General features: G+C 46.2%; 7 protein-coding genes and 3 pseudogenes across 13 annotated transcripts; 2 read left to right on the forward strand and 8 right to left on the reverse strand.

The window, feature by feature from the left end:
• Positions 1–3,872: 3,872 nt before the first annotated feature.
• Positions 3,873–18,365, reverse strand: Hus1 (HUS1 checkpoint clamp component). Of its 7 annotated transcripts, XR_006149800.1 has the most exons (10): positions 18,260–18,365; positions 16,107–16,234; positions 15,846–16,022; positions 15,418–15,528; positions 13,668–13,742; positions 9,158–9,257; positions 7,815–7,931; positions 5,153–6,010; positions 4,479–4,579; positions 3,873–3,953 (listed from the first exon to the last, which is right to left on the reverse strand). XR_006149800.1 is itself a non-coding variant. In XM_042695089.1 (8 exons), the coding sequence occupies exons 1-8, from the start codon at positions 18,309–18,311 to the stop codon at positions 5,928–5,930; spliced, it is 843 nt and encodes a 280-aa protein (XP_042551023.1). In that variant the 5' UTR covers positions 18,312–18,365; the 3' UTR covers positions 4,794–5,927. The 7 variants fall into 7 exon arrangements, 4 of the variants coding, with proteins under 4 accessions (XP_042551023.1, XP_042551024.1, XP_042551026.1 ...); XM_042695089.1 differs by lacking the exons at positions 3,873–3,953; positions 4,479–4,579 and having other exon boundaries at positions 4,794–6,010; XM_042695090.1 differs by lacking the exons at positions 3,873–3,953; positions 4,479–4,579 and having other exon boundaries at positions 5,740–6,010; positions 15,418–15,525.
• Positions 18,366–20,586: 2,221 nt separating this feature from the next.
• Sun3 (Sad1 and UNC84 domain containing 3) lies at positions 20,587–40,343 on the reverse strand. The gene is made up of 10 exons (XM_042695087.1): positions 40,207–40,343; positions 37,499–37,560; positions 34,840–34,943; positions 32,386–32,426; positions 31,657–31,828; positions 30,247–30,331; positions 27,889–28,004; positions 25,462–25,629; positions 23,719–23,811; positions 20,587–20,882 (listed from the first exon to the last, which is right to left on the reverse strand). Exons 1-10 carry the CDS (start codon positions 40,326–40,328, stop codon positions 20,763–20,765), a joined length of 1,083 nt encoding a protein of 360 aa, XP_042551021.1. The 5' UTR covers positions 40,329–40,343; the 3' UTR covers positions 20,587–20,762.
• A 6,717-nt stretch (positions 40,344–47,060) lies between these two features.
• On the forward strand, positions 47,061–65,878 carry CUNH7orf57 (chromosome unknown C7orf57 homolog). Its single transcript, XM_042695140.1, has 8 exons — positions 47,061–47,303; positions 52,336–52,521; positions 54,365–54,473; positions 56,378–56,531; positions 60,250–60,347; positions 61,238–61,455; positions 63,195–63,209; positions 64,828–65,878. The coding sequence occupies exons 1-8, from the start codon at positions 47,249–47,251 to the stop codon at positions 64,872–64,874; spliced, it is 882 nt and encodes a 293-aa protein (XP_042551074.1). The 5' UTR covers positions 47,061–47,248; the 3' UTR covers positions 64,875–65,878.
• Positions 65,879–72,502: 6,624 nt separating this feature from the next.
• Positions 72,503–94,926, forward strand: Upp1 (uridine phosphorylase 1). Its single transcript, XM_042695015.1, has 8 exons — positions 72,503–72,642; positions 78,383–78,447; positions 82,249–82,369; positions 84,786–84,944; positions 87,842–87,956; positions 92,749–92,958; positions 93,237–93,383; positions 94,401–94,926. The coding sequence occupies exons 2-7, from the start codon at positions 78,401–78,403 to the stop codon at positions 93,380–93,382; spliced, it is 798 nt and encodes a 265-aa protein (XP_042550949.1). The 5' UTR covers positions 72,503–72,642; positions 78,383–78,400; the 3' UTR covers position 93,383; positions 94,401–94,926.
• LOC122120774 (ral guanine nucleotide dissociation stimulator-like) lies at positions 86,450–114,803 on the reverse strand. Its single transcript, XM_042695013.1, has 14 exons — positions 114,346–114,803; positions 105,078–105,274; positions 104,436–104,495; positions 103,548–103,729; positions 102,299–103,293; positions 101,977–102,195; positions 101,600–101,703; positions 101,111–101,171; positions 100,407–100,475; positions 99,917–100,000; positions 99,430–99,462; positions 99,018–99,139; positions 98,730–98,825; positions 86,450–86,592 (listed from the first exon to the last, which is right to left on the reverse strand). The coding sequence occupies exons 4-14, from the start codon at positions 103,702–103,704 to the stop codon at positions 86,541–86,543; spliced, it is 1,992 nt and encodes a 663-aa protein (XP_042550947.1). The 5' UTR covers positions 103,705–103,729; positions 104,436–104,495; positions 105,078–105,274; positions 114,346–114,803; the 3' UTR covers positions 86,450–86,540.
• On the reverse strand, positions 113,284–353,282 carry LOC122120775 (engulfment and cell motility protein 1-like). The gene is given in 14 exon segments (XM_042695014.1): positions 113,284–113,642; positions 116,172–116,276; positions 158,783–158,914; positions 160,400–160,462; positions 160,464–160,523; positions 161,351–161,401; positions 165,445–165,523; positions 167,088–167,239; positions 173,515–173,614; positions 179,230–179,265; positions 322,251–322,420; positions 327,287–327,337; positions 352,163–352,235; positions 353,247–353,282. Coding segments are annotated over 14 exon segments (1,251 nt in total). The 5' UTR covers positions 353,279–353,282; the 3' UTR covers positions 113,284–113,495.
• Positions 353,283–392,108: 38,826 nt separating this feature from the next.
• Positions 392,109–392,695, reverse strand: LOC122120789 (annotated as a pseudogene).
• Positions 392,696–404,536: 11,841 nt separating this feature from the next.
• On the reverse strand, positions 404,537–412,864 carry LOC122120790 (serine protease 48-like). Its single transcript, XM_042695023.1, has 5 exons — positions 412,661–412,864; positions 412,352–412,514; positions 408,933–409,238; positions 408,153–408,327; positions 404,537–404,737 (listed from the first exon to the last, which is right to left on the reverse strand). Exons 1-5 carry the CDS (start codon positions 412,716–412,718, stop codon positions 404,612–404,614), a joined length of 828 nt encoding a protein of 275 aa, XP_042550957.1. The 5' UTR covers positions 412,719–412,864; the 3' UTR covers positions 404,537–404,611.
• A 10,531-nt stretch (positions 412,865–423,395) lies between these two features.
• LOC122120792 lies at positions 423,396–431,016 on the reverse strand (annotated as a pseudogene).
• An 18,017-nt stretch (positions 431,017–449,033) lies between these two features.
• On the reverse strand, positions 449,034–566,068 carry LOC122120793 (annotated as a pseudogene).
• Positions 566,069–576,716: the final 10,648 nt, after the last annotated feature.

Consider the following 576,716-nt stretch of genomic DNA (forward strand, 5'->3'; position numbering starts at 1 on the left):
TAGGTTTATCTGCCTGGACTGACTTTGAACTGCAATCCTCAGATTTCAGCCTCTTGAGTAGCAAGGAGTACAGACATGAGCCATGGGTACCAGCCTGCTTCTCAGATGTTGACCCTAGTTCTAACTATTATTACCTTTCAACCAGTAAGCTTTGGTTTCTCACCTTCTACTGCAGCTTGTTGGAATTGAAGCATCACTATCCTCCACCTCTCATTGTATGAACATTTGCATAAGTGGACACTTGCCCTCTCAGCTAGCAAAACTGCCAATCACTCTCATCTGCATTCTGTTTCCAGAGGAGCTGGTGGTAAGCTACTCATGGTCTATCTTCAGACACTCTGAAGTTTCTATTAATACCCTCCCCCTCCCACAGACAACACTCAGGATCCCAACACACTCAGAACATCAGACAACTTTGGATGATTAAAGGATGGCAAAAAAGAAAGACCTTTCTAAGACCTTGGGAGAATGTGAAACTCACCATCCAATGAGCTGACCCCTGGAGTAGACTGCACCAAGGTGAACAGGGCCAAGGCTCCAGTGACTGCCCACCACCTCAGCCTCATGTGACTTGTTCCCATGGGGCCTCCTGCTCTTCATCAAACCACAGATGGCTTTGAGCAAGTGAGTGCAGGTAGAAGGTCCGCCAAGGGGTCTTGATGCCCTGGAGACTGGCCTTCCCACACTTATTTGCATATTGTGGCAATCGTCCTATCAGGATCACCACTGGGAAACAAACACTCTTCCCCTCCCCTCCCCCTCATCAAACATGGGGATAGAGTTACCTCTGTGATGTTTTTGATCTGAAACTACCGGAGACAAATACAAACCACTTTGAGGGTCAACAGTAACTCCAAGATAGCACATCGAGTTACTAAAATAGCATAGCTTTTTGAAAAACAACTGGGAGTCTTGTGACTCATAATGGAAGGACATCGGGGGACATTTTATTTTATGCCAGTATTTGGGGCCTGGGGCGGTCCCTTAGTTTTGCTCAAAGCTGGTGCTCCTGAATCACAGCTCTATTTCTGGCTTTGGATGGTTAACTGGAGATAAGAGTCTCATGGCTGTTCCTGCTCAGGTTGGCTTTCAACTGCAATCCTCAAGATCTCAGCCTCCTGTGTAGCTAGGATTACAGCCATGGGACAACAGCATCTGGCTATCAGGGGACACTTTAAAGTTAACTTTCAAGGTAGCTACGTCTGAGACCAACTCTGAAAGCTTCAGAGCAGAAATGTGGCTCAGTGGTAGAGAGTGCAATCCATAACCCCCCAAAAGAAAACAAAACAAGAAACTTGGTAACTTTGTCTGTCATAATGCTTGAATTATGAATGATAGCCATCTCTTCTATAAGTTTCCATGCTTCTCACTGGCTTCCAAATAAAAATATTCACAGTTCATGGGGCTGGAAAGGTGACTCAATGGTAGAGTGCTTGCCTTGCATGCACCACATAAGCAGAAAAAGCTGGAAATGGCACTGTGTCTCAAGTAGTAGAGCGCTAGCCTTGAGCTGGAGAGTTGAGGGCCAGCACCCAGGTCCAGAGTTCAGGCCCTATGACCAAAAAATAAATAAATAAAAAATTAAAAAATCACAGTTCAATATCCAAACACTTCCATAAACTGTCCCCACCCACCTGTGGTCCCCTGGCCACGTTGGTGTGTAGAACAGCTGTCCATGCAAGTGCTCTCTCTGCAGTCACAAACAGCACTGATTGAAGGATGATCACTATTCAGCATTGTGTGCTTCGGTGATCACTGATTTTTCCCTTCCAAAAAATACATTATGTATGTTAAAAATGAACTAAACAATTTTTGGGTGGGGATGGGAGGGAAAAACTGGGAGAGAGTGAGAGGGGGAGTGACACTGTCTAAAAAGAAATGTACTCCTTACCTGACATATAACTTAACCCCTCTGCATCTCACCTTTATATAAAAATTATTTTTAGGGGCTGGGAAGGTGGCTCAGTGGTAGACCGCTTGCCTTGCATGCCAGAGGCCCTGGGTTCAATTCCTCAGCACCACACAAGCAAAAAGAAAAAAGCCGAAGTGGCGCTGTGGCTCAAGTGGTAGAGCGCTAGCCTTGAGCTGAAGAGCTGAGGGACAGCACCCAGGCCCAGAGTTCAGGCCCCACGACCAGACCCCCCAAAAAAAAGAAAAAAAAATTTTTTTAAAATATTGAACTGAAGAAAACAAAAAATGTTTATATGACTTACTACTGACAAAAAGCAACGGGGAAAAGTTTATTTTAGTATATTAGCATACTATGATATCCCCTTGAGTTGCAATAGGATTTTTTAATAGCAACTAATGGAATTGAGGTAAACATGAAGTTGTTTTTATTGGTTGTGGGGCTTGAACTCAGGGCCTGGGCACTGTCCCTGAGCTCTTTTGCTCAAGGCTAGCACTCTACCACTTTGAGCCACAGCACTACTTCTGGTTTTCTTGTGGTTAATTGGGGATAAGAGTCTCATTGACTTTACTGCCTAGCAAAGATCTCAGCCTTCTGAGTAGCTAGGATTACAGGTGTGAGCCACTGGCACCTGGCAATACAAAGTTTTTTTTTAAGTGGCTGTGATCTCATTTTCAAGGGTATTTCTTCATCTCATAATTGATCACTCTACTTGTCTTAAAGCTCAAAATAGTTGCCAGGAATTGTCAGGATCAAGGTATTGGAATCTCTGAAATATCTTCTAGAGCTTTTTTACTCAATATTCACCGTTGAAACATTAAAAATTAAGCTGAAGATATTAAATATCATGGAGATTATTTATGGCTGTTGATGTTTTAGTTAATATCACGGAGATTATTTATGGCTATTGTTTTAGTTTAGTGGTATTTAGATTCAGAGTTTATTTTAGTCTATGTGAGTAAAATATGAGTTCTTTTTAACATTTCATTTGTGCATTGTGGAATGTTCTTCGTTTTTATGGAGAACTATGAAAATATTTTATTCTGCAAAATATTTCTAAGTTCAGTGTACAGAAAAATATGTAATAGGAATATAAGGACAAAATGTTTCCTCAAATCTTAAGGTGTTCTTTAAAATGTTTAAAAAATACATTATGGGGCTGGGAAAGTAGCTTAGTGATAAGAGTGCTTGCCTTGCACGCATGAGGCCCTGGGTTCAATTCCTCAGCACCACATTAGCAGAAAAAGCCAGAAGTGGTGCTGTGGCTTAAGTGATAGAGTGTTAGCCTTGAGCTGAAGAGCTAAGGGACAGCGCCCAGGCCCAGAGTTCAGGCCCCACAACCAACCAAAAACAAAACAAAACATAACATTATGATGGCTGGACAGAGCGGCCATCAGATAGCATGTCTATAATCCATTATTTAGGAGGCAGAGATAAGAGGATGGAGGTTCAAGGGTATCCAGGGCAATAAAAGACTATTTGGGAGAACAAGCAGGGTGTTACAGTTCATGCCTGCAGGAGGCATAGGTAAAAAGATTGTAGTCAAAGATTTTGCCCAATATGGGCAAAAGCATGAGATCCTATCAGGAAAACAAAAAATTAAAGTAAACCAGGGCAGAGGTATAGTTCAAATGGTAGAACACCAGCCTTGCAAGTGTGAAGCTCTGATTTGAAAAGAAATGTGGCCAACAAAAAATTATGAGGCTATTAACATAACCACAGTTGTAGTTAATTTGTTCCAACATATTTGTTAAGAAAAACACAACATTTATATTCTCTGGGGGAGTTTATTAGGTTCTAGTGTACATAATTTTTAGTTTGATTAGTATATAACTATTTGCATTATCTCAGCTTCCTGTAGAATTAAGACTCCAAGTAACCAAAGTGTGAACCTTGGAACTGGTAGAACTCTGTCATTTAGTTCATCATGTAGTGTACACACAGGCTTACAGACCAAAACATACCGTCTGCTCTGAATCTCTTAGCAGTCAAAGCTGGACTGTGAGGAACACACCTTGTATACAAGGGCAGTCACAAAGATGGACTGTGAAGACAAGTGAAAAAACATTTGTCATGAACAGATACAGATGAACAACTACAAGATCAAAAATAATCAGAAGCCAAGCACTAGTGGCTCATGCCTGTAATCCTAGCTACTCAGGAGGCTGAGATCTGAGGATCGCAGTTTGAAACCAGCCCCAGTGGGAAAGTCCGTGAGATTCTTATCTCCACAGCCACAAAACAGCCAGAAGTGGAGCTGTGGCTTAAGTGGTACAGTGCTGGCCTTGAGGAGAAAAACAAAACAAAACAAAAACTAAGGCTCTGAGTCCAACCCCTAAGTCCAGCACACATAAAAAAACCCCATAAACACCAAATGGATGTGGCTACCAAAAAGGCCCAATGGACTGAGGACAGGCAGGCAAGGTAAGGGGCTGTCACTGGGCCTGACATTATGAACAGTACTCTACAATCTCCTATTTTTACATAATCACAGCTCAGCTCCCAAATGCAGCTATCTGAGTTGTTCCTCTGTTCTAAGTTGCTCTTTTTTGACCTTACTCAACCTTACCATGACAAAAACCAGCACAGTGCCTTCTCCTGAGCTTGTGTATTTCTCTGAGCTCTCCCACACTTGGCAGCTCTCTGGGATGCACAGGTGAAATCTGAAATCTGTGGTGACCAACAGGCAGTAGATGAGCTCTGCAGCCTCTTCCTCCTGAGGCTCACTGTTCACCCATGTCCAGCCCTCATCGCAGCATTCACTGCAGTGACTCACAGTCACTCTCTAGGCACACAAGTTTTAGAACAGAACTTTTGCATGTTATCCCATTTTTAAGTTTTATGAATGTAGTTGGAACTGATTTTTGCTATGAGTCAAAGAAGCGAGGCTTTAAAAAATAAAAAATATCTTTAATAATAAAATGCTGGTTTCACAAAATATGACATCTTTCTTAAACATCATTCATTAAGCATCAGAAATGAAAGACATTGCTTTTCCCAAATACTATGAAAAAGTCAGAAATGTTCATTTTGTTGCCCCGCCATCTACTTTTTCCTAAGGAACCTAGTTTTGACTTTTAGTGTAACACTGACATGCTGCTTATGGTGTCACCTGCACAGAATACATAGAAGCCTGATGGGACAAGGAGAATGAAAGCCTTTCAGCTGGAACTGAAGCTGACCTCAGCACTATGAACTCTATTCCAGAATGACAGTGGAACAAAGAATTACACAGAACAATACCTGAAGGGACTGGGGAAGCAGTCTGGTGCAGAGGGTTTGCCAAGCAGGTACAAGGCCTGGGCTCCATCCTGGCTCTGAAGACTTGTAACCTGGACTTGTAAGCAGGGAGACTGTGGGAGGAGCAGCAGGACGAGCTCCCACCCAGCCGGGTGGGCTCTCTAGGCACTTGTGTCTGGCAAATCAAACAGATTTGCCAGATTCTTCGGCCCTTATCTCTCAGGGCTCTGGTGTTCAAGGCTGCTATCAGAGGTAGGAGCAAGGGGAGGTGTGCATGCTCACAGCTGAGAGCTGTTAGGCACCAAGCACTGAGCTGGAGGCTGAGCCTGGGGGAAATACCAAGTACTGACCTGCAAACTCTGACTGGAATACCAATTCACAAGTGAGGATTTTTACATTTTCAGTAAGAACTTGCTATCTAAAGTCCAGATGTCTGGAGAAGCAGCTCAGTGGTAGAATGCACAGGACCTGATTAATACTCAGTGCCACAGAAACAAAAGAAAAACAAAAACAAAAGAAAAAGAATTCCAAAGTTCTTCTCAATGTCTTAAAAGCAGATTAAACCCAAAACAAAACCCAGACACAAATGATACAAAGTAACAGGTTTACCCAAATTGTTTCCCTAACTTTTACTTAACTATTATAGAAGGAGAAAGAAGCAGGGTATAAGGCTCTGTGGCCTGTGGCGCTGTGAGACCAGACAACCATCAGACTGGTCAGGGCACCATCTCTGCTGCCACGACAGAAGCTTTGCCTTTCTAAGTCCGGTGCTATGGTGCTAGGACAAGGCTGGGATGAAGTACTGCAGGGAGACATCTTCATGAAGCAAATCGAAGTAAACAATCCTGTTCTTCACAAGATCTAGGGTGAGAAAAAACAAAACAAAATGCCATTGAGTTTGATGTAGTGTGCAGGTCCTGGGGCTTGAACTTGGGGCCTGAATGTTATCCTAGAGCCTTTTGGCTCAAGGCTATCATTCTACCATTTGAGCCACAGCTAAATGGAGATAGGAGTCTCATGGACTTTCCTGCCCAGGTTGGCACTGGACCTTGATCCTCAGCTTCTTTAGTAGCTAGGATTGTAGGTTTGAGCCACCAGTGCCTGGCCTAAACTACTTTAAAGACCTACTGCAGCACAAATATTTGGATCCCCCAACCCCATGATAGGTTCTACAGGGTCCCTGAAGAGGTCATAGCAGCATGGGCAATCAACCTCCAAAGGACAGAATGAGAGTAATGCAGCCTAGGCCACAGGGAAAACACAGGAGAGGCTCCCTGGAAAACCACATCTCAAACCAGCACTGCTTCCCAGTGAGTGATGGACATATGCAGAGAGCCAGAGGCTCTGAGCCCCTTGTATCCTGGGACAGGAGAACCACACACTCGACTGAACACCTTCCTTAAACCCTGATGTCCTGGTTATTCTGTGGTCTCTCCTTTGGGTCTCTTCTGTGGTTTCTCTTCATTTCTTTCTTAGAAGGGCTGGTCCTTAACAAAGCTATCTAGAAGTTTCTGTTCTTTCTAACTGCATAGTAAAGAAGTAAAGGTTTTCTGTTTTGTTTTTGTGCCTGACCTGGGGCTTGAACTCAGGGCATAAACACTGTCCCAGAACTTCTTTTGTTCAAGACTAGTGTTCTACCACTTGAATCACAGCTCCACCTCCAGCTTTGTTGGGTATAATTTATTAATGGTAAGAGTCTCATGTATTTTCCTGCCAAGGCTGGCTTTGAACCATGATCCTCAGATCTCAGCCTCTGGAGTAGCTAAGATTTCAGGTGTGAGTCACCAGCACCCACCTAATGTATGCTCTAGCCATCCTCCTCCTCTTCCTCCTCCTCCTTTTCAACTTTGCATAGTGCAGACAATGGCTATTCCTCTTCTTAGCTTTGTGCATTGATAGCTGGAAGTTCAGCCTGAGAGCTACTCTACAAAGGGAAGGCCTTCAAAATCCAGGCCCATTTCCTTTAAGTTGCTTCAACTTTAGGAGCAGAGAAAAACAGAAAGAGCTCTGGAAAGCTCCTGAAAAGATGCCTTGCTCAGTAGATGAAGAGGCTCAGGCCAGTGCTAACCTCAGATTAGCGATTCACTCCAGACTCAAGACCACCATGAACAATCAGCAAGCAAGGAAACTTGGGCATATAAGCACAGTGCAAGTAGACGAGGAAAGGAAACAAAAGACGACACAAAGCAAATCCAGACCTCAGCAAAACTGTGTGTGGAACAAACCTGGTAAGCACAGATGGTCCTGTCCTAGTGACAGCATGTCTGTGGCCCAGCCACTGCCCCACAGTCACAGGAAGCCACCCATCCGCCATTGCCTGCCCTCACCCAGAGCCCCACTGAGACTGCCCTGCTGCCATTTCTAGGCATTTCAGAACCCAGGAAAATTTAAAGGCCTGCTCCTCAAGAAAGCTTACTTTGCATTTATAAGACTACATGTGAGGGGCTGGGAAGGTGGCTCAGTGGCAAGAAAAAGCGAGAAGTGGTGCTGTGGCTCAAGTGGTAGAGCGCTAGCCTTGAGCTGAAGAGCTGAGGGGCAGCGCCCAGGCCCAGAGTTCAGGCCCCACAACCGACCAAAAAACAAAAAAACAAAAAAAGACTGCATGTGATACTACAGTATTAGACTAGAGATTACTGATGTTAAGAAAACAGAGAAGAAAACTTACTGCATACGGCCTTGGTAGGGTTCACTTGCTGCCCTGCAAGAAACTGTAGGAGCTTCTTGATTTCTATGTGCACCTCAGTCAGCTCCCCAGGGCTTCTGTCTCTACAACTCTGAGAGGCTAAAAACAGGAATGTGTTTAAGTATCTCACCAGAGGCATATTTGCTTAAATAAATGATTCACCCTCCCATTCCTCTTAGCACCCCAGAGGGAACTCATTAAACAAGCACTCGCTAAATCCTTAGTATTTAAAATACTAGGATAATTTTCAAGAGATCCTCACTTCAAGGCACTTTGAAATGCTTCAATTTCCCCTGTAGGTAAAAAAAAATTGTATTAGATACTCACTATGAACTTAAAGCCTGAAATACACATAATCAGTGCAAGGCCTCCCACTCGACAGTAGAGTACACAAAGAAAACAGCCTGACAACTCCTGGGGAGGTAGAGAAAATGAAGTCCCGTTTTGTGTTTGTTAAAATAAACTAAGTGAGAGGCTGGGAATGTGCCTAGTGGAAGAGCGCTTGCCTAGCACACATGAAGTCCTGGGTTTGATTCCTCAGTACCACATAAACAGACAAAAGCCAGCAGCGGCTCTGTGGCTCAAGTGGTAGAGTGCTAGCCTTGAGCAAAAGAAGCTCAGAGTTAGTGCCCAGGCCCTGAGTTCAAGACCCAGGACTGGCAAATAAAGTGAGTAAATTTACACAGCAATGTCCAACCTTCAGAGAGATCTCACTATGTCCTTCACTATTTAATAAAACCCCCCTGCAAGATTAGGCTCACAGTTGTGTCTACACACAAACAGACCTTAATTTCAGGATGACCTAGGCCTAACTGATGTTTGGGAATAGACTTGCATCAGAAAATGATGTTTCCATCTCTGGCAGATACTTTTCTTGGGTCCTCTGTCTGCCTCTACTTCAGCTCAGCCTCCAACACACCTGGGCTGTGTGTTAAGTTGTTGAATGGCCCCTCTTCACTGCTGACTGGGTGAGAGATGAGAAATGTATTTTGAACCTTCTAATCTAACTAGAATGACTAAAGAAGGAGAAAATACAAATTGTATTTATCCTTCTGATTCCATGTCAGGAGAAACAGAAGCAGCAGAAGGGATCTGATCTGAGAGGACACCTAGCACAACCAAACTCCAAGCAGGAGGAGCCTGCACAGGCCCCCAGATGTCTGGGGCTGTCTGTCCCCAGTTGTAGGGACAGACAGTCCCACCTTGTTCCTCTCCTACAGACCAAAGCTAACAGAATCCCAACCTTCTCACACTAAGGGAACTCAATGCCTATGCTATATGAAACACTTTATCAAAACCAAGATGTGACCCACGAGAAAACTTACCTAATGGAGGGTTTCCAAGACCCTTAAAATGAGTGGTAACACATACTAATTCAGTTTCTATCTTCAAGTTCAATTCTCCATTTAGGTTTGCTTCAATAACCTGCAAATTGAGTAAACTGAGTATCGTAAGATGGTCTTGACATAGGGAAAAGAAATGCAAAAAGAAAAAAAAAATCCCGAGATTGGTTTCCACAAAACAGGATGACAAGTGACCCCACAAAAACCTTACCTCATGATTCACCAAGGCCCTCCCGTATGAACCACAGAGAGAAGATAAGTCCTGAGAGCCCAGAACCCAGAACCCTTCATGTAACAAAGCTGCCCCAATGGGGAGCTCAGTAAGCACCTTGCCTGACTCTGGGACGGGGCAAGTGTTCTGGGGCCAGGCAGAGTATCAGGGTTCTGGTAGGAGCAAGCCCCTACATTACAAAGGCACAAAGTGAAGCAAGATCCCCAACTGAACAGGACAGACACCTTGGGAACCAAGAAAAGAAATGTCGCAAGGGGAGATGATGACTGGATCACAGAAAACCTAGGGGGTGACTCCAGGACAGGCAGATTTTAACGTTCTGAGGTTATAAAGCCAAGGAATTATCTGGATCTACTCCCCTATCCACTGCCTCCTTTTCTCTTTTTTTTCTTTTTCTAGGTCTGAGCCGGTACTTGAACTCAGTACCTACAGCTGCTTTCACTCATTCGCTAGCACTCTTATCAACTGAGCCATGCCTCCATCTCCTCTTGAAGGAATGAAACATCCCTTAGTGAAGGAATGTGATTCAATCACATAAAAGATATTCAGGCCTGAAGCATGGTAGTGTGTTGTACAAATGCATCAAACCATCTGCTCTTACTAGACATTTAACACACTGAGACCCATTTGCATGCCCAGATGCCAAAAAATGCCATTTCCAGGCTCCGTTCTGGGGTGCTGTGGAGTTACCAATACTGGGCACCGCAGTGTGGCTAAGGCTGCCTCCCTCCCTTCTCCCCCAGCAGGGTCCTCTCTGAGTCATCTCCCTGCCCTGAGACTGTCCCCACAGGTGTCTTTTCATGTTTCCCTCCCCATACAACCATAAAGGATTTTTTAGACTGCTAACCTCGCTCACGAGATGCTGATTTCTCCTCTATATGTGGGCTCTTGCCCACTGTGAGGCCCAGCAGGTCTGAGTTCATCTGCACTTTATGTAAGCATTCTCCCAACCATACTATGAGCAGTACTATGGTTTAGGTGTAAACCAGAAAGGTGAGCATATCCATCTGCTTTCACAGGGCCATCCACATGTGGGGCTGTCCTCAAAGTGCCCCAGAGAAGGCAGAGGCCCAGGAGAGGAGGTCTTCCTGTCCACACAGCTCTGCTGGGGTCTGTGTTTTAGAAATATCTAACATTCCTCATCTTATTCCTTAAAATTGCTGTTCTCTGAGTCTTTCTCATTCCAGAAACAAAACAAGAAAGGATTTCTGAAGTTAAATGAGCTCTTATTCCTGAGCTTTTCACATTAGAAACTAAGCTCCCCCATTCACCCACTGCTAATCCAGTACACTTACCTTTGAATAAAAAAAAGTATTCATTTTTAGCTTTTCTCTTTCATTAATTCAAAAAATATAACCCTAACTACTCTGGAGGCTGAGATCTAAGTATCACAGATTTAAGCCAGCCTAGGCTGGCTTACCTCCCATTACTTCCCATTAATCACTCAATTTTAGAAAACAGTTTGTTTTTAAATTAACCACTACAAAACTGGAAGTAGCACTGTGGCTCAAATAGTAGAAGCACTACCCTTAAACAACTCTTGTCAATGTCTGGGTGGTGATGTAGATTCTATAAAGCTGACCCATGACATCTGCTCATCTGTTTCAAACAAGGAAAAACCAAAATCCATAAATTCTCAGGGCATAAAAAAGTGATTTGGAAATAATAAAAACCCACCTGCAACTAGATGCACCTGAGGCTTACGTGCTCTCTGTGGACAGGAAAGCATTCAATTTTTTGAAAAAACTAACAACCAACCAATTTCCTGACTATCAGCCACTCATGTTTGTTTCCAAATGCAGCTTACCCAATCTACACAGTCAGTTCCCTGAATGTCAGGATAAGATCTGACTTCAACGATTCTCTTCATAATTGCTGAGTGCCAGCGATCTGTTCAGGTTACCCACCATAAACTTTAAGTTCACAAGTGAAAAATGTTCCATCTCTGACCTCTACACCATATTCTCTTGAATTTTATTCTTTCTTGAATTTTATTGTTAAGGTTGATATACAGAGGGGTTACAGTTACAAAAGTAAGGTGAGTACATCCTTGTTGAACAGTGCCACCCCTCCTTCATTTTCTCCTCTTATTCTGTCTTGTGAAGCTGTTTCTGGCCTCCCATTTGAACTCACTCACAGCATAGATTACTCACTGAGCACTGTCTCAGGACAGGTCTGAAGAAAGGCAGCATGGATACACCTAAGGGCTGGTCAGAAAAGCAAGGCAGAGACCCCAGCCAGACCTCTGGAACCAAACCTCTATGCAGGGGACTAACATGTCTTATTCTGAAGCAATGCCTCAGAACAAGGTAACACCTACACCTTTTCCCTCCGAGAGCCACAGATAACCCACCCCTACAAGGCACTTCTTCCACTGAATAAAGTAAATGTGGGAGTGTGATGAGTCTTACTTCCCTAATTCTACTGCCTGTTATCTCCACAGGCAGAGCTGTTGTTATGCAAGCAGATGCCATTCTGTCTCTGGCTAATCTATCTCAACAACAGCCACTCTCCAAGTCTTTAAAGTACACCAGAAAACAGAGGAAACTTCTGATGATTTTACCTCCCCTGCCCTTCCTTCTATTCTGCTGACTCATCTTCATAGAAGAGAAAGAACAAACAAATAGATCCTCCCATTAATTGCCCAGCCTTCTCCCCTGGGCCACTCTCAACCTCCCAAGGTCCCAGGATATACCCAAAGGATCCAGCCTGGCAACTGGATCAACAGTATGCAGCTGCCAGCAGACGCAACAGTCAAGATAACACACCATGCTTCATGAGAAGCAGATGTTGGATCCAATAAGCTCTGTGAAGATTAAGTTACATAGGGAAAACTCTCAGAATGAGTACAATGTCAGCACTGCTACTAAGCGGGGAAACAAATAGCCCATGAACACTTTCTAGGCTTCAAGTAACTTTGTTGTTGGTGGCAGTGGTCTTGGAGCTTGAACTCGGGGCCTGGGCCCTGTCCCTGAGCTTGTTTGCTCAAGGCTAGTGGCTCTACCACATTGGGCCACAGCTTCCAGATTTTGGGTGGTTAATTGAGGATAAGACTCTCATGGACATTCCTGCCCAGGTTGGCTTCAAACAACGATCCTCAGATCTCAGCCTGAGTAGCAAGGCTTACAGGCATGAGCTACAAGCACCTGGCTACAAGTAACTTTTATAATCTAAAGATTGTAACTTGAAACTGTCCCTCTTGACCCATGCAGCAGTACTGATTATAACGTAAATGACAGCTCAACCCTGAGAGCTAGGCCACAAACATTAGAGGAGAGTTTCTGTCAGAGGCTGGCAGTTCAGAAGAAATACAAGGCTGTAGATGTACAGCATACACAAGACAGATCAGTAAAGAGCTTCCCACCAAGCAGTGGGGAAACAAAACAATGGTGAGAATGGCTCAGTGCTTTTCAAGAGATGACAAATGCAAGAAACTGCAAGAAGCAGCTGCAAACAGCAGTGGAAAAGAAGATCAGAGGTTCACATTGACCGAGTAGACTGTCACTTGTAAAAGATGCAGAGACATAGGAAACATAGTTCTGGGGCGAGTGAAGGAAGGGTTCAGGATGACCTCAGATGTAAGTAAGGACAATCCACACAGTCCCTATCACCTGCCATGCTGTGGTGTTTTTGTGAATGTGGCTGTAGGAGACCGTCACAAAATAAAACGCATAAAAGTGCCCACTGGCTGGGTGCCAGCCCTGCTGGACTCACTACTGGGGTCTGAAGGCCTCTGTCCACAGCTCACTGAATGATAGGAGGATACTGCACCCATTCTCAATCACATCACTAATTCATCCTGTAACTCCAAAGAGTGTGCTTCCTATGCGTGATGCTGGGATCAAACAAACATGAGAGAAGAGTTCCTTTCAGAGGATTGCAGCTCAGGAGAATTACAAGACAGTGACAGACTTACAGCACACACAGGATCATCATAAAACCAAAAAGAAAAGATGTAGCACTCTGCTCAAAATGTAAGGAAAGAACCACTGGACACATCCTTAACATAAATATAGTCATGGGGGATTAAGAATAGATATGAAGGCTTCCCCAGTCAATGAGGGCTGAAAAACAGTAGAACTGGTTTCTACCTGCCATTGTGATAAGGTCTCTTCACTAGGTGAGGTCAGGTCCTCCCAAGTCAGGCCTCAAGAATGGGCACCCTCTACCAGGGCATGGAGCCACAGGCAGGCTGTTTTCCAGGACGAGCAGTTTGTGCAAATTAGACAAAGATTCTTTGTTAAAAAAGTTACAACTTACAAGGTGATTGCTGATATTTTTCATTTTTTCCACAATATTCTTCATAGTCTTCAAAACTGGCAAATAAATACTAACCTATAAAACCAATAAGAGAAATCCTAAATATTAAAAATATTAATATGCTCAGTAGTGGCAAGGGCTCATAATTAATACTGGATTCATATGTGCTTAAGAATTCGGGGAGGGGGGGGTGTGGGGGTTGGGTGTGTGCCAGTCCTGAGGCTTGATCTCAGGGCCTGAGCATTGTCCTTGAGCATTGTCCAAGGCTAGTGCTCTACCACTTGAGCCACAGCTACATTTCCAACTTTTTGGTGGTTAATTGGAGAAAAGAGTCTCATAAACTTTTCTGCCCCAGCTGGCTTTGAACCAAAATCATCAGATCGTAGCCTTCATGACTATCTAGGATTACCAGTGTTAGCCACTGCCACCCACCTTGAAATTCTGTTCTTAAACTTTCTGAATAAATTTTTTCTAAATATGAAAAGCAAAGCAACTTTAAAACCTCACTGACTTACAGGTGTTAGAGCCAAATTAAAGATCTGAAATGCCTGCCTCCAGTTACCCAGGCAACTAAATCTCCAGAGACATTCTTTGAGTTTAAGGACTATGGCACTTCAGTTGAGATATCGATATACAGATCCTCAGGGAACTAAAACTAAGCACTTAGAGAGCCCCAGGTCTCAGGGGCCTTTTCTGTACTGTGTGCAAGTAGTTACTGCAACTCACCTGGGGCCAGGTTACCTACAGCTCTTTGCAAAATGTCAGCATTTTCCAAGGCAGTGTAGATGTCTTCTAGTGAAAGTCAATAAATAAATTGTGAGCAAAAGGTAAAGAACCAGCAGGAGCCAGTCAATGGCTCATGCCTATAATCCTAGCTGCTTAGAAGGCTGAGACAAGGTGAGCTGTGTTCAAAGGCAGACAGGGCAGGAAAGTCATTGAGATTCTTATCTCCAATTAACCACCAAAAATCGTGTAGTGTAGCCATGGCTCAAGTGGCAGAGTACCAGCCTTGAATGAAAAAGCTAAGGGACAACACCAGGCCCTGAGTTCAAGCCTCAGTACTAACTTGAACATTTTTTAAACAGTGGGGAAGGGGAGGGAGGCAAAAGACCCTCTGATGTCATCTTTCTTTCCAGTGCCTATGGGTTCTTCTTAGCAGGACAATTAACCCAAGTTCTTAGTGCCTTGTGTGGTCCACCTACACATATCCCCTCATCAAGCACTACCATACACAGAGTGGTACCTAAGCCCAAGAAGTCTAATGATTATGGGCTGTCTTTCAATATAGCTTCAGTTTTGTTTCGCTTAAAAGCCATTACTGAGTAAGAGTCTTTCTCCTGTGTATCAAATCTATGGTGTTTCTATTGCATGCAACAACAGTTCTTTAAGAGAATTTCTGTAAGTAACACATGGCAGATTTTCTTAAAGAATTTTTAAAAAATAAATATCATGCCAGGAGAGGTGGCTCATGTGTGTATCCTAGTTACTCAGGAGACTGAGATCTGGAGGACTGCAGTGCAAAACCAGCAATAAAGTCCTCAAGATTCCATTTCCAATTACTCAACAAAAAGCTAGGCTGGAGACATGGCTCAAGTGGTAGAATGCCAACCATGAGCAAGTGTGAGACCCTGAGTTCAAGCCCCATCCCAGGATACAAACAAACAAGGAATATCACTTTCTTTCATACATTGGAGAATTCAGGTCTGGCCTTTTAATAAGGTTGGACAACAGAACTGTAAGCATCACTTACATCAGAGTCCGGAACCAAAGGTTCTTGTAGGTCCTTCCACAATTTTCTAGGAATAATGTTTATGGGGATGTCATGTGTCACGATTCGATTGCTGCTTGATGCAGACAACTGCTAAGAAAGATTTTAAAAAAAAATTTGTATGCTGTCACTATTGAAAACAAAATTAAAACCAAAGAATTGAGTGGAAAAACTTTGAAATCCCAAGTCTAAGTAGACAGTAAGACAGTAAGGCCCTAGATGTTTCAGTGGAACCAATATTTTGGTAAGAAAGCAAAGAAACCAGTCAACAGGAGACACTCATTAGAGCCTTGTGAAAACAGAAGGTGACCAGGCTGAGTGAACAAAACAAACAGGTTTACAACTATTTGTATTTCCTCCAGGCCAAGACCCCTGTAGGCAATTTTAGAAACCCTGTTTCTGCTACTCACCAGCTCTACAGAGACAGTAAGGCAGGGAAAGTATTTATTGGTTAACTTGATTTTCAAGGTTCTAGCATTCTGTACAGTCTTCAAGGCTCGAGATAAGTTTTCCGACGTTAGTTCTAAATAAATCTCATTGTTGTCTGCAGACACACCTTCCATTTGAAATTCGCTGAAAAAGTTCTCCTACCAGAAGAAAGAAAACAAGCAGTTGTGGGCTCTCTAGCCACAGCAGGAGGAGTCTGAGGGCCTCCAGAAGCTCTTGCTTACCTGCTCTAGCTCACACCACATGCTCACCCCTCCACTGGCCAGCTTGTCTGAGAGGATGAAGTTCAATTTATCTGGGCGGATGCGGAGGGTGCAGATTTTAGCAAGCTTGGCAATCATGTTACTGACTCCTAGAGCAAGAAGGAAAGAAAGGTGTTGCTACAATACGCATTAGCTGTGCAGAATAATCACAATGTAAATTATCAGATTTTCTTTAATACCTCCTAATAGTTTGCACTATCTACTGTGACTTTTATGAACTACAAGCACATTTCCTATGTATTCAACATTAAATAAAGTTGAATGAAGCTTACAGAATGAAAATTGCTATCTCTACATGACCCATGTTTAAATGAGTATGAAATAAATGTGTGATAAAACAGTGAAAGTGATTTGTCATACCATACAAAGAGCTATCCTCAATTATGAATTGATATAATCTTAGTTAATAGAATACAAATCTGCAATCACATCTTTTCGAACTTTTGTACTCTTTTTTTGTTGTTCCAGTCTTGGGTCTTGAACTCAGAGCCTGGTGCCATCCTGCTGAAGACTAGTACTCTACCATTTGAGCCACACCTCCATTTCTGGCTTCTCTGGTAGCTAATCAGAAAGAATAATCTCCCTGGACTTTCCTGCTTGGGCTGGCTTCTAACCTTGGTATTCAGATCTCAGTTTCCTGAGCCACCAGTACCCAGCTTTTTTTTTTGTCTATCCTAGGGCTTGAACTCCGGGCCAGATTGCTGTCCCCGAGCTCTTTTGCTCAAGGCCTGCACTCTACCACTTTGAGCTACAGGGTCACTTCAAGTCTTCTGGTGGTTAATTAGAGATAAGGGTCTCACAGACTTTTCTGCCTAGGCTAGCTTCAAATCTTGATCCTCATATCTCAGCCTCCTGAGTAGCTAAGATTACAGGTATGTACCACGTGTCCAGCCTAAATTATTTTTAAGGTTGTGATTATTTTTTAATTGTGAAAAGTTGAATTTTTCTGTTGCTTTCATTTTCATCTTCTCTAATTTAATAAATGGCCTTACATTGAAAATTGTAAATATATACATATATCTATCAATAATTTAGAAATTATTGGCTTTTCTGACCTTCAACTTGGGTATAAGTTAGCATAAGATCAAGAGCTGTAGAACCATACTTTTATTATAAAAATACAAGATAACCATACTTTCCTGAGCAATTTGCTGTTATCTAGGCTTTGCTTAAATGTTTCATCTGGGATTTAATCTTTAGTTTACACTTTCTTGGGTGAATTTGATTGCACTGCTAATTTTCATAAATGGATTCCTTTTCAACATTTAAGTTTTATGTAAAGTTTTAAATTGATTTGACTAGAAAGAAAAGCTTATTTTTAAGGTTGTTGTGATGTTTCCCTTTTGTATAGTCACTACTAAAAGGTGCTAGATCTGACCTCTTGCTCTCCCTTAACAAGACCCTCAATGACGTCAGTGGGAACATTGTCGAAATTGTGGAGCATCACGTTATGAAAGTAGCTAAACCATATCGATAATTTAAAAAAAAAAAAAAAAAAGGCGTTGGTGGCTCACACCTGTTATCCTAACTCTTGAGGAGGCTGAGATCTGAGGACAGTGGTTTGAAGCCAGAGCAGGAAGGTCTGTGATATTCTTATCTCCAACTAACCAACAAGAAACCAGCGTGGCTGTGGCTCAAGTGGAAGAGTGTGAACCTTAAGCAGAAAGCTCGGGGACCGCGCCCAGACTCTGAGTTCGAGCCCCCGGGCTGGCAAACACACAAAAAAGTGATGCATATGGTTGAAGAACTAATTCCTCAGATCTGACTTGAAATAGTTCTTCAATACCGCTGCCATCACGCCGGTTTCCCGACAACCACTGCGCTGGGCAGTGCTCAGGAGGGAAACTGAGGCTGGGGGACTAACCAGGTACCATACATCCAGCACAAACTAAGGAAGCAGCAGAGCACTCCAGGCCAGGATGGGCGCGCTGGGCAGCGGGAGGAGCCGGGGCCGAGGCCCGGGGTTGGTGAAGAGGCCCGCGGGGTGACGGCCGGCGGCGGCCCACGGCGCCCGCGGCGCTGCTCCGCTCTCGGGGCGCTGCCGCTCGCACCCAGCCTCCTCCGCCCTCGCCCGCCTCCGCCCCGCCCAGCTCCCCGCAGCCTCCCGGGCTCACGCGTGAAGTGATTCAGACAGGCCGCGTCCACGATCTTGGCTCGGAACTTCATGGCGGCCACCAGGCCCCACGCCGCAGAGGCGCCCAACACGCACGCGCCAGCACCGCACGCGCCAGCGCGCGCCCTCAGCGTCCCCTCCGGAAGCGCGTCCTGCGCACAGTAGTTCCGCCTGGGTCCCGCGGACAGAGGTTCCGGGTCAAACGCTGCCCGCGTCCGGCTCCCTGCACCCAAAGCCTGGTTTGCTTTGCTTCTCTTCGTCCTTTCTTTCTAATTTCCTTTTCTTTTCTGTTTCCCCTTCCTCTATATCCTCCGTCTTTCTCCCCCTCCTCTGTCTCATTCTCCCCCCCCCACTCCCGTCTCCACCCCTGGGTACAACTTTTAAGGTGTGAAAATCCGTTGAAACATTTTCAAGTTTGAACATACTACTAAGTAGCTCTTTTTCTTTTTTTCTTTTCTGTCAGTCGTGGGGCTTGAACTCTAGGCTTGGGCACTGTCCCTGAGCTCTTCAGATCAAGGCTAGCACTCTACTACTTTGAGCCATAGCATCAGTTCTGGTTTTCTGGTGGTTAATTGGAGGTAAGAGTTTCATGGACTTTCCTGCCCGGGCTGGCTTTGAACCCTAATCCTCAGCTCTCAGCCTCCTGAGTAGCTAGGATTACAGGTGTGAGCCACCAGCGCCTGGTTTACTGAGTAATTATTTAAGACTGGATGCTTAACTGGGCACCAGTGGCTCACCCCTGTAATCCCAGCTACTCAGAAGGCTGAGATCTGAGGATTGCAGTTTGAAGCCAGCTCTGGGAGGAAAATTCTTGAAACTAAGATTTTCAGTTAACTAGCAGAGTTTTCTAAGGCAATTATTGACCTCAGGGGTTAATAATTCAGGCACACAATGATTGAGGGACCAGTGTTTGGTACTGTTGCTTAGGTTTGCCTGTTGGGGAGTGCAATTTCCTACCCTAATCTTGTCTTAGAAAATGAACTACATTAACCCATAAATGCAAAATAAAATTTTAAGACATACATACATATATATGAGATATATATTTACATATATATGTTGGGAGCTAGCAGAATAACTTCTTTATAGCTGCAGAGATAGTAAACTCCACCTGGCTAAATCTCATGCCTTCACTAGCTGTCACCCCAAATTTCACTTGGCTTGACATCTTTCAAGTGCTTGCTTCTCTTCACCAGTCCCTGGGGTCAGAGGAGTGGTTATTTATGGGCCTGTTGTTAGCAGTTAATGTCAGGGAAAGAAAAATACTCCCTGAGGAAATAAACTGGCACTGCACAGAGGCTCAGCATCAAATCTGAAAGGTAATACATGTTGCTTTTATTCAGGAGAATGATATAAAAGGAAATGCATACCCTCCAGCAGCATGAGTGAATGTCTTCTGAGAACTCTCCTCATATCAGGAATGGGTTTCCACTTAGACTGATCTCCAAAGACTCTTCAAAATAAAACCCTATAGCTTTGGGGTTTTTTTTTGGGGGGGGGGTTGTTTTCATTTTGTTATTGTTCTGGCATTACTGCTTGAACTCAGGACCTGGGCACTATCTCTCAGCTTTTTCACTTGAAGCTAATTCTCTATAACTTCAGCACACTTCCACTTCTGGCTTTTTGCTGGTCAATTGGAGATAAGAGTCTTTCAGATTTGTCAGATCTAGTTGGTTTCAAACCACAATTCTCAGATCTTAGTCTTCTGAACGGCTAGGATTACTGTGCCTGGCAGTTGTTAGTAGTTTTTTAAAGAAGACTTGCATTTCATAAAATGCATCAAATTATCTGCAAATAGTCATGGCTAGAATTCCTGGCTAGTTTTATCTCTAATTTAAAAATTATCTGTTTCTTCTCTTATGGCATTGTCCAGTGCCTCTAGACCACGCAACAATGGTAAAGGGAGATAAATAAGATGTCATGGTGATGATAACTGTGGAATAAGACCATCCTCTCCCAAATAAGAAAAACATTTCTGAAGACTAGTGCTAGTGGTTCACAGCAATAATCCTGAATACTCTCAAGTCTGAGATCTCAGTTTGAAGCCAGCCCAGGCAGACAAATCCAAGAGACTGTCATCTCCAATTCATAACAAAAAGTTGGAAATAGAAGTGTGTCTCAAGAGGTAGAATTCCAGTTTTAAGTGAAAAAACTAAAGGCAGAATGCCAAGTCTTAAGTTCAAGCCCCAGTACTCTCTTTGTCTCTCTTTGTCTCTGTTTCTCTGTGTGTGTGTGTGTGTGTGTGTGTCTTTTACACACACACACAATCACCTCATTGTTCTAACTACAGCATAATGTATTCTCACAAATTAAACTACCACAAGGATGTTGAACTTACTTGTGTGTTTTTATTAGTAAAATTTGTTCACTTTTTATTAGCAAGTAGGAACTGCTTTGAGACATTTTTTCAACTCCGATTTTTGATTCTCAGGGATTCAACCTGACCTAAGGGAATAAGAATCCTGGAATATTCTGGCTGCATTGTCACCACCCACTGTACTCCTCTATGTCTCTTCACTGGGGAGTCCATGGACCCTGAACCGGTACAAACAAGTATACTTTGGATGTCCCCAGTTGCTAAGGATCTTGAGTTTCACACATAGTAAAGATTCAGGAGCTTCATGCTGAAAATAAAGAAAAGAAATTAAATTCCTTATGGAGAAATTCACCACCAACAATTCCAATGAATGCTGACATACTACAAGTATTTTCTAGTGAATGAGAAAACAAGCCACTAGAGAAGGAAAGAGTTCATGAACAGAGAGGGAGAAAGATAATATGGGGTCTGGATATGCATGCTTCAGTGCTGTTTGCTGGCTGTGACAGAGAAAGGGGGAGAAAGTTTGCTGTATGAAAAGCATATCTATTCTTGAACCAACATGTTAAATCGAAACTCCTCTGTACATTTACTTAAAGACCAACATGTTAAATCGAAACTCCTCTGTACATTTACTTAAAGGTAATTTAAATAAAAAAGCATATCTATGAAGCCAACTTTATAAACAAATACATGAACCAAGTATAGTGGTATATATCTCTAGCCTCAGCTCTGGAAAGGCTGAGACAGGAGGATTGCTTAAGTTCAAGGCTAATCTCCACTACATAGTGAAACCCTATATCAAACAAATAATAAATAATAAACAAATAATAAACAACCCCCTAACAAATATGTGAGTCTAAATGAATACAGATATACAATCAAAGGTGAAACTCCACAACTGTATCAATTACTCTGACAACATGCCTTGTATCTGCCCAGGAGGAGGGCTTTTGGTCCCCCTCTGGCTGTTACCAAAATCCACAGATGCTCACATCCCTTATATAAAATGGCCCAGCCAGGAGCTGGTGGCTCAGGTCTGTAATCATAGGAGGCAAAGACATGAAGGATCACAATTTGAAGCCAGCCCAGGCAGGAAAATCTATCTCTGTGTGTGTGTGTGTGTGTGTGTGTGTGTGTGTGTGTGTGTGTGTGTGTGTGTGTGTGTGTGTGTGTGTGTGTACACCAGGATTGGGGCTTGAACTCAGGGCCTCACATTCTAACTTAGCCTTTAAATCTTAAAGCTGGCACTCTGCCACTTGAGCCACAGTTCCACTTCCAACTTTTTGCCAGTTAATTGGCAATTAATTGGAGGCTGGCTTCAGAGTATCATCCTCAGATCTCAAGACTCCTGAGTAGCTGGGATTACAGAATGAACCACCAGTGCCTGACTATAAGATTTGTCTTCAGTTAACCCCAAAAGAGTTGGAAGTGGAAGTTTGGCTTGGATGGTAGTATTGCATTCCTTGAATGAAAAATACAAATGAAAGTGCAAGGCCCTAAGTTCAAGCCCAATTCTGGGACATATATGCAAGCACACACACACACACACACACACACACACACACACACACACAATGAACCAATGTTTTTTGTGTTTTTTCCCTCAATATAAACCTAGGAGTGACAAATACTTGTTCAGGTTTTTACCTTCCTTCACTCCCCTCCTGTGGCTAATTAGAGATGATGAAGATGTATTTCACACAACTAAGTAGCTTTCAGGAAGATTAAAAATTAATGGTTCAAATCTTACAGGCTTTTCTGCCCTGGCTAACTTTGAATCATGATCTTCTAGGTCTCAGACTCCTCAGTAGCTAGATTTATAGGCATGTGCTGTTCAAGTTACAGAAAATCAGTTGTGAGCAAGAACACTGAGAAAGAGCAAGGCCCCTCAGTTCAAGCCCCAGGAAAGTTCTTTTTTCTTTTTCTATATTTTTCTTTTTGGTATGTGTGTGGGGAGGAGGCATATACCAGTATTGAGACTTGAACTCTCTAGGCCTGGGCACTGTCTTTTGCTCTTTTGCTCAAGGCTCTTTTGCTCAAGACTAGTGCTGTACCACTTGAGTCATAGTTATTTATGTTTGGCTTTTGAGTAGTTCATTGGAGTTAAGAGTCTCTTGGACTTTTTCTGCCTAAGCTGGCTTCTAACCGCAATCCTCAGATTCCAGCCTCCTGAGTAGCTTACAGGTGTGAGCCACTAGCACCCAGATTTTCTCATACTTGCATTCATAGTATGTGGAAGTAAATATTTCTCTTCCTCTACCCACATTGTAGCAGCATCTTTAACCCCTTTACCCAAGGAACATGAGACAGTGTCTATCACACTTACTAGTATCAAAGGAAGAGATTGAGAATTGAGATGACTGCCATCCTAGCTACATGGGAGGTATACACACACACACACACACACACACACACACACAGTTATATATAGGAGGATTGAGTTCCAGGTTAGCCCACGGAAAAGGATGAAACCCTATAATTCAAGGCCCTAGAAAGAACTTTGTAAGCATGATAGTAACTATAACCAAGAAGGGCAAGAGGCCTGGCTCAAGTGGGAGAGTACCTGCTGTCCAAGCACAAGGCTTTGAGTCCAAACCTCAAAAATAATAAAGGATTGCCGGGCGCCGGTGGCTCACGCCTGTAATCCTACCTACCCAGGAGGCAGGAAAATCCAAGAAACTCATCTCCAATAAACCACTCAGAAAACCGGAAGTGGCGCTGTGGCTCAAGCAGTAGAGCCTCTCCTTGAGCTAAAGAGTGCAGGGACAGCGCCCCGGCCCAGAGTTCAAGCCCCATAACCAAAATAATAATAATAATAATAATAATAAAAGGAGGAGGGTCTAGTGATGTAGTTCAGTGGTAGAGCACTCTCCTTGCATGTGCAGAGAGCTGGGCTTGAACCCAGTACTGAGATGGAGGAAGAGGACCGAGAAACAATGTATAGCAGATGGGTTTAACTGAGAAACAGCGTTTGCAATTGTCCATCTTTTGCAATAAATTCCACAGAACTGAGGTTTTCTTGAGGCTTGCTTAGCACAAACATGTGTCCTAATTAATCTCACACACCACCTCACATGCAACCAACCCAGGAAATCCCTCTTAGCAATAGAGCCAGACTTATTTCCCAGGGTACTGGTTACCTGGAGTTCAAATGTTTGAACAGTGTTTTCTGTCTTGTTATATGCAAATTGTCCTAGGAAAATTTCTTCTCCGTCACATTTTTTTGTGATGCCCTGAAAAGAAAGCAGATGGAGATGAAGGTTGTAATAAATGAAAGGTTAAAACTTGCGGGTGTTGTGGTTCAAGTAGCAATAATTCCCCAGACATTTTGTGTATCTCTGAGGGACAAGGTGCTAGGATGAACCTTGAAAAGATGGGATATAAAAGAAACCTGTGGCTCATGCCTATAATCCAAGCAACTCAAGAGACTGAGATCTGAAGAGAGTGGTTCAAAGCCAGCCTGAGCAGGAGAGTTTGTGAGACTCTGCCCTCTAACTAACCACCAAAAGGCTAAGAAGTGAATCTGTGGTTCAAGTGTTAGAATAGCAGTCTTCAGTGAAAAAAATCTAAGGGATTGCCTTAGATAGGCCTGAGTTCAAGCCCCAGTACTGGCACACACAAAATTCATGAAAGACTATATCTTACATGTTTACATAAAATGTTCAGAATATCTGTAAAGGGAGGTAGTGATTGCCAGGGCCTGGAGGTGTGGTGGAAGAAAAAAGAAGGCACTGCTGAAGAGCTGTGGATTTATTTGGGGAAGAGTAAAGATATTGCAAAGGTGAGTGAGGTCATAGATACTAAAAACCACATCAACGTGAATCTCGAATTGATGGGCTAAAGATGATATGAATTACATCTACATAACCCTATTTTTTTCAGTAACATCCAAAGCTATTGAGAAGATAGAAGAATCCTTCATCCTATTGGAGGATATCATCAGATAATAACCCAGACTGAAGAACCAAGGAAGAGTGTTTAAAGGACTCTGGAGGCAAACCCCTAAAGCAATAGCTCAAGTCATTGAATTTGGAAGCTTAAGAAGAATTGCAGATGGGAATAGGTGGGACAGTCTGTTACAAAGTCTATGGAAATATCTAACTTTTCAGCTGTGTGTGTATAAGTAAAAAAAAGCTAAAATTAGACCATATGAATCACCTCATCCATTTCTCCCTCCCCCTTTCTGTCTCCCCTCTCCCTTTCTAATTTTCCTTCCCTCTCTCTGCTTTCTCTCTCTGCTTTCTTTCCTCTCTCTCTTCTCTCCCCTTCACTCCCTCTCTCCCTTGCTCTCTTATCCTGGGCCTTGAACTCCGGGCTTGGATGCTGTCCCTGAGCTTTTTTTTTTTTTTTTTTTTTTTTTGCTGAAGGCTAGCACTCTACCACTTGAGCCACACCTCCACTTCCAGCTTTTATTTTCTTGTTATTGAATTGGAGATGACTTTTGTTTGTTTGTATTTGTTTTTGCCAGTCCTGGGGCTTGAACTCAGGGGCTTGAACTCAGGGCCTGGGCACTGTCCCTAAGCTTTTTTGCTCAAGACTAGCACTCTACTAGTGGCCACTAGTGGCCATAGTGCCACTTCTGGATTTTTCTGTTTATGTGGTACTGAAGAACCCAGGGCTTCATGCATGCTAGGCAAGCACTCTACCATCAAGCCACATTCCCAGCCCTGGAGATGATTGTCTCATGGGTTTTCCTTTCTAAGCTGGCTTCCAACTGAAATCCTCAGATCTCAGCATCCTTAGTTGTTAGGATTACAGATGTGAGCCACTGGCACCCTGCTCACCTCTCTCAACAAAAGCCCAACTAGTTAGCTGTACAATCAAGCTGAGAGTCTAGCTCCTAATTTCTAGCCACTCTGAATGACATGTAGATGGCTTCTCACATAGACTGAAAACTCCTTGGGTGCACTGGAGATGTTTCCTGAGGGCGACACCTTCTCTGATATGTGCTCCATGGTAACTGCTGTTGGTATAATCTTCCTGGCAAGCTTGATTAGGATATGACCCTTGGAACCTGCAAAAGCCCAGCACTTTCCAGGGTGTACATCTGGCTGCAAAGAAATCATGGAATTAATCTCTTCTCTGGGTATATAAACCCACCCATACATCAATTCCTACTGACTGTCTATCTCTACCATGTCTATAGTTAAAGGTAGGTAAATTTTCCAACTACTCCTAGGCTTAGTGGTTGTTCCAAGAACTTCATGCTTCTGTCAACCAGAGTCCTTTATCACATGAGCAGATGTCCTGCCCTTGCTCTATTGGACTGTGGACTGCTGGAAGGCAGCTAGAAGATCTGGTGGTGGTTGCGCTGATTATGCTGGTGAAGGCTTAATGGAAGTGGGAGTGTGGTAGTTGTGATTGTGGTTATGGCAGTGGTGATGTGGTAGTTATGTTGGTGGTGATACTAGTAGTGATGGTGATGGTGGTGATGATGGCTATAGTCATGCTGGTGGTTATGATGATGGTTTTTATGGTGATAGTGGCGGTGCTGGTAGTGATGGTAGCAGTAGTGGTGTCAGTACTTCTGGTGGTTCTGATGGTGGTTGTAAAGTTGATAGTGGTAGCAGTGATGGTGTTGGGATTGGTGGTAGTGGTTGTAGTGGTAGTAGTAGTGGCAGAGTGATTGTTACAGTGATGGTAGTGATGGTGGTGGTGATAATGGTGGTGGTAGTGATGATGGTGATGGTAATGATAGTGGTGGTATTGGTAGTTATGAGTGGTAGTGGTTGTCATGGTGATGACAGTGGTAAGTAATGGTGGTAGTGATAATGGTAGTGGTTGGGGGGGATGATGATAATGGCAATATTGGTCCTGGTAGTTTAAAAGAAAAATGAGGTTTGTGATTTCTAAATCTAAAATACAGCCTGCTACGAATTTTGAGTTTAATACCAATGTCAGACAACAGATCATAGGATGTGCTCTACCATCTGTAAATATCTCTTACTTTTGCAATGGAACTAAAAGGTTACATGGAAATCTTATTTGGAACTTTCTTCTGTTATAATTGGACTTAATAGCAATCAGCTTGTATTGCTACTTATAGGACAAGCACTTTCACAATTACTTGATGGATGATTGAGATTTTTAATAGAAAAGAGAGGCCAGAAAACAATTTATAGATGTTTGTTTGTTTGTTTGATTTTTGACAGTCCTTGGGCTTGAACTCTGGGTCTAAGCACTATCCCTGAGCTACTTTTTGCTTAAGGCTAGCGCTCTATCACTTGAGCCACAGTGATACTTCCAGCTTTTTCTATTTATGTGGTACTGAGGACTTGAACCCAGGGCTTCATGCATACGTTTTTTTTTTTTTTTGGGTCCGGTCGTGGGGCCTGAACTCTGGGCCTGGGCGCTGTCCCTCAGCTCTTCAGCTCAAGGCTAGCCCTCTACCACTTGAGCCATACAGCACCACTTCCGGCTTTTTTCTTATGTGGTGCTGAGGAATCGAACCCAGGGCCTCGAGCATGCAAGGCAAGTGCTCTACCACTGAGCCACCTTCCCAGCCCCGGGGCTTCATGCATACCAGGCAAGCTCTCTACCACTAAGCCACATTCCAAGCCCATAGTTTGCTGATTTTTAAAGAATATATAATAATAAATGAATCAATCATGATTTACTGATTACAATTGATACAAAAATGTATTTAGGACCATATGCATATCTACACAAACAAGTTGACTAAAATATGGAATACAACAGGGCACAGGGGTAGACTCCAATGGTATAACTCCTTTGAACAATTAATGTCCAGTTTAACAAAATGCATACCAGGAAACTAAAACATGTTTTGTCTGAGGAGGGTAGAACTGAAGGGAAATGGAGGCAGAGGAATGGAGAAAGGAAGGATGGGCAAATGCAGTGGTGCTATTCAGTGTTCATATGTGAACATGAATCAAGTGACTTGAGGGGATGTATCTATCCCAAATAAGGGAGCAGAATGAAAGGGGTGACACTGGTCAGGATGGATTGTACTCACAAATTGAGATGTTGGATTGAAACCTCATCTTATAACTACTAATAGACAATATGTACCAACACAAATAATTTGTACAGTGCAATAATTAAGTCAGGTAAGGAGATCTCAGGTTGGGTAACAAGTTTGAATATTCTTACATTGCCTCCATTTTAAACATTCATATTTTCGTGATCAATTATAGCCGAGTACTAAATTAGAAAATATCAATCATGGGCTGGGATGTAGCTCAGTGGCAAAGCGCTTGCCTAGCAAGTGCAACGTCCTGGGTTCGATCCCCAGTACCAAAAAAGAAAAGACAAAAAAAAAAAAAAAAGAAAATATCAATCACAATTACCTGGAGAATGGTATCAGGAGGCATCTCATAATTTAGGAACCCTATCCCATGCCAATACAGTTTCGCCTTATTGTTTTTGTAACTTTCTGAGGTCCCTTCTTCAATGATAGAGGCTCCTAAAATTACAAAATATTTTTAAAATAAAGAACAAGCACAGTTCAACACATATCATTTGCAATTAATGATGACTTTTAAAACCTGTTATGGGAAAACTTACAAAGCAAAGTAAAATTCATACTCAGAAAAAGGTAGAAAAAGTATGTCAAATTTCATTTCTTCTGCAATGTAATCATTTTGAGGAAGTCCTGTTTGCTTTGTGTATTTTCACAAAATTTCTGGCACCAATTCGTGACAAAGAAATTAAATAATGATAGGGTGTCAGTGGCACATACCTATAATCCTAACTACTCAGAAGGCTGAGCTCTCAGGATTATGGTTGGAAGACAGCCCGGGCAGACAAAGCTAATAAACATCTCCAATTAAAGAGCAACAACTTGAAAATATGATGTGGCTCTAGTGGTATAGTGACAAGTTTGAGTATAAGTGGGACCCGGGAATGTGACTTAGTGGTAGAGTGCTTGCCTGGCATGCATGAAGCCCTGGGTTCGATTCCTCAGTACCATATATACAGAAAAAGCTGGAAGTGGTGCTGTGGTTCAAGTGGTAGAGTGCTGGCCTTGAGCACAGAGAGGCTCAGGGACAGAGCCCAGGCCCTAAGGTCAAGCCCCAGGACTGGCCACAAAAAAAAATAAAAAAAGTTCAAGCTTGTAAATTCAAGCCCTAGTACTGGCACTAAATGAATTAGTTTATTTATTAAAACTAAAAAGAGCAATGAAACATCTAAGCTTTGAGATTTCTATTTTATTTTTATACTTACAAATCTAGAAATATATAACTATATACACTAATTGAAAAGGTAATGAGCTGGGGGGTTACAGTTATACAGGTAAGACAGTAAGTACATTTGTTTTTGTTTTTACTTATAAATGCAGTGCTTGAGATCAAATTCAGGGTGTTGTGTATGCTTAGACAAATACTCTACCACTAAAGCCATAGCCATAGCCCTAGAACTTCCTTTTTTTTTGTAGGTTATGGGGCTTGAACTCAGGGCCAGAGCTCAAGGACAGCACTCTCCCACCTTGACCCACAGTGCCATTTCCAGTTTTTGAGTGGTTAATTAGAGATAAGAATCTCACAGTCTTTCCTGCCTGGGCTGGCTTCAAGTTATGATTCTCAGTTTTCTGTCTCCTAAGTAGCTAGGATTATAGCTACTGGTGCCTGGCTTTTTTTTTTTTTTTTGCCAGAATCAGAACTTGAACTCAGGGCCACCAACTCATCTGGCTGTTTTGCTCACAGCTGGCATTGTACCAGTTGAGTTATGCCTGCAATGTGGCATTTTGCTGGTTGATTGAAGATAAGAGTCCTATAGACTTTTCTGCCTTGCTTACCTTGAACTTCCATCTTTCATGTCTCAGCCTCCTCAGTAGCTAAGATTACAGATGAAACTCATGGTCCCTAGCTTAGAATTTCCTTTTTAAAGGGGTTTTAGGATATAGTCAATTTCTTTGCTTATTTTTATATAGTCAAGGAATTAGTTCATTTTTTCCCCTAAATTCTCTTTCATACCCTCCCTGCCTCTTTCCTTCCACACCGCTCATTAAACACATCTTGCTTGTAGACCAAGACAGGGTGATTTGAATATTAAAATTAAATTAAATTGGAAAATATTTAGAATAGTAAGTGGCCTTTAAACCCTGCCATTTGATCACTAATAATGTGTGAGATTTATTGTATGTAATAAAAAATGTGGTCAAGTCTGCTATGCTTAAACTATTTTCTGCCTTCCCCAAACTTCATTCTGTGTCTCAGCTTTCTTTGTCTGTCATTTAAGTCAATGTTGAAGTTGCAAATTTTGTCTTCTCTGAAATTTGTATTCAAAAATCAATCAAGACAACCATTTCTATCTGGTGGCTCACACCTGTAATCCTAGCTACTCAGGAGGCTGAGATCTGTGGATAGCAGTTTGAAGCTAACTCAGGCAGGAAAGTCTTATCTTCCCAATTAACCAGCAAAAAGCAGGAGGTGTGGCTCAGGTGGTAGTGACAAAACTAAGGGACAGCACGCAGGCCCTGAGATCATGTCCCAGAACAGGCCTACACACACACATCATCACCACCACCACCAGCAGCAGCAGCAGCAGCAGCATCAACAACCATGTCTAAGTTCTTTGTCATATAGATTTGCTCCTCTGGCTACCCTACGAAGGAACATCTTTTCCTAATAAAAATTGTAATCCACTTTGATGTGTTCTTTCTGAAATGTGTTTTGCCAGTCATCTTTTCATTTCTCCATACTCACCAGCTGACTTTAGGGCATAATCAGCCATCTGAACTTGGTCTTCTCTCAGCTTCTTAAGTACATAATGTACCAAGTTTGACATTTCCTGCAATAATTACCAGAGCAGTTTTCAGTTAACAATTTTTCTAACCATTGCTTTGGTTTTTGACCACTTGCTTTGTTGACTTGGACTTAGGCCCAATGCAATTGGCAAAATAACAGTTTCAGTGCTTCCCCTGCTATGCCTAACTTGCTACTCTGCCTGTTTGGTATGTGGGAACACAGGAGGGAACCGCATCTCTGCCAGCTGCCTCGCACAGTGGGCCTGGCTGCCTCTTCCAAAACCCTAACCACTGCACCACAGTGATTACTCAGAGCGCACACAGGCCCTGAGTTCAACATCTAGTACCATGAAAAAGAGGGAGGAAGAAGGGAGAGAGAAAGAAAGGGAAGGAGTGAGGGCAGAAGGAACGAAGGGAAGAGGTTGTTTTTTATCTATTTAAATAACATCAGGTTCTTTTTTGTGTGTGAATAGCGATAACGAGGCTTGAATTCAGAGCTGCCTGCTCTTCCTTAGCTTTTTTGCTCATGGCTGGTACTCTACCAGTTGAGGCATACTTTCACTTCTAGCTTTATGCCGGATAGTAGGAGATAAGAGGCAGACGTTTCTGCCTAGACTGGCTTTGAACTGCAGTCTTCAAACTGCATGTGCTTTTTATATGGTTTCCTGGGGCTGTCTGCCTATATTGATAAGTGTGTGTGTGTGTGTGTGTGTGTGTGTGTGTGTGTGTGTGTGCCAGTCCTGGTGCTAGAACTCAGGGCCTGGGTGCTGTCCCTGAGCTTTTGTACTCAAGGCTAGTATTCTACCACTTTGAGCCACAGCCCCATTTCCAGCTTTTTGATAGTTATTTAGAGATAAGTTTCTTGGAGTTTCTTGTCCAGGCTGGCTTTGAACTGTGATTCTCAGATCTCACCTTCTGAGTAGTTAAGATTACAGGTGTGAGCCACTGGTGCCCAGCTATACTGATAATGGCCATCAAATGATAAGTATCCAAATGGCCCTTGGAGAAAAAGATTCTTCATGAATGTGAGTTTAGCCTAATGCATGGTCCTTGCTTTTCTCTACCCTGAAAAACCCACTCCACAACCTAAAACTCCTCTTCCATGGCTGGTGCCGAAGCTGAGGACAGAAGCACTATACCTTTTGTGGAAAGTAAGTCCTTTGGGGATGCAGAGTCATCTCTGTGGCACAGTCTGAAGAAGGAGTGAGTCTCCAGGGCAAGCTCCAGTGAAAGAAAGGAAGCATTTCAAAGAAGTCTGGAGCCACTCAGCAGTGAGGACTCCGTTTTGCACACAGACAAAAGAATGGGACTGGCACACAAGGCCACCCCATCCCCATGCCATCCCACCTCCCACAGCCTGCCCACTTGCCTCATCCAGCACTTCAGGGCTGTCCTGTTCTTGTAAGCCATCTCCAGCACTAGCCCAGCTATAATTCTGTGAGCTATCCTTCATATCTCTAAGCAATGCCTTCAGAACATCAATTTGTTCAATTAAAGACAGAATTTCACGGAAATTGTTCTCCAAAGTCTGGCTTTCCTTCCTGTTCATGGAGAATCACAAGATAAAAGAAAGTATCTGGTTTATGTGCATTTCAAAACAAAGAATAAAGGAAAGACAGTAAATGCCATTATGGCCAAAGAAGAGAAGCAAAGGAACACAGAGCTGGTTCTAACTTGTCTTAACTGGGGTGAATACATAATACACACACACACACACACACACACACGTACACACATACATGTGTGTATACATATCTCTGCTATTTTACTTAATTAAGTAATTCATTAATTAATTTAATCTTTGAGACAGAATCTTATATATAGCCGGGCACTTGCTAACTAATCCTCAAAGTTATGATCTCCTGCCTTAACATCACCAGTGCTGGGATTATAGGTACATACTACCATGCCCAGCTATATGTGCTATTGTAAGCAGATTTGCATTTTTAAGGAGGACAAGAGAAAATGGACCATAAGTGACACAAAAGAGCAGTCAACTCTACTCTAGAGAAACCACTTGGGTTTTATAGTTTTATCAAACCATTTCAGCATGTTTGACCATACTATAGGGTGATACACAGCAGAAAATCTCACTTACTTTAAAAGCTCCAGTTGCTCCTTAGGCATACGAAATCTGGCCTGGGAGGGGGGGGAGGGAAATTGAAAGAGATAAAATCATTCTGAATGCTGCCTATTCAGATTGAGTTGTCATTCTTTTGAAATCACGAAATTGATATACACCATGAGATACAGGAATACCTTCTTCAGGGGACTTACACCACCATACCTGGAAAAATAGAGGTGACCCCTGATCTTTTTATGAAACTGACTGACGCACTACCTACTGCGCTAACGAGGCTCCTTGATTTTTTTAAATAGAGTGGGACATTCAAAGCAAGTGCTAAGATGGCCGCCTCCAGAGTCTGAGGCTGAAGGAATCAAAGAAGGGAAAAAACTAGTGAGAAGGACAGTGAGTCAGGTTGATTTCATCTCAAGAGCCTAATTATGCCAGGTAATCCTAGCTACTCAGAAAGCTGAGATCTGAGGATCACAGTCGAAGCCAGCCAGGAAGGTCCCTGAGACTCTTACCTCCAATTAACCAGCATAAGCTGGAAGTGGAGGTGTGGCTCAAGTGGTAGAGCATTTGCTTTGAGTAAAAAAACTCAGAGATAGTGCCCAGGCCCTGAGTTCAAGCCCCAGGATTCTGGCACAATAAACAAACAAAAATGTCAGCTTCTATCAGCTTACTCTGCCCCAAACAGAACAGTGTACAGGGTATTTTACAGAAGCTGATGTCTGATGTGTACTAATTTTATAACGGAAACAGGATGAAATGCAGGAGAAAAATCTCCTGTATCTTTTCTCCTGCTGAGCAATTTAATGTCTTTTTATTTAATTTTTTTGTGCTGGTACATAGGGCCTTGCACTCACTCTCCCTTAGCTTTTTTTTTTTTTTTAAATTTTTATTTTTGGGTCCGGTCGTAGGGCCTGGGCGCTGTCCCTCAGCTCTTCAGCTCAAGGCTAGCGCTCTACCACTTGAGCCATAGCACCACTTCCGGCTTTTTTCTTTTTGCTTCTATGGTGCTGAGGAATCGAACCCAGGGCCTGAGGCATGCAAGGCAAGCGCTCTACCACTGAGCCACCTTCCCAGCCCCTCCCTTAGCTTTTTGCTCAAGGCTGTGCCACTTGAGCAAGCCACACATCCACTTCTAACTTTTTGCTTGATAATGAGAGATGTGTGCCTCTTGTTTGTCTGCCTAGCCTGGCTTCCTTGATCCTCAGATCTCAATTTGCTGAGTAGCAAGCATCACAGGAGTGAGCTACCATTGACTAACTCAGTGAGATGCAATCCATTAACTTTTTTCCCCTCAGCAAAACTCATGAAAATATCTCATTTTTAAATAACTTCAAAGTGAATATTAGAAGAGAATACTGGTTGTAGTCTATACATCTGGCTGAATAAATTAAGTTTGCTGCTTAATATAGGATTTTAGATGTAAATCCATTAAATGCTGGAGCAAGTAATTTGAAGTCTTTGGGCTTAAACTCTTCATTGTGATCATCTATGGCCACTGAGGCTAAGCTGTGTGTGAGACGATATGATGTTGTTCTCAGGACATAGTAGGGAGTGAACTCAGCCAAGTCTGGGTTTAGATTTCAGCTTCTACCTGTTGCAGGTGGGCAGCCAGCCCCAGGCTGCTGCACAAGTCACTCTGGTTCACCTTCCTAATCTTTAAGTGGATTGGGATGTGATGTCAGAAGAGAACTACCTTTCTTGTTAGGGCCTAGGACAGATAATATTGTAGGCTGACAGGCTCCCAGTCTATGTGGCCATTGGTGTCTTTAGGAGTTGGAGTGATTCCAGGGATCAACCAGGGGGGATGTTCCTTACTGGCCTGGGATGCTGCAGGGAACATATTTGTGCAGCCTCCACCCTTTAGGGACTCCATGTGGCAAGAGATTTTGGAATGAAGCAATTTCTGGATGTTCAGAGAAGCAGACATTTTCAGAGGCCCTTGGGAAAATGGCATGAAGTATTATGCAGCCAATCAGATCCAAGAATGAAGCCACTGAGTGTTGAAAAGTCAATGCATGTGTGCAATCTAGTCCATTTGTTTGTCCCTCCTTCCTTTGGAGGCATGGTGACCTTGGCCACTATTCCTTCTCCCTCTGCCTCTAACTTCCAGAGACCTAGCATGAAATGGACAAGGCTTAGTCTGGAATGTTAGGTGGGCCATAGGGGGATATTAAGTGGTAGCTTCAGTCTCAGGGGCGAGATCTAACTGGCTTTGGGGTGAAGAAGAGCATTATACTGAGTAGAGTGGCAGTATAAATATACATTTGCAGGTTTCCTTTTGCTGGAGTTTCTTCTGGGGATCAGAGACTATGGAGAATGTTTATAGAACTTTGAATGATCACATTTTAAAATAACTTCTGCCCATAGTTATTTCTATTTAGATATTCTCAACACAAGACAAAGATAAAATACTACTGAGATCATATACTAAACTTCACAGGAATGAGTTGGAACTATAATTCAGCAAAATATCACCTGGTAATGATGCAGCCGTGAACTGTATTCTGCAATTATGGCATATAATTGTTTGGATTTTTGAGGAAACTCTGTTTCTTTAAGCCATTCATGATGTCTAAATCCTGTCAAACAAAAAAAGCCAAAGCTGATTAAAAAGATTATCTGGAAAGAGGAAAAGGTTCTGTCATGGGAGGGAGAATATAGGGAGAAGTTGAGCTAATGAGAACATTGCCCAAATAGATTGATTGTCAGAAAATATAAAAATAAAGCAATGAACTAGGATTACCCTTATAATCCAAGCTTTTCGGGAAACTGAGATCTGAGGATCGCAGTTTGAAGCCAGCAAGAGCAGAAGAGTCTGTGAGACTCTTGTCTCCAGTTAACCAGCAAAATGCTGGAAATGGTGCTATGGCTCATGTGGTAAAATGCCAGCTAGGAGCTCTTACTTGGCTTTTTTGCTCAAGGCTGATGCTTTACCACTTGAGCTACAGCCCTATTTTGCTGTTTAATTGGAGATTAGAGTCTTGAGAATCTATCTGCTGAGGTTGCCTTCAATCCACAAACCTCAGATCTCAGCCTCCTGAGTATCTAGGATTATGGGAACCTAACTAAAGTCAACTTCTTAATTTTCAAAAGTGTTTTTTCTATTCTGTCAATACTTTCTGAAAAATATTCTGTCAGAAGCAGTCATATGAGATCCTCCCCTGAACAGTGTTGCTGTGGATGGAATGTTAGTATCTCCCATAATTAATATATTGGGATCTCATACCCAATGTTGGAAGAAGTTATTGGGGTATATATAATTAGGTCCCAAAGTCTCCATCTCCATAAGTGGGACTAATTGCCCTTAGAAAAGATATTGAAAGGAGTTGCCTTGCTTTCCTTCCACTTTGTAAATATGCAGCAAATTGGTGCTATCTGGGCAGAGATCAAACTCTCCCCAGAAAGTGAATCTGCCTTGATCTTAGACTTCTAGTTTCCAGAATTAGGAGTAAAGAATTCCTGTTGTTTATAAATTACCCTGCCCAAGGTATGACACAGTAGCTTGATCCAGCAAAGGCTTTGTTATGTAACTCATACTCACATTCTAAAGCCTTGAGAAGTTGCAAAACAAAGAAAAATTCTTTTTTTTTGGTAAATATTTATAAAATACTTTATGTGGAGGCAGATGACATTCCTTTGGTGACATCATGGAAGATGAAGATGGTGGAAGTAAGACACTTAAGGGCAGTCCTCTATTCAAAGACAAACAGAAAAAGACTTACAGGATCCATTGTTTTACAAGTCTGAAACTGTTCAACAGCAGATTTGAGCTGAAAGGATCCATGAACTTGAAGAAGGGACTATTTTTAGTTAGAGGAACAGAAAGAAGAAAGCCAAGCCAAGGCTAAGAGACCTGTGGGTCATCACCAAGTGATTTAGCCTATGCCTGGGGTAACGTGCATGTCCTCTAGAGAGAGAGAAAACACAAAAGCAATGGACTAAATGATTAGAGTGAAATCTTTTAAACCCGGAGCCCTGAAATAAACTCTTTCTGTTGATTCTCTCAGGATTTTTTTTTACAGGAATGTAAAGGTGACTAATAGATGTCAAAGGAAATTGAGGTCTAATTATCAGATGCCAGTGGCTTATGTCTATAATTCTACCTATTCAGGAGGCTGAGATCTGAGGATTGCAGTTCAGAGACAGCCTGAGCAGGAAAGTCCATGAGACTCTTATCTTCAATAAATTACCAAAAGAGCCAGAAGTGGAGCCATAGCTCAAGTGGTAAGCACTAGCCTTCAGCAAAAGAAGCTCAAGGACAGTGCCTAGGCCTTGAGTTCAAGACCCAGGACTGGCAAAATTAAAAAAAAAAGTCCTGAACACAAACAGATCTACTGTCAATGCTGGGTCTTCCTGAGCAAGTCACTAAAGTGGAAACTAGGAAATGCAAGCACATGTCATAAAGACAGGTCAGAAGTCACAAACAGGACATTACACAGTGGTGTCTTTGGGACCATGTGATGAGGTGCAGTTTTGAGTGGGTACACTGGCTCATGCCTTTATTTCTAGCTACTTGGAAAGTAGAGATTAAGGAATGGTGATTAAAGATCAGTGTGGATAATAAAGAAGTTTATAAGATTCCATCTCAATCAATGGCTGGGCACAGTGGTACTGGCCTGTCATTTCCAGTGACACAAGGAAACATAAGTAGGAAGATCGCAGTCCAGGCTGGTCAAGGCATAAAGTGGGGCCTTACCTTGAAAATAACCAGTGGAAAACAAAAACAAAACAGAACAGAAAATAAGAGAAAACCAATGGCAAAGGAGAATGAAGGCATGGCTCAAGTAGGAGAGCATTAGGCCCAGAAAACATGAGGTCCTGGGTTCAACTATTAAGAAAAGGTTTTGGTTGTCAAAATCTCCCTATCTGAGCCACTCAAATTTATACAAAGTAAAATGTGATCTGTTAGGGATTCTTCTTAAGTTGACTACAACTTTTGTGATTTCAATGTAAAATTCAGAGAAAGGAGCACTTTTAAATTTTTCTACAGAAAGCTCATATTAATTTTATGACAGATAAGTGATGAAAATACTTCAAGAATATGCAACTCCATGTTTCTGCTTTCTGTAGACCCCCTTCCCTCAACTGGAGGCATTGTGTTGAAAGCTTTCTTATGATTAGTGGGAAAACTTACCAACGAGAAGAAAAGTCAATGTAAATGCGAGAGTTAGGATAATCTTCCATGATCGCACTAACCTATAAAAGCAAAAGCCATAAAAAATAATTTAACATGGTAATCCATTACTATTAACCTTTAACTTGGACTTAATTATTGCACACAAGTCCACAAACTTGTTTATTCTTGCTCTTGATTATTCTAGGTTAAGTCTATAAATTCACTTAATTTTTGAAATTAAGAGAAAAGTTTTCATGTTTGTACAGAGAGAGAACTCTGAAGTTCTTTATGTCTAATTTATATTGTTTAAATGCTTGCAAGAAGAAAACAAAAATACATAATCTGGAAGTTTCAAATATAGATTGAGCAAAAGGAAAAAAAAAGTTTTCGTTTTGGTAGAAATTAAGTATCAAGCTGAAGAACTATGACAAAACCAGGTGCTTGTGGCTCATGTTATAATCCTAGCTACTTAGGAGGCTGAGATTTGAGGATCTCAGTTTGAAGCCAGCCCAGGCAGAAAAATCGATGAGACTCTATCTCCAATTAACTAGCAAAACACAAGTGAGGTATGGCTCATGTGGCAGAGCACTAGCCTTGAATGAAAAATCTAAGCAAGAGTGAGGGGCACAAATAATAATTAAAAATTAAAATGAAATTATGCATAACCATTAGAAAAGAGATTAATTACATGAATATTCATAACTTAATTGGCTAGATGTATGGATTTAACTCTCTTCATGATGGCTCAAATTGTAATGGCAAAGGGATGTTGAAAAACTACAGCTTAACACCACAGGGAAACTTCAATGACCTCATATTGAACCTTTCAATAGCTTATGCACCCTCCATAAATCAACCTTGATGACCACCAGCCAGAATAACAGGTCATTGCTGCAGCAGAGTGGACTTTTCCCAACCCACTTTCTGCTTCAAACCAAATTCCATTTAAATAGTACTGGTCACATGGAGAGTGGTGGAGGGTTCACTGTCTAAAGAACCTCAGGTAGAAGTATTACAGACTCTTTTTTGTATATGTATGCTGGTACTGAGCCTTGAACTCATGGCCTATCCAAGTTCTGACTTAGGCTGGTACTCTACTACTTGGAACACACCTCCATTTCTGTTTTTTTGTTTTGTTTTGATTTTTTGGGGGAGATATTTTGTGTTTGTTTTTTAACTGGAAATAGTAGTTTCATATACTTTTCTGCCCAGACTGGATTCAAATTGTAATTAGCAGATCTCAGCCTCCTGAGTAGCTAGGATTACAGGGGTAAGACACCAGCACCTAGATATGGCCTCTCTTATGGGCTGAATTAAATGAAGATGATTCGTGATTACATCACTATAACTACAAAAGGTTTGTTTCTGCCTCTGTCTCACTCTCTGTATCTGTTTCTGTTTCTGTCTGTCTCTCCCTCTCTCTCATTATCTCTTTCCTTTCCAACCACCTCCCCCCGAAAAAACCCTCCTAGGCCTTCACCCAGCCTCAGGACTTGGCCATTTAAGGTGAGCCCGATTGATTTTTGTTCAGATGCTGTTCTTCCTGTCCTGACGAATCTATAGAAATCTCTTAATTTTTCTTGATATTTTTGTGTCTATACAAGTGCTTCATTGGTACTATTGAAATGGCTGTGTTATTTTCTTTTTTTAATTTTTTTTATCATCTTTAAATAGTTGTACAAAGAAGTTCTCATTCTACAAAAGAGCATATGGGTACAAAGTGTCTGACAACATTGTCGTCACCCATCTCTCTTGTGTTATTATATTCTAGTGGTCAACTTGGATGGACAGTAACTTTGATTGACCCAGCTAAGTGGCCATTTGGCCCTGTCGGCTTTCAGGTAACATTTTGTCAAAGGAAACATAGTTATTAGCTCAAAATATGTATCCATTTATGAAATTGTTTCTACTATTCCAAACAAGTGTGTAATACATACAAGTGTGTAATACAATAGAGTCTGAAGTCTATTATCAAGCTCCACTCATCAAAGTGCATCAGCTGGTACTTTGAAGAAAACTTGAGTAATCTCTCAGGTTTCAATACTGCTTTTTAAGAGGGATGGTAACTGGGCACTGGTGGCTCATATCTATAATCTTAGCAACCCAGGAGGATAAGACCTGAAGATTTTGAAGCTAGCCTGGGGAAGGAAAATATGAGAGACTCCACTTAATCAACAAAAAAGCTGGAAAAAGGGGATGTGGATCAAGTGGTAGAGTGCCAGCCTTGAATGAAAAAGCTAAGGGATAGCATTCAGGCCCCAAATTGAAGCCCTAGTACTAACATAAAACAAAACACAATGCTCAGACCCTGAGTTCAAGCCCTAGTACCAGCACAAACAAAAACAAAAACAAAAGGCAGGGTTTCTTTAATAATTTTTATTGAGATTAAGTGATTACATAAATTTCACAAATTTCACAGTATTATGAGATAATGATACTTAAAGTCACAATCACATTTAACATTCACAATGCAAATTGTCATTATCATGGTCTATAAAGTTAGGGTTTCTTTTTTATACTCTCTCCCCAATCCCCTGTAATTAATCTAAATGTCATTGACACAGAAAGAGAATGGTATGCCATAGGAAGTACTGTAATTGAAAAGAAAGCACCAGAGAGAAATGGTTGGAAATGTTTTTTCAAAACAACAAAGGAACGAGTTATTTTGCAGACAGCAGTCGTGAAAGATATGATCTGTGTAACCAAACTGTTTCAGAAAACCATACCCATTCGCATCAGGGAGTTCTCTCTCTGACAGCAAGTCATCAATACTGGAAGTGCTGCTGGGTTCTTCTGAGCAGCTTGGGAAAAAACGCGTACCCATCCTCGGCTTTGGTCTTCCACTCATTTCCCCTGACCAAGGAGCAAAGAGCTAGTGGAAATGCTCTTTCCCTATTTCATGGAAGACTTGAAGCTACACATAACAATTTTTATTTGTGTCTTATTTCATGAGTGTTTCTCCTGCAAGAGGGAGAATCAGAGTAAGAAGATTCTGAAAAGCCTCTGGGCCTTCTATTACATCATTCTGTGTGACACTTCATAATGGCAGATCTGCCACCAGGCCCAGCTGGTGCTGAACACAGATCCAGCTCTCATCTCCCTTCCATTGTACCTTATTTTATACCAACCTGAAGGTCCCCCTATGTGTCTGCTGCTTTGTTATAGAAAATCTGGATACTTGTTCTGTGTGCTTGCTTCAATGCTATTTTGGAAAAAACTAATAAAGCATCAGCAATATTCTTTTGGGGGGCTGGGAATGTGGCTTAGTGGTAGAGGCTTGCCTAGCATGCATGAAGCCCTAGGTTCAATTCCTCAGTACCACAATCACAGAAAAAGCTGGAAGTAACACTGTGGCTCAAACAGAAGCAAAAGAAGCTTGAGGACAGTGCTCAGGTCCTGAGTTCAAGCCCCAGGACTGGCTATATACATATATATGTATATATTTATATTTCTTTTGGAAGAACCCCAATACTGCCCAGTCACATCTCCCTTTTTTTCTTAGAAAACTACAACCAGAAAATTGATACATTTCACTCCCATCTATTAAAAAATATTTTACTGCATATATATGTATTAAGTGTAATACTTTCACTGCTTTAAATATGTGATATGCTACTATTTTGACATATCTATCAAGATAACCTAATATGCTCATTTTACCTGCTCTATGGTGTTTTATTATATATTACATACATATATAATATATTACATATGTAAACTATTAGTGTTATAAACATATGCAATATAATATATGTAATATAATACTATATCATATATATTATATATTTCATGTATTGCATATTTACATCTATACAAATCCCTTTTCCTATTTTCTATAGCTATGTACTGAGCATAATCTTTCTGCAATACAATAATATCCAATGAATATTTTTATGCACTTTAAAGGTTGTTCCTAGATGCACACCTAAAAACAGAATGGCTAGATTGAAGGAAGAACTAGGTTGTTTGGGGTGTAAAATTGGTGATTATTTTATTTCAGCACTTAATGGCATCTTACTTTGATCTGTTTTAAAGGATGAAGCATTTAGAGGACCATTAGAAAGACAGCTGAATAGAAGGTCCAATCCTCCCCTATTCCAGAAACAGTAATTAGGTAGACACCATGGAAAAAAGTACCTTTTGGATAGGATTCAGGTAGAAAGCTGTAAAATTCCAGTGGAAAATGGACTAATCATAAATCTTTGACTAAAAGAATACATTGCCAGATTGCTACAGAGCACTCCAACTTGATGCACTGAAATTGCAAATGTGAATACAAAAGAGTCAATGAACTCAAAGACATGTCCTTTAAAGCTAGTCAGAAGAGAAAAAGATAACAAAAAAAAAGTGTGAAGAAAGCATACAGGACCTGTAAGACCCCACAGAATGATTGAACAAATATATACATTACTACATTATGGAAGTTCTTTTAAAAAAGAGGAAGAAATTTAAAGAAATAATTTTTAAAGAATTATTTAAATTTATATTATTTAAAGAAATAATAACTGAAAACCTCCCATGTATGTGTGTGGTCTTTAGACTCAGAAGATTAAAAGCCATCAATTAAGATAAACTCCACAGAGATTGCACAGAGACATATTATCATCAAATTTTCAAAATACGAAAAGAGAATTTTGAAATCAGGAAGAGGAAAGCGACTTACTACATACAGTGGACTGTGTGAGTCATTGGCAGATTTCTCAGCAGAAAGTTTACTGGCATAGACAGAGTAAATGGTACATTCAAAGTGGTCAAAGAGAAAAATAATGGTTAATCAAGAACACTACCCTAGGCAATTACCCTTCAGAAACAAGATAAAAACATTCTTATACCTGAAAAGCTGAGGACGTCATCATATATAATAGCTTGTTAAGACTTGCCTTACAGGGGCTGGGAAGGTGGCTCAGTGGTAGAGTGCTTGCCTTGCATGCATGAGGCCCTGGGTTGGATTCCTCAGCATCCCATAAGAAAAAAGCTGGAAGTGGCGCTGTGGCTCAAGTGGTAGAGCACTAGCCTTGAGCTGAAGAGCTGAGGGACAGTGCCCAGGCCCAGAGTTCAGGCCCCAAGACTGGACACCCCCTTCTCCTTACAGGAGAAGAAAAAGAGCTAGCAGCCCACACCTGTAATCCAAGCTGCTCAGGAGGCTGAGATCTGAGGATCCTGTTTTGAAGCCAGCCCTGGGGGGGGGGGGGGCTGGGTAAGCGGCAGGGAACAAGACGTTTTTATCTCCAATTAACTAGCAAAAGGCTGGAAGTGGAAGTGTGGCTCATGTGGTAGAGTACCAGCTTTTGGCAAAAAAGTTAAGCAAGAGCACGAGGTCCTAAATTCAAACTCCACTAACACCACAACAACAAAAAACCGTGCACCCATGGCTCACACCTGTAATCCTAAAGTTGGTAGACTTTTAACTCTAGCATACAAGTTAGAAAAATAAAAGGATTAAAACACTTATATCTACAGAAATTTCTTAATAAATACACAATGCAAAAATATTATATAAATTATTACACAATAAAGAATAGATATACCATAAAATATAAATGTTTTGCATATAAAATATAAAAATGAATACACAATATAAAAACCATAATATTTAATGTACAAACATGAAAATGCAGCCAGATAACTTGAGTGGATGGGTGGGGTTGGAAGAAATTGGGAGAGAATGATGGAAGGGGTGACACTGATCAAGATGCATTGTACTCATCAATCAACATGTTGAATTGACTCCCCTTTGTACAATTATTTAAAGACAATAAAAATTTAATAAAGTATGACATTAATAGTATAAAAGGTGTAAGAAGTATAATATTTGTATTCAATAAAAGTTATCAGCAAGCCAGACACCAGTGGCTCACACCTGTAATTCCTAGCTACTTAAGAGACTGAGATCTAAGGAATATGGCTCAAAGCCAGCCTACACAGATAAACCCAAGAGGCTCTTATCAAATCTCAGAAAAAAGACATTGAGATGTGTGTGTGTGTGTGTGTGTGTGTGTGTGTGTGTGTGTGTGTGTGTGTGTATCAGTCCTAGGGCTTGAACTCAGGGCCTAGGGGCTGTCTCTGAGCTTTTTTTGCTTGAAGCTAGCACTCTACTACTTGAGCCACAGCCCCACTTAATGCTTTTGCGTGATTATTTGGAGGTAAGAGTTTCATGGACTTTCCTGCCTGGATTGGCTTCAAGTTGTAATCCTCAGATCTCAGCCTCCTGAGTAGCTAGGACTGCAAGCATGAGCCACCAGTGCCCGGCGAAGACACTGAGATTTTTCTCATAATCCTTCAGTCTTATTTTCATTTGCATTGTTACCTAGATTCTTGTTTGATATGCAAATACTTGCAATGTCATAACACTTCAAAAGTAAGTAATGCTTTCTTTTCAGGATTTCATTTAGTATGGAACCTGTTTGCTTGGGTAAATCCTGCACTCTTTTGCTAATCCAATTGAAAAAATAGGATAAGACACCTTTAAGTCATCACAGTCTCAGTTACTACGATCAAATGTTTTCTAATACACTCCAACGACAGAAGCACTTCGTGATGTGAGAGATAGCCTAAGCACCTCTCCATATAAAAGGAACAAATATGTTGCATTGCTGTGTTGTCATAACCCTTAGGGTCCGGATATCAGCGGGGCCCAATAGTGTGGCGCCCTGGCCCGGCCTGCTGTAGGGGGCGGGGCATCAGGAGGCGAGCCTCACCTCTCTACAGACCAGGCCAGGCGAAGGGGCAGGGCTTAGAGAGGCTGACGTCACCGCCCCGCGGGGCACGCCTGAGGGGAGAGCCCTGCCCAGGAAAGGGGCGGGCCAAGCCGCGGAAAGGGGGCGGAGTGTGCCGCGGAAAGGGGGCGGAGTGTGCCGCTGGAGGGGGTGGGTCATCGAGCCCACATGGTGAGCTGCCGATTGGGATTGGAGAGGGGGAAGCTTGGGGGAGGAGCGTGAATGGTGGATTGAAACTGTTAGTGGGGGGTGGAGGGGTGGGACACAGCCTATCTAGATAATATAGAGGCTGCGTGCTCCGAGGCTGGGGCAGTAGGAGAAAAACCTCAGTCCGGAGGAGAGGAGAGGAGAAGGTAGAGGGAAGCTAGGGGGATCACCATTAGGGACAGCAGAGAAGGAGTGGAGGAGAGACGGCAGGAGGGGAAAGCTTGCCAGAGCAGGGCAGTCCAGGCCTATGGAGCGTGGAGAGGCCTGCAGTGGAGGAGGAGGGGAAGAAAGGGAAGAGCCTTCCCCTTTGGAGGTTTGGAGCTTTGGAGGTCTGGGGTTGGTGGTTTGCAGACCGATTAATAAAGATTGGGGGTCAGGGCTGCCTATTGGAGGCTTGGAGGTTTGGTGGTTGAGGCTGCTCTTGGCTCTGGGTTATCTAACCCAGGACAAGATAGTCTCAAGACCCCTTTCTGCTGTAAATAGTGTAAATACACTTTTGTCCACCTTTCACTGTCTGTGCCTCGATGGATTGTCTTGCTCTCCGGAGGTGCTGTATGAAGTGCTGATGACCTACCTGACTGAGCCAGCTGAAGATCCTTGGAATTCCTTGCCATATTATATTACAGCTAGATAAAATACAGTCAGTGTTCATCCTTGTTGCACATTGATATTATCTTTCACTTGATTTCCAAGGTGATACTTGCATAACCGAAACAGCACTTTGTATTGCTTACCTGGTCAAATATCCATGTAAGCCAAAAAAGTCATTTTTATTGTCCTGGTACTGGACCTTGAGCTCACATCAGAATCTTTATAATGTGAGCCATACCATCTCTGTATTTTTGTTTTTATTTTCTGCTTAATTGGAGATAAGGGTCTCATAGCCTTGTATGTCTGGACTGGCATTGAATCTCCTCAGTAGCTAGTATTATAGGTGTACATCACTGATGCCTGGCTAAAATGTCTTGATTAAAAAATAAAAATTTTAGCAAAAAAAATTAAGGCTACTCAGGGTTATCTCAGTTGTTGGAAATGAATTAATTTCTTGGTGCTACAAACACACACACACACACAAGGATTGAAGTCAAGGTCTTGTGTTTCTTTGATGCTCCAATCATTTATCCCTCACTCTCACAAGTAATTAGCACAAGTGATGAGTAATGATGCCCACTATTGAGACAGGTTCATATGAAACCTTCTGGGTAACAAAAGTGTCTCCCACGGAATTGGGTCAAAGCTCTTATTGGCCCTATCAAGCACATGCAGATAATCTCCATTTTTGTGAAGTGTGACTCATAATATTTTCAGTTACTAATGTTCTTTGTTAAGGTGAGACTGTTTCCTGGAAAACATGGTGGTAGACGCTCCAGGTTTACAGAAGTAACTCGTTTTCATGGGCGAACGGCAGGAGCCGCAAGCGCCAGCCCTGGCCGCACCTCCAGCGCCCGTCTCTGGTCCCGCCCCCTAAGTCCGCCCCCTACGTCAGCCGGCCCGTGTCCCCGCCCCATCAGGTCTCGCCACGCCCCCAGCACCAAAGGTGCTCCGCCGCGGCTCCCGGCAGTTGGCAGATTGCGGTTGCGCGCTATGCCCGGCTCTGATTGGCTTACTGTCACGCTTGCTGCTGTCCCTATTGGCTTGCAGAACTCCCGCCGCGCCCGCCGGCCGGCCCCTCGGCCGTTGCCCTGGAGACGCGTGCTGTGGAGGTTCCGCGTTGCGTTGGGAGTTTGGGGTTGGCCCCCGCCGCCCGCCCGGGACAAACTCCAGCTGCAGGTGGCACACAGGTCGCACGTCCGGGAACCTCGGCGAGAAGGTGAACCCTGGCACTGCCCTGAATCGGTGGAGACCTCAAGCTGGACCTTGGTACACCTGCGGTCTACCCTGCGTGCGTGGCCCCGGCTGGTTACCCGTCGCGACGCGCCCCTACCGTGTGCCCGGCATGCATGGGACCCAGCAAACTGCGTGTCGGGCTGTCCCGTGTCCGCTGTGCCTCCTGCCCGTTGTGTCCCGTGCCTGCTGTGCCCCCTGCCCTCTGAGCCCCGTGCCCGCTCTGCCCCGCGCCCCTGTGCCCCGCGCCCCTGTGCCCCGTGCCCCTGTGCCCCGCGCCCCTGAACGCCCTGCCCTCTGAGCCCCGAGCCCCTGCCCCCTGCCCGCTGTGCCCCCGGCCCTGTGCCCCGTTCCCCTGTGCCCCCGCGCCCCTGAACGCCCTGCCCTCTGAGCCCCGAGCCCCTGCCCCCTGCCCGCTGTGCCCCCGGCCCTGTGCCCCGTTCCCCTGTGCCCCGTTCCCCTGTGCCCCGCGCCCCTGTGCCCCGTGCCCCTGTGCCCCGTGCCCCTGTGCCCCGTGCCCCTGAACGCCCTGCCCTCTGAGCCCCGAGCCCCTGCCCCCTGCCCGCTGTGCCCCCGGCCCTGTGCCCCGTTCCCCTGTGCCCCCGCGCCCCTGTGCCCCGTGCCCCTGTGCCCCGTGCCCCTGTGCCCCGTGCCCCTGTGCCCCCGCGCCCCTGTGCCCCGCGCCCCTGAACGCCCTGCCCTCTGAGCCCCCTGCCCTCTGAGCCCCGAGCCCCCTGCCCCCTGCCCGCTGTGCCCCCTGCCCTCTGAGCCCCGTGCCCCGTACCCCCTGCCCGCTGTGCCTCCGGCCTGATCGCCCCTGCTCTGCCTCCAGCGTGCCCTGCGTGTATGTGCATTGCTCGCCGATCCGGAGGCGTGTGCAGGTGTGTCAGGTGGAGGCCGGAAGACGGGGAGGGGGCGTGGACTTCGCTTCTTCGGCAGCAGCTACCAGCGGGTGGGGCCGGCAGAGCCCAGCTAACCCCAGAACCCCGGGCTCCTCTGGAAGTGCTCCCAGCGCCAGGCCATGAGGAATACCAGCAAGGAAGTGCAGAGCACCACTCACCGCTACGCTCCCTGCGGTGAGTGTGGATTGGGGGTTGTTGGAGCGATCCGAGCCGCCGCCCCCCCCCCCCCCCCCCCCCGTCACTCCCTCCCTTTTTTTTTTTTTTTGGTTTGGTGCTATGGATAAGAACCTTTTGGAAATGTTTGGGTCGTAAATTAACCCAGTGTAACGCTCATGCTGTTTTCCTGAATGTTGATTAAGGAACTTTCTCAGCTGCACAGCCCCATTGACTCCCTAGCTTTTGTTTCTAATTTAGGACTCAACCAAATTAAATGTTTCTTGCTTCAAACAGCTAGATACGAGAAAGGCGAATCCGGTGGAAGTCCAGGGCTTCTTATTACACAGTTTGAAGCTGAGAGGGAAAGGAAGAAGCCTCATATGCTGTCTTTCATTTTTTATTTGTTGGTTTTGTTTTTACTCTGCATAGTCAGAAGGTTTGGAGACAGACAGTAGAGAAGAGGGCTAAGCTGAGAGGGATCAGTTGAGCCAACCGCATCTGCACAGTCTGTTCAGAAGGAAAACAAAATATGACCCTTCCATACTTAACTGCACAGTCAGGGCGCTGACTGTGACCAATGTTGGTGGTGCCATGGCTGTGCTGGAAACCCAGTTGGGGGTGGTGCATTGTTCATCAGGTCTGGCCTGTTCATATCTCTTGCTTTGGCTTTTGGAGCCTTCCTGTCTTCCTGTGATCGATCTAGATCTCTGTCTGTCTCTCTCAATAATGGGGCTTGAACTCAGGGCCTCTTCTTGCTGAGCATGTTTGCTAAAGACTGGTGCTTTACCATTTGAGCCACTCCTCCACTTCCAGTTTTGTCTGCCCATGCTGGCCTCCAACAGGGATCTTTAGAACTCAGTAGCTAGGATTTCAGGCATGAGCCACTATGCACAGCTTCATGGGATTTGTTCCCCCACTCTCTCCTTGCTCTCTTTTTTGTGCCAGTCCTGGGGCTCAAACTCCAGATCTGTCCTTAAGCTTTTGTGCTCAAAGCTAGTATGCTACCATTTGAGACACAGCTCTGTTTCCAGATTTTTTAGTAATTAATTTGAAATAAGAATTTCAGTGACTCTCTTGCCCTGGCTAGTTTCAAACCTCAGTCTTCAGATCTCAGTGTACTGAGTACCTACCTAGGATTACAGGTGTGAGCCAGCGGTGCCCGGTGTATGTGATTTCTTGATGCCTTAGGTAGAGGTCTCATCTATATGAACACCACTAATAGATACTAACATGTGCCAGGCACTGCTCCCAGTACTTTATATACACTTGTACATTGAACCTCACTAGACACCTCTCAGGGATTGCCATCCTATTTTTTGACCAGGAAACTGCAGCATATATTATACACCAAGCTGTTTGAGGCTTCACAGACTAGATAAAGCAGCACCAGAAGAGCAAGGTGATCTTAAGTTTGACTCTCTTTCTCAATAGTCTGTATTTCTTCAATGATCAAATAAGGGAAGCCAGGCACTGGTGGTTTACATTTGTAATTCTAGCTACACAGGAGGCTGAGATCTGAGGATCACAGACAAGTCTGTAAGACACTTATCTCCAATTAATCAGCAAAGATCAGGAAGTAGAGGTGTGGTTGAAATGGTAGAGTGCTAACCCTGAGCAAAAAAAACTGAAGGACAGCACCTAGCACTGGCGCGCACACGCGCGCGCACACACACACACACACGAAAATAAGCTACTATACAGCTTATGAGTATGAAGGGAAAGTCATAGAAAGAAAAGCAATCAGACAGTAAATGGTCTAATGTTATACAAATGTGATAAAAGCTAAAAGATCCCTTTAACTTTCTCTCTGTTTCTGTCTCTCTGTCTTTGTCTCTGTCTCTGTCTGTCTGTCTCTCTGTTAGGTTGTGAGAGTTTGTTATTTCTAACTTGAGCCCTCACTTATGAGCTCTCCTCCTTTGCATACATTTAGAGATGGATTAGAATTCAATGCCTGTCCAAATCTTCCAGTAATGAGAGGATAGGAGACACACTGTTCTCTGTGGATTAATTAGTAAGCAAAACAGAGAGAGGAAAAATAAAGTACAAACTGAATGCCCTTCTTCTAAAGGAGGAATATTTGAGCTGTTAAACTCTGATTCCTAATCCTTAAATTGATTTTCTCTGATCTTTGTGCCATTTTCTAAACTTTTTTCATTCTCCTTTCTTCTTTTTCTTCTTTTTAAGAAAGGAGCCGATTTATCTGGTTAGTATCCTTCAGTTATTTAAAAGATTTTCCAGGTTAAATACCACTCATTTTCATGCAGTTGTGGTTCCAAGTACAAAGTCAATGCTAAACTTTCAGAAAGATTCACAGGATGACTTGGTTTGTGTACTATGGTTAATTGGTATATTCAGTACTCTGCTTCTGAAGAATCCTGGTCAGCCAGCACATTTAGCGCACGTGTACACACACACACACACACACACACACACAGAGATTTATTTTGTTTTTTTGTTTGTTTGTTTTGGGTTTTTTGGGGGGTACAGTCGTGGGCCTGAACTCTGGGCCTGGGTGCTGTCCCTTAGTTCTTCAGCTCAAGGCTAGCACTCTACCACTTGAGCCACCGTGCCACTTCTGGCTTTTTTTCCTTTTTGCTTATGTGGTGCTGGGGAATCGAACCCAGGGCCTCATGCATGCAAGGCAAGTGCTCTACCACTGAGCCACCTTCCCAGCCCAGAGATTTATTTTAAAGACTTGGTTTTCATGGGTAGAGAATAACAAATATGAAATCTGTGGTGAGCTGGAGACCAGGGGAGGCAATAAGTTGCATTTCAGATTTGAAGTCCATCTGCAGGCAGAATTCACTCTCCCTTGGGGGATCGCATTCTTTTTAATTAGACCTTAACTGTTAAATTTAGGCTCATCCCTATTTTGGAGGGCCATCTGCTTTGCTCAAAGTCCACTGACTTAAGTATGAATCTCATCTCAAAATTACCTTCACAAATGCATCTAGAATGATGTCTGTTATGTAGGTACAGTGCTCCAGCCGAATGAACACATAAAATTGCCATCCCATCTACCACACACCAGGCATTGTGTCTGATTGTGAGTTTTCTAAATCTATGTCAGTACATGCTGATAGATGCTATTAAATACACCCAGTGAGTGTGCCACATGAGTTATACCTTTTTATTTTGCTTTTCCTAGATTTTGTGTTCAATCAGCTGTAAAATAGTTTGTGGGCTCTTATTTCGAGCATCTGCCTAATTCATTTCAGGTGGAAGGAATTATCTGAAGCACCCACAGCCTGAACGCCCCACATCTCTTCTCTCTGTGAGGTCATAAATAAGTACTAATAACTCTAGGCCTTTGGGATTTTTGCTAACCCATCTAGTTCTTTTTTGTCAGGGCCTGGGTGCTGTCCATGTGTACTTTTGCTCAAGGCTAGCACTCTACTACTTTAGCCACAGATCCATTTCCAGTTTCCTGGTGGTTAACTGGAGATAAGAGTCTCATAGACTTTCCTGCCTGGGCTGGCTTTGAACCACAATCCCTAGATCTCAGCCTCCTGAGCAGCTAGAATCACAGGCCACCAGCACCAAGCTCCCTCTAGCTCTTGATATGAGCTCCCCAGCCTGTGACTAAATCCCTCCAGGGAGTCTCGTGGCTGGTCCTCAGCTGGGTGGCAACATCTATCCTAGGCACCATCCCCTCAAGGCTTGGAGAGCCTCCTTACCCCACTGGGCCCATGCTCAGCTCCTCTTTTTTCCTGCATGGGGCCCACGTCACCATGGAGGTCAGAGGACAAGCTCTCCTCCATTTCCTTCTCCTTTCTGTTTCCCCTGAGCTACTGCACCCAGTTTCTTCTTGATGAGAAAAATCCTACCATTTATAATCATCATGCTTCAACTCAATCTTTCCCACTAAACAGTCCTTAGGGATCTTTAAAATGCTATCCCTAACCTATGATGAGTCTGGGCAAGTAAGCACCTCATCCTTCCCTCCTTGCTCTCTTCAGTGGACACCAGACCCTGACACCTTTCACCTGTGGCCTCTACAGTTTTTAGTAGAGCCACTGCCAGAGGCCGGTGTGGGCACTAGGCAGCATGGGAGGTGGCCTGGCCGGTGGCTTCTCAGTATTGCTCTTCAATAGGTGGGGCATCTTGGCCTCACCCTGATCTGCTTTCTGCTGCTCTAAGAAAATGGGTAAACATGTTCAATCAGGCTGTTGTTTCTGTAACACAGTTTATATCTCAGTGGGCTTCTACTTCTTCCTCTTCTTTTCCTTCGCCTCCTTCGTCTTCCTCCTCCCCTTCCCCCTCCCCTTCTCCCTTTCTTCCTCCTTCTCTTCCTCTTCCTTTTCTTTCCTTCCTTCCTTCTTTCTTTCTCTTTCTTTCTTCTTTCTTTCTTCCTTTCTTTCTTTTCTCCTCCTCCTCCTCTTTCCTCTTCCTCTTCCTCTTCCTCCTCCTTCTCCTCTTCTCCTTCTTGTGTATATACCAGTATGCTTGAACTCAGGGCATGAGCCCTATCCCTGAACGTTTTTTGCTCAAGGCTAATGCTCTACCACTTGAGACACAGCTCCACTTCCTGCTTTTGGGTAGTTAATTGGAAACAAGAGTCTCACAAGCTTTCCTGCTTGGCCTTGAACCATCATCCTCAGATCTCAGCTTCATGAGTTGCTAGGATTACAGGTGTGAGCCACCAGTACCTGGTTTATCTCAGTGTTTCAATGCAGTATGTTTATCAAATCATATCCCATGGCTGGGCATCGGGGGTTCACATCTGGAATCGTACCTAGTCAAGAGGCTGAGATCTAAGGACCAGTTTGAAAGTCCTGAGATTGTAAATCCCATTAGCCAGCAAAAACCAGAAGTGGAGCTGAGGCTCAAGTGGTGGAGCATCACCCTCCTTGAGTGAAAAAGCTAAGGGGTTAGCACCCTGGCTCTGAGTTCAAGCCCAAGTACCAGCACACAGAAAAACTGGCTCTGTTGCTGTGTGGCTTGTGCAGTGATATCCACAGCAGACAGATGGGGAAGGACCAGAGAGCCCTCCTCTGCGTGGCTGTCCTGCAGCCCAGCATGGCAGTGAGCTGGCCTCACTTCTATCTAGATTGGTATTACCACCTGCCTGCGAAGCGCTCTGAGAAGGCCATGGATGCCCCACCAGCATCTCAGATTCCAGGGCTCAGCAAATTGGGCGACTCACAAAATGGGCACTTGCCTGGGATGCGGAGGTACTGGATAAAAGAAACAGACTCGGAATACGTGAAGCTTGCAAAGCAAGGTGGCAGACCTGGTAAGCCCCTAGCATGCTCCATCATGGAAAGCAAGGAGGGGACATTGTTCCTCATCTCATCTGTGTAAAAATTTGCTCTAGGAGTTGGAGGTGTGGCTCAGATGGTAGAGCACCGGCCTCAAAAGTGCTTAGGCCCTAAATTCAAACTTCAAGTCTCCCAAGAATCTATTATAAAAAGCTCTAACCTTTGCCAAATGCCATTGGGAATTTAGGCTCATGAGTATGTTAGGATATGTGCAATCTTTGATGAAAATCAACTTTTATACAAGATTTTTCACTAAATATTTGACCATACTAAAGATGGAGGCATACTGAGTTCAATAGACATTCAGAGGGCTAAGGGACGACACAGTCTACCTTTGGGGTAGATGACATCTAGACACTATTTCTCCTCTGGGTGCCATTACCCTTGCTCAGAATATCCTAGGGAAGATGGGAATAAGATTTCCATAGTTTCAATTTTAAATAATCTAGACCAAGCTGGGCATTGGTGGCTTATGACTGTAGTCCTAAATACTCAGAATGCTGAGATCTGAAGATCACAGTTCAAAGCCAGCCTGGGAAAACTCTTATTTCCAATTAACCATCACAAAGCCAGAAGTGGAGGTATAGCTCAAAAGGTTAAGTGGCAGCCTTAAGCAAGAAAGCTAAGCAAGAATGGGAGCCCTGAGTTCAAGTGCCAGTAGTGACACAAAAATAAGTAAATACCCAGACCAATCCTCTTGATTGATTAGGCTTGCAGCAGGTGGGACAAGGGCTAGACATCTCTTTTTAAGATCCACTTCCCCCTGCTGTTGGTCAAAAAATAAAATTAGTGGAAAAATTGGCCAAATTTGGTAATACCTAAAATGAGATGGGAGTATTACATCACTGCCCATGTTCTGAGTTTGGTCATCACAATGTGATGACATGAGAACTGTCTTGAATACATCCACCAAAGCCCAGAGGTGGAGTTGTGGCCTTCTGCAAAACAGGCCCAACAGTGTGAAGTACTATAATGACAGTAACAGTAATGAGAGGCAGACAGAGAAAGAAATCAAGTATAATGAAGTAGCACTGAGAGAGTCTGGTTGGAAGGTATAGAAGAATTCATCTTATTCCTCTAAGTTTTCTCTAAGTTTAAAGTATTAAACTATGAAAAAGGTTTTCAAGCTGCAAAATGGGAAATTAAATATCCATGGTACTGGGGTTTTTAACTCGGGGCCTTGTGCTTATAAAGCAGGCACTTTTACCACTGAGCCATGCCTCCAGCTCTACCAGCTGCCCTTTGATAGCCAGGAGGAGAGGGACCGGAGTCAGAAAGCTGGGCTCATGTGTCTGGAGCTGGCCTGAGTCTGAGATGGAGCCCATGTGCTATGCCTCCCAAGTTGGCTCCAAATTAAATGATTAAATCCCTCCTGGGGACTCACCATCTGGGAGCCTGGGGAGGGCAGATTTTCCTGGAAGCAGCTGGAGAAGGAGGACAGTGAGGGGAGACTGGCCTGGGAGAGCCGCCAAGGGTTGGGGAGCAGCAAGCACTGGAAGAATGGAAGCATGGGCTCTGGGAAATTATGTCTGTGGAGACTGCATGCCAGTGGGGACTATGGCTGAGATGTACTATACAGATCCATGCTAGAGAGGGAGGGGGTGGGGGTGGGGGGTGCATGAGCAATGTCTCCTGTCTGAGGCCAAACAGGATCCTCAGTTGTCTGCCTGTGCCAAGGCAGGGGAGCCTCAGAGATGCTCTGGTAGTGGCTCAGCCCAGAGGCCACCCCAGGGCGATGGCACAGCTCCCCTTGGTGAGGGCTAGTGATACCACACAGGACAGCAGGATCACACACAGCTCTGTCCCTTTCTCTTTGAGATTTGCTGACCCACTTTGTTCCTGGGAGCAGGAAAGGTTCTCCTGTGACCTACTCCCTGCCAGACTGGTATATCCACCACAGCAAGCCTGCTACCGCCCAGCAGCGCGAGTAAGTATCTTGAAGCAGCCACGTTTTGTGTGTGTAAGGGATCTGGGGGGAATAGTTCAAGTTGAAATTCAATAGATTAATTGTGACGCTGCTATTCCAAAGCAATTTCATTCAAAGCTGATGCTCTACCACTTCCAGCTTTTTGGTAATTTGAGATAAGAATCTCATAGACTTCCCTGCTTGGGTTGGCTTTGAACTGTGATCTTCAGATCTCAGTCTCCTGAGTAGTTAGGATTACAGGTGTGAAGCATGCTGGCACCCAACACAAGTTAAAATTTAAATTTCAACTGAGGACAAGTTTGGTTACGAAAGTCCGGGTACTATTTTACCAGCACTGTGGGGGAACATAAGCTGCGAGAAAAGCAGAGATGGGCAATCATGGAGCATTTTGTGTGGGTCTCTAAGCTGCCGGTCAGGAAGTAGACATGGTCACATGTACCTGCCATAAAATAGCAGTCTGCCCCAAAGCTTTCTTCTTGTTACAGATGAGAGTCATAGGTAGTGCCAGAAATACAAGCAACACTAAATTTCTATAATTGCAGGGCCATGCAAAGCCATTGTTCACCAATGTGATTGAGGCTTCTAAGAATTCCTGTTTGTCACTAGGCAGCCTCAATCCTCCAGCCCACCTCTTCTGGACTGAGAAGGAAATGAAAATTAATTTTAGGCAGCTTTCTGACTTTTTTTTGCCTGTAATATAAAACCACCATAAATCATTCTAAGTCTGTCAAGTAGCTAAGAGTGCAGGCCTTAGCCACCATGCCCAGCTTTTGTTTCTCTTTTTTCTTTTTTTAGGTCCTATACCAGCACTTCAACTTGGTACTTGACGATTTCACTCATTGGCTGCCATTCTACCCACTGAGCCAGGCCTCCAACCCCTTGTTTTTATTTTTCACAAGAAAATGAATATGCAAAATGTATTACATGCCTGAGGCATGTAATATTAGACTCTTCCCTCTGCCATCTTTTCTTAGGTCCAAGCCTGGGACTCAAATTCTGTACCTGATGCTTTTACTCAATTGCTAGCATTCTACCAACTAAGCCAAGCCTCTGACCCATTTTTATTTTTAACAAAAAATGAATAGACACACTGGGTGCTGGTGGCTAATGCCTGTAATCCTAGCTACTCTGGAGGCTGAGATCTGAGGATCACAGCTCAAAGCCAGCCTGGGCAGGAAAGTCCATGAGACTCTTATCTCCAATTAACCACCAGAAAACTGAAGTAGTGCTGTGGCTCAAGTGGTAGGGCACTTGCCTTGAGCCGAAGAGCTCAGAGACAGTGCTAAGCCCCAGAGTTCAAGCCTCATGACTGACAAAAAAAAATGAATATACAAAATTTATTGCATGCCTGAAACATGTAATATTAGACTCTTCCCCTGCTTTGTTTTTAGGTCCAAGACTGGGACATGAACTTGGTACCTGATGCTTTTGCCCATTGGCTAGTGTTCTACCTGAGCCATACCTCCAACCCCTGCTTTAAAAAAAATGCAATTCTTTGTGCTAAGCTTAGAAAAGAAACAAAAAGAAGCAGAATGGATTAGAACCTGCTTGAAAGGGGACCAGCAACTCTAGGGTTGACTCCTTTCTGTCACTGATCCGAAGACCAGTTGGAAGTTCAAGTACCCATATTGTAAATGGCCATGTCACAGAAAACAAGCAGGCCATTGCTATCTGAGAGGATCATAGTGGTACATATTTAGGAGAGCCTTTAGCTCATTGAAGGGGGCAAAGTAGTAGATAATATTTTAGTGAAATTCTGCAAGCTGGCACTGGAAAGGGGCTGAGCTATTTGTTCCCCAAGAGCAGAAAGGCAAGGCCCACCTGTGTCTTCAGGGAAGCCAAGAGAAAGGAGGGCAGGGGAGAAGGGGCCAGCAAGGCTGTAACTGACCCAGCTGTTCCTGCAGAGTCCCTGTGGTCTCCATGCCAGATTACATGGTGTATGAAGAATTCAACCCCAATCAGGCCAACGGGAGCTACGAATCCAGAAGAGGCCCCTTCGATTTTGACATGAAAACAGTTTGGCAAAGAGAGGCCGAGGAACTTGAGGAGAAAAAAAAGGTGACAGAAACTCATCTATGTATGTCACCTGCTGCTGCTTTCCTCCTGGGACTCTCTAAATGATTGCATGTGTGTCTGTTTACTGCTTCTGGTGTGTCTGCTGACATGGTCCTCATTTTAAGTGTGGATCTCTACAGTGCGAGTAGCCATAGTCCAGTTATATTTTTCTTTTCCAATCATTGGTTTTATGGGGCAGAACATAGTTTTGGGGTTTTTTTGCTTATAATATATTTTATTGGATAATTATAGATTATACAATAAGCAGAATCTAGTTCTCCAACCAGTCATGGGGCTTGAAATCAGGGCCTAGGCGCTGCTCCTGATCAATTTTGTGACTAGCACTCTACTACTTTGAGCCACAACTTCATTTCCTGTTTTTGAGTGGTTATTTGTAGATAAGAGTCTATGAGGACTTTTCTGACCAGGCTGGCTTTGAACTATCCTGAGTGGCTTGGATTATATATCTGAGCCACTGGTACCTGGCTACTTTTGCTTTTTTTTTTTTTTGGTCGGTCTTGGGACTTGGGACTTGAGCTCAAGCCCTGGGAACTGTCGCTAAGCCTGTTTGTGCTCAAAGCTAATGCTCCATTACTTGAGCCACACAGCGCCACTTCCAGCTTTTTTAAGTAGTTTGTTGGAGATAAGAGTCTCACAGACTTTCCTACCTGGGCTGGCTTCAAACTGTAATCTTCAGATCTCAGCCTCCTGAGTAGCTAGAATTACAGGTATGAGCCACTAGTGTCTGGCTTATTTCTGCATTTTTAAAGTGGTTTTTAACTAGTGAATACTTACCTAGAGGAAATGTATAACACATGTCACCTAGCATTATAGGAAGGTAATTTAATATGTATTTATTACCTTTCTCTTTTTGTGCCCATACTAGGCTTGAATTCAGGTGTATGCTCTATCTTAGCTTTACTCAAGGCTGATTTTCTACCACTTTAGCCACAGCTCCAGTTCTGGCTTTTTGCTAGTTAATCGGAAACAAGAATCTCACTGATTTTTCTGTTCAGGCTGGCTTCAAATGGTGATCCTCAGGTCTCTGTCTCCTGAGTAGCTAGGATTACAAGTGTGAGTCTCCAGTGCCAGGCTTTGTATTCATTATCTTTACATGTTTTATTTATAGTTAAATTAAATTTCTCTGGAAATAGGACACAATCCCAGGGAACATTTGTCTCTCCAAGGGGAACCTCAAGAACACCCTGACTGGTAGATGGGTTGTGACCTCTTGATTAGAAGTTCTTCTATCCCCTGGCCTCCTCTTAGAGTCTCGCAGGACTTTCAGGGCCCACAACTGGGTGTAGCAAGGTCTGAAATTAGATGTAGTGCTTCAGCCAGCTGGATCTGTGAGCGAAGTGATGACATGAGTATTAAAAAATAACAATGGTGCTTTTGGTATGGAGAATAAGAATGAACACCATTGTCTACGTGAATAGTGAAGAGATGATGGGTATATACCACTCCTGGCTCCCATGCCTGACACCCCTGTGTCCTGGTGTAGAGAGAAACCTCTCAGTCGACTGAGTGTTGGGGTGAGTGCCAGATTCAGCATCTCTTGGCTAGAACAGGCCATTTGTTTGTTTGTCAAGCTGTCCTGCTGTCAAGTGGTGACTTGGGCTTTGGGTCACTTGCATGAACGTTGTAAATGGACTCTCTAAGGCCCAGGCCTATTTCTTAGTGTAAGGGCTCAGGCAATAAATGGGGTTTTTAGATGCTAAATCCCATTACTGCGCAAAGCTAGAGAAATGCAAAAGCGTTAAATGCTATATCACCACCAAACCAAATGAATGACCGATTTAGTGTAGTCACTTAAGACAAACTGCACAAATGCCCAGAGCCAGCCTGTCCACCCCCACCACATCAAGGAGGTAGATGACTGACTTGGAGACACCCATGCTGATTATGTCCAGCAGAAGGCACACAGTGTTGGGCGATGTGGAGTGTGTTCAATTATAGCAGTTCTTGTATTTCCTTCCTGGGTCTTGCAAGACATCTTGGCCTAGATAGTAAGAACCTTAAATGAGAATGAAATCATGGACCTAGCCAGCTGCTGCCTCCCTGTGCTGCTGCCTGTGAGGGAGGGGTGGGAAGCCAGCACTTCCCTTGCCTCACCCAGGCTGTCTTTGGGGTGTGCTGTACACCAGCCTGTTCTTAGGGCAGATGTGCTCCTCACTGCTGGTTACCAGCATTCCTGGGATTCTTGCTTACTTGCTGGGTGACTGGGAATTGGAAGGGATTTTTTTTAAATGTTTTTATTGTGAAAATACTGTACCAGAGGGGTTACAATTACATGAGCGAGGTAATGAGTACATTTCTTATCAAGCATTGTTGCCTCCTCCTTTGTTTCCCCTACCATCCCTGCCCTCCCATCTTGGAAGGGATTTTTTTAAAAAATATTTCTTGTAATAGTACTAGGGCTTGAACTCAGGCCCTGGGCACTATCCCTTAAACTCGTGAGCCACACTTTACTTCTGATATTTTGCTAATTGTTAATTGGAGATAAGAGTCACACAGAATTTTTCTGCCTGGGTTGGCTTTGAACTTTGATTCTTAGAATTCAGCTTTCTGAGTAGATTGGATTACAGGTGTGAACCATGGGTGCTGGACTCTATTTATTTCTGTTTTTCTTTTTCTTTTTAGTTTTTTTAAAATTGTTATTATAAAAGTGATATAGAAGCTGGGCGTTGATGGCTCACACCTGTAATCCTAGCTACTCAGGAAGTTGAGATATAAGTATCGCGGTTCAAAGCCAGCCTGGGCAGGAAAGTCCATGAAACTCTTATCTCCAATATACCACCAGAAAAACCGGAAGTGGTGTTGTGGCTCAATTGGTAGAGGGTTAGCCTTGAGCTGAAGAGCTGAGGGACAGCGCCCAGGCCCAGAGTTCAAGCCCAACAACTGACAAAAAAAAAAAGGTGATATAGAGGTTTTTTCTTTTTAAATAAGGTGTAATTTATGTGCAGCAAAGCTCACCTGCTCTACAAGTTGTAACAAGGCATACATTATGAAACTACCACTGAGGTACAAAGGAATTCCATCAGCTCCCCCCTCCCATTTTTTCAGCTCCTTTGGAGCCAACCCCTCCCAACTCCCAGCTCCTAAGACACCTGGCTGCTTTCATTCCTTGTAATTTTTCCAGAGCATCAATTCATGGTATCAGAGTTTATAGTCCTTTGTCCCTAGTGCATTTTAGAAACAGCCAGCTGTGTCTACTCTACTCCCTTGTATTGGTGAATTGTATTTCATTGTGGATCAAGGTGCAGTCTGCCTCTCATGGCTATTTGGATATAGCAACTGCTTGTGTGCGTGCGCGTGCGTGGGTGGGTGTGCGTGCGTGTGCGTGCACGTGCTGGTACAGGGGCTTGAACTCAATCCCTTATGCTCCTGGTTGTTTTTGTTTGTTTGCACATGGTTGGCATTCTGTGAGTGAGGCACAGCTCCACGTCTGGCTTTTTGCTGGTTAATGGGAGGTAAGGTTGTCTCCGCAGACTGGTTTCCACCTCGATCCTCAGATCTCAGCGTCGAGTGGCTGGGATCTCAGCTGTGAGCCGGCAGAGCCTGGCCAGCAGCTGCTCCGGACCCCGCGCCCCCTTTCGCCAAGGCTTTCCGTGGAATGGGATTCGCGCTGGCCTGGCTTGGTGTGACTGTTCCCAGCAGAGGTCCGGTCCCGCACGTGCTGTGGGTGAGATTGGCGTTTGCGTTGTATCTGTCCACACAGGTGAAGCTGCCCGCCATCCACGCAAAGCACTCCAGCAAAGCGGGGACCCCGACGGGCTCCAAAGAATCCTCGGGAAGCCGGCTCTCCTTCCCTCCCATGTGCGTGAGCAGCTGCCTGACCAGCAGGCCAGGAGGGGTGGGGTTAGTCCCTCTTCCCTGAGCACAGCAGGACAGCGCCAGCACGCCGGCATCCGCCCGCGGCCTTGCTGCAGCCCCGGCCCTGCCGCCGCCCCCCCCACCCCCCCTCCCGCGCAGCCCGGCCTGGCCGCCGGCTCCAGGCCCGTTCTGGGCCCGTCCTCACAGCGCTCCCCTCAGCGTCCATGGGCTGTGCTGCGCAGGTCCGCGTTTGGGTCATGTCCCCCCAGTCCTGTGCTCCTGTGCTGCGGGCTGGTGTTCTCTGTCCCCTGGGCCTCAGCCTGGAGCCCTCTGGCTCCATCCCATCCGCAGCTCTTGGATGCCCCTTGTTGATTTTCTTGCTAGAGAGGAAATCCCCAGGGTCTTCTTTATCTCCTTACTCCCAGAATTCTTGTTTAGTGTCAGAATAAATACCGTGAATTGCCTGATCCTTCACATAGCGTCTCATCAAATGGGTGAAAAAGTTATAATAATTACTGGGCTCAGAATGAGAGGGAGAAAAAAAAGACAGACAAGGGATAGCTAAGTAGATGATGGATGGATGGATGGGGAGATACATAGAGAGAGGGAGAGAGAGAGGGAGAAAGAACACTAGAGCAAGAAATAGCTGTGCATCTAACTTATTACTATGTTCCCTGAATACCGTTCAGTGTGTGTGTGCCACACCTCCACTTCTGGCTTTTTACCGGTTAATTAGAGAAAGAGTCTAGAGGATTTTTTTCTGTCCTGGTTGGCTTTGAGTCTCTAATTCCTCGATCTCAGCCTCTGGATTAGCTGGGATGCAGGTGTGAGCTACCAGTGCCCAGCTATCAGATTTTCTTTTAATGTTTACCATTCATTTTTCTCTTTTGGAGGCCTGGTCAAAAAACCAATTCACCAACAAACTTCTCCAAGCTTATCAGCAATGGCTATAAGGATGAGTGGTTACAGCAACAGAGGGCAGACTCAGACATAAAGACCCCGAAGACATCCAGGACATCGTCCTCTCAGTCCACACGGGACTCCCAAGCGCCCAAGGATGCAGAGGCAACACCAGACGCAGAGGCTCCTGAAGGCTCTGAGAAAGCTCAAGGTGAGGAGCACCCCAGACTGAGCCTCCCTTAATGCAGGGCTCCGACAACAGTGATGTCAGCAGATGGATTTCCTGTCATGATGTATCTCATGAATCTAGAAATTATAGACATCCTCAGGACTATTAAGGCTACCCATGGAAATGAGAATCATGCCCATTTTGCTGTTTCATCTTTATTAGAAAACAAAAGCCATGACTTCTTGGACTTCACATTTTTATTTGTCGAAAATCTTGATACTTCATTTAGTACAAAGAATGTGCCCAATAATATCAGTTTTAGTGTTCTGCACAGAGTTCTCTCTTCCCATGAAGGCTGCATTCAAACTTAAAATTGCTTGAGTATCAGCATTTCTAAAGCTTTGACTATGTTCCATTATAATTTTCTCTGTAATTAGATAGGATAACACATTGGTATTTATTTATTTGTGCCAGTCCTGGGGCTTGAACTCAGGGCGTGGGTGCAGTCCCTAAGCTTCTTTAGTTCAAGGCTAATACTGGGTCACTTGAGCCACAGCTCTACTTCTGGCTTTTCTTGGTGCTAACTTGGAGATAAGAGTTTCATGGACTTTCCTACCCAAGCTGGCTTCAAACTGCAATCCTCAGGTCTCAACCTCCTGAGTAGCTGGGATTACATTTGTGAGCCACCAGCGCCTGACTCATTTTTATTTTTAACCGTCCCCAAATGATGCATGTTTCTTGAGTGGGGAGGAGAGTTACTAGAGTTTGAACTCAGGACCTTGTGCTCACAGGCAGGTGCTTTACCACTTGAGTCACACCCCAGTCCTTTGTGCTTTACTTAGTTTTCAGACAGTATCTTGACTTTTTATACAAGGCTCCCTGAACTCTCAATCCTCCTATCTATGCCTCCCTGTGTTTGGGATCACCGCCACCAGGCCTGGCTTGTTGGCCTGAAACCATCCTCTGGCTCTCTGCCTCCTGGGTAGCTGGGAGTATAGATACATGTGTGTGTTTCATTTATGCATATATTTAGCGTTCAGTTTCCACAGCTTTATTAATTTCTAGGCAACTTATTTTTCTCATGGGGCTTCATTTCTTTGATGAGAATTTTTTGTTTCGTGTTTGTTTCCTTTTTTGTGAGTAGATCTCTCTGCTCACAGGGCTTCCCTTATTTCCTATATCTAGCTGCTTGCTGTTTTGGTTGAATAGAACCTACCAATTATACCCTGCCCTTTTAGCCAGGTGCACACCTGTAATCTCAGCCTTCAGGAAGCTGAGGTAGGAGAATCTAAAATTCAAAGCAGCTCTTTGGGCTGCTGTAGTGAAACCCCAACTCAAAAACAACAACAACAAACCCAGCTAGAACTGGTGACACACATGCCACCTTAATCTTAGTACTCAGGAGGCTGAGATCTGAGGACTGCAGTTCAAAGGTCTTACTTTCTCCCCCCCCCCCCCCCCCACACACACACACAGAGAAAGAGAGAGAGAGAGAAGTGGAGCTTTGGCTGAAATGGTAGAGTGCCCACCTTGAGTGAAAAAGCCAAGGGATTGTTCCCAGGCCCTGAATTCAAGCCCCAGTATTGGCACAAAACAAATAACCTAGAACAACATTAGCAAAGTGCCCTTTGGAACTTTACAAAGTTCAAAGTGCTTTATGACTTCTTCTGTTTTAAGTATTGCAGACTTAGTTTTTACTACTTTAAGTAAGTTTGTATTCTGTGAATATTTAATCTTTTTTAATTAAACTGAAAAATCACTGTTCTTATTCTTTATTTCAGAGTCTTCTCCTCCAAGTGAGTACTTGTAGAGAAACTGACCCACATGGATGTTTAAAGAGTCTTGAGTACACAAAGAGAACCAATGGATGTGGTCCTTCCTCCTGAGATCTGGGCAGGGCGAGAGGGCCCTTCCCCAGCCCTGCCACCCATGCTAGGGAAATGTGCAGTGTCCTGTCACTCACTGTAGTCACCCTGCTGGACCTCAGTGACTCGAACTCATCCTTCCTGGAAAGGAAGGACCAACATCTCTCTCTTCTCTGTCCGTTAATCCCAGCCCCTGCTACTCTCTGCTGCTTGTTTGGCTTTTTCTGATCCCACATATGAGTGAGGTCCTGAAGGATTTGTCCTTCTCAGACTGGTTTATTTCACTTCACCTGATGCCTTTCAGGTTCATCCATGTTTTCACAAAATTGCCTTCTTTCCATGGCTGAGTAGTATTACACTGTAGGAATGCTCACTCCATTTTCTCTGTTTCTCTGTGGATTGAAACTTGAGTGGATTCCATGGTTTGTCTACTGTGAATGATGCTGCAGCAAACACAGAGTGTACTTCTCTCAGAAGGTACTAATGTCCAGTTCCCTTGAGGGATACTCAGTTGTGGAGTAGCTGGATCCTGTTGGTGATTTAGTTTTCGTTTTTGGTGGGTTTTGTTTTGTTTAGGTAGTACTGTTGCTTGAACACAGGGCCTTGCCCTTGGTTGCCATGCTGCTAGTCCTTTGTGGTTTGTTTTTCCCGAAAGGGTCTTGGGCTTGTTCCTGGGCCACCCTGGACTTCCATCTTCCAATTTATGCTTCCTGTTTAGCTGGAATAAAAGCTCTTACCATTACATCCAGCTTTTTATTGGTTGAAATGGGGGTTTCACTAATTTTTTGTTGAGGCTAGCCTCCAACTATGATCTTCTCAGCTCTGCCTCTCAGTTAGCTAGGGTGAAAGGACTGAGGCATCAAACCCATCTTAATTGGTTTGTTTGTTTTGAACTCAGGGTCTCACTCTCACTGCTTTTTCACGCACAGCTGGCCCTTTGCCTCTTGAGCCTGCCCTCTACACTTCTAGCATTTACTGGTCAATTACTGGTAAGATTCTCTCAGATTTGGCTGCCTGGGCTGTCTCCAGTCACGATTCTGAGATCTCAGCCTCCTGACTAGCTAGGATTAGAGGTATGAGCCACTGGCGCTCAGCTGGATTGTCTGTGCTTCTCTGAAGTCCACATTAGTGAAGGGGAGGAATTTTGTAGTGGGGGGGAACGACAAGTGGCACACAGAGTCCAGTCTCCATCTGAGGAGGATGCGATAGGTCACAGCCTGAGTGGCCTGGTGGGGGTGCTCTCACTGTTTAGTTCCTTTGGGTCCCTGCGTCAGCTGAGACTTTTCCAGCCTGGGACAGTGACGTGGGGAAGTGTGAGCATCCACAAGGGGGCGCTCTGTCCTTACCTTCCAAGGTCAAAGTTGGGGCACATGTTTTCCCATTCATGATTTGTGTTGGGAGGTAGGATTGGATGTTCGATTTCTGTGTAGACGTCAGGAATAATCCTCAGGCAAAAGGTGAGAAATACATTCACTCTTCTATCTAAAATGAATGTTAAAATTTCATATTTAAAATTGTCATGCTTATCTGTATGTACTTGATATTGCAGGCCCAGGAGCTTCTCCATCTGAATCGACTCCGGCAGAGCTCAAATAAACCCAGATGTCACATTCAGGATCACCTTTTTAAGTAGCTCACCACGGTGTGACTAGGTCGAAGCTGTATTTATAAGGCACTCGTTATATTTTATTAGTATAGACTCTTACAGAACCGTATATCTCACAGCATACACACTATCTCTGAGGCACAGCTAGGGAAAACACTGTTTTTTTTTTCCCCCCTCCCATTTCTCTGGGGTGCTGAACGTGGGCTTAGAAGGAGGTGCCACCACCACGATCTCTGGGACCTTTCACTCTGCCAGCCTGGTGACCTCTCAGGACTGGTCACTTCCCCCTGCCATCCTGGAACTGCACCTCCAGGATTCACCATGTGGGTGCCTCCTCTGAGATTCTGAACAGGAAGAAACACAGAATAAGCCTCAGCTTTGTTCTTCTATTGTTTGGTTCTATGATCTTTGTAGAAACACTCTTCCTGTTTAAAAAAATTAAAATATGATGACATAGTTTGTATTAAAAATATTATGCCTTGAAGTTTTCTATGCTCAATAGAAAACATTATAACATTTACTAGTTTAATTTTTTTGCCAATGCTGTGAGCATAACTACAGTTTAAAATATGAAGCATTTCTTATTTTATATCTTTTCATTGGAGATGTGCTTCATAGACTTAAAGCAAAGCTTTGAAATAATCAGCGGAGTGCTTTAGTTTTATAAAAGTTATTGCTTGCGTATTAGAAATTTGCATTCAAATATACTTAAAAGTTTTATATCTTTAATTCATTAATTTTTTGGACAGCTAATTTTTTTAGGAAGCCAAATAAGGTCACAGACATTTGTACCTTCTTTCCTGGAATGACTTTATCATGCGCTTGCTCAGCTAAAACTCAAGTTTCATATTAGAACTCTAACTGAGCTGTTTAATGGAACATTCACGTGTCCATTGTATAATCACAAGGATGTTGCTGTGGAAGAATATGTATGCGATATGTAAAGAATGGGAATGGCTGTACATATGGAATAAAAATGATAAACCACACAGGATATTTTCTCTCCTTTCTCTATTCCCTCCGTTGCCCTTCTTAGTTGAAATGCTACCTCATTCCCAAATATTTAAATTTTACTAGGAAGAAATGTTAGTAGTGTTCAACTCTTTATTTTTTAAAGGCTATTATAGCAATAGAAATCTATAATTTGTGGAGAGGACAAAATTTAAAGTTAGCACTGGTGATCAAATCTTGGCTTCACTAGTAGCTACTAGCTCAACCTGCAATTCTAGTAACTCAGAAGGCTGAGATACAAGGATCACAGTTCCAACCCAGTCCAGGCAGAAAAGTCTATGAGACTCATTCCAGTTAACCAGAAAAAAGCAGAAATGAAGGTATAGCTAAAGTGGTAGAGCTCTACCCTTAAAGGGAAAAGCTAAGCAAGAATTTGAGTCCATGAATTCAAGCCCTAGTATTGGTACCAATAAATAAATACAAACAACACACACTCAATCTTGGCCACAACTAAAGTAGCCATATTCTGTTTTTATTTTTTAGGGCTGTGTTCTACCACTTGAGCCACACCTCTACTTCTGGTTTTTTGCTGGTTAATTGGAGAGTCTTTGATTTGTTTTTCTGGGCTACCTTTGACCTGTGATCCTCACATCTCAGCCTCGTGAGTATAATTAGGCCATTAGAGTAGAATTAGACCCACCAGTACCCAGCTATCATTTTTTTCTTTTTTTCTTTTTGGTTATAGAGCTTGAACTCTGGGCCTGGACGCTGTCCCTGAGCTCTTCGGCTCAAGGCAAGTGCTCTACCACTTGAGCCACAGCACCACTTAATTGGAGATAAGAGTCTTCCAGACTTTCCTGCCAGGGCTGGCTTTGAACTGTGATCCTCAGATCCCAGCCTCCTGAGTAGTTAGGATTACAGGTGTGAGCCGCTGGTGCCCGGCCAGCTATCATTCTTAATGGTGAATGACTGCTATGTTTTCCTATGATTAGGAACAAGGCAAGGATTGCCAATGACCAACCATTCTTACCACTTTTATTAGCATAGGCCTAGCCACTACACTTACTAGCACTCTTATTAGCATAGGCCTAGCCACTACAACATGTTAAGAAAACAAACTACAAATGTGACAGAACTGTCTGCATTGTCTTTGTAGGAAATCTGTAAGAATCTATGAAAAACAAATCCAAACCTTTGGAGTGAGTTCATCAATGATGCAGAGTAGAAGATTTGCATTACTCAGCTTTCTAAAACTATTAAAAAAATACCCAAGATGATCAACTTATAAGGACCAAAGTTTTACTAAGGCCATGGCTGAAGTGGTAGAGCACCTACCTAACAAACTTGAGACCTGAGTTCAAGCTAGTATTGGGGGTGGGGGAGGGAGAGAGAGAGAAAGAGAGGGAGGGAGTTCCAGTGTATTGTAAATTGGCTCATTGATTCTGGGCCTGTGACTGGAGCATGTGGTGGAACATGGCCAGGAGAGCTAGAACAGAGAGGAGGGGAAGCCCCCCTACTCCTCTTAACAGCACATGTCCCATGACCATGTTTTGCTTTGGTACTAGGGCTTGAACTCAGAGCCTCTGGCTCTTGCCTAGCCTTTTGTGCTTACAGTTAGTGCTCTACCAGTTGAGCCCAAGCTCCACTTCTGGGTTTTGGCTGTTTAATTGAAGCTAAGAGTCTCTTGGATTTTTCTGCCTAAGATTTAAGCTATGATCAGCTCTCAGCCTTCTGTGTAGCTAGGACTGCAGGTGTGGGCCATCAGCACCTGCCTTGCTTTATATCTTACAACTTCATATTGTATAATTTTTATTGAATCAAAACCCCATCTTGCAAGCCAGGCATTGGTGGCTCATGCCTATAATCTTAGCTACTCAGGAGTAGGAGATCTGTGCTTCATGGTTTGAAGCTGACCTGAGCAGTTAAGTCTGTGGGACTTTTATCTCCAATACACTACTCAGAAAAACCTGTTAGTGGTGTTGTGGCTCAAGTGGTAGAGCACTAGCTTTGAGCCAAAGAAGCTCGGGGATAGCACCCAGGCCCTGAGTTCAAGCCCCAGGACCAGCACTAAAAAACAACAAAAAACCCAAATATCAAAACAACAAAACCTGACTTCTTCTTACAATTTCATATTGTACAATTTTGACAATCAAAGTGGCACTGTGAGCTAGAGTTTCAAAGATGGGCATGGTCATTACTAGGAGCAGGGAAGATACTTTACTCTTGGAGATGACCTTCAAGTTGGACCTAAATAAGGAAAGAAAATGATGTATTTGCATAGTCAGTAGGCCTTCAGTGAGAGGCCTTCAGTGGGAACTTGGTATGTGCTGAGAACAAGGCCAGGCACTCCAGGGGCCCAAGAGGATCTGGTGTGGCTCGTTGGCTGTCAATGTCCTCACCAAATACTTTCCCAATGCTGGCTTTCAGCACTTGATCAGTAAATGCTAGTTTATCTCTACATATTTCTGAGGAATATCTATGCAACACGTGTAAGATTTACTTAATCTATATCAGAAGTGAGTGTTAGCAAAATGAGCTCCCTTCCCATAGTTTAGTATACTTCTCCTCTCCACAGCTCAGCATGCTCCCATCCTAGGCAACACTAGGCCCACTTAGTAAATGCAGTAAATGTTAGCAAATGAAGATTAAATAGACTTTGCTAGAAAACCACGCGGACATCCAGGTACAGAGAACAAAGAAAGGTTTATTGCCTGGAGAGGGGGGCCAGCAAGACTCCTTCTCACAAGGGAGGAATGAGAAGCAGCACCAGCTATTGTCTGGGGTGATCTATAGAACCTGGGAGGTTTAGGAGGGGCTAGAAGGGGCTAGGAGGCGAAGACCCTGGTGTGGACATGTGGGCCAGGGGCTTCATCATGTTGGACTAGGATTTATGGCTGCTGTCCAAATAGTAGATAAGGGTCCCGCAGCTGCCCAGACCTGGAGGTTACTCTAGCGGCTCTTGTTGCCTTATATGGTGGCAGCTGCCCCGGAGAAGAGCCATCTCAAGGTAAAGGGGGCTGGAAGTTGATTATTTACTGTATCTGGATATCTGCTTGGTTCTCTGGCAAAGTCTAATTTACCCTATCAGTGAGTGAAGGGGGAGGTATAATTTGACAAGAACTCACTGATTATGACATTTAAAAACTCACATCTGAGGGCTGGGAGGGTGGCTCAGTGGTAGAGTGCTGGCATGCACGAGGCCCTCCGACCATTCCTCAGCACCACATAAGCAGAGAAAGCTGGAAGTGGCACTGTGACTCAAGTAGTAGAGCGCTAGCATTTATACATAAATCTGAACTGGACACCAGTGGCTTATGCTTGTAATCTAGCTACTGAGGTGAAAATAAATTCCCAATCTTCCTGAATTCATGAAGAATTTTAGTTTGAGAGTATTTAGGATAAAAAACACAAATAGAAGACTGTGTGGAAAGCTGGAGTAAAGGCAGAGGCTGGGGGCAGCAAAGGGTGACAAGCAGGTTAAGGTGAACCTGAATCTTAGGCCCCAGGCTCAACTCCAGCACTGTACAGTTCAGGTCCAGACACTTGCCCCAAGTTACCATGGTGAAATGCACAGAAAGGTTTAGGAAGAGGAAACTGAACATGTCAGCCCATCTTCCCAGGTAAAACTTGAGCTTTAGGTTGAAGTGGAGAAAGGATTAGGGCAAGAGGGTAAAACGTATGCTTAATTATAAAGCAATCATAGTCAAAGCAGGGGCTGCTGGCTCATCATCTCAGTATGAGAAAGTTCCCAGGGAGCAGTTATTTTCCTCATTGAGGGAAGAAACCTCTGGAGTCTTTGTGGCCTGGTGGGTGGTCTGTCCTGAGTGGTTCAGCTGTGTCAGGCACTTAGCAGTACCTTTGCCAAAAGTTAACTAATAACAAAAATTGCTAAAAAGCACTATTTTCTTGGGCCCACAAATTAACTAAAAGCAGGAGGAGCAACTTGGCATTCCAGCCTGTGTTTTCCTGTCTTGAAGCTGTTTCCTTTACAATCATTTAGCAATTACCTTGGAATCCAGGAAGGAAGTGTATTTTTTGCTTTTTGTTTTGTATGTGTGCCAGTTCTGTGACTTGAACTCAGGGCCCCATTGTATTTATTTGTTTGCTTGCTTGCTCAGGGCTGGCATGCTACCACTAGAACCAAAGGTTCACTTCTAGCTTTTGGTTGGCTAGTTGGAGGTAAGAGTCTTGCAGACTTTTCTTTCTCAGTCTGGCTTTGAACCTCTACCCTCAGATCTCAGCCCCCCTAGTTCCTCAGGAGGTTGAGCTCTAAGGATCCAAGCTCAAAATCAGCACAAGGCAGAAAAAAAAGTCCCTAAGACTCATTGCCAATTAGCCAGCAAAAGTCAGGAAATGGAGCTGTAGTTCTAGTAGTAGAGAGCCAGCCTTGAGCAAAAAAAGTCAGGGATAGTGCTCAGGCCTATCATCAATACCAGACTGAGGCTTTATTCTTTATACCTTGTCTAATTCTTGGATAATGGTTCTGGGTGGCTGAGCCCTACCCAATAAACAGGTCACCTTCAAGAGTTTCTTTTGCCAGTGTGGCCTCTTTATTCTCTAGCCTAGAGAATTTAGTCTTCTTTCCCCCTTAACATTTCAAAGGAAAGGGCAGATTTAGATGGCCCCTCACAGTCTCTTATTTTTGTAGCTTTACATTAAAAAGGAGTTATAAGGGTATGCACCTTTCAAGGGCTTTTTTGTTTACTACCAGGTTTGATTTTTGAGTCTTGCCTTTTAGATGTTTGGTGAAAATAGTGCAATTTCCCTTATTGCCGCATCTAGCTTTCCAGCCTCAGTTCTGAGGTGGATTTTTACCCATTCCCCAGGGGAGTGTTATTTCCTGGTGTGACCTGGCTTGGAGGAGCCTGCCTTTCGGAAGGCCTTAGCCCTCAGTGTGTATCAGAGTTTGGGGTACAGCCATGCAGAGCAGTAGCCCTCACTCATCTGAATTTGCTTTCTCTGAAAGTTGTTAAGACAATGTAGGATTTTCAAGTGAGGCATAAAAATGGCTATAAAATTGGCATCTAGTTTGTGACATCTGGAAAAAAAATTGTGCCTGTCCCTGAACCACCCCCCCCCTCCCCGCAAAGCTAATGCTCTACCACTTGAGCCACAGTTTTTTCTTTTTTCTTTTTGTTGGTCATGGGGTTTAAACTCAGGGCCTTGGTGCTGTCCCTGAGCTCTTTTGCTCAAGGCTGGCATTCTACCATTTTGAGCTGCAGCTCCACTTCCAGTTTTCTAGTGGTTAATTGGAGATAAGAGTCTCATGAACTTTCCTGTCCTAGCTGGCTTTGAATAGTGATCCTCAGATGTCAGCTTCTTGAGTAGCTAGGATTCTAGGCATGTGCCCAGTGAGATCTGCAAAATTTTAACCTGACAAGTAAATCTTGATACTTGTTTCACTTCCGAGTTTAGCCTCTGCAGTTTCTTGGAAATTAAAAAAAAAAAATCTTTTAGGCCAGATGGTGACGGCTTACACCAATAATCCTAGCTACTCAGGAGGTTGAGATCTAAGAAGCCAAGTTCAAAATCAGCACAAGGCAGACGAAAGTCCCTAAAACTCATCTCCAATTAACCAGCAAAAGTCGGGAAGTGGAGCTGTGGTTCTAGTGGTAGAGAGCCAGCCTTGAGCAAAAAAGGTCAGGGATAGTGCCCAGGGCCTCAGGGCCTCCCCTTCACCCTCCTGGGGCCACACACACACACACACACACACACACACACACCTTACACACACACACACACACACACACACACACACACTGGGGCCACACACACACACACACACACACACACACACACACACACACACACACACACACCTTAATCTCCACAGGGAGGAGGAGGCTGACAGGCTCTTCTCAGAACCCCAGTCCCAGAGCAAAGCAATTAAGTTTACACCTGGGAGCTCTTCCCAAGACTCCAGGTTGTCCTCAGGGCAGGACCAATGAGATAAGCTGGCAAAGGACACCACAGAGAGGAGATGGTGCTGGGAAGGCCCTAGGGCTGGGGAGAGTGCCTGGGGCTGGAGGGACAGGCTGGCCTGCTGGGAGGTGGCTGGATGAGTCACTTCCCCTCACCCTGCAAGCTCACTCCTGACTTTCCTCCCACCACGGGGGAAACTCTCAAGGTCAGGAAGGTTCCTGGAGAATCCAGAAACTGACCGGAAAGAGGGAGGGGGAACCCAGCGCTGACCATTCCCAGCCCCAGGTTCCTCACCCATTCACGTTATACTTTCCCTCCCGCACTCCCTTGGTGCGGGTCCCTCTGGGGTCGCCTCCGGAGAGACAGACAGACAGCAAGACAGTCAGACAAGACGGAGACAGACAGAGCGACTAGACAGAGGACGGACTCGGGCTGGTCAGTGGTGGGTGACCTTGGGAAGCAAAAGAACCGGGCGCATCCAGGTCCCCGTGCTGCAGCAGGTAGGCCCCGCGGCCAGCAGTCCCCGCAGTGCCGGGGATCTCAGAGCGGTGACTTAGAACCCCTGTCCCGCGGGGTCCGCGGCAGCGGGAGGTGGGCGGGGCGCGGTCAGCAGAGCGGCCTGGCGCCAGGGCGGGCGGGGCCGGCCCTCAGCCTGGACGGGGGGCCGGTCCCCGGGCGGGGTCTCCTGGGCGGGCGGGGCTCCGGGCTGCGACCGCAGATTCCGGTCTCGAGGTGGCCGCGCGCCCGCCGCTCCAGGCGGATCCGCCAGGCTCCCGGGGCCGCTCCAGACCCCCGCGCCGGCCTCCCGCGGCCCGGTGCCCGGTCCCGGCCCGGCATCCCGGTGCGGACGTACGGGGCCGAGCGCCTGCAGCGGATCCGCGCGCGGTAAGGGGTCGGGCTCGGGTCTTTGCGGAGATCCTGGCCGGCCGCGGGCTCGGACCGAGCGCCGCGTGGCCGTCGATGAGCTCTGTGTCACGATCGCCGGACCGAGAGGATGCGGAGGATGTGCGGGGAGCGGGGCCGGGGAGGTGGAGCGGCCCGGTGGGCGCTGCGGCCCCGCGTGGTGCAGCCGCCGCGTGGAGAATGCAGCGCTCAGGCCCAGGGCGTGGAGAGCAGCTCTGGCGCTCACGCGTGGGGAGGGAGCTCGGGACTCCAGACGCTGTGCTCGCCGCGCCCTCCTTACAAAGACAGATTCTGCACCTGCTCTGTGCGCGTGTGTGCGCGCGCCGGTATTGGGACTTGAACTCCGGGCCTCGTGCTCTTGCTGGGCTTTTTGACCAGGCTGGTGCTCTACCACTTGAGCCACAGCTCCACTTCCAGTTTTTTGGTGCTTAATTGGAGAGAAGAGTTTCATGGACTTTTCTGCCTGGTCTGGCTTCAAACCCCAGTCCTTACTAGAAGGAGTAGCCAAAACTCACTCTTCGCAGGCTTTCGCTGGTTATGCTCAGGGCCAGCCATTGTCTGTTCACCTTTCCATTTGTGTAACTTGTGCTCCTACATTTTGGGCTAACTAAAGTCGCTCACTTCTCAGCGGATCCACCATTCTTTCTTTCCATTCTTTGGAGGCTAATTTGACCTTCGAGTCTCCCTCCATGTCTGCAGACATCCAACGCAGGTTCATTAGGCTCAGATATTGGTTCAGATATTCTCAGCACTGCTGGCCATTATTAATAGTTTAGCTAGAAAAGATAGATTAAGTGGCTCATGCCTGTAAAACTGGTCACTCAGGAGGCTGAAATCTTAGGATAGCGGTTTGAAGCTAGCCCACGCATCCAAGCCTGTAAGATTCATCTCCAATCAACTCCCTCCCGGAAAGCAGAAGTGATTATACTAAGCCTTAAGACCAGAAGAAAGAAAAAAAAGAGATCAGTATTTCTTTATCTGGTGCACACACGTGTGTATGTGTAGGTGTGCATGCACACACATACAGGGGCCTGAATTCAGGACCTAGGCACTGTCCCTTAGCTTTTTTTGCTCAAGGTTAGTGCTCTACCACTTGAGGCACAGATAACTTCTGGCTTTTTGGTGATGAACTGGAGATGAGTCTCACAGACTTTCCTGCTCAGGCTGGCTTTGAGCTATGTTCCTCAGATCTCAGCCTCCCAAGTAGCAAGGATTAAGGGTGTGAGCCTCTGACACCTGACTCTTAGCTTTTTTGTCTAAGTGTGCTTTGATTATATCTACTGAGCTTTATAACTTACTGTAAAAAAGCAAAATGCAAACCAAACAGAAAACTGAAAGTGAAACTTCCTAGTTTTTCTAGACTCTGAAAATAATCACTCAACATTTACTCTTCCTCTTTACTATCCTTCACCCTCTCTTCCTCCCTTTTTCAGACTTACTTCATTCCCAGCTCCACTTCTGGCTTTTTGGTGGCTAGTTGGAAATAAGAATTTTCTGTCTAGGTTGGCTCTAACCGAGTTTCTCATATCTCATCCTCCTGAGTAGCTAAGTTTACGGGGTGCTAGCCGTTGGTGCCCAGCTCTTTACTGGGATTTGAGCTTGCACTGTAGGAATAAAGCAGTGTACCATGTGTACCTCCTGCTCATTGTTCAATAATTAGCATGCCTAATGAGTTTGGTGATTGTCCATTGGTCGTGATGTGCCAAAGATGTTTTCCTTCTTGTGTGCAAGCATCCTGCCTTGAGGTTTGCAGATGAGCAATGCTTAAACCCGGGAATAGTCGAATTACTCATAGTTGTATGCAATACCCTGACCTCCTGGTTTGGCCTGGGCCTGTGAGTGCTAGCTACTCAGAAATCCCAGGGTGTGGTAGAAGAAACACAGACCAGCTCTAACAGACAATAGTCTTGTATAAAGGTGTTGGAAAAAATGATCGACCTGTCTGCATGCACTACTGAGTAGGATCTGCCTCACAGGTCAGTGTAGCAAAGGGTCAGAATGAGAAGAAGATGGGCATTTCAAGGCTTTTCTCTTACTTTAACCATCCATCAGATAGCCATAGCTTCTAGTAAACACTCAGTATTTTCAGCTAAAGTGGCCCTCAGAAGTTTTCTGAAGAAAGCCAGGCAACTGTGATCACAATCTACACATCAGGGTTGTTGTCTTCACTAAGCCAGTAGGACGCTAATAATGTTGCTCAGCTGTGTGACTTTCAAAGGTGATAACTTGGAACAGATAAACCAAGAAAGATGCTATGGTTCTGGCGGGACAGATGAGTTGACATCTGGGTAGATTCTAGGGAGGTACCAAGGGCTCCTTGGGGAATGAGATCTTTCCATGGTGACAGTTCGTGGTTTGTCATTTGTATAATCATCTCAACCTCACTAGTTTTAGTTTCATTTTGTCATAAGGGGCTTCAAGCTTGGTGTTTTTGACAAAGTAATTAAAAATCTTCTTTATTCTTTCTTTCCTTTCTTTCTTTCCTTTCTTTCTTTCTTTCTTTCTTTCTTTCTTTCTTTCTTTCTTTCTTTCTTTCTTTCTTTCTTTCTTTCTTTCTTTCTTTCTTTCTCTCTTTCTTTCTTTCTCTCTTTCTTTCTTTCTCTCTTTGGTCAGTCTTCAGGCTTGAATTCAGTCTGGTTGCTGCCCTGATTTATTTTTTTCTCAGAGCCAGCCTTCTACCACTTTTTTTAATCTTTTTTTTTTGGGGGGGGGGAGGGAGTCCAGTCGTGGGCCTGAACTATGGGCCTGGACGCTGTCCCTCAGCTCTTCAGCTCAAGGCTAGTACTCTACACTTGAGCCACAGTGCCACTTCAGGGTTTTTTCTTTTTGCTTATATGGTGCTGAGGAATCAAACCCAGGGCCTTAAGCATGCAAGGCAATTGCTCTACCACTGAGTTACCTTCCCAGCCCCCTTCTACCACTTTGAGCCACAGTTCCACTTCCAGTTTTCTGGTAGATAATTAGACATAAGAGAGTCATGGACTTTCCAGCCTGGGCTGGCTTCAAACTGTGATCCTCCTTTCTCAGCCTCCTGACTTGAGGATTATAGACATGAGCAACCAGCACGTGGCTAAAAGTATAATTTTAATGGATATTTTGGGTAGGGCCCAGAGTTTATGTGCACTTTGTCTCCTTGTACTAGTCCTTAGCTCTGTCATCCTCACCATAGCTTCTCCAATCTGATTCCTAGTAAGGAATCACGAAGGGACCATTACTCCTTCACAGAACATGCTAGGTTCACACTGATACATTGATGTGTGTGTGTGTGTGTGTGTGTGTGTGTGTATGTGTGTATGTGCATTCACAGCAGTACTGAATTAAAGGCCTGGGTGCTTTTGCTCCTCAAGTTAGCTCTCTACCACTTGAACCACAGCTCCACTTTCAACATTTTTGCCGGTTACTTGGAGATAAGGCTCTATCCTTTGAACTGAGACCCTCAGATCTCAGTAGCTAAGATGATAGGCATGAGATACCAGCACTCTGAAAAATCAAGATTTTAAGGGGAGAGGTTTGCAAATATTTGAGTCTCCTGGGCAGCATATTCTCAGCTTGCAACAGACAGGTGGGGAGGGCGCTTGTCACTACCTCACCCTCGCTGTGCATAAGAGGGTTCCTGTACTAGTGCCCATATTCCATCTGCACAATTAGCTCAGATTTCACCAGGTAGCCTCTGGGGACAGGTGAGTTCACAGGGTGTGTTAATTGGTTCATCATTGTCATCCCATGAGGCTCCAGTTGGCATAGGAGGTGACATCTTTCTTCTCTCTCCTCTGGTCTTTATATTGATTCAAGGCCCCTGTGGATAACCTCAGACCATCACCCCTACCTCCTCCAGTGTACATGGTCACCCTTAGCCCTTTCTCAACCGAGCTTTCAACTGCCATTGCCCATGAAGTTGTTAAATAGTCCTGGCTAAGCAGAGGGCTGAGATGAAGGGAGGAAGGTCAGGAGGTGGAAGCCTCAAAGTCGAATGAATAACAGGGGAAGGAGGAAGTAGACTCAGGAAGGTGCCAGCAGAGGTGAGGCCAGGACCAGGAAATTGGCTTCTCTGACCACCTGTCTGTCTTAAGGATTCCTGGGGACTGTGACTCTCCAGGATCCCCCAAACCCTTCTTCACTTAGTGAATAGAAATAGACACATGGTTCAACACCAGCACAAGTCAGACTGGGAAGAACATATACCGGGGGAGCGTCTGGCCAAAGCTGGAGCTGTGTCACTCCCCTGTTAGGACATGTGTAATACTCCATGAGAATGCTGCTTTTGCCTGGTGGAGATTGGTAGGAAAGTATCTGATCCTGGGACATAGGTAATGTGCAAAATGGGTCACAGCTTAGAGATAGGGAGGAGACCAGCCTGGGGGCGGGGGTGTTGTTTGCTTAAGGCCCTCACCTCTTAAAGTGCCAGTAAATTTTGGTCTGGTGCCAGCTGCATGGGAGGTGGAGAGAGGGTAGGGCAGGAGTGGTTGGAAATCAAGGCACTGGTCTGTGATCTATTGATAAGGACACCTGGGCCACTCAGACCTAACAGAGACCAGATTATATAGCCTGTGTGATGACCATAGGAGAGGCAGAACACAGAGAAGGCCAGTCCATCTGACCATTGTGGACAGTGCTGCTCCTGATGGTTCCCAGGATCCAGAATAACATAAAAGTTGGGAGCATCTGGTCAGTGGGTACTGCAGAAAGCCTGAAGGCATTGCCAGAGGTGTACAACCCAGATCCTTCCTAAGGGCCAGCACAGGGCCTCTGCCCCCACTGTCCACAGTACCACTCTCTTCCTCAACACTAGGAAAAGCCTCCTACTTTGTTCCTCTGACTCATTATAAATACTCTTTGTCTGCACTGTGCTTGGATTTGTTTGCTGATGTTACAGGACGAAGGACTGTACTTCTAGGAGAAGTCACTCCCAGGCTGGGCATGTAGCCTTGTGTAGAGCACTTGCCTAGCAGGGGTGAGGTCCAGGGCTCAACCCTCAGCACTGCAAAAAACAACAAACTCTCCTTTTAAAGCTCCCCTGGCAGGGTCTTAATCGCTGGCATTTTCAAAGAAGTGTTTTACAAATGCCGGGGGAATCAAAGTTAGATGAAGATAAGCAAGCAGCGATTGCTGGGGAAATCTTCCTCTAGATCCAACCACTATCATTTCTCTGGTTTTCAGAATTTACTGAAAATAGCCAGCATATTATAATTAATAACTATGAAAAATCCAGCTCATTGAAAAGGACTTTTTGGTGTTAAGACAGTGGTGAGATACAAGGGGTGAAGTGGGTTGTGGGACTATTAACTGAGATCCAGGAAAAAGGCTACAGCCTACAGACTTGGAATGAGTAGTCTTGTCTTTTCTCTTTCCTTCTCTTCTTTTCTTTCTGTCTTCTCCCACTCTCTCCCCCGCCCCCTCTCTCTCTTAAGACAGCATTGGAGCTTGAACTCAGGGCCTGGACACAGTCTCTTAGCTTTTTTCCTCAATGCTGGCATGTCTCATTTGAGCCACAGGTCCACTTCAGGAGTTTTGGTGGTTAATTGGAGGTAATAGTCTCATGGACTTTCCTAGGCAGGCTGGCTTTGAATCACAGTTCTCAGGTCTCAGTCTCTTGTGTATCTAGAATTACAGGTGTGAGCCACTGGTGCCCATCTGTACCAATGTTTTGAGTATTAGCAGAGCTGTACACGACCTTGCTCCCTATTGGGTGGCTTGACTATTCTGTGCAATGCTTTTCTTTCAGGTCCTGCTACTGGGGGAGATGGCAGCTGCAAAAGTGGAAGAAAAGGAACTTGAAAATCATCACAAGTAGGATTGATCCTTGTTGGCTGGGGATATGTAGGGTTGTCTTTAATGATGCAATGCTTTGAGCCATTTGCTTTCCTAAGAACTTAACATATGTTAGAGCATTGAAGTCAAATGACACAGGATGAGGGATCAAGGGCTTGGAGGGCTCATGTTTCTCACGGCCTAAAAGACCTCTAGCTTGGATCCTGGTGTCTCTGCCCTCAACTTTTAGGACCTGTGGTCTCAGAATGTGAGACAGCTTAACACCTAAATGTGTGTGTTCTGCTATTTGTAGCCAGTTTACTGAAACTTAACCTGGGTAGCTAGGATTACAGGTGTGAGCACCAGCACTAGGATTACCAGTATGAACTTCTTAACACAGGCTTCGAGCATGCTAAGCATTTGCTCTACACTGGGCCACACTCCCAGATTCCCTATCTAGACCCGAGTCTATTGACTGTTGTACTTTCTTCATTCTCTGGCTGCCCATCACTTCTGATGGGTGTGTGGGATGGCGCTCTGTCCTGCTGCTGGGGCTTGAATAGGACAGTCTCAGTGAATGTTTGTTAAATGAATACAGAGATAAATTTCCTGGAATTGTGTATAGATGGGGAACATTTTGTCTCTTGCCTCATTACCTTGAAATCCTTTCAAAAGTATTTGACAGCTGGGTGCTGATGGCTCACACCTGTAATTATAGTTACTCAAGAGGTTGAGACCTGAGGATTGAGGTTCCAGGCCTGCTAAGTTAGAAAAGTCTATGAGGTTCTCATCTCCATTAAGCAGCATAAAGGTAGAAGTGGAGGTGTGTCTTAAATGGTCAAATGCCAGCCTTGAGCAGAAAAAGCCCAGTGAGAGGACCCAGGCCCTGAGTTCAAGCCCCAGTAATGGTACACGTCTGCTCTGTCTCTGTCTCTGTCTCTCACACACACACACACCAGTTTGTGGGAGCCTATTACATTCATTATGATAAGGGTCAAAGTTGCGTAGTTAAAACCCTTGTGATCTCATGGTTATACTCTGTTTCCTTCTGCTCTTCCTGGAGTCAAGCATTGAAGAAAGGTTTTCTGTTTTGAAATACGTGACTGAATTGTCTTCATGGCATCCTGTTGCATCATTTCAGGGCACACCCATCGACGGTTGGTTTTGGGTTTTGTTCATGACATTCTCAGAGAGACCAGGGTGCCACCAGCATATCAAAGCCAGTTGTCATTAAAGGCACTGAACATGCTCTGCGTAGGTTGCTTTATAAAGATCAGCGTTTCAGAGTTTTCTAGAGATAAAAAAGGCCTTCTGGGATGGTCCTAACCCTCTGGATTTGGGCCTTTAAAAACAAACATCCCATTCCCTTACCCCTTAGTAAAACGAGTTCTGAATTTGTTAGGAAGAGAACTCCTAGCTGATAGGCATGCTTTTCCTGGAGCTGGTTGCTTGCCCCTTAGGAGCAAAGGGATAGCACTTTTGCCCTGTGTCCCTGCCTGTGGTCACTCACGATATTTTTATCCATCAACCCATGCTGCACCATCTTCTCACACTTGCCTATAGAGCAGTCGGCTGCGTGCTTTGTATAAATGTTTACTCTCTCTCTTTAGTCCTGTTTGTTTGCCAGAGTTTGGGACTTGAACTTAGGGCCTTGCGTCCTCCCTTAGCTTTTTCACTCAGGTTAGTGCTCTACCATACCTCTGCTTCTGGCTTTTTGCTGGTTAATTGGAGATAAGGGTTTCTCAGATTTGTCTGCCCTGGCTGGCTTCAAAGTGTCATCATCAGCTCTCAATAACTATGGTTATAGGAGTGAGCCACTGGCCACCAATTGTCTCTTTAGTCTTTTATACTTTCTATTCTGTAACTGCCTTTTGAAAAAGTTAACATGGCTGGATTTCTGGACACCACTCTAGTGGTTGAGGGTCAAAAGAGAAACGAGAAATAGTAAAGAAAGTAACAGATGTAGGCAGAGGGAGAAAGAAAGGCCCAGTGTCTGCTGTTAATGCTGACTGCAGAAAGAATTCAAGAATAGATGAAATAATCTAGAAAACAGAGCAGAGCCAATTCAATGTTGTTTTGCATGCAGATAAAATAAGGCGTAGTCTTGACCTCTATGACATAATTATCATGGAGATAATACTAATTATTTCCTTCCTTCCTTCCTTCCTGCCTGCCTTCCTACATCCCTCATTCCTTCCCTCCCTCCCTTCCCCTCTCTCTTTTTCTTTCTTTCTCTTTTCTTTCTTTCTTTCTTTCTCCTTCCTTCCTTCCTTTCTTTCTTCCTCCAGTGCCAATACTGGGGCTTGAACTCAGGGCCTGGGTGCTTAGCTTTTTCTCAAAGTTGGCATCCTGTTATTTGAGCCTCATCTCCACATCTGTTTACTGTTAATTGGAGATAAGAGTTTCATGGACTTTCCTGTTTGGATTGACTTTCACCTGTGTTCCTAAGATCTCAGCTTCCCAAGTAGCTAGGATTCCAGGCCTGAGCCAAGCACCCAGCTTTGCATTATTGTTGTAATACAATGTGCATAAGGTATAACAAGCATCCTCTGGAGAGAGGGAGACATCTTTGAGGAAGTCACTTTGTTTAATATTACAGGTGTTCCTTGACTTAAGACTGGGTTACACTCCTATAAACCTAATGTAGATTGAAAGTACCATAAACTGCAGTACCTCTATCTAACTTAACAAACAGCTTAGCTTAGCAACACAGTACCTTGTGCAGTGTCAGGGAATTCCTCTTGTGATGGTGCCTCTGATCAAGAGCTATGGAGCTGCACAATCTTGCTAGGAAGTGTTGCAGTGCATATTATTAGCTCCAGAAAAGATCCAAGTTCAAGTTCAATCTCTTTATTGAATGTCTAGCCCTTTCACACCACTGTCAAGTGGAACCAGCTAAATCTGGATTACTTATTTCCAATCACAGGCAGCAGAGACACTTGCTGTCTCTTCTTTTCCTTTTTTCATGAATTAGATTGAGGAAGAAATGTGGTCATTTGGTTCTAGGTATAAAGTTAGATGGAAAAGGAGGAAAAAGAAAGCTCTGATTGCTCTGAGTTCAGGGACTCAGTTCCTGATGGGAAGGAGCCATGCCTGTCTCTGGAAATCAGAAGACAGGCATTGTTGCTGAAGCCATAGTAAACTCTGGTTTTCAGGAAGCTTGACAGGCTGGAATGGGATTGCCTAAGCCCGGCATACTTGCTTTTGTAACTACAATTTCATTGGAACACAGTCATTGTTTGTGTTGTACCTGAAACAATAGCAGACTTGAATGATTTTGACAGAAACATAATGGTCTGTAAAGGTAAAAGTCATGTTACAGCTTCTCAACGCCTATTAAAGCAATGTATTGTGAGCTACACTGACAAAATAAGTGAAAAGATGTCTTCCTTCTCCATTCCTAGTGGACTCAGAAGTGGTAGCTATAGCAATAAGACAAGAAAAAGAAGTTAGAGCTATGTGGACTGGAAAGGTTATTTCTGGGTGGTAGGGGTGATTTTCTTTTCTATCCCTGTTTCCTAAAGGTGAACACCAAAATTCCAGGTTTATGTATGAAGTGAACTTGGTATGGATACAATCAGCTATATATAGCAACTGTGTGTGGGTGATTTACCACTGTGATGTCAGTCCTGTGGTGAATCTTCTGAATTTGTGCTGGTTACCTGGGAACAGGGGCTGTCAGAAGAAAGTAGAGTTAAGAGGGAGGAGATGGGCTAGTGAAGACCTTGGCAGTATAGGAGTGTCTTATCACTGGGTTCTGATTGTGCCTCACAGGGAATATGGCTGCAGTAAAACCAGCCAGTAGCACCATGATCTATAAACCCATTTTCTTATTTCTAACAGCGACTGCCTCATTCAGCTTTCCAATCCAAACCTAGCAACCATGAAGGAAGATGTTCTCTACCATTTCAGCCTCAGCACCAGCACACACGACTTCCCAGCTATGTTTGGCGAAGTCAAGATAAAAGTCCAGGCTTTCATTCTGGCAATTTGCTGTACAGTAATCTCCTTTGTGGTATAGCCAGGCCTGCTCACAGATAGTAGAGAGGTGACAGGTGCATGCCATTATGTGTTTATCAAATTTTTACAAATGTCTAAGTATACGAAGTAGAGGAAACTACTTTAATATTGCTGCATTGACGTCGATTGATCTTTTACAACTTTAGTATATAATGGGAACTGTACAGATAGGAAACTTCTTGAATCAGGCCAAAAGACTTATACTGCAGGTCTGTTTACTTTGAGGCTCTCAGGAGAATTGTTTGAGACCAGGAGTTTGGAGCCAGCCTGGGTAACCTAGAGATACTGCCATCTGCCAAAACATGAATGAATAAGTAAAAATAAAATGCCAGGCATTGGTGGTTCATGCCTGTAATCCTAGCTACCTCAGGAAGCAGAGATCTGAGGACTGCAGAAAGTCATGAGACTTTTTATCTCCAAATAACCACCAGAAAACTGGAGATAGGTCTGTGTCTCAAAGTGTTATGGTTATAGACTTGAGTAAAACTGCTCAGGGATAGCACCCAGGCCCTGAGTTCAAGCCCCCCATGATCAACAAGAAAAATAAAATAGAGTAAGTTGCCTAATGCTTAATAGGGAGTAAGGGGATAACAAAATATTTCCAAGAGAAGCAGGGATAGTTATATAGGTAATTTATATTACAATGGTTTGTACTTTAAGGTGCATATTAATACATTCTTAAGTTAATTGTCTCTCAGGGCTTATTTTGCCAAGGATAGGTGTCTACAAAATCTAAATTCCTCAGTGTTGCGTTATCCTAATAGGCTTTAAAAATCTTCTTAAATGTATTTATTTCTTTGGAGGGAGCAGTTCTGTAGCTTGAATTCAGGGCCTTGTCCTCTTGCTTGTTTTGTCCACTCAAGGCTGAGACTCTACCATTTGAGCCACAGTTCCACTGATAGCATCTTACTGGAAAATTGGAGATGATAATAGTCTTACAGTCTTTTCTGCCTGCTCTGGCTTCACATTTCTATCATCAAGTGTCAGCCTCCTGAGTAGGAAGGATTACAGGTGTGAACCACCAGCACCTAGCTAAGTTGATTTTTACTTCACACTAAAGACTGTATGTATTTACAGGGTACAATGTGGTACTACAGTACAATTCTACAATGTATAATGATTGGATGAAGGTATTTAGCATCTCCATAACTTACTTTTATATTTCTTTGGTTTGGGAACATTCATGATCCTCTCTTCTAGCTACACTTAATTGTGGTTAGCCATAGATACCTTCCTGCTCACAAAGGACTTTGTAAATCTCTAGTTCTGGTGGGTAAAGCTGACTTAACACATGGAATTGCAAACTGGAAGAAAGTCAAGCTCCACCATCCAACCTAGAGCTGTGTACAAAGATGCTGAACCCAGGGCTAGGTATCTTTCAACATCCAGTACTGTTATTGGTTCAGTGTTGATGTCTAACTCTAGGGAATTTTCCAGGTGTCCTTTTTAGTGTTTTGTTTGTTTTCTGTTCAGTATTTGGGGCTTGAACTGAAGGCTTTGTTCTCTGTTTTGCTGAAGGCTGGAGCTGTACCACTTAAGTCACAACTCTACTTCTGGCTCTTTGCTGGTTATAGAGTGTCTTGGATTTTCTGCCTAGGCTGGCTTCAAACTTCAATTCTCAGATCTCAGCCTCCTTGAGTAGCTAAGATTATAGGCATGAACCATTAGCATGTGGGTTCTGGGTCTTCTGTCATTAAATCATCTATCATGATTTATATTCCAGCTTACGGATATCTCATGTTTAAGGAATACACCATTTCTTTTATCTTCAGATTTCCTAAAACTAGTGCTCTCTTTTTCCATCACTATATATGTTTATATTTATGAATATATTTGTAATGTATGTTATCTATACATTTATATATTTTTTTTCAAATGTTTTCTTGCATGAAACTTCACAAGTTAAGGATTTTACTTCTCTGAGTTTATACCCACAGTTGCCTAAACCTCCCCAACTATTTCTGACCATTGACTCTTTGGCACTCAGGAGGTAACTGGTAGTCCATTTTTCAGATGGTCTGTAGGACACTGGTTGTAGGAAGAGTGGAGGAGAGTGAAGAATTCCTAACCTCCAGCCCAGTCTCAGGCCTCCTGCAGTACCCCTCATGGAGTTTTGCATTGTTTTCTGAGTTACTCTCTCATGAGCAGTGAGATTCAGTGCTTCTGAATCTGGTCAGGCAATTCGTTAAAGCCAATTACCCTTCCTTCCTCCCTAGTACAGTAGGTGAGGCAGAACCAGGGAGCTTGCATTTTGACCAGGTTCCTGAATAACCCTGAAGTTCCTGGTGAGAAGGCTCGGCTTTGAACACCTGTGCTGGCAGCAGTGTGCTGAGGGCGTCCTTGTTCTCTGGTGGTAGTTTGTGTGTGTTGGTGGAAGCCCCTCTCGGATGAACACCTTCATCAGGTATGTGGCCACACAGCTGGGCCTTGACCGTCCGGGAGAAGAGTTTCCTAACATTTGTGCGGGGACCGACCGCTATGCCATGTACAAAGTTGGACCAGTGCTGTCTGTGAGTGTACCATCCACGCTTTTGGGCTGGGTCTCTAGGCTCTGGGGTCCTGCCTCCCCTCACCCTTACACACAGACTGCTGGCGCCCTATCACCTGCTGACTGTCAGTGGTGGGATCCTGGTGAGCCTGAAGCAGTGGGGATGAATGCGACCAGGGCTGTGACTTTAAGACTTTGTCTCCCAGAGCACCTAAGCACACAGATCCAAACACAATGCAGATACACACAGCTGTGCACATAGTGTGTGTGTGGCAGGGGCAGGCAGTGCAGGAGCCCAGCTTATGCGAGGAAACGGAGGAGGAGCTGCCTTGCATGGATCAGGGTGCAAGGGGAGCTAGGGTAGCAGGCCTCCGTCCTCTCTGCCATCCCACAATGAGTGACTTACTTCATAACAACTGTACACACAACTGTGTGTGTATGTGACAGTACTAGGTTTTGAACTTGGGGCCCATGTCCTTTAGCTTTTCTGCTCAAGGATGATACTCTTCCACTTGAGCCATAGCTCCACTCCTGGCTTTTTGGTGATTAACTGGAGAAAAGTTTTACAGAGCTTCCTGCCCTGACTGGCTTTGAATTGTGAGCTTCAGTTCTTAGCCTCTTGAGTAGCTGGTATTACAGGTATGAACTAGCAGTGCCCAGCTGAGCCAAATTCTTCATCTTCTTCTTCTTTTTTTTTTGCCAGTCCTGGGGCTTGAACTCAGGGTCTGGGCATTGTCCCTGAGCTGCTTTTGCCCAAGGCCAGCACTCTGCCACTTGAGCCACAGCACCACTTTTGACTTTTTCTGTTCATGTGGTACTAGGGAATCGAACCCAGGGCTTCATGCATGCTAGGCAAGCACTCTACTACTAAGCCATATTCCCAGCCCTGACTTCCTGCTTTTTTAAGTAGTTTATTGGAAATAAGCATCTTAATGGAGTTTCCTGCCTGGGCTGGCTTTGAAGCATGATCCTCAGATCTTACCCTCTTGAGTAGCTAGGCTTACAGGCGTGAGTCACTGGTGCCTGGCTGTAATTCTTGAAGGGTTCCTTTTCCCCTAGGGCTCTATTACATAGCCACTGGGATGGCAGGGGCATCCTGGGGGTGGGGGAAAGGTTTTGCAAGGTGGGAGAAAGGCTGTGCAGACACCTCAAAGAGAGAAAATGGCAGATGTGCATTCATAGTAAGTTGTCCGGTTGGTGTGAGCAGTGTCCAGCCAGCCACCTACTTTGGCAGAGACAGAGGGGCCAGGGATAAATCTGAGGAGATAAAAAATGACCAGTGTGGTGTGATGTCAGAAGGGGCTGTTTGTTACCCAGCAGGAGCTGCTGCGACCTTCCTACTGAGCTTCATTCAGTTCCCCAGTTCTGAGTCTTTTTTTTTTTTTTTTTAATTTTATTTTATTTGTGAACATACTGTACAGAGGGGTTACAATTACATGGGCAGGATAATGCGTACATTTCTTACCAAGCATTGCAGCCTCCTCCTTTGGTTTACCCTTCACATCCCTTCCCAGCCTCCCCCCTCCCCCCGAGTGCTGAGTCTTCAAAACTTTGTATGGAGGTCGTGTATAGGATGGATCTGAGGATTTTGAATCTCTCAAGTAGATAGTTTTAAATCTCCACTTTAAAGATCATCTTCTATTGCCACTGTGATAAGTTCATTCCATTGGCGTGCACTGCATAAAATATAAACAGAACACAGTAGTTGAAAGCCTCAGTCCAGAAGACCACGTGCACACTAAGACACATGCAGCAAAGTTTATTGTCAGACTGACCCTCTCTGGCTAGGACAGCACTCGTCCTTGAGCAAGGGGCTAGGAGGCTGAGGTGGGGAATTTTACTAGGGTTGGGGGTACTCTGTAGTCTGGTTTGTGTGGGATGTGGAGTTTGTGAGATGTGTGAGCAGGGGATTTTGTTTTTTTGGGGGGGGCTAAGGTTTATGGTTGCAGCGGCCCTGTGTCACCTGGTAAGGCCTGAGTCAGCTAACTTCAGGGAAGGGCCTGGGTCACCAGATTCAGGACAGGCCATACTTTATTTACATCAGGGCCTCTGATGGTGGAGTGGAGGCTCCTAAGGTGGAGGAGGTTAGGCTCACAGTAGTCACCTCAGCCCCTGTTATGCTCCAAGACTCCCTGTGAGTGAAAAACCCTATTTGTACTGTTTGTTTTTCCTATATGATATATAAACTAGGCACAGCAACAGCTGAACAAAAATAACCTATAATAGAGTAATTATAGCAATATACTGTAACCAAAATCATGTGAAGCCAGGCACAGTGGCTCAAGTCTGTATGCAGTCCTTACTTCTTGGAGATGGGTGAGTGATGGATCACAGTTCAAGTCCAGGCCAGCCCTGCTGACCTCCCTACCTCCAATTTGGAAGACTTCACCTCTACCAGTGACTTGAGTTTTATGGTGAGCACCTGGTCATCTCAGTGAAGCCAGGAAGCCCACATGGAGAATCACAGTCCAGGCTGGCTCAGGCATAAAGTGAGACCCTATAACCAGTGCACAAAAGACTAGTGGAGCGGCTCAAGTGGTAGAGGGCCTGCCTAGCAATGCAAGGCCCTGAGTTCCAACCCCAGTACTGCCCTCTCAAAATGTTATGTGAATGTGGCCTCAATTTTGATCTCTTGCTTTTCTGCAGAATATTTGGTCATACGGAACTGATCCTTCTTGTTGACTATGGGTAACTAAAAGAGCACAGAGTCTATCTTCTGAAAAAGGATGACATCTCTTTGGTTTTCTTTCTGTGATAGGGTCTCATTAAGTAGCCCAGGCTTGCCTTAGATTCACAATCCTCCTGCCTCTGCCCCCAGGGTGCTGGTATTACTGGTGTTTTGCATCTTGTGTGGCTAAGAAGAGACATGTGTATGCACTAAGGTACTGCCCTGGACTCAGCTTTGGCATTTTTCTCTGGTTTTAGCATGGCATGGGCATTCCATCCATCTCTATCATGCTACATGAGCTCATCAAGCTGCTGTACCATGCCAGGTGTTCCAATGTCACCATCATACGAATCGGCACTTCTGGGGGCATAGGTAAGGACTGTAGAGGGCCCAGAGCTCCTTGTAGTAGCACCACCATGGTGCAATGCTGGGTAGACCGTCTCCTACCTTGGCTTTGTTGAAGAAGAGCTTATTCATGGAGAGTGGAAAGGAAGCTTGTTCTGTTGCAATGTCTACCCTGTCCTCCAGCTGGACCATAGAGATTGGTAGCAGAAAGGAGATACACCTTGCACACACAGAAGTATGTCCTCTGGGCTACTTGGGACCTTATTTGCCTGGTTCCCTTTTTTCTTTATTTTTTATTAGTATAAAGGTGATATCCAGAGAGGTTACAGTTTCTTAAGTTAGGTAATGAGTATATTTCTTTTGAATGATGTCACCCATTCCCTCACTCTCTCCATTTCCCCCTCCCATCCTCACCCACAAGTCATACTGTTCATTTTCCACAGTGTCGAGTGAGTACCACTGCTGCATTTGTTCACCCTTTGCCCCTAATCTGGTTCCCTTTTTCTTCTTTCTCCTGTCCTCCACTCATTCCCTGTTGTTCTTGGGGCCCATGATGAGAAAATCACAAAGCAACCTAAGAGGGAAAGACAGGAAGATACAAAACAAAGGGAAAGGTCCTTAAATGAGGCCCCCAAAACTTCCCAAGTAGGCACACTGGTAGCTCATGTCTGTAATCCTAGCAATTCAGGAGGCTGAGATCTGAGGACTGCAGTTTGAAGCCAGCTCAGGCAGGAAAGTCTGTGCAACTCTTATCTCCCATAAACTACTCAGAAAAATCCAGAAGTGGCATTGTGCCTCAAGTGGCAGAGCACTAGCCTTGAGCACAGAGACTCAGGGACGGCACCAGGATGTGACTTCAAGCCCCAGAACAGCAAAACAGCAGCAATAACCAAGAGGGTGAAAAATAATAGGATTTAATGAAAAAGAAAAATGCCAAAGACTGTGGAATTGTGCCTCTAATACTAATCACAGACCACAGACTGGGTAAATTTTATTTCGGTTGGTCATGGGGCTTGAACTCTGATAGAAGCTGACTTACTTTAGTCTAATCATACCATACCTCATATGATGTAGAGGTGGTATAGATTGTTATACTCTGTTCTTTAGGGAAAGACATTTTTTTGAAAAGAAAGTCTGTCCATGTACTATACAGATGCAGTTTCCTTAATAATCTTTTCTTTTTGGTTGGTTGTGGGGCTTGAACTCTGGGCTTCGGCGCTGTCGGTGTGCTCTTCAGCTCAAGGCGAGCGCTCTATCACTTGAGCCACAGTACCACTTCCGGTTTTCTAGTGGTTTATTGGAGATAAGAGTCTCACAGCCGTAACTGCCATGGCTGGCTTTCTACCATTATTCTCAGATCTCAGCCTCCTAAGTATCTAGGATTACAGGCGTGAGCCACCAGCACCCGGCAAGCCTTAATAATATTAATTCCACCTGTGACCCATTGAATTCTCATGTGAAACCTGGGAATTTACTTGGAATTTTTGTTTGTTTGCTTGCTATTGTTGAGGTAAGGTTTCAGTATGAGGCTCAGGCTGACCTTGACTCTGAGATCTAGAAGACCAGCTAGAAAATCCATCCTTCTTTTGTTCCTTTTTCTTTCCTTTTCTATGCTAGTACTAGGGCTTGAACTCAGGGCTTTGCTCTCAGGGCTTTTTCACTCAAGGCTTTTGCTCTACCACATGAGCCACACCTCCATGTCTGGCTGTTGACTGGGTAATTGAAGAGAAGGGTCTTAATGAACTTTTCTGCCTAGACTGGCTTTGAACCAAGATCCTCAGATCTCAGCCTCATGAATAGCTAGGATTATAGCATGACCTACCAGGACCTGGCTAGCAGGTATTCTTCTACAAGAAGACTTGTAGAAGAACTCAGGGTCTTGCTGTGGCTAGGCAGGCACTCAACACATTTTTTGCTTTAGTAATTTTTCAGGTATGCACTTGAGCTTTTCTGCCCAGGTTGGCTTCAGTCCCCAGTCCTAGGAATCATCTTGCCCAACTTTTGACTGAGATGGACTCTTGATAACTTTTTATGTGAGTTGGCTTTGAACTAGGGCCTTTCTGAACTTTGCCTCTGAAGTAGCTGGGATAATAAGGCATGAGCCACCACTAATGGCTGTTCTTGAGTTTTTGTTCTGAGGGAATATATATATATATTTTTTGGTCCGGTTGTGGGGCCTGAACTCTGGGCCTGAGCACTGTCCCTCAGCTCTTCAGCTCAAGGCTAGTGCCCTACCACTTAAGCCACAGCGCCACTTCCGGCTTTTTTTTTTCTTTTTGCTTATGTGGTGCTGAGGAATCGAACCCAGGGCCTCAGGCATGCAAGGCAAGCGCTCTACCACTGAGCCAACTTCCCAGCCCCTGAGGGAGTATTTTTTAATTGATGATCAGAAAGAATTTTGTAGAAGTCATGAAGCTTGAGTCTCTCTTTGAATCTCAAAACCCAGAATTGATGAACATCACTGAAAACAAAGTGTGACAGACATGGTGTCCTCACAAGCTATGACTGTTAGGGAATAAATAATAGCCTGGTATCTGAATATTATTGGCACCTGATCAGGAAGATCTTAGGGCTATAGATATCTGACAGATTTGACAACAGAAGCATCCCCACACAGCCAATGACGTCTTCTAGGGAAGTGTGCCCACAAAAGCTGACATTGGGGCCTGAAGCAGTGGCACATCCCAGACCCTATGAGTCCAAGGCACATCTGGCATGTTCTTCCAGAGCTCCATCCTCAGAGCTCAGAAGAATGGCTGAGCAGAGGCTCAGGCTGCCCAGTTTGGCCCAGAAAGGTGAGGGCAAGGGGAAGTCAAGCTTGATGGAAAGTAGAAGGTCTTAGCAATCAGCTATGTTTTTTGTGTTTTGTGTAGTATTTGGAAATGTTTTAATGTGTCATGGGAAATAACTGGCAAATCTCCCAGCTGACTAGGAAAAGGTTTCTTGATTTATATCTCCTCCCATCATGACATTAAAATGAATATTTAGCAGTGGATGCTGGTGGCTCATGCCCATAATTCTAGTGACTCAGAAAGCTGAGATCTTGAGGATCACCATTTTATGCCAGCTTGGATAGAAATCTCTGCAAGACTCTTACTTCCAATTAATGAGCAAAAAGCTGGAAGTGTGGGTGTGGTTCAAGGGATAGAATACCAATTTTGAGTGAAAAAGCAAAGTGAGAGCTTGAAGCATTGAGTTCAAGTCCCAGATGAGCACAAAACATATAAACACAAAAATAATACATGAAAGAACTGTATTTGAATTGCTATAAAAATACTGAAGTCTGCCTGGCTTGTAAATAATAGACATTTATTTCTCAATTCTGGAGTTTGGAAGTCCAAGATGAAGACCGTAGGTGAGTCAGATCTGATGAAGACCCAGTTCGTTCTTTATGGAATTTTCACTGCTATGACCACACAAGTGGAGGGACACATCAGGGCTGAGTACTCTTGTTTTCATTTTGCTTTGTGTCAGTTCTAGGGTTTGAACTTAGAGCCTTGAACTTTCACTCTGCTTTATTTTGAACCCATGCTGAGTTGGCACTCTACCACTTGAGCAATGCATCCAGTTTGCCTTCTTCCTGGTTCATTGGAGATAGAATCTCTCAGATGTTCCTTCCTAGGCTGGTTTTTGTTTTTGTTTTTTTTGGTTGGTTGTGGGGCTTGAACTCTGGGCCTGGGCGCTGTCCCTCACCTCTTCGGCTCAAGGCTAGCGCTCTACCACTTAAACCACAGCACCACTTCTGGTTTTTTCTGCTTATGTGGTGCTGAGGAATCGAACCCAGGGCCTCATCAATGCAAGGCAAGCACTCTACCACTGAGCTACTTTTCCAGCTCCTAGGCTGGTTTTGAACTGCACTTCTCAGGTCTTAGTCTCCTGAATAGCTAGGAGTACAGATGTGAGCCACTGATGACCCGCTTTGAGTTCTTTTTCTGTAAGGGCATCAATCCTATTCATGAGGACTCAAATTTCTGGGACCTACCCATGTCCAGAAACTGCAAAAGCCATCCTTGCCTTGGGGGCTGGGTAGGATTTGCAAGTACAAGTTGGAATGTGGGGAGACATACATTCAGTCGCTACAACAGTGGTTAGGTTCCATTAAAGTGACTACAAACAAAGTAAGGAGTGGAATAACATGCTTATAAACATGAAAATAGTTCACAAGGGTTTGCTCAAAACTGGAGACACAATAGGACCTAATGATGCACCAGTCCTAGAAGAAAAGCAAGTTGGTCAGAAGTTGGTAAACCGTGAAGTTAGCTTTAGGATGCCTAGGGTTTATTATACTGTGCTTAAACACTAACACAATAAAGAACTAAAGCAAGAATGAACAAAGTAGTGATGCTCACATTCATGATGGAATGCCAGGCCATGGAGAAAATAGTAAGGGCCAGAAGACACACCTTTGAGAGGGGCTGTAGAGATTCCTGGGCATTTCCAACACTCTTGGTGCTTTTGTACGTTGTCTTCAGTGTTTGCATGTGAATTAATAATTAAGAGAAGCATTCATTCCACCATTTACCTTGGTGGTGGTACTGGGGCTTGAACTCAGGGCCTTGAGCTCTTACTTGGCATTTTTGCTCCAGGATAACAATCTACCACTTGAATCTCACATCTAGTTCCAGTTTTTGCTGGTTAGTTGGAGCCAAGAGTCTCAGCTTTGTCTGTCCCAGCTGGCTTTGCACTATGATCTTCATATCTCATTCTCCAGAGTCGTAAGAACAGTCAAGGTGCACATGGATTATAGTGTTTTCTCCCTGAGCTGTGCTGTGCACTGCCTGGGGCTCTGGCACAACGGTGACATCTGCTTCTTCCTCAGGTCTGGAGCCTGGCTCAGTAGTCATCACCCGGCAGGCAGTGGATGCCTGCTTCAAGCCAGAGTTTGAGCAGCTTGTCCTGGGGAAACGGGTGGTTCGAAGTACTGATCTGGATGAGCAGCTGGTGCAGGAGCTAATGAAGTGCTCTGCGGACCTGAGCGAGTTCACCACTGTGGTGGGAAACACCATGTGCACCTTGGACTTCTACGAAGGTGGGGGGGGGGGGGGAAGCCTGAGTGAACCTTTAGACCCAGGATCCCTGCCCTACTCTGATCCCGCTTCACATGTTCTCTGGGCTGGGGTGTCTGCACCTTGTCTGTCACCCAATCTCAGCATTTCATGGTGGCTATAACAGTGGCTCTGAAGCATGCGCGGCACTTGGGAGCAGGCAGGACCTGTGTGGACTTCCCCTGCTTCCATGCTGGGTGTGAGTATAGCACCACCATGTGGTAGCAGCTGACAATACAGAGTCCCTGTGTCTGTGCTGCAGGGCAAGGCCGCCTGGATGGTGCCCTCTGCTCCTACACAGAAAAGGACAAGCAGGCCTATCTTCGAGCTGCCCATGCTGCTGGCATTCGAAACATCGAGATGGAATCTTCAGTGTTTGCAGCCATGTGCAGTATGTGTGGCCTCTGAGGTAAGCGGGCACAGGATAGCCTCGGGGCCTCCTTCTGCCATCTCTGCTCTGCAGGGCAATCCTGAAATCCAGGGTCCCTCCCCCTGCCCCAGCCCAAGATGTTTCTGGCTCTTACCGACTTTGACTTACAAGTCAGTATCTGACCGAGCCCTTGTGGACAACGTCCTGTGATTGTGACAGGACAAAGACTTCCCATAGTACAGAGAAGGTGAGTCCTGAAGAAGATCCATAAGCTCAGATACAGGCTTGCTGGCTAATAAGGTTCCTTGAGCCTTGGCTTTAAATGCTCTCTGGCCTTTTGAATGTGGAGGTCTTCAATGCAGCTGTCCCTCCTGCATCAAATCACTTTAGCAACCTGTAGCCTTCCAGGCTGTTCAGGACAGCTGGGAGCTGGCCCTGAAATCGACCTGGAAATTTGTTCCTTTTTTTGGGGTGGACTAGGGTGTAAAATCACAGTTTCATGCCTTCCTTTGCCAAGAAGGTGATCTACCAAGTGAGCCATGCTTCCAGTCCTTTTTATTGCTTTACATATATCTCAGATAGGGTCTGGAGTTGTTTTTCCAGGCCAATTTGCATTGTAATCTTCCATCTTTCTTTTAACTGTGATTATCCCAGCGAAACACCACAACCTGTTTGTTGAGATAGGATCTTGTCATTTACTCCATTGGCTTTGCACCAGTTTTATCCTCATGTCCATCTCCCAGGTGGCTAGGATTATAGGCATAAGCCATTGCATCTGGCCTAGTAGGACTTTTCTTTTGGAACGAAGGAAAGCGATGGGTAAGACATAGGGCATGGTGATTTGTGCAAGGGCAGAGCTTCTAGCGTTCCTGAGCTGGCTGGAGTGCCTTTCCCTGCCTGCTTCATCCACCCATCTTCTGCTGGGTTAGTGTGAGCACAGAAGACTTCCCTAGGGGACACTCAGGCTGAGGCTCACAGCTCCCTGCTCTGTCTGATTCATGTGAATGAAGCTAGGGATCTGGGACTTGGTGTTGACATGGCCTTTGCTTCTGGCAGCTGCTGTGGTGTGTGTCACCCTCCTGGACCGCCTGCAGGGGGACCAGATCAGCAGCCCCCACGAAGTGCTTGCTGAGTACCAACAGAGGCCACAAAGACTGGTGAGCTACTTCATCAAGAAGAGTCTGAGGAAAGCCTGAGGCCCAGCTCTGCTTCCCAGAGACAAGCTGTTGCCAGGGCTGTCCATTAAAACTGGTGTGCAAAGTCCCCTTTTGTGTGATTTGGAGTGTGGGCTCGTGGCCCATGCCTGCAATCCTAGCTACCCAGGAGGCCGAGAGTACATTCTACCCACAGAGCAGGGATCAAATACCCTACTCAACACTACCAAGCTTCTTGAAGACAGGGTCTCACTAAATTTTTTTTCCAGGCTCCTCTGAAAGTGAGGGATCCTTCAGGTTCTCTAACCCCTCAGTCACTGGTTTTAAATTGCTGCCTGGGTACATGCGATTACATGAATGTGTTCAATTTCTATTTCATATCCTAATTTGATTAATTTTGAAGAAATAATAAAATAATTTGTATGTCAGATGGATGGCTTCATGTGTTCATCTATTCTCCAGTGATGGCTTACTATTTAGCAAGGTTACATTAGATGCTATGCTTGAACAGGATGAGATTTCATGTCACTAACTTTCCTTCAGATCAGTCCCATTTAGTTTGGAATCTTCCAATGAAATAGGAGACGGTGCTACTCAAATTTAGTTTGAGCCTGGTGCCAGTGGCTCACACCTGTAATGCTAGCATCTCAGGAGGCTGAGTTTGGTTTCCAGCCAGCCTGAGCAGGATGAGGTGAGACTTGCCGCCAGTTAGCCACCAAGGAAGCTGGAACTTGAGCATTTCACGTGGTAGAGCACTAGCCTTGAGCCTAAAAGCTAAGGCCTAAAAGCACATAGGCCCTGAGTTCAAGCCTCAGGACCAACATACACACACACAAAAAAACCCTGAAACAAACAAAACGTTTCACTACATGCTTGAGTTTCTGTTACGTTAATCTGGCTCATTGTGCATGCATCTTATAATGATTTACTCATAATGTGAGAACAAGGATACTGTGGAGAGCTGAGATCCTCAGGGCTTCAGGATGCTATATGCCAGTTTACAGTAAGACCCTCAGCCTTTGCAACACTGGCCTCCTGGGCCTGAAAACTGCCATCTCCTGCCAAAACACTTCAGCTCATGGCAACCTGTGTGAGCTGGCACAGGCACAACTTTCTCCTTAGCAAGATGGAATACCAATGTCCACTTCACCAGACTGTAGGGAAGACTTTAGGGAAGGTATAAAGGACTTGGTAGAGATCATGACCCACAGTAGCTTCTCAACAGATACCTAGATGAAGATACAGCCATGTTGGCATCCTGGCCTGGTTGTGGTCTCCTTAATCAGAAGGCTTTGCTACATGTTTTCCCCTTTATTTGCCAATATCTCCTGGATCTTTAATTTCTACAGATAAGACTATGAAGGGAATGCTACTTCTTATCTCCCACAGCAAACAATTCAAACCAAAAGCCGGTGGCTTTATATGCTATGTATTTTCACATACTTTTGCAAGAGGAAAAGGGTCTTAAGTCAAATCAATTCCTCTCATGAGCAAACTAATATGTGGAGTTGAGGAACTCTTTTCTCCTACACCTAGACTCTCAATCAAAAATGAAGTATGACCTGAATATCTGTAACTCAAGAATGGTTCATTGGTAGGTAAGGATCTAGATGACACTGTCTTAATAAACATAATTGCAGTGGTGCAGAATCAAAGACTGGTCAGAATTTGTCTTTCTTGTGATTTGATTGCTTTCCCCTTTAAACACTAGGTCATTTTAGCTCTTGTGGACAATTTGCATACATCGACACTCATAACAAGACACTGTCTGCAATGAGGATACAGGCAGGACTTAAATGAGTTTCTTTCCTACCAGTATCTTTTTGGAAAGAAATGACAGAGGGAGGATGTGTTCCTTGATCAGGTAAGAGGAGGGACTAATGTTGTAAAGTGAAACCACTTGGCAAGATGCAGAGAAGCCACATTTTGAGAGGCCAAATTGGGAGTCTTCATTAAAAAGTTGGCATCTGTAGGCAGACTCCTGTCACAAAGACTTGCAGTCCTGTGAATACACTTCACACTGTTAGAAAACTAAGTCGGGAGACCAGAGAAGAAATAAAGAGCAGAAAAACCATACCAACAACCCATATGAACCACAATGGAGGCCATGTTGATCAGAGGAGAGTCAGGATGTGGACACAGCACGAGGCCTGGCTTAAAGGCTTCTGAGCTGTCTGCCCTAAAATAGTGTCACGTCAGGGGACAGGGCACAGGAAAGTTCAGAGCACGGTCCAGTAACACATCATCCAAGTCCCTACCCCTGCCTCTCCCAATTCAGGCATGCCCAGCACCTGGGGGGGGGGGGAGTGGGAATTCCTCTTCCTTCACCTGGAAGTCAAGATGGCCCCAGTTAAACCCAGTATGCTATCCACTATGTGGCCATGATGGCACTGGTTAGACCCAGCATCCCTACTTCACTAAGATGTCAGATTGAGAGAACTGCAGTTTTGACTCCAGCCTGGGGAATCAATTCTGGGGCTCTTGTTTTCACACGGTTTTAAACACAAAGGGGGTCAGGTGGAGGTGGACTGACCCGCTGGGCAAACTCAGTGATGCTGAACACTATCTTTAAAAGCTGGAGTTTATTGGATGGACAGACTGGTGCTAACTCAACTTGGGAGTGAGCAGCCCCAAACTCAGGTAGCTCAATGTTTATAAAGGCAAAACATGCATTCTGTTAAGAGTAGGTGCAAGCAAGCTGGTGTAGAGAAGTGAACCTTAGCAGTTATTTTGCAAGTGCATAAACCACAAACATTTCTGTAACAATTAAAACCACAAAAACCTGGGTAACAATCTCGTGACCTCTACAGGACATGTTCTATGAAGGATTCTAGGTGCACAGCCCCTAAGTTCCTTGCTGGTCATGTTTGTCTGCTTGGCCTGCTGGGCATTTTGTCCACTGAAACTTGGGGATAGTGAAGGAAAAATAAAGGTGAAATGCTCTTGCCATGGCTGCTATCTTCAACTGTCTAATGGAACAAAGCTGACAAGTCTTCTTCCAGTAACCGGAATAAGTGCCCAGGAGGGCAACTATAGAAGAATTATTTGATCTCAGTGAAATGATGGGTGAAGAGGATTTATATTACCTAGGGCTCTGGCATTTGACTGATTATGTTCTGTGATGTCACGTCATTTCCATGTTTCCCTTCCTCAGTGTACTTAGGGATTTAGGCAGGTACTTGCTTTGGAAGAACTGTGATTTTGGTGTGACTGTGTTTAGCTCTTTGTGCAGCTCAGGGTCTCCCTCCCTGGAGCACTGCCCTGGGTCTGGTGTGGCCTCACTTTGATTTTCCTCCAGGGTCCTGCAGTTGTGCATGGTGACTCCAGTCCCTCCCAGCACATTGAGAGTGGATTCCCTGCCTGCACAGAAGCCAAGATCAAGGCTGTTGCACAGGAGACGTTTCAACACTCAGATTTCAAGGCTTGTGGAATGGGCCACAAGAACCGTGAGAACACTTCCAAACCTAGCCCCGAGCGGGACCTGTTCTTCCTCATTCTGCAAAAAATGACCTCCAAGCCTGAAAAGATTTCATCTTCAAGTAGGATATGTAGAAGTCTCTGCCATTAACTAAGGCAAAGAAAGAAAAGCACTCACAAAAACCATGTTATTGCTGAGAAATTATATAAACAGACTATTAGTGTTTCAATTTAATCTTTTACTGGAAATCAGCCAAAATTGTGGCTGATGAAAGGGCAGCCTAGGATAGAGCCCCATGCCCAGCTCAGCGGGAGATCTGGGGGCTCAGGAAAGGCAAGATGCCCAAATCTTCTCTCCTCCTTGTGCAAGTGTGCACAAGGCTTGGGTGAGCAGCCCCAGTGCACGCTGGGTGTATGGCTGCCAATCCCACTGCTGAGCTGCTCACAGGTCTCCAACTGGGAGCTGCTGCTATTGCTGCTGGGCTCTCTGCTTGAGGCCTGGGAACTGAAGAGAGGGACTGCCTTAATTCCAGGGCTTCTCTGAGCACACAGGGCTGTCCACACCCACTGCCCCTAGGCCTGAGGCGGCCTTCCTTATTCTGCTCACATCCAAGTAGCCATTTGCCCAATCTTCTGAGTGAGGTCCACCATGGGACCCCAATGAAGAAAGTGAGGTGGGCAGAGCTCAGGCCACACCAGCCAGACACAAGGGGCTGTGTGGCAGGAGGTGGGAGGGCAGCCCCAGCTCATTGGGCTGCCTGTCCCACCACCCAGTCCCTGGGGAGTCCCTGGCCCTGCAAGCCTATGTACTTACTTTCCTGAGCGCTTCCTCAGGGGAGGGCTCCTCTTGTTGTTCCAGCTCAGGACAAGTACCCGGCGGGGAGGCTCCAGCTCCCTGGATAGCTTGGAGCTAAGACAAGAAGTAGCTGGTTGGACAGCAGGCTCCACCCTGGGGGTTCCCTCCCAGGGGCCCTGGGGACTCAGGAGCTCATACACCCTTCCTTCAACAGGTCTGGTGGGAGGCTGACTCAGACAACAGGCTCTCATGGACTGGTGCTGGGGATTCCCATGTTTGTTGCCCCCACTGCCTACCCCAGCTCACCTTTCCAACTCATTTAGGCGGTTCATGTTGTTAAACCAAGATACGAAGTTCATGTCAGGAACCACCTGGAGCTCCTGACATGAGCCCTGTAGTTCTTTCATTAGTGCCATCACCTTGAATTCCTGGTTGAGAGAAAGGACACAGTGGTGATGGACCTGGACCAGGGCAAGGTAGGCCAGGCAGCTGACTTCGGGTCTTCACTTGGCTTCACTCTTGTCTCTCCCCAACACACTTGCCTTTCTCTACTGAGATCCAGTGCCCAACCCCAGCATGCTGTCCTAGATCCCCAGCTCAAGGCCCCATCTCCTGACCTCTGGAGGACAAGTGATGTGACCATCCACATCAGAGGGAAGGAAGGACCTAAGGGACCCGCACAGCTGGCTGCCTGCAGAGGAAGGTGTCATTTTCTCACCTCTCTTCGCCTTTTAATATTCAGCCAGGAGCCCTGCAAAGCAAAGAATATGTGCTAAGAAAATGCTGTTTCCACTTGGCGCCCTACCAAGTCCTTCCAGCAGAGGGCAGGCTGGGTGCACAGCTGGACTAGGATTGCTCTCAGTTTAGGGCAGGGAGGCCTAGGTCCTGAGGACAGGGAGCTCACTGCTCAACTCTCTGTGCACATGGCAGAGACTTGAGGCTTCCAGTGACAAGGCCATGCTATTCCCACATGCTATGTCAGCTTGAGCACCTGCTGTCACACTGCCACCCTCACTGACCTCCCTCTGAGACATGGCCAAATGTCATCAGCAGCACTGAGGTCTGGGGGCATAGGGCATCAGAAGTAGCATTGCTGTGGGACTCTGGGGCTGGGGAGGACACGGGCTCTTGCTGGAGGTCAAGGGGCAGCATGAGGCTCTTTGTCCCCACTCTGCTTTCCCAGGGCTGGGCCCCTGTTCACTCACATCTTTTGAATGTTTGTCTTTGTGCAGTGAGGCCAGGTGAGTGAGGATGGTGCCCAGGTAAGGGACTGTGCCCTCGGGATACTCCTGTGGCATTGGGTGGAAAAAGATCAGAAGGGTCTTCTTAAGCTTCTCCCAAGAAACCCAGACTTAACCCAGCCCCGTGAAGCCATGTGCCTAGCAGAACTTGGAGAAGACAGGTTCACTCCTCAATGATCCACCCTCTACCCCATACCAAAGACACAGGCCTGAGTGGGGAAATCCATCTGGCCTGGTCCCCTCCAGGGCTGACACTTGACACCCATGCAAGGTCTGTGGCCCTGCCCTTCACCTGTTCCTGTGCTCTTGCATTCCTTACTGTGGTGGCTGCAATGCATTCCTGCAACATGCCATCTGGGGCAATAAGGGAGTGGGCCAACTGGTCGGTTGTGTTGGGGGAAGCCCCTCAACTCCTTCTAGGAAGCCCCTGGTCTCAGGCTCGCACACTACTCACCAGTTGCTGAGGCTTCCTGAGGCCTCTCTTGAGTTTCTTCCAGAGGGTCATGTGTTTGGCCTCTTGCCTCTGGCAGCATTGAGCATGGGAGTAAAAAGTTTTCATTCTCTAACCATTCAATCTTCCGTTAGAGTCCCTTCTTTCCATGGGGTGTGACAGCTTTGGCTTGGGCCTTTAGATCTCAGGCTCCTTGTGACCATCAGCACTGTAGCCCTGGGCAGGCTAGAGAGCCTGGCAGGGCCTGTCTCCAGGGTGGATGTGGACATTTGCGTGCCCTAAAAGATGTTTCTGTGGCTGCCTGGTCTGGAGGAACCCGCTGACCCACGTGACTGGCAAGGCTTCCCTCCTGGGATGGGAAGGCCACACAGAAACCAAGCCAGGGCCTGGCTTGGCGGTGCCAGGCAGGCAGGTTGTAGAGAGGCAGCCTCATCACAGGCCACACTCAGGAGGAAGCTTGACAGGAAAGTGGACATCCCCAATCCTACCACTTCCTCCAACCTCCTCAGGCACCCAGCTTGCCTCCTCTTCCACTCACTCCATTGGGTCCCCAGGGGCCTCCTGTTCCCCATACAATCTATCCTATCCCCAAGCCCATGATGGATGCTTCTAGACAAGCTCTGTTGGATACTCTCCTAGAATTCCATCAGAAAGCAAATCCTCGCCCTCCCTCCCTGGACCAAAAGTTATTCCGGGGCTCATACCACCTTGTACACCTGCTCGTGGCAATACATCTTCTTCAGCTCCTGGAACGTCTTTAGACTCTCCCTGGAGGAGGGGCAGAGACAAGGTGACAGATGGGAGAGGGCGAGAGAGGGGAGGAGTGTGAATGCATTGCCCATTTGGGGGCAGGACTTCATCCTAATGGGAACAGAGCTGTGCAAGGAGATCCACTGTGATCCTAAGGTCACATGGTTTGGAGCCAAGTCTTGAGGGGAAACCTCCAGTTTCACCCCAATTTCCAGTGTGGTTTTGTTTGGAAGAGCACTGCATAGACAGATGTGGGTTTGTTGTGTCCGAAGGAAAAAGTATGGCACAAAAGGAATCCCAACCACACAGGCAAATCCTAAGCAAGGTCATAGGTGTCTGAGTTGGGCAGAGCCGCAGTCCCTGCCATGGGGAATTGCCACTGGGCTCCCAGATGAGGGACGCTAGGCCGAGGAAGCAAGGGTTGCCCAGGACAAAGGTGCACCCACCTGCCAACCAACCCCCACGTCTTCTTCAGGCCTTGGAGCTGGCTGCTCTGCAGAGCACACGTGATGGAGACGAGGGTGCAGCTGTTCTTCAGAAGGTGGCACTCCTACGGGTGAGGAAGGGGTGAGGTGAGCTGTGGAGGGAGCTCCTTGTGATCCTGCTTTGGCCCTGGGGCTGAGCCTTTGTTCCTGGGCTGAATGCGGAGAGCATAGGGGAGAGGGTGGAATGGCAGTGGAAGCAGAGCAGGAGTGCACACAGTGCAAGCCAGGGCAGAGCACAAGGAGGGCTTGAGGGTTCAGGCAGTGGCTGTGAGTGGGCAGGCAGCACCTGGTGAGTGTGGGAAAGAGCAGAAGGGTATGGGGCCGCCTCCTGCGCATACCAAAGCTACGTCTATCCAGTGCTCCAACACCTGGGCCCTCTCTGCTGCCTCTGTGCTGTGGTCCCCGAGGCATGTGCTGATCACACAGGTGTGCAATTTTTCACAGTGCTCCAGGATGGCCAGCACAGTGGGTGCCAGGTGCTCCAGACCCTCCTCCTGGTCCGGTTGATAATATATATAGCTCAAGCATTGCTCAGGGATCAGCCCTTTGAACAGCTTCTGCAGAGAGGAAACAAAGGGTCAGCGTGACTCTGCCCTGAGGCAGGTGTGGCAGTAGAGGTGCAAAGGAAAGCCCGCATGCCCGCCCTGCCAAGCTACTCACCACCGCCATGAGGGACAACTGCTTCACCTTCAGGTCGGGCAACTGCTCTAGCATGTGAGCTGTTTCCTTTTTATGGTCTGACTCCCTGGAGGAAATCTGCACATCCCCCATGTCAAAACACTGCCAGGGATCTGAGTCACTATCTGATTCAGCTGGCCTGTCTTCCTTGCAAGCAGGCTCTTGCTTGGCAACACCATTTGTCAGAACACCATTGGTGTCTTCAGCTACTTCATGGAGATCAGCTACTTCGTGCAAATGAGTAACTGGATCAGAGTCCCCTCCTAAGCCTGCGTCAGCGTCCAGCTGTGCAGATGGGACGGGTGCTACATCCGGGTTGGGCGGCAGAGGCTCCTGTGCGGGTGGCTCTGGCTGCTCAGCAACAGGCTCAAGGCAGCCAGCCTCTCCAGCAAGCGGGCAAGATTCCACTTGCTCCCCAGGTATAAGGAGAGTAGACTCCCATCTTTCCTCTCCTGCAGCCTCTAGCTCTGGCCCTGAGCTGTTCCCTGCAGTGGGCTTTGAGGCCTCTGGTTGAACTGCATATGCTTCTCCTTGGCTAGGTGGAAGAAGTGGGTCAGCCTGGCTTTCAGACACCTGGGGTTCAGGAGTGGGCACTGATATCCCCTCATCAGTCACTGGCCCTAAAGCCAGTGGACTAAGTTCCTCTGCCACTGGGGGAGCAGCCACTTTTTCTTCCCCTGATAGGGGATGTGGATCATGTTGCAGACCAAGATCCAGACTTGGTGCTGGTGACAGTGCAAGGCTGTGGGCCATTGGCTGACCTGCAGGTGGCTTGATTTCAGTGAATGATGGTGCAGGCGAGTCACAACATCTCTCAGCCTGGGATTCTTGCTGGAGCTCCACTGCAGCTCCTGGAGCTGAAGAGGCCTCTGAGGCTGCAGCTAGTTCCAGCTCTGACTGACATGGTAGTCCTGCTTCTACGCAGGGTGTTGGATCCAGTTGTTTAGATGCCAACTGCCGTGCAGTTGGTGGAACAGCTGCAAGAAAAGATCTCCTACAGCACTGCCCTCCCCTCAGTCATTCCTAAATAAATGACACTCCTGCCTGCCTAGGAAGCTCCTGTTCCTGGACTCAACCCCAGGAAGCCTAGCAAGGACAGGTTTCATGCCAAGCCATCCAGGCTCCTGGACTGTCCTGATGAGGGCACCATGGTAGGCTGGGAGCTGCCTTCAGGTGGAGAAAGCTTGGAATCCCCCACCTGTTCTGTCCTTTGCCAGCCCATGCTACTCACCCTCCAGCTCTGGCTCCTTCAGATGCATGTGCTCCAGCTGGCTGAGCAGAAGATGGGCCTGCTGCTCCTCCACAGAGACACAGTGTGAATAGGTTCCCAGGTCTTGCAGGCAGGACGTGTCCGGTGCTTCAGTGCAACACTCTGGGTATACCCTCATCCACGAGTCCAATATAAAAAAGGCTCTAGATGTAGTGGGGGAAGCAGCAGAGTCAGAGGCTGGGCCTCTCCTCCTCTCAGAACCCTCTCAAGCACAGCTGTGGGAGCTGGGCTCCTGGGCCTGCTCCTGCCTATACCCCATGGCAGACCTGGTAACCTGGCTGCACTGCAGACATTGTCTACACAAGGGATGCTACTCCACCTACATCACAGTGAAACCCACCCCACCCACACCACCTCCTAGTGTCCCTGGGCATGCCCCCAAACAGTCATCCCTGGGATGCTTTGTCCTCATGCATAGTGTCTCGAGAACCCAGAATGCCGTCACTCAGGTAGCATCTAGTGCCCTCTATGACCTAGAGCCATGTGTGAATGGTCTTCGCCTGACTCTCAACCAGGGCACATCCTGGCCCTTGTGCACTCACGGAGGCCCCTGGAATCCTGGAGGATTGTCCATGATGACACACTGTAGGCCTCCCCGTTCTGTGTGGTCCTGAGGTTTCCCAGGGCAGGCACGTGGGACTGCCTGGTCATGGTGCCAGAAGCTTCTTCCACCCTCCTCAGGCACAGAACAAGCCAGACTAACTCCCTACATGGACACATTTCTACCTGGATTTGAGTCTTCCTTCAGGAATGGCTGCCATTTCCTTTGCCCAGGCCTCTCCAAGGCCAGCTCTCCACTGCACCCACTCTGAAGACACATGCCTTCCCTCCTCCCCCAGGCACACTCACTGCTGCAGGTGCTCCTGCGCGCCTTCCTTCTTCTCCTCATTGTCACGGGAATGGCTGTATCTAGGGGACACCATGAGAATGTCAAACATACTGTGTCTGCACATGATGTCTACAGTCCCAGTGGTTTTCCTGAGCACAGGATGGAGCTCAGGATGACAAGGATTTCCCTGTTCTTTTCACTGAGTGGTTCCAAGTGTCTTGAAATGGGTCCCCACACAAGCTGATGAGCCCACTAGCTTCCTCCCATACACCTGAACGGGCAACGGGGCTGTCAGCGTTTCCCTTGGGCTTCCTAGTGAGGTTCAGGTAGTTCAGGACCCCTAGATGGAACATATACCACCATTGTGAAGTTGGAAAACAGTTTGCTTGCGGTCTCAGCCATGTGAGGCCTCGATGTAGAGAAGGGGGGCCTTCATGAGGGAAGGGGCTTCTCCCAGCTCTGCCCACAGCCCTCGCTCCCCGGGGTGTAAGGTCATAATGTGGACAGGCCTGTTCAGGGCCCATCCCACTGCTCCAGCCTCAGGCAGCGAGGATGTTGGTCCTAGCATGCCAGTAGCCAGGATCCAAGCAGATCCGCATTAGTGCAGCACATGCCAAGGCCTAGCCAGTGGGCCCGTCCCAAGGATCAGAGGTGGCGCTTACCTTTTATACAGCAGCTTCAATACGTGATGGGCAGTCCTGAAAGTACTATATGCCCCCAGATAAACAGGAATAAACACGGCAGCTCCGAAGAGCAGGGCAGGCACTAAGTGGTCTACTAGCTTCTTCACTTTGCCTCCCTGCAGGTATCCTGCCTTGCAGGGATCAGGAAGGGTGGGGGCTAACACCCACTGTAATTGCTGTGAAGAAATGAGACAGAGTTCAAACATGGAAACAGCAGCAAAACAGCAAATGTCTCTGGGCCATACAATGAAAATAGTCTGGGGTGCGCACACACACACACACACACACACACACACACACACACACACGTATACACACCCCACTCCAGAATGTCAAACACACATGGGATCTGAGGCCGCCAGAAGGTAGTAGGTGAGGGGACTCACTCTTCCTCCACACCCTCCCTCCTCCTTGATTCACCTGTGGGATGTAAGGTGTTCTGCTCAGGCGACCGGGACAGGGGATGACCCATCGCCTTCTAATTATTTCAAAGGCTTCCAGTGGAGTTGTTCTGCGGAATAGTGGGCAGCAGGAGAACATCCTGCTGCCCCTCAGCTTTCCATACAACTCAGCTGGCTCAGCCGCACAGCATCCCTAAATACTGCCTGGTGCTTTGTGACACCTCTGGAGATGACAGCATCAATAGGGGGCCCCTCTGCTGAGCCTCAGCCTCAGACCAGACCTCTGCAAATGGCCCCTGGGTGCTGGCTGGGCCCCGTGACAAGTCAGGAGCAAAACTAGGCACACTCCACATAGATAACCAACCAACCTCTGTCCTCTGTCCAGTTAATGTCGTGGTAATGAGGACCACTTACTGGGTTCACACCCGATCCCTCCTTCCAGTTTGTCTCCCCATGTACAAGTGCCTGTGCTTGCCTGCCTCCTCCAGTCACCCACTCACTCCTAGGGCTTCCACCCAGCACCTGCTTGAGGATATCATACACTGAAAGGACTCTGTGTCCATCCAAGGCTTGGGAACCCTACAGCTGGTGTCAGTCTTTTTCACTGCACTCTTGTAGATGTTCAGCCCCTGCACATGGTGTCTAGACAGAGAATAAACTGCCAACCAGTTGTCCTTGTCTATTCCTGCAGTGGGAGCCTCCTGGAGGAGGATACCAAGTTCAAGGCTAGTTTGACCTAGGCAAGAGATTCTGCTTCAATCCATGTAAGACAACAATGAACAAAAGAAACAAAAAGGAAATGCAAGATCTGAGCTTCACATGGGGGTGGGAATTTCACAAGTGTAGACACAGACGAGGTCTTCTCTATTTGGAAGCCTACGCATGAGACTCCAATGTTCAACACACCTATTGAGAGAGGTACACACATGACCTCACATACATTCATGGACACAACACGGATACACATTCATCCACAAAGACACAGTGGCACACCTCTATGTTCATCCGTGTATGTCCTCAAATGCATGCATTGGAGCGAGATGGTGAATTCAACTCTGCTGCCTGCCACAATGTTTGTGTGCTAATGAGAGGATGGGTGAAAGGTGGGACGCTGAAAAGAATGGGCTGTTTGTTCAATGTCCAACAGGATTTGAGGCCAATCTCTGGGCTCATTCGTTGAGGGGTGAGGACATGGAGAGGTACTGATTTCTGCACCATGTTCACTGAGGAAGAAGTGGAAAGGGCACTCAGGATCAGGCTACTGGCAGGAAATGAGTGCTACTGAGCTCCTAGGGCTGAGATTATTCTGGGGCCATGGAGCATGTGGAGAGTAGTTAGAGAGGGGCTGAAGCTTGGATGTGGAGTTTGTTGGTGTGGAGACATATGGAGATGGGAGGCCTTCACTTTTCAAGCCACAGGGAAGTGGACAGGAAGCGCCTCCACCAAGGGGAATCCTGGCAGGGGAGGGAAACCCTTGGCGTCCTTCTATAGATTCCTAGGTGCGCCCTGCCCAGTCTGCTACCTCTCCTTGGTGCTATTGTCTACCTAGCTCAAGATGTCACAGTCAGCTCTGAGGATGGTAATTTATACTCATTGGTATTGTTCACACATGTAGGCCAAGAAGACTGGCTTCAGCCCAACTTAAGAGTCATGTGCGGGCTTTTTCACAGGACATGGAGGCCAGAGTTTCCTGCCAGAGTTTTCGGCCACCCAGCAGAAGCACCTGAGGAAACCCTCCAACACGGTGTCTGCCACCACCGCCAGGACCATGCTACTGATCCTGCTGACCATGGCGCCGATCCTGCCCTCTATTCTGATGTCACAATGCCTGGCTCCCTGCCTGCTCTGAGGAAGTGACCACTGTGTAAGGGCTGCAGGTAGAATCCCGGCCTATGACAAATGATGTGATGCACTTGTTCTTATTATTTTATACTACTATAGACTCAATCTTTTTAAATTTCCCAAAGCTAGTATACCAATGACAATGCTCCACCTCCCAGGCCGGTGGGGAAGAACTAAGGGAACCAGGAGTGTGGCACAATCAATTCAGCTCCACCATGGGAAGTACTTGCCTTGCCCCACCTCCAGGGCCCCATTCCCAAATCTCACTCCCACAGCTGGCAGCAGCATACTCATCCTCTCTCTTTTTTTTTTTATTGTGAAAATACTGTACAGAGGGGTTACAATTACATGGGCAAGATAATGAGTACATTTCTTATCAAGCATTGTAGCCTCCTCCTTTGTTTCCCCTTCCCATCCCTTCCCATCCTCCCCCTGCCCCCCCCAATCCTCCCTGCCCCCCCACCAAAGTTGTAAAGTTCGTTTTCGACATAACGACTTGTACTTCTCATTGTTGCGATGGGTCCACCTCTATCCCTATTTAAACGACTTGGTTTTCCCCTTCCCCTCCACAAATTATACCGACATCAAATACAGTGAAAGCACGGGTTATGCTGTGGGGGAGGTACACACTTAATCCAGAAATTTATTACTCAATTCAAAACCTCTTAGACTTAAATTTCTTAATAGCCGTACTACCTCTCTATACTTACACAATATTTTAAGTAGTTTTATTTTTAAGTTTGTCACATCTCCTTTATATCCCTCCCCTTTTCTCATCATATCCACAATCTTCTCTGAATATTTCATTTTCAAATATGTATAATTTTTAATTTTTAATTTTTACTTGTCTATTTTTTTGGGTCTCTTTTTTCCCCCTTTCTCTTTCTTCTTTTTTCCCCTCTCTCTCTTCTTTCATCCTATCCAACGTATTTCCTGCTTTGAGAGTAGGACTTAGTTAACTCTCCCTGTGCCTTTCCATATCTCTCTATTCCTATTTTTACCCACACCTCTCCCTAAACCTAATAATTTCTGGTTTGCCAAATTCTTCTTTGCCCATTCTTCGTAGCCCATTAATATATAGTTGTTTGATGTTGAATAGATGTATCTGTCGAACTAGACTGTATCTGCAGACTATTGACTGTGCAAATACAGACTTTGGTTGATGCTTGCCTTAGGATAGTGTTCTAGCGCAAAACTGGTGTTATTTTCATCCTAAATGGGCAGAGTAAGCCAGAAAAACACAAGGAAAATGGCAAGTCCGGGTATCTCAACTCCCACTCATGATAATCAGGGGACAGAACAGATAATGAATAATCCAGAGGAGAGTTCCCAAATAGCTCTATAAACACTGCTGGCAAACATGGTAAATGAAAAGATTGAAAACATACAAAGGACTCTGTATGAGCGTGATAGGGAGAGAGAGGAGGCAAACCAAAGGTTTATACAGGAATATCATGAGCGTGAGGAAGCTACTCAAAAACTGATACAGGATTTGCGAGAGCAGTGAGAACACTCAAAGAGAAAGGCAGGAATGGCGTGAGCAGGCTGAGAACACTCAAAGAGAACTACAGAAATGGCCTGAACGTGAGGAAGCTAAGCAAAGAGTAATACAGGAATTGAGAGAGCAGGATGAGAATACACAAAGAACACTAAAGGCATTCATGAAATCCACTAACAAAGAGCTGAAGGAAGTCAGGGAGACCACAAAGGGAATGCTGAATGGAACCCAACAGAAGGAATGGGAGTCCAAGGAAACCATAACCAATCAACTAAGTGATTTGAGAACAAACACTGAACACCAAATTAAGGAAATAAAGAAGCTCATACAAGATCTAAAACAAAGCTTCAACAAAGAATTTGAAGCCATCAAAGCTGACCAATTAGAAGGAAAAGAAATAAAAAACAAAGTAGAAAGTCTTGACAGCAGGTTAAACCATGCAGAAGATCGAATCTCGGGGATTGAAGACAGCCTAATATTATAGAGAAAGAACATACAACCATCCAAGACAAGTCCAAGAAATATGATAGATCTATCCAACACTTGGAAGACACCATCAGAAGGCCTAATTGAGGATAATGGGTGTAGAGGAGCATCTAGAAACAGAAGTTAATGGTCTAGGAAATTTGTTTAACAGGATCCTAGCAGAGAACTTCCCAAACATGCAAAAAGATAGGCCTATTCAGATACAAGAAGCTTTTAGAACCCCAAATAGACCAGACCAGTATAGGACATCCAACCGTCACAGTATAATCCACACAGGATCAATTCAGACCAAGGAAAAGATCCTTAAAGCTGTCAAGGAAAAAAGATTAATCACCTATAAAGGGAAACCAATTGGAATCACCTCAGATTTCTTAGCAGAGACAATCAAAGCAAGAAGAGCCTGGAATGATGTATGCCATGCCCTAAAGACAAACAACTATCAACCAAGAATACTGTACGCAGCTAAACTCTCCTTCATAACTGAAGGCCAAATAAAAACCTTCCATAGCAAAGAAAAATTGAAACAATATATCTCCACCAAACCACCCCTACAAAAAATTCTGAAAGATGTCCTACACATAGAAAACCAACAAGACCACAATAAAGGCCAAGAAACCGCACCCAAACTGAGAATCCAAGAACCATAGGAGGAACCTAGTAGCTGCAGCCCCCAAGAAGGTGGATTACATGGCAGGAACTCCCAAATACCTCTCAGTCCTATCTCTCAACATTAACGGACTTAACTCTTCAATTAAGTGACATAGACTGTTTAGCTGGATTAAAAAAACAAGATCCTCATCCTCTTTCTCCAACATGTTTAATGGTAAGAATGGAGGCAAGCAGCTGAGAACATCCAACTGTGATGCAGTGCTGGCGGTGCCCACCGCTTCCTCTCCTACTTCTCCAAACAGCAGCAGCTCTAGACCCCCTCTGCCAGCACCAGGTAGTGCAGGACATGCTTCCTTTCTGCAGCCAGTCCCTTCTCAGAGACCTGCCCCGAGAACTTCTGCACAAACAGATCTTGCTCATTCTGGAAAATGACCTCTGTGACACCTCTATTTGGTACATTCTCCAGGGATCAGGATTTGAAATGGAAGCTTAAATGTCTGTTTTCTGGAAGCCAGGCCCTTTCTCCTCAAGCCAGGTTAGCAGATTGCAAAAAGACAAGAGTAAGCCTCATTTTAGACAGCGCATGGTGGGGAGCAGGTGGGGAGGCTGGCCCACCTTCTACAGACATGGCCTCACTGTGCACCCACCCAGCTTCCTTCCTTGCAGCGGTGGATCAATGTGGTCACTCAGTGACATCCAAATGTCCATCACACTGCAGGCCATTGTGAACTGTGTTTCCAACTTTGCTGCCATCTACTCTTGACATATTTGGCCCCTGGATAGCAGAATGGACTCAATAACTTTTGTGGAAACAAGTTTGTCATTCAGGCCTTTTCTTCTGTGATCATTCTGGGCCTTGATCTCAGGGTCTGGGCACTGTCTCTAAGCCTATGTACTGAAGGTTAGGTTAGTGCTCTCTATCACTTCAATACAGCTCCACATATGGCTCTTTTGGTGTTGATTTGGAAATAACAGTCTCCTGGACTTCCCTGCAGGCACAGGGTTCAAATGGAGTCTTGAGAGCTCAACCACCTGGATAGCGAGAATGTCAGAAGGAAGCAAAGCCACCAGTACCAGGCTGGTCAGGACTTTTTACCTGGCATTTTACCGATCCTTCCAGGGGGTTCACACAGGGAAGACAGGCAATTCAAGTACCACCTGCAATTGGTGCAAATTTCTTCATCGCAGTGTGAGCAGTTGGTGAGGAAGAATTCTTAGTGTTCTTCTCCTCACATTCTCATGACTCTCTCAACCCAATCATGCCAGAAAATACCAACTCTTGGGTCCAAAGCAGACCCCTTTGTTTCCATTCTGTTTCCCACTGAAACTCACATGAGAGCTCGTGAAAACCTACAATCCAAGTAGGAAAAACGTCAATTCTCCAAATTGTGACCCCTTTCTGTGGGTTGTTTCTCTCCGGATAGTAGGGAAGAGCTGTGATGTGTGCCTGTGCAGTAGTGAGAACATTTTCCTAGGTAAATTCTGTCCTAAAGGAAGGATCTGGTCCATTCATGATCTGAGTGTGTACGGCAACTGATGCCATCCAGTCCCACAGAGCCAGGCCTGGGCTCACTGAAGGGGCTCCTCTTTGGCATCACTCAGGAATATTTACAGATGCAAATATTCCCCAACCAGGGCACTGACAGGTCATTCTTCTCTTTGCAGGAAGCTGTCCAACCACATCCACACCTGTGTCAGCATGTCAGCACCTGTCTGTAGGCATGGCTGAGGTGGCCATTTTTGAGCAAGTCCTGAAGAACCAGGCAGAGCACAGGCCTGAGATCGTCCTTCCACAGCATCCTGAGGACCTAGACACAGGTGTTTTTGTCACTACTTCTATACTGGATATTCACATGAGTTGGTCTTGAACAAACTCTGAATGCACACTTTTACAAAATTTAAGCACAGCCACTGAATTAGGAGGGACTAGGGTTTGGGAGTAAGTGCAGGCAACACATCTTCCCTATGGCATGTGAGGACTGTGACAAGGTGCAGACAGTACCACTGGTGGTCTGTACTTGTTTCTGTGTGCTTCCAGCATGGCTGGGGAGAATGCACACAGCGTGAGGGCTGAAGAAAGGCAACTGAGGTGAATTGCAGAGCTTCTATCAGTTTGTGATTGAGTAGGAAATGTAGACTTGGTCCTTTGCTTGTGGACCTAGCTGGGGGAGGTACTGAAACCTTAGCAGTTCCGTCCTAGTACAATAGGCCACTGGGGGCATGTCTGGCCATCCCTGCCTGTACTGGAAGCCTGCTTTGGCTGCATGAGGAAAGCAGCCTCTGTCATTGCTCACTCCTGATGCTATGATGTCTGACTCACCACAAGCCTATCACAACCGAGCCTGGACTGAAGAGGCCGGAAGCCAGCCAAAACACACTTTCCTCCTTGAAACAGTTTCTCTCAGTCACTTGTTATAGACAAGGAAAGCCTAACCACTTCCTTGTGAAGTCTCTTACCTGCTGAGTCTCAGTTGCCCCTTCAGTGAATCAGTACAAAGACTGAGTCAGAAAATACTGGAAAAGGCCAGGCCATTCTGGGGCAGGGTAATATATGAGGATCCCACTTCTGGGCATTTACCCAAGTGATCACAAACAAGGCCATAGTAAAGCTACCAGCACAACTATCTTTATTGCAGCATTATTCATAATACCTAAAATATGGAACCAACCCAGATGCCCCTCAGTAGATCAATGGATTAAGGAAATGTGGTACACACACACACACACACACACACACACGCACACGTGTGCGCACACACACACACATATATATGTACATAAAATTGAATTTTATTCTTTGCTTACAAAGAATGTCACCACCCCATTTGTTAGGAAATGGAAAGACCTGGAAAAATCATATTAAGTGGAGTAAGTGAGATCCAAAGAAAAAGACATCTCACGGTTTCCCTCACTTGCAATAATTACTATATAGCTAGGATAATTTTATCAGGTGAGCAGAAAACCTCTCAAACCTATTTACATATGACCATATAAGATGGTGTTAAGTGAAATGAACCCCAAGATATGGGCAAAAGTGATGTTTCTTTGTTGTAATTTTAAAGTACAATGTGATTTTTTGGTTTCCTTTCTATGTTCTTCCCCTGTTGTCACTGCATTTGATTTTGGTACCCTGAATCTTGTACATACATTTCTCTACTTTGGGGAGGGTAAGGGGAATAACAAAATATTGAAACAAGGACACCAGAGGACCCACTGCAACAATGATCCCACAAGACAGTATATTGGAAATGAATGTTAAAACTTCAGGGTGGGGGGAGGAGTGAGGGAGGTGGAGGAGGAAAAGGATAGTGGGAGAACAACAAGGGAGGGGGGTAACAACGCTCAACAAGAAATGTACTCATTACCTTACTCATGTAACTGTAACCCCTCTGTGCAGCATCTTTACAATACAATAAAATCAATTACTTGTTTTTTAAAGGTCAGGCCATGGTGCTCCTGTGACATTGCCTCCTACTGCATTTGTACAGCAGGGATTGGAGGATGACCCCAGCTTTTCTAGGCATTTGATGGGCAACTTTCATGATCACCCTGTGTTCTCATTCACTCAACTACACTGTCTGAAGGTAACTTAAGGAATTCTGTCCTAAGACAACAGTTATCGGTAGCTCTTAATGTGTGGTGATAAGCTCCAGACAGATGCCATGTTTGAGCTGAAGTGTCTCGTTCTAACTTGTAGAATGGGATAAGCTGGGAGGGAGGGAGAAAATAACTGGAAACATGCGAATGCTCACTGAAGGGTTAAAGTACTTGAGGCAGTGACCATTTGTTGCTCGTTTCAGAGCAGAGCAATACGTGGTGCTAACCCACCTGGTTGTATGCCTTTAGAAGACCTGCAAATCCTTAACTTGGGGCTCTCCTCCTAGGCTCCGCTGTGTCAGAGTGTAGGATGAGGCCCGAGCTGCAGCCCGCCTAAATAAAACCTCAAAACAGCTGTAAAGTTGACTCTCGGTGGTCTTCTTGGTAGGGGTCCTGCAACCTAGGCACAACACTCACTTCCCTGGCACCATCAGAAGCCAGGACTGCATTCACAGGCTAGGATAGCTAAGAGTCATTGGATGCAAATAAACTTTAGGTAATATAAACAGTCTGATCTATCTCAGAATGTTTATCATGCCTTCAGATATGAGGCATTGCAGAATGGCAAGATGTTTCTCACACCTCCATTTCCTCATCCGTAAAGCTACATGAAGGGAGCTGGGAGCAGGGGTGCAGGCCCAGAGTCCCAGTTACTGGGGAGGCTGAGGCATGAGGATCACTTGAGCCAACTACATCAGGATCCTCCTGGGAAATGCAGTGAGAGGCCAATCTCTAAATTGAGTATGCAAATAAAGAAGTATACAGTAAAGACTTCAGCAACATGCTTCAATTCTGTAAGCAACTATTCACTTACTGGACAATGGAGGCAACACAAGTGGGACTAATTTCTAGTCTTTGCAAGCTGTCAGCTCTGCTGCACTGGGACAACTGGCTGTGTCCCTTGGGGTTTTCTCTGTTGTCACCCTTGTATACAATGGACACAGCCCGAAGTCTCCTTTTCATCAGGTTTCTCAGGAGTTACCATCTGTCCTTGGTCTCTAGGTGCACAGTCATTTGCATATACTGCTCCTCTTCTTGCTCTTCCAAAGTGGCAGACACCAGAGAAAGCTCACCCAACAGGGATACCAGCCAGGTCAGGCGAGAGATGCTACTAAATGCAGGAAAGAAGCCAAACTGCCCTTCTTCCATTGGGCCAGCTGTGGGCAATCACAGGTGCTGTGAGGACTAGGAAGAAGAGAATATCTGAGAACAGGCAGGACCCAGGTGCATGGGAGAACACATGGACAGGGGGACCTTGCCTTACCATGCGGCTAACTGTAGCCTCACCACAGAAAGTCCCTTGTAGGTTTGAACTTCAATTTTGCTAGTAAAATTAGACATGCTACTGGCAATAGCACACAATTCAGCTACACACAATGATAACTTGTAGAATGGAATAAGCTGGGAGGGAGAGAGAAAATATAGTCAGTTTACCTGTCTACTTAGGTAGATACACACACACACACACACACACACACACATTGCAGGGTGATCCCCTGTATTACAGATTGTAACCATTAATTCCCTGCTAGACATGGTACCCCCCCCCCCCAAAAAATAATGCCCACCAAGTTTCAAACATGCCACTGGGGAAATGTGGTCCTAGCTTCAAGCCTTCAAGTCTCCCAATATTCCAGACAAGAGGAATTGCCCAGGTTGAGGCAATGAGTCAGGGACAGTTCAAGTCTTAAACTTTGATCTCTAGGAAGCCAGTTCCACAAAGAACCGAGCAGGAGACAATGTCGGAGTTCATGCTGGAATGATCAAATCTGATTTTGAGCTCAGATTCTAATTTGGGGGCAATGCATTCATCAAATGCTTCCTACATTTCTACATAATTATGAGGGTAGCTCGTCCATGAGGCAGTGCCCTTGTTCCATCTGTGTATCCCCCTCCCGGATCTCCCTTGGATCCATTCTGCATCCTGGCTCTTCTCCCAGAAGGCAGAGAAGAGGCAGCATCATGAATCTCAGGCTCCCAGCTGTGCCACCTGCTGGACAAGCCTTCTATGTCACTGGCACCCGAGGCTCCACACTCAGGCTTTGCCCTCCCCACAGGGGGCCACCCAGTCCATAGGAAGGATCTGCTATTTCACAGGAGCAGCAATGGCCTCCCCTTTCTCCTGCCCCACACCGCTAAGACAACTTGGTCAGTGGAGCGTGACTACTCTGCTAGGAAATATGGGAAGTTTCTCTCGTCCCACCTCTCCCATTTTCCTCTTGCTTTTTATTTACTTGGTTGCATTTTTAGCACGAGACATAGAAGAATACATCATGCTAGAAAGAACTGGAGCCTTCTTTCTAACTTTAATATGTCTAAAGAGCTCTCCATGAAATCCAAGGTTGTGCACATTTTTGGTAAACACTTCGTTTCTTTTCCTGGTTATTTAAAATGTCCTTTTTCTTCATAACTCAATAGCAATCTATCTAAAAGATTTTCCTGATATTAACAAAATTTTCTAAACATCACTGAAGGGAGAAATCCAAAAGTTAAAAAAAATCCCTATTACATACTACCAGATCAATTATGGTAAATTTAAATTTTTTTTAGTTGGATGGGGGCAAAAACTCTGGAGTTGCACATCTAAAGCAAATACCTCTGTACCTGTAGGTGTGAGATTAGAATTCTAATCTTGCTTACCCGAATATACGCATCTTGGTGATGTTTGGCGAAGTACAGCATGTTGTCAAGAGCCAGCATCCCAGGAGGAGTCTGGGTGAAGTCCATGGCAGGGTTGACATGATTCTGCAATAAAAATCAAGTACTAGGTGAGGTTAATTCTTCAGCAGACTTTGCCAATCACAGCAGGGGGAAAGACAGTGGAGGTGCACCTTGCCTACCTCAAGACTGAAGGTTAAGTTCCCAATGACCAACTATGTCAACCTATTGGGATGGGCGGAGGAACTTCTTCAAGCTCTATGGGCTCAGCTAAATCACTTTTTATAACCCAGGGCTGGAAACCCAGTTAAAGATCGAAACACAGGATCATCCTTAGTCACGTCACATTTCAAGGAAAAGAAAATAACACGCAAGTTCAATCTCCGGCAGTTGCATTGAAGTGAAGCCAGTGGCACAGGGCGAGAAATATCTGGGCTGGAGTGACTCTGCATCCATTTCAGGAGCTGACTGAAGGGAGCCATTACTCCCGGATCTGACCCATCCTCAGGCTTATGCATGAAGGTCGGTCTGGCCACGCCTATCCATCGGCTTTGTAAACTGTCTTGGAGACACAGTCCCCAGGCCTCTACAGGCGCTGGGCTCATGTCTGACCTGTGTAGTCTGCTGACACTAGCATGTTTCTGAGGATTGTGTCTGGCATGATGGACTCCACATATGGCCCAATGTTACCAATGTGCCTAACCAAAGAGCAGGCCTGGCTCAGACAAATATTTGTGTATGTATGACATTAATTGATCAATGAACACTATGATAGCTCTTCGGGCAAAAAACAGCTCTCTGCCTGGACACATCAAAACCAGTCACACCAAACACTGGACTGAAAATGCAGATCTGAACAGTGAATGATTGAGAGGAAGTCATGTTTTCCATTTTTTTTTCCTGTTGAACACATGAAAAGAACATCCAAGTGGGGTGCTGTGGTATATTCCTGTAAGCCCAGCATGTGGGAGACTGAGGCAGACGGATGGGGAGCTCCATATCATGACAACCTGTGCCAGCAGAACAAAGGCTGAGGATGTAGCCGAGTGGTAGAAGAGCGTGCCTAGCATGCCCAAGGCACTGGTTCAATTCTCAGTGTTGCACAGAGTCAAAGGCAATTTGTTGTTGAGGACTGTAGGTAGAGATGCTACACATTTTTCCAATTTTATTTTCGTGTACAGATGCTGTACAGAGGGGTTACACTGATATGAGTAAGGCAATGAGTACATTTCTTGTTGAGCATTGTTACCCTCTCCCTTGTTGTTCTCCCACTATCCCTTCCCTCTCCCAACTCCCTCACTCCTCCCCTCCCCCCAAAGTTGTAAAGTTCATTTCCAATATACTGTATTGTGGTTATCATGGTTGCAATGGGTCATCCTGTGTCCTTGTTTCAGTGCTTTATCATATTGGACTTGTATCTAAGTTTGCTGAATTTATCTAGTAGTTCTCACCATTTATTTGGTGACATCATTAGGATTTTTCTGTACATAAAAGTGCATCATCTACAAATAACTTGACTTCCTTCTTTCCTGTATATATAACTGTCATTTCTTTCTTTTGTCTAATTGCTCTGACTTGTAATTCTAGCTCTATGCTGAATAGGAGCTGGGGGTGGGGAGGTATCGAATTTCACTACAAAAATAATAGCTATGTGTGATTAAGCATGTGTTAATTAAGTAGATTTAACTATTCCACAATGTTTATTTATTTCAACATATACTATACATGAGAATATCACACATGATATCTGTCAGTGTAAAAATATTTTTAAACTGTTCAACGATTATTAGTGACTACTGCTTTCACCTCACAATCTTGAAAAGTTGCATATTTTCATTTTGACTCTTTATTACATTTTTAATAATCACTTTGAGTTCTTCTCACTCCTTTCCTCCCTCCCCACCTCCTTTTCTTTTATGCTGGGATAAATTCTAGTCTAACAGCATTTTTTTTCTTATTTGTGTACAGGAAGGCCTTCTTATGTAAGGTTCAAACCACCCACACTTTGCTATATTATTAAAGTGTACATCTAAACTATTTTCCTAAAGCTGATTTGAAAACTTGCTTATGAGCTGATAAATGACAGCTCCAGGCCACAGCTCCTGCTTTAAAACCACACAAGTTCACCACATCCAAACAGCACCAAAGTACTGAGTCCAATATGTTACATTTTAACATTTCCTCCTCAATCATTTATTAAAATGTTGGAAAGTTTTTAGAATACTCCAATACTATGATCAATGTGTGTGTGTGTGTGTGTGTGTGAGAGAGAGAGAGAGAGAGAGGGAGAGAGAGAGAGAGCGCATAAATCATATGGTGTGTCACATACAGTGTGTCACACAGTATGGTTCAGCTGGGTTTGACATGCCTCATTCACTGTGGTGAAGGACCAACTCCTATACTATAGCGGTAACAGGGGAAACAATATCCATGATTGGAAATGGACAACCAGAGAATTCACCACAAGAGCCATTTGTACTTAAATGATCTCCTAGGCAGAGTGATTTAGTAGAGTTTAGTGGAATTTCTCCCATTGTATACACACTGGATCTTGGAGGCATGAGATTTTCATCAACCTAAGTGACATAGAAAAGTTGCCTTTCTGGGCTGGGAAGGTGGCTCAGTGGTAGAGCGCTTGCCTTGCATGTCTGAGGCCCTGGGTTCAGTTCCCCAGCACCATATAAGCAAAAAGAAAAAGCCGGAAGTGGCTCTGTGGCTCAAGTGGTAGAGCGCTAGCCTGGAGCTGAAGAGCTGAGGGACAGCACCCAGGCCCAGAGTTCAGGCCCCACGACCGGACCAAAAAAAAAAAAAAAAAAAAGAAAAGTTGCCTTTCTGAGGGCTTCCACTGCAGAGAACCTGACATGTGTGAAGTGTCAGAATAACGCAGCCACCTGGTCCTCTTGTGGTATCCACATGACTGACGAGGAAACCAAGTTCACCAGCTCCCGGCCCTCCCTACCTGTCTGTGAACAAGTACACAGGACTTCTGTAGACAATGCATTTCAACCATCCATCTCCTGTTCCTACGTTTCCCCTTCCTACCAGTATGACAAGCCAGATGCATTTATTTTATTTTGGCACTGCCAACATTGGATTTTCATAGACCAACAAAAGTTTATTTGACATCAGCTAATCAATACGAGCCATCCTGAAGCACAGGCCAGCCAGTAAAGGAAAGGGCGTCAGACATAAAAGAGAAAACCGTGACATTTATTTCAGACCTACTGCTACTATCGATTTATCAATGTAATCCCAAAATAAATACACACGGAAATAAGGGGAGAAAAATTAATTTCTCTGAATCTAATTCCAACAACTCTCTTAAACACTAGGTAGATGAAGATGACCATGTAAAATCCCCATGGCTCAGGCACCATCAAACTTGTTTGAGTTTAGCATTTACAATCCCAGTGAAGACACCTTGCATCAATCACACCCATCCTTGGGCACCTGGGTGATCAAAGAAGTTACAACTGTTCTCCACAGATCCTTCCAGTTAAAAACCAACATAGCTACAGGACTGTAAACATTCACATACAGCAAGAGCAAAGGAGGATATTCTTAGGGGAGAGGAACTCAGAGGCACAATGCCTATGTATATCTGATCATATAAAATCATATTTATCGATGTGACCTCTAGAAAATGAAACAAGAGGTATTTTGTTGCTTTTTTGTTTTCTTTTCTTTTTGTCTTGTTTCTTCATTTGGGAGGGTAAGTGGAGAGTACAGAAATAGAAGGACAAAAGGTGAACAAATGGGGCAGTGGTACTCACTAGACACTATGTTAAAAATGAACTATACAACCTGTGGATGGGGATGGAAGGGAAAAACTGGGAAAGAGCAAAGGAAGGGGTGACAATGTCCCAAAAGAAATGTACTCATCACCTGACCCATGTAACCGTAACTCATCTGTCCATCAGCTTTATGGTAACAATTGAAAAGGAGGAAAAAGAAAACCATAGTGCAGTGCCTTAGGATCTGTGGAGAAATGGATCCAGGATCCTGCATGCGTTATCAAAATCTCATGATGCTCAAGTGCCTTCTCTATAATAGCAAAGCATCTGCACACATCCTCCACATACTTTACTTATTCATTATTCTTAATTATCTTTAAGAAGTTGTAGCAAGGGGTTTCAATTCCACCATGTTCTCTACACCTTTGCTCGATTCCCAATGGATGTCCAATATAACATGAGTGCTGTGTAGGTAGCTGTTATACTGTACAGTTGCAGGAATGAATGATGGCAAGCAAAGAACCTGTACACTTTCAGTCCAGATGGAATTCCTTTCAAATACTTTTCAATCCCTAGCTGGTTGAATCTGTGGGTGAGAAACCCACAGATGCAGAAGGCCCCCTTTAATTGATGTGTAAGGTCCTCATCCTCAAGTTAGTAAGTGGAGCTACTAAAATTGTGTCTATGATGTGGCAGGTATTATGTAAAGTGTCTTGCATATTCGAACCCTTAGGCCTCATCAAATGCTCCCAGGATCAACATGAACTTTCTCTTCCTTTCCCAACAAGAAAACTGAGCCAGCCAGGCACCGTTTGGCTCATGCCTGTAATCCTAGCTACTGAGGAGGCTGAGATCTGACAAAGCCAGCCCAGGCATGAAAGTCCATGAGACTCTTATCTCCAAAAAACCACTAGAAAACCGGAAGTTGTGCTGTGGCTCAAGTGATAGAGTGCTTGCCTTGAGCTGAAGAGCTGAGGGACAGCGCCCAAGCCCAGAGTTCAAGTCCCACGACTGACCAAAAAAGGAAAGAAAGAAAGAAAGATAGAAAGAAAGACGAAAGAAAGATAGAAAACTGAGCCATTTGGAGTTCCTGTAGCTCATTCAAAATTTCAAAGCTGCTTAATGTGTATAAAACCAGCAGGAATCATAATCAGAGGGTAAACTCAGAGTGCAGATTTTGAAGCAGAATTTTGTAGCATCTGATTGACCAGTTGGAATTCCCAGCAAATTTCAAACAAACATCAGACTCAAGTTCTAGCTCAGTTTGAACTGCTCAGTCAACAGCATTGTGTCATGCAGAATAAGCCTAGATCTGTTCTAATCAAAGCTGTAATTTCTCTGCTGCCCCCTCCCCCCCCCCCCCACCCCACCACAAACACCAGACACCAGACCAAAGTCCTTCACATTTGCAATGAACCATGTCCTAACTGTCTCCAGCAAATAGGCTCTTGCCACACAAAAGCCAATTTGAAAATTGCCTTTGATGTAGATTATGAAACATCAGTGCATTTTTATATAAAACTAAACTAAACTTTTCTAGTTGGGAATGAGCTATGTTCCGTCTCTTTCTGATTCCGGCTCTCATTCTTCCAGCCCCTCCTCTCTCCTTCAAATTAGTATTTTGGTTATTTTTCTTGGCTGTTGTTGTTGTTGTTGTTTGTGGGTCTTTTGTCGTTATTTACAATTGCAGTTAAGAAAAAAGGATTACAGGCTGAAGTATCTGGAAGCTTCTGTACAGTGACAAAAATGCTCTGGGACCCAGCCAAGGCTCTGCCACTCCTTCCTTATTTATGAGCTGCTCTGGGTACAGATTTATTTTCCTTTCTGCATCCATGCTATTTTTTCCACCTGTCTTGGAATGGAAGCTGCAAGAGCTTTGATAAATGGCTTAAAATGTCCCCCTACTTTTACTGCAAAGCCTGTGTACATCCTTCTAAGACACCATTCTTGGGTCCTGTGGATGTCAGGCTCTGTGAATCAGAATGGACAGCTCACTGGGGAAGGGGAATAGCTATGTCCCATTCCAGGGCACCGGAGGGAGGCTGTGGGAGTGGAAGATGGGGATCGGACACTGGGGAGACCATGGATTGTGTTCCAGCCAGCATCTGAAGTCGTTCGGTGTGTGAGTCCTATGCATCGGGATCTCTTCTGTCACCTACATGCCAGCTTTCTGGCTGACTTATTCCAACCATCATCCAAGACTGACTTACTCCAACCATCCATCCAAGGGGAAAGTTATAAGCTCTAAGAGAGAAAAATCTCTGAACCTATTCTGGGCCCTAACTCCTCGGCCATTGGAAGATGGAGGTGTTCCATAAATAGAATCTAGGCCAGCCCTTTGTTTTATAGATGATAAGAACAAGCCTCTGATGGAAAATAGTAGGGCTCAAATTTGAGCACACATCTGATCTCCTCCTGGGGGACTCGCTAACACAGCAATTGCTGGAACTGCTTCCAGAATGTCTAGTTTATTTAAGCCTGAAGTGAGATCAAGAATTTGTATCTTTAAAGGTGCCTGTCATCTTAGCTGCTCTGGATGGGAGTGGTGGTATATGTCTCTAACCCCAGATACTCTGCACACAATCATGAGAGGGTCACGCATCATTCAGGAACAGCCAGGGCAAAAGGTTAGAAGACTCTATCTCAACTAACAAGTCGGGTACCATGGTATGCACTTGTCATCACAGCTACAAGAGTGGTATAGTAGGCCCAGGCAAAAACTTATTTGAAACATGATTAAAAGCAAAAAGGGCTCAAATGATAGAGCACCTGCCTAGCAAGTTTAAGGCCTGAATTCAAACTTAAGTATTGCCAACAAAAGAAAGGAGGGAGGGAAGAAGGGAGGAAGGGACAGAGGGAGGTAGCGAAGAACGGGGGGATGGGGAGAAGAAAAGAAAAAGAAAAAGAAGGGAAGAGAAAAGCAAAGAGAATCTGAATGTCTAACCATTTTTCAGGTGGAGTAAAGGGTAATGGTGGGGCCACATGTTGAGACTCACTGGAAGGGAGAATGCCTGACTCATGTCCATTAATGCAGGTCATGACAGAAGAGCCTCTAGAACCTGGATTTACCACTTCCTGGATCTCATATAGTGTCCCTTACAACATATTTGACTCTCAGGTTCAACAACTGAATCCCTTGTCCTTCATCTGCTTTGGGTTCAGACCTCTCATGCATGAAACCGATTTCTTCGTTCAGAAATGGGAAATACAATTCAGCATCCTCTCCCTTGCTCTGTGGTTCACATTTCTAGCTATGGTTATCCACAGTAGCACCTCCATAGGAAGCTGAAATCTGCTGGTACTTGGTGCTTTAGAGGGCTGCTTGGTTCTTGGTTGGGGAAGCAGAGCTGGCAGTAGCTCACAGGATGTTTAAAGGGGCTGGTGCTCAATTACCAATGCCACACTAGTCCTTCGTTCATATGGGTAACAAAGAGATGATTACGATAATGCCTGCCAGATGGCATATGGCAGGAAAGCCTTCTAGGATTTAGGAGTTCGTATTTGTGCTATGTGAGTGCCTACATTTGGCTCAACAAATAGGGTATTAAAGCAATCTTTAGCACAAATCACAGAGTGAATACACATTTTGACTAGGAAAAAGCCTTTATCTGGAGTCTGGCAGTTTAAAGCCACCATCTCCAAGAGGTAGGAGAGTTACATATGAGGTCCAAAACACAGACACAGAAACACACACACACACACACACACACACACACACACACACACACACACACACACACTCATATACACCAGGAGCATGCTGGTGCTTGCACATGCTTTCCACACTGAACAATCTCTGGTGAGCTCTTCCAAATCCTCAATTGCAGGCTGGACCCCAAAGAAGTCCCATGTGAAACTCTGCAGCTGGGAGCTAAGCAACTTCAAAGTGGAAAATTCTGAAAAACCTGCCAAGAGATGATTGTCTAAGCTCAGCTGCAGTGGATCTGTGCTTTCCTACACCGGTGGTTCTCCAGCTTGAACAACTATTGGAGAGAGTAATTTCTTCCATAGCATTTGGGGTTTGGCACAGGGTCCCCAGTGCTGCATGAGGGAAGCCACAGCTTTGAACCTATAGCAGCCCAGTGCGAGTGATGTTAAGAACCTGTGTCCACTGAAGACCTGGGCTGGGAGCCAGGTTTTATGGAGCTCCTGTGCTCTCTCAGTGGACCCAACTCAGGCCTCTCTAACCCCAGCTGCCTCTCACATTTATACCGTGAGGCTCTGAATGCTTCTGACTGTGACCCCACACAGACCCGGACCCCAAAGACCACACCAAGTAACCTTAAGGTGTCTTCTGGTTCCAGCCCTGGTCCCTCCATTCGACTCAATAAAAATCTCTATAGTCTAGATGAAAACAGACAAGATGGATGATCAAATCCAACCTAAGACAGGGAGGTGGGAAGTGGTGGGGAGCAAGAGCCTACTGGGGCCAGGCCTTGACAGTGATACCATCATACAGGAAGAACAAGCGCCTGGCTCCCCGGTGGGGTTGAACTCCATTCCTAGCCAGGTGACAGCCAGCATTAACAACAAGGTCACAGCTCTTGGGTGCAGGGGTGCCTCTACACTGACACAGCTCTTTTTCTTAGGTGCAAAAAGTCTTCAGAGACTCGCTCACAATATAGGCCACATTAGTGTACACACACACACACACACACACACACACACACACACACACACACGAAGGTTTTAGAAACGTAAGCCCACATCTACAGACTGAGGGAAATCTGGATTACAAATAATTCACGAGAACCCAACAGCTCATCATTAAAATTTGATTCTTTCAGGTAAAAAGCACAAAGGAGACTCATGAGAGAAACACGCCAGCCGGTAAGATTCCAAACCACTGGACTGATTGGCCTGCTCTCTCTCATTCTCTCTCCCCACCTGCCACCCTCAACCTTGTAGCCTGGCCCTACATTTCCCGACATGGTCATGTCAAGCCCATGCTGTCAGACAATAGCCCCCCACTGCACAAAGCTCTGGGTTTCCAAGTTGCTGAGGGGGGCTTTCCCTGGAAACAGTCCACAGCCAAGCACACTGTGAAACCATCAACATGGCTAAGAGTTAAGAAGTCCAGGAAGCCCAGAGAAGTCACCATCATATGGCAGCCAGAGGACTTGAGATGTCCGGCTGCATGAATAGGAGCACAGTGATGAGGACTAAGGAAGGTCCATTGTGCCAAGGCTGGTGCACAACATCCACAGTGCCTGGCCTGGTGCAGGCCTTCTCAGGACACAACACAGAGTTTTTATAAAGGCCACTGGGAGAGTCACAGGCAGAACATAGAAAAGTCAGAATAGAGAAGCTGTCCAGGAAAGCTGGACAGAGGAAAGACATGAGGTAGTCGGGGTGGGTATGATGAGTGTGGGTAGACCATCTACTAACTCCAGACATATGAAGGAAAGCTGAGCTAATTCTGTGAGCCTGCAACTAGCAGGCTCAGCATGGGAAGAGGGGCTGCAGGTACAGCCAATGATACTTAGGCCCCAGCCTGTTTCATTCCTCTTGCTCTGTAACTTTGGAAATTTTTGAGCCAGATAGTAAAGAACAGACCACCTGCCTTCAAGCGTCAGAAGTGAGTTATGAAAACCTTAATGTTTGTGTACCAGGATACACACATGCACACACGTACATACATGCATACGCACAGACCCATGCACACACACTCAGATAACCTCACAAGAGCATGGCATTGCCCCATTTGTTAGGAAATGGAAAGACTTGGAAAAAATTATATTAAGTGAAGTAAGCCAGACCCAAAGAAACATAGGTCCCAAGGCTTCCCTTATATGTATATGTCTGATAAAAGCAGAAAAGGTCAGATAAGTTTATGTTAAGTGAAATGAACCCCAAGATTGCTATTGTTTCTAATGGATTTATAAGATACCACATGATTTTTTTAATGTCCCTCCCCCACAGTATAACCCCTGTTTGCACTGTATTTCATATTGGTATAATCTGGGGAGGGGAAGGGAAAAAACAAATTGTTTAAATAGGGATACAGGTTGACCAACTGCAACAATGAGATGTACAAAACACTATGTTGAAAAATAAACTTTACAATTTAGGCGGGGGGTGGGGGGGAGGCCTGGGGGTGGACGGGGGAAAGGGGGAGTGTAGTTATGGAGGAGGGAGGGAAGGGATGGAGGGGAATAACAAAGGAGGAGGCAACAATGCTTGATAAGAAATGTACTGTACAGTATTTTCACAATAAATATTTAATAGAGCTACGTTCTACAGAAATAAAAAAAAAACCTCTCACACCCCAAATTTCAGATTTAAACTAAACTTTCTTGGTTACAAAAGAATATTCTGAGGGTTTTTTTTCCCCTTACAATTTATTCTTGAGAAGTCGGGAAAGGTCATGCCCTACCCCACAATCTTTCTGGAAATCTAGGTTGATTATGACTTCATTAGGTGGGAAAAGTAGAGTTAAAACTCACTGAGCAAAAGGATAAATGTGAGCAATTTGTTTGGCTCAATCGTCTATAATACATAGAATTATCATAAAAACTCAATTAACAAAAAAATGTCTTGGGGGATAAACTTCCTTGAAAACAAAAGCTAGTTATGGTTTTGGGACCCGTCTTTATGAATAATGAAATAGTGCTGTCGGCATTGATAAAGGTTCCTGTGATTTTCTTCCTCAGCCCAGCACATATGGGATTCTGAACAGCCCAAAGATGCTGAGATGCCACCGGCCGCAGCATCCTTCCTCTCTTCTTCCTTCCCAGCCCATTTGCTCTGCCCTTTTAGGACTCCTTCCTTCCCACCTCTTTATCACTTTTGTTTTTTATTGTGAAAATACCGTACAGAGGGATACAATTACATAGGCAAGGTGATGAGTACATTTCTTTTTTTTTTTTTAATTTAATTTTATTTGTGAACATACTGTTCAGAGGGGTTACAATTACATGGGCAGGATAATGTGTACATTTCTTACCAAGCATTGCAGCCTCCTCCTTTGTTTACCCTTCACCTCCCTTCCCAGCCTCCCCCCTCCCCCCATCTCAATCCTTCTCCTTCCCCCCCTTCCCCTTCTCTCCCCCCCCCCCCCCCGCACCGACATTGTAAAGCTCATTTTGGACATGACAACTTGTACTTCTCATTGTTGCAACAGGTCCACCTGTATCCTTAAACAACTGGTTTTTCCCCATCTCCTCCACAAGTTATACTGACATCAAATATAGTGAAAGCAGCGGTTATACTGTGGGGGAAGGGACATACAAAGCAACAAAGAGATAATCTTATAAATATGTTAGGAACACATGCATGAAAGAAAAAAACATTAAAATACATATCTAAGGGTTCATTTTCCTGACATCATATTACTGACCTTTTCCGCTTGACTCATACATATACTAGGTATTGCAAATAAGGGAAACCATGGGACCTATGTTTCTTTGGGCCTGGCTTACTTCACTTAATATAATTTTTTCCAAGTTTTTCCATTTCCTAACAAATGGGGCAATGTCATTCTTTCTGATGGAGGCATAGAATTCCATTGTGTATATATACCACATTTTCTTGATCCATTCATCTACTGAGGGGCATCTGGGTTGGTTCCAGATCTTAGCTATGGTAAATAATGCTGCAATAAACATAGTTGTGCTGGTAGCTTTAGTGTGGTCTTGTTTGTAAACATTTGGGTAAATGCCCAAAAGTGGGATTGCTGGGTCATAGGGGAGATCTATGTGAAGTCTTTTGAGGAACCTCCATACTGCTTTGCAAAGTGGTTGAACAAGTTTACATTCCCACCAACAATGAAGTAAGGTTCCTTTCTGTCCACATCCCCTCCAGTATCTGTTGTTGCTAGAGTTCTTGATTTTTGCCGTTCTAACTGGAGTGAGGTAATATCTCAATGTTTTTTTGATTTGCATTTCTTTTATGGCTAGGGATGTTGAACATTTCTTCATGTGTCTATTGGCCATCCTTCTTTCTTCTTCAGAGAAGTTTCTCTTCAAGTCTTTCGCCCACTTATTTATGGGGCAGTTGTTTCTTTGAGGATTTGTTGTTTAATTTTTTGAGGGTTTAATTTTTTGAGTTCCAAGTATATTTTAGATATGAGACCCTTGTCTGTTGTATGGCTAGTGAAGATCTTCTCCCAATCCATGGGCTTTCTATTGATCTTGCTAGCTATGTCCTTTGCCATGCAGAAGCTCTGCAACTTCATGCAATCCCATTTGTCCAACCTTTCTTTGATTTGTTGTGTTTCCGGGTCTCTATTCAGAAAATTTCGGCCTGTTGGCTCCAAATTTTAATGGTTGTAAGTCTGTGAAGAATTTCAATGGATGATATCTTTGCATGGCTGTCATGGAGTAACCTTCACTGCAGAATGTGTGAGTATTAACATTGGCACCATTAAATGAGAAGAATAAGTTGCAAGCTCTGGAGAAAGCCTTAGGAGATGCCAGAGCATATTTTAACCACAAACTGGACATGACTGTACAGCTATAAAGGAGTGGAATCCCCCAGCCAGCAGCCACCAAAGCCCCAACAATAACATAGCACATGACCAGTAGCTTAAGCACTGGGAAGTTTCCCTCTTTCTCAGCTTCTTTTTACCTGAGTCACCAATACTATTGACAACACAAGTGGCAAAATATGTGGCCAAGTCAGAAGCTTATCAAGATAGCTTGGCTCCATAGGTAGATGTTTCAGGAATGACCCTTGTACATGCATTCCCCTTGTATTTCTTTGTGTATGTATGTGTACGTGTGCGTGTGTACATGCATAAGCACATATGTATTTACATTTCAAATTAAGTCCAGTACTCTTTCAACATATCTTTTTTTAATATTGTTCCCCGAAAAAACTTGAATTCAGGGCCTGTACACTGTCCCTGAGCTTCTTTTGCTCAAGGCTAGTGGTCTACCACTTGAACTTCAGCACCACATCTGGCTTTTTCTGAGTGGGTTTTTATTGGAGATAAAAATCTCATGGATCTTCCTGCACAGGCTAGCTTCAAGTAGCTAGGATTAGAGGCATGGACCCCAGCACCTGGCATATACTACAATCTATTGTTAAATGCCTAAAAATGGAGACCTTTGATAATTGCTTAACTAGTTGGACTCCCTTCTTTCTTTGCTTTGTCTCTTCCCTTCTTCCTTCCTCTTTCCTTTCTTCCTTCCTTCTCTCCCTCCTTCATCCCTCCTTCCCTCCTCTCTCTCTCCTTCCCTTCCTTTCATTGATATACATAAAATGTACATCTGCCAACCAGTAGCCTTGAACAATAAAACTATGGCTGTATCAATGTAGATGCAGCAGTAAGATTTCCCTGGAAGATTTCTAGGTAAACTTAACAGCTATATAAAAAAAATCCATTAGTTCCTTCCTATAACCAAGCCTTACTTTCTCTTCGAACACATTTTAGACATAGTACTTGATGAAATTACTTATGCCTCATCTCTTCCTGAACTCAAGCAGATTCATATTAAGGACTGAAAGTCAACAACTCTTTTGCCTTGGCTGGCCTCAAGCCATGATCCTTCCAATCTCTGTCTCCTGAGTAGCTATTATAGGCATGAGCTACTGTGCTCAGCCTTTTCACCGTTTTGATCCTTGGGAACATTATATTATTATCTGTTTAATGTGTAAATAAAACCAGGAAACATACCTGTAAAGTAAAAATATATCATTTGGGTGGATACATTTTTTTTTTTTTGCCAGTCATGGACCTGAACTCTGGGCCTGGGCGCTGTCCCTTGGCTCTTCAGCTCAAGGCGAGTGCTCTACCGCTTGAGCCACAGCACCACTTCCGTTTCTGTTTATGTGGTGCTGAGGAATCGAACCCAGGGCCTCATGCATGCAAGGCAAGCACTCTACCACTGAGCCACCTTCCCAGACCTTGGGTTGGATACATTTTCATGGAGATGATAAAAATCATCAGACAACAATAGCAAAGTAGCCTTCACTATCTGTCTTGTAAGAAAATCTCAATGTGGTTTCGGTTTGCATTTGTTTTATGGCCAATGACGCTGAGCATTTCTTCATATGTCTATTGGCTATTCTTATTTCCTCTCCAGAGAAGGCTCTTTTTAACTCTTTAGCCCACTTATTAATAGGGTAGTTGTTTCTTTGGGGATTTGTTGTGGGGGGAGTTAATTTTTTGAGCTCTAGGTGTATTTTTGAGATGAGACCTTTGCCTTCCTTAGTTAGTGAAGATCTCCTCCCAATCTGTGGGCTTTCTATTTATCTTGCTAGTTATGTCCTTTGCCATGCAGAAACTCTACAGTTTAATGCAATCCCATTTATCCAGACTTTCTTTGATTTGTTGTGTTTCTGGATTTTTATTTAGGAAGTTTCATCCTGTGCCAAGGAGCCCTAGCAAATCCCCTATCCCTTCCTGTAATATTTTCAGGATCTCTGCTTTTACAAACTTAATGTCTTTGATCCATTTGGAGTTGATTTGGGTTCAGGGTGATATATAAGGATCTAGCTAAAATTTTCTACATGTGTGTAGCCAATTCTGTCAGCACCATTTGTTGAAGAGACTATCTTTCTTCCATCTGATAATTTTGGCTCCCTTATCAAAGATTAGGTGGCCACAAGTCTGTGGGATCATGTCTGAGTCTTCAATTTTATTCCATTGATCCTCATGATATTCCTCCAGCACTGTTCTTCCTGCTAAGGATTATTTTTGCTATTCAGGGTCTTTTATTGTTCCATATGAATTTTTGGATTGCTTCTTCTATTTCATTAAAGAATGTTGTTTGGATATTGATAGGTATTGCATTAAATCTGTAGATAGTTTTGGGCAGTACTGCCATTTTCACTATGTTAATTCTCCCAATCCAGGAACGTGGGAGATTTTCCACTTCTTTAAATCTCTGTAATTTCCTTTTTTAAGTTTTTCATGCAAATCAAAACCACATTGGGATTCCTCCTCAACCCAGTTAGAATAGCCATTATCAAGAAAACAAATAATAACAGGTGCTGGTGGGGATGTGGTCAAAAGGGAACACTACTACACTGTTTGTAGGAATATAAGTTGTTTCACCACTTTGGAAGGCAGTATGGAGGTTCCTCAAAAGACTAAACATAGAACTCCCCTGTGATCCAGCAATCCCACTCCTGGGCATTTATCCAAATGATCTCAAACTAGGCCACACTAAAGCTACCAGAACAACTATGTCCATTGCAGCCTTATTTACATTAGCTAAGATATGGAACCAACCCAGATGCCCCTCAATAGATTAATGGATCAAGAAAATGTGGTATATTTACACAATGGAATTTTATGCTTCTATCAGAAAGAATGACATTACCCCTTTCATAAGGAAATGGAAAGACTGGGGGAAAAAATCATATTAAGTGAAGTAAGCCATACCCAAAGAAACATAGGCTCTATGGTTTCTCTCATCTGTAATAAGTAGTATGTGCCTAGGTTAATCCTGACAGAGAATCATATTAGCTCAAGAGCTATGTACATATGACCATACAAAATGCTATTGAAATGAACTCCAAGACATGGAAACAACGGGTCTTTTTCTTAAGTTGTCAACCTTGATGTCGACAGTGTACTATAGCTAGTTCTTTCTTCTTATTTTACTTCATTTATCTTTTTCCATTGGTTTATCCCTGGCAATCTCTGTCTTTGATTCTGGTATCCTCCATCTTGTACATGCATTTATCTGATTGTGGGAAAGAAAGGGAAATGACAAAATGCTGAAAGAAATACAAGAGATGACCTATTGCAACAATGATAGTCACAGGTCACTATGTTGGAAATGAACTTTACAACTTTGGGGGGAGGGGGGAGGAAAGGGATAGTGGGAGAACAACAATGTTCAACAAGAAATGCACCTTGCTCATGTAAATGTAACCCCTCTGTACAGCATCTTTACAATGAAATAAATTTTTTTTTTTTTTTTAAAAAAGAAAATCTCAGCTAGCCAAGTTCCTAGGACTCAGATGGCAGGCATTATCAGCAGGAAAGTCAATTCCCTAGGGAAGGTCTTAATTGACTTGGCTTACCTTGTCTGCTTCCTCTCTGTTCCCACCCTCCTTTGAAACTCACCATTCCAGGAAAGTCTGTAATGATTGACGGCTGTGCTTTAGTTTGAAAAATAAACTCACTCCAAAATGAAGTCCCCTTCTGAACTACTTAAGACATTTCAGAATAGAAATTTAGTAGGAATATCTAGGAAATGTTCTCTAGATAATTCTTTTAACTTAAGAAAGATGAAGGAAAAACTTGGTGCTGGTGGCTCACATCTATAATCCTAGCTACTCAAGAAGGTGGAGATCTGAGGATGTCGGTTCAGAGCCAGCCAGAGCTGGCTGAGCCTCAGTGCCTAGGCTCCTATCTCCACTAGGAAGTGGAGCTATGACTCCTTGAGTGAAACCTTGAGTGAAAAATCTCAGGGATAAACCCCAGGCCCTGAGATCAAGACCCAGGACTGACACACATAGACAGACACAGACACACACTCAGACACACACACACAGACACACACACACACACAGACACACACACACACACACACACACATAAGAAGAAGAGGAGAAGCGGAGGGGAGAGAAGGGGATGAAAGGAAATATTCTCTGAAAAACATCTCACAATTCACTTCCTTCCCTGAACCTCCATACAAAACGCTACACCATCAAAACCAGCTGATTGATTATCTCCTGCAGAATTCATAAGTTAGAGAAACTGAGATAATATCTACAATTTATGTTGCTCCTTATATTTAAAAGGAAGGTTTATATTGTAGATTTATAAACAGGCTGTGATCCTAGCCACTCAAGAGGCTGAGATCTCAAAGTCACGGCTGAAGCCAGCTCAGGCAGCAAAGTCTGTGAGACTCTTATCTCTAATTAACCACCAAAACATCCTGAAGTAGAGCTATGGCTCAAGTGGTAGAGCTTGGCCGTGATCGATAAAGCTAAGGGAGAATACTCAGGCCCTGAGTTCAAACCCCAGCACTGCCTTCCCTGCAAAAGAAAATCTTAAAAGTAAAAGCAACAACATGGTCTCCCTGATATGTAGATGTTAAATCCAAACGCAAGAGATATGACAAAGTAAACAGGACTTAAGAAACAAAAGACATCTGCTTATTTTGTCACATAATTTTTTTTTTTTTTGGTCAGTCATGGGGCTTGAGCTCTGGGCCTGAGTGCTGTCCCTCAGCTCTTTAGCTCAAGGCCAGCGCTCTACCACTTGAGCTACAGCACCACTTCCGGTTTTCTGATGGTTTATTGGAGATAAGAGTTTCCCGCACGCCCTGGCTTTCATAGAGTTTCCCTCCCGGGCTGGCTTTGAACCATGATCCTCAGCTCTCAGCCTTCTGAGTAGCTAGAATTACAGGCATGAGCCACCGGAGCCTGGCTCTGTCATATAATTTCTAAATGACTCCATGTTCTTGACCTTATGTGTGTGTGTGTGTGTGTGCGTTTGTGTCCATCTGAGGAAAGCTAGGAGGAGGGCACAGAATCAGAGAGAAATGGGGAAAAATACAACAGAGATGCCCATCAACTATACTGGACATTAATGAAAATAACTAAGCAACTCAAGGGCAGCAATGGGAGGGAGGGAATGAGATGGAAAGAGGGAACAGCTAACACTAAGCAAAAGGAAAGAAATGTACATATCACCTGATGTGGAAGAAATAGTTATATTGTCAAAGCTTATATAATTCACAAACTTTATGGACCATGATAATGACAATGTGTCTTATGAAGGTTAAAATGTGTCTGTGACTACCGCACAATACTATGAAATTTGTGAAATTTATGTAACCGCATAATCTCAATAAAAAATATTTTTTAACAAAAGTAAAGGCAACTGACAAGTTCCTTAGTAGGAGCAGGCTGGGAGAAGAATTTGGTCTTAAGTCTTAAAAGTAATGTGGCTTAAAAGTAATCCACATTTAATCTCCACACCTTTGCACAAGTTTTTACATTTCAACTTTTACAACAAAGGTTACAAATGGCCAGGCTATACCCGTAGCTCATATTTCTAATCCTAGCTACTCAAGCAGCTGAGATCTGAGAATTAAGGTTCAAGGCCAGCCCAGGCAGACAAGTATAAGACACTTAATCAGCAAAAAGCTGGAAGCGGAGGTGTGGTTCAAATGCTAGGGCACCAGTCATGAGCAAAAAAAAGTGAGATCACGAGGCCATGAGTTCAAACCATAGTACCTGAACACATGCATACACACACACACACACACACACACATACACACACACACACACAGCCAAAAGTCTTAAAAGAAAGTCGAATTATGAAATACAGCTGGTTGTGGTCAGATTTTGAAGCAAAGATTTAGGAGAAGCTGGAAAAAGAGAACGGAGAAAAAACTGAAAAGTGCAAATCACTGTTTCCTGAGTCTGCTTCTAACATGCAAGGTAAAGGGATCATAATTGATAGGACATCAGCCATACGTCACAGCTGGTGGTCAGCTTATTTCAGGGTAGCTCTATGGTTTGGCATGGCAGAGCGAAGCCTCCCATGCAGAGAAAATGAAATGATCCACTCAGCCCAGAGAGGGGAAGGAGGCTGACTTCCAGGCTGACTTTATTATGGTGACAATTTACATTGCAGATTGTCACATTCTAACTCCACATCTGACAAGCGAATAAACTCACAGCAAATTCCCCGTGGCTTCACAATACCAAGACAATGACTTTGACAAAGTGGGCTACACAACTTGCTTGTCTATCCCTGGTTGGGGGGTTAGGAGCTATAAACCTACCAGGAAGTGATTCCACTATCCGATGCTCTAGCTCGGCATCTCCAGTGGTGCCGGGGAAACAAAAGCACAGACTGCTTCAGCCCACAGGACAAGGACATCTTCACCTATGAACTCAAGGAGTGCCATCCAAATAAATGCTGGCCTTCTCACAGGACAGCATAATAAATAATGCTCATGAGATTAACATTTGGAAATCAGGATTCGTGTTTCTATGGGGAGAAAAAAATCTAAAAGATAGCAAGAGCTTGAAGACAATCATGATGAACATTACACAGATTCATCTGAGAAGAACAATGCACATCCCCCTGGCCCACTCACTTCCAGAAAAGTCAAGGTGGAAGAAAAGAGGCAAGAGGAAAACATACAAGAGTGGGACCCATCAGCTGCACTGGACATTGATTAAAACGACTAAGCAACTCAATGGCAGTGACAGGAGAGAGGGAATGAGTGGGAAAGAGGGAACAGCTGACACTAAGCCAAAGGAAAGAAATGTACATATCACTGGATGTGGAAGAAATTGTCAAAGCTCACAGAACTCATAAACTTTATAGACAATAATAGAGACAATTTGCCCCAAGAAGGTTAAAACGTGTTTGTGACTGTAACTATCACTATCCCACAATACTGTGAAATGTGTGAAATTTATATAATCATTTAATCACAATAAAAAATTGCAAAAAATTTGTATATTAAAAAAAGAGACAATGGATGGACTATTCTGGGTTAAAGGAGGGTGCAGAGAAGGACAAGCAATGTGTGTCTGTGGATTGTGTCCTGGTTTGGTTAAAAAGGGGGGGGGGGAAGGACATTGGATGTAATTTGAGGAGTCATTGTAGATTAGACTATAGTACTGTGTTAATGTTGAATCTTCAGAATTTTATTATAGACCCTAAGGAAACATAGGGTCTCCACCTGCTTGCAAATGCTTTGGGGAAAAGAATTTGGGTGTACTTAGATGATAGACAGACAGACAGACAGACAGATAGATAGAGTTGGATACATAGATGAGATAGATGATGGATGGATGAATTGGCAGATGAGAGAGAGGCAGGTAGGTAAATAAACAGATATAGCTAGTCATGGTAGGCAGACAGACAGACAGATAAACAGATAGACGGATGGATGTTAGATGGGTGAATTGGCAGATATGAGATAAATAGGTAGATAAATAAATAAACAGATATAGATAGGCAGGCAGACAGACAGATGAGTTAAGATAGGTAGACAGATGGATAGACAGATGCACAGACAGATGGATGGGTGGATGGATGGAGGGATGGATGGATGATAGGTGGATGAATTGGCCGATGAGAGATTGATAAATGACAGATAATTGACTGACAGATGGCAGAGATAGATGATGGAGAAAAGTCAGACAGACATACCATAGGAACCACACTATCAAGTGAATAGGCAATGTAAATATCAACAATGCAAGGCTGAGGTTATGCAGAGGCTCCTTGTTTGAGTTCTGGAACCTTTCTCTAATTTAAAATGATCTCAAGCTGGGCGCCAGTGGCTCACACCTTTAATCCTAGCTACTCAGGAGGCTGAGAGCTAAGGATCAAGGTTCAGAAGCCAGCCCAGGTGGAAAAGTCCCCGTGAGCTTATCTCCAATAAACTACTCCAAAAAGCCAGAAGTAGTGCTGTGGCTCAAGTGGTAGAGCACTAGCTTTGAGCAAAAAGTGGCTCAGGGAGAGAGCCTAGATACTGAGTTTAAGCCCCAGGGCCAGCAAAAAGGGAATAAAGTTATCTCAAACTTAACAGGATAGGGTATGTGGACCACATGACCAGTATATTAAACAAGTTGTCCATGCTAAAAGTTATTTTTAGATTAAACCTTGTTCATCTCGTTACAAGTACAAGTAATGAGAGACTCAGTATCCCTAATCCTAGGCCACAGTGGCTCAGACTTCAGGGGGAAGAAGGGACTGACAAGACTTCACTGCCAGTGGCCTCAGGCAGCCTGCTGAGGCAGGGCTCACCTCCAGGTCCTGAGATGCGCAGGCATGAAGGGAGGCTAGGGCCTCGCCCCTCCCACATTTACCATGGCTGCTATCTGTAGGTTCCCCCACCCCCTCTTCTCAGCTTAAATAACTCAGCCTTCACCACAAACAGCGCTGTCCCGCATTCTCAGATTTGATTACCTTTACAGCTCCCATATCTGTCAGGACCCCTGACAGGAAGACAAATCTAGTTATATAAACAAAAGGCCAATTTATACTGAAGAGAGGTATATATAAATAGCATTATATCTAGTATATAATAGTACATTCTACATGTAAGAAAAATTCTCCATAAATATGTATTGGATGAGAGAAACTGCAATGTACCAGAGATGAGTGTGTCATCTTCAGAGCGGTGAAGTGATTTACCCAAGGTCAACAGCGTGATTTAAACCGGGCTCTGAATAGCAGTCAGGTAATACTTCAGTCAGTATCTTGAATGGGACCTTGAAGCCATGTCAACACCGCACCATGGACCTCCAATTACTATTTTTCTTTTGTCTTTTTTGTTGTTGTTAGCTGTGGGGCTTGAACTCAGTGTGTGGGCACTATTCCTGAGCTCTTTTGATCAAGGATAAAGCTCTACCACTTTGATCCATAGCTCCACTTCCAGTTTTCTGCTGGTTAATTGGAGATAAAGAGTCTCAAAGACTTTCCTGCCCGGGCTGTCTTTGAACCACAATCCTCAGCTCTCAGCTTCCTGAGTAGCTAGGATTACAGATATAAGTCACAAGTGCCTGGTTACTGCCACATTTCTTGTCAGGGAGACAAGTAATCTTGAGCAAAGCAGATGTGACGAGAGGAATAGAAACTTATTCTTTCTTTTTTTTTTGTGGGGGGGGGGATTTGGTCATGGGGCCTGGGCACTGTCCCTCAGCTTTTCAGCTCAAGGCTAGCGCTCTACCACTTGAGCCACAGTGCCACTTCTGGCTTTTTTTCTTTTTGCTTATGTGGTGCTGAGGAATTGAACCCAGGGCCTCAGGCATGCAAGGCAAGCGCTCTACCACTGAGCCACCTTCCCAGCCCCTAGAAACTTATTCTTTCAATAGAGGTCAGAACCACACACACACACACACACATACACAAACACACTCTCTTTACACAGTACCAAATATAAACACATGAAATGTGCAAATTATATTTACTCTCTTCTTTTTGTTTGTTTGTTTGTTCTTCTTTCTTTGTGTGTTTGTTCCTAGGAACTTGAGCTTACTCAACTTGTTTCTTGGATGACACCCTACCACTTGAGCCATGCCGCCCCAGCCTGGATTTTTTTCTGGTTAACTGGGGATGAAGTTTCATAGACTTTCTTGCCTGAACTGTAGCTTTGAACTTGACTCCTCTAGATCCCAGCTTCCTGAGTAGCTAGGATTACAGGCGTGAGCCTGTAAAAGCAAGGCAAAATAAAACAAAAACACAAAAACCAAATGACAACAAAGTAGAGACTGTCCCGCATTCGTTTGTGAAGAGGGATAGCAGCTAATAGGGGTCTCCTATGGGCTCCAGAGCAGCACTGGATTCTTTTCAAGCCCTTGAGTATGCACAAAATTATGCAGAGATGCTGCCCCCTGGTGGCTTCAAGAGATAATACAACCAACGCTTGGGTAGCAGAGGCAAAGCATCCTGGGGCCATGAGTGTCCAACACAGGGGCAGAGGTAGTGGAAAGATTCAAACCAACCTCTGCAGCAACTCTGTACCTGTTCATCCAACATGCTGTTGAGGCAGAGGCACAACCGGAGCTTCTCTATCCTGGAGTTCTCTTCCCCTTAGTGTTTATTATCACAAATTAATCACGCAGAGGGGCTCTTCGTTGTGCTGCTTACCACATGCCTCAGCATAAACTAATTGTGCAAAGGGGATTTTCATGGTGATATGCAATATGCAACCTCTCTCTCCTCCCCTCCTCCGGCCTTGTTTTGAAACAGTGTTGGTCAGTTCCATCATGTTCTGTTCATGTAATATTCGGCCCTCTGAATTTGCTTATACATATTTTATTTCAAAAAGAGACAGTATGGCTTAGGGGGGAGGAAAAGAACACAAGGAAAACATAACACTATGAAATAAAATGATCACATGAGACTCTGGGCAGGTACTGACCCTCCGTATTTCAGGCATAAGATAACGGAGCAAAACACTTATTTTTTAGTAGTGAGTTGTAAATAGGAAAGTACGTCAAATACCCCAGAAAGGCACTAGCATGTGTAACACTGACACAATCAACCGTAGCCACTCTCCCTGGTACAGCTGCCATGAAGAAGAGCTCCGCTGCTGCTCCTGTCACAGACACTTTCAAAACTGTCTACAAGGACTGACAGAGCATAGAATATATATGTATATTATATACTGTGTATATCTTATATATATAAAGGCAGGTGCTTTACCATTCAAGTCATATCCTCAGGCCTTTTCTGCAATGTTTATTGGTTCAGCTATGATCTCACATTTTTGCCCAAGGCCAGACTGGGACTAGAACCCTCCTATCTGTGTTTTCCTTGTAGCTGGGATTACAGGATGTGCACCACCAAACCTGGCTTGTTTTGTGAGATGAAATCTCCCTAACTTTTCTCCCAGGTTGGTCTCAAGCTAGGATCCTCTTGACCTCTCGCTGGGATGATAGGCAGGTGCCACCACAAGTCAGCCTATGTTTTCATTTTAAAGAATCATGTCATCAGTGTAGATTTTATGAACAAGTGGGCCTGTAACCCTCTACAATAGCCTGAGGATTTCAGGAAGTTAAAACAGTCTTAGATCCTGAATCTCTTTACAAGGAAATCATCCGATTTCTAGAGATTTAGTTTATTGTTTTGCCCTTCACTTATATAAGAAAGGAATGATGATATTTATCAGAAATCTTCATGGCTGATGAAAAACCCAGAAAAGATGAATAGTTTACTGTTCATAAACCACAATTGAGGTGATAACAAAAAGTCAATAAATGAATAAACTAGGCTATGCTATCTAATGACAGACTATAGATCACAAAAAACTCACTGCCCTCCAAGACACTGCTTTTGCTTTGCTCTGCAGGTGGCTGTGGCCTCTCAGATCAGATCAGCATTATATAATCCAATATCATTATTTACCATCCCCAAGACCAAGGTGAGAGCAGAAGTCTCCACACTTTCTTATCATAGTTTAATACCTGCCTGAAAAGACTGGGCTAGAAGTATGGCTCAATGGTGCAGCCAAGCAAGCATGATACCCTGAGCTCCAATCCTGGTCTCAGAAGGAAGAGGAGGAGGAGGGAGGGGGGAGGAGGGGGAGGAGGGGGAAGAGGGGGAAGAGGGGGAGGGGGGGGAGGGGGAGGAGGAACAGGAGGAGGAGGAGAGGAAGAAGAGGAAAGAAGAAGAAGAAGGAGAAGGAGGAGGAGGAGGAGGAATGGGAATGGGAATGGGAAGGGGAAGGGGAAGGGGAAGGGGAAGGGGAAGGGGAAGGGGAAGGGGAAGGGGAAGGGGGGGAAGAAGAAGAAGAAGAAGAAGAAGAAGAAGAAGAAGAAGAAGAAGAAGAAGAAGAAGAAGAAGAAGAAGAAGAAGAAGAAGAAGAAGAAGAAGAAGAAGAAGAAGAAGAAGAAGAAGAAGAAGAAGAAGAAGAAGAAGAAGAAGAAGAAGAAGAAGAAGAAGAAGAAGAAGAAGAAGAAGAAGAAGAAGAAGAAGAAGAAGAAGAAGAAGAAGAAGAAGAAGAAGAAGAAGAAGAAGAAGAAGAAGAAGAAGAAGAAGAAGAAGAAGAAGAAGAAGAAGAAGAAGAAGAAGAAGAAGAAGGAATTCATGAAAGGAAACATTGCAGAGAAGAAGAAGGACTTCATGAAAGAAAACATTGCAGAAGTGGGCTGGCCTGGAAGAGGGAAGTTTGGTGAGGGACTTGCCGAATTCAACAATACCTGCACCCCTCCCAGCTCCTTTAAAACCTGACCTCAGGAGTGTGTTGATTAGATGATTCCCTTTGGTTTCCTCAAGAGGCAGGCAGGAATTCACAGGAGGAGGGACACTAAGTAAGCTTAAAACTCTTGCTCCAGGCAGGGGCTAGGCTGCCAAAGGCCTCCATGCTCACCTGACCCAGCCCCTGGCTGGCTGGTAGTTTTACAGATCTCTCTTGGAAGAAAGGGGTAATGTTTCTCACATGGGAAGTGAGTGGGGATGAAAGCTATTACATAAGCAGCAAGCAGGCGGGGAAGGCTCTGTGGGGGACTTGCTGGCAAAGAGTGACCCAAGCTCCCTGGCAGGGCGGGAGCTCAGGAGTGAGTGGCCTCCTTGGGAGCCGCAGCCTGAGGCACTTGCTTAGAATCCACACTAAAAATAAGGCCGCAGTGTATACACAGTGCTGAGTCACTAGGAAACCCTAAAAATAAGACTGCAGCAAACACTTTTTCTAGGAGCAGTATCATTTCAGTTTCCTAGCTTACAATAGTCAGAGTCCCCATGCTCCCAGGCTATCCCATCACACACTTTCCCTCCTGGTGGTGCAGGGGTGCACACACTCTCATGCATACAAGCAAACATGCAAACACACAGCTTCATGCACACACACACACACCCTTGTTTATGCACACGTGCACAAACCCTTGTGTGTGCATGAGTGTGCATACACATCCTCTCATACACTTCACACAGGCACACAGACACATACACCCTAATACATGCACACACATGTAAACACACATCCCCCGTGCATGCACATGCAAGAGTGCACATTCATATTCATGCACATTAAAACACATAGCCTCTTGCATGTGTGCATGCACATGCACACATGCACATTCTTAGTGGGAGCTGGGTGGCATTATGCACTGCAGTTATTCAGTACTGAACTCAGTGAATCCTGACCTTGAGTAGTATTCCTCAGTGGCGGTCTCCTTGGAACCATATGCTCTTAGATTTCAAGAGTCTCCTATACAATTTGTCTCAAGCAAACATGCTTAGGCATCCAGAAGTCCTCTAGACTTTTAATTGATTGACTCTGGCCTGCCAGCATGCTCCCTGTGTTCCAGACTTCCTTCCGTCCTTATGTCTCTTGGTTGCATTCAGCTCTGCACATCCTAACTCAATTCTGTGACAGCACCCCCTCCACTACCACCCCTCCACCTTCATTTGCCTACCACCATTGCAACATTCCTGATGGGCTTCCCCTTCCCTCCCACCTGAAGGCTGGGGCTTTCAATCTCCCACCCAAGAGGCTGTGACCTCCCTTTCTTCTCCACGCTTCTGCTGTAGCAAACAGTCTTTCTCTGGTGCAACCACATCGCTGGCACTCCTTACCCAGAATGCTCTGGGGTCTGGATCCCCCTTGGAAGTTCTCAAACCCAAGTTTAGGACTTGATAGGGAAAGAGGAGAAGTTTTCCAGGAGCTCCATGTCAGTACAACTCTTCCCTCTCTGTTCATCCTAGTTTCTTAGCTGAATTTTCTTTAGCTTCAGATATCACTATCGCATGCTTCAAGCAAATATTGAGTGCTAAGCATTATTTTTATTTTGAATGGACCTCCAACTAACCGCCCCACTGGTAATTCAAATGTCTCTGTCTACTTGGGCAGCAATGACGATGGAAATCCATCTCTCATCTGTCTGCATGTCCAAGGTGGAGGTCACAGCCGATTCAGTGCCTGCTTCAAATAACATCTTCAACAGTCCCTCCCTCCCCAGGAGGAGATGGGTGAAGTGCCCTGCACCTCTTTTATAGAAGCATCAGTCCCCTCCCCAAGATCTCTTTTCTCTTTCTTTTCTTTCGTTTTTGGGTAGTTCCCAGGATGGAACTCAGGACTTCTCACGTGTTACGCAGACATTCTGCCACCTGAGCCACATCTCTAGTCACCTTTTGCTCTGGTTATTTTTCATATAGGGTCTCACTTTTTTGCCCAGGCCAGCTGGAACCATGATCCTCCTATTTAAACCAAATATAAGCACACACCACCATTCCCAGCTTTTGTCTCTTGAAGTAGAATCTCACAAGCCTTATTTGCCCAAACCTGCGTAGGATTATAATCCTACTGATCTCAACCTCCCACATCGCTGGGATAGCAAGTATGTGCCACTGTGCCCAGCTGATGGATGGTTAATATGGAGTCTTGCCAACGTTTGAAGGCTGGCTACAAAATACAATTCTCCCAATCTTAGCCTCCCAAGTAGCTAGGATTACAGACAAGAGCTACCAGCACCCAGATAAATCTCACTTCTTTATATCACCACATTAAGGATTAGATTTCAACATAGTATTTAGGGGTGTGGGGGAGGAGCAAAAAGGAATAATCCCATCTCCTACAAAAAGCATTATTTGAGGTTCATCTCTATCATCCCCCCTCCACTAGGAAATCTCACAGGTTCCATGAACAAAGTCCTCATATTCCCTTGACAGATTACAAGGGCATTCCATAATCTGTATTTTTCTTATAATATATATAAACTGCCACCAGTGATTACACACACACACACACACACACACACACACACACACACACACACACACACAAATACACATCTATGGTTTTGAATGGTAAGATCATTAATTTGATTCACTCATGTCAGGTTAGTAAGAACCATGCCAGGTGACCTATGCTGACACTGAAAGGACCTGGAGCTAGGACAGTTCCCAGCAGAGTCACCTATAAGAAGTAACAATGGAACTAGCTGGGAACTGTAGAGCAGAGAAGAGAGTTGGGAGGGAGAGAGAGGCATATACATGGAGGTCCAGAGTGACAGGAAGTTCACTAACAGTAATATCATGAAGGCCATGGTTTCTTCCTAACTCATCCCTGTGACTTCAAGCTCACTGGCACCATGCCCTAAATAATACATCTCCTGTAACTACAGTCACAAATCAATCAATTCATTAGTCTCTGGTACACTGGCTCTATTCTGCTTTGTGAACCACTGTCAACATGCCATACATGACCAACGGGAGGCCATCTTTCTCAGAGTTTCCTACAAATGACCAATGGAAGGCCAGACCTCTGTAATCCAAACTTTCCCTCCATGTCTGAGATACCGATTGTGGATTCCCAGTTGGGCCCACTAGACTGGCTCTTCTTCTATGAGACCTGCTCCCAATCCTACTTCCTGGGCTGGATCCCCTCAGATCAGTAGGTCTCCCCCTCCTTCCAGTGGCCTGTACCTACCCTCCTCCTTCCCCCTAGTGCTCAGGAGTGAAGGAGCAGCTGCAGGAGGGATGCAAGCAAACCTTTCTGGGGAGCTAAGAAGAACATGTCTTAGTAGAAGAGATCCATAAATACAGAAATTAGGAAGGCCAAGAGAAGCTAAATCACAATGTCTTGCTTCAGGCGCCATGGAAAATGGGAGAAAGGCCAATTTTGGGGTTCCCCCGGAATCAAAAAGATGGGCATGCAGAACCTTGATCATCAAACCGGATCTTCCCTCATCACTTTGCTCGGCCTAAGAGCACCCATTGCAACAGCTTCTGCAGAGAGATGGAGGCCTTTCACCCAGCAGCCTGGAGACAGTACAAGCACACCAGGGCAGAGCTGGCCACACACTGGCCATGCCACTTGCTGCCATGCACACTTGGGAAAGTTCCCAGAGCCCTTGGAAAATCAAAAGTGCATTTCTCAGTGAGAAGCAAGCATCATTCTGCTTCCGACCCCAGATAAGAATGGGGCCCTGCTCCTGCTGGGTTCAGATGGAGAATATCTGTTCAGTCCCTGGAGAAGCAAGGTTGGGCGTGGGGAAGAGCACAACCCAGGTGAATGGTCATATCATGTCCAGCAAGACAAACCCATGGCAATTTAAACAAGCCTGTGTTGGTTTTCTCAAAGATTCTGGGGGGAGTGTGTCCCTGGTGTCCCCTTAGAGGATCTGGGTGGGAAGGGGGAGGGACGCAGAAAAGACACACTTTTCAAAATAGCCAAGGCATGCTCTATTTGCTTCATCTGCGTTAGCTAACCAACTCAACAATGAAAAGCAAGTATGTCTGTAAGTCCTGACGCAACATGGCAGCCTTTGGGGGAGATCATTAACCCCTTGAAATGGTAAACCCACCTTCTCTCTCTGTCCCTCTGTCTCTGTCTCTTTCTCCATCTTTGTCTCCTCTCCACCCCAAATGAAAAGTGTGGTGTGATGCCCTCCTGGGGACAGTTCTTATGTCACCGTGAGATTCTCTGACAAGTTCTGTCCTTTCCCATTGGAAGATTTCAGTAATCTGAATTCCTACAGAGACCGAATGTCATGTCCACAATTAGAATCCTTCGCCAGGGAGTGGCTTGTGGAGTATAGACAGCATCCTCACAGACTCAAAGCACATACATCCGAGTGTATGTGTGGTGAGATGTGTAGGTACACACACTCCCCCCAAGATCATCTCACATAGAATTCAGAGCTCTATAGGACATTTGGGCAATGCTGCATGCTTGGAACGATGGAAACTGAATAAAAACTACTGAGACTATAGCCAGGTGCCGGTGGCTCACACCTGTAATCCTAGCTTCTCAGGAGGCTGAGATCTGAGGATCATGGTTCAAAGCCAGCCCAGGCAAGAAAGTCTGTAAGACTCTTATCTCCAATTAAAAAAAACCACTAGAAAACCAGAAGTGGCGTTGGTGGCTCAAGTGGTAGAACCCTTGCCTTGAGCTGAAGAATGCAAGGACAGCACCAGAGTTCAAGCCCCATGACCGACCATAAAACAAAAACAAAAACAAAAACTACTGTGACTGCATAAGGTCTCAGGATAAAGACAAATACAGAAGGCACAGGTCCAGGTGTCGTGGTCAGGGCCAAGGGAATCCTAAGTCTCTCATAGACCTTTTCTTCATTCTCTTTGTCTCAGCTACCCTCAAATGCCAACACTGTTCTCAAGGATGCTCAAATTCAAACACTGTATTCAGAGATGCTCAGGGCATCCTCCCAGGGCAACGAAGTTCCCATGGAGAGATTCTGGACACCTATGAAGCCCTGTCATCAGAACCAGAGGCCCATAACCTCTCATCCAAGTCCAGATCCTCACCAGACATACTGTTCCATACCCTTTTGAGAGAGTGTCACAAAAGCTGGATATGGTGTGGCACACCTGTAATCCTAGCACTCGGGAAGTTGAGGCAGGAGGGATATTAGTTCGATGCCAGCATGTGCTACATAGCAAGACTCTTCTCAAAAGGGAGACGTGGGAGAAGGTCAGCATGGTACAGTAAGAGGTAGGTAATTGTGCCGGTTAGTAAGTTACCTCCTACCACCGCCACATTTTAAAGGGTACTGAGTTCCTATGCCTCTTAACCTAAAAATGGAACAAGGAAGGACTTATCTGGGGAAAATTCCTACCCACGTGTAGAAGGCTAACGTCTCCATACTGTGAAGCATACCTGAGCTGCTCTTCGTAAGAGCAGCTGTGGGCTCCCATGCTTTGGCTACGCATGCCCCTTGTGGCCACAGAGCAGCTCCACTTGTGTCTCCTAGGATCCAATATGAGCAAACGGCAAAGGGGAATAAGGGAGGGAAAACCAGGAGCAGAAGAAACCTGGGGATCTACACATCTCATTTTCAATAACCAGCTCAGACTGGTTCTATCTGGAGTTGAAATTAATCACAGTTGTAAAAAAAAACAAACAAACCCTAGGAGAATGGAACTCGAGTATCATCCCAGCAATGAACTGTAACAAGTTTTCAGAAGTCCTTTCAAGTATTTCCTTAAAAAATATCGAATGTTTCAAAACAACAGTTATCCAAGTGTCCCCTCTGCAGGACACACAGGTTGTTGTGGGAGTTTCTGGGATGGAACCCTTCCACTCTCCTGTTTCTCCCGTGTTCTTCGTACCCTACCCCTGCTGGGTAAGAGGAGAATCAACACAGCACAAAGGCAAAAGCACCAGACAGAAGCTGCCATCAGGGCACTGCAGGCCAGGTGAGCTACATCCAGAGTATTCACACTGCGAGTGGACAATGAGGCTGCAAGCTACTTGCCCCACATAGGAACAGACATTCCCAGGGCAGCTAGACAGCAAAGATGGGTCAAGGGGGAAAAAAATCTGTAAATATTCTAAATAGAGCTTGTGTGGGCACATATATATGTGTGTATACATGTACGAGTGTGCATGCATCTGCACGTGTGTACGTGTGTATAGATGTGTACATGTGTGCTTGTGTGTACTGTGTATATGCATGCATCTATATGCATGCATGTATTGTGTAAATGTGTGTGTGTGTGTTACTGGGCTTTGAATTCAGGGCCTGTGATTGCTAGCCAGGCACCCTACCACCCCCTCTAACCTCTTTTTGCTTTAGTTATTTTTTTAGATAGGGTCTCACACTTGGACCATGATCCATTTACTTGTGCCTCTGGGCATTATGGATGTGAATCGCCATTCCCGGCTTGTTCTTTGAGACAGGCTCTCACTAACTTTTTTGCCTGGTAATTCTCCCATATCTGCCTTTCTGGTAGCTGGGAGTACAGATTTGTGCAACGCCAGGCCTGATCCGACCTGTGGCACTTTTGATTTCCCCACTGGCATCATTAGGAAATATGTTGACACTATCCTGGCTTCATGAGAGCCCTGGGCCAGAGCCCATCCAGCAGGGTCCAACCACAGGAAGTAAAGCTGGACATCAGTTCCAAAGTTCCTTTCTCCTACTGGCTACAACTTCCTGTGGCTGTACATTTCAGACACCTGCAGTCAACACATATGAAACCAAACAGACAGAGTACCATGACCTGCACAATGACACCAAAAACACCCAAGAAAGATATGACACACTTACACACACAGCGTGCAAGTCGCTACTTACTTTCCAATACGACCACCAGAATTCACACCCAGTATTCCCTGTCAGCAACTCTGGTTCACTGTGACTCCATTTACCAGCCTGATCTCTCTAAGCCATCACTGGTATACATTTGGACTAGACTTTTTGCATTACCTGCTTATTTGTGCCATAGTTTGAATTCAGGGCCTCACACATTTGCCAGGCAGGCCCCTTAGTATGTGAGGTATATCTCCGGTTCTTTTTTTGTTTCATTTAGTCTTCAGGCAAGGTGTTGCTTTACTCTCAAGCTTCAGATATCAATCCCCCGACTCGTGCCGCTCATGGAGCTGGGATGAGAGGCCCAGGGCACCACGGCCAACTTTTAGCGTTGAAATAGGGTCTCCCTGATCTTTTTTCTCCAACCTGGCCTTGACACATAATCTTCTCATCTTTAACCTCCCTAGTAGCTGGGATTACAAGTGGGAGCTAATATACTCAACTATGCAAACTTTTAAATCCTCAAATATGTTTTCACTTTTGTTGTTTTCAATACTTAATGTTCAAATAGGTCTTCGATGCACTAGCTCATCCTGGAAAGCCTACTGGATGGGCTATGCCATGCTTATAAGGCTTCCAACAACAGCACAAGAGAAGTCACTGGGCGTGAAATTTAGGAGAGGGAAGAAGAGGCACACTCCACTGAATGGGTACCACTGCCTCCCTCATCCCTGCATCTTGGAATGCTTCTAATTCCAAATAGACACTGATGCAGGAGACTCTGAGGCCCATGAGTGGGTCCCTCAATTTCAAACCCCACAGGCTCCCAGGACAGCCTACAATGGAGCAGGCAACCCAGCCAGCACTGGGCCAAGGTCTAATGGCTGTGCTCTTGCACCACCTGGTGGCTGTTTAATTTCAGGTCAGTGTTATCTGTCAATGAAGCCAGACAGTACCTAGATCTCCTTAGAACTAGGTCTGCAGCATTTCAAATGAGCATGGGGGATGGGTGATCAGTTGAAGCATGGAGGAGGCAGCCAATCCTGAGATCAAGCTCCCAAGACAAGAAAGCTCTCACTGCATGTGCAAGGCGCTCCCCAGCATGAACCACACAGCAGCCTCTGCATGTCTGAAACCCTCTACCCAGTCCCAGAAAGGGAACCTTGTGCTTAATAACTGACTTCAAATGCTACACTTGATGGTCCTGTGCAGACATTTCCTACAGATCACTCAAGGGTCTGGAAGTCTAGGTAGCTAAAATTTATGCATTTGGGGGATTACAAACATTTTTCTTTGTAGTGGAATTTGCAAGTACAGGAATCCGTGAGTCATGAGGACTGACTGCATATCTCAAACCCTTCTGAATTTAACATTCTCCATTATCTTTCCCTCCCTCCCACAGCCAAATCTATTTGTTTATCTCCTTTGTGAACTGCCCCTGCCTTGGGGAGAGATGCTCACTTCCACTTTGAGCAAATCCAAAAGCTACCTGTGGCTTTTCTAATGTGTGCTCCCAGAGAAGAAGCGGAAAGGAGCATGAGCTAAGTGCTCCTGAGAGTGAGGAGGCCCATCGGCTAACTACTCCCCGAAATGAGAAGGAACATTGACTAGGTGCTCCTCAGAGTGAGAAAGACCATCGGCTAAGTACTCCCTGGAACAGGAAGGATCGTAGACTAGGTGCTCCCTGGGTTGAGAAGGAACATGGGCTAGGTGCTCTCTGGAGGTGGACCATCAGCTAAGTATCCCCTGGAGTGAAGAGGACCACTGGCCAAGTGCTCCCTGGAGTGAGGACCATCAGCCAAGTACTCCCTAGGCCCAGGCCCTATGCTGGCCACTAGTCCACAATCTCACAAGGTCTCCAATGATCCTAAACTCACAAAGTTGTTGCCAGTTTCACAGCTGAAGAAAGCGAAGGGCACACAGGTTGAGGACAGACCACTGGCCCATGGGCCAGAAGGGAGACAGCTAAAATTTCAATCTAGATCCACTGGACTCCCAAGCCTGCTTGGAGGCAAAACAACATCATGCAAATCTCAAAAGGAATCTCTAATCTCAAACCAGGACAGTGAGTGGAAACAGGCAAGGTTATCTTGCTTGGTGAACAGAGAATCAGGCAGAACTCTACGTACAATTCCAGGGTGTCCCCGGCCTGCCCTGAGCCAGCTGACAGTGTTTCTGCCACATGGCCTGTAGGTAGCAGAGTGAGCACATGAGTTTGCTCCTAGTACTTAAGAAAGTTTGCCTGGCTGAGTGTGTAAAAGTGAAAGCAGCTTTCTAAAGTTATTGGCTTGCTGCCCTATAAATCATTAATCAACAGTCCTTCCAGTTTCTCAACTGTCTGATGCAAGATCTTGGCCTTGGGGAAGTTCTAAAACTAAAAGCTAAAAGAACATCATGAATATCTAAACTATCTAAACTGAAAGAGTATCATATATAGTAATAATAATTTTAAAAAGAAAACCCTATGTCTCCTGTTGGTTATTGTCCGTTTGAGTTCTACTTTTTTTCCAAAATAACTTTACAAGTTGTTGCAGGAAAGTATGTGTTGGGGGGGGAAAGAGAGAATTAGTCCTACAAATTCTACCCCTCCCATCTCCACCCCCTGGAAGTACTGGTTGTAAACTCAGAGCCTCATCTTTGCTTGCAAGCTACCACTCAGGCCATGCCCCCTGCTAGCTGAGCCACACCATTACCACTTGAGCCACACCCACAACATTAGAGGTTCAAATTATTCTACAGGCCAGAAAACCAGACCAAGTCGATGTCCAATGCAACCCTATATCACTCTTCATTCAGCACTCATGAGACAGGGCACCCTCCTGGCATAGAAAACAGAGACAGAGATGTCCCAACACCCTAAGTGAGTCATCTGACATAGACGGAGCCACACTGACTCATGGTAGAAACTGGTGATTTTATACAAGGACCAAGTCTGGAAATAAAAAGAGCTATCTACCCACTCCCTAGCCCCTTCCCATTTACAAGCCTAGGCCTGTTCGATCTTCACACCCTCCTTTCCCTATGACTCTGCTCTCTGCTGCCAATCATGAAGGACTAGAGCAGAAATACAATCAGCCCTGAAAATGGCAGACATTTTTGACATAGTTCGTGAGAAATCAAAGCAGTGGCAGAAGGAGGACAGTGGACCTACAGCAGCACAGAGGAACCCAAAGGCCACCCATGCACCAGAAGAGGGCAGCAAAATCACTTTGGAGTGGTTCTGAAATACACAAGCCTTGAACTCTCTCTGGAAATTTGACTTGAAGAATATGGATTATGCAAACTTCCAGGGAATTTAGACATGCCTTGCTCAGGACACAAAAGTAAACTTAGAAGGCAGGGGAGTGAAGTCCCTTCTTCACCAGGCTGAATGTCTGGGAAAGAGCTCTGTCAGGTGAGCAAGAACAGCTTGGTCATCATCACAAATCTGCACCTGTCCTGTCAGTCATGACCCTATTCACCAGCATTTTTTAACTTCAATTCAACTAAACAGTCAAATGGAACTCCCAGGTCAAAATTCAGGATATGATAGAACAAAAATGATGTCAGAGTATCATTGTAGGGCAAGCCAAAAAGCTGTGTATGTCGTCAAAAAAAAAAATCCCTTATTAGGAAGGACATTGAGACTAACACTGCAAACTTAATTCTTAACTAAAGAGGTACTAAGGAGAGCATTTTAAGATAGTTTGACCATGGAATTACTAGATGTTTATTGGAAGCAACTGAGCCCTATGGAAAGCTTTGAAAATATTTATCATAAAAATGAGTTTTGGACCCGGCGGGGGGCCGCCCAACCCAGCCCGCAACCACCCCAACTGAACTCGGACTGCAACAACAACTGACGGACTGCAACAACAACTGACGACCTACAGGGTGAGTACCCATCAGGGGACAGGGAATCCATCAAGGGAGACCAGAGCTGGAGGGAATCCCCAGACCCTGACCTAGACTCCCTACCCCAACACCCGGACCACAGGACCCACTAAAACTGGGAACTGTTCGAGAGCCCCACCAGCCGGTGGAGCACACTCTGCTGGCCAGGCCAGAGCAAGAGCGCCCCGGGAAGGGAGCTTAAATGCTCAAGCCAGGAACAGTGCCCCTGGGTCAAGACTACCAACAGTAGAAGAAATTTGAACTGTGTCCTCCAGGCTGCATAACCAAGGTGGTATACACATTAGCACAGGCCTAACGAGCGCGCTCCAGGCTGGGGCCGGAACCAGGCCAGGGGACCGGCGCCTGAACAAAGCAAAAAGGGTCAGAAGTGGGGCTGTGGCTCAAATGGTAGGGTGCCAGCCCTGAGCTGAAGAGCTGAGGGACAGCACCCAAACCTAGAGTTCAAGCCCACAACCAGCCCAAAACAAACAAACAAAAACACATCAGGAGCCCATAGCAGACTCCAGTATTTGGGAGAGTGCATCCAGAGCATCTGATCTTCCCAAGAGCACCCGCAGGAGCAAACACAAGCAGTCTAGGCTGCTCAACCCTTCCAAAGGCGGGAATTGCTACAGCAGAGAGCTGAGAATCCTAAGTGAATAGCAGCTGGAAATAGGCTCCCAACAGAATCCAGATCAGGCACAGACTCTCTCTACCAATAGAGAATCAGCAACCAAGCAAAGACAGACACACCAAAACAAGATTGAAGAGCAGTCTCCTGAACCCCCATGCGAAAATCACAGAGAAAAATCACAAGGTTTACCACTACCCAGGACAGCAAGCTCACCTCAAAAGCCAGCAGCCACGCAGGGGAGAGCCCCAGTGGGAGCAAAGCAGGAATGGAAGACAAAAACTACATCCAAGGGTTGCTGGAGGCAATGACTCAAGAAATAAAGCGAGAAATGGATCAGAAATTGAAAGAGCACAAGGATGAACTATCAAAAGATATACAGGATATCAAACAAAAATTGGATGCAAAAATAGAAGCTGCACAAACCTCAGTAAGAAGTGAGATAAACGCCAAATTAGAGGTAATGCATACTGATCTCACCTCATTGAGAGGTGAGATCAGTACTCTGAGAACCAACATTGAATCCATAAAGGGATCCATTTCCACCATGCAAACCACAATAGAAGCCACGGTCAACAGAGTGAATGAAATGGAAGGTAGAGTGTCAGATACAGAAGACAGAATACACCAACTGGACCAAAAAGTGACAGATATGGAAAAATCACTCAAATTAAACCAAAGGGAAATTCAAGAGCAAGCAGATAATGCTAAAAAATTTAACCTTCGCATAATCGGAGTGGACGAAGGTGAGGAATTCCAGAGCAAGGGAATGCAACACCTATTTAACAAGATAGTCAATGAAAATTTTCCCCACCTCAAAAACGACCATCTTAACTACATCACAAAAGCTTATCGAACACCCAACAAGCAAGATCCCAGGAGAAACACTTCTAGGCACATAATAGTAACAATGATGGATCTGAATAATAAGGAAACAATCCTGCATGCAGCAAAAATGAAGAAGGAGCTATACTACAACGGGAAAAAAATTAGAATCACTGCAGATCTCTCCACACAAACAATGAATGCAAGAAAAGCCTGGGAAAGCACCATACGAGCCCTGAGAGCCAATAACTGCCAACCCAGACTGATATACCCGGCAAAGCTAGCATTCACATTCGATGGAGAACTGAAAACTTTTAATAGCAAAGAAAAACTAAATGAATACATAAACATTAAGCCAGCATTACAAAGAATTCTAAGAGGGGGGACACAACCTGAAGAAAGCAACCAGGAACTGGGACCTGCCCCAAACAGGCATTACTCAAAGTCTAACTGAGCAAGCACAGGAGGAAAGGAAAGAAGAAAAACTTAGGAAAACGGAATGGCAGGGACAACAATGCATCTCTCTATACTTTCTCTTAATATAAATGGGCTGAATTCGCCAATTAAAAGAAAACGAACTGAGGACTGGATCAGAAAACAAGACCCATCCATCTGTTGCCTTCAGGAGACCCACCTCTCAGCCAAACATACAAACAAACTCAGAGTGAAGGGGTGGAAAAGGATCTACCAATCAAATTCCCCCAATAAGAAAGCAGGTGTAGCTATCCTGATATCTGACAAAATAAACTTTTCATTAAAATCAGTACAGAAAGACAAGGACGGACACTACATATTAATAAAGGGAACAATCCAAGAGGAGGATATAACCATCATCAACTTATATGCCCCAAATATCGGTGCACCCAGATATGTTAAACAAATGCTCTCAAACTTACAGAATAAAATAGATCCCAATACGATAATACTAGGAGACTTTAACACGCCACTCTCACCAAAGGACAGGTCTACCAACCAGAGGATTGGCAAAGAAGCTACCGAATTAAGTGAGGCCATACTTCAAGCGGAATTAACTGACATCTACCGAGTATTTCACCCTAAAACAACACAGTACACATTCTTCTCAGCAGCTCATGGAACTTTCTCCAAAATAGACCATATCATAGTTCATTCAAGGAACTTAAGCAAATACAAAGGGATCGACATAATCCCCTGTATCCTATCTGACCACAGTGGAATCAAGCTAGCTCTCAATAACAAAGCATACCGCAGAAATTTCTCTAATACATGGAAATTGAACAGCACACTCCTTAACAAGGCCTGGGTAACAGAAGAGATCAGAGAAGAAATAAAGCATTTCCTAGAACTCAATGAAAATGAAAACACCTCACAAAGAAACTTGTGGGACACAGCAAAAGCAGTCCTGAGGGGCAAATTTATTGCCCTCAGTGCCCACATCAAGAGAATGGAGACAGACCAAGTAAATAATCTCATGTTGCAACTAAAACAGCTAGAAAAACAGGAAAAAATGGGACCTAAAGCTACTAGACGAAGCCAGATAACCAAATTGAGAGCAGAGATTAACCAATTAGAAAATCAGAAAACCATAACCAAAATAAACCAAACAAAAAGCTGGTTCTTTGAAAAAATAAACAAAATTGATGGCCCGTTGGCAAGATTAATTAAAAAAAGAAGAGAGGAAACCCATATTAATAGGATTAGGGATGCCACGGGAAACATCACAACACGTACCCAAGATATCCAAACAATTCTAACAGACTACTTTCAAAAGCTATACTCTCTAAAGGAAGAAAATCTGGCGGAAATGGATGCATTTTTAGAGAAATACAAGTTACCCAAACTGAGCAAAGAAGAAGTTAACCAATTAAATAAGCCAATATCCTATAATGAGATACAGGAAGCTATCAAAAGTCTTCCAACAAAAAAAAGCCCAGGACCAGATGGATTCACAGCAGAATTCTATAAGACCTTTAAAGAAGAACTAATACCCATACTCCTCAAGCTCTTCAGAGAAACAGAGAAGGAGGGAGCTATCCCAAACTCATTCTACGAAGCCAATATCACACTCATCCCCAAACCAGGCAAAGACCCAACCAAAAAGGAGAATTACAGGCCAATCTCCTTGATGAACACAGATGCAAAGATCCTTAACAAGATTCTAGCTAACAGAATCCAGAAACACATAAAAAAAATAATACACTATGATCAGGTAGGCTTCATCCCAGAGACACAGGGATGGTTTAACATACGTAAGTCAATAAATGTAATCCAGCATATCAACAGAGCCAAGGTCAAGAATCACATGATTATCGCCACAGATGCAGAAAAGGCCTTTGATAAAATTCAACATTCATTCATGCTAAAAGCTCTGGAGAAAATAGGAATAGAAGGAACATTTCTAAAAACAATAAAAGCCATTTATGACAGACCAATAGCCAATATTATACTTAATGGGGAAAAGCTACAACCAATCCTCCTAAAAACAGGAACAAGGCAAGGATGTCCACTGTCTCCACTCCTCTTCAACATAGTCCTAGAACCCTTAGCCAGGGCAATAAGGCAAGAAAAAGACATTAAAGGGATCCGCATAGGGAAAGAAGAAGTGAAACTATCCCTTTTTGCAGACGACATGATACTATACCTCCACGATCCCAAAAACTCCATCCCCAAACTTTTAGAAATCATAAGTCACTTCGGCAAAATAGCAGGATACAAAATAAACCCACAAAAATCAGTTGCCTTCCTATACACTGATAACGCACAGGAAGAGAGGGAAATAAAGGGAGCAACCCCATTCACAATAACCTCCCAAAAAATAAAATATTTAGGAATTAACCTAACCAAAGATGTAAAAGAACTATTTAATGAGAACTATAAAAAGTTAAAGAAAGAAATTGCAGAAGACACTAGGAAATGGAAAGACCTCCCATGCTCCTGGATAGGCCGACTTAATATAGTAAAGATGGTGATACTTCCAAAATTAATATACAAATTCAATGCAATTCCTATTAAAATCCCAATGACGTACATCACTGAAATACAGAAAACAGTCCAAAAATTTATATGGAACAACAAAAGACCTAGAATAGCCAAAACAATTCTAGGGGATAAAGACAATATGGGAGGGCTATCCATGCCGAACTTCAAACTCTACTACAGAGCTATAATCACAAAGACAGCATGGTACTGGCACAAAAACAGACCCGAAGACCAATGGAACAGAATAGAAGATCCAGATATAAATCCACAGGCCTACAGCCAGCTGATATTCGACAAAGGAGCCAAAGACATACAATGGAAGAAACACAGCCTCTTCAACCGCTGGTGCTGGGAAAACTGGGCAGCCACATGCAGAAAACTAAAAGTGGACCCCAGCCTATCACCATGCACCAACATCAACTCAAAATGGATTAAAGACCTTAACATTAAACCTGAATCTCTGAAACTACTGCAGGACAGAGTAGGAGAGACACTTGAACTAATAGGCACAGGAAGGAACTTCCTGAACAGAGTCCCAGGGTCACAACAAGTTGGAGAGAGACTCGACAAATGGGACTACCTTAAAATAAAAAGCTTCTGCACAGCTAAATCTATCGCAACTAAGCTAGAAAGACAACCAACTAATTGGGAAAAAATATTTACCAGCAATATATCAGACAAGGGGTTAACATCCTGTATATACAGGGAACTCAAGAAACTAATCCCTCCCAAACCTAACAAACCAATTACTAAATGGGCAAGGGAACTAAAGAGGGACTTCTCAAATGAAGAAATAAAAATGGCAAAGAAACACATGAGGAAATGTTCATCATCCCTGGTGGTGAAGGAAATGCAAATAAAGACAACCCTGAGATACCACCTTACCCCAGTCAGAATGTCCCACATCCACAAATCAGCCAACGACAAATGCTGGAGGGGATGTGGAGAAAGAGGAACCCTATTACACTGCTGGTGGGAATGTACACTTATACAACCACTTTGGAAAGCAGTCTGGAGGGTCCTTAGAAAGCTAAAGATTGACCTCCCTTACGACCCAGTCATACCACTTCTAGGCATCTACCCTGAACAACAGGAACCAATATACAAGGACACGTGCACCTCCATGTTTATTGCAGCACTGTTCGCAATAGCTAGGATATGGAAACAACCTAGGTGCCCCACCACAGATGAATGGATCCAAAAATTGTGGTATCTATACACAATGGAATATTATGCAGCCATTAGAAATGACAAAATAATGGCATTTGCAGGGAAATGGATGGAGCTAGAAGGAATCATGTTGAGCGAGGTAAGCCAAGAACGAAGAGACAAACGGTACATGGTCTCCCTCATAAGTGGATGCTAAATCCAAAAGGTTAGTGATACGACAAAACTAACAGGACTTAAGAAACAAAGAACTCCCGCTCATCTGGTTGAACCACTACTAAATATCCTCATGCTGCTGATCACAAATATGGTATATAACATGTGAACACTGTTATATATTACAGACTGTGGTAGACAATTTGCTCCAGGGAAGTTAGAATGAACTTGTGACTTTGAAATTATGTAATCATTTAATCACAATCAAAAAAAAAAAAAAAAAAAGAACCTCGGGGAAGGGAGGGAGGGAGGGGATGGTAGGGGGAAAACAATGGAGGGGGTAACAATGTTCAAGAGGAAGTGTACTCATAACCTCACTCATGTAACTGTAACCCTCTGTATAGTAGCTTTACAATAAAAAAATAAAAAAAAAAATGAGTTTTATAAAGTCATCCTAATAATGTGATCAGGGTTATGTGTGCATAAATAATGGGTGCAGTACTGTAATTGCAGATGAGTAGGTGGTTTCAAAACACTGAGTCAGAAAAAATAAAAAAAGCTTAAGGACAGCACACAGCCCCAGGACTGCTACAAAAAAAAAAAAAGTTAAGGATTCTATTCAAAGAGAGAGGCAAAAGAATTGAATAAAGCTAAAATTTCAAAAACTTGATGAAAACTATGAACACACAGATCTAAGTACACAGCATGTGTGTGGGTCAGGTTGGGGGCAAAGGAAAAGACACCAAAAGTGATCATAATCAAGCCCCTCAGGGATTCTGAGGGCAGCAGAAAATAGCAACAGGAGAACAGCATATTTCTCATCAAAAGCAAGTGAGAAGACAGTAGGGCAACATTTTCAGGGGAGGGGAGGGAGAGGGGAGACAGGGATTCAAATTAGAATCTTATGTGCAGAGAAAGTAACTTTCAAGTTTAGTTAACTTTCAAGAGAAAAGATAAAGAAACTCTCAGAAACAAAAGCTGACAGAGTACGTCACACCATAAGAAATTTAGGGAAAATCAGAACAGTTAGAAATGGAGACAGACATAAATAAAGGAAGACTTCTCAGACATGCCAACTACATGTGTAAGTGCATGGAACTTTTTCTTATAATTTAAGCCTTTTCCAAAGACAGTGGTTTAAAGTAAACTATAGGGCGGAATTTGTACTTTATATATAAAATTTATACTTTGTGTATGTATACATATGTAAAGATATACATATATAGTTTATGTATATAGTTTATGTACATATACATGAAGTAAAAAGTCTGATAAATTATAAAGTACAGAAGACAAGAAGTAGAGGCACATTCCTGTAAAGTTTTTATAACATGCATAAAGTGGTGTTATTGAGGGGAAAAAAAGAGGCTGTTCTGGACACTTTAGATTCAGATTCACAGACTGAAAAAAACAAATAATCAACAACAACAAAAATGCCCAAAGGATAACAAGCATATTGGTGTCTTCAGCAAGACAAAGCTCTCAGGAAAACATAAATTGTACAAATCTTGTGATGTGTTACATACATTCCAGGACTTGACGTGTGTAAGTTATTCAGTCCCACACCAAATCGTAAGACGCATCCAGAACTGTCTCCATCCCTCAGCCCCATCTGAAGGAGCAGGTCTGAGGAAAGCCACATGCGTTCCAGACTGATTATTCTTGGCTACACTTAATCACCACCGAGTAAACAAACGCAGCACTCACTCACACTTGTGCAACTTATTCCATCCCCTGCAGCCAGAAGAAACTGTCACGTGATGCTATTTAACATCTGGAAATGTGGAAGCGATTTTACAGAGCACACAATGACCACACGCTTGTGGCAGCGGCTGAGGTCACCCGGGGAGTGGAAGGAGAGAACTCACTTACAATGAAGCCAAGTTTCTTGTAATCCCGGGTGTACATGGACTTGCGTTTCTCCAAGCGGCCGCTGCTATTATTAGGTTCAGTCTCCGCATCAAAAGCAATTCTTCGAAGTTCAAATATGATGTCTCTTTGAGCCTAGATTGAGGGAGGGAGAGGAATCTGCTGTCATTGTGCAAAGTGACATCAATTCTCTTTTTCTTCACCCCCAGAGTCCAAATGAATTATGCTTTAGAGTAAAAGAAAACCAGATAAAAGTCAAGCCATGTTCTAAATGAGAGCTGAGCACACTTTGCCCTTTGCCCCTCCCCCGGCTTCTCAAGCTTGGCATCTCCCCAGTGACCCCAGCTGCCATCTCATGTGGAATATTGGTAACCAGTTCCAGAGGCCTGGCCTAGATGAGGTCCTAATTGGGAAGGGAGGAAGTGAGGGGCGTAGGCTGAGGTAGAGTCTGGGAGGGCCCACTGCTACCTACAAAGCAAGAGGCTCACAAGGCCCGTGAGCAGTTCTGCAGTCGCAATGGATCTTTTACTCCACTAATCAAGGACACATCATCAAAACTAACAGGAAACCAAAATAAAAGGAAGATCCCAAAGAAGAACCAACCCCTGTGCCCTTCCTTGTCCATCCATAGTAAATGGATGAGCACATGACATTCACATACAGCAGGAACAGAATTCCATAGTGCCGGTGGCTCAGGCCTGTAATCTTAGCTACTCACGAGGCTGAGATCTGAGGATAGCAGTTCAAAGCCAGCTCAGGTAGGAAAGTCCATGAGACTCTTATCTCCAGCTGACCACCAAAAAAGCCAGAAGTGGAGCTGAGGCTCAAGTGATAAGGTGCTAGCCTTGAGCACAAAACGTCAGGGACAGCACACAAAAATTGTGACCACAAGGACAAACCTTAAGGGTACTAGGTGGAGTGAAATAAGGCAGATAATAGGTGACAAGTGTTGCCTAGAATACTTCTGTGTAGCCACACCACAGCAACAGGAAGCGAAATGGAGCAAGCTGGCCAGGGGTTGCAGGATAGCTCAAATGGAGTTATTGTTTAGGGGACCCAGAAATTCAGTTTTGCCTGATGATACCTGGTAATGTTTTCATAACAATGTGAATATACTCAGTGCCAGTGAGCTTCCACTTTAAAATTACTCCCTTATTCACCAAACAAAAAACCACATGCATGTTCAGGGCCTAATGGAAGCCTTTATTTATTGCTAGCACTGGGGCTCAAACTCAAATCCCCAGGCTCTTACTTTGCTTTTTCACTCAAGGCTTCCATTCTATACTCGAGCTATTCCACTTCCAGGTTTTTGCTAGTTAATAGAAGGTATGAGTCTCACAGATTTTCCTGCCTGGCTAGCTTTGAACCAGGCCCTTCAGATCTCAGCTTCCTATCTAGGATAGCAATTGTTAGCCATCAGCACCCAGCTATGATCAATTGGTTTTATTATCTATAGGTATTCACCTATATTGAGAAGCCATATCCCCAAGCCCTAAGAAAGTAATACAATACTTATAGGATCCTCACAAACTCCAGGATTCAGAGTAGCTAGCAGAAAGATGGCTGGTGGCATTGCACTTTCTGTTTGCCACATGTTACTGCTGTTACATGCACACCTACCTGATCCTGGGGGTCCATTTTGGTCATCATCCTGTCTTCCAGGAGGTTGAAGGTGAGCACTTGGGAGAACATATAATTGGTGGGCCATCTCGTTGTTGATGGCCCGCTGGGCACGGATGACATGCTGCAGGAATACTTTGTTAAAATACTTACCAAAAAAAGAAAGGGAAGACCACAAACTAAACATCATCAACAGGCCCAAGTGGAGGCTGGGCAGTCTGCATCTAGATGCAACCAGGAATGAAGCCTGGTGGCTCACCCTTCAGAAGGAAAGCCAACATACATGTGAGCTCAGAGCTCTCCCTGATGACTCAGAGGCAGGAAAAGACCTACTGTGTGCAGAAGAGGAAACAGAGGATGGGGAGGCTCTTAAAGGAAAGGGTCGGGCCCTGGCTCCCCCAGGTCACAGAGGGGCAAATGGTGTCACCACCATCATAGTCCCCTACCCACGCATCCAACTTCCAAGAACTAAAGCAACCTTGTTCCCACCCTACAGAAGCAAACTCAGTGCAGGAACACTGCCAAGAAGCCAACACCATCATGGCACAGGGAGCTACCTCTGTCTCAGTGCTTGAATCTCCAGCTCACAACTCAGTGAAAAGTAAACTGCTTTCCCCCAGAAAAACTAGGGCAGCACCATGGTGCTAGGTATTAGAAGTTGTGGAGTTCTGATTCCTTTCCTTGCAAAGCTAAACCGTATGTGTAGAAAACCACCACGGGAAGGCGGGCTCCAGCCCAGAGGCCCAATCATGTCATTTTTACTCCTATTCTAGGTCCACTATGAAGGACGCTTCCTGTGGGACAGAAATGTTGATTCTAACTCTCAGAGCCCACCATCTTCCCTCCTTCCTAGCCCTACCCTTCACCAAACAGTGGAGAACAAAGTGCAGATCAGTCACAGAAGGGACACTAAAGTTGCACCAGGCCCTTCCTCCCCAGTTAGGTACTCACTGTTAGAATGATGGAACGCAGCTGCTTCTGAGCCAAAATATTTGCCATTTCCTGGGGAAGAAAAACACCCCACACAAAGGCTTTGGTTAGAAAGACAGGCATGCTTTTCCACACAACCAAGTGCCATTCTTCCCGTGTGCTTCAGGGCCTGGATATCAGCAGTATTTCTTAGAAAACTGTGGCCTTGGAAGGCACTAGTATTCCATGATAAGGCTGGATATTCCATTCTGATTATAAAAGCCAAGTACAAAGGCATATATATATATGAATACATATACATACATATATGTATGGAATTTTTTTCCTTCTAGAAAAATCACTCTCCAGAAACTAATGGTTTTCCACTCAAAAAGTGCATCAGAGGCTGGGCACCAGTGGCTCATACCTGTAATTCTGGCCAGCCAATCAGATGTCTTCGACCTGAGAATCTGGTTCAAAGCCAGCCCCAGGAGACTGGAATTATCTCCAATTAACCAGCAAAAAGAAGAAGTGGGGGTGTGGTTCAAGTGGTAAAGAGCGAGCTTTGAGCTGTTGAGTGGGTAGAGGAAGGACCCTGTACCCGCTTTTCTTAGATTGTATGAAGATGACCAGACAACACACACCCACAGCAAGGACATCCTGATGTTGGAGAACCATCACCCTAAAATCCCTAACTCACCTAAAAGCAAGTTCATCTACCTGCGTGCAGAACCAAGGGCAAATGGCATACACCCCAGAGCTGGATCACCAAGCTATGCAAATGAACCACATGGGGTTTCAGATGGACAAATATCTGGCCAGATGTGATGCTGTGGAATTCTCCCTTGGCTTCTGCATGATATAAGTTGTGCTCCAGCCTCTCCTGTCCTCAGCAGAGTACTTGAGGATGGTTTTATGAAATGAAATGATTCACAGGCCCTCTTTGGAAGGAATAAGGGAGAAATTTCATAGTCAAGCCACATCCTTGGGACACACTAAGAAAAAGTCAAAATACTGCTCATATGCAGGAAGACACTAGAATGCCAATCTGTGCTGGGGATTTTTTTTTTTTCGGTGCTACGAGTTGTATTGAATAGAGAAGAAACTAAGCTACAATGAAAAACAACAACAGAACCATGATATCTACTAAGGTGCAAATAAATGTACAGAAAGCCAGGGGAGCGAAGAACATGAGGAAAGGAACTTGAGGGGATGCAGGGGGTACAGGCAGGATGGATGAGGGCAGACTGAGACAGCAGGGTCCACAGAGGGAACATGGGTGACTTACAGTCAGAGGACACTCAAGGATGTCAACATTGTTGTCTACATCAACCTAACGGCGCCAATGCCACCACAGAAAGGAGAGCAAGCAAGAGAGAAGAAGGGATGGAAATTCAGAGCTCTTGGCAACTTTGATGCAATGCCCTGCCAACCCACTGCCTAGGGAGGACTGTGAACACCTTTTACAGTTATATGGGAACAGAAGACATAGAAATGGAAATCCATGATCAGGTCATCTTCCTGCCCTCAAAAGCAAGAAAGCAAAGGCAACCACATCTTGAGACACAAGCTGAAGGCAAGCCCAGAAAACACCATCGGCCATCTCTACTACATGATTCTTCCCCAGCTAAATACAGTAGCTCTTGGGTGAGGAATGATCTGGCTTGGTTAGGTTTGATTTTTTTTGGAGCAGGTAACACACAAAAGACCGAAAGGACCTCTATACATACATCTCCAATACTGCTTTTTATAAACATTGTATTCCTTTTGCAAATGAAAAGTGCAGCCCAATAGTCACCAAAAAAAGAAAATTAAAAATACGCTTTGTGCTCCTATTTCAGCTATAGGTTAATATGATTTTATAACATTGAAATGATAGAAATGTAGATATAATTACAGATAGACATAGACAGCCACAAGATAGTCGCCAATAGTTAGAAGGCTATTTCCTGTCCAACAGCTACTAGTCATTGACTATCTACTTACAAAAAAAATATATACATATACATATACATGCATAAGACTGTGTGTTCTTGGGGGCACAGTGGACTCCATGTGCTTCTTTGTATCCCAAGTTCCAGGCATGATATTCAGCAAACAGAAGATGACAATAAATATTTCATTAAGGAACAACTGAATATTTGATAGTACTCTCCTAAGTAACAGAAGCTAGAACAGAGAGAAAACAGAAGTATCTTTGTGAACATGAGAGATATCTGTCTTAGGGAATAGTTTGAGTAAACATGAGAGTCCATGGGGAGATTTTCATAGCACTGAAATGACAGAAACATATAAATATATAGATAGATACACCAATACGGAATGATGTCTACAACATAGTTTTAATCTTAACAGCAGTTTTCTATAAAGACAGTACATGTAGTATGCCGAGTATTGGTTAAAAATACAAACAAAGCTCTGGGCTGGGGGAGTGGCTCCATTGGTAGAAAGTGAACATCATTGAACAAAAGCATTAGATATCAAGTTCGAGTCCTGGTCTCGGACCAAAAACAAAACAAAAGACACAACTAGGCAAATATTTGCATAGAACAAAGCAGGATGACCCACAGCCATGGAAAGTACATGGGTACTATGAAATTGTAGCAAGTCTCTTTTTGGGAAGGTAATGAAAGAAGCTTTCAGACTTCTTTCCTTTTGGTCTTTCTTTTTTTAACTTTTTTTTAAACTAACTCTTTTAAGTAAAAATATAATTAAATTTTAGGAACTACAAATACAGCCCAATGCCTGTGCTCATGGCTATAACCCAAGCTATTTAGAAGTCTGAAATATGAGAATCATAATATAAAATCAGCCTGAGTAGAAAAATCCCACTGACTTTTTTTTTTGGGGGGGGGGTCCGGTCATGGGGCCTGAACTCTGGGCCTGGGCGCTGTCCCTCAGCTCTTCAGCTCAAGGCTAGCGCTCTACCACTTGAGCCACAGCACCACTTCCGGTTTTTTTCTTTTTGCTTATGTGGTGCTGAGGAATCGAACCCAGGGCCTCAGGCATGCAAGACAAGCGCTCTACCACTGAGCCACCTTCCCAGCCCCTCCCATTGACTTTTATCTTTACATAATTGGCAAAATGCTAGAAGTGGAGGTATGGCTCAAGTGGCAGAGCTTGGAAAGGCCCAGCAGGGAAACAAAAACAAAACAATGATGAAACCATGGAAATGTAATTCCTAGAAATGAACCAACAATCCTAAATGGAAAACAAATCAGAATCCCTCACAGTTAATAACTGATATTAAAATCCTTGGAAACATGAAGATAAGATAAATAGGATAAATAAAGTCTGATTCTATGCACAGCGTTGAGTAGCAGGTTAGCTTTCGACACTCTTGTGAAAAATTTCCTGGCAGATGCCATGATCTTCCTAGTGAACTCTCCTATGGCAGTGAACTGTGGTCAGGGTAACACATTCTATGTTATACAGGTAGAATTTTTAAAAAAAATTAATGGCCTTTGAGGACTAAGCTAAATTCCAAAACATACCAAAACTCTTTATTCTGTTCCTTCCCCCTACTTGAGAAAGAATCAAAGAATTTATAGTCCAAAGAACCCCAAAAATTAGGTTTTTTCTGTGTACCTTTAAGGGATTCTCCCTCCCCTCTATACACAAAGATACAAATGAACGGCTCAGTTCCCCCACCCATGACCCTAAGGGTCAGAAGATCTAGGACCAAGCAAAGAGCACCTCTCATACATGAGCATGGTGATCTCCACCGCAAGCATCATCTTCAGCTGCCCCCTCTCGTTCTCTCGCTTTCCCATCTACTGTTCTCCTGAGCAGGCAGGACACCTCTGAAAAATGGGGACGACACCTCCCTGGCCTTGGTGAATGACTAGATGACAGAAGACCCTGGGGGCTTCCACCTCAGAGGCCATCACATCAGCCAGGCTCCTATCTTTGTGTGCTCTGAGATTTTAGGGAAGGGTTCTTAGGGCCAAACACTCGTTTCAGTCAATGGCTTACCCAAGTCTCCACCTCCTCCCTCCCCTACACCCTGCTTGGTGACATGGCAGGAGCCAGAGCCACAAAGCAGCCCTCCAAGACCCCCAGAGAGGAAGGAGAAGGCATCCTCTGCACAAACACTTCCCAACCCTGGACACAAAAACGGAAGCAACGCAGCGCACCTGCCTGCGCTCGTCAGCAGCTTTCAGGAAGAGTGCATTGATGACAGCGATGGTATAGGTTTGAATTTCCTGATCGGTTCTGCAAAATTAAAACGGCAAAAGAACTCAGATGAGGTGAGCCAGCCCAGAGGGAGGCCATAATAAACCTCATCATTACACAGAAACATGGCTCCTCCCACAGGGAGAAGAAAAGGGAGGATCCTCTGTAGATCTGTAGTGAGCACTGAGAGCAGACTTCCAGCACCCCTAAGCTGGAAACAACAGATGCACAACTGCTATGAGTGACCACTCAGTGCTGAGAGCAGTATATGTACAGGGGTGAAACTCCTCTGAACAATTAACCGACAGTTTAATATCAGGAATACAAGGAAGCTAAGTAGAGAGAGGAAGGGTAGGTAAATACAGTCACAATTTTCAATGTACACTTATGAAGATGGACCCAGAAAACTTAAGGGGATGAGTGGGGCTGGGAGAGATGGAAGAGGTGACACAAACCAAGATGTTGCACACTCATAAATGGCCGGTTGAGGGCTGAGAAGGTGGCTCAGTGGTAGAGCACTTGCCTTGCATGCGAGAGGCCCTGGGTTCGATTCCTCAGCACCACATAAGCAAAAAGAAAAAAGCCGGAAGTGGCGCTGTGGCTGAAGTGGTAGAGAGCTAGCCTTGAGCTGAAGAGCTGAGGGACAGCGCCCAGACCCAGAGTTCAGGTCCCACGACCGGACCCAAAAAAATAAAAATAAAAAAAATAAATTGGCAGGTTGAAATGAAACTCCTTCAAATAACTACAATAAAAGATTCCTAGTGAAGAGTTACAGTGTGGCTCAGTGGTAGACTGTTTAGAAGCCTAAAGCCTTAGTTCAGTTCTATCAAAAGACGGGGAGGGGGAAGACTGCTTGAAAATGTCTAGCATAAAATTTCTAATGAATTCTGAAGGTGTTCATGATATTACAGAAAACATTATACAGTTAGGTCACCCTCGGTTAAGAACTTAGGAGAACAAATTGCTTTATGTCTTAAAAAGAAAAACTCTACTGATAGCCACAAAGACAGGTTAAAAGCTGAAGGTTTTCCCAGGGCAAGGGGCCATGGACAGAGCAATGCCAAGGACAGACAAAGCAGTCCTCAAGGATAAGAAGCCACCTTGCCATGTCAGTGTAAGGGGAGAGAGAGGTGCATGACTCACCATAAACCAAGGCTGCCAGGTGTGGTGACATACTATAATCCTGGCTACTCAGGAGGTAGAGATCAAGAGGACCAAGGTTTGTGGCCAACACAGACAAAAAGTCATCAACTCCTACATCTTAACAAATAAGCTGGGCTTGGTGGGTCATACGTATAACCCCGGCTAGGTAAGAAGAGGCCATAGGAAAGAAGATCACTGTCCAAGATCAGCCTGAGCAAAAATGCAAGACTTTATTGAAAACAAAAACAGATAAAGGAAAAATGGGCTGGGTATGGCTCAAGTGGTACAGTAAATACAACCGAAAAAAAAAAAGGAAAGGGATATTTGTTTGTATATTTAGTAGAATAGTACAAAATAATTTGCAGTCATCTCTGTGGCTGTCTGTGGGAAGCCCCTCTCCAAAGAGAACAGCTCCCTCCCCAGAGATAACAACCTCTCCCCAGGAGAGCAGCATGCTTACCCTTGAAGATGAGGAATGAGTTGGCCAATGGTGATCTCTTGTGCCACCTTCTGGTAGAGGTCATGGCTATTGAGCACCATGGACTCCAAAATGGCCAAGGACCACTGCAGGATTGAGATGTCCATGGCCGACTTGTTCACAAAACTTGCTATCTGAAAACCCAAGAAGTAGATGGCTCATAGAGTCAACAGGGAAAGGAGGAAGAAAATTAAGCACATCAGGAACTCAGCGAGGATATCTGATTCTAAGGATGGAGCATAATTCAAAGTAGCAAGAAATACACCCAGTCACCATTGAGATTGGTGACATCCTACCAAACACAAAGAAACCTCTCTTACAATCACTGATACCCAGACATTTCTTTACTGGGTATCTTCAAAGAATTATTCTGCCTGTTTTCCCCCAGACTATTGTGTTCTGAGTTTCAGCTTTCCAAGGCAGACAATTTTATCATGTACATTACATGGACTGGCGCATTTCTCTGAGGGGATAAATTCAGTGTAAAGCACGGCCATTCCTCTCCCCTCCCCAGGCTGCTCCTTCCTTCCTTCATTCATTCCATCCACAACTCGTTATGTTCTGATATATTCCTCACATACAAATCACACTCATCAATGCAATTCAAATGGCAAGTTTTCAGCAGCTGGCTATTCCAAATTATAAAGATGAGAAAGTAGAGGAGGGGGAGGAAGTGGAGGAAGAGGGGGAAGAGGAGGAGGAAAAGGAAGAGGAGGAGGAAGAGGAGGAAGAGGAGGAGGAGGAGGAGGAGGAGGAAGAAAAGAGGGAAGAAAACCTCTCCTTCTAGGGTTAAAAAAATTATCATCTCCCCGACAGGTAGCAAAAAGAAAACTCTTTAAATTAGCAGTGCTAAAAAAATGTAATAGTTTCAAGTTCTCAAATGCATTCCCTAAGGGGAAATCAATCCTTGAATCCCTAACTACAACCAATCACAATATAATAGGAAAGGAAAATAAGAGAAGGGTTACAATAATGGAGCAAGGCAGCCCAGACACGTGGTTACCATAAAGGCTTTATTTTAAACATCTCATTAAGATTTACTACAATCTGTTGACAACCCACACTAAAAAGGCCATTATTGTATCAACATGATGGCTTTCTTAAAAGCTAAAATAATGATTTTGTGACAAGTAACCACTCCCTGAGTCCCACTTAAACACAAATTTATCCCCTTCTGTGGTCGGGTCAGGCCCTCCCCTCAGACTCCCTCCTTCCCTAAAGGGGTGAAATGCCAGTGTACACACACCATTCTAGCTACCATCCCATGTCTGCAGTCCACACCCTCCATATGGGAGCCAGAATGGGGGAACAGATCCAAACAGGAGCCTACCTCAGATCTCCACACCCCACCTGCCTCACTTCATTTATACCTCAGTAGGTAAGAAAGAATGAGGTGAAGAAAAACAGGAGTGTGCCTGGTTTCATGTTCCAAAAGGCAATCATTTTACTATAGGAACTGCAGGAAAGGCATGAGGATGTTAACAATCCTTAAACCACTGCTTTGGCTCTTCTCCTGCGAATGTGTTTATTGTTCCAGGCAGGTGTCAGCTCTGCTCCTCACATCTGCTGCAATTTAACAAGCTCTCTACAGGGCCTACCAAGGGAAGCCTACTGACAAAAATCCAATGGCCATCATGCTCTGCCCTGGGTTTTAATGTAAATTACATCTTTTCTAAGAAGAGTGTAAATGCCTGAATCCGCCCCCCCCCCCCCCCGCGCCTCCATTCATTTTCATTGTTCCAATGTAATTCTTTTTTAAAAAATAAATTTTTATGCCTCTACTGGAGCTTGAACTCAAGGTCTGGATGTTATCCTTCACTTTTTACTCAAGGCTGGTGCTCTATCATTTGAGGTACAGCTCCACTTCAGCTTTTTATTGGTTAATTGGAGAGAAGAGTCTCTTCTAACTGTGATCCTCAGATCTCAATCTCCTGAGTAGCTAACATTACAAGTGTGAGCGGCCAGGGCCCAACTTGTTCCAGTATAATTCCTGACTCTGGCATAAGGAAAGTGAAAAACCCACAAGAAAGTTCATTGATCGGAACTTCTTAACTTTCTCTCTACCAAGGGCTCTTCCTCATTGCTCGCTCCCTTCCTGCCTCTGTTTATAGAATCTGGATGTGACAAAAGTCCAGGGGTCTCACACGTGAGCACCTCTTGCTAATTTTATCAAGCCCCCACTACCAACTCCCAGCCCTCAGTGATAAGCATTCCTGGTTCCACACAGCAAGTCCTCCAGAGACACCAAGATGAGCAAGACCCACAGGTATTTCATTTAAAGCAGGGACAGATTAAAAAGCACTGACTATGAATTACTCGAAGTAAGCATTCTCAGTATCTAAATGGCTCCATTTGGTTATTCCAACAAGGCCAAAAATTAAATGGCATGAAAAAGTATCATTGTAGTCTTACTCTTCCCTTCCTAACTGCCACACTTTTTCAAGTATCCATACTCATTAAGTGCTTAATATCCTCAGTAACATGAGAATGCATTGGAGATATTTTTCTTTGGGGCACAAATTCAGTGGATGTAGTCGTTGGAATCTTTTCTGTAGAGTGATTGCTGGACACAAGCACCACCATGTTAAGAATAGCTGCTACCAACTCACAAGAAGCTATTTTAACTATGCCACTTCCCTTGTTTTCCTCACAACTTCTGGCTTCAGTCAGGAGTCCTGGTCTCAGTTGATGGCTCAGATAAACTTTTAACCCTTTGCATACTAATCATTCATTCAAGATTGTGACACTAAGTTCTGACCAAATGAACAAGGATTGTCATACAGTAGAGATAAGACAGCTGCGCAGATATCCCGCCACTTGCTTACTTGGCATCCTGTCAGCATCATGACCTTCTGTGGAAGAAAAACCTCGCTGAATTCCTTTTGAGCAGGTGTCCTGATTCCTGTGTGGTACTCTAATATCCTGAGATATTTCCAACGGTACATACACACAACATGGGCCCTCCAGTCCATTGCATCCTTGGGTTCCTAAAACACCATCTTTTCAGTTTCCTCTCTGCTCAACTGTTCACCTCACCAAAAAGAGCTGTGTATGGTGATGTACCCATATGATCCCAGCTACAATGGCTGCATAGGTAGCAGGATCTCACCTTGTGAGCCAAGGTAAGCCCTGGGCAAAAATGGAAGACCTTAGCTGGTTGAGTAGCTAAGTGGTAGAGCGACCTGCCTGGAAAATAGGAGGTCCTGAGTTGAAACCCTAGCACTGCCAAGACAAAGAAAGAACAAAAAAGTGCTAGGCCCTGTCTAAAACACAATGAACAGGGAAACGGGGACTGGGGACATGGTTCCAGTAGTAATGCGCCTGCCTAGCAAATGTGAGACTGAGTTCAAAACCAGTACCACCAACCACAAGCAAAACAAAGTAATCCCGAAATCAGAGAATTACTTAGGCCAGTTTTCAGAAGCTGAGGAAGTAGATCTCAAAATTCTCATACATTATCAAGGCAGAAGAGAACCATGGGGCTGCATGGTTGATTTTAAATCATCTGGCTGAGGTTCATAAATCTCTCCAAGTTTTAGAAGACAAAATACTGAAGCCCAATGGCTAAATGTTGTCTAGGCAGTGAAATCCTCTGATCTTCCCAGCAAGCCAGAGCCTCCTCAAAACAAAGGCCTCAGGGGAATACGTAGGAAACTTCCCTTCCAAGAGAAGGTACTAGGGCCATGCTTGGCTAGAGGAAAATCAACTCAGAACACAGGAAGTCTTCTTTCTTTTCTCTTCAGGCCTTCCTTCTTCTAAGTAGCCAAGTCATTAAAAAGCAACTCCATAGCAGGGTGCCAGTTGCTCACTCTTACAATCCTAACTATTCAGGAGGCTGAGATTTGAGGATCATAGTTTAGAGCTAGCCCTAGCAGGAAAGTCTGTGAGACTCTTATCTCTACTAAACTACCAGAGAAAGAAAAAGAAAAAGAAAAGAAGGAAGGAAGGAAGGAAGAAGAAGGAAGAAGGAAGGAAGGAAGGAAAAGAAAGAAAGAGAGAAAGAAAGAAAGAGAGAAAGAAAGAAAGAAAGAAAGAAAGAAAGAAAGAAAGAAAGAAAGAAAGAAAGAAAGAAAGAAAGAAAGATGAGGAAGGAAGGAAAGAAGGAAGGAGGGAGGGAGGACAGAAAGACAGAGAAAGAAAGAAAGAAAGAAAGGATTGAAGGAAGGAAGGAAGGAAGGAAGGAAGGAAGGAAGGAAGGAAGGAAGGAAGAAAGAAAGTAAATAGGGAGGGAAGGAGGGAGGGATGGAGGGAGGGAGGGAGGGAGGGAGGCAGGCAGGCAGGCAGGCAGGCAGGCAGGCAGGCTGGCTGGCTGGAAGTGGAGCTGTGGCTCAAGTGGTAGAATGCTAGCCTTGAGGGAAAAAACCTTAGGGACAGAGCCCAGGCTCTGAATTTAGGCCCCAGGACTAGCACAGAAAACAACAACAACAAAAGAAAACAAAAAAAAGCTACAATATAGTAGCATCAAGGGCTTCCATGTTCCATGGCATTTAGGAAATAGTGTTAGTTCTTGCAGCTACAATTTGTAAACTCAAATCTAAATGCACACATAACAAAGAGAACAGACATGGAGAGAGGGCTGGCAAGGAGAACAATATTTCTCCAAAGTACTCTGAACTTGGCATTGATCAGAAGCCAACTCAAGATCACAGAGAGAAGCACCTTTTGTCAGTGCTTTTCCTAATTATTTTTGTCAAGATAAAGCTCCATTTAAAACATAGAGGCCAGCACAAATCTGGGGCTGTCAGGATGCTGAATACGGTCCAGCTAATGAATAAAAAGTGAACCTTACCCAAAAACTGTAAGTAATTTTCTAGTGACTAATTTTCAAAGTCATATAAGAGACTTTTTTTGTAAGTGGCAAGGCAAAGGAAATGAGGAAACAGGAACAAGTTGCTTTTAAAAAAATATCCAATTTTTAAATTTAGTTTGCTTCCTGAGAATTAAAGTGGGTTTCTGAAAATTTCACTTCAGTAAAGGCAAACCATTTTCATTAGAAAATGGAACAGCTGCCATGCTCTCCCATCATTTGAAGAAACCCAGCTCTCAAGTGAAGTTTTTGACTTGACACATTCCCATCTCTGCCCATTCTTCTACCTGATTCCTTTGGAAAGAAGAGCCAGTCAAAAACGCCCCTCAGTAGTTGAATGGATCAAGAAAATGTGGTATATATACACAATGGAATTCTATCCCTCCATCAGAAAGAATGACATCGCCCCATTTGTTAGGGAAAGACTTGGAAAAAATTATATTAAGAAGTAAGCCAGCCCCAAAGAAACATAGGTCCCAAGGTTTCCCTTATTTGCAATAACTAGTATATGTCTGGGACAAGCAGAAAAGGTCAGAAAAGATGATGTTAAGCAAAATGAACCCAAAGATAGGGACACAAGTGGTTTTTTTCTTCCTTGCTAGTGTTTCTAACGTATTTATAAGGTACCATATGATTTTTTTTTGTTGCTTTGTATGTCCCTCCCCCACGGTCTAACTTCTGTTTTCACTGTATTTGGTGTTGGTATAATTTGGGGAGGGAAGGGGAAAAAACAAATTGTTTAAATAGGGATACAGATTGACCCCTTGCAACAATGAGATGTACAAGACGCTATGTCGAAAAACAAACTACAATTTACGCTGAGGAGGTGGGAGGGAAGGGATGGTAGGGGAAAAACAAAGGAGGAGGCAACAATGCTGGATAAGAAATGTACTCATTACCTTGCTCATGTAACTATAACCCCTTTGTACAGTATTTTCACAATAAAAAAAACTGTAAAAAGAAAAAGAAAACTTGCCAGTCTGGCACAGACATGAAGTGCCTTACATTCTTTCTGAAGTCAATGTATACTCAAGAAAAATGCTAATTGTTATCATTAGGAATAAAGTTTATCTTAAATGAGGGGGGAAAAAAAGTGGTTAATACCTGAAATCTTTCTTACACCAAGACCATGAGTCAGCAGGAAGGACCCTACCTAACACACCTGAACCAGACCCTCAGCCTCCTCAGTTCCTCATTAAGCCCATGAGTGCTGGACATCAGCTTCCTTTGCCTCTTTCCCTGTTGCTGAGCATGGGGTTGGGGATGGATAGTGAAGATGGCAGCTCGGCCAAGGTCTTGAGTTCTGAAGCCATGCGTAGCGCATCCGAAGACACTGTGTCCTTAGCAACAACACAGTTTCCCTTAACTCTGGGTTCTCATCCACACAACATTTTATGTTCTCTGCAGGGACAAAAGGTCACTTTCACCCAGAATGTTCAGAGCCCCACATTTATAGGCCTAGTTAAAACACACCCATGCACACACTCACCCCTATCTTTTAACATAACCCAAGGAAACAATGATAAAATAATCCTCAAAGCAGAGAATGGTACCCGTGAAAGGAGGGAGTGATGGGAGCCTAGGAAAGCAGTTTGCATTTACCTTCTTAATGAACGCCACCGAAAACGTGTCCCAAGACACGATGCCATGATCCATGAGCTCTACAAAGGCCATCAACGTGAAGGACAGCATGTCCCCAAAGCTGTAAAACATAGGGGGGGGGAACACAGAGTCGATGCTGGGCAGTGGGGAAAGTGCACAAGTGAGCCAGCTTTAGGAAGCAGACCTAGACCGCTGGACAAGCAGCTGGGCAGTCAGACCCACTCCACTGGACAGCAGCTGGGCAGAGTCAACAGCTCAAGTGCCAGGCTGGCAACAAACAGGACAGGAAGGGACAGGTGCTTGCCGCCAGCCAGGGAGCTGAGAAACACGGAGCAATTCACTTGCCCTCTCTGAGCCTCTGTGCTCTCAGCTAGGAAGTAAATAATGGCAAGTCTTTAGGTAGCACACTCAATAAAGTTGGTAGCATATCATATTCAGTAAGGAGCATCTCAGTCAGTGAAAGTTCCTAAATGCTCCCTTTATAAGCCAGAAGAATCAAGAGGGATAATCCAAAATGACTCAATTAGCATAACAGCCCTTAGGTAAGGATTCAGAGCCTCTGTATTTAACTTTAACAAAAATGGCGTAAGCATGATAAATAAGCATATTCACCTTGATGTTACAATGGCCAGCATCCTGTCCTGAGTTAATGGGTTTCAGGGACTATCTATGATGATTGTATTATGATTCCATATACTGGGTTTGCTGATCCCTTCATTCATTAGGGGGGTCTGATATGTGGTTTATAGATTCAGAGCAATTAGGGGATGCTATGGTCTGTGTAAATCACAAAGTCCTGCGTGTTCAAGGTGCAGCTCTGGTGAGAGGCAATGGAAACTGTAGGAGGTGGGGCCTAGTAGGAAATCTTTAGGTCACTGGGGGTGCGTCCTTGCATAGGTCTTAGAATCACTCTTTTTATCTTTCTGGCCATGGAGTAAGGGCTTTCAGTCCATCATAATGAGCTGCCTCACACAAAGCAACAGGGCCAGCCCATCATAGGCTAACACCTCTAAAATGTGAGCCACAATAAATCACCTCTGGTTGTAAGTTAACCTAGTCATGTACTGACTATAGTAATGGAAAGTTGCCTATGACCAGAGGGTGGGGAGGCAGGGGAGGGGATGTTGAGGAGGAAGAAGAGCCATCTTTGTAAAATACTTTCCTCAGAGGTTCATCCTAGGTTCTTACAATTTCAAAAACATTCTTAGTCATTTATACATCTCAGAAATTTTCACTCTTATCATAAATTTTCATCATCATCATCATCATCATCTATAGTAACTCCAAACCATCAAGAAACTCTCTACCAGCAGATAGAATTATAGGATTTCTATACTACATTATACAATAATACAGATTCCTACACTCAGTTACTTTTTGTTGTTGTTGTTGTTGGTCATGGGGCTTGAACTCTGGGCTTGGGCGTTGTCCCTCAGCTCTTCAGCTCAAGGCGAGCGCTCTACCACTTGAGCTACAGCGCCACTTCTGATTTTCTAGTGGTTTATTGGAGATAGGAGTCTCATGGTCTTTCCTGCCCTGGCTGGCTTTGAACTGCAATCCTCAGATCTCAGCCTCCTGAGTAGCTAGAATTACAAGCATGAGCCACTGGTGCCCAGCAGTTACTTGTTTTTTAATGAAGCTGGACATTACAATATTTTTTTGGGGGGGAGGTCCGATCGTGGGGCCTGAATCCTGGGCCTGGGTGCTGTCCCTCAGCACTTCAGCTCAAGGCTAGCACTCTACCACTTGAGCCACAGTGCCACTTCCGGCTTTTTTCTTTTTGCTTATGTGGTGCTAAGAATCGAACCCAGGCCTCAGGCATGCAAGGCAAGTGCTCTACCACTGAGCCACCTTCCCAGCCTGGTCATTACAATTTTTAATCTAGAGGATCAGACATCCCATTATTGCTATATCACAAAGTCTGCTAACAGATTCAGATTTGGATTTAGGTTTATATTTCTTTTAAAAAATAGCTTCACAGTATTCCTTCCTGCTATTCTTCTACTCAGCCCAGTCTCAAAATAAAATGATTTTTGAAATTCTGTTCTATTTCAAAGGTCGTGATACTGGCAGAAGCCCATCCAAGGGGAGATGACTCTCAGAGGAGGACCGTGATTCAGAGACCAGAGGGGAGGATACACACTGGACAGACATGGCTATGTGGTGATCTCTGGAGCCACACATAGGGGCCCCCACATCAAGCTCTAAGTGAATTCTCCAACACTACAGTCTCCCCATTCATGAGGATGATGATCGTGGTGGTGAGGACAATAGTGATCTTCATTCAGAGAGAAGAAGACTGGAGAAAAAAATGAGCTAGCCTAGTCCTGGGATCAGGAACAGTATGTGGCAAGTGCTAAGTTAACAGCCATGTGCCTATTACCTGAGACAGCGGCATAATAGTAGCATTGTGGATGCAGGAAGCTCCTGGTTTTCAAACGTTTTGCCATCAATGTGGAAAAAGTCGAGAGGGAGAAAACATACAAGGGAGAAAAGTACATGGAAAAGCCAGATGGAAAAACCAGATGGAAAAGCAGCCTATGTCTCTGGCTTCCTGCACACAGGCAGTCCCAATCTCACAGGGGCCCTAGGTGGCACCAGAGGCCAGGCCTCAAAGACAAGCTCCCAACAGGAAACTAAAATGACGGAGAGAACAAATAACTAGACAGCAAGGTGGATGACGACTCAAAACAGTAGCAAGACAGGTTAAATAAAAGTTCCAGGATAATTCACTCTACAAAGGATGAGTTATAAGAGAACAAGTGTTAGAGTGCAAAAATAACAGAAACTGCCTTAGGAAAAATAAGATAAATGCAATTAGTAAGATGTATGAATAGAAACTGGGCAGGAGTCAGTATTACAGTACTGTGAAAACATTATGTAATAATTATTATGTAATAATGTATTAGTAGCAATAAATACTTTGTTAACTTACACACGAAGAGAAAAACAATCACATAATAATGAATAGTTGGCATTTGCTCAAATCTGACATAATAAGATTCGAAATGCTACAGGTTCTTCACATACCTGCCACAGACTCCACTCAGACCAAGATCTTTGCCTTGGTGTCAGCAGTTAAAGACAGCAGTTAGAGAACCAGGAGAGAACAGAAAGAAAAGGAATGAGCCCACAACTGGGCTCAAGCTGGTCTTCTGTTTTGTTTCATTGACAGCACTGGGGTTTGAGCACAGGGCTTTGCACTCATTCAGCTGGCGCTCCACCATTTGAGCCACATACCTAGCCCTTTATGCTATAGTCATGTTTCAAACAGGGTCTCACATTTATGCCCAGGCTGGCTTGGATGACAAACTTTCTGTTCATGTTTCCCATTGTACCTGGGATGACATCACCATACCCAGGTTTTCATTGGCTAAAAAGGAGTACAGAGAACTTTTTGACCACAGGAGCTCCCAAAAATCACAATCCTCCCGATTTCATCCTCTTGAGTAGCTCCGATTACAGACATGAGCTACTGTGCCTGGCTCAAATGCTTCTTGACATTCCCAGTTAGCCACCTGGCCTGGGAATACAAATAAACTTGTGTCCAGATATTAGTCTTCCGTAGCTACTTTAAGAGCAAATGTCTTCCCTCTAATTATCTGAAAGCAAATGTCTCTACTTCTTACCTACCTGCTCAATGAAAGGCTAATCTAAATGGCCAGAAGGAGCCCATCTGAGGACAATCAATCTGCCCTAAAGAAATCCAGTTTGTCTATAGACTCTCTAGGCAGGCTTTAAGGACCTTTGGGGGTAGGATGGAAAGTAGGAAGAACCTCATGTGTTTTCCAGATCTCCAAGTGGTGTTAGGGATCAGGATACCCTCTCGATGGCTATCAAGGAAGTGAAACACTGTTTCAGAGATGGCAGGTAAGGCTCTCCATACTTACAGTGGTCCATTTCTGTGAGTGATTAACAAGTGGGAGAAAGGGCATTTCATGTCACTCACCCACTGAGGAGGTCACAGGAAGTGACCTGGTCCACTCAGTAATGTGAGAGATAGACAGACAGACGGGACATATTGACGATAGAAGACAGAGACAGAGAAAGAATTGATCCAAGATAGAAATGATAGAAAATAGATTTGTAGATGATAAAAGAGAGATGTTACATAGATACGTAGATGATAGGTATACATAAATGATAACTAGAATTATATGACCTCCTATAAACTACATACATATGCATATAAGACACAAAATACATTCAATATAAAAATATGTAAAATGTTCATATACTACATAACAAAATGCATAATACACATATGTGTGATAGAACATTATATAATACACTGTATGTAGTTCTCTATATTAAACATCTATTTCCCTGGAATAAGTTATGTTTTTCCTGAGGAAGAGCTTTTCAGACTTCAACTTCAAGCCGTCAGCAACAAGAAAAGGATGGCATGTTCAAATATGGTTACATTTCAAAAGAAAGGCCCTTTTTCAAATAAGGTGGCTGGAAGAGCTGTCCTGGAACCCTCACATCGGGGTATTCATCTCCACTTCCAGAGAGGAGAGATTCAGACTCCCAGGAGAGAAGGCAGAAGCCAGCTTCCGACCTCCACACTCCATCTGTATAGGACACCATGCTTGGAAAGCACTATAAAAGAAAAGCAAGCGCTTGGCACATTCTGGAACATTTTTATTTCCTGGGTTTATTTGTTTTTATTATGTGCTAGGCTAAAGACTTTTACAGTAGTGACTGCCACAAAGGGAAGCGTCTGCAAACTACATACCGGGCCACCGTCTCTGTCACAGCCAGCCGCACACCATGTGTGCTGCAATGACTCAATGAAATGTTTCTCAACTTACTAGGGATCATCTTCCTTCCAGAAAAATCCAGCCAGTCTCAAAACAAGCATCTAAATTTATGCTGCCAACTTTTTCAGAGCAGAGTGCATCCCAATGTTTCCATGGAATGATGTACCCAATACAGACTGGAGAAAAGAAAGGAAAGGCAACTTTTATAGCTATCCTACAGGCTCATGCCCGTAATCCTAGCTACTCACTAAGCTGAGATATGAGGATCACGGTTCAAAGCCAGCCCTGGCAGACAAATCTATGAGACTTTTATCCCCAATTAACAAATAAAAAGCTAGAAATGAAGGTGTGCCTCAAGCGGTGAAGTACTAGCTATGAGCAAGGAAGCTAAGCAACAGCATAAGGTCCTAAGTTCAAACTCAAGTAGCAACACAAAAGAAGGAGGAAGAGCAGATGGAAGAGGAGAATTATCAGGAGTGGAATCAGCACACAAGTGATCTAGAACAAATATTTTTCAATCTATGCATCAGTCTCAAATACTTTTTAGATGTAGTGCTTTTCCTTCTTTCTGAGTCACTGATAAAAACCAAAGCCTTCAAACTCTGAACATCACATAAGCCACAAAAGAAGAAAGCTCGGCTTAAAGTCATATACAAAACTCTACCCAGAAGTGCTATAGGGGAAGGGAAGAGGGAGGAAGGTCTGTGGAATCATTTAGTGGTAACCAACAATAAATACTCTCTGCCACAAGGGAAAAAAACAAACAAACAAGGAAGTAGATTCATTAAAAAAAAAAACTGTTTTAAAAACATCGAACAAAAAGGAAAAAAGTAACTTACTCAAAATATGTAGATGCATAGTTATAAAGTAAGCCAGAGGACAGGTTTTAATTATGCAGACAGGAAAAAAGGAAGTATTAAGATTATAACATAATTTAATCATAGATTCTTACCAAGGCTTCATAATCTTCTGCAATTTCTGGTATTGGCTGTAAAATTTAAAAACAACCATGAGGAACATGTTTAAAAGCAGTGATAGTCAATTCATACAAACAATGTATCTGGAAGAAAACTCAGGATTAGAACCAGGAGGGCCAAACTGCTCCTCAGCCACTCAGTGCATTTCAATACATCATTCAAAGGGATAAATGGACATTAAATCATGATAGGAAGCAACAAAAACACAAGGAACAAACTAATTACTTACACCAGCCATCACATTTACTTACAAGTAGCTCTATTTGAACCAATATGGGTTCATGGTTGATGAGGAGAAACCCCCATGGGTAATAAGAAGTCCAAAGGAACAGGACTTAAAACAATGACTGAGTAGCTTTCTCTTGTAATATGCCAGCTGACTGTCTTGGTCTTGTAAGAGAAGGCCCTGCAGTTTGCTAAAATACCTGTTGTACTTATGTGCCACAAATAGGACATAGTGGAAGAGAAATAATCTGAACCCACAGGTACTAGTGAAAGTCTAGCCAAAGATATAATATGGGTCCAGTTATGAGAAAATGATACAAACCAGTAGGAAGATGTGTATGTTTCAATGGCAAAACTGCAGTATCTGTAACATACCCTCCTGGGTCATCAGATTCTAGTCCCACTGTCTTTGAGCTGTTTTACAATGTATAGGTAGGTAGATGGCAGGCAGGTAGGCAGGCAAGCAGGCAGAAGATGGGAGGAAGGGAGGAAGGGAGGAAGGGAGGAAGGAAGGAAGTCAGAGAGGAAGGGAGGGAGGGAGGGAAATAAAAGAATGGATGGTGGATGGATGAACAGATGGATGGGCAAATAAATGATGGATAGGCAATGGAAAAAAGGAAAGGAAGGAAAGGAAAGAAGGAAAGAAGGAAGGAAGGAAGGAAGGAATCAATCAATCCCTGGCTCCATCCATCCCCTCTGAAAGTGATTTAATTGGCTTCTGCCTGATGATAGAAAACCAGTTTGGCCTCCAATTGCAATTCACCTCCATCTTCTTTCCTCCATATATAACTTGTAGTCTTTTGATTTTTTTCTTGAAACGATTATAACTTCTGCCTAGTTCTCTCATTTCAAATAGCTAAATTCTTTTATCACCTGTTCATATGTGTATCTGTATTTTCTCTGGAAATAATCTTTAACAAATTATCTTTTAATAAACCCAGTTGAAAGATGGTCTACTTGCCTGGCACCAATGGCTCATGCCTGTAATCCTAGATACTCAGGAGGCTGAGATATGAGGAATATGGGCCAAAGCCACTCAGAAATGGCACTGTGGCTAAAGTGGAAAAGAGCTAGCCTTGAACAAAAAATTAAATAAAGTTCAAGGATAGCATCCAGGCCCTGAGTTCAAACCCCACAATTGTCACCAAATAGACAGACAGACAGACAGACAGACAGACAGACAGACAGACAATCTACTAAACTGCTAACTTAGAGAGTCTTAAAAAAATGTCCAAGTCATCCAAGAAAGAACAACTATGAAAGCGTTTCAGACTGGGAGACTGAACTATTGGGGGGAGTTAGACCATAAGATGCACCCAGGACAACTTGTACAACTTGAGTGGGGACTAGAGGCATGCCTCAAGTGGTAGAACACCAGCCTGTGAGTGAAAACTTGAGTGGAATCTGCAGGCGAAAGACACCTTGCGGTTCCCCACTCTGTTCCTGTGAATTTTCCTTAGGTTTGAAACTTCCGTTCCCACACATGATATCAAGCCAGGATTGCAAAGATATGCTCTGGCTTGAGACCAGAGCATGCATGGGGTTCTATGTGTTCATGTCCTCTGGAGACCAGTGCAGAGAGCAAACCACCTGACTGTGGGCAGGCAAGCCTAGGGAAAGAACGCTGAAGCCAACACCCTCTCTAGTCATGCCCCACTCCTACCTCTTTCTAAGCCCCTACTATGGCAGTTTAATCTTGAGGGTGATTAGTGCTCAGTTGATAGCTGGGATTTTTCCCTAGTGGTAGGGAAACCTTCGGCCAGTTCCAACCAAGATGAAGCCACCTGCACAGCAGATCCTTGTGCATCCTTAGCCTGACCTTTGCCCAACAAACTCCTATGCAGGGCTTCTTGCACATGCCCTGCATCTTAGACATGTGCTTAAAACTACGGGATGACAGCTGTGTGCATGTGCAGATCCCATTGACCAGTGTGGTGAGTCACTGTTGCTCATTTCCCTAAGATCCGCCCACTGTACATACAGAGAATTCCCGGACACTCTCCAAATCCTGGAAAGCTAAGCACATGTTTCCTCTTAAAGGAGCACAGAATACAAGCCTGCTTGCTATTTCCCTCAATGCTGTGTTTTCTGTATTACATTCTTCCTTGCTCTGCAACTTTTACTTATGTGTGTTTGTGTGCACTGCACACATGTGGGCATGTCCATGCAACATGTGTCATTCAATTCTTTGTTTTAGACACCAAGAATCACTCCGGGATTTTCACCTCTCCCCCTCCCCCAATAACATGTTTTCCCACATTCCCAAAAGCTACATGCTTGCTGTGACTTCAGAAAAAGTTCTGTTGTGGCATGTGTTCCCTCTCCCTCCCTCTGTCTCTTTCCAAGTACAGTTTATGTTTTTAAGAAAACAAAGAAATGTGAGCAGAAAATCTGCAGCTGGTAGAAAGGCTAAGGTTTCCCAGAGGTCAAAAATCTCTTGCTCCAGCCTGAGGAATGAATGTCACTGTTCCTCTTTCAACAGCAAAGGTTAGCCAGGGAGGAGTTGCCCTATAAAGGGATTTTCTGGGGACTTCCACAAAGCCTGCCTAGGCCGGCCTCTTGGGCCTTTGTGATGGAAATTCCTGGCTGGGCCCCAGAGAGGCAGAGAGGGGCAACTCCAATCAGGACTACCCCATGCTTTACCCCTAGCAAACTAGCACCCCAGCAGAGGGAGCTAGAAAGATGCTGCAACCTCACAGCTAGGGCAGAACACAGGACCACAGAAGCATCTTCTGGCTCAGTCTGGGGTTTGCTGGCGCTGGTCATGGCCTCTTTAAGAAATGCAACACCTGCCTGGTGAGTCAGGCTTTGCTGCTAAATAGTAGACAGAGCCACTTAACCCATCCTGGACCTCCCAGAACAGATGCATCCTCTGAGAAACAGTGATTTCCATGAAAACTGACAGTGGCTTGCAAAAATGTGCCAACCAAAGCCAAGCCTACTGTCACACACATCTTGGGGTTCTCTCCCCCTCTCCATCCCCCCCACCCCCATCCCTCCTGCCTGTGCCAGGCCTAATTCAAGGTCAGAGATAAAATTTGGTACTCAAAGAATATACACTTGGCTCCAATCCCATTCTCAAAGGTAAGGGCCAAGACACTTGAGGGCACACCAAAGTTCAATGCATGGGAATGAAGGTAGTTTTCATACATACCTGGTGTGAAAGACAACTGGAATAATAAAAGTTTAATCTGAGACTCTTTTTAAAAATCAATATCAATAGAAATAAGCACTAATATATACTGTCTTGTATTCTTTATATGTCTGTGGATGTGATGTGTGTGTGTGTGTGTGTGTGTGTGTGTGTGTGTGTGTGTGTCCTAGGACTTGAACTCAGGGCCTGTACCATCCCTGTGCCCAGGGCTAGTTTTCTACCACTTGAGTCTCAGCTCCGCTTCCAACTTTTTGATGGTAAACTGGAGATGAGTCTTACAACTTTCCTGCCCAGGCTGGCTTTGAACTATGATCCTCAGATCCCAGCCTCCTGAGTTACTAAGATTACAGGCATGTGCCACTCGCACCTGCCTAGCGTAATGTTTTTTGGTTTGTTTTTTAAGTTTTAAAATGTATATCTTTCTGAGTACGCAATCCATTTTTCAAAATAATTCTACTAGTCACTAGCTTTTAGTTAAAGCAGATTAGAGGGCTGGGAATGTGGCTCAGTGGTAGAGTGCTTGCCTAGCATTCATGAAGCCCTGGGCTCAATTCCTCAGTACCACATACACAGAAAAGGCTGGAAGTGGTAATGTGGCTTAAGTGGTAGAGTATTAGCCTTGAGCAAAAGAAGTTCAGGGACAGTGCCCAAGCCCCATGACTAAAAACAACAACAAAAAAGATAGTTATAGTACTGAAAAAGCAGATTAGAAAATCTTTCAAAAAATAACAATATAAAATGTCCTATAATAAGGTAAGGGCTAATTACAGTGTCTATATCCTTCAAATTATTATATTGTGAATCCCTTGTATGTCAGTAAAGCTGTAAAGATACATAGCTGTGATCATATACAGGTATAGTCATACACAGCTCTAAACCATCCACAGGTAATAAAAACAATGGTAGGAATATTTAATCACATAGAACTTTTGGTAGGTACAAAAAAAGCAAGTTATAAAGAGAATGAATATTACACTTCTACTTTTGTACATCTTGTGTACATTTAAAGTCATAAAAAATTGGGTGCTCATAGCTATAATCCTAGCTACTCAAGAGGCTGATAGTTGATGATCTCGGTTCCAAGTGGAGGTGTGACTTCAGTAACTAGAAAATGTTAGCCTTAGGCAAAAAGAAAAAAAAAATCCAAGCAAGAGCACAAGGACCTGAGTTTAAGCCCCATTATCAGTACAAAAGTAAAATAAAATAGAAAATACACTCACACAAACACACACACACACACACACACACACACACACACACACACGACCTTACAGGTGGCTGTGGGGAGAGCACAGATGACAAAGAATTCCTGTGTTTGATGCTTCCTGTCTGTTTTCCTGAAGGAACGATGGTTTCTTTAAAAGGACTGTGAGCTCTTTGGAAACAGGGATTTTGCTTTTGCCAATCTGGCTGCAGGGCTGAATCATTTTCCAGTGGTGTTATTTTCTTGACACAGAGCCAACTGGAAAGGGAACTAAGTGACTGTCCTTTGTTCTAGGAGACTTCCTTGCTCTGGGTCCCAGGGAGAATAAACTGACAATTCAACAGTAGAAGGATTCAGAGGAAGCAGCCCAATTGTCTGTGTGTGGGAGCTCAGAAACCCACAGGGCTGTGTTAAAAGCCACACAAGAGCAGAGAGAATCCCTATCTTGGCACTTGGGAGTTGCAGGGCCCCCGTTTTCCCATTCAACTCAAATCAGATCAGATCAATTCCTTCAAAACATCTTTGTATGATCATCTTTGTTTCCTCCTCAGCATCCCTAATTGTGCTGAGGTTGGAGCAATGGCCTTCCCCAGAACTCTCCTTGCTTTTCAAGCCTCAGTGTCAATCAGAAACTAGGAATGGTCGGGTGCCCATAATCCTAGCTACTCAGGAGGCTGAGATCTAATGATCATGGTCCAAAACCAGCCTGGACAGGAAATTCTCTGAGACCTCTCATCTCCAATTAACCACCAAAAAGCTGGTAGTGAAGCTGTGGCTCAAGAGGTAGAGCATTAGCACTTGGCAAAAAAGCTCCAGAACAGAGTCTAGACCCCAAGTTCTAGCCTCAATATCAGGAGAAAAAAATAACAATGCAACTAGCAAATACCACAGGGATGGACATTTTCCAATTACTCCATCATTGCTCTATGCATTGTGGCCTCTCTGGATAACTGTAGAAAGATATGGAAACACACAGCCTTGAGTGAAGACAAGTAGGCAGGCAAGCAATCACTCAGTCTCATTATTACTAAAGGGAGGAAATCCTAGCTCTGTTTTCTCTATGGTTCTGAAAACTTTTCCACAGACTGGGCAGCAGAGGGATTCTCTTCCTTCCCACATGGAAATCTGCATGCCCAGGGCCAGGAGTCCTCACTAAAGACCTCTCCAAATGCAAGAGTGATTTAGAATCTGTGGTGTCTGTTCCGAAGGGTTCTTGGGAATAAATTAAAGTCTTGCTATTTAATTTAACTGAGAAGCCAGGTTGCCTTATAAGAAAAAATATCTTTCATTCTATCTCTCTGTTTTTTTTCTTTACATCTGAACAAAAGTTGTGATAAATCGCGTTGGATCAAATGAGCCATCTCTGAGGACTGCAAAAGACAGGAAAGGTAACCTGAGGCTCAGCTCGTCCTTCCCCCATCTCCAAAGCAGCTTGGTTTGAACTAATATAAAACAGTGAAGGAAGAACTGAAGGAGACGCAGAGGTAAGACGATCCTTCCCAGGAACCCGGTGTGATGGGAAAAACCAAGACAACAATGCAAAACAGTAACACTTCCAAAGATCTGGCCTTGTGTCTGTCTGCCTGTCCCTGAAAAACAGGACTTCATGCACCCACTTGCAATGCTAACTGTGTGCTCATGAAGGCAAAAGGCCGTAAAGGGTCAAGAGGTCAGAGGGCGTGGGGCCTATGGGTTGGTGAGGTCAATGGGGACTGGGCATCGCTGAGTGGGGGGATGGGGGAGGGCCTGTCATGTCACGTGACCTCACTTCCTTGGTGACCAACAGCCACAGAACTCGGAACCCCAGTTGCCCAGTTGCCCTCGACTGAAGAGACGGTATCCTCTTGCCGTCTCTTCCACAGAGGGAAAGGCGACTATGTTTAGCTGCTGTTGTCCATGGCTTAGAGGCCGTGGGAGACACCCTGAACGTGGCCACCACCCCGAACGTGGCCACGAGGCTCCTCGTGCTCAGAGCGCCCCGCAGCGCCTGAGACGCTGGGTCAGATCACATGCCACGCCAACAAGAATATTCGGCCGGCGGCGCTCAAGCGTATCACACAGCCCACGGGATGTGTCGGGCCCTGAACGCCACATGGCCCACCTACGGGCCGATCGTCACGGACCAGGCCTGGGCTCTCACGGGCTACCCATGACCGCGGCACCGCTGCTCAGTCCTGGAGAGGTTCGCCGAGGCCAGCCCACCACTGTGAGTACCCTGAGCCCAGGGGATGCCCTGCCCCGTGGAGACCACATGGCTGTCCCATGGGCCGGTCCAGACAGTTGGGGCCACAGCTCTGACAGCCTCAATTCCACGGATGAACCACCGCCTCCACTCAGTCCTGGGGAGGGGCACCGCTCATGGGCTGGTCCAGACTCTCAGGGCCACAGCTCTGACAGCTTCTCTTCCACCAAGGCGCCGCTTCCTCTGCTCAGCCCTGGGGAGGTTCGCCATAGCCAGCCTCCGACTAACAAAGTGAGTGCCCTGATCAACTCCAAGTCCTTCCTCTTCTGCCCAGGCCCGGGTGTGACTGCTCAGGCCTGGGCAGCAGTGGGCCTCCGTGGGGTCTGCATAGGGATGACTGATAACGCACAGGGGCCTGTCAGAACCAGAGCCCTCTCTCTTGGCACCTTGCCTCGGGTGTCTAGGAGGGAAACATTCCTGAGCTGTCCCCACCCTCCTCTCATTTGCCCGCTCCTGCCAGTGCCTAAGAGCCATCAACCCTGCAAGATCATGGGGCTCACTGCTGTCCAGGAAGGGCCGGGTCCCTAAGACTTCCACCCAGCCACAAACAGCCCCAACAGCGGCCACACACCATGTCCCTCCCTCCCTCCCATCCTCACCTTCACGCTTCTTGCTGACCCTGTGGCCTCCCCTGTCTTTGCAGGCCTCCTCACGGGACCTAGGCCCGGATGACACCAGCTGGACCTCTGTCACATACACCCGGACCATCAGGCGCAGGCGTTGGTCAGTCACCCGGGTGAGTGTGCATGTGTGTCCATTCCTCCAAGGACATCTAGCCCACACATCACACTCACACTGGGCCGCGCTTGGACAAAGTCATGCAGGGCTGTCTCTGCCAGCCCCACAAAGCAATAGCTCCCACTGCAGACCCTGTACTGCCTTGGCAGGGACAAACCACTGCCAAACAGTCCATCACCCAACGTAATCCAGCTCCATGCCCCCTAGCCACACTTGCCAACCACTCTAACACTCACCACACGAGAAAGCGGCTGGCTGCCCACGTGTGCACCTAGGTAGCTCTTGGGCTTTGGCTGCATTGCCACATGTCCCCTCCTGCCTACTCCTGGGCTCACCCACCACCTCTGAGCCCTTGTGCCAGGGACCTAACAGCTTCTGCACCTTCGGTAGGCTTTCCCTGCCCATCCTCATGTGGGAGGCTTGCTTCGAGCAACTTAAAGGGCACACACACTATTGCAGGCTCCCAGTGTCTTGTGTGTGTGTGTGTGTGTGTGTGTGTGTGTGTGTGTGTGTGTGTGTGTGTGTGTGTGTGTGTATTCGAATTCGAGTTAGCCTGTGTGTATGGGAGCAGGAGTGCACGTGTGTGCTGGTGTGCAGGTGTATGTGTTGGAGAGAGAAAGAGACACAGACAAAGACAGAGAGACAGAGGGAGGGACAGAGACAGAGAGACAGAGGGAGGGACAGGGACAGGGACAGAGAAAAAACCCATGCCTGCTTTTCCCATGCCCTCCTAAGGCAGTGGGGTTTGTTCTGAGCTCCAGCTCTCCCCCAAGCCTCCAGCGGGGTTCTCCCGTCTTTTTTGAAAATCCAAGCAATTCTGTATCTCCCTAGACTGAAAACGGGCTGCTGGTCCTGAGCCTGGAGGAAACTTCTAGGAGCTGGCAAATAAGGATTACTTCTTCCCAGGGGCTTGTGGACCCAACACCTGGGCTTCTGCAGAGCTGCGGCTCCGTGGCCCCCATGGAAGCACTGTGCTCCAGGCAAGAGGCTGTGAGTGTGACCAGGTGAGCATCATCCTGCAAGGCTCTGGCTGCCATGGGCAAGCCACAGCTCATCGAGACTCTTTCCTGGGCAGGCGGGAGGGTGGGTATGTAGCAAGCACTGGAGGACCTTCACTGTGCTGTGGCCCCTTTGCCTTTTCCTCAGGTGCTCGGTGGCTGGCTGGGTGCTGCTGAGCCTTAGCCCCAGGCCAGATGGATGCCAATGTGGGCTGCAAAGGCCCATCGGGAGCTCTCCCAGAGAATGCTCTCTGATGCAGCTGTTGAGATTGATCAGCCCTGACCAGCCAAGGCCGGTGAGTCCCGGACTGGGCCCCTCATCCTTCCTCCTTGGGGGACAGGCAGACAGTCTACACAGACCCAGAACCCTCTCTCTAGGAGGCAATTCTGGCCACACCATCACCTCTCCTCCTGCAAGCCCTGGGACACACTGGCACACTCACTGGCCAGGCATCAGCCCTGCCGGTCCATGGGGCCCGCTGCTGTCCAGGAAGTGCCTAGTCCCTAAAGCTTCCATAAACAGCCATAAACAGCCCCAACATTGGCCATACACCATGTCCCTCTCTCCCTCCCACTTTCACCTTCATGCTTCTTGCTGGCCTCTTGCTGGCCATCACTGTCTTTGCAGACCTGCATACAGGACATGATTCAGGACAACCGCAGCTGGACCTCCATCACATACAGCATCACTGTCAGGCCCTGGCTTTGTCAATCATGTGGATGCATGTCGGTTCCTCCAAGGACATCCAACCCACACAACACACTCACACTGGGCTGGGCTTGGACAAAGTCACGTGTCACCCTCCAGCCCCAGCACTTCCTTGGTAGGGACACTGCTGCCAAACAGTTCAGCACCCAATGTAATCCAGGCCCCCATCTCCATGCCCGCTAGCCACACCACACCTACCCACAACTCTGACACTCACCACACGTGAAAGCGGCTCGCTGCCCACATGTGAACCTACGTAGCTCTTGGGCTTTGGCCCAACTGTCACATTGACCCTCCTGTCTGGTCCTGGGTCCACCCACTGCCTCTCAGCCCTTGTGCCAGGGACCTAACAGCTTCTGCACTTTCTCTGTGCTTTCACCATTCATCATCAGGCTGGAGGCTCACTTTCAGCAAACTCAAAGTGCTCACTTACAGCTGCAGGCTCCCGGTGTGAGTGAGTGAGTGAGTGAGTGAGTGAGTGAGTGAGTGAGTGAGTGTGTGTGTGTGTGTGTGTGTGTATGAGGATTCCAGCTAGACCAGCGGTGTGCGAGTGGGAGTACATGTGTGTGCTGGGTGTGGGTATATGTGTTCGAGAGACAGAGAAAGACAGAGAGAGAGAGAGACAGCGAGACAGAGACTGAGACTGAGACAGAGACAGAGAGACAGCGACAGAGACAGACAAACAGAGGTGGAGACAGAGAGAGAACACATGCCTGCCTTTCCCATGCCTTCCTACGGCAGGGAGTTTGTTCTGAGTTCTAGCCCACCCCCAAGCCTCGAGCAGGTTGATTACAGCTTCTTTGAGAAACCAAACAACTCTGCGTCTCCCCAGGCTGAAAACATTATGCCGGTCTGGAGCAGAGAGGATTTGTACAACCTATGGCAAATGTGCATGATGATACCGTCTTTGCAGGGGATTGAATACTGGGCACCGGCCCCTCTGCACAGACGTGGGTCTTCGGGACCAAGGGAGGCACTGTGCTCCAGTCAAGAGGCCCTGCCTGTGACCAGGTGAGCCTCATCCTGCAAGGCACTGGCTGCCACGGGCAAGCCACAGCTCATCCAGGCTCTGACCCGGGCAGCTGGGAGGGTGGGTGTGTAGCAAGAACTGCCAGGACCCTCCGCCTGCTGTGGCCTCTTTGACTGCCGTTTCCTCCAGGTGCTTGGTGGCTGACTGTCACCCCTACCTCGGTTTGCTGAGCCGGAACTGGTTCCACAGCCACAGTCCGTATAGACGGAAGGATCGGCTCCTGATGCCCATAGGGAGCTGTACCACAGGGTGCTCGTGCATGCAGCTGTCGCTGCCATTGCGTAGCCCTGTGGTGGTTCGCCCTGACCAGCCAAGGCCTGTGAGTCACCTACTGTGCCCTCTCCCTTCTTCCCCAGGGGCAGGCGGGAGGACTCCCCAGACCCGGAACCCTCTCTCTAGACTCGGAGGCAATCCTGGCCTCACCATCACCTCTCCTCCTACAAACCTTGTGGCACACTTACTCACTAACTTCCCAACCAGCAGCCCTGCAAGGCGTGGGGCTTGGTGCTGTCTGGGGAGATGCTAGGGCCCAAAGTTTCCAGGGGGCCACACCCAGCCTCAACAGTGGCCACTTGTCATGCCCTTGTCTTCCTCCCTGCCTCCCTTCTTTCCCTCCTTAAGCTTCTTGCTGGCCTCCTGACCCTTCTTCCTCTCTTTTCAGGCCTGCAACACATTGACTACATTGCCCCACCACATGGTGGCAAGGCCTGCCTTCACCTGGACATATGCATCTCTCCTATGGAGATGCCAACTCCCAACCTCCCATTCTGGTGGCATCATCTGGAGGCCACTGATGCAGAGGCTGCAGGTGAGGGACACTGGCCCCGGAGCTGTTCCTTCCAAGGAAGGGATAGCCAGTCCTACTTACACCCATGAGCCCAGGTGCCTGAGCGAGTGTGCATGCATGCAAGTGCACTCCCACAGTCACATGCAACTCAGGCTTGTACAAGGGCACAGGAGAGTGTGTTGCATATGGGGGCCAGATCTGGAGCACAGTGTGTGTGTGTGGACAGGAGGGCTGACATCTGGGAAAGACCCAGAACCATCAGTTGTTGGATGCCTTAGGGACCTCCATCCACCGTGGGCCGCCTCAGGGGGCAGAGCTCGGTCTGCAAGGCAAGGCAGCAGGCAGGGCCGTGTCCCGACACCAACATGGGCTCTCTACCTGCTCTGCTCCTCTTGCAGCTGCGGGGCCAGCTCCAGCCCAGCTGTGCTAACATCTGCTGACTGCACTCCGCCAGTGCCACTGGCCAGACCAAAGCCAGCACGACCAATGCCTTCACCACAAACAAGCAGCCAAAGGCCTCTTCACACCACGCCACAACGAAGCCTTCACCTGGAGCAGCCCTTGCCACACCCCTACCTGCCCTGTTCATCACTAATCCTCTCCCTTCAGTACCTAGACCAGCTGTTTATCTACTCTTATTTATTAAAGTTTATTGAAAAAGATCAAAAGGCACACAATGTCCTCTCATGAAACAAACAAAGAGAGTTCCACTCCGTGGCTTCCAGTGGTTTCCCAGGTGGCGAAGCAGTTGGCACTGTCTACTAGGAAGCACATTCCTCAACCTCTCCCCTTAACAGGACCTCCCCACTCCTCTGCTGCTTCTTCATGGCAGCCAAGGGACTTGTCAATCTGCCCTTGTCTTCATTCCTTACCTCCCTGGTGGCTCCTTATCTGCCCTCCGAGTAGTAGTAGTAGTAGTAGTAGTAATAGTAGTAGTAGTGGTAGTAGAAGGAGGAATAATAATAATAATAGTTATAGTAGTAGTGCTAGTAGACCTAATGTTCTTAGTAGTTCTAATAGGCTCTGATTCAGGTCACAAGTCTCTGTGTCCCAATGGGAATTGAAAGGGAGAAGAGAACTCACCAGACAAAAGAGAAAGCCTAGCAATCCTCCCAGGGTGGCATGGACTTTCAGAGGACAGGAGTGCAGAGGAGTGCACACACAAAGAAGGGCCTACTCCAGCCGCTGTCTGGTCCAATGTGGGGAGAACTGCCCTGGAGGGTACATGTTGGGAACGCCATTCCTTGGGCCCGAAGCACACAAAAGGCCTACCAGCAGCTGTCTTGTTCAGGGATGCATGAGGGGCAAAGAGAAAAGGAGAGCCCGTTGATCCAAAGGACATGAGGCCCTGGGTTCAATTCCTCAGCACCACATAACCAAAAAGGCAAAAAAGCCGGAAGTGGCGCTGTGGCTCAAGTGGTAGAGCGCTAGCCTTGAGCTGAAGAGCTGAGGGACAGCGCCCAGGCCCAGAGATCAGGCCCCACGACAGGAACCCCCCTCAAAAAAAAAATAAAAAATCAGAATTAGTGTAGAAACACAATGTCCCCTTGTATAGGGTCCTTCCGATTCCCAGGGAGATGTGGAATGGAAAGCTTGTTTGGTCTCCTGGGTGCACACCGGCCTGCCAGGTGGGAAGGGCGGTCACGCGCCCCTCAACCCCCAGACTCCCACCGGGACTGTGTGCTCATGAAGGCAAAAGGCCGTAAAGGGTCAAGAGGTCAGAGGGCGTGGGGCCTATGGGTTGGTGAGGTCAATGGGGACTGGGCATCGCTGAGTGGGGGGATGGGGGAGGGCCTGTCATGTCACGTGACCTCACTTCCTTGGTGACCAACAGCCACAGAACTCAGAACCCCAGTTGCCCAGTTGCCCTCGACTGAAGAGACGGTATCCTCTTGCCGTCTCTTCCACAGAGGGAAAGGCGACTATGTTTAGCTGCTGTTGTCCATGGCTTAGAGGCCGTGGGAGACACCCTGAACGTGGCCACCACCCCGAACGTGGCCACGAGGCTCCTCGTGCTCAGAGCGTCCCGCAGCGCCTGAGACGCTGGGTCAGATCACATGCCACGCCAACAAGAATATTCGGCCGGCGGCGCTCAAGCGTATCACACAGCCCACGGGATGTGTCGGGCCCTGAACGCCACATGGCCCGCGTACGGGCCGATCGTCACGGACCAGGCCTGGGCTCTCACGGGCTACCCATGACCGCGGCACCGCTGCTCAGTCCTGGAGAGGTTCGCCGAGGCCAGCCCACCACTGTGAGTACCCTGAGCCCAGGGGATGCCCTGCCCCGTGGAGACCACATGGCTGTCCCATGGGCCGGTCCAGACAGTTGGGGCCACAGCTCTGACAGCCTCAGTTCCACGGATGAACCACCGCCTCCACTCAGTCCTGGGGAGGTTCACCGCTCATGGGCTGGTCCAGACTCTCAGGGCCACAGCTCTGACAGCTTCTCTTCCACCAAGGCGCCGCTTCCTCTGCTCAGCCCTGGGGAGGTTCGCCATAGCCAGCCTCCGACTAACAAAGTGAGTGCCCTGATCAACTCCAAGTCCTTCCTCTTCTGCCCAGGCCCGGGTGTGACTGCTCAGGCCTGGGCAGCAGTGGGCCTCCGTGGGGTCTGCATAGGGATGACTGATAACGCACAGGGGCCTGTCAGAACCAGAGCCCTCTCTCTTGGCACCTTGCCTCGGGTGTCTAGGAGGGAAACATTCCTGAGCTGTCCCCACCCTCCTCTCATTTGCCCGCTCCTGCCAGTGCCTAAGAGCCATCAACCCTGCAAGATCATGGGGCTCACTGCTGTCCAGGGAGGGCCGGGTCCCTAAGACTTCCACCCAGCCACAAACAGCCCCAACAGCGGCCACACACCATGTCCCTCCCTCCCTCCCATCCTCACCTTCACGCTTCTTGCTGACCCTGTGGCCTCCCCTGTCTTTGCAGGCCTCCTCACGGGACCTAGGCCCGGATGACACCAGCTGGACCTCCGTCACATACACCCGGACCATCAGGCGCAGGCGTTGGTCAGTCACCCGGGTGAGTGTGCATGTGTGTCCATTCCTCCAAGGACATCTAGCCCACACATCACACTCACACTGGGCCGCGCTTGGACAAAGTCATGCAGGGCTGTCTCTGCCAGCCCCACAAAGCAATAGCTCCCACTGCAGACCCTGTACTGCCTTGGCAGGGACAAACCACTGCCAAACAGTCCATCACCCAACGTAATCCAGCTCCATGCCCCCTAGCCACACTTGCCAACCACTCTAACACTCACCACACGAGAAAGCGGCTGGCTGCCCACGTGTGCACCTAGGTAGCTCTTGGGCTTTGGCTGCATTGCCACATGTCCCCTCTTGCCTACTCCTGGGCTCACCCACCACCTCTCAGCCCTTGTGCCAGGGACCTAACAGCTTCTGCACCTTCGGTAGGTTTTCCCTGCCCATCCTCATGTGGGAGGCTTGCTTCGAGCAACTTAAAGGGCACACACACTATTGCAGGCTCCCAGTGTCGTGTGTGTGTGTGTGTGTGTGTGTGTGTGTGTGTATTCGAATTCGAGTTAGCCTGTGTGTATGGGAGCAGGAGTGCACGTGTGTGCTGGTGTGCAGGTGTATGTGTTGGAGAGAGAAAGAGACACAGACAAAGACAGAGAGACAGAGGGAGGGACAGAGACAGAGAGACAGAGGGAGGGACAGGGACAGAGAAAAAACCCATGCCTGCTTTTCCCATGCCCTCCTAAGGCAGTGGGGTTTGTTCTGAGCTCCAGCTCTCCCCCAAGCCTCCAGCGGGGTTCTCCCGTCTTTTTTGAAAATCCAAGCAATTCTGTATCTCCCTAGACTGAAAACGGGCTGCTGGTCCTGAGCCTGGAGGAAACTTCTAGGAGCTGGCAAATAAGGATTACTTCTTCCCAGGGGCTTATGGACCCAACACCTGGGCTTCTGCAGAGCTGCGGCTCCGTGGCCCCCATGGAAGCACTGTGCTCCAGGCAAGAGGCTGTGAGTGTGACCAGGTGAGCATCATCCTGCAAGGCTCTGGCTGCCATGGGCAAGCCACAGCTCATCGAGACTCTTTCCTGGGCAGGCGGGAGGGTGGGTATGTAGCAAGCACTGGAGGACCTTCACTGTGCTGTGGCCCCTTTGCCTTTTCCTCAGGTGCTCGGTGGCTGGCTGGGTGCTGCTGAGCCTTAGCCCCAGGCCAGATGGATGCCAATGTGGGCTGCAAAGGCCCATCGGGAGCTCTCCCAGAGAATGCTCTCTGATGCAGCTGTTGCCATTGATCAGCCCTGACCAGCCAAGGCCGGTGAGTCCCGGACTGGGCCCCTCATCCTTCCTCCTTGGGGGGCAGGCAGACAGTCTACACAGACCCAGAACACTCTCTCTAGGAGGCAATTCTGGCCACACCATCACCTCTCCTCCTGCAAGCCCTGGGACACACTGGCACACTCACTGGCCAGGCATCAGCCCTGCCGGTCCATGGGGCCCGCTGCTGTCCAGGAAGTGCCTAGTCCCTAAAGCTTCCATAAACAGCCATAAACAGCCCCAACATTGGCCATACACCATGTCCCTCTCTCCCTCCCACTTTCACCTTCATGCTTCTTGCTGGCCTCTTGCTGGCCATCCCTGTCTTTGCAGACCTGCATACAGGACATGATTCAGGACAACCGCAGCTGGACCTCCATCACATACAGCATCACTGTCAGGCCCTGCCTTTGTCAATCATGTGGATGCATGTCGGTTCCTCCAAGGACATCCAACCCACACAACACACTCACACTGGGCTGGGCTTGGACAAAGTCACGTGTCACCCTCCAGCCCCAGCACTTCCTTGGTAGGGACACTGCTGCCAAACAGTTCAGCACCCAATGTAATCCAGGCCCCCATCTCCATGCCCGCTAGCCACACCACACCTACCCACAACTCTGACACTCACCACACGTGAAAGCGGCTCGCTGCCCACATGTGAACCTACGTAGCTCTTGGGCTTTGGCCCAACTGTCACATTTACCCTCCTGTCTGGTCCTGGGTTCACCCACTGCCTCTCAGCCCTTGTGCCAGGGACCTAACAGCTTCTGCACTTTCTCTGTGCTTTCACCATTCATCATCAGGCTGGAGGCTCACTTTCAGCAAACTCAAAGTGCTCACTTACAGCTGCAGGCTCCTGGTGTGAGTGAGTGAGTGAGTGAGTGAGTGAGTGTGCGTGTGTGTGTGTGTGTGTGTGTGTGTGTATGAGGATTCCAGCTAGACCAGCGGTGTGCGAGTGGGAGTACATGTGTGTGCTGGGTGTGGGTATATGTGTTCGAGAGACAGAGAAAGACAGAGAGAGAGAGAGACAGCGAGACAGAGACTGAGACTGAGACAGAGACAGAGAGACAGCGACAGAGACAGACAAACAGAGGTAGAGACAGAGAGAGAACACATGCCTGCCTTTCCCATGCCTTCCTACGGCAGGGAGTTTGTTGTGAGTTCTAGCCCACCCCCAAGCCTCGAGCAGGTTGATTACAGCTTCTTTGAAAAACCAAACAACTCTGCGTCTCCCCAGGCTGAAAACATTATGCCGGTCTGGAGCAGAGAGGATTTGTACAACCTATGGCAAATGTGCATGATGATACCGTCTTTGCAGGGGATTCAATACCGGGCACCGGCCCCTCTGCACAGACGTGGGTCTTCGGGACCAAGGGAGGCACTGTGCTCCAGTCAAGAGGCCCTGCCTGTGACCAGGTGAGCCTCATCCTGCAAGGCACTGGCTGCCACGGGCAAGCCACAGCTCATCCAGGCTCTGACCCGGGCAGCTGGGAGGGTGGGTGTGTAGCAAGAACTGCCAGGACCCTCCGCCTGCTGTGGCCTCTTTGACTGCCGTTTCCTCCAGGTGCTTGGTGGCTGACTGTCACCCCTACCTCGGTTTGCTGAGCCGGAACTGGTTCCACAGCCACAGTCCGTATAGACGGAAGGATCGGCTCCTGATGCCCATAGGGAGCTGTACCACAGGGTGCTCGTGCATGCAGCTGTCGCTGCCATTGCGTAGCCCTGTGGTGGTTCGCCCTGACCAGCCAAGGCCTGTGAGTCACCTACTGTGCCCTCTCCCTTCTTCCCCAGGGGCAGGCGGGAGGACTCCCCAGACCCGGAACCCTCTCTCTAGACTCGGAGGCAATCCTGGCCTCACCATCCCCTCTCCTCCTACAAACCTTGTGGCACACTTACTCACTAACTGCCCAACCAGCAGCCCTGCAAGGCGTGGGGCTTGGTGCTGTCTGGGGAGATGCTAGGGCCCAAAGTTTCCAGGGGGCCACACCCAGCCTCAACCGTGGCCGCTTGTCATGCCCTTGTCTTCCTCCCTGCCTCCCTTCTTTCCCTCCTTAAGCTTCTTGCTGGCCTCCTGACCCTTCTTCCTCTCTTTTCATGCCTGCACCACATTGACTACATTGCCCCACCACATGGTGGCAAGGCCTGCCTTCACCTGGACATATGCATCTCTCCTATGGAGATGCCAACTCCCAACCTCCCATTCTGGTGGCATCATCTGGAGGCCACTGATGCAGAGGCTGCAGGTGAGGGACACTGGCCCCGGAGCTGTTCCTTCCAAGGAAGGGATAGCCAGTCCTACTTACACCCATGAGCCCAGGTGCCTGAGCGAGTGTGCATGCATGCAAGTGCACTCCCACAGTCACATGCAACTCAGGCTTGTACAAGGGCACAGGAGAGTGTGTTGCATATGGGGGCCAGATCTGGAGCACAGTGTGTGTGTGTGGACAGGAGGGCTGACATCTGGGAAAGACCCAGAACCATCAGTTGTTGGATGCCTTAGGGACCTCCATCCACCGTGGGCCGCCTCAGGGGGCAGAGCTCGGTCTGCAAGGCAGCAGGCAGGGCCATGTCCCGACACCAACATGGGCTCTCTACCTGCTCTGCTCCTCTTGCAGCTGCGGGGCCAGCTCCAGCCCAGCTGTGCTAACATCTGCTGACTGCACTCCGCCAGTGCCACTGGCCAGACCAAAGCCAGCACGACCAATGCCTTCACCACAAACAAGCAGCCAAAGGCCTCTTCACACCACGCCACAACGAAGCCTTCACCTGGAGCAGCCCTTGCCACACCCCTACCTGCCCTGTTCATCACTAATCCTCTCCCTTCAGTACCTAGACCAGCTGTTTATCTACTCTTATTTATTAAAGTTTATTGAAAAAGATCAAAAGGCACACAATGTCCTCTCATGAAACAAACAAAGAGAGTTCCACTCCGTGGCTTCCAGTGGTTTCCCAGGTGGCGAAGCAGTTGGCACTGTCTACTAGGAAGCACATTCCTCAACCTCTCCCCTTAACAGGACCTCCCCACTCCTCTGCTGCTTCTTCATGGCAGCCAAGGGACTTGTCAATCTGCCCTTGTCTTCATTCCTTACCTCCCTGGTGGCTCCTTATCTGCCCTCCGAGTAGTAGTAGTAGTAGTAGTAGTAATAGTAGTAGTAGTGGTAGTAGAAGGAGGAATAATAATAATAATAGTTATAGTAGTAGTGCTAGTAGACCTAATGTTCTTAGTAGTTCTAATAGGCTCTGATTCAGGTCACAAGTCTCTGTGTCCCAATGGGAATTGAAAGGGAGAAGAGAACTCACCAGACAAAAGAGAAAGCCTAGCAATCCTCCCAGGGTGGCATGGACTTTCAGAGGACAGGAGTGCAGAGGAGTGCACACACAAAGAAGGGCCTACTCCAGCCGCTGTCTGGTCCAATGTGGGGAGAACTGCCCTGGAGGGTACATGTTGGGAACGCCATTCCTTGGGCCCGAAGCACACAAAAGGCCTACCAGCAGCTGTCTTGTTCAGGGATGCATGAGGGGCAAAGAGAAAAGGAGAGCCCGTTGATCCAAAGGACATGAGGCCCTGGGTTCAATTCCTCAGCACCACATAACCAAAAAGGCAAAAAAGCCGGAAGTGGCGCTGTGGCTCAAGTGGTAGAGCGCTAGCCTTGAGCTGAAGAGCTGAGGGACAGCGCCCAGGCCCAGAGATCAGGCCCCACGACAGGAACCCCCCTCAAAAAAAAAATAAAAAATCAGAATTAGTGTAGAAACACAATGTCCCCTTGTATAGGGTCCTTCCGATTCCCAGGGAGATGTGGAATGGAAAGCTTGTTTGGTCTCCTGGGTGCACACCGGCCTGCCAGGTGGGAAGGGCGGTCACGCGCCCCTCAACCCCCAGACTCCCACCGGGACTGTGTGCTCATGAAGGCAAAAGGCCGTAAAGGGTCAAGAGGTCAGAGGGCGTGGGGCCTATGGGTTGGTGAGGTCAATGGGGACTGGGCATCGCTGAGTGGGGGGATGGGGGAGGGCCTGTCATGTCACGTGACCTCACTTCCTTGGTGACCAACAGCCACAGAACTCAGAACCCCAGTTGCCCAGTTGCCCTCGACTGAAGAGACGGTATCCTCTTGCCGTCTCTTCCACAGAGGGAAAGGCGACTATGTTTAGCTGCTGTTGTCCATGGCTTAGAGGCCGTGGGAGACACCCTGAACGTGGCCACCACCCCGAACGTGGCCACGAGGCTCCTCGTGCTCAGAGCGCCCCGCAGCGCCTGAGACGCTGGGTCAGATCACATGCCACGCCAACAAGAATATTCGGCCGGCGGCGCTCAAGCGTATCACACAGCCCACGGGATGTGTCGGGCCCTGAACGCCACATGGCCCGCGTACGGGCCGATCGTCACGGACCAGGCCTGGGCTCTCACGGGCTACCCATGACCGCGGCACCGCTGCTCAGTCCTGGAGAGGTTCGCCGAGGCCAGCCCACCACTGTGAGTACCCTGAGCCCAGGGGATGCCCTGCCCCGTGGAGACCACATGGCTGTCCCATGGGCCGGTCCAGACAGTTGGGGCCACAGCTCTGACAGCCTCAGTTCCACGGATGAACCACCGCCTCCACTCAGTCCTGGGGAGGTTCACCGCTCATGGGCTGGTCCAGACTCTCAGGGCCACAGCTCTGACAGCTTCTCTTCCACCAAGGCGCCGCTTCCTCTGCTCAGCCCTGGGGAGGTTCGCCATAGCCAGCCTCCGACTAACAAAGTGAGTGCCCTGATCAACTCCAAGTCCTTCCTCTTCTGCCCAGGCCCGGGTGTGACTGCTCAGGCCTGGGCAGCAGTGGGCCTCCGTGGGGTCTGCATAGGGATGACTGATAACGCACAGGGGCCTGTCAGAACCAGAGCCCTCTCTCTTGGCACCTTGCCTCGGGTGTCTAGGAGGGAAACATTCCTGAGCTGTCCCCACCCTCCTCTCATTTGCCCGCTCCTGCCAGTGCCTAAGAGCCATCAACCCTGCAAGATCATGGGGCTCACTGCTGTCCAGGGAGGGCCGGGTCCCTAAGACTTCCACCCAGCCACAAACAGCCCCAACAGCGGCCACACACCATGTCCCTCCCTCCCTCCCATCCTCACCTTCACGCTTCTTGCTGACCCTGTGGCCTCCCCTGTCTTTGCAGGCCTCCTCACGGGACCTAGGCCCGGATGACACCAGCTGGACCTCCGTCACATACACCCGGACCATCAGGCGCAGGCGTTGGTCAGTCACCCGGGTGAGTGTGCATGTGTGTCCATTCCTCCAAGGACATCTAGCCCACACATCACACTCACACTGGGCCGCGCTTGGACAAAGTCATGCAGGGCTGTCTCTGCCAGCCCCACAAAGCAATAGCTCCCACTGCAGACCCTGTACTGCCTTGGCAGGGACAAACCACTGCCAAACAGTCCATCACCCAACGTAATCCAGCTCCATGCCCCCTAGCCACACTTGCCAACCACTCTAACACTCACCACACGAGAAAGCGGCTGGCTGCCCACGTGTGCACCTAGGTAGCTCTTGGGCTTTGGCTGCATTGCCACATGTCCCCTCCTGCCTACTCCTGGGCTCACCCACCACCTCTCAGCCCTTGTGCCAGGGACCTAACAGCTTCTGCACCTTCGGTAGGTTTTCCCTGCCCATCCTCATGTGGGAGGCTTGCTTCGAGCAACTTAAAGGGCACACACACTATTGCAGGCTCCCAGTGTCGTGTGTGTGTGTGTGTGTGTGTGTGTGTGTGTGTGTGTGTGTGTGTGTGTGTGTGTGTGTGTGTATTCGAATTCGAGTTAGCCTGTGTGTATGGGAGCAGGAGTGCACGTGTGTGCTGGTGTGCAGGTGTATGTGTTGGAGAGAGAAAGAGACACAGACAAAGACAGAGAGACAGAGGGAGGGACAGAGACAGAGAGACAGAGGGAGGGACAGGGACAGGGACAGAGAAAAAACCCATGCCTGCTTTTCCCATGCCCTCCTAAGGCAGTGGGGTTTGTTCTGAGCTCCAGCTCTCCCCCAAGCCTCCAGCGGGGTTCTCCCGTCTTTTTTGAAAATCCAAGCAATTCTGTATCTCCCTAGACTGAAAACGGGCTGCTGGTCCTGAGCCTGGAGGAAACTTCTAGGAGCTGGCAAATAAGGATTACTTCTTCCCAGGGGCTTATGGACCCAACACCTGGGCTTCTGCAGAGCTGCGGCTCCGTGGCCCCCATGGAAGCACTGTGCTCCAGGCAAGAGGCTGTGAGTGTGACCAGGTGAGCATCATCCTGCAAGGCTCTGGCTGCCATGGGCAAGCCACAGCTCATCGAGACTCTTTCCTGGGCAGGCGGGAGGGTGGGTATGTAGCAAGCACTGGAGGACCTTCACTGTGCTGTGGCCCCTTTGCCTTTTCCTCAGGTGCTCGGTGGCTGGCTGGTTGCTGCTGAGCCTTAGCCCCAGGCCAGATGGATGCCAATGTGGGCTACAAAGGCCCATCGGGAGCTCTCCCAGAGAATGCTCTCTGATGCAGCTGTTGCCATTGATCAGCCCTGACCAGCCAAGGCCGGTGAGTCCCGGACTGGGCCCCTCATCCTTCCTCCTTGGGGGGCAGGCAGACAGTCTACACAGACCCAGAACACTCTCTCTAGGAGGCAATTCTGGCCACACCATCACCTCTCCTCCTGCAAGCCCTGGGACACACTGGCACACTCACTGGCCAGGCATCAGCCCTGCCGGTCCATGGGGCCCGCTGCTGTCCAGGAAGTGCCTAGTCCCTAAAGCTTCCATAAACAGCCATAAACAGCCCCAACATTGGCCATACACCATGTCCCTCTCTCCCTCCCACTTTCACCTTCATGCTTCTTGCTGGCCTCTTGCTGGCCATCCCTGTCTTTGCAGACCTGCATACAGGACATGATTCAGGACAACCGCAGCTGGACCTCCATCACATACAGCATCACTGTCAGGCCCTGCCTTTGTCAATCATGTGGATGCATGTCGGTTCCTCCAAGGACATCCAACCCACACAACACACTCACACTGGGCTGGGCTTGGACAAAGTCACGTGTCACCCTCCAGCCCCAGCACTTCCTTGGTAGGGACACTGCTGCCAAACAGTTCAGCACCCAATGTAATCCAGGCCCCCATCTCCATGCCCGCTAGCCACACCACACCTACCCACAACTCTGACACTCACCACACGTGAAAGCGGCTCGCTGCCCACATGTGAACCTACGTAGCTCTTGGGCTTTGGCCCAACTGTCACATTTACCCTCCTGTCTGGTCCTGGGTTCACCCACTGCCTCTCAGCCCTTGTGCCAGGGACCTAACAGCTTCTGCACTTTCTCTGTGCTTTCACCATTCATCATCAGGCTGGAGGCTCACTTTCAGCAAACTCAAAGTGCTCACTTACAGCTGCAGGCTCCCGGTGTGAGTGAGTGAGTGTGTGTGTGTGTGTGTGTGTGTGTGTGTGTGAGGATTCCAGCTAGACCAGTGGTGTGCGAGTGGGAGTACATGTGTGTGCTGGGTGTGGGTATATGTGTTCGAGAGACAGAGAAAGACAGAGAGAGAGAGAGACAGCGAGACAGAGACTGAGACTGAGACAGAGACAGAGAGACAGCGACAGAGACAGACAAACAGAGGTAGAGACAGAGAGAATACACATGCCTGCCTTTCCCATGCCTTCCTACGGCAGGGAGTTTGTTCTGAGTTCTAGCCCACCCCCAAGCCTCGAGCAGGTTGATTACAGCTTCTTTGAAAAACCAAACAACTCTGCGTCTCCCCAGGCTGAAAACATTATGCCGGTCTGGAGCAGAGAGGATTTGTACAACCTATGGCAAATGTGCATGATGATACCGTCTTTGCAGGGGATTCAATACCGGGCACCGGCCCCTCTGCACAGACGTGGGTCTTCGGGACCAAGGGAGGCACTGTGCTCCAGTCAAGAGGCCCTGCCTGTGACCAGGTGAGCCTCATCCTGCAAGGCACTGGCTGCCACGGGCAAGCCACAGCTCATCCAGGCTCTGACCCGGGCAGCTGGGAGGGTGGGTGTGTAGCAAGAACTGCCAGGACCCTCCGCCCGCTGTGGCCTCTTTGACTGCCGTTTCCTCCAGGTGCTTGGTGGCTGACTGTCACCCCTACCTCGGTTTGCTGAGCCGGAACTGGTTCCACAGCCACAGTCCGTATAGACGGAAGGATCGGCTCCTGATGCCCATAGGGAGCTGTACCACAGGGTGCTCGTGCATGCAGTTGTCGCTGCCATTGCGTAGCCCTGTGGTGGTTCGCCCTGACCAGCCAAGGCCTGTGAGTCACCTACTGTGCCCTCTCCCTTCTTCCCCAGGGGCAGGCGGGAGGACTCCCCAGACCCGGAACCCTCTCTCTAGACTCGGAGGCAATCCTGGCCTCACCATCACCTCTCCTCCTACAAACCTTGTGGCACACTTACTCACTAACTGCCCAACCAGCAGCCCTGCAAGGCGTGGGGCTTGGTGCTGTCTGGGGAGATGCTAGGGCCCAAAGTTTCCAGGGGGCCACACCCAGCCTCAACAGTGGCCACTTGTCATGCCCTTGTCTTCCTCCCTGCCTCCCTTCTTTCCCTCCTTAAGCTTCTTGCTGGCCTCCTGACCCTTCTTCCTCTCTTTTCAGGCCTGCACCACATTGACTACATTGCCCCACCACATGGTGGCAAGGCCTGCCTTCACCTGGACATATGCATCTCTCCTATGGAGATGCCAACTCCCAACCTCCCATTCTGGTGGCATCATCTGGAGGCCACTGAGGCAGAGGCTGCAGGTGAGGGACACTGGCCCCGGAGCTGTTCCTTCCAAGGAAGGGATAGCCAGTCCTACTTACACCCATGAGCCCAGGTGCCTGAGCGAGTGTGCATGCATGCAAGTGCACTCCCACAGTCACATGCAACTCAGGCTTGTACAAGGGCACAGGAGAGTGTGTTGCATATGGGGGCCAGATCTGGAGCACAGTGTGTGTGTGTGGACAGGAGGGCTGACATCTGGGAAAGACCCAGAACCATCAGTTGTTGGATGCCTTAGGGACCTCCATCCACCGTGGGCCGCCTCAGGGGGCAGAGCTCGGTCTGCAAGGCAGCAGGCAGGGCCGTGTCCCGACACCAACATGGGCTCTATACCTGCTCTGCTCCTCTTGCAGCTGCGGGGCCAGCTCCAGCCCAGCTGTGCTAACATCTGCTGACTGCACTCCGCCAGTGCCACTGGCCAGACCAAAGCCAGCACGACCAATGCCTTCACCACAAACAAGCAGCCAAAGGCCTCTTCACACCACGCCACAACGAAGCCTTCACCTGGAGCAGCCCTTGCCACACCCCTACCTGCCCTGTTCATCACTAATCCTCTCCCTTCAGTACCTAGACCAGCTGTTTATCTACTCTTATTTATTAAAGTTTATTGAAAAAGATCAAAAGGCACACAATGTCCTCTCATGAAACAAACAAAGAGAGTTCCACTCCGTGGCTTCCAGTGGTTTCCCAGGTGGCGAAGCAGTTGGCACTGTCTACTAGGAAGCACATTCCTCAACCTCTCCCCTTAACAGGACCTCCCCACTCCTCTGCTGCTTCTTCATGGCAGCCAAGGGACTTGTCAATCTGCCCTTGTCTTCATTCCTTACCTCCCTGGTGGCTCCTTATCTGCCCTCCGAGTAGTAGTAGTAGTAGTAGTAGTAATAGTAGTAGTAGTGGTAGTAGAAGGAGGAATAATAATAATAATAGTTATAGTAGTAGTGCTAGTAGACCTAATGTTCTTAGTAGTTCTAATAGGCTCTGATTCAGGTCACAAGTCTCTGTGTCCCAATGGGAATTGAAAGGGAGAAGAGAACTCACCAGACAAAAGAGAAAGCCTAGCAATCCTCCCAGGGTGGCATGGACTTTCAGAGGACAGGAGTGCAGAGGAGTGCATACACAAAGAAGGGCCTACTCCAGCCGCTGTCTAGTCCAATGTGGGGAGAACTGCCCTGGAGGGTACATGTTGGGAACGCCATTCCTTGGGCCCGAAGCACACAAAAGGCCTACCAGCAGCTGTCTTGTTCAGGGATGCATGAGGGGCAAAGAGAAAAGGAGAGCCCGTTGATCCAAAGGACATGAGGCCCTGGGTTCAATTCCTCAGCACCACATAACCAAAAAGGCAAAAAAGCCGGAAGTGGCGCTGTGGCTCAAGTGGTAGAGCGCTAGCCTTGAGCTGAAGAGCTGAGGGACAGCGCCCAGGCCCAGAGATCAGGCCCCACGACAGGAACCCCCCTCAAAAAAAAAATAAAAAATCAGAATTAGTGTAGAAACACAATGTCCCCTTGTATAGGGTCCTTCCGATTCCCAGGGAGATGTGGAATGGAAAGCTTGTTTGGTCTCCTGGGTGCACACCAGCCTGCCAGGTGGGAAGGGCGGTCACGTGCCCCTCAACCCCCAGACTCCCACCGGGACTGTGTGCTCATGAAGGCAAAAGGCTGTAAAGGGTCAAGAGGTCAGAGGGCGTGGGGCCTATGGGTTGGTGAGGTCAATGGGGACTGGGCATCGCTGAGTGGGGGGATGGGGGAGGGCCTGTCATGTCACGTGACCTCACTTCCTTGGTGACCAACAGCCACAGAACTCGGAACCCCAGTTGCCCAGTTGCCCTCGACTGAAGAGACGGTATCCTCTTGCCGTCTCTTCCACAGAGGGAAAGGCGACTATGTTTAGCTGCTGTTGTCCATGGCTTAGAGGCCGTGGGAGACACCCTGAACGTGGCCACCACCCCGAACGTGGCCACGAGGCTCCTCGTGCTCAGAGCGCCCCGCAGCGCCTGAGACGCTGGGTCAGATCACATGCCACGCCAACAAGAATATTCGGCCGGTGGCGCTCAAGCGTATCACACAGCCCATGGGATGTGTCGGGCCCTGAATGCCACATGGCCCGCGTACGGGCCGATCGTCACGGACCAGGCCTGGGCTCTCACGGGCTACCCATGACCGCGGCACCGCTGCTCAGTCCTGGAGAGGTTCGCCGAGGCCAGCCCACCACTGTGAGTACCCTGAGCCCAGGGGATGCCCTGCCCCGTGGAGACCACATGGCTGTCCCATGGGCCGGTCCAGACAGTTGGGGCCACAGCTCTGACAGCCTCAATTCCACGGATGAACCACCGCCTCCACTCAGTCCTGGGGAGGTTCACCGCTCATGGGCTGGTCCAGACTCTCAGGGCCACAGCTCTGACAGCTTCTCTTCCACCAAGGCGCCGCTTCCTCTGCTCAGCCCTGGGGAGGTTCGCCATAGCCAGCCTCCGACTAACAAAGTGAGTGCCCTGATCAACTCCAAGTCCTTCCTCTTCTGCCCAGGCCCGGGTGTGACTGCTCAGGCCTGGGCAGCAGTGGGCCTCCGTGGGGTCTGCATAGGGATGACTGATAACGCACAGGGGCCTGTCAGAACCAGAGCCCTCTCTCTTGGCACCTTGCCTCGGGTGTCTAGGAGGGAAACATTCCTGAGCTGTCCCCACCCTCCTCTCATTTGCCCGCTCCTGCCAGTGCCTAAGAGCCATCAACCCTGCAAGATCATGGGGCTCACTGCTGTCCAGGGAGGGCCGGGTCCCTAAGACTTCCACCCAGCCACAAACAGCCCCAACAGCGGCCACACACCATGTCCCTCCCTCCCTCCCATCCTCACCTTCACGCTTCTTGCTGACCCTGTGGCCTCCCCTGTCTTTGCAGGCCTCCTCACGGGACCTAGGCCCGGATGACACCAGCTGGACCTCCGTCACATACACCCGGACCATCAGGCGCAGGCGTTGGTCAGTCACCCGGGTGAGTGTGCATGTGTGTCCATTCCTCCAAGGACATCTAGCCCACACATCACACTCACACTGGGCCGCGCTTGGACAAAGTCATGCAGGGCTGTCTCTGCCAGCCCCACAAAGCAATAGCTCCCACTGCAGACCCTGTACTGCCTTGGCAGGGACAAACCACTGCCAAACAGTCCATCACCCAACGTAATCCAGCTCCATGCCCCCTAGCCACACTTGCCAACCACTCTAACACTCACCACACGAGAAAGCGGCTGGCTGCCCACGTGTGCACCTAGGTAGCTCTTGGGCTTTGGCTGCATTGCCACATGTCCCCTCCTGCCTACTCCTGGGCTCACCCACCACCTCTCAGCCCTTGTGCCAGGGACCTAACAGCTTCTGCACCTTCGGTAGGTTTTCCCTGCCCATCCTCATGTGGGAGGCTTGCTTCGAGCAACTTAAAGGGCACACACACTATTGCAGGCTCCCAGTGTCGTGTGTGTGTGTGTGTGTGTGTGTGTGTGTGTGTGTGTGTGTGTGTGTGTGTGTATTCGAATTCGAGTTAGCCTGTGTGTATGGGAGCAGGAGTGCACGTGTGTGCTGGTGTGCAGGTGTATGTGTTGGAGAGAGAGAGACACAGACAAAGACAGAGAGACAGAGGGAGGGACAGAGACAGAGAGACAGAGGGAGGGACAGGGACAGGGACAGAGAAAAAACCCATGCCTGCTTTTCCCATGCCCTCCTAAGGCAGTGGGGTTTGTTCTGAGCTCCAGCTCTCCCCCAAGCCTCCAGCGGGGTTCTCCCGTCTTTTTTGAAAATCCAAGCAATTCTGTATCTCCCTAGACTGAAAACGGGCTGCTGGTCCTGAGCCTGGAGGAAACTTCTAGGAGCTGGCAAATAAGGATTACTTCTTCCCAGGGGCTTATGGACCCAACACCTGGGCTTCTGCAGAGCTGCGGCTCCGTGGCCCCCATGGAAGCACTGTGCTCCAGGCAAGAGGCTGTGAGTGTGACCAGGTGAGCATCATCCTGCAAGGCTCTGGCTGCCATGGGCAAGCCACAGCTCATCGAGACTCTTTCCTGGGCAGGCGGGAGGGTGGGTATGTAGCAAGCACTGGAGGACCTTCACTGTGCTGTGGCCCCTTTGCCTTTTCCTCAGGTGCTCGGTGGCTGGCTGGGTGCTGCTGAGCCTTAGCCCCAGGCCAGATGGATGCCAATGTGGGCTGCAAAGGCCCATCGGGAGCTCTCCCAGAGAATGCTCTCTGATGCAGCTGTTGCCATTGATCAGCCCTGACCAGCCAAGGCCGGTGAGTCCCGGACTGGGCCCCTCATCCTTCCTCCTTGGGGGGCAGGCAGACAGTCTACACAGACCCAGAACACTCTCTCTAGGAGGCAATTCTGGCCACACCATCACCTCTCCTCCTGCAAGCCCTGGGACACACTGGCACACTCACTGGCCAGGCATCAGCCCTGCCGGTCCACGGGGCCCGCTGCTGTCCAGGAAGTGCCTAGTCCCTAAAGCTTCCATAAACAGCCATAAACAGCCCCAACATTGGCCATACACCATGTCCCTCTCTCCCTCCCACTTTCACCTTCATGCTTCTTGCTGGCCTCTTGCTGGCCATCCCTGTCTTTGCAGACCTGCATACAGGACATGATTCAGGACAACCGCAGCTGGACCTCCATCACATACAGCATCACTGTCAGGCCCTGCCTTTGTCAATCATGTGGATGCATGTCGGTTCCTCCAAGGACATCCAACCCACACAACACACTCACACTGGGCTGGGCTTGGACAAAGTCACGTGTCACCCTCCAGCCCCAGCACTTCCTTGGTAGGGACACTGCTGCCAAACAGTTCAGCACCCAATGTAATCCAGGCCCCCATCTCCATGCCCGCTAGCCACACCACACCTACCCACAACTCTGACACTCACCACACGTGAAAGCGGCTCGCTGCCCACATGTGAACCTACGTAGCTCTTGGGCTTTGGCCCAACTGTCACATTTACCCTCCTGTCTGGTCCTGGGTTCACCCACTGCCTCTCAGCCCTTGTGCCAGGGACCTAACAGCTTCTGCACTTTCTCTGTGCTTTCACCATTCATCATCAGGCTGGAGGCTCACTTTCAGCAAACTCAAAGTGCTCACTTACAGCTGCAGGCTCCTGGTGTGAGTGAGTGAGTGAGTGAGTGAGTGTGCGTGTGTGTGTGTGTGTGTGTGTGTGTGTGTGTGTATGAGGATTCCAGCTAGACCAGCGGTGTGCGAGTGGGAGTACATGTGTGTGCTGGGTGTGGGTATATGTGTTCGAGAGACAGAGAAAGACAGAGAGAGAGAGAGACAGCGAGACAGAGACTGAGACTGAGACAGAGACAGAGAGACAGCGACAGAGACAGACAAACAGAGGTAGAGACAGAGAGAGAACACATGCCTGCCTTTCCCATGCCTTCCTACGGCAGGGAGTTTGTTCTGAGTTCTAGCCCACCCCCAAGCCTCGAGCAGGTTGATTACAGCTTCTTTGAAAAACCAAACAACTCTGCGTCTCCCCAGGCTGAAAACATTATGCCGGTCTGGAGCAGAGAGGATTTGTACAACCTATGGCAAATGTGCATGATGATACCGTCTTTGCAGGGGATTCAATACCGGGCACCGGCCCCTCTGCACAGACGTGGGTCTTCGGGACCAAGGGAGGCACTGTGCTCCAGTCAAGAGGCCCTGCCTGTGACCAGGTGAGCCTCATCCTGCAAGGCACTGGCTGCCACGGGCAAGCCACAGCTCATCCAGGCTCTGACCCGGGCAGCTGGGAGGGTGGGTGTGTAGCAAGAACTGCCAGGACCCTCCGCCTGCTGTGGCCTCTTTGACTGCCGTTTCCTCCAGGTGCTTGGTGGCTGACTGTCACCCCTACCTCGGTTTGCTGAGCCGGAACTGGTTCCACAGCCACAGTCCGTATAGACGGAAGGATCGGCTCCTGATGCCCATAGGGAGCTGTACCACAGGGTGCTCGTGCATGCAGCTGTCGCTGCCATTGCGTAGCCCTGTGGTGGTTCGCCCTGACCAGCCAAGGCCTGTGAGTCACCTACTGTGCCCTCTCCCTTCTTCCCCAGGGGCAGGCGGGAGGACTCCCCAGACCCGGAACCCTCTCTCTAGACTCGGAGGCAATCCTGGCCTCACCATCACCTCTCCTCCTACAAACCTTGTGGCACACTTACTCACTAACTGCCCAACCAGCAGCCCTGCAAGGCGTGGGGCTTGGTGCTGTCTGGGGAGATGCTAGGGCCCAAAGTTTCCAGGGGGCCACACCCAGCCTCAACAGTGGCCACTTGTCATGCCCTTGTCTTCCTCCCTGCCTCCCTTCTTTCCCTCCTTAAGCTTCTTGCTGGCCTCCTGACCCTTCTTCCTCTCTTTTCAGGCCTGCACCACATTGACTACATTGCCCCACCACATGGTGGCAAGGCCTGCCTTCACCTGGACATATGCATCTCTCCTATGGAGATGCCAACTCCCAACCTCCCATTCTGGTGGCATCATCTGGAGGCCACTGAGGCAGAGGCTGCAGGTGAGGGACACTGGCCCCGGAGCTGTTCCTTCCAAGGAAGGGATAGCCAGTCCTACTTACACCCATGAGCCCAGGTGCCTGAGCGAGTGTGCATGCATGCAAGTGCACTCCCACAGTCACATGCAACTCAGGCTTGTACAAGGGCACAGGAGAGTGTGTTGCATATGGGGGCCAGATCTGGAGCACAGTGTGTGTGTGTGGACAGGAGGGCTGACATCTGGGAAAGACCCAGAACCATCAGTTGTTGGATGCCTTAGGGACCTCCATCCACCGTGGGCCGCCTCAGGGGGCAGAGCTCGGTCTGCAAGGCAGCAGGCAGGGCCGTGTCCCGACACCAACATGGGCTCTATACCTGCTCTGCTCCTCTTGCAGCTGCGGGGCCAGCTCCAGCCCAGCTGTGCTAACATCTGCTGACTGCACTCCGCCAGTGCCACTGGCCAGACCAAAGCCAGCACGACCAATGCCTTCACCACAAACAAGCAGCCAAAGGCCTCTTCACACCACGCCACAATGAAGCCTTCACCTGGAGCAGCCCTTGCCACACCCCTACCTGCCCTGTTCATCACTAATCCTCTCCCTTCAGTACCTAGACCAGCTGTTTATCTACTCTTATTTATTAAAGTTTATTGAAAAAGATCAAAAGGCACACAATGTCCTCTCATGAAACAAACAAAGAGAGTTCCACTCCGTGGCTTCCAGTGGTTTCCCAGGTGGCGAAGCAGTTGGCACTGTCTACTAGGAAGCACATTCCTCAACCTCTCCCCTTAACAGGACCTCCCCACTCCTCTGCTGCTTCTTCATGGCAGCCAAGGGACTTGTCAATCTGCCCTTGTCTTCATTCCTTACCTCCCTGGTGGCTCCTTATCTGCCCTCCGAGTAGTAGTAGTAGTAGTAGTAGTAGTAGTAATAGTAGTAATAGTGGTAGTAGAAGGAGGAATAATAATAATAATAGTTATAGTAGTAGTGCTAGTAGACCTAATGTTCTTAGTAGTTCTAATAGGCTCTGATTCAGGTCACAAGTCTCTGTGTCCCAATGGGAATTGAAAGGGAGAAGAGAACTCACCAGACAAAAGAGAAAGCCTAGCAATCCTCCCAGGGTGGCATGGACTTTCAGAGGACAGGAGTGCAGAGGAGTGCACACACAAAGAAGGGCCTACTCCAGCCGCTGTCTGGTCCAATGTGGGGAGAACTGCCCTGGAGGGTACATGTTGGGAACGCCATTCCTTGGGCCCGAAGCACACAAAAGGCCTACCAGCAGCTGTCTTGTTCAGGGATGCATGAGGGGCAAAGAGAAAAGGAGAGCCCGTTGATCCAAAGGACATGAGGCCCTGGGTTCAATTCCTCAGCACCACATAACCAAAAAGGCAAAAAAGCCGGAAGTGGCGCTGTGGCTCAAGTGGTAGAGCGCTAGCCTTGAGCTGAAGAGCTGAGGGACAGCGCCCAGGCCCAGAGATCAGGCCCCACGACAGGAACCCCCCTCAAAAAAAAAATAAAAAATCAGAATTAGTGTAGAAACACAATGTCCCCTTGTATAGGGTCCTTCCGATTCCCAGGGAGATGTGGAATGGAAAGCTTGTTTGGTCTCCTGGGTGCACACCAGCCTGCCAGGTGGGAAGGGCGGTCACGTGCCCCTCAACCCCCAGACTCCCACCGGGACTGTGTGCTCATGAAGGCAAAAGGCTGTAAAGGGTCAAGAGGTCAGAGGGCGTGGGGCCTATGGGTTGGTGAGGTCAATGGGGACTGGGCATCGCTGAGTGGGGGGATGGGGGAGGGCCTGTCATGTCACGTGACCTCACTTCCTTGGTGACCAACAGCCACAGAACTCGGAACCCCAGTTGCCCAGTTGCCCTCGACTGAAGAGACGGTATCCTCTTGCCGTCTCTTCCACAGAGGGAAAGGCGACTATGTTTAGCTGCTGTTGTCCATGGCTTAGAGGCCGTGGGAGACACCCTGAACGTGGCCACCACCCCGAACGTGGCCACGAGGCTCCTCGTGCTCAGAGCGCCCCGCAGCGCCTGAGACGCTGGGTCAGATCACATGCCACGCCAACAAGAATATTCGGCCGGCGGCGCTCAAGCGTATCACACAGCCCACGGGATGTGTCGGGCCCTGAACGCCACATGGCCCGCGTACGGGCCGATCGTCACGGACCAGGCCTGGGCTCTCACGGGCTACCCATGACCGCGGCACCGCTGCTCAGTCCTGGAGAGGTTCGCCGAGGCCAGCCCACCACTGTGAGTACCCTGAGCCCAGGGGATGCCCTGCCCCGTGGAGACCACATGGCTGTCCCATGGGCCGGTCCAGACAGTTGGGGCCACAGCTCTGACAGCCTCAATTCCACGGATGAACCACCGCCTCCACTCAGTCCTGGGGAGGTTCACCGCTCATGGGCTGGTCCAGACTCTCAGGGCCACAGCTCTGACAGCTTCTCTTCCACCAAGGCGCCGCTTCCTCTGCTCAGCCCTGGGGAGGTTCGCCATAGCCAGCCTCCGACTAACAAAGTGAGTGCCCTGATCAACTCCAAGTCCTTCCTCTTCTGCCCAGGCCCGGGTGTGACTGCTCAGGCCTGGGCAGCAGTGGGCCTCCGTGGGGTCTGCATAGGGATGACTGATAACGCACAGGGGCCTGTCAGAACCAGAGCCCTCTCTCTTGGCACCTTGCCTCGGGTGTCTAGGAGGGAAACATTCCTGAGCTGTCCCCACCCTCCTCTCATTTGCCCGCTCCTGCCAGTGCCTAAGAGCCATCAACCCTGCAAGATCATGGGGCTCACTGCTGTCCAGGAAGGGCCGGGTCCCTAACACTTCCACCCAGCCACAAACAGCCCCAACAGCGGCCACACACCATGTCCCTCCCTCCCTCCCATCCTCACCTTCACGCTTCTTGCTGACCCTGTGGCCTCCCCTGTCTTTGCAGGCCTCCTCACGGGACCTAGGCCCGGATGACACCAGCTGGACCTCCGTCACATACACCCGGACCATCAGGCGCAGGCGTTGGTCAGTCACCCGGGTGAGTGTGGATGTGTGTCCATTCCTCCAAGGACATCTAGCCCACACATCACACTCACACTGGGCCGCGCTTGGACAAAGTCATGCAGGGCTGTCTCTGCCAGCCCCACAAAGCAATAGCTCCCACTGCAGACCCTGTACTGCCTTGGCAGGGACAAACCACTGCCAAACAGTCCATCACCCAACGTAATCCAGCTCCATGCCCCCTAGCCACACTTGCCAACCACTCTAACACTCACCACACGAGAAAGCGGCTGGCTGCCCACGTGTGCACCTAGGTAGCTCTTGGGCTTTGGCTGCATTGCCACATGTCCCCTCCTGCCTACTCCTGGGCTCACCCACCACCTCTCAGCCCTTGTGCCAGGGACCTAACAGCTTCTGCACCTTCGGTAGGTTTTCCCTGCCCATCCTCATGTGGGAGGCTTGCTTCGAGCAACTTAAAGGGCACACACACTATTGCAGGCTCCCAGTGTCGTGTGTGTGTGTGTGTGTGTGTGTGTGTGTGTATTCGAATTCGAGTTAGCCTGTGTGTATGGGAGCAGGAGTGCACGTGTGTGCTGGTGTGCAGGTGTATGTGTTGGAGAGAGAAAGAGACACAGACAAAGACAGAGAGACAGAGGGAGGGACAGAGACAGAGAGACAGAGGGAGGGACAGGGACAGGGACAGAGAAAAAACCCATGCCTGCTTTTCCCATGCCCTCCTAAGGCAGTGGGGTTTGTTCTGAGCTCCAGCTCTCCCCCAAGCCTCCAGCGGGGTTCTCCCGTCTTTTTTGAAAATCCAAGCAATTCTGTATCTCCCTAGACTGAAAACGGGCTGCTGGTCCTGAGCCTGGAGGAAACTTCTAGGAGCTGGCAAATAAGGATTACTTCTTCCCAGGGGCTTATGGACCCAACACCTGGGCTTCTGCAGAGCTGCGGCTCCGTGGCCCCCATGGAAGCACTGTGCTCCAGGCAAGAGGCTGTGAGTGTGACCAGGTGAGCATCATCCTGCAAGGCTCTGGCTGCCATGGGCAAGCCACAGCTCATCGAGACTCTTTCCTGGGCAGGCGGGAGGGTGGGTATGTAGCAAGCACTGGAGGACCTTCACTGTGCTGTGGCCCCTTTGCCTTTTCCTCAGGTGCTCGGTGGCTGGCTGGGTGCTGCTGAGCCTTAGCCCCAGGCCAGATGGATGCCAATGTGGGCTGCAAAGGCCCATCGGGAGCTCTCCCAGAGAATGCTCTCTGAAGCAGCTGTTGCCATTGATCAGCCCTGACCAGCCAAGGCCGGTGAGTCCCGGACTGGGCCCCTCATCCTTCCTCCTTGGGGGGCAGGCAGACAGTCTACACAGACCCAGAACACTCTCTCTAGGAGGCAATTCTGGCCACACCATCACCTCTCCTCCTGCAAGCCCTGGGACACACTGGCACACTCACTGGCCAGGCATCAGCCCTGCCGGTCCATGGGGCCCGCTGCTGTCCAGGAAGTGCCTAGTCCCTAAAGCTTCCATAAACAGCCATAAACAGCCCCAACATTGGCCATACACCATGTCCCTCTCTCCCTCCCACTTTCACCTTCATGCTTCTTGCTGGCCTCTTGCTGGCCATCCCTGTCTTTGCAGACCTGCATACAGGACATGATTCAGGACAACCGCAGCTGGACCTCCATCACATACAGCATCACTGTCAGGCCCTGCCTTTGTCAATCATGTGGATGCATGTCGGTTCCTCCAAGGACATCCAACCCACACAACACACTCACACTGGGCTGGGCTTGGACAAAGTCACGTGTCACCCTCCAGCCCCAGCACTTCCTTGGTAGGGACACTGCTGCCAAACAGTTCAGCACCCAATGTAATCCAGGCCCCCATCTCCATGCCCGCTAGCCACACCACACCTACCCACAACTCTGACACTCACCACACGTGAAAGCGGCTCGCTGCCCACATGTGAACCTACGTAGCTCTTGGGCTTTGGCCCAACTGTCACATTTACCCTCCTGTCTGGTCCTGGGTTCACCCACTGCCTCTCAGCCCTTGTGCCAGGGACCTAACAGCTTCTGCACTTTCTCTGTGCTTTCACCATTCATCATCAGGCTGGAGGCTCACTTTCAGCAAACTCAAAGTGCTCACTTACAGCTGCAGGCTCCTGGTGTGAGTGAGTGAGTGAGTGAGTGAGTGTGCGTGTGTGTGTGTGTGTGTGTGTGTATGAGGATTCCAGCTAGACCAGCGGTGTGCGAGTGGGAGTACATGTGTGTGCTGGGTGTGGGTATATGTGTTCGAGAGACAGAGAAAGACAGAGAGAGAGAGAGACAGCGAGACAGAGACTGAGACTGAGACAGAGACAGAGAGACAGCGACAGAGACAGACAAACAGAGGTAGAGACAGAGAGAGAACACATGCCTGCCTTTCCCATGCCTTCCTACGGCAGGGAGTTTGTTGTGAGTTCTAGCCCACCCCCAAGCCTCGAGCAGGTTGATTACAGCTTCTTTGAAAAACCAAACAACTCTGCGTCTCCCCAGGCTGAAAACATTATGCCGGTCTGGAGCAGAGAGGATTTGTACAACCTATGGCAAATGTGCATGATGATACCGTCTTTGCAGGGGATTCAATACCGGGCACCGGCCCCTCTGCACAGACGTGGGTCTTCGGGACCAAGGGAGGCACTGTGCTCCAGTCAAGAGGCCCTGCCTGTGACCAGGTGAGCCTCATCCTGCAAGGCACTGGCTGCCACGGGCAAGCCACAGCTCATCCAGGCTCTGACCCGGGCAGCTGGGAGGGTGGGTGTGTAGCAAGAACTGCCAGGACCCTCCGCCTGCTGTGGCCTCTTTGACTGCCGTTTCCTCCAGGTGCTTGGTGGCTGACTGTCACCCCTACCTCGGTTTGCTGAGCCGGAACTGGTTCCACAGCCACAGTCCGTATAGACGGAAGGATCGGCTCCTGATGCCCATAGGGAGCTGTACCACAGGGTGCTCGTGCATGCAGCTGTCGCTGCCATTGCGTAGCCCTGTGGTGGTTCGCCCTGACCAGCCAAGGCCTGTGAGTCACCTACTGTGCCCTCTCCCTTCTTCCCCAGGGGCAGGCGGGAGGACTCCCCAGACCCGGAACCCTCTCTCTAGACTCGGAGGCAATCCTGGCCTCACCATCACCTCTCCTCCTACAAACCTTGTGGCACACTTACTCACTAACTTCCCAACCAGCAGCCCTGCAAGGCGTGGGGCTTGGTGCTGTCTGGGGAGATGCTAGGGCCCAAAGTTTCCAGGGGGCCACACCCAGCCTCAACAGTGGCCACTTGTCATGCCCTTGTCTTCCTCCCTGCCTCCCTTCTTTCCCTCCTTAAGCTTCTTGCTGGCCTCCTGACCCTTCTTCCTCTCTTTTCAGGCCTGCACCACATTGACTACATTGCCCCACCACATGGTGGCAAGGCCTGCCTTCACCTGGACATATGCATCTCTCCTATGGAGATGCCAACTCCCAACCTCCCATTCTGGTGGCATCATCTGGAGGCCACTGAGGCAGAGGCTGCAGGTGAGGGACACTGGCCCCGGAGCTGTTCCTTCCAAGGAAGGGATAGCCAGTCCTACTTACACCCATGAGCCCAGGTGCCTGAGCGAGTGTGCATGCATGCAAGTGCACTCCCACAGTCACATGCAACTCAGGCTTGTACAAGGGCACAGGAGAGTGTGTTGCATATGGGGGCCAGATCTGGAGCACAGTGTGTGTGTGTGGACAGGAGGGCTGACATCTGGGAAAGACCCAGAACCATCAGTTGTTGGATGCCTTAGGGACCTCCATCCACCGTGGGCCGCCTCAGGGGGCAGAGCTCGGTCTGCAAGGCAGCAGGCAGGGCCGTGTCCCGACACCAACATGGGCTCTATACCTGCTCTGCTCCTCTTGCAGCTGCGGGGCCAGCTCCAGCCCAGCTGTGCTAACATCTGCTGACTGCACTCCGCCAGTGCCACTGGCCAGACCAAAGCCAGCACGACCAATGCCTTCACCACAAACAAGCAGCCAAAGGCCTCTTCACACCACGCCACAACGAAGCCTTCACCTGGAGCAGCCCTTGCCACACCCCTACCTGCCCTGTTCATCACTAATCCTCTCCCTTCAGTACCTAGACCAGCTGTTTATCTACTCTTATTTATTAAAGTTTATTGAAAAAGATCAAAAGGCACACAATGTCCTCTCATGAAACAAACAAAGAGAGTTCCACTCCGTGGCTTCCAGTGGTTTCCCAGGTGGCGAAGCAGTTGGCACTGTCTACTAGGAAGCACATTCCTCAACCTCTCCCCTTAACAGGACCTCCCCACTCCTCTGCTGCTTCTTCATGGCAGCCAAGGGACTTGTCAATCTGCCCTTGTCTTCATTCCTTACCTCCCTGGTGGCTCCTTATCTGCCCTCCGAGTAGTAGTAGTAGTAGTAGTAGTAATAGTAGTAGTAGTGGTAGTAGAAGGAGGAATAATAATAATAATAGTTATAGTAGTAGTGCTAGTAGACCTAATGTTCTTAGTAGTTCTAATAGGCTCTGATTCAGGTCACAAGTCTCTGTGTCCCAATGGGAATTGAAAGGGAGAAGAGAACTCACCAGACAAAAGAGAAAGCCTAGCAATCCTCCCAGGGTGGCATGGACTTTCAGAGGACAGGAGTGCAGAGGAGTGCACACACAAAGAAGGGCCTACTCCAGCCGCTGTCTGGTCCAATGTGGGGAGAACTGCCCTGGAGGGTACATGTTGGGAACGCCATTCCTTGGGCCCGAAGCACACAAAAGGCCTACCAGCAGCTGTCTTGTTCAGGGATGCATGAGGGGCAAAGAGAAAAGGAGAGCCCGTTGATCCAAAGGACATGAGGCCCTGGGTTCAATTCCTCAGCACCACATAACCAAAAAGGCAAAAAAGCCGGAAGTGGCGCTGTGGCTCAAGTGGTAGAGCGCTAGCCTTGAGCTGAAGAGCTGAGGGACAGCGCCCAGGCCCAGAGATCAGGCCCCACGACAGGAACCCCCCTCAAAAAAAAAATAAAAAATCAGAATTAGTGTAGAAACACAATGTCCCCTTGTATAGGGTCCTTCCGATTCCCAGGGAGATGTGGAATGGAAAGCTTGTTTGGTCTCCTGGGTGCACACAGCCTGCCAGGTGGGAAGGGCGGTCACGTGCCCCTCAACCCCCAGACTCCCACCGGGACTGTGTGCTCATGAAGGCAAAAGGCTGTAAAGGGTCAAGAGGTCAGAGGGCGTGGGGCCTATGGGTTGGTGAGGTCAATGGGGACTGGGCATCGCTGAGTGGGGGGATGGGGGAGGGCCTGTCATGTCACGTGACCTCACTTCCTTGGTGACCAACAGCCACAGAACTCGGAACCCCAGTTGCCCAGTTGCCCTCGACTGAAGAGACGGTATCCTCTTGCCGTCTCTTCCACAGAGGGAAAGGCGACTATGTTTAGCTGCTGTTGTCCATGGCTTAGAGGCCGTGGGAGACACCCTGAACGTGGCCACCACCCCGAACGTGGCCACGAGGCTCCTCGTGCTCAGAGCGCCCCGCAGCGCCTGAGACGCTGGGTCAGATCACATGCCACGCCAACAAGAATATTCGGCCGGCGGCGCTCAAGCGTATCACACAGCCCACGGGATGTGTCGGGCCCTGAACGCCACATGGCCCGCGTACGGGCCGATCGTCACGGACCAGGCCTGGGCTCTCACGGGCTACCCATGACCGCGGCACCGCTGCTCAGTCCTGGAGAGGTTCGCCGAGGCCAGCCCACCACTGTGAGTACCCTGAGCCCAGGGGATGCCCTGCCCCGTGGAGACCACATGGCTGTCCCATGGGCCGGTCCAGACAGTTGGGGCCACAGCTCTGACAGCCTCAATTCCACGGATGAACCACCGCCTCCACTCAGTCCTGGGGAGGTTCACCGCTCATGGGCTGGTCCAGACTCTCAGGGCCACAGCTCTGACAGCTTCTCTTCCACCAAGGCGCCGCTTCCTCTGCTCAGCCCTGGGGAGGTTCGCCATAGCCAGCCTCCGACTAACAAAGTGAGTGCCCTGATCAACTCCAAGTCCTTCCTCTTCTGCCCAGGCCCGGGTGTGACTGCTCAGGCCTGGGCAGCAGTGGGCCTCCGTGGGGTCTGCATAGGGATGACTGATAACGCACAGGGGCCTGTCAGAACCAGAGCCCTCTCTCTTGGCACCTTGCCTCGGGTGTCTAGGAGGGAAACATTCCTGAGCTGTCCCCACCCTCCTCTCATTTGCCCGCTCCTGCCAGTGCCTAAGAGCCATCAACCCTGCAAGATCATGGGGCTCACTGCTGTCCAGGAAGGGCCGGGTCCCTAACACTTCCACCCAGCCACAAACAGCCCCAACAGCGGCCACACACCATGTCCCTCCCTCCCTCCCATCCTCACCTTCACGCTTCTTGCTGACCCTGTGGCCTCCCCTGTCTTTGCAGGCCTCCTCACGGGACCTAGGCCCGGATGACACCAGCTGGACCTCCGTCACATACACCCGGACCATCAGGCGCAGGCGTTGGTCAGTCACCCGGGTGAGTGTGGATGTGTGTCCATTCCTCCAAGGACATCTAGCCCACACATCACACTCACACTGGGCCGCGCTTGGACAAAGTCATGCAGGGCTGTCTCTGCCAGCCCCACAAAGCAATAGCTCCCACTGCAGACCCTGTACTGCCTTGGCAGGGACAAACCACTGCCAAACAGTCCATCACCCAACGTAATCCAGCTCCATGCCCCCTAGCCACACTTGCCAACCACTCTAATACTCACCACACGAGAAAGCGGCTGGCTGCCCACGTGTGCACCTAGGTAGCTCTTGGGCTTTGGCTGCATTGCCACATGTCCCCTCCTGCCTACTCCTGGGCTCACCCACCACCTCTCAGCCCTTGTGCCAGGGACCTAACAGCTTCTGCACCTTCGGTAGGTTTTCCCTGCCCATCCTCATGTGGGAGGCTTGCTTCGAGCAACTTAAAGGGCACACACACTATTGCAGGCTCCCAGTGTCGTGTGTGTGTGTGTGTGTGTGTGTGTGTGTGTGTGTGTGTGTGTGTGTGTGTGTGTGTGTGTGTATTCGAATTCGAGTTAGCCTGTGTGTATGGGAGCAGGAGTGCACGTGTGTGCTGGTGTGCAGGTGTATGTGTTGGAGAGAGAAAGAGACACAGACAAAGACAGAGAGACAGAGGGAGGGACAGAGACAGAGAGACAGAGGGAGGGACAGGGACAGGGACAGAGAAAAAACCCATGCCTGCTTTTCCCATGCCCTCCTAAGGCAGTGGGGTTTGTTCTGAGCTCCAGCTCTCCCCCAAGCCTCCAGCGGGGTTCTCCCGTCTTTTTTGAAAATCCAAGCAATTCTGTATCTCCCTAGACTGAAAACGGGCTGCTGGTCCTGAGCCTGGAGGAAACTTCTAGGAGCTGGCAAATAAGGATTACTTCTTCCCAGGGGCTTATGGACCCAACACCTGGGCTTCTGCAGAGCTGCGGCTCCGTGGCCCCCATGGAAGCACTGTGCTCCAGGCAAGAGGCTGTGAGTGTGACCAGGTGAGCATCATCCTGCAAGGCTCTGGCTGCCATGGGCAAGCCACAGCTCATCGAGACTCTTTCCTGGGCAGGCGGGAGGGTGGGTATGTAGCAAGCACTGGAGGACCTTCACTGTGCTGTGGCCCCTTTGCCTTTTCCTCAGGTGCTCGGTGGCTGGCTGGGTGCTGCTGAGCCTTAGCCCCAGGCCAGATGGATGCCAATGTGGGCTGCAAAGGCCCATCGGGAGCTCTCCCAGAGAATGCTCTCTGATGCAGCTGTTGCCATTGATCAGCCCTGACCAGCCAAGGCCGGTGAGTCCCGGACTGGGCCCCTCATCCTTCCTCCTTGGGGGGCAGGCAGACAGTCTACACAGACCCAGAACACTCTCTCTAGGAGGCAATTCTGGCCACACCATCACCTCTCCTCCTGCAAGCCCTGGGACACACTGGCACACTCACTGGCCAGGCATCAGCCCTGCCGGTCCATGGGGCCCGCTGCTGTCCAGGAAGTGCCTAGTCCCTAAAGCTTCCATAAACAGCCATAAACAGCCCCAACATTGGCCATACACCATGTCCCTCTCTCCCTCCCACTTTCACCTTCATGCTTCTTGCTGGCCTCTTGCTGGCCATCCCTGTCTTTGCAGACCTGCATACAGGACATGATTCAGGACAACCGCAGCTGGACCTCCATCACATACAGCATCACTGTCAGGCCCTGCCTTTGTCAATCATGTGGATGCATGTCGGTTCCTCCAAGGACATCCAACCCACACAACACACTCACACTGGGCTGGGCTTGGACAAAGTCACGTGTCACCCTCCAGCCCCAGCACTTCCTTGGTAGGGACACTGCTGCCAAACAGTTCAGCACCCAATGTAATCCAGGCCCCCATCTCCATGCCCGCTAGCCACACCACACCTACCCACAACTCTGACACTCACCACACGTGAAAGCGGCTCGCTGCCCACATGTGAACCTACGTAGCTCTTGGGCTTTGGCCCAACTGTCACATTTACCCTCCTGTCTGGTCCTGGGTTCACCCACTGCCTCTCAGCCCTTGTGCCAGGGACCTAACAGCTTCTGCACTTTCTCTGTGCTTTCACCATTCATCATCAGGCTGGAGGCTCACTTTCAGCAAACTCAAAGTGCTCACTTACAGCTGCAGGCTCCTGGTGTGAGTGAGTGAGTGAGTGAGTGAGTGAGTGAGTGTGCGTGTGTGTGTGTGTGTGTGTGTGTATGAGGATTCCAGCTAGACCAGCGGTGTGCGAGTGGGAGTACATGTGTGTGCTGGGTGTGGGTATATGTGTTCGAGAGACAGAGAAAGACAGAGAGAGAGAGAGACAGCGAGACAGAGACTGAGACTGAGACAGAGACAGAGAGACAGCGACAGAGACAGACAAACAGAGGTAGAGACAGAGAGAGAACACATGCCTGCCTTTCCCATGCCTTCCTACGGCAGGGAGTTTGTTCTGAGTTCTAGCCCACCCCCAAGCCTCGAGCAGGTTGATTACAGCTTCTTTGAAAAACCAAACAACTCTGCGTCTCCCCAGGCTGAAAACATTATGCCGGTCTGGAGCAGAGAGGATTTGTACAACCTATGGCAAATGTGCATGATGATACCGTCTTTGCAGGGGATTCAATACCGGGCACCGGCCCCTCTGCACAGACGTGGGTCTTCGGGACCAAGGGAGGCACTGTGCTCCAGTCAAGAGGCCCTGCCTGTGACCAGGTGAGCCTCATCCTGCAAGGCACTGGCTGCCACGGGCAAGCCACAGCTCATCCAGGCTCTGACCCGGGCAGCTGGGAGGGTGGGTGTGTAGCAAGAACTGCCAGGACCCTCCGCCTGCTGTGGCCTCTTTGACTGCCGTTTCCTCCAGGTGCTTGGTGGCTGACTGTCACCCCTACCTCGGTTTGCTGAGCCGGAACTGGTTCCACAGCCACAGTCCGTATAGACGGAAGGATCGGCTCCTGATGCCCATAGGGAGCTGTACCACAGGGTGCTCGTGCATGCAGCTGTCGCTGCCATTGCGTAGCCCTGTGGTGGTTCGCCCTGACCAGCCAAGGCCTGTGAGTCACCTACTGTGCCCTCTCCCTTCTTCCCCAGGGGCAGGCGGGAGGACTCCCCAGACCCGGAACCCTCTCTCTAGACTCGGAGGCAATCCTGGCCTCACCATCACCTCTCCTCCTACAAACCTTGTGGCACACTTACTCACTAACTGCCCAACCAGCAGCCCTGCAAGGCGTGGGGCTTGGTGCTGTCTGGGGAGATGCTAGGGCCCAAAGTTTCCAGGGGGCCACACCCAGCCTCAACAGTGGCCACTTGTCATGCCCTTGTCTTCCTCCCTGCCTCCCTTCTTTCCCTCCTTAAGCTTCTTGCTGGCCTCCTGACCCTTCTTCCTCTCTTTTCAGGCCTGCACCACATTGACTACATTGCCCCACCACATGGTGGCAAGGCCTGCCTTCACCTGGACATATGCATCTCTCCTATGGAGATGCCAACTCCCAACCTCCCATTCTGGTGGCATCATCTGGAGGCCACTGAGGCAGAGGCTGCAGGTGAGGGACACTGGCCCCGGAGCTGTTCCTTCCAAGGAAGGGATAGCCAGTCCTACTTACACCCATGAGCCCAGGTGCCTGAGCGAGTGTGCATGCATGCAAGTGCACTCCCACAGTCACATGCAACTCAGGCTTGTACAAGGGCACAGGAGAGTGTGTTGCATATGGGGGCCAGATCTGGAGCACAGTGTGTGTGTGTGGACAGGAGGGCTGACATCTGGGAAAGACCCAGAACCATCAGTTGTTGGATGCCTTAGGGACCTCCATCCACCGTGGGCCGCCTCAGGGGGCAGAGCTCGGTCTGCAAGGCAGCAGGCAGGGCCGTGTCCCGACACCAACATGGGCTCTATACCTGCTCTGCTCCTCTTGCAGCTGCGGGGCCAGCTCCAGCCCAGCTGTGCTAACATCTGCTGACTGCACTCCGCCAGTGCCACTGGCCAGACCAAAGCCAGCACGACCAATGCCTTCACCACAAACAAGCAGCCAAAGGCCTCTTCACACCACGCCACAACGAAGCCTTCACCTGGAGCAGCCCTTGCCACACCCCTACCTGCCCTGTTCATCACTAATCCTCTCCCTTCAGTACCTAGACCAGCTGTTTATCTACTCTTATTTATTAAAGTTTATTGAAAAAGATCAAAAGGCACACAATGTCCTCTCATGAAACAAACAAAGAGAGTTCCACTCCGTGGCTTCCAGTGGTTTCCCAGGTGGCGAAGCAGTTGGCACTGTCTACTAGGAAGCACATTCCTCAACCTCTCCCCTTAACAGGACCTCCCCACTCCTCTGCTGCTTCTTCATGGCAGCCAAGGGACTTGTCAATCTGCCCTTGTCTTCATTCCTTACCTCCCTGGTGGCTCCTTATCTGCCCTCCGAGTAGTAGTAGTAGTAGTAGTAGTAGTAGTAATAGTAGTAGTAGTGGTAGTAGAAGGAGGAATAATAATAATAATAGTTATAGTAGTAGTGCTAGTAGACCTAATGTTCTTAGTAGTTCTAATAGGCTCTGATTCAGGTCACAAGTCTCTGTGTCCCAATGGGAATTGAAAGGGAGAAGAGAACTCACCAGACAAAAGAGAAAGCCTAGCAATCCTCCCAGGGTGGCATGGACTTTCAGAGGACAGGAGTGCAGAGGAGTGCACACACAAAGAAGGGCCTACTCCAGCCGCTGTCTAGTCCAATGTGGGGAGAACTGCCCTGGAGGGTACATGTTGGGAACGCCATTCCTTGGGCCCGAAGCACACAAAAGGCCTACCAGCAGCTGTCTTGTTCAGGGATGCATGAGGGGCAAAGAGAAAAGGAGAGCCCGTTGATCCAAAGGACATGAGGCCCTGGGTTCAATTCCTCAGCACCACATAACCAAAAAGGCAAAAAAGCCGGAAGTGGCGCTGTGGCTCAAGTGGTAGAGCGCTAGCCTTGAGCTGAAGAGCTGAGGGACAGCGCCCAGGCCCAGAGATCAGGCCCCACGACAGGAACCCCCCTCAAAAAAAAAATAAAAAATCAGAATTAGTGTAGAAACACAATGTCCCCTTGTATAGGGTCCTTCCGATTCCCAGGGAGATGTGGAATGGAAAGCTTGTTTGGTCTCCTGGGTGCACACAGCCTGCCAGGTGGGAAGGGCGGTCACGTGCCCCTCAACCCCCAGACTCCCACCGGGACTGTGTGCTCATGAAGGCAAAAGGCTGTAAAGGGTCAAGAGGTCAGAGGGCGTGGGGCCTATGGGTTGGTGAGGTCAATGGGGACTGGGCATCGCTGAGTGGGGGGATGGGGGAGGGCCTGTCATGTCACGTGACCTCACTTCCTTGGTGACCAACAGCCACAGAACTCGGAACCCCAGTTGCCCAGTTGCCCTCGACTGAAGAGACGGTATCCTCTTGCCGTCTCTTCCACAGAGGGAAAGGCGACTATGTTTAGCTGCTGTTGTCCATGGCTTAGAGGCCGTGGGAGACACCCTGAACGTGGCCACCACCCCGAACGTGGCCACGAGGCTCCTCGTGCTCAGAGCGCCCCGCAGCGCCTGAGACGCTGGGTCAGATCACATGCCACGCCAACAAGAATATTCGGCCGGCGGCGCTCAAGCGTATCACACAGCCCACGGGATGTGTCGGGCCCTGAACGCCACATGGCCCGCGTACGGGCCGATCGTCACGGACCAGGCCTGGGCTCTCACGGGCTACCCATGACCGCGGCACCGCTGCTCAGTCCTGGAGAGGTTCGCCGAGGCCAGCCCACCACTGTGAGTACCCTGAGCCCAGGGGATGCCCTGCCCCGTGGAGACCACATGGCTGTCCCATGGGCCGGTCCAGACAGTTGGGGCCACAGCTCTGACAGCCTCAATTCCACGGATGAACCACCGCCTCCACTCAGTCCTGGGGAGGTTCACCGCTCATGGGCTGGTCCAGACTCTCAGGGCCACAGCTCTGACAGCTTCTCTTCCACCAAGGCGCCGCTTCCTCTGCTCAGCCCTGGGGAGGTTCGCCATAGCCAGCCTCCGACTAACAAAGTGAGTGCCCTGATCAACTCCAAGTCCTTCCTCTTCTGCCCAGGCCCGGGTGTGACTGCTCAGGCCTGGGCAGCAGTGGGCCTCCGTGGGGTCTGCATAGGGATGACTGATAACGCACAGGGGCCTGTCAGAACCAGAGCCCTCTCTCTTGGCACCTTGCCTCGGGTGTCTAGGAGGGAAACATTCCTGAGCTGTCCCCACCCTCCTCTCATTTGCCCGCTCCTGCCAGTGCCTAAGAGCCATCAACCCTGCAAGATCATGGGGCTCACTGCTGTCCAGGAAGGGCCGGGTCCCTAACACTTCCACCCAGCCACAAACAGCCCCAACAGCGGCCACACACCATGTCCCTCCCTCCCTCCCATCCTCACCTTCACGCTTCTTGCTGACCCTGTGGCCTCCCCTGTCTTTGCAGGCCTCCTCACGGGACCTAGGCCCGGATGACACCAGCTGGACCTCCGTCACATACACCCGGACCATCAGGCGCAGGCGTTGGTCAGTCACCCGGGTGAGTGTGCATGTGTGTCCATTCCTCCAAGGACATCTAGCCCACACATCACACTCACACTGGGCCGCGCTTGGACAAAGTCATGCAGGGCTGTCTCTGCCAGCCCCACAAAGCAATAGCTCCCACTGCAGACCCTGTACTGCCTTGGCAGGGACAAACCACTGCCAAACAGTCCATCACCCAACGTAATCCAGCTCCATGCCCCCTAGCCACACTTGCCAACCACTCTAACACTCACCACACGAGAAAGCGGCTGGCTGCCCACGTGTGCACCTAGGTAGCTCTTGGGCTTTGGCTGCATTGCCACATGTCCCCTCCTGCCTACTCCTGGGCTCACCCACCACCTCTCAGCCCTTGTGCCAGGGACCTAACAGCTTCTGCACCTTCGGTAGGTTTTCCCTGCCCATCCTCATGTGGGAGGCTTGCTTCGAGCAACTTAAAGGGCACACACACTATTGCAGGCTCCCAGTGTCGTGTGTGTGTGTGTGTGTGTGTGTGTGTGTATTCGAATTTGAGTTAGCCTGTGTGTATGGGAGCAGGAGTGCACGTGTGTGCTGGTGTGCAGGTGTATGTGTTGGAGAGAGAAAGAGACACAGACAAAGACAGAGAGACAGAGGGAGGGACAGAGACAGAGAGACAGAGGGAGGGACAGGGACAGGGACAGAGAAAAAACCCATGCCTGCTTTTCCCATGCCCTCCTAAGGCAGTGGGGTTTGTTCTGAGCTCCAGCTCTCCCCCAAGCCTCCAGCGGGGTTCTCCCGTCTTTTTTGAAAATCCAAGCAATTCTGTATCTCCCTAGACTGAAAACGGGCTGCTGGTCCTGAGCCTGGAGGAAACTTCTAGGAGCTGGCAAATAAGGATTACTTCTTCCCAGGGGCTTATGGACCCAACACCTGGGCTTCTGCAGAGCTGCGGCTCCGTGGCCCCCATGGAAGCACTGTGCTCCAGGCAAGAGGCTGTGAGTGTGACCAGGTGAGCATCATCCTGCAAGGCTCTGGCTGCCATGGGCAAGCCACAGCTCATCGAGACTCTTTCCTGGGCAGGCGGGAGGGTGGGTATGTAGCAAGCACTGGAGGACCTTCACTGTGCTGTGGCCCCTTTGCCTTTTCCTCAGGTGCTCGGTGGCTGGCTGGGTGCTGCTGAGCCTTAGCCCCAGGCCAGATGGATGCCAATGTGGGCTGCAAAGGCCCATCGGGAGCTCTCCCAGAGAATGCTCTCTGATGCAGCTGTTGCCATTGATCAGCCCTGACCAGCCAAGGCCGGTGAGTCCCGGACTGGGCCCCTCATCCTTCCTCCTTGGGGGGCAGGCAGACAGTCTACACAGACCCAGAACACTCTCTCTAGGAGGCAATTCTGGCCACACCATCACCTCTCCTCCTGCAAGCCCTGGGACACACTGGCACACTCACTGGCCAGGCATCAGCCCTGCCGGTCCATGGGGCCCGCTGCTGTCCAGGAAGTGCCTAGTCCCTAAAGCTTCCATAAACAGCCATAAACAGCCCCAACATTGGCCATACACCATGTCCCTCTCTCCCTCCCACTTTCACCTTCATGCTTCTTGCTGGCCTCTTGCTGGCCATCCCTGTCTTTGCAGACCTGCATACAGGACATGATTCAGGACAACCGCAGCTGGACCTCCATCACATACAGCATCACTGTCAGGCCCTGCCTTTGTCAATCATGTGGATGCATGTCGGTTCCTCCAAGGACATCCAACCCACACAACACACTCACACTGGGCTGGGCTTGGACAAAGTCACGTGTCACCCTCCAGCCCCAGCACTTCCTTGGTAGGGACACTGCTGCCAAACAGTTCAGCACCCAATGTAATCCAGGCCCCCATCTCCATGCCCGCTAGCCACACCACACCTACCCACAACTCTGACACTCACCACACGTGAAAGCGGCTCGCTGCCCACATGTGAACCTACGTAGCTCTTGGGCTTTGGCCCAACTGTCACATTTACCCTCCTGTCTGGTCCTGGGTTCACCCACTGCCTCTCAGCCCTTGTGCCAGGGACCTAACAGCTTCTGCACTTTCTCTGTGCTTTCACCATTCATCATCAGGCTGGAGGCTCACTTTCAGCAAACTCAAAGTGCTCACTTACAGCTGCAGGCTCCTGGTGTGAGTGAGTGAGTGAGTGAGTGAGTGAGTGAGTGTGCGTGTGTGTGTGTGTGTGTGTGTGTGTGTGTGTGTATGAGGATTCCAGCTAGACCAGCGGTGTGCGAGTGGGAGTACATGTGTGTGCTGGGTGTGGGTATATGTGTTCGAGAGACAGAGAAAGACAGAGAGAGAGAGAGACAGCGAGACAGAGACTGAGACTGAGACAGAGACAGAGAGACAGCGACAGAGACAGACAAACAGAGGTAGAGACAGAGAGAGAACACATGCCTGCCTTTCCCATGCCTTCCTACGGCAGGGAGTTTGTTGTGAGTTCTAGCCCACCCCCAAGCCTCGAGCAGGTTGATTACAGCTTCTTTGAAAAACCAAACAACTCTGCGTCTCCCCAGGCTGAAAACATTATGCCGGTCTGGAGCAGAGAGGATTTGTACAACCTATGGCAAATGTGCATGATGATACCGTCTTTGCAGGGGATTCAATACCGGGCACCGGCCCCTCTGCACAGACGTGGGTCTTCGGGACCAAGGGAGGCACTGTGCTCCAGTCAAGAGGCCCTGCCTGTGACCAGGTGAGCCTCATCCTGCAAGGCACTGGCTGCCACGGGCAAGCCACAGCTCATCCAGGCTCTGACCCGGGCAGCTGGGAGGGTGGGTGTGTAGCAAGAACTGCCAGGACCCTCCGCCTGCTGTGGCCTCTTTGACTGCCGTTTCCTCCAGGTGCTTGGTGGCTGACTGTCACCCCTACCTCGGTTTGCTGAGCCGGAACTGGTTCCACAGCCACAGTCCGTATAGACGGAAGGATCGGCTCCTGATGCCCATAGGGAGCTGTACCACAGGGTGCTCGTGCATGCAGCTGTCGCTGCCATTGCGTAGCCCTGTGGTGGTTCGCCCTGACCAGCCAAGGCCTGTGAGTCACCTACTGTGCCCTCTCCCTTCTTCCCCAGGGGCAGGCGGGAGGACTCCCCAGACCCGGAACCCTCTCTCTAGACTCGGAGGCAATCCTGGCCTCACCATCACCTCTCCTCCTACAAACCTTGTGGCACACTTACTCACTAACTGCCCAACCAGCAGCCCTGCAAGGCGTGGGGCTTGGTGCTGTCTGGGGAGATGCTAGGGCCCAAAGTTTCCAGGGGGCCACACCCAGCCTCAACAGTGGCCACTTGTCATGCCCTTGTCTTCCTCCCTGCCTCCCTTCTTTCCCTCCTTAAGCTTCTTGCTGGCCTCCTGACCCTTCTTCCTCTCTTTTCAGGCCTGCACCACATTGACTACATTGCCCCACCACATGGTGGCAAGGCCTGCCTTCACCTGGACATATGCATCTCTCCTATGGAGATGCCAACTCCCAACCTCCCATTCTGGTGGCATCATCTGGAGGCCACTGAGGCAGAGGCTGCAGGTGAGGGACACTGGCCCCGGAGCTGTTCCTTCCAAGGAAGGGATAGCCAGTCCTACTTACACCCATGAGCCCAGGTGCCTGAGCGAGTGTGCATGCATGCAAGTGCACTCCCACAGTCACATGCAACTCAGGCTTGTACAAGGGCACAGGAGAGTGTGTTGCATATGGGGGCCAGATCTGGAGCACAGTGTGTGTGTGTGGACAGGAGGGCTGACATCTGGGAAAGACCCAGAACCATCAGTTGTTGGATGCCTTAGGGACCTCCATCCACCGTGGGCCGCCTCAGGGGGCAGAGCTCGGTCTGCAAGGCAGCAGGCAGGGCCGTGTCCCGACACCAACATGGGCTCTATACCTGCTCTGCTCCTCTTGCAGCTGCGGGGCCAGCTCCAGCCCAGCTGTGCTAACATCTGCTGACTGCACTCCGCCAGTGCCACTGGCCAGACCAAAGCCAGCACGACCAATGCCTTCACCACAAACAAGCAGCCAAAGGCCTCTTCACACCACGCCACAACGAAGCCTTCACCTGGAGCAGCCCTTGCCACACCCCTACCTGCCCTGTTCATCACTAATCCTCTCCCTTCAGTACCTAGACCAGCTGTTTATCTACTCTTATTTATTAAAGTTTATTGAAAAAGATCAAAAGGCACACAATGTCCTCTCATGAAACAAACAAAGAGAGTTCCACTCCGTGGCTTCCAGTGGTTTCCCAGGTGGCGAAGCAGTTGGCACTGTCTACTAGGAAGCACATTCCTCAACCTCTCCCCTTAACAGGACCTCCCCACTCCTCTGCTGCTTCTTCATGGCAGCCAAGGGACTTGTCAATCTGCCCTTGTCTTCATTCCTTACCTCCCTGGTGGCTCCTTATCTGCCCTCCGAGTAGTAGTAGTAGTAGTAGTAGTAGTAGTAATAGTAGTAGTAGTGGTAGTAGAAGGAGGAATAATAATAATAATAGTTATAGTAGTAGTGCTAGTAGACCTAATGTTCTTAGTAGTTCTAATAGGCTCTGATTCAGGTCACAAGTCTCTGTGTCCCAATGGGAATTGAAAGGGAGAAGAGAACTCACCAGACAAAAGAGAAAGCCTAGCAATCCTCCCAGGGTGGCATGGACTTTCAGAGGACAGGAGTGCAGAGGAGTGCACACACAAAGAAGGGCCTACTCCAGCCGCTGTCTAGTCCAATGTGGGGAGAACTGCCCTGGAGGGTACATGTTGGGAACGCCATTCCTTGGGCCCGAAGCACACAAAAGGCCTACCAGCAGCTGTCTTGTTCAGGGATGCATGAGGGGCAAAGAGAAAAGGAGAGCCCGTTGATCCAAAGGACATGAGGCCCTGGGTTCAATTCCTCAGCACCACATAACCAAAAAGGCAAAAAAGCCGGAAGTGGCGCTGTGGCTCAAGTGGTAGAGCGCTAGCCTTGAGCTGAAGAGCTGAGGGACAGCGCCCAGGCCCAGAGATCAGGCCCCACGACAGGAACCCCCCTCAAAAAAAAAATAAAAAATCAGAATTAGTGTAGAAACACAATGTCCCCTTGTATAGGGTCCTTCCGATTCCCAGGGAGATGTGAAATGGAAAGCTTGTTTGGTCTCCTGGGTGCACACAGCCTGCCAGGTGGGAAGGGCGGTCACGTGCCCCTCAACCCCCAGACTCCCACCGGGACTGTGTGCTCATGAAGGCAAAAGGCTGTAAAGGGTCAAGAGGTCAGAGGGCGTGGGGCCTATGGGTTGGTGAGGTCAATGGGGACTGGGCATCGCTGAGTGGGGGGATGGGGGAGGGCCTGTCATGTCACGTGACCTCACTTCCTTGGTGACCAACAGCCACAGAACTCGGAACCCCAGTTGCCCAGTTGCCCTCGACTGAAGAGACGGTATCCTCTTGCCGTCTCTTCCACAGAGGGAAAGGCGACTATGTTTAGCTGCTGTTGTCCATGGCTTAGAGGCCGTGGGAGACACCCTGAACGTGGCCACCACCCCGAACGTGGCCACGAGGCTCCTCGTGCTCAGAGCGCCCCGCAGCGCCTGAGACGCTGGGTCAGATCACATGCCACGCCAACAAGAATATTCGGCCGGCGGCGCTCAAGCGTATCACACAGCCCACGGGATGTGTCGGGCCCTGAACGCCACATGGCCCGCGTACGGGCCGATCGTCACGGACCAGGCCTGGGCTCTCACGGGCTACCCATGACCGCGGCACCGCTGCTCAGTCCTGGAGAGGTTCGCCGAGGCCAGCCCACCACTGTGAGTACCCTGAGCCCAGGGGATGCCCTGCCCCGTGGAGACCACATGGCTGTCCCATGGGCCGGTCCAGACAGTTGGGGCCACAGCTCTGACAGCCTCAATTCCACGGATGAACCACCGCCTCCACTCAGTCCTGGGGAGGTTCACCGCTCATGGGCTGGTCCAGACTCTCAGGGCCACAGCTCTGACAGCTTCTCTTCCACCAAGGCGCCGCTTCCTCTGCTCAGCCCTGGGGAGGTTCGCCATAGCCAGCCTCCGACTAACAAAGTGAGTGCCCTGATCAACTCCAAGTCCTTCCTCTTCTGCCCAGGCCCGGGTGTGACTGCTCAGGCCTGGGCAGCAGTGGGCCTCCGTGGGGTCTGCATAGGGATGACTGATAACGCACAGGGGCCTGTCAGAACCAGAGCCCTCTCTCTTGGCACCTTGCCTCGGGTGTCTAGGAGGGAAACATTCCTGAGCTGTCCCCACCCTCCTCTCATTTGCCCGCTCCTGCCAGTGCCTAAGAGCCATCAACCCTGCAAGATCATGGGGCTCACTGCTGTCCAGGAAGGGCCGGGTCCCTAACACTTCCACCCAGCCACAAACAGCCCCAACAGCGGCCACACACCATGTCCCTCCCTCCCTCCCATCCTCACCTTCACGCTTCTTGCTGACCCTGTGGCCTCCCCTGTCTTTGCAGGCCTCCTCACGGGACCTAGGCCCGGATGACACCAGCTGGACCTCCGTCACATACACCCGGACCATCAGGCGCAGGCGTTGGTCAGTCACCCGGGTGAGTGTGCATGTGTGTCCATTCCTCCAAGGACATCTAGCCCACACATCACACTCACACTGGGCCGCGCTTGGACAAAGTCATGCAGGGCTGTCTCTGCCAGCCCCACAAAGCAATAGCTCCCACTGCAGACCCTGTACTGCCTTGGCAGGGACAAACCACTGCCAAACAGTCCATCACCCAACGTAATCCAGCTCCATGCCCCCTAGCCACACTTGCCAACCACTCTAACACTCACCACACGAGAAAGCGGCTGGCTGCCCACGTGTGCACCTAGGTAGCTCTTGGGCTTTGGCTGCATTGCCACATGTCCCCTCCTGCCTACTCCTGGGCTCACCCACCACCTCTCAGCCCTTGTGCCAGGGACCTAACAGCTTCTGCACCTTCGGTAGGTTTTCCCTGCCCATCCTCATGTGGGAGGCTTGCTTCGAGCAACTTAAAGGGCACACACACTATTGCAGGCTCCCAGTGTCGTGTGTGTGTGTGTGTGTGTGTGTGTGTGTGTGTGTGTGTGTGTGTGTGTGTGTGTGTGTGTGTGTGTGTATTCGAATTTGAGTTAGCCTGTGTGTATGGGAGCAGGAGTGCACGTGTGTGCTGGTGTGCAGGTGTATGTGTTGGAGAGAGAAAGAGACACAGACAAAGACAGAGAGACAGAGGGAGGGACAGAGACAGAGAGACAGAGGGAGGGACAGGGACAGGGACAGAGAAAAAACCCATGCCTGCTTTTCCCATGCCCTCCTAAGGCAGTGGGGTTTGTTCTGAGCTCCAGCTCTCCCCCAAGCCTCCAGCGGGGTTCTCCCGTCTTTTTTGAAAATCCAAGCAATTCTGTATCTCCCTAGACTGAAAACGGGCTGCTGGTCCTGAGCCTGGAGGAAACTTCTAGGAGCTGGCAAATAAGGATTACTTCTTCCCAGGGGCTTATGGACCCAACACCTGGGCTTCTGCAGAGCTGCGGCTCCGTGGCCCCCATGGAAGCACTGTGCTCCAGGCAAGAGGCTGTGAGTGTGACCAGGTGAGCATCATCCTGCAAGGCTCTGGCTGCCATGGGCAAGCCACAGCTCATCGAGACTCTTTCCTGGGCAGGCGGGAGGGTGGGTATGTAGCAAGCACTGGAGGACCTTCACTGTGCTGTGGCCCCTTTGCCTTTTCCTCAGGTGCTCGGTGGCTGGCTGGGTGCTGCTGAGCCTTAGCCCCAGGCCAGATGGATGCCAATGTGGGCTGCAAAGGCCCATCGGGAGCTCTCCCAGAGAATGCTCTCTGATGCAGCTGTTGCCATTGATCAGCCCTGACCAGCCAAGGCCGGTGAGTCCCGGACTGGGCCCCTCATCCTTCCTCCTTGGGGGGCAGGCAGACAGTCTACACAGACCCAGAACACTCTCTCTAGGAGGCAATTCTGGCCACACCATCACCTCTCCTCCTGCAAGCCCTGGGACACACTGGCACACTCACTGGCCAGGCATCAGCCCTGCCGGTCCATGGGGCCCGCTGCTGTCCAGGAAGTGCCTAGTCCCTAAAGCTTCCATAAACAGCCATAAACAGCCCCAACATTGGCCATACACCATGTCCCTCTCTCCCTCCCACTTTCACCTTCATGCTTCTTGCTGGCCTCTTGCTGGCCATCCCTGTCTTTGCAGACCTGCATACAGGACATGATTCAGGACAACCGCAGCTGGACCTCCATCACATACAGCATCACTGTCAGGCCCTGCCTTTGTCAATCATGTGGATGCATGTCGGTTCCTCCAAGGACATCCAACCCACACAACACACTCACACTGGGCTGGGCTTGGACAAAGTCACGTGTCACCCTCCAGCCCCAGCACTTCCTTGGTAGGGACACTGCTGCCAAACAGTTCAGCACCCAATGTAATCCAGGCCCCCATCTCCATGCCCGCTAGCCACACCACACCTACCCACAACTCTGACACTCACCACACGTGAAAGCGGCTCGCTGCCCACATGTGAACCTACGTAGCTCTTGGGCTTTGGCCCAACTGTCACATTTACCCTCCTGTCTGGTCCTGGGTTCACCCACTGCCTCTCAGCCCTTGTGCCAGGGACCTAACAGCTTCTGCACTTTCTCTGTGCTTTCACCATTCATCATCAGGCTGGAGGCTCACTTTCAGCAAACTCAAAGTGCTCACTTACAGCTGCAGGCTCCTGGTGTGAGTGAGTGAGTGAGTGAGTGAGTGAGTGAGTGTGCGTGTGTGTGTGTGTGTGTGTGTGTTTATGAGGATTCCAGCTAGACCAGCGGTGTGCGAGTGGGAGTACATGTGTGTGCTGGGTGTGGGTATATGTGTTCGAGAGACAGAGAAAGACAGAGAGAGAGAGAGACAGCGAGACAGAGACTGAGACTGAGACAGAGACAGAGAGACAGCGACAGAGACAGACAAACAGAGGTAGAGACAGAGAGAGAACACATGCCTGCCTTTCCCATGCCTTCCTACGGCAGGGAGTTTGTTCTGAGTTCTAGCCCACCCCCAAGCCTCGAGCAGGTTGATTACAGCTTCTTTGAAAAACCAAACAACTCTGCGTCTCCCCAGGCTGAAAACATTATGCCGGTCTGGAGCAGAGAGGATTTGTACAACCTATGGCAAATGTGCATGATGATACCGTCTTTGCAGGGGATTCAATACCGGGCACCGGCCCCTCTGCACAGACGTGGGTCTTCGGGACCAAGGGAGGCACTGTGCTCCAGTCAAGAGGCCCTGCCTGTGACCAGGTGAGCCTCATCCTGCAAGGCACTGGCTGCCACGGGCAAGCCACAGCTCATCCAGGCTCTGACCCGGGCAGCTGGGAGGGTGGGTGTGTAGCAAGAACTGCCAGGACCCTCCGCCTGCTGTGGCCTCTTTGACTGCCGTTTCCTCCAGGTGCTTGGTGGCTGACTGTCACCCCTACCTCGGTTTGCTGAGCCGGAACTGGTTCCACAGCCACAGTCCGTATAGACGGAAGGATCGGCTCCTGATGCCCATAGGGAGCTGTACCACAGGGTGCTCGTGCATGCAGCTGTCGCTGCCATTGCGTAGCCCTGTGGTGGTTCGCCCTGACCAGCCAAGGCCTGTGAGTCACCTACTGTGCCCTCTCCCTTCTTCCCCAGGGGCAGGCGGGAGGACTCCCCAGACCCGGAACCCTCTCTCTAGACTCGGAGGCAATCCTGGCCTCACCATCACCTCTCCTCCTACAAACCTTGTGGCACACTTACTCACTAACTGCCCAACCAGCAGCCCTGCAAGGCGTGGGGCTTGGTGCTGTCTGGGGAGATGCTAGGGCCCAAAGTTTCCAGGGGGCCACACCCAGCCTCAACAGTGGCCACTTGTCATGCCCTTGTCTTCCTCCCTGCCTCCCTTCTTTCCCTCCTTAAGCTTCTTGCTGGCCTCCTGACCCTTCTTCCTCTCTTTTCAGGCCTGCACCACATTGACTACATTGCCCCACCACATGGTGGCAAGGCCTGCCTTCACCTGGACATATGCATCTCTCCTATGGAGATGCCAACTCCCAACCTCCCATTCTGGTGGCATCATCTGGAGGCCACTGAGGCAGAGGCTGCAGGTGAGGGACACTGGCCCCGGAGCTGTTCCTTCCAAGGAAGGGATAGCCAGTCCTACTTACACCCATGAGCCCAGGTGCCTGAGCGAGTGTGCATGCATGCAAGTGCACTCCCACAGTCACATGCAACTCAGGCTTGTACAAGGGCACAGGAGAGTGTGTTGCATATGGGGGCCAGATCTGGAGCACAGTGTGTGTGTGTGGACAGGAGGGCTGACATCTGGGAAAGACCCAGAACCATCAGTTGTTGGATGCCTTAGGGACCTCCATCCACCGTGGGCCGCCTCAGGGGGCAGAGCTCGGTCTGCAAGGCAGCAGGCAGGGCCGTGTCCCGACACCAACATGGGCTCTATACCTGCTCTGCTCCTCTTGCAGCTGCGGGGCCAGCTCCAGCCCAGCTGTGCTAACATCTGCTGACTGCACTCCGCCAGTGCCACTGGCCAGACCAAAGCCAGCACGACCAATGCCTTCACCACAAACAAGCAGCCAAAGGCCTCTTCACACCACGCCACAACGAAGCCTTCACCTGGAGCAGCCCTTGCCACACCCCTACCTGCCCTGTTCATCACTAATCCTCTCCCTTCAGTACCTAGACCAGCTGTTTATCTACTCTTATTTATTAAAGTTTATTGAAAAAGATCAAAAGGCACACAATGTCCTCTCATGAAACAAACAAAGAGAGTTCCACTCCGTGGCTTCCAGTGGTTTCCCAGGTGGCGAAGCAGTTGGCACTGTCTACTAGGAAGCACATTCCTCAACCTCTCCCCTTAACAGGACCTCCCCACTCCTCTGCTGCTTCTTCATGGCAGCCAAGGGACTTGTCAATCTGCCCTTGTCTTCATTCCTTACCTCCCTGGTGGCTCCTTATCTGCCCTCCGAGTAGTAGTAGTAGTAGTAGTAGTAATAGTAGTAGTAGTGGTAGTAGAAGGAGGAATAATAATAATAATAGTTATAGTAGTAGTGCTAGTAGACCTAATGTTCTTAGTAGTTCTAATAGGCTCTGATTCAGGTCACAAGTCTCTGTGTCCCAATGGGAATTGAAAGGGAGAAGAGAACTCACCAGACAAAAGAGAAAGCCTAGCAATCCTCCCAGGGTGGCATGGACTTTCAGAGGACAGGAGTGCAGAGGAGTGCACACACAAAGAAGGGCCTACTCCAGCCGCTGTCTGGTCCAATGTGGGGAGAACTGCCCTGGAGGGTACATGTTGGGAACGCCATTCCTTGGGCCCGAAGCACACAAAAGGCCTACCAGCAGCTGTCTTGTTCAGGGATGCATGAGGGGCAAAGAGAAAAGGAGAGCCCGTTGATCCAAAGGACATGAGGCCCTGGGTTCAATTCCTCAGCACCACATAACCAAAAAGGCAAAAAAGCCGGAAGTGGCGCTGTGGCTCAAGTGGTAGAGCGCTAGCCTTGAGCTGAAGAGCTGAGGGACAGCGCCCAGGCCCAGAGATCAGGCCCCACGACAGGAACCCCCCTCAAAAAAAAAATAAAAAATCAGAATTAGTGTAGAAACACAATGTCCCCTTGTATAGGGTCCTTCCGATTCCCAGGGAGATGTGGAATGGAAAGCTTGTTTGGTCTCCTGGGTGCACACCAGCCTGCCAGGTGGGAAGGGCGGTCACGTGCCCCTCAACCCCCAGACTCCCACCGGGACTGTGTGCTCATGAAGGCAAAAGGCTGTAAAGGGTCAAGAGGTCAGAGGGCGTGGGGCCTATGGGTTGGTGAGGTCAATGGGGACTGGGCATCGCTGAGTGGGGGGATGGGGGAGGGCCTGTCATGTCACGTGACCTCACTTCCTTGGTGACCAACAGCCACAGAACTCGGAACCCCAGTTGCCCAGTTGCCCTCGACTGAAGAGACGGTATCCTCTTGCCGTCTCTTCCACAGAGGGAAAGGCGACTATGTTTAGCTGCTGTTGTCCATGGCTTAGAGGCCGTGGGAGACACCCTGAACGTGGCCACCACCCCGAACGTGGCCACGAGGCTCCTCGTGCTCAGAGCGCCCCGCAGCGCCTGAGACGCTGGGTCAGATCACATGCCACGCCAACAAGAATATTCGGCCGGCGGCGCTCAAGCGTATCACACAGCCCACGGGATGTGTCGGGCCCTGAACGCCACATGGCCCGCGTACGGGCCGATCGTCACGGACCAGGCCTGGGCTCTCACGGGCTACCCATGACCGCGGCACCGCTGCTCAGTCCTGGAGAGGTTCGCCGAGGCCAGCCCACCACTGTGAGTACCCTGAGCCCAGGGGATGCCCTGCCCCGTGGAGACCACATGGCTGTCCCATGGGCCGGTCCAGACAGTTGGGGCCACAGCTCTGACAGCCTCAATTCCACGGATGAACCACCGCCTCCACTCAGTCCTGGGGAGGTTCACCGCTCATGGGCTGGTCCAGACTCTCAGGGCCACAGCTCTGACAGCTTCTCTTCCACCAAGGCGCCGCTTCCTCTGCTCAGCCCTGGGGAGGTTCGCCATAGCCAGCCTCCGACTAACAAAGTGAGTGCCCTGATCAACTCCAAGTCCTTCCTCTTCTGCCCAGGCCCGGGTGTGACTGCTCAGGCCTGGGCAGCAGTGGGCCTCCGTGGGGTCTGCATAGGGATGACTGATAACGCACAGGGGCCTGTCAGAACCAGAGCCCTCTCTCTTGGCACCTTGCCTCGGGTGTCTAGGAGGGAAACATTCCTGAGCTGTCCCCACCCTCCTCTCATTTGCCCGCTCCTGCCAGTGCCTAAGAGCCATCAACCCTGCAAGATCATGGGGCTCACTGCTGTCCAGGAAGGGCCGGGTCCCTAACACTTCCACCCAGCCACAAACAGCCCCAACAGCGGCCACACACCATGTCCCTCCCTCCCTCCCATCCTCACCTTCACGCTTCTTGCTGACCCTGTGGCCTCCCCTGTCTTTGCAGGCCTCCTCACGGGACCTAGGCCCGGATGACACCAGCTGGACCTCCGTCACATACACCCGGACCATCAGGCGCAGGCGTTGGTCAGTCACCCGGGTGAGTGTGCATGTGTGTCCATTCCTCCAAGGACATCTAGCCCACACATCACACTCACACTGGGCCGCGCTTGGACAAAGTCATGCAGGGCTGTCTCTGCCAGCCCCACAAAGCAATAGCTCCCACTGCAGACCCTGTACTGCCTTGGCAGGGACAAACCACTGCCAAACAGTCCATCACCCAACGTAATCCAGCTCCATGCCCCCTAGCCACACTTGCCAACCACTCTAATACTCACCACACGAGAAAGCGGCTGGCTGCCCACGTGTGCACCTAGGTAGCTCTTGGGCTTTGGCTGCATTGCCACATGTCCCCTCCTGCCTACTCCTGGGCTCACCCACCACCTCTCAGCCCTTGTGCCAGGGACCTAACAGCTTCTGCACCTTCGGTAGGTTTTCCCTGCCCATCCTCATGTGGGAGGCTTGCTTCGAGCAACTTAAAGGGCACACACACTATTGCAGGCTCCCAGTGTCGTGTGTGTGTGTGTGTGTGTGTGTGTGTGTGTGTGTGTGTGTGTGTGTGTGTGTGTGTGTGTATTCGAATTCGAGTTAGCCTGTGTGTATGGGAGCAGGAGTGCACGTGTGTGCTGGTGTGCAGGTGTATGTGTTGGAGAGAGAAAGAGACACAGACAAAGACAGAGAGACAGAGGGAGGGACAGAGACAGAGAGACAGAGGGAGGGACAGGGACAGGGACAGAGAAAAAACCCATGCCTGCTTTTCCCATGCCCTCCTAAGGCAGTGGGGTTTGTTCTGAGCTCCAGCTCTCCCCCAAGCCTCCAGCGGGGTTCTCCCGTCTTTTTTGAAAATCCAAGCAATTCTGTATCTCCCTAGACTGAAAACGGGCTGCTGGTCCTGAGCCTGGAGGAAACTTCTAGGAGCTGGCAAATAAGGATTACTTCTTCCCAGGGGCTTATGGACCCAACACCTGGGCTTCTGCAGAGCTGCGGCTCCGTGGCCCCCATGGAAGCACTGTGCTCCAGGCAAGAGGCTGTGAGTGTGACCAGGTGAGCATCATCCTGCAAGGCTCTGGCTGCCATGGGCAAGCCACAGCTCATCGAGACTCTTTCCTGGGCAGGCGGGAGGGTGGGTATGTAGCAAGCACTGGAGGACCTTCACTGTGCTGTGGCCCCTTTGCCTTTTCCTCAGGTGCTCGGTGGCTGGCTGGGTGCTGCTGAGCCTTAGCCCCAGGCCAGATGGATGCCAATGTGGGCTGCAAAGGCCCATCGGGAGCTCTCCCAGAGAATGCTCTCTGATGCAGCTGTTGCCATTGATCAGCCCTGACCAGCCAAGGCCGGTGAGTCCCGGACTGGGCCCCTCATCCTTCCTCCTTGGGGGGCAGGCAGACAGTCTACACAGACCCAGAACACTCTCTCTAGGAGGCAATTCTGGCCACACCATCACCTCTCCTCCTGCAAGCCCTGGGACACACTGGCACACTCACTGGCCAGGCATCAGCCCTGCCGGTCCATGGGGCCCGCTGCTGTCCAGGAAGTGCCTAGTCCCTAAAGCTTCCATAAACAGCCATAAACAGCCCCAACATTGGCCATACACCATGTCCCTCTCTCCCTCCCACTTTCACCTTCATGCTTCTTGCTGGCCTCTTGCTGGCCATCCCTGTCTTTGCAGACCTGCATACAGGACATGATTCAGGACAACCGCAGCTGGACCTCCATCACATACAGCATCACTGTCAGGCCCTGCCTTTGTCAATCATGTGGATGCATGTCGGTTCCTCCAAGGACATCCAACCCACACAACACACTCACACTGGGCTGGGCTTGGACAAAGTCACGTGTCACCCTCCAGCCCCAGCACTTCCTTGGTAGGGACACTGCTGCCAAACAGTTCAGCACCCAATGTAATCCAGGCCCCCATCTCCATGCCCGCTAGCCACACCACACCTACCCACAACTCTGACACTCACCACACGTGAAAGCGGCTCGCTGCCCACATGTGAACCTACGTAGCTCTTGGGCTTTGGCCCAACTGTCACATTTACCCTCCTGTCTGGTCCTGGGTTCACCCACTGCCTCTCAGCCCTTGTGCCAGGGACCTAACAGCTTCTGCACTTTCTCTGTGCTTTCACCATTCATCATCAGGCTGGAGGCTCACTTTCAGCAAACTCAAAGTGCTCACTTACAGCTGCAGGCTCCTGGTGTGAGTGAGTGAGTGAGTGAGTGAGTGAGTGAGTGTGCGTGTGTGTGTGTGTGTGTGTGTGTGTGTGTGTGTATGAGGATTCCAGCTAGACCAGCGGTGTGCGAGTGGGAGTACATGTGTGTGCTGGGTGTGGGTATATGTGTTCGAGAGACAGAGAAAGACAGAGAGAGAGAGAGACAGCGAGACAGAGACTGAGACTGAGACAGAGACAGAGAGACAGCGACAGAGACAGACAAACAGAGGTAGAGACAGAGAGAGAACACATGCCTGCCTTTCCCATGCCTTCCTACGGCAGGGAGTTTGTTGTGAGTTCTAGCCCACCCCCAAGCCTCGAGCAGGTTGATTACAGCTTCTTTGAAAAACCAAACAACTCTGCGTCTCCCCAGGCTGAAAACATTATGCCGGTCTGGAGCAGAGAGGATTTGTACAACCTATGGCAAATGTGCATGATGATACCGTCTTTGCAGGGGATTCAATACCGGGCACCGGCCCCTCTGCACAGACGTGGGTCTTCGGGACCAAGGGAGGCACTGTGCTCCAGTCAAGAGGCCCTGCCTGTGACCAGGTGAGCCTCATCCTGCAAGGCACTGGCTGCCACGGGCAAGCCACAGCTCATCCAGGCTCTGACCCGGGCAGCTGGGAGGGTGGGTGTGTAGCAAGAACTGCCAGGACCCTCCGCCTGCTGTGGCCTCTTTGACTGCCGTTTCCTCCAGGTGCTTGGTGGCTGACTGTCACCCCTACCTCGGTTTGCTGAGCCGGAACTGGTTCCACAGCCACAGTCCGTATAGACGGAAGGATCGGCTCCTGATGCCCATAGGGAGCTGTACCACAGGGTGCTCGTGCATGCAGCTGTCGCTGCCATTGCGTAGCCCTGTGGTGGTTCGCCCTGACCAGCCAAGGCCTGTGAGTCACCTACTGTGCCCTCTCCCTTCTTCCCCAGGAGCAGGCGGGAGGACTCCCCAGACCCGGAACCCTCTCTCTAGACTCGGAGGCAATCCTGGCCTCACCATCACCTCTCCTCCTACAAACCTTGTGGCACACTTACTCACTAACTGCCCAACCAGCAGCCCTGCAAGGCGTGGGGCTTGGTGCTGTCTGGGGAGATGCTAGGGCCCAAAGTTTCCAGGGGGCCACACCCAGCCTCAACAGTGGCCACTTGTCATGCCCTTGTCTTCCTCCCTGCCTCCCTTCTTTCCCTCCTTAAGCTTCTTGCTGGCCTCCTGACCCTTCTTCCTCTCTTTTCAGGCCTGCACCACATTGACTACATTGCCCCACCACATGGTGGCAAGGCCTGCCTTCACCTGGACATATGCATCTCTCCTATGGAGATGCCAACTCCCAACCTCCCATTCTGGTGGCATCATCTGGAGGCCACTGAGGCAGAGGCTGCAGGTGAGGGACACTGGCCCCGGAGCTGTTCCTTCCAAGGAAGGGATAGCCAGTCCTACTTACACCCATGAGCCCAGGTGCCTGAGCGAGTGTGCATGCATGCAAGTGCACTCCCACAGTCACATGCAACTCAGGCTTGTACAAGGGCACAGGAGAGTGTGTTGCATATGGGGGCCAGATCTGGAGCACAGTGTGTGTGTGTGGACAGGAGGGCTGACATCTGGGAAAGACCCAGAACCATCAGTTGTTGGATGCCTTAGGGACCTCCATCCACCGTGGGCCGCCTCAGGGGGCAGAGCTCGGTCTGCAAGGCAGCAGGCAGGGCCGTGTCCCGACACCAACATGGGCTCTATACCTGCTCTGCTCCTCTTGCAGCTGCGGGGCCAGCTCCAGCCCAGCTGTGCTAACATCTGCTGACTGCACTCCGCCAGTGCCACTGGCCAGACCAAAGCCAGCACGACCAATGCCTTCACCACAAACAAGCAGCCAAAGGCCTCCTCACACCACGCCACAACGAAGCCTTCACCTGGAGCAGCCCTTGCCACACCCCTACCTGCCCTGTTCATCACTAATCCTCTCCCTTCAGTACCTAGACCAGCTGTTTATCTACTCTTATTTATTAAAGTTTATTGAAAAAGATCAAAAGGCACACAATGTCCTCTCATGAAACAAACAAAGAGAGTTCCACTCCGTGGCTTCCAGTGGTTTCCCAGGTGGCGAAGCAGTTGGCACTGTCTACTAGGAAGCACATTCCTCAACCTCTCCCCTTAACAGGACCTCCCCACTCCTCTGCTGCTTCTTCATGGCAGCCAAGGGACTTGTCAATCTGCCCTTGTCTTCATTCCTTACCTCCCTGGTGGCTCCTTATCTGCCCTCCGAGTAGTAGTAGTAGTAGTAGTAGTAATAGTAGTAGTAGTGGTAGTAGAAGGAGGAATAATAATAATAATAGTTATAGTAGTAGTGCTAGTAGACCTAATGTTCTTAGTAGTTCTAATAGGCTCTGATTCAGGTCACAAGTCTCTGTGTCCCAATGGGAATTGAAAGGGAGAAGAGAACTCACCAGACAAAAGAGAAAGCCTAGCAATCCTCCCAGGGTGGCATGGACTTTCAGAGGACAGGAGTGCAGAGGAGTGCACACACAAAGAAGGGCCTACTCCAGCCGCTGTCTGGTCCAATGTGGGGAGAACTGCCCTGGAGGGTACATGTTGGGAACGCCATTCCTTGGGCCCGAAGCACACAAAAGGCCTACCAGCAGCTGTCTTGTTCAGGGATGCATGAGGGGCAAAGAGAAAAGGAGAGCCCGTTGATCCAAAGGACATGAGGCCCTGGGTTCAATTCCTCAGCACCACATAACCAAAAAGGCAAAAAAGCCGGAAGTGGCGCTGTGGCTCAAGTGGTAGAGCGCTAGCCTTGAGCTGAAGAGCTGAGGGACAGCGCCCAGGCCCAGAGATCAGGCCCCACGACAGGAACCCCCCTCAAAAAAAAAAATAAAAAATCAGAATTAGTGTAGAAACACAATGTCCCCTTGTATAGGGTCCTTCCGATTCCCAGGGAGATGTGGAATGGAAAGCTTGTTTGGTCTCCTGGGTGCACACCAGCCTGCCAGGTGGGAAGGGCGGTCACGTGCCCCTCAACCCCCAGACTCCCACCGGGACTGTGTGCTCATGAAGGCAAAAGGCTGTAAAGGGTCAAGAGGTCAGAGGGCGTGGGGCCTATGGGTTGGTGAGGTCAATGGGGACTGGGCATCGCTGAGTGGGGGGATGGGGGAGGGCCTGTCATGTCACGTGACCTCACTTCCTTGGTGACCAACAGCCACAGAACTCAGAACCCCAGTTGCCCAGTTGCCCTCGACTGAAGAGACGGTATCCTCTTGCCGTCTCTTCCACAGAGGGAAAGGCGACTATGTTTAGCTGCTGTTGTCCATGGCTTAGAGGCCGTGGGAGACACCCTGAACGTGGCCCCCACCCCGAACGTGGCCACGAGGCTCCTCGTGCTCAGAGCGCCCCGCAGCGCCTGAGACGCTGGGTCAGATCACATGCCACGCCAACAAGAATATTCGGCCGGCGGCGCTCAAGCGTATCACACAGCCCACGGGATGTGTCGGGCCCTGAACGCCACATGGCCCGCGTACGGGCCGATCGTCACGGACCAGGCCTGGGCTCTCACGGGCTACCCATGACCGCGGCACCGCTGCTCAGTCCTGGAGAGGTTCGCCGAGGCCAGCCCACCACTGTGAGTACCCTGAGCCCAGGGGATGCCCTGCCCCGTGGAGACCACATGGCTGTCCCATGGGCCGGTCCAGACAGTTGGGGCCACAGCTCTGACAGCCTCAATTCCACGGATGAACCACCGCCTCCACTCAGTCCTGGGGAGGTTCACCGCTCATGGGCTGGTCCAGACTCTCAGGGCCACAGCTCTGACAGCTTCTCTTCCACCAAGGCGCCGCTTCCTCTGCTCAGCCCTGGGGAGGTTCGCCATAGCCAGCCTCCGACTAACAAAGTGCCCTGATCAACTCCAAGTCCTTCCTCTTCTGCCCAGGCCCGGGTGTGACTGCTCAGGCCTGGGCAGCAGTGGGCCTCCGTGGGGTCTGCATAGGGATGACTGATAACGCACAGGGGCCTGTCAGAACCAGAGCCCTCTCTCTTGGCACCTTGCCTCGGGTGTCTAGGAGGGAAACATTCCTGAGCTGTCCCCACCCTCCTCTCATTTGCCCGCTCCTGCCAGTGCCTAAGAGCCATCAACCCTGCAAGATCATGGGGCTCACTGCTGTCCAGGGAGGGCCGGGTCCCTAAGACTTCCACCCAGCCACAAACAGCCCCAACAGCGGCCACACACCATGTCCCTCCCTCCCTCCCATCCTCACCTTCACGCTTCTTGCTGACCCTGTGGCCTCCCCTGTCTTTGCAGGCCTCCTCACGGGACCTAGGCCCGGATGACACCAGCTGGACCTCCGTCACATACACCCGGACCATCAGGCGCAGGCGTTGGTCAGTCACCCGGGTGAGTGTGCATGTGTGTCCATTCCTCCAAGGACATCTAGCCCACACATCACACTCACACTGGGCCGCGCTTGGACAAAGTCATGCAGGGCTGTCTCTGCCAGCCCCACAAAGCAATAGCTCCCACTGCAGACCCTGTACTGCCTTGGCAGGGACAAACCACTGCCAAACAGTCCATCACCCAACGTAATCCAGCTCCATGCCCCCTAGCCACACTTGCCAACCACTCTAACACTCACCACACGAGAAAGCGGCTGGCTGCCCACGTGTGCACCTAGGTAGCTCTTGGGCTTTGGCTGCATTGCCACATGTCCCCTCCTGCCTACTCCTGGGCTCACCCACCACCTCTCAGCCCTTGTGCCAGGGACCTAACAGCTTCTGCACCTTCGGTAGGTTTTCCCTGCCCATCCTCATGTGGGAGGCTTGCTTCGAGCAACTTAAAGGGCACACACACTATTGCAGGCTCCCAGTGTCGTGTGTGTGTGTGTGTGTGTGTGTGTGTGTGTGTGTGTGTGTGTGTGTGTGTGTATTCGAATTCGAGTTAGCCTGTGTGTATGGGAGCAGGAGTGCACGTGTGTGCTGGTGTGCAGGTGTATGTGTTGGAGAGAGAAAGAGACACAGACAAAGACAGAGAGACAGAGGGAGGGACAGAGACAGAGAGACAGAGGGAGGGACAGGGACAGGGACAGAGAAAAAACCCATGCCTGCTTTTCCCATGCCCTCCTAAGGCAGTGGGGTTTGTTCTGAGCTCCAGCTCTCCCCCAAGCCTCCAGCGGGGTTCTCCCGTCTTTTTTGAAAATCCAAGCAATTCTGTATCTCCCTAGACTGAAAACGGGCTGCTGGTCCTGAGCCTGGAGGAAACTTCTAGGAGCTGGCAAATAAGGATTACTTCTTCCCAGGGGCTTATGGACCCAACACCTGGGCTTCTGCAGAGCTGCGGCTCCGTGGCCCCCATGGAAGCACTGTGCTCCAGGCAAGAGGCTGTGAGTGTGACCAGGTGAGCATCATCCTGCAAGGCTCTGGCTGCCATGGGCAAGCCACAGCTCATCGAGACTCTTTCCTGGGCAGGCGGGAGGGTGGGTATGTAGCAAGCACTGGAGGACCTTCACTGTGCTGTGGCCCCTTTGCCTTTTCCTCAGGTGCTCGGTGGCTGGCTGGGTGCTGCTGAGCCTTAGCCCCAGGCCAGATGGATGCCAATGTGGGCTGCAAAGGCCCATCGGGAGCTCTCCCAGAGAATGCTCTCTGATGCAGCTGTTGCCATTGATCAGCTCTGACCAGCCAAGGCCGGTGAGTCCCGGACTGGGCCCCTCATCCTTCCTCCTTGGGGGGCAGGCAGACAGTCTACACAGACCCAGAACACTCTCTCTAGGAGGCAATTCTGGCCACACCATCACCTCTCCTCCTGCAAGCCCTGGGACACACTGGCACACTCACTGGCCAGGCATCAGCCCTGCCGGTCCATGGGGCCCGCTGCTGTCCAGGAAGTGCCTAGTCCCTAAAGCTTCCATAAACAGCCATAAACAGCCCCAACATTGGCCATACACCATGTCCCTCTCTCCCTCCCACTTTCACCTTCATGCTTCTTGCTGGCCTCTTGCTGGCCATCCCTGTCTTTGCAGACCTGCATACAGGACATGATTCAGGACATCCGCAGCTGGACCTCCATCACATACAGCATCACTGTCAGGCCCTGCCTTTGTCAATCATGTGGATGCATGTCGGTTCCTCCAAGGACATCCAACCCACACAACACACTCACACTGGGCTGGGCTTGGACAAAGTCACGTGTCACCCTCCAGCCCCAGCACTTCCTTGGTAGGGACACTGCTGCCAAACAGTTCAGCACCCAATGTAATCCAGGCCCCCATCTCCATGCCCGCTAGCCACACCACACCTACCCACAACTCTGACACTCACCACACGTGAAAGCGGCTCGCTGCCCACATGTGAACCTACGTAGCTCTTGGGCTTTGGCCCAACTGTCACATTTACCCTCCTGTCTGGTCCTGGGTTCACCCACTGCCTCTCAGCCCTTGTGCCAGGGACCTAACAGCTTCTGCACTTTCTCTGTGCTTTCACCATTCATCATCAGGCTGGAGGCTCACTTTCAGCAAACTCAAAGTGCTCACTTACAGCTGCAGGCTCCTGGTGTGAGTGAGTGAGTGAGTGAGTGATTGAGTGAGTGAGTGAGTGTGCGTGTGTGTGTGTGTGTGTGTGTGTGTGTGTGTGTATGAGGATTCCAGCTAGACCAGCGGTGTGCGAGTGGGAGTACATGTGTGTGCTGGGTGTGGGTATATGTGTTCGAGAGACAGAGAAAGACAGAGAGAGAGAGAGAGACAGCGAGACAGAGACTGAGACTGAGACAGAGACAGAGAGACAGCGACAGAGACAGACAAACAGAGGTAGAGACAGAGAGAGAACACATGCCTGCCTTTCCCATGCCTTCCTACGGCAGGGAGTTTGTTCTGAGTTCTAGCCCACCCCCAAGCCTCGAGCAGGTTGATTACAGCTTCTTTGAAAAACCAAACAACTCTGCGTCTCCCCAGGCTGAAAACATTATGCCGGTCTGGAGCAGAGAGGATTTGTACAACCTATGGCAAATGTGCATGATGATACCGTCTTTGCAGGGGATTCAATACCGGGCACCGGCCCCTCTGCACAGACGTGGGTCTTCGGGACCAAGGGAGGCACTGTGCTCCAGTCAAGAGGCCCTGCCTGTGACCAGGTGAGCCTCATCCTGCAAGGCACTGGCTGCCACGGGCAAGCCACAGCTCATCCAGGCTCTGACCCGGGCAGCTGGGAGGGTGGGTGTGTAGCAAGAACTGCCAGGACCCTCCGCCTGCTGTGGCCTCTTTGACTGCCGTTTCCTCCAGGTGCTTGGTGGCTGACTGTCACCCCTACCTCGGTTTGCTGAGCCGGAACTGGTTCCACAGCCACAGTCCGTATAGACGGAAGGATCGGCTCCTGATGCCCATAGGGAGCTGTACCACAGGGTGCTCGTGCATGCAGCTGTCGCTGCCATTGCGTAGCCCTGTGGTGGTTCGCCCTGACCAGCCAAGGCCTGTGAGTCACCTACTGTGCCCTCTCCCTTCTTCCCCAGGGGCAGGCGGGAGGACTCCCCAGACCCGGAACCCTCTCTCTAGACTCGGAGGCAATCCTGGCCTCACCATCACCTCTCCTCCTACAAACCTTGTGGCACACTTACTCACTAACTGCCCAACCAGCAGCCCTGCAAGGCGTGGGGCTTGGTGCTGTCTGGGGAGATGCTAGGGCCCAAAGTTTCCAGGGGGCCACACCCAGCCTCAACAGTGGCCACTTGTCATGCCCTTGTCTTCCTCCCTGCCTCCCTTCTTTCCCTCCTTAAGCTTCTTGCTGGCCTCCTGACCCTTCTTCCTCTCTTTTCAGGCCTGCACCACATTGACTACATTGCCCCACCACATGGTGGCAAGGCCTGCCTTCACCTGGACATATGCATCTCTCCTATGGAGATGCCAACTCCCAACCTCCCATTCTGGTGGCATCATCTGGAGGCCACTGATGCAGAGGCTGCAGGTGAGGGACACTGGCCCCGGAGCTGTTCCTTCCAAGGAAGGGATAGCCAGTCCTACTTACACCCATGAGCCCAGGTGCCTGAGCGAGTGTGCATGCATGCAAGTGCACTCCCACAGTCACATGCAACTCAGGCTTGTACAAGGGCACAGGAGAGTGTGTTGCATATGGGGGCCAGATCTGGAGCACAGTGTGTGTGTGTGGACAGGAGGGCTGACATCTGGGAAAGACCCAGAACCATCAGTTGTTGGATGCCTTAGGGACCTCCATCCACCGTGGGCCGCCTCAGGGGGCAGAGCTCGGTCTGCAAGGCAGCAGGCAGGGCCGTGTCCCGACACCAACATGGGCTCTATACCTGCTCTGCTCCTCTTGCAGCTGCGGGGCCAGCTCCAGCCCAGCTGTGCTAACATCTGCTGACTGCACTCCGCCAGTGCCACTGGCCAGACCAAAGCCAGCACGACCAATGCCTTCACCACAAACAAGCAGCCAAAGGCCTCTTCACACCACGCCACAACGAAGCCTTCACCTGGAGCAGCCCTTGCCACACCCCTACCTGCCCTGTTCATCACTAATCCTCTCCCTTCAGTACCTAGACCAGCTGTTTATCTACTCTTATTTATTAAAGTTTATTGAAAAAGATCAAAAGGCACACAATGTCCTCTCATGAAACAAACAAAGAGAGTTCCACTCCGTGGCTTCCAGTGGTTTCCCAGGTGGCGAAGCAGTTGGCACTGTCTACTAGGAAGCACATTCCTCAACCTCTCCCCTTAACAGGACCTCCCCACTCCTCTGCTGCTTCTTCATGGCAGCCAAGGGACTTGTCAATCTGCCCTTGTCTTCATTCCTTACCTCCCTGGTGGCTCCTTATCTGCCCTCCGAGTAGTAGTAGTAGTAGTAGTAGTAGTAGTAATAGTAGTAGTAGTGGTAGTAGAAGGAGGAATAATAATAATAATAGTTATAGTAGTAGTGCTAGTAGACCTAATGTTCTTAGTAGTTCTAATAGGCTCTGATTCAGGTCACAAGTCTCTGTGTCCCAATGGGAATTGAAAGGGAGAAGAGAACTCACCAGACAAAAGAGAAAGCCTAGCAATCCTCCCAGGGTGGCATGGACTTTCAGAGGACAGGAGTGCAGAGGAGTGCACACACAAAGAAGGGCCTACTCCAGCCGCTGTCTGGTCCAATGTGGGGAGAACTGCCCTGGAGGGTACATGTTGGGAACGCCATTCCTTGGGCCCGAAGCACACAAAAGGCCTACCAGCAGCTGTCTTGTTCAGGGATGCATGAGGGGCAAAGAGAAAAGGAGAGCCCGTTGATCCAAAGGACATGAGGCCCTGGGTTCAATTCCTCAGCACCACATAACCAAAAAGGCAAAAAAGCCGGAAGTGGCGCTGTGGCTCAAGTGGTAGAGCGCTAGCCTTGAGCTGAAGAGCTGAGGGACAGCGCCCAGGCCCAGAGATCAGGCCCCACGACAGGAACCCCCCTCAAAAAAAAAATAAAAAATCAGAATTAGTGTAGAAACACAATGTCCCCTTGTATAGGGTCCTTCCGATTCCCAGGGAGATGTGGAATGGAAAGCTTGTTTGGTCTCCTGGGTGCACACCAGCCTGCCAGGTGGGAAGGGCGGTCACGTGCCCCTCAACCCCCAGACTCCCACCGGGACTGTGTGCTCATGAAGGCAAAAGGCTGTAAAGGGTCAAGAGGTCAGAGGGCGTGGGGCCTATGGGTTGGTGAGGTCAATGGGGACTGGGCATTGCTGAGTGGGGGGATGGGGGAGGGCCTGTCATGTCACGTGACCTCACTTCCTTGGTGACCAACAGCCACAGAACTCGGAACCCCAGTTGCCCAGTTGCCCTCGACTGAAGAGACGGTATCCTCTTGCCGTCTCTTCCACAGAGGGAAAGGCAACTATGTTTAGCTGCTGTTGTCCATGGCTTAGAGGCCGTGGGAGACACCCTGAACGTGGCCACCACCCCGAACGTGGCCACGAGGCTCCTCGTGCTCAGAGCGCCCCGCAGCGCCTGAGACGCTGGGTCAGATCACATGCCACGCCAACAAGAATATTCGGCCGGCGGCGCTCAAGCGTATCACACAGCCCACGGGATGTGTCGGGCCCTGAACGCCACATGGCCCGCGTACGGGCCGATCGTCACGGACCAGGCCTGGGCTCTCACGGGCTACCCATGACCGCGGCACCGCTGCTCAGTCCTGGAGAGGTTCGCCGAGGCCAGCCCACCACTGTGAGTACCCTGAGCCCAGGGGATGCCCTGCCCCGTGGAGACCACATGGCTGTCCCATGGGCCGGTCCAGACAGTTGGGGCCACAGCTCTGACAGCCTCAATTCCACGGATGAACCACCGCCTCCACTCAGTCCTGGGGAGGTTCACCGCTCATGGGCTGGTCCAGACTCTCAGGGCCACAGCTCTGACAGCTTCTCTTCCACCAAGGCGCCGCTTCCTCTGCTCAGCCCTGGGGAGGTTCGCCATAGCCAGCCTCCGACTAACAAAGTGAGTGCCCTGATCAACTCCAAGTCCTTCCTCTTCTGCCCAGGCCCGGGTGTGACTGCTCAGGCCTGGGCAGCAGTGGGCCTCCGTGGGGTCTGCATAGGGATGACTGATAACGCACAGGGGCCTGTCAGAACCAGAGCCCTCTCTCTTGGCACCTTGCCTCGGGTGTCTAGGAGGGAAACATTCCTGAGCTGTCCCCACCCTCCTCTCATTTGCCCGCTCCTGCCAGTGCCTAAGAGCCATCAACCCTGCAAGATCATGGGGCTCACTGCTGTCCAGGAAGGGCCGGGTCCCTAACACTTCCACCCAGCCACAAACAGCCCCAACAGCGGCCACACACCATGTCCCTCCCTCCCTCCCATCCTCACCTTCACGCTTCTTGCTGACCCTGTGGCCTCCCCTGTCTTTGCAGGCCTCCTCACGGGACCTAGGCCCGGATGACACCAGCTGGACCTCCGTCACATACACCCGGACCATCAGGCGCAGGCGTTGGTCAGTCACCCGGGTGAGTGTGCATGTGTGTCCATTCCTCCAAGGACATCTAGCCCACACATCACACTCACACTGGGCCGCGCTTGGACAAAGTCATGCAGGGCTGTCTCTGCCAGCCCCACAAAGCAATAGCTCCCACTGCAGACCCTGTACTGCCTTGGCAGGGACAAACCACTGCCAAACAGTCCATCACCCAACGTAATCCAGCTCCATGCCCCCTAGCCACACTTGCCAACCACTCTAACACTCACCACACGAGAAAGCGGCTGGCTGCCCACGTGTGCACCTAGGTAGCTCTTGGGCTTTGGCTGCATTGCCACATGTCCCCTCCTGCCTACTCCTGGGCTCACCCACCACCTCTCAGCCCTTGTGCCAGGGACCTAACAGCTTCTGCACCTTCGGTAGGTTTTCCCTGCCCATCCTCATGTGGGAGGCTTGCTTCGAGCAACTTAAAGGGCACACACACTATTGCAGGCTCCCAGTGTCGTGTGTGTGTGTGTGTGTGTGTGTGTGTGTGTGTGTGTGTGTGTGTGTGTGTGTGTGTGTGTATTCGAATTCGAGTTAGCCTGTGTGTATGGGAGCAGGAGTGCACGTGTGTGCTGGTGTGCAGGTGTATGTGTTGGAGAGAGAAAGAGACACAGACAAAGACAGAGAGACAGAGGGAGGGACAGAGACAGAGAGACAGAGGGAGGGACAGGGACAGGGACAGAGAAAAAACCCATGCCTGCTTTTCCCATGCCCTCCTAAGGCAGTGGGGTTTGTTCTGAGCTCCAGCTCTCCCCCAAGCCTCCAGCGGGGTTCTCCCGTCTTTTTTGAAAATCCAAGCAATTCTGTATCTCCCTAGACTGAAAACGGGCTGCTGGTCCTGAGCCTGGAGGAAACTTCTAGGAGCTGGCAAATAAGGATTACTTCTTCCCAGGGGCTTATGGACCCAACACCTGGGCTTCTGCAGAGCTGCGGCTCCGTGGCCCCCATGGAAGCACTGTGCTCCAGGCAAGAGGCTGTGAGTGTGACCAGGTGAGCATCATCCTGCAAGGCTCTGGCTGCCATGGGCAAGCCACAGCTCATCGAGACTCTTTCCTGGGCAGGCGGGAGGGTGGGTATGTAGCAAGCACTGGAGGACCTTCACTGTGCTGTGGCCCCTTTGCCTTTTCCTCAGGTGCTCGGTGGCTGGCTGGGTGCTGCTGAGCCTTAGCCCCAGGCCAGATGGATGCCAATGTGGGCTGCAAAGGCCCATCGGGAGCTCTCCCAGAGAATGCTCTCTGATGCAGCTGTTGCCATTGATCAGCCCTGACCAGCCAAGGCCGGTGAGTCCCGGACTGGGCCCCTCATCCTTCCTCCTTGGGGGGCAGGCAGACAGTCTACACAGACCCAGAACACTCTCTCTAGGAGGCAATTCTGGCCACACCATCACCTCTCCTCCTGCAAGCCCTGGGACACACTGGCACACTCACTGGCCAGGCATCAGCCCTGCCGGTCCATGGGGCCCGCTGCTGTCCAGGAAGTGCCTAGTCCCTAAAGCTTCCATAAACAGCCATAAACAGCCCCAACATTGGCCATACACCATGTCCCTCTCTCCCTCCCACTTTCACCTTCATGCTTCTTGCTGGCCTCTTGCTGGCCATCCCTGTCTTTGCAGACCTGCATACAGGACATGATTCAGGACAACCGCAGCTGGACCTCCATCACATACAGCATCACTGTCAGGCCCTGCCTTTGTCAATCATGTGGATGCATGTCGGTTCCTCCAAGGACATCCAACCCACACAACACACTCACACTGGGCTGGGCTTGGACAAAGTCACGTGTCACCCTCCAGCCCCAGCACTTCCTTGGTAGGGACACTGCTGCCAAACAGTTCAGCACCCAATGTAATCCAGGCCCCCATCTCCATGCCCGCTAGCCACACCACACCTACCCACAACTCTGACACTCACCACACGTGAAAGCGGCTCGCTGCCCACATGTGAACCTACGTAGCTCTTGGGCTTTGGCCCAACTGTCACATTTACCCTCCTGTCTGGTCCTGGGTTCACCCACTGCCTCTCAGCCCTTGTGCCAGGGACCTAACAGCTTCTGCACTTTCTCTGTGCTTTCACCATTCATCATCAGGCTGGAGGCTCACTTTCAGCAAACTCAAAGTGCTCACTTACAGCTGCAGGCTCCTGGTGTGAGTGAGTGAGTGAGTGAGTGAGTGAGTGAGTGAGTGAGTGAGTGTGCGTGTGTGTGTGTGTGTGTGTGTATGAGGATTCCAGCTAGACCAGCGGTGTGCGAGTGGGAGTACATGTGTGTGCTGGGTGTGGGTATATGTGTTCGAGAGACAGAGAAAGACAGAGAGAGAGAGAGACAGCGAGACAGAGACTGAGACTGAGACAGAGACAGAGAGACAGCGACAGAGACAGACAAACAGAGGTAGAGACAGAGAGAGAACACATGCCTGCCTTTCCCATGCCTTCCTACGGCAGGGAGTTTGTTCTGAGTTCTAGCCCACCCCCAAGCCTCGAGCAGGTTGATTACAGCTTCTTTGAAAAACCAAACAACTCTGCATCTCCCCAGGCTGAAAACATTATGCCGGTCTGGAGCAGAGAGGATTTGTACAACCTATGGCAAATGTGCATGATGATACCGTCTTTGCAGGGGATTCAATACCGGGCACCGGCCCCTCTGCACAGACGTGGGTCTTCGGGACCAAGGGAGGCACTGTGCTCCAGTCAAGAGGCCCTGCCTGTGACCAGGTGAGCCTCATCCTGCAAGGCACTGGCTGCCACGGGCAAGCCACAGCTCATCCAGGCTCTGACCCGGGCAGCTGGGAGGGTGGGTGTGTAGCAAGAACTGCCAGGACCCTCCGCCTGCTGTGGCCTCTTTGACTGCCGTTTCCTCCAGGTGCTTGGTGGCTGACTGTCACCCCTACCTCGGTTTGCTGAGCCGGAACTGGTTCCACAGCCACAGTCCGTATAGACGGAAGGATCGGCTCCTGATGCCCATAGGGAGCTGTACCACAGGGTGCTCGTGCATGCAGCTGTCGCTGCCATTGCGTAGCCCTGTGGTGGTTCGCCCTGACCAGCCAAGGCCTGTGAGTCACCTACTGTGCCCTCTCCCTTCTTCCCCAGGGGCAGGCGGGAGGACTCCCCAGACCCGGAACCCTCTCTCTAGACTCGGAGGCAATCCTGGCCTCACCATCACCTCTCCTCCTACAAACCTTGTGGCACACTTACTCACTAACTGCCCAACCAGCAGCCCTGCAAGGCGTGGGGCTTGGTGCTGTCTGGGGAGATGCTAGGGCCCAAAGTTTCCAGGGGGCCACACCCAGCCTCAACAGTGGCCACTTGTCATGCCCTTGTCTTCCTCCCTGCCTCCCTTCTTTCCCTCCTTAAGCTTCTTGCTGGCCTCCTGACCCTTCTTCCTCTCTTTTCAGGCCTGCACCACATTGACTACATTGCCCCACCACATGGTGGCAAGGCCTGCCTTCACCTGGACATATGCATCTCTCCTATGGAGATGCCAACTCCCAACCTCCCATTCTGGTGGCATCATCTGGAGGCCACTGAGGCAGAGGCTGCAGGTGAGGGACACTGGCCCCGGAGCTGTTCCTTCCAAGGAAGGGATAGCCAGTCCTACTTACACCCATGAGCCCAGGTGCCTGAGCGAGTGTGCATGCATGCAAGTGCACTCCCACAGTCACATGCAACTCAGGCTTGTACAAGGGCACAGGAGAGTGTGTTGCATATGGGGGCCAGATCTGGAGCACAGTGTGTGTGTGTGGACAGGAGGGCTGACATCTGGGAAAGACCCAGAACCATCAGTTGTTGGATGCCTTAGGGACCTCCATCCACCGTGGGCCGCCTCAGGGGGCAGAGCTCGGTCTGCAAGGCAGCAGGCAGGGCCGTGTCCCGACACCAACATGGGCTCTATACCTGCTCTGCTCCTCTTGCAGCTGCGGGGCCAGCTCCAGCCCAGCTGTGCTAACATCTGCTGACTGCACTCCGCCAGTGCCACTGGCCAGACCAAAGCCAGCACGACCAATGCCTTCACCACAAACAAGCAGCCAAAGGCCTCCTCACACCACGCCACAACGAAGCCTTCACCTGGAGCAGCCCTTGCCACACCCCTACCTGCCCTGTTCATCACTAATCCTCTCCCTTCAGTACCTAGACCAGCTGTTTATCTACTCTTATTTATTAAAGTTTATTGAAAAAGATCAAAAGGCACACAATGTCCTCTCATGAAACAAACAAAGAGAGTTCCACTCCGTGGCTTCCAGTGGTTTCCCAGGTGGCGAAGCAGTTGGCACTGTCTACTAGGAAGCACATTCCTCAACCTCTCCCCTTAACAGGACCTCCCCACTCCTCTGCTGCTTCTTCATGGCAGCCAAGGGACTTGTCAATCTGCCCTTGTCTTCATTCCTTACCTCCCTGGTGGCTCCTTATCTGCCCTCCGAGTAGTAGTAGTAGTAGTAGTAGTAATAGTAGTAGTAGTGGTAGTAGAAGGAGGAATAATAATAATAATAGTTATAGTAGTAGTGCTAGTAGACCTAATGTTCTTAGTAGTTCTAATAGGCTCTGATTCAGGTCACAAGTCTCTGTGTCCCAATGGGAATTGAAAGGGAGAAGAGAACTCACCAGACAAAAGAGAAAGCCTAGCAATCCTCCCAGGGTGGCATGGACTTTCAGAGGACAGGAGTGCAGAGGAGTGCACACACAAAGAAGGGCCTACTCCAGCCGCTGTCTGGTCCAATGTGGGGAGAACTGCCCTGGAGGGTACATGTTGGGAACGCCATTCCTTGGGCCCGAAGCACACAAAAGGCCTACCAGCAGCTGTCTTGTTCAGGGATGCATGAGGGGCAAAGAGAAAAGGAGAGCCCGTTGATCCAAAGGACATGAGGCCCTGGGTTCAATTCCTCAGCACCACATAACCAAAAAGGCAAAAAAGCCGGAAGTGGCGCTGTGGCTCAAGTGGTAGAGCGCTAGCCTTGAGCTGAAGAGCTGAGGGACAGCGCCCAGGCCCAGAGATCAGGCCCCACGACAGGAACCCCCCTCAAAAAAAAAAATAAAAAATCAGAATTAGTGTAGAAACACAATGTCCCCTTGTATAGGGTCCTTCCGATTCCCAGGGAGATGTGGAATGGAAAGCTTGTTTGGTCTCCTGGGTGCACACCAGCCTGCCAGGTGGGAAGGGCGGTCACGTGCCCCTCAACCCCCAGACTCCCACCGGGACTGTGTGCTCATGAAGGCAAAAGGCTGTAAAGGGTCAAGAGGTCAGAGGGCGTGGGGCCTATGGGTTGGTGAGGTCAATGGGGACTGGGCATCGCTGAGTGGGGGGATGGGGGAGGGCCTGTCATGTCACGTGACCTCACTTCCTTGGTGACCAACAGCCACAGAACTCGGAACCCCAGTTGCCCAGTTGCCCTCGACTGAAGAGACGGTATCCTCTTGCCGTCTCTTCCACAGAGGGAAAGGCGACTATGTTTAGCTGCTGTTGTCCATGGCTTAGAGGCCGTGGGAGACACCCTGAACGTGGCCCCCACCCCGAACGTGGCCACGAGGCTCCTCGTGCTCAGAGCGCCCCGCAGCGCCTGAGACGCTGGGTCAGATCACATGCCACGCCAACAAGAATATTCGGCCGGCGGCGCTCAAGCGTATCACACAGCCCACGGGATGTGTCGGGCCCTGAACGCCACATGGCCCGCGTACGGGCCGATCGTCACGGACCAGGCCTGGGCTCTCACGGGCTACCCATGACCGCGGCACCGCTGCTCAGTCCTGGAGAGGTTCGCCGAGGCCAGCCCACCACTGTGAGTACCCTGAGCCCAGGGGATGCCCTGCCCCGTGGAGACCACATGGCTGTCCCATGGGCCGGTCCAGACAGTTGGGGCCACAGCTCTGACAGCCTCAATTCCACGGATGAACCACCGCCTCCACTCAGTCCTGGGGAGGTTCACCGCTCATGGGCTGGTCCAGACTCTCAGGGCCACAGCTCTGACAGCTTCTCTTCCACCAAGGCGCCGCTTCCTCTGCTCAGCCCTGGGGAGGTTCGCCATAGCCAGCCTCCGACTAACAAAGTGAGTGCCCTGATCAACTCCAAGTCCTTCCTCTTCTGCCCAGGCCCGGGTGTGACTGCTCAGGCCTGGGCAGCAGTGGGCCTCCGTGGGGTCTGCATAGGGATGACTGATAACGCACAGGGGCCTGTCAGAACCAGAGCCCTCTCTCTTGGCACCTTGCCTCGGGTGTCTAGGAGGGAAACATTCCTGAGCTGTCCCCACCCTCCTCTCATTTGCCCGCTCCTGCCAGTGCCTAAGAGCCATCAACCCTGCAAGATCATGGGGCTCACTGCTGTCCAGGGAGGGCCGGGTCCCTAAGACTTCCACCCAGCCACAAACAGCCCCAACAGCGGCCACACACCATGTCCCTCCCTCCCTCCCATCCTCACCTTCACGCTTCTTGCTGACCCTGTGGCCTCCCCTGTCTTTGCAGGCCTCCTCACGGGACCTAGGCCCGGATGACACCAGCTGGACCTCCGTCACATACACCCGGACCATCAGGCGCAGGCGTTGGTCAGTCACCCGGGTGAGTGTGGATGTGTGTCCATTCCTCCAAGGACATCTAGCCCACACATCACACTCACACTGGGCCGCGCTTGGACAAAGTCATGCAGGGCTGTCTCTGCCAGCCCCACAAAGCAATAGCTCCCACTGCAGACCCTGTACTGCCTTGGCAGGGACAAACCACTGCCAAACAGTCCATCACCCAACGTAATCCAGCTCCATGCCCCCTAGCCACACTTGCCAACCACTCTAACACTCACCACACGAGAAAGCGGCTGGCTGCCCACGTGTGCACCTAGGTAGCTCTTGGGCTTTGGCTGCATTGCCACATGTCCCCTCCTGCCTACTCCTGGGCTCACCCACCACCTCTCAGCCCTTGTGCCAGGGACCTAACAGCTTCTGCACCTTCGGTAGGTTTTCCCTGCCCATCCTCATGTGGGAGGCTTGCTTCGAGCAACTTAAAGGGCACACACACTATTGCAGGCTCCCAGTGTCGTGTGTGTGTGTGTGTGTGTGTGTGTGTGTGTGTGTGTGTGTGTGTGTGTGTGTGTGTGTGTATTCGAATTCGAGTTAGCCTGTGTGTATGGGAGCAGGAGTGCACGTGTGTGCTGGTGTGCAGGTGTATGTGTTGGAGAGAGAAAGAGACACAGACAAAGACAGAGAGACAGAGGGAGGGACAGAGACAGAGAGACAGAGGGAGGGACAGGGACAGGGACAGAGAAAAAACCCATGCCTGCTTTTCCCATGCCCTCCTAAGGCAGTGGGGTTTGTTCTGAGCTCCAGCTCTCCCCCAAGCCTCCAGCGGGGTTCTCCCGTCTTTTTTGAAAATCCAAGCAATTCTGTATCTCCCTAGACTGAAAACGGGCTGCTGGTCCTGAGCCTGGAGGAAACTTCTAGGAGCTGGCAAATAAGGATTACTTCTTCCCAGGGGCTTATGGACCCAACACCTGGGCTTCTGCAGAGCTGCGGCTCCGTGGCCCCCATGGAAGCACTGTGCTCCAGGCAAGAGGCTGTGAGTGTGACCAGGTGAGCATCATCCTGCAAGGCTCTGGCTGCCATGGGCAAGCCACAGCTCATCGAGACTCTTTCCTGGGCAGGCGGGAGGGTGGGTATGTAGCAAGCACTGGAGGACCTTCACTGTGCTGTGGCCCCTTTGCCTTTTCCTCAGGTGCTCGGTGGCTGGCTGGGTGCTGCTGAGCCTTAGCCCCAGGCCAGATGGATGCCAATGTGGGCTGCAAAGGCCCATCGGGAGCTCTCCCAGAGAATGCTCTCTGATGCAGCTGTTGCCATTGATCAGCCCTGACCAGCCAAGGCCGGTGAGTCCCGGACTGGGCCCCTCATCCTTCCTCCTTGGGGGGCAGGCAGACAGTCTACACAGACCCAGAACCCTCTCTCTAGGAGGCAATTCTGGCCACACCATCACCTCTCCTCCTGCAAGCCCTGGGACACACTGGCACACTCACTGGCCAGGCATCAGCCCTGCCGGTCCATGGGGCCCGCTGCTGTCCAGGAAGTGCCTAGTCCCTAAAGCTTCCATAAACAGCCATAAACAGCCCCAACATTGGCCATACACCATGTCCCTCTCTCCCTCCCACTTTCACCTTCATGCTTCTTGCTGGCCTCTTGCTGGCCATCCCTGTCTTTGCAGACCTGCATACAGGACATGATTCAGGACAACCGCAGCTGGACCTCCATCACATACAGCATCACTGTCAGGCCCTGCCTTTGTCAATCATGTGGATGCATGTCGGTTCCTCCAAGGACATCCAACCCACACAACACACTCACACTGGGCTGGGCTTGGACAAAGTCACGTGTCACCCTCCAGCCCCAGCACTTCCTTGGTAGGGACACTGCTGCCAAACAGTTCAGCACCCAATGTAATCCAGGCCCCCATCTCCATGCCCGCTAGCCACACCACACCTACCCACAACTCTGACACTCACCACACGTGAAAGCGGCTCGCTGCCCACATGTGAACCTACGTAGCTCTTGGGCTTTGGCCCAACTGTCACATTTACCCTCCTGTCTGGTCCTGGGTTCACCCACTGCCTCTCAGCCCTTGTGCCAGGGACCTAACAGCTTCTGCACTTTCTCTGTGCTTTCACCATTCATCATCAGGCTGGAGGCTCACTTTCAGCAAACTCAAAGTGCTCACTTACAGCTGCAGGCTCCTGGTGTGAGTGAGTGAGTGAGTGAGTGAGTGAGTGAGTGTGCGTGTGTGTGTGTGTGTGTGTGTGTATGAGGATTCCAGCTAGACCAGCGGTGTGCGAGTGGGAGTACATGTGTGTGCTGGGTGTGGGTATATGTGTTCGAGAGACAGAGAAAGACAGAGAGAGAGAGAGACAGCGAGACAGAGACTGAGACTGAGACAGAGACAGAGAGACAGCGACAGAGACAGACAAACAGAGGTAGAGACAGAGAGAGAACACATGCCTGCCTTTCCCATGCCTTCCTACGGCAGGGAGTTTGTTCTGAGTTCTAGCCCACCCCCAAGCCTCGAGCAGGTTGATTACAGCTTCTTTGAAAAACCAAACAACTCTGCGTCTCCCCAGGCTGAAAACATTATGCCGGTCTGGAGCAGAGAGGATTTGTACAACCTATGGCAAATGTGCATGATGATACCGTCTTTGCAGGGGATTCAATACCGGGCACCGGCCCCTCTGCACAGACGTGGGTCTTCGGGACCAAGGGAGGCACTGTGCTCCAGTCAAGAGGCCCTGCCTGTGACCAGGTGAGCCTCATCCTGCAAGGCACTGGCTGCCACGGGCAAGCCACAGCTCATCCAGGCTCTGACCCGGGCAGCTGGGAGGGTGGGTGTGTAGCAAGAACTGCCAGGACCCTCCGCCTGCTGTGGCCTCTTTGACTGCCGTTTCCTCCAGGTGCTTGGTGGCTGACTGTCACCCCTACCTCGGTTTGCTGAGCCGGAACTGGTTCCACAGCCACAGTCCGTATAGACGGAAGGATCGGCTCCTGATGCCCATAGGGAGCTGTACCACAGGGTGCTCGTGCATGCAGCTGTCGCTGCCATTGCGTAGCCCTGTGGTGGTTCGCCCTGACCAGCCAAGGCCTGTGAGTCACCTACTGTGCCCTCTCCCTTCTTCCCCAGGGGCAGGCGGGAGGACTCCCCAGACCCGGAACCCTCTCTCTAGACTCGGAGGCAATCCTGGCCTCACCATCACCTCTCCTCCTACAAACCTTGTGGCACACTTACTCACTAACTGCCCAACCAGCAGCCCTGCAAGGCGTGGGGCTTGGTGCTGTCTGGGGAGATGCTAGGGCCCAAAGTTTCCAGGGGGCCACACCCAGCCTCAACAGTGGCCACTTGTCATGCCCTTGTCTTCCTCCCTGCCTCCCTTCTTTCCCTCCTTAAGCTTCTTGCTGGCCTCCTGACCCTTCTTCCTCTCTTTTCAGGCCTGCACCACATTGACTACATTGCCCCACCACATGGTGGCAAGGCCTGCCTTCACCTGGACATATGCATCTCTCCTATGGAGATGCCAACTCCCAACCTCCCATTCTGGTGGCATCATCTGGAGGCCACTGAGGCAGAGGCTGCAGGTGAGGGACACTGGCCCCGGAGCTGTTCCTTCCAAGGAAGGGATAGCCAGTCCTACTTACACCCATGAGCCCAGGTGCCTGAGCGAGTGTGCATGCATGCAAGTGCACTCCCACAGTCACATGCAACTCAGGCTTGTACAAGGGCACAGGAGAGTGTGTTGCATATGGGGGCCAGATCTGGAGCACAGTGTGTGTGTGTGGACAGGAGGGCTGACATCTGGGAAAGACCCAGAACCATCAGTTGTTGGATGCCTTAGGGACCTCCATCCACCGTGGGCCGCCTCAGGGGGCAGAGCTCGGTCTGCAAGGCAGCAGGCAGGGCCGTGTCCCGACACCAACATGGGCTCTATACCTGCTCTGCTCCTCTTGCAGCTGCGGGGCCAGCTCCAGCCCAGCTGTGCTAACATCTGCTGACTGCACTCCGCCAGTGCCACTGGCCAGACCAAAGCCAGCACGACCAATGCCTTCACCACAAACAAGCAGCCAAAGGCCTCCTCACACCACGCCACAACGAAGCCTTCACCTGGAGCAGCCCTTGCCACACCCCTACCTGCCCTGTTCATCACTAATCCTCTCCCTTCAGTACCTAGACCAGCTGTTTATCTACTCTTATTTATTAAAGTTTATTGAAAAAGATCAAAAGGCACACAATGTCCTCTCATGAAACAAACAAAGAGAGTTCCACTCCGTGGCTTCCAGTGGTTTCCCAGGTGGCGAAGCAGTTGGCACTGTCTACTAGGAAGCACATTCCTCAACCTCTCCCCTTAACAGGACCTCCCCACTCCTCTGCTGCTTCTTCATGGCAGCCAAGGGACTTGTCAATCTGCCCTTGTCTTCATTCCTTACCTCCCTGGTGGCTCCTTATCTGCCCTCCGAGTAGTAGTAGTAGTAGTAGTAGTAATAGTAGTAGTAGTGGTAGTAGAAGGAGGAATAATAATAATAATAGTTATAGTAGTAGTGCTAGTAGACCTAATGTTCTTAGTAGTTCTAATAGGCTCTGATTCAGGTCACAAGTCTCTGTGTCCCAATGGGAATTGAAAGGGAGAAGAGAACTCACCAGACAAAAGAGAAAGCCTAGCAATCCTCCCAGGGTGGCATGGACTTTCAGAGGACAGGAGTGCAGAGGAGTGCACACACAAAGAAGGGCCTACTCCAGCCGCTGTCTGGTCCAATGTGGGGAGAACTGCCCTGGAGGGTACATGTTGGGAACGCCATTCCTTGGGCCCGAAGCACACAAAAGGCCTACCAGCAGCTGTCTTGTTCAGGGATGCATGAGGGGCAAAGAGAAAAGGAGAGCCCGTTGATCCAAAGGACATGAGGCCCTGGGTTCAATTCCTCAGCACCACATAACCAAAAAGGCAAAAAAGCCGGAAGTGGCGCTGTGGCTCAAGTGGTAGAGCGCTAGCCTTGAGCTGAAGAGCTGAGGGACAGCGCCCAGGCCCAGAGATCAGGCCCCACGACAGGAACCCCCCTCAAAAAAAAAAATAAAAAATCAGAATTAGTGTAGAAACACAATGTCCCCTTGTATAGGGTCCTTCCGATTCCCAGGGAGATGTGGAATGGAAAGCTTGTTTGGTCTCCTGGGTGCACACCAGCCTGCCAGGTGGGAAGGGCGGTCACGTGCCCCTCAACCCCCAGACTCCCACCGGGACTGTGTGCTCATGAAGGCAAAAGGCTGTAAAGGGTCAAGAGGTCAGAGGGCGTGGGGCCTATGGGTTGGTGAGGTCAATGGGGACTGGGCATCGCTGAGTGGGGGGATGGGGGAGGGCCTGTCATGTCACGTGACCTCACTTCCTTGGTGACCAACAGCCACAGAACTCGGAACCCCAGTTGCCCAGTTGCCCTCGACTGAAGAGACGGTATCCTCTTGCCGTCTCTTCCACAGAGGGAAAGGCGACTATGTTTAGCTGCTGTTGTCCATGGCTTAGAGGCCGTGGGAGACACCCTGAACGTGGCCCCCACCCCGAACGTGGCCACGAGGCTCCTCGTGCTCAGAGCGCCCCGCAGCGCCTGAGACGCTGGGTCAGATCACATGCCACGCCAACAAGAATATTCGGCCGGCGGCGCTCAAGCGTATCACACAGCCCACGGGATGTGTCGGGCCCTGAACGCCACATGGCCCGCGTACGGGCCGATCGTCACGGACCAGGCCTGGGCTCTCACGGGCTACCCATGACCGCGGCACCGCTGCTCAGTCCTGGAGAGGTTCGCCGAGGCCAGCCCACCACTGTGAGTACCCTGAGCCCAGGGGATGCCCTGCCCCGTGGAGACCACATGGCTGTCCCATGGGCCGGTCCAGACAGTTGGGGCCACAGCTCTGACAGCCTCAATTCCACGGATGAACCACCGCCTCCACTCAGTCCTGGGGAGGTTCACCGCTCATGGGCTGGTCCAGACTCTCAGGGCCACAGCTCTGACAGCTTCTCTTCCACCAAGGCGCCGCTTCCTCTGCTCAGCCCTGGGGAGGTTCGCCATAGCCAGCCTCCGACTAACAAAGTGAGTGCCCTGATCAACTCCAAGTCCTTCCTCTTCTGCCCAGGCCCGGGTGTGACTGCTCAGGCCTGGGCAGCAGTGGGCCTCCGTGGGGTCTGCATAGGGATGACTGATAACGCACAGGGGCCTGTCAGAACCAGAGCCCTCTCTCTTGGCACCTTGCCTCGGGTGTCTAGGAGGGAAACATTCCTGAGCTGTCCCCACCCTCCTCTCATTTGCCCGCTCCTGCCAGTGCCTAAGAGCCATCAACCCTGCAAGATCATGGGGCTCACTGCTGTCCAGGGAGGGCCGGGTCCCTAAGACTTCCACCCAGCCACAAACAGCCCCAACAGCGGCCACACACCATGTCCCTCCCTCCCTCCCATCCTCACCTTCACGCTTCTTGCTGACCCTGTGGCCTCCCCTGTCTTTGCAGGCCTCCTCACGGGACCTAGGCCCGGATGACACCAGCTGGACCTCCGTCACATACACCCGGACCATCAGGCGCAGGCGTTGGTCAGTCACCCGGGTGAGTGTGGATGTGTGTCCATTCCTCCAAGGACATCTAGCCCACACATCACACTCACACTGGGCCGCGCTTGGACAAAGTCATGCAGGGCTGTCTCTGCCAGCCCCACAAAGCAATAGCTCCCACTGCAGACCCTGTACTGCCTTGGCAGGGACAAACCACTGCCAAACAGTCCATCACCCAACGTAATCCAGCTCCATGCCCCCTAGCCACACTTGCCAACCACTCTAACACTCACCACACGAGAAAGCGGCTGGCTGCCCACGTGTGCACCTAGGTAGCTCTTGGGCTTTGGCTGCATTGCCACATGTCCCCTCCTGCCTACTCCTGGGCTCACCCACCACCTCTCAGCCCTTGTGCCAGGGACCTAACAGCTTCTGCACCTTCGGTAGGTTTTCCCTGCCCATCCTCATGTGGGAGGCTTGCTTCGAGCAACTTAAAGGGCACACACACTATTGCAGGCTCCCAGTGTCGTGTGTGTGTGTGTGTGTGTGTGTGTGTGTGTGTGTGTGTGTGTGTGTATTCGAATTCGAGTTAGCCTGTGTGTATGGGAGCAGGAGTGCACGTGTGTGCTGGTGTGCAGGTGTATGTGTTGGAGAGAGAAAGAGACACAGACAAAGACAGAGAGACAGAGGGAGGGACAGAGACAGAGAGACAGAGGGAGGGACAGGGACAGGGACAGAGAAAAAACCCATGCCTGCTTTTCCCATGCCCTCCTAAGGCAGTGGGGTTTGTTCTGAGCTCCAGCTCTCCCCCAAGCCTCCAGCGGGGTTCTCCCGTCTTTTTTGAAAATCCAAGCAATTCTGTATCTCCCTAGACTGAAAACGGGCTGCTGGTCCTGAGCCTGGAGGAAACTTCTAGGAGCTGGCAAATAAGGATTACTTCTTCCCAGGGGCTTATGGACCCAACACCTGGGCTTCTGCAGAGCTGCGGCTCCGTGGCCCCCATGGAAGCACTGTGCTCCAGGCAAGAGGCTGTGAGTGTGACCAGGTGAGCATCATCCTGCAAGGCTCTGGCTGCCATGGGCAAGCCACAGCTCATCGAGACTCTTTCCTGGGCAGGCGGGAGGGTGGGTATGTAGCAAGCACTGGAGGACCTTCACTGTGCTGTGGCCCCTTTGCCTTTTCCTCAGGTGCTCGGTGGCTGGCTGGGTGCTGCTGAGCCTTAGCCCCAGGCCAGATGGATGCCAATGTGGGCTGCAAAGGCCCATCGGGAGCTCTCCCAGAGAATGCTCTCTGATGCAGCTGTTGCCATTGATCAGCCCTGACCAGCCAAGGCCGGTGAGTCCCGGACTGGGCCCCTCATCCTTCCTCCTTGGGGGGCAGGCAGACAGTCTACACAGACCCAGAACACTCTCTCTAGGAGGCAATTCTGGCCACACCATCACCTCTCCTCCTGCAAGCCCTGGGACACACTGGCACACTCACTGGCCAGGCATCAGCCCTGCCGGTCCATGGGGCCCGCTGCTGTCCAGGAAGTGCCTAGTCCCTAAAGCTTCCATAAACAGCCATAAACAGCCCCAACATTGGCCATACACCATGTCCCTCTCTCCCTCCCACTTTCACCTTCATGCTTCTTGCTGGCCTCTTGCTGGCCATCCCTGTCTTTGCAGACCTGCATACAGGACATGATTCAGGACAACCGCAGCTGGACCTCCATCACATACAGCATCACTGTCAGGCCCTGCCTTTGTCAATCATGTGGATGCATGTCGGTTCCTCCAAGGACATCCAACCCACACAACACACTCACACTGGGCTGGGCTTGGACAAAGTCACGTGTCACCCTCCAGCCCCAGCACTTCCTTGGTAGGGACACTGCTGCCAAACAGTTCAGCACCCAATGTAATCCAGGCCCCCATCTCCATGCCCGCTAGCCACACCACACCTACCCACAACTCTGACACTCACCACACGTGAAAGCGGCTCGCTGCCCACATGTGAACCTACGTAGCTCTTGGGCTTTGGCCCAACTGTCACATTTACCCTCCTGTCTGGTCCTGGGTTCACCCACTGCCTCTCAGCCCTTGTGCCAGGGACCTAACAGCTTCTGCACTTTCTCTGTGCTTTCACCATTCATCATCAGGCTGGAGGCTCACTTTCAGCAAACTCAAAGTGCTCACTTACAGCTGCAGGCTCCTGGTGTGAGTGAGTGAGTGAGTGAGTGAGTGAGTGAGTGAGTGAGTGAGTGAGTGTGCGTGTGTGTGTGTGTGTGTGTGTATGAGGATTCCAGCTAGACCAGCGGTGTGCGAGTGGGAGTACATGTGTGTGCTGGGTGTGGGTATATGTGTTCGAGAGACAGAGAAAGACAGAGAGAGAGAGAGACAGCGAGACAGAGACTGAGACTGAGACAGAGACAGAGAGACAGCGACAGAGACAGACAAACAGAGGTAGAGACAGAGAGAGAACACATGCCTGCCTTTCCCATGCCTTCCTACGGCAGGGAGTTTGTTCTGAGTTCTAGCCCACCCCCAAGCCTCGAGCAGGTTGATTACAGCTTCTTTGAAAAACCAAACAACTCTGCGTCTCCCCAGGCTGAAAACATTATGCCGGTCTGGAGCAGAGAGGATTTGTACAACCTATGGCAAATGTGCATGATGATACCGTCTTTGCAGGGGATTCAATACCGGGCACCGGCCCCTCTGCACAGACGTGGGTCTTCGGGACCAAGGGAGGCACTGTGCTCCAGTCAAGAGGCCCTGCCTGTGACCAGGTGAGCCTCATCCTGCAAGGCACTGGCTGCCACGGGCAAGCCACAGCTCATCCAGGCTCTGACCCGGGCAGCTGGGAGGGTGGGTGTGTAGCAAGAACTGCCAGGACCCTCCGCCTGCTGTGGCCTCTTTGACTGCCGTTTCCTCCAGGTGCTTGGTGGCTGACTGTCACCCCTACCTCGGTTTGCTGAGCCGGAACTGGTTCCACAGCCACAGTCCGTATAGACGGAAGGATCGGCTCCTGATGCCCATAGGGAGCTGTACCACAGGGTGCTCGTGCATGCAGCTGTCGCTGCCATTGCGTAGCCCTGTGGTGGTTCGCCCTGACCAGCCAAGGCCTGTGAGTCACCTACTGTGCCCTCTCCCTTCTTCCCCAGGGGCAGGCGGGAGGACTCCCCAGACCCGGAACCCTCTCTCTAGACTCGGAGGCAATCCTGGCCTCACCATCACCTCTCCTCCTACAAACCTTGTGGCACACTTACTCACTAACTGCCCAACCAGCAGCCCTGCAAGGCGTGGGGCTTGGTGCTGTCTGGGGAGATGCTAGGGCCCAAAGTTTCCAGGGGGCCACACCCAGCCTCAACAGTGGCCACTTGTCATGCCCTTGTCTTCCTCCCTGCCTCCCTTCTTTCCCTCCTTAAGCTTCTTGCTGGCCTCCTGACCCTTCTTCCTCTCTTTTCAGGCCTGCACCACATTGACTACATTGCCCCACCACATGGTGGCAAGGCCTGCCTTCACCTGGACATATGCATCTCTCCTATGGAGATGCCAACTCCCAACCTCCCATTCTGGTGGCATCATCTGGAGGCCACTGAGGCAGAGGCTGCAGGTGAGGGACACTGGCCCCGGAGCTGTTCCTTCCAAGGAAGGGATAGCCAGTCCTACTTACACCCATGAGCCCAGGTGCCTGAGCGAGTGTGCATGCATGCAAGTGCACTCCCACAGTCACATGCAACTCAGGCTTGTACAAGGGCACAGGAGAGTGTGTTGCATATGGGGGCCAGATCTGGAGCACAGTGTGTGTGTGTGGACAGGAGGGCTGACATCTGGGAAAGACCCAGAACCATCAGTTGTTGGATGCCTTAGGGACCTCCATCCACCGTGGGCCGCCTCAGGGGGCAGAGCTCGGTCTGCAAGGCAGCAGGCAGGGCCGTGTCCCGACACCAACATGGGCTCTATACCTGCTCTGCTCCTCTTGCAGCTGCGGGGCCAGCTCCAGCCCAGCTGTGCTAACATCTGCTGACTGCACTCCGCCAGTGCCACTGGCCAGACCAAAGCCAGCACGACCAATGCCTTCACCACAAACAAGCAGCCAAAGGCCTCCTCACACCACGCCACAACGAAGCCTTCACCTGGAGCAGCCCTTGCCACACCCCTACCTGCCCTGTTCATCACTAATCCTCTCCCTTCAGTACCTAGACCAGCTGTTTATCTACTCTTATTTATTAAAGTTTATTGAAAAAGATCAAAAGGCACACAATGTCCTCTCATGAAACAAACAAAGAGAGTTCCACTCCGTGGCTTCCAGTGGTTTCCCAGGTGGCGAAGCAGTTGGCACTGTCTACTAGGAAGCACATTCCTCAACCTCTCCCCTTAACAGGACCTCCCCACTCCTCTGCTGCTTCTTCATGGCAGCCAAGGGACTTGTCAATCTGCCCTTGTCTTCATTCCTTACCTCCCTGGTGGCTCCTTATCTGCCCTCCGAGTAGTAGTAGTAGTAGTAGTAGTAATAGTAGTAGTAGTGGTAGTAGAAGGAGGAATAATAATAATAATAGTTATAGTAGTAGTGCTAGTAGACCTAATGTTCTTAGTAGTTCTAATAGGCTCTGATTCAGGTCACAAGTCTCTGTGTCCCAATGGGAATTGAAAGGGAGAAGAGAACTCACCAGACAAAAGAGAAAGCCTAGCAATCCTCCCAGGGTGGCATGGACTTTCAGAGGACAGGAGTGCAGAGGAGTGCACACACAAAGAAGGGCCTACTCCAGCCGCTGTCTGGTCCAATGTGGGGAGAACTGCCCTGGAGGGTACATGTTGGGAACGCCATTCCTTGGGCCCGAAGCACACAAAAGGCCTACCAGCAGCTGTCTTGTTCAGGGATGCATGAGGGGCAAAGAGAAAAGGAGAGCCCGTTGATCCAAAGGACATGAGGCCCTGGGTTCAATTCCTCAGCACCACATAACCAAAAAGGCAAAAAAGCCGGAAGTGGCGCTGTGGCTCAAGTGGTAGAGCGCTAGCCTTGAGCTGAAGAGCTGAGGGACAGCGCCCAGGCCCAGAGATCAGGCCCCACGACAGGAACCCCCCTCAAAAAAAAAAATAAAAAATCAGAATTAGTGTAGAAACACAATGTCCCCTTGTATAGGGTCCTTCCGATTCCCAGGGAGATGTGGAATGGAAAGCTTGTTTGGTCTCCTGGGTGCACACCAGCCTGCCAGGTGGGAAGGGCGGTCACGTGCCCCTCAACCCCCAGACTCCCACCGGGACTGTGTGCTCATGAAGGCAAAAGGCTGTAAAGGGTCAAGAGGTCAGAGGGCGTGGGGCCTATGGGTTGGTGAGGTCAATGGGGACTGGGCATCGCTGAGTGGGGGGATGGGGGAGGGCCTGTCATGTCACGTGACCTCACTTCCTTGGTGACCAACAGCCACAGAACTCAGAACCCCAGTTGCCCAGTTGCCCTCGACTGAAGAGACGGTATCCTCTTGCCGTCTCTTCCACAGAGGGAAAGGCGACTATGTTTAGCTGCTGTTGTCCATGGCTTAGAGGCCGTGGGAGACACCCTGAACGTGGCCCCCACCCCGAACGTGGCCACGAGGCTCCTCGTGCTCAGAGCGCCCCGCAGCGCCTGAGACGCTGGGTCAGATCACATGCCACGCCAACAAGAATATTCGGCCGGCGGCGCTCAAGCGTATCACACAGCCCACGGGATGTGTCGGGCCCTGAACGCCACATGGCCCGCGTACGGGCCGATCGTCACGGACCAGGCCTGGGCTCTCACGGGCTACCCATGACCGCGGCACCGCTGCTCAGTCCTGGAGAGGTTCGCCGAGGCCAGCCCACCACTGTGAGTACCCTGAGCCCAGGGGATGCCCTGCCCCGTGGAGACCACATGGCTGTCCCATGGGCCGGTCCAGACAGTTGGGGCCACAGCTCTGACAGCCTCAATTCCACGGATGAACCACCGCCTCCACTCAGTCCTGGGGAGGTTCACCGCTCATGGGCTGGTCCAGACTCTCAGGGCCACAGCTCTGACAGCTTCTCTTCCACCAAGGCGCCGCTTCCTCTGCTCAGCCCTGGGGAGGTTCGCCATAGCCAGCCTCCGACTAACAAAGTGAGTGCCCTGATCAACTCCAAGTCCTTCCTCTTCTGCCCAGGCCCGGGTGTGACTGCTCAGGCCTGGGCAGCAGTGGGCCTCCGTGGGGTCTGCATAGGGATGACTGATAACGCACAGGGGCCTGTCAGAACCAGAGCCCTCTCTCTTGGCACCTTGCCTCGGGTGTCTAGGAGGGAAACATTCCTGAGCTGTCCCCACCCTCCTCTCATTTGCCCGCTCCTGCCAGTGCCTAAGAGCCATCAACCCTGCAAGATCATGGGGCTCACTGCTGTCCAGGGAGGGCCGGGTCCCTAAGACTTCCACCCAGCCACAAACAGCCCCAACAGCGGCCACACACCATGTCCCTCCCTCCCTCCCATCCTCACCTTCACGCTTCTTGCTGACCCTGTGGCCTCCCCTGTCTTTGCAGGCCTCCTCACGGGACCTAGGCCCGGATGACACCAGCTGGACCTCCGTCACATACACCCGGACCATCAGGCGCAGGCGTTGGTCAGTCACCCGGGTGAGTGTGGATGTGTGTCCATTCCTCCAAGGACATCTAGCCCACACATCACACTCACACTGGGCCGCGCTTGGACAAAGTCATGCAGGGCTGTCTCTGCCAGCCCCACAAAGCAATAGCTCCCACTGCAGACCCTGTACTGCCTTGGCAGGGACAAACCACTGCCAAACAGTCCATCACCCAACGTAATCCAGCTCCATGCCCCCTAGCCACACTTGCCAACCACTCTAACACTCACCACACGAGAAAGCGGCTGGCTGCCCACGTGTGCACCTAGGTAGCTCTTGGGCTTTGGCTGCATTGCCACATGTCCCCTCCTGCCTACTCCTGGGCTCACCCACCACCTCTCAGCCCTTGTGCCAGGGACCTAACAGCTTCTGCACCTTCGGTAGGTTTTCCCTGCCCATCCTCATGTGGGAGGCTTGCTTCGAGCAACTTAAAGGGCACACACACTATTGCAGGCTCCCAGTGTCGTGTGTGTGTGTGTGTGTGTGTGTGTGTGTGTGTGTGTGTGTGTGTGTGTGTGTGTGTATTCGAATTCGAGTTAGCCTGTGTGTATGGGAGCAGGAGTGCACGTGTGTGCTGGTGTGCAGGTGTATGTGTTGGAGAGAGAAAGAGACACAGACAAAGACAGAGAGACAGAGGGAGGGACAGAGACAGAGAGACAGAGGGAGGGACAGGGACAGGGACAGAGAAAAAACCCATGCCTGCTTTTCCCATGCCCTCCTAAGGCAGTGGGGTTTGTTCTGAGCTCCAGCTCTCCCCCAAGCCTCCAGCGGGGTTCTCCCGTCTTTTTTGAAAATCCAAGCAATTCTGTATCTCCCTAGACTGAAAACGGGCTGCTGGTCCTGAGCCTGGAGGAAACTTCTAGGAGCTGGCAAATAAGGATTACTTCTTCCCAGGGGCTTATGGACCCAACACCTGGGCTTCTGCAGAGCTGCGGCTCCGTGGCCCCCATGGAAGCACTGTGCTCCAGGCAAGAGGCTGTGAGTGTGACCAGGTGAGCATCATCCTGCAAGGCTCTGGCTGCCATGGGCAAGCCACAGCTCATCGAGACTCTTTCCTGGGCAGGCGGGAGGGTGGGTATGTAGCAAGCACTGGAGGACCTTCACTGTGCTGTGGCCCCTTTGCCTTTTCCTCAGGTGCTCGGTGGCTGGCTGGGTGCTGCTGAGCCTTAGCCCCAGGCCAGATGGATGCCAATGTGGGCTGCAAAGGCCCATCGGGAGCTCTCCCAGAGAATGCTCTCTGATGCAGCTGTTGCCATTGATCAGCTCTGACCAGCCAAGGCCGGTGAGTCCCGGACTGGGCCCCTCATCCTTCCTCCTTGGGGGGCAGGCAGACAGTCTACACAGACCCAGAACACTCTCTCTAGGAGGCAATTCTGGCCACACCATCACCTCTCCTCCTGCAAGCCCTGGGACACACTGGCACACTCACTGGCCAGGCATCAGCCCTGCCGGTCCATGGGGCCCGCTGCTGTCCAGGAAGTGCCTAGTCCCTAAAGCTTCCATAAACAGCCATAAACAGCCCCAACATTGGCCATACACCATGTCCCTCTCTCCCTCCCACTTTCACCTTCATGCTTCTTGCTGGCCTCTTGCTGGCCATCCCTGTCTTTGCAGACCTGCATACAGGACATGATTCAGGACATCCGCAGCTGGACCTCCATCACATACAGCATCACTGTCAGGCCCTGCCTTTGTCAATCATGTGGATGCATGTCGGTTCCTCCAAGGACATCCAACCCACACAACACACTCACACTGGGCTGGGCTTGGACAAAGTCACGTGTCACCCTCCAGCCCCAGCACTTCCTTGGTAGGGACACTGCTGCCAAACAGTTCAGCACCCAATGTAATCCAGGCCCCCATCTCCATGCCCGCTAGCCACACCACACCTACCCACAACTCTGACACTCACCACACGTGAAAGCGGCTCGCTGCCCACATGTGAACCTACGTAGCTCTTGGGCTTTGGCCCAACTGTCACATTTACCCTCCTGTCTGGTCCTGGGTTCACCCACTGCCTCTCAGCCCTTGTGCCAGGGACCTAACAGCTTCTGCACTTTCTCTGTGCTTTCACCATTCATCATCAGGCTGGAGGCTCACTTTCAGCAAACTCAAAGTGCTCACTTACAGCTGCAGGCTCCTGGTGTGAGTGAGTGAGTGAGTGAGTGAGTGAGTGAGTGTGCGTGTGTGTGTGTGTGTGTGTGTGTGTGTATGAGGATTCCAGCTAGACCAGCGGTGTGCGAGTGGGAGTACATGTGTGTGCTGGGTGTGGGTATATGTGTTCGAGAGACAGAGAAAGACAGAGAGAGAGAGAGACAGCGAGACAGAGACTGAGACTGAGACAGAGACAGAGAGACAGCGACAGAGACAGACAAACAGAGGTAGAGACAGAGAGAGAACACATGCCTGCCTTTCCCATGCCTTCCTACGGCAGGGAGTTTGTTCTGAGTTCTAGCCCACCCCCAAGCCTCGAGCAGGTTGATTACAGCTTCTTTGAAAAACCAAACAACTCTGCGTCTCCCCAGGCTGAAAACATTATGCCGGTCTGGAGCAGAGAGGATTTGTACAACCTATGGCAAATGTGCATGATGATACCGTCTTTGCAGGGGATTCAATACCGGGCACCGGCCCCTCTGCACAGACGTGGGTCTTCGGGACCAAGGGAGGCACTGTGCTCCAGTCAAGAGGCCCTGCCTGTGACCAGGTGAGCCTCATCCTGCAAGGCACTGGCTGCCACGGGCAAGCCACAGCTCATCCAGGCTCTGACCCGGGCAGCTGGGAGGGTGGGTGTGTAGCAAGAACTGCCAGGACCCTCCGCCTGCTGTGGCCTCTTTGACTGCCGTTTCCTCCAGGTGCTTGGTGGCTGACTGTCACCCCTACCTCGGTTTGCTGAGCCGGAACTGGTTCCACAGCCACAGTCCGTATAGACGGAAGGATCGGCTCCTGATGCCCATAGGGAGCTGTACCACAGGGTGCTCGTGCATGCAGCTGTCGCTGCCATTGCGTAGCCCTGTGGTGGTTCGCCCTGACCAGCCAAGGCCTGTGAGTCACCTACTGTGCCCTCTCCCTTCTTCCCCAGGGGCAGGCGGGAGGACTCCCCAGACCCGGAACCCTCTCTCTAGACTCGGAGGCAATCCTGGCCTCACCATCACCTCTCCTCCTACAAACCTTGTGGCACACTTACTCACTAACTGCCCAACCAGCAGCCCTGCAAGGCGTGGGGCTTGGTGCTGTCTGGGGAGATGCTAGGGCCCAAAGTTTCCAGGGGGCCACACCCAGCCTCAACAGTGGCCACTTGTCATGCCCTTGTCTTCCTCCCTGCCTCCCTTCTTTCCCTCCTTAAGCTTCTTGCTGGCCTCCTGACCCTTCTTCCTCTCTTTTCAGGCCTGCACCACATTGACTACATTGCCCCACCACATGGTGGCAAGGCCTGCCTTCACCTGGACATATGCATCTCTCCTATGGAGATGCCAACTCCCAACCTCCCATTCTGGTGGCATCATCTGGAGGCCACTGAGGCAGAGGCTGCAGGTGAGGGACACTGGCCCCGGAGCTGTTCCTTCCAAGGAAGGGATAGCCAGTCCTACTTACACCCATGAGCCCAGGTGCCTGAGCGAGTGTGCATGCATGCAAGTGCACTCCCACAGTCACATGCAACTCAGGCTTGTACAAGGGCACAGGAGAGTGTGTTGCATATGGGGGCCAGATCTGGAGCACAGTGTGTGTGTGTGGACAGGAGGGCTGACATCTGGGAAAGACCCAGAACCATCAGTTGTTGGATGCCTTAGGGACCTCCATCCACCGTGGGCCGCCTCAGGGGGCAGAGCTCGGTCTGCAAGGCAGCAGGCAGGGCCGTGTCCCGACACCAACATGGGCTCTATACCTGCTCTGCTCCTCTTGCAGCTGCGGGGCCAGCTCCAGCCCAGCTGTGCTAACATCTGCTGACTGCACTCCGCCAGTGCCACTGGCCAGACCAAAGCCAGCACGACCAATGCCTTCACCACAAACAAGCAGCCAAAGGCCTCTTCACACCACGCCACAACGAAGCCTTCACCTGGAGCAGCCCTTGCCACACCCCTACCTGCCCTGTTCATCACTAATCCTCTCCCTTCAGTACCTAGACCAGCTGTTTATCTACTCTTATTTATTAAAGTTTATTGAAAAAGATCAAAAGGCACACAATGTCCTCTCATGAAACAAACAAAGAGAGTTCCACTCCGTGGCTTCCAGTGGTTTCCCAGGTGGCGAAGCAGTTGGCACTGTCTACTAGGAAGCACATTCCTCAACCTCTCCCCTTAACAGGACCTCCCCACTCCTCTGCTGCTTCTTCATGGCAGCCAAGGGACTTGTCAATCTGCCCTTGTCTTCATTCCTTACCTCCCTGGTGGCTCCTTATCTGCCCTCCGAGTAGTAGTAGTAGTAGTAGTAGTAGTAGTAATAGTAGTAGTAGTGGTAGTAGAAGGAGGAATAATAATAATAATAGTTATAGTAGTAGTGCTAGTAGACCTAATGTTCTTAGTAGTTCTAATAGGCTCTGATTCAGGTCACAAGTCTCTGTGTCCCAATGGGAATTGAAAGGGAGAAGAGAACTCACCAGACAAAAGAGAAAGCCTAGCAATCCTCCCAGGGTGGCATGGACTTTCAGAGGACAGGAGTGCAGAGGAGTGCACACACAAAGAAGGGCCTACTCCAGCCGCTGTCTGGTCCAATGTGGGGAGAACTGCCCTGGAGGGTACATGTTGGGAACGCCATTCCTTGGGCCCGAAGCACACAAAAGGCCTACCAGCAGCTGTCTTGTTCAGGGATGCATGAGGGGCAAAGAGAAAAGGAGAGCCCGTTGATCCAAAGGACATGAGGCCCTGGGTTCAATTCCTCAGCACCACATAACCAAAAAGGCAAAAAAGCCGGAAGTGGCGCTGTGGCTCAAGTGGTAGAGCGCTAGCCTTGAGCTGAAGAGCTGAGGGACAGCGCCCAGGCCCAGAGATCAGGCCCCACGACAGGAACCCCCCTCAAAAAAAAAATAAAAAATCAGAATTAGTGTAGAAACACAATGTCCCCTTGTATAGGGTCCTTCCGATTCCCAGGGAGATGTGGAATGGAAAGCTTGTTTGGTCTCCTGGGTGCACACCAGCCTGCCAGGTGGGAAGGGCGGTCACGTGCCCCTCAACCCCCAGACTCCCACCGGGACTGTGTGCTCATGAAGGCAAAAGGCTGTAAAGGGTCAAGAGGTCAGAGGGCGTGGGGCCTATGGGTTGGTGAGGTCAATGGGGACTGGGCATTGCTGAGTGGGGGGATGGGGGAGGGCCTGTCATGTCACGTGACCTCACTTCCTTGGTGACCAACAGCCACAGAACTCGGAACCCCAGTTGCCCAGTTGCCCTCGACTGAAGAGACGGTATCCTCTTGCCGTCTCTTCCACAGAGGGAAAGGCGACTATGTTTAGCTGCTGTTGTCCATGGCTTAGAGGCCGTGGGAGACACCCTGAACGTGGCCACCACCCCGAACGTGGCCACGAGGCTCCTCGTGCTCAGAGCGCCCCGCAGCGCCTGAGACGCTGGGTCAGATCACATGCCACGCCAACAAGAATATTCGGCCGGCGGCGCTCAAGCGTATCACACAGCCCACGGGATGTGTCGGGCCCTGAACGCCACATGGCCCGCGTACGGGCCGATCGTCACGGACCAGGCCTGGGCTCTCACGGGCTACCCATGACCGCGGCACCGCTGCTCAGTCCTGGAGAGGTTCGCCGAGGCCAGCCCACCACTGTGAGTACCCTGAGCCCAGGGGATGCCCTGCCCCGTGGAGACCACATGGCTGTCCCATGGGCCGGTCCAGACAGTTGGGGCCACAGCTCTGACAGCCTCAATTCCACGGATGAACCACCGCCTCCACTCAGTCCTGGGGAGGTTCACCGCTCATGGGCTGGTCCAGACTCTCAGGGCCACAGCTCTGACAGCTTCTCTTCCACCAAGGCGCCGCTTCCTCTGCTCAGCCCTGGGGAGGTTCGCCATAGCCAGCCTCCGACTAACAAAGTGAGTGCCCTGATCAACTCCAAGTCCTTCCTCTTCTGCCCAGGCCCGGGTGTGACTGCTCAGGCCTGGGCAGCAGTGGGCCTCCGTGGGGTCTGCATAGGGATGACTGATAACGCACAGGGGCCTGTCAGAACCAGAGCCCTCTCTCTTGGCACCTTGCCTCGGGTGTCTAGGAGGGAAACATTCCTGAGCTGTCCCCACCCTCCTCTCATTTGCCCGCTCCTGCCAGTGCCTAAGAGCCATCAACCCTGCAAGATCATGGGGCTCACTGCTGTCCAGGAAGGGCCGGGTCCCTAACACTTCCACCCAGCCACAAACAGCCCCAACAGCGGCCACACACCATGTCCCTCCCTCCCTCCCATCCTCACCTTCACGCTTCTTGCTGACCCTGTGGCCTCCCCTGTCTTTGCAGGCCTCCTCACGGGACCTAGGCCCGGATGACACCAGCTGGACCTCCGTCACATACACCCGGACCATCAGGCGCAGGCGTTGGTCAGTCACCCGGGTGAGTGTGCATGTGTGTCCATTCCTCCAAGGACATCTAGCCCACACATCACACTCACACTGGGCCGCGCTTGGACAAAGTCATGCAGGGCTGTCTCTGCCAGCCCCACAAAGCAATAGCTCCCACTGCAGACCCTGTACTGCCTTGGCAGGGACAAACCAGTCCATCACCCAACGTAATCCAGCTCCATGCCCCCTAGCCACACTTGCCAACCACTCTAACACTCACCACACGAGAAAGCGGCTGGCTGCCCACGTGTGCACCTAGGTAGCTCTTGGGCTTTGGCTGCATTGCCACATGTCCCCTCCTGCCTACTCCTGGGCTCACCCACCACCTCTCAGCCCTTGTGCCAGGGACCTAACAGCTTCTGCACCTTCGGTAGGTTTTCCCTGCCCATCCTCATGTGGGAGGCTTGCTTCGAGCAACTTAAAGGGCACACACACTATTGCAGGCTCCCAGTGTCGTGTGTGTGTGTGTGTGTGTGTGTGTGTGTGTGTGTGTGTGTGTGTGGATTCGAATTCGAGTTAGCCTGTGTGTATGGGAGCAGGAGTGCACGTGTGTGCTGGTGTGCAGGTGTATGTGTTGGAGAGAGAAAGAGACACAGACAAAGGCAGAGAGACAGAGGGAGGGACAGAGACAGAGAGACAGAGGGAGGGACAGGGACAGGGACAGGGACAGAGAAAAAACCCATGCCTGCTTTTCCCATGCCCTCCTAAGGCAGTGGGGTTTGTTCTGAGCTCCAGCTCTCCCCCAAGCCTCCAGCGGGGTTCTCCCGTCTTTTTTGAAAATCCAAGCAATTCTGTATCTCCCTAGACTGAAAACGGGCTGCTGGTCCTGAGCCTGGAGGAAACTTCTAGGAGCTGGCAGATAAGGATTACTTCTTCCCAGGGGCTTGTGGACCCAACACCTGGGCTTCTGCAGAGCTGCGGCTCCGTGGCCCCCATGGAAGCACTGTGCTCCAGGCAAGAGGCTGTGAGTGTGACCAGGTGAGCATCATCCTGCAAGGCTCTGGCTGCCATGGGCAAGCCACAGCTCATCGAGACTCTTTCCTGGGCAGGCGGGAGGGTGGGTATGTAGCAAGCACTGGAGGACCTTCACTGTGCTGTGGCCCCTTTGCCTTTTCCTCAGGTGCTCGGTGGCTGGCTGGGTGCTGCTGAGCCTTAGCCCCAGGCCAGATGGATGCCAATGTGGGCTGCAAAGGCCCATCGGGAGCTCTCCCAGAGAATGCTCTCTGATGCAGCTGTTGCCATTGATCAGCCCTGACCAGCCAAGGCCGGTGAGTCCCGGACTGGGCCCCTCATCCTTCCTCCTTGGGGGGCAGGCAGACAGTCTACACAGACCCAGAACACTCTCTCTAGGAGGCAATTCTGGCCACACCATCACCTCTCCTCCTGCAAGCCCTGGGACACACTGGCACACTCACTGGCCAGGCATCAGCCCTGCCGGTCCACGGGGCCCGCTGCTGTCCAGGAAGTGCCTAGTCCCTAAAGCTTCCATAAACAGCCATAAACAGCCCCAACATTGGCCATACACCATGTCCCTCTCTCCCTCCCACTTTCACCTTCATGCTTCTTGCTGGCCTCTTGCTGGCCATCCCTGTCTTTGCAGACCTGCATACAGGACATGATTCAGGACAACCGCAGCTGGACCTCCATCACATACAGCATCACTGTCAGGCCCTGCCTTTGTCAATCATGTGGATGCATGTCGGTTCCTCCAAGGACATCCAACCCACACAACACACTCACACTGGGCTGGGCTTGGACAAAGTCACGTGTCACCCTCCAGCCCCAGCACTTCCTTGGTAGGGACACTGCTGCCAAACAGTTCAGCACCCAATGTAATCCAGGCCCCCATCTCCATGCCCGCTAGCCACACCACACCTACCCACAACTCTGACACTCACCACACGTGAAAGCGGCTCGCTGCCCACATGTGAACCTACGTAGCTCTTGGGCTTTGGCCCAACTGTCACATTTACCCTCCTGTCTGGTCCTGGGTTCACCCACTGCCTCTCAGCCCTTGTGCCAGGGACCTAACAGCTTCTGCACTTTCTCTGTGCTTTCACCATTCATCATCAGGCTGGAGGCTCACTTTCAGCAAACTCAAAGTGCTCACTTACAGCTGCAGGCTCCTGGTGTGAGTGAGTGAGTGAGTGAGTGAGTGAGTGAGTGTGCGTGTGTGTGTGTGTGTGTGTGTGTGTGTATGAGGATTCCAGCTAGACCAGCGGTGTGCGAGTGGGAGTACATGTGTGTGCTGGGTGTGGGTATATGTGTTCGAGAGACAGAGAAAGACAGAGAGAGAGAGAGACAGCGAGACAGAGACTGAGACTGAGACAGAGACAGAGAGACAGCGACAGAGACAGACAAACAGAGGTAGAGACAGAGAGAGAACACATGCCTGCCTTTCCCATGCCTTCCTACGGCAGGGAGTTTGTTCTGAGTTCTAGCCCACCCCCAAGCCTCGAGCAGGTTGATTACAGCTTCTTTGAAAAACCAAACAACTCTGCGTCTCCCCAGGCTGAAAACATTATGCCGGTCTGGAGCAGAGAGGATTTGTACAACCTATGGCAAATGTGCATGATGATACCGTCTTTGCAGGGGATTCAATACCGGGCACCGGCCCCTCTGCACAGACGTGGGTCTTCGGGACCAAGGGAGGCACTGTGCTCCAGTCAAGAGGCCCTGCCTGTGACCAGGTGAGCCTCATCCTGCAAGGCACTGGCTGCCACGGGCAAGCCACAGCTCATCCAGGCTCTGACCCGGGCAGCTGGGAGGGTGGGTGTGTAGCAAGAACTGCCAGGACCCTCCGCCTGCTGTGGCCTCTTTGACTGCCGTTTCCTCCAGGTGCTTGGTGGCTGACTGTCACCCCTACCTCGGTTTGCTGAGCCGGAACTGGTTCCACAGCCACAGTCCGTATAGACGGAAGGATCGGCTCCTGATGCCCATAGGGAGCTGTACCACAGGGTGCTCGTGCATGCAGCTGTCGCTGCCATTGCGTAGCCCTGTGGTGGTTCGCCCTGACCAGCCAAGGCCTGTGAGTCACCTACTGTGCCCTCTCCCTTCTTCCCCAGGGGCAGGCGGGAGGACTCCCCAGACCCGGAACCCTCTCTCTAGACTCGGAGGCAATCCTGGCCTCACCATCACCTCTCCTCCTACAAACCTTGTGGCACACTTACTCACTAACTGCCCAACCAGCAGCCCTGCAAGGCGTGGGGCTTGGTGCTGTCTGGGGAGATGCTAGGGCCCAAAGTTTCCAGGGGGCCACACCCAGCCTCAACAGTGGCCACTTGTCATGCCCTTGTCTTCCTCCCTGCCTCCCTTCTTTCCCTCCTTAAGCTTCTTGCTGGCCTCCTGACCCTTCTTCCTCTCTTTTCAGGCCTGCACCACATTGACTACATTGCCCCACCACATGGTGGCAAGGCCTGCCTTCACCTGGACATATGCATCTCTCCTATGGAGATGCCAACTCCCAACCTCCCATTCTGGTAGCATCATCTGGAGGCCACTGAGGCAGAGGCTGCAGGTGAGGGACACTGGCCCCGGAGCTGTTCCTTCCAAGGAAGGGATAGCCAGTCCTACTTACACCCATGAGCCCAGGTGCCTGAGCGAGTGTGCATGCATGCAAGTGCACTCCCACAGTCACATGCAACTCAGGCTTGTACAAGGGCACAGGAGAGTGTGTTGCATATGGGGGCCAGATCTGGAGCACAGTGTGTGTGTGTGGACAGGAGGGCTGACATCTGGGAAAGACCCAGAACCATCAGTTGTTGGATGCCTTAGGGACCTCCATCCACCGTGGGCCGCCTCAGGGGGCAGAGCTCGGTCTGCAAGGCAGCAGGCAGGGCCGTGTCCCGACACCAACATGGGCTCTATACCTGCTCTGCTCCTCTTGCAGCTGCGGGGCCAGCTCCAGCCCAGCTGTGCTAACATCTGCTGACTGTACTCCGCCAGTGCCACTGGCCAGACCAAAGCCAGCACGACCAATGCCTTCACCACAAACAAGCAGCCAAAGGCCTCTTCACACCACGCCACAACGAAGCCTTCACCTGGAGCAGCCCTTGCCACACCCCTACCTGCCCTGTTCATCACTAATCCTCTCCCTTCAGTACCTAGACCAGCTGTTTATCTACTCTTATTTATTAAAGTTTATTGAAAAAGATCAAAAGGCACACAATGTCCTCTCATGAAACAAACAAAGAGAGTTCCACTCCGTGGCTTCCAGTGGTTTCCCAGGTGGCGAAGCAGTTGGCACTGTCTACTAGGAAGCACATTCCTCAACCTCTCCCCTTAACAGGACCTCCCCACTCCTCTGCTGCTTCTTCATGGCAGCCAAGGGACTTGTCAATCTGCCCTTGTCTTCATTCCTTACCTCCCTGGTGGCTCCTTATCTGCCCTCCGAGTAGTAGTAGTAGTAGTAGTAGTAGTAGTAATAGTAGTAGTAGTGGTAGTAGAAGGAGGAATAATAATAATAATAGTTATAGTAGTAGTGCTAGTAGACCTAATGTTCTTAGTAGTTCTAATAGGCTCTGATTCAGGTCACAAGTCTCTGTGTCCCAATGGGAATTGAAAGGGAGAAGAGAACTCACCAGACAAAAGAGAAAGCCTAGCAATCCTCCCAGGGTGGCATGGACTTTCAGAGGACAGGAGTGCAGAGGAGTGCACACACAAAGAAGGGCCTACTCCAGCCGCTGTCTGGTCCAATGTGGGGAGAACTGCCCTGGAGGGTACATGTTGGGAACGCCATTCCTTGGGCCCGAAGCACACAAAAGGCCTACCAGCAGCTGTCTTGTTCAGGGATGCATGAGGGGCAAAGAGAAAAGGAGAGCCCGTTGATCCAAAGGACATGAGGCCCTGGGTTCAATTCCTCAGCACCACATAACCAAAAAGGCAAAAAAGCCGGAAGTGGCGCTGTGGCTCAAGTGGTAGAGCGCTAGCCTTGAGCTGAAGAGCTGAGGGACAGCGCCCAGGCCCAGAGATCAGGCCCCACGACAGGAACCCCCCTCAAAAAAAAAATAAAAAATCAGAATTAGTGTAGAAACACAATGTCCCCTTGTATAGGGTCCTTCCGATTCCCAGGGAGATGTGGAATGGAAAGCTTGTTTGGTCTCCTGGGTGCACACAGCCTGCCAGGTGGGAAGGGCGGTCACGTGCCCCTCAACCCCCAGACTCCCACCGGGACTGTGTGCTCATGAAGGCAAAAGGCTGTAAAGGGTCAAGAGGTCAGAGGGCGTGGGGCCTATGGGTTGGTGAGGTCAATGGGGACTGGGCATCGCTGAGTGGGGGGATGGGGGAGGGCCTGTCATGTCACGTGACCTCACTTCCTTGGTGACCAACAGCCACAGAACTCGGAACCCCAGTTGCCCAGTTGCCCTCGACTGAAGAGACGGTATCCTCTTGCCGTCTCTTCCACAGAGGGAAAGGCGACTATGTTTAGCTGCTGTTGTCCATGGCTTAGAGGCCGTGGGAGACACCCTGAACGTGGCCACCACCCCGAACGTGGCCACGAGGCTCCTCGTGCTCAGAGCGCCCCGCAGCGCCTGAGACGCTGGGTCAGATCACATGCCACGCCAACAAGAATATTCGGCCGGCGGCGCTCAAGCGTATCACACAGCCCACGGGATGTGTCGGGCCCTGAACGCCACATGGCCCGCGTACGGGCCGATCGTCACGGACCAGGCCTGGGCTCTCACGGGCTACCCATGACCGCGGCACCGCTGCTCAGTCCTGGAGAGGTTCGCCGAGGCCAGCCCACCACTGTGAGTACCCTGAGCCCAGGGGATGCCCTGCCCCGTGGAGACCACATGGCTGTCCCATGGGCCGGTCCAGACAGTTGGGGCCACAGCTCTGACAGCCTCAATTCCACGGATGAACCACCGCCTCCACTCAGTCCTGGGGAGGTTCACCGCTCATGGGCTGGTCCAGACTCTCAGGGCCACAGCTCTGACAGCTTCTCTTCCACCAAGGCGCCGCTTCCTCTGCTCAGCCCTGGGGAGGTTCGCCATAGCCAGCCTCCGACTAACAAAGTGAGTGCCCTGATCAACTCCAAGTCCTTCCTCTTCTGCCCAGGCCCGGGTGTGACTGCTCAGGCCTGGGCAGCAGTGGGCCTCCGTGGGGTCTGCATAGGGATGACTGATAACGCACAGGGGCCTGTCAGAACCAGAGCCCTCTCTCTTGGCACCTTGCCTCGGGTGTCTAGGAGGGAAACATTCCTGAGCTGTCCCCACCCTCCTCTCATTTGCCCGCTCCTGCCAGTGCCTAAGAGCCATCAACCCTGCAAGATCATGGGGCTCACTGCTGTCCAGGAAGGGCCGGGTCCCTAACACTTCCACCCAGCCACAAACAGCCCCAACAGCGGCCACACACCATGTCCCTCCCTCCCTCCCATCCTCACCTTCACGCTTCTTGCTGACCCTGTGGCCTCCCCTGTCTTTGCAGGCCTCCTCACGGGACCTAGGCCCGGATGACACCAGCTGGACCTCCGTCACATACACCCGGACCATCAGGCGCAGGCGTTGGTCAGTCACCCGGGTGAGTGTGCATGTGTGTCCATTCCTCCAAGGACATCTAGCCCACACATCACACTCACACTGGGCCGCGCTTGGACAAAGTCATGCAGGGCTGTCTCTGCCAGCCCCACAAAGCAATAGCTCCCACTGCAGACCCTGTACTGCCTTGGCAGGGACAAACCACTGCCAAACAGTCCATCACCCAACGTAATCCAGCTCCATGCCCCCTAGCCACACTTGCCAACCACTCTAACACTCACCACACGAGAAAGCGGCTGGCTGCCCACGTGTGCACCTAGGTAGCTCTTGGGCTTTGGCTGCATTGCCACATGTCCCCTCCTGCCTACTCCTGGGCTCACCCACCACCTCTCAGCCCTTGTGCCAGGGACCTAACAGCTTCTGCACCTTCGGTAGGTTTTCCCTGCCCATCCTCATGTGGGAGGCTTGCTTCGAGCAACTTAAAGGGCACACACACTATTGCAGGCTCCCAGTGTCGTGTGTGTGTGTGTGTGTGTGTGTGTGTGTGTGTGTGTGTGTGTGTGTGTGTGTGTGTGTGTGGATTCGAATTCGAGTTAGCCTGTGTGTATGGGAGCAGGAGTGCACGTGTGTGCTGGTGTGCAGGTGTATGTGTTGGAGAGAGAAAGAGACACAGACAAAGGCAGAGAGACAGAGGGAGGGACAGAGACAGAGAGACAGAGGGAGGGACAGGGACAGGGACAGGGACAGAGAAAAAACCCATGCCTGCTTTTCCCATGCCCTCCTAAGGCAGTGGGGTTTGTTCTGAGCTCCAGCTCTCCCCCAAGCCTCCAGCGGGGTTCTCCCGTCTTTTTTGAAAATCCAAGCAATTCTGTATCTCCCTAGACTGAAAACGGGCTGCTGGTCCTGAGCCTGGAGGAAACTTCTAGGAGCTGGCAGATAAGGATTACTTCTTCCCAGGGGCTTGTGGACCCAACACCTGGGCTTCTGCAGAGCTGCGGCTCCGTGGCCCCCATGGAAGCACTGTGCTCCAGGCAAGAGGCTGTGAGTGTGACCAGGTGAGCATCATCCTGCAAGGCTCTGGCTGCCATGGGCAAGCCACAGCTCATCGAGACTCTTTCCTGGGCAGGCGGGAGGGTGGGTATGTAGCAAGCACTGGAGGACCGTCACTGTGCTGTGGCCCCTTTGCCTTTTCCTCAGGTGCTCGGTGGCTGGCTGGGTGCTGCTGAGCCTTAGCCCCAGGCCAGATGGATGCCAATGTGGGCTGCAAAGGCCCATCGGGAGCTCTCCCAGAGAATGCTCTCTGATGCAGCTGTTGCCATTGATCAGCCCTGACCAGCCAAGGCCGGTGAGTCCCGGACTGGGCCCCTCATCCTTCCTCCTTGGGGGGCAGGCAGACAGTCTACACAGACCCAGAACACTCTCTCTAGGAGGCAATTCTGGCCACACCATCACCTCTCCTCCTGCAAGCCCTGGGACACACTGGCACACTCACTGGCCAGGCATCAGCCCTGCCGGTCCATGGGGCCCGCTGCTGTCCAGGAAGTGCCTAGTCCCTAAAGCTTCCATAAACAGCCATAAACAGCCCCAACATTGGCCATACACCATGTCCCTCTCTCCCTCCCACTTTCACCTTCATGCTTCTTGCTGGCCTCTTGCTGGCCATCCCTGTCTTTGCAGACCTGCATACAGGACATGATTCAGGACAACCGCAGCTGGACCTCCATCACATACAGCATCACTGTCAGGCCCTGCCTTTGTCAATCATGTGGATGCATGTCGGTTCCTCCAAGGACATCCAACCCACACAACACACTCACACTGGGCTGGGCTTGGACAAAGTCACGTGTCACCCTCCAGCCCCAGCACTTCCTTGGTAGGGACACTGCTGCCAAACAGTTCAGCACCCAATGTAATCCAGGCCCCCATCTCCATGCCCGCTAGCCACACCACACCTACCCACAACTCTGACACTCACCACACGTGAAAGCGGCTCGCTGCCCACATGTGAACCTACGTAGCTCTTGGGCTTTGGCCCAACTGTCACATTTACCCTCCTGTCTGGTCCTGGGTTCACCCACTGCCTCTCAGCCCTTGTGCCAGGGACCTAACAGCTTCTGCACTTTCTCTGTGCTTTCACCATTCATCATCAGGCTGGAGGCTCACTTTCAGCAAACTCAAAGTGCTCACTTACAGCTGCAGGCTCCTGGTGTGAGTGAGTGAGTGAGTGAGTGAGTGAGTGAGTGAGTGTGCGTGTGTGTGTGTGTGTGTGTGTGTGTATGAGGATTCCAGCTAGACCAGCGGTGTGCGAGTGGGAGTACATGTGTGTGCTGGGTGTGGGTATATGTGTTCGAGAGACAGAGAAAGACAGAGAGAGAGAGAGACAGCGAGACAGAGACTGAGACTGAGACAGAGACAGAGAGACAGCGACAGAGACAGACAAACAGAGGTAGAGACAGAGAGAGAACACATGCCTGCCTTTCCCATGCCTTCCTACGGCAGGGAGTTTGTTCTGAGTTCTAGCCCACCCCCAAGCCTCGAGCAGGTTGATTACAGCTTCTTTGAAAAACCAAACAACTCTGCGTCTCCCCAGGCTGAAAACATTATGCCGGTCTGGAGCAGAGAGGATTTGTACAACCTATGGCAAATGTGCATGATGATACCGTCTTTGCAGGGGATTCAATACCGGGCACCGGCCCCTCTGCACAGACGTGGGTCTTCGGGACCAAGGGAGGCACTGTGCTCCAGTCAAGAGGCCCTGCCTGTGACCAGGTGAGCCTCATCCTGCAAGGCACTGGCTGCCACGGGCAAGCCACAGCTCATCCAGGCTCTGACCCGGGCAGCTGGGAGGGTGGGTGTGTAGCAAGAACTGCCAGGACCCTCCGCCTGCTGTGGCCTCTTTGACTGCCGTTTCCTCCAGGTGCTTGGTGGCTGACTGTCACCCCTACCTCGGTTTGCTGAGCCGGAACTGGTTCCACAGCCACAGTCCGTATAGACGGAAGGATCGGCTCCTGATGCCCATAGGGAGCTGTACCACAGGGTGCTCGTGCATGCAGCTGTCGCTGCCATTGCGTAGCCCTGTGGTGGTTCGCCCTGACCAGCCAAGGCCTGTGAGTCACCTACTGTGCCCTCTCCCTTCTTCCCCAGGGGCAGGCGGGAGGACTCCCCAGACCCGGAACCCTCTCTCTAGACTCGGAGGCAATCCTGGCCTCACCATCACCTCTCCTCCTACAAACCTTGTGGCACACTTACTCACTAACTGCCCAACCAGCAGCCCTGCAAGGCGTGGGGCTTGGTGCTGTCTGGGGAGATGCTAGGGCCCAAAGTTTCCAGGGGGCCACACCCAGCCTCAACAGTGGCCACTTGTCATGCCCTTGTCTTCCTCCCTGCCTCCCTTCTTTCCCTCCTTAAGCTTCTTGCTGGCCTCCTGACCCTTCTTCCTCTCTTTTCAGGCCTGCACCACATTGACTACATTGCCCCACCACATGGTGGCAAGGCCTGCCTTCACCTGGACATATGCATCTCTCCTATGGAGATGCCAACTCCCAACCTCCCATTCTGGTAGCATCATCTGGAGGCCACTGAGGCAGAGGCTGCAGGTGAGGGACACTGGCCCCGGAGCTGTTCCTTCCAAGGAAGGGATAGCCAGTCCTACTTACACCCATGAGCCCAGGTGCCTGAGCGAGTGTGCATGCATGCAAGTGCACTCCCACAGTCACATGCAACTCAGGCTTGTACAAGGGCACAGGAGAGTGTGTTGCATATGGGGGCCAGATCTGGAGCACAGTGTGTGTGTGTGGACAGGAGGGCTGACATCTGGGAAAGACCCAGAACCATCAGTTGTTGGATGCCTTAGGGACCTCCATCCACCGTGGGCCGCCTCAGGGGGCAGAGCTCGGTCTGCAAGGCAGCAGGCAGGGCCGTGTCCCGACACCAACATGGGCTCTATACCTGCTCTGCTCCTCTTGCAGCTGCGGGGCCAGCTCCAGCCCAGCTGTGCTAACATCTGCTGACTGTACTCCGCCAGTGCCACTGGCCAGACCAAAGCCAGCACGACCAATGCCTTCACCACAAACAAGCAGCCAAAGGCCTCTTCACACCACGCCACAACGAAGCCTTCACCTGGAGCAGCCCTTGCCACACCCCTACCTGCCCTGTTCATCACTAATCCTCTCCCTTCAGTACCTAGACCAGCTGTTTATCTACTCTTATTTATTAAAGTTTATTGAAAAAGATCAAAAGGCACACAATGTCCTCTCATGAAACAAACAAAGAGAGTTCCACTCCGTGGCTTCCAGTGGTTTCCCAGGTGGCGAAGCAGTTGGCACTGTCTACTAGGAAGCACATTCCTCAACCTCTCCCCTTAACAGGACCTCCCCACTCCTCTGCTGCTTCTTCATGGCAGCCAAGGGACTTGTCAATCTGCCCTTGTCTTCATTCCTTACCTCCCTGGTGGCTCCTTATCTGCCCTCCGAGTAGTAGTAGTAGTAGTAGTAGTAGTAGTAATAGTAGTAGTAGTGGTAGTAGAAGGAGGAATAATAATAATAATAGTTATAGTAGTAGTGCTAGTAGACCTAATGTTCTTAGTAGTTCTAATAGGCTCTGATTCAGGTCACAAGTCTCTGTGTCCCAATGGGAATTGAAAGGGAGAAGAGAACTCACCAGACAAAAGAGAAAGCCTAGCAATCCTCCCAGGGTGGCATGGACTTTCAGAGGACAGGAGTGCAGAGGAGTGCACACACAAAGAAGGGCCTACTCCAGCCGCTGTCTGGTCCAATGTGGGGAGAACTGCCCTGGAGGGTACATGTTGGGAACGCCATTCCTTGGGCCCGAAGCACACAAAAGGCCTACCAGCAGCTGTCTTGTTCAGGGATGCATGAGGGGCAAAGAGAAAAGGAGAGCCCGTTGATCCAAAGGACATGAGGCCCTGGGTTCAATTCCTCAGCACCACATAACCAAAAAGGCAAAAAAGCCGGAAGTGGCGCTGTGGCTCAAGTGGTAGAGCGCTAGCCTTGAGCTGAAGAGCTGAGGGACAGCGCCCAGGCCCAGAGATCAGGCCCCACGACAGGAACCCCCCTCAAAAAAAAAAATAAAAAATCAGAATTAGTGTAGAAACACAATGTCCCCTTGTATAGGGTCCTTCCGATTCCCAGGGAGATGTGGAATGGAAAGCTTGTTTGGTCTCCTGGGTGCACACCAGCCTGCCAGGTGGGAAGGGCGGTCACGTGCCCCTCAACCCCCAGACTCCCACCGGGACTGTGTGCTCATGAAGGCAAAAGGCTGTAAAGGGTCAAGAGGTCAGAGGGCGTGGGGCCTATGGGTTGGTGAGGTCAATGGGGACTGGGCATCGCTGAGTGGGGGGATGGGGGAGGGCCTGTCATGTCACGTGACCTCACTTCCTTGGTGACCAACAGCCACAGAACTCGGAACCCCAGTTGCCCAGTTGCCCTCGACTGAAGAGACGGTATCCTCTTGCCGTCTCTTCCACAGAGGGAAAGGCGACTATGTTTAGCTGCTGTTGTCCATGGCTTAGAGGCCGTGGGAGACACCCTGAACGTGGCCCCCACCCCGAACGTGGCCACGAGGCTCCTCGTGCTCAGAGCGCCCCGCAGCGCCTGAGACGCTGGGTCAGATCACATGCCACGCCAACAAGAATATTCGGCCGGCGGCGCTCAAGCGTATCACACAGCCCACGGGATGTGTCGGGCCCTGAACGCCACATGGCCCGCGTACGGGCCGATCGTCACGGACCAGGCCTGGGCTCTCACGGGCTACCCATGACCGCGGCACCGCTGCTCAGTCCTGGAGAGGTTCGCCGAGGCCAGCCCACCACTGTGAGTACCCTGAGCCCAGGGGATGCCCTGCCCCGTGGAGACCACATGGCTGTCCCATGGGCCGGTCCAGACAGTTGGGGCCACAGCTCTGACAGCCTCAATTCCACGGATGAACCACCGCCTCCACTCAGTCCTGGGGAGGTTCACCGCTCATGGGCTGGTCCAGACTCTCAGGGCCACAGCTCTGACAGCTTCTCTTCCACCAAGGCGCCGCTTCCTCTGCTCAGCCCTGGGGAGGTTCGCCATAGCCAGCCTCCGACTAACAAAGTGAGTGCCCTGATCAACTCCAAGTCCTTCCTCTTCTGCCCAGGCCCGGGTGTGACTGCTCAGGCCTGGGCAGCAGTGGGCCTCCGTGGGGTCTGCATAGGGATGACTGATAACGCACAGGGGCCTGTCAGAACCAGAGCCCTCTCTCTTGGCACCTTGCCTCGGGTGTCTAGGAGGGAAACATTCCTGAGCTGTCCCCACCCTCCTCTCATTTGCCCGCTCCTGCCAGTGCCTAAGAGCCATCAACCCTGCAAGATCATGGGGCTCACTGCTGTCCAGGGAGGGCCGGGTCCCTAAGACTTCCACCCAGCCACAAACAGCCCCAACAGCGGCCACACACCATGTCCCTCCCTCCCTCCCATCCTCACCTTCACGCTTCTTGCTGACCCTGTGGCCTCCCCTGTCTTTGCAGGCCTCCTCACGGGACCTAGGCCCGGATGACACCAGCTGGACCTCCGTCACATACACCCGGACCATCAGGCGCAGGCGTTGGTCAGTCACCCGGGTGAGTGTGGATGTGTGTCCATTCCTCCAAGGACATCTAGCCCACACATCACACTCACACTGGGCCGCGCTTGGACAAAGTCATGCAGGGCTGTCTCTGCCAGCCCCACAAAGCAATAGCTCCCACTGCAGACCCTGTACTGCCTTGGCAGGGACAAACCACTGCCAAACAGTCCATCACCCAACGTAATCCAGCTCCATGCCCCCTAGCCACACTTGCCAACCACTCTAACACTCACCACACGAGAAAGCGGCTGGCTGCCCACGTGTGCACCTAGGTAGCTCTTGGGCTTTGGCTGCATTGCCACATGTCCCCTCCTGCCTACTCCTGGGCTCACCCACCACCTCTCAGCCCTTGTGCCAGGGACCTAACAGCTTCTGCACCTTCGGTAGGTTTTCCCTGCCCATCCTCATGTGGGAGGCTTGCTTCGAGCAACTTAAAGGGCACACACACTATTGCAGGCTCCCAGTGTCGTGTGTGTGTGTGTGTGTGTGTGTGTGTGTGTGTGTGTGTGTGTGTGTGTGTGTGTGTATTCGAATTCGAGTTAGCCTGTGTGTATGGGAGCAGGAGTGCACGTGTGTGCTGGTGTGCAGGTGTATGTGTTGGAGAGAGAAAGAGACACAGACAAAGACAGAGAGACAGAGGGAGGGACAGAGACAGAGAGACAGAGGGAGGGACAGGGACAGGGACAGAGAAAAAACCCATGCCTGCTTTTCCCATGCCCTCCTAAGGCAGTGGGGTTTGTTCTGAGCTCCAGCTCTCCCCCAAGCCTCCAGCGGGGTTCTCCCGTCTTTTTTGAAAATCCAAGCAATTCTGTATCTCCCTAGACTGAAAACGGGCTGCTGGTCCTGAGCCTGGAGGAAACTTCTAGGAGCTGGCAAATAAGGATTACTTCTTCCCAGGGGCTTATGGACCCAACACCTGGGCTTCTGCAGAGCTGCGGCTCCGTGGCCCCCATGGAAGCACTGTGCTCCAGGCAAGAGGCTGTGAGTGTGACCAGGTGAGCATCATCCTGCAAGGCTCTGGCTGCCATGGGCAAGCCACAGCTCATCGAGACTCTTTCCTGGGCAGGCGGGAGGGTGGGTATGTAGCAAGCACTGGAGGACCTTCACTGTGCTGTGGCCCCTTTGCCTTTTCCTCAGGTGCTCGGTGGCTGGCTGGGTGCTGCTGAGCCTTAGCCCCAGGCCAGATGGATGCCAATGTGGGCTGCAAAGGCCCATCGGGAGCTCTCCCAGAGAATGCTCTCTGATGCAGCTGTTGCCATTGATCAGCTCTGACCAGCCAAGGCCGGTGAGTCCCGGACTGGGCCCCTCATCCTTCCTCCTTGGGGGGCAGGCAGACAGTCTACACAGACCCAGAACACTCTCTCTAGGAGGCAATTCTGGCCACACCATCACCTCTCCTCCTGCAAGCCCTGGGACACACTGGCACACTCACTGGCCAGGCATCAGCCCTGCCGGTCCATGGGGCCCGCTGCTGTCCAGGAAGTGCCTAGTCCCTAAAGCTTCCATAAACAGCCATAAACAGCCCCAACATTGGCCATACACCATGTCCCTCTCTCCCTCCCACTTTCACCTTCATGCTTCTTGCTGGCCTCTTGCTGGCCATCCCTGTCTTTGCAGACCTGCATACAGGACATGATTCAGGACATCCGCAGCTGGACCTCCATCACATACAGCATCACTGTCAGGCCCTGCCTTTGTCAATCATGTGGATGCATGTCGGTTCCTCCAAGGACATCCAACCCACACAACACACTCACACTGGGCTGGGCTTGGACAAAGTCACGTGTCACCCTCCAGCCCCAGCACTTCCTTGGTAGGGACACTGCTGCCAAACAGTTCAGCACCCAATGTAATCCAGGCCCCCATCTCCATGCCCGCTAGCCACACCACACCTACCCACAACTCTGACACTCACCACACGTGAAAGCGGCTCGCTGCCCACATGTGAACCTACGTAGCTCTTGGGCTTTGGCCCAACTGTCACATTTACCCTCCTGTCTGGTCCTGGGTTCACCCACTGCCTCTCAGCCCTTGTGCCAGGGACCTAACAGCTTCTGCACTTTCTCTGTGCTTTCACCATTCATCATCAGGCTGGAGGCTCACTTTCAGCAAACTCAAAGTGCTCACTTACAGCTGCAGGCTCCTGGTGTGAGTGAGTGAGTGAGTGAGTGAGTGAGTGAGTGTGCGTGTGTGTGTGTGTGTGTGTGTGTGTGTATGAGGATTCCAGCTAGACCAGCGGTGTGCGAGTGGGAGTACATGTGTGTGCTGGGTGTGGGTATATGTGTTCGAGAGACAGAGAAAGACAGAGAGAGAGAGAGACAGCGAGACAGAGACTGAGACTGAGACAGAGACAGAGAGACAGCGACAGAGACAGACAAACAGAGGTAGAGACAGAGAGAGAACACATGCCTGCCTTTCCCATGCCTTCCTACGGCAGGGAGTTTGTTCTGAGTTCTAGCCCACCCCCAAGCCTCGAGCAGGTTGATTACAGCTTCTTTGAAAAACCAAACAACTCTGCGTCTCCCCAGGCTGAAAACATTATGCCGGTCTGGAGCAGAGAGGATTTGTACAACCTATGGCAAATGTGCATGATGATACCGTCTTTGCAGGGGATTCAATACCGGGCACCGGCCCCTCTGCACAGACGTGGGTCTTCGGGACCAAGGGAGGCACTGTGCTCCAGTCAAGAGGCCCTGCCTGTGACCAGGTGAGCCTCATCCTGCAAGGCACTGGCTGCCACGGGCAAGCCACAGCTCATCCAGGCTCTGACCCGGGCAGCTGGGAGGGTGGGTGTGTAGCAAGAACTGCCAGGACCCTCCGCCTGCTGTGGCCTCTTTGACTGCCGTTTCCTCCAGGTGCTTGGTGGCTGACTGTCACCCCTACCTCGGTTTGCTGAGCCGGAACTGGTTCCACAGCCACAGTCCGTATAGACGGAAGGATCGGCTCCTGATGCCCATAGGGAGCTGTACCACAGGGTGCTCGTGCATGCAGCTGTCGCTGCCATTGCGTAGCCCTGTGGTGGTTCGCCCTGACCAGCCAAGGCCTGTGAGTCACCTACTGTGCCCTCTCCCTTCTTCCCCAGGGGCAGGCGGGAGGACTCCCCAGACCCGGAACCCTCTCTCTAGACTCGGAGGCAATCCTGGCCTCACCATCACCTCTCCTCCTACAAACCTTGTGGCACACTTACTCACTAACTGCCCAACCAGCAGCCCTGCAAGGCGTGGGGCTTGGTGCTGTCTGGGGAGATGCTAGGGCCCAAAGTTTCCAGGGGGCCACACCCAGCCTCAACAGTGGCCACTTGTCATGCCCTTGTCTTCCTCCCTGCCTCCCTTCTTTCCCTCCTTAAGCTTCTTGCTGGCCTCCTGACCCTTCTTCCTCTCTTTTCAGGCCTGCACCACATTGACTACATTGCCCCACCACATGGTGGCAAGGCCTGCCTTCACCTGGACATATGCATCTCTCCTATGGAGATGCCAACTCCCAACCTCCCATTCTGGTGGCATCATCTGGAGGCCACTGAGGCAGAGGCTGCAGGTGAGGGACACTGGCCCCGGAGCTGTTCCTTCCAAGGAAGGGATAGCCAGTCCTACTTACACCCATGAGCCCAGGTGCCTGAGCGAGTGTGCATGCATGCAAGTGCACTCCCACAGTCACATGCAACTCAGGCTTGTACAAGGGCACAGGAGAGTGTGTTGCATATGGGGGCCAGATCTGGAGCACAGTGTGTGTGTGTGGACAGGAGGGCTGACATCTGGGAAAGACCCAGAACCATCAGTTGTTGGATGCCTTAGGGACCTCCATCCACCGTGGGCCGCCTCAGGGGGCAGAGCTCGGTCTGCAAGGCAGCAGGCAGGGCCGTGTCCCGACACCAACATGGGCTCTATACCTGCTCTGCTCCTCTTGCAGCTGCGGGGCCAGCTCCAGCCCAGCTGTGCTAACATCTGCTGACTGCACTCCGCCAGTGCCACTGGCCAGACCAAAGCCAGCACGACCAATGCCTTCACCACAAACAAGCAGCCAAAGGCCTCTTCACACCACGCCACAACGAAGCCTTCACCTGGAGCAGCCCTTGCCACACCCCTACCTGCCCTGTTCATCACTAATCCTCTCCCTTCAGTACCTAGACCAGCTGTTTATCTACTCTTATTTATTAAAGTTTATTGAAAAAGATCAAAAGGCACACAATGTCCTCTCATGAAACAAACAAAGAGAGTTCCACTCCGTGGCTTCCAGTGGTTTCCCAGGTGGCGAAGCAGTTGGCACTGTCTACTAGGAAGCACATTCCTCAACCTCTCCCCTTAACAGGACCTCCCCACTCCTCTGCTGCTTCTTCATGGCAGCCAAGGGACTTGTCAATCTGCCCTTGTCTTCATTCCTTACCTCCCTGGTGGCTCCTTATCTGCCCTCCGAGTAGTAGTAGTAGTAGTAGTAGTAGTAGTAATAGTAGTAGTAGTGGTAGTAGAAGGAGGAATAATAATAATAATAGTTATAGTAGTAGTGCTAGTAGACCTAATGTTCTTAGTAGTTCTAATAGGCTCTGATTCAGGTCACAAGTCTCTGTGTCCCAATGGGAATTGAAAGGGAGAAGAGAACTCACCAGACAAAAGAGAAAGCCTAGCAATCCTCCCAGGGTGGCATGGACTTTCAGAGGACAGGAGTGCAGAGGAGTGCACACACAAAGAAGGGCCTACTCCAGCCGCTGTCTGGTCCAATGTGGGGAGAACTGCCCTGGAGGGTACATGTTGGGAACGCCATTCCTTGGGCCCGAAGCACACAAAAGGCCTACCAGCAGCTGTCTTGTTCAGGGATGCATGAGGGGCAAAGAGAAAAGGAGAGCCCGTTGATCCAAAGGACATGAGGCCCTGGGTTCAATTCCTCAGCACCACATAACCAAAAAGGCAAAAAAGCCGGAAGTGGCGCTGTGGCTCAAGTGGTAGAGCGCTAGCCTTGAGCTGAAGAGCTGAGGGACAGCGCCCAGGCCCAGAGATCAGGCCCCACGACAGGAACCCCCCTCAAAAAAAAAATAAAAAATCAGAATTAGTGTAGAAACACAATGTCCCCTTGTATAGGGTCCTTCCGATTCCCAGGGAGATGTGGAATGGAAAGCTTGTTTGGTCTCCTGGGTGCACACCAGCCTGCCAGGTGGGAAGGGCGGTCACGTGCCCCTCAACCCCCAGACTCCCACCGGGACTGTGTGCTCATGAAGGCAAAAGGCTGTAAAGGGTCAAGAGGTCAGAGGGCGTGGGGCCTATGGGTTGGTGAGGTCAATGGGGACTGGGCATTGCTGAGTGGGGGGATGGGGGAGGGCCTGTCATGTCACGTGACCTCACTTCCTTGGTGACCAACAGCCACAGAACTCGGAACCCCAGTTGCCCAGTTGCCCTCGACTGAAGAGACGGTATCCTCTTGCCGTCTCTTCCACAGAGGGAAAGGCGACTATGTTTAGCTGCTGTTGTCCATGGCTTAGAGGCCGTGGGAGACACCCTGAACGTGGCCACCACCCCGAACGTGGCCACGAGGCTCCTCGTGCTCAGAGCGCCCCGCAGCGCCTGAGACGCTGGGTCAGATCACATGCCACGCCAACAAGAATATTCGGCCGGCGGCGCTCAAGCGTATCACACAGCCCACGGGATGTGTCGGGCCCTGAACGCCACATGGCCCGCGTACGGGCCGATCGTCACGGACCAGGCCTGGGCTCTCACGGGCTACCCATGACCGCGGCACCGCTGCTCAGTCCTGGAGAGGTTCGCCGAGGCCAGCCCACCACTGTGAGTACCCTGAGCCCAGGGGATGCCCTGCCCCGTGGAGACCACATGGCTGTCCCATGGGCCGGTCCAGACAGTTGGGGCCACAGCTCTGACAGCCTCAATTCCACGGATGAACCACCGCCTCCACTCAGTCCTGGGGAGGTTCACCGCTCATGGGCTGGTCCAGACTCTCAGGGCCACAGCTCTGACAGCTTCTCTTCCACCAAGGCGCCGCTTCCTCTGCTCAGCCCTGGGGAGGTTCGCCATAGCCAGCCTCCGACTAACAAAGTGAGTGCCCTGATCAACTCCAAGTCCTTCCTCTTCTGCCCAGGCCCGGGTGTGACTGCTCAGGCCTGGGCAGCAGTGGGCCTCCGTGGGGTCTGCATAGGGATGACTGATAACGCACAGGGGCCTGTCAGAACCAGAGCCCTCTCTCTTGGCACCTTGCCTCGGGTGTCTAGGAGGGAAACATTCCTGAGCTGTCCCCACCCTCCTCTCATTTGCCCGCTCCTGCCAGTGCCTAAGAGCCATCAACCCTGCAAGATCATGGGGCTCACTGCTGTCCAGGAAGGGCCGGGTCCCTAACACTTCCACCCAGCCACAAACAGCCCCAACAGCGGCCACACACCATGTCCCTCCCTCCCTCCCATCCTCACCTTCACGCTTCTTGCTGACCCTGTGGCCTCCCCTGTCTTTGCAGGCCTCCTCACGGGACCTAGGCCCGGATGACACCAGCTGGACCTCCGTCACATACACCCGGACCATCAGGCGCAGGCGTTGGTCAGTCACCCGGGTGAGTGTGCATGTGTGTCCATTCCTCCAAGGACATCTAGCCCACACATCACACTCACACTGGGCCGCGCTTGGACAAAGTCATGCAGGGCTGTCTCTGCCAGCCCCACAAAGCAATAGCTCCCACTGCAGACCCTGTACTGCCTTGGCAGGGACAAACCAGTCCATCACCCAACGTAATCCAGCTCCATGCCCCCTAGCCACACTTGCCAACCACTCTAACACTCACCACACGAGAAAGCGGCTGGCTGCCCACGTGTGCACCTAGGTAGCTCTTGGGCTTTGGCTGCATTGCCACATGTCCCCTCCTGCCTACTCCTGGGCTCACCCACCACCTCTCAGCCCTTGTGCCAGGGACCTAACAGCTTCTGCACCTTCGGTAGGTTTTCCCTGCCCATCCTCATGTGGGAGGCTTGCTTCGAGCAACTTAAAGGGCACACACACTATTGCAGGCTCCCAGTGTCGTGTGTGTGTGTGTGTGTGTGTGTGTGTGTGTGTGTGTGTGTGTGTGGATTCGAATTCGAGTTAGCCTGTGTGTATGGGAGCAGGAGTGCACGTGTGTGCTGGTGTGCAGGTGTATGTGTTGGAGAGAGAAAGAGACACAGACAAAGGCAGAGAGACAGAGGGAGGGACAGAGACAGAGAGACAGAGGGAGGGACAGGGACAGGGACAGGGACAGAGAAAAAACCCATGCCTGCTTTTCCCATGCCCTCCTAAGGCAGTGGGGTTTGTTCTGAGCTCCAGCTCTCCCCCAAGCCTCCAGCGGGGTTCTCCCGTCTTTTTTGAAAATCCAAGCAATTCTGTATCTCCCTAGACTGAAAACGGGCTGCTGGTCCTGAGCCTGGAGGAAACTTCTAGGAGCTGGCAGATAAGGATTACTTCTTCCCAGGGGCTTGTGGACCCAACACCTGGGCTTCTGCAGAGCTGCGGCTCCGTGGCCCCCATGGAAGCACTGTGCTCCAGGCAAGAGGCTGTGAGTGTGACCAGGTGAGCATCATCCTGCAAGGCTCTGGCTGCCATGGGCAAGCCACAGCTCATCGAGACTCTTTCCTGGGCAGGCGGGAGGGTGGGTATGTAGCAAGCACTGGAGGACCTTCACTGTGCTGTGGCCCCTTTGCCTTTTCCTCAGGTGCTCGGTGGCTGGCTGGGTGCTGCTGAGCCTTAGCCCCAGGCCAGATGGATGCCAATGTGGGCTGCAAAGGCCCATCGGGAGCTCTCCCAGAGAATGCTCTCTGATGCAGCTGTTGCCATTGATCAGCCCTGACCAGCCAAGGCCGGTGAGTCCCGGACTGGGCCCCTCATCCTTCCTCCTTGGGGGGCAGGCAGACAGTCTACACAGACCCAGAACACTCTCTCTAGGAGGCAATTCTGGCCACACCATCACCTCTCCTCCTGCAAGCCCTGGGACACACTGGCACACTCACTGGCCAGGCATCAGCCCTGCCGGTCCACGGGGCCCGCTGCTGTCCAGGAAGTGCCTAGTCCCTAAAGCTTCCATAAACAGCCATAAACAGCCCCAACATTGGCCATACACCATGTCCCTCTCTCCCTCCCACTTTCACCTTCATGCTTCTTGCTGGCCTCTTGCTGGCCATCCCTGTCTTTGCAGACCTGCATACAGGACATGATTCAGGACAACCGCAGCTGGACCTCCATCACATACAGCATCACTGTCAGGCCCTGCCTTTGTCAATCATGTGGATGCATGTCGGTTCCTCCAAGGACATCCAACCCACACAACACACTCACACTGGGCTGGGCTTGGACAAAGTCACGTGTCACCCTCCAGCCCCAGCACTTCCTTGGTAGGGACACTGCTGCCAAACAGTTCAGCACCCAATGTAATCCAGGCCCCCATCTCCATGCCCGCTAGCCACACCACACCTACCCACAACTCTGACACTCACCACACGTGAAAGCGGCTCGCTGCCCACATGTGAACCTACGTAGCTCTTGGGCTTTGGCCCAACTGTCACATTTACCCTCCTGTCTGGTCCTGGGTTCACCCACTGCCTCTCAGCCCTTGTGCCAGGGACCTAACAGCTTCTGCACTTTCTCTGTGCTTTCACCATTCATCATCAGGCTGGAGGCTCACTTTCAGCAAACTCAAAGTGCTCACTTACAGCTGCAGGCTCCTGGTGTGAGTGAGTGAGTGAGTGAGTGAGTGAGTGAGTGTGCGTGTGTGTGTGTGTGTGTGTGTGTGTGTATGAGGATTCCAGCTAGACCAGCGGTGTGCGAGTGGGAGTACATGTGTGTGCTGGGTGTGGGTATATGTGTTCGAGAGACAGAGAAAGACAGAGAGAGAGAGAGACAGCGAGACAGAGACTGAGACTGAGACAGAGACAGAGAGACAGCGACAGAGACAGACAAACAGAGGTAGAGACAGAGAGAGAACACATGCCTGCCTTTCCCATGCCTTCCTACGGCAGGGAGTTTGTTCTGAGTTCTAGCCCACCCCCAAGCCTCGAGCAGGTTGATTACAGCTTCTTTGAAAAACCAAACAACTCTGCGTCTCCCCAGGCTGAAAACATTATGCCGGTCTGGAGCAGAGAGGATTTGTACAACCTATGGCAAATGTGCATGATGATACCGTCTTTGCAGGGGATTCAATACCGGGCACCGGCCCCTCTGCACAGACGTGGGTCTTCGGGACCAAGGGAGGCACTGTGCTCCAGTCAAGAGGCCCTGCCTGTGACCAGGTGAGCCTCATCCTGCAAGGCACTGGCTGCCACGGGCAAGCCACAGCTCATCCAGGCTCTGACCCGGGCAGCTGGGAGGGTGGGTGTGTAGCAAGAACTGCCAGGACCCTCCGCCTGCTGTGGCCTCTTTGACTGCCGTTTCCTCCAGGTGCTTGGTGGCTGACTGTCACCCCTACCTCGGTTTGCTGAGCCGGAACTGGTTCCACAGCCACAGTCCGTATAGACGGAAGGATCGGCTCCTGATGCCCATAGGGAGCTGTACCACAGGGTGCTCGTGCATGCAGCTGTCGCTGCCATTGCGTAGCCCTGTGGTGGTTCGCCCTGACCAGCCAAGGCCTGTGAGTCACCTACTGTGCCCTCTCCCTTCTTCCCCAGGGGCAGGCGGGAGGACTCCCCAGACCCGGAACCCTCTCTCTAGACTCGGAGGCAATCCTGGCCTCACCATCACCTCTCCTCCTACAAACCTTGTGGCACACTTACTCACTAACTGCCCAACCAGCAGCCCTGCAAGGCGTGGGGCTTGGTGCTGTCTGGGGAGATGCTAGGGCCCAAAGTTTCCAGGGGGCCACACCCAGCCTCAACAGTGGCCACTTGTCATGCCCTTGTCTTCCTCCCTGCCTCCCTTCTTTCCCTCCTTAAGCTTCTTGCTGGCCTCCTGACCCTTCTTCCTCTCTTTTCAGGCCTGCACCACATTGACTACATTGCCCCACCACATGGTGGCAAGGCCTGCCTTCACCTGGACATATGCATCTCTCCTATGGAGATGCCAACTCCCAACCTCCCATTCTGGTAGCATCATCTGGAGGCCACTGAGGCAGAGGCTGCAGGTGAGGGACACTGGCCCCGGAGCTGTTCCTTCCAAGGAAGGGATAGCCAGTCCTACTTACACCCATGAGCCCAGGTGCCTGAGCGAGTGTGCATGCATGCAAGTGCACTCCCACAGTCACATGCAACTCAGGCTTGTACAAGGGCACAGGAGAGTGTGTTGCATATGGGGGCCAGATCTGGAGCACAGTGTGTGTGTGTGGACAGGAGGGCTGACATCTGGGAAAGACCCAGAACCATCAGTTGTTGGATGCCTTAGGGACCTCCATCCACCGTGGGCCGCCTCAGGGGGCAGAGCTCGGTCTGCAAGGCAGCAGGCAGGGCCGTGTCCCGACACCAACATGGGCTCTATACCTGCTCTGCTCCTCTTGCAGCTGCGGGGCCAGCTCCAGCCCAGCTGTGCTAACATCTGCTGACTGTACTCCGCCAGTGCCACTGGCCAGACCAAAGCCAGCACGACCAATGCCTTCACCACAAACAAGCAGCCAAAGGCCTCTTCACACCACGCCACAACGAAGCCTTCACCTGGAGCAGCCCTTGCCACACCCCTACCTGCCCTGTTCATCACTAATCCTCTCCCTTCAGTACCTAGACCAGCTGTTTATCTACTCTTATTTATTAAAGTTTATTGAAAAAGATCAAAAGGCACACAATGTCCTCTCATGAAACAAACAAAGAGAGTTCCACTCCGTGGCTTCCAGTGGTTTCCCAGGTGGCGAAGCAGTTGGCACTGTCTACTAGGAAGCACATTCCTCAACCTCTCCCCTTAACAGGACCTCCCCACTCCTCTGCTGCTTCTTCATGGCAGCCAAGGGACTTGTCAATCTGCCCTTGTCTTCATTCCTTACCTCCCTGGTGGCTCCTTATCTGCCCTCCGAGTAGTAGTAGTAGTAGTAGTAGTAGTAGTAATAGTAGTAGTAGTGGTAGTAGAAGGAGGAATAATAATAATAATAGTTATAGTAGTAGTGCTAGTAGACCTAATGTTCTTAGTAGTTCTAATAGGCTCTGATTCAGGTCACAAGTCTCTGTGTCCCAATGGGAATTGAAAGGGAGAAGAGAACTCACCAGACAAAAGAGAAAGCCTAGCAATCCTCCCAGGGTGGCATGGACTTTCAGAGGACAGGAGTGCAGAGGAGTGCACACACAAAGAAGGGCCTACTCCAGCCGCTGTCTGGTCCAATGTGGGGAGAACTGCCCTGGAGGGTACATGTTGGGAACGCCATTCCTTGGGCCCGAAGCACACAAAAGGCCTACCAGCAGCTGTCTTGTTCAGGGATGCATGAGGGGCAAAGAGAAAAGGAGAGCCCGTTGATCCAAAGGACATGAGGCCCTGGGTTCAATTCCTCAGCACCACATAACCAAAAAGGCAAAAAAGCCGGAAGTGGCGCTGTGGCTCAAGTGGTAGAGCGCTAGCCTTGAGCTGAAGAGCTGAGGGACAGCGCCCAGGCCCAGAGATCAGGCCCCACGACAGGAACCCCCCTCAAAAAAAAAATAAAAAATCAGAATTAGTGTAGAAACACAATGTCCCCTTGTATAGGGTCCTTCCGATTCCCAGGGAGATGTGGAATGGAAAGCTTGTTTGGTCTCCTGGGTGCACACAGCCTGCCAGGTGGGAAGGGCGGTCACGTGCCCCTCAACCCCCAGACTCCCACCGGGACTGTGTGCTCATGAAGGCAAAAGGCTGTAAAGGGTCAAGAGGTCAGAGGGCGTGGGGCCTATGGGTTGGTGAGGTCAATGGGGACTGGGCATCGCTGAGTGGGGGGATGGGGGAGGGCCTGTCATGTCACGTGACCTCACTTCCTTGGTGACCAACAGCCACAGAACTCGGAACCCCAGTTGCCCAGTTGCCCTCGACTGAAGAGACGGTATCCTCTTGCCGTCTCTTCCACAGAGGGAAAGGCGACTATGTTTAGCTGCTGTTGTCCATGGCTTAGAGGCCGTGGGAGACACCCTGAACGTGGCCACCACCCCGAACGTGGCCACGAGGCTCCTCGTGCTCAGAGCGCCCCGCAGCGCCTGAGACGCTGGGTCAGATCACATGCCACGCCAACAAGAATATTCGGCCGGCGGCGCTCAAGCGTATCACACAGCCCACGGGATGTGTCGGGCCCTGAACGCCACATGGCCCGCGTACGGGCCGATCGTCACGGACCAGGCCTGGGCTCTCACGGGCTACCCATGACCGCGGCACCGCTGCTCAGTCCTGGAGAGGTTCGCCGAGGCCAGCCCACCACTGTGAGTACCCTGAGCCCAGGGGATGCCCTGCCCCGTGGAGACCACATGGCTGTCCCATGGGCCGGTCCAGACAGTTGGGGCCACAGCTCTGACAGCCTCAATTCCACGGATGAACCACCGCCTCCACTCAGTCCTGGGGAGGTTCACCGCTCATGGGCTGGTCCAGACTCTCAGGGCCACAGCTCTGACAGCTTCTCTTCCACCAAGGCGCCGCTTCCTCTGCTCAGCCCTGGGGAGGTTCGCCATAGCCAGCCTCCGACTAACAAAGTGAGTGCCCTGATCAACTCCAAGTCCTTCCTCTTCTGCCCAGGCCCGGGTGTGACTGCTCAGGCCTGGGCAGCAGTGGGCCTCCGTGGGGTCTGCATAGGGATGACTGATAACGCACAGGGGCCTGTCAGAACCAGAGCCCTCTCTCTTGGCACCTTGCCTCGGGTGTCTAGGAGGGAAACATTCCTGAGCTGTCCCCACCCTCCTCTCATTTGCCCGCTCCTGCCAGTGCCTAAGAGCCATCAACCCTGCAAGATCATGGGGCTCACTGCTGTCCAGGAAGGGCCGGGTCCCTAACACTTCCACCCAGCCACAAACAGCCCCAACAGCGGCCACACACCATGTCCCTCCCTCCCTCCCATCCTCACCTTCACGCTTCTTGCTGACCCTGTGGCCTCCCCTGTCTTTGCAGGCCTCCTCACGGGACCTAGGCCCGGATGACACCAGCTGGACCTCCGTCACATACACCCGGACCATCAGGCGCAGGCGTTGGTCAGTCACCCGGGTGAGTGTGCATGTGTGTCCATTCCTCCAAGGACATCTAGCCCACACATCACACTCACACTGGGCCGCGCTTGGACAAAGTCATGCAGGGCTGTCTCTGCCAGCCCCACAAAGCAATAGCTCCCACTGCAGACCCTGTACTGCCTTGGCAGGGACAAACCACTGCCAAACAGTCCATCACCCAACGTAATCCAGCTCCATGCCCCCTAGCCACACTTGCCAACCACTCTAACACTCACCACACGAGAAAGCGGCTGGCTGCCCACGTGTGCACCTAGGTAGCTCTTGGGCTTTGGCTGCATTGCCACATGTCCCCTCCTGCCTACTCCTGGGCTCACCCACCACCTCTCAGCCCTTGTGCCAGGGACCTAACAGCTTCTGCACCTTCGGTAGGTTTTCCCTGCCCATCCTCATGTGGGAGGCTTGCTTCGAGCAACTTAAAGGGCACACACACTATTGCAGGCTCCCAGTGTCGTGTGTGTGTGTGTGTGTGTGTGTGTGTGTGTGTGTGTGTGTGTGTGTGTGTGTGTGTGTGTGGATTCGAATTCGAGTTAGCCTGTGTGTATGGGAGCAGGAGTGCACGTGTGTGCTGGTGTGCAGGTGTATGTGTTGGAGAGAGAAAGAGACACAGACAAAGGCAGAGAGACAGAGGGAGGGACAGAGACAGAGAGACAGAGGGAGGGACAGGGACAGGGACAGGGACAGAGAAAAAACCCATGCCTGCTTTTCCCATGCCCTCCTAAGGCAGTGGGGTTTGTTCTGAGCTCCAGCTCTCCCCCAAGCCTCCAGCGGGGTTCTCCCGTCTTTTTTGAAAATCCAAGCAATTCTGTATCTCCCTAGACTGAAAACGGGCTGCTGGTCCTGAGCCTGGAGGAAACTTCTAGGAGCTGGCAGATAAGGATTACTTCTTCCCAGGGGCTTGTGGACCCAACACCTGGGCTTCTGCAGAGCTGCGGCTCCGTGGCCCCCATGGAAGCACTGTGCTCCAGGCAAGAGGCTGTGAGTGTGACCAGGTGAGCATCATCCTGCAAGGCTCTGGCTGCCATGGGCAAGCCACAGCTCATCGAGACTCTTTCCTGGGCAGGCGGGAGGGTGGGTATGTAGCAAGCACTGGAGGACCGTCACTGTGCTGTGGCCCCTTTGCCTTTTCCTCAGGTGCTCGGTGGCTGGCTGGGTGCTGCTGAGCCTTAGCCCCAGGCCAGATGGATGCCAATGTGGGCTGCAAAGGCCCATCGGGAGCTCTCCCAGAGAATGCTCTCTGATGCAGCTGTTGCCATTGATCAGCCCTGACCAGCCAAGGCCGGTGAGTCCCGGACTGGGCCCCTCATCCTTCCTCCTTGGGGGGCAGGCAGACAGTCTACACAGACCCAGAACACTCTCTCTAGGAGGCAATTCTGGCCACACCATCACCTCTCCTCCTGCAAGCCCTGGGACACACTGGCACACTCACTGGCCAGGCATCAGCCCTGCCGGTCCATGGGGCCCGCTGCTGTCCAGGAAGTGCCTAGTCCCTAAAGCTTCCATAAACAGCCATAAACAGCCCCAACATTGGCCATACACCATGTCCCTCTCTCCCTCCCACTTTCACCTTCATGCTTCTTGCTGGCCTCTTGCTGGCCATCCCTGTCTTTGCAGACCTGCATACAGGACATGATTCAGGACAACCGCAGCTGGACCTCCATCACATACAGCATCACTGTCAGGCCCTGCCTTTGTCAATCATGTGGATGCATGTCGGTTCCTCCAAGGACATCCAACCCACACAACACACTCACACTGGGCTGGGCTTGGACAAAGTCACGTGTCACCCTCCAGCCCCAGCACTTCCTTGGTAGGGACACTGCTGCCAAACAGTTCAGCACCCAATGTAATCCAGGCCCCCATCTCCATGCCCGCTAGCCACACCACACCTACCCACAACTCTGACACTCACCACACGTGAAAGCGGCTCGCTGCCCACATGTGAACCTACGTAGCTCTTGGGCTTTGGCCCAACTGTCACATTTACCCTCCTGTCTGGTCCTGGGTTCACCCACTGCCTCTCAGCCCTTGTGCCAGGGACCTAACAGCTTCTGCACTTTCTCTGTGCTTTCACCATTCATCATCAGGCTGGAGGCTCACTTTCAGCAAACTCAAAGTGCTCACTTACAGCTGCAGGCTCCTGGTGTGAGTGAGTGAGTGAGTGAGTGAGTGAGTGAGTGAGTGTGCGTGTGTGTGTGTGTGTGTGTGTGTGTATGAGGATTCCAGCTAGACCAGCGGTGTGCGAGTGGGAGTACATGTGTGTGCTGGGTGTGGGTATATGTGTTCGAGAGACAGAGAAAGACAGAGAGAGAGAGAGACAGCGAGACAGAGACTGAGACTGAGACAGAGACAGAGAGACAGCGACAGAGACAGACAAACAGAGGTAGAGACAGAGAGAGAACACATGCCTGCCTTTCCCATGCCTTCCTACGGCAGGGAGTTTGTTCTGAGTTCTAGCCCACCCCCAAGCCTCGAGCAGGTTGATTACAGCTTCTTTGAAAAACCAAACAACTCTGCGTCTCCCCAGGCTGAAAACATTATGCCGGTCTGGAGCAGAGAGGATTTGTACAACCTATGGCAAATGTGCATGATGATACCGTCTTTGCAGGGGATTCAATACCGGGCACCGGCCCCTCTGCACAGACGTGGGTCTTCGGGACCAAGGGAGGCACTGTGCTCCAGTCAAGAGGCCCTGCCTGTGACCAGGTGAGCCTCATCCTGCAAGGCACTGGCTGCCACGGGCAAGCCACAGCTCATCCAGGCTCTGACCCGGGCAGCTGGGAGGGTGGGTGTGTAGCAAGAACTGCCAGGACCCTCCGCCTGCTGTGGCCTCTTTGACTGCCGTTTCCTCCAGGTGCTTGGTGGCTGACTGTCACCCCTACCTCGGTTTGCTGAGCCGGAACTGGTTCCACAGCCACAGTCCGTATAGACGGAAGGATCGGCTCCTGATGCCCATAGGGAGCTGTACCACAGGGTGCTCGTGCATGCAGCTGTCGCTGCCATTGCGTAGCCCTGTGGTGGTTCGCCCTGACCAGCCAAGGCCTGTGAGTCACCTACTGTGCCCTCTCCCTTCTTCCCCAGGGGCAGGCGGGAGGACTCCCCAGACCCGGAACCCTCTCTCTAGACTCGGAGGCAATCCTGGCCTCACCATCACCTCTCCTCCTACAAACCTTGTGGCACACTTACTCACTAACTGCCCAACCAGCAGCCCTGCAAGGCGTGGGGCTTGGTGCTGTCTGGGGAGATGCTAGGGCCCAAAGTTTCCAGGGGGCCACACCCAGCCTCAACAGTGGCCACTTGTCATGCCCTTGTCTTCCTCCCTGCCTCCCTTCTTTCCCTCCTTAAGCTTCTTGCTGGCCTCCTGACCCTTCTTCCTCTCTTTTCAGGCCTGCACCACATTGACTACATTGCCCCACCACATGGTGGCAAGGCCTGCCTTCACCTGGACATATGCATCTCTCCTATGGAGATGCCAACTCCCAACCTCCCATTCTGGTAGCATCATCTGGAGGCCACTGAGGCAGAGGCTGCAGGTGAGGGACACTGGCCCCGGAGCTGTTCCTTCCAAGGAAGGGATAGCCAGTCCTACTTACACCCATGAGCCCAGGTGCCTGAGCGAGTGTGCATGCATGCAAGTGCACTCCCACAGTCACATGCAACTCAGGCTTGTACAAGGGCACAGGAGAGTGTGTTGCATATGGGGGCCAGATCTGGAGCACAGTGTGTGTGTGTGGACAGGAGGGCTGACATCTGGGAAAGACCCAGAACCATCAGTTGTTGGATGCCTTAGGGACCTCCATCCACCGTGGGCCGCCTCAGGGGGCAGAGCTCGGTCTGCAAGGCAGCAGGCAGGGCCGTGTCCCGACACCAACATGGGCTCTATACCTGCTCTGCTCCTCTTGCAGCTGCGGGGCCAGCTCCAGCCCAGCTGTGCTAACATCTGCTGACTGTACTCCGCCAGTGCCACTGGCCAGACCAAAGCCAGCACGACCAATGCCTTCACCACAAACAAGCAGCCAAAGGCCTCTTCACACCACGCCACAACGAAGCCTTCACCTGGAGCAGCCCTTGCCACACCCCTACCTGCCCTGTTCATCACTAATCCTCTCCCTTCAGTACCTAGACCAGCTGTTTATCTACTCTTATTTATTAAAGTTTATTGAAAAAGATCAAAAGGCACACAATGTCCTCTCATGAAACAAACAAAGAGAGTTCCACTCCGTGGCTTCCAGTGGTTTCCCAGGTGGCGAAGCAGTTGGCACTGTCTACTAGGAAGCACATTCCTCAACCTCTCCCCTTAACAGGACCTCCCCACTCCTCTGCTGCTTCTTCATGGCAGCCAAGGGACTTGTCAATCTGCCCTTGTCTTCATTCCTTACCTCCCTGGTGGCTCCTTATCTGCCCTCCGAGTAGTAGTAGTAGTAGTAGTAGTAGTAGTAATAGTAGTAGTAGTGGTAGTAGAAGGAGGAATAATAATAATAATAGTTATAGTAGTAGTGCTAGTAGACCTAATGTTCTTAGTAGTTCTAATAGGCTCTGATTCAGGTCACAAGTCTCTGTGTCCCAATGGGAATTGAAAGGGAGAAGAGAACTCACCAGACAAAAGAGAAAGCCTAGCAATCCTCCCAGGGTGGCATGGACTTTCAGAGGACAGGAGTGCAGAGGAGTGCACACACAAAGAAGGGCCTACTCCAGCCGCTGTCTGGTCCAATGTGGGGAGAACTGCCCTGGAGGGTACATGTTGGGAACGCCATTCCTTGGGCCCGAAGCACACAAAAGGCCTACCAGCAGCTGTCTTGTTCAGGGATGCATGAGGGGCAAAGAGAAAAGGAGAGCCCGTTGATCCAAAGGACATGAGGCCCTGGGTTCAATTCCTCAGCACCACATAACCAAAAAGGCAAAAAAGCCGGAAGTGGCGCTGTGGCTCAAGTGGTAGAGCGCTAGCCTTGAGCTGAAGAGCTGAGGGACAGCGCCCAGGCCCAGAGATCAGGCCCCACGACAGGAACCCCCCTCAAAAAAAAAATAAAAAATCAGAATTAGTGTAGAAACACAATGTCCCCTTGTATAGGGTCCTTCCGATTCCCAGGGAGATGTGGAATGGAAAGCTTGTTTGGTCTCCTGGGTGCACACAGCCTGCCAGGTGGGAAGGGCGGTCACGTGCCCCTCAACCCCCAGACTCCCACCGGGACTGTGTGCTCATGAAGGCAAAAGGCTGTAAAGGGTCAAGAGGTCAGAGGGCGTGGGGCCTATGGGTTGGTGAGGTCAATGGGGACTGGGCATCGCTGAGTGGGGGGATGGGGGAGGGCCTGTCATGTCACGTGACCTCACTTCCTTGGTGACCAACAGCCACAGAACTCGGAACCCCAGTTGCCCAGTTGCCCTCGACTGAAGAGACGGTATCCTCTTGCCGTCTCTTCCACAGAGGGAAAGGCGACTATGTTTAGCTGCTGTTGTCCATGGCTTAGAGGCCGTGGGAGACACCCTGAACGTGGCCACCACCCCGAACGTGGCCACGAGGCTCCTCGTGCTCAGAGCGCCCCGCAGCGCCTGAGACGCTGGGTCAGATCACATGCCACGCCAACAAGAATATTCGGCCGGCGGCGCTCAAGCGTATCACACAGCCCACGGGATGTGTCGGGCCCTGAACGCCACATGGCCCGCGTACGGGCCGATCGTCACGGACCAGGCCTGGGCTCTCACGGGCTACCCATGACCGCGGCACCGCTGCTCAGTCCTGGAGAGGTTCGCCGAGGCCAGCCCACCACTGTGAGTACCCTGAGCCCAGGGGATGCCCTGCCCCGTGGAGACCACATGGCTGTCCCATGGGCCGGTCCAGACAGTTGGGGCCACAGCTCTGACAGCCTCAATTCCACGGATGAACCACCGCCTCCACTCAGTCCTGGGGAGGTTCACCGCTCATGGGCTGGTCCAGACTCTCAGGGCCACAGCTCTGACAGCTTCTCTTCCACCAAGGCGCCGCTTCCTCTGCTCAGCCCTGGGGAGGTTCGCCATAGCCAGCCTCCGACTAACAAAGTGAGTGCCCTGATCAACTCCAAGTCCTTCCTCTTCTGCCCAGGCCCGGGTGTGACTGCTCAGGCCTGGGCAGCAGTGGGCCTCCGTGGGGTCTGCATAGGGATGACTGATAACGCACAGGGGCCTGTCAGAACCAGAGCCCTCTCTCTTGGCACCTTGCCTCGGGTGTCTAGGAGGGAAACATTCCTGAGCTGTCCCCACCCTCCTCTCATTTGCCCGCTCCTGCCAGTGCCTAAGAGCCATCAACCCTGCAAGATCATGGGGCTCACTGCTGTCCAGGAAGGGCCGGGTCCCTAACACTTCCACCCAGCCACAAACAGCCCCAACAGCGGCCACACACCATGTCCCTCCCTCCCTCCCATCCTCACCTTCACGCTTCTTGCTGACCCTGTGGCCTCCCCTGTCTTTGCAGGCCTCCTCACGGGACCTAGGCCCGGATGACACCAGCTGGACCTCCGTCACATACACACGGACCATCAGGCACAGGCGTTGGTCAGTCACCCGGGTGAGTGTGCATGTGTGTCCATTCCTCCAAGGACATCTAGCCCACACATCACACTCACACTGGGCCGCGCTTGGACAAAGTCATGCAGGGCTGTCTCTGCCAGCCCCACAAAGCAATAGCTCCCACTGCAGACCCTGTACTGCCTTGGCAGGGACAAACCACTGCCAAACAGTCCATCACCCAACGTAATCCAGCTCCATGCCCCCTAGCCACACTTGCCAACCACTCTAACACTCACCACACGAGAAAGCGGCTGGCTGCCCACGTGTGCACCTAGGTAGCTCTTGGGCTTTGGCTGCATTGCCACATGTCCCCTCCTGCCTACTCCTGGGCTCACCCACCACCTCTCAGCCCTTGTGCCAGGGACCTAACAGCTTCTGCACCTTCGGTAGGTTTTCCCTGCCCATCCTCATGTGGGAGGCTTGCTTCGAGCAACTTAAAGGGCACACACACTATTGCAGGCTCCCAGTGTCGTGTGTGTGTGTGTGTGTGTGTGTGTGTGTGTGTGTGTGTGTGTGTGTGTGTGTGTGTGTGTGGATTCGAATTCGAGTTAGCCTGTGTGTATGGGAGCAGGAGTGCACGTGTGTGCTGGTGTGCAGGTGTATGTGTTGGAGAGAGAAAGAGACACAGACAAAGGCAGAGAGACAGAGGGAGGGACAGAGACAGAGAGACAGAGGGAGGGACAGGGACAGGGACAGGGACAGAGAAAAAACCCATGCCTGCTTTTCCCATGCCCTCCTAAGGCAGTGGGGTTTGTTCTGAGCTCCAGCTCTCCCCCAAGCCTCCAGCGGGGTTCTCCCGTCTTTTTTGAAAATCCAAGCAATTCTGTATCTCCCTAGACTGAAAACGGGCTGCTGGTCCTGAGCCTGGAGGAAACTTCTAGGAGCTGGCAGATAAGGATTACTTCTTCCCAGGGGCTTGTGGACCCAACACCTGGGCTTCTGCAGAGCTGCGGCTCCGTGGCCCCCATGGAAGCACTGTGCTCCAGGCAAGAGGCTGTGAGTGTGACCAGGTGAGCATCATCCTGCAAGGCTCTGGCTGCCATGGGCAAGCCACAGCTCATCGAGACTCTTTCCTGGGCAGGCGGGAGGGTGGGTATGTAGCAAGCACTGGAGGACCGTCACTGTGCTGTGGCCCCTTTGCCTTTTCCTCAGGTGCTCGGTGGCTGGCTGGGTGCTGCTGAGCCTTAGCCCCAGGCCAGATGGATGCCAATGTGGGCTGCAAAGGCCCATCGGGAGCTCTCCCAGAGAATGCTCTCTGATGCAGCTGTTGCCATTGATCAGCCCTGACCAGCCAAGGCCGGTGAGTCCCGGACTGGGCCCCTCATCCTTCCTCCTTGGGGGGCAGGCAGACAGTCTACACAGACCCAGAACACTCTCTCTAGGAGGCAATTCTGGCCACACCATCACCTCTCCTCCTGCAAGCCCTGGGACACACTGGCACACTCACTGGCCAGGCATCAGCCCTGCCGGTCCATGGGGCCCGCTGCTGTCCAGGAAGTGCCTAGTCCCTAAAGCTTCCATAAACAGCCATAAACAGCCCCAACATTGGCCATACACCATGTCCCTCTCTCCCTCCCACTTTCACCTTCATGCTTCTTGCTGGCCTCTTGCTGGCCATCCCTGTCTTTGCAGACCTGCATACAGGACATGATTCAGGACAACCGCAGCTGGACCTCCATCACATACAGCATCACTGTCAGGCCCTGCCTTTGTCAATCATGTGGATGCATGTCGGTTCCTCCAAGGACATCCAACCCACACAACACACTCACACTGGGCTGGGCTTGGACAAAGTCACGTGTCACCCTCCAGCCCCAGCACTTCCTTGGTAGGGACACTGCTGCCAAACAGTTCAGCACCCAATGTAATCCAGGCCCCCATCTCCATGCCCGCTAGCCACACCACACCTACCCACAACTCTGACACTCACCACACGTGAAAGCGGCTCGCTGCCCACATGTGAACCTACGTAGCTCTTGGGCTTTGGCCCAACTGTCACATTTACCCTCCTGTCTGGTCCTGGGTTCACCCACTGCCTCTCAGCCCTTGTGCCAGGGACCTAACAGCTTCTGCACTTTCTCTGTGCTTTCACCATTCATCATCAGGCTGGAGGCTCACTTTCAGCAAACTCAAAGTGCTCACTTACAGCTGCAGGCTCCTGGTGTGAGTGAGTGAGTGAGTGAGTGAGTGAGTGAGTGAGTGTGCGTGTGTGTGTGTGTGTGTGTGTGTGTATGAGGATTCCAGCTAGACCAGCGGTGTGCGAGTGGGAGTACATGTGTGTGCTGGGTGTGGGTATATGTGTTCGAGAGACAGAGAAAGACAGAGAGAGAGAGAGACAGCGAGACAGAGACTGAGACTGAGACAGAGACAGAGAGACAGCGACAGAGACAGACAAACAGAGGTAGAGACAGAGAGAGAACACATGCCTGCCTTTCCCATGCCTTCCTACGGCAGGGAGTTTGTTCTGAGTTCTAGCCCACCCCCAAGCCTCGAGCAGGTTGATTACAGCTTCTTTGAAAAACCAAACAACTCTGCGTCTCCCCAGGCTGAAAACATTATGCCGGTCTGGAGCAGAGAGGATTTGTACAACCTATGGCAAATGTGCATGATGATACCGTCTTTGCAGGGGATTCAATACCGGGCACCGGCCCCTCTGCACAGACGTGGGTCTTCGGGACCAAGGGAGGCACTGTGCTCCAGTCAAGAGGCCCTGCCTGTGACCAGGTGAGCCTCATCCTGCAAGGCACTGGCTGCCACGGGCAAGCCACAGCTCATCCAGGCTCTGACCCGGGCAGCTGGGAGGGTGGGTGTGTAGCAAGAACTGCCAGGACCCTCCGCCTGCTGTGGCCTCTTTGACTGCCGTTTCCTCCAGGTGCTTGGTGGCTGACTGTCACCCCTACCTCGGTTTGCTGAGCCGGAACTGGTTCCACAGCCACAGTCCGTATAGACGGAAGGATCGGCTCCTGATGCCCATAGGGAGCTGTACCACAGGGTGCTCGTGCATGCAGCTGTCGCTGCCATTGCGTAGCCCTGTGGTGGTTCGCCCTGACCAGCCAAGGCCTGTGAGTCACCTACTGTGCCCTCTCCCTTCTTCCCCAGGGGCAGGCGGGAGGACTCCCCAGACCCGGAACCCTCTCTCTAGACTCGGAGGCAATCCTGGCCTCACCATCACCTCTCCTCCTACAAACCTTGTGGCACACTTACTCACTAACTGCCCAACCAGCAGCCCTGCAAGGCGTGGGGCTTGGTGCTGTCTGGGGAGATGCTAGGGCCCAAAGTTTCCAGGGGGCCACACCCAGCCTCAACAGTGGCCACTTGTCATGCCCTTGTCTTCCTCCCTGCCTCCCTTCTTTCCCTCCTTAAGCTTCTTGCTGGCCTCCTGACCCTTCTTCCTCTCTTTTCAGGCCTGCACCACATTGACTACATTGCCCCACCACATGGTGGCAAGGCCTGCCTTCACCTGGACATATGCATCTCTCCTATGGAGATGCCAACTCCCAACCTCCCATTCTGGTAGCATCATCTGGAGGCCACTGAGGCAGAGGCTGCAGGTGAGGGACACTGGCCCCGGAGCTGTTCCTTCCAAGGAAGGGATAGCCAGTCCTACTTACACCCATGAGCCCAGGTGCCTGAGCGAGTGTGCATGCATGCAAGTGCACTCCCACAGTCACATGCAACTCAGGCTTGTACAAGGGCACAGGAGAGTGTGTTGCATATGGGGGCCAGATCTGGAGCACAGTGTGTGTGTGTGGACAGGAGGGCTGACATCTGGGAAAGACCCAGAACCATCAGTTGTTGGATGCCTTAGGGACCTCCATCCACCGTGGGCCGCCTCAGGGGGCAGAGCTCGGTCTGCAAGGCAGCAGGCAGGGCCGTGTCCCGACACCAACATGGGCTCTATACCTGCTCTGCTCCTCTTGCAGCTGCGGGGCCAGCTCCAGCCCAGCTGTGCTAACATCTGCTGACTGCACTCCGCCAGTGCCACTGGCCAGACCAAAGCCAGCACGACCAATGCCTTCACCACAAACAAGCAGCCAAAGGCCTCTTCACACCACGCCACAACGAAGCCTTCACCTGGAGCAGCCCTTGCCACACCCCTACCTGCCCTGTTCATCACTAATCCTCTCCCTTCAGTACCTAGACCAGCTGTTTATCTACTCTTATTTATTAAAGTTTATTGAAAAAGATCAAAAGGCACACAATGTCCTCTCATGAAACAAACAAAGAGAGTTCCACTCCGTGGCTTCCAGTGGTTTCCCAGGTGGCGAAGCAGTTGGCACTGTCTACTAGGAAGCACATTCCTCAACCTCTCCCCTTAACAGGACCTCCCCACTCCTCTGCTGCTTCTTCATGGCAGCCAAGGGACTTGTCAATCTGCCCTTGTCTTCATTCCTTACCTCCCTGGTGGCTCCTTATCTGCCCTCCGAGTAGTAGTAGTAGTAGTAGTAGTAGTAGTAATAGTAGTAGTAGTGGTAGTAGAAGGAGGAATAATAATAATAATAGTTATAGTAGTAGTGCTAGTAGACCTAATGTTCTTAGTAGTTCTAATAGGCTCTGATTCAGGTCACAAGTCTCTGTGTCCCAATGGGAATTGAAAGGGAGAAGAGAACTCACCAGACAAAAGAGAAAGCCTAGCAATCCTCCCAGGGTGGCATGGACTTTCAGAGGACAGGAGTGCAGAGGAGTGCACACACAAAGAAGGGCCTACTCCAGCCGCTGTCTAGTCCAATGTGGGGAGAACTGCCCTGGAGGGTACATGTTGGGAACGCCATTCCTTGGGCCCGAAGCACACAAAAGGCCTACCAGCAGCTGTCTTGTTCAGGGATGCATGAGGGGCAAAGAGAAAAGGAGAGCCCGTTGATCCAAAGGACATGAGGCCCTGGGTTCAATTCCTCAGCACCACATAACCAAAAAGGCAAAAAAGCCGGAAGTGGCGCTGTGGCTCAAGTGGTAGAGCGCTAGCCTTGAGCTGAAGAGCTGAGGGACAGCGCCCAGGCCCAGAGATCAGGCCCCACGACAGGAACCCCCCTCAAAAAAAAAATAAAAAATCAGAATTAGTGTAGAAACACAATGTCCCCTTGTATAGGGTCCTTCCGATTCCCAGGGAGATGTGGAATGGAAAGCTTGTTTGGTCTCCTGGGTGCACACAGCCTGCCAGGTGGGAAGGGCGGTCACGTGCCCCTCAACCCCCAGACTCCCACCGGGACTGTGTGCTCATGAAGGCAAAAGGCTGTAAAGGGTCAAGAGGTCAGAGGGCGTGGGGCCTATGGGTTGGTGAGGTCAATGGGGACTGGGCATCGCTGAGTGGGGGGATGGGGGAGGGCCTGTCATGTCACGTGACCTCACTTCCTTGGTGACCAACAGCCACAGAACTCGGAACCCCAGTTGCCCAGTTGCCCTCGACTGAAGAGACGGTATCCTCTTGCCATCTCTTCCACAGAGGGAAAGGCGACTATGTTTAGCTGCTGTTGTCCATGGCTTAGAGGCCGTGGGAGACACCCTGAACGTGGCCCCCACCCCGAACGTGGCCACGAGGCTCCTCGTGCTCAGAGCGCCCCGCAGCGCCTGAGACGCTGGGTCAGATCACATGCCACGCCAACAAGAATATTCGGCCGGCGGCGCTCAAGCGTATCACACAGCCCACGGGATGTGTCGGGCCCTGAACGCCACATGGCCCGCGTACGGGCCGATCGTCACGGACCAGGCCTGGGCTCTCACGGGCTACCCATGACCGCGGCACCGCTGCTCAGTCCTGGAGAGGTTCGCCGAGGCCAGCCCACCACTGTGAGTACCCTGAGCCCAGGGGATGCCCTGCCCCGTGGAGACCACATGGCTGTCCCATGGGCCGGTCCAGACAGTTGGGGCCACAGCTCTGACAGCCTCAATTCCACGGATGAACCACCGCCTCCACTCAGTCCTGGGGAGGTTCACCGCTCATGGGCTGGTCCAGACTCTCAGGGCCACAGCTCTGACAGCTTCTCTTCCACCAAGGCGCCGCTTCCTCTGCTCAGCCCTGGGGAGGTTCGCCATAGCCAGCCTCCGACTAACAAAGTGAGTGCCCTGATCAACTCCAAGTCCTTCCTCTTCTGCCCAGGCCCGGGTGTGACTGCTCAGGCCTGGGCAGCAGTGGGCCTCCGTGGGGTCTGCATAGGGATGACTGATAACGCACAGGGGCCTGTCAGAACCAGAGCCCTCTCTCTTGGCACCTTGCCTCGGGTGTCTAGGAGGGAAACATTCCTGAGCTGTCCCCACCCTCCTCTCATTTGCCCGCTCCTGCCAGTGCCTAAGAGCCATCAACCCTGCAAGATCATGGGGCTCACTGCTGTCCAGGAAGGGCCGGGTCCCTAACACTTCCACCCAGCCACAAACAGCCCCAACAGCGGCCACACACCATGTCCCTCCCTCCCTCCCATCCTCACCTTCACGCTTCTTGCTGACCCTGTGGCCTCCCCTGTCTTTGCAGGCCTCCTCACGGGACCTAGGCCCGGATGACACCAGCTGGACCTCCGTCACATACACCCGGACCATCAGGCGCAGGCGTTGGTCAGTCACCCGGGTGAGTGTGCATGTGTGTCCATTCCTCCAAGGACATCTAGCCCACACATCACACTCACACTGGGCCGCGCTTGGACAAAGTCATGCAGGGCTGTCTCTGCCAGCCCCACAAAGCAATAGCTCCCACTGCAGACCCTGTACTGCCTTGGCAGGGACAAACCACTGCCAAACAGTCCATCACCCAACGTAATCCAGCTCCATGCCCCCTAGCCACACTTGCCAACCACTCTAACACTCACCACACGAGAAAGCGGCTGGCTGCCCACGTGTGCACCTAGGTAGCTCTTGGGCTTTGGCTGCATTGCCACATGTCCCCTCCTGCCTACTCCTGGGCTCACCCACCACCTCTCAGCCCTTGTGCCAGGGACCTAACAGCTTCTGCACCTTCGGTAGGTTTTCCCTGCCCATCCTCATGTGGGAGGCTTGCTTCGAGCAACTTAAAGGGCACACACACTATTGCAGGCTCCCAGTGTCGTGTGTGTGTGTGTGTGTGTGTGTGTGTGTGTGTGTGTGTGTGTGTGTGTGTGTGTGGATTCGAATTCGAGTTAGCCTGTGTGTATGGGAGCAGGAGTGCACGTGTGTGCTGGTGTGCAGGTGTATGTGTTGGAGAGAGAAAGAGACACAGACAAAGGCAGAGAGACAGAGGGAGGGACAGAGACAGAGAGACAGAGGGAGGGACAGGGACAGGGACAGGGACAGAGAAAAAACCCATGCCTGCTTTTCCCATGCCCTCCTAAGGCAGTGGGGTTTGTTCTGAGCTCCAGCTCTCCCCCAAGCCTCCAGCGGGGTTCTCCCGTCTTTTTTGAAAATCCAAGCAATTCTGTATCTCCCTAGACTGAAAACGGGCTGCTGGTCCTGAGCCTGGAGGAAACTTCTAGGAGCTGGCAGATAAGGATTACTTCTTCCCAGGGGCTTGTGGACCCAACACCTGGGCTTCTGCAGAGCTGCGGCTCCGTGGCCCCCATGGAAGCACTGTGCTCCAGGCAAGAGGCTGTGAGTGTGACCAGGTGAGCATCATCCTGCAAGGCTCTGGCTGCCATGGGCAAGCCACAGCTCATCGAGACTCTTTCCTGGGCAGGCGGGAGGGTGGGTATGTAGCAAGCACTGGAGGACCGTCACTGTGCTGTGGCCCCTTTGCCTTTTCCTCAGGTGCTCGGTGGCTGGCTGGGTGCTGCTGAGCCTTAGCCCCAGGCCAGATGGATGCCAATGTGGGCTGCAAAGGCCCATCGGGAGCTCTCCCAGAGAATGCTCTCTGATGCAGCTGTTGCCATTGATCAGCCCTGACCAGCCAAGGCCGGTGAGTCCCGGACTGGGCCCCTCATCCTTCCTCCTTGGGGGGCAGGCAGACAGTCTACACAGACCCAGAACACTCTCTCTAGGAGGCAATTCTGGCCACACCATCACCTCTCCTCCTGCAAGCCCTGGGACACACTGGCACACTCACTGGCCAGGCATCAGCCCTGCCGGTCCATGGGGCCCGCTGCTGTCCAGGAAGTGCCTAGTCCCTAAAGCTTCCATAAACAGCCATAAACAGCCCCAACATTGGCCATACACCATGTCCCTCTCTCCCTCCCACTTTCACCTTCATGCTTCTTGCTGGCCTCTTGCTGGCCATCCCTGTCTTTGCAGACCTGCATACAGGACATGATTCAGGACAACCGCAGCTGGACCTCCATCACATACAGCATCACTGTCAGGCCCTGCCTTTGTCAATCATGTGGATGCATGTCGGTTCCTCCAAGGACATCCAACCCACACAACACACTCACACTGGGCTGGGCTTGGACAAAGTCACGTGTCACCCTCCAGCCCCAGCACTTCCTTGGTAGGGACACTGCTGCCAAACAGTTCAGCACCCAATGTAATCCAGGCCCCCATCTCCATGCCCGCTAGCCACACCACACCTACCCACAACTCTGACACTCACCACACGTGAAAGCGGCTCGCTGCCCACATGTGAACCTACGTAGCTCTTGGGCTTTGGCCCAACTGTCACATTTACCCTCCTGTCTGGTCCTGGGTTCACCCACTGCCTCTCAGCCCTTGTGCCAGGGACCTAACAGCTTCTGCACTTTCTCTGTGCTTTCACCATTCATCATCAGGCTGGAGGCTCACTTTCAGCAAACTCAAAGTGCTCACTTACAGCTGCAGGCTCCTGGTGTGAGTGAGTGAGTGAGTGAGTGAGTGAGTGAGTGAGTGAGTGAGTGTGCGTGTGTGTGTGTGTGTGTGTGTGTGTATGAGGATTCCAGCTAGACCAGCGGTGTGCGAGTGGGAGTACATGTGTGTGCTGGGTGTGGGTATATGTGTTCGAGAGACAGAGAAAGACAGAGAGAGAGAGAGACAGCGAGACAGAGACTGAGACTGAGACAGAGACAGAGAGACAGCGACAGAGACAGACAAACAGAGGTAGAGACAGAGAGAGAACACATGCCTGCCTTTCCCATGCCTTCCTACGGCAGGGAGTTTGTTCTGAGTTCTAGCCCACCCCCAAGCCTCGAGCAGGTTGATTACAGCTTCTTTGAAAAACCAAACAACTCTGCGTCTCCCCAGGCTGAAAACATTATGCCGGTCTGGAGCAGAGAGGATTTGTACAACCTATGGCAAATGTGCATGATGATACCGTCTTTGCAGGGGATTCAATACCGGGCACCGGCCCCTCTGCACAGACGTGGGTCTTCGGGACCAAGGGAGGCACTGTGCTCCAGTCAAGAGGCCCTGCCTGTGACCAGGTGAGCCTCATCCTGCAAGGCACTGGCTGCCACGGGCAAGCCACAGCTCATCCAGGCTCTGACCCGGGCAGCTGGGAGGGTGGGTGTGTAGCAAGAACTGCCAGGACCCTCCGCCTGCTGTGGCCTCTTTGACTGCCGTTTCCTCCAGGTGCTTGGTGGCTGACTGTCACCCCTACCTCGGTTTGCTGAGCCGGAACTGGTTCCACAGCCACAGTCCGTATAGACGGAAGGATCGGCTCCTGATGCCCATAGGGAGCTGTACCACAGGGTGCTCGTGCATGCAGCTGTCGCTGCCATTGCGTAGCCCTGTGGTGGTTCGCCCTGACCAGCCAAGGCCTGTGAGTCACCTACTGTGCCCTCTCCCTTCTTCCCCAGGGGCAGGCGGGAGGACTCCCCAGACCCGGAACCCTCTCTCTAGACTCGGAGGCAATCCTGGCCTCACCATCACCTCTCCTCCTACAAACCTTGTGGCACACTTACTCACTAACTGCCCAACCAGCAGCCCTGCAAGGCGTGGGGCTTGGTGCTGTCTGGGGAGATGCTAGGGCCCAAAGTTTCCAGGGGGCCACACCCAGCCTCAACAGTGGCCACTTGTCATGCCCTTGTCTTCCTCCCTGCCTCCCTTCTTTCCCTCCTTAAGCTTCTTGCTGGCCTCCTGACCCTTCTTCCTCTCTTTTCAGGCCTGCACCACATTGACTACATTGCCCCACCACATGGTGGCAAGGCCTGCCTTCACCTGGACATATGCATCTCTCCTATGGAGATGCCAACTCCCAACCTCCCATTCTGGTGGCATCATCTGGAGGCCACTGAGGCAGAGGCTGCAGGTGAGGGACACTGGCCCCGGAGCTGTTCCTTCCAAGGAAGGGATAGCCAGTCCTACTTACACCCATGAGCCCAGGTGCCTGAGCGAGTGTGCATGCATGCAAGTGCACTCCCACAGTCACATGCAACTCAGGCTTGTACAAGGGCACAGGAGAGTGTGTTGCATATGGGGGCCAGATCTGGAGCACAGTGTGTGTGTGTGGACAGGAGGGCTGACATCTGGGAAAGACCCAGAACCATCAGTTGTTGGATGCCTTAGGGACCTCCATCCACCGTGGGCCGCCTCAGGGGGCAGAGCTCGGTCTGCAAGGCAGCAGGCAGGGCCGTGTCCCGACACCAACATGGGCTCTATACCTGCTCTGCTCCTCTTGCAGCTGCGGGGCCAGCTCCAGCCCAGCTGTGCTAACATCTGCTGACTGCACTCCGCCAGTGCCACTGGCCAGACCAAAGCCAGCACGACCAATGCCTTCACCACAAACAAGCAGCCAAAGGCCTCTTCACACCACGCCACAACGAAGCCTTCACCTGGAGCAGCCCTTGCCACACCCCTACCTGCCCTGTTCATCACTAGTCCTCTCCCTTCAGTACCTAGACCAGCTGTTTATCTACTCTTATTTATTAAAGTTTATTGAAAAAAAATCAAAAGGCACACAATGTCTTCTCATGAAAGTGTGTTTTGCCTTATTTTTGTGTGATTGCTCTTCCTGGGGCTTGAACTCAGGGCCTGGGCACTATTTTCCTGGGCATTTTTGCTCAAGGCTCGCACTGTTCTACGTTTAGAGCTCCATTTTGTGGGGGTTTGGGTGGTTAACTAGAAATACGAGTCTCAGAGACTTTTCTTCCTGGTTGAACTTTGAATCATGATGCTCAGATCTCAGCTGCCTAAGTAGCTAGGCTATGCCTATACACATGAGCCATTGGTGCCTGACCCATTTTCTTTTTCCAAAAATTATTCCAGGGATGGTATCTTGATCTAGGCAAGACTCTGTTCTTCAAAACTGAGAAACGTAGGAGTAAGGAGTGCAAGAAACACCAGTGTACATGCCAGTGTACCTGCCTGTGTGGACACCAGGTGGACACCAGCTACTTACTCAGTGCCGCTGTCTACCATCTGGGTGAGGAGAGAGATGCCATCCAGGTTGATGAATTCCTGGGCGAACGTGAGATCCTGGGACAGGCTGGCCAAGTCCTTCAGGGCCTCCAGCTTGGCATCCATACTTGACGACTGGATGCGTTCATGGAGCTGCTGGGCATTCTGAGCCTTATGGGGGGTGGAGGTGGTATAAAAAAGACGACAGTGTTCAAAAGGAAAATTACAACATCACAGAAATGACAGCATCCCTGAAAAATAAAGGCCGGCATCCAGAAGCGGACAATGTCTGTGAGAATACCTGATAGCCTGCGTCTCTCACGGCCAGGTGTGAGAGTAAGGGCTAGCACACTGACCATCCATTTCACCTTCTGTTTCAAAGAAAAGCAAAGTGAGGTCAGAAGAACACTGAAGACCCAGAAACTGATCAGGGTGGGGGGGGGGATAGGATAAGGGGTGAGGCAGATATTTACTTTTGAAGCCCAATCATTTATCTAGAAGTAACTAAAAGCTACTTGCTTTGTTAAGCAATCACATAAGTGCAGACCTCGTACCCATCTCTTCAGCCAATACTTTGAGTAATCACAGCCTACACATTATGTCTGAGAGCTTCATTCCCATTTTTCCCAAGTGTATATTTTTCCCATATGTATTTAAAGAATAAGACAGAAAATACTGAAAATTATTTTATTATAGAACTCACTATGATCTTAATGGCTGCACATACACTAGAACCCTATGTGGCTTTTTAAGACACAAGCCTAGGCCATCTCAAGGGTTTCCTGTGTCCAAAGCCTGGGTGAGGTCCCAGAAAGCATGCCCTTGAAGCATGTCTCTAATTATATGCAGAGGTCCAGGGCTCTAAATAATTTTGGTTTTTACATTTTTGTTTTGTTTGTTTTGGTGCCAGTCCTAGGGCATGAACTCAGAGTCCAGGCACTATCCCTGAGCTGCTTTGGCTCAAAGCTCATGTTCTATACCACTTGAGTCACAGCTCCACTTCTAGAGGCCAGGCCCTGGTGGCTCACACCTATAATCCTAGCTACTTAGGAGACTGAAATCTGAGGATGGTGGTTTCAAAGCCAATCCAGGTAGGAAAGTCCATAAGACTCTTATCTCCAATTAACCACCAGAAAACTGGACATGGAGCTGTGGTTCAAAGTGGTAGAGCACTAGCCTTGGGGGGGGGGGGGGGGAAGCTCAGGGACAGCACCCAGGCCCAGAGTTTTAGCCCCATAATGGACCGAAGGGGGGGGGGGAGATAGTCTCATGGACTGTCCTGCCAGGGTTAGCTTCAAACTGTGACCTGTGATCCTCAGATCTCAGCCTCCTGAGTAGCTAGGATTATAGATAGGCTTGAGCCACCAGAACCTGGCTTCTAAATCACTTTGAATGTACCCTCTCTGTGTGAAGACTGGAAGAACCCCAGTTCTGTCTCCAAATCACTCCCTAGACTTCCAAGCTGGGGTACAATAAGTCCTGCCTGGTCTATTGTGCAAAGGACATTTTGTTGGCTCTTCTATGTATGTACCTTTCCAAAAGAACTTTTGCTAAGAAAAATGTCAATAAACAAAGAGGAAGCTAGGTAGACAGAATTTATACCTAATTCATTCTACTTCAATTGGAGACCGACCAACAGAAACACTTACTTAAAAGGAAACAAATACTTTAAAAGGGGAAAAAATGCTTAAATGGAAATACCACCTCCACAGAATAGAAGCACAACTCAGCATGGCCACGTTACCTACGATTGTGTGTGTGTGTGTGTGTACCGGTGTATGCATGCTAGTGTCTTATCTCCCAGGAGGGGGAACTCAGCTTGCTAGGTGCATGAACTTTAAATATTAGCACAGCTGAGCATTGGTGGCCCATGCCTGTAATCCTGAAGTAGCAAAATACCTTCTTCTGTGTTCTTCACAGTCATCTTTTCTTAAAAATGGATGGATAAATTCACTTTTAATTCATTTTTATTGTCTATGGGCACAGGTGGCTCACACCTGTAATCCTCACTACTCAGAAGGCTGAGATCTGGAGATCACAGTTCTAAGCCAGCCTGGTCAGGAAAATCCATGAGACTCATCTCCAATAGCTAAACTGTGGTGCAAGTGGTAGAGCACTAGCCTTAAGCAAACGAGTGTTTAAGGATAGTACCCAGGCCCTGAGGTCAAGCCCCAAGGTAAGCACAAAAAAAAAAAAATAATAATGAATTAACCAGGTACCAACTGTTCATGCCTTTCATCCTAGCTATGCAGGTGACTGGGATCAGATGATCTCAGTTCAAAGCCAACCTGGGCAGGAAAGTCCATGAGACTTTTACCTCCAATTAATCACTAAAAAGTTGGACTTGGAGCTCTGGCTCAAGTGGTAGAAAACTAACATTGAGTGAAAAGGCTAAGGGACAGCGCCCAGACCCTGAATTCAAGCCCCAAGAACCCCTCCACACACACACAAGTTACCATGTGTGACCCATATTTTTTAGTTCTCAATTCAATTTTCAATTTTAAACAAAATTACAGAAAGTAATCTAGCAATTAATGACATTTTCAGATCCCAAATATTTTGTTGTGACATAATGCCCAATTCCAGACTCTGTGTCCATCCACAGAGCACAAGGCAGTGTTTCAAATGCAGAGTCTGGTGTGCTGTCTCAGACACTGTAACCCAAGGCCTGCACACTTGCAGGTCAAAGTCCACAACTGCCCCAGGTTTGGAAACATAAGCCAGTCTTGTCTTGTAGCAGCATCCTGCTTGCTATCTCTACCATCTTTCCATTAACAGAGCTGGGAATGTGAAGGATATTTTCCAAAATCCCTGCTCTGAGATGACAGGTCTCCACAGAGTTAAAATGCTGCTCTGGGGCCTGCTACATGCAACTTATCTCACAGCTTTGCTTTGTTTTCCTTCTTTGGTGTAGTTATTCCAGAACTTTCTGCCACTTAGCACTTGTATAACCCGACTGGAAATGGGAACAGGTGGAAAATTGTACTGAAAAACAGGTTGTGAATAAAAATGAACAAGCCGGGCGCTGGTGGCTCACGCCTGTAATCCTAGCTACTCAGGAGGCTGAGATCTGAGGATCACGGTTCAAAGCCAGCCCGGGCAGGAGAGACCGTGAGACTCCTATCTCCAATAAACCACCAGAAAACCGGAAGTGGCGCTGTAGCTCAAGTGGTAGAGCGCTCGCCTTGAGCTGAAGAGCTGAGGGACAGCGCCCAGGCCCAGAGTTCAAGCCCCACGACCGACAAAAATAAATAAATAAATAAAATAAAAAATAAAATAAAAATGAACAAATGTAAAAAAATAAAAAATATAACGCCACCCTGGAGATGCTGTAAACACCACCCTCTCCTCCCTGACACTGAACCTCCTTTCTAAGAGCGACTGAATCCCCAGTGAGGGGAACCAATTCTTTCTTTGGCTTGGAGATGGCCAGAGAAAATGCTGAGCCTTTCTAAGAGGAAACAAAAGACACGGTGTGCACTTCCCTGCCTGGCAAGCAGATGAAGGACTTTGAGCAGGATAAATAAGAATGCAAAGCACAAATGAAATGCTCACCTCCAAGGGTCACATTTGTATTAATTCACATTAATTTCAGGAAGTCAGACAAAAATGACTCAACCCACAGAAAAAGGACAGCAAACTATCATTTTTGTGAAGCAGGGAAGCTGGCACCGGGCAATGGCTGCAGCAACCCAGTCATTCTGTCTACTGAGCCCATCCCTATGTTTAGGTTGGAGATGTCTTAGGATAAAATACTTACGTCTTGTATGTAAGTTTATCAGCTTTGGTGAGGGGAAAGGGAAGCACAGAAATGCTGGGACAGAGGGTGAACTAACTCAGCAGTGATAGTCACAAGACACTGTGTTGGAAATGAACTATAGAACGTGGGGAATCGGGGCGGGGGGCGGAGGAGGGGAAAAATGAAACAGAAAAAATGAGGGAGGGGGTGACACTGTCCAAAAAGAAATGTAATCAATGCCTGACTCATGTAACTCTAACTCCTCTGCACATCGCCTTACAATACTAATAAAAATTAAAAAATTAATAGGCCAATTTAAATGAAAGCAAAATACTTAGCAGTTTTTAAACCTCTCTAATGCCATTTTCAACAAGATGGATCTGTGGTAGTTATACTGCCCACAGTTTATTTCTAGCCAGATGCTTTCTCCTCCATTTTGAAATTTATTTTTAGCCTATTACATGGCTTGTGTGACAACTGGAAATGATAGATAGACAGTTTTCCTCAACTGTGGGGGTGGAAATAGTAATACTTGGTATATTTTATGCTGCTTGTGTTTTCTAGGAAAGCAAGGAAATGCAGTGTGGAACAATATGGCTCAAATATGCTAATGTTACTACCCCAACTAGACCAGGAAACAAGAAAGACCCATTCACTGCCAAGTGCCACAGGCACCTTGTTCAACAGCTTTCACGCGCAGATATGCATTGAGTTCTGATTAGCATCCATGAAACAGCCTAAATGGCCCAACATTTACTATTTTAAATCAATTTTTATCCATTTTTTCATCAATTTTCATCATCACTGACCAACACTAGGAAATATTTAAATTCAACCTGTCTTTGTCTTTCTCTCTGTCCTTCTCTTTCCCCCTCCTTCCCTTCTTCCCACCCACCTTTCTCCCCCCCACCCCTCCATAGACTTTAAATAAAGAAACAGCCTGTTTTTGGTTTGGCTTGCTTTGTTTCTCTGAATTTGCTCAGAGAAGATGATAAAAAAAAATCTACATAGCCAAGTTATTCATCAGTACTGGAAGAGCTATTGAGATGGGCACCAAACTCCAATTCCATGATTCCCAATCCATTCTCTGTTCACAGTGGAATAGGTTCCTTCCTCCTCTGCCATGGGAAATAAACTGGAGAGACTTCCAATTAAACTAGACTCTGCCCATGAGGACATCCCAGGGACTTTCTGTTTTAGAGTACAGTCACTCTCAAAAAACAGCATTCTATAAGCACATACAGCAGACCCAGAGGGTAGGCAGCTTAAGATGAAATAACCAACTAAGATCAACTTACTGGAGATGTGGTTAATCGAAGGATAGTGCCGTTTTTTATTTCATTGCGATTCTGGAAAAGAAAAGAAAAAAAATTGGGTGAATATTAGAGTAAGAAGAAGCTAGGAAGAGAACAAAACAAATATAGTCAAGCATCAACTCTACACAATAAACATACTTATGATTACATGATTCGCTCACAGAATCTTAAGCTGGGCCCCAGATGTGTTCATGTTATATCAAGCTGTTGACAACACTCAGCACCAAGGAAGTAAATTTATTTTCACTTGCAAAAAGTAAGGATGCAGATCCCACAAGTAAAAAGAAGTCAATTTAAACACTAAACTCAGTGAATAGGACCCAGAAATTCCATTCCTATGTTTATAGCCAAGAGAACTGAAAACATATGCCCAAAGAACTGAAAACATATGCCATATAAAGAACATGCATATACATGTGTACAGAAACATTGTTCATTAACCATCTACAAGTAGACCCATGCCCATCTCTAAGAATGAGTGGCCATACAAAATGAGGCTTGTTCATCCATTCACTAGGAAGTGCAAAGCAAGAAGCATTGGTGGGTGCTATAGTATAGATGTCCCTTGAATGTATTACACTCAGTAAAAAAAGCCAAACATGAAAGAGCCCATGTTGTGTGGACCCACATACAGGAAATGTCCAGAAAAGACAAATCAATACATAAAAACAGGAAGTAGATGCATGACTGATAGGAAGGAGAAATGGGGAGCTACTGCTAATGGGTACAAGTTGTTGTTTTTTTATAATGGGATGATGATAATGTTCTGAAATTAATTGTTTCTGGTTGCACAATTCCATAAATACATTTTCCACCAAAAAACAAAAAAAGTACTTTTTTATTTTTTGTCGGTTGTGGGGCTTGAACTCTGGGTCTGGGTGCTGTCTCTCAGCTTTTCAGCTCAAGGCGAGCTCTCTATCACTTGAGCCACAGCACCACTTCTGGTTTTCTGGTGGTTTATTGGAGATAAGAGTCTCAGGGACTTTCCTGCCCAGGCTGGTTTTGAACCATGATCCTCAGATCTCAGCCTTCCGAGTAGCTAGGATTAGAGGTGTGAGCCACCAGCGCCCGGCAAGTAAAGTACACTTTAAAGGTATATTCTGGGGGCCTTGGAACATATCTCAATAAAGCTGTAATTTTTATTTCTTTATTGGAGGTACTCAGGGTTCACGCTTGCTAAGCAGGTGCTTTACCATGTGAGCTACACTGCCAGGTCCTTTCTATACTGCTCATTTCCAACATAGGGTCTTTTTTTTTTATAAGCCCAGAGCCCTAGGATGTATCTGGGATGGCAGACCTGCACATCTAGTGTGACCAGCAATGACACTGTCTTCCAGCAGAGAACTCACAGCTTGAACTGAAGGTTTTTGTTTGGAATAGCAGGACCCTAGCCTAAAAATAACCAGTGAAAACCAGGCTAGAGTCATGGTTCAGTGGTATTGCTGCCTAGCTAGCACAAGACCCCTGAGTTCCAATCCTAGTACCGCCAAAAAGAAGAAGAAGAGAAAAAGGAGGTGGTTCCGATTTTGTAGATTCTACACCAGAATCACAGCAGAGATACTGGGGTTGGAGCACTTGTCATCTTCTAGCTGTATAACACTGCCATAAGCAGCAGAAGCGCCCTCTGGCCTGGCCCTCCCCTTTGGAAAGTGGGTATAGCTGGGGCTTCCCCATCTCCATGTGAGGAGAAAAGTTCAAAGCAGTGCCTGGCACACTGCAAATACTCAGGGGGAAAAATAACTTTATTACTAAGCACAAACTAACATCCATTAGAAAAGTACAATGCTGTGACCTTGTATGACCACATTACAATCTCTGCTACCCTACAAAGAGCCACACATACACACACACACACACACACACACACACACACACACACACACACACACACCTATATCTTCTGTATGCAGAACAGCATGGCCAGAATGACATTCTGTAGAGCTGCTTTACATCAGAACCTGCCATTCTCAATTAATTTTACCCCATCCTCTTTGTCCCTTCTAGAGGTGCATTTGCTAATTTAGTCCTCCAAGCATTGTGCTCTGTGTGTGCGCGAGCACACATATCCACACATGGAACTCTGTGCATATGATTTTACTTATTTATTTTGCTTATTAGCCATCTTCCCTCAACCTCAGAATGTCACCTCTGTGAGCTGATAGTGTATCCCACTCCATTGTTATATCTATGGAGTATGGTAAACTAGTATAACCCAGTCAACATGCAATAAGCATTGGTAAATAAATGGCAAAGTCTGCACATCAGGCTATAGACAGACAGGACTAAGTTCTATCTTCTGGACACTCAATAAAGTAAGAGAAACTGTCGTGTAATCATTGCATCTGTACCATGAAGGGGTCAGCAAAAAGAAAAAGTGATCAGTATAAAAGAGAAAGTAATCAGTAATATACCAGGCCAGGTGTGTAATGAAGAGACGTGAAGGAGGAGAAAACATAGATCAAACGCTTTTAGTGCAGGCAGTATTCAAGGAAGTCTCTCCCCGGCCACACACAACACTTCCCAGAGAGAGAGGAAGAAGCACTACTACACAGGAAAGCCCAAATACATCATTATATAGCAATGGAATACTATTCACCCAAACAAAGAATGAAATTCTGCCATGTGGCACAACATAGATAGAACTGGAGGTCATTATGTTAACTGAATGAGGCAGGCACAGGACTACAGTACATGGTCCCATTCACCTGTAGAACCTAAAACAACTGATATCTTGGAAGTGTGCATAGAATGGTGGATCCCATAGGCCAGGGACAGCAGTGCTGAAGGGAAGAAGAAGAAGAGTGATCAATCAGTAAGTACTGTTCCAGTTGGATAACAGCTAGAAGTCCCTGTGTGCTAATGCACGGTAGAGCGAATATTTCACAAGAATAGGTAGAAGAAAGGATCTGAGTATTTTTTATCATAAAGAAATGATCAATATGAGTTGGGTGCTGGTAGCTGACATCTGTAATCCCAGCTACTCAGGGGTTGATATCTGAGGATAAAAGTTCAAGCCAAAGACTCTGAGAGACTCATCTCCAATTAACCACCAAAACTCCAGAAATGGAGGTATGGCTCAAGCAGTAGAACACTAATCTTAAATGGATGAGGAAAGGTAAGGAACAGCACAAGACCCTGAGTTCAAGCTACAGTACTGGCACAAAAAAAGGAAAGGAAAGAGAAAAAGAAAAGGGAAAGGAAAGAAAAATATAAGAAGGTAAATATAACTAGCCTACTTTAAACATCATGTTATGTATATACATATAGAGACATCATCCTGTACCCCATAAACACATACAATTTTGATGTTTTATGTATCAATTCAAAGATGAAAATTTTAATTTAAATCTTAAAAATCTGTCCTAAGATTTTCACACACACACAGAATAAGTATTCTAAATGTTGAGGTGATAAAGTCTGCAGTAAACAAAACTCATTTTAGCTCTTCAAAAATGAAGAAAAAAGCAGAACATTATGCAGAAGGATGACAAACAATCCAGGGAAAGGCACCCAAGGCCTGCTGTCATCCTCACACTGCCCACTGTACCCCCTCCACCGCCCCCACCTTCCCCAGCCATCCACAGGGGCTCTGCATTTCTTTACAGAAGCAACCCATCCACTCAGCATCCATGTAGATAGCATATAATAACGTCCTGCAGAAAATCGTCACCTCTGTCCAATTTCTCCCCCTCTGAAGTTTGTTCTTCCATATGCCAACTTTCGACCTCATCAGACAAATGAAGAATGGTGTCACCTGGTCCAAAATTCAATTTCTACTCCCCTTACTGTGATTTAGCAATTACAACAGAAATTTCCAGGCAAAGGACATGCCTATGATTTCAAGGATGCAATTCTCTACTTCTCCTCACCACCCCACCCCTTCCACCATCCTGGCCTCCCCCTATCTCTGGGCTGAGAGAAGCCTTTTAGTTTGGAGGCACTGCTATCCAGTAAGTCTTCTTCAGCCACATTACTTAATCATTCCAGAGACTGGCTTTGACTGCAAATCTGCTCCTGTTCACCCCTTCGGGGTCCCATTTGCTTGATCTTCACCCTTCAGGCTAATGAAGCAGTTGAGGACCTTGTAGGATACCAGTTGCTAGGATACAGAGAAAAGCCTCAAGACAGAGGACCACAGAGCTGACATTTAAGGAGGAATGTCAAAAATACCCTAAAATAAAATCTGATTTCCCCAAAGAACCAGGAAGGGGAAAAAGGCAGAGAGGTGAGTGTGTAGAAGAAGGAAAAAGGAAATGAGGTCAACTCTTGTAAATACTTTTCCTATAACTAACACTGGACCTTTTGGGGACAAGATCTTCACATCATAGTCTATCTATCAGTGGAAGGAAATGTGGTTTGACTTATTTCCTAATTTTTCTTTCACCCTCTCCATTAGATTTTGTTCTCAGTTGTCCATCTCTTTTAATGGTTTTACTGTATAGAGCTCTGAAAAATCCTGTGCTCAATTCTAAAAAGAAAAAAGAAAAGAACGAGACAGGTATTATACGCTATCTGTTAACCACCCATTATGGTCTGTGAACCCAGAACAGGAATGTGCTTGCTCCCCAATGAATGGATGATCTCTCTCACTCTGTAGCAAGATCAAGTTCAGAATGAAGGGACGGAAGGGGAAGGCAGCTCCCAGGAGTCCAGGAATGGACCAGCATCTCACAAGGCTGACCCAAAGACCATCAGGAGACTGTCCCCTTCTGGGTTTTGATCACATACTTCTGAAGGCAGAGAAATGTTTTTCTGGAGACAAACCAGTTTCCCTTAAAGGAACATGCATATTCATATGTCTTCTACAGCTAAAAAGACAGAACCACCTACTAATTACTCCCTTAGCCAACCTCGCATGACAGGACTGAATAACTATCACCCCTTGTGCTTGGTGCTTAGGTCCATGATCCAAAAGCCAAAACAGAACCTGATTGACGTCCAGATTCCACTAACATTAAAAGATGTATTGACTCAAATTTTTTTGAAGTGACATGAGGTAATTATTTAGATTTGAGTCTTGGCCTTGGATCTAGCCAGTGGCTGGGCACCCTTGCACAGCAGGAGAAGAGGTCAAGTATAACTGGATTTCCGACCAGGTGCTGGGCTGGGCTATTTTTATGGGGTAAGGATGGTGGGCCCATTGTGGCTGGAAAGCCTGACCGAGTAGGAGGAAGGAAGCTGCAGATTGGGCCTGAGCCAACTGCCGTCTTGTATGACCTTGAACATGTCAATGAACTTTGGCTTCCTTATCAACAGAATGGAGGCTAGGAAGCCCTTGCTAAAGGTCAATTCTTTTCTATTTTATTGTAATTCTAGTACAATGAAGAAAGAGGAAACATTTGAGGCTCTTGAGCAATACTGCTGATAGAATGAAAGTGTGTTAGGGAAATAAATCTGTCATAAGAAGTAACTTGAGGAGACTGAGCCAGGGGAGGGAGGCTTTGAGCAGTTGCACAGGTCCTGACCTTGCAAGTGTTGGCTCTGGGCACTCATATCTCAAATTAAACAATCCAGAAGAGAAAGCCAGACCTAGGAAGTTAGTAAGGAGTGAGGTCTATGGTGAAGATGTCCACCTTTCCTTTCATATCTCTTGGACTGTGTTTAGAGATGCATTGTTGGTGGATGACTTTGTTTCGTGTAACAAAGATCCTTTTAAAAAAAAGGCCAAATTCAAATTGCATTTGCAATTTTTTAAATTCTGCATATCTTTTAAATTTTTATTATTAAGTAGTTGTACAAAGAGGTTACAATTCCCTAAGTCAGGTTGTGAGTAATATGACTATCTTAACAGTGTTAGGGCCAGCATTTAAATTTTTATCTTGTAAAAACACTGGAGTTGAATGTACGCTTTAGGATTCAAGTTACATGCTTGCTGCTTCTTAACCCAAAATTCATCTCTTGCTTCTTAACCCAAAATTCATCTCCCTTTGGATGTGCTTTGGGACACAGAAGATGGACCTAGGGCTTACCGTTACTTTCCAGCTGAGGAACTTTAACCTGTACCAAGAGAATGCACTGGAAAAATTTCCCCCAGGGTCAAGAAGAATGCTCCCACCATAGAAGAATCCACACGGAAGCCCTCAGGTCTCCTGTACCCCTAGATCCTGTTCCCCCTTCCGGGAGTCAATTCTAAGGTCACCTAGGAGTCAATTCTAAGGTCCCCAGCACAGGTCATCTGGCCAAGTTTATGTCCTCAGACCAGTTTTTGCATCACAGGGAGGTGGCGAGGACCCCATGGGAGAAGCAGGGTCTGCTCCCCACCCCCACTACCTCACACCTTTTGTTTGTTCTGGTCCTAGGGCTTCAAACAGGGCATAAGCATTTTGTCTAGGCTAGGTCTACTTCCGCTTCTTGATGGTTAATTGGAGGTAAGACTCTCAGGGACTTTAACATCAATGCTGCCTGTCCTCAGACAGGCCACATAGGCTCTTTTCTGCATCTGTTTCATCTAGACCTACTAGAGCCATTTCAGCCCCTTTGTTCTGTTAACCAGCTTTGACTAGTGGCCAGTTCTTTAAGTTGAACATCCCCTGTTTAAATAAATAATGGTATAATTTCTGGTTGGACCCTGACTGATATATCAAGTGTTCCAGATGGTCCCCATACAAAGGAAAATTTAAAGTAATTATACTAAAGCAGGCCAATGATATACAGCTATTTAAAAAAATGGTTTGTATTATGGAAACATAGGTCATCACATTGCAAAGTCACACAGTCAGGTTACAAAACTACACAGAAGCAAGAGTTCAGAATACAATGAGTGTGTGCACTGGGAGATACCGGCACCGAGGTAATCCCTGTATAATGCTACTAATGATAGGAAGGACAGAAAAAAGGAAGGATGGAAAGAAGGAAGGAAGGAAGGAAGAAAGGAAGGGAGGGAGGGAGGGAGGGAGGGAGCGAGGGAGGGGAGTGGGAGGGATGGAGGAGAGGGAGGGAGGGGAAGAAGCCCAAAAGATGGCCTACATGATTAAGACAGAAAGTAACTTCTGGCAAGTTCTAGACAAACTTGCCCAAGCTAAGTGAATCACACTGAACTGCTTCATTTATTCTTAGGGATAGAGCCCTGCTGGCCAGCCCCTCCCACTATGGTCAACTTTAACCTAGCCACCAATCAAAGGGCAAGGTGCAAATATTTACCTTTGAGTTTCAGTGGATAAGGTAATGCCTACAGTCTCAGAGAGCCACCAAGTCTGGAGGCAAAAACTGTATTGACAGGGGAGATGTTTATGCTTGAAAAATAATAAATTAAAAAGTTGTAAAGGGTCATTGGCAGGGATTGCCAAGGACATTTACTTCAGCTAGAAAAATGCCACCTCCATGGCCAGACCCAGGTAACACCAAAACAACAACACAACAAGTACAAGCACTTCCAGCTGAGAGCTAAGGGACTTAGTATGTGAAGCACCCAGGGGAGCATGGCCAGGATGAAGTTACATAGGGCCACATGGCCCACAGAACAGAAATAACCTAGCAACACTAAGTAGCAACACCAGGTGTTAGGTGGGCCTAGGGCAAACCCAAAAGGTTCAATAACTCTTGGTCATTTGGGCATGTGCCATTCCTGAGACACAACATATACTCATAATCTGAGTACCTGGCATATAGTAAATGGATATAATTGCCTCTCAGTGCCAAAGCCCACAGATGTCCAAGCCCATTGTTCAAAAAAGGTATAAGTAGAGCTGTGGCTTTAAGTGTTAGTGCACTATAGCCTTGTGCAGAAAAGCTCAGGGACAGCATCCAGGCCCTGAGTTCAAGCCCCAACACCAACAAAAAAGGTGTAGTACTTGAATAGAACCATGTGATCTTCTCATGTCCTTTAAATTATCTCTAGATTGCTTATAATCCCTAATTAATACAGTGTCAAGGCTATGTTGTTAGACTGGATTGTGTGTAACAACAACAAGGAGAAAAAAAATCAGTGCATACTCAGTCTGGAGGCCTTTTTAAAAATCATTTTCTACCCAGGGTGAGTTGAGTTGTATTCATCTAAGCAGAGACCACAAATGCAGAAGGGCGACTGTACCTGAGCACAGTGTCTCTGGGCCTCCCTTCCCACACTGCTACCTGAAGACAGTTCCCACACTGTCACCGTGAGGATTAAACTAGACAGTGCAAATAAGGGCTCTGCTTGACATGCTCATGAAATATGCAAAGGCCCAATTATCACTCATAAGAAGAGGCAGATTCTGCAGCCAGACAAGAGGAAAATCTGCCCCAGGTTGAGAAAGAGAATCTCTGACCGAAGAAGAAGACCAGGGAGGCATACTTGATGTCCAGGCCTGAGACAGTAGACTTTTAGGGTTCTCTTTGCTTTTCCCTTTCTGGTCCTGGGTGTTTAGGGAATCTGTTGAAATCTCTGGTTCTCTTCTCAAAATGTTTGTAAGAACATAAAATAAAATGTGGATGCTTGCTAAGAAACCAAAGAGCCATCCCAATATTTTAATCGGTTTCATAGTGCTATACAATCAATGCAGGACTGAGACAACGTCTTCTGTGTGAGCCAGACAGTATTTTAAGTGTACTGGGACAGGAGGGATCAGCTACAACAGTGACACATGGATGAATGGATACGGCCACATTCCAGGCCACTTAATATGCAGAAACAGGTGGCACCTCAGATGTGGTTCAAGGCTGTTGTTGCTGACTTCTTCATTCATAAACAAGATTAAATAACAAGATTTGTTAGGAATTCTAGTAATCAGCATGATCCCTAATCAAATGTAATGGTCATAAATGACATTTTAGATGTGAAAAATGGAACCAGGTACCTGGAAGGGATGAACAGGGCTAGGAAAGATGGGGAGAAAGGGGAAAACAATAGATAGGGAGCCACTGATCAAGATGCATTGTACTCATAAACCTATATGTTGACTAGAAAGCTCTGTAGATTACTGAAAGATACCTTGAAGAAACAAGTAACATTTTAAGGTAACTGTAATGAAAGCAGCAAATATCTCTCATCTCGCTCAGTGACATAGGGGCACAGATACTACTTATATTGTTACGGTTTCTTGCCATAGTAAGATTTTAATACAACTGCAACTCTATTCTCTTACACGTTCAAGGACAAGACGTTACAACAATGGCTTTTCATCACAGTTACAAAAAAAACCCAGATTCCTCTCATGGTTTAGAAACTCAGACTGGGGTGGCCGTGGCCAAGGTCTCTCTGGAGCCTTCTCCCACCCAGCTCACTGTCCTGTCCTTTGTTCTATCACACAGGGTGCTCTGACACGCTTCAGGGATGGCACAAGCTGTCCCCTTCCTGGGAATGTTAGGATCTGGCTCCAGGGCAATCTTAGAGACAATCCTTACAGAGAGTACCTCGGCCAGGATGGACAGCCAGGGCTTTGCATGGAAATGAAGATAGTGTCAGGGAGAAAAGACAAAATGTATGGATGCACAGCCTTGACATTGACACCAACCTTCAATAGCACTCCTGCCTAGTTTGTGGGGATTCACATGGTTGGAAGACTAAGCCCCTTACATCTCCAGTTTGGCTGCCAGATCCCTCTGCCAATGGCCTTATTTGTTTCTATCCAGCTGATTATAAACCTGAATCCAGCCAGATCATATTTCTAACCCATTCTTAAAACTATATTCCAGATCAGCCTTTCAGAATAAACCAAAATAGTAACAGCCACGATACTGTGATTCTGTAGCTTTATCATGTTACTCACTTTTAAAAAAATAAATATCTCACCAGTTGCCTGTGGCTCACACCTATAATCCTAGATACTCAGGAGGCTGAGATCTGTGGGCTAGGGTTCAAAACCAGGCAGGAAAGTACACAAAACTCTTCTCTCCAAGAATCACCAAAAAGATGAAGTGGAGCTGGAACTCAAGTGGTAGAGCACTAGCCTTGGGCAAAAAAGCTCAGGGACAGTATCTAGGTCCTGAGTTCAAGTCCCAAGACAGGCACCAGCACCCAAGAAACAAACAAACAAATATTTTGTTCATTTTCTAAAAATGTCCTGTCTTTTTCCACACTCACCAGAATATATATTCAAAGAAGAGTGGCCATTAGCCAGGCACCAGTGGCTCATGCACATAATCCTAATTATTCAGGAGCCTGAGATCTGAGGACTGAGTTTCAAAGCCAATCAGTACACACAAATCCAAATCTTTTTTTTTTTGTATTTTATTTTTTATTGTGAAAATACTGTACAGAGGGGTTACAATTACATGGGCAAGATAATGAGTACATTTCTTATCAAGCATTGTAGCCTCCTCCTTTTTTTACACTACTCATACAAATCCAAATCTTATCTCCAAGTAAACAGCAAAATGTTAAAAAGTGGAGGTGTGGCTTAAGTGGTAAAGAGCCAGCTTTGTGTGAAAAAACAAGTGAGTATGAGGGCCTGAGTTCAAGTGCCAGTACAAACACACACACACACACACACACACACACACACACACACACACATACACACAGAATAGTGGACATCAACTTTTGTTCATCACCAGTGCCTAGAGCAGTCGACCAATGCTTTCAAATGAATGGAATAGGTGTTTTAATCCTAGTGGAGCCTGGAAAAATAATCAAAATATATTACACACTGAAGCTAAGAGGCCACTTACATCTTCAAGAACAGAAATAACCAGAAATAAAACCATATACTTACAGTTATCCGATATTTGATAAGGGAGCCAAAGATATAGAGTGGAAAAAGATAGACTTTTCAATAATTGGTGTTGGGAAAACTAGGCATCCATATGCAAAAAAAAACTAAAAATGAGTCCCTAATTGTCACCATGCACAAATATCAACTCAAAGTAGATAAACTGAAACTTTGAAATTACTGCAAGAGGGAGTAGAAGAAACACTGGAACTCATAGACATAGGCAGAAACAATTTTTGGAAAGAGTCCCAGGGGCACAGCAGATAGGAGAGACTTGACAAATGGGACTACACCAAACTAAAAACTTTCTGCACAGCAAAGGACACAGTTACTAAACTAGAAAAACAGACAACAGACTGGGAGAAGATCTTTAACAGCAGTACATCAGACAAAGGCTTAATATCCTATATATACAAGGAGCTCAAGAAACTAACTCCTCCCAAAGCTAATAAACCACGCACTAAATGGGCAAAGGAGCTAAGGAGACACTTCTCAGAAGAAGAGGTAAGAATGGTAAAGAAACACATGAGGAAATGCTCAACATCCCTGGTCATAAAGGAAATGCAAATCAAAACAACTCTGAAATTCACCCCAGTTAGACTGGCCAACATCCTGAATTCAAACAACAAATGTTAGGGGACATGTGGGGGGAAAGGAACCCTATTGCTGTTGGTAGAAATGTAACCACTCTGGATGGAAGTCTGGAGGTTCCTCAAAAAATTAAATATAGATCTTCTCTACAACCCAGCAATACCACTCCTGAGCATCTATCCACAACACCATAAGCCAGAATACCCTAAAGACACCTACACAGCCATGTTCAATGCTGTACGATTCGCAATAGCCAAGTGTAGAAACAGCCCAAATGCCCTACAATAGATGAGGGGATCCAAAAAACGTAATACCTATACACAATGGAATTGTACACAGCTGTTAGAAAGAACAGTATTATGTCATTTGCAGGGAAATGGATGCACCTAGAACAAATCATGTTAAGTGAAGTAAGCCAAGGTCAGAGAGACAAACAACACATTATTTTCACATATGCAGAAGCTGGATCTAAATTACACTGGGACATAATATATTATACAGGTCTCTAGCATGTACACACAGTGAGACCAAAGGGGACACTCTGGAGGGGAATAGAAAGGCATAATGCCTATGTGCATCTAAAAAGGTGCTTATAAAATAATATTTATTGAAATTAACTTCAGGATATGAAAACAAGAGCAGTTTTTCTTTTCTGCTGTTTTTGTTTTCTTTTCTTTTTGTTCTGTTTGTTCTCTTATATGTCTTTGGAATGTAAGGGGAGGCAAAGAAATGGAGGGACAAAGGATGAACAAACGCAGCAATGATACTCACTAGACACTCTGTTGAAAATGAACTATACAACTTGTGGGTGGGGATGAGAGGGAAAAACAGAGACAGGGAGGGCTGACAATGTCGAAAAAGAAATGTACTCTGTTTTGAGCATTTTCAAATAAAAATAATTTTTAAAAAAGAATAGAATTGCCCTTTCTCTTCCCATCTACAAACAAATCTCAAACTATCTTTCCTTTCCCTCCCTGTCTACTTCATGACTATTCCAAGGTGCATGTGTCTCTACACATCTTTTAAGAGAGAGAAGCGAGAACATTGCTCAAGTTCCACTATCAGGCGTGTGTGAGATGAGTCTCACGTGTAATGAGCCATCAGCTGACTCCTGCTGGGACAGCTCCCAGCATCTGAGGCTCAAAGTCCAGAACCACACTCAGAAATCCAGCCTTCAGAGTCCCAAGAAGAAGGGTCCCTGTATGAGAGACTGGACAGGGCCCTTCAGAAAACAAGGTCTAGACTCTCAGCCGGAAGGGAACCAACTCAACAGTACAGGGTAGTAAATAGATGGACTGCCACTTGAATCCCACTGTTCTACCTTTTCTCTTTCCCTTCCTTTTGCCAGAAGAGAAAATGCAATCTAAGGAGATTTTCCTAAATAAGTGAGTAGCAAGCACACTATGTGTGAGAAGACAGTTAAACAACCAATACTTTCAAAAGTGTTGAGAAACCACATGCAAATCAAGATCATAATGAGATACTATCTTACCAGTCATGATGGCTATTGCAAAAAGACAAATAACAACAACAAATCCTGATGAGGATTCACAGAAAGAAAGCTAGACACAAGTAGTGAGAATGCAGTATTACTACAGACATTTGGGACAACAGTTTAAATGTTCCTTATAACGCTAGAAATGGAGTTACCATCTGGTCCAGCAATTCCGTACTGAGTCTGCGTCCAAAGGGAAGAAATCAGTATGGGAGGGGGGAGTGTAGTTGTGGAGATGGGAGGGAAGGGATGATAGGGAAAAAACAAAGGAGGAGGCAACAATGCTTGATAAGAAATGTACTCATTACCTTGCTCATGTAACTGTAACCCCTCTGTACAGTATTTTCACAATAAAAAGCTTATTTTTTTTAAAAAAAGAAATCAGTATGGAACAAAAATGCAGCTGGATACCAAGAGCTCATGCCTGGGTTGCCAGCTATTCAGGAGACAATCTAGAGAAACCAAGTTTGAAGTCAGCCTGAGCAGAAAAGTCTGTGAGACTCTGTCTCCAATTAACCAGCAAAAACAAACAAACAAGTTAGATGTGTGGCTCAAATGGTAGAGCATCTGCCATGAGCAAATAAGTGGAACAAGTGCAAGGCTAAGTTCAAATCTTGGTACTGGCAGAATAAAAGGAGGAGGAGGAGGAAGAGGACCAAGAGGAGGAGACTGAAGAGAAGATGGAAGAGGAGGAAGAAAAGGAAGAAAAGAGAAGGAGGGTCTAAGGAGAGGGGAAGAGGGAAGGGAAGGGAACTAGCTAATTCAATTAGGATGTCATATTAAAATGTCTTCATAAGAGCCACCATTGAAAAATACTTCTTAATAAAACAGCTATGGCCTGTGTGGCAATACATACAACAACAAATATATGTCCACCTCCCATGAACCCATCCTGCAAATCTGCAAGCACAGAGGAGGCCTCTGCACAATTAAACTGAGATTGCACAAGCAGCCTGGCTCGGAAGAGAAAGCTGAAGAGGAAGTAAGCACAGGAAAAGATGCTCCACCTCTGTGACTGGAAAAAGACAGACTGCAGCCAAGAGAAGCCAGTGGCAGCCCTGCCCAGGTGCAAAGATCAGCCATACCCACACGACATGCAGGCAGCTGAATGCCCTGCCCGCTGTGGGAGGCTCTGAAGCTGGCAGGGAAAGGCAGTGTCCACCCAAGGGGTGATGGGTATCACTTCTCCAGCAAGGCTTTTCACATCTATTCTAGATTACATTCTACAATACATACAAGCACACACACACAACACAGCATTATTGTAATGACAAAGTTAAGAAAACAAGGGATTATCTGTAAGAAAATGGGTTAATCATGCCATGGGGACACCACACAAATCCATCTCCAAAATAGTTCTCAGAGGGGAAAAATCACATTACAAAGGGTTTCCTACATTAGGCTACCGATTATGTAAACCCCCCCTCCCCCTCTCTCTGTCTGAATCTCTCTGTCTCTCTCATCTGCTGTGGGGCTTGAACTCAGGGCCTGAGCACTGTTCCAGCTCTACTGCTGTGTTTTCTGGTGGTTAGCTAGAGATAAGAGTTTCACAGACTATCCTATAGGGGCTGGCTTCAGACTAGGATCCTCAGATCTCAGCTTCCTGAGTAGCGAGGATTACAGCACCAGCATCCAGCTAATGATATAAATTTGAAAGCCCAAACAATTCTATATAGTATCGATGGATATGTACCTATGTATAAAACCTATCAAACATTCATGAGAATCATATTCATCAAGCTAGGCACTAGTATCTCACTCCTGTGATCCTAGCTATGCTGGAGGCATAGATGAGGAGGATAGCATTTTTGACAGTCTGGGAAAAACATGTTACTAAGATTCTATCTCAACAGAAAAATCTGGTGTGTTGGTGCATGCTTGTCATCCCATCTACTATGGGAAGTATAAACAGGAGGATCATGGCCCAGGCTGGCCCAGGCCAAAAGAGAGGCCTTATGCTAGAAGTAACTAGAACAAAAGGGATGAGAAGCATGGCTTAAGTGGCAGAGTACCTGACTGCACAGTCATGGACATACAGTACCTCTTTTCAAGGTGGAGCAACATCACCACCCTTGGCTCTCTGCTCACTCCATCCACCTAACTGATTACCTTTCTTTCATCCCTCCTCTTCCTTTAGGATTTTTTTTCTCATGTCTATCTCTTGTGTCTGACCTCGGGGTATTGTACTAGCCATTAAATGATTATTGTAGGGCAACTGAAGGACAAAGGAGAGAAGATCTACATGTGTTTTTGACCTTGAGGAGCAGAGTAATTCTTTTCAAACTAGAAAGACATCCTTTACCCTTCATCAAACCATGATGGGTTCTAACACACATTGTCAAAACAGAGAACAAAATACAATACAGACTAAAAATATCTACAACAATAGTTTCATGAATCTTTAATGTTTCCCTACACATAATCTTTACCCTATACACACATACACACACATATGTGCACATGTGTACACACTCACAATGTACACATTGTGTCATCAGTCCAAAACTTTGAAAAGCAGAGGCTAACAGTTCCTTTAAAAGAAATACAACAGGGGCTGGGAAGTTGGCTTAATGGTAGAGCGCTTGCCTTGCATGCATGAGGCCCTGGGTTCGATTCCTCAGCACCACAGAAGCAAAAAGAAAAAAGCCGGAAGTGGCGCTGTGGCGCAAGTGGTAGAGTGCTAGCCTTGAGCTGAAGAGCTGAGGGACAGCGCCCAGGCCCAGAGTTCAGGCCCCACGACCGGGACCCAAAAAAAAAAAAAAAAAAATACAACAAAGCATAAAAATGACCAGAATTGTGCTTTGAAGATTTGCAAGTAAGTTTCTAAACATTTGTGAGGAGTAGCAGAGCCAAGCTTAAAACTAATCTTGTCTACTGATAGCAACTTTTTGTTCCCCCGCACCTTGTTAGTTGCTAGCATCATTGCAGGAAAACAAGAGCCTGTCTTTGAGAGCAGCCTACGTGTCACTCTTTATGCACCCTGAGCCTCAATGTTTTAGTAGCTGAGTCAATGTATTCATTGGTTTAATAGCTGAACTGGAGAACATGGAATTATCATGACCTCTGGCATTTATCTTTACCTGCAATTCTAGAAGCAGCCCTATCTTACCAAACACTAGCAAGGGAGCCCAACCAAGAAAAGTCAGCTGCCTCTGTAATCATCCTGTTATAGCTTGTACCCAACAATCAGTGGTCAACATTAAATAACATGTCATAAAACCCACTGACATCTGAGTAATGCTGGTGGCGGTCACTGCCCTTCTTCTCCCCCCTCAACTGATGTCTAGCTTCTAGCTTCACTCTGAAATAAGCACATAGGCTTCCAACTCCTCTCTGAAGCAAAAACACCCAACGAAAATGATAGCCTCCATCCCTTCCTCAAACTCTTCATTAGAAAATTCTGGAAATGTTTTCAGAGACTTCAGAAAGTCCACTGCCAGTTTGAGTCACTACAAGCAGCTTCAGCAGGATAATGATAGGGTGGCATGGATGGGATAGGGAATGGCAGCTGAAGGCCAATGTCAGGGCTGGATAGCACCCGGGGAAGTCAGGACAATTGAAGGGGAGGGAGGGACGTGCACACACATGTGCACATGTGCATGCATGTGTTCGATTTTCACAAAGTGTACTTGATGGATTAAGACTGAGTCAAGGAAGCCTAGAAGAAATATGTAACATTCTATCCTGGGCACGCTCTGAGAACCAGAAGCCAACGACTCATTATCCTGCCCTTGGCTGGGGAAAATCCAGTATCTTCTGAAAGATTACATACTACTAAATATCTTTTGAATTTCTGATAAGAAACATGCCAATGTAGGTTGTAGTGACTTAGCTCAGTGTCTTTCCTGTTTGGAAAATGGTTGCTAATCTGAATTTGTGCCCTTCCAAACCCACGTACAAGTCCAGTTGTTTCTTAGTCATTGGAAAATGTGTCAGGTGAATAGAGTACCTTTTCTAAAATTTTATTTTATTGTAAAGGTGATGTACAGAGGGGTTACAGTTATATAAGTAAGGCAATTAGAACATTTCTTTTCAACAGTGTTAGGGGTCAGGGGGAATACAATCAAGGTTTCTAAGCCAGTGCCTATGTTTTCCTTGGTGGAAAGTCTGAAGTATTTTTGTAAACTCACAAATCTGTTTCTCTGTGTCTACTGATTCTCAGAGCCCACTGTGTGAAATCAAGAACTGAAGGAAGGTAAGCCACACGAATACTAATGGACCCTAGCCCAGGGTGAAAGAGAGAAAAACTCACTTTCACAGAATTGTGCAAGCACAGAAGTTGGGAGGAAATTCTCTCTCCCCCAATCACAAGTTGGTCTCTAGCATTAACAAAAGAACTGGACGTGGGCCATAGAGGCTAGCTCTGATGAGTGAACAATGAAAACTAAGAGATCGTATAGTAAAAGTAGACATTATTAGAGATTCTTTGCTACCTTTCAACTTGGTTAACTGTTGCCATTGTTTTGTTTGGTAATAGGTTATATATACACTCTAAGGCACGAGGTGATCTCTGTATTTATTTCCCTACCAACCATTATTGCCACAAGAGATAAGTTTCCACAAGTGACCACATTTCCTAAAATACATCGCTTATTCCAAATAAAAGCTGTTTATATCCACGGGACAAGATTTACTTATGATGTTATAACATCTCACAAGTCCCTTAAAAAAACCTGCAGTCAATATCAGTCCAGCACTGATTTTATATGTTCATGAATCTTAATGTAATTTATTTTTTCTGTTAATTTTTTTCATCAGGTGTGAGAACTAAAGGCAAACTAACTCCCAAGCACTGATTTAGGATGTAAGAGGAATCCTAAGATGGATTTGCTTGCTCCCCAACTCCTCCACTGTGCAAATGAGAATGATAACTGAATTAACCATCATACAGAATTGATTAAGCAATTGATTGTGCTTTTTTATCTTACAAAGAAATGGCAAGGCATGCACCCAATAATCTTTGAACACATACATAGCATGTACAAGGAACCAAGTAAGACATTAGGGAGGAACATATAGGGTTGTTTTTCATTGTGGTTACTCTTTTATTTTATTGTTATTGTTATGTTTTGTGTGTGTGTTGGTCTTAGGCCTGAACTCAGGGCCTAGGCCCTTTTCCTGAGATTTTTGTGCTCAAAGCTACCACTCTACCACTTAAGTCATATCTTCTTATGTTGTTTTATTTTTCAATCATCAGGCAGAATCCTATTGAGGACAAAATACAAATCACACAGTGACACAGTAATTCAGCATAATAATGAAGACATGTGTGTCCTGCTAAGTTAACCAGGAACCCCAGAGACAAAAGACTAAAAAAAACAATGATTCCCACAGACTCGGAGAAAAGTGGTAGAGATCTAGCAGATGCTAAATTTAAAAAATAATTGCCAAATTGGAGTAAAGATAATTCAAAAGACAAAAAGGCAAGGTTTCTGGTAACCTAGCCAACCTAGGATCCAAAGGGATACTATGGTTTGAATGTGTTCCCCAAAGTTCCTATGTGGGAAATATAATCTGCAAATAACAGACTGGGGCAGGAAGGTGGGGTCCAAAGCAGGATGATGAGGTGCAGAGACCTGATCTGAGGGGTGCTGGAGGTTGGTTCAACAGGAGTGGCTGTGCACATAGGTAGTGGAGTGAGTGGCTTCCTGGAAAAGCCAGTTCACCCTAATCTAGCCTTTTCTTGTATGTGCTTTCCTGCAATTCCATCTACTTCTATGACTGCTGCAACAAGAAAGCCCTCACTTGAAACATGCGGTCTCCTGACCTTCACCCTCCTAGTCTCCGACCTCCAAAAAACAAATGATTCAGAAGTTGTGGTCTCCTGCTTAAGCAGGAGAAAATAGACTAAGACAGGAAAGGGAGATGGCTGTCCTGAAATGTGGTTATTTTCCTGTCTGTTGTCTCTTTATCCTCTGTACCTAGTCTGAAATGGAACAGGAGAGGAAGAAGGAAGGGAGGTGGAACTGAATTCCAAGTTAGGAAAGCTACACCAGGGAGACAAAGCAAGTGTACTTGGAGAATATTAACATGGTTGGAGAAAGCTGAGGTGAACAGAGAATAAACCTGAAGAGATTCGCTGGGGCTAGACAGCGATGTCCACCCTAAGTAAGAAGGCTCCCGTCTCCCTACAACAGTGGACACCAATCACAATGAGTCCCCACCTCAGGCAGTAAAAAGGAAGGGTGTGCCTAGAATCCAGTGAGGAACCACAATGTGGTTGTTCACTTCCTGTAGGAACTGGAGGAAAGAACCAGAGGCTGGTCACAACTCCTGCCAGAAGGCTTCAAACACACCCACCCCTGCCCACACCCCCTAAAATGTCTCATCACTGGGCTTAGAGGCCTGAATGGGATCTCATTCTACTTTTAAGTCTGACAGCTAGTGCTTAGAAGATAAAGAAATACACTGGTAAAAATATCATTAATAAATAAAGCACTGCAGAAACTGAAAACACATTAGGAACAATGGCTAACATTCATCATCTGTAATCTCAGGTACTCGGGAAACTAATCGAGAGACTCAAAGTTCAAGGCCAGCTTGAGCTACCCCCCAACTCTACCAATAAAAAGCTGTGCAGGGTGGTGTGTGGCCATCATCCCAGCTATATGGGATGCTTGGCTAAGTATAAATGTGTGGTCCAGGCAAGCCCTTGCCAAAAAGTGACAGCCTACTCAGAAAATAAATAAAGGAAAAAAGGGCTAGGAGTATGACTCAAGTAAGAGAACACCTGCTTATTACCAAGCGGAGTTCAAATTCCAGCACCATCAAAAAGATAAAAGAAAAATGAATAGCCACCAGTGTATACTCTACCTGGCTAGATTAAAAGATGTGTGAATTCTGTCTCAACAACCCTGCTTTAATAAGAGTTTAAAGACTATTCTGAAGATTTTTCAATATATGTAGAATCAGACTGGTCACCTTATAAACCTAAGTGATTTGAAAACCATAGCCCCAATAATCTCGCCAATCCTGATGCCTTCAGTAATCAGCAGTACCAATGAATCAACCCCTAGACTCAAAACTCTAGGTAGGGAGAATGTGTCCTAAATTCTCTTTCTCATCCCAGCACATAGGAACTTGTCAAATCTGGGCAAATAAAGTGTTCCTCCTTTACAGCCTTGACCAGATCTATCTGAAAACATGACAGACATTTTTAACTTATTTTTCTGTGAATATGTTAGAAGCATTTGGTATTTAAAATCAGGGCTAACTTTATCCTGTTAGAAGTAAAGAGGAAGTTATAACTAGATATAAGTTAGATAACTATTTATTAACATTACATCATTTGAGCAAAACACTTCATCAAGAAGACATCTCCGTGGGAAGAAATAAACACTTTTCCTCACACTAGTGTATTACCAGAGCCCTAAGCCAAGCTATCAAAGAACTAAGTCAGAGGTTTTTTAAAGGCAGACATTTCAGGACTATGACTTGATCCCATTTTTCCTTAGAATCAAAACTATTATAGACTAGTGCCTATAATGTGCCTATAATCCTAGCTAATCAGGAGGCTGAGATATGAGGATTCAGGTTCCAAGCTAGACACTCTTACCTCCAATTAACTAACAAAAAGCCAGAAGTAGAGTGTTAGCCTTGATCAACTGATGACTTTAAAGGCTCCATTTATCCTTTCTCCTTGCTTCTCATCTATGCCTCAATGTCCCCCCCCAGACACAGTTAAGATGGACACGCACATGTGTCCTTTTGTGCCACTTACTGTCACTGTAATCCAGCAATACAGGGAAAATGTCTGTGACAGTTTTGCAAAGTTGGAACTCTTCCCCGAGCTCAGCCCAGAGCCTGGCACACATAAGGAATCAATCGAGTTGCTTGTATTGAATGCATTCATGCGTGGGTATTCCCTCTCAGCCTGGCCATTTCCTTCTGGAAGCCATGCATCTGGAGCTCACCAAGTTCAAGACAAGCAGGCTGACTAGGAAAGTCCCGTGTTTGACAAAGGCAGGGTACAGACACACAAGCAGGCAACAGGACAGCCTTAAAGCATTGATAATAGACGTCAGGCTTGGTCAAGTATGAGAGAATGGATTCAGCAGAAGGGCATGTGTTTCAGAGGAGACCGAAGTCACAGAAGTGTCAAGAGGGGAAGGAGGACCAGAAGGAAAACATGATAGAAACACTTAAGAGTCAGCAAACCCAGAGGAGCTGAAGGACCAGGATTGTAGCACATTGCTTCCACTCCCCTCTGTCTGCCAAAAGCCAGACCTGAAGGGACTGGCCCAGCCTGCAGGTGTGACTGTGCATGACCTGACTGAGGTGTATGGTTTACTGAAGAAGCAGCAACTTCTTGTCCAAAGGATCCCGAATTTTACAACTGGTGGCAGAAAGAATAACTATTTCAGAGCTGGGAAAGCTATAAACTTCCTGGACTTGGGTTTGTTTGCTCCAATTAAAATGTCTGTCCTAGGAAAGGCTCTGTGATTGGAGGTCACAAAGATCTATACACAGGGATTTCAGTCAGGGGCACAACTGACCAATCACAAAGCTCCTCTCCTAGGGAGGCACAGACAGGAACTCACAATTCCTGCACCAGCCTTCCGCCCTCCTCATCTATACACTTCAATCCTTTCTGGAGGTTTGTTTTACTCTGCTAATGTAAGGCTCAATCAACCAAAGCACTGAACTAAACCCCACCCAAAGATGTCTGGGGTGCAGGCAGAGGCTACCCACAGTCATGTCCTCCCCATGACTCTGAGAAGGTCCAGGGCTGCCTGAGGACCTGTAGACCAAAGGAGTTGGGGAGGACAAAATGAGGGTGAGCCCAAAAGGACCCCACTTCTTCCCAAAGGCTCCTAGCTCAGCTTTCCAGGAGGCACCTGGATGAGGCTCACCTGATCTCTACCATGACAAGTGAAGGCATTTATCAGTCAGATGGAGAGTACTTTGGGCATTCTCAGGCTCTACAGTCCTCACAAAGCCTCCATTACTGTAAGTATGCAACCTCCTAGTGCTTCCTGCACTGAGACCTATATACTGGGATACCCAGCTTTCTGCACAAATAGGGTAAAGAAAACAAGGCAGTTTCCCATGTGCTAAACAAGAATGGCATTAGTACACATGTGTGTACACACGCACACACTCACACGTGCTCTTAGACAGCCAAAGTAGAACAAAGGGAAGTGAAAGGCTCTGTGAATCTCTGCTGAGTGTGGACGTCCACCCACATAGTGTCCACCCCACGAGAAATCATACCCTGAAACTGGTAACCAGGACGCTCAGCCTGTAACTTCTCTATTTAATCTCCTGAGACAATCGCTATCCTGAGCTGGAATCCACAGAAACAAATGGGGCCCAGATGGTGGTACAGAGGATCTCCAGGAGAGACCTGCAGGGCCCACCCACTTCTGACCTGAATAACCTGTGACCTCATTGTCTCATTGCTCTGCTACAGCGACCATAACACAAGTCTATGGGACTCAAAGGAGCATTCTCTCCTTATAATTCTTACTCAAAAAGCCAATTTTATAGAAACACGTGTCTGTTTTATTCTCTCTGTGTGTCTGTCTGTCTGTCTCTCTCTCCCTTTCTCCTCCCCTCCCTTTTCTCCCTTTCTCCCTCAGATATCACCCCCAAATAAGTAACCTTCTGGAACAGAACTTGAACTTACATATAACTAAATTTTACCTTCCTCTAATGCATGCGTGCGTGCGTGCGTGCGTGCGTGCGTGCGTGCGTGCGTGCGTGCGTGCGTGTGTGTGTGTGTGTGTGTCCTGGGACTTGAACTCAGGGTCTGAGCTCTGTCCCTTAGCCTTTTTGCTCAAGACTAGTGTTTTACTACTTGAGCTACAGCTCCCCTTCTGGCTTTTTGATGGTTAATTGGAGATAAGGATCTCATGAAGTTTCCTGTCCAGGCTGGCTTTGAACTGCAATCTTCAGATCCTTTCCTTCTGAGTAGCTAGGATTACAGGCATGAGCTCCTGGTCTCTGAGGCTTTTACTTGCAATCTATACTTCTGTAGACTGCTACTTAACATGCCATTTCTCTCATTGAACTGAAAAGCTCCAGTTCATGGACCAATACACAAATGAAGGTTTTCGGCAAAGGAGCTTGGATAACATGAAAAAAGCAAGGGAGATGTCTTCCTGGTAATATTAGAATGAATTGAAGAAGAGAATCAATAACTATAAGGTGGGAGAGTATCACCTCTTTGAGGTACTAGAGCAATTTTTTCTCCAACAGAAGGAGGGAAACCACCTCATATATGCGTCAAAATCAGTAACTAATGGCACACGCAAGTTTCAAACATGAATCACTGGTTTCCATGGTGATGCAAATATTGCCTAACAACTCACTGGTCAGTAAGTAACCAAGAAGACAGCAAGGAGGAAATTCAAGAATGGAACGAGGTCTCTATTTTCAGGAATATTTGCAAGAGCCTATATGAACCTACAGAATACTACAAGATAGCCCAGCTTCCACTGCACAGAGGCAAGATTTACCAGCCTCTCCTGCTCTGTGTGTGTCCAGCTCTTTGTCACACACAAACACACACAAAGCTAGAACCAGGAACAGCTGCAAAGGAAGTGATGACATTTTATTTACAAACACAGGGTTACAATTAGAAACACAAGCCTCTAATCTCTCTCTGCTACTTCCCGCTGGAGACCTGATAGCACATTTAGATGCTCTGTCCCTTTCAAACTAAACAAAACAATTTTCAGGCTAGGGCCTGGGCACATGGCTCAAGTGGTATAGCACCTGCCTATCAAGTGTCAAGCCCTAGGTTCAAATCCCAGTAATGCCTTGAGATAATTTCTCAGTAAAAAACAGGATTTTACAAAAAATAACTATGATATTCCTTAGAAGCATGTTTTCTCTTCGTCTGAATAGTTTGGTTTTTGTATTATATTATATTATATTAACTTGTGAGAAACAAAAAATCAATAAACAGGGGCTGGGAAGGTGGCTCAGTGGTAGAGCATTTGCCTTGCATGCATGAGGCCCTCGGTTCGATTCCTCAGCACCATATAAGCAGAAAAAGCCAGAAGTGGGGGCTGAGACTCAAGTGATAGAATGCTGGTCTACAGCTGAAGAACTGGGGGACAGCATCCAGGACCAGAGTTCAGGCCCCACAACCGAAAAAAAAAAATCAATAAGCAAACATAAATTTGCTTGGCTCAGTGTGCCTGGTACCTATTAATGCTAGATTCCCCTTTGCCCATCAGAGATCTTTTGGGTACTAAGTTTCCTTGCTTCTAGGTCCATTTATAGTCTTCACAAATCACTCCAAATTCAAGCTTTCTAAAGAGTGTGAAGATCACTCAGGAAGAAAGTTGGTTTCCAACAGTCATAAGCAAGTGACTATAAAGTGCCACATGTGACAAGATTTCCTGTCACTCTTCTAAGCATTTAAAAAAATAATAACACAGGGGAAACTGAGTGCTGCTACCTCACTCTTGTAATCCTAGTTACATCACATTTCAAAGCCAACCCAGGCAGTAAAGTCAATGAGAGTGTTATCTCCAATAAACTACAAAAAAAAAAAACAGAAAGGGAGCTGCAGCTCAATTTGTAGAGCATTAGCATTGAGCCAAAGAAACTCAAAGACAGCACCTAGGCCAAGACCAGGGGAAACAAATTAAGGAGAAAATAAAAATCTGAGGCAAGAGAACAAACTTAAGTCATCCAGTATAAAGTAAATTCTCTAACCCAGCAATATTTAATTGTTAAAAAGGAAATATGATTTGCTAGCAGGATTCAGAAACATACTTAGTCTTTACTCTTGAATAGATTAACTACTGTCTTATAAGTAGTAGAAGGGGTTTTTTTTGCTGTTTTTGTTTTGATTTTATTTTTCTTGGGGTCAGGTCATGGGGCCTGAACTTTCCCTCAGCTCTTCAGCTCAAGGCTAGCGCTCTACCACTTGAGCCACAGCCCCACTTCCCGCTTTTTTTCGTTTTACTTATGTGGTGCTAAGGAATCAAATCCAGGGCCTCATGCTTGACAGGCAAGCGCTCTACCACTGAGCCACCTTCCCAGCCCTGATTTTTTTTATAGACCCTATTTTCATGGATGGTAAAGACATAAAAAATGCATGCTAGGCCCTACACAGAAGAAACCCCTTACTCTGTGTACTGTCCTTCAGTGTAAGTATCCCTGATTAAAACAATGTGACTGGCCTACCTTTTCTGTAATATAGAAATTTGAACGGTCAGCATGTTGCAGTGCAAAGCATTCATGGTTGGCAAGAGATGACCTACAAAACATAGCATAAGTGATCAGAGAAACAAAAGTGCTCCTCTTCATTTTTATTTGTTCTCCAGGGGTGAGGTGAATTACATTCACTATGATTAGAATGGAGTCAGTCTCAAATAGGCACAATGGGGTCTCTAAAGAAAATGGCTTTAACTCACCTAAGACCCTAAGACCAACAGTCCTTTCCTCTCTGAAGTTCCTAGACCAAGGCTACTGCTCACCTCTAAGCATTTCATCAAGGCTTGGGGGTGGACGGACTTAAATTGTGAGTGGCAACATTCTTCATTTTGAAGAATTGAGGCAAAGAAATGATAGCAAGGTAAATGGCAGCAATTTAAACGTGTGAGAATTAGCACATTGCCAATTGTCACTGAATTCTTTAACTCACAATCAGTTCACCCCACACAGATTGGAACACACTAAGTATGGCAAGTCTTCTCTAACTTCCCCTAATATTCTATTCACAGTTCTGCTTTACAAGTCAAGAAATACCATGCGACTTTCCAATGTGCCCTTCCTCAGGATGGTTAGAACAACCCAGAGGGAGGAAAGGCGTGTCAGTCAGTGGGAAAATTCCACAAAACACACAATTACCCACGGACTTGTCTGTTAATTCTTCCACAGGGGCCTGTGGGATGCTTTCAGTGTATGTCAGATGGAGTGTGTATTTAACTCTTAGGAACATTTAGTCTAAAGGTTCCCTGCTTGGAAGGATGAAAGGAACATGAGTGTTCAAAAGAAATAATACCAACCCTCTGTACATATGGAGCCAGCCATTCCATGCTTTCTATTCTTCAAGGAGTAGGGGAAAGATTTTGGTGGAGAAAGAAGGGTAACTCTCACAAGGTAATTCTTTGTGACTAGCTAGGTCACATGAACAGTTATGAATAAGATTTATGGTTATCCTTTATTTACAGGATTATGGATAATATTCTATCCCTCCAGCGGAAATACTCTATGTTCCTGCCAAGGTATGGACTGAATGCTTCAGAAGAATCTTTGCAACACTTACCCATCACACACTTCCTTGATTATTGCAGACATGTTTTTTTCTGCAAAATAACAAAAAAGGAAATATTGTGGTTTCATTCCATTATTTTAACTGAAAAAAATAAAGCCACGTAAAGTTAAAAAAAAAAAAAACCTCTTGGCAAGGAGAATTTACATTTAGTATTCTTAGTTCTGAGTGAACTCTTACATTGTCAGGGTTTAAAACCTGCTCTTATTACCCTTGTGACTGGCTCTTTTCTTATATTTAGGTTTTTTTTTTTTGTCCATTGTGGGGCTTGAACTCTAGGCCTGGGCGCTGTCCCTGAGCTCTTTAACTCAAGGTGAGTGCTCTACCACTTGAGCCACAGGGCCACTTCCAGTTTTCAGGTGGTTAATTGGAGATAAGAGTCTCAAGGGCGGGGCTGGGAAGGTGGCTCAGTGGTGGAGCACTTGCCTTGCATGCTCAAGGCCCTGGGTTCGATTCCTCAGCACCACATAAGAAAAAAGCCGGAAGTGTTTCTGTGGCGCAAGTGGTAGAGTGCTAGCCTTGAGCTGAAGAGCTGAGGGACAGCGCCCAGGCTCAGAGTTCAGGCTCCACAACCGGACCCCCCCCCCAAAAAAAAGGAATCTCAAGGGCTTTGCTGCCTCGGCTGGCTATGAACCATGATCCTCACAGCTCAGCCTCCTGAGTTACTAGGATTACAGGCATGAGCCATCGGCACCTGGCTATACTTAACATTATTAAGTGTACAAAGTATATAGCATATTTAAATTTTGCCTTGTTAAAGTTGAGACACAAATACACTTTATTCAAAGATCTACCATGCAAGGAGAAACCTGCAAGTTCAAGGAATAACCAGAATAAAGCAAGCAGCCAACTGGCTTTATAAAGACAAGGTTGGATTCATGAGATTCTTTGAAGAATGTGGCAAATGAGACATGAGATGTTGCAAAATTGTTCCTGCAGAGTACACAGGATTCTTCTCCCAAGTGTGGCCCCATTAAACGGCAATCTCACAGCATGTTTGGGCTAACACACGGGAGGAATGTGAGCAGGACTCCATGTGCCACCGTGTCAACTGGCGCTGACCACAGCTGTGCTCCGGTCCTCACAGCCACACTTGTGCTCGGCCTGTCCCCCAGAGTGAAGGAACACAGTGAGGAAACATTCGCTTGCCCAGAGATCTCCAAACTCTTTCTGTTTGGGATGTGGACAGACACAGTCTCCAAGATCAGAGAGGACTGTGTCCACCGAGAACAAATCACAGATGAGAAATGGATGGTGAAGACAGGAAGAGAAAACCAAGAAATATAATTCATGATCCAGGATTTTCAGATATGCCCATCAAGAAAATCATATTTACATATATACTATATATATATATGCATAATCTTATGTATACATATATATGTGTGTGTATGTGTATATATGTATGAATGTATCAATGTAGAAGCATGGTCTATGCCTGTCTCTCTGACAGTAGGGTTAGTTCACTTCCTAGTTCTGTCAACTTGTCTGCATTGTCATCCAGCACTTCCTTAGTTTGCCCCACTAGCAGTATCTGTCATGCAGACTTAACTTCTGCATCGCTCAGGGCTGTTGGGAACTTAAATGGCTACAAATTAAATAGGAATTAATTTGTCAAAGTGAAACATCCCAGAAAGGGAGAGGCCTCCTTTTTCCTCTCCTGTTACTCAAAGAGCTTTTTATCCCCAGAATATACTTGTGTGGAGACAATGTCACTCCATCTGCTCTACTGGGGAATTCTGAGCACTGTCCATAGAGTCTTCCCCCAGGACCCCTGTAGCTCCTGTGCAATTCCTCACCTCGTTGTGCAGCAGGTGACCTACACTTCGCTCCCTCAACATGATCAAGACAGTGTCTGCCTCTGCCCAGAACTCTGCTAAACACAGTTCCTGAGAGAAGAGAAAACAAGAGTATCTTTGTTTTCACATTTTTAATTTATTTAAGTATTTTTGTTTGTGTTTATCTTAATTGTTGCCTAGGCCTTTACCTATTCATGGGGTGAGATACAGGCATGGTACAGACCAGAGGCACATGAGTGTCTAAGGTTTAATTATCCACTCACAGAGCTGGCCTATCCACTGGCACATTTATGCTAGCTATTTTGAGGCATTTAATTAATCATTTTTTTTCTACTTATTAGCACACATGTATATAATACAGGGGGATTTCATTACTATATTCCATAGATGGACAACACAGTGGACTTTGAGCAAGTTCACCCCTTGTTTTATTTACATATTTATTCATTCATTCATTCATTTATTCATTTTGTTGGTCGTGGGGCCTGAACTCTGCCTGGGCGCTGTCCCTCAGCTCTTTAGCTCAAGGCTAGCGCACTACTGCTTAAGCCACAGTGTCACTTTCAGTCTTTTGTGCTTATGCGGTGCTGAGGAATTGAACCCAAGGCCTCAACATGCAAGGCAAGGACTCTACCACTGAGCTACTTCCAAACTCCCCCCCACTGTTTGTTTTTTAATCACATTCCCTTAACCTCCTGTTTGCAGTGTTGAGTGGGTTTCATTATTCTAGCTTCTTATATACCGTATATATGTAAATGTATACATATATATACTAAATGCATATATACATAAATGTGTGTATATGTTTGTCTCTATCTATATGTCTATTTGTTCTTCATCTTATACATTACTCCACAGTCCCCATTTATATCCCTGCGCCACCATCAATTACCTTTGACATAATGGGTTAACTTTCATAGTTATTCCTTCTAAACTGGGGGTTTTGTTCAGTGGTACAATATACACTTGTATGTATGTGGTACTGTGTTCAAAACCCAGCACCAAAAAAAGTTACCTCTTCTATCCAACTTCACTCTTGTACCCATAAACCATGTTCTCTTCACTTCCTCCCCCACCCCATTTTCATGCTCTGTTAATCATCATTCTATTCCCTAGTACTTCGAGACTAACCATTTAGCTTTTACAGGTTAAGTGAAAACGTGTGTTGTGTCCTTTTGTTTTTAAGGGGGATTATTTATGTCGTTTAACATACTGTCCTTCAAAACTAATCACTGTAAGTGGGAAGATTCAGGACTGAGGGTTGGAGGGAGCGTTCTTGACATTCTGAGTTGGTTTCCTCTAGAACAAGAATGGAAGTGGTGACAGAGGCCTATAGTGGTACACTCCATGCACAAGTCCTTGGTCTTAGCAAAGATTGGTCAGCTGGTTATGGTTCTCACTGAAAGCAAAGTGGCAGATGAGTTCTCACAATTAAATGTCAGAGGAACTTTAGGAACAACACCTCTCCCAGGAGACAACAATTTTGCAAAGACACCACTTTTGTGCTTCTAGCTGCCACACACCCCTCCAGAATGTCAGTATGTGGTAAGGTCCACCAGAGACTCTCCCATTGCCAAATCTGGCTTCTTGTTCCCTCAAAATAAGGTATAAATAAGCAGGCTGGGGTGTGATCTTAAATTACATGGAAGCCACAGATCAGAAGAGGAGACTGTCACTGAGGTAGGACACAAGTTTGAACGCCATTGTTCTCCCCAATTTAGTTTTTTAGGTGAGGCTTCCCAGGCATACTGTGAGTTTTAATTAAAGTCTGATTCAGAGATACAGAATCAACTTAAAAAAGACAGATGTAAATCCCCCAACAACAAATCTACCAAAAAACAACTGTCAGATAAATCAGGGACTAAAGACTTAAAGAAAAGGGGGCTGGGAAGGTGGCTCAGTGGTAGAGCGCTTGCCTTGCATGCCATGAGGCCTTGGGTTCGGTTCCTCAGCATCACATAAGCAAATAGAAAAAAGCTGGAAGTGGAACTGTGGCTCAAGTGGTAGAGCGCTAGCCTTGAGCTGAAGAGCTGAGGGACAGTGCCCAAGCCCAGAGGTCAGGCCCCACAACTGGACCAAAAAAAAAAAAAAAGACTTAAAGAAAGGGCTGGGAAGGAGGCTCAGTAGTAGAGCGCTTGCCTTGCATGCATGAGGCCCCTGGTTCGATTCCTCAGCACCACATATACAGAAAAAGCCAGAAGTGGTGCTGTGGCTCAAGTGGTGGAACGCTAGCTTGAGCTGAAGACCTGAAGGACAGCAGCTAGGCCCAGAGTTCAGGTCCACGACCAGCAAAAAAAAAAAAAAAAAAAAAAGACTTAAAGAAAAACGTCTCTGAAGAGGAAATAAGAATGGCCAGGAAGTGGCGCTGTAGCTCAAGTGGTAGAGCACTCACCTTGAGCTGAAGAGCTGAGGGACAACGCCCAGGCCGAGTTCAAGCCCCTTGACTGACAAAAAAAAAAAAAAAAAAAGGTTTTAGCCGGGCGCTGGTGGCTCACGCCTGTAATCCTAGCTACTCAGGAGGCTCAGATCTGAGGATCACGGTTCAAAGCCAGCCCGGGCAGGAGAGACCGTGAGACTCCTATCTCCAATAAACCACCAGAAAACCGGAAGTGGCGCTGTAGCTCAAGTGGTAGAGCGCTCGCCTTGAGCTGAAGAGCTGAGGGACAGCGCCCAGGCCCAGAGTTCAAGCCCCACGACCAACAAAAAAAAAAAAGAATGGCCAATACACACATGAAGAAATGCTCAACTTCTCTAGCCATAAAAGAAATGCAAATCAAAACAACATTGAGACTCCACCTCACCCCAGTTAGAATGGCTATAATCAAGAACTCTAATAACAACAGATGCTGGAGGGGATGTGGCTAGAAGGGAACCCTACTGCATTGTTGGTGGGAGAGTAAACATTTTCAACCACTGGGGAAAGCAGTATGGAGGTTCCTCAAAAGACTACATAGAGCTCCCCTATGACCCAGCAATCCCACTTTGGGGCATTTACCCAAACAAGGCCATACTAAGGCTACGAGCACAACTATGTTTATTGCAGCATTATTTACCATAGCTAAGATATGGAACCAACCCAGATGCCCCTCAGTGGATGAACAGATCAAGAAAATGTGATATACATCTATATGTACATATAGATGTATAGCTATATGTACATATAGATGTATATATGTGTATGTCTGTGTGTGTGTGTTGTGTGTGTGTGTGTGTGTGTATGTATGTATGCACAATGGAATTCTATGCCTCCATCAGAAAGAATGACATTTCCCCATTTTTGGGGAAATAGAAAGACTTGGAAAAAATTATACTAAAGCACAAAGAACCATAGGTCCCATGGTTTCCCTTATTTGCAATAATTAATACATTTCTAGGACAAGCAGAAAAGATCAAAAGCTATATACATATGAACACATGAGATGATGTTAAGCGAAATAGGGACCCCAAGATAGGGACACAATTTTTTTTTTCTTGCTTGCTATTGTTTCTAACGTATTTATAATGTACTATGTGATTTTTTTTGTTTGTTTTTTGTATGCGCCTTCCCCATGGTATAACTCCTGTTTTCACTGTATTTGATTCCGGTGCCCTGCATCTTGCATATACACTTCTCTAATTTGGGGAGGGGAAAGGAAAAAACAAAATGCTTAAATAGGGATACAGGTTGACCCACTGTACCAATGAGATATACGAGACACTATGTTGAAAACAAACTACAACTTCGGCAGGGTGGGGGGGGGGGGGAAATAGTTGGGGAGGTTGGAGGAAAGGGATGGAAGGGGAAAAACAAAGGAGGAGGAAACAATGCTCAATAGAATATATACTCATTACCTTGCTCATGTAACTGTAACCCCTTTGTACAGTATTTTTACAATAAAAATGTACCAAAAAAGAGGCAGATATCTCTGGGGTTCCATTGTATCTAGAATATTCTGAGCGTGGATATATGACATGAACAAAAACCACCAAAATACAAAGCTTAGAGACTCAATATAGAAAGATTAAAGAAAAAACTCAAGGCCACAAGGAATGGCAGCTACCTGAATGTCCACCATCAGCTTAGCCAATTAAAATGACTGTTATATAAGGACCATGCAACCTAGCCAATGACTATTACATAAGGACCATGGAGCCTAGCCAATTAAAATGACTGTAGTGCCACTTCCGGTTTTCTGGCAGTTTATTGGAGATAAGAGTTTCATGGACTTTCCTGCCTGGGCTGGCTGTCAACCATGATCCTCAGATTTAAGCCTCCTGAGTAGCTAGGATTACAGGCATGAGCCACGGCACTGTAGCTCAAGTGGTAGAGTGCTAGCCTTGAGTTGAAGAGCTGAGGGACAGCGCTCAGGCCTAGAGTTCAAGCCCCACTACTGACAAAAAAATATATAAAATAAAATGACTGTACGGACAGAGCTTGGCTTTAGGGTCCATTTTCTGGTACTTCTATCTGCTCAAATCAATGTGAGTTCCTCAACCACCCAGACCCTAATGCCAGCAATGTTTGCAGATCTCACCCTGGATATCCATTCTTGTCTTCTTTCATCAATCAGGTCGTGGATCTCATTGCATTATTCTAAGTCTGTGGTTGTGGTTCCCAACACTCTTAAACATCTCACTGTTAGAGCATTTGAACGCTCCTCCATTAACTGATGAAATGTACAAGCATAAGTCATCACACCCAGTTCCCTGGGCCTCCATATGCCCTAGTAGTACAGAGGTTCTCCCACCTCCCCACCTCACCCCAACACCTTCGCTGGCTCTCTGTGTCTACACTGCAGCCCAAGAGAAGCATGGACTTCTACTTCTATCTTCAATCTCCCCATCCCTTGTCTTGTTATCTGATCTCCTGCCTCTCTCATCTCAACATGGGATGACCATTACAGTACACACACACAAACACACACACATACACACAAAATGGAGCCCAGGAGCTTTTCTTCTGCTTCCCCAACCCCAGGGCCTTTCTGAGCACCAGCCCATCTCCAGTAATGGCTTCCATAAGTTGCTGATGACATTGTTCAATCAACACAAACTTAACTTCCATGAGCTTCTCAACTCGCCTACAAATGATGATACCCAGGCACATTTCCAGAAAACATCATCAACTCTTGTTTTACATTTACAAGACACCAAGTCTCCTCATCACTCCTTCCATAGGCGCATCTTCCATGCTCATTCCCAGACTCTTCCTACCACCTTTGTTCTCAGGATTCCATCAGCAGATCCCTGAAAACAACCCTGCACCTTGTTGCTCTCATTCGCTCCAATCCCATGCCAACTGTGATTCGACAAAATTGCTCCCACCACCCCCTCCCCAATTGCGCTTATGCCTCTCTGTTGTAAAATTCAACATGATTTTCAATGAAGATTAGAACATTGAAATCTCTAAGTTTGACCAGAACCTCGTACCGTTTGGTCCCAAGAAATCCTGTTTTATACATACTTCTCATAGGAAAAAGAAAAAATGGAAAAGTCCCTTCACCATACTTATGCCATTTGCTCGATTGTAATGTCCCTGTCCTTCTTTCTGCCCCCCTTGCCACAGTGAGATATTGCTCATAGCAGAGCAATCCTCCCAAGCCCTTCCCAGAGAGATGGAACTGTTCTAACTGTACTTAGTACAATAACTGACTCACCCGGGAGGACTTTTTATCTCTCCCTTTTCTTCTTGTCCCTGTTCTTCTTGAGAACAAGGCATCTTAATTCATCTCAATGACTTCCTCACCTTCCATCCTTTGGTCTTGGCTACCACAGTATGTAGGGGCTAATCAAATCTAATCAGAGACTCAGTAGATCTCTGTTAAATAAACAAAAAAAGTCTAGATTTACTCATGTGTGTGTAATGGGGGGGGGGGGGGGAGTGTCCCTGGGCTTGAACTCAGGGCCTAGGCACTGCCCCTGAGCTTTTGTACTCAAGGCTAGTGATCTACACCACTTGGAGCCACAGCTCCACTTCTAATTGTCTGGTGGTTAACTGGAGATGATAGTCTCATGGACTCTATAGCCCTGGCTGGCTTTGAACCATGATCCTCCAATCTCACCCTCCTGAGTATCTACAATTACAGGCATGAGCCACAGCACCTGACATAAAGCAAAATATTTTTAAGGAGAGCTTGAATCCATCAGCATGTTCCCTATCTCCTACCACATGTACTATGTCTCAGTGGCTCTAAACAGCTCCTGCCACAAGCTGACAGATACACAAAAGCTGTCACTCCACTCTGCACAGAATCAGTCTCTTGGGAATCATGGGAGGTTCGACTTGGAAGAACACTGTGTAGCCTGCAGATGATAAACCAGACACCAGTACCACAGCCATCTCCATGGCTGTTGTACCAAATAGGTGAGCTATTGTGCCCTCTCTCCAAGAGCCAACCCTGAGCAAAGCTCCCACACAGATCACACTCATCTAGTCCCACCGCTTTATCTCTGCCTGCATAAAGCCCTCAGGATGACATGAGCTCATTGTCTGACCAGTAAATTCAGTCAGAAGTCTTTCCCAGTGATCATGTTTGTGAACATTTGCCTAGCTCACACAAAAATATTCCTGCCTACCTTGCCAGCTCTTCAAGGCCTGGGGCACCCTGCATAATACATAGCTAGCTTTCTGTAGACTCACTGGGAAATTTGCCTTTCACCTGGGGGAAAGAAAAGGCCTCAAAGAAATTTTGATTACGGGGGAGGGGGGAGGCTGGGAAGGGATGTGAAGGGTAAACAAAGGGTAAATAATGCTTGGTAAGAAATGTACGCATTATCCTGCCCTTGTAATTGTAACCCCTCTGTACAGTATGTTCACAAATAAAATAAAATAAATAAAAAAAAAGAAATTTTGATTACGATGAGCAAACTGGCTCTATTCCCTGTATTCCATAAACCTAAAAAGTGAATTCAATTGGAAAATATTTGGATTTAGAATATTGTATCAAAATTACTTAACTGCTTCAGTAAGTTTTCATAACTTACAAAATCCATAGCTAATCCTTAAACCTTCTGTTTCCAAAGCCGTGTTTTCAGCCTCAAAACAGTTTGTTTTGCAGGACTAGCACGTTAGTGGCCAGGCTTCTATCTAAGCAGTAGTTCCCAAGTCACACTTGTCCCTGCCGTTATCCACATGAAGATCAGATTACACCAGACTAGTCTTTGTTCTTCATTTTAGATTGTGTGTGTGTGTGTGTGTGTGTGTGTGTGTGTGTGATAACCTCCTTGTAGCATACCCACAAGAAGCTTCTAAGACCATCTGTCACCCAATAGTGACTGAGAGTTTTTGCTATTTGGGAGTCTGAGAGCTGGAGGATCCCAGTTCAAAGCAAGCATAAGCAGAAAAGTCTAGGAAATGCCTTCTCCCAAAATAACCAGCAAAAAGTTTGGCTAATGGCATGACTCAACTGGTGGAGCATCAATCTATTAACAGTGAGGTCCAAGCCTTAAGTACTGCCAAGATACACTATATGCTTCCCAATTCTTTTTTCTTGTTTTCCTTTTCCTCCCTACTACAGCCTTGGAGGGCCTGAAATAGTAAGGCCTTATGCATGCTGGGTTTGCACATTATCATCACCTACAACCCCAACACCTAGAAGAAATAAAGCATTGTCGTGTTTCTCCCATCAGAATGGAGGGAAGGTTTCTAGAACAGGTTCAGCTGAGGAATGAAACTGAGAAAGCACTTCTAAAGAGTCTGTCACTGGACATAAGTGAAGGCCAGATGTGATAACAACACACCCAGTTCTCGGCCAAAGCTTTGATGGATGAGAGTTGAGCCAACTTACTGTAAAAGTGACACACACCAGAGAAAATGGGATTCGGTGGCTAGCAGAATTGTTTCTCTGCTGCTGACCACCTTCCATTGAAAGTATAACTGCTTGAATGTGTGTAGATGTGTGCATCTGACACAGCCAGCACCTACTTATCATGTAGCAATGGAAGAAAGAGTCTCATTCCCCCAAGTCAAAAATGTTCAAGAAGTTAAGTGGCGACTTTCCACTGAAAGAACTAGACCATGAATCCACTGGAAAAGTCTGGGCCATGGTGAGGCAGCATGGATCAGGGTGGGCAGGATTTATGGAGAAACCATCCTACCAAGGCTTATTGGAATTCACGCTTTTTTGGGGGGGGTTAGGGGGGTCCGGTCGTGGGGCCTGAATTCTGGGCCTGGACACTGTCCCTCAGCTCTTCAGCTCAAGGCTAGCGCTCTACCACTTGAGCCACACCGCCACTTTGGCTTTTTTTTCTTTTTCCTTATGTGGTGCTGAGGAATCGAACCCAGGCCTCAGGCATGCAAGGCAAGCGCTCTACCACTGAACCACCTTCCCAGCCCTCACACATCTTGCTTAACCAAAAAATGTGCAGTCTGCCCCAAACCTTTCAACGGACTCTATTCCCAAGCCACAGGATTCATGAAGGGCCCAGGGAAAAGCCACCTGTGGTTATACATTTTGGTTAAAGAGCCCAAACACACACTCGTGCACACGTGCATACTCATGCAAACACACACACATACACACATATATACAATTATTTGGAAATGCATTACACTTCAAAATCAAGGCTAATTGTGTGTAGCAGCATGGGAAAAAAATGGCTCACAAAGGACTTCAGAACCACTGAACACCAGAATCCTAAACTATGCCAATTTCGAACCGAAAATGAAAAGGTTCAGAGGACAGAAGGAAGGAAAGAAGGAAGGAAGGAAGGAAGGAAGGAAGGAAGGAAGGAAGGAAGGAAGGAAGGAAGGAAGGGAGGAAGGGAGGGAGGGAGGGAGAGAGGGAGGGAGGGAAAGGAGGGAGGGAAAGAGAGAGGGAGGGAGGGAGGGAGGGAGGGAGGGAGGGAGAAGCCTACTTGGGGAAGCTCAGCTAATCACCAGCCCAGGGATACAGCCATCAGTTGCAACAGCCAGAGACACAGGTAAACACAAAGGCATGTCATTACATAAGAAAAGAATTTGGCTAGGTTAGGACACAAATCTCCTCAGGCAAACTGGGTAAAGATTTATACAAACAGGGGACCAGGTGCTGGTGCCTTATGCTTATAATCTTAACTATTTAGGAAGGTAAGGTTTGAGAATCACAGTTCAAAGCCAGCCTGGACAGAAAAGTCCATGAAACTCTTAGCTCCAAATAATCAGCAAAAAGCCAGGAGCCAGAAGTAAAGGTATACCTCAAGTGGTAGAGTACCAGATTTGAAAGGAAAAAAGCTCAAGCCCCAGCCTGAAAGAAAAAAGCTCAAGTCCCAGTGAGAACCCAAAATAAATAATTTAATCAAGTAAACAAGTATCTCTAGCCTCCTGCTGCAATATTTTGGGGACACTAACAAGTACCAATATCCTTTATTACCCAGCTAGCCAAGAGGACTTGAGAGACAAAGAGCTGTGTGGTCCTTTACTCACTGTCCCCGTCCTATACACGTCTTTCTTTTCTGACTCAGACCTAAGTAAGCCATGCTGGCCCAGTTACCCACCCTCCTCCATCCATCTTACTCTTCTTATCCTCTAAAGGTGGCTATCAACTCAGTCACCAGCACTCAGAATCCAAACCTTGTTAGAAAACTAAGACTCAAACTCACCAGTCACCACTTCTCCCTGCCACCATCATGTAGGTAAATAAGAGAAAGAAACAGGAAGGTTGAAATTGCAAAGCATTCAGGGAACGTTAGGAAGACAATGAATGGCCTTTTAGGAGTGAAGGAAACTGGGGAGGAAATGTGGAGAACCTAAGGAAAATAAAGCAACACAAAGGGCAAAGAAACCAAGGAAAATTAAAGGAATACAAACAACAAACCGCCAAGTGGGAATCCTCTACGTGGGAGTCCTACTTCTAGGCTCAAAGAATGAAAACGCAGCTTCCACCTGCTGCAGAAGTCTAGTTGCTCTGATATCATACAACTGCTCTCACTTCTTAGGGAAAACAAAGCAGGGGTTCTCAGCTAGGCAGGAGTGGGAAAGAGAATAGGCTGCTCCCTGAGAAGACAATCTGGAAAGTGTAGACACATTTTTGGTTATCCCAACACATGACCAAGCCAGTCTCCTGAAGTGGGGATGGAAACTTTTTGGTTATAAAGCTTGAAATGTCAATAGCATTGAGACTCAGACTTTGTGAAATAGAGGGCCAATTTCAAGGGCAGTTCTGCAAGTAGAGAAAGAAGGCTACCAGAGACCTGAGCATCCCCCATGAGGAAAGCCATCCTGCATAACAGAATTTGTACTCATCTATGGTTGTAAACACCAGAGGCACCCTGGGGCCTATGCTCCTCTCTTCACCATGACTCAGTGGCCTGTAATCCTAGCTACTCAGGAGGCTGAGAGCTGAGGATCCCTGTTCCAAGCTAACCTGGACAGGAAAGTCCATGAGACTCTTTATCTCTAATTGACCACCAAAAAGCCAGAAGTGGAGGTGTGTCTCAACTGGTAGAGCACCAGTAAAAACCTAAGAGAGGACTTAGCCCTGAATTCAAGCCCCAGTACTGGCACACAAAAAAATAAGAAAACACACACACACACACACACACACACACACACACACATTCGTTCTTCATGGCAAATAGTCCTTTTGATGAATTAAATTGCACTCTGGCTCACATGCCAGAGTACATCTATCCTGGGCTAGGTTGATGAGCACACTGTCCCTAGGGGAAGGTGAAAGCCAAGGTCATCTGAAGAAGGGCACATCCAAAGAGGAGTCAGCTCTGCAGAGCTCTGCCTCAGTGGAAGCAGGTAGCCCTGGTTTCCATGGCAACCCGGAAACCATCCCTCACAAGCAACAGCATTCACTTTTTTTTTGTTTGTTTGTGTTGTTTTTATTTTATTTTTTTATGATGCTGGGGACTGAAGCCAAGGTGGCATGCAACTTACCACATCAATTTCATCCTCATGAAATTGGTGCTGCAGCTTCTTGAGTACCTGGGATTACAGGTGCTAACAACTACACGTGCCCTCTGAGCAATTCTATCAGCATGCATGATGATGATCCTCCCCAGAAGCTACTGCAGGAAAAGTCTTACTCAAGCATCCTAGTCTCTGAGGCTGGCAAGTCCAGGAAAACCAACAAGAGAAGCAATCAACCAGTACGTGCAGACATCAGGATATAGAAGATGAAAAAGGGTAGCAGAAAAAAGAATCAAATGTATTGGCTTTAGGCTCAGATATGCTCTCCAAATACCCCAGGGGCATTACACCCCTCCAAGCCCTAGCTATAAGATTATGTGCAGACTCTCCTTGGGCTTCCAAATTGCACGGGGGGAAAAGGGTTCCTGCCCACAGGAAGAATCAACTAACACCACTCTGGTTCTCCAACCCATGTGCTAGTGCTTACCGACCCACCATCCCGCCAAATACTGCTCTTTGTGCAGAAATACAGTTCTCCCTGGAGCAGATCAAGTACCAAGAATCCAGCACTTTCAACTGAGGAAAAGTTTTGTTCCTACATTATTAACTCTTACAACTAAAAGAGCCCAAACTGTAGCCTCAATTCTTAAAATTGTGGTTCCAATAATAATCTTGCTCCATTTCTGGAAGACAGTTAGCAGAAGTGGGGGGGAGGGAAAAGGACCTCAGAAACCTTGAGCAGCATCTCCTTTTATTTATACATGTGACTAATTTCTCCACTCACCACTATATCAGGTTGTGCCTGCAGTTGACTCCATTTGGTGAGCTAGCGTTCCTGTGCCCACATGCACTTCTAACTCCTTGGACTCCACTCTCCCATCACCTCCCACACACACCTCCCTTGGCTTGAGGACAGTGACAAAAGTGCTCAAATTACCCGAGCACTGACTTTGCAAAACATCAGAAGATATACTGCAAAGACAACATTAATTTCATTGTATATCATGCGAACTGAAGCCTGTCAGGCTTCAGTTGTGGTTATGACAGGTAGTCATGATAGCTAATAATCACACAGCCTAAATTATGCTCAGAACTGAGCAGAGCAACTTGTGTGCATGCTGCATATGAGCTGGCTTTGCTTAGTAGCCTGCAAACACAATGCTGACATACTGGAAGGCTTGGAGACGGGTAATGTCCAAGGTCACACTGGAACTCTGGATGGAGGGCTGGCTTTCACATCCTTACACTTTGACAGTGCTGAAATTAGAAACCCTTGACTTGCTTCTTTAGATAAAGGGCATCAAGTCCCAACTGGCTGAAATGCCTAATTGAATCAGATACCGCAGCACTGGGGCTGCTAGCAAAAGAGATCTGCCAGGGTCTCTGCAAATCTCTTAATTAAAATCAAACATATGATAACTGCTCAACATAAAATAGGAAAAGGAAGGCATACCAGAGTAAATTTCCAAAGATCTTCAAAGTTCTAATCTAGCACACAGATTTACTTCTAAGTACAGTAACTAAGTAATTCTGCACCACCACAGTGAAAAGCATGTCCTTGGTCTCTGATCCCTCCAGGAGGGTGATGTTTGGGCCTAGCACACTGCTGTGTTCCATAAGCAGACAAAAAATTGGAGGATCTAGGTTTCAGATCAGCCCGGGCCAAAAAGATGTTGAGACCCAACATCAACAGAAAATTCAGCAGGGAGCAGCAGTGTGCACCTGCCAGCCCAGGACCAACAGTCCATTCACGCCAGCAGGGAGGAAGAGTGAGACCCTATCTCAACAAATAACTACAGAAAATAGACAACTAAGGGCCTGGGTCACATGGTAATGTTCCTGCCTTGCAACACAAAGCCCTGAGTTCAAACTCCCGTACAGAAGAAAAAAATTGCCTTAAAAGAGGCATTTTTTAAAGTTAAGCCAATGACTGACACTGCTCCTGCTTCAGGCTTTAGAAATAGTAACTTTTACAGATTATACCAACAGCACATGGTCCACCAGAAATAGCTATGTCTTTCTTATTTCAATATTCTCGGAGTCACTACAAAGTTGTGACTCTACAAAGTATAGATTCTTAGAACTTCCTGGGTTATTAAAAAATTAAAAAAAAAAAAAAGAAGGGCCTAGAATGTTCCTTTGTGGTACAGTGCTTGCTTAGCATGCATGAAGCCCTGGGTTTGATTCCTCAGTACCACATAAACAGAAAGAGCCAGAAGTGGTGCTGTGGCTCAAGTGGTAGAATGTTAGCCTTGAGCAAAAGAAGCTCAGGGACAGTGCCTAGGCCCTGAGTTCAAGTCCGGGACTGGCAAAAAGAAAAAGAAAAAAAAAAAGGAAAGAAAGAAAAGACAAGACACACTGCTGGTCACAAGTATAATTCTAGCTGCTAATGAAGCTAAGAGGTGAGAATTGAGGTCTAGAACAGCAGTAGCACACAAATCCCAAGCAAGATCACAAGGCTCTGAGTTTAAATCCCAGCATGGTATTACACACACACACAGAAAACATATCAAGCTATATAGTACTCATTAAGATCAAGTGTGTGCACAGAGTGAGACCAGGAGGATATTCTTAGGAGAGGATCACAGAGGCTCAATAGCTATGTACAGTTGGTCATATAAAACAATATTTATCAAAACGAACTCCAGGAAAAGTGCGTTCTTCTTCTTTGTTGCTGTTTTTGTTTTCTTTTCCTCTTGTCTTGCTCATTTATCTCTTTTGGGGAGGGTAAGGTTGAGCACAGAAATGGAAGGACAAAGAGGGAACAAATGCAGCAGCGGTATTCACTATACAATGTTGAAAATGACTGTACAACTTGTGGGTTGGGACTGAAGGAAAAAGTAGGGAGAACGCAAGGGAAGAGGTGACATTGTCCAAATAAGGAATGCACTCATTACCTGACTTATGTAACTTGACCCCTTTGTACATCACCTTTACAATAACAATATATATATTTAAAAACCCAGTGTATATTTTGTGAAACAATTTCTCCTCTGCTCACCTCCACTGCAGGTTTTATCATTTAGTTGTGTTTGCTTATTGTGCCAGTACTGAGGCTTTTTTCAGGTCCCAGGCCCTGTTCCTTAGGTTGGTGATCTAACCCTTGAGAGCCACATCTCCACTTTAGGCTTTTTGATCTTTAAGTAGAGATGAGGGTCTCTTGGACTCTCCTGCTTGTGCTGGCCTCAAACCTTGGTCCTCAGATCTCAGCCTCCTGAATAGAATTACAGGAGCACCCACCCAGGCCAGGCCTACTGCATGTTTTAAATGGCTGGTCTGAATAGACAAAATGGGCATCATTATGTCAGGTCCTCCTTAAGTGTGCAAGCTCTAGCCTAGTAAGACTAGACAGAAGCCAAACTGAATGTGCCCAGCTGCCTCAAGCACCTTCTGCTCTGCAAGGCAGCCAGGCTGAACAATTCCCAACCTTTTCCAAATTCAACAGAATGTCTGCTAAGCCAAGTTATGTGCTTGGATGGCGGGGGGCACTCCAATGTGGTTGCTTGAGCTTTGGTAACAAAGCTGAATGGACCTACTGTCTCAGCAGAGGCAGGGGAAAAGTCCCCACTGTAAGAATGCCCCTCTCTCAACTTCAGTGTTAGGCAAGGAGATGACAGTGTCTGCTCCAGGCAGCTCCCGCCCCCAGCAGCAGCCTCTGGGCAGGGGCTTCAAAGCCTTCCCTCCCAGCCACTCCTGCCCAACCCACTCACACCCAACACACTCAAAGGGGGGCAAAATAAGCAAAACACTCAAACTGTCTTATCTTCAATCCTGTAACTTCAGAAAGATTATGACTTTAAAGCACTTGTCAAAGCTCTTTATCTGCTTTCTCCTTTTCATTTTTCTTCTCCCTGGGGCATCTCTCCTGTCTTCTCCTCTGGAGTTGTCTGCGCCTAGCCTGGACACCTGCCTCCCTGCTCCCTTCCATGGCTGGAGACCATGTGACACAGTGGGTAAATGGCCATGGTATGATGCTATTAACAATCATGACACATTTTGGCTTTGAAGTGCTGTCCACTAAATAAAGGATGCAATAACAGACCAAGAGTAGTATGTGTTTTCACTCTCCAAGGAAATCATCTCCTGGCCCCTTTCTTGTCTGAGATTCTAAGGGAGGAGGGGGCAAGTCAGTAGAGGGTCTGAATGAACAGTGGCCACCAACAGACAAGGGTCAGGCTTCTCCATCTGCTCCAGATGCTACAGTCTTCTCTGGGTCTCTTTCCCTGATGAGTCTCTCCCTAAACAGGCATCTCTTCAGTCAGACATTTAAGGAGCACCTACTAAGGCTGCTCCTTAAACTAAGGGCTAGGAATCCATCCAGTGTGTAAACATTTTAAGGTATTTTCCTCTAGAAACATCGATTCTAATGGAAGAAAGACAATATGAAACAAGTAAATGTATCATGCCAAAAGGGAAAAATGCTAAGAGAAGAAAAGTGAGAACAGCAGAGGACTATGCAAGGCTGCCTATTTATTATTTACTCAGTTGATTATTTATTTATGGACACTAATAGGGCTTGAACTCAAGGCCTGGGCACTGTTCCTTAGCTTGTTTGCTAATGGCTGGTGATCTACCATATGAGCCCCACGTCCACTTCAGGCTTTTTGGTGGCTAATTGGAGGTAAGAGCCTCAAGGACTTTCTTCCTCAAGCTAGCTTTGAGCTGAGATCCTCAGATTTGGCCTCCTGAGTAGCTAGGATTGGAGGCATGAGCCACAGACACCTGACTTCTGGTAGCTGTTTCAGATGGGATGGTTTACCGTGTAAACCCACAATTCAGCAGACCAAAGTAAAGGAATTAAGGGAATGAGCCATCTGGTCTTGTGGGAGAAAGTGACTCATGCATGAAAATGAAATCTGCAAAGGTCCTAGGCTAAGAGCTCAGTGAACAAGAAAAATGGGATGTGCTCAGCACGGTTGTACTGGACAAGGGCTATGTGTGTTGTGGGGCACATGCCATCCAGCACTGGGACCATCCATACTGCAGCCAGTTGCGGGTCCTAAGTTTCCCCAGACGTCTGCCTGAGCCTGCCCCTAGCTGATACCACCCAAGAGTGTGGTTCCTACATTTCCCCACAAGTCCAGCCCCAGCCCCAGCTGGAGATCCCACCCTCATTCTTTCACACATTACCAGTTCATCTAATTAACAACAAGCACACCAGAAACTGCGGACATGTGTAATGGGAGAGGCAGCTGGCCACACAAACTTTTCAATCCCAGACTTCAATACACACAGCAGATATTACTGTCAAGAGCTGAGAGTTAAAATTAAGTGTGTTGTATGTCTGCTGAAGCTCTGGCCGGCTAACTTAGCAGTCTCCCCAGTTCTGTAAATGAGGGGACAAAAGCCCTTGAAACAACCTTGGAGACATGCAAACCTGGAGCAGAAAAGACCTCAGTAGCTGCTGGCAGCCTTTGCAATCTCCAAGTGCAGAGGACTGGACCAGGCCCTCGGGTCCCTAAATTGCTCTCAGAGACTGGCTCTTTCAATGCAGACTCTCAATTACTCTTGTTTTCTAGCAATCTTCTTTTAATTCTCAAATTTTTCCACTGTCCCTAACCTCAAGCCACAGGCAGGCACCTTTGCCTCTGGGGCCAGAAAGCCCCCCTCCCCCCCAGTGTTCTGGGACATCCTACCCCTGACAGTGAGATCCAAGAGTCCCCAGCAGAGGTGGGAGGCCTGTGCAGGCTGAGGCCTGGGGAGCTGTCCAGGGCCCTGGGCTGGCCCTGCGGGGACCTGCCCTGCTGGAGGAAGGCCCTTTGGCAATAAGCCAGGGCTGCTCCTGAAAGCAAAGGCCTCTGACCCTCCTGACCAACTTCCATGGGCCTGGGGCTGACAGGATCAGTGGGAGGGGAGGCTGGAGGCAGAGCACTTCCCCTGCTCCTCCGCCCTCCCCCCCCCTGCATGTACCTGCTCTGAGCGCTCAGCCAAACTCGCACTCTGGCCTCACACTCCGCCCGCGGCTCCGTGTGGACTTTCCCAGCCCCAAGCTCAGCCAGAGACAGAGGGCGTTATTTCCTCAGCCCTGGAAGGCACCCCACGGCCACCGGGGCCTGCTCTGCATTCCAGCTGCGGGCCCCCGAGCACCTCTGCCTCCTCCTGCGGGGTCCGCAAGGCGGGTCCACGCCTCCCGCCCAGACCCCAGCGGGACCCCCGTCGCATCCCCAGGGACGGGAGTTTGCGGGGGATCGCAGCTGTCCACGGCGCCCCCGGCGCCCCCACGGCCTCATCCATCGCGGCCGGCCCGGTACCGCTGCCCGGGCGCTTCTCGGCTACACACAAGCACGAGCGCAGCCCCAGACGCCGCCAGCCGGGTCCGGAGCAGCTGCCCCGAGCTCCGGACTCGCGGTCCCGAGGCCCCGCGAGCCAGTCCCGGTGCACACGTCTCGCTGGGGTCTCCGGCCCTGAGGCGTCGCGGGGTGCCGCACCGGCCGGGCGCCCTCTCCGCTGATCACCCCACCCCTGCCCGGCTCCGACCCCCTCCCCGTCCGCCCTGGAGCCCCCTGCCCGCCATCCCCACCGCCCCACGCCGGTCCCCTCCCGCGCACCCCGGAGCCCTCCACGCCGACACCCGGCCCCAGCCCCCTCCCCGCCGGCCCAGGAGCCCTCTCACCTCCCCGGCGGCCCTGGAGCCCTTTCCCCTCTCCACCGGCCCGAGGTCAGCGACCCCGCGCGGCGCGGGCCAGAAAACTAGGAACCTACCCCGGCCCCGATCTCCAGACAGCGGCGGCGGCGGCGGCGGCGGGGGTTCCCGGCATCCGGAGCCCCGACGACCCCTCCCCCCGCAGTGCATTGAGGCCCCGCTGCCGGGCGGGCGGCGGGCGGCCGGGAGGCAAATCGCTGCTCCACGCGGGTTCCCGCCCCCCCCCCCCCCAGCCTCCGTCTGCACCTGCGCAGAGCACCGCGTGCTGCCCGGGGAACTCCCTCCAACCGCCGGCCCGCGCGCCCTGCGCTCGCGCCCCCCGCCCGCCGCCCACGCGCCGAGGGCGGGGCCCGACTTCCCCACGTCCCCACCTCACACAGAGGGAACCGCCACAGCCCGCGCCCAGACTGCGTGCACGCACCGAGGGCGTAGGGAGAAGGCCGGCCACCGTCCACCTCCGCCCCCCCCCGGAGCCGCCGGGGCCGCCAGCAGCGCCTGCAGCTCTGCACAGGCTTCTATTCCATTATTTTTATGTGTTTCTCCGTGGTGGGGATTGAACTCTGGGCCTGGACACCGTCTCTGAGCTCTTCAGCTCAAGGAGAGCTCTCTACCGCTTGAGCTGAGCTACAGGCCACTTCCGGTTTTCAGGTGGCTTATTGGAGATAAGAGTTTCAGGACTTTCCTGCCCGGGCTGGCTTTAAACCGGGATCCTCAGATCTCAGCCTCCTGAGTAGCTGGGATTACAGGCGTGAGCCACCGGCGCCAGGCCGATCTTGGGCTCTTGAGTAGCTAGGATTACAGGCGTGATCCATAGGTGCCCAGCCACCTTACTTTTTGAGTAAAACAAACCACCACTGTGGTGACAGTTTTGTAAGAATCACTGGGATGGGATGGGGTGTTTGGATGTGGTGCATCCCTCAAAGACTAGTGTTTTCAAGGCTTGGTCATGAGTGCCCTGCTATTGAGAGCTTCTGAGAGGTGTGGCCTCATGAAAGGAAGTTAGATAATTGGGGGCAAGCCATCTGTGTGTGTGCCTCTCTCTGTCTCTGTTTCTGTCTGCCCTCTGTCTGTCTCTGTCTCTCTCTCTGTCTCTGTCTGTCTCTCTTTCTGTCTCTCTTTCTGTCTCTCTTTCTGTCTCTCTGTCTCTGTCTCTGTCTCTCTCTCTCAATCCTCTCTTGTCCTCAGTTGCCAAAAGGTAAACTGCTCTGTTCCTCTACTCCACACACCATTCTACAATCCCTGAAACAGTAAAAGCCAAGCACCATGGACAGAAACCTCTGCACCCATGAGCCAAAATAAACCTGCTCTCACTTTAACTCACTCATCTCAGGTACTTTGTCACAGCCACAGAAAGCTGACAGAGATGTTAGGTATAGATGTATGTAAAGGCGAAAGATCTCTGATAAATAAATAATAATAAATAAATAAATATAAAAATAAATAAATAAAAAACACCCCATATGCGTAACATCCCATATTTTACATGTAAAACTTTAAGAGGCATTTTGAAAAGTAAAAGTAAAATGATACCGCGAAACTAAGCATTACATTCTGTGTTCTGATTTTGTCACTGGGTTGCTATCTTTAGGTTTTAAAAATAAAACAACAGAATCGTCTTTTATCAAGATCCAGAAAGAAAACCAATTGCTTGAATCATTTTTACATGAAAGGTGAAATTTACAAAGCTTTTGCTTTCTGTCATAATCACCCTAATTCCTGGCTTTTGTAACATAATTCTGTTTGTAACTAAGTTTTTTTGTTTTTGGTGGTCATGGGGCTTGAATTCTGGGCATGGGGCACTGTCCCTGACCAATTCAGCTCAAGGCGAGTGCTCTACCACTTGAGCCACAGCACCACTTCCGGCTTTTTCTGCTTATGTGGTGCTGAAGAATCGAACCCAGGGCCTCATGCATGCGAGGCAAGCACTCTACCACTGAGCCACCTTCCCAGCTCCTGTGACCAAGATTTTGACAAACAAACAACCAAATATTTCTTGGAGTATGTATCTTCCTTGCAAATAATATTATTTTTATTTTTTATTAAGATTTGCTTTTGTTTGTTGAAGTAAATCTTCTGCAGTTGTTTGAATTAAGTGGTACCCCCTATTGCAGCCTGTCTTGGGCACAAAAATATACATTCTTACTGGGTACAAGTGGCTCATACCTGTAATCATTGCTACTTCGGAGGCTGAGATCTGAGGATCCTGGTTCAAAGCCAGCCAGGGCAGAAAAGTATATGAGACTCATCTCCAATTAATCTTCAGAAGACCAGAAATAGAGCTGGGCTCAAGTGCCATCCTTGAGCAAAAGAAGTTCAGAGGAAGTGCCCAGTCTCAGAATCCAAGCCCCAGGACCAACACAAATAGATAAATAGATAAATAAATGTGTAAATAGATACATCATCGAGCTTCACTTTCTAAACTTTCATTTAAATGGAATACATGATTTTTTAGAGCAAACAAAAACAATTCTTTTGACTATGGTAGGGTTTGAACTCAGAACTTTGCATTTGCTAGGCAGGCACCGTGTCACTTGAGTCACACTCCAGCTCAGATACATCTTCTAAAATAAGGGTGAAGGGCTAATACATTTTTTAAATAGTTGCAAATCTGAGACTATTTTTCTATTGATTTCACACTGGAAGATTATCTTGCATATGGTAAACTGATGGCACAATTTTTTCCCCTCAAAAAGAACTCTGCCAAATGATGTGTCTTTGGCATTTAGTGTCACAGAGACCTGCGTGATTGTTTTTTTCAATCCTATCCCACATAATCCACTTACCCATTATAGGCTTATCTTTAATCTCCTCGGAGTTTTTATAAATTGAGGATTTGTCAAGATGTAATGTGGTGAGACTTATTAAGATTCATTTCCCAGTGATTTATTTTTTTTCAGTCTGAGAAAAATTCTACATTTGTGTGTGATTCTTGATCATGCAAGAATCCACCAGGTGCGCAGAGAATTCCGCAGTGGATTCTCAATTCTCTCTACCTACCACTTTTATCATCTCCATTGCAACATTTTCCATTCTGTTATTCTTTGTCTCTGTTCTTGAGCATTTCTTCCTCTCATCCTCTAGAGCACTGATTTGATTTTCTGAATTTTCAGGGTTTTCCCCCCCATAATTGCTGTGATTTGGAGTTCTATGACTAAAAGTGTATGTTTTCCTTTTTTTTTTTTTTTTTTTTGGGGGGGGGTCTGGTCATAGGGCCTGAACTCTGGGCCTACGCGCTATCCCTCAGCTCTTCAGCTGAAGGCTAGTGCTCTACCACTTGAGCCACAGTGCCACTTCTGGCTTTTTTTGTTTATGCGGTGCTGAGGAATCGAACTCAGGGCCTCATGCATGCAAGGCAAGCACTCTACCACTGAGCTACCTTCCCAGCCCCAAAATTGTATGTTTTCTTGAGTACTTTCCTTAACACACATTTCCCCTTTAGCATCTCAGATTCTTCTATTCTCTATTTTCCTACTTCATCTTTTTCTGTTCTGTTCCAGTTGCCAGTTGCTAACATCTACCTTTTGCTTGTCAAAATAAAGGAGAAAAAAAGAGATGTGCAGCCTGGGAATGTGGCTTAATGGTAGAGTGCTTGCCTCACATGGGTTTGATTCCTCAGTACCACATACACAGAAAAAGCTGGAAGTGGCACTGTGGCTCAAGTGGTAGCCTTGAGCAAAAGAAGCTCAGGGACAGTGCCCAGGCCCTGAATTCAAGCCCCAGGACTGGCAAAAAAGAGAGAGAGAGAGAGATGTGCAAAACTCCTATCTTGGGGTTTTGGCAACTAGGGAAGAAAGGGATACAGATGAAGAAATCTCTTTTAAGCTCACAGCAAACCAGAATTTGCTGGATGAAATACGATGGTGTTCTCCTATCCAATCCCATCAGCTTGAGAATGAAGAGATGTATTCTAAAAGCTAGTGAGAGCAGGAAAGGGGGCATCTAGGACCATCAGGACAACCCCCTCCCCTGAGGTTCTACACACCTCACCATGGTCCTGAGCAGTCCTGGGTGCAGGCCCGTGGGCCCTACAGCACCATGGCTCTAAGCTGTCACACGTGCAGTCCACTAGGCATCACATCATGGCCCATTGTCCTGGAAAACCTGCAAGTGAACAGCAGACTGAAGGAACCCCAGAGTTATCCAGGATCGAGCACCTGGTCAGAGGGAGTAAGGATGCAGATCTCAAGAGTCCTTGTACCTTATTCACTCCTGCACAACACACCCCAGGCCATGCCTGCCCTTGGGACCCTCTTGTCTAGCATGAGGTGGACTTATATTTTTCTTCAACAAATCTTTGCTGGTTTTACTTCTCCCTCTGTGTCTGTGGCCCTCAATCCTTGAGACCACAGAGACAAAGAACCAGATCTAGGGTCTGCAAGTTTTCAGTACCAGTGGGACAATAACAAAGCTTATTTGACGAGGCCAAATATTCCCTCTTCCTCTCACATTTTCATCTGTACTGAATTTTCCTAAGCTTGCAATTGCTGTTTTGGGAACCCAGAAACTTATGTCAGGGTTTTTTTTTTATACTGTATTTGTCAATGCTGTCTAGGTTAAAGGATGAGAGAGATTTGAATTCATGGTTTCAGAGGCTGTAGTAGTTTATAGTCAGCTGGCTCTTTTGTGTCTGTGCCATGGCAGTGCATCATGGGAGGAAGGAAGAAAGCTGGCTGGTGCACACATGGCCTGTGTTTAGGCCCCTGGACTCCATGGTGGTCCACCACACATGGAGGGCAGGAAGTAGAGAAACAGATGGAGAAGAGTCCTGAGAAAGCATCGCTGAGGACGTTACCCCCACTAGAACAAGATCCCTTCAAAGACAAGGCCCTCCAGGACAAGCCCCTTCGACGTCAGCTCCTCCCAGGACCAGTGCCCCCCAGGACAAGCCCTCAAGGACACAGTCTCATGACCTACTTGAACCTTACTTGAACCTTTTGAGGGAAGACTTCATATCCAAAACAGTAATATCAACCATGCAAATAACTTCCTGCACACCCATCTCTCATCGATCAATAGGAACAACTGTGACACACCAGGCTGGATTTCCACCGCCAGATGGACAGAACTCCCCTGCCGTCATCAGCAGATCTAAGTTAACTTTCTGGTATGTGAAGAGTTAGAAATAATGCTTAATTCTACCCAGAAGCATTCTCTTATTAATTCGGAGAAGCACTCCCAGCCCACCGTGGGCAATGATGAACATGTCACACCTTCAGTTTGGAAACCTTTCCTAGGTTTTGAGTTTATAGGTAACCTGGACTTGACAGTAGTGAGGTTCCCACTGTGATTCCATGCTGTGATACATGGCACCAAAGGAAGTGATGTGGGAAGCTGAACCTATGCACACTTCATCTTCCATGTCATGGTTGCCTTTCACAGCTGGAAAAGGGAAGAAGGAAGCAACTTAGGTCCAGGAATCCTGGGAGATGGGGACAGAGAGGAAAGAGAGGCAATGCTCATTATTTCAATGCCCCTTCTGGAGAAAGGGAAGGCACCACTCTATTATCAACACCTGGGTGTTGGCTAGCATCCCTCACCTGGTCTGCACAGGTGTGGGGATGAAGCTCCCCTTTCTCAGTTGTGGCCTTCCTCTTGGGCTGCCATCTTCCATGCACTACATTCTACTCTCCCAATTTCCATCTCTGCGCCTCTTTCCTGACACTCAATCCTATTACTTTTGTTCCTACTTTGCTCTTTTCTCCCCCCCCCCACTCTGTCCCCCCTCGCCCTGTCAAAGTAGTGTTCTACATTTGAGCCACAGGTTCACTTTCAGATTTTTGGTAGCTAATTGCAAGTAACTGTCTCACAGACTTTCTCGCCTACGTTGGCTTCAAATAGTGATAGTCAGATCTCAGCCTCCTATGTAGTTAGGATTACAGGTGTAAGCTATCGGTGCTCAGCTATTAGGAAAAGCTATGAGTCTCTTACTTTCAATAAGCTACTCAGAAATAGCCAGACGTGGCACTGTAACTCAGTGGTAAACCACTAGCCTTGAGCACAAATGACTCAGGAGCAGGCCCTGAGTTCAAGCTCCAGGACCTGCCAGTAACAACAAAAAAAGAATAAAGTATGAAAGCAATTTACATAATGAACTTGACTAACAGAAAGCTTCCTGTTTTATAATGCTAGGGGAGATGGTGGAGACGTTCCACAGATAAGTTGTCTTGATTCCAAAGGCAATAGGGTTTGCAGTACAATCTTCCTTTCAGTTTATGCCCTGAGTCTATTTAAATCTGCTTCAAGCCTCTTATTCTGGGTTTTCGTTGGTGGTCAAGAGTTAATGAAAAGTCTATAAAGGAACATTACAAATTCATTGGATAGAATGTAGAGAAACTTTTACCTCTAATAAAGAAAAACCAGGTTAGAGATATGGGTAGGTGTCATCAAAAATGACGCAAAGCTTCTGCACGTGGTGTCAAGTCTCTAACAGTTATGAACCTCCCTAGCCCCAGGCAGCCTCATCTTACAACAATCCCCACAAAATCAAATTCTGACTTCAAGGCACTAGCAAAGAAAGGAACATTTTCCTTTCAAAACACTATATCAGAGCATCAGTCACCACTACAGAAGATAAATCACAGTTGATCTCCAGCATTTATCAAAGTGCCCGAAACATCATAGACACTCAGTATTTAGTAGATAAATGAATCTCAGTTTTCTAGAATGTTTGGTAGTTGACTCTGGGTAGACATGATGAATTGAACTAATACATATTTCTAGAATTCCACTAACACCAGAAAGATGGAAGAGAGAGAAGTGATAGCCACAGAAGCATGGAGGTGCAGCGCGGTGATCACGCACGTGGCAAATCTGAGGAAAGGGAATGCTAAGATAGTGACAAGCCAGGTCCTCCAGATGTGGAGGGGATGCTAGAGGGAAATAGCATGACTAAGGCATGGACACTCAGGGCTCAGAGCCTCTCCCAGTTCCTGAATTGCTGGAAGTAGAGGCTTACTCTCTGAGCAGAAGATGAGAAAATTCTCTGTGGAATACGGGCAATTTCTCATTTGCTTTTTGCTGTCCCATTCTTAAACATGAACAGATGACTAGGGTTACCCAGCATCCGAGGAGACCTCCAACATGGCAGATAATGGAGGATTTGACTTCCCAAATAAAGCCCATCCACTAAGCGCTCGGTGCAGTGGAACCCATTGAGCCTACTCTCGGTATATATCTATACTTCTAGAGGCACCGGCAGAAAGACAACATTAACTTCCAAAAATAAATAGCACATGTTCCCATTGTATCCTCTCCTGGGACTTTGGAGGTGACATCCTGGGAGCTGAGCCAGTGAAGTGGGGGGCTGCAGTGGACAGAGGCGGTGTTGTAGAAAAGTAGCCATGGTGGGTAGCCTGAGAAAGCTCCTATCCTCTCAGTATCCATTCCATGCTCCCCCCTCTCCATATGCCTGCTCAAATCTCCATTTCCAAATTACCCCTTACCACCAGCACTCAGAACCTTTCCAGGAAAACAACCTAACTGCTAGCAACAATGCTGCCCAAAGACGGGTCTGGTATGAAGAGGAATGAAAAGAATGACCCTGTATGTACATATTAGGCAAGTTCTCTACCCCTGAGCTTTGCCCCCATCTCTACATACCATGTCACCTTGTCTCTGATGCCCTACAACTTTTCTTTTTCTTTTTCAAAAAAAAAATTTTTTTTTTTTTGGGTCCGGTTGTGGGGCCTGAACTCTGGGCCTGGGTGCTATCCCTCAGCTCTTCAGCTCAAGGCTAGCGCTCTACCACTTGAGCCACAGCACCACTTCTGGCTTTTTTTTTTTCTTTTTGCTTATGTGGTGCTGGGAAATCGAACCCAGGGCCTTATGCGTTGCAAGGCAAGTGCTCTACCACTGAGCCACCTTCCCAGCCCTCTTTTTCAAAATTTTAATGTTATTGTCAAGGTGATGTGCAGAGGGATTACAGTTACATAGGTAAGGTAATGACTACATTTCTTATCTAACTGGTTACCCCTCCTCCATTTTTCTCCCTCCCTCCCCCCAACTTTTCTTTTTCTTGCTCACAGCAATTTCAACTACTTGTAAGTTGCTGAACCTACTATTTTGATCCTTCTCATGTGTCCTTCTCTTTGCCTGGTTCATGTCTGCTTACATTACAAACTCAGTTCAGGCATAACCTTCTCCAGTAAGATATTCTGCACCGTTCCCGCCCCCCCCCCCCCCTGCAATCTACCTGTAGCATCGGGTTAGATGTGCTTCCTCTGAGCATGTGCACAGCCCATTGTGTTGAAAATGATCTCTCCATCTCTCTGTGTCAGTGGGGACAAGATCCTCTAGTTACACATCTTCAATGTCTAGCACAGAGTAAGTATTAAAAATTTGTGGAATGCAATTTGTGTGTGTGTGTGTGTGCTGGTCCGTGGGGCTTGATCTCAAGGTCTGGGTGCTGTCTCAGAGCTTTTTTTTTTTTTTTTTGCTCAGGGCTAGTGCTGTACCTTGAGCCACAGCTCCACTTCTGGCTTTTTGATGGTTAATTGGAGATAAGAGCCTCACATTCTTTCCTGCCTGGGTTAGCTTTGATTCTCAGTTCTCATCCTCCTTGAGTAGTTAGGATTACAGGTATGAGTCACTGGCACCCAGTATGGAATGTAATCTTTATAGGGTCTTACATATGCTAGTCAAGCACACTACCAATTGAGACATCTCAGCCTTTCTGTTTGTATTTTATTTTTGAGTATTGTCTCACTGATGTCACCGAGCTGCCCTCACTCTTTCCCTCTTCCTGCCCCTGCCTCCTTAGTAGATGAGACTACAGATGTTGAATGAAATTCATATAATGCATATCTGCTGGGGTCTGAATATAAAATGTTCCCTTACAGGGTCATAGTTGAAGCTTTGGTCCCCCAGCTGGTAAGGGAATTTCTGGGAACCTTGGAAGGTGGGACCTAGCTAGAGGAACTAGGTCATTGGTGACATGTCTTAGGGGCCATATCTTTCCTTGGCTCCTCCTTACTCTCATTTCTGTTTCCTGTACACCATGAAATGGACATGCTGTCACATGCTTCTGCTGCCCTGATCTTCTGCTTTACCATGAGCCCAGAATCAACAAAGGTAGGCACTGTGATCTGAGGGATAAATTTGCTGCAGATATCATTAAAACAAGCCATATCGGAGTAGGGTAGGAGTATAATCCAATATGAGAGAGTCTTATAGAAAGGGGAACTTCAGACACACACACACACATACACACACACACACACACACACACACACACACACACACACACACACGAATGCCATGTCAAAATTAAAAGTTAAAGGCTGGGGCTGGGAAGGTGGCTCAGTGGTAGAGCACTTGCCTTGCATGCTTGAGGCCCTGGGTTCGATTCCTCAGCACCACATAAGAAAAAAGCCAGAAGTGGCGCTGTGGCTCAAGTGGTAAAGCGCTAGCCTTGAGCTGAAGAGCTGAGGGACAGCGCCCAGGCCCAGAGTTCAGGCCCCACGACCGTACCAAAAAAAAAAAAAAAGTTAAGGGCTGGGAATGTGGCTTAGTGGTAGAGTGCTTGCCTAGCATGCATGAAGCCCTGGGTTTGATTCCTTAGTACCACATAAACAGAAAAAGCTGGAAGTGGTATTGTGGCTCAAGTGGTAGAGTTAAAGAAACTCAGGGACAGTGCCCAGGTCTTAAGTTCAAGCCTCCAGGACTGGCAAATAAATAACAAAAAAGCTGCCATACCCGAAGAGAAGATTTTTTAAAGAAATGATGTGAAGGCACATTCTGTGGAATTAGGTTGTCTGAGAGTGAAATCTGACTCCATCCTTGGTAGGCTCTGAGACCTTAGGACAGCTAATTGACCTGTTTGTTTTTTTTTTTAATCTCTAAAGCAGTGTAATGGTTAGAAGGTTGTTGTAAATAGTATATGACATAACCTATATAATGGACTTGTAGAACGGCACCTGTTAGGTACTCAGTAAATAATTTTGTGTTACAGTGATCCCTCACCCACTGTTGGAGTTAACCTTTCAGAGACCCCTGGGATAGGTGAAAACCGTGAAGTATCAGCATTATGTGGTCATCCTTTGCTCTATAGTGGCTCACTTATTGCTACTTGCAATATAGCGAGGGACTACTGTAGTGTTGTTTTAGAGATCTGACTGAAAGTTAATTGAATAGTCTTTCATTAATCTGAAGGCTTATGGTTTTTATTAATTCTGGCTAAGTTTCCATCATTATCTTCCTTTTCTCCTACCCGCCCCCCACCCCCCTGGTGCTGATCTACCTTTCCAAACCTATCATTTTCTTCTCAAATATTGCCTTTCTTGAATGTTTTCTCTTTATTGGACATTACATGGCTTCTTGTCATTAGATCTTCTGTGTTATTCAGTTTTCTTTTCTATAAAACAGTATTACAAACAGTATCTGACTTGTAGGGTTATAGTGAGAAATACATGATAAAGCTACGTAAAACACTTAGGACAGAAGCATATGTATCTCAGCTGTTAGTAACACTCGTTATAACTATTTATTCATTGTTAGTCCTTGGAGAGTGTCTTTAATGTATTAGGGATATTTTGTAATAATTGAGTCAATTAAACCAAATGTTGATCCAGTTTCCTGTCTGGCTGCAAGCTGTGACACATGCCATGTTTTATGTTCTGAACACTTTCTCGTCCTTCTACCTCCTTATGAATCACATTAAGTGTGTGACAGAAAACTTCAGATAATCACATGGTAGAAGTTTCTTTCTCACAGATGAAGCCTTTTGCCCAATCTGGTTTTATTTCTGATTCTGAGTGTCAACTTATTTAACTGTACATGCAGTGATAAAAATCTCTCTGAGGATTCAACCTCAGTTCCTCAAAATCCATTGCCGTTTTTATCTCCTTAAAAACCAGACTTCCTAAAGCAGCAGCAAGCATGGCCGGAAGGCAAAGAAACTGCATGGGCCATTCTGTTTGCAGTGACCCTGTCTCCTTTCCTGTTTCTCTCTTACGTGCAGAACATTAGGAGCTTTCTCAGACTCTCAGAAATAGAGCCAGAGGCTAAAGATAAAGAAGGCCTGCTCATCCCACGCAAGAGAGTTGGAAGCTTTCATGTCTGGTAATGTTTCTGCTGCTGCTTGGGTATTTGTGTGTGTGTGTGTGTGTGTGTGTGTGTGTGTGTGTGTGTGTGTGTGTGTGTGTGTTAGTGCAATTCCAGAATCTGATCCTTTGTATGAAAGCACATATATGTACCCACTGATCTTAGGTGTATATTATAGGGTACACACAATAACACTTGTTACATAGCCCTTGTCAGCTTTGAAAACATGTTGGGGGGGGGGGCAGTAAGGTCCATACTAAGTGCTTCAAATTACACAGTTCTGACTTTAGAGCCAGTACCCCCACCAGGTATGAGCTCCTGAAACATATTTTCTTCCTGGCCTCTAGTGCTTATTGTCAGTTCCTGACCCCCAAACTAACTGGAATACAGTGAATCTATTTATTCATTTATGTTGTGGTGTTAGGGATGGAACCTAGGGCTTCATGCATACCAGACGTGCTCAAACTCTACCACTGAGACACACCCATTTCAACTTTATTTATCATTAAAATAGCTATAGACTTTTTAAAGTCTATTCCTTCCTTCCTTCCTTCCTTCCTTTCCCCTTCTTTTTGGATTTGAACTTAGAGCCTCCCAGAAAGCTCCCTAGAATTTAAGCTACACCACAAGTCCTTTTGTCTTTAGTGGTCCTGACAGAGTCTCTCTTTGGCTCTAGCTGGCCGGAGACTCTGATATTCCTATCTCAGCCTCTCGAGCATCTGGGATTACAGACGTGCACTACCAACACCAGGCTAGCAAATCTTTATCACCGAAAGCTTATCGTTTGAAGTTCCCACTTGGTGTTGAATCTTCAGTGCCTTTGGACAAATGCATGATGATGTGTATCACACGGAGTGCTATCACGGCTCCAAACATCCTCGGTGCAGTGTGGCACGGCAGAATTTAAAGAGGGAAAGGCAAGGCAAAGAGAAAACGGCAGAGCAGGGGCTGCCTCGACTCCCAGCCAGGTTTGCTGGGAAAGAAGTTCCGCAGCCCCCGCCGTCGACCCGTCATCCCAAGTCGGCCTCGGGGCAGGTTCCTCCTCCTTTGTTTTTATCAGGCAAATAGGTTTCCTGTGGGCTCGGGGATCCTGCGAAAGGGCAAGAAGAGGCCAGGCCTGCTCCCCGGGCCCCTCCCTAGCCCGGTTATTTATTTTGCCCACGTTGTTCGGGTCCGGGGGGTGTTCCTGGCGGGTGCGGCCTCCGTGGCCGGTTTGTCCCCTCCCCTAGGAGGAGGCGAGGCCGGCCCACGCCCGCCGGATCGCTCGCCTACCGGGCCGCCAGTGTGCGGGGCGGGGAGGGGAAGAGGAAAGGGAAGGAGGGCTGGGGGCTGGGGGGGGAAGGCCGCCCGCGCGCCCGGGAGGCGGGGAGACGGGGCGACCGGCCCGGCCGCGCAGCTGCTCTCCCCCCGCCGCAGGTGGAGGGCCGCCGGGGTGGTGGATCTCGACCGCGCCATCACCGCCGCCACCTGGGCTCCGAGCCCGCCTGGCCGCCCCGGGGGCGCCGGCGCGGGGCGCCGGGGACTCGCGGACCCGGGCGGACCCGGGCGGGGAGGCCGCAGCTCGCCCATGGCCGAGGGCCGGCGGCGGGACGACGAGGAGGAAGAGCTGCGCGAGCGCCGAGAGCTCGGGGGGCCGCGCCGGGCCCGGGGCCGGGCCATCTCCAGCCACTGGCCGCAGGTGGGAGGCGCGGGGGGGCCGCAGGTCGGGGGCCGGGGGACGTGGGGGGACCCGAGGCTGGGTGCCCCGGGGTCCCTCAGATCCCGCCCTGCCGGGCCGCAGTACCTCCACCCGCCGGGAGGGGACCGGCACCTGGAACTCCTGCAAGGGAAAGCGGGTCAGTGCCTCAGCCATCCTCACCTTCCCCCCGCCCCCCACACTTTGGGGGCCAGGTCAGGAGCTTGCCAGCGGCTGTGTGGTGATTCTGGAGCCAAACTCCTAAAATTCCTGTGCACGTGAAATCCCAGAGCTGGCGGCTGGGCCCGAGCGGCCTGCGTGATTCCTTATGGAGGCCAGGAGCCCTCCGGGGAAGTGGGGTGACAACGACCCCACCCAGTGGCATTGCCTGCACCGCCCCAACCAGGTCCACCCACGTGCTCACGGCCGAGTCCGGTCTGGATTCTTTGTCTGTTGAACTTCGGACCCCAGGTTCCCTCCCTCCCTCCCCCATGGACTGAGCTCACCAGTTTTCGCTGGGACTCCTTTAAGAGTTGTCTTGTGAAAGGAACTTAACATAATTTCAAGAGGTAATTCATTCGGATTGGGGGGATCGTGGTCCGGCTGGTAATTACTTTTCTGATCTTGTGTTTTTGGGGGTACACAAAGGCGGCAGGGATCAAGCGGTTTAGGGTCCCCACCCCTTGCTTCTTCCTGGGCCAGTTTTCCAATCCACATAATAGAGAGCTTTGGTTCCAACTGGAGAACCAGAGTTGTCTGAAACCCAGAAAGAAGCAAGAACAAGCCCTGGGGGCTGACAGGCATGGGAGGTGAAGGGGTGAGGTAGGTTGATTTGAACACGATCATTTGATCGTTGGAAGCCTCTGTCGGGTGTTAGAATGAATAACCTTCCAAGTGTTGGACTCAAGCGTTGCACAAGGTTTCTAGGTGGTCCCTTCATCACTGAGAGAAAGCTGGAAGCTTAAAGAAGAGATGGGGCTGTAGGGAGCGAATAAATGAAGGGGAGAAAAATACCATGGAAGGAAAGAACGAGAGCAGAAAGCATGAAGAAATGGCCAATTGGATGACTTTAGTCGAATCTTGAAGGCCCTCACAGGGGCTTTCATCAAAATAAGGCTTTTGACTGTCCCAATGGAAACCAGTGATCTTGATGATGATAGCTTTATCTACTGTAAAACCAGATCTAGTGAAATAATAATTGTTGGATATTTGTAAATATTCCTTCAAGAATAAAATGAAAAAGCTTTGCAAAAATGGACCTTCATTGGATTACAGGAACCTGTAATCAATTCTCAATTTTCAGTAAAAATAGTCCCTTTTACAAGGAACTGAACTTTTGGGAGCTGTGTTAGAATCCAGATGAAATAGGGTTCAGAAATAAGTTCATCATCCAGTTAAGTTTAAGTGTATTTTTTCCAAGACTGGTGGAAATGGCATTTTAGTAACTTTTTACCAGTTCCATAACATCTCGAGGCTGGCAGATACTTTTCAAGGTTCTATGATAATATTTTGCCAAGACATGACGTATACTTTCTGCACTCAGAAAATTGGTGTTTGCAGGTTTCTAACCACTTAAACATCTTTCTTCAGGAAGGGGCAAGGAGCCAGCACTATGGTGGAGGGGTAAATTGTTTTATTTCTTTGGGGACAGATTATTTACTAGCTGGCATCTTGTTACATGTAGTGTCTTCTTAGTGAACGTGCTTTTCAGACACCATTACATTCCTTACCAAGCCTGGGCATTTGTTAGTTCTGCCTGTTGATCTCTTGCAAGCCAGAGTATAAACTTACCCAGAGATTTAACATCTCTTCTACTTCTTTCTAATCTTTCACTTTCCTTTTTTCAACATGTCCTCCTTCCCACATCACTTTATAATTTAAAGATTTCCCTTTTCTCTGATCTCACAGAATTTAACACAGTCAACTCAGTGTTTGTGGACTTGAGGGAGCCTGTGAGCCCTTTTCTCTCTTGAGTTGTATAAATGCATCTATTTATTTTTGCAACATGCATACAATAAAAATGTATAAAGCGAAAACTCGTAAGCGCTCTACCACTGAGTTACATATCTTGCCTTTGTTTTATGACTTCTTTTTCTTCTTGCAATGGTGGGGATTAAAACTGGGGCATTGTGTTGCTGGGCAAACACACTCCCATGAAGCTACATCGCCAGTCTTATTTTTATTTTTTAAATTTTTGTAATTGTCTTTTCTGTATAGTTTACCATACACAAAAGTATCCCTATATTATTGCTTAATTTTATTTATTTAACAACTTGACCTAAGTATGTATGTCTTTTATAATGGCATGCTTCTTCTCTTTTTATTTTTTTGAGCAGATCATTATTTTTATTAACCTAGCAGAAAAAAAGGTAATGACTATGAAATGTCTGGAACGAGTTCTTTCGATTTAGAGGCCAAGGCTCCAGAAAGATTTCTTTAGAAAATAAGAGCTTTTTAAAAATGAAGTTAAGAATATTGGATTTTTTCATGATTTCATCATATGCTAATTGTTTTGGTGTTACCTTCATAAAATATGGCTTATTTTTCCACTTTTGCCTTTGTTTGGGTTTTGTTTTGTTTTTGGATTGAAACTAGGGCCTGGCTCTTGCTAAGCATGCACTCTGCCATAAAAACCTGTTTTCCTATTTTTCTTCCTTTTTTTTTTTTTTTAAGGTTATACTGGGATTTGGACTCATGCCTTGCTAAGCCAATATTGTACCACTTAAACCATGCCCCCAACCTGTTTTGCTTTAGTTCTTTTCAGATAGGGTCTTGCATTTTTTTACCCAGTGCTGATTTTAGCCTTTGATCTTCCTTCCTGTACCTCCCACATGACTGAGATTACAGGTCTATACCACTTACCAAGTTTATTGATTGAAGTGAGTTCTCCCCCCCCCCCCCCCAGGCTATTCTTGAACATGATCCTCCCAATATCCACCTCCAAAGAAGCTAAAATCACAGAGGTGTCACCATGCCAGCTTCTGCTGTTAAAGTAATAAAAGTGTCTTTTGTGACACTAGCTGAAGCTTTGCAGAATTGCGGGGCAGTCAAGTGCTGAGGGTCAGTTCAGCGAAGACTAATTCTGTAGTAATTCATAATTCATGATATTAATTAATGAGCCAACGTAGGAAAGTTAAGTGGGAAGGTTTGCTGGAAAGTTTCATGCCCCCATGCTGAGGTGTCATGAATCTGGTTACAGTATGAAATAATTACTGTTGAGAGTTATTTCAGTAGCAAGATCCTGTTGCTTCACCTCACCCGAGTAGTTATATTAAAAAAAGGACATAACTACCTGAATTCTTGGGGAATCTTATTGTTCCACTGTGTGTCCATCACAAATACGACAGAGCTGGTGTGGGTTCTCAGAAGTTCTCAAGCTTTTTCTATGTACATAAGAATCATCTTGAGCCGGGCGCTGGTGGCTCATGCCTGTAATCCTGCCTACTCAGGAGGCTGAAATCTGAAGGATCGAGGTTCAAAGCCCACCTGGGCAGGAAAGTCAGAGAAACTCTTATCTCCAATAAACAACCAGAAAACCGGAAGTGGCGTTGTAACTCAAGTGGTAGAGCTCTAGCCTTGAGCTGAAAAGCTGAGGGACAGCGTTCAGGCCCAGAATTCAAGCCCCACGACCGACAAAAAAAAAGAAAAAGAAAAAGAAAAGAATCATCTTGAAGGGGTTGTATACTCACAAGTTCTTGACTTCCATCCCAAGTCTGTTCTTTCAATTGGTTGAGAATTCAGTTCAGTTGGTTTCCCTGAGAATCTTTGTTTTTCTTCCCAGGTGATATTATTGTTGCTGATACTGAGGGGGATGCTGTCTATATATGTAACTAAGAGAAGTCACGCCTTAATAATGGATCTTAAGAAATAGTTCCTCTTTTTTTTTTTTTTTTTGTCGGTCGTGGGGCTTGAACTCTGGGCCTGGGCGCTGTCCCTCAGCTCTTCAGCTCAAGGCGAGCGCTCTGCCACTTGAGCTACAGCGCCACTTCTGGTTTTCTGGTGGTTTATTGGCGATAAGAGTCTCACGGTCTCTCCTGCCCGGGCTGGCTTTGAACCGCTATCCTCAGATCTCAGCCTCCTGAGTAGCTAGGATTACAGGCGTGAGCCACCAGCGCCCAGCTGAAATAGTTCCTCTTAAACTGGATGCTCTTGGCTCAAGCCTGTAATCCTTACTCCTCAGGAGGCTGAAATCTGAGGATCAAGGCTTGAAACCAGCCCTAGCAGGAAAAGTCGAGACTCTTACCTCCAATTTACTGCCAAAAAAACCAGAAGTGGAACTTGGGCTCCAGTGGAGCCCTAGCCTTGAACGATAAAGCTCAGAGACCAGGGCCCTGAGCTCAAGCCCCAGTACAGGCACAAAAGAAAGAGTTTCTCTAGCTAATTTGTCCTTTTGAACAGATCAGATGAAAAAACAATAAGATAAACATGGAGATTTCCACAGACTAGCACAGAAGACTTAGTTTCTATTGTGGGTTTTCTCAGTGGCTTAAAGTATTTCATGGTTGATTTCTGTGGGATGGCCTGTTGAATCAACTTCATTCTTTGTGATTTTCTTCTTGTGTTTTTTGTTTGAGTGTTCATCTCTAGTAAAGCTTGGAGTGATAGCACCTTTCCGTTAGTGCCAAAGAAGGGAGGCAGGAGGCAGGGAAATAGAAGGTACAGTGACCAGTACTTTCTGGTTATCCTGGGATTGTCCCAGCCTTTCAAACTGAACGTTCCCCATCTCAGGATTCTGCTGCATCAGGGCTAATCAGGATGTGAAGCCACCCTCACCCAGTACAGCCGGTGAGTGACCCTGAGTTGTAGAGGAAGGGGAAGGGAAGAAGATAAAGTCTACAGATAAGATTGCTTATACTTACACCATTACTTCAAACTGAGTCTCAATTTTGTTTGTTTTTGTTTTTCATCCAATATTAGGTTTATAAAATTCACATTGGTGCTTGTTTTTATGTTTCATTTTCATAGTTTTAGTCTGTCCTTTTTGATTGATTTCTTAGAGTCCTTTATCCAGGATTCTCAACTTTTGTTGGTTATTTCTGTTGCAAATAATCTATCCTGTGATTTTTAATTTTTTTTTCAGTTTTTGTAATTTATTTAGATGTGGAAAATTTCTCATTTTAATGTAAATGAACTTATGATTCTTTTCCTTTATAATTTGTGTCTATTCAACTCCCAAGTGAATAAGGCCATCCCTACTACAAGGTAAAATAAAACATATAATGAAATAAAATATATAATAAAAATAAAAATTGTCTATCTCTTATGTTGTTTACTAAAAGATATGCAAGTTTCCTAATGGAGAAGTACCACAGCTTTGCTAAGGCTCAAACAGGTTTGAGAAACTCTGAGTGACCTATAGCATTTTATATTGTTTCTGCAAAGGGCCGACATACAAAATCTGATTTAAACACAAAATCTGATACAAACACCTGATTTAACAATCAAGTGTAGTTGCTTTGCTGGAGTTCATGCTTTTCTTGCAAGTGTCTTAATCCTACCAGACCTCCAAACACTGAGATTAGTTTTTTTTTTTTTTTTTGGTCCTGTCGTGGGATCTGAACTCTGGGCCTGGGCGCTGTCCCACAGCTCTTCAGCTCAAGGCTAGCGCTCTACTACTTGAGCCACAGTGCCACTTCCGGCTTTTTGCTTATGTGGTGCTGAGGAATCGAACCCAGGGCCTCAGGCATGCAAGGCAAGCACTCTACCACTGAGCCACCTTCCCAGCCCCTGAGATTAGTTTTTCTTTTCTTTTCTTTTTTTGGTGGAGGTCTTGGGACTTGAAAATCAGGACCTGGACATTGTCCCTAAGTTTCTTTTGCTCAAGGCAAGCACAGTACCACTTGAGCTACAGATCTACTTCTGCCTTTTTTAAAAAAAAAAAAGTTTATAGATAATAGCCTCACCTGGGCCACCTGGGCTGGCTTCAAACCATGATCCTCATGTCTTAGCTTTGTGAGTAGCCAGGATTGCAGGCATGAGCCACTAGTGCCCAAGCCATTTGGTTTTGTTTTTTTTTTAGATTATCAATATTATTTTATTACTATGTAATAGGAGCACCAATCTGTGCCTTCAGTTCTTTTCAAAAATGACCAAACTTTTAATTTCCCATGCTGTTTCGTAAATCTGTATCACTTTCAGTAGTCAGGTGAAAGACCCTTGTTACTCTCTTCCATTATGACCTCACAGCCTCAGGCAAATTTTGAGAAAGGACTTGAATGAGCTTAAACTCTAGTGAGCTGTGTGGCTACACTGATGACAGACATTCTAACTGTGACGACTGTGAGACATTAAAATGGAATCCTAAAGGGATCAGTACATCCATCAGCTCTTAGAATCTTGTAGGAAGCATGCAGAGAAAAGCTGACTTTGGCTTAGGTATAAGACAACGCTATGGTGTAGGTGTCATGGTTGGGAGGCGAGGAGGCCTGGGGTCCCGCCAAGCCTTCAGCCAGCTGTGAGACCTTGAGAAAGTCATTTAATGTTTCTGGGCCCTCAGGTCTTTTTTCCTGTTGGTGGTAGAGAAATGCTGTCCAGTCTTTCATCACCATCAGCTACCTCTGAGCCTCTTTTTAACCTTCTTCTGGCAAGTTTAATTTGATCCTGTAGAATTTGTACCCAGTCTCGGGGGCCAGGAAGTTTATCCACATGGTTAGCAGTACAGTATTTTTCATTGAAAACTTTTATTGCACCCACAATATTTTGGTCTAGTCCTTTCCGGTTGTCATTGAGTCCTCTTTTCCTCTTCCCATTGGGTAAGGAGTTAGCCAAAGTCTTGTCATCAAAAAATGCACACACCAGTTTTCTAAACAGAAGGCTTCCTGAGCGAGTGTAGTTTGATAATATAGAGTCCAGCTGAGATTTGGGCATAAACACATCAAAGCCTTCAGCAAGTTGCACTTCTGGCTGCTTGGATTTGCATTAATTTTCTCATGGTCTTGAGTTCTTGAAGAACGGCTTGTAACGTTGACTGGCAGTTACAAGTACAGCAGTTTGATTCAACTGAGTTCACCACTGGAAGTTCTCCATTGGAGCTCACAGCAACATGGGGCTGAGTCTGGAAGTCCTAGAACGTGTGCCATACTGTCCTGAGAACTGCCCACTTTGGGGTGGTAGCTCATTCCACACACCACGGGAAGGAGGGTGGAGGCCTTGTGGAGGCTCAGTGGAGGAGTTCAAACGTTGAGGCCACACTAAATCCAAATCCTGGGGCTCTTCTTTTAATTTTTCTCCTTCTTTGCCTACACGCTGAGATATCCTTCCAGTGCTGTCATTCAATAATCTTCTCATCTCTGTAACTTGTTTTTTAATTTCCATGCTTTCATCTCCTAAAAAAATGGGTTGTGTCTCTTCGGCTTCCCCATTAATATCGTTGGTGAATTCTGAGATCTTATAGACCTCACGGTGATAATCGGGGCTCACCAGTTTGAAGCTCTGGGATTTCCGGCTTCTTTTCCTCTCGGAGAACTCCATGGTGCCGGGAGGACGCGGCGCTGGCGGCGCGGGTCGTGTCACCGCCGCGGGGACCGAGGTCCGCGTCTCGGGCCGGCGGGCGGGCAGCGGCGGCGGCGGCAGGGAGGAACGGAGCGAGGCCGAGCGACGGGAGGAGCCACCGCAGAGCCCGCTCCGGGGCTACCAGCCGGCGCGGGGTGGGCAGCGCGGGCTCCCAGACGAAGTTGCCCCCGCGCGCCGCCGCCTCCCGGAGCCCTAGGCGCCCCCCGGAGCCCCTCGCATGCGGGCGCGCCGCGGCCAGACGCCGCCCGCCGCAGCCCAACTTTCCGCAGGGAACGGGCCGGGCGGAGGCGGGAACGACGGCGACGGCTCGGGCTGAGGACGCGGTGGTGATGGTGGTGGAGGCGGCCGTGGCCCCATTTGGTTATTTTTTAAGCCATATAAATTATTTCAATATGGCTCAGTAGTAATATTTAAAGCTTTTCTATTGTCATAGATGAAAAACTTGTGACCTGATAAAGCCATCTTTACAAATCTCTGCAAATCTTTCTTTGTCCTTCCTTCCTCTGTCCCTCTCTACCTCCCTTCTGTCTTTCCCTCCTTTCTTTCTTCCTTTGATCTTTCCCTCCCTTCCTTCTTTGTGTTGGGGATGGAACTCAGAGCCTTGAATATGTTAGGTAAGTGCTGTGCCACTGAACCCTTCATCCAGCCCTCATACAACCAATTTTTTTTTTTTAAAAAAATTCAATTGTATACTTATATTCTTCTCTTCTCCCCCTTTGACTTTTTTGACTGTTCATCCAGGCCTTGTATAACTTCACTGGTATAGTACATTCTGAGGATAACACATCCATCCTGTTTTTCTCAGGTAATTTCAGCTCTACAACATCCACCTGAGCCTTAGTATGGTTTTTGTTATTGTTGTTGTTGTTGCTTTTGGTCTGTCGTGGGGCTTGAACTCTGGGCCTGGGCGCTGTCCCTCAGCTCTTAAGCTCAAGGCGAGTGCTCTACTGCTTGAGCCACTGCACCACATCGGTTTTCTGAGTGGTTTATCGGCGATAAGAGTCTCAGGACTTTCCTGCCTGAGCTGGCTTTGAACCATGATTCTCAGATCTCAGCCTCCTGAGTAGCTAGGATTATAGGCGTGAGCCACTGGTGCCTGGCTCTGAGCCTTAGGTTTGCCTCTCTGTCTCTTTTGTCTGTCTGTCTGTCTGTCTGTCTTTTGGTGTGCTGGGGACAAACCTAAGGCTTTGCATTTGGTAGCCAATTTCTCTCCCACTGAACCATATGTACAGACACCATATTCCCTTACTTTTCTTGTGCGATAAGTTAAAGCATTCTATATTATATTTATCTGTCGTTTCTTCTCAGGCTTGTCTTGGCTATGACAGTTTCTCACATTGTTCTTGTGGTTGATGGCTTTGACAGTTTTGAGGAATCTTGGTGAGACATTTTATATACGATCCTTCCATTGAGATGTGTCTGATGTGTTGTAAAGGTCAGACTGGCTGTGGGTGTTTGGGAGGTGAAGTGGTATTGTCATCCTGTATCAGAGGAATATATTAATAACATGACTTATCCCTCCTGATGTTGACCATCATCTCTTGGCATTGGTAGTGATTGTCAGGTTTTTCTACTTCAAACTCACTTTTTTATCCTCCCATTCCATACTGTGCACAGCCCACACATGAAGGGTAAGGAGTTCATCTTTCAGGAAATGGTATCAGTGTCTCCATTAAAAAAAAATTCATTGGCATGGGGGAGACTGTTTATGTACTTATTTACAGCACTAGGGTTGTAACTGCCTGCACTTGCTAAGCAGATGTTCTACTGCTCGAGCCACAGCCCAGCCCTTTTTGCTTTAGGTTCTTCTTTCTTCCGTGGTCTCTACTGTTTGAGCTTTTTCCTGGGGCTAGCCTTAGGCAGTGATCCTCCTATCTATGCCACCCAGACCTAGAGTCCTAGCTCTAGTATCTGCACCAAACCAAACCAAAAAGACAAACATCCTTAGGCTGAGGTTGTAGCTCAGAGGGAGAGCCCATGCTTAGCACATATGACCCTGAATTTCATCCCTAGCAGCAAAACCAAAACACAAATGGCAAAAGCCATAAGAACCAATTGTCTACTGTTCTAGTGTTTTAATTCTGTTCACAGTGTTTTTAAAATCCTGTTTTTCCCTGAGATGAGTTTGAGATGAGCAAATATTGTTCTGTTCATAAAAGAAATGGTTGATAAACTATTTGAAGAGGTGACATAAGGAAAGGAGTTTATAATTGTTTCCACCGAAGATATTTTTTTTGCAAATAATGGCTTATTTATCATTTGGTCTCATTTAGTCTTATGGTAGTCACTTGTTTTCACAAAAGCTACAACTATTGCAAGGTAAATCCTCATTTAGAACCAAACTGTTGAATACCATGTAACATAATTGAGACCTACCTCATTATTTCTGCTGTATTTTTCATGTGCATTTAATCTTCATCTTGTGACCCAACAGAACCCATTGTAGTAGACTGGATTCAAGGAGGCACAAATTCTAAATGCTCAATAACCACTATATGACTTTGATTTAATATCTCACATTCTTCATTGCTATATGAAGGATTTTTAAATCCAGGCCTCAGCTTCATACCTGTATGAAGTTCTATCGGAACATGATTATCTTCATTCACTTGCTTATTACCTGGGTCCCTTTTTTGTCCTTACATATTGTCTATCAGTAGCTCCTTTGCCTTTCATCTGCAGAGTTGAGTAGTTGCACTCAAATTCATGTGGCTGCAGTAGTTGCACTCAAATTCATGTGGCTGCAAACCTAAAATACTATATAGCAATTTACAAACTCTGCTAACTCCTAACAACCAAAATTCACTTGAATGTTTGAAATTTTTAGAGTTGGGATATGTGAGCCAACTATTATTTTTCCTAGTCAGATTGCTTTGTAGTAAATCACCAGATTTACACTACCTTGTACATCACTTTTTGTTCAGTCCTCGTGCTTTTCATATTTTGCAATTAATTTTGTGATCACAAATAACTTCTAGAGCACAGTATCTTATCCAACTGAGGTACTGTAGCTGAGCCTCACCCGGGGTGCTTCTCTGGGATCTGAGCCTAAAAGGCAGAAGTCCCTAGCCAGGGAAAAGAGCAATGGGGGAAAAAATACCAGCATTGAAAACTTCTATTCAAAGTCACTTTTTTCACTTTCTACTCACATTTCTTGGCTAATGTGATAATCATGGTACAGAGAAGTGTCAGCCTTCTGCAGGAGACCCTGCAGGTTACCTCCTGGTCCCTAGAGCAGGTGGATGATCCTCTCCCAGAGAGTAAGTGGTGAATCAGCTGCAGCCACAGCATCTTTGCCACCATTCCTCAAAGGGTTGAGGAAGTTAGAGAGTCTTGGCAGAAATCTGTGGATGATCTTCTTTCTTCCTTATAGATAGTAACTTAGCAGGCTCTGAACCACTCCTGCCACCCTCCCCTCCCCCAAAAAAGTAGTTTGTAGTACCTTTCCTAGAGATTTTTCACGTGAGCTCTCTTATTTTAGAATTTTAAAAATAGCTTCACTGAGCTCCTAGGGGAATAGGAAATTTTTCCTAAAATCCAAATACTTGTCTTTGAAGATGCTCCAGTGATTTTTAATTTGTCAAGGCCAAAATGTTTTCATTATTTAAAATTCATTGACACAAAATTTCTTTGATCAACCAAATGTTGCCCCTTCTTTTTATCTAGCCTAAGAATGTGGGATTTTTAACAAAATCAACCAACTCAGAAGCTTTGTACTTGCTGCTATCACAGCTTACCGTTATAAGTAACTAATTTTTACAAAACCAGCTTAATTTAATAAATAGCAGGCACTGTTTAATTTTAACATTTAAAATAGAATCTATGGCCTCTAGGGTCACAGAGAGAAAAGCTATGGTTCTATGGGGATTTGAACTCTGTATGTTAGATGTTTCCGTGATATTTTGATTTTCTTTTAATAAGCAGAATTTGGGAAACATTTTTTTTAAGTGAAAAGTGATTTGATTTTCTTTCCTTAAAGAAGCCAAAATCGTATCAGCATTAAAAGAGCTGTTTTATGATTACCAGTGGGAATTCTGTGAATATAGAAATTCTTAAATATCTTGGAAATGATAAGAAAAAATGGTTGTAGATGCACATAAGTGCTTCTTAGGGGGTGTGTTAGAGGATATTCAAAAGACAGCCATAATTCAAAGATTCTTCTTATTTCTGAACTCTTGCTTTCTCTTCTGAAATGCAGGCTACCACTTTAATATCTACTCGAATAGCAAATAGATACCCCAAATCTACTGTGTCTGTTATTAGTAGTTTCCTATTGCGGTCATAGCACATTACAGATTTAGTGGCTTAACATAACATGATTTTTTCCTGTAGTTCTGGAGGTCAAGTCTGAAATCACTTTCACTGAGCTGAAGTGAACCCGTTGGCTGGGTTCTCTCCCATCTGTAGGCCCTGCAGAGAATCCGTAATTTGCCCTTTTTTGCTTCTAGAAGCCAGCTGCATTCCTTGGCTCATGGCCCCTGGCTCCATCTTCAAATTTAACATCTTGGCTCCTCTCTTCTTCTCCATCATTCCATCTTTAGTAATTTCTCATGAACGTCTCTAATATCCTGTCCTACTCCTTTAAGAAGTCTGTGACTGGGCTGGGAAGGTGGCTCAGTGGTAGAGCGCTTGCCTTGCATGCTGAGGCCCTGGGTTCGATTCCCCAGCACCACATAAGCAAAAAGAAAAAAGCTGGAAGTGGCGCTGTGGCTCAAGTAGTAGAGTGCTAGCCTTGAGCTGAAGAGCTGAGGGACAGCGCCCAGGCCCAGAGTTTAGGCCCCACGACTGGACCAAAAAAAAAAAACAAAAAAAAACAAGAAGTCTGTGACTAAGTAGGTCACAAAATGGTTCAGGATAATTTCTCATCTCAAGATAATTTTCATCTTAGGAGTAGACCTCCTTTCACTATGTATGGTAACATATTCACATATTTTGGAGGTTAGGATTTGGCTGTACTTGATCAGTAGCCTGGCAAATCCATCATTCCTGCCTTCATTTAAAGATATAACGAGCCAGTAATCTAGGGATTGTTCTTGATCTCATTCTCTTATTTCCCCATCATTCTCTCAGTCATCATAGCACTCCAGTCATCACATCTAAATCTGATCAAAAGGCTATCTTGCTGCTACTACCTAGCTCTCTGTAGATTTCTCCTCATCTCATGGATCTGTTTTTCACATTTTGGTGCTTTGGGTACTTGTTCTACCCTGTTTCTTAAACTCAGAGTTAATACAAGTTAATACAAGAGTTAATACAAGCTAATACAGAGTTAATACAAGTCTTTGTGGCCTAAGTATGATGAGTAATACACACAAAGTGCTGTACAACTAGATCCCAGTGACTTCATTCCAACACCTGGATATGAGTGAAATTTGGGTTAGTTGAGGGTAATTATCCTGAAAGGCAAATAGAATTTCCATCGAAGACTTCAATCTCTTTTATTTTTCTGACAGTGAATCATTTCCTCTTAATTATTGACAACAGAATAAATGCAATCTGGTCTCTGGTTTTGTTTTTCTGTGTTTAAAGTTTTTATTGTAAAGGTGATCTACAGAGGGCTCACAGTTACATGATTCAGGTAGTGAGTACTTTTCCTTTTGAACCTTCATTCTCTCCCAGTTTTTTCCCTCCTGGCTTCCCTCCACCCTGATCTCCGGTTTTGAATGACTCTTTCCTCTTTTCCCTTTCATGAAAAAGGAGCACGTTTAAAAAGTCCTTTATGCTTAAAAGGTTTAAAAAGTTCATGTTTAAAAAGTTCTTTGGCAGCTGGTTTCCAGTGTGTAAATGAATATCTTAGATTGGTAGGAAGAGTGGTAGCTTAAGAGTAAAATTAAGTGTCTGAAAAGAGGAAGGACCTGCTGCTGAAATAATGTCAACATCTTGCTTCCACACATTACATTCTGACTTTCTCTCTCTCTCTCTTTTTTTTGGTCTGTTTTGGGACTTGAACTCTGGGCCTGGGTGCTGTCCCTGAGCTTCTTTGTGCTCAAGGCTAGCATTCTACCATTTGAGCCAAGCACTTCTGGTTTTTGAGTGTGTTTTTTTTTTGTAGGTAAGAGTCTCATGAGGACTTTTCTGCTCAGGCTGGCAGAATATTTATTGGATTTTCAGTAGCTTTGTTAAAATTTCATCAGACTTAAATTTTTACATGATATGTGCAAATAAAAATGGCACAAATGAACAAAAAATATATTCCAGATATACTTCATAAATTAAAATTGATTTTTCAAGAAATACTATGTGGAGCCCTCCAAGAGGAGTGCGAAGATGTCTCTGTTTACTTCTCTCCATTCAGTCACTTGTAATGTCCACAACTAAATTACTTGTGAGAAAGTACTTGACATTATTTGTGAATACAAATGTGTATTGATTTTTTTCCATCCAGTAATGTATGAGTGGGTGCTGTACCTCACCTTTTGAAGTAAGCTTTCCATTTTGTGTGTTAGTTATTGAAACAGAAAGTGGATGAAGCTATTTTGAGCCTTTTTTTGAAATACAAACCTAAGTCTTGCCTAGAAAATCTTTAGAGCCCTAAATATATGATAGACAAGTCAGTATTTGTTTAAGTTAAGGAGATAAGCCTTCCTGCTCATTTTTAAACAGTAGTTTTCTTTGAGACTATGGTTTTAATGAGACATAATTTACATGCCACGTAATTTGCCCCTTCCCTGTTCTTGTTTGTTTTGTTTTTCAGTGCTGGGAATGGGGGGGGGGGAGGGACCTAGGGCTTCACTCATAGTAGGCAGGTGCTCTACCATTGAGCTACACAGTGTCAGCTCCAGTTTTGAAAAACATTTCCTGTAGTGCTCAGATATTGTTTGTTTGATTTTTTTTTTTCCCTAAGCAATAGACAGCTAAGTGCATTGAGTTGTTGCAAAGGGATGAGTCCAGGAGCAGAGGACAGACCAAACAAGGCTGAGGTGAAAGTGGGAAACTGCTCTGGATAAGAAAGAAAATCAAACAACACGGTGGGCAGGTTGTGGTGAAAATCAAACAACAGGTGGGCAAAATGGTGAATTATAACGTAAGCTTGAGTAAGTACTTTTTTCAGATGATTTTGGTAAATAGGGCCTTACTACAAGGACAGTGTAAAGAAGAGTAGATTAGGACAGAAAACAGCCACTGGCCTTGTGGAATTGCCCTGATGTCAGGATCCAGCCGCCCTCTGGGGTTGTGCTCAGTGCTGTCTCTGTCTCTGCTGTGATTGTCTTCTCTGCTCTCCTGGCCCACCCTTGTCTCTGCAGCTCTCTCTTCTCACTACCTCTCCTTTTCCTGCTTTGCTCCCCCAGCATTGAGCCACATTCACCGCTGCTCTTCCTCATGTATCCCTATCATGCTCCACCCCTAAACCTGTGGATTCCTGTTCTCTCAACCTGAAAGTCTGTCTGTCTCTTTGTCTCTGTCTGTCTGTCTGTCTCTTACAAGTAGACTCTGACACTTGTTATCCTTATCTGCTTCTTCAGTTTTATTTTTCTCTATCGAACTTTATTGTACATGACACTATAGTGTGTATTTCTTTTGCCTTGTTTTGTTCTGTGATGTGGAGAATCTAACCCAGGGCCTCACAAGGCAAGTGTTCTACTACTGAGCTACATCACCAACCCTGCATTCTTTTGTATTGGTTTTCTCCTTTCCCTCCCTGGAATATAAACTCCTTGAAGTCAGGCTTGGTATGTTATATGTACTGCTGGAGCCTTAGAATGGTGCCCATTTCATGGTAGCCTCTAACACTGATCAGTACCTTAACATACCTAGTGATGTCCTCAGTGGAGGGGTCCATTGTGTCGTCCAGTGCTGGGGGCAACTCTTGGGTGAGATTCCAGATTAATCCCCCAGTACTCCCTTACAGACTAACCTGCTAAGTCAGGTTCCATCTCTGCTGCATCTAAGCAGTAGAGTCCAGAACAGTAAGAGTCTGTGGCCCTTGTCTTCTCCTGGGAGGCTAGTGCCTCTAAACCGTCCAAGGTTCAACTCCTGGCTCACAGAATGTTCAGATCCTATCTTGTGGACCACTTGCTTCCCTTTTTGAGCTAAGCTGATAAAGGGAACATCTACTAAGAAGTATGATTTTGACTTTCTTTTTTTCTTTTTTTTGGGGGGGGTCTGGTCGTGGGGCCTGAACTCTGGGCCTGGGCACTGTCCCTCAGCTCTTCAGCTCAAGGCTAGCGCTCTACCACTTGAGCCACAGCACCACTTCTGGCTTTTTTCTTTTTGCTTATGTGGTGCTAAGGAATCGAACCCAGGGCCTCATGCATGCAAGGCAAGTGCTCAACCACTGAGCCATCTTCCCAGCCCCGGATTTTGGCTTTCTTGCTCTTCTTTGTGCCCTCTGCTCTCTGGCCCTGCCTTATATTCCTATGTGCTTTCTATTTGTCCTCTGGTTGTTGATTATACTTTGACATTTCTTCTGATTTCCTTTCTTGCCCCTCCTGTCTCTCTTCTCTCTCAGCTACTATTTTGCTCCACAGCTCAAAGCTCTTTCTCATGCAATGACTGCTTAGCTTGAGTTCTTGCCAGCAGGAAAGCTTTCAGCATCCTGCTTGATATAATCTTTCCTCTCCTTTGTTCCTTGTAGCTGGAGAGGAGTGAGGAAGAGAACTGCACTGGAATGTGTTTTCCTCCTTCTTCCTTTAATTACTATCTTGCATGAAACATTATAGCAAGTTCTGGACTACCTCCATAAATAAAATGCTCAGGTTCCAAACATAAATTTGGGAACACGAATAAGTTATTTGAGTCTTTAACATTTATTTGGTATCTATATCTATATCTATATGCATATATATATTTATTGAAGCTGTATAGAATGGTGGATAAAAGCAAAAATTCTTTTGTCTCATGACCCTTATATTTTGGTAAGACAGACTTATGTTAATTATACATGTATATAAATGGTTGATACAGTATTGTATCTATGTTGAGTTGTATAAAGGAGGATACCTAAGTACTCTGAGAATATACATTAGGGAAGTGAGGGATGGCTCTGAGTTGAAGAGGGAACTGAAGGCACAATAAGCATGAGCTTGGCCAGGCCTGAAGTGGACAGGGCGTGGAAGATACAGGTTCCTACTGCTGAGGGGCCAGAGCATCAAAGCAGTTTAGGCAGAAAGCACAAGGTGGAGTGATGGTAAATGGAAAGACAGACTGGAGCCAATCTATGGGGTTTTGTGGATCTTATGAAAGATTTTGGATAGTTTTGAAGTGCTATGTGCAAGGGGAAAGAAGTAGAAAAGTATACAACATCCTTTTAGTTTTAAATCATTGGTAGAAGTGCTGTGAAGAGTAACTGGAATAGGGTGTAGAGGTAAGATGGAGGAAAAACTTGGGGAAGCATTTTAGAGACTGGAGGCAGTCTAGATACAAAGTGACAGTAAAGATTAGCAAAGATGTCAGGCACCAGTGACTTAGGCCTGTAATCCTAGCTTCTCAGGAGGCTGAGATGTGAGGATCGATGTTCAAAGTCAGCCTGGACAGGAAAGTCTGTGAGACTCTTATCTCCAATTAATCACCAGAAAACCAGAAGTGGCCCTATGGCTCAAGTGGTAAAACACTTGCCTTGAGCTGAAGAGCTGAGGGATAGCACCTAGGCCTAGAGTTCAAGCCCCACAACTGAAAAAAAGAAAACCAAAGATGAGCATAGGTTTTAAGTTTCCAAACCTACTTTTGCTTGATGGATGTCCTTCCTTCCCTTTTGTTCCTTTCTTTTTTTTCAGCAGTATTAGCGTTTTAACTTAGGACTCTAGCCACCACCCCCTTTTTGTGAGGCAAGACCTCGCCATGGAGCCCAGGTTGGCTTTGACCTCAGTGTTTTTCCTGCCTCAGCCACCTGAGTGCTGCGATTACAGACATGTGCCACCCCACCAGGCTTCTATCTTCACTTCTTAGTAAATGTATTTATTTGTCCAAACATTGTTTCTGAAGAGTCATCTTACTGTAAAAGATTCAAATGCAGCTGGGCGCTGGTGGCTCACGCCTGTAATCCTAGCTACTCAGGAGGCTGAGATCTGAGGATCGTGGTTCAAAGCCAGCCCGGGCAGGAGGGACCGTGAGACTCCTATCTCCAATAAACCACCAGAAAACCGGAAGTGGTGCTGTAGCTCAAGTGGTAGAGCGCTCGCCTTGAACTGAAGAGCTGAGGGACGCACTCAGGCCCAGAGTTCAAGCCCCATGACCGAACAAAAAAAAAAAAAGATTCAAATGCAAAAAATAAGATAAGTGAGAAATAAAAGATGACTTAAGAGGGTATGAATGGAATGATACGGAAAATCCAGGAGAGGATAATGATTGTAGACAAGTTAAAAACTTAGCTCTGGGCTTCTGGCAGAAGAGAACAGAATAGGTCATATGATTTTGTTGTTGTTGTTGTGTTATTATTGTTGTTGCCAGGCCTAGGGCTTGCACTCAGGGCCTGGGCACTGTCCCTGAGCTTTGGTGTTCAAGGTTAATGGGCTATCACATAAGCCACAGCACCATTTCTGGCTTTTTTTAACTGTATTTTTTTTGTCTTTTCTTTTTTGGTACTGGGGATCGAACCCAGGACGTTGCACTTGCTGGGCAAGTGCTTTGCCATTGAGCTACATCCCAGCCTTCTGGCTTTTTCTGAGTAGTTTATTAGAGTCAGGAATCTCACAGACTTTCCTGCCTGGACTGGCTTCAAACCATGATCTTCAGCTCTTAGCCTCCTGAGTAGCTAGGACTATAGGCTTGAGCCACCAGCCCCTGTGATTATTTTTAAAAAGAAAGCAAGGCTTACAATCTACTCCTTAGTTATAGAAGTGACATTAAACAACCAGAATAGGTCAAGATTGCTGACATTCACCACCTTATCTCTGGAGATCATAACATTAGTCGTTATCAATGGCAGTCAGTTAGGAAGAGAACAAGGTCTTAGTACGTACCCCAAACAAGCCTCAGATTTATGACAGTACTGCCTCAGCCTCCTTGAGTGCTGGAACTGTAGGTATGTACCACTATGTCTGGCATTCATCTATTTTAGTAGTAGGTTGCTATAGTAGTTTATGAACTGAACTACATAAATGCATTTCTTTTTAGACCCTTTGTTATAGTTTGAGGGCCAGAAGAGGATTGGAAGGGAACATAGGATGGCAGCAGAGATGACAAATATAAACTGAGTAGAAGCCTATGATATCCCCTATGGGTATATAATGAAGACCGTTAGTTCCTGGAGGACAATTTGTTTATGAAACCATAGATACTTTTGCCTGGCTGATTTCTCCAGTAGTTATGTAATTTGTACAACAAATATATATTCATAGAGGGCATCCCCTCTCCCTCCTAAAACACATTAGCGAGACAAAGAATACCATGCACAAATGTGTTATTGCTTAGTTTATTCACATTCCAACATCAGAAACACAGAACAATGAACCTTAATCATTTCAAATTATAAAGGAAGTCATGCAGGATTTCCGGTGACTCTTGTGAGCTCCCTGCCCCCTGGGATTTACTCTCTTGGCCTTCCAACCCTCTTTTCATTTCATCTATGTTACCTACTCTCCAGGTATGTTAGGCCCAAAGGCCCAGAAAGGCCCCAGGAGAGCCAGAGAGAGTAGTATCATAGGGAACAGGAAGTCAAATGAGTCAGGATCATTGGCTCCCAAGACTTCAGCTCTTGAGGCAGTGTCATTAATCCATTTTTTTTTTTTTTTTTTGGGTTCGGTCGTGGGGCCTGAACTCTGGGCCTGGGCGCTGTCCCTCAGCTCTTCAGCTCAAGGCTAGCACTCTACCACTTGAGCCACAGTGCCACTTCCAGCTTTTTTCTTATGTGGTGCTGAGGAATCGAACCCAGGGCCTCGAGCATGCAAGGCAAGTGCTCTACCACTGAGCCACCTTCCCAGCCTGATTAATCCATTTTTAATAGTAGAACACACTGGTATAGACCCCAGGAAGCCTTTGACCACATTGCACTCCCCAGCTGACCACTCCTATTTGAATCCAAATGCCACCAATATGACAGGACAGCGGCCCTCCAGAGTCACCCTAAGGAAGAGGGAAATGTGATGAGTTGGTGGAAGGCGTATGGAAAGGAGTATTCATAGTGGGGAATGTTCTTCAGCACAGGCCTTGAGACCTCAGGAGCTATGGCACTCTGAGGGATGTGGATGTTGTACTGTAGTCTTGGGAGGAGGCCACAGGAATTCTAGAGCCAAAATATTTGAAATTGGCAAAGGTCTTAGCAAAATATCTTGGTCATTTCAAAACATTCAGCTACATGATAAAGCAGAATCAAATGAGTGTGATCAATTTTCATACATCAAGTCTTTCATTCACAAAATGAAATAATCATTTGAATGAACCGCTCTTGTTTTCTGTTCTTAGGGTCTTACTGCCTTTTTATGTTCAAATAATCATTTGAAATAAAATAAGTGATAGTAGTTGATAGTATGGCTTTCAATTTCATTCTTTTTTTTATAACAGCTTTATAACATTGATAGACCATATTATATGTGTAACTTCATTATTATAAAATTCATATGCCATAAAATTTGCACTTATGATGCACACATGGCTTTGAATATATTTATAGTATTACGCAGTATCGCCATGTTCATTATGAACATTTCCCTTCCATACCTCATTTTTTCCCAATCCTCCCAGCTCTAGACAGACTGGTGATCTACTATCTACCTTTTATGAATTTGCTTATTGTAGACATTTTATATAAACAAAATCATATATTATAATTTTGTATATCATATATTATATAATACTATAATAAATCATATAATATTATAATTTCCTATTAGCTTTGCATACTTTTTTCAAGATTTATCTGTTATACTCCAATATTCCATTCCTTTTCATGGCTGAATAATATTCCATTATATTGTTATACTACGTTCTGTTTGCCCATTCGTTAGCTGATGTATATTTGAAATTTGTCCACCTTTTGGCTATTACAAATCACGTTGCTGTGAACATTTATGTGCAATTTTTTTTCAGCACTGGGGATCAAACTTAGATTAAATGGTTCCTTAGTTGTTCAGAGGAGTTACATCATTAGAATCCTTGCCTAAGTATACCATCCTTTGGTCAATTTGTTGTATATATAAGCATATAACCCTGAATTGAATGTCTTTCTGATGTCAGAACCAAACTGTCTTTATTACTGTTTCTTTGTAGTAAGTTTTGACGTCAAAAAGTATGGCTCTACCAAGTTTGTTGTTCTCATTCACTTGAATTTCCATAGAAATTTTAGGATCACCCAAGTGTGTATGGTCTCTGTGCTCTCAAGAAGAGGTTGTAGCCTGCTATTCTTAGGACTCTGTTTTTAAAGTTTTACATGAGAGTAACTTCTCTCAGATACTGCAGATAACAGTTATAAATTGTGGACAGAATATAAAAGCCAATTCTCTGGAGATAGTGGAGAGTTGCCAGAAGTGGCAGAAGCTAGAGTTAACTTTTTTTTTTTTTGACAAAATGGTTTTTCCCTAACATAGTTTCAGTTATTATCCTATGGGGTGGCTGCAGCTGAAACTTAAACCCACAGTCCTAAAGGCTTATGAAGCAAGATAAAGCTCCCAGCTACTGTAGTAGTTTGAAAGTGAAGGGAAAAATACCAGAAAGGAAAAAGCCACATGAAGGAAGCCCCAGTGTGTAAATTCTGTTCTAATGGCTGGGTGACCCTGAACTACATGCAGGATGGGTAGGGTGCCAGGCCACACAGCTCAGACTAAAGGGACGGCTGCTGCCTCTCAGGTTGGAGTGTGGGGTCAGCCAAGCTAATGGTCTATTCTTTACAAGAATCCATCTTCCCAACATCCCATCACTGACAACATCCAGGATAGGATCCAAAGTTACTAGATGTTAAAGCAAATAACAACACAAAGACACAGAGAGAGGTTTCCTAAGATCACTTGGCAGTTGTTACTTGGGAGGAAAGGCAATAAGTGGAAAATACTGCTATTATAACTCTGGTTTTAGAATTACCAAGTAAAGATCTCTAAGCAGCTATTCTAAGTGTGATCAATACATGTGGAGGGAAGTATGCAAATAATATACAGATATTCAGAGCTCTTAGGAGAGATCTAGAAAAATGTGTGTATGCACACACACGTGTGTGTGTGTGTGTGTCCATGCATGTATGTATGAGAGAGAATAAAACCAAATGGTCATTCTAGAACTAAAAAAAATTACCTGAAATTTAAAAATTGCACAAGGTGCACTTACATAATTGTACAGTCTAAATGGCAGCAAAAAGGGATAGTGGTCTTCAATGCAGATTAAAATGGTTGGAAGAGCAGAGTGAAAGTATTAAAAATAAAATGGACTTGTCTATAAATATCAAACGGCATATCTTATGTAATTTACATATAAAGGGGAAAAGTGGGAAAATGAGGCAGAGGAATGTTTGAAGAAAACATGTCTGAAATATTCCCAAGTTTTGTGAAATTCATAAAAGAATATATTTTGAAAAACAGTCAGGTATGGTGGTATATACCTATAATTCCAACATTGATGTAGAAGGATATCAAGTTCAAACTAGCTTGAGTTAGACATTAAAACTTGATCTCAACTGGAAGGGGAGACATGGTTCAAAAAGAATTTTAGGTCTGGGAAGGTGATTCAGTGGTAGAGTGCTTGCCTCACATGCATGAGGCCTTGGGTTCAATTCCTCAGCACCACATAAACAGAAAAAGCCAGAAGTGGCCCTGTGGCTCAAATGGTAGAGCACTAGCCTTGAGCTGAAGAGCTGAGGAACAGCACTTAGACCTAGAGTTTCAAGTCCCATGACCCCCCCTCCCCCCAAAAAAGAATTGTATTCATTATTCATTATCTGATTCATGTCACTGGAACCCCTCTGTATATCAACTCTACAATAGCAATTAAAAAAAGTAAAAACTATCTCAAGACACACACACACACACAAAAAAAGCCAGGTACAAGTGGTTCACACCTATAATCCTAGCTACTCAGGAGGCTGAAATCTGAGGATTGTGGTTTAAAGCCAGCCCTGGCAGGAGAGTTCATGAGACTCTTATCTCCTATTAAGCATGAAAAGTTGAGAAGTAGAGCTGTGGCTCAAGTAGTACAGTGCTAGCCTTGCACACAAAAGTTCAGGGTCAGCACCCAGGCCCTGAGTTCAAACCCTAGGACCAGCACACAAAACGTTTTAAAAAGTTGGCAATTATGGTTTAATTTTAATATATTTATGAAGACCTAACAGGTTTGGAAAAGTTTAATGATTTATTATTACTGGTCTAGATCAATAATCTTAACCTTGAAGATATTAAATTGTTATATTAACTGATAGGTTATTGATTTGTCCAGGGTAACACAAGAATCATGGTTAGCTCCCAATTTGTTGTTATTTAGGGATAGGGAAACTAGGATCCAAATTAAGATCTCTTAAAGACAAAGTTCCAAAAACAAAGTCTCAAGCTCAAACTCTAACCTTACAACTATCCTTCTTGTTTATAATATCACCAGCACAAATCATGTCTTCCTTGATGACTGATTCCAATGCCGGCAGAAAGATGCCGATTGGATTATAGAGTTGTTCACACTCCTGGCGGGTAAAGACAGGTACTTCAGCTTCCTGCAGGGACAGGAAAGAGATGTAAAACAGCCTGGAAAGCTAGGCACCACTCAGTCAAAATGTGTAGAAGTCTCTCAACAGAAACCATAAGGCAGATTTCAGGTACTTCCCAATCTTGTTAACTTATGGAGGGATTTTTGGTACAATGAAATAGAAAGTTGTGGAGAATTTTCAATTATTTGTTGGAGGATTTTTCTGTTGTGTCATTATTCTGAACAAAGATTGTTATTCCAAATAAAGATATGCATCTGGTTGAGTAAAGATGTGAGTATTCTAAGGTATTTCAAAACTTTTCCATTTTCTTGCTTGCAAGTCAATTCCTGTTTTATCTCTACTTCATCCAATGGAAATAGTTGACACAACACATTGGAAATGAATCAAATTGGTTTAGCCTCTCTCCAAACCTTATGTCAAGCTCTAAACCAGAGAGAAGAAATTAAGTATTTAAATTGTTAGTATCTGCTTTAACCGCCGTAGTTAGACTCCAGACAGGATATAAGACTACATAACCATGTAAATGCCAGAAGAACTTTTTTTTATTTGTAAATAATATCATTATGTGGATCTGATTTTGTTGAAGAACATTTGCTATAATAAGGACATAGCTAGAATGTGAATGTTCTGGAATAGGAACACCAGGATGATGTAGGAAACAACCTCTGTCTCTGCCCATTCTCACCTGCATTCTCCTTAACTAGTCCCCATCCAGTCACCCAACAAGAAGCTGGGATCTTCAGCCGCTTTGAGGTACTGGGCAGGCAGATGGGTAGGATCTCCGCAGAGAAGGTGACTTGGGAGGACAGTCTGAGCAAGGCAATGTCTGCATTTGAGCCATCGTATTTGGGGTGGACGATGATTCGGGACACATAGTATACCTTGCCTTTATTTGAGGCATCTGCTTTAAGGGATCCCAGCCAAACAGTGTATGAATAAGCTGAGGTCCTATGGAAAAAAGAGAGAATAGAAGTGCAGCAGGCTGATAGTCTACACTGGGTAGGAGAAGCTGTCTCTATATCACAATGAACACAGCAAGAAAGGATAGCATACTGGGATTTAATCGGGGTCCAGTTGATCTTGGGCTAGGGTTAGTTTGATTCCTTCTTTCTATTGCTTGACTGCTCTTCTGTTGGTCTCCAATTACATGCTCATAGCTAGAATTATGTTTTATGTTTTCTCCCCAATTCTCTCCCTGGTAAACCACCACCTGTATGCTTAATAGTCATTCTTCTTCATTGTCAGTTTTGATTTCTGTCCTAAATAAAACTTTAAAGCAAATTGTAATGGGGGCTGGGAAGGTGGCTCAGTGGTAGAGTGCTTGCCTTGCATGCATGAGGCCCTGGGTTCGATTCTTCAGCACCAGATAAACAGAAAAAGCCGGAAGTGGCGCTGTGGCTCAAGCAGTAGAGCGCTCACCTTGAGCTGAAGAGCTGAGGGACAGCACCTAGGCCCAGAGTTCAGGTCCACAATCGGCAAAAAAAAAAAAAAAAGAAAAAGAAAGCAAATTGTAATGGGTTACAGTTTAAATAACTTAAAATGCCAGGTAATTTGATAAGCTGTATAAAATAAATGAAGAAGTTCTGCTGGGTGTGGTAGTACACACCTGTTAGGCAAGACTCTCCCCCCCCAAAAAAAAAGTGGGTGCCTAGCATGAGTGAGACCTGAATTTATTTCCCAGTATTGCAAAAACAAAAATTCACCTTATTCTGAGGCAGTCTCTTTCAGCTGTTTAGCCCTTACTCATTTCCCTGGTATTTTCAAGAAACACTATATATTTATGTTTCTTAACACCTCCCCTCTCTTTTTAGAATATTCTTAAATGGAAGGAGAAGACTAAGTTATGTATCACAGCTTACCCCCAACCCCCTCTTTCATTTATTTTCATTTATTTTTATTTTTTTTAATAACCTTTATTTAACATGTGAGTTACAGAAAACATATTCGCAAAGTGCAAAGTATTACTGCCACAAGCAGTTCAGGTGGACATGACTGTCTAGATCCTCCATGTACATACACCCATCCCTTTTTAGGTAACAGATCTATGGTTTGTGTCATGCTTTTCCAAATGTTACAAATTCACCAATTCAAAATCCCAAAGCTACATGAATATTTTGATAACCAAGAATAAACTACACAAACTCAATCTGTTTGGTTAAAAAAAAATGCATTCCTGCTTTTCTTAGGGATAAAAATTTCACTGAAGACAAAAACAGCAACAGGCTTCTAGACAGAAGTATTGGCAGAGTTACAATTAAAATACTGAATTTCTTTTATGCTCAATTTAAAGAGACATAAAGCAAGATATACTAAGCAATTTCAAAACTCATTAGTAGGCTTATAGCATACTATTAGCAAGAATGTTTCTACTAAATATATGTATCCCTAGGGGACAACCAGAACCATATACATCAATGGTTCTAATCAAAGTAAAATTCTGAGCACACCTGCACACATCTCTCTCCCTGCAGGCTTCCTATTCCTACCCTCTCCTGCCAGCCTCTAAGTCAGTCCTGACTTCATTGCCCAGAGGTGGCACAATCCATCCAAGATGGATCTGCTGATTGTAACAGGTATTTAGAAGTTATTTAATTCCCTACTTCTACTTTTTACCATATATTATCTCAGGACATCTATAAAGATTAGATGTTCTGAAATAATGAGAGCTTTGTGTACAATGTAAGTATTTTACCAAAAATGCAATGCTAACGGAGGCCTTCCCCACCTTCCTCTTCTCCCTCACCATCTCTCCAGACACGCTGAGATAATTCACTCCTAGGAGACAGTTTTTCCTAAAAACTAACAGAAGGACATTTCTATAGGGATTATTTTCTACTTTTTACTTTTAGCATTAAGACTTAACCCTTAATACTTGATAATATTAACTAAAATACACATACAAAACCAAGTCTAGACCAACAAAACAGGCCCGAGATAGCCTTCTCTTTTTTTATCCATCTTCTTCCCCAGTGTTGTCATAAGTTTCTGTTAGCACAGGATTTATGTGCACGTCCCCGTGGCTGAGCAAACATTATATCTGGTCTCGTGATTACATTTCTTGTAAAGCCTTTTGCTTCTCCTAGAGTTAATAATGGCATCTCACTTTGCTCTCTTAATTTTCTATGTACCCATGAGTGATTCATCATTGTTTCCACAAACTCTGTCCAAACTGTAAATCTCACATCCAAGCCTGCCATGCATTCTATGAAGACTGCCTTTATTAGTGTCCTCTGCCCTCTGGTTCTGTCAAGGCTGCCATCATTCGGGCACTTCCCTTAAATTTTATGATCTTCTTGGGAATTCTGTCTGGATCTCATCTTTCTCTTTTTATTTTCCCTTCATGTTGGTGAAACACATGAGCCTATGACTTCCCCAGAAAGTGTGCTTGAGAGGTAACATTTTGGCTGCTTTGCATGTTTGGAAATGTATCCTTTGTACCCCATATTAATTGGTATTTTATATATGGGGAGAATTTTAGGCTGATTTGCCCTCAGCATTTTGACGTTGTTACTTTATTCTCTTTGAGCATTCACTGTGGTTGTTGAAAAGCCCTGCTGTTTTGACTTCTGTCCAGGTTAGTTATCAATTATTATGTAACACATTATGGCAAGGCCTAGTGGCTCAGAAAAACTGACATATATGTCACTGGGTTCCTAACTCCAGGTGGGCTCAGGTATCACAAGTTTGCTTGGGGGAGAACTGGATTCCAGACTCTGGTTTATTGCTTTAGGCCTTCAGCAGAGTCATTTCCTGGAAGACAAGTTCTAGTGTGATGGGGTCTCTCCCCGTGGCTGCTGATGTTCTAAAGGCAACTTCTTGAATATAATGGCTCTGTGAGAGGGCCATGGTTATGACACCCCCCTCCAAAGAAAACAAAAAGCTAAGACAACCCCTCTGCTCATATTTAGGAAGTGATTTGATTAAAAGTTAGAAAATTTCTACTACAATGACTGTCCTCTACCAAGGTGAGGACAGTCCACTCATTTACATGGTTCGTTTGTGAAACCATTCCAACATTTACAGAAAAGCTGGCTGTCCACATGATAGCAGCTAGAACTCACTTTGGTAGGCAGTGTGCGGCGGTCAGTATCCAGTTCTTACTGATGAGGGACCCTCCGCAGATGGGGGCCCTGTCCAAATGAAGGCTGACTTGCCAAGACCAGCGTCTGATAGCAGCATCCTGGCCACTGATGATGTGGCTTGAAAATACAGGTTGTCCACACACTAGAGAAAGAAGTGAAAGAGAACTGCGGAGATCTGGTCCCCTTCCTTTCATCCCCAGACCTTACCCCTTCCAAGGATCTAAGCCCTCCCTGGAGTCCATGCTCTGCCCCATCTGAGTTCAAACCCAGCCTGTGGAGACCACTCACCTGATTGTAAGTCTTTCTTTTTGGAAACAGAACAGAGGGAAAACCCTAAGGAGGACATGTTATTAGTGCTTAAGACATCTTGTATCTATATTCACTGAATTCAGGTATTTCCAGTTGTAAACAAAGCAATGCTCTGAAATGCTTTTTTTTTTCTGGCCAGTCCTGGGCTTGAACTCAGGGCCTGGACACTGTCTCTGAGCTTCTTTTGGTCAAGGCTAGCATGCTACCACTTAAGCCACAACACCACTTCCAGTTTTTTTCTCTTTATGTGGTACTGAGGACTCGAACCTAGGGCTTCATGCCTGCTTGGCAAGCACTCTACCACTAAACCACCTTCCCAGCCTTGCTTTTGAGATTTATAAGCTGGTTTGTACTGTTTAACTAAATTGGCATTTTGCAGCATTTATGTATCATTCTCTGCTGCAGTTCAAATTCTTTTAAGTCTGTAAGGGCCAGAAAAAAATAACAACATGCTTATGCTAGAAGCTGCTCCTATTCCATCCTCTTGAAATGTCATTTTCCTGGATCCTCTTAGCTGACTTAGTTATTCCCATCAGACTGGGTTTTCTAGTTCTGTTGGTGGTAGTGTTTTGGGTTTTGGTAATGTGGGCTATGGAACCCAGGGCCTAGCACCTGCAAGCAAGCGCTCTACCACGCAGCAGCCTCTCCAAGACCTGGCTCAAACGGCTCCTTCGTGAGGCTGTCTCTGACCACCTTATTTTAAACTGCGACTTACCTCTTCCCCCTGAACTTCAGCTGTTCCTGTCCTCCTACAGCTTTTTCTAGTGACTTCTCACATGCTTTCTACTTTACTGACTCCCGGTCCCATGAAGACAGGGATCTTAGTGTGTGGACTGCCCGTGTCCAGCACAGAGCATCCCAGCGGCGCCTGGGCTGTATATGATGCCTTCTTCCGTGAGGACCTCCTGCGGCCTTCCTTCCTTCTTCCTCCTCCGCCGCACGTGGGGTCCGGCCTCCGGCCTCCTCCCGGACACGGCGGCTGAGACCTTCCGCTAACGTTCTCGGTGACTGGCCATCGAGAGCCTCCTCCTGCTTGGGGTTGAGAGGAATGGAATTAGGCCTGTCTGCCCGCCCTGGGCCCGGGGCTCACCCAGCAGGAGCAGCAGCAGGCCCCCACGGCCCCTCGCACAGCCCCCCCGTGCCCATGGCGCCTGCCTCCCAGCGGCCTTTCCGGTTGGACTCGGGCGGAGGAGAGGGCAGGGCCACCTTCTGCTTGGATTCCCGCGCTTCGCGGACCCCCGTCCCCCCCTCCCCCAAATGGGAGCTGCGGGGGTCCCCGGGGGCAGCGCCTGGGCCTGCGGCGCCCCCTGCCGCCCTGGGGGAGCAGGGCGCCGGCACCCTGCACCGGAAGGGATGGGTGGATAGCGGGTTGGGGCCCTGGAAGAAAGAGGAACCTGGAAGTGGAGGTGTCCCTCGGGTGTTCTTGTCCCGGAGGAGAACACGGGGATGCAGAGATATGACCGGTTAGGAAATGTGACAGGAGGGATACCAGGTTTGCTCATAGAGATACTGCACAGATACCAGCATCTTTCAGTTACTTTTATCTTTTATTTGCTGGCTTTTGTTTTGTGCATAGCCCAGGCTGACCACAAACTAGCATTCTTCCCGCCTGGGCCTCTCCAGTCTGGGGTGAAAGGTCGATGGAGGGCTTGGGCCATCTCCCTTCAGAATCTGATCAAGCTTAGCATTTCTAAAAGTAGGACAAGGCAGACATGGCCCTCTTGATGTGGCCCAATGGGAAGCACTCAGTATCTCCCATGCAGTGTTCTCACACACACACACAAAAGTGAAACCCGAACCTCTAAAGCTACTTTCACTTACCAAAAGTACAAGGGATAAAAAGAATAAGTTAATTGACAACACAAGGAAGTAAATAGTCAAATCCAGTATGTGGGATATTGTATAAAGCGGCTGACCTAGTTTCTGTCATAAGACAACCCTATGAAGGTAAAAAGGGAGAGGACTGCTTAGGTTATCAGACACTTAAGATCCTTAAGACTCTATGGCCCTTGTTTGAATCCAGATTTAATAGACCAACTCTAAAAATACCTTTGGAGGTAAATAAGGCAATTTAATAATGAATTGGCTGTTAGATGGAGTGATGCTGATCCTGGCAGGTGTAACGGTGGCATTGGATTATGTAAGGAAACAACTATTTTTAGAGACCCACAGTCCTTTGTCGTTGTGTGGGAAGTTCCTCTGGTTTTCAGTCTGCAGTATGCTTGAGCGTTCTCATGTTTTGACATTGTGACCTTAAGCAAGTAAACTTTCTCCCAGGCCTCCATTCCTCAGTTGTGTCATGTAGGCATTTGAATCAATTGATGGTTTTAAAAAATTTTATAAATGTATCATTGCTTATCACAGTGCTATTTATTCTTCATTTATTGTCTTCATTATCCTTCTATGAATACTCTGTTAATTTTCACGATGTCGTTGTACTACTCCTGGCTTTTCTAAGATAGGTAGTACCAAGGAATAGGAAGCCAAAGAGTGGATGCCAAATGCCCATGCTACACTTTGCTGGAAGACAGCTCTGTGAGCTTTCTGACTCACATCAGTCTCAAGGATAAGATCTATCCCTAGATGTTCACACTGAGCTTTCCTTTGAATGTCTCTGGGTTTTTGTTTGTTTGTTTTTGTTTGTTTTTATTGGTTGTGGGGCTTAAACTCTGGGCCTGGGCAGTGTCCCTGAGCTCTTCACCTCAAGTCTAGCACTCTACCATTTGAGCCATAGTGCCACTTCTGGTTTTCTGGTGGTTTATTGGAGATAAAGAGTCTCATGGACTCTCCTGCCTGGTCTGGCTTTGAACTGAGATCCTCAGATCTCAGTTGCTGAGTAGCTAGGATTACAGGCATGAGCCACTAGAGCCCGGCTTCCTTTGAATGTCTCTGCTGTACACGGTTAATTGCTGATTTGGGAAGGGTCATGTGAGGGTGATGTTAACCATGTAATTACTCAGCACAAGGATAAAGTTTCTACCTCTCCAAGATTGCAAGATGGAACCAATAATATTCCACAAGATTTTCATAAGAACTATGTGAACAATCATAGAGATAGTAGTTAGCTTGGTGTGTTAATTTTCCATCAGGATGAGAAAAAAAAAGGAGAAAAGATTTATTTTTACTCCTGGTTTCAGTACATAGTCTGACTGGCTCCATTGCTGTAGGCTTATGGTGAGGTATGATACCATGTTGGCAGAAAAGTGTGGTGGGAGTCAAAGCTGCTCATGTCATAATAACCAGGAGGTAGAAAGAGAGAGAAGAGGATGAAGATCAGGTCACCATTCCAAAGCATATCCTCAGGTACCTACTATATTCAACTAATCTAGTTTCTGTCATCTCCCAGTAATGCCACCAAATTATGAGGCCATGAATGTATTAATTCATGACTGGGTGAGAGCCTTCATGATCCACTCACACACCATCACTCTGAATAGTGCAGTAGGGACCAAACACACACACACGAGTTGGAAGTGAGAAGGATTCTATATCCTAGCACAACCCCCTGTCCCAAAGGCTCACACTGATCTCACAAATACAAAATGCAGTTTAGGTCCATCTCCCAGAAGTCCCACAGTCTTAGTAGTTTCAGCATAGTTTAAAAGTCCAAATCTAGCCAATAATGACTTACACTGGAAGACTAGCTACTCTGGAGGCTGAGATTGGGAGAAGCATAGTTTGAGGCCAGCCTAGTAAAAAGCTCAAACCTGTCATCACAGTTAGGAAGAAAGTAGAAATAGGGGGATTGCGGTTCAGGCTTGCCCTGGCATAAGTACAAGACCCTACTTGAAAAATAACAAAAGCAAACTGGGCTGAAAACTTTGTAGAGTGCCTGCCTAACAAGTACAAGGTCCTGAGTTCAAACCCCAATACTGGGGAAAAAATAGTTGCTGTTTTCATTATTGTGGTGACTGAACAGATATCACAGAATTAAGCATTGACTTAAATCAGGGTAGACACATTCTCTTTGCTATGGTTTAGATGGAAGCCCCTGCAGACCAGAGCTTCTCAACCTTGATGCTGTTGACATTTTGGTCCAGATGATGCTTTGTTGTGGAGTGGCTGCCTGTTCAAAGTAGGGTATAATATCAGCCCAGGCTTCTGTGTTCTAAGTAGATGGCACCATTCACTCCTAGTTGTGACATGTCAGTAGGTAAATATTGCCCAGTGTCCCCTGGCAGAATCACCAGTGAGAATGCTGCTGTAGAGCAAGGATACCACTTTCAGGATAAAATAGGGACAGCAGCCGATTTGCATCTTTCATAGCTTTTACCTGTGTTCCATACAGGGCAAATGGACTCTTGTCTGTTTTCTAATTCAGTCCATCAGATTACTCTATTACATCATGAATAAGTCCCTCTAAAACCATCTCCTGAAAAATAACTGGCTAGATCTGGTCTTCATTCTTGAACTTGGACATTTTGAGTCACGCATTAGTTTCACTCCAGTAAGTCATAGAACTGGTCTGTATACTCACCATCTATTATGTCAGTATACTCACCATCTATTATGTCAGACCCAGCCGTGCCTGGGCAGCCTCCTCCTCTCTCTCTCTGGCTCTTTGCTGTCTTAACCAGTCTGAAGGTTTTCCTGAATTGGTCCTGCTCTACACCCTTTAGGCCTTGGGCCCTATTTCCCTAACCGCAGCCTTCCACACCTCCAGTGGGGATTAGTCTTGTTCTTTGGTTACTAAAGATAGTTTCTTTTGTGTGTGTTTTTAAAAAATTCACTTCTATTTTTCTACTTTTTAAAAAATTTCACTTCATAGTAATGGAATTTTTCCTCCTAATATTGACAGCTGTAGTCTGTAGCTCTCATTTTGTGACTTCAGCAAAACAAAATCGGATACTTTCTGTTTACAAGCTACTGTCCTAGATGCTGTTAGAGGGTCAGGAAGATGAGTAGAACAGTGGTTTCTCTTCTCCAGGCTATTCTTATCTATTCAAAGAGAGAAGGAAGCTGTATGCACCCAAATAACTACAAAAGGAGGCCAGGAATCCAATCAAAGGTACAAATAACTAGGACCAAAGGGCAGATTTTTTTTTTTTTTTTTTTTTTTTTTTTGCTGTAGTGTAAGGAAGAACTTCTAACAGAGCTTTCTAAAAATAAATGGAAGTAATTTATTGTAATAGAAAGACACATTTTTTAAGTCAGTCAGTCCTACATAAATCTGTTAAATATTAAATATTAACTGTGTCATCTTAGACAAAGTAACTTCCCTGTCCTACGGCTGTTTACTTCCTTAGGTTGTTAAAACTAAGTAAGATAAATCTTGAAAGCGACCAGCAGAGTACCTAATACAAAGGAGTTATTACGTAAATCTAAGTTCCTGCCATAGCTAAGAGATGTGATTAAGATTTCGCCCAGGGAAACCACGTGGGCAGGCCTTTCACACACAGCACAGTTCGGTTCAGCTCATCCTTCTCTTGGCTCTGAGCCTTACCTTTTTAGCTATGGGAATTCAGGGCTTGTCAGAGCACCTCAGGGAGATCAAATTCAGAATCGAACTGACTTATCCTATTTTAAGAAACTTGTATAGAAACCAGTATATTTATTTGAAATGAGGACCATTCACTGCTGTTATTTTGATCATTTTTGTCATTTTTCCCAACCAGATCACCCTCTTCTTGCTTATGAATAGGAAATCCACATTATTAATTAGGTGGTGATTGAGGAGGTTTCAGAGTAGAGCAGATGGAGGTAGCTAATTTCCATGAGCATTTCACTTCAGGATGAGACACTGTAAGACCTTTCTTATAAAAGCTAGGTAAAAACCCACCCTGATAATTCTATAGTTCCAGCTTCTTGGGAGGCTGAGGTGGGAGGATCACAGTTCCAGGCTAGCTCAAGTAAACTAGATTATATCCCCAAAAAGAAAATACAGACAAAAGGGCTGGGGATGTGACTCAAGTGGTGTTGCACTCACCTATTGTGTGTGAAGCTTGTGGTTCAATTCCTACCTTAAAATGGAAAAGAAGATAAAAGAGCAGTTCTTTATAGCAGATTTGTCTTTTAAGTAAATGCCAAGTTTATTTCCACCTTCTCCTTCCCTCAGTAGTATAGGGTCTGATGAACATGTGGTTTTCTGACTTTTCCCTTCCAAGATGCCATGCCAACTACATGCCTTCCTAATGCAGTTTTTTCAGCAGTCAGTAATACTGCTGAGATGTTGGCTTTCTAAGATTTAATCTCATGGTCCCTTGAGAATAGTTCAAGTCCCCAAGTGTAGTTTATGCCTATAATAAGTAGGTCATGTATTTTTTTCAGAAATCTGAAATCCCCATTTCCTGTAAAATGTGTACACTTAAGTTTGCATTTTAGAGGATTCTGGTGGGTGGTGATAGTGAAGTGCTGGGCGGTGAACCTGCTTCCCATCCGCCTTGCCCCCCAGAGAACAGTCAACTTTCTAGTTCTGCTGTACTAGGAGGTATCAGGATCATCTATTGGGTCTATTCAAAAGCCAACTTCGGCCTTGAGCTGAGAGTCAGATCAGATCATTTGTAAACTGCCTTCCCACTATGTTATTTTGTAATCCTATAATCTTCTTTTATCTCCTTGTGGTATCGTGGGCCTCTGCTATGTAGCTCTCTCAACTTTCTTTTGATTCTTTTCCCACTTATTTAGCATCCCAGATTTAATGAGTTTACCTTGTCTTACACCAAAACCATTTCCAGAGTAAGCAAGTATGCTTTGCTTGCAATTCTGATGTATTTGTCATCTAAAAAAAAAAAAAAAAGAGATGGTTGGATGAGTGGCTCAAGTAAGAGCTCACCTGCCTAATAAGCACAAAACTCTGACTTCAAACCCCAGTACCACTGAAAAACGTTAAAAAAATAAAGATTTGAGCTGGGCGCCAGTGGCTCACGGGCACCTGTAATCCTAGCTACTCAGGAGGCTGAGATCTGAGAATCACGGTTCAAAGCCAGCCTGGGCAGGAAAGTTCGTGAGACTCTTATCTCCAATAAACCACTAGAAAACCGGAAGTGGTGCTATGGTTCAAGCGGTAGAGCACTTGCCTTGAGCTAAAGAGCGCAGGGACAGCGTCCACACCCAGAGTTCAAGCCCCACGACCGACAAAAAAAAAAAAAGATTTTATATAAACTTTTTGCCTACTGCTAGTAACTCATATCTGTATCCTAGCTACTCGGGAGGTAGAGACCAGGAGGATTATGATTTGAGAATAGCCCACACAAAGAGTTCATGAGACCTTCCATCTCAGCTAGTAGCTGGGCACAGTGAGATTCAAAGTAATTTTAAAAAAGAAAAGAAAAAGAACTAGAAAGTGACTTTCAGCAATAACTATGTGTTTTGTGTGTGACTGAAACAGGCCACACCAGAAACAAGGGGTTTCTGGAGGTTAGAGGGTAGATGAGACATTCACTTGTAGAAATGTTAAGCTGCTTGGGAGTCTGAGATCTGAGGATCGTGATTTGAAGCCAGCCCAAGCAGCAAAGTCCCTGAGACTCTTATCTTCAGTTAATCACCAAAAAAGCAGGAAGTGGAGCTGTGGTTCTAGTGGTAGAGTGTAAGCTCAGAGCAAAAAAAGCTGTTCAAGCCCCAGGACCAGTACCAAAAAGAACCCCAAAGCCACAAAACATGCACAAGAATGTCCCCCTGGCCACGTGCAACGAGCAGCTGAAAGTGTGAACTTGGAATTTAAGAGATTGGCCAACACTAGGGCTAGATAGTGTTTCATTTGCATGAAATGAGGCAAAGTCTCCCCCAAGAGAGCATAAATAATGCTTATTGTCCTAAGAATTAATCCCAGCAGTGTGTAGATGAGTGAAATAGGAGCTTAAAAGTAAAGATTGTGTTTGGAGGAGGAAGATGTAGTCAGTTGCCAGATGCTTTAGAGGAGGAGTTTAGCAGTGTGGAATGGCTCTGGAGAGAGAGAGTAATTTGAGACAGCGCAAAGGAGTTTTGCTATAAAGGGAAACAGAGAAACAGCTGGTAATAAATAAATAAATAAATAAATAGATGTCTGGGTGGCCAGACTTTTGTCTGTTGTTATTTCAAAATGGGAGAAATGACATCATGCTTTTATGCTCGTGGAATTGTCCAGCAAAGAAGGGAAAGTTGAAGAATCAAGAAAGAAAGTGGGAAGATTGCTGGAAGGGTGTCTCAGAGCAGAGGCTGGACCTCATTCACCAGTTGCCGCTGGAAGAAACAGATCTTTCTCACCACAGGAGCAAAGGCACTGATGGCAGCCGTAGGAAACATGTGGAGTCCTCATTGTTTCTGTTTCTTCTGAAATATAAAATTGCCCATTGGGAAGGCAGGCAGGAATGGTGTTGAGGACTCTAAAGAGAAATGACTAACTCCAGCTTGTGTGGGCAACCTGGCAGCGGCACCTGACACCCCATTGATCTCCAGGGATGATTTGGTTGATCTGATTGGCCAGACTGAGGCCCTCTTCCTCCCTACCTCTCTATAGGCATCCCTCCCAACGCTGTCAGAGACAGATGGCTTTTCCTGTTGCAGGAGGACTGTTGTTCACTGCATATGCATACCTATGCTTCTCTCCTAGCACCTTCAAATAAGCTCTGTAGAGTGAACTCCTGGACTGGGGATATGGCTCACGTGGTGGAGTGACTGCCTAGCAAATATAAGACCCTGAGTTGAAAGACTGTTACTATAAAACAGAACAAAAAAGAATTAACTCCTACATGTAGAAGTGGGGATAAGGCGAGGCTGAATGGACTAGGAAAATCATAATAATTTTCTGCCAATAGCAGAAAGAGCCACTGGAATTTAAAGTGAAATTGGCCTGTTCACCAACAGCACAGGTGGAGGGAGGGAGAGAGCCAAGGGTTTGTTCCAGCCGGGGTGAGGAACGTCTCCGGAATGATATGTAATGTCATGGCATGATAAGTCATGAACTGAAAGTAGGGAGGAGGGAATTGAGGTAAAAATCCATGGATTGTAACTCCTAATGGGGCTGACCGTTGTTGGAACTGCTATTCTTACGACAAGGAGTCCAAGAAAGATAGTAAGTGGCTGGGGAGATGGGATGCTTAAAACTGAGCTCATGGAGAGGTTATGTGTACGGGTGATCACAAGACCAGGAAAGCAGTGTCCAAGGTCTGATGCAAGATGATTTAATCCTGAAAGCAGGTTCGGGTTGGGAAGGAGGGTAGTAGTGGAGGCAGGGAGGGATTGGAGCTTTTAGAAATGTGCAGAGGGCTGTGTCACCCATCTCCTCCCATTGAAACTGGAGGCCACAGTGGATCCATCTCACTGACTGACTGATCTTCCAACTGATGATTTACCAGTCAAACCATGCCAGAAGACTGTTGAGAACTGTGCCTGACATGTACATCTAGACCAGGTGCCCTTACTTTCTCTCCAACATGCAGATGGAAAGGATATTTTAGTCATTGTTATTAAAATATCAACAGGCCAGACTTAATGGAATGGTGTGTCTGCCTGTTGGATTTGTTCTTTGCAGTACTGAAAAGCATTAGACAGAAGTGCAATGTTTGAAGTAACAAGGTTTTCTTCCTCAGTGTTTCCACCTCTTATACCAGGTACTCATGATCCTGCTGCCTCAGCGTCCCCCGCCTCCTTAGCACTGAGATTACAGGTGTATGCCACTCTGCAAGGTGAAAGGAAAACACAGTTGTATCAGCAATCAGGTTTTCCAGTCATTAACCTTGGTCTGTTCTGGAAAGAAGGATTTATAAGAGTGTATATTTAATATACAACATATGATAGTATAAGTTTACATTTAGTAATGCTTCATCCTTTTTCTCATGCTTACCCTATACAAAGTCGTATATTTCTGATCTTCATCCAGATAAGTCCCGTTTCTTATTGATGAGTTAGTTGATAACTTTCTTGTCCTTTTCTCAGAAACAAATTGAAAACAAATGTTTTGTATAAAGCCAGAAGGACCAACTATAACTCTTATTTAACTGAGAAAATAGTTGTGAATATGTGGACATATATGGATACAGTGAATCCTTGCTTAGCATGCAGGTGCAGACATATTCCGAATGTGCAGGAGGCTGTGTGTGTTAAGTCCCTTCAGTGGGACTACTGGCACAGTAATTACACACTCTTCAGTGAGTCCCAGTCAAGCCTTCGTGTAAGCACACATCTGTTTAAATCTCAGAACAGTCTTGCAATATGCACTTAAATGTTTTTTTTTTTTTTGAGCTGTTACTTTATTCACAGAACACAGATGGTCAGTGCAAAACAAGAGAAAGCACCCAGTAAACATCCAGTGAGGAAGAGGAAAAAGAAGAGAGCGGCTAATTAGAGTTAACATGATTTAATGTATGTATATATAACTATTAAAAGGATATTTATTCCATGCTAACAATCTTGGGTATTTTTTATTCAAAAGTCCTTTAGAAAACCTAGCAGTTTCTTTTCTTTTACATTATGCTTCAAATGAACATTTCTAGAGAACCTTATCTATTTCAGAGCTTCCCATGTGTAATCTCTTGAGTTTGTAAAGGTTGATGAGGAATAAGTTATTTAATAAGCTGCCATACTTCATGCAAAGAAAGAGCTAAGAGAAAGAGCAAAGAGACAGACCAGGGCTGGGTCCAGAGCACACTTTTCCCAGTCAAAAGAAAGTGTGAGCAGTGCAGCAAATAGGCCCAATTATTTAGGATAAAGAATGTCAGAATTTGAGGGAGGGTCTGCTTTCCTAGAGAAGAGCTTTCCTTATTATATAATAAACCCTAAGCTAAGAGAGCGTTTCTAAATGATATCCCCCAAAAGTCATAGTTTTACTTCAAATTAACCTTCACTTATGAAGACTTCCAAATTAATTTATTCTTATATTGGCGGCGGCTGGAGTCAATATTTACTAAAACCACTTAAAATTAGCTAATTATCTGAGATAGATACGTGTACAAAAAGATATACAAATTAAAACCATTTAAAAATGATAGATATCATAATTTGTCCTTGGCCAAAACTTGTATGTTCAGAAATGATTGTGAAATTAAAACCTAAAATAAAAACTGTACACCATGTACTTGAAATGATTTACATTAGAAAGCAAGGCATCCTTCATAGTTACAGATTTAGTGTCTCGGGTGGGTTGAGGAGAGAAACCCCATGATACTTTGAGTTTCTGTACTTCTCTCGGATGGACTGCTGCGCATGCTGTGGTGCTCTGAGGTAGGTCTGGTGGAGGTCCAGGAGGCAAGGCCTGAGGCTTTCCAGGGTGTATCCAGTCTTTTGGACTAATGATTGATTCCGGCCAGCTCTGTCCTGTGATGGTATAGAGTGCTAAGTGAAAGGCAGCTCCGGCAATAATCGACAGCAGGTACTTCAAGTACGGGTCCGCATCTATCAGACATAATTCTCCCAAAAACATTGCTAAGCTTTCAACCTTGCTGTTTGCAGGCTGCAGGTGTAGGAAGTACTGTGTAAGAAACTGGTTTACTGTAGGTGCAGCCAGGTCAAAAGCAAGGACCTTCAAAACCAGGTGCTCCATTCTCAGAACCTGTTTCTTAGAATAGGTATCATCTGTAATGTACACCAACTCGCCTACTTCTGGGGGGTATATTTCTTCAAACTTTGAGGCAAGCAGCATGGCGGCAGTACCCACGAGCTGGAGCTTTCCTCTCAGCACAGACATGGAGGACAGAAAGCGGTCAATGTAGTTCACAGCCAGGTGCAGGGTCTCGTTCTGCAGCTTGTACTTCTCCCCCACTTCTACCAGCCAGTCCACCAGGATGGCCCTCATACTGCTGGTGATGTCAGGCTGTTTCTTCATGTAACCCACTTTAGGTTTACATTTAACCTCCACCTCCCTGAGGTATGCATGGATGTCTGCGTGGTACTCTGGCACTTCATTCACGCTCCCTGGCTTCTCATCTTCTAGCACAATTGATATGTCCATAGCATGTGGTGACTCAAAACTACCATCCATTGGAAAATCAAGAGGTACCAGAGGTTTTCGTGTGCCAGACAAAGCAATGGCTGTATTAAAAGCCAGCACATCTTCGCACACCGTGGCTTTGGGTTCGGGTGGCGGCTTCTGAGATTCTGCAGGGGCTTTGTCCACATGAATAGTGAAGCCTTCCAAGGAGGAAGAGCGCTGACAGGCTCATCATTTATCGGCAGGTCCTTTAGGGGTGCAGCTCGTCGTGTCTTGGGCCTCGGCGGCCCCGCCGCCCGCGCAGGGCCGGCTTTGAGCACCGCGGGCGCGGCCTGGCTCCGCGGCGGCCGGGCGCTGCCTTCTCCGGATTGATGTTCTCCAGCTCCTCCTGGGGAGCCGTCTGCGGCAGGGTCAGCAGGGCCGCGGCCCTCGGTGCCGATCGATCGGCCCAGCATCTCGACTCCCGCGGGCGAGCCGGATCCTCAGCCGCGTGAGCTCCACCCCGCAGACGCGACGCTGCAGTCCTGGCGCTCGCCGCAGGCCCAGCCAGCCTGCCGCCCGTGTGCTCTCCCGGCTGGGGCCCCTGCGGGACCGCGGAGGCCGTGAAACGTGCCGGCAGATGCTGCGGGGCGCGGAGACGCCTGCACTTAAATGTTTTTGAGGCTCACTTTATGTCTTCAAGTAAGAGATGATAGAAAGTTAACAGATGGCCACAACGATATTGAGTTGACAAAGGAAAAGCTGAATTTAGTTACTTCAGTTTCTGATTTAAAAAAAAAAAAAGTGAAAATACACTTAAGAGTGTGGGAGTGTTTTTCCATTGATGTGTTTTGTTTGCTTTCTTTTTAAATTTTGTTTTTGTTCCCCCTGGGAGCTGCCAGGCAGGGAGGGGAAGGGGAAAGGGGAAGGGGAAGGGGATGGGAAGGACTCCTGCCTCCTAGTGCTTAGCAGACCCAGGAGGTCTACTTTCTATGCAAATAAAGTTCACTTTCTTTTCTTTCCTCCAAGAGTCTCTTTCCTGTTGCTCTTTGTCACTAGAAGAGTTTCTTAATGCTGAAAACAATTTTTCTTGATTATCTTAGACATAAAAATGCTACTGACTTGACTGTGCATGTTTGAACATGTACAAATATTTCTTTGTTAAATTAAGTTTAATCTTGTACTTAATGTTTCCTGCTGTATGGAGAGAATCTGAAAGTGAGGCCAGAAATCAGGTGACACAAATGCTTCTTAATTAGAGAAATCTCTAGTCAGTACTAACTAAAAATATATTGACTTGTCTTTTAATCAGCTGTGCTCATTCCTAAGCATTAAATTCTGAGTATTTAGGGTAAAAATGAAACATTTGGTCCATTTCAGAAATAGCTAGACTTTTTCCAGACTCTCAGGGTAAAAGTAAAGCATGTAAAAAAAAAAAGTCTAAAGGGTTAATGCAAATGTTTTTTAAATGGCCATTTCTGATCTCTCTTGGAGGCAGGATGGTTATGGTGTTTATTAGTGTTTGCTTTTTGTTGTTGTTTTATTAGTAGAGTTGTTAGGAATATGTGTTTATGGGATGTCTCAGTACTGAACTCAGGAAAATAAGATCAATCTGTTTTTTTTTTTTTTTCATAAATACTGGGTAATATTTTTGTCTTGTTTTGTGTACTTTTTTTTTTCTTCCTTGTGGTACTGTGGCTTATGCCTGTCATTCTACTCTGGAGACTGAGATCTGAGGATCCTGGTTCCAAGTCAGCCTGGTTAGACAAATCCGAAAGACTCTTATCTCCAGTTACCCAGCAAAGAAGCCAGAAGTGGGAATGTGGCCCTTACAGTTCATTAAAAGTGTCCAGTGCAGAGCATTGCAGTGCATACTTGTAGTCCAGCTGAGGCAGAAGGATCTCAAGTTCAAGGCCAGTCAGGACAACTTAATCAGGGTCTTTCTCAAAAAGAAGATTTAAAGACTGGCTTGTAGAGTATAGCTCAGTGGTAGACTGTTGGCCTCATCTGTGTGAAGCCCTGGAAACAATCCCAGGTGAGGTTGTAGTTAGTTGACATTATTAAGCTCTCTAAGGAGAGAGCTTTAGCCAAGTTGAATCTAATTTAACATACAATTTTTCACTTAATACCGCAAATCCAATACATTTAGCCATTCATCTTGTTCTTTTCTGACTAATGATAGAGTGTTCCATGACCTATATCCTTCCACAAGCTTCCTGCTTCCACACGGTGTTATCCTGCCTAAGATTTCCATTCTCTAATCAGCCCTGTTGCTTTCACTTCCCTCACTGTTGCCTTTGGCCCAGCTTTTAATTCTTGTTTCTACTGTCATAAATGGTCCTTCCGTGGAGCTGGGCAGGTGGCTCAATGGCAGAGCGCTTGCCTTGCATGCATGAGGCCCTGGGTTTGATTCCTCAGCACCACATAAGCAGAAAAACAAAGCCGGAAGTGGCACTGTGGCTCAAGTGGTAGAGTGCTAGCCTTGAGCTGAAGAGCTGAGGGACAGCGCCCAGGCCCAGAGATCAGGCCCCCGACCAGACCCATAAAAAAAAAAAACATAAATGGTCCTTCCACTTCTGTTGGCCCTCCTATCTCCATCCATCTCTCCATGTCACCTTTCTTCCATTATGCACAAAAAAAATACAAGCTACTGCACAATAAGTATTCATGATTTGCTCCAATATGGTCCTGAATTAATTTTAAATCATCTCCCTGTGTGTTTTCTTCACACCCTAAACTCAGCCAACACTAATTACTCAATACTTTCTGAATTCTTCACACCTTTGCATTTTTGTATCTATGATTCTCCCAACACAAGAGGCATCATCCTATCCTAACATTCCCAATTTCCCTTTTTCCCAGGCAGAAGTTAAGCCCATGTCTGATTCTTTTTCTGGAAGAATTTGGCAATTTCTTAGGCATAGCTAAGCTTTCCTGTAATTCCATATTTTATAGTAGCTTCTAGACATTTGTTTTGACTACTTACTAGCTGTCTTTAAGTCCAAGTGGTCAGAATGTCAACTGATATAGGGATTTTCTTAAAATTTTTTATAAGACAGATATACCAGTACAAGTGATGGATATAACTGTAGTGAAACATGGAATTAGCTCTTACTGTAAAGATGTGACCGGGACATACATAGATTTTGTTGCTGGTATTATTTGGAAAAAGTCTGGAAATTTATGCAAATGTTTTTGTATTCAACATTCACAATTCTTACACCAGTCAGTAATGTTACCACTCTTCTGTCCTTTTGGTAGTGTAAATATGCATCAAAATTTTTTTGCTCTTGGGTTTGGAATGATAGTATATACTATAATGAAAGGTACAAAGGATGTGGAGATAGAATGATTGTGGTTCAAGGCCAGCCTAGGCAAATTAACCATACTCTTATGACCAGAAAAAAGCCAGAAGTGAAGGCATGGGTTGAGTGGTAGAGTACCATCTGTGATAGAAAAAAAACCTAATGAGAGCATGAAACCCAGAGTTAAAGCCCTTGTATCTACACAAAAAAAGCTAACTGAAAGGCTTAAGATGGCTTGGCTCAAGTGGTAGAGTACTAACCTGGAGTTTAAACCCCAGCAATATCTCGAAACCTATAGGGGAAAGATGAAGAAGCAGGAGGATCATAGTCCAAGGCTGGCCCTAAGCAAAAATGTGAGAACTCTCCAGGTATCAGTGGCTTGTGCCTGTAATCCTACCTACTCAGGAAACTGAGATATCAGGATCTCAGTTTGAAGCCCTGAGATCTAAGGATCTCAGTTTGAACCCAGCCTGGGCATGGGCAGAAAGTCCATGAGACTCTGCTATCTCCAGTTCAGCACCAGAAGCTGTGGAGCTATGGCTCATGTAGTAGAGTGCTAGCCTTGAGCATAAAAGCACAGCGACAGCATAACGTCCTTGAGTTCAAGCCCCAGGACCAGCACACACACAAAAATAATTTTCGCCCTGGCACCGGTGGCTCACGCCTGTAATTCTAGCTACTCAGGAGTCTGAGATCTGAGGATCGCAGTTAAAAGCAAGCCCGGGCAGGAAACTCCGTAAAACTTTTTTTTTTTGGTGGTGGGGGGGGGGGGTTCCAGTCGTGGGGTCTGAACTCTGGGCCTGGGCGCTTTCCCTCAGCTCTTCAGCTCAAGGCTAGCGCTCTACCACTTGAGCCACAGCACCACTTCTGGCTTTTTTTTTCTGCTCACGTGGTGCTGAGGAATCGAACCCAGGGCCTCATGCATGCAAGGGAAGCGCTCTACCACTGAGCCAACTTCCCAGCCCCTCCGTGAAACTCTTATCTCCAATAAACCACCAGAAAACCGGAAGTGGCACTGTAACTCAAGTGGTAGAGTGCTAGCCTTGAGCTGAAGAGCTGAGGGACAGCACCCAGGCCCAGAGTTCAAGGCCCACGACCAACAAAAAAAATAATGAATAAAAAAATAATTTGCTCTTGTGTCTCAACATGGACTATGAATTTTTGTTGAAAGTAGATTGTTTTAAAGTCTATCTATATTCCTAATCTATTGTGCTTAAAGACATTCAGACTATCTTTGATTCTTTTTTCTGTTGAGCAGACCTGGGATAGATCAAGGATACCTATATTTGAGCAAGCAGAGACAGAGGGTGTCCAAAGCTAATACCGATCTAACTCAACCTGTAACTGCAATTGTTTCATCCTGGGCTCTGTGGGAAAGAAGCTTTTACCTCCTTACTCTGGTTTCTGACAGAATGGAAGAGCTCCCCTGTTTCATCTCTGCATTGCTGAAAGTGTCCTCTGACCAAATGGCAGATCTGTTCTCAGACCTATTTTTTACTCGCCTATGATGCATGGAGTTCATCCAGGACCAATTTCAAACAAACATGTTTTAACATTTCTCCTTGTGTCTGGGTGTGACAATTTTCTATGATGCTAATGACCAACACACCCAAGGTCTCTAGAAGTCATTTAGATGACACATTCTTGCCTGTAGCTGAGCTCCCATCTAATGTTTGTGTATTTTAACTATCTTTTGTGAGGGTAGACTTTACATTGCCACCAAACCATACTTAATTGTGTAAGAAAAAAAAATCAGAAATACTCGGCTTGGTGTCCTAGATACATATTTTTCTCTAGTTACTTGACCCCTAAGAATATAGGAATTCAGCAGAATTCAAGCCTGTCTTAGATCTGTTGATTTTATGATGAATTACTATCATTAAACTACCACCTCCCTCTCTTCATGCCCCTGGATGTATGCTCTGCTCATGAATTCAATGTTAGTAACCTGAGATTGTTGATAATGACAGGATAGGGAGTCAACGGGAGCAGCTGTCCTGACTCAGACACCTGGTCATAGATGCCCAAGTCAAATGCTTCTGTATTCTTAGGAACTTCTGAGAGGGGGTGGTTTATGGCACTAATGAAAACCTTGGACGCTGGATTTAGTCTCTATACAACATGCCATCTGATAAGTTTTGATATGTTTCTCGTGGTGCATTCATCAAGTGAAACCTCCCAGAAGTGGGGACTTTGTAGTGGTTCAGATGTAGGCTCAAATGTTCATATTTTCTCTTTATTTAAAGTAACTTCTCTGAGCCTTTGCTTTGTCATCAAATAAACATGACAAAAACCTAGACCATGGGACTTCATAGTCCCATGATTAGATTAAGTGGAACTATATTCAAAAGGCCTCAAGGGAGGGAACAGTGAGTAACAGCTGTCATTGTTGTTTACCCAGGTTCTGAATTGGTTCCGATGGTTTTCTGTGACCTGAGAGCCAAAAAGTGAAACCCTTATGAAGCATTCTCTGTCTTTGGGATAAATCAAAAAAATGTGATAGATGCAATAAAAATGATAATGAAAAACAAATTTTTTGCTAATTCTGCAACACTGAAGTCTTACTTCCAAATTATTTCCTTCCAAATCAAAATTATTCAACCGCTTTGTGAGATAATGTGCTCTCCCTTCTTTGTGAATTAGTAACATCAGTCCTATTCCACAAAAGAAACAAAAATGAACAAATAACACAGAGGCTAATTTTTAGCTCAGTTTATTTCTAATTTGCAGGCTCAGTGCCATATATTCAACAACAGAAGCTTATGTGGTATCTGCTGCGTAAGGTGTCAGGCATTTTATATATATATATATATGTATATATATAAATAAAATATTATAGTGTGTGTGTGTGTGTGTGTGTGTGTGTGTGTGTGTGTGTGTGTGTGTGTGTGCGTGCTGGGACTGTGGCTTGAAATCTGGGCCTAGGCACTGACCCTTGGCTTTTTCACTCAAGACTGGCGTCTACCACTTGAGCCCAGCTCCACTTCCCTAAAGGCACTGTCTTAAGCAGTATAGATTAATAGGAGCTGCCAGACATAAAGTGTGCTAAGCTGATGATTGGTGCTAAGCAGTGGCTGGATGAAGAAGGAGAGGCATTATTTCTGCCCATGAGAAGAAATCAAATACTTTAAGGCTAAATGGTAGATATCTCCAGTATTTCTTTAAACTTAACACTCTGGGAGGCTTGAGAACTTACTTTGGGCATTCATGACAGCCAAGAGTACAATGAAACAGTTGGGTATTCTGTCTGCTAAAGATGATTGTGTGGATGGAAGTTAATAAGGAGGGTGGGAAGGACAGGAGTCTTGAATCTGCAGCAAGAGATGTGTTGCACAGAGAATACCTTCCTGATCCCTAGGCCAAGTAGTTTGGCCAGGCTCGGATATGACTTTACCTTTCTTTCATTAAAAGAAAAATGTTTTTTTATTGCTCTAAATTTGTGATCAAGACTGCCTCACTGTGGATAAAAACTCAAAGACCCAAGTGGGAAAGATTTATAGCATCAACAGCCCTGGTACGAGGCTAGGTCCCTGGGGCTCAGAGGACTGTGGGCCTCTGGTGTTTCTGGCCTTTCCAAAGGTAGAATCTCAGCTACAGTGGTTTCTGAGTTTACTTTGCAGATCAGCAAATACGAAGGGAAGCTGTATAATAATTAGAACCAATGGAAGAGAAAACATAGTAAGTTTTTTTTACTGTTTATAAAATGTTAATTTATACCTCAACAGCTGAAAAAGCAGCAAGTGGCTTAGAAATATTAGTCATCATCCTTTTGCATCTGATATAACAATTTAAAATTTTATTGTTTTTGTTTTTGTGCTGGTAGTGGGGCTTGAACTCAGAGCCTAATGCTCTCTCCTAGTTTTTCCTGCTATAGGCTGGTACTCTACCACTTGAGTCATATTTCCACTTCTGGCTTTTTGGTGATCAATTGTAGATAAGAATTTCACAGATTTTCCTGGCTGAGCTGATAACTAAATCCAGTACTTAGATCTCAGCTTGCTGAATAGCTAAGATTACAGGCATGAGCCACCAACTCCCAGCTAACAATTTAACTTTTTGTTTTCTGAATTCTTATGGAATGTCTATCATCCTGAAAACAGTGGGAGGTTTTAGTAATTTTATAACAAAATAAAATATTTACATTTAATCTGTATTATTCATTCTTTGTCCCTCATTAATCCTAGCCTGGAGAGCCATTGGGTGGTTCTGGAGACTTAAAATGTGACTGTAAGACCAAAATACATTATTTGCATAAGTAAGCAGGCCTATTTTTTTGTACACTTAATATACACTAATAAATGTGTAAGCTGGGCACTGGTGGCTGAGTTCAAGTCTTATTACTATAAAACAAAACAAAAAGAATGAATTCCTATATGTAGAAGTCGGGGGTAGCCAGATGACAGTGGCTCACACCTGTAATCCTAGCTACTCAGGAGGCTGAGATCTGAGGATTGCGGTTCTAAATCAGCCTGGGCAGGAAAGTCTGTGAAACTCAGTTAACCAGCAAAGAGCTGGAAGTGGAGCTGTGGGTTCACAAGTACCAGCCTTGAGCAAAAAGCGTAAGGGCAAGCTCTAAGTATAAGCCACAATACCAGCACACATATACAAATATATAAGTAGAAAGAAGACAGTGAAGGCTTACTACCCATGGGGTGACTGTGGCCTGGGAAAGGGTGCTGAGAGTCTCAGAGGATGAAGAGATGTGCAATGTGATTCATCCTGAAGGAATTGTGTCTATTTTTCAGTTCTTCCTTTTACTTTCTCCTTGAATGTGATTATCATTTTTGCAGAGACTACAATGGGAAAATGAAATCAGGCCTTGAGTTCAAGCACCATGATTGCCATCAAAATGGGGTGTGTGTGGCGGGGGTGGGGGTACATGAAAGTAGTTATTGAGGTAAGAGAATCATTAGAAAGCTTGAGGTTTGGGGCTGGGAAGGTGGCTCAGTGGTAGAGTGCTTGCCTTGCATGCATGAGGCCCTGGGTTCGATTCCTCAGCACCACATAAGCAAAAAGAAAAAAGCCGGAAGTGGTGCTGCGGCTCAAGTGGTAGAGCAGTAGCCTTGAGCTGAAGAGCTGAGGGACAGCGCCCAGGCCCCAGAGTTCAGGCCCCACAACCGGACCCCCCCCCCCCCAAAAAAAAAAAAAAAAAAAGAAAAAAAAGAAAGCTTGAGGTTTGACTCGAGGAAGATTGATGTCATCAGTCACTAAGCCAGCCTCTGTGTTTCCTCTCTTCCCACATTGCTTCCCAAGAGCCCACGATGAGATGCCCATCTTCTTTATATCCTCAGCCAGGATTACCTTGGGTAACAAAGGGCAGTGCAGTGGTGACTCTCATTTTGCATCTCTGAAAATGCAGTAAAAAAGCTCATAAAAAGCCTGGCTCAATACTCAGTTGAACTCAACAATCAAAATGGTTCAGTTGCAACATTTTAAAGAAGAATTATCAAAAGGAGGTAGCAGCCTGTCACCAGATAGTTTCCCTTCCAATTTATGTGTGCTATATATTTTTTTCTCCTATGCATGTTTTGGTTTTGCAAAGGCTACTTTGTGAGAGAAGAACAGACCCAGTGTGGATTGTTTTAGGACAAAGATGACTCTTAAGTTACTATCATGTTTGTAAAAAGTGAATTGGAATTCTTAAGAAGATATTTTTCAGCAATGTCAGACACATTAATAAGCCAGCTACAACATAAATGATGCAGGGAAGAAAAGAAAACAGGAGGGCATTGGATGTAACCATTATCTACAGACACTTACAAAGCTGCTTGAAACAGGATCTAAGACATGTCCATGCTTTCATCAGAGACACTGATTAAATAAAAGGAACAGACATTTGCTGAAAGCTTGCAGTACACAGTGCCCTGGGTGAAGTGTCTAGTGAATGATACAGGAAGTATAATCATTCTGAGAAGATGTTCCAAGCAGAATAATACCCTCCCCTCTCATACGCACACTAGGATCCACATCCTAATCCTGAAAATCAACAAATAGGTCAATAAATTATAGGGCAAAGGAGAATTAAGGTTGCTGTGATCAGCTGACATTCATGTAAAGATATTGCACTGTATTATCTCTTAGACCCAATGTAACTAACTGTAATCACAGTCCTTAAAAGAAGAAGTTAGAAGAAGGTGTTCACTCCTGTAATACTAGCTACTCAGGCTGAGATCTGAGGATTAGGCTCAAAGCCAGCCTGGGCAGGAAAGTCCATGAGACTCATATCCAATAAACCACCAGAAAACCAGAAGTGGCACTATGTCTCAAGTGGTAGAGTGCTAGCTTTGAGCTGAATTGCTGAGGGACAGTGCCCAGGCCCAGAGTTCAAGCCCCATAGCCGACTGCCACGCCCACCCCCCCCCAAAAAAAAAGCCAGAAGTGGAACTGTGGCTCAAGTGGTGAGTGCTAGCCTTGATTATAAAAGCTCAGGGCATGCGTAGGCCCTGAGTTTAAGCCTTAGGACCAACATGAAAAAGTAAAAAGGTGGTAGTAGAGGAAACCAAGGTCACTTTTTCACTCTTGAAGGAAGGATCCACAAGTCAAAGAATGCAGGTGATTTGAAGATGATAAAAGCAAGAAAATGAATTCTTTCCTGATGCCTCTAATAGTAATACAGCCTTGAGGGCATCTTAATTTTAGCCCAGTGAGAAGCACTTTGAAATCTAGCTTCTGGAGCTGTAAGAAGATACATTTATATTGTGTTAGACCATTAACTTTGTGATAATTTGTTAAACAGCTGTAGGAGTTAGACGCAGTAACATATAGCTATAATCCCAACACTCAGGAGGTAAAGACAAAAGGATTACAAGTTCAAGTTCCTATTTTTTAAAAAAATTAGCAAACAAAGAATACTGAAGAAATTCAGTCAGTTTCATGTAGAAGATATCTCTTAAGCCAGATACTAAAAATAGTAAGAATAAGCCAGGCTTAGTGATGCATGACTATACTTCCAGCTACAAAAGAGACTGAAGTAGGAGGATTACATGTAGCACCATGCTGGGCTTGATTTTGAAAGTAGAGTCTCACTAACTTTTGCCCAGGCTGGCCTCAAACTACAATCCTTTTATCTCCAACTACTGGTAGTTGGGATTACAGGTGCAAACCACCTTGCCAGGCTCTAGTTTTACTATCTATTAAAAGAGTCACCAAAGTAATACTCAGAAGATCAGAAAAAAGTAAGACTCATGGGCTGGGAAGGTGGCTCAGTGGTAGAGCGCTTGCCTTGCATGCATGAGGCCCTGGGTTCGATTCTTCAGCACCACATAAGCAAAAAGAAAAAAGCCAGAAGTGGCACTGTGGCTCAAGTGGTAGAGCGCTAGCCTTGAGCTGAAGAGCTGAGGGACAGCACCCAGGCCCAGAGTTCAGGCCCCACGACCGGACCCAAAAAAAAAAAAAGACTCATGAGCCTTGGTATTTATCATATAATAGATGGGTTCATTGTTTTATTTAATCTTATCGTAAGTAAAAAGGTAATGACATTGTTGGATCACCCAAGGATGGGGATAAACTGTTTATGAGAAATATATCACTGAGTGGCCTCAGGTTATGTACACATCAGAATAACTTACACAGCCCCAAATGGTGTAGAGCAGTCTCTCAGACACCTCTTAGCACAGTCTAGAGGTGCAAATACACATGGCTGCTGCCAGTGTAACATGACATACTGATTTACAGTAAGCATCCTTCATCAGTAGAAGGAATACATTCTAAAATAATGGTAAGAAGTGGGCTGGTTATGGTGGTACACATCCACAATTCCATCTCTTCTGGGCAGAGTTACCAGCGATTGCTTCTCAAAAACAAGAACTTAACTGGGGGTGTGCTTCAGTGGTAGAGCATTTGTCTAGCCTAGCAGGAGGCCCAGAGTTCAATCCCTAGTATGCTCCTTCCTCAAAATAGTAAATACATAAACTGGTAAGTCATTTTTATTATTTTTGTCAAGTAGTATTGTATGCTGAACATAATTACATGTCCTATAATTATACAACTGGTAGCATCACGTGTTATTCACAAACATGTGAGTAACATGTGATGCTTTGTGTAGCTATATTTATCAAAGCAACAGGAATTTTTTCAGCTCCATTGAAAACTTACAGGACCACTGTTTTATATGTATTCTATCACCAGCAAAAAATGTCTTTCTTTGCTTGCCAGGTGACTGATTCCTTCACTTTGTGAAGTTTTTAGTTAATCTCAAAGGAAAGATACAAAGTATTTATGTAGAATTGATCAATGTTTTTGAAAGAAGAGATAAGCCAGGCATGGCAGTACACTTCTATAGGCCCAGGTACTAAGGAAGCTGAGGCGGAGAAGAGAGACCAACCTTGAGCAACATAGTGAGTCTATTTAAAAAACAAAACAAAACAGCAACAACAACAATATATTCGTACATATTCTCAAACTGGACCTTGACAGTAATACTTAATAATGCTAGAGAGCTTCCAATCCATGTAGAATCTCTTCACAGATGACAGAGAGGGTTTGGTATTTTGCTGTGAGGTATATAAATGCTTTCCTTACTACACTGTGTCCTGCTCTATGATGCGTGTATCTGCATATATTCATCCATGGAGACTGATCTTCCCCTAATTGCAAAGCACAATTTTAGACCTAACACTGACTTCAGTTTGCAAAGACAGTCAGACCTTACCCAGTGAGGTTTGATTTTGTCTTCCCGAGTGGTCTTCAAAGCTTCTGATAAGTTCCAAGTTGGCTGTTCTTCTTAGTTTTCATCAGAGCACAAGATGACATTTGCATTTGTGTGATCTCCATTTCAAGGTATTTGATGGTGTTAGATTCGCTCAGAATGATTTCAGGCCAGATTCCAGATCTGTGCACCATGTTTATTAAGCTGCCCTCACCAGAGCAGAGCCCATTTCTGCATATGTGGTATAACACCTAAGCTCCAGAATCTGAAGTGAAAATGGAGAGAGAATCTTGTACCTCTGGAAGCTCCCTACTACTTCCAGTCCCTGTCTTGTACTGTGGGTTCCCCCACTGCCATCCCTAATCTCCCCACAATATTTAATCTCACACAGCCACGGACATCCTTCCTGGCAGCTCAGCATTCTTCCCCTTCCTCAGTTAGGAAATGGCCTGGCTGAGTGGCATTGGCAAGAAGAGGGATAATGTCTGTGTATACACAGGTGTGTTAGGTATGGTAGAACTACACATTTTTGTCTGTCCATCTGGGATGTCCAGCCTGGCTTGTAAGAATGCACTGTTGGCCTTTGAGTGACCTCAGCCCTAATGCCCAGAATGGTGGGTCCCTGGACTTCATTCTTTTTTTTTTTTTTTGGGTCCGGTCGTTGGGCCTGAACTCTGGGCCTGGGCACTGTCCCTCAGCTCTTCAGCTCAAGGCTAGCACTCTACCACTTGAGTGGTACACAGCACCACTTCCGGTTTTTTTCTTTTTGCTTATGTGGTGCAGCATTTGGCAGATAAATTTTAAAGTTAAGGCATTTTATTTTTAATAACCTTTTTATTTTTTGAGACAGTCTTGCTATATGGTCCAGGCTGGCCTCAAAGTCATGAACTTCCTGATTCAGCTTCCAAGTGCTGAAATTAAAGGCATGCATTACCACTCTTCCAGTTAAAAATTCTTTTTTTATATTTCTATTAAAAATTTTCCTTAAAATGTTTTTCATAGAAAGTACTTGTGTGTGTGTGTGCGTGTGCATGTGCATGTGTGCCAGTCCTAGGGTTTGAACTCAGGGCCTGGGTGCTGTCTGAGCTTTTATGTTCAGAACTGGCACTCTACCACTTGAGCCATAGCTCTACTTCTGGCTTTTTTGGGGGATGGTTAATTGGAGAGAAGTCTTGTGAACTTTTCTGCTCAGGCTGACTTTGAACCGTGATCCTCGGATCTCAGTCTCCTGAGTAGCTAGGACTAGAGGCATGAGCTTCTAGGACCATATAAATTATTTTAAAAGAAAAAAAAAAACTTCCTTGTTTTTTCCCAGAACCTTTGAGATAGTAACTCGTGATTTCTAAATATGCAAAAGTTCAAAGAGCCTCTACTAATATATTCTTCTCTAATTATTTAAAAATTAGACATACTAACCACTAAAAAGCATTTGATTTGCAGTAAATAAAATCTCTACTCTCCCAGCATTTGTGTAAGCCAAGATGAAATTTCCATGTTTGTCATCGATATGTTCTCATTGTTCTTAAGGGATTTCATCCAAATGTTTTGCTGTCATTGGCAAGACACAGCCCAAATGTGGTCTCAGTGATGTGTTCTGTTAATGTCAGCATTGGAACCAAAATAATCGTACTTACTATTTTTTGCCAGAATTTTTGCATTTCCACTAATGTTTGTATTTCTTGACAATTGTACAACATTGTCAGCTATCATGAACAGAAGAAAAATGTAGCATCTCTGTGATGAGTACCTTTTTTAAAGCATGAGACATGCAGATACACACCACACAGACATACCAGACATACAGGCATCCACTCACCCTAGACCCTCAAATTGAAAGGTGGCGCTACATCAAAATTGAGGCCCATTATTTGTATGCTTTGAGGAAAAGGTCATGCTGAGAACATGTGTTTTCATTTGTTTCCCGTTGTCAAGAGCTGGAGGATAGGGAATATCTTAATGGATAATTTATCCTTACCCACAAAGCATCCACTCTGTGGGTTTCTGAGGTAACCATTATAAACACCACACAATCATATTTAGTTAGGAATCCACCACATAACACTAACTCTGAGTTAACAGGGAAATGCTTCAATATCCTCAGTTATTTTTCTAAGATTTTGCTTACTAGTACAGTAGGGTAAAACTGTGGAAAGGCACTTTTATTTTCTTAGAGCAGAAAGTATCAAACTGACTGTAGAATTTTCTGTTTGAACCAAGAAGGAGAGAGCTCAGAGAGCCACTGGCTTCCTGGTGGACCCCTCCCAGCTGTGCTGGCTGGTCAGAGCCCATCAGCCAATCAGTGCGAAAGCTGGATACGGAGCTTGTTTACCAGCATCAATCACATCCTGACTCTGTGTCTCCCTCCTCCTGTGTGGAGCAAGGGGAAGCTGAGTGAGGGAACTTGAATACAGGCCTAAATAAACTACGAAACAAGGACACAGAGCAGCAAATGATGTTCTGGGCAGTTTTAGTTCATCTTTAGCCACAGGTAAGAGATTCTGCTTTGTGATTGGAGGCTAAATTGATTTCTACCCAGTTCCTTGCTTCTTCTTTTTTCTTCTTCTCAAAACTAGTAGATTAAAAGCCACAGAGAAATGATTTTTTTTTAATGATTAAAAATACCTTCCTCCTCTTATTACTAGGTATTTTACACTCAACAAGTAAAAAGCATGGTATTTTTATGTAAGGAAAGGGTGAGCCCAAGTTAAATTAAGACAAAAGTTTTTTTTTTTTTTTTTTTAAACCAGGGCTGAGAACCGAACCCACGGCCTTGCGCGCGCCAGGCGGGCGCCCTTCCGCTGGGCTAAACCCCCAGCCCCAAGACAAAAGTTTTATAAGGTAGTAACATTATATCAGGTGTTGAAATTAGAGCCTGAAACATTAGCTCTGTGTCTTTGGACAATATAAATATGTTGCATTGTGAATCTATTTACTTGTTAATCTTTCAGAAATCCATGTTTTAGTGTGCTCTTTGGCTTCCACACTCATTCTTTTTTTTTTTATTTTTTTTTTTATTGTAAAGATACTATACAGAGGGTTACAGTTACATGAGTAAGGTAATGAGTACACTTCCTATTGCAAACTCGTTCATTTTTTAAAAAATTTAACTCGTTCATAAGGTCTTGTGCATCCATTTAAGTGTGAAAACCTGTTCCTTCCCGCATATTTCTCTTTGGAAGTTCTAAAGTTTTCTAGAGATTAAAGAGGAAAAAAAATTCCTGCTTTGTCTTTGTTTTGTGTTTAATTCTATCTTGTTAGCATTCGAGTAAATACTTTAGGAAACTGTATTTTGATGCTATTCATAGGATTTTTCTTATTGCTTTTCTCTGTGTGTGTGTGTGTGTGTGTGTGTGTGTGTGTGTGTGCGCCCAAGCGCATGCGTGCACTGTCCCAGTTCTTGAACTCAAGGTCTGGGCACTATCCCTGAGCTTTTTGCATAAGACTAGCACTCTATCACTTCTGGCTTTTTTTGGTGCTTAATTACAGACTAGAGTCTTATGGACTTCTTGCCCAGGCTGGTTTCTAACTGAAATCTCAGCCTCCTGAGTAGCGAGGATTATAGGCGTGAGCCACTGGTACCTGGCTCTTTTCCTCTTTTTATTTGACATCAACTAGTTGCATTTTAACAATTTTATTTGTGTGTATAGTCTTGATCATAATGACCCTTTTTACCATTCCCCCACCACCACACTTTCCAAACTAGTCTCATCAAATCTCTTTGTTCCATTTCACACATGTATATGGAGTGTTTTATCTGTATTTATCTCCCCCCCCCCCCCATTTATCTCCCCATTTATCTGCTCCCTTCCACAAATGCCTTCATCTTAGATATGTTACAATTTCTTTTTTTTTTTGGGGTCTAGTCGTGGGGCCTGAACTCTGGGTCTGGGTGCTGTCCCTCAGCTCTTCAGCTCAAGGCTAGCGCTTTACCACTTGAGCCACAGCGCCACTTCTGGCTTTTTTCTTTTTGCTTATGTGGTGCTGAGGAATCGAACCCAGGGCCTTATACATGCAAGGCAAACGCTCTACCACTGAGCCACCTTCCCAGCCCTATGTTACAATTTCTTAATGTTCTTTTTTGTTTAAATATGTTAATTGTTTAAAGAGATTCATAAAATTTTTTAAAGTAATCATATAAGACTGCATTGTGGTTTATATACTGCTTTCTGTTGTTAAATTTTCCCTAACACTGAGGTTTTTTCAGTTTCATTTATTTTCTATTTTTCAGCATCTACTGGGGAAAAGTGTGCCTCCCATTTGAAAAATGGCTACTCAGGGATTTGGTGGTTCCCTTGTATGTGATAGTCTTCAGATTGGTGCTGTGGACTTTCATACACAGCCAGAGGATTCCTTGCATACATGAGACAGCTCTGCTCTTAATTGTTATCCTGTAGTTGGATTTCTCAGCCTTGGCACTCTTGGCACTTTGTTCTAGAGAATTCTTTTTGTGCATCGTAGGACCTTTAGTCTCTATCTCTGGTCTCTTAACCACTAGAGCTCCTTCCTCCCCACTTGGGACAACCAAGAAGTACATTATACTTTACCATTGGTGAAACATTGAAATGTGGCTTCTGGATTATTCTGGGCACTGGAGAGTTAAGGAGGAGGCCAAACTCTAGTGTATTTGCAGATGTAGACCATTGCTCATTTCCCCCCCTCGCTATTCTCTTAGAAGCTTCTGCCAACCATGATTCATGGAATGACTTTTTTGAGCTAAGAAATCTGTGGCTCTTCAGTTTATTTTCTTTCTTTAGCTAAATGTGTTTTGGTTTTAGCAAAGTGTTTAACACAGTGGAGCTCTCTTAAAACAAAATAATACATATAAGGATACATTTTTCCCAGTAGACAGTTTTAACAAAGCATGAAAGTCTTCCTGCCTGGTCTTTGTTGTGTGCCTGTACCTCCCTGTCCAGCAAATGCTCTCACCCCTGAGGAAGAGGGCTGTAGGGCACACCTGCTACCTTGAACAGCCCTGGAGAACACTAATGGTTTGAAAGCTGACATTTAAGAACTGGGAGGGATTGATGGAAGGGGTGACATTGTTCAAAAAGAAATGTATTGGGTTTTTTTTGGTTTTGTTTTGTTTTTGCCATTCCTGGGGCTTGAACTCAGGCCCTGGGCACTTATGTAGCTCCATACATCAATTTTAAATTAATTTTTAAAACATGAAAGAAAAAAAAAACTTTTCCATGGTTCCTAAAGCACATTTTCACGTGTAACTGTCTTCTTTCTTGACAGATCGCAATGAACGAAATAAACTAGAGCATCGTTCTTCAAGGTATGAATTTATAGTATTTCATAATCTGGTATAAAATTCCTCATTTGGACAAATACTGTCTGGAAGTACAACTAGATCCATGTTAGAGTTTACTGTTAGGTTGAACTCTTCTGGGACATTCAGAGAAGCTTCACAAGGAAAAGACTGTTAATTTCCTGAATAAATCTGCAAGATCCCTAACTCTGGAAGATGTTTTACTTTGAAAATTCCTCTCAGTGATAGATCATGTTTTCATATTATTTTCTTCTCATCTCCTTCCTTTGGTCCCTTATTTTCCTCCTATCCTTGTGAACCACTGTTTTTTTAAAGTATAATATTTAAGTATTTTAAGTGTTTTATTACGTATGTAAGTATCAAATATTAATAGTGCTACTTGCCTAATTATAATACTAATATTTCATTGTGAAAAAATATACAGAATGAAACAAAAGCAAAAAAAATTAACTTGCCTTCTATTAACTAGCTCACTACAGCTACAATGTTGTTGCATAATATATATTATGCATATCCAAATAGATTATTTTAAGTTCTTTTTTCTTTCTTTTTTTTTTTTTTTTTGGTTGGTCATGGGGCCTGAACTCTGGGCCTGGGTGCTGTCCCTCAGCTCTTCAGCTCAAGGCTAGCTAGTGCTCTACCACTTGAGCCACAACACCACTTCCACCTTTTTTTGTTTATGGAGTGCTGAGGAATTGAACCCAGGGTCTCATGCATGTAAGGCAAGCACTCTGCCCCTGAGCAACCTTCCCGGCCCTATTTTAAGTTCTTTATTGGGAAGTGTGGCACTGGGGATTGAACGTAGGGTCTTGTGCTTGCTAGGCAGGTGCTTCGTCGCTTGGGACACACCTTTGGCCCTTTTGACTCTGGTTATTTTGGTATAGGTTCTTGAGTCTTTGACCATCAGGACAATAATCTTTGTGTTTATGCTACTACCATAGCTGGGATGACAAGCTCACAGCAGTGTACCTGGCTTTTTCTCTTGAGATGGGTCTCACTAATTTTTTTGCCCAGGCCACCTTAAACCTGTTACCCACCTATTCTCCATTTTCCAAGCAGCTAGGATGTCAGGCTTGAGTCAAAGCTTCTTTTAAGGTCTTGTTAGGTGGTTTCTGATGGCCATGAATGTTTGACCAACTTAAGCCTCTCAACTCTGCTGAGAACATTTCATCATTACTGAAGAGTATTTCTAAAAATCCTTTCCAATTTGTGAAGGCAGAAATCATCTGACTTTCTCACGTAAGGCTGACAGACTGCATTGGAAGTTTTTAGTCTAGGTCTGTGGAACAGTATAATTCTTCTAATACCAATTCCTCCTTATTCTACTTTTTTTTTTGGGGGGGGGGGGTCCGGTTGTGGGGCCTGAACTCTGGGCCTGGGCGCTGTCCCTCAACTCTTCAGCTCAAGGCTAGCACTCTATCACTTGAGCCACAGTGCCACTTCCAGCTTTTTTTTTCTTTTTGCTTATGTGGTGCTGAGGAATTGAACCCAGGGCCTCATGCATGCAAAGCAAGCGCTTACCACTGAGCTACCTTCCCAGCCCCGAATTCCTCCTTATTCCAGATGCCATCACTTTGATTTTGCATTTTGTGTTGTGGGAATTGATAAGGTGTGAAGAATGCATTCATTAGGTTGACTAGTTGGAAAAGCCCAAAACCTAATGCTTTTTAAGGGAATTAAACCCTAGAATGTGTTGCCTTCAATGAAGAAATACATAAAATTTCTGAAAAGTCTATTATTTAGACTAGAAATACACTTTGCAGAAATTGCAAATCAAAATAAGTAAGACCTCATGTGAGAGAAGAAAACAGCAGGGTATTTAGAATTTTGACTGTTTTTTCCCCCAGGTATAATGTACATATACTAAAGTTTACTCTTGTATGTAGTCTTGAGTTTTGGCACACATATAAATGTTTTTACTATCATAATCACAAAAAAGCTGGGTTGTTTCTTCTTTTGGGGGGGTTAGATACTGTGACTTGAACTCAGTACTTGAAGTTTTCATTCATTGGCTAGCATTCTACCAACTGAGCCATGCCTCCAAACCCATAAAACAGTTTTTACACCTGATTTGTGTGTGTGTGTGTGTGTGTGCACACACTCACGCACATGCATGTACACATGCTATTCATAGGGCTTGAACTTGGAGCCTGGGCACTGTCCCTTAGCTTTTTTACTCAAGGCTAACACTTTACCACTTGAGCCATAGCTTTTTAGTGGTTAACTGAACGTAAGAGTCTCATGGATTGTCCTGCCTGGGCTAACTTGAAATAGCAATCCTCAGATCTTAGCCTTCCGAGTAGCTAGGATTATAGGAATGAGCCTCCAGCAGCTGGCTAAGATGGATTTTTTTTTTAATATATAAGAAAAAGAGAGAAGCAGAAGTGAGAGTGCATTTAGAATGTGTAGAAGTATGGGCGACAGGAAGTTGGAAGGGTGAAAGATAATATTGATAAAATTTAGTATTCAATGTACATTCTTATACTGAAACAGCAGACAACAGAAAAAGGTGGGGGAAATGTAACTTAACACATTTTAAAAAAATCTTGAAGATTTAGATCATCATAAATTCACCACAATGAAGAATTTGTGATTGTCTCCACTCCCTCCCAAAGAGATTTGCTTTGATCTTGTTGCTTTGGGGACAGATGTGAGAGCTGGGTTTAGATACTTGGAGACTAGCACACAGACGACACCAGCAGAGTTGTTCCTCATAAATGCTCTGACCTACCAAGAGGAACCCTGCCACCTGGAGGAATAGCTGACTACAGGTCTAGGGTAGAAGAAAGTACTAGATGAGTCTGAGCTCCTAGTTTAGATAGAAAGCAAGAAAGTATCAAATGATAGAGTTGTGCCTATACACACACACACACACACACACACACACACACACACACACACACACACACACACACACACACACACATATATATATATATATATATTATAATGGGATCAGGCTTATTGATTTGTATTTATCATCCCAGATACTTGAGAGGCAGATAATTAGGGGAACATGGTAGTTTGAAGCCAGGCAGGGCAATAATTAGTGAGGCCCTATCCTTAAAAATTAGCTGTAAATGAGTGGGCATATCTATAATCTCAGCTAGGAGGGGGAATAGGTAGGAGGATCAAGATCTAAGGCTAATCTAAGCAAAAAGCCTGAGACTCTATTTAAAAAATAAGGGAAAGCAAGCCAGGTACTGGGTGGCTCACAACTGTAATCCTAGCTACTGAGAAGGCTGAGATCTGAGGATCCTGGTTTGAAGCCAGCCTGGGCAGAAAAATCTGAGCCATTTATCTTCAGTTAACCAGAAAAAAGCCAGAAGGTGTGGCTCAAGTGGTAGAGTACCAACCTTGAGTGAAAAAGCCAAGCAAAAGCCAAAGACCCTGAGTCAAGCCTTAGTACTGGCAGGCGAGAGAGAGAGAGAGAGAGAGAGAGAGAGAGAGAGAGAGAGAGAGGAGAGAGAGAGAGAGAGAGAGAGAGAGAGAGAGAGAGTGGGTGGGGGGAGGCTACCACCTTCATCAGGTGATTAACATATCACTATGTGACAACTTGCAGTGTGTGCCTCCAGGTGACGCCATCAGCAGTACACACAGATAGCACTTAATGTAGTACTTCTTCCTAGCATCTTAAAAAAAAAAGTGTCTAGGAAGACACAAAAACAGCTGGGAGATTATTTCAGATTTTAAAAAGATTGATGAAGAAAATGTGGTATATATACACAGTAGAGTTTTTTTTTAAATTTTATTTGTAAACATACTGTACAGAGGGGTTACAATTACATGGGCAAGATAATGAGTACATTTCCTACCAAGCATTGCAGCCTCCTCCTCTTTTTACCCTTCACCTTCCTTCCCAGCCTCCCCCCTCCCCCCCCACCCAATCCCCCTCTCCCCCCCTACCGACATTGTAAAGCTCGTTTTTGACATGACAATTTGTACTTCTCATTGTTGCAACAGGTCCACCTGAATCCTTAAACAACTTGTTTTTCCCCATCTCCTCCACAAGTTATACTGACATCAAATATAGTGAAAGCGGGGGTTATACTGTGGGGGAGGGACATACAAAGCAACAAAGAAATAATCTTTTGAATGCGTTAGAAACACATGCATGAACGAAAAAAAAACATTAAAATACATATCTAAGGGTTCATTTTCCTAACATCACATTATCTGACCTTTTCCGCTTGACTCATACATATACTAGATATTGCAAATAAGGGAAACCATGGGACCTGTGTTTCTTTGGGCCTCGCTTACTTCACTTAATATAATTTTTTCCAAGTTTTTCCATTTCCTAACAAATGGGGCAATGTCATTCTTTCTGATGGAGGCATAGAATTCCATTGTATATATATACCACATTTTCTTGATCCATTCATCTACTGAAGGGCATCTGGGTTGGTTCCATATCTTAGCTATGGTAAATAATGCTGCGATAAACATAGTTGTGCTGGTAGCTTTAGTGTGGTCTTGTTTTGTAAACATTTGGGTAAATGCCCAAAAGTGGGATTGCTGGGTCATAGGGGAGGTCTATGTGAAGTCTTTTGAGGAACCTCCATACTGCTTTCCAAAGTGGTTGAACAAGTTTACATTCCCACCAACAATGAAGTAAGGTTCCCTTCTGTCCACATCCCCTCCAGCATCTGTTGTTGTTAGAGTTCTTGATTTTTGCCATTCTAACTGGAGTGAGGTGGTATCTCAATGTTGTTTTGATTTGCATTTCTTTTATGGCTAGGGAGGTTGAGCATTTCTTCATGTGTCTATTGGCCATCCTTCTTTCTTCTTCAGAGAAGTTTCTCTTTAAGTCTTTAGCCCACTTATTTATTGGGCAGTTGTTTCTTTGAGGATTTGTTGTTGGGGGGTTTAATTTTTTGAGTTCCAAGTATATTTTAGATGAGACCTTGTCCGTTGTATGGCTAGTAAAGATCTTCTCCCAATCCGTGGGCTTTCTATTGATCTTGCTAGCTCTGCCATGCAGAAGCTCTGCAACTTTATGCAATCCCATTTGTCCAACCTTTCTTTGATTTGTTGTGTTTCCGGGTCTCTATTCAGAAAATTTTGGCTTGAGCCAAGGAGACCTCCAGGGTTTCTCCTATTCCATCCTGTAATGTTTTCAGAGTGTCTGCTTTGACTTCGAGGTCTTTGATTCATTTGGAGTTGATTCTGGTGCAGGGTGATATATAAGGATCTAGCTTTAATTTTCTACAAGTAGTTAACCAATTTTGCCAGCACCATTTACTGAAGAGGCTGTCTTTGTTCCATTCTATTGTTTTAGCTCCCTTATCGAAGATTAAATGGCTATAGGTCTGTAGGTTCATTTCTGGGTTTTCAATTCTATTCCATTGGTCCTGAGGTCTGTTCTTATGCCAATACCAAGCTGTTTTGATTACTATGGCTTTAGAGTTTGAAATTTGGTATTGATATTCCTCCAGCAGTGTTCTTTCCGTTGAGGAGCGTTTTTGCTATTCGGGGTCTTTTATTGTTCCATATGAATTTTTGGATTGCCTCTTCTATTTCCTTGAAGAATGAGGTTGGAATTTTGATAGGTATCGCGTTGAATTTGTAGATAGCCTTGGGAAGTATTGCCATTTTCACGATGTTAATCTTTCCAATCCAGGAGCATGGGAGGTTTTGCCATTTTTTAAGTTCTGTGTTGATTTCCTTTTTCAAGATTTTAAAGTTTTCATCATAGAGGTCCTTCACTTCTTTGGTTAAGTTAATTCTTAGGTATTTTATTTTTTGTGGGACTATTACAAATGGAGTTGCTTTCCTAATTTCAGCCACACTTTTCTCATTGTTGGCATACAGAAAAGCCATGGATTTTGGGGGGTTAATTTTATACCCTGCTATTTTGCCAAAGTTTTGAATCAGCTTGAGTAATTTGGGAGTGGAGTCTATAGGATTCTTTAAATACAAGATCATGTCGTCTGCAAACAGGGAGAGTTTTATTTCTTCTTTCTCTATTTGGATCCCCTTTATGTCTGCATCTTGTCTTATTGCAGCAGCTAGGCATTCTAATACTAGATTGAAGAGAAGTGGGGAGAGTGGACATCCTTGTCTTGTTCCTGAGTTAAGAGGAAATGGCTTTAGTTTTTCACCATTAAGTATAATGCTGGCTGTAGGTTTGTCATATACAGCCTTTATTGTATTGAGGAATGTTCCATGGATTCCTAATTTTTCCAAAACCTTCATCATAAAGGGGTGTTGGATCTTGTCAAATGCTTTTTCTGCATCTATTGAGATAACCATGTGGTTCTTATTCTTGCTCCTGTTGATGTGATGAATAATATTAATTGATTTGCGTATATTGAACCAGCTTTGCATCCCTGAAATGAATCCTGTTTGATCGTGGTATATGATTTTTTGGATGAATTGTTGAAGTCCATTGGCCAAAATTTTGTTGAGAAGTTTTGACAGCAGAGCCTTTTATGACAAGTGGCTAAGATTGTAAATTTGTGAAGCAGAATCACTGATACTTCTGCAAAGCATTCTGGCCAAGAAATGAAGCCAATGTTAAATTGCCTGTTTTATGAGTTTTCCCTTAAAATTATATATATATATATATATATATATATATATATGTATATACATATGTATATATATGTGTGTGTATTATATATGTATATAGATACATACATATATAGATTGATATCTATATATATATATCAAATACACACACACATATCATTTTTTTGCCGGTCGTGGGGCCTAAACTCTGGGCCCAGGGCACTGTCCCTCAGCTCTTCAGCTCAAGGCAAGCACTCTACCACTTGAGCCACAGAACCACTTCTGGCTTTTTCTGCTTATGTGGTGCTGAGGAATCGAACCCAGGACCTCATGCATGCAAGGCAAGCGCTCTACCACTGCACTACTTTCCCAGCCCTCACAACGTTTTCATAGCCTTAGTATTTTCTGAGCTGTATTCCTTGAGATGAATATCATAACTTCACTTTTCTGAATACTATTTTTGGTTAAGGTTTTCTATATTGTTGAGAAAAGATTATTGAGAAAGTTATCTGTGAGCTTCCTTTCTCCTGTGTTTTTCTCTCTCAGTTTCTGGCTTATCCTATTTGGCCCATATTAGACAAAAGTTTTCACAAAAAGAACATGATCTTTTGTTTACAGTGACAATATCATACAAATGTCATCAGAGTCACAAAGCCCCAAATCAATAAATAAAATCCCTCCTGAAATCCTGAAGGCCTTTGGAAAGCAACAAGCAGGCAAGCCACAGGACCTGGGTGAGCACTAGAAAAAATCTCTAGGGCAGCCAACTCTATATGGAGGAACTTCAGAGGGCTCTATTTAGGAGGCAGCTGCAGGAATCTGAGCATAAGGGTTGAATCTGGGAAAAAACAAGGAGAGATGGAAATGAGAGGCAGGTTCAAGAACTATTCATGGCCAGGTACAGAGACTCACATCTGTACTCTCGTGTCTTGAATCTCAGGGTGGAGATCAGAAAGACCATGTTTAAGGTCAGCCTGGATAAAAAATTAACAACACCCAGTTTCAACAAATAAGCTGGGTATGGTGGCAAGAGCTTCTAAGATCAGCTACAGGGGAGATATAAATTGGACTGTAGTCCCAAGCTGGTCCAGACAAAAGATATAAGCCCTACCTGAAAAAATAACTAAAACATACAGAGGTGGAGGTGTGGCTAAAGTGGTGGAGGGCCTGCCTAGCCAAACGAAGGACTTAAGTTGAAATCTCAGTACTGCAAAACAACAACAGTTCAATAGGCAAAAGTAAACACACTAGATGGTAAAAGACAATACACTAGGACATGATAAATTATACAGGTCTCTAGACATTCACAGTGAGACCAAAGGAGGATATTCTTAGGAGAGGAACACAAGGGATAAATAACTATGTGCATATGACCATATAAAATAATATTTATCAAAAAGAACTCCAAGAAATGGGAACGAACATTGTTTCTTTTTTCTTTGTTAATATTTTTGTTTTATTTACCTTTTGCCTTGTTTGTTAGTTTATCTGTCTCTGGGAGGTTAATGGGAGGCTTGGAAGGGGTGGGACAGAGGGTGAACAAATGCAGCAGAGGTACTAGACACTATGTTGAAAATGAACTATACAACTTGTGGCTGGTGACGGGAGGGAAAAATTGGGAGAGAGAGAGAGAGAGAGAGAGAGAGAGAGAGAGAGAGAGGGAAGGAATGACAATGTTAAAAAAGAAATGTACTCATTACTTATGTAACTGTAATCCCTCTGTATATCACCTTTACAATAACAATTAGTATATATAAACAAAAAAAATTCAGTAGGCAAAACCCAGCAAGTGTGCATAACTTATTGGATGTGAAGGCAGAGAAGTAACAGATATTACTAGGAGCTAGGCATTGGCTCACGCCTATAGTCCTAACTACTCAGGAGGCTGGGATCTCAGGCTCATGGTTCAAAGCCAGCCTGGGCTGGAAAATCCATGAGACTCTTATTTCCAATTAATTACCAGAAAACCAAAAGTGGAGCTGTGGCTTAAAGTGCCAGAGTGCTACCCTTGAGCAAAAAGAGCTCAGCAACAGTACTCAGACTGAGTTCAAGCCCCAAGACCACCACTACCAACAACAAAAATTTCTAGGTAGTGACCACTTTGTCTCAGTCAGAAGGTTTTCTGCACAATGATAGTCCTTGCAATGCTCTCCACGTGGAGACTTATGGCATCTATTAGATGAGCAGACCTAGGCACTGCCAGGTTAAGTAAATTGACCCAAGTCACAAGTTACAAGGCAATTGTGGCAGAGCCTGACAGACTAAACAGCAAGCTTATATTTCGCCATCTGTGTAATGGAATGGTTAAGGAGGTGTTAAATACACAGGACAGGTACAGGTGTAAAAAGAAGATACTCAGTTCAGTCAACTCCACACTCAAGAGCAATGGCTAAAGGCAGGCAGGTCAAACCAATTACACATTTTGCTAGAAGACTACCCTACTAATTAAATGTTGTGCAATGAAGTAGGAGAAATGAAAACACTAAGGCTGGGGATGAAACACACCCTGTATTCTGCTGAATGTACTGTGGACCTTCCTTCTGGAAGATGACTATAATTATCTATCCGTCTGATGGTACAGAATAAATTCTTAGTACTTATTAACTAGGTTACCAATCCCATAGATTCTAAATAAGGGTAGTATTTCTTTGTGCTTCATGGTTTCTGTTTTCTAACTGTTTACTGCTATTGGGTTTATCCATCCCTGCATTCCTCTGAGGCTTGCAACAGGAAAAATATTGAAATAAGAAAATGGAGCTACTAGTACTAGTGGCTCACACTTGTAATTCTAGCTCCTCAAGAGGCTGAGAAGTGGAGGATCTTAGTTCAAAGCTGGTACTAGCAGAAAAGTCTGAGAGACTATATCTTCAAAATAATCAGCAAAAAGCTGGTATAGCTCAAGTGGTAAAATGCCAGCAGAATAAGTAAATTGAGGAGGTATGAAGCCCTGAACTTAAACTCCAATATTGGCAGGAAAAAAGGAGAGAAAATATTAACAAAGACATTCTTAAGTGTTGCTTGGTTTAAGGAGTCCTGAAAATGCTGCATAGCAAATGTGAAAAATAAACTTGATTTAGGATGAAAAGGTACATTTGAATCTAGGCTTATAAAACTGTTAGCTCTATGGTGGTATGAATTGATCTCCCTCAGCATTATTTTCTTCATTTAAAAACTGGGACCAGTTATTTGCTGTATCAAAGAATGTCTGAGTGGGACACCAGTGGTTTCACCTGTAATTCTTGCCACTTGGCTGACATCTGAGCATCAAATTCAAAGCCAGGCCCAGTAGCAACATCTATGAGATTCTTATTTCATCCAATTAAGAATTCTTTTTTTTTTTTGAGTCTGGTCGTGGGGCCTGAACTCTGGGCCTGGGCGCTGTCCCTCAGCTCTTCAGCTCAAGGCCAGTGCTCTACCACTTGAGCCACAGGGCCACTTCCAGCTTTTTTCTTTTTTTGCTTATGTGGTGCTGAGGAATCGAACCCAGGGCCTCATGCATGCAAGGCAAGCGCTCTAACAATGAGCCACCTTCCCAGGCCAAGAATTCTTATCTCTAATTAACTTAGCCCAGTCCCTGAGTTCAAGGTCCAGGACCCGCAATAGATTTGGATGTTTTTTTCTTCCAGTCTTTGGGGACAAGAGCTATGTCTTTTTATAGGCCATAGCCAGTTTCAGGGTTATGTGCTTTATAAACATTTCATAAATATGCTTGCTATTTGTAACTTTATATGTTTACATACTTGGCCTAAAGAAGTAAATAGTTGTAAAAGGAATCTTATCAAAGACAAGTAGATTAGCTTAGTTTGGCAAATCAGAGATAAGCTTTACTTCCGGAAGAGCCTGAGGAAAGAAAACTTATTTTCTGTCTCTTGGAAATTTAATTGTTCTGATCTTGGGAGCCAGCTTACAACTGCTGAATTTTATTTATAAAAATTTGTGTTCACTCAGGGAAGATGCTGAGTGAAGGTGGCAGGAAAAGTCTTACAATGAAGAGTACAGAAAAAAAAATTGCAACATGCGGCGGGGTTCTGGGTCTTCTGGAAGTCTCCATTTGGCCAAACACCTCCCCCCACCTCCTTACCCCCTCTCACTCTCTACCCCCACCCCCGCCCCGCGCCAGCTAGACTATGGCATGCCTTCTATCTATGGGAAGCTGCTACCTTATTCTAATGCCACATCCTTGAAGCCTTCCTCCATCCTTTGAATGTAAGAACTGAATGCCTGTCAGTGTAAAAGAAAGTAGCCTCACAGCCTAATGAGTTCGTGGTCCCAGTCCCGTTACTTTGAGGCAAAGTAATAGTAATCATTGAATTCCAGCATCTCTCCTTTCTCTTCAAACCTATTTATTTTTTAATATTTATAGTCAACTCATTAACATAACAAAAGATTTGGTCTCGAAACTTGCAAAATATAAATATTATTATCAACAAATGAAAAAGTTAAAGCAAATAAAACCATAACTGCCAGAAGGATAGGAAATAATGACTTGAAAATAGCTATACACAATAGTGTTACTTTTTGAATAAAATTATGGAAACAAGACATACATCTATTTACAGAAAAGTAAATCCTAAAAAGAACTGAAATAGTAAAAGTATGGAAAATATAGGGGGGAGGATGTAGGGCAAAGAAGAAATGATCAAGAGAATTCTCATCTTGATTAAGGCATTAGATAGTGTTAATCAGGACTGAATTCAGAAATGGTAGCATAAACACATTATCTAGAATGAAGAAGATCGTTATCAAAACAGCAGACATCCTAAGATTGTTGCTTTCAGACAAAATTAGAAGGCATAAAGTAGGAGACTGGTCCGGCTTAATAAAAAATCATTTATGCTATTGCTGCCTCTCCTTCTTTAAGTTTGTTTTATTTTTATTTACTTCTGGGCTTTGTCCCTTAGTTTTTTTGCTCAAGGCTGACACTCTACATTTCCAGCTTTTGTGTGTGTGTATGTGGCTAACTGGAGATGAGAGTTTCAAGGACTCTCTTGCCTGGGCTAGCTTTGAACTGCAATCCTCAGATCTTAGCCTCTGAATAGGCAGGATTGCAGGTGTGAGCTACCACTATCTGGTCTTCTCTGTTTATTAATTTCTCTGTTCACCCTATCTATACACACACACCCATACCCCTTCCACACTTAAGGCAAGTGTGACTCAAGATACCTCTGATGTGTGTAGTTCTCCCCCACTTACCTAGAACCATTTCTGAACCAACACATTCTTCACCTGGGTTCCCAGACAAGGTGGGCAAAACATCATCATCAAAGTTGATGAGGTCTATGTCCCCCAGGGGCCGGCTTGGCAGAGCTGGGGCCGGAGCATTAGCCAGGGCTCCTTCTCACAGTGACCTGAAGTCTTTGGCTTGTGATGACACCAAGAGTCCAGAAGGAACAGGGCTGGGTTTTGGAGGAACTGAAGGGCAGGTGGGGTTTTCAGAGGAGCAAAGGCCCAGGGGCAGGAGTTGGGACTTTTTTCCCTACACCAGCACTCTCAGCCAGGAGGCCCCCACCCAAAATCTCATGATTAACACTTCCAATAAGGCCAGGAGTTGGTTTCTTTGGCAATTCAGGTTTGGTTACAGGGATGTTTCCTGCTTCCTGTGGTGGCAAGTATGGAGTGAGCCCTTGCCTGGAGGTTACCTTGAGTCTGTTTTCAGTCCAAGTGTCCCAGTCTCCCAGAGCTGTGCCAGCACCTGGTTTGGGGGCCACACATGGTTTTCCTGAGGAAACGGCTGGCTTTGGGGGGGAGTGTGCGAGGGGTAATTTCTGGTTTTTTAGGCAGTGCCGGGGAGGTTTCCACATTGGTTTGACCCTTAAATGCTTTGACTCTCGAAACAATACTATTTTGGCTTTGCTCTGGGTTCATAGTGTACATCACTGCCTGACTATCCAAGTTGTTGGTTCTGTCCAGCAGAGATGAGGACCATCCTGGAGATGACGCCTCTTTGGGGTCCACTGAGCTGTTTCTCTGGTGATTTTTTTCTCTAATGTTAGTCTCTCTGGCTGCTGGTCTGAGGTTGTTTTTTGATCTTGGCCTTGGCACTGGACATCTTGTAGCACTGGGGTTTCCTGGACAGTTCTGTTCTTCAGGAATATCAAAGACTATAAGAGGGGCTGTATTCCTCTGGAGATCAGCGGGGAAGGCTGCTGGGGAAGGCTGCAGCGAAGCCTGTCGTGCTGGAGATCCAAAGGAACAAAAAGGAATGGCAGTGTTAGAAGTGAATAGAGAAACTTCTAGAAGACACACGGATCTTTTAAAAACAAACATAGGCTCCAAAGAAATTGGGATTTCCCTGCTTAGGAAAAAGTGACGGCAAAACCACTGGGGAAACATTAAATTTCTCCACCAAATTCTGGATTCTCATTAGACATCAAACAAACCATTTCTATCTGATTTTCAAAATGTCAACATCTTCTTTTCTTTTACAAAGCAACTTAGCCCTTATTGTTACACTAATAGAATACTTTAAAAAGTTTCGTTTTCTCTCCTTTCCTCCCTTCAAAGTATAAGCGACCAAACTCAGGTCAAACCCTTGCTAGGCAAGCAATCTACCACTGAAGTCACACATCCAGTTCTTTATTATTCTAGGAGAGTCTTAAGATCACTTTTCCAGGGTTGACCTGGGGTTGTGATCCTCCTATCTCTGCCCCTTGAGTAGGTAAGGTGAAAGGTTCAGACCCCATGTTCAACTTCTTTATTTTTAGGGGGGACAGTAGTACTGGGATTTGGAGTCTCATGCATGTTGGGCACAATTTATCACTTGAGCCACGCTTTAGTTATTTTTTTGGATAGGGTCTCCAATTTTTGTCTGGGCCAGCCTGGACTGTAATCATCCTATTAGCAACTTTACAGACCTAAGTTAATAGGTCTGCATCACCTTGCTCAGATTTTGGTTTAGATGGGGTCTAACTGTGTCTGGGCTGGCCTTGATCCTCATTCCTCCCAGTTTTTGCTTCCCAAGGAGTTGAGCCACCTACCATCCCCTGGCCCCAGCTATTTTTATTTTTGGAGGTACTTTTTTTCCAATTAAATATTTTTTTCTTTCCTCTCTACTTTTTTTTTTAATGAAAAAGATTGAATGCACTTTGAGGGGTGCTGTCCCTCAGCTCTTCAGCTCAAGGCTAGCGATCTACTACTTGAGCCACAGCGCCACTTCCAGTTTTCTGGTGGTTAATTGGAGATAAGAGTCTCACTGACTTTCCTGCCCGGGCTGGCTTTGAACCTAGATCCTCAGCTCTCAGCCTCCTGAGTAGCTAGGATTACAGGCATGAGTCACCAGCACCAGGCTAAGATGTACTTTTTTTGTGTGTGTGCTGATACTGGGGCTTGAACTCAGGGCCTTAAGCAATTGCTTTCCATTTTTGCTCAAGGCTAATAATCTACACTTAAACCCCACCACTTCCAGCTTTGCAGTGGTTAACTGGAGATAGGAGTCCTCTGGTCTTTTCTGTCCAAGCTGGATTTGAATTATGATCTTCAGATCTCAGCTTCCTGAGTAGCTAGGATTGCAGGTATGAGCCATTACTGTCCAACCTAACTTGGGTTTTAAGTCAGGACTCGGTGCTTGTTAGGAAGGCACTTTGCCACTTGTGCCAGGCCTCTGGCCCTTTATGCTTTTATCTGTTAAATAGGGTCTCATTTTTGTTTTCTTTTTGCCCCCTCTGGACTGGATCACAATCTTGCTATTTATGCTTCTCTCACAACTGGGATCACAGACACACACCAGTGATTGTGGCTTGTGAACTTCTTTCCTTAGGCTGGAGATCGTTCAATCTTCGTATCCTATCAGACTGAAGTTGCTAAGTATAAAACCCTTCTCAATGGGAATAAAAGGAATCCACAGTAACGTGTGCCATGAGTTAGATGGATGATGTTTCTGTGATATTAAATAGGACAAGCCCAAGAGAGTGGGGCTGCAGCTGTTAGGAATGATCTATTATAATAACCACTACACTCCAAATGAAGCAGGCACACAGTGATCATAATGAGTACGAAGCAGAGCTCCATAAATTATCCACAAATCACAAATGATGGGAAAGGCTAGGAGCCTCCTGATTACTCCCCTAGAACTAGGTCAGAATCAGGGAAGTCAGATTCCTTGCATTACTTTGAGGCAGACTGTTGTCTATTTCTTCTGGGAAGTCAGTCTCAGTGGCAGAAGTGCTAGTGCTCCTCGGTGTGGCAGCAGCATTGTTATTGTTTGTAGTATTAACTTGAACTTGGTTGATTTCTTTTATGACTTGCTCATATGAAGGTGGGAGCTGCAAAATAAAGAATGAAAATTTTAGACTTCTGGAGGCCATAGCCAAGAGGCTGAGAGGTTTGATTTTTTTTTTCAATCTTTGAAAATAATTAAAAAAATAAAATGAACTCTTTAAGATACATTGTACTCATACATTGACAGGTTGAGTTGAAACCCCTTTGTACACGCAAGGATGAGGCATTTCCTTACCTCTGCAGGAACTAGCTCATTTGGTCTCCAAGGGCCTGATGCGGGAGTAGGTGGGAACCCCAGTCCTGGGGGTGAGGCTCCTGGGAACCAGGAGGCTGGCCTCAGAGGCTCTGCAGCCACGATGGTGATCTCCGGGCGCCTGAAGGACAGAAGCTCCAGTGAGATTTTTTGCTTTTGCAGGTTATTACCAAGTTATTGTCTATTAGAAAATGTCCAAAGACTCAGGGAGACACCCACTACACAATAAGGCAGTGGGAACTAACACAGTCATAGAAATAAGTTTTCTGGCCTAGATGGTCTAATAGTGCAACCAGGTAGGCTTTAAGGGACCCAACGGTGGCCATTGCCCATTGCCATGGCTGTTTCCAAAGAGCTGAAGATGGAGCCTAAGCACATTGAACTCTGCCAGATTAATTAAGGCCCATAGTTTCTTTATTCCAGGGCTCCACTGCTGTCTAGCATATAGCAAATGTGTGGCCAATGATGGGAAAATATACTGGTCAATGGAATGGTTTAATTTTCTGTCAATATGACGTACATACTGAATCTATCCATCCGTCATCTTATCTGTGTGTCCATTAGTCCTTTCATTTACTATGAAGCTACTCTCTCCTCCTTCCTTCTTCCCAATCAACTATCCACCATTCATCAATTCACCCACCTATCTAGCCTGCTGTCTCTTTTCCATTTTCTTTTTTTTCTGATCAATTTTCTATACTGTCATCATCTACTTATCTAGGCTACATTTATTAAGGACCTCTGAGGTACAAAGCATTTCTGAGAGGCAGTTAAAATGCTTTATCTGTAGCAGTTGTTTAATAAGCACTTTAAAAAATTGAGTTCAACAAATAATTATTCAAAAGATCACCTTTCAGGGCTATCTTGTTTCTCTCAAGCAAAATATTTCTCCTTAAACTTACAGATTAATGCAGGAAATGTATTGATGAAGCAGGATAAAGGTAAGTACTTCTTGTGAAAGAGAAATATTTAACTTGCCAGCTGATGACACACTTTTTTTTTTTTTGTCGGTCATGGGCTTAAACTCTGGGCCTTGGCACTGTCCCTTAGCTCTTCAGCTCAAGGCTAATGCTCTACTACTTGAGCCACAGAACCACTTTCTGGCTTTTTCTGCTTATGTGATGCTGAGGAATTGAACCCAGGGCCTCATGCATGCAAGGCAAGCAGTCTACCACTGAGCCACCTTCCCAGCGGGCACACTTTTATCTCAATAAAATTAGCAGCATATATATATATGTTCCCTCTATTATAAATAAAACCATACCTTCTATCTCGATGAAGTTCACTCTGAATAGAAGTTCGAGAAGCTATAGAAGAAAGAATAAACAAAAGTTAGCTTATACTAAACATCATGGAATATATGAATTTTAACATCTCTCATCAGAAAAATAACTCAAAACTTTTTATATGGCACAAATTATAATTATGTGCTAAAATTGCATAAGAAAACACAGATTTCAGAAACTCCCCAAAGCACGTTCTGTAGTTCTGAAAATAGTTTGAGAAATGAACAGAGAAAAGAGAAGATAGCTATTAAGTACATTACACTATTAAATAGAGATTGTATGATGGGAACATTAGGATAATGACAAAAAATAATAATGGGAAGAAAAATACCCTAAGCTATGTCTAACTTGTCTGGAGTTTTATAATCTTTTCATTTTATCATATTATACTTTATTATTATCTTTAAATAGTTGCATGAAGGGGTTTTAATTCATCATGTCAACTTATGTGTATAATGCATCTTGATCAGCGTCACTCCTTCCATCATTCTCCTGTTTTATAATCTTTAAGTAGTCTTAATAATTAAAATAATAAATGTAAAAGGTGTTCAAATTACTTAAATGTATTTTAAGGCATTGTTATATATTAAGTACTGATTTGGCCCTAAAGTCTCAATCTCAGAGAGCTAAATAGTTTACTTTCCTCCCTTAAATTTTCCTTTATAAAGCAAATCAAGACTTAATCATACAAGATGGAACATATGTCATATATTGGATCATTTTGTAATATAGAACGTTGTCTTTATCCTTCTGACAGTACTGAGGTGTGAACTCAGGCTTTCTACTTGTTCTAGGCAGGTACGTGACCGCTGAACTAAGCCTCCAGCTTTCTGTTGTACCCTGGTAATATTTTGGATAGGCTCTTCCTTCCTGCCCTTGTGTTCCTTGGAGTGCAATCTTCCTATTTTAGGCTTTCTCCCTAGCTAGGATGCTAGGGAGGCATACAGTACCCTGGCTACCTCAAACTGTGATCTTCCCAATCTGTTTCCCAGCCAGCTAGGGAGTATAGGCATGAGACACTGGAGCACCTGGATTTGCTCTCTGTCTCTCTCTTTCAATACCTCATTCTAAAGAGGCCTTTCAGGAGGGAAAAATATTCACATATTATACTATAAAGATTTGTGCAAAGGGAGGACTGGTTTCAGTTATAAATTGTTTCACCCGTTGCTTTCTTCACTTCATTGTTCTATTTTTTCCGTGTTTCTGAGTTGAAAAGACTGGAAGCATGGATATTTTCTTTCTTCTATTTTTCAGCCTCTCTCTGAACAAGGAGGCTGCCATAGCTGAATGAGGTAGAGCTGAAGGTAGGAATAAAAGGTGGGAATGAAATTTGGGGTGGGATGGAGCTGTGCCATCTAACCTGTCCTGAGCTAGCAAAGAAAACCTTTGACCTGTGGATCTTGGCACAGAAGATGCTCTTATTCGCTAGCATCAACTGGTTTGACTGAATGTTACCTTCTTACCAAGAGCTACACCTAAGTGAGGTACATTTCATCTACTGGAATATAAGAGGACAGAGGATAGTGCCATGCATGTGGCAACTGATAGGTAGGAAGGTCTTCATTAAGTCCGAGGATCACCCAATAGGATGTGGTAATATGCTACAAATCACATTACATCAATTACTAAAGCTGGGACCAGCTTTATGTTAGTTATTGGCTTCATGGTATTGTCACAAACATACCTTTTCCACGGGTCATTTTGTCGTGTACTATTCATGAATGCTAAAGGAGAAAAAGAAGGGGTTATAGAAGGGGAAAGGGAGAAGAAAGAGTGAACCCCACTGCCTCTCTCTACAAGGACATTAGGAGCAGGACTGTCTTGCTGACACAGTTTTTCCCCACTCTGCATTCTTAGAAAAGAGAAGTTGATGAACCACAGACTCAGAGGGCAAAGAAATACATGCTACAACAATATCTGTACAGACTGGATCACTCACACATACAATCAGAGTCCAAAAATCTGCCTCTGGTTCAAAGAAAAAAAAATCTAAAAACCATCTTGGCAAAATCAACTTACTACTTCAGTAGAGAGTGACTGTGAGGAGAGTGCTATTTTATAAGCACGTGACAGAGTTCCTGACTTCTGGTATATATAATCAGGATTTGCTACATTTTCTTAAAGCTGGGTACAGTGGCACCCGCCTCCATCTTAAGTTACATGAGAGGCGAAGACTGGGAAGATCATGCTTCCAAGACAACTTAGGCAGATTCCATCTTAAAAGATGGGATGCAGGTATGGTAGCATGTACTTCTCATCCCAGCTTCTACGGGAAGCCTAAGATAGGTGGATTTCAGTCCAGATGTGCACCAAGGCAGGAATCAAGAACCTATCTTAAAAATAACCAATTAAAATTGGGCTGATAGTCTGGCTGATGGTCTTGAATTCAAACCCTATTATCACTCACACACACACACACACACACACACACACACACACACACACACACAGACACACACACAGAGTCAGTGAATGAAGAATATGAAATTTCAGATTTATCTAATTAAGATTTATAAACAAAACAAAAAAACTATAGCGAAATACTTAGGTACTTAGGGAATACAACAATTAATTTTAGTCATGATTCTGGTTGGAACTAGAATGATGTAAGAATTTGAAATGCACCCAGTTGCAGATCCTTGCTTTGAAAAAGTAATGAAGTCTCGTGCCAGTGGCTCATGCCTGTAATCCTAGCTACTCAGAAGGCTGAGATCTGAGGCTGAAATTGTGGTTCAAAGCCAGCTTGGGCAGGAAAGTCTGTGAGATTCTTACTTCCAGTTAACCACCAGAAAACCAGAAGTGGTAGAGCACTGTTCTTGAGGGGAAAAAGCTCAGGGACAGTGCCCAGGCCCTGAGTTCAAGCCCCACAACCCAAATAAAATAAAATAAAGTAAAGTAAATGAAGTCATTGGGCACTGGTGGCTCACACATACAATCCTAACTGTTCAGGAGGCTGAGATCTGAGAACCAAAGCCGGTCTGGAAAGACAAATTTTGGAGACTTTTATCTTCAAATAATGAGGGAGAAGTCAGAAATGGAGGCATGGCTCATTTGGTAGAGTGCCAGCTGTAAGTAAAAAAGCTGTGTAAAAACTTGAGACTCGAGGACTGGAGCTCAAGCCCCAGTACCAACACAAAAAGAAAAAGGAAAAACCAAACCAAAACAAAACAAACACACCAGGAGGTAAAGGCACAAAGTACAAAGAACCTATATCCATATGAGTATTTTTATAGGCATTTATTTAGCTTATATAATATTGTGAATAGAGCTCATGAAAGAAAAGAAGAGGGCTTACTATTTTTTAAGCTTACCAGATGTTCCTAATTGTAGAAAATGGCTATCTAAAATTATAGCTGATCACAGAACTAATCCCATAGCAAATTTTGTTTTAAAAGTGTCATTATATAAGAAAAAGATGTGACTCTGAACAACTGGCTTATCAACAAATGGACACTGAAAAACTAGCTGTTTGTCTGAACTGCTTTATTACTTCAGGTTAGGATAAGGCGCAAATGTGAAGTTATTCATAGAGTCAACAAATACAATTGCTTGCTAAAAATCTAAGTCACCATCTAAAATTACAACAGAGAAAAAACAGAGGAGAACAAAACAAACTTACATCTTTTGATCACTGCTCTGATGGATGACAAAGGTCCTTGGCTAGAAAAAGAATGAAAGAAAACAAATTACACAGTCATCAGTCCTTTGAGGAAGAGTTATTCATAAAGCTGGCTCTTCTCTGGGACCCAGTATGGTGCCAAGCAACAAGTTAGATATGCCAGTTACAGGCTTATACTCTTAACAAAACAGAATAATAAAAAATTTAAATTTAACCGGGCGCCGGTAGCTCATGCCTGTAATCCTAGCTACTCAGGAGGCTGAGATCTGAGGATCACTGTTCAAAGCCAGCCTGGACAGGAAAGTCTGTGAGACTCTTATCTCCAATAAAACCACTAGAAAACCGGAAGTGGCGCTGTGGCTCAAGCAGTGGGTCCCAAGCCCCATGACCAGAAAAAAAATAAAATAAATAAATTAGCTGGGCGCTGGTGGCTCATGCTTGTAATCCTAGCTACTCGGGAGGCTGTGATCTGAAGATTACGGTTCAAAGTCAGCCAGGGGAAGGAAAGTCCTTGAGATTCTTATCTCCAATAAACCACTCAAGTGGTAAAGAGCTAGCCTTGAGCTGTAGAGCTAAGGGACAGTGCCCAGGCCCAGAGTTTAACCCCCACAACTGACGATAAAAAATAAAAAATAAAAATAATTGCCTTTCATATTGAGCTGTTTTATGGGAAATGAGAAGACTGATGAGGAATATCTGGTCAGTGAATAAAATTTTGCCTTAAAATTGCTTTCATAGAAATTGACATCTCACATGTTCCCTTGAGACCTGCACATCATGTGTTATCATAGTATGACACAGAGTTCAGAAGAGCTTATTTTTCACACTTAACATCATCCTGCTTGATGGTGAAGTTTCTGTTTCCTCATCCAGATCTATATATACTGTCTGAGTAGTCAGTTTCACCTAAGGATCAACACATTTATTTCAGATTAGACTTTAAATATTAACCAACTTCCAATGAAGCAGTTGGCTTGCTCTGAGTTCTCTCCAGAGATTCTCATTTTACCCCTTATTGTGGGATGTTGAACAAATTACAATAGCTTCCGAGTGTTGATTCATTGGTTAAGACTCTCTAGATACAAAAGTTTATGCAGTTACATCAAGGGGAAGGAGTTTTGCTTTCTATTTTGTCTTTATTCAAACCAACTGCACTAATTGCTTTTAAAAACATTTGGAAAAAAAGATACAACCTTGAAAGTGTAATGAAATGGTTTAGGGAAAAAATTTAATACTTTTTAGAATGTTCTTTAAATTTTTACTTTTTTTTTTTTGCACAGTACTGATGTTTGAACTCAGTTTTTCACCATTGGTTGGTGGCTGCTTTATCAATTGAGCCATGCCTCCAGCCCAGCATTTTAACCATATAGGCCAGATATAAAGAATAATAAGAAAGAAAAAAACATAGCTAACTTGAAATGAGAGAATGCAAACTATCTTCTTTTATTTTTTTTTTTGTCGGTCGTGGGGCTTGAACTCTGGGCCTGGGTGCTGTCCCTCAGCTCTTCAGCTCAAGGTGAGCGCTCTACCACTTGAGCTACAGCGCCACTTCCGGTTTTCTGGTGGTTTATTGGAGATAGGAGTCTCACGGTCTCTCCTGCCCGGGCTGGCTTTGAACCACGATCCTCAGATCTCAGCCTCCTGAGTAGCTAGGATTACAGGCGTGAGCCACCAGCGCCCGGCTGCAAACTATCTTCTTACAGTCCTAAATTTCTGAGAAGCTCCATAGTTTAAGACTTTGAGAATAAAAGCTTATAAAGAAAAATAGCTGGGGCTGGGAAGGTGGCTCAGTGGTAGAGCACTTGCCTTGCATGTCTGAGGCCCTGGGTTCGGGTTCGATTCCTCAGCACCACATAAGAAAAAAGAAAAAAGCCAGAAGTGGCGCCGTGGCTCAAGTGGTAGAGCGCTAGCCTTGAGCTGAAGAGCTGAGGGACAGTGCCCAGGCCCAGAGTTCAGACCCCACGAATGGACCCCCCCAAAAAAAAAAAAAAGAAAAACAGCTGAACAGGAAGCCAATGACTCATGCATGCTAAGCATATATCCTCCCATTGAGCTACAACCTTCAAGTCCAGAATGCCTTTTGCTAAAGTTATAAGCCATAACAAAACTACAAAGAAATTACAGAACTGATTTTGTAAGTCTTTAGAGGAAAGTTATTGAGGGCTAAGATCACTTGTCTTCTCATCACCGTAGATAGACCAATTGTGGTCATTAAGATGGATAATACAACCCTGAATTCCATCAGAGAGTTTTCTATCTCATCTTTTTTGAGGAGAAGCAAATTATAATCATAATATTTAAAAACCCAACCCAAACAAAAATCTTACTATTTAAGTTACATTAATACTCTACATAGGTTTTGGTGTATGTGTGTGCCATAGTGGGAATTGAACTTGGGGCCTACGTGCTGTTGCTTAGCCTTTTTGCTGAAGGCTAGCATTTTACCACTTGAGCTACAGCTCCACTTCTGACTTTTTTTGGTGGTTAACTGGAGATAGTTTCACAGACTTTCCTGCCCAGACTGGCTTTAACTGTGATCGTCAGATTCAGCCTCTTGAGTAGCTAGGATTACAGATGTGAGCTTCTGATGCATGGCTGCCTACAAGTTTTGGTGATACGTTTTTTATTCTCACTGAAAACATGGCTCTTTGGACTGTTACGTTACCCTTCCCTGGATGCTTTTCACAAAACAGTCATGGATCAGTGGCTCTGTAGATTAGTTTTCCATTTCCTTAAGTCTATTGAAAAAGAAATCCCATAAAAGTTCAAAGATTTCAGATGAGACTTTCAACTATGTTACTTAGAACTCCAGCACATTTAAAATTAGAATTATGTTGCCATGTCTGTCTCAGTTCTTCAAGATTTTTCCTCTTTATTTGTGTCTTACTGCCTAATTAGACTTCAAGCTTCTCAAGAATAATGTCTTCTACTATGTTTCCAGTGCAGTTCACTCAACTGAATCGTGTGCTTGTTGTCCTAATGTGAACCCAAAACTTACATGGTACCAGTGACACTACCTACAAACTAATTAATAAGCAAATCCTCAGGAATAACCTTGCTGCTAGTTTCATCTTGTTGGCCTCAATTCTCAGTTACATCTTTTTTTGGGGTCGATCGTGGGGCTTGAACTTTGGGTCTGGATGCTGTCCCTCAGCTCTTCAGCTCAAGGCTAGCACTCTACCACTTGAGCCACTGTGCCACTTTTGATTTCCTGATGATTAATTGGAGATAAGCGTCTCATGGACGTTCCTGCCTAGGCTGGCTTTGAACCATGATCCACAGATCTCAGCCTCCTGAGTAGCTAGGATTACAGGTATGAGCCACTGACACCTGGCCCCAGTTGGATCTTGTGTATACAAATCTTGCCAAAAGTGTCTGTGTCTAATGTTTAAAGTGGGTATTTTTCACGGGGTATGTTGGTATACACCTGTAATCTAGGCATTAAAGAGAGGGAGGTAAGAGGATGGTTCAAGGAAAACTCCAGCTACATGGAATTCAAGACCAGTATGAGCTACATAGAGCCCTGTCTTAGAAAACAAAAGGCTGGGGATAGAGCTCAATAGTAGAGTACTTGCCTAACAGGCATGAGACCCCAGAATCTATCCCCAGCACCAGAGACACACACAGAAAGGTATTTTTCATTAAAACAAATTCAGTTTGAAGAACATCTGGAACTCAATGTAGACCAACCATAGATAGAAAACTGGCAAGATGGGCCTTAGTATGAGATGATGCTTTAGACTACAACACTTAATTTGGCAACAGATACCAAAACTTAAATGTCCCTCCATAGAATTTCAGAGGTAATTTTGTCTATTCAGTTATTTCGTTGTCTGCTATACTGGAGCCAAATTAAGTGTTGTGTTGGAGTCTAATGTTCACATTCTATGTCATAAAATATATCATACGTAAGAAAGAAACATCCTGAAAACAATGGTCTCTCCCATCACTGTGCTTAACAATGATTTCAGCATATGGTAAGTTCTTAAAAAGAACAGGAAAAAAAGAGGAAGGAAAGAGAACCTATATTCTTCCCTAAATACTGTCATCTTTGTTTAAAAACTACAGGAAATGGGGTGACACCATCTTTTGGACACTTCCTGTGGAATTCAGACAGGATACTGGCAGGGGACAGCACCTGGCAAGAGAAACTGACACAGAAACTTGGTGGGAATTCAAGAGTCATCTGATCACACTAAAGAAGGGAAAACTAAAGGCAAATGTTTCCCAATTGAGAGTCTATATTGAAAGACCTAACATCTGTGAAACAAGAAACAAACACCAAGAATGAAAAGTACTACAATATATAAGTTCTCATCAAAATATGCAATCTATTCTCCTCTAGTTCTTATTATGGGAAAGACAGGCATGGCCTGCAGATGGCAATAGTGTTACCTCCTACAGTGTCAGTACCTTTTCGTTTTGCAGTGCTGGAGTTTGAATTAGGGCCTCACACGTTAGGCACGGCATCTGCCACTTGAGCCATGCACACCTTCAGTCCTTCCTGGGAGTGCTTTCTGGTGTCAATCCTAAGAAAAGATTTTAACTATACAATTTCTAGCTTTAAGTTACCTTTTTATTCCCTGAGTGCATAAACACTTTTTAAGCAAGTCCAGATTAACTCATTTCCTTTGGAGATACTGAAAATCAAAGCAAGATTCATATAAATACTTATTTGGTTAATGGATTATTCCAATTTGGGGGCATATAAAGGATATAGGAGAAGAAAGGAAGAAATGAGCAACAGACTCCATATACCATCTGGTCAATTTATTAAAGTAAAAGTGGGAGAATTAATTACTTAATGGAGTTGCAATTAATGCAGACAAATATATCAGGTCTCCACTGGGTAGCATTCTAGCTCACTCTGGATCACTCAGTATTGAACTAGAAGTGAGAGCTGTATAGTATGAGTCTGTGGTGACAACTGATAATGTGGCCAAAATGAAAAAAAAAAAAAATCAGTAACAAAACCCAGAATTCTAGAAGCAGCTGACATTGGAAACGGCCCACCACAAAATATGTTACAAACAAGGGCCTGTGTGCATGCCTGAGGACACGTGGCAAGATGCCTTAACTTCATCATGTGATGCTGTCCAGATGAGAACAAAGTCATCTCAGCTAACCAATGTGCTATCCTCCTCTTAGAAACACTTACCATCAGTAAAAAGCAAGGGAGAGACCCATAGGTTTAGTAGAAAGACAGCAACAGAAGAAAAAAGGTTAGAATCACATTTCTCCATTCTTTATGAGATGAAAATAAAACTGCCACAGGGGATGAGAGCCTGTCATCTTTTTTAGTGCAAAAGCAAATACATATTTCAAGCATCTGAAAATGGATCAACATATTAGTAGATAATTCCAAAGGCTTAGGAAGAAATTAGGTCAGTCTGAAGCCCAAATTTCATATGGAATACGAAAGCCAATAGTTCCCCCCCAAAAGGGATAAATTTAAATGTTATTAATTTAAAGTACCAAAATTGTTTAAGATACAGTAAGATGGCACAGTGGTGTATGTCTGTAATCTCAGCACTTGGGAGGCTGAGAAAGGAGGATTACCAGCTCTAGGTTAGCTGGTTTACACAGAGACTCTGTCTCAATAAACAAAACAATATCTAACCCATACACACAACAAAAAACGTTTTAAAAACAGCTTGTTTGTTTCTCAGACACAGTCTGGTATTTTGCTCAGGCTGATCTGGCACTTGTAGGCTCACAGAATTCTCTTACCTTCCTCTCCCAAGTAACTGGACTAGAAGTATACCTGCCTACCTGGTCTGGCTTAAAAACTGTTAATGTGTCATTACCTGACTTGTGTAATTGTAATCCTTCTGTATTATCACCTTTATAATAACAGTAAATTAATTAACAAAAATTGTTAATGTGAATGCTCTGGCCACTCATTTCTTAGGTTGTCCATTTGATTAAAAGTCTTAGATCAGGGCTGGGAAGGTGGCTCAGTGGTAGAGCGCTTGCCTTGTGTGCATGAGGCCCTGGGTTCGATTCCTCAGCACCACATAAGCAAAAAGAAAAAAGCCGGAAGTGGCGCTGTGGCTCAAGTGGTAGAGCGCTAGCCTTGAGCTGAAGAGCTGAGGGACAGCGCCCAAGCCCAGAGTTCAGGCCCCACGACCGGACCCAAAAAAAAAAAAAGTCTTAGATCAAGCAGGGCGCCGGTAGCTCACACCTGTTATCCTAGCTACTCAGGAGGATATTAAAGTCAAATTAGGATTATCAACAGGAGTTTGAACTCAGGACTTGGTGCTTCCTCAGCTGAGCCACACCCAAGCCCAACTTTTTTTTCCCGGATTCTACTGGAGATGGGCTCTTGAGGACCTTCTAGCCTGGCTGGTCTGGAACCTCAGTCCTCCAGTTTTTAACTCAATAAGAAGCTAGGATTTCTTTTCTTTTCTTTTCCTTCCTTCCTTTCTTTTTTTGGCCTGTCCTGAGGCTTAAACTCAGGGCCTGGGCAGTGTCCCTGAGTTTCTTTTGCTAGCACTCTACCACTTGAGCCACAGCGCCACTTCTGGCCTTTTCTGTTCATGTGGTACTGAGGTATCGAACCCAAAGTTTCATGCATGCGAATCAAGCGCACTCTGCCACTAAGCCACATTCCCAACCATTCCTGATTCTTTTGGAGATGAAGACTTTTCAGCCTGGGCTAGACTAGAACGTCAGTCCTCCAGTTTTTAACTCAATAAGAAGCTAGAATTTCCCACACGGAACAGTTCTGAAGAGCCAGAGGCTCACACCTGTAATCCTAGCTACGCAGGAGCAGGAAGCCGAGATCTGAGGATTGCAGTTCAAAGCCAGCCCCGGCAGGAAAGTCCCTGAGACTCTTATCTCCAATAAAGCACCAGGAAACTGGAAGTGGCACTGATGCTCAAGTGGTATAGTACTAGCCTTGAGCTGAAGAGCTCAGGGACAGCGCCCAGGCCCAGAGTTCAAGCTCCACGACAGACAAAAAAAAAAAGGTTTTAAAGAATGAGATTGGATTTCTGAGGACCTCTTACTTGGAGCTTCTCTTTAGAACCTACTAGAGAAACCACCCAGAAAGAGATGGTGATGAACTTCAGGCTCTGCCTGGATATCCCCTAGCAGCCTCCCTGGGCCAAGGATAGCATTATCTAAAGGAAACAGGTTTTGCAGTTGAGGGATGTGTGTCCTGTGTACACACACAATTCTACTCCGAAGCCTTAGCGACAATCAATACTTCCCTTCTATTCTTTTTTCTTTTTTTTGTCAGTCATGAGGCCTGAACTCTGGGCCTGGGCACTGTCCCTTAGCTCTGCAGCTCAAGGCTAGCACTCTACCACTTGAGCCATAGCACCACTTCCGGCTTTTTCTGCTTATGTGGTGCTGAGGAATTGAACCCAGGGCCTCATGCATGCAACGCAAGCACTCTACCACTGAGATACCTTCCCAGCCCCCCTTCTATTTCCTTTATTCTCTAAATGATCAAAGAAGGAGGACACAGAGAGTCCTTCTTGGTATGTGGCTCTTATTGTACTGCAGTTACAAGTGTCATACAGGAATGCTATCTGTGTCTCTGGAGAGGTAATCTACCACTGGGACAAGATCAGAAGTGGCAAAATCTTGTCACCAGGGCAGACATAAAGGTGCTGACGGGTTATGTAAAGAGGACTCTAATCCACAAGTTAGCTCCCAGTGCTGAAAATGCCCTGCTGGTTACCAGACCAGATATCTGGTTAGGGAAAGGCTTTTATCATAGAATAAGATAGGGTCGGATGAATCGTCAGATCTCAGCCTCTTGAATAGCAAGGAATATAGTATATGAGTATATAGTATATATAGTATATGAGTCATGTACTCATATATATACTCATATATATAGTATATGAGTCACCAGTTCCTGGTTTTGTTTGCTTTTGTTTTTGAATACAAGTTGTTTCCAATTAAGAGTCTTCCAGGAATCAGTATGCTTTTGTGGTTTCTAGACCTAACCAATAGCCAACATTAAAAATAAAGTCAGTAAGGGAAATATTTAAATAAAAATGTAAAGTCTAATTGCACAAGGACACTTACTAGTTGTAGTAAAACCATCACAGGAGGACAGAGAGATGTGAGTCATGGATGTGAGTCAGCTCCCTCAGCTAAGGTGCTTCAATACAGATGTATAAATAACCACTTCTAAATTATTCCGCAGAGAGGTGAAGGACAAATGTAAAATACAACCCAAGGGAAAGTGAGGAAAGAGTCAGGAGGAAGGAATTTAAAGGCCAGGAGTTCCATGCTCTCCCTGGGCTGCTGAGACATGGGTGGTCACACACACGCCCAAGCTGAGGAAAAGGGATCAATCCAAACCCAGCTGTTCTTCCACACTTAACTGCTGTGTGCTGATGGTTTAATTTGAAGCAGCCTACAGAAGCCCCTGCACTAAGTACCATGGCAGGGGCAGGTCTCTGAGAGAGCTTTCCAATTTACCCAGCTGATAGCCAACATAAATGCTTCATTTGCATTGCCATCCCACTAGGGGGAGATGCAAATGTCGTATTTCTTAAAAACACAATAAAACTGTACAACGTACATATTTCTCTGGAGGATGACATGAAACATTAAATCCTTTTGTTCTTCCATTGCCAAAGGACTTCCCTTCCCCACGAAACCTATATACACTTTAATTTTTCACCTTGTTTACAGCGTTACAGATGCTACAGAAAAAGTAATGTTTCTCTTATAGCTTACAAAACATAATACCAGAGAGTAATTGCAGCCAGGCTATAGTTTATAGAAGTACAGGAATCAAAGCATATGGCTGAGAAGTGCTACAGCATGATCACAGATGAACTAAGCCCAGCAGAGCAGGGCATTTTAATACATATATAGAGAAAAGGACAAAAACAAAACTCAAGCGACATCTTTTGCTTTTTAGTTATTCTATTTAGAACTATATTGTGGTGATGACAAAGTGCCAATATAAAATGCTCAACATCTTTATCAACTAACAACAGGACACCAAAGCAAAGAACCAAGACCCTGTGATTCTTACCCAGGAAGTGCTTGCTCTGACTGCAACACCATCTTGATTGCAACACAGCTCTTGATTTTGAATAAACTGAGCTAGGTGCTACACTCAGCATGTTGGGTTTGAGTCCCTCTCTGAGTGGGGATGGGTCACTTCAGGTCACATTATGGGGAAGGAGAGGCCTCATAATGTGTCCTATAATGGTGTCTGCCAGGCACTGGTGACTCACGCCTGTAATCCTAGCTACTCAGGAGGCTAAGATCTGAGGATTGCAGTACAAAGCCAGCCAGGGCAAAGAAAGTCTGTGAGCCTCTTATCTCCAATTAACTGCCAGAAAACTGGAAGTGGTGCTGTGGCTCAAGTGGTAGAGCGCTAGCCTTGAGCTGAAGAGCTGAGGGACAGTACCCAGGCCCAGAGTTTGAGCCACATGACAGACAAAAAAAAGAAAAAGAAAAAGAAAGGTTGTGATGGGTTACTTGTGTAACACTGCAGCAAAAGGAAATAAAAATCCACAGAATGAGAAGAGTTTCTGTAAGCAGTAACAGGGGAGCAGGACTGTACATCGAGATGAAACAGGAATGTTTTCTGAACATTTTTCACTATTCCCTCCTCATAATCTTCTGCTTTCAGAAATGAACATTTCAGAGCTGGGTCCCAGTGGCTCATGCTTATAAGTCCTCGGTGTTTGGGACGCTGAGATCAGGAAGACAGTGGTTGGAGGCCAGTCCAGACAGGAAGTTTCTGTGAGACTCCTTCACAACTCATAGCTAGGTACAGGGGCACTCGCCTATCATCCCAACTATAGGACATAATTAGGAGGTCCCTGGTCCAGGCTGGTCTGAGCAGGAATGTGAGACTTTATTTGAAAGATGACTAAGGCAAAAGGATCGGGAGCATGGCTCAAGTGGTATAATACCTGCCTAGCAAGCATGAAGCCCTGAGTTCAAACTCTGCCAAAATAGAACATACTATAGAAAAAAAAATATAGTGAGTAACATGTCATCTAGTCTGTTTTCTTTTCTAAAAATATATTGTTTTTCTGTTTTTTTTTTTTTGTCAGTTCTGGGGTTTGAACTCAGGGCATGGGTGCTATTCCTGAGAATTTTTGCTCAAGTCCGGCACCATACCACTTTGAGCCACAGCACCATATGCGGTTTTCTGGTGGTTAATTGGAGAGAAGAGTCTCATGGACTTTCCTTGTGCCAGGCTGGCTTTGAACTGCAACCCTCAGCTCTCAGCCTCCTGCGTAGTGAGGCTTACAAGCGTGAAGCACCAGGGCCCAATCTGCTCCCCATTTTTAACAATTCTGCTGTTTTGCTGTGAGCCCAGACACAGACCATATGCAAACAAATGGGCACGGCTGAGTTCCTACAAAACCGATTCATAAACAGTTGGCAGGTCTGACTTGCCCATCTGATGACCTCTGCTTTGTATAAATGGTATCCTCCTGTTCCTGTCCTTATACAACTTGGTTATTTGTCATCTCAAATGATGTTTCTGAGATTTATCTGTTATCACACATAACTGTAGCTCCTTTATCCAAATAGTGCTACTCTGGGCTGACAAAAGACTCTTTGCTTGGCCAAACATAGTCAGGCACCTTGGCCCATCTGTGCACTTCTTTGTAAAATCTCGTTTGAACAAAGGCCAAGTCACCTTAGCAAGAAGTCTCCATCCTCCATACCCAATCAACTGCCATTTCTGTGTGGTCAGGTCCTTCACCCTCCACTATCTCCATTCCATCCTCTCATTAGGTCACTTGGCCTGGCTTTGCCAAGAATCCTGTTAGGGTCCTACACTCATCCTTACTGTTGTACCAAATGACACAGTCTCAGACATACTTGACCCAGCCAGGCTGGAGATTTCTGACATGGCAACAAATGATCATGCTTGCATCTTCCTCCTCCTCCTCTTCACAGGCCTTTTCCCCCTCTTCTTACTCCTCTCCACTTCCTCTCTCATCCTCCTATCTCTCCTCTCCCTTCCCATCTCTCCCTCCTTCTTTCTGGGAATTGAACCCATGGCTTCATGCATGTTAGGCAAGTGCTTTATCACTGAGTTACATCTCAGCCAGCACATCTTTCACTGCCAAAGTAAGAAAAAATATATTTTCTTAGCCGGCATTGATGGCTCACGCCTGTAATCCTAGCTACTCAGGAGACTAAGATGATCTGAGGGTCTCAGTTCAAAGCCAGCCCAGGCAGAAAAGTCAGGGAGACTCATCTCATATAAACTACTCAGAAAGAGCTGGAAGTGGCATTGTGGCTCAAGGGGCAGAGCGCTAGGCATGAGCACAAAGAGGCTCAGGGACACAGCCCAGGCCCTGAGTTCAAGCCTCAGGATGGAAGCAAACAAGCAAAAAACTTATCTTGCATCATAAAGATATTCTAACACATTTCTTCAAAATGTTTCAGTTTTGCTTACTTTCATGTCTTAAGATTCTTACATCATAAAACAAACTCCATGTTGATTGAGTGAGTGCGTGAGTGTGTGTGTGTGTGTATGTGTGTGTTTGGCAGTTGGTCTGCTATTTGAGCCAAGTCTATAGCCCATACTTTGGTTATTTTGAGATAGGATCTCACTTTCTGCCCAGACTGCCCTGGATCTCCATTCTCCTGTTTGTGTTTCCTACTGTGGCTGGGATGAAAGCCAATGTCTTACCTTTTTCTGTTGAAAGGGGAGCCTCAAAACTTTTTTGATTGGGCTGGCCTAGACTTGAGATCCTCTGAATCTCAGTCTTCTGTGTAGCTTGGATGACAGGTATATGCCATTGTACTCAGCTATCGGTTGACTTGGGGTCTGTGAACTTTTTGCTTGGTCTGGCTTGGTCCCAATCTCTAACTCCCAAGTAGTAGTCCAAAAGCCTAGACTCCATGTGGATTTTTAAAAACCTGGATATGCAAGGGAAGGGATGACAATGTTTAATCTGGCTTCTGTAACTCCTCTGTACATCAACTTTATAATAGTAAAAAATTAAAAACATAAAAAACCTGGATAACCAAATGCTCTAGTACAATCTTTTGCCATTTTTTTCCTACAGATCTACCATCTCTATCTAGTCAGTTGAGATAGAACCACGTTTTTCCTGTATGCTGATTCTCTATTCTATTCCAATCACCAACTTCTCTGCTTAGTGATATAACACTGGTGTGTGTGTGTGTGTGTGTGTGCGTGCGTGTGCGTGCGCGCACGCACGCACACACACGCACACACTGCTCCTGGGGCTTGAACTCAGGGCCTATGCACAATTCCCCAAGCATCTTTGGCTCAAGGTTAGCACTCTACTATTTGAACCACAGCACCAACTCTGGCTTTTTCTGAGGAGTCTCATGGACTTCCCTGCCTGGCTGGATTCAAACTATGATCCTCAAATCTCAGCTGCCTGAGTAGCTAGATTATAGGTGCGAGCCATCAGTGCTGTAACACTGTGTTAATTACGGACAACATCTCACCTCCTTCTTGATCTTCAAAATTACCTTGTTTATTTTCACTCATCCTTATACATGTTAGAATCAACTGTGTTAAGTTTTCACTTTCTGATTTTTGTGATTTTTTTTTAAAAATCCAATTTTAGTGAATTTTATCTATCAGTATCTAAGAGGATTATGGTAGGTAGCTTCAAAAAGGCTTTAGGGAGACCAAAACTTAAATTAAAAAACTTAAATTAACACTGTAAACTTGAGTTGAAGCAGCTACTCTGTAAGTCACTGAGTTCTATTACTCAAAAGTGGAAGGGTGGTAAAAAAAAAAAAAAAAAAAAAGAGCTCCTAATGTGTGTTCATGGGATAGGATTCCATATTCTATTTTCCTTAGCTCCTATTTCCCACTAATTCACTTCCCAACTGCTATTCCATGACACTTCTTTTTTCCTAGATATTATGGGTAGCCATGTCTGGGAAAGAAAATTACAAATTCAAATTCAAATCTGATGCTGAGTATAGCTCCCACCTGGAGTTTTAGAATACATTTGAACGTATCACAGAGTTTTGAGTAGATCACTGGAAGTCTCTCATTTTGTTTCAGACAGCAATTCACAGGCTCCTTCTGGTATTAGAGCACTCTGCTACCAACCCTCCTGGCACCCCTCACCCAGAGCCTCATGCTTGCTAAGCATACACATTCATCTGCTGACATACCAATGATGCACAGAAGAGCATTCTGTGGGACAGCCATCTGCACAACAGTGTACCACACTAATAAGGCTGAGACATGAATTTAGATATTTCTGACATCCACCATAGTAATAGGCAAAAAAAAAAAAAATCCAAAAAACAGCAACACCAAAAAACCCCCCAAGTACTCAAAGGTACCCTTTGTGCCTCTAAAAGCTGCATAAACAGTAACTTTTCAGCTTGGGGCTCTGTGTTGCTCTATACATGGTAAAACTGTCCTTCACCTTGACATCCCAGCATGGACAGAAACAAGCATTCACTGCTCACTGTGAAAGCTAGAGACTGTCTGGCCTTGCAAACAAATACCAACATGAGAAACGAATTTTCCTTCTTGCTGGGCTTTGAGCCTGTTATTCTTGCTGCTGAGTGGCCTGAGGAGAACCAAAAAGCCAACAAAGTATGTGACTTTTGTTTAGGGGTTTCTGCATCCTGCTCGGTTGATGCAGCAGGTATTAATCTGATTGATGCACAGCTGGTGGTGGTGGGGGAACCCTCCCTCCCTAAGGATGGCAGAAGAATAGATCACTGCCAATCTTGCCAGACACCCTAGAGAGAAAACAATGATTTTTTGCAAAGAAATATTTTTTCCTTTCTTACAGGGCATTGCTCCTTGCTGTTATTGGCGAAAACAGGCTCAGTGTTCTACCCAATCTGCAGGGAGAAAATATTGACATTCCTCTTTCTCTCCTTCAATATAGTTGGCACTCCTTTATTCAGTATTATTTATGTACTTATTTGCTTGGATTTCTTTTCAGGGGTAGGGGAGGTAGTGGAGTTGGAACGCAGGGACTGAGCTTTGTTAGGCAGGTGTTCTACCACTTGAGCCATTCTTGGTCCCCCTGTCTCTTTGCTTTAGTTATTTCACAAATAGCATCTACAAACCACACTTCAATTGGTGGCCAATGTGTTTTTTTTTTTGGTAAGTTGTAGGGCTTGAACTTGGCCTGGGGACTATCCCTCAGCTCTTCACTCAAGGCAAGTACTCTACCACTTGAGCCACAGCACCACTTCTGGTTTTCTGGTGGTTTATTTGAGATAACAGTCTCATGGACTTTCCTGCATGGGCTGGCTTTGAACTATGATCTTCAGATCTGAGCTTCCTGAGTAACTTAGGGTTAGAGGCATGAGCCATCGGTGCCTGGCTTTGATCTTTTTTTTTTCTTAAATGGTGCTCAGAATCGAACCTAGGACCTTATGGTAGAGCAAATGCTCTACCAGTGAACTATATACCCAGCCCCTGGGTTTTTGAGAAAGGGTCTTGCTAGGCATCCCAAGCTGGCCTCAAACTTGTGATCCTCCTGTCTCAGTATCATGAGTGAGGAGATTACAGATACATTCTGTAACTGCTCCCAGCTCTTTGATCTTTACTTAGTGCATATTAATAGTGGAAAAATACTGGACTGCCTGATGACATTTCATCCATGAATGTAACAGGCTTTGATCCTATTTACCCTCATTCTTTCTCTTGTCTTCTCTTCTGCTCTCTCCCTCTTTCCTAACAGTCCCCCTCCAGCTTTCAAGTCTTTTTAAAATCTAGATACCACATGTGAGAGAGACTATGCTATTATTTGTCCTCATCTGGCTTATTATGCTTAAATGACAGGCTCTAATTCCATTTATTTTCCTGCAAATGGTATCATTTTAACTTTATAACTAAATAAAACTCTACTGTGTAAATGAACCTACAGACCTATAGCCATCTAATCTTCGATAAGGGAGTTAAAACAATATAATGGAAGAAAGACAGCCTCTTCAGTAAATGGTGGTGGCAAAATTGGTTAACTACATGTAGAAAACTAAAGCTAGATCCTTATATATCACCCTGCATCAGAATCAACTCCAAATGGATCAAAGACCTCGAAGTCAAAGCAGACACTCTGAAAACATTACAGGATGGAATAGGAGAAACCCTAAGTCTCCTTGGCTCAGGCCAAAATTTTCTGAATAGAGACCCGGAAACACAACAAATCAAAGAAAGGTTGGACAAATGGGATTGCATAAAGTTGCAGAGCTTCTGCATGGCAAACGACATAGCTAGCAAGATCAATAGAAAGCCCATGGATTGGGAGAAGATCTTTACTAGCCATACAACGGACAAGGTCTCATATCTAAAATATACTTGGAACTCAAAAAATTAAACCCCCCAACAACAAATCCTCAAAGAAACAACTGCCCAATAAATAAGTGGGCTAAAGACTTAAAGAGAAACTTCTCTGAAGAAGAAAGAAGGATGGCCAATAGACACATGAAGAAATGCTCAACCTCCCTAGCCATAAAAGAAATGCAAATCAAAACAACATTGAGATACCACCTCACTCCAGTTAGAATGGCAAAAATCAAGAACTCTAACAACAACAGATGCTGGAGGGGATGTGGACAGAAGGGAACCTTACTTCATTGTTGGTGGGAATGTAAACTTGTTCAACCACTTTGGAAAGCAGTATGGAGGTTCCTCAAAAGACTTCACATAGAACTCCCCTATGACCCAGCAATCCCACTTTTGGGCATTTACCCAAATGTTTACAAACAAGATCACACTAAAGCTACCAGCACAACTATGTTTATTGCAGCATTATTTACTATAGCTAAGATATGGAACCAACCCAGATGCCCTTCAGTAGATGAATAGATCAAGAAAATGTGGTATATATACACAATGGAATTCTATGCCTCCATCAGAAAGAATGACATTGCCCCATTTGTTAGGAAATGGAAAAACTTGGAAAAAATTATATTAAGTGAAGTAAGCCAGGCCCAAAGAAACATAGGTCCCATGGTTTCCCTTATTTGCAATATCCAGTATGTGTATGAGTCAAGTGGAAAAGGTCATCTAATGTGATAGGAAAATGAACCCTTAGATATGTATTTTAATGCTTTTTTATTTCATGCATTTGTTTCTAACGCATTTATAAGATTATCTCTTTATTGCTTTGTATGTCCCTCCCCCACAGTATAACCCCTGCTTTCACTATATTTGATGTCAGTATAACTTGTGGAGGAGATGGGGAAAAACCAGTTGTTTAAGGATACAGGTGGACCTGTTGCAACAATGAGAAGTACAAGTTGTCATGTCGAAAACGAGCTTTACAACGTTGGTGAGGGGGGGGGCAGGATTGGGTGGGGGGGGGTGGGGGGAGGTAGGGAAGGGATGTGAAGGGTAAACAAAGGAGGAGGATGCAATGCTTGATAAGAAATGTACGCATTATCCTGCCCATGTAATTGTAACCCCTCTGCACAGTATGTTCACAAAAAAAAATTAAATTAAATTAAAAAAACAAAAAACAAAAAACGAGCTTTACAATGTCGATGGGGGGGGGAAGGATTGGGTGGGGGCGGCGGGGGGAGGCTGGGAAGGGAGGTGAAGGGTAAAAAGAGGAGGAGGCTGCAATGCTTGGTAGGAAATGTATGCATTATCCTGCCCATGTAATTGTAACCCCTCTGTACAGTATGTTCGCAAATTAAAAAAAAAAAAAAAGGCTCTGCTGTCAGCCCCATTGCACAGACCAGAACAGTAGTTTAGCAGCCAGTTGCTGCTAGTAACACAACTCAAGAGGGGGAGAAATGACAGAGAAGCCTGTGTGGGCTGGGGAAACTAGTTAGGATAACAAAGCCTATTATCAGAGGCAGGTGATGGGGGGCGGGGAAACTACTTTATCATCAGTGATTTTCTCAATCCAATAATGAAACCAAGTCGCAACAGATCCAGATTATCTGGTGTTGGTGTGAGGGACTGGAAAGAGGTGCAACTGAACCAAAGTAGAGGAAAATGGCACACTTGACTTTCCATAGATTTGGGCGGGCAATTCTTGTGATGTCCTATCACTTTTGTAGTAGTAACAGCAAGCAGTCATAGATGGCTTGCATGCAAAGCTTTAAGGAGTGAGTGTGAGAAATGCTGTAGTATGCATAAGGTCTTAGTCCCATGCTAAAACTGCCAACAAAAAAAATAGGCAAGGTTAATTCTGGGCAGAGAGGAAGAAACCCACACTATCATTGAGATGAAAACCAGGCATCTGCCTCCCCCTCCTCCCTGCTTTACACTCCTCCCAAGAGCTTGGCCGGGGACATGGTGCAGACTGAGGGATGGATGCCAGGCTTGCTGACTGCACACAGCTGGGGTACATCACACAGTACATCACTGATGCCAGACAGTCTGCAGGAGCAGCATGGAAGATTTCCTTGCCTCTCTGGGTGGAGAAAGGAGGGGTTTTTAACAGAGACTGTTTAGTAGGATAACTACACATGATCTTAGTGCCAGTTAAAGAATAACTAATAGTATTAAACATGAAAGAGAAGCTGTATGCTGATGGCTCACTTCTGTAATCCTAGCTGTGAGGATCACCGTAGAAAGCCAGCCCAGGCAGGAAAATCTGTGAGACTCTTATCTCCAGTTAACCACCAGAAGGCCAGAAGTAGAGCTGTGGCTAAAAGTAGTAGAGCACTAACCTTGAACAAAGAGAGCTTAAGGACAGTATCTAGGCCCATGTTCAAGCCCAATGTCTGATAGAGGTGGGGGAGTTGGGAGAGAGAGGCCATTGTCAGGGATGGTGGTGGTTACCTGAGAGGGAAAGAAGGAGTAAGGACTTTTGATTTTTAGCTTAACAATTCCTACATCCTACAAGAGCCAGTCAGCTGAAGGTGCCTCTAGAACTGCACCTGGTCACAGGTAGAAGGTATATCCTGTTCACGTGAAGGACATGTGAAGGTTAGAATAGTATCTTCTTACCAACTTCTAGTGCATGGAACCGGTGGAATTAGACACTACCCCATCCGTCTCATGTGGAACAAAGGCAGTGTTCTGGGCTACATAGAGTATCTTTCACAAAGCGTTTTTTTTTTTCTTCTGGCTAATCTACTTATTTTTAGGTTTCTTTAGTTATTTTCCAAACCACTGAAACTACTGAGAAAAACATTTAAAGAGACTTTGAGTTAAAAAATAATAATTGAGGGGAGGTGGAAAAAAATAATTGTATACTCATGCTTTTGTTTAAAACACTTTTCCTAGTTGCATAGATAGCTACATAGCTACATAGATACTGTGCATTTAAAATAAATCAGTTAGGATGGAAAAAGGCCAAGACATATATTCTTGCCCCCAAATTATTAAATATTGGAAGGAAGATGTCTTATTTTATGTCTGGAGTAACACGTGTACCACTCTCCTTTTACTGAAGAGCAGTCTTAATAAATTAATTACCCAGTCAGAGACTTCTGGACCCCTTCCCTGTGCCAGCTGGCACTGAGAAGGATGAGGGACTTTGGTGAACCTATGAGCAGGCTCAGAGAAGAATCCTTATTTCCTGGGACACAGGATATGGGCATGGTGGGTGGGGGGGCGGGGGAGAGGGCATGGGCTGAACAACTTGGAAAGATTGTCTTGTTTCTGTTACCCCTCATTTTCATAAGACACTTATTAAATTATTAGACTCCCCTGAAATGCAGCATCTCTATTCAGGATTGTCCTGGATCTCTCATCAGAGGAAGAAAAGTGATATGAATTATTTACAGAGCACTAAATTATTTCCTTTTTATGAGTTCCAACTTTGTTTTGGTCTCTGCAAACTGAGATTTTGTTTATCCCTGAATAGCTTTCCCTGGGGCATGAAAAGTAGAACTCTTAAATTATGAATGAGGTTTTTTTGAGTCCTTGTTAACTAAAACATGTAAAATAAACTATGTTTTTCATTAGATCCCTTTCAGCTCCCCACAAAAGCAGAAGCAACAAAAGAAAGGTCAGTTCAACCAGCAACCACCGGGAAGCCCACTGTCATTCGGATCCCCACTCAACAAGGAAAATGTAAGCACTCTGCTATCTTTATTTGCTTCTACAATAGTCTGAGAGAGAAATACTTATTTACCAATGTAACTGACACTTATTATTCATAGTCATGGACATTTAGAAGGAATTGTTTTCTCACAATTCTGCAGAAAATTGGAACAGTACCTTTGCATTTCATGTTTCTTTAAGGTTGTTTAAAGCAGAAAGAGATTGGATCTCTGGACAGTCTTAATATTCATGTTATCACCTCTGTAAAGATAGGGAAGTAAGGGGCTGGGAAGATGGCTCAGTGGTAGAGCGCTTGCCTTGCATGCATGAGGTCCTGGGTTTGATTCCTCAGCACCATATAAGCAAAAAGGAAAAAGCCGGAGTGGCACTGTGGCTCAAGTGGTAGAGTGCTAGCCTTGAGCTGAAGAGCTGAGGGACAGCGCCCAGGCCCAGAGTTCAGGCCCCATGACTGGACCCCTCCACCCCCCAAAAAAAGATAGGGAAGTAACTTAAATGAATAACAGTTATCAATGTCTATCAGAAAAATACTATTCCTATCAGCATTATTAAATATGTTTGGGTGTAGATTATGTAAAAACCTGTACCCAAGCTGGACATGAGTGGTTCATGCCTATAATGCTAGTTACTCAGGAGGCTGAGATCTGAGGGTTGTGGTTCAAAGCCAGTCCAGCCAGGAAAGTCTATGAGACTCATCTCCAGTTAGCTACCATAAAAGCCTGAAGTGGAGCTATAGATCAAGTGGTAGAGAACCAGCCTTGAACAAAAAAGCTCAGGATCAGTGTCCACGCCCTAAGTTCAAGCTCTAGAATTGGGGTGAGTGTGCATGTGCACACACACATACAAAATCCATGTACCCAAAAGGTCTAAAAATAGATGATACCTTTTGGGCATGTGTGTGTGCCAGTGCTAGGGCTTAACCTCAGAGCCCAATAGGATTACAAGTTTGAGCCACTGGCACCCAGCTATAGCAATACTTGCTTTTTATGATGATGCTATTGCTAAATAATTTTTTTAATCACAGTAATATTTATTTGGGTGTGTGTACTGGTGTTGGGGCTTGAACTTTGGGCCTGAGTGCTAGCTCTGAGATTTTCTTGCTCTACCACTTGAACTACAGCTTCACTTCCAGGTTCTTTTGGTGGTTAATTGGAGATAAGTCTCTTGGACTTTTCTGTCCAGGCTGGCTTTGAACCACAATCCTCAGATTTGAGCCTGAGTAGCTAAGATTACAGGTGTGAGCATTCAGTGCCCAGCATTTTCCTCCCTTTGAAAATATTTCCTAGACCCCATCTTACAGACTCAAGTTCATTGGGACAATTTTTATTAATATATATAATTTATTATTAATTATTATTTTATTGTTATATATAGTATATGTTTATTTATATAAATAAAATGTATAAGATCAGAAATGTACATTAATTTCTCAATTCGTATTGCTGGGTGGAAAGAATTTATTTCTTTAAAATAGATGCCTGCTGCTGGTGGCTCATGCCTATAATCCTAGTTACTCAGGAGGCTGAGATTTGAGGATCATGGTTCAAAACCAGCCCGTCAGGAAAGTCCATGAAGCTCTTACCTCCAGTAAACCACCCAGAAAGCTGGAAGTGGCACTGTGGCTCAAGTGGTAGAGTGCTAGCCTTGAGCTGAAGAGCTGAGGGACTGCACCCAGGCCCAAAGTTCAAGCCCCATGACCAAAAAAAAAAATAAACAAAATAAAATGTATGAGGTGTATATTTGAGCCACTGGCTTCTTTAAAAGCTCATCTTCAATATTTTCCTTCATTTCTCTGTTGTTGTTTATCCTAGTTCTCTACTTGTTACATCATGAACTTAGTTCTCTACTTGTTACATCATGAACTTACTGGAGCCTCTTACATCATGAACTCCTACTTTTGTTTTCCTTTTGAAATTCTCTTTCTCCCTAGCTTCTGCTTGGTTATATCTTGGCCATTTATTTAAGGTATACATACCATCTTCCAAAACAATTGGTGATCCCAAGGAATAAAAGAATAAAAAGGAGGGGCTAGGAAGGTGGCTCAGTGGTAGAACGCTTGCCTTGCATGCATGAGGTCCTGGGTTCGATTCCCCAGCACCACATAAGCAAAAAGAAAAAAGCCGGAAGTGGAGCTGTGGCTCAAGTGGTAGAGTGCTAGTCTTGAGCTGAAGAGCTGAGAGACAGTGCCCAGGCCCAGAGTTCAGGCCCCATGACTGGACCCCCCCCAAAAAAAAAAGAATAAAAAGGAAATGTTTCCTGTCAGTGGCTATTACAGGACATACATAAATCATCCCCTGTTCTAGGTTTTCCATGTGACGTGAAGGCAGAGCATTCGCTTACGAAGTGCTGTGTATATCTGCCTCCTTCCAGTGCTCCAGCGACCAGTGTAGGAGAAAGCTTTGTCCTTCTCAGCATCTGACAGTCAGCCTCTCCTCACCAGGTGTTCTTGTTCCCTGGTGTCAATTATCTGACCCTCATTATATCTAGTCATCTTTGTTTTCTTCCATTAAAGTAAGATAGAAGGACACTGTTGCTGAGAAATGGATGCAGTTTGTTTGTAAAAGTATCATTTGTTTAATTGAGGTTAATTATGTTCATTAATCTAAACTAATGATTTAGAAAACCTAATTTGGACCAGGAAGGGTTAGGTATACAACCTACTATTAGGATGAGCACCGACTTTCAGGTTCTAAAGAAGGGAAAAAAATAGACAATTCCTAACAGTTTCTTCATTATAAAGTATGCAGGATATTGTTTGGAATGTCACTGTCTCGAACTTTCTATGAAGATGATAATGTCCCATATTTGTGCTGGCCATAAGAAGCCTCTGTATTCAAGGTGCTGCTGCATACAGGAAATGTGGGAGGTGCAAATGATATTGAAATGTTAATTTTCTTTCATTTTAATTAATTGAGGTTTAAGGATAAATTGCCACATGTGATTATTATTAGCTAGTAGACTATAGACAAAAGTAGGACTAGATTTTGGTTGGAGAAATGTTACAAATAAAGTGCCTGAGTTAAGTATCTGGTACATATAAGGCTCTTAACATACTATTTAATTACTTAGTATTATTTTCACTCTATAAAACATACAGTAGCCCACACCGGTGGCTCAAGACTATAATCCTAGTTACGCAGGAGAATAAATTCTGTGCTTTGTGGTTTGAAGCCAGCCGTAGCAGAAAAGTCCATGAGACTCTTACCTCCAATTAACTACCGAAAGGGCCTGAAGTAGATCTGTGGCTCAAGTGGTAGGTGCTTGAGCAAAAAAGCTGTGTTCAAGCCCCAGGACTGGTGCATGAGCGTGTGTGCGCGCACGCGCGCGCACACACACGCACACATACACACAAAATCATCCAATAAAATGAACTGATGTTGATTAATATCTCAGATTTCTGAAGTTTTTGAGAGCTCTTTGGCATTTGCTTAAATATCTGTTCTGCCAGAAGTTCTGTGTGACCACCATTTTCCTTTAGAGCTAAACTACATCATTCACTTTGAAATGCCAGACGAGACATTACTAATGAATCGCTGCTACTTTTTCCAGGTTTACTTGAGGAACCACAAACTCCACCTCCACTCCCTGCTGAAAAGCCTATTGGAAACACATACAGTACAGTGTCTGCAAAACTCAGTAATGCTGACAGAAGTAGAAATTCGGTAAGTTATCATTACAGGTCGTGTTAGGTGGGAGACAGAACCATGTACTAAATTTAAACATTCAGCTGATGTCTACATTATTTAAAAAAGGAAGTTTGAAAAATAAACTTACACTAGAAACCAGTTGGTACTGGGCATGATGGCCTTGCCTGTAATCTCAATACTTAGGAAGCTGAGGTAGGAAGATCTCAAGTTGCAGACCAGCCTGGACCACATAGTGAGATATGTGTCAAAAAAAAAAGAAAAATTGCTAGCCCTCATGTACATCTCCAATTAACCACTAGAAAACTGGAAGTGGCTCTATGGCTCAAGAGGTAGAGTGCTAGCCTTGAGCTGAAGAGCTAAGGGACAGTGCCCAGGCCCAGAGTTCAAGCCCCATGACCAAAAAAAAAGAGGAAAAGAAAAGTGAGAGTAATTCATTATGTTTTGTCATAAAATAAAGGCATATTTTAAAGGTACTAATAATGAAGTTATTAAAAAAGAAATCTTGAGGCCTGGGAGCGTGGCTCAAATGGTATTACACCTGCCTAGCAGGACCAGTACTGGGGCTTGAACTCAGTTAAGATCTTGGGCACTGTCCCTTAGCTTTTTTTGCTTAAGACTAGTACTCTATCATTTGAGCCACAAGTCTACTCTGGCTTTTGGTAGTTAATTGGAGATAAGAGTCTCACAGACTTTTCTGCCTGAGTTGGATTCAAACCATGATCCTCAATTATCAGCCTCCTGAATAGCTAAGATTACAGGTGGAAACCACATGTGTACTTGGCTCAACCTGAAATTTAAGGGGAAAAATTAGTTTTAAAAAATGAGGCCAGGCACTGGTGGCTCATGCCTGTAATACTAGCTTTTTAGGAGGCTGAAATCTGAGTATTGGGGTTCGAAGCTAGCCCAAGGAGGAAAGTCTGTGAGACTCCAATTAACTACTACCACCACAACCCTCAGTTTAAAAAAAAAGCCAGAAGTAGAGCTGTGACTCAAGTGGTAAAATGCTAGCCTTGAGCAGAAAAGTTCAGGGATAGCACCCAGGCCCTGAATTTAAGCCAATGGAGGAGTGGGCGCGCGTGCGCTCACACACACACACACACACACACACACACACACACACACACACACACACGTGATGATAATGATGATAATGCTTTATTGTACATCTCTTAGGGTTAAGATTAAATCCACACACCTACATGATGTCAACTTTAGTTTATTTATTTATTTTGCTGGTCTTGGGGCTTGAACTCAGGGCCTGGATTCTGTCCCAGAGTCTCTCTGTGCTCAAGACTGTCAAGACTGCCAAGACTGTCACCAGAAGTTGAGCCACTTCTGGTTTTTTCTGTGTATGTGGTCCTGAGGAATGTAACCCAGGGCTCTATGCCTGGTAGGCAACTAAGCCACATTGCCATCCCCATGGTGTCAACTCTAATACCATTCCTTCATATGTTTAAAAAAATTCCACTTGGTAAATGATATTTAAGGCTTGTTTCAAGAGAAAAACATTTTTAATATCTTTGGACCAAGTTTTCAGTTCAAACATCATAATAGTTTATATTGTATGTTAGCTGTGCTTATCATACATACAAATTCATCTAATCATCTAGTGAAGAGAAATTTCCTTGAAGGAGACATTAGATTAAATTAGCTAATAACAGGTTAATGAGATTTTTCTGTAGGATGAATTAAAATTGAATCATCATTTATATTTTCAAAGGACTTGGTAATAAATTTTTATGAAAACTGGACTAAGAAAGTCCATAAGTAGATAGCAGTACTCTGCTGTATGTTGAATGAGAAAATCCCAAACTTCCCTGGAGGAAAAGTTCCTTGAACTTTCAGGCTTCTGCTCTGAGAGCATTATTAAAGGAAGAGAGAAGCCAGGAGCTGGTGGCTCATACCTGTATTCCTAGTGCCTGAGGAAGCTGAGATGTGAGTATTGCAAAATCAAAGCCACTTCAGGGAGGAAAGTCTGAGAGTCTCTTATCCCCAACTACCAAAAAGCCAAAAATCAAGATATACCTCAAGGGGTAGAGAGCTAGCTTTGAGTGAAATTTTTAAGGCCCTATGTCCCAGCACCAGCACTGGTACAAAATAAAATAAAATAAAAATAAATGAAGAGGGAGAAGAGCTTTTACATTCAGTAAGTAATCTACAAAGCTTTATAGGGCTTTTGTTAAATGTAATGTTAAGTAGTCCACAAGCAACTCCTACATTCTAGGAAAACAAGAAAAAGAAGCTAGACTAAACTAAATTCTGTGGACATGTACTCCATTCATCATGTGCTTGTGCCTCATGTGACCGACGCAAGGCAAAGCCTGCCTTGCTCTACTTACACAGGACGTTAGAGTGGCTTGTGCTTTCACAAATGCACACCAGTACAGACACCTGACTCTGAAAAAACAAGAGAGAATAGACCTCCGGTGAAAGGACTTGTTTACAATCACACTGATTATCTTGAAGCCGAGTCAATGTCCTCTTGTTTGAGAATTAGAATCACTAAACGCATTTTAGATCAGACCGGAAGGACTAGAGGTGTGGGTGAGGGGCTGTAGAAGGACCTGTGACCAGACCGTAAAGACTAAAAGTATAGATGAGGGCTGGAAACCATGTACCATTACTCCCTCCATGAGTGTTGGGGAGCTTTCCATCTACAGGTGGATGGCTGCAGCTGCCAGGCCTTGGTCACCTTCACTTAAACAATGAGGGACTCCAGGTGCACATCAGGAGCTGCTGCAGCTGTTCTGTGTTCCTGTTGTGGTACACAGAACGTGGGTGCACAGACTCTGAAAGCATCACTCACCGACACCACCAACTTGTGCAGGAGAGTTGGGAGACACTGCAGAACCCACGCAAGGAACCAGCCATAGAACTCTGAAGTGTGGGTGAAATTCTGATTTAAGATTTGCTCATCATAGAAAATCAAGAAATTAAAAAGATCCTCCACAAAAATACCGCCACCTGGGCTGGGATGTAGCTCAGTGGCAAAACGCTTGCTTAGCAAGTACAACATCCTGGGTTCAATCCCGAGGAGGAGGAGGTAGGGGGGGAGGGAAAGAGGGGGGGAGGGAAGAATAAGAAAAGACAGTTAAAAAAAAATACCACCGGCTGCCAGTGGTTCACTCCTGAAATACCTGCTGCTCAGCAGGCTAAGATTTGAAGCCATCCCGGGTAGAAAATTCCTAAAGACTTCATCTCCAATTAACTAGAAAAAAATAAAACTAAACTAAAACAGACTGCAGGTTCAAGTGGTAGAGCACCAGCCATGAGCTAGCAAGCAAAGCAAGTACTAGGTTCTGCGTTCAAATCTCAGTACTGCCAAAATTAAATACATAAAAAGTTTCTCCCTAGCTGCTAGGGTTTGTTTTGCTTGCTGTAATTTTAAATGTGGCCAAAAGAAAAAAATTTTCATTTTATTCCAGCAGCATTTTCAGAAAAAAATATAAGTAGCAACATATTTATAAGACACAGATTACATACTGGAATATTGCAGGGTTTATGGACTAGTGATTCACCTCACTACATTAACTGAGCTCATTAGTGAAACCAAATTTTAAAGGCAGGCATAATTTGTTTTTAAAAATGGGATTTAAAGCATTGAAACATGTTTAAATGAGCACAGTTATTGGCAATTAATCATTCAGTATTTAAGGAAAAGTTATAAAGGCTCAGTGAATTTAAAATCAGAAAAGTATGCTATAACTCATTTATAATCTGAATTTTCCTATTTTCCCAAAATATGATTAAACTCTCTTTACAAAAAAAAAAGTAGCAGTTGAATTTTACAAGGATACCCCCTTCCCTCATGAGGTCTTGGAGAAATTTTGTCATAGGTGTCATGCTACTGTCTAAGTAGGAAAGGAAAAAATCTTTTAGAAAAGTTTTAAATTCTGACTGAAAAATATAAGATAGTTGGAATGAAAAGTGTTAGGTTTTTAAAAAGAGGTAGCCGAGTAAGAACAGCACCAGCACGCACGTGGTATTCAGGTAAGGGGTAGGTTTATTCAGTAGACCTGCTGGGACCAGGCAAGGTTGGCACTCCACGTGGCTGGGAAAGGCCTGGGAAGGGGAGAGAGCTGGGAAAGAGAGGAAGGGGCTAGAAAAGAGCAGAGCGAGAAAAAGACAGAGCGTCTGGGCCTGGGCTAGGCCTTATGTAGGGTATGGGCGGGGAAAGGTGTGGCCACATCAAATTCAGATGTGACCTCAGCGGATGCAGATGTGACCTCTTCCAGGTGTCCCAGTTGCCTAGGTAACGCAGGTAATGGGTGGAGACTTTGCTGCGAGGAGGGTGTAGTCTGCTAGCCATCCAAGAGCGGACCTTACAAAAAGAAGTTGTTAGGAATTTAGGAATTGGGGGAGAAGGCCACAAGTTTTTGTCTGAGGTACCTCGGCACTAAATGACATCATAGACCAAATGCACTTACCAGACATCTACAGAATACTTCACCCAGCAGTTACATGATATATAATCTTCTCAAAAACCAACAAAAACTTCTCCAAAATAAATACTATTGTAGAATATGAAGCAATCTTAGAAAATGCCAACAAAATTGAAATAACTCCCTGTATTCCAGCATACCATAATGGAATTAAACTAGAACTCAACAGCAAAAGATACTCCTGAAAATACTCAAAACATGAGAAGTCTGAAAGTGGTAGAGTACTAGCCTTGAGCAAAAGAGTTCAGGGACAGCACTCAGGCCATGAGATCAAACCCCATTATTAACCACCACCTACACACACAAACACACCTGGCTTTTCCAGGAACTGTAGCATATACCTGTGATCCTAGCTGCTGAGGCTATAAACTGAGGATGGAGGTTTGAAGCCAGCCTGGGTAGGAAAGCTCTTGAGACTCTTCTTTCCAGTTACTACCAAAAAGCTGCTCCTCAAGAGGTAGAGTGCTAGCTTTGAGCGGGCACTAAAGCCAAACAACAAAGCCTAGGCCCTGAGTTCAAGCTCTACTACTGGCACTAGGTATGTAGGTTAGGTAGATAGCAAAGTGGATAGATAGATAGATAGATAGATAGATAAAAACTTAACATTCTAGGGGCTGGGAGTGTGGCTTAGTGGTTGAGTGCTTGCCTAGCATGCATGAAGCCCTGGGATTGATCCCTCACTACCATATAAACAGAAAAAGCCGGAAGTGGTGCTGTGGTGCAAGTGGTAGAGTGCTACCCTTAAGCAAAAGACGCTCAAAGACAGTGCCCAAGCCCTGAGTTCAAGCCCCAGGACTGGCAAGAACAAAATAAACAAACAAAAACTAACATTCTTACTCTATCTGTCCTTCAGTTTTCCTATCTCTCCACTCTTCCCTATAAAACACTTCTCAGCCCATTCCACCACCTGCGGTGGTGGTATTTACTTGGACCTCTCTTTCTCCCTCCATGGCATCCTCTCACAACACTCCTTAATGTCCCTTTTATATTCCCCACCTGCTTTAGTTCAAACTCTACTGTAAAATGTTGAAACCATCTCAGAAGGAGATAAAGATCTGCATGTTCAAAGCAAAACAAACTAATAACCACTTCACTTAGCATGTGTTTAAACTCAGGAACAGTGTTTCCTGTGTATACTAGGATGGACAAATACCAAATATTTGTTTACAGTGCCTACTTGAATCGTTATTGAGTTAACCTACTGTGATTTACACATCACCCTTTCATAGCTCATGAATCACCAGGTATCAGGCCAACACACATTGGTTTCTTGAGCAGTTTTTTTTTTTTTAACCTATATTAGGACAGACAATTGAGTAGGAGTGAGTAAATAAATAGCTTATAGCTTATGTGATCCTCACATCTCAGCCTCATGAGTATAATTAGGCCATTAGAGTAGAATTAGACCCACCAGTACCCAGCTATCATTTTTTTCTTTCCTTTTCTTTTTTTTTTTTTGGTTATAGAGCTTGAACTCTAGGCCTGGGAGCTGTCCCTGCATGCTTCAGCTCAAGTCAAGTGCTCTATCACTTGAGCCACAGCACCACTTAATTGGAAGTAAGAGTCTTCCAGACTTTCCTGCCAGGGCCGGCTTTGAACTGTGATCCTCAGATCCCAGCCTCCTGAGTAGTTAGGATTACAGGTGTAAGCTGCTGGTGCCTGGCCAGCTATCATTCTTAATGGTGAATGACTGAATGATTAGGCACAAGGCAAGGATTGCCAATGACCAACCATTCTTACCACTTTTATTAGCATAGGCCTAGCCACTACACTCTTACTAGCACTCTTATCAGCATAGGCCTAGCCACTACAACATGTCAAGAAAACAAACTGTACAAATGTGACAGACAGAACTGTTTGCATTGTCTTTGTAGGAAATCTGTAAGAATCTAGAAAAAAAAATCCAAACCTTTGGAGTGAGTTCATCAATGTTGCAGAGTAGAAGATTTGCATTACTCAGCTTTCTAAAACTATAAAAAAAATACCCAAGATGATCAACTTATTTGTAAGGACCAAAGTTTTACTAAGGCCATGGCTGAAGTGGTAGAGCACCTGCCTAACAAACTTGAGACCTGAGTTCAAGCTAGTATTGGGGGTGGGGGAGGGAGAGAGAGAGAGAAAGAGAGAGGGGGAGTTCCAGTGTATTGTAAATTGGCTCATTGATTCTGGGCCTGTGACAGGAGCATGTGGTGGAACATGGCCAGGAGAGCTAGAACAGAGAGGAGGGGAAGCCCCACTACTCCTCTTAACAGCACATGTCCCATGACCATGTTTTGCTTTGGTACTAGGGCTTGAACTCAGAGCCTCTGGCTCTTGCCTAGCCTTTTGTGCTTACAGTTAGTGCTCTACCAGTTGAGCCCAAGCTCCACTTCTGGGTTTTGGCTGTTTAATTGAAGCTAAGAGTCTCTTGGATTTTTCTGCCTAAGATTTAAACTATGATCAGATCTCAGCCTTCTGTGTAGCTAGGACTGCAGGTGTGGGCCATCAGCGCCTGCCTTGCTTTACATCTTACAACTTCATATTGTATAATTTTTATTGAATCAAAACCCCATCTTGCAAGCCAGGCATTGGTGGCTCATGCCTGTAATCTTAGCTTCTCAGGAGTCTGCTTCATGGTTTGAAGCCTACCTGAGCAGTTAAGTCTGTGAGACTTTTATCTCCAATACACTACTCAGAAAAACCTGTTAGTGGTGTTGTGGCTCAAGTGGTAGAGCACTAGCTTTGAGCCAAAGAAACTTCGGGACAGTGCCCAGGCCCCGAGTTCAAGCCTCAGGACCAGCACCAAAAAACAACAACAAAAAACCCAAATATCAAAACAACAAAACCTGACTTCTTTTTATAACTTCATATTGTACAATTTTGACAATCAAAGTGGCACTGTGAGTTACAGTTTCAAAGATAGGCATGGGCATTACTAGGAGCAGGGAAGATACGTTACTCTTGGAGATGACCTTCAAGTTGGACCTAAATAAGGAAAGAAAATGATGTATTTGCATAGTCAGTAGGCCTTCAGTGAGAGGCCTTCAGTGGGAACTTGGTATGTGCTGAGAACAAGGCCAGGCACGCCAGGGGCCCAAGAGGATCTGGTGTGGCTCATTGGCTGTCAATGTCCTCACCAAATACTTTTCCAACGCTGGCTTTCAGCACTTGATCAGTAAATGCTAGTTTATCTCTACATATTTCTGAGGAATATCTATGCAACACATGTAAGATTTAGCTAATCTATATCAGGAGTGAGTGTTAGCAAAATGAGTTCCCTTCCCATAGTTTAGTATACTTCTTCCCCTCTGCACAGCTCAGCATGCTCCCATCCTAGGCAACACTAGGCCCACTTAGTAAATGCAGTAAATGTTAGCAAATTAAGATTAAATAGACTTTGCTAGAAAACCACACGGACATCCAGGTACAGAGAACAAAGAAAGATTTATTGCCTGGAGAGGGGGGCCAGCAAGACTCCTTCTCACAAGGGAGGAATGAGAAGAAGCACCGGCTATTGTCTGGGGTGATCTATAGAACCTAGGAGGTTTAGGAGGGGCTAGAAGGGGCGAAGACCCTGGTATGGACATGTGGGCCAGGGGCTTCATCATGTTGGACTAGGATTTATGGCTGCTGTCCAAATAGTAGATAAGGCTCCCGCAGCTGCCCAGACCTGGAGGTTACTCTAGCGGCTCTTGTTGCCTTATATGGTGGTAGCTGCCCCGGAGAAGAGCCATCTCAAAGTAAAGGGGGCTGGAAGTTGATTATTTACTGCCTGTACTACCTGGGCCAAGTGTTGCCTAGGAAGGGAGTATGCTACGCTGTGGAGAAGGGAAGGAGTGGACGAAGCTGTGGGAAGGGACTCATTTCGCTAACAGTAAATAATTAGCCTCTAAACCATTATAAGAAAAAGATGTGGGGCTGAGAATGTGGCTTAGTGGTAGAGTGTTTGCCTAGCATGCATGAAACCCTTGGTTTGATTCCTCAGTAGCACATACAAAGAAAAAGCTGGAAATCGCCCTGTGGCTGAAGTGATAGAGTGCTAGCCTTGAGCAAAAGAGGCTCAGGGACAGAGCCTAGGCCCTGAGTTCAAGCCCAAGACTGGTTTAGAAAACAAAAAACAATTACATATATCATTCAGTTTCAAAATGTAACAGCAAACCAAGGTTTTGTTAAGTTTTGCTTTCAAAATGTATCTGGGTCCATATCCTTCGACTCAACCAAAGTTGGACTGAAAACATCAGGGGAAAATTGTGTCTCTGTCAAATGTGTAGAGACTATCTATTTTTTTTGTTATTATTCCCTAAATGACTCAGTCGAAAAATATTTACATAAGATTACATTATATTAAGTACTATAATCTAGAGTTGGATCAAAGGCCATGGGAAGACGTGCATATCTTACATGCAAATACGACACCATTTTATATTAAAAAGTGTTTGGACATTCTTGTGTTTTTGGAATCCAAGGAGTCCTGGAACCAACCTCGTGCAGATACAGAAAGGCGACTGAATGTATGCCTCTTCCCTTTGTGCTTTCTGGCTCTGATGAGCAACTGCCGCCTGCTCTCTGCTCCAGAATTGCTAGTAAGAGGATCACACACAATGGCCATGGTGGAGCTTTGTGTGGATTGGGAAGAAGGGTTGTGTCCACCATTGGGTCGATGTGGGGTAAAGACAACCAAGCTCCAGCAAACACAAGAAAGTGGTGCTGGTTCTTTGTTCTATGTAAAAAGTACCTTATCAGATACATGATTCAAAAAAAATTCTCCTATCCTTTTGTGGGTAACCTTTTCAATTTGTTGATGGTGTTCATGGAAAAACAAAATGTATCATTTTTCTGATTGATGTCCAATGCACCTGCTTTTTCTTTTGCTGATCATGATTTTGGTGTCTTAGAAAACTATCATCAGGCCACAAGATTGAGTCCTATGTTGTTGTTATTTGAAGAGTTTTATAGTTTTTGCCCATACATTATTCAGGTCTTTGACCCATTTGGAGTAAATATGTATGCGGTATGACTTAAGAATTCTAGCTCCTCTGACTTTTCCATATGAATTTTGGAATCAGCTTATGAATTTCAGCAGAGAGGACAGAAAAGACAGGGAATGCTTTAAATCTCCAGATCAATTTGGAGAGTGTTCTTATATTAACAATATTGGGACTTCATTTCTTCCTAAATGTTTTATTCTTTTAATGCTATTAGAAATAGTATCATCTCCTTAACTTTTGGATTACTTACTGCTATTGTATAGAAATTTCATTGATTTTTTACATTAATCTTACATGTTGCAACCTTATTGAACTCATTGTGAGTTCTAATAATTTTTAATGTACTCCGCCTTAGTTTTTTGTATTACAGATCTCGTCATACACAAATGCAGATTGTTTTTCTTCCTATCTGAATGATTTTATTTTCTTACTTAATTTTCCTGACTAGAAATTCAAGTACCATATTGAATATAACTGTTGAGTACAGATATTCTTACCTTTTTCATTTTTTAGGGGAATGGTTTTGAACATTAGCTCTGAGTTTTTCAGAGATATTAGATATTGAGTTGAAGAAGTTCCCTCTATTCTTTGTTTGTTGATATGTTTATCATTCTCTATAACTTCTCAGATAAAGATAATTTTTTCCTTTATCCTATTGCTATGATGTAGTATATTAGCTGATTTTTTAGACTTTAAGCCAACTTTGTAATTCTAGTTTGCTAACTCTCATCTGATCAGAGTATAATTGTTTTCATATATTCTAAATTCTATTCACTAGTGAAAATTTGTGTGCCTTTATTCATAATAAATATTAGTCCACAGTGATTTTTTTCCTTCCTTCTAATATCCTTGTCTGGTTTTAGACTCACCCTGAGCTCATAAACTGAACTAGAGTGTGTTCCTTCCTATTCTGTATTTGGAAGGTTCTGTGAAGCAGTAATTATAATTATTCTGTTTCAAAAATTGTGATAAACATACTATGAAATTTAATTTCTCAATGAGTTTTAAGAGCACATTTAATAGGGCTAAATATATTCACATTGTCATGCAACAGATCTGTAACACAGTTATAGCAAAACTAACTGAATACCCACTCCTCATTATCTTTACCAGCCAGCCCCTGGAAACAACCATTCCACTCTGCTTCTACAAGCTTAACTACTTTAGATGAACTACTCTGATGAGTGGGTTCTAGCAGCTCATGCTTGTGTGACAGGCTTTCTTTACCTCGTACAATATCCTCAAAGGCTCATTAGTGTTGTAGTATATCAAAGTAGATTCACATTTTCCTGATGATTTCTTCTTTGACCTACTAATTACTTAGGAATGTGTTATTTAATTTCTATTTGTGGATTTCCCAAATTCCTATCAATACTTTTCATTTCTACCCTTAAATCCACTATAACCAGAGAACATACATTGTGTGATCTTGATCCTTTCAAGTTCATTCGGTCTGTTGTATCCCCTGTCTCTCTTAGAGAATGCTCCATAGACGCTTGAGAAGAATGGACATCACTGCTCTGGTTAGACAGAGTATCAAGTAATTATCACTCCTATCCTGCCTCTTTTTCTTTCGAGACTGGGTTTTGTTTGTTTGTTTTTCTTTGGTCAGTCCTGGGCACTGTCCCTGAGCTTCTTTTGTTCAAGGCTAGCACTCTACCACTGAGCCTCTTTATGTGGTACTGAGGAATTGAACGCAGGGCTTCGTGCATGCTAGGCAAGCACCCTATCACTAAGCTACATTTCCAGTTGAGACTGGGTCGTGCTGTACCATTCTTGCTATTCTTTTGAGTCTACTGTTTCAGTCTCCCAAGGCTAGGACTATAGGCGCATACCACCATGTATCTAGCTCCTGATTTTATTTCTTCAGTAATTTCTTTTTTTTTTAAATTTTATTTTATTTTATTTTAGAACATACTGTACAGAGGGGTTACAATTACATGGGAAGGATAATGCATACATTTCTTACCAAGCATTGCAGCCTCCTCCTTTGTTTACCCTTCACCTCCCTTCCCAGCCTCCCCCCTCCCCCCCACACCGACATTGTAAAGCTGGTTTTGACATGACATTTTGTACTTCTCATTGTTGCAACAGGTCTACCTGAATCCTTAAACGACTTATTTGTCCCCATCTCCTCCACATGTTATACTGACATCAAATATAGTGAAAGCGGGGGTTACACTGTGGGGGAGGGACATGCAAAGCAACAAAGAGATAATCTTATAAATGGGTTAGAAACACATGCATGAAAGAAAAAAAAACATTAAAATACATATTTTAGGGTTCGTTTTCCTAACATCACATTATCTGACCTTTTCCGCTTGACTCATACCTATACTAGATATTGCAAATAAGGGAAACCATGGGGCCTATGTTTCTTTGGGCCTGGCTTACTTCACTTAATATAATTTTTTCCAAGCCTTTACATTTCCTAACAAATGGGGAAATGTCATTCTTTCTGATGGAGGCATAGAATTCCATTGTGTATATATACCACATTTTCTTGATCCATTCATCTACTGAGGGGCATCTGGGTTGGTTCCATACCTTAGCTATGGTAAATAATGCTGCAATAAACATAGTTGTGCTGGTAGCTTTAGTGTGGTCTTGTTTGTAAACATTAGGGTAAATGCCCAAAAGTGGGATTGCTGGGTCATAGGGGAGTTCTATGTGAAGTCTTTTGAGGAACTTCCATACTGCTTTCCAAAGTGGTTGAACAAGTTTACATTCCCACCAACAATGAAATAAGGTTCCTTTCTGTCCACATCCCCTCCAGCATCTGTTGTTGTTAGAGTTCTTGATTTTTGCCAATCTAACTGGAGTGAGGTGATATCTCAATGTTGTTTTGATTTGCATTTCTTTTATGGCTAGGGATGTTGAACATTTCTTCATGTGTCTATTGGCCATCCTTCTTTCTTCTTCAGAGAAGCTTCTCTTTAAGTCTTTCGCCCACTTATTTATTGGGCAGTTGTTTCTTTGAGGATTTGTTGTTGGGTGGTTTAATTTTTTGAGTTCCAAGTATATTTTAGATATGAGACCCTTGTCCGTTGTATGGCTAGTAAAGATCTTCTCCCAATCCGTGGGCTTTCTATTGATCTTGCTAGCTATGTCGTTTGCCATGCAGAAGCTCTGCAACTTCATGCAATCCCATTAGTCCAACCTTTCTTTGATTTGTTCTCACAGGTAAGTTTTATGCATTACAGGATGGAATAGGAGAAACCCTAGGTCTCCTTGGCTCAGGCCGAAATTTTCTGAATAGAGACCCAGAAACACAACAAATCAAAGAAAGGTTGGACAAATGGGATTGCATAAGGCTGCAGAGCTTCAGTAATTTCTTTAGCAGTTGCTCCCAATATTTAACTTATCAGATTCTACTTTAGGTTTATGCTAAATTATTTCCAGTGAAACATGGAACTGTTTCTACTATTCTCCTGTTCTCCCTCCTTATGCTCTTATTAGGTTAAATATATTACAGTATGTATACAATAAATCCAAAGGTATGTTGTTACTCTTGCCTTTAAAAGAATACTTTTTATTACAATAGGGATTGCTTTTGGTAGGGAGTGTGGATATGAGAGTGGCACTAGTGGTGTTAAGAGGATTTTTCAAAACAGAACTCCCAACTAAGTGACCAGCACATCAACTCATAATTTCCCAGCCTTTCACTTCAGAACACTTGGACATAAATATAACCGCCAACAACTGAACCTGATATACTGTTTTTCTTTCTCTACCTGCACCTAACACAGTCCTGCCCTTCTGGAAATGAGTTCTGCTTGTTGCACAGAAGAGAGGGCCAACATAAGCCAGGGGAGGAAAAATGTCCTTCCTATCAAAGGTGGCAGTGCCTGCCACCCCCCTGACAAGACTCCAAAAAATGAAAATGACATACTTCATCTCTACCCAAACAGAAAGTGGTTAATGGCTGCGGAAAGAAAAAAGAAAGGAGAAAAAAACAAGAAAAGTAAGAAGAGTAGAGATGATCCAGTTTCCCAAACAAACCCATGGATGCTGAGTTGCAAGGCACTTCCTCTGGAGCTTACCTTACTCGGAAGGGGGTGTTGATCCGGCTGGTGAGCATGTCCAGGATGTGCACGTTCTCATGCTGGTGCAGCAGGATGAAGCGCAGGAAGATCTCCAGCAGTGCGCGCTCTAAGATGCTGCACAGGAAGAGGTCCAGGTATGCGGTGGGGGTCATTTCCTCCTCCACAGTCACCTGAGACCCACAAGAGAGTGAGTCCAGGTGAGCCCCTTCTCCATGTTGCCATGCTTCCGTTCCCAGGGCCCCCAGCCTTGTCACAGTGACCCCATCCAGGGCATACCTGCCACAAAAATTACTCATCAGAAGCTCACAGCCTGCTCCTATGCCATAATGGCTCATTTTGCTTCTATCCTTTAATTTTACTAGTGAGGACATAAAAAGCAAAGGGGAAGGAAGTGATTCAAGTGTTCTAACAATGCTAATCATCAAATGTAGCTCAAATACCATAAAGATTTTAGTGCCTAATCAAAACTGGAGAGGGGGATTGTATAAAAGTATCTGCATGGTAGTAATGGATTAATGAGAAAGCTTTGTATAACTTGTTCAATTATTAGTCATTCACTAAACATTTATTGGGATCCCTGCCATGTACTAGGAACTAGGAAGATAAGGATATATTTTATACTCAGGAAGATGAGCTTTAACAAATGAAATAATATAATAAATTGCAAAGAAGAGGTACAGACACGATGTGTACAGATGTTCAGATGTGTTACTGGAGAGCAGAAAGTCAAGTTTTACAGCTGAGCAATAAACATAGAGAGCCATTTTAAAATGGTATTAGAATTTACTGCTTATTAAAATGACTGTGATTTTTTTTTTACAATACAAATTAATATTTTCTACCTATATGCTGTTCCCATGTTGTAACACATCAATCTCTGAGTGACTAAGACTCTGAAAAGCCAAGTGTTTCAAAGAGATGAAGATCTGATGCTCATGGCATCAAAATGTGAGCCTTAAATGTTCTGATTGGGAACATTTTAAGAGCTAGTCTGTGCATTTTTTTTTTTTTTTGTTCTGCTAGACATAAATGTAGTATCTCATCTTGATGACTAGGGATCATCAACAGAGTCATCAAGTGTTCCACCCACCCTGGAATATATAAGATCATCAAAGCAATAGTTAAACCTTTCAGATTCCAACCTCACACCCTAGAAATCCCTGCCGGGAATTCAATGCACCTGATTCTAAATTAAAGGAGATGGCAATGTTTTCAGTAACTATAGCTCCTCCTTTCTGGCTTTCCATCTTCTTTCTTCCTCCGTTAAAAGTGTTGGCTGACACTTTATTGTACCATTACTGTGCCATTCCTTTTAGACTGCATTCCTCTTCCCCTTTTAATTTTCAGCTTTCAAAACCCACAGATCAGTTTTGAAAACAGATGTCCAGATCTGCTAGGTAAGTGTGGATAGGCCCTGAGTAGATGCATCTGTGAATAAAGGCTTGGCAGCATCTATTTTGGCGGCTTAAATTACTTTTTTTAAGTTCATGGTGCTCAGCTGTGTTGTGAATAGTAAGTCTAGGTGGATACGATATTCCCAAGTCAGCAGTCTGTTTTCTTTATACTTTATACTTGTTAGACCACTCTTTCGAAATCTACAAACACTCCCCAAACACTCAGCACATCACACAATCATCTGACCGCTTTCAAGGGCTCTCTGTGGCCCAAGTACAGCAAGGGAAACAGGTGAGTTTCAACACTGGACAAATCAATTACACAGAGAAGAGTGCTTCTCACAGGCTTCAGAGTCCCCCGCCCTGAAACAAGCTGCTCCATGCTCAGACTCCCTGGTGTTCCCTAGTCCCTGATGCATGGCACCTCCTAGGGTGTCCCACAACACACACTTCACCAGCCCAATGCAATGTAAAAAGCCTGGCACACAGAGGCATTTCTCATGGGTGAATGAGAGCAACCCTCCATCATCTATTGACTGACAGCTGCCAGAGCTGAGCTTAACTTTTAGGCTTTCTTATCCTCTGTGTATATCCTCAAGCCTTAGAAAAGTGAGGATGTTTCTCTTTCCTTCTTTCCCTCTCCTCTTTTTCCCACTCCCCCATTTTCTTCTTGTCTTTTCTCTTTCTCTCCCTCTTACACCACCATTTTTTTTTTAGTGCCAAGGATAGAAACTAGGGTACTGAGTTACATATCAAACCTTTGTTGTTGTTGTTTTGTCAGTCCCGGAGCTTGAACTCAGGGCCTGGGCATTGTCCCTGAGCCTTTCTGTGCTCAAGGCTAGAACTCTCCCACTTGAGCCACAGCACCACTTCCGGCTCTTTCTGTTTGGGTGGTACTGAGGAGTGGAACCCAGAGGGCTTCATGCATGCTAGGCAAGCACTCTACCACTAAGCCACATTCCCAGCCCCCAACTTTTGTTTTTTGAAGACAAGCTCTTTCTATGTGCCCCTGACTAGCCTCAAACTTAGTTCTCTTGCCTCAACCTTCCCAGGGCTGAATTACAGACATGTACCACCATTGCTGTCCCTAAGTATTAGTTTATGTTCATTTGACTACTATAACCTTAGGATTATTTAGCAAAAATTAGTGGAAAGTGATTCAAGCCAAAGTCTAATTTCCTAACAATCTTGATTGACAGATAAAAGTACCGTAAACTGGGTACGGGTTGCTTATGCCTGTAATCCTAGCTACTCGGGAGGCTGAGATCAGAGGATCACAGTTCAAAGCCAGCCCAGGCAGGAAAGTCTGTGACGCTTATCTCTAATTAACCACCAAAAATCTGGAAGTAGAGCTGTGGCTCAAGTGGTAGAGTGCTATCTCTGAAAAAGAAAAAAAAAAAGAAAAGCTAAGGGACAGTGCCCAAATCCTGAGTTCAAGTTCCAGAACCCGCACCGGAAAAATAAAAAGAAAATCCTGCAGTGTAATGGCTGCCAATGGGCCATATATTATAGCTTCTTTAACATCACATTTTCAACTGGTTCCCCCTCCCCACCCCATGTCATTTCCCCTCTTAAGTTAAACTGCCCTTAATCAGCTCAAAAGCAAAGCAATATGTTAACTGTAGAATATGATTCTCAGCCTTGGCGGCTAAGAGGAATGGAGGGCATTTAGCATCTTTTGTTTACTACTCTTCCTTTGGATAAGTGAAAAGATTTTCTTTTTAGAAAGCAAAGATAATATTAATAATTGCAAGAGATTTTAGAAAGGACTTGAAAAGGCAGTATTTATATAGAACATAATAAATATTAAGGAAAAAACCAATTCCATTAAGTATCAAGGTTGGAAACTCTTCATAAACTGAGGTCATACTTACCATATGTTAATACCCCAACCAGGAAAATGGTTTCTTACTTTCTCTTCTTTCCCTTCATCCCATCAGACACTCAGAGCCTCCAGAAGCCTTTTATCCCAGAAAATCTTTCTCTGCCCCATCACCGTACTTTCAGAAACTTCTTCTAATCCCCCCACATAGGCAACCTCCTTAGCCAGGCTGAGACCACAGCCTAAGTGTGATTACTTGAAAGCTAACGATAAACCACTAGAGGAAAGATGCTCTGCTGTGAGGAATGTAAAATGGAGTCTTCCACTAATGCCCCAAAGTAATACAGCAAAGCAGGAAAGGAACCAACTCTCCATGTTCCAGAGAGGAAAGGCAACCAGCTGTAATTCTCTTATAGATGGCTATCAATATTTACTTACCTCGTTCTGTAAAGGACAGCAAGAAGCTACAAACTTAAACAGACACACTAATGGAAGTAGTCAGTGAGGCCCCATTGCAGTATTCTATCTTATACAGTACTGGTGTTTAAAAATAGTATAGCCTGGGAGTGTTACTTCTTAGTAAAGGTGGACCACATGACTGCATCTGTGGTCCCAGAGGAAGATGCCCCATATATAAAGCACTTAACTCCTTGTCAACATACTCAAATCTCTTTAATTCTTCAGATTTGACCCAAATGAGTTACCTGTTCTAAATCAGAAACCTCTGGTAAAAGCAAACAGAGCCCAGAAGTTCTTCTTGAAGAGAAGTCTAATCTCGATGCCACATTTTTAAATCAATTACATTTGCTAACTCATGCTAAATTAACCACAGAACAAAGGCTTTCATTCTACATACTCCTGCCTTCTTAACCACTGTGAGGCTTTGAAGATGAATTCATAAAGACAGACTTAATTTGTCTGACTAAAAACCTGGGAATAACTATTCAGTATATCAATATAATTACAGCAACATTAATTTTCAAATTACATCAGTGACAATAATTAAAAATAACACATACGTCTCCCTCATAAGTGGATGCTAAATCCAAAAGGTTAGTGATACGACAAAACTAACAGGACTTAAGAAACAAAGAACTCCCGCTCATCTGGTTGAACCACTACTAAATATCCTCATGCTGCTGATCACAAATATGGTATATAACATGTGAACACTGTTATATATTACAGACTGTGGTAGACAATTTGCTCCAGGGAAGTTAGAATGAACTTGTGACTTTGAAATTATGTAATCATTTAATCACAATCAAAAAAAAAAAAAAAAAAAGAACCTCGGGGAAGGGAGGGAGGGAGGGGATGGTAGGGGGAAAACAATGGAGGGGGTAACAATGTTCAAGAGGAAGTGTACTCATAACCTCACTCATGTAACTGTGACCCTCTGTATAGTAGCTTTACAATAAAAAAAAAAAAAAAAATAAAGTCACACAGTATAAAAAAAAAAAAAAAAAAATAACACATACCCAATATTCACTTTTTTTAAGTGAGTATTTTGAAAGGGCATGGCTAGGATGGGAACAGAAAGAAGCATTTCCAGACAATAGGACCCTCCCAAGGCAAGAGCGACAGCTGAGGAGGGGGAGTCCCCAGCTTGGCAAATATGGCGGGGAAATACTCTGCCGAATACAAAGTATTTCCTATTCTTAGGAACAAGAGCCTCAAATGTTCTAGACAGGTTCACTATCACTTGAGCCATGTTCCTCTTGCCCCAAGCCTTGTATGCTCTTGTTCATTTTTTCTTATAGGGTCTCACTTTCTGCCTGGGCCAGCCTCGACTGAAATCCTATTTACTTACACTTTGCTCATAGCTAGGATGCACATCACCATGACCACAGTTTTTTTTTAATGGTTTAGATGGAGTTTCACTGAACTCTGTCCCTGGGTGAGTCTTAGACTGATTTCCTAATTACAGGTGAGAACCACAGTACTTAAGCTCCCAAATCTTTACAGCTCTGTATATCCTCCCTTCCTAGGTGATACGCTGAGTTCAGAACCACTCACTTAGATGGCAAATAGCTCTAAGACAAATACTGTGTGCCAAGCACAAGCAAACTTGGTGCTGGATAGAACAGGCAGCAGCTAGACATTAGCAGTGTATCCCTGTGATTCTAGCTACTCAGGAGGCTGGGACCTGGAGGATTGCCATTCAAAGTCAGCCTGAGCAGAAACGCCCAAGAATCTCCATCTGAACGTAACCAGCAAAATGTTAGACTAAAGGATGGCTCAAATGATAGAACACTAACTGTGAACAAGAAAGCAGAGTGAGAACAGGAGGCTCTGAGGTCAGGCCCTAGTACCAGAAGAGAAAAAGAAGAAGAAAAGAAGATGGAGAAGATGGCACATCCATCCATAAATGCAAGGTCAATTGCTATCCTGAGGAACGGAGAGAGTGCTTTGGGCCACTAGGGAAAAGTAGAGTAACAAAAGGTCTATAGATAACTTTTTCAGGTTCAAGAGTTTGATAACATAGTAGATTTACTTTTTATTTTTTAACAGGATTTGAACTGAAGGTCTAGTACTTGCCTGGCAAGAACTCTACTATTTGAGATACACCTCCAGCACCTTTGCTTTTAGGTAATTTTCCGATCCAGTCTAGTATTTTTGCCAGGGCTGGTCATGGACCAAGATAATACTATGCCTATTACGTAGCTGGGATTACAAGCATATATCACTATGTCCAGACACTCATTTCCTTTCTAATTTCATTTTTTTTTTTTTGTCCAGTCGTGGGGCCTGAAGTCTGGGTCTGGGCGCTGTCCCTCAGCTCTTCAGCTCAAGGCTAGCGCTCTACCACTCGAGCCACAGCGCCACTTCCAGCTTTTTTCTTTTTGCTTATGTGGTGCTGAGGAATCGAACCCAGGGCCTCGAGCATGCAAGGTAAGCGCTCTACCCCTGAGCCACCTTCCCAGCCCTCTAATTTCATTTTAACTTGCAAATTATAAAAATTTTAAAGATGTACTCAAGACTTAATTAAAAATAAAATGCCCCTCCACTATTTTGGCCTTTTTTTCACTCAGACCACACAAAACTTGAAAAACATTTTATTCATTCTCAATAGTATTAACCCAATGTTTTTGTTTTGTTTTTTTAATATATCATCTCCCAAGAGCACTCATAGAAAATACATAAACTCATGAATAACAGGAGGCAAAGTGCAAAGAACTTCCCTGGCAGCCGCATAGCACGGTGGTGCTGAGACCAGGGTTTGAGTATCTGGTTTGTAGCCGGAGTCTGCCACTGATACTTTAGTTTCTTCATTGAATTGTTGCAAGGAGTAAAGAGAGCAATGCATGTGATGATATTAGCCCAATAATTTCCACACAGCAATGTTCCCAGGCAGACTCTAAGCACCTTGTTAATTTTAGCAAAAACAAAGATTTTTAGCAGATGGTTTTAGCTTGAAGCTAGCAGCAAAACACCTGCCGGAGACCATTTGATATGACTTGCAAAAATAAAAAACCTCATAAATTTTGGATAAAGGATAAATAAATAACTTCCTACCTGCAGCTGTGTACCTAAAGGTCATTTATTTCAACATGCACTTCTTAATTTATGTATAGTGGGCTGTTTCCTGCACTCGCCAACATGTCCCAAAAGGCATGGGCATAACTACACATATTTGGAAAATACCAAATAAGCTTAGATTATTTCATCCCCAGCCAACATTTACCTGCAATAAATAAATAAATCCTTAAAGTTTGGAATGATAAAAAGTTTTGAAAATGATGACTATGAATATAGTTAATGCAACTGAATTACACACTTAAAATGGTTATCTGGAGTATTATGTTTAACAAGCTTCAGTAAAAAAAAAAAATTTGTCAGCACTGGGGCTTGAACTCAGGGCCTAGGCACTGTCCATGAGCTGTTTTTGCTCAAGAATAGCATTCTACCACCTTGAGCCACAGCTCTACTTCCAGTTTTTGGGTAGTTACTTGGAGAAAAGAGCTTCATGGGGACTTTCTTGCCCAGGCTGGTTTTGAACCATGATCCTCGTATCTCAGTCCCCAAGTAGCTAGGATTACAGCCACCAGCACCCAGCTACAAAGTAATTTAAGGGTAAGTTTTTTTAATGCTTAAGTAAGTCATGTCATAACCCTGGTCTATTTCTCTCTTACCATGGTAGTCATTTGAATGTTTCTTACCTCTCTCTGGCCACTGATTAGTTATTTCTATATTTTGGGACCTAGAAATTTAAACAATTATAGACCTCAATTTCTACTTAATTTAATAATGAGATTTAAAAGAGAAGTCCATTCATTTTGTTCCCTTTAAAAGGCATATACTTGATACTTCATAAATAAGCTAACAATTTATCTATGATTTTATCTTTGGTCCGTTTTGCTTTGCTGAATTGCGTGCAATGTTTATCTTTGGCAGAGCCCTCCTGACCCAGTTCTGTGATGTTCTGTGTTTAGGTAACAGAATATGTTTAGGTAACAGAATATTTGCAAGACACTGAGGAAGCTGGCAAATATGCAATGCTATGTCAGCATACATGAGCAATGTGGAAAATTTATTCCTTGGTACAAAGCCTAAGGTCTTTACCCTGTCAGAAGTAAGGGGAGAAAATCTCTATGAACCAGACAAGAACATCATGAAAGAATAAATGGATTTCCGCAGAATCTATCATTTCTATCAATTTCTACTAGAAAATGAACAAGTTATGTTGCAAATGAAAAGCTCACTCCATGGGCTGGGAAGGTGGCTCAGTGGTAGAGCGCTTGCCTTGCACAAGCATGAGGCCCTGGGTTCGATTCCTCAGCACCACATAAGCAAAAAGAAAAAAAGCCGGAAGTGGCACTGTGGCTCAAGTGGTAGAGTGCTAGCCTTGAGCTGAAGAGCTGAGGGACGCGCCCAGGCCCAGAGTTCAGGACCCACAACCGGACCCACAAAAAAGAAAAGAAAAGAAAAGTTCACTCCACATCCTGGAGTTGGCATTTTTCATGATGAAGGCTTTCAATGTCCAGGTATACAAGAAGAATATGGCCCAGACACTGGGGTCCCCAGAGCAGCCACTAGACATCCACTTCTTTGCCAGATTCCTGCCTCCAGAGTCTGCCTACTTTCCCATATCTTTGCTCAACCCTGCAGAACTTTTTGCACACCTGGAAGCCTCACTGGCAGCAGAGACCCTGGGACCTGGCTGAGCCTTTCCCTTTGGTTCAAGACCTTCCCAGCATCTCAGAGCAGAACTGCAGTACCTTACTTGCTCCACAGGGGTCTCCCACTTTAACACTGCACTCTCCAGCTCTCAATGTCCCTACCTCCAAGGCTCCACATTCTGAAGGACAAATACATAATACACTTAATCCATTATATAATTTCAAATTCCACATGTCCAGTTTACTTGTGAGAGCTACCTTTATAGCTAGACCTTCAAGTAAAAATGTATGTACTTCTTCTGTACTCAGGCTGTCCAAACAGTCTAAAACAAGGATTGTACCTTATATATTAAAAAAGGTATGGCAAATTACCTCAGTTTTTCTGGAAAACAATCTGATAATATATAACATAAGTTATGAAATTGTTCCTCCCCTTTGACTTGTAATCTGATCTTAGGTGCTGGTGGCTCACAACTATAATCCTAGCTACTCAGGAGGCTAAGACCTAAGGATTGCAGTTCAAAGCCAGCCCAAGCAGGGAAGTCCATTGGATTCTTATCTCCAATTAATCACCAAAAAAGCCAGAAGTAGAGCTGTGGCTCAAGTGGTAGAGCACTATCCTTGAGGAAGGAAAGCATCCAAACAGCACCCAGACCCTGAGTTCAAGCCCCAAGGGACCAGTACAAAAATAAGGTTCATATCAATAGGTTCTAACAATAAAATTATTACCCAAATGACAAGAATATTAATAATAATATTATCTCACCATACAAAGTAACTATTGCTGTTACAAACCTCTACATGAGGTAAGTTCAACATATCAGAAACAGATGCATGACTAGAAATAAAACTGAAAGTCTGAGAGGATGGCTGAAATGGTAAGCACCTGCCTAGCTGAAGACCGAGTTCAAACCCCAGTACCACCACCAAAAAACAAGGGAAAAATTGAATCTGGAAAAATATGGTATTTTTAAGGTTAATTAGTTTTTTTCTTGTTAGTTGCTCTAATTTTCTAACATAATTAAAATAAAAGCAAGCAAAATGGTTTTGTAGTATCTAAAAGAGGACCTCAAAAAACTGAGTCAAAAAGAATTACTGAAAATCTCTTAATTCTCAGAAATTCCCAGGAAAAATCAGTTTATAAATATACATGTTGGTACTATATGCAATATTTATTGTATACCTAATGTGTAATATACAGAAAAAACATTTACGTGTCCATAAATCACACTTTTCTCATAAACTAGCCTTCCTTACTACTTAGCACTCTTCCAGCCCTGCTATGAGAAATTTCAAAGAGAACTGAGAATTTTACTCAGACGTCAAACTGCTTAGCACTTCTAAACTGAAGTATCTTACTCCTCCTTGTAGTCCCTCCTCTGTGCTATTTCTGAGTAAATAGCAGAGAAAGTGAGAACAGAGTTCTAACAGCCCTCACACAGGGAAGGGTTGTTGATCCCAAGCCCTGGCCACTGGTTTTACTGCCTAGAAGATGGGTGTGTTACAACAAAGGGCTTGAGTCACGGAGCACACAGTGCTCCACAAGGTGCTGATTGAACCCACAGTTACCACATATCCTGAACCTGTTCCTCAGGTATCAGAGCCCTCCCAGGCCACCTCCCCTTTCCTTCTAGGCACACACACCCATGACCTGATTTTCAAGTGGGCTCTAAAGGCCTCATCCTGGCACTGGTCCTAACTTGGCAGGGAATAGCTCAGACACTTCCTGGCTGGAACCCAGCCTGCACCAAAATGCTCAAGTGCTTCTACATGGATGTCCAAATTCTTCCACCTGAATGGTGTCACAATTCTTGCAGTGCCTGGAAATCGACTCCTTATGTAAATTATCTTTTCCTTCACTGCCCTCAAACTCCCATCAAACCCTAGTAGCCCTGTTTCCCTGATTTCTGCTTGCTGCCTCAGGTCACCATTTGCCATCTCTGACTAATAATCCAATGGGTGCTGAGATTCCATGCTGTACACAGAGCCTCCTACAGGCCTGGCCCTTCCTGTGCTCCTCCAATCTTAATTTCTCATTCTTGTCTCGGATTTTCCAACCCTGGATTCTCCACTATATATATCATTCTCAGGGATTTATTTCAGGAGAAATGAATAAGGCTGCAGGGATTTAGTAGATGAGAAAGTGAAAACAAGCAAAATATGCACTATAAACATTTTTTTACAAAACAAGTTCACTTTGTTAAGCTGATAATATCAAAACTCATCAGTATATAATAACACACATGATAATTAAGAAAACTAATTGAGATCAGAAATTGTAACAACATTAATGCTGATCATGACTGGGTATTTGATCATCGATACACTTTAATAAATATAGGCATGTGTGTGCATGCATGCACATGCATGTGCATATCATGGGTCACATTTAGAGCCAAATGTAAATTAGCACAATCCTACAAAGAAGCATACATAAATCAACAATGTGAACAATGGTGTAAAAATTACCATCAGATCAAAATAGCTAAATTTAAACTAGTTTCACAGCCATTTTCCCTACAATTATAACGATTAATGTGGATAAATATAATTAACAGATTTCTTTCTTAAGCATTCTTTCATAATGCTCCTTATCTTTATTCCTAATAATGACCCTTGTCAGAGATAATGAGCCTGAAGTTTAAACAGTTACAAATCTTAAATAGGAAATAATAGAAGGTTCACATTAATCACAGAGTAGCTAGCAGAGGACTTTCCGTCATAATAAACACTTATGTTTCTCTGTTAGATTTACTTTGATACCATCTCACTATTGTTCTATGTCTTACATACAACCTGGTATCAAGTGACCAGTTATACTATTTTGTGAGAGCCTAGTTATTTCAGGGAAGTCACCTGACTACAACCCATACCTCCAAATCCTTTGGAATGATAAGTTAAAGTAGAATTATGGAAAACAAGTTACTAAGGAACATTTCCATCAAACAGAAGAGTGATTTTAGCTGTGCTTGGCCAAATTCTACTTATGTACCCAGGATTTAGCTGTCCTAGGGCACATACCACTTAATGTACCTAGGATTTAGCTGTCCTAGGCCGAATTCCACTTAATGTACCAAATAACTACAAGAAAAGTATGTTTCCATCCAGTCCATGTTTCTGGGCTCAATTCAGTTTGGAACATTCCTTGCATACCTGTCTCCATAGGGGGAATGGACCTCACCAAGTCATTTATTTTTCCTATCAAGAAGACAACACAGCTTATGAACTTGTCCCAGTGGTTTAAAGTCAGCTTTAGTCCTGAGCATCAGAAACTTGTCTAACTCTGAGATGAAACAGGAAAAAGGAGGAGCTATAGACAGACAGAAGAGTGTCCTAAGTAATAACATTCCAAGGAACACTATCTTTAACCACAGCAAAAAACAAAAAACAACCTTATCAAGGAGTCTGCAGTAGTAGAACTGCTGACATTTCTATAGACTCAACTACTTTGTGGTGTAACAGAAGCCCTCATCAATGCCTTAGGCCCTTCATCTTAGGAGGAAGAGCTTTTGTTTTATTTTCAACCAGCAAATTTGGGGTTACCTGTAGAGTTGGTGTGACAGGTACAAATTTTTAAATGTTAACAAATAAAAGCTTCCTAAGATAGTCAGAAGAGTAATCAAAGTTCTCTAACAATGTCTCAACTTTCATCTCTCCAAGGCTTTTTTCCCCTGTCAGTTAGTCTACCACAAGGCAAGTATCAAAAGAACAAAGATGAACATGGCAAGTGAATAGGATTCAAATACATGTGACAACTCTACATCTAGATACCATGTGCTCTTCAACAGATTCAGGCTATGTCGAAATCTATACAAGATGCTGTAAATAAAACATACTATACTTTGCACTATTGTGAGAAGACATTTGACCTAAGCAATCTAGATGGTTCCATTTATTTTCCCATCCTCATTCTCTCTGAAATGAAAAAGATGACTAAATCCACCACTTTTTCCTCATCTATCATCACTACTGTATTCTTTTTTTTCTTGAGACAGACAGAGTCTGACAATATAGTCCAGGCTGAGCTCAAACTCAAGGACTTTAGGTCTCAGTGCTAAGATTACAGGCATATACCACCAAGCCCAGTCCTCTGATTGTTTTTAACCTAATTCCTATGTTCTTGTAGATCTAAGGACAGACACTATTAGTATTCAGCGCTTGAAAGAAGTATACAGAAAGGTCTATGAAATCACAAAATAACAAGTGGTTAGTGCATACAGCAATCTATTAATTGCTTGGTAAGCCAATGCTCCTTTCTAATTTTACACTCTTCCATTTTGGAAATGCAAAGTCACAAATATAAGAGATAAAAACAATATACTAGATTATAAACTGTTCATGAAATTGACTATAAAAATTAAACACACACATACATATACATATATATACACTATTTCTGATCAATGAATTCAAACCAAATCCAAAGAACTTCCTAGAAGCAAACTGTGCAAGGTCTTCAAAATAGTATATAAGACTGAAGCTGTTTCCTATATCTCTCAAAACTGAGCCACCTTCCCAGCCCGTCTCTCAGATCGTCTGCAGTTGCATTTCTTATTTTCTGCCTTTCAATTCAACAGTTCATTAAACATCTATAATATGTCACAGTCAGTTCTTAACACTGAAAATGTAGATAAATTACTAATGGTGCTAATCTGGAGGCACTCACAGTGAAGTTGGAAAGAAGATAATGTACCCATAATTGCAATAAAAGGTGACTGGTTTAACAGTGAAAGAAAACTCAGTGTTAAGTTGCAACACAGAGTGGACGAATAAAAGTCAGCAAGAAAAGGCTTCCAGAGGAAATGAAGTTCAAAAGAGTTCTGGAGAAAGAAAAGCATTTAGCCAAGCAGCAGAATACTCAGGCAGAAACAAGAGCAAGTGCTAAGGCAAAGAGGCATGAAACCAGGGAGTAGGTGGCCAGAAACTCTAAGCAGCTTTGTATTTCTCATGACTAAATGAGATGTAGGAGTGAAAAAAGGGCATAAAGAACTCTGTGTGCCAACAGGGCCTGTGGGTGGCCAGATGCCGCTGGAAGGTCCAAAAAAAGGGACAACCTAGAAAGGTCTTGGTTGTAGATTCACCGCAACTTAAGTGACAAGGTGGCCATTCAGAAGGTGCTATTTCCTAACCACATTCTTCAGTCACTTACCAGGAATGCAGTTACTCCTGAATGCCTACTCCAGAACTATTCTGGGGCTGCCACAGGTCACTGGACCAGGGAACAATTCGGAAATTCAAAGTACCTCTAGAACTATCCATGTCTATCTCCTGGTAAGCTCCAGAGTCACAATCTGCTTTGAATATGATCCTAGCTAGTTAGACAACTCCTCTGACAGCGACATGGTGCTCGAGACAAGATACTATAACTAGAAGGGCACAATTTGGGCCAGAGGCTATCTTCCATCTATGACCGCTCTGAAACAGATGTTACTGATAAACAGCAGAACAGAATCAGACAAATGCAGGTCAGTTGTGTTGTATTTTTCACTCAAGGGCCCTATCAGAGAACTCTGAGTCCTACAGACTTTGGTACCTTCATTTCCTCTCATTATCACACATAAAAGCATTGCTCTACTCAGCTAATAGACACTTCAATAAATAACATGTTGCCATCTTGTCTTGTCTTTGCCACATTTCTGATCTTACATCCCTTCTGGGATTTCTAGGATTTTCTCAGGAAAGCAGCAACTGCAATTCCAGCAGGCAAGAGGTGTGAGTCAGATTTTAACACATTTCTCTACTGCTCTTCCTCTCCAATGGAACAACTCATTACAAAGAATGCCATCTGAAACTCCAAAACAAAGAATACACAACATTCATTTCTACCAGCTGAAGGTCTCTCATTTCCAACTCAAATATCTTATCCTGAGATTTTTTTGTCTTCTCCACCTTTTCCCCCCCACAATCCCAAAAAGGCTAAAACTATTCATTTCCAATATTTATACCATAAAAAGTTTTCTCCCTCCCTTTTCACAGCTAAGTTACCAAACACAAAACAATTACTTTTCCCACTCACCAGACCATTTCCATCCATACCAGCTCCTTCCCAGGGAGAAGCCACCATTAATCACTCTGTGATAAGGATTTTTACACATCCACCTTAGCTTGTACATTTCTTAAAAGCCCAGGCCAAGGCTCCCAGCTTAAATCCCACCTGGGATGCAGACAGGGCTGTACTAGTACTATGAGCTAAATAAACCCCTGAAGAACAATAGCCATTTGCCAGCCAAGAGAGTTTCTCACCCAGTACTCTCATTCATAAGGTACCCAAAAAGCCCTGGGGGCCTCTGCAGACTAAAACTATGAGTATTTTTAAGATTTGTTTAAAAGGAAAAGTTAAGGGTGCCAGGGGCTCATGCCTGTAATCCTAGATACTCAGGAGGCTGAGATCTGAAGATGGCGGTTCAAAGCCAGCCCAGGCAGGAAAGACTGTGAGACTCTTATCTCCAATAAAACCACTCAGAAAACTGGAAGTGGTGCTGTGGCTCAAGGGGTAGAGCGCTCAGCTGAGCTGATGAGCTGAGGGATAGTGCCCAGGCCCAGAGTTCAAGTCCCACTACCAACATGTATATATATATATAAACACACACACACACACACACACACATATACATATACATTCTTTCACTGGGCTCTGGTGGCTCACACTTGTAATCCTAGCTACTCAGGAGGCTGAGATCTCAGGATCACAGTTTAAAGTCAGCCTGGGCAGGAAAGTCCGAGAGACTCTTACCTCCAATAAACCATTAGAAAATTGAGGTGGCACTGTGGCTCAAGCAATAGAGCTCTTGCCTTGAGCTGAAGAGCACAAGGACAGTGCCCAGGCCCACAACTGACCAAAAAAAAAAAGGAAAAGTTAAGCCTCAAAAGTTTTCAAAAAGAAAACAACCAACCAAAGTTAGAGAAATGACTAAGCCAGAAGAGTCCTCACTTTGCAAAAGAAAGTATTTAATGACTATACATGACAAAGTTCTTACTTTTTTTTTGTAACAAAAGGAGAATGCTAAATACCTGCAATATGCTTCCAAACCCACAAGATATGTGTATCCTGAGATATCGTTACAATATGACCTGGGACCAAAACTTATTTTTTCAAGCCAGGCACTAGTGGCTCACACCTGTAATCCTATCTGCTAGAGGATGAGATCTGAGAATCATGGTTTGAAGCCAGCCTGACCAGGAAAGTTCATGAGACTCTTATCTCCAGTTAACTACCAAAAGCTGTGGCTCAAGTGCCAGAGCACTAGCCTTAAGACAAAAAAGCTCAGGGATAATGCTGGGGCCCTAAGTTCAAGGCTCAGAATCAACATAGACAAAAAACATTCACCAGTGTGAGAGATCAATGACATGTTTCTGATAGGACATTCTAACAGCACTGCCACACTGTATAACAAGCTGGGACAGAATTTGACAGGGCAGATCACTTGCTGAACTATAATCATGAAGCTGAGGCTATAACATGCCTTTAAGAATGGCATGGATTACCAAAGGCATACATTACAGATATCCAGAGAAATAATTGTGATATATCCAAACAACAAAAGAATATATCCAAACAACAAACAAGATGGAGCCCTGGAGCAAAGACTATGTATTAGAGAGCTAGATTCCATCTATCAAATGAGATGACTGTGTCTGAAAAACACTTCTAACTTGATTGTGCATTCCTAGCAGTTAAAAATAAACATCAGAGGCTGGGAATGTGTCTTAGTGATAGAGTGGTTGCCTAGCTTGCATGAAGTCCTGGGTTCGATTCCTCACTACCACATAAACAGAAAAAAGCCAGAAGTAGAGCTTCGGCACATGTGGTGGTACGCTAGCCTTGAACACACAGAGGCCCAAGGACAGTGCCCAGGCCAAGTTCAAGCTCCAGGACTGGCCAAAAAAAAGCATCAATAGCTTAATTAATGAATAAACACAACGCACTAATATATAATTATACTATGTACATTGTAAACACAAAATACGAAAATTTTTGAAGAAAAAGAGATGAAAAAGAGAGATACAGGCTTTCCTGTATCTTCCTATACCCAGTGCACTACCAGCTGTTTCCTGTAGGGCTCACCCCTCCACTCTGGAATCAATTTTAGAATACTGTAAAAAAATACCAAGTAGAGGTAACTGCTCTGGAAAAGGTGCTGAAATACTTTCTTCCCTTTACTACTGCAGATGTGACCACCATGTCCACAGACAATCCATTAAAATTTGAACAACAAAAATTCAGAGAATGGGGAATGCACAAAAAATCATGGAAGCTTTATCCTAGATGGCGACAAGAAGCTACAAAGTGTGAACAACCCAGAAGCCAAATTAATTTTGTTCCTTTTTTATTTAAACGATGTCTCCCAAAATTGCTGTGATTTACAGGTTTGATGCTTTAACTCATGTGTTGTTTCTGGACACAGGAATGAACTATGTAGTCACTAAAAGACTGTTACATAAATAGCCACTTGCCAGCTCACCTGGGAGTGTAATGTTGAACAAATAGTAAAGAATGCCGATTTTGTTTATTTTACTACTGATAAACTCCCTGAGGAAAGGAGAAGGCTAGTCAATTTTCTGAACACTCAACCCTTAATTATCTACACCAGTAGATCAGAGAAGAGTCAGAGAAGCCAAAATAAATAATTTTTTTAAAAAAAATCAGCTTTGTAAAGAAGACAGATATTTAGGCATAGCCTGACATTTTTCCTTAAATTACACAGCGGCCACCAGCCTGAAAATGGTAGAGTGCTGAGGTCAAATACAAGGGCTTTAGAGTCAAGGGAGTGAAATCTAAGGGCTCACTTGGTAATTCACTAGTTATAGAACCTCAAGCAAGTTATTTAACCTCTGTAATTTTCCATTCCCTCATCTGTAAAATGAGGAAGTTAATACTACTCTGTAGGTCTGTGGAATTCGAGTGATAGAAAGCACAATACTTGGTAAATCCTTAACAAATGTGTATTTAGTAGTTTAAGGACTGGATGGGATCAGGAGGGAAAAAGGACCAATGGGAAAGCTTATAACTATGGTGAAGAGTTTTGTAAGGTGATGTAAAAGTGATTTCAAGGAATGATTGCTGTTATTCTAAAATTACCTGGGGAACAAGCATGTTTCCTAACTGTTTGTTTTTTTCCTTTTTGTTTTTTTGCGGGGCAGGGAAGGAAATGATCTTTTTTAACTGGGTATGTGTGATAGGAAAGCAAGAAGAGAATATTGCTTTTGTTTCCATCTAATGGGTTTCCCTCCTTGTGTTTCTGAAAACTGAGTTATCAGTCACACAGGTAGAAAACCCTGGCTGTGTGTGACAGAGGCTGGTGGGGCTCTGAGGCCAGTGGAGAAGGAGGAGCTCACACATTACCTGCGCCCAGTTGTTTGTAAACACAATCATGCATGTTTCTGGGTCAACTCCTTGCAGGCTCACTGCCGACTGGAGTTTGCTTTCTGTGGAAACTGATGACATCATAAACCTTCAATGCTTCTAAGTCATATTTAATGTTCGCAAAAACGTGATAGGCAGTCATTAACTTTCAAGCATCACATCAGAAATGTAGCTTCTTCTGTTTTCATGGTTACCTTTAGAACCTGTAATGACAATAACACAAAGTATATCTTGTTATGTTCATATGCTAAGTAAGATGCTGTTAAGTTTAAATCAAAGATAGGTATTATAAAGGAGATGTTTATCCTCAAGTCTTTTTATTTTCTCCTATCATGCTACTAAAATATGAAATTCTATTCATATATTAAATTGTTGATTTTCTTCTTTCCACAGAACCAAGCACAGTTCCCCATTATTATACTACATCACTTGAGTCCTGTTTCCATAATTAAGCATGATATCAACTATGTTTGTAGAGTTAAAAAACAGTAATAAAGAGCCATGAGTTGACAGAAATAAAATGGCTTAACACTATTTAGAAGAATTATAAAACAACAGTCAGACTCCTGGGCCCAATGTGGTTGAGGCTTTGTTTGTTTGGTTTTTTTAAATTTTAATCAATGACTTTCTGATGAAATTGAAAGCATCTCAACTTGTGGTTCTAAACTAGGTGAAAGTTTCTAGCTTTTTTGAAGAATAATAGAATCTTAATAAGTCAGTTAGAAACGATCTACCAAGGGCTGGGAAGGTGGCTCAGTGGTAGAATGCTTGCCTTGTATGCATGAGGCCTTGGGTTCCATTCCTCAGCACCATATAAGCAGAAAAAGCCAGAAGTGGCGCTGTGGCTCAAGTGGTAGAGCACTAGCCTTGGGCTGAAGAGCTGAAGGGCAGCACCCAGGCCCAGAGTTCAGGCCCCATGACTGACAAGGAAAAAAAAAGAAATGATCTACCAAAATAAGCTGGTGCTTTTGAGGTGTAAGTACAAGGTAGTATATCTACAAATGAAAGGTGAATTATGAAGATAAAATATAAAGGAACCCTTACTACCACAGTCTGGCAGGAGAAAAAGAGGAGTCATGAGCAAACACCAAATACAGCCCAGGTATGTGGTACTCTGACAGAAGCAGAAAGATAGAGGCAGTATCTCCCAGGTTCATCAGCCAGGAAAACACTGGGCAGAGTTTAGTGCATAGACTGGAGGAAGTTCAGAAAAAAGGACTCACAATGACCAGAGCTGAAAAACAAATCTGTGATAAAAATTTGCAGACATGGGCCAAAACAGGGGCATCTGTGTTCAAGTGGGTGGTGACAGGAGGACACCACAGGAGCCCTGGGAACAAAATGTGTGGAAGGGAACCTGACGTGCTGAGTCTGGGTCAACTTACAGGTGAAGCTCTTTGTGGGGAGTAGAGTTAAACATGGAAATAGTTGAGGAGCATTCAAAACAAGCCCGCTCCTGCATCAGGGTAGGAGCTATTCAAGATAAAAGGATTTCTAGGACATAAGAACAGAAAACTTGTAAGAATTAATAATTTTGAAAAACTAAATTTAAAGAAAACAGGAGAGGACTAAGGCACATAGAAAGAAATGTCTCTGAGAAAGGTTACAGAAATCACATACTAGAAGAAAATGACTTGTATAGATATATACGTATGTATGTATTTTATTATTGAAATATTCTATTTCTGAGAACATGCTAGCCCCTTTTATTGAGACAATGTAATGATAATAATGAGGAAAATCAAAGTATTCGGGTTTATCCCAGAGATTGGAAACTTAAAGAACTTCTTGAGATTCTTTGCAGACCCAGGATTCTAAGATTCTCTTCAAAGGGAGGAGAGGAACATGTACACCCAATTGGCTCCAAATCAAACCCTTTTTAAAGATGCTTCCTAAAACCCTTTAAGTTAGGTCTCAGAAAGAATTTATAAATGATCTTGAGAAGAGAGAATGCAGTTGAAATAGGATTGATACCTTAGCCAATGTCATGAATACTTTTGATGTAAACAGATTGTTAAGTCGGTAGTTTCCCAATCCAGTACCCCTTCTTAGGAAGTTAGACTCTTCATTCTCCTGACTATAATACAACTCCTGGCCCTATTTTCTTAAGGAATTTCTATCTTTTCTAGAAAGAAACAATTCATATCACTTTTTTTTAGACCAAAATGCTTATCCAATTGCACTTTAGAGACAGACACCTGAGGATTCACAATGTATAATTTATACAGAGAACATAGTATAAAGAAAACCTGGGCCAGGTGTTGTGGCTCACACCTGTAATCCTAGCTATTCAGGAGACTGAGATCTGAGGATCGTGGTTCAAAGCCAACTTGGGCAGGAAAAACCAGTTAATCACAGAAAAAGTTGGAAATACTGCTGGTGCTCAAGTGATAGAGCTAGCTTTGAGCAAAAAGGAGCTCAGGGACAATGACCAGACCTAGAGTTCAAGCCCCAGGATTGGGAAAGGAAGGAAGGAAGGAAGGAAGGAAGGAAGGAAGCAAGCAAGCAAGCAAGCAAGCAAGCAAGCCTGGCAAGCAAGCAAGCAAGCCTGGCAAAGAAAGGAAAAATAAGACAAGTCAGGCGAGCTAAGCTTGAGAAAGGAAAAACTATGCAAGATCAAAGCAGTGAAAATTGTACCTAACACACCCAGATGCCAGAAAGCCAGGCATTTCTTTCTATTCCCTCTCTCTTGCTTCTGCATTAGAGTATTCAAATACTGCCCCATTCCCGGAACAATATAAACTGAAGTAATCCTACCACCCACCAGAAGAGGTGGATTAAGATGCATAGTTCCTTCAGCACCATAGTTCCTCCAGCACCAGCACTACATTGACTGCATTTTCCTCTTATCAACCTTTACTTTTTTCTCTTTCTGCAGCCATTGCAAGCATTTTATTAAACTCAGATCACAAGAACCAAGTGAAGAACGGGAAGAAATCAAGCAACAAGCTGGGACAGGCAGAAGGGGCAGTCAACAGAATGTATGCCTAGGCCAGGATCATGGAGTAGCAGACACTTGTCTTGCCCACCGCTCTCAAGCTAGGGTATATGATGCTGACGGTTTACAATGAAGCTTGCCACTCTTGGCAAAGATCCAACCCAGTGCTTTAAATTTCATGCCTTAGAGAAAGCTCTACAGACCATTTAGACCTTAAGAAGTGATCTTTTTCTTGTTTAAAACAAACCACAGACAGTAAAAATTACGCAAAGGACTCCGTTTACAACAGTGATGGCACATGGTTTTAAGGTATGGTTACTATTACTGAATTTTTTGATGGGGGGTGAGAGGGCAGGGAAAAGATGGCTTGTCAAAATAAGATGTATGACAACTGGATATTTCAGCACAGATCCTACACTACAAAAACTAAACTGCCCATACTGTTTCTGAGGACACTACTGACTGCTCACATTCGTATTTTACTAATATTATAAAGAGAAATATCTTCCTTTAATCACCAAAGAAAATATTCTTTTAAATATTGTTGAAGATGAAATAACCAATATAAGAATCATGTGTTTTTATTTGTCCTTTTTTGAAAAAACATTTAAACCTACTATGTAGAAAAATACATGCTTCCATATCACATAAGTATAAAATTTACAATACAATCACACAAGTTTGAATTCTAGAGCTGTCAAGCACACCCCTTTCCAATGTAAAGCTTTCTTCAAATTCATTCCCAGACAGTCTAATTTCACATTCTTGGAAAGCTGTAGCATGTAAGAAAGTTATACATGTGTCAAAATCACATTTCTTCTGTGAACTACCAAAGAATTCTATTTTAACATACCACACTCCCACTAGAAAACAGGACTTAGATAATAAACATTTTGGCATTTAGTTACAATATTATCCTCCATCCATCCTTCTAAATGTCCTACTATCCTTCTAGTCTTGTATGTATTTGAAAATAATAACAAATTATCTTAAAAACATCCTTAATGGAAAGAGTTGTGCCAAAGGAAATCTTTATTAAAGGAAAACAAGTCATATTTGAAGGCCTACTGGAGAGAATCCAAGAGCATAAACAATTTGACAAAGAAGGTTGATGGAACAAAGAGAGAGAAAAGGTGGGGTCCAGGGAACAGGTAGGAGAGGCCCAGGGCTAAAGGAGAGCAAAGCTGGGTCTTTTCACAGAGAGTTACCAAATCAGAAGTAATACCTGGAACTTTAAAGGAAGACACTGGGACCCCTTTCCCACTTCTTCATCTGTCCTGACAGTTCTCTTGTTGATTTGAAGAAATGGCCAAAGAATTTAGGTGAGTTTGAAGCAAAGACTAAAGGGTATGGGCTATGAGGTAGTATCTAAGTTTTCCAAACCTGGATGTTTAAATATATAACACTAGAGCATGTGAACTTGAGCTTTGAACTCAAAGACAGAACATTGGGACTGACTCTAATTCTAGCTCTCAGAGCTGTGAGATCTTCAGCAAACAAATGGGGCTCTCTATCTGGAACCCACTTAGGTAAGCAGTTAGGACTAAATCATCATTTCTTAGGTCTCTTCCAGCTCAAGTCATTATTTCTTGTACTTTATTGCAACTATTATACCAACTGGGGAGAGTTAATCAGATAATCATTAAAGAAGGATAATAGCCTTTGTATAAAAATCCTTGTAAGAATTCTAGTTATAAATGAGATTCCATCTGTATTCTCTCTTTACTATTAAAGCACATTTCCCTCAAGGAATCCACTGCATAGAAATCAACCACTCAAATGTCATTTCATGAGTGAGGTATTTTTCCTTTCCTGAGCAACTGTCAATATAAAAGCTCATTGTTTTAAAATGCACACTGGAATGCCTTGAATTGTTTGCTCCTAAATACATTAAAAATTCTATTACTGTAATGTGCTTATCATGTAAAATTCACTCTAAGGGTGAAAACTCTTCAAATATTAGGAACACCCAAAGAGAGGAGAACCGTATGTCCTCAATTACAAGGCCAGACGTGGAAGTAAAGTCTATGAGACTCTCATCTCCAATTAGCCGCCAGCAGTGCTATGGCTCAATGTGGTAGAATGATAGCCTTGAGCAAAAAATGCTCAGGAACAGTGCCTAGGCCCCAAGTTCAAGAACTGCAACTGACCAAAAAGAAAAGAGACATGGCAGGAAAGGGTAAGGTATTCAGAAGAGTAGAAGACTTGTTTTTAAGAACCTCTATTTTTAATCATTATTTTAATACAACTGCAAATTCATACTTATGGAATTAAATATACATAATTTACCTTCAGCCTAAGGAGTTCATTGCTCTATTAATTTATAAAGTTAATGTTTTGCAAAACTTTTTTGTGGGGGGGGAGGATTGGGTGGGGGGACACGGGGAGGCTGGGAAGGGATGGGAAGGGTAAACAAAGGAGGAGGCTACAATGCTTGATAAGAAATGTAGTCATTATCTTGCCCATGTAATTGTAACCCCTATGTACAGTATTTTCACAATTAAAAAAAAAAAGGAAACCTTTTTTGTGGGTCTACAATTATGTTCAGAGAAGGCTCAAAAGCCCCTTCCTTCAAGACCATTTCTAATGGTCACCTAAGGTTCTTGGTAATTTTTTTCTAGGATGTCTTTTTAAGAAAAATCAAAATCAGTCAAAGTAAGCACAGCAAACTACAGGAAGTGTTATATCCAAAAGAAGCATCCTGAACCATAGTTATACTTGACTAGCCTTCCCACACTTCCCAACTTGTTTAATTTGGCTTTTCTTAGAGGGCTCTTTTGTATAAACTATAATCTACTTTTTCAGACCAAGATATACACTAAAAACCAAAGATCATTACATATTTATAACTAAGTTAATTTTTCTCCTAAAAAATAGTATACTCAAGCCAGGCAATGGTGGCTCACACCTATAATCCTAGCTACTCAGGAGGCTGAGATCTGAGGATCGCGGTTCAAAGCCAGCCCAGGCAGGAAAGTCTGTGAGACTCTTATCTTCAATAAACCACTAGAAAACCAGAAGTGGTGCCGTGGTGCAAGCGGTAGAGCACTCACCTTGAGCTGAAGAGCTGAGGGACAGCACCTAGGCCCAGAGTTCAAGTCCCACAACCGACCAAAATATATATATATATATATATGTGTGTGTGTGTGTGTGTGTGTGTGTGTATATATATATATATACATATATATATATAGAGAGAGAGAGAGTATACTCATTGACAGCAGATACGTTTCTTGAAAACTTCATTTTGCTGCAGGCATCATTTTGAGTATTTCTGAAAGCTGAAAAGAGCAAGAGGTCGCTTGCCACTGAATGGAGCAGTGCTAGTCCTCAATGAGGGAGGTACACCCTTTTCCCTGTGCACAGAGATGTGCACATTGTACCACACCTGCATTCATTAATTTATGCCTTTTCAGAGACTAGACAACAGAAAAAGTTCTGAGTCATTTGCTATTAAGCAGTACAGGAGACTCTCATTTCTGCTTGGGAGTTCAGAATTTGGGCCTCTTGTCCTGCTCTACTAAGAGATTGAACTCAAAGGTGAAATTACTTCTATTACTTCTAGTAACTAACTCCTCTATCTCAGAAAGAATGGCTTGTTGCCTGGGTGCTGCCATCCCCACCCACCATACAGCCTCCAAAAAGGGAGATGATACAGTGTCTTTTGCATAGAGAAGGGGGAAAGAGAAAACAAAAGCCAGGAAAGAAAAATCAAAAACAATGTTCTAAGTTGTTTTGCTTCAGATAAACTTTGCATTGGACATTATTTCTCCCTAGAACTGATGCTTCATGTAAAAAACAATGAGCAAGAGAAGATGAGGATTCCTCCATCCCCCTTAAAAACATCCCTCAGAGCTAATTAACTTCAAATCAAAGGCATCGTGAAGAAAGTAGGAAAACAAGAGGAACCTGGCTACTTTGATTTCTTTTATTTAAAAAAATGCATGTAATATTAACACATACATCCATAATAATCCACCTCCATCCTATGCTCTAGAGAATTAACATTAGAAGAGAACTTCAACTTCCCTGGAGAATACATTCTGACATAAGGCAAGTGCATAAGGCAAGGCATGAAAATTCTCAAAATTACGACCTCACATCCCTCAGCAAGCAAGAAATCAAAATATTTCTCATTAAGTTGAAGAAGGAGTTAAAAGTTCAAAAAAGCAGAAAGTATGTGGGTCAGTCTATAAAAAACAATGTGTATGTTCAAATACACAAATTACTTGAGCTGTAAGTGAACTTTAGTGTTTGATTTAGGGGGTACAGAAGTGGGGGAGACAAGGACTTATGCAGTGAGTGAAATGACTTCACAATGTTGGACCTTGTTTCCATATATACCAAAATGTGCACAAAAGTCTATGTACATTATATTTCCTGTTTTTATAAAGGATTTTATATAAAAGGAATCAAATAGGGGTAAGCCATCCAAGAGACAACCCAAGTAAAATTAAAGACAGATTTTTTTCCATTAAGTAAACAAGTCTGTTTCTAAAATATTTTCAGTTTACACCTACAAATATAGCACATAAACACTGCCAATTAGAAATTCAGTTATAAACATTATACTCTGTGAAACATTTTTTCAAAAGTAAGGGAAAAGATAATAAAAAAATAAGATCCAACCAAATGTAAGTCTCTGAGTTTTAGGTACTCCTGATTATGCTAATATTTAAAAAAATTGATGGAGAATTTGCAGTAAAAACTTCCAGCTCATTTCTAGGTTTTTCTTGAGAAATACTGAGAAAATTTTTATTTTTAACTCAAGCCACAGTTGTTTCTAAGGCTTCCAAAATATGGATATTATGTAATAGTACTTATTTAGCACCAGGGAATACCTCACACGCCTAAATATTGTTTGTTGAGCAAGTAAAATTATTCCCTCAAAAACTGCCATAGTCTCTTCAGTCATGTATTCTGTCAATGCAAGCTATAGAATAAGAAAAAGGTAAATGGGCTGCCAGAATTACATTTTATCTAATTATATCACAATAATATCTGTAGTCTAACAAAATCAGTATTCTGTATTTATTGCCCTCACAAACCTATAATTACTCACTGATTTTATCAAAATTATTAGTTGACTTGAGTAATTCAGCCAGCCAGCAAGCTTTAGAGCAATTAGTCAAATCAACAATCTATCAAAATGACTAATATGTTTCTGAATCATGGATCAGACTCTCTATGATATCACCATAATTCGTAGATTCAATCCCTGAATCTCAGTTGGGTTTAACTCCTATTTTCCTCATAATTTATATCTCTGTACACCACTGAATCTTTCCTCCCCTTTCAAGGAAATAAAGGAAAGGAACAACAAAAACCAAAGTGCAAAATTCAGTGAAATCAGATACTCTTGTTTCAAAAAACAATAAGAGGATGGGAAGGAAGAGGAAGAGTGTTATTTTTATTATTGGGCAAGAAGAGAATAGCTGAGAAGAAAGAAACAAAAATGGTTTCTTACCAATCAAACCACTCCTGAGTGCCTCAAATTCCATTAAAGGCACAATTCTGTTGACTTGATGCCAAATGTTTCTAAAATGTTCTTATCCAAGAAGAGTGTGTTTTTGAAAGAACAAGGAAATCAATACATTTAAAGGCTGGGAGAAAATTTTCTTCCATTTACTGGGGTCAGTGAAACATCCATCATAGTGAGACTCAAACACTTCACAGAATAAAAGATCAGACAGCTACTCAAGGAGGAGATCAAAGAGTCAGTGCCTCTGGAGGATTCAAACAAGGAACTGTCTGAACAGAAACCCCGGAGATTCCTCTCCTAAATCTAGCTTGTGTGATTGTGGGGGGAAAAGCACAAGCAGAACATGCTACCCAGAAATCTGTGATTAAAAAGTAATTAATTCTAGTTTGGCTCCCTCTCTGGAGAAAGAATCTTTTCAAAGTCATTAAATAGAATAACCATATAATGAAAGTTTTTAAAAAGCAAAAATGTTCAAATTAGCTATGTGCACTCACTATAACTAGGCAATATGAAAGTATCTGCTCAGCATGATAACATACTCAGTAAATGACTGCAAAAGTATCAAAAGGACCTGGATGTATTTAACCGACATTTTCAGATCTAATTCCACCTGCATAAGCTAAAATACATTGTCCCATCCATTCCAGTCATATGGACAGTTCTAACAAGTTGTCACAAAAAGTTAAAGCAGGTAAAATTCAAGGTAGAAACAGAACATGTCCAGTATAATTTTAGCAAAATTATTTACCTAGTTTCCAAAATTAAAAAAAAAACAACACTGGAATAAAATGCCTTTTTTAAAGGGGAGAGAGGGTGGGAGAAGACTGGACCACAATCTTCTTTGTTTATCCCATCAGAGCTAGAATGACAGTGGGTGCCATTATGGCCAGTAGGATTACAGTCTTGAGCCATTATGCCAGTGCAAGTTTTAAACCTATCTACAAATATCTTTCTTATCTTAGTTGATTATATCGCCTTATGACCCACATGGGTTCTACTTCAGTTTTTCACAACCAAACATAAGTCTCCTTCAGGACATCTTTCGTTATTCATCAGTTGGTACACAGTGTGGGGCATGTGAATAAAAGCTAGTCCCAGACCTCAAGGAGTGGCCAGCTAGGGGTGGGGGGCAGGTATCAGCAAGTGGTAAGGAGCCATCAAGGAGCAGGGTTGCCACTCCCTGAGCACTTGCTCTGTGCCAGCACCAAACTCAACGGTGTTTATTCAACAACTATTCAGTGAAGTGGGGACCACTAGTTTCACTTTGCAGATGAAAACACAGAAGCCTTTAGAAAAGTGGCTGGCCACCAGGCTAGTAAGAAGCAGAGGCTGACTGCAAGGTCTGCCTAGGAAAAACAGAAGTCAGTTTGGACCCATGATTTTGAGAAGGGACTCTGAATGGCTTCCCCAGAGAGCAATACCATTCATACCATGTTTGTGTAAGGATACATCTAACAGGGTAGCAGGAAGCAACTGGCCTAAGCAAATCAGAATATGATTTGCACAAACACCTGATTCCCTACAGTCCAACCCACCTGAAGGATCTCCATTTGTCTGCTTGCTTGCTTGCTTGTTTTTGCCATAAGGCCATCAACACAGTGTTACAGAACTTGTACCAATCAATCCAACTTTCAGGGAGATTAAAAATCTAAACTAAACTAAAAATAGGGGCCAGGGCTGTAGGATTAGGGGCAAAGTACAGCAAGTTATTATTTAATGTGAATTCTTTGGAGAAAAAAAGCCTTCCAGTCTTCTTGTACAGAATTCATTCAACATTTACAACAAATAGGAACTTGTTGGGAGTGCAGAACATCAAAGGGCTCTTTTTGGTGTTATATGTGCAAATCACATTTTCTACTAAAAACTGGAACTATGGCATCACACCTGGGAAAGTCTGCCAGGGTGCAGATGTCTGCCCAAGGGTAGGATGGAAATAACCTTCAAGTCGGAAGATACTTGCTCCTTCAACCCTGCTTGGACAAAGGGTTAATTGATTTAAGAGCCAGGCACTGGTGATTCACACCTGTAATCCTAGGTACTCAGGAGGCTGAGATCAGAAGATCATGGTTCAAAGCCAGCCCAGAAAGAATGTCTTTGAGACTCTTATCTCCAATTAACCACCTGAAAACCAGAAGTGGAGCTGTGCTCAGCACTAACTTTGACCAAAAAAAAAAAAAAAAGCTCAGGAACAGCACTCAGGACCAACCAAAAAAAAAAAAAAAAAAATAGTGATTGAGACACAACCAAGAGTGACTCACTAAAAAATGTGGTAGACTAATTATCATCTGAAGAATTTCATTTGAACTACCTATACAATTCTCCTAGATCCATAATGAAGAGTTATTATCTTATCTTCGTCTCCATAGATGGTAATAATTTTTATTTATTCAGTAGTATAACAACCCGAGGCAGCACGATGGGATACCAGAGCAAAAGAAAATGAGAAAAACAGAGGAGGGGGGGCAGGTAGTGGGGAATCCAAGGCTCACCTGCTCTTAGACCCCAAGTTCCTGCACGCAAGCTTATTTATTAGGTTTTCTACAGGGAAGGTTACTAATGGTACGTGAAGAAAACAAAGCATCTAAACTATTATTACAATTAGAGACAAAAAAAGAGTTTGTGAGAAAAACTGGCTCCCTTATTGTTTTGAGAAAAAAGACTACAACCCAGGCAAAATCCAAACATGCATTCCACTTTATCAGGCTTATAAGGGCTAGCTCTTAGCCCTTCCAGCATTACATCCTCTTAACCCTTTCCAGAGCTGTCTGCTTCAACCCTTCCACAGCCAGTTCTCAGTGCTGTCAACCTCTCAAACCTTTTCCAGGTTTCGCAGCTCAGTTTCAGAGTTCCCTACATACAGTGGGGTATGAAATTTGCTAATTTTTTGCATTTGTGGGACCTCAGAATTAATCTTTTATCCTAATAGACAGTGTTCCTAATTGTGGCATCAGGAAAAAACATAATGACAATACAGATATATTTTCGGGTAGTGTGCAATTAAAGAATCTATAGTTGGTTTCAAAATGCAATTCATATTTATAAATTTAATAGTTAAGAAAATTTCATGAAGAGATTAATTGTACTCTCCAAAGAAGAGCTCAAGGAGTGTATCCTAATATGTGAATATTATCAAATTTATCTGTATGTATAGAATATAATCTGTCAGTCAGAAAAAATTACTAATAGTCTTGTGATAGAGAGTTTCAGGATCTTTCTGAATTGTTAGCTTTCATTTTTAATTATTACTTATCCAAAGGTGCCTCAACTCTGCTGAAGTGATAAATATGATATATGTGTGTGTGTGCGCGCGCGTGCGCACGCACGTGTACATGCGCATGCGTGTGTGCATGCTGATAATGGGCTTGAACTCAGAGCCACATGCTCTTTCCTAGCTTTTTCAATCAAGTTTGGTATTCTACTACTTGAACCACACCTCCACTTCCAGCTCCATGCTGGCTGATTGGAGATAAGAATTCTCAGATTATCTGCCCAGAGTGGCTTTAAACCATGATCATCAGATCTCAGCCTTCTGAGCAGCTATTATTACAGGGTGTGAGCCACCACTGCCTGGCTCAAGAGTGAATAAATTCTTAATTACTACAATACATGCCATTATGACACATTTACATTTAGGTAAAACATACTATCTCCTAATCCTAAAATGCAACACTCTAAAAGCTAAAATAAATTCTCTGTTTTTCTAAGTTTATTGCTAATTGTATCTGTCTTTAGTTGGTCAATCATACTGAAGGAATATCGATATTACCAACCTCAGGGAAGTTTCTGTAACAATAGGGAAAACTTATTTTCTTAGTCCCAATCAACAATTTTACCAATAACTTAGATGTTAGAAAGATAAGACAGCCTTCCAGGAAAAGTAATCCACTAAACACTAATATATTCTTGTTCATTACTTATTCTAAGAGCAGAAATATACATTGGGGTGTACGCATGCACACACACATACACACACACCTCTTGAGTCATACCCTATACCAGATGTTGATTCAAAATATTTTTTTTTTATTGTAAAGCTACTATACAGAGGGTTACAGTTACATGAGTGAGGTTATTAGTACACTTCCTCTTGAACATTGTTACCCCCTCCATTGTTTTCCCCCTACCATCCCCTCCCTCCCTCCCTTCCCCGAGGTTCTTTTTTTTTTTTTTTTGATTGTGATTAAATGATTACATAATTTCAAAGTCACAAGTTCATTCTAACTTCCCTAGAGCAAATTGTCTACCACAGTCTGTAATATATAACAGTGTTCACATGTTATATACCATATTTGTGATCAGCAGCATGAGGATATTTAGTAGTGGTTCAACCAGATGAGCGGGAGTTCTTTGTTTCTTAAGTCCTGTTAGTTTTGTCGTATCACCTAACCTTTTGGATTTAGCATCCACTTATGAGGGAGACCATGTACCGTTTGTCTCTTCGTTCTTGGCTTACCTCGCTCAACATGATTCCTTCTAGCTCCATCCATTTCCCTGCAAATGCCATTATTTTGTCATTTCTAATGGCTGCATAATATTCCATTGTGTATAGATACCACAATTTTTGGATCCATTCATCTGTGGTGGGGCACCTAGGTTGTTTCCATATCCTAGCTATTGCGAACAGTGCTGCAATAAACATGGAGGTGCACGTGTCCTTGTATATTGGTTCCTGTTGTTCAGGGTAGATGCCTAGAAGTGGTATGACTGGGTCGTAAGGGAGGTCAATCTTTAGCTTTCTAAGGACCCTCCAGACTGCTTTCCAAAGTGGTTGTATAAGTGTACATTCCCACCAGCAGTGTAATAGGGTTCCTCTTTCTCCACATCCCCTCCAGCATTTGTCGTTGGCTGATTTGTGGATGTGGGACATTCTGACTGGGGTAAGGTGGTATCTCAGGGTTGTCTTTATTTGCATTTCCTTCACCACCAGGGATGATGAACATTTCCTCATGTGTTTCTTTGCCATTTTTATTTCTTCATTTGAGAAGTCCCTCTTTAGTTCCCTTGCCCATTTAGTAATTGGTTGGTTAGGTTTGGGAGGGATTAGTTTCTTGAGTTCCCTGTATATATAGGATGTTAACCCCTTGTCTGATATATTGCTGGTAAATATTTTTTCCCAATTAGTTGGTTGTCTTTCTAGCTTAGTTGTGATAGATTTAGCTGTGCAGAAGCTTTTTATTTTAAGGTAGTCCCATTTGTCGAGTCCCTCTCCAACTTGTTGTGACCCTGGGACTCTGTTCAGGAAGTTCCTTCCTGTGCCTATTAGTTCAAGTGTCTCTCCTACTCTGTCCTGCAGTAGTTTCAGAGATTCAGGTTTAATGTTAAGGTCTTTAATCCATTTTGAGTTGATGTTGGTGCATGGTGATAGGCTGGGGTCCACTTTTAGTTTTCTGCATGTGGCTGCCCAGTTTTCCTAGCACCAGCGGTTGAAGAGGCTGTGTTTCTTCCATTGTATGTCTTTGGCTCCTTTGTCGAATATCAGCTGGCTGTAGGCCTGTGGATTTATATCTGGATCTTCTATTCTGTTCCATTGGTCTTCGGGTCTGTTTTTGTGCCAGTACCATGCTGTCTTTGTGATTATAGCTCTGTAGTAGAGTTTGAAGTTCGGCATGGATAGCCCTCCCATATTGTCTTTATCCCCTAGAATTGTTTTGGCTATTCTAGGTCTTTTGTTGTTCCATATAAATTTTTGGACTGTTTTCTGCATTTCAGTGATGTACGACATTGGGATTTTAATAGGAATTGCATTGAATTTGTATATTAGTTTTGGAAGTATCACCATCTTAACTCGATTAAGTCGGCCTATCCAGGAGCATGGGAGGTCTTTCCATTTCCTAGTGTCTTCTGCAATTTCTTTCTTTAACTTTTTATAGTTCTCATTAAATAGTTCTTTTACATCTTTGGTTAGGTTAATTCCTAAATATTTTATTTTGGGGGAGGTTATTGTGAATGGGGTTGCTCCCTTTATTTCCCTCTCTTCCTGTGCGTTATCAGTGTATAGGAAGGCAACTGATTTTTGTGGGTTTATTTTGTATCCTGCTATTTTGCCGAAGTGACTTATGATTTCTAAAAGTTTGGGGATGGAGTTTTTGGGATCGTGGAGGTATAGTATCATGTCGTCTGCAAAAAGGGATAGTTTCACTTCTTCTTTCCCTATGCGGATCCCTTTAATGTCTTTTTCTTGCCTTATTGCCCTGGCTAAGGGTTCTAGGACTATGTTGAAGAGGAGTGGAGACAGTGGACATCCTTGCCTTGTTCCTGTTTTTAGGAGGATTGGTTGTAGCTTTTCCCCATTAAGTATAATATTGGCTATTGGTCTGTCATAAATGGCTTTTGTTGTTTTTAGAAATGTTCCTTCTATTCCTATTTTCTCCAGAGCTTTTAGCATGAATGAATGTTGAATTTTATCAAAGGCCTTTTCTGCATCTGTGGCGATAATCATGTGATTCTTGACCTTGGCTCTGTTGATATGCTGGATTACATTTATTGACTTACGTATGTTAAACCATCCCTGTGTCTCTGGGATGAAGCCTACCTGATCATAGTGTATTATTTTTTTTATGTGTTTCTGGATTCTGTTAGCTAGAATCTTGTTAAGGATCTTTGCATCTGTGTTCACCAAGGAGATTGGCCTGTAATTCTCCTTTTTGGTTGGGTCTTTGCCTGGTTTGGGGATGAGTGTGATATTGGCTTCGTAGAATGAGTTTGGGATAGCTCCCTCCTTCTCTGTTTCTCTGAAGAGCTTGAGGAGTATGGGTATTAGTTCTTCTTTAAAGGTCTTATAGAATTCTGCTGTGAATCCATCTGGTCCTGGGCTTTTTTTTGTTGGAAGACTTTTGATAGCTTCCTGTATCTCATTATAGGATATTGGCTTATTTAATTGGTTAACTTCTTCTTTGCTCAGTTTGGGTAACTTGTATTTCTCTAAAAATGCATCCATTTCCGCCAGATTTTCTTCCTTTAGAGAGTATAGCTTTTGAAAGTAGTCTGTTAGAATTGTTTGGATATCTTGGGTACGTGTTGTGATGTTTCCCGTGGCATCCCTAATCCTATTAATATGGGTTTCCTCTCTTCTTTTTTTAATTAATCTTGCCAACGGGCCATCAATTTTGTTTATTTTTTCAAAGAACCAGCTTTTTGTTTGGTTTATTTTGGTTATGGTTTTCTGATTTTCTAATTGGTTAATCTCTGCTCTCAATTTGGTTATCTGGTTTCGTCTAGTAGCTTTAGGTCCCATTTTTTCTTGTTTTTCTAGCTGTTTTAGTTGCAACATGAGATTATTTACTTGGTCTGTCTCCATTCTCTTGATGTGGGCACTGAGGGCAATAAATTTGCCCCTCAGGACTGCTTTTGCTGTGTCCCACAAGTTTCTTTGTGAGGTGTTTTCATTTTCATTGAGTTGTAGGAAATGCTTTATTTCTTCTCTGATCTCTTCTGTTGCCCAGGCCTTGTTAAGGAGTATGCTGTTCAATTTCCATGTATTAGAGAAATTTCTGCGGTATGCTTTGTTATTGAGAGCTAGCTTGATTCCACTGTGGTCAGATAGGATACAGGGGATTATGTCGATCCCTTTGTATTTGCTTAAGTTCCTTGAATGCACTATGATATGGTCTATTTTGGAGAAAGTTCCATGAGCTGCTGAGAAGAATGTGTACTGTGTTGTTTTAGGGTGAAATACTCGGTAGATGTCAGTTAATTCCGCTTGAAGTATGGCCTCACTTAATTCGGTAGCTTCTTTGCCAATCCTCTGGTTGGTAGACCTGTCCTTTGGTGAGAGTGGCATGTTAAAGTCTCCTAGTATTATCGTATTGGGATCTATTTTATTCTGTAAGTTTGAGAGCATTTGTTTAACATATCTGGGTGCACCGATATTTGGGGCATATAAGTTGATGATGGTTATATCCTCCTCTTGGATTGTTCCCTTTATTAATATGTAGTGTCCGTCCTTGTCTTTCTGTACTGATTTTAATGAAAAGTTTATTTTGTCAGATATCAGGATAGCTACACCTGCTTTCTTATTGGGGGAATTTGATTGGTAGATCCTTTTCCACCCCTTCACTCTGAGTTTGTTTGTATGTTTGGCTGAGAGGTGGGTCTCCTGAAGGCAACAGATGGATGGGTCTTGTTTTCTGATCCAGTCCTCAGTTCGTTTTCTTTTAATTGGCGAATTCAGCCCATTTATATTAAGAGAAAGTATAGAGAGATGCATTGTTGTCCCTGCCATTCCGTTTTCCTAAGTTTTTCTTCTTTCCTTTCCTCCTGTGCTTGCTCAGTTAGACTTTGAGTAATGCCTGTTTGGGGCAGGTCCCAGTTCCTGGTTGCTTTCTTCAGGTTGTGTCCCCCCTCTTAGAATTCTTTGTAATGCTGGCTTAATGTTTATGTATTCATTTAGTTTTTCTTTGCTATTAAAAGTTTTCAGTTCTCCATCGAATGTGAATGCTAGCTTTGCCGGGTATATCAGTCTGGGTTGGCAGTTATTGGCTCTCAGGGCTCGTATGGTGCTTTCCCAGGCTTTTCTTGCATTCATTGTTTGTGTGGAGAGATCTGCAGTGATTCTAATTTTTTTCCCGTTGTAGTATAGCTCCTTCTTCATTTTTGCTGCATGCAGGATTGTTTCCTTATTATTCAGATCCATCATTGTTACTATTATGTGCCTAGAAGTGTTTCTCCTGGGATCTTGCTTGTTGGGTGTTCGATAAGCTTTTGTGATGTAGTTAAGATGGTCGTTTTTGAGGTGGGGAAAATTTTCATTGACTATCTTGTTAAATAGGTGTTGCAGTCCCTTGCTCTGGAATTCCTCACCTTCGTCCACTCCGATTATGCGAAGGTTAAATTTTTTAGCATTATCTGCTTGCTCTTGAATTTCCCTTTGGTTTAATTTGAGTGATTTTTCCATATCTGTCACTTTTTGGTCCAGTTGGTGTATTCTGTCTTCTGTATCTGACACTCTACCTTCCATTTCATTCACTCTGTTGACCGTGGCTTCTATTGTGGTTTGCATGGTGGAAATGGATCCCTTTATGGATTCAATGTTGGTTCTCAGAGTACTGATCTCACCTCTCAATGAGGTGAGATCAGTATGCATTACCTCTAATTTGGCGTTTATCTCACTTCTTACTGAGGTTTGTGCAGCTTCTATTTTTGCATCCAATTTTTGTTTGATATCCTGTATATCTTTTGATAGTTCATCCTTGTGCTCTTTCAATTTCTGATCCATTTCTCGCTTTATTTCTTGAGTCATTGCCTCCAGCAACCCTTGGATGTAGTTTTTGTCTTCCATTCCTGCTTTGCTCCCACTGGGGCTCTCCCCTGCGTGGCTGCTGGCTTTTGAGGTGAGCTTGCTGTCCTGGGTAGTGGTAAACCTTGTGATTTTTCTCTGTGATTTTCGCATGGGGGTTCAGGAGACTGCTCTTCAATCTTGTTTTGGTGTGTCTGTCTTTGCTTGGTTGCTGATTCTGTATTGGTAGAGAGAGTCTGTGCCTGATCTGGATTCTGTTGGGAGCCTATTTCCAGCTGCTATTCTGACTTACTTAGGATTCTCAGCTCTCTGCTGTAGCAATTCCCGCCTTTGGAAGGGTTGAGCAGCCTAGACTGCTTGTGTTTGCTCCTGCGGGTGCTCTTGGGAAGATCAGATGCTCTGGATGCACTCTCCCAAATACTGGAGTCTGCTATGGGCTCCTGATGTGTTTTTGTTTGTTTGTTTTGGGCTGGTTGTGGGCTTGAACTCTAGGTTTGGGTGCTGTCCCTCAGCTCTTCAGCTCAGGGCTGGTACCCTACCATTTGAGCCACAGCCCCACTTCTGACCCTTTTTGCTTTCTTCAGGCGCCGGTCCCCTGGCTTGGTTCCGGCCCCAGCCTGGAGCGCACTAGTTAGGCCTGTGCTAATGTGTATACCACCTAGGTTATGCAGCCTGGAGGACACAGTTCAAATTTCTTCTACTGTTGATAGTCTTGACCCAGGGGCGCTCTTGCTCTGGCCTGGCCAGCAGAGTGTGCTCCACCGGCTGGTGGAGCTCTCGAACAGTTCCCAGTTTTAGTGGGTCCTGTGGTCCGGGTGTTGGGGTAGGGAGTCTAGGTCAGGGTCTGGGGATTCCCTCCAGCTCTGGTCTCCCTTGATGGATTCCCTGTCCCCTGATGGGTACTCACCCTGTAGGTCGTCAGTTGTTGTTGCAGTCCGTCAGTTGTTGTTGCAGTCCGAGTTCAGTTGGGGTGGTTGCGGGCTGGGTTGGGCGGCCCCCCGCCGGGTAGTTGCGATTGCGATTGGGCGGGTGGTGTGTGGACAGGTCCCTTTGTGGTGCTGCTGGTGCCGGGCGGCTTTGGCGGGATGGAGCCTCTCCGCTCCGGTGGAGAGTGAGGGGTGGGGGTGGGATCCTCGTGGAGACTCCCGGCTGGTAGGTTTCTCTGTTCCTTGCCATCCGCTGTTCTGCAATCCGGTACCTGGTGATCTGCAAGCAGCCCCCTGTGTCTCTGTGGCTCCGGCAGCCCCCGCCGGGCCGGCTGGCCGGCGGCTTGGCGCACTGCCGCGCGGCCAGTAAAGGTTGGGGGAGGGGTCTTCGTTCTTCTCTGTTCTGAAATTCTTCTTTTCCTCTCTTTCTTTTTTTGTTATTTTCCACCTCTGGTTTTTCTCTGAGTGTTCGTCTTTTTGTTGTTGTCGGTCTCTTGGGGAGATTAAACGTTGGAACTGGAACTCTCTTTTTGGTTGGAGAGAGCTGTGGCGTTTCCCTACTGCCCCGTCGCCATCTTGGTCCCCCCTCCTGATTCAAAATATTTTTAAGTGTCTCCTTTGATAAGGCAATTGTTCAACAATGTGAGGAGCCACTGTTCATATTCTATTATTTCCTGTATGCACTTAAATTAGCAACTTAAAGTGTAACTATATGTGCTTTTCTGTAATTTTTTATAAAATACAAGATAGTATACTATTTTTAGGTCCAAAATAAAGTCATTAATCACACCAACCCCTGCACCCCCACCCACCATACACATGTATACCTGCCATGAATCGGATTCCACAATTTAGCTCTTGGTTTTATGAAATTTCTTTTAGATTATTGTTCATATTCTCCATGCAGCATGGCCCCAGACTTTTCTTGATATAATTAAAATACAAAGCACATTCTTCTATATTTAAATGAAAGATCTGTAACTTAGGGTTTGGAATTTAAGACTTGAATAAATCAGATCACCAACAGGACAAATAATATATAATTGTATAATATATAATTGTATAAGAACAGTAGTTTTGTCTTTAGAGTTATGTAACAAGTTTCCTCTTCTCCTCCTCCTCTTCCACATCCTTCTCCTCCTCCTCCTCTTCCACTTCATTCTTCTCCTCCTCCTCTTCCACTTCCTCCTCCTCCTCCTCCTCCTCTTCCTCCACCTTTCTCTCTGGAAAAGTAGATTTTTCAATGGTTTATATCTTTTATAACTAACTATCTGTCTACCTTAGGACTGAATTTATCACATAGAAATAATCTGACGACCTTCTTTCCACCTTCCCTTACCCATTTTACTGAATTTCAAGAATTAAAGCATCCTAATAGATGCTTAAATGTACTCTCAGTTCCCTCAGGGCTGAAAGACTTATTCTGTCAGCCGTAAGTAGAATGGCTGGTTGACAACCATTGCTAGAAACTGCTCTCTACTGAAGAGAGCCACTTTACCCAATAGTGCACCCTCTCTTTGAGTAGGGGTGATTGTGATCCCCTCTCTCCTCTCTGAGTGGCAATTCCTGACTCCCTAGAGGGCCATCCCAGGCAGTGGGTAAGACTTGGAAGCCCATCAGCATGCACTACACAAGTCCCAGGCTGATACAGATTCAAGAGAGCAAACCTAAACCTAGCAAACACCTGCATTCAAATGCCCAGCCTGAATCTACCTCTTAAGAGGACATGGAGAGGATCTGGAAAAAAATCATATTGAGCAAAGTAAGCCAGACCCAAGGAAACATAGACTCCATGTTTCCCTTAGTTGGAACAATTAGTATATGTCTAGGGTAGTCCTAGAAGAGGATCATAATTGCTCAATAGCTATGTACATATGATCATACAAGATGATGCTAAGCGAAATAAACTCCAAGATAGTGAAACAAGAAGTTTTTCCTTGTTGTTGTCATTTTTTAATTTATTATGTGAAGTTATTTCTTTGCTCTTTCATTATTTCTTTTTTTCCTCCCCTATGGCTTATCCCTATTGTCACTATATTTGGTTTTGGTACCCTGTGTATTGTATATGTTTGTCTCAATTAGAGAAGGGAAGGGGAACAACAAAATGGTGAGACAAAGGTGAACCAATGCAACAGCGATATTCACAAAGCAATATGCTGGAAATTAGCTTTACAATTTGATGGGGGGCACTGGGAGGGAGGGAAAGGAGGAGAAAAATGAGGGAGGGGATAACAATGTTCGTCAAGAAATGTACTCACTACCTTACATATGTAACTGTAACCCCTCTGTACATCACCTTGACAATAAAATTAAATTTTAAAAAATAAAGCTGAGAGACATGAACTGAGAAAAAAAAAAAGGACATGGAGACTACTACCACTGTTGCTGTGGTTATCGAAGACCTTGAGGGAAAAACTATTGAAGAAAATATTCTTTTAAATACTACCAGTCTTGGGGCTGGGAAGGTGGCTCAGTGGTAGAGTGCTTACCTCACATGCATGAGGCCCTGGATTCAATTCCTCAGCACCACATAAACAAAAAGCTGGAAGTGGCGCTGTGGCTCAAGTGGTAGAGAGCTAGTCTTGAGCTGAAGAGCTGAGGGACAGTGCCCAGGCCCAGAGTTCAAACCCCACCCACAAATGACAAAATGAATAAATAAATAAATAGTATCAGTCTTGAAACAGGGAACTATCAATACCTCTTCTAGACAAACCAAAAACACCCCCAGGCAACTTCAATAAACTTTGTAAATTCAATAAATATTTTCCAATAGTCAATCCTTTAAAATTATGCCTAGACCAACCTTTAGCATGAACAAGAGCTTTTTGTATTAGATAAAGGAAGCATCTGTGTATTTATATTACCATTTGAAAAGCAGTTATCCTTCACGCTAACCTAGTAGGTGACTGAATTAAATTAAAAATAAATACCAACAACCTAGAGAACAAGAAAGATAAATTAATTCAGCCCCTTGCTTTTTTCCTTTAAAAATAAACTCTCTTCAGGAGTGGGGTAAGGCTCAGTGGCAAAACACATGGATGAGGCCCTAGATTTGATCCCCAGCATCAAAAAATACACCCTTTCCAAAGATTTTGCCAAGTATTCTAATCATAAAGGGTAGGAAGGAAGGCAGAAAAGGAGAGATTTTTGCTTCTACAAGAGCAGTTTTCTAATCTCCCTTTACCAAAAGACTATTCTAAGTTAAAAAAAAAAAGTATGTGTCCTATGCTACATTTTATTTAAAGGGAAGTGTGTTTCTGGGGAAGTAGCTGATTTGTTAATATCTCTCTGATGCTTTCAAAGTAGTAATCATTATGGTACAGCACAGAGAACATGGGCTACAGATCCAGAATTCCTTGGTCCCAGTGCTGGTACACCTACTAATAACTCATTTTAATGCTGTAGACATTAAAAATGATGGGTATCAAAACTTTCTATCAGGTGTCAATTGACTGCTTTTATCATATGTATACCCTAGATTTCCATAAATTTTACTCCAGAAAAAAATCGTCTATGAAAACTCAAAGAGCACTGGAAAATTCATTGACCTCACAGATGAAGCCTAACTGCTTGGGAGTCTGTGACCTGCTCCATAGATGGCCCTTCGCTTGAGCTGGCATTCCACAGGACAGCAGAGGGGTGTATCTGGACTGTTTCAGAAAGGGCCTGCAGCTGCAGACATTTCTGTCACTTCTCACACAGCCCAAGACTGATAGCCCACTGTCCTCGATGACAACTCTTCAGGGGACAACACAGAGCCGATCAATGGCACCACTGCACAAAATCAAGTCACACTATTCCCTCTTGGTTTCTGAAATAGAAATAAACCACTCTAATCAGATCTGCCAACACAGAGCAATAACAAATACGCAGTTTTCAACTAAGGGACAAGTGGTAAGACAGAGAATGGCCGGATCTAATACACAGTGGATGATAGAGGGACCAAAGGGAAAGTTTTTATGACTGGAATCTAAGACTTTGAGTATTTCTCTGTCTTCTAAGGCTTAGATACCTACAGAAATAAAGTCTAGGCTCTAAAATAGAGCAGAAGGGCTGAGATAGCACAGATGTATAGCATACATAAGACCCTGGGCACTGCATAAACAAAAAAGCGTTTTTGTCTTTGCACTGAAGATTGTTATCAAATTTGAATATTTACAAGTATTAAAAATATCTGAATTTTCAATGTTTTCCTCCTTCACTGTCCATGTGAATGACCAAGTGCAGTAATGCCACACCCTTTCACATGGCATTTTCAGATGTGGCCATGGCAGCCATATTTTTCAGTTCTAAGACTCTCATTTTTCTGGTCTTGGCTCACAAATTTCCAACACTCAGAAGTATTACCAGGAAAAGTTGTCCTTTTGCTTGATAATACTACAAATTCCACAAAGGCAATATCTACATCTGATTCACCACTATATCTTCAAAGTCTGATTAACACATAATTATGAAATAGTGTCTTAATGAATGAATGAATGAGCAAACATTTTAATTTTAATTTTTTTGTCTTTCAGGGGCCTGAACTCTGGGCCTGGGTGCTGTCCCTCAGCTCTTCAGCTCAAGGCTAGTGCTCTACCACATGAGCCACAGCACCACTTCTGGCTTTTTCAGCTTCTGTGGTGCTGAGGAAGCGAACCCTCATGAATGCAAGGCAATCGCTCTACCACTGACCCACATTTTAATTTTTTTTAAGAAATGGTTATTATGCCCAAAATTTAAACCCAGTTATACCTATTTCCTTATCTTTAAGTAACTGTGTCACATCACCAAAATACATGGTAATTACTAACGATGCATAGTCTTTCTTTCATTCTTTCTTTTGTTCTTTTGAGACAGGTTCTCAATTTGTAGCCTATGCTGGCCTCAAAGTCAAGATTCCTCCTGACTCACTGCTGGATTTACAAATGTATGCACCTTAGCCTGGCTAAAGGTAACTTTCTAAGCTTCTCATACAAAAGTCTAAGAGTCACAGTAGTTATCTTTCTCCAAAGTGAGAGATCTTCAAAGTAGGTTTCCTTTTTTATTATGTATTTTATTGGTATATTTAATCCAAATTTATTTAATTGATGACATCCTTTGTTCTTGGTTAAAGAGAGATGGTAAAATGTATGATATTCTGACACTGCATACGGAAGTATTTTACCTTGATAACTTCATAGTAAATCCTATTGGCAATAAAGGAGAGTCAGAAATTAAACGTGTGGTTTCAAGCCTCAATACTGCTACACGTTGATGACTTAATCATCTCAATATTTGCACAAGCCATGACATTTACTTTTTATTCCACATCACTGGTAAGCAAAAAATTAATCCACCCTACACAGAACTTCCTGGGGGTCATGTGCTCCTTGGGCAAGTGTGAAACATAGAAAGGGCAGTGTGGACTTGCATCCTCTAAACCTGGAGAGAAGGGCCATTGGAAGAGGAACCCTCTGAGAACTCTCCCAGGGAAGACTAAGTCAAGTTGAGCCCATCTCCATAAATTAGCTATAGACACCTCAGCTTTTCTCAGCAGCAGATTGTAACTGTCACCTAAACCCACAATCCCAAGGGATCCTATTCACAAGCACTGGGCAACCCTCCCAGGGGCTGAGGCCTCTGTCTATGAGGGGCCAGCCATATTTCAGATCCCCATTGTCACACTCTTTCTTGGTGATCTGAGGTCAACTAGTTCCGGTGAGAAAAGGAGACCTTTAAATAGTGTCAGATCTGGACTATCAGGTGACAGCAATCAGAATTATTTTGTTCTATGGTCATAGGCTGTAACTCCAAATCTTCCCCGATGAGTTTTACTGTAAATGAAGATAGGTGGAGGTATGTGGATGGATGAAGGTAAACATGAAACAATGTGACCTAATGAAAAATCAGTGAGTTTTAACACTGGAAATTTAAGGTTCTATTCCTAACCAGCTATATGATTTTGTACAGTTACCAGACCTCGCTGTCTCACTTTCTTTACCTTCAAAACATTAAGCTGGGAGCTGGGTGCTGATGGCTCATGCCTGTAATCCTAGCTACTCAGGAGGCTGAGCTCTGAGGATCATGGTTCAAAGCCAGCCTGGGCAGGAAAGTCCATGAGACTTTTATCTCCAATAAACCACTAGAAAACCAGAAGTGGCGCTGTGGCTCAAGCAGTAGAGCGTTCTCCTTGAACTGAAGAGCGCAGGGACAGCACCCAAGCCCAGAGTTCAAGCCCCACTACCAACAAAACAAAAACAAAAAACAAAACCAAAAACCATTAAGCTGGGAATCAGATACATAAGCTCAGTGGTAGAGTACCTGTCTAGTATTGTAAGGCCATGGGTTCCAACTCCAGCAGTACGAAAGAATAAAAAAAAAAAGTAATGGGGATATTGTAAATAATTTTCACAGCTTTCAGATCCTAAAATTCTAGAAAGTTTCATATCCACTACTGAAAATCCATTATATAAGTGCTCATGGACTATAAAGACTTTGAGTCTTACTACTTTGAAGTCCTTTGGGTTGGGTGCAATTCAGACCATGACCTTTGTATTTTACCACCTATCTCATTAGCAAAGGTATATCAAAATACTGGAGGGCAATTAATGCTGAGAAACACTCATCTCCCACAATAGAGAAAGAAAGAAGTTGGTGCTATCTTTGAAAGGTAATTTTGCATATTTATCACAAGTCTTTTTAAGGTCACAACCTTTGACATATTTCACCATAGAAATATCTGTAGTGTAGTCACTTGAAAATCAGAAGCACTATGACCACTGTATACAAACTAAATAAGCATTTAAGTTATCACATTCTCTATAACAACTGATAATATTTAATGAAACAGGAAAATTCTCATGTTATAATATTAATTATAAAAAGCAAGATGAAACACTAAACAAATTGCATGATCATAATTATATATTATATATGTTCTACATTGTTATCTACGTATGCACAGTATTCATAAATAAGACTAGGAGGTTAGATAATCTGTGAATAGTGGTTATTTTGAGATATATTTTCTTATTTGGTCTCTTGATATTTCAGATTCTCTATGACACTATACAAAAATTATAGCCAAAGGAAGTGTTAGTATAAATTTAAGACTCAAGGATATAAAACAATGAAAGTTTTGGCAATCACCAACCTGTTCTATCTACTAAATACATTAGGCATTCAGATGGAAGAATATCAGCGTGGGCTAGGATGGGGAATGAAAGAGTCCTAAAGGGGTTCATCTGACAGGTCCTTATCACACAAACAGAATTTGGATAGAAAGACTAGTACTTATTCCACAGGTTTTAGAGGCAGATTTCCTATATTCAAATCTTAGCCCTACCACTTTACCTGCCATATGGGATGTTTCAGTTTTCTCATCTACAAAATGGGGCTGCTATCTTTCTGTGTCGAGTTATTCTGATGAATAAACCAGTTCATGAGAAAAGACTGAAGGACAATATGTGCCTAAATATACACAGTAGGTACAGTATATAAGTGCTAACATAATCAAAAGGGGTTTTAGGTTACAACATATTTCACCCTTTTGCTAATTCTTACTATGTGTAAGACCACACAAAACCCACGCTCACAGGTCTAAGAAGAATGGCCTATCACACCCAACTTACAGATGAGCAAAGAGGGCCAAATTACTACTTCATTCCAGCAAGTTTGACTCTAGTTCCCAGGCTTCTACCATGGTGACACCCTGCAGGGAGTAGTAAACATTCTCACCTGAACACAGGAGTTCCTCTTGAAAAGTACAGGAAATAGCACTGACAGAGGGTGTCCAACTGGTAATGAAATCTAATCAAGGGGATTAAACTCAAATTCCTTAAGCAATTAGAAGTTCATAAAGAACTCTGAACAAAGCTGTAGGACAATGGAGGAATTTAAAGAAATGAGCCCCAGTAGGTAAACATAGGCTGCACTGGCTGTAGGAGGACAAAGAAAGAAGACAGAGGCAGAGAATGACAATATGTAGATATTATAGATGAAGCAGGTGCTGTGTGGATGAGGGACCAGGCAAGTGACAACAAAGAGCACACAAAATTGAGCCAATCAAAACCACTTTCAAAGGAAGATTAAGAAAAGCTACAAATAAAATAGTGGGAGCAAAACAGGGCTACGGTACATGCTGGTCAGATCTCATAATCCACTTATGGTGAGACAAGCAAGGTTTCTGTAAATTTCATCAAGCTTTTTATGCAATTAACTTAATTTTAGGGCATTTTGGAACCTAACCCAATGGTGGTCGCAAGCAGAGCATCATAAAGCCCTGTATCCAATGAAGTAAGTCCTGGTGAGTGAAAGGCAGACTGCAGTAAGAGACAAAGTGATGAGCACAGAGGGCATAAACACCCATTGTGTAAAGTGGCCATTTACAGAACCAATATAAAGTCCACACTAATGGCTAACACTGACACAGAGTTGGATAACATCTCCTAGTACAAAGGCCTACTGATTTACCTCTTGTTTTAAAGAGGCAGCTGAGCCTGCCAACAAAACTATGTGATTGATCTAATTAGCACACTGAACTGAGGAAAACAGTGTGCCAAACTCATATCCACTCAGGATTACTCCTTCCAGGACAAAGCCAAGTCCCATAAAAGCCCTATCCTTCAACCTGCACATTTGCATTCATTAAAAGGGGCAAACCCCTGCTGGTACTCAGCATGGAGGAACTTAATGAATATTATTGGATGGAGATGACACAGAAGTGACACTCAAAAGAATGAGCTCTCAGGGTAGAAAAGAGGAAGAAACATGAAGGGCTGTATAAATGTATGCACAGTGGCTAAACTCCAATTACCAGCTGCAGCCAGCAATTGCGCTATATTATCCCTGTGTTCACATTCCCACTTTCTGCTTAATGCTTTATTAACAGAGCTGACAGTGCTGCTCTCCACTCAGGGTTATTAGCACATACAAATCTGTTGAGACTGGCAAACCACTTCATTCAGTCAACAAATACGCCTGGGCATTTACTCTGTGCAGGTAACAAAGAATTATCTAGTCTTTCATTGCTAATGCAAGAGAAGGTCAAGAAACCAGACAGGTGTGTTAAAAATAAATATTAATGGGAAAGGAACAGCAACAACCTTGGGGGGGGGCAGTGACATTAACCTCCACCTAACAGTCTGCTGATCACACAGAGCCACTGACTCACTGGTGATCTTTGGGGTAGTTCACACAAACACCCTTCTTTAGGGAGAAGACAACTTCACTGTCTCTCTCATGGATTCAGGGCAAAGTCAATACAGTATAAAGAAAGTTTTATATAGTTATTCGTACAAATGTCTTGTGTCTTGCCTATTCTCCCTTCAGGGAAGCTCAGCAGTTGGGAGGTAAGTAGATGTGGAAACTGGGGTCTGGAAGCCTGGGTGGAACAGGAATGCCTAAGCAGACCCAGGAAATCAAGGCCAACTCTGGGTATAGTGGGCATAGAGCAGTGCACTGATCACATCTTCTATTCACTAAATTTTTAATCATTTTATAAAACTATGACTTCATCTGAAATCATGGTAGCTTATTATCCCAATGTTATGGCTTTTGGATACTTTTGAATTTGATAAATGAATCACCTTGATACTCTTGACCATGAGAAATGAATCATCTTGTATCTCCTAATACTGAATAATAGGCATGGGTTTATATGAGAAATCTTTCATGGAGAGAGAAAAGAAAAACAAAATGTTGAATTTACCATAACCATTCTACTAAATTATAATTACTCACATTTGGTCAACTTTTCAGATTTCTTAGCATTCAGCTCAATGATAAAAAAAAATTCTAATTTTAGGAGGGGAAGGGAAATAACACAATGCTGAAATAAGGATACAGGTTGGCCCATTGTAACCATGAGAAGTATAAGACTCTATGTTGAAAATAAACTTTACAAGTTCAGGGCGGGAGGGGGATAGGGAAGTGAGGGGGAGTGTTGGGGAGGGGAGGAGGGAAGGGATGGTAGGAGAAAAAAAGAAGGAGGGGGTAACAATACTTGATAGGAAATGTACTCATTACCTTACTCATGTAACCCTAACCCCTCTGTACAATATCTTCACAATAAAAAATATATACAAAAAATGATTTTTAAAAAAACTGCTGAGGGCTGGGAAGGTGGCTCAGTGGTAGAGTGCTTGCCTCACATGCATGAGGCCCTGGGTTCGATTCCTCAGCACCACATAAGCAGAAAAAGCCAGAAGTGGTGTTGTGGCTCCAGTGGTAAAGCGCTAGCCTTAAGCTAAAGAGCTGAGGAACAGCGCCCAGCCCCAGAGTTCAGGCCCCATGACCAGGGGAAAAAAAAAACCAAACTGCTGAGATTCTTTTGCAATTAACATGAATGATGGTAGGTTAAAGGCCTATGTTATCTAAGATAAAGAATTATAAAATGTGTACATATATTTTAAGTATTTTATCACACAGCATAAAAAGAAAATTTCCTTGCCAATATTTTCACGTGGACCAAAGCTATTTCTCCACATATGAAGTTCAAAGTTATCTTTCTTGCACAAACAACACTCAAAATATACTCTATAATTTCCTATATGCGCTATTTGATTTTTTTTTAAAAAAAGCTTGATGTGAATCAATCTCAGTATAAAATTTTTCCATATTTTAAATGTCTTTCCTGCCAGGCACCAGTGGCTGACACCTGTAATCCAGCTAGTCAGGAGGCTGAGATTTGAGGATCTCAGTTCAGAGCCAACCTGGACAGGAAAATCCATGAGACTTGAGTCTCTACTTTATCACCAGAATACCAAGTGGTAGAGCACAAGCTTGAGTAAAAAAAACTCAGGGAGAGTGCCCAGATCCTGAGTTCAAACCCCACAACTGACAAAAAAAAATCAATCTTTTCCAGTCATTTAGAGCTCTTTCTTCCATGTCTAAGTTGTTGCAACGTCTTATAGCAACTTGACACCACTCCATCCAAAGAATTTATAGAAAAACACACATTTCATCCATTTATAGGTTATGTAATAAAATGGTGTATTACTATAACAACTCACATTGCTTGGCAGTGTTTGAGGCTTTAACTCACTGGGCATGGTCAGAACACTCAGTGGGGAATGGGTCTAAGTCAAGATGTTTCTCAAAGAGCATAGAATCACTGGTAGTCTAGGGAACCACTCTGATTGGGCAAGAGAACTACCACCGTACTGTACAAAGAAGCCAGTGTGTTCTAGGCATCCTCTAATTTCAAAGGGTATCTTCAAACAAGTTTGTACTTGTTTAGAGGAAATGTGAGTTAAGTCTCTCAGGGTAGGAATGTCTGTGTCTTTTTGCAGCACCCCATGGGGAAGACATGCTGTAGAATCCTTCTTTTTTGCCCAAAAATTATTCACAAATCTCTCTGGTTATCCCCAGAGCTTAATTTACAGTATTTGCACTGCAAATAATATACAGACAAGTAGGAGAATTATTAGACTTGAGCAGCCTGCTCACAAGAACACTGACACAGAGACTCGCAAATAGATTCTCCTCTTGGTCTCCTGACCCAAAAAGATGCCACTTGATAAGACCAAACAAAAACTGGTAGCCAGAACAGTGAACTCAGAGACTTGATTTTTATTACTATGCTTATCATTTGGAGACCTTTGGGTATGGCTGCCATGCCTCAGTCTGTCCTCAATCCCATCACTTCCTATGGTATCATCCTGTCTGATACAAATGGGTCTGCAACTGAACCAGTTGGATATATAGCTCTACTATAACTCAATTCTGTAGAGAAGCTAGTTGATCTTGGCCACGTCAGAAGTGGTCTTAAGAGAGGAAGTTTTTTCCATGGCAGAAGTACCCACTTGAGACCATGGAAAACCATGGACATGCAGATACGATCACAGGCTAAGGTAGCTGTTTAAAACCTTCAGCAACCCTTGGAAGGACAATGGAAGATTACTGAAACACACAGTCATGGGTCCCTTTCCCTTCTGATTCTGATTCAGTAAATCTGGCATTGGAGAGCCAAGAACCTGAACCTCAATGAGCCCCCAAAATGACAGGGTACCATACTCTGCTTCAAATACTTTAACTATAATTACTTAATTCTTGGAACGACTCTGTAAAGTAGGAAGTAATATCATCCCTATTTTACTAATGAAAACACTGAAGGAGAGAGAGGTTAAGAAATATGACTGTTCTTATTCAGCTCATAAGAGGAAGAGCTAGATGAAGTCAGGCAATCTGGTTAAGAAGTTCCTACTCAGTATTACATGGCCTATGGAAACTTGTGAAAAATAAAACATAACCCCTCAAGGTTCACTGCTCCTAACTCAGTTAAAATCTTTTGCCCAGCAAGACAACCATCTACTTGTTAGATAAGCTAAGGACATTTCAACCCAATTCCTACACAATTACCTCAAGTTATGAAATTAAGACCAACATTAGTAAGTCTCAACAGCAGGTCAGCAGTCCATACAAGTCAGGTAGAGTTCTTAGACATGACATCAAAAGCACAATCCATTAAAGAAAAAATAGATAAACTGAAATTCATCACAATTAAAACTTTTGCTCCACATAAGCCTCTGTGAAGAAAATAAAAAGACAGTCAAACATGGTGGCATACCTGTTAATTTCCAGTACTCAAATTATAAGTTCAAGCCTAGCCTAGGTTATTGGAACTGCCTCATAAGAGAATGAGGGGCCCTGACACAACCATGTGGCTTTGTACACATGCCATGTGACAGGGTGTGTGGCCCAATGCCCAGATCATATTAAATGGTCTGAAAATGCAGGCTGCTGTTAGTACTCCTAATGACAAGTGACATAAGATCAAGATAATGTAACAAGGATGTCAACAATAGCTATTTCAATCCTCTTTACGTGTTACAACTGAGGAAACTGGGGTAGACCCAGCTGAGCCTAGAATTCAGAGCTCCTTCACTTGAGCCTCAGTCTCTTTCTCTAACACAATCTAGTCTGTCAGTGATTTTCTATGAGCAATAGGAAAATAGAGATACCTCAGTTCTCCCAATTACACCCAATCAAAGCAATGTGCAATCTGAGTCTCCTTGCTCAAAATACACATGGTTTACAAATATCTGTTACATAATAATTCCTTAGCAGATATTTTAAGTTTCAGGCTAACAGCAAATGGGTTTGCGTCTACCACAGAAAATGATGAATGACTGATTAGAAATCTCTGCTCTGATACAGAGTTTCTGATTGCATTAGACAGAGGGCACGGAGACTAATTAAAAATGCTCATGCAAGCCGGGCACTGGTGGCTCACGCCAGTAATCCTAGCTACTCAGGAGGCTGAGATCTGAGGATCGCGCTTGAAAGCCAGCCCGGGCAGGAAAGACCGTGAGACTCCCATCTCCAATAAACCACCAGAAAACCGGAAGTGGCGCTGTAGCTCAAGTGGTAGAGAGCTCGCCTTGAGCTGAAGAGCTGAGGGACAGCGCCCAGGCCCAGAGTTCAAGCCCCACGACCGACAAAAAAAAAAAATGCTCATGTATTCATCACCGTTGATTGTGCATAATCCACTGCCGAAGGTAGTGGTGCAGTGCTGTCTCCACAATGACAGAGAAAACAGATGAATTCCCACTCGCAACTCCCACAGGCGATCTGTCTTGATTTCAGGGTAAATGGGCTTTCCCTAATAACCTAAATCACAAAGAGAATAACAGGGAGAAAACTCTAGGCCAAATTTCACTATTCTAGCTAAGCAGAGGCTGGCCAGACCTGCTCACATGGCACGTGATCAAGAAATAATTACAGTGGATTGGTAAACAGGTCTGCAGGCATACTTTAGAGATTTTCAAAACTAATTTTTCTAGACGCCTACATAATTGGCAATCACAATACTGATCCAGTGAGGTAAAGAAAATGCATCCTATCTGTCACCACAGATGGCCCTTGCATCCCATCCAGGCCTGCTGTGGGTGGCCTAATCTCTCTCCACCCCTTCAAGACAGCAATTACCATCTGACAGTCAACCTGCAAAAGCATCACCAAGGCGAAAATACCAACAGATCCTTTCCAACAAGAAAAGAGGGTTATTCTCACCCCCCCAAAACACTGCCTCTCACCACAAAGAAGAAGGAAAAGAAGCTGAAGTACATTCTGTTCTCCTGTTCTCTCCCTTTCACTCCCCTAACTCAGAAAGCCACAACTACCACCTGCCTCTCTGACCCAGCTCAGGAATCAGAATGTCACCCAGTGTCAGGATATAAGTGTAGACGAAGACACCAATATCAAAGTGTCCCTTACTTAAGGAAGAGATAACAGTATTCCTCAGGGGGCCCCCACAGCAGCACTAGACATTTGCAAGGAAGCAGTCAAGGGAGTGGAAAAGGAGTTACAAGCGGGTCTTTAGAACCTGTGCAGCATACATCAAAGGCCTGGGCTCCATCCCTAGCACTGCTCAAAAAATGCACATGCAACCAGGCGCCGGTGGCTCATGCCTATAATCCTAGCTACTCAGAAGGCTGAGATCTGAAGATCACAGTTCAAAGCCAGCCTGACAGGAAAGTCCGTGAGCCTCTTATCTCCAATAAACCACTAGAACACGGGAGTGGTGCTGTGGCTCAAGCAGTAGAGCACTCGCCTTGAGCTGAAGAGCTAAGGGACAGCGCCCAAGCTTGAGATCTGTTGTTCCCATTAGCTTTTCCTCCAACTACAAAAGAACCAGGCTCCAAAGCAGCTTCTGAATTGAAAAAGTTTTCACCCCTACCAGGCATAGGGATGGGCAGAAAAAAAAAAAATCTAAAGCCATGGGCCTGGGTGTATTCAATGTGTTATGAGAAATACCTCTGATAGCAGCATTCAGCCTTCTGTTTGCAGCTACATGGATTTCCCCTCATTTTCTCACTATACAAGATTCAATACCTTCCTGCCACTGAGTGGCAATAGCTCAAGGTGACAAGCAATGAATCACAACAAACTTCATTGAGTAGTTTTTGTTGTTGTCCAGGTTGTTGTTTTTTTTTTGGGGGGGGGTTGCAGCCTATAAATAAAATCAGAATCTTTAAAGCTAGTCAAACTTCAGACATCTCAAGGTTATTCATTTCTATGGAAGCACCTTTTTTTTTTTTGGTACTAGGGATCTCAAGGTTATTCATTTCTAAACCTCCCTAGCAAGTACATAAGCACAATCAAAAAACATGTGGCTTATGATTAACAAAATTTCTTATTACAGAAGGCATCACATTTTAATTGTCAGAACTCTGTAGACATTTAACTTCTCAACACTTACGGAATTAAATTAAAAAGTTCATTTTCCAACAGGGTTCAGGAGTACGAAGGTGAGTAGAAAACACCAACCTCACTAAAAAATGAAAAGCTACAGATCTGAATGGGTTTTCTATGATATAACTGGCAATATGGATCCACCCCCCCAAAAAAATCTAGTTCCTTGTTGTCCTACAAAGAGATTCCAAGACATGTATACAACAATTGCCAACAACTTTTAAGGAAACTGGGGACTTTAAGTGAGTTTTTCCATTTTCTGGGTGTCTCTGCCTATATTCCCTTCTTTGTCCCCAAATACATCAAGTTTGGGGCGAGTACCTGGCAACATTCAGGAGTCTGGCTCCTAAAAGCTTACCAAACACAGAGTAAGAAAGTTTTCCATAAAGCAAAGGATAGCGCCGAAGGTGGAGAGTGGACAGTGACCACTAGAAGCTGACCTCTACGAAGGGTGGAATCACATCAGCTTTGCTCTCACTGTCCCTGGATGAGTGCTTCAATATGCGATTTTTAAAAATATATAAACAAAGTCCCTATCTTTAAGGATTTTTTATGAAAAAATGTAAAGAGAAGATCTGTTGTCCTTTCCCTTCAGAATCCCTAATAGACGTGGTGTCAATTTTACTTCAAGAAAACTTTCCTAGGGATAATAGCAGAAAAGATGCGAACTTCATACAATAACCATTCCATATAACAAATGACCAAATCCTACTGTGATAGTAAGTAAACAAATGTATCACTTGACTTGTTCTCTATGCTGAGGAATTAGCTGAGAATTGGCCTTTTAATAGAAAAGAATAAGCTACTCCATAATAGTTAACCTAAACACTCTCTGAAATATATATTAATTTGCTTCAAAATGCCACCACTTCTTAAGCTGATTTTCTCCTCCAACAACCTTAGCTACAGGCAATTATGTCACATGTGCCAGATCTACATGGTCCTATGATGGACAGTCCCCTTAACCAAATATATTGCCATAGCAACAAAAGAACTGCCACTCTCTACCTGCCACAGTCCCATCAATTATTTAAGATGCCCACACTACAGTGACATATAAATGATCATGTTCATTAGCAGCAGGAGTCAGTCCTAAGAAAACCACAAGTACTAGACAGCCAAATTGATCGCAAAGCCAAATACACCCTCTCCTTGAGGGTGGTGATGTGAAAGAGCACAGTGAAAATCGAGGGAGGGAGGGACGGTGGAAGGGAGGGAGGGGACAAGAAAGTGTTCTTAAATTTAAGCCTCTCCTTTATTTACTTTCATATACAATCTCCTAGCTCTTAGAAAAGGGGAAAGAGAAGAAAGAAGGGAAGGAGGGAGGGAGGAAAAAGTACACAATTCCATTTTATCAAAAGTTACTGAAAGTAGGACAATCAGATAAGATGATCAGAAATCCAAAGAATAAAATTCATGTCAAACTTATATAGTGTTAGCCTGGGCTTTGGTTTTGGCCCATTTCTGGCTTATTTCGTTTGCATTAGGGAACTAGAAGGACTCTGAACAATTGAACACTGGAATATATAGCAGTTGGCAAGCAGCTGTAACCATTTTCTCTCCAACCTGGTTAGCCCTCCATTAACTTCCCACAGGGAGATTCCTGGACAGAGAACCAGGGAGGATGTCCAGCCAGTTCCCCGGGAAGGGAGAAATGTTTTCATCAAGGATAAGGGATTAAGTTCAATCCAGGGCTGGATCAGACCTCAAAATGTTAGCGCCAATACAATAATTCTATCAGAAACCATCCTATGATTTAATCCCGTTGGATCTGGGATAGAGTGTCTCCTTCCTGCCTTGTGTTCACAGTGATCCAGTAACTGGTCTGCCTGAACAATGGAGTCAGCATTGGGGCTGGATTGAAGGTAAATGGATTTGCATTCACATTGCGGTTTTCTGTGTTGTTCACAGTCAAGAGAGGACAGAGAGGGAAGGAGGGCGAGTGGCTTCGACATACTGTAGTTTATTCATAAGCATTGTTGGATAAAATTTCAGAAAAAGAGTTTTTACCTTGTTAAAAATAACTGACATGTCCCCCACAGCATAACCCCTGCTTTCACTATATTTGATGTCGGTATAATTTGTGGAGGAGAAGGGGAAAAACAAGTCGTTTAAGGATACAGGTGGACCAGTTGCAACAATGAGAAGTACAAGTTGTCATGTCCAGAACGAACTTTACAACTTCGGTGGGGGGGGGGGGGGGAGGGGAGAATTAGGTGGGGGGATGGTGGGAGGCTGGGAAGGGATGTGAAGGGTAAACAAAGGAGGAGGCTGCAATGCTTGATAAGAAATGTACTCATTATCTTGCCCATGTAATTGCAACCCCTCTGTACAGTATGTTCACAATAAAAAAAATAAATAAAATAATAAAAAAAGAAAAAAATTAACTGACATGGCCCAGAAAGAAATTCTCTAATTTACTGACAAATAAAAGGCATATGTAAGGGCTCATGCCTAGAATCCTAGGTGCTCAGGAGGCTAAGATCTGAGGATTGCAGTTCAAAGCCAGCCCTGGCAGAAAAGTCTGTAAGACCTTATCTCCAATCAAGTAGAGCTGAAGCTCAAAGTGATAGAGCACTAGTCTTGAGAAAAGAGCTCAGAGACAGTGCCCAGGCATTGAGTTCAACCCCACAACTGACCAGAAAAAAAGGTATATGTAAAAATCTTTCCATTTTTATACAGGCTTCTCTGATATTTTTTGGGTCCCAGTTGTCTCAGTCTTCCCGCTGTGCCAATATCTCACCACAAGCTGCAACTATCAGACCTTGATTAGACTGTGGAGATGGCTAAATAATTTATGAAAACTGTAGTTTTCCAGCAGAGTAGTCCCTCCAGCACAGATACTCGTTTTTATTATGGTAACTACAAGGAACTCTCTTGAATGGTCATGATATACAATTATTTTATTGTTCATAGGGAAGAGACTGTGAAAATAAACATCAAGTAGTCAACCAAAATAACAGCTTCTCCTTTAAAACCCATCTTCTCAAAAAAAAAAAGCTCACAAATATTTAAAATGAAATCTGGCGGCCTTCCCACTGAAAATTGTTCCTCCAAGTGGGTAAATGGTCACATAAAGAAGCTAAGCATTTACAAACACTTCACACAGTGAACTATGATTTCATATACACTCACATAAAATAAAAGCATATACTTCAGGGTCATCTACTCAACTAAATGTCCTTCTGATTACCATATAAAAGAGCTTAGTACAACTTCTCATATCTGACAGTACACAAGTTATGATTGCTTTTCTGTTTCCATTATAGAGTGATCACCTGCAGACAATTGGTTAAATACCTGCTTCTCATCTTAAATCTGTTGTCATGTGTTCAAATATATGTTTAAAATATGAGACTCACAAGCAGGCGCTGGTGGCTCACACCTGTAATCCTAGCTACTCAGGAGGCTGAGATCTGAGGCTCTCGGTTCAAAGCCAGCCCAGGCAGGAAAGTCCGTGAGACTCTTATCTCCAATAAACCACTAGAAAACCAGAAGTGGTGCTGTGGCTCAAGAGGTAGAGCGCTCGCTTTGAGCTGAAGAGCGCAGGGACAGCACCCAAGCCCAGAGTTCAAGCCCCACAACCAACAAAAAATAAAATAAAATATGAGACTCAGGAAGATCAATAGGTTCTAGGAAAGTTCTTAAGAAGTGTTCAATTTTTATACTTCTCTAACAGTTTCAACTCTGTCTGTATAATAGAAAACAGAAACTGTTCTGCTTGCATAAATGTCCCTAAAGGTCCCAAGGGCAAGGCAAATGGTAGGTGATAGAACCTTTTTAAGAGGTGGTGTCTGGTGGGAGGTCCACAGATCATTAAGAATGTGCTTTCCAAAAGGACAATGGGACTCTCCTCTCCCAATTCCTCTCTGGTTTGGTTTCCTGGCTTCTAATGGGGCGATTTACTCTGTCACATGCTATCCTGCCAGATGCCCGAAGCAGTAGACCCAACCTTGCATTGGGACCTCCAAAACTATGAGCTAAACTAAACTTTTTCTCTTACAAATTAATTTTCTTCAATATTTCATTACAGGGATAGAAAGTTTACACACCCAAAGCCGGCGCCGGTGGCTCATACCTGTAATCCTAGCTACCCAGGAGGCTGAGATCTGAGGATCATGGTTCAAAGCCAGCCCAGGCTGGAAAGTCCATGAGACTCTTATCTCCAATAAACCACTAGAAAACTGGAAGTGACCCTGCGGCGCAAGCGGTAGAGCACTCTCCTTGAACTGAAGAGTGCAGGGACAGCACCCAAGCCCAGAGTTCAAGCCCCACAACCAACCAAAAAAAAAAAAAAAAAGGAAGTTTACACACCCAGAAGCAAAGTGAGTTTTCTCTTTCTCACTACCAAGAACTCCATGGATACTAATCATATTACTCATGCACTATACTCTCTTATCAATAGCAGATAAAAATAAAAATCAGGGGCTGGGAAGGTGGCTCAGTGGTAGAGCACTTGCCTTGCATGACTGAGGCCCTGGGTTCAAGTCCTCAGCACCACATAAGCAAAAAGAAAAAAGTCAGAAGTGGCTCAAGTGGTAGAGCGCTAGCCTTGAGCTGAAGAGCTGAGGGACAGCGCCCAGGCCCAGAGTTCAGGCCCCATGACTGGATCCAAAAATAATAATAATAAAAATAAAAATCATATTATATACTTTGTAAAGGCAAACTGTAACATTGCCCTTGTAGTGTATAATAGCCTTGAATTTAGTTAACATTATTTTTGTCACCAAGACTTATATATCAAAGATGTAACACTTACTTATAATATTGCTATGTAATAGAAAAAAATCATAAATTTCAGTATGGCCAAGAATGGGAAAATGATTCATATGACTCATGAAAACCTATACAAAACCCAACTGTTAAAAAGGTACAATACTAGAAATCAAAATGCAACAGAACAGAGTGCCCCAGAAACAGACACCCACATATACGGTAGTCATGACCTTCCACAAAGGATCTGGCACAATCCAATGGAAGAAAAAAATTTTTTACAAATGATGGCAGAATAATTATATATTCATATGGAGACATATTAACCTGGACTCCTACCTCACACAGACTTGACAAGTCACAGAGCTACAACCGTAAAAGCTGAAGCCAGACAGCTTTAGTGGAAAACAATGAAGAAGATTGTCATAATAGGGAGAGGGCAAAAGTTTCTCAGGGAGAAGAAGAAAAATAGTAAGTATGACTATTAAATTTTAATTCCCTCAAAAATATAGTTAAGGAAAAGAAAAAGCAAGTCACAAAATAAGACTAAAGAGCTACAAAACTTGTATATGACAAAGGACTGGTTTCCAGATATATATATATATTCCCAGCTATGTGGGAAATAGAGATAGAAAAGACTGCAATACAAGGCCACTTTGCCAAAATGTTAGTGAGATTCCATCTCAAATCACTGGCATGTGGCATATGTCTATGATCCCACCTGTGTACAAGACAGAAGTAAGAGGATCACAATCCAGGCCAACCTGAGTAAAATCATGAGACCTTACTAAAAAAGTAACTAAAGCAAAATGGGATGTGAGTGTGGCTTAGGTGGTAGAGGTGCCTTCCTATCAAGCATAAGATCTTGAGTTCAAACCCAAGTAGAGCAACAACAACAATAACAACAAAAAATCAACAACTTTATTCAATTTTAAAAATGAAAAAAAATGTCATCATTTGTGAAGAATGATATTCAAAACAGCTCCTAATGCTACTACATATCAACAAGAATGATCAAAATTAAAAATACTGACAACCCAAGGATATGGAGCAACAGGAATTCCCATATATTATTAATGTAAGAATATAACCAAACAACCACTTTGGAAATATACCTGGCAGTTTCTTACAAAGGTAAACACATATGCACCACATGATCAAGCCATTCTACTCCTATGTATTTACACAAAAGAAACAGAAAATATATGTGTAGCCAGGCACTGGTGGCTCACACCTGTAATCCTAGCTACTCAGGAGGCTGAGATCTGAAGATCACAGTTATAAGCCAGCCCGGCAGGAAAGTCTGTGAGACTCTTATCTCCAATAAACCACTAGAAAATCAGAAGTAGTGTTGTAGATCAAGTGGTAGAGCACTCACCTTGAGCTGAAGAGCCGAGGGACAGCTCCCAGGCCCAGAGTTCAAGCCCCACCACTGACTCACACAAAAAAGGAAATATATTTGTGAATAAACATGTATCTACATACACACACATATGTGTATATATCTACAAAAATGTTACAGCAGGATTATTCATAATATGGAAAACTGAAAATATCCATAAGTTCATAAATAGAGAAACTGTGGTATACTAGCCTTGAGTTGAAGAGCTGAGGGACAGCGCCCAGGCCCAGAGTTAGTGTGTGTATGATTTTTTTAAACCAGTAAAGGTTGGAACTCTACCACTGGAATCACAGCTCCAATTCTGGCTTTTTCAGTAGTTTATTGGAGATAAAGAATCCCACAGACTTTCCTCAGATCTCAGCTTCCTGAGTAGCTAGGATTACAAGCATGAGATACCACTGCCAACTTTATTCTATATGATTCTTTCTATATGAAATCAATCATCAAGAAAACTTAAACTATGATGGCAAAATAGAAGAGAGGTTGGCTCTGCTAGAGGGGAGGTAGGGACCATCTGTGAGAAGTCAATAAGGGACTTTCTGTGGTGATGTATTATGTACATCATGATGGACTTGGGGTTATATAGGTAGGTATATGTCATGGTTAAAACTCAACACTTACATATTTCAAAGATATATATATTTCATTGAGTACACATTCTAGATTTTTTTAAAAAGCCACAAGTTTTTAATTTTAGTTAATGATAGGTATGCTTAAGTGCCTGGAAGATATTTTATGATATCTTCAATTTACTTTGAAACATATCAAAAATTAAGTTGGATTAATGGATAAAGAGAATGGTGGACCAACAGAGAGAAATGTGACAAGTCAAGTATAGAGCAATGTTAGAACTGAGATTACAAAACGAGGTCTGCTGGAAAATGTGTTCAACTTTATGTCTGACATCTATAGTGATAAAATTTTCATGATACAGTGTTGGAAAACATGGCATGAAAGAAATATTTACTGATATGAAAAGATTTATATAATAGAAACTATAAAAGTGTTATGTTTTGCTGGGCGCTGGTGTCTCATTCCTGTAATCCTAGCTACTTAGGAGGCTGAGATCTGAGGATTGGTGGATCAAAGCCAATTTAGGCAGCAAAGTCTGTGAGACTTTCAATTTCCAATTAAACACCCCCCCCCCCAAAAAAAACAAGCCGGAAGTGGAGCCTTAAGCACAAAACCACAGGGTCAGCATCCAAGTCCTCACTTTAAGCCCCAAAACTGACACACACACAAAAAAAACCAAAGATATATGCTTTGTTTTTTTTTTAAACAAATACATACAGTGGTATCACTGCTTATAGCCCTTATGGTAGGATTTAGCAAATAAGATATGCAGCAAAAGCTGTTAAAAAAAAAAAAGGCCCAGTCACAGTTGGTCTGAAATAAAATATGCATGTAGTGTTGGTTTCATTGAAGATGGCACAGTCAGACCTGGCAGCTAATCAGGAAAATATTTCCTTTTTGACAATCATATACATATCCAAAGGCAGGGCTTGCTGCTACTGCTAAACAATTATTTGATTTAATATGCCACAGATGTTTGGATTACAGATGTATATTTGACAGACTGCCACTTATACCTTATCTCATACCTATACCTATACCTATACCTCATCTGTAACTGAAAGCAAAACCTAGATACCAGACATGGTCTGATGGAGAGGATATGCTGTGGGCTCACTGCTGGTTAGGTAGACATGGACCCTCAGAGTACCCAAACCTGCCCTAGGTATTATTTTGATTTTGCTGAGCTAAGCCCATTACAACTCATTCATAACCAGCTTGCATTTCACATGGACAGACACATGTCTGAGTTTACTGAATGCATTTTCAATGAACTGGGTAAATATGGTCTGTGTGCTTTAAAAGAGACACATCCTACAGTGCAGGTCCTGACCACAAAGAACTCTTGGGTTGGAACTGTTGGTGCAGACTTGTCTTCTAGTTCTGGGCCTTGCCTAGGCCAAGTCAGGCTTTAATAATAGTTTTCTGTTGTAATGGAAGCATTGGGCCTTCTAAAAGGCTCCTGTACCCTAAAGAAAGGTAAATTATCCAAGACCTGACTGATGTTGCCACCCAGAGCATAACATTCCAAGCAGAGATACATAAAGTGGGTACCTGTAAAAATAAAAGTACAGTATTTAGGTACTTTTCTAGCAGCTATGAGGGAAAAAAATAAACATGGAGTGAGAATGGAGGCACTGGGTGCCTTCTAACCATGTGCCAGACTTCTGTTGGCCACCTTTTTTCTTGCCCCAACCACTACTGACTTTTTGTCTGTTGAGAATGACAACCGAGGTAAATTTCACACTTCACACAAGAATACACTCACAAATGGTGCCTTCAGTCTCCAAGGGCAGAAGTCGCATCTGCTGATGTCTTTTGTACCATGCCTGGCTAAGTGCCCCATGAAGGTAAAGACCTTAATAAATGCTTCTAGTGATACCATTTTTTTCCCAGCTCATTTACTCTCTTCGAGTAATATTTATAAGGTATTCATCTGTACATGGTTAGCTCTCTACTAAGAGTTCTTTGTATTCTCCCTACCCCTGCCAAAAAAAATGCTGAATACTTTCATGAAAGAATTTGTTTATCTAGACCCCCCAATAAAGCTTGAAAAGCTTCGTAGATTTGCCTCGGAGTGAAAGCTTTACTAAGAATGGTGTGTCAAAGTGATGACTAGGTTTTAGGGATGGCTGGTTAAGCTGGTCATGGGCTACCCAATGGGGAAATGGATGTACCCACTCTTTGCTTATTTGCTCTGTGGCCTCTGTCATGCCAATTCTAAGAGATCAACCTTACCTGGTTCCACATTCAGTGGGTTGCAATGCAAATCACTAACTTTGAGATAGCCCAATGATTCCAAGCTTTACTAGTTAAAAAAAGTCAAACCTTGGGTAACACTAATCAAGATGCATTATATCCATAAACTACATTGTTGAATGGCAACTCCTTTTATACTAAATAAAGCTTAAAAAGAAAAAGTCAAATCTTGAGTCCAAGAGCCTTTGTATACAAATACAATGCTGAAGTTTTGGTTCAATCGAAAGCTGTAGATGGATGGTGTACTGTTGTTCACTTAGACAGTGTGTAGAAGGCAGCTTGCTCTTTCTTACTCCTCATCTCTTCATGAGCAGCTCCAGCCCAGAGCCATTGCTTACCTTTCATTCTTGTGCCCTGATGAGGAGTCTCTAGATGGGCCAGATCCCGCCCCAAAGGCTAACTACTCCAGAACCAGCAACCAGGAGAGTCAATAGTAGCCATTGCTCAGAACTTGATACACTGATCATCAATGAACTGTGAAGATAATCTTTCCTAAATTCCTGTGCCTGCTTTGTCTTTCCTAGATCTTAAGTCCTCAAGAGACTATTTTTCACTTGTAAATGCTGTACCCCTATGAGATAGTCTAAAAACAGAGTTATTCAGTACCGAGCCATGTGAAGTCATATAATACTGTTAAACAGACCCAGCTTTATTTCCCTGGTTCCATCTCTGCCTCTTTCCAGCCTTTTTGTACATCTGCCTTGGAGAGGCCCACTTGATTGCCCAGCTTTCCTATTCTATCTAAGCCGGTGCTCATCAAAAAACCTCCTAGGTTTGTATTTCTATATTCTGTCTTCTGAATACTTCACCTCAAACTGAATAACAACAAAAAAAAAAAAACACAAAAAATCTCTTAAGTTCCTAATACTCCTGGTTCCAGGATAGGCAGCTGATTCTGTTTAAATAATACATACCACCACTCTCTGATAAGCTCTAGCCTACACTGCTCTTTCAGTTCCTGATGCCCTGCATCCCAGTGAAGGTCTCCACCTCCCCCTGAGGCAAAACTGTGGTTCACAAAATATTTTTCAACTCATGGGAAGGGAGCGGTGAGACTTTACTATAGGTTATCATAGATTTCAAAATAAATGATAGAGCTGAGTTTGCAGCTGAGTGGTAGAGCATTTGTTGCCAGGCATGTGCAGGGCTCAATCCCCAACTGCAAAAAATAAATAATAATGAAAGATCACAAATACCTCTTGCCCACTTACTATTTTCCAAGCTGGGCGCTGGTGGCGCATGCCTGTAATCCTAGCTACTCAGGAGGCTGAGATCTGAGGATCTTGGTTCAAAGCCAGCCCAGGCAGGAGAGACCTTGAGACTCCTATCTCCAATAAACCACCAGAAAACTGGAAGTGGCACTGTAGCTCAAGTGGTAGAGCGATGGCCTTGAGCTGAAGAGCTGAGGGACAGCGCCCGGGCCCAGAGTTCAAGTCCCATGACCGACAAAAAAAAAAAAAAAATACTATTTTCCAACAACATATCGGAAATCAAAGTCAAGCCCAGTGACACATACTAACAGTTTAAGGTATTCAAATTCTAATACATTGACTTATTAGTAAGCTTCCTATTAGATGAAATAAAGTAATAATCTGAGGTTATAAAACACATGTTATAACTTTTTAAACTTTTTCTTAATTTCTAGTTTCCCACTCACTGCTTATCTCTCATAAATAATTAGATGTACCTAGTTGTACATACCACTGACTGAAGCCCTGCTACTCTGGGTAGGAAACATCAGCTGGACCCACATACTTCACACCTAACATCGTAGAAGTCTCTTTTTTTGCCTTAAATACTAGAGATTAAACCCAGGACATTGTACTTGCTTTGCCACTGAGCTACATCCCAGCCCAATATTATCACAGTTTTAAATCACTTCCAAGATAATATTCTACTCTCTCTCTCTTTCTCTCTCTCTCTCTCTCTCTCTCTCTCTCTCTCTCTCTCTCTCTCTCTCTCTCTCGGGCTCCTGAAATTTAGCATTTTAAAGGTATGCATGTCCTTTTTTGAAAAAAATTTTATTGGCAAAAGTTCCCAGACACAGAAAACTCAGCAGAGCTTTGCAGTCATAATATTTTATTAACTATCCTTTTTTAAAAAAATGAAAAAACCCAAATAGCCCTTCTTACCAAATTACCACCCAGGTCAATTCTCTTCTTCCATTCCCACCCCATTTGAATTCTACCCCCAAAATACTGGTTAACACCTGCTCTAGTCCAAGAACATGATTTATTAATGCATATGTGCTAGACTCTGACCTGATCCTTAGCATTCTCAGAAAACCATGTGATGAAACAACTTTAAATAAAAGTCGCTGACCAAGTTTTGGCAGACTATCATTCTCTTGAGTAGCATAATCTGTCCTACTTTATCAAAAGAGCCTTTTCAAGTCTGACTACTGAATCTCTTCAAGTCTAGCTTTAAGCAAACAGAATTGGTTTGCAGATGGTCTACGGCTCAGAAGATTATCAAACACTTTTACATTTTTAGAAACTCCAAATTATTCAGTGCTGGCCACTGAGTAGGAAAAGAGAGTTTTCTCTGTGGCCACTAAATTTATTATTAATGCCCTGAACAACACACAATTTGGTTTTCAGTCCACAGCCTGCTAGCACAACTAAAAATAGCCCAGCGTGTGTGCACCAGCAAGTGTGGAGTCGTGTCATTTCCCCGTCTTGATGCAGTCATTACATGGTTGATATTGGCTCACGTTATCAGTACAGTTAAAGAATTTCAATGACTGTTACTCTGAACACATTTATTTTACTGCATTAACTTCATATTCGTGTCCTGATACGAGGCTGAGCCAATTCAGTTTCTCTGCATCTGTCCCTTGTTTGTCTTTGAGAAAATAAGTGAAAGTTTTAACTCAACTGAAATCTTACAGATAGAAAAACGCTAATTCTTTTTATTTCTACAGGTTCCATTTAGTTGAGGGCAAGTATGTCTGGGCATACTAAGTTCTAAAGGCCTAGCTGTTTTATTGTGCTAATTCTATACTTTCTCCATAACACCCTTGAACAAATCTTAACCTCAAACTGTTTGTCCTCAGGGTCCTAGACAGCTCAGTCCCTATCTTCCACCCTGAATAATTAGAATTGGATTTGCCTTGAGTGCAGAATGACAGGGATACTCTTTGGGCGCATGAATTCCCAACTACAGAGAAGCTAAAGGTAGTGCTTGTCACACTGGTCATACGGCTGTATTTTTATGAACTCTGAGTAACCGAAAGAGGCAAGTACTATTATGAAGTCTCTCTCCAACAGTATAACTATTCTAAAAATATTCCAATTACTCTAGTGATTTTCCTCAAGTACTTTTAAAGTGTTTATCATCCCACATTTAAGTAGAATAATATCTCTTATGAAACATCTTTGCAACTCATTTGTCCTGAAGCATTTATCAGGAACAAGCTATAAGGCCAGTGATCACTTGGCCAGTGATCACTTCCTGGTTGAGATTGTCCCCCTCCCCCCCCCATGGCTGTGATAGGCAATTAGTAATACAAGCTCCCCCAGGAACATCCTTGGTTAGATGAGTTTTCCCTTTAGCATGGAACACTGAGTAAGGCCTCAATGGTTTAGTGATCATGTCAAGTATAAAGTCAATATTCTAAGGGAAATAATGACTCTAGCCTTACATACTTTCTCGGCAGGATACTGGAAGTTGCAGGCAGCAAGAATGCAACTCAAACTTGCTTTAGCAAAATAGAAAATATCCGTTCATCTAGCTGGGGAGGCTTTAGGGTAGCTCACAGAATGTTAAGAAAGTTGGCATCAGGACTTTGGTATGAGGAACTCATTTCCTGACCCATCACCTATCATCCATCCTAGCCTCTATTTGTCCCATGTCTGCCTGCCTACAGGCTTCCCTCTCTTCTACCTCATGAATATCCACTGTATGACCCAGGAAATAAGCTCCCTCAGGCTATGATATGCCCTGCATTTCCATCCTAAAACCATAAATGCCTTCCTGGCTCTGTCACAAAGGTACAGGGAGTGAGTGTTGTTATTTGCCAGGTTGAATCCCATGCCCTCCCTTAAATATATCTCTGCAACCTAGAACATGAAGATCAGTGCAGCTGGGCTAGGGTCACATGAAATAGGAAAGGAGTCCTCAAAAGAAAGAAACTACTATTACCAAAAAGCAATGCGATTTAAACTTCCTGGACTACCGCAGTCACTAGCTACGATAGTTTAGCACTGACCCCCATCCATGCCAAGATGAGGCAGTCATCTATTCAGCTGTGATTGAGAGCTTTGTCACAATTTTTCAGAAGGGCAAGGCAACCTGCCACTCACTCAGATGACCATTGTGAATATCTTTCTAAGCAATTTGGAATAACTGAACTGGAAATGATCACAAAACAGAAACTAACCCTAGAGTCTCTGTTACTAAGCTCCTATGAAAGCTAAGTTAAAAGAACAAAAAGAACTAACATTCCAGGAAGATTACGTGAAGGATATTCTGTCCACATATCACTCCTGGATACCATTCAGTAACCAGCTAGCCCTTCATTTTCTGTTTATAGCAATTTGGTCTTACTCAGGTAGCTATCTCTGCCTCATATGAGTTAGGGTTAGCCCCATCTTTTGGATTCAAGTTTGATGAGTCTTTGCTAAGGCTAGGTTAAGGATGAATAGCTGACCTAGTTCTGGCCAGTGAACCATGTGGGTAGTATGCTAAGAGGGCTCTGCTTCCATAAAGAAGACAGAAAGAGGGCCAGAACTCTTCCTATTTCTGAACATACCAAAGCTATTTTGCAATTTTGACAGGGGCCAGCCACGTCATCAATATATTGATGAAAAAGGGAGAACTTATTAACTACTGGCGAGTTGATAAGTGTCATGGTTATGAAATCTATCATGAAGCATCTGGAGGGAGAGATAAAATCTTTATATTCACACTAAATTACGGATAGAGTATTCTGGCTTTGGGGTAACAAATATAGTTTAAAAAACTTTTTGTTTACTCAAGATCAGATTGGATAGTGAATCAATTCTAAAAGCTGCCTCATCTATGCATCATAAAAATTATATAAATATTATGCACATTTCAACAAATGAATATAGATTTGTTTGCTAGGCTTTGTATGTAGGAGTTCTTTTCTTACTGTACCAGGCTATTTGATTGGTATTACATATCCTTTCTGGCATCAAAATGCCCTATAATATATATTTTCATTTTTCCCATTTATGGTTCTTTAACTTATATTAATAACTTTAATAATATAGATTAATAGAGACTTGCTTAACAATCTGAAGGCAAAATCCTAATAAAGATTTGTGTTTTGTTTCATATAGATTTGACCTCGGGGTTTTGTACTTGCTAAGTGGGAGTACTCTATCGCTGAGCCTTATCTCTAACCATTTTTTGTACTTGTTATTTTTGAGTTTGGTCCTCAATGAAAGATGCATTCTCTAGAATCAGTGTTTAAAGTTTTCTATATTTATGAATTACACATGAAATCTCCAAGCTCACAAAGCTTTAGAAAGCTCTTTGGCTGCCTTTTAACTAAGACTGACTCTCTACCTTTCTAACATAAGCCTCAGAAAAATAATAATTTGAGCAAATAACGGGGGGGGGGGGGACTCATATTCTGTCAAAGAAAAAAATCAAAACAAAATTTGGCTTCAGTGGAGAAAATCCAAAGTGTACTTTGCAAATGAACTTTTTTCCTTAAGCCTTTCATTTCTAAATCCCTAAAAAAGTCATTTTAAATCATATCAACTTGGGACTAGAAGAAAACTGAGGGAAATTTATCTCTGCTGGGTCACAGCTCTTACTTAGAGAGCTCATGGTATAATGCTTGCCACATCAGGAGAAACTCATTACCTCTTGAGACTTCTTAAACAAGCTTAGCAGATGATCCATGTCCACACCAAGTCTCAGGATGCTTACTTTCCTTGCACAGAGGACCACAGACTGGACAAAATGAGCCACCTGAACACAACACACATCTGTGAATTCACCTAGAGAGTTCCTTCAGCATGCATGACCATCACCTGGAAGACTCCTTAAACACAAACTTCTGAGCTCCACCCTCAGAGTTTCTCCTCCAGTCCCACATTTATAACAAGTTCCCAAGTGAACTGGATAGTGCTTATCCAAGGACCACACTTGGGGCTCGGAAGGTGGCTCAGTGGTAGAGTGCTTGCCTTGCATGCATGAGGCCCTGGGTTCGATTCCCCAGCACCACATAAGCAAAAAGGAAAAAAGCCGGAAGTGGCACTGTGGCTCAAGTGGTAGAGCGCTAGCCTTGAGCTGAAGAGCTGAGGGACAGCGCAGCGCCCAGGCCCAGAGTTCAGGCCCACAATTGGAATAAAAAAAACCCAAAAAAACAAAAAAAAAATAAAAAAAGAAACAAGGACCACACTTGGAAAACCACTTATCTACTCCAGAATTGATTGTCACAGGTGGCCAAGTGTGGCCACTAATAATACCAAATACCACGACAAAAGGAAAAAGTACTTTGGAAATGAGGTTGAAAATGAAATGAAAAACATGAGCAAATATAAATTATATGCATTTATTCTAAGCCATCTGGTCAATTAGAAGAGACATTAAAAAGCTGGAACAGATCCAAGCTAAGATCAAATGAAATGATGAGGGTCATGGCATAGAAGAAGAGACAAAGATCACTGAATAAATACAACAATAAATTAACAAAAGAAAGTAGATGTCAGTTATACATAGAGATCTTAAAAATCTACGAAACTGGGGAAAGATGTGCAAAGAAATGAATAAAGTTCAGATTTATAGCATGTGCGTGGTTTAACCAATCCCCCACAAGTCATTTCTGGGTATCTTTCTGTACTGTTTACTCAGGAAACCTCATCCCAAACCACTCTAGAAGACATGTTTATTCAAAACAACTTTCAAAAGCAACTTCCCACTGGCTCCACCAAAGCCAGGGAAGCCATAGGCAACAATCCTCCCTCACTATCCCAATTCTTCAAGCCTCCCATTCATGACATTACAACCCAAGCTCAGCATTCAAATGCTGCTACAACTGCTGTTCTTTTGTCATGCAGAAGCATTCAGCCCTAAAATAGTAGATTCAAATATATAATTCAACTGCTCAGAATATATGTAATTGCTCCTGTCTACCTGCTGTTGTCTCGCTCTTCTGAGAACACATCCACAGTTCACAATGGATGAATTCTACTGTCAGCAACTCTGCAGGACAATCATACATACTTTCTCTCATACTCTCCTGAACACTTCAGATTCTATTTCTAACCCCATTTTCCACTTGTAGTTCCTGCTGTGTTCCCTTCAGGACACATTTCCTCCTAAGACAATGCTACACTGGAATGTTTCATTATCCGTGTTACTCCCCTTCCTCCCCCACCTCAGATGCCCCAAGTCTCTCCCCTCAGTCACATATATTCAGTATATTTGCTTTTGTACTCTCCACTCACCTGTCATTCCCCCAAAGTAGCTTTATTTCCCAGGGTACAATATTTGGGTGTGACCTTTTCAAAGCCAATCCAAGTATCATTCTCTCAATACACGTGTTGTCTACAGAAAGATGGGTTCCAAAGAATACCTACAGAGAGACAAAGGTTTAAAATGGTGGCAACTTTTTCCAAGATTCCTGAGTAGCTATTCTTCATCCTCAGACTACTGATTCTGTTTAGGGCCTAGAAACTAATGCTCCCTCAAACATGAGAGGATCTGTCACTGGTCATGAAAGAGTAAATTAATTAGGATCCAGAAACCAGATGCAAAAGCGACATTGCTTCAGAGCATCTTGACTGTGCCCCTCCCTAGCCTCTTCAGGGTTTACAGTAGAGACCTGATCAGGAATTAACAACCAATCAGAATGTTGGGATAGCCAACCAATAAAGTGTTACCTTCTAAAACTCAATCAGTTAGGACACAGCCCAAGGTATAAGAACCCCTAGTCTCAGAGTCACCAACAGAGACCTTGAGACAGCCACCCACCTGATGGATGACTGGTGGAGCAGCATGAGGAAGTAACCTTCGAGCTAGATACTTCTGATTTGAAGACAGTTCTTCCCACTCATCCTTCACTGTCCTGGACTTCATTCATCAAACTCCTGAGACAAGAACCAGAGGAAGCCACAGCAACGCTGGCAGTAGAGCTACAATACTGGCAGGCATTGTGTGCCCTGAGCTGTGACTGCAACACTAAGTAGGCTTGCCTGCTACAGCGCTGCTACCCCAGTGATCTTGGCTAGCTGCTGGGCCAAAAGGGATTTTGTGGGCTCAACACACTGAAAGTAACAGATGAAAATTCTGTATTACTCAGAAAGAGTTAACTGGGAAAAGTCTTGTAACAGGAAACACACACACACTCTCTCTCTATCTTAAGACTAAAACTCAAGAATTTAAGAAGCATTAACTGTCATGTAACTGAAACAAAACTTAAATATAGATTAACTTATGATTATTAAATCTTAGTCTAAGATAGGTTTCAAATCTATGCAATACCTTTTGTTTCTGAAATGTACTTTTAATTAGAAGCAGAGAATTTTATGAAACCTCTTACACATGATTTTTTGCTCAGGAAACTACCTCAAAAAAGAATCTAAGAACCAAAACTATAAAACTTTTAGAAGAAAATGTATGGAGAAAGCTTCATGATATTGAATGTTTTCTTAGACATGACACCAAAAGCACAACAAACATTTCTCTAAAGAAGATACACAAATGACCAGCACACATAGGAAAAGATGCTCAATAGCATGAATCATTGGGGAAATGCAAATCAAAACCATAACGAGATGAGAAATGTAGAATAGAAAAGCTGTTACAAAACTTGGACCCAGCAGTTATACTTCTAGATAGATACCCAGAAGGAGTGAAAACAGAGACAAATGGTTTTGTGAGAACATATGGTGAATGAAATAACCAGTCACACAAGCATAAAATACTATATGAGGTACACAGAGTACTTAAATTCAAGAACTGAAAATAGTATATTGGTTGCTGGAGAGCAGGAAAGAGAAATGGAGAGCTATTGTTTAATAGGTGTGACATTTCAGCTTTTCAAGATAAAAAGGGTCCTGGTAATGGATGCTAATAATGGGTACATAATAGAAACATACTTAATCTCACTGAACTATATACACTTAAAAACAGCTAAGATGATAAATTTTGTTAGGTCTATTTAACCGTATTTTTTAATTTAATTTTCTTTTTGTCAGTCATGGACCTGAACTCTGGACCTGGGTGCTGTCCCTCAGCTCTTTAACTCAAGGCTAGCACTCTACCACTTGAGTCACAGTGCCACTTCTGGCTTTTTCTGCTTATTTGGTGCTGAGGAATAGAACCCAGGGTCTCATGCATGGGACACAAGCACTCTACCACTGAGCCATCTTCCCAACCCCTACCATAATTTTTTTAAAGTATAAGACTTAAGACTAAGCACACTAGCTTAGGTATCTGCAATCACAGCTAGTAAGGATGCAGAAATCAGAAGTACTATAGTTCAAGGCAAGTTTGGAGGAAAAGAAATTCGTAAGATCATATCTCAACAAATAAACTGGGCATCACATGAAGCTGTAATCTCAGCTATTGTAGGAGGCACAGGTATAAGTAAAGGCTAGCTCCAGGAAAAAATGCAAGACCCTATCCAAAAAATTTTAAAAAGCTGATGAATCAAGTGGTAGAAGCTTGTCTAGGAGGCCTTGAGTTCAAACTCTATTAACACTAAAAACAACTTTTATTTTAAAAAATTTTTAAATGTATTACGTAATATATAAACACTAACAAGAGATAATCATACCAATATATTAAATCTTTAGTGAAGAAATATGCACTTGAATTTAATAGCCTTAACTTACCCAATCTAGTCACATCCTTAGTTTTCTAAATTATATTATCTCTTAGTTTTAACATGCCTTTAATGCCAATCATTATTCTTTACCCTTGAATTATTAGCATATGTGATACTTAATAAAATTTAATATGTGGAATCTAGATGAGAAAAGTAGATATTCATTTGTATCTGACTATATCCCTTTCAAATTTAGCCATAAAGTTCAAAGTACAGTTTTATTCAGGTATAATGTCATATTTATTTTATAATAAGCTTCTTGAAAAGTTAACTGTATCAAATACCACGTCAGATTGTTTTATTCAAAGCAAAGAAAGCTTTAAATTTAGAACACATGAGAAGATTAGGTAGAAGTCTGATTTTTCTGCTCCCAGGGTGTCAGTCTCTGAAGATAGTCATGAGAGAAGCCTCAAAATGCATTTTTTGCACCTGTGCTAGTGAATGCAGCATCACTCATCCTAAACATGCTTTCTGCAAATGAATTCTGCACTGTAATTTAAAATGTTTAATATGTATTTTTAACAAGTACTCTAATAACACTCAGAAATCTTGCAAAACACCTGCAGGGATCATTTACAAGAGGCAAATTACAAACCCTTAGAGGTATACCTTCTAAGGACCTTCAGCTATCATCTTCTTAACCTGATTAATACAGGAACCTATCCACAATCCTGGCAGATTTGACTGATTGCTTCTAAGAAGAAAGAGTATCAATATTTACACAATGAAATAAATATTCCTCTGCATAAACTGCAGAGCCTAATCACTTATTTTAACAATACCACCATTGCTTAAGCTCAGATTCACTTCTTAGAATTTTCAATATCATATAAGCTCTCAAGTACATGAATGAATTACAACAAGAAAAAGAAACCTTGTTTGCTTTTTGCTTTATGCAAGTGCTCCTTCTTGGTTTTGACTAAAAGGGCCCACTTACCACCACAGCTCTAAAGGAGTTTAGTCTATTTCTCAAACACATCTTTCCAGGGCTGAAAGATGTCATGGGGAAAAAAAAAACAAACAAAAAAAACAAGATGCTGTAAAGAATGCTACATGAAGAAGAAAATGTATTTTCACACAAATGTGGCGGGGGTGGGGGGTCCTGGGACTTGATCTCAGGGCCTGGGCACAGTCTATGAACTTTTGTGCTCTACTGCTTGAGTTACAGCTTCACTTTCAGCTTTTTGGTGATTAATTGGAGATAAAGAGTCTCACGGACTTTCCTACCCCGGCTGGCTTGGAAGTGCAATCAATCCTCAGCTCTCAACCTCCTGAGTAGTTAGGATTACAGGCGTGAGCCATTGGCACCCAGCACAAATATTTTTAAAATACATGGAGTAAAGGAACAGGATAATGTTCATCTAGATTTTAAGTTCAATTAAGTTTGCTTTCAGAAAGTCTGTTGTTGAAAATTACTGAACACATATCCATGATCCACATCAACCATAACAAGAAAGGAGACATGCCTCTGTTCCTTCTGTAGCCCACTGCTGGGTTGTGATTGCTTACTTCACTCTTCAGAGGACTGGAAAAGATTTCTCCAACATTTGTCTCTTCCAGAAACTCCCAGAAGACTTACAAAATCTATAGAAAGAAAGAATTTAAAGGTCTCTCAATTGTTAAGAAGCTGTAAAACCCAATCTACATTTCTCTATTTTTTCTTCCCTTCCATTTACCATTATTTTTACATTGAGCAAGTTATCCTCAATTGCATTTATCTTCATCATTAAAAAGGGAAAATAAATAAACAAATATTTATTTAGAAATCTGAGTGGGAGCCAAAAGTGAAAAACCTTGCTGAGTAGCAAAAACTAACCAAGAGTTCTTCCATTTTCCAAGTGTAAGTAATTACATGGTTCTTTCAGAAGAGAATAAAAAAAATAAAAATAAATACACATCTGAATGACCTTAACCATTTTATTATAAACTCATAAATTTTTCTAATAGCTGATAAAATTTCACTTAAGCAAATTATGCGATTGTGATAGATTTGACTGCTTTGGTTTCTAACTTCTTAATTACCATAGCATTTATTTTTCTTTCAAAAAGATGTTCTTTCTTGAAAACTTTCTGTAGCTCCTACCTGTTGTGATGTTGAGTGATGGCTTCTTATGTTTTTGCTTAGTATTTGCATTAGCTTTTGCCTTCTGAACCTCTTAGCATTTGGGGTTAGTTATTTTGGAAGCTTTTTATTGCTATCCTGATACTTCTAGCTTTTATTCTCTGTATTTCTCACATGTAGGGTAATTTGCCAGATCGCTTCTCTTTCAACTCATGTTTTCTGGTTTAACAATAGAGGAAACCATGCACTTATGTGGTGAAATTTATGGTGCCAGATATGCCTGATTGTAGGAGGCCCAAAGTAGACTGTCATGGAAGACAAAAAATAGAACTTTCAGCCTTGGTGTCTAGGGACATTTTGGGAGTATCACACTATCGGCAAGTCTGTAAAACTCGTGTTCCCCTCTTTGCTGTTTTGTATTAACTGTTATGATCTTAATGGAATACTGGTATAAATATTAGGTAAAATAATCCCCTTCTCTAGATAAGGTATGGTAAGCAGTTCAAGTAAGAGTCTTTTCAATAGCTCTATCTATTAAGATCCAATCAGTGAGTTACTCGCTGATGTCATAATTGTTCTCCAACATAATAAAATGGCTCCCTATGCCTCAAACTAGTGGCTATTATCCTAGCTACTCAAGAGGCTGAAATCTGGAGATCAAGTTTGATAACAGCTAAGGCAGAAAAGTTCTCTAGGTTCCATCTCCAAAATAACCAGAATAAAGTAGGACTGGAAGTGGGGCTCAAGAAGTAGAACACCGGTCTCACAAGCCTTAGGCCCCAAGTTCAAATCCCAGTAGCGAAGGAAAAAAAAATAGGTTCCCAAAACTCACTAAAAGAGGTTCAACACACAACTGTGCTCAACCTACAGATGGCTCCAAACGCTTAGAGTAAATACCTTTGATTATAACAAACCTCTCATGAAAGGAAAAAAAAAAAAAAAGAAAGGAGGGAAGAGGCAGAGTGTGACCTTGATTTTCAAAATTGGGCTCAGTAGTGGCAATAATGACATAAAAAGCGTGACCTATGAAAAGGATAACATCTCAATGCAGATAAACAAATTTTTCATATTAAAATTTCCTCAATATACCCAAATCACCGTTCTCTATAATCAATTAATCGCTTATCAACAGCGTGGGACCAGGCAGTTATCACCTCATAATCAAACCTCTAGGCATTTAATCACAAGATGTTGTGCAAGTAACAGAATTCTACTGCTATTTCATAATCCTGCATGAACAGTTTTATCGTGGTGTCCTGGATAGATGTAGGCTCTTCTGCTGCCGCTTAAAAATTACAGATTGCCTCAAGATGCTTTTCAGGTGATTTCAAGCCTTCCCTCACTCTGCAATTCATGAATAATGAATGGGCATCCCTAATTCATGAGAAAAGCATCCCCCTAGTTCAGTGTCTATGATCATATATCTGCCTGTGCGCTCTACATGTTTAGGTATTCACACATACGTGCTCTTACTTAGGTAATAAGGCACCACTGTGTATCAGTAATGGATACACTGAGAACCACTTGTATTTTACCATCAGGATTCCGCCAGCAGCATTGCTTCCTGGCTTCAAAAGAAGTTGATCTTTTGACAGTAATACACAGAATGACATGAGAAGCAAGGGTAAATGGAAATCAAGTAAACTGAAATTCACTGAGTCTTGATAATGCTTTTGATTGTCATCTCATTTAAAAACAAAATCTGTCACCTGCTAAAAAGAGGAGATAGTGACAGTTAACAACTCAGTCACACTCGGATCTCTCCCCAGGCAAATGCTTTCTTTCTAACAAAACATTCTACCTCCACATAATAAAAGCAAATTCACTCTCACAGTCATTCCTTTTAATAGCTATCTCACCGCCCTAATTTCAATAGGGCAACAAAATTTAAAGCTCATTTCCAGATGGCATAAATTCACTGAATTAGACCTCAGCTGTGAGAAGTTTAGAAATCTGCTGAGAGATAGGAGTGCATTTTTAAAAATCCACAGCCACAGCAAAAATCACCAAATGATTACCTGGGGGGGGGGGGGGCGGGATCTATCTGACCACCATGTGCAGCCTGGGTCCCTCCCTCCATCAGAGCAACCAGTGAGGCAGCCTCTACACAGGAGGTGAGATTTGTCTATAGCACAGTGACCTGAGACATATCCAGGGATTACCTGGAAGATAATTAACCAACAATGAGAAATGTGTCAAACAATTCCACAAGTTTTCAAATACAGAAAGCTGACTATGAGCTAAATATTGAGTAATTTCCTTCTCCTTGAGGGCCGAACTGGAGCAGGTGATATATTTATTATATTCACATGTGGAAACTTGCAGAGTAGAACAAAATATTCTACTCAGGCTCCCAATCTTTACTGACTCCATTAGACACACTAATAATACCTTGGAATCAGAAAACAGACAGACCTGAACTGATCACTGAAATCTAATGTCTGACTTTTACAGAGGATGAAACTGAAGCACAGGTGGGCTGCCTGACCTAGTCAAAGCCAGCAAATGGAAAAGGGAAGGGAACAGAGGTAGGAGCCATGTCTCCTAACTCCCACAGCGATGCCACCATCTGAACATCAAGCTCATAAAGCTTCAACATCCCACCCAGACTTTCTTCTTCCCACTGACCAGCAAACCTTTTAAAGCTTTGGGGAAAGCTGAATCAAATGAAGCTTAGTCAACTTCCATTCAATTAATTCCTGAGATTTCATGTTAGTAATACAAAATTCTTTCTTTTTTCTACCCAAGAAACCTAGTGCAATTCGGATGACTCTGGAAGAATCTCCACTAGGGAACAAATTAATGAGTTGGAGCAGGTTACAGATGAGAGAAAACAAGCAGAGACCATACATATGTTAGGGATGAGTCAAGAATACTGATTCATTAAAAAGAATAATGAAAGTGAATACTGATTTATTAAAAAGAATAATGAAGGTGAACACAACTAAATCCCGGTGTTAAAGTAGCAATATTTTACAATGGAGCAAGTGTTCATAAGACGTTTCTCCTTAAAAAGTAGTCCCTGTCTAAAGTTCATTATCAATTTGGAAAGTACTATATTCTCCTGAGTCCTCAGAAAGCACATTTATTACATGTCTCAAGTCTCAAAGAGGGCTCATGAAAAAGCAGCTTAGTTTTGTTTATCCCTGTGTGTTCCAGTGTTACTTGACATTGTTGGTGTGCAGAACTTGTACTGAGATTCATCAAGACACACACTTCAGGCAATGTATATTACATTATTAACAAATTGCTGAAGTATGACAATTATTAATCAGTATTTACAAGGTAATAGGCTTCTCTTCCACATCAACTGTTAAAAATCAACTCAGCAGATGAAGGAATCCTGTGATCACAATGATAATAATAACCACCACTAGCATATAATGAGGGCTAAGTGCAAGACGTATGCTGAATTAATTGTGTGTGTGTGTGTGTGTGTGTGTGTGTGTGCGTGTGTGTAAAGGTTAGGTATATCTTATCCTCTCCAAAAGCCGTATCTGTTCACTTAAAGAAACATTTTATATGAATCATTGTGCCATGAATAAACATACACACTACTTTGCATCTCACATTTTTCATGAATAACATATACTGATAATGTTTACACACTGATACATATTCATCTATCTCTTCAATGACTGCACCCTTTCTAATGTACACATTAGACTGTGACACATGTTTTTATCTAATATCATAGAAAACATTTAGTCTGTTGCCAGTCTTTTACCATTGTAAACATTACTATAATGAGTTCCAATAACTATGTATATGAAAGATCTTTCATAGAATATATGGATGCATATTTTTCTAGGACTACATATTTGTACCTAGGATAAATTTATAAAATTTAAACTACTGGCCTAAGAAACATGGGATTTTTCATATTATAGATTTTGTCAAACTGCCAACTAAGGAGACTGTGTCATTTTGCACTGGTACAAAACAAGCAAGAGAAGGTAACAAGAGTTGTTAACTCTTTGCTCTTCTAACTATGATGACTGGTACCTCAGGGAGGTTGCAGGTATAGGAACTATCTCCTACAATGAGTCGGTAAGCATCTTTCCATGTTTAAAAGCCATAGTTATTGTCCCCTAGTAGACTACTTACTTGCATACTTTGTCCCTTTATCTACAGCAGTGTTGGACTCTTTGTTATGGATTTGTAGGAGCTCTGAAAATAAGTCCCATGGATTTTTCCCAACTTTCTGTCCCTGCCTTGTGCAAAATGTTTTCATGAATGATAATGATATGACTGTAATCAGAGTTACCAGGCTCTTCTATTGTTTATTATCTTTATGTAGTTGTACAAAGGAGTTGCCATTCTATAAAGCATGAATACAGTGCATCTTGATCAATTCCACCCCTTTCATCGCCTTCACTTATCCCTCCCTTTTCTCCCTTTTCTTACCTTTGTAGGTTATACACTGAATTTGTGACTGAACTCTCCACCACTTCTCTTCATTCATCTACCCTCCTCTCCTTCACCCTACATTACCCTTTTCAAGTACCCGTTTCCCAGTATTTATTTTGTTGAACTATGATTCTGCCTTTCCAAGGAATAACAGTTTGTATTCTCCCCTAAATCTGTCTTATTTCAATTAATACATTACATTAACTTGCATACTGAGAAGGTATTTACTTATAAATATATGAACCAATTCTAGCTTCCATATATAAAATTCCTTTTCAGAACTGTCTTAGTTATTGATATTTATTTATTTTTCCTAAGTGAACCCAGAATTATCTTGGTTACCTGTTGCTTTTTTTAACTAGAGTTACTCTAAACATGCACATTTAGGGATAACTGACATGTATACATCTAAGAATCTGATAGTCCTTCTAAGTTCCTCCTATCTTTTTGTAACCCTCAGAAGAATTTCTAAATACCTTCATATACAGTACCTATATCTTCAGTTTGTTCTTTAGTATTTTATCCTTTTTTGCCAATGGTCTTTTCTTCTATTAAGACTGCTAATGTGTTGTTATTGTTAGTATATGTGGATATTGACACATTGCCATCTAGGAACATTTGTAAATGTATCTTAATCTTAATCATTAGTTTCTCACTTCATTCTCTATTTTATCCTGTATCCCAATATTTGAAAAAAATTCATTTATCTCTTTTCTAATTTCTATGTTTTTATAATTTTCTCTTTCTCTTATCTAGTTGCATTGTCTTGTGATTCCACAACACTATTATTAATGAAATACTGAAAATACTGCATACCCTTTTTGTTTAACTTTTTTTTTTTTTTTTGTCAGTCCTGGAGCTTAAACTCTGGGCCTGGGTGCTGTCCTTCAGCTCTTCAGCTCAAGGCTAGCCCTCTACCACTTGTGTCACAGAGCTACTTCCAGCTTTCTGCTTACATGGTGTTGAAGAATCAAACCCAGGGCCTCATGCATGCCAGGCAAATACTCTACCACTGAGCCAACTTCCCAGCCTCCCGCCCTTTTTGTTTAACTTTAATAGCAATGTACCAAAACTTTTTTTTAACCTGAGATTGTTTTGGGGTTGAGATGACAATAACTTATTTGCTAGAACATTTACCTGTTATATTTCAAAGGATTCTTTATATCAATAATATATTGAATTTTATCAAATGATTTTACTATATAAATGATCACTTTTTTCTATTTGATAGAATATTTAATATTTCTATTAATATTTAATAAAATAAGTAATGGCAAATAAGTTTACACTATTGAATGCTTGCATTCCTGAAATAAACCTCACCTGGCTGTGGTCTTTTATACTTTTAATGAGCACCTATTTTAAAATGTCCCGTCTCAGTATTCTAAGCAGCCCTAGAAGCAGGATACCCTGTAACACCTGCTCTGCCCTGTACTTCTACCACTGCCAGAGACGCTGGAAGAATGTAAAGTGTGTCATACACTGATCCATACCCCCTTTGGTCCCCCCACCCTTTGTATGACTCAGCTTACACATGACCTCATCACAGAAGCCTTTCCTGCCCTACCCCATGTACAAAAGAAGACTCACTCCAGTCTCGCCACTCTCTACCCCTGACATCATTCTATTTTGGTTGCAGCACCCCCACCATCCAGCATATACCAGGTGGAATATACAGGCATTACCTCTATTCTCTTCCATTTTCCCCAATCAAATGGAAGCTACAAGAGAAGAAGGATGTGTGCCTGTCTTGCTGGCTGATTGTTTCCCAGTACCAAGAAAAGGTCTGGCTCATAGAAAGTACTCAATATCTCTTGAATGAATGAATGAATGACCACCATTATAAAAACAACAAAACAGAAGCTGAAAGTGAATAAAGAGCTAAGATTCCACAGTGGCAGAGTTGAGACTGGAACTCCAATCCAACTGTCAATTCCTTACCCTTAACTGTTAAAACAAATGACAAGTGACTTCAGGTCAGATGATCTTATAAATATTAAAGCATAATTCAATGACAACACTGACTGAAAGTCAAGAGGAAAATTGTGTAGGTCCCTATATAAGGTGAGCCAAAAAGAATCCGTAAATGGCCTCCAAAGAATTACGTGGAAATTATGGTCATCATATTAAGTTCTCTCTCTGCTCTCAACACCCTATGATCTTCACAGCAAGCAACATGAACCACTGACCTTCATCTATAGGTATCTCAAAGATAAAATTAGATACTGTGGTTGAATGACCAATTAATGTGTGTCTATATAGCCCTTGGCAGACCTACACCCTCTCCGGGGGTGGGGGTGGGGGACAAGCCATATTCCAGCCAGTAGAGAAACCAAGGACCTAACTTTGACAAAACGCTTGGCTCTTTCAATTCTAAGATGGCTTTTTGTTTG

The sequence above is a fragment of the Dipodomys spectabilis genome, unplaced genomic scaffold (assembly GCF_019054845.1).
Source record: "Dipodomys spectabilis isolate Male_0828 unplaced genomic scaffold, ASM1905484v1 ptg000178l, whole genome shotgun sequence".
Taxonomy (NCBI): Eukaryota; Metazoa; Chordata; class Mammalia; order Rodentia; family Heteromyidae; genus Dipodomys; species Dipodomys spectabilis.

Bases quoted from the DNA above. Each gene is read 5' to 3' on its own strand.
- Hus1 (XM_042695089.1), bottom strand. From the start codon at position 18,311: ATGAAGTTCCGAGCCAAGATCGTGGACGCGGCCTGTCTGAATCACTTC. The intron at 16,023-16,106 runs GTAAGCAAGAGC...TTCTTCTGGTAG, and splicing joins TGTGGTGTGAGCTAGAGCAG to GAGAACTTTTTCAGCGAATT. The intron at 6,011-7,814 runs GTAAGTTTTCTT...TTCTCACCCTAG, and splicing joins CCCTACCAAGGCCGTATGCA to ATCTTGTGAAGAACAGGATT.
- Sun3 (XM_042695087.1), bottom strand. From the start codon at position 40,328: ATGAGTGGAAGACCAAAGCCGAGGATGGGTACGCGTTTTTTCCCAAGC. The intron at 30,332-31,656 runs GCAAGTGGGCAG...TAATTATTGCAG, and splicing joins GCCCTGAAGTGCTGGATGAG to GAAATGTCAAACTTGGTACA. The intron at 23,812-25,461 runs GTGAGAAGCCAT...CTTTCTTTTCAG, and splicing joins CCAAGGAGTTTTCAGTCTAT to GGCATCACAAAAAAATGTGA.
- CUNH7orf57 (XM_042695140.1), top strand. From the start codon at position 47,249: ATGAGGAATACCAGCAAGGAAGTGCAGAGCACCACTCACCGCTACGCT. The intron at 54,474-56,377 runs GTAAGTATCTTG...CTGTTCCTGCAG, and splicing joins GCTACCGCCCAGCAGCGCGA to AGTCCCTGTGGTCTCCATGC. The intron at 60,348-61,237 runs GTGCGTGAGCAG...TCTCTTTTGGAG, and splicing joins CGGCTCTCCTTCCCTCCCAT to GCCTGGTCAAAAAACCAATT.
- Upp1 (XM_042695015.1), top strand. From the start codon at position 78,401: ATGGCAGCTGCAAAAGTGGAAGAAAAGGAACTTGAAAATCATCACAA. The intron at 82,370-84,785 runs ATAAAAGTCCAG...CTCTGGTGGTAG, and splicing joins CTATGTTTGGCGAAGTCAAG to TTTGTGTGTGTTGGTGGAAG. The intron at 84,945-87,841 runs GTACCATCCACG...CTCTGGTTTTAG, and splicing joins GACCAGTGCTGTCTGTGAGT to CATGGCATGGGCATTCCATC.
- LOC122120774 (XM_042695013.1), bottom strand. From the start codon at position 103,704: ATGAGGGTATACCCAGAGTGTTGCACTGAAGCACCGGACACGTCCTGC. The intron at 100,476-101,110 runs GTGGTATGAGCC...CAATGCTGCCAG, and splicing joins GCCACGAGCAGGTGTACAAG to AGGCAAGAGGCCAAACACAT. The intron at 100,001-100,406 runs GTGAGTAGTGTG...CCAATGCCACAG, and splicing joins TCAGGAAGCCTCAGCAACTG to GAGTATCCCGAGGGCACAGT.
- LOC122120790 (XM_042695023.1), bottom strand. From the start codon at position 412,718: ATGTCCTCCTTAGGGTTTTCCCTCTGTTCTGTTTCCAAAAAGAAAGAC. The intron at 412,515-412,660 runs GTGAGTGGTCTC...TTCTTTCTCTAG, and splicing joins AAAGAAAGACTTACAATCAG to TGTGTGGACAACCTGTATTT. The intron at 408,328-408,932 runs GTGTTCCTATTC...CTAGCTTTCCAG, and splicing joins TTGTTTCCTACATCATCCTG to GCTGTTTTACATCTCTTTCC.